The sequence below is a fragment of the Phyllostomus hastatus genome, unplaced genomic scaffold (assembly GCF_019186645.2).
Source record: "Phyllostomus hastatus isolate PE091 unplaced genomic scaffold, TTU_PhHast_1.1 phas_contig_210, whole genome shotgun sequence".
In the NCBI taxonomy this organism is placed as follows: Eukaryota; Metazoa; Chordata; class Mammalia; order Chiroptera; family Phyllostomidae; genus Phyllostomus; species Phyllostomus hastatus.
Genome location: NW_025333737.1, coordinates 15,543,506 through 16,069,145, shown reverse-complemented (window position 1 = coordinate 16,069,145; position 525,640 = coordinate 15,543,506). Strand labels below are relative to the sequence as shown.

General features: G+C 46.1%; 6 protein-coding genes, 2 long non-coding RNA genes and 2 pseudogenes across 28 annotated transcripts; 7 read left to right on the top strand and 3 right to left on the bottom strand.

The window, feature by feature from the left end:
• The first annotated feature begins 122,913 nt into the window (after positions 1-122,913).
• Positions 122,914-173,369, top strand: CRHR1 (corticotropin releasing hormone receptor 1). 3 transcript variants are annotated; one of them, XM_045837299.1, is made up of 13 exons: positions 122,914-123,131; positions 142,483-142,570; positions 151,052-151,171; positions 155,573-155,658; positions 161,721-161,827; positions 162,355-162,475; positions 162,697-162,850; positions 163,124-163,184; positions 165,305-165,377; positions 165,609-165,694; positions 165,964-166,020; positions 166,192-166,233; positions 166,762-173,369. In XM_045837299.1, exons 1-13 carry the CDS (start codon positions 123,099-123,101, stop codon positions 167,060-167,062), a joined length of 1,329 nt encoding a protein of 442 aa, XP_045693255.1. In that variant the 5' UTR covers positions 122,914-123,098; the 3' UTR covers positions 167,063-173,369. The 3 variants fall into 3 exon arrangements, with proteins under 3 accessions (XP_045693255.1, XP_045693257.1, XP_045693256.1); XM_045837301.1 differs by having other exon boundaries at positions 165,885-166,020; positions 166,762-167,049; XM_045837300.1 differs by lacking the exon at positions 165,964-166,020.
• A 1,275-nt stretch (positions 173,370-174,644) lies between these two features.
• Positions 174,645-176,660, top strand: SPPL2C (signal peptide peptidase like 2C). Its single transcript, XM_045836087.1, has one exon. The coding sequence runs from the start codon at positions 174,645-174,647 to the stop codon at positions 176,658-176,660; it is 2,016 nt and encodes a 671-aa protein (XP_045692043.1).
• Positions 176,661-188,050: 11,390 nt separating this feature from the next.
• LOC123817687 lies at positions 188,051-190,924 on the top strand. The gene is made up of 3 exons (XR_006785478.1): positions 188,051-188,290; positions 189,273-189,394; positions 190,645-190,924. It is a non-coding gene; the product is annotated as an uncharacterized LOC123817687 (long non-coding RNA).
• Positions 190,925-202,899: 11,975 nt separating this feature from the next.
• MAPT (microtubule associated protein tau) lies at positions 202,900-289,287 on the top strand. Of its 12 annotated transcripts, XM_045836027.1 has the most exons (14): positions 202,915-203,217; positions 247,982-248,140; positions 251,796-251,882; positions 254,469-254,555; positions 258,162-258,227; positions 262,598-262,903; positions 265,467-265,522; positions 268,055-268,249; positions 269,316-269,448; positions 272,158-272,423; positions 279,979-280,071; positions 283,509-283,590; positions 285,947-286,059; positions 288,810-289,287. In XM_045836027.1, the coding sequence occupies exons 2-14, from the start codon at positions 247,999-248,001 to the stop codon at positions 289,023-289,025; spliced, it is 1,842 nt and encodes a 613-aa protein (XP_045691983.1). In that variant the 5' UTR covers positions 202,915-203,217; positions 247,982-247,998; the 3' UTR covers positions 289,026-289,287. The 12 variants fall into 12 exon arrangements, with proteins under 12 accessions (XP_045691982.1, XP_045691981.1, XP_045691983.1 ...); XM_045836025.1 differs by lacking the exon at positions 254,469-254,555 and having other exon boundaries at positions 202,903-203,217; positions 261,794-262,903; XM_045836028.1 differs by lacking the exon at positions 254,469-254,555.
• On the bottom strand, positions 278,430-281,307 carry LOC123816834. The gene is made up of 3 exons (XR_006785347.1): positions 281,207-281,307; positions 279,660-279,969; positions 278,430-278,921 (listed from the first exon to the last, which is right to left on the bottom strand). It is a non-coding gene; the product is annotated as an uncharacterized LOC123816834 (long non-coding RNA).
• A 5,168-nt stretch (positions 289,288-294,455) lies between the features above and the next one.
• On the bottom strand, positions 294,456-442,986 carry KANSL1 (KAT8 regulatory NSL complex subunit 1). 4 transcript variants are annotated; one of them, XM_045836021.1, is made up of 16 exons: positions 442,967-442,986; positions 441,325-441,458; positions 403,404-404,775; positions 347,390-347,531; positions 340,237-340,341; positions 327,629-327,741; positions 326,658-326,853; positions 311,941-312,112; positions 303,711-303,893; positions 303,073-303,261; positions 302,616-302,764; positions 298,488-298,609; positions 297,796-297,853; positions 297,466-297,578; positions 296,527-296,779; positions 294,456-296,198 (listed from the first exon to the last, which is right to left on the bottom strand). In XM_045836021.1, exons 3-16 carry the CDS (start codon positions 404,690-404,692, stop codon positions 295,971-295,973), a joined length of 3,312 nt encoding a protein of 1,103 aa, XP_045691977.1. In that variant the 5' UTR covers positions 404,693-404,775; positions 441,325-441,458; positions 442,967-442,986; the 3' UTR covers positions 294,456-295,970. The 4 variants fall into 4 exon arrangements, with proteins under 4 accessions (XP_045691977.1, XP_045691976.1, XP_045691975.1 ...); XM_045836020.1 differs by lacking the exon at positions 442,967-442,986 and adding an exon at positions 442,465-442,678; XM_045836019.1 differs by lacking the exons at positions 441,325-441,458; positions 442,967-442,986 and adding an exon at positions 421,431-421,587.
• On the top strand, positions 336,760-337,177 carry LOC123816786 (annotated as a pseudogene).
• Positions 361,139-361,239, top strand: LOC123817843 (annotated as a pseudogene).
• On the top strand, positions 422,029-426,291 carry LOC123816827 (60S ribosomal protein L27-like). Its single transcript, XM_045836023.1, is given in 3 exon segments — positions 422,029-422,368; positions 425,202-425,479; positions 425,481-426,291. Coding segments are annotated over 3 exon segments (759 nt in total). The 5' UTR covers positions 422,029-422,035; the 3' UTR covers positions 425,629-426,291.
• An 18,372-nt stretch (positions 442,987-461,358) lies between the features above and the next one.
• CDC27 (cell division cycle 27) lies at positions 461,359-516,363 on the bottom strand. 5 transcript variants are annotated; one of them, XM_045836816.1, is made up of 19 exons: positions 516,203-516,363; positions 503,782-503,857; positions 499,870-500,017; positions 498,087-498,212; positions 492,548-492,645; positions 491,633-491,787; positions 491,316-491,527; positions 490,252-490,366; positions 487,378-487,493; positions 483,335-483,434; positions 482,375-482,582; positions 481,997-482,169; positions 479,101-479,253; positions 477,559-477,767; positions 474,430-474,547; positions 472,172-472,300; positions 466,436-466,510; positions 465,527-465,683; positions 461,359-464,085 (listed from the first exon to the last, which is right to left on the bottom strand). In XM_045836816.1, exons 1-19 carry the CDS (start codon positions 516,227-516,229, stop codon positions 464,003-464,005), a joined length of 2,478 nt encoding a protein of 825 aa, XP_045692772.1. In that variant the 5' UTR covers positions 516,230-516,363; the 3' UTR covers positions 461,359-464,002. The 5 variants fall into 5 exon arrangements, with proteins under 5 accessions (XP_045692772.1, XP_045692774.1, XP_045692773.1 ...); XM_045836818.1 differs by having other exon boundaries at positions 465,527-465,619; XM_045836817.1 differs by having other exon boundaries at positions 481,997-482,166.
• Between the last annotated feature and the right edge of the window lie 9,277 nt (positions 516,364-525,640).

Sequence of the window (525,640 nt, the reverse complement as noted above, 5' to 3'; positions counted from 1 at the left end):
TGTCACATGATGTTTCCCTCCCTCTCTTTCTCTCTCTCTTCCCCCTCTCTAAAAATAATTATTTTTTAAAATAATTATTTTAAAATCCCTTTTTATAAAGGGATTTGTGTTTTTGACAACCTTCATCATTCCCCAGTGTTGCTTTGTTTTAGACAGTCTGTATGGTGGAATTTGAATGTACAATAATATGCCCTATATTCCATTCTTTTTAAAAAACTTCAATGTTTCCTTTCTACAGTTCCATTTCCTCACTGGAATCTCAGAGTACATCCTCATCCTCCTCAGAATAGATAATAATAATAACAGGACCCTGAAAGAAAATTGATTCTGCCAAACAGGATCTCGGATGCTTTTATTGCCTCTACTATCTTATATTTATAAAAGGCAATAAGAAATGATAGATTTGTTACCTCACAGTTAATTAGAAAAAAAAATTTTTTCCAACACGTGAAAGGAAAGAAAAAAATTAGAAGACTTGGGCATGCTTAGTGACTTAAAATTAAGAACTAATAAAATCAAAAAGTGACCCGAAGATAGGCTAGGGACAAGAGAAAAGTTCAGGCCAGTTTCATAAACTCTCATGCTGTACCTGAGAACCCCAGTGCTTCGATGGAGAATTCAGATATTAACTAAATCACAGGTGAATCAGAGTTTAATAGGCAAGCTATATTACAAGGGAAAATGTCTTTAATCTCTCCAACCAGGAGGAATATTTATCACCTAGGAAAAACAAGTCTGCAAGAGAGGTTCCAGTGTGTCAATCTATGAGCATTATCTACCCACAGTAAAGGGCCTTTTGTATCCTCCCACAAGTTGTACACATGCAATAAAATAAAATGATGTGCATAGCCCTGCAGTGTCTACTAAAGAAATTGTAGGCAGACGTGAGCTCCAGTGCTTAAAATGCTTAGCAACCAGCTGGAGGGGAAGATTTGAAGAAATTGCTCCAGGTTGTCACATGTCTATGCATCCCATCTGTGCTGCACTCTGATATTCAAGGTCATCTCAGAGTGGAGCTGACCTGGTATCACCTTCTAAGCAATCCTTGCAGAGATAGTTGATAAACAACAAATGTTTTTGCCGTCCCCTTTTTCTGGTCACAACTCCCCCAGTTCATACAGGCTTCAGTGTGTCACCAGACAAGGTACCCTGGCCCAGGAAGGAGCAAGAACCCAGGCAAGGACCTGCACTGCCCCTCTTGGAAATATCATTGTGAAGCAGACAAAGGTAGTCTTCAGAGCCCCCTTCATACCCTCTGCACCGCCTCCTCTCTTTAAGTTCTTTCAGCATTAGCAACCTAATAATTACTCTTCACAGGCGTTTATGCAATTGAAGGAATGCTGCCTGGAAGAGCAATGCCTAATCTAAGGAAACAAATCTCTCATAGCAAAACTTCAGAGCCTGTGACTTCTATGTGAGGAGCTGTATGTGGACAGCAGTCCTTATTCTTGCCCCTCCCATCATTACCCACAGGTTAGTTGCATCCAGCCTAAGCCCAGGCTTTCAGAGAGCCTTGATGAAAACTTCATTTTACAGCCCCATCATAGCCAGTTTTAGGAGGACAGAGTTTGCCATCTGTTTGTTTTCTGTCAGAGAAAACCTGTTTCCCAAAAATGATGGATAAGGCTAGAGAACAGAGCAAAATGGAGAAAAGCTATGGAATTTTAAAAGAAAGGAAGACCAGCTGATGCAATGCGGCATTCTAGCTGCAGTCAGGTGTCTTTGCTTGTTGTTTCTTTTTTTTCTTCAGATGACTATGTCTTTTCTCTTTGGAAGAAAAAGAACAAGCACCTATAGTTATGAAAATCAATTTATTCTAGAAAGTCTGAGTGGGCAGGAGAGATGATAGAGCTCTCCATGGAAGGGAATGAATGTTGCTATGGAAACCAGACCATCCTTTAGGGTGAACCCCAGTGCACTTGCCAGGCTGCCTAACCTTGCATCTTAACATTGTGGATCCAGAGAGCTGCCTGCATCTCTTTGACAAGGGATTATTCAGATATTGGTCTGATGAAACCATTATGCATGTTGAGAAAAGGAAGTCAGAGTTCTCCCGGGAGGGGCTGCATTTCCTAGAACTTTAAAACACTGAGAGGCTCACAAACCGTAGTTGGTTGGGATGGCTGCGTTGGCTACCTGTGACAGTTCTCTGGAGGGCCCCTGAGAAAAAGTGAAGGTGTGTCTTCAGCTTTCTCCTAAGGGTAAGTTGACTGGAGGGCTGTTTCTAGCTCGAGGAATATGTACAGCAGGGCTTCCTAAAGTGTGACCAGAATAGAGGGATAAGCTAAGTGATCCTTGGGTGAAGATGGCCTGGGTATACTGTGTGACATTTAAATTCTCTAAACTTCAATGTTTTCACATGAGAATTGGATGTGATAATTATCACGGAGTAGCTAATATATTCAGCACCCGACTCAGCAATTACACAGCAAATACCGATTACCACGGTCAAGAACTGCGTAACTAATACTGATAACACTATTAACCAGTTTTAAATTCTAACTTAGAGATGGGGAGCTATCTCCAAATAAGGCATTTCTCAGTATGAAATGATCTTGCTGCTTCTCCTAGGAGCACTGTGTACTTTCCACGCTAGACAAATAATGTTATATTGACCAGAAGTGTTTTCTATTAAGAGAAAAACTTTCCTGAATCAATATCATCATGAGCAATTTACCTTTATGAGTTACCACAGTTGAGCTTTATAAACTTCCCCTGAGTAGCTGTTATAATTTCAATTAAACTTCCTTCCTAATGGGCAGAATTTTGTATTTTAAAAAAAGTAAGTTGACTTTTGCATTATAAAATTAGTACAACATTTTCTCTTAAAAGAAATTACAACCCCACCTCCTGAATACGATCACTAATAAATTAGCTTTATTTTCTTCTAGCCTTTCCCCTTATTCTTCATGGGTATTATTATTTAAAAATATGAAACATATGTATGTATAATATATATATATGTATATGAAATATGTGTGTGTCTATTGGTTTTAATCCAGGAGCTTTGTTTTATTTGTAGGCAAAATGCATGTCTTGGGAAAGTAACACATATTCTCAGGTTGTGAAGGGTGGAAGGATAAAGCCCTATTATTATCAGCTTCAGTATTCCCTCTGTAGGTACAAACAACGGTAGATAAAAATCTTAGCTTTGCTATTTCTCCTTTTTTTCAGGTTAGGATGAATCCATTCAAACAGCCTTCGTAGTTGCTGGCAAAACAACTTTACATTTTTGCCTTGGAAGTAGGAAAGCAGGAAAGCATGAATAAATCATTTGTACTGAAAGAAATAAAAATACTAGTAAACATTTGGAAAAAATAAATAAAGAAATAAAAATTAAACATGAGATACTCTTTTGGTTATCAGTTTAGCAAACAAACACTAATAACCCTCTTTTTAAAGAGTTTACCAAATGGGAAGCATGGCTTTCACTTGGTTGATGGAAATGTAGATTTTATAATCTATTCAGAATACACTCCAGCAATGTAATATGTATCCAGGGCCTTCAACATCTTCATGTTTTGACCCAGTGATTCCACTTTTGAAATTTATTCCTAAAAAAAAAGATAACAAGGAATGTAGGAAGAAAAAAAAGAAGATCCCCACTACAACATTATTCATAATAGAAAAACTTTAAAATAATCTAAATGTTGAATTACATGAAAATGGTTAAATATATCAAGGTATATCCATATGATGGAATATCACATGGCTATCAAAAATACTGAAGAAAAATGTTAAGTAATGTGGAAAGGCTCAAATTAAAGTATTAACTAAAAAAAAACCCCAAATTGTTCATAACCTGAACTATGTAAAAATTGTATAGAAAAATGACTTCAAATAAATAAACCAAATTGTAACAGTGATTGCCCTTGGATGATAGTATAATGAGTAATTTTTTTCTGTTGTCCTCCCTCCTCCTCCTCCTCCTCTCTCTCTCTCTGCCTTTTCTTCATGTATCAAAAAAAAAAAATGACTTTGTGGCTGAAGCCAGACGGCCACACCGGGGCACACTTGCAGCAACTCAGGGCGTACCCCAAGTCCATCTGGAGCAGGTTGGTTCTCTTTATCGCACAGGCTGCGAGCTGGGCTGAGAGGAGCGCCAGCGGATCTGGAGCTGTCCTCGATGCCCATACCAACCAATGTTACAATTGAGGCCTATATCTTGAATACTGTCCTGTTTTGGCAGTGTCCAATCTTGCCATCGATGCCTGTTTTTACTGTACAGGTAAAGACTTATGGGGAAGCGATAGGGACTGACACCTGTAGCTCCTCTCATCATTACTGTAATATCTTTTCCGTGACTAATGAGCCATCAAGTCCTCTCTGGGCCAGAGTTAAAGCTAGGCTTGGACAAAAAGAATCAGCCTATGCAGAGTCAAGAGGATTTATTTTGTGCAGACAAGGGAAAATTGGACCACCTTATCAGACATAAGGAAGACCAAATCATTATTGATATATTTCATTCTTTAGTTACTGTAAATGGAAAAGAGCTGGAAGCCATATATCATGAAGAAAATACTTGTTGCACACTCACATGCAATGTGTATGTGAGAATAGAGGGAAGTCTGATCACAGATAGAATGCACATACAGAAGCAAGAGGAGTGCAGTGAGACTCGGCGCCACTCAAGTACTCCAGTGTCTCACTGAATTCCGGGTACTGTAGTTCAGCAGCAGGAGTCTCAAAGACACGGTTTGTTACAACTGAAAAGTCCAAAGAACTTTGTAACCTCCTTTTTTGATCGTAAGAGCATAAAAATGACTTAGTTTAAATTTTTGTAGTCAGAAAAAATACTTTAATTTTTAAAGAACTGTGTAGAAAAACCTCTCAGATGTACTTACATTTACCCTCATATACACAATTACTGTGACCACAAAAGAAAGTATTTGGTTAAAAAGATTAAGGTGTCAGCCCTGGCTGGTGTGGATTGAGTGCCAGCCTGAGAACCAAAGGGTGGCTGGTTCAAATCCCAGTCTAGGGACTGGACTGCGGGCCAGGTTCCCAGTAGGGATGCACAAGAGGCAACCACACAAGATTCTTTCCCTCTCTGTCTCTATCCCTTCCCCTCTCTAAAAATAAACTTTAAAAAATTAAGATGTCAGGCCAAAGTTTGAATCTCTGGGTCTGGCTACTTTATTCTCCTCATTTAAAATGGAATGATAGTTTCTGAGTCACAAGACATTATGGTTATGCCATAAACACCCTGACATAGTCGCTGGCACATATGAGGATTATGCATTCAATAGATGTTAATTTGTCTGATTGTCTCAGTTTTGTATGTCAGTGAAAGAATGTCCAGCCAACAGAAAATTCTTGTAAGAGTTTATCTGAGCCAAATTTTGAGGTCATACCTGGAAGAAAAATAAATCACAACAAATTGTGAAAATTCTCCAGAGAATGGCAGTTTTGCAGCTTATTTTATGCCTTAGAATCAAAGGAAGAGACATAGGGGGGTTACATAAAATCTATGGATGGTACATTAACGAGGCAGGAGAAATCCAAGCAGGAAAATCTCTAGGACTGGATAAAAATTAAAATAAAGAGACAAACTTCCACATTGATGGGTACAGGATAGTTAATAATTAACATCTACAGTACCCAGAGATGGCATGGGGCAACAAGACAACAATGAAACTTGCTGTGGTCTGATGCTCTGGAACAGTAGAATTCTGGAAAATACAATTACCCTGACATTGCAAAGGTATGTAATCCTAAATGCACAAAGACAATAAACAGGCTGACTTAAGGTAAAGATTAACCTTTGTCAAGGAAGCTACAGGCAACTGACCACCATGATCTGCTTTTAGTTAACAGTTTTTATATTCACACTATCCTCTGTGGTTGCTTTTGGTCTCTCAGTTTGTAAGACATGCCATGCCCTGCCTGCCCCTCTCCCTGCCCTCGCAGCTTGTCAAGTTTAGCGTGTGGCCCCTTTTCCATTCATATGTACCATTTACAGGAGTTTGTAACCTTTTTAGCTAACCAAGTTGGTGTTTAAGGGATCAGTTATTGAGAGCATTTTTCAGGAAGTGAGGACTGTGGTTGCGCAACATGTGAAGGAAGGTGCAGGTGGCTAGCATTATATTTCCCCCAACTGTTGAAATCTGTTTAGAGGCAGGGCTGCAGTCTAGCCTCAGATTGAATAGGAAGCCTTCCTTATGCCTAACCTCGGTGTCAGAGTCTGGGCGTTTCCTGCACAAAACCTCATCCCAAACTAGCTTCACTTTAAGCTGCACCATAGCAAAGTTCTTTAAATAGCATTAAGAATTTGGTACCGCCCGCATGTTCCCATGCGGTTGGTCGGAATGCTCCAAGGGTTAGTTCTATCCTTAAGATTTTTCGAGTTGAATGACAGAACAAACAGGAAATGCTTTTACTCTTCTGATTGGTCTGACACAGCATTGGGGCGGGGCACGTGCGCCTTTCTCACAAGGATGCCAGGAGCTGTCACTGGAAGGTGAATCCGGCTTTTCCAGATCTTCACGTGGTCGCTTAGGTCGCGAGGGGCGGGCCTGCTTCCGCCAGCCTCTCATAGTCCTGTGCATTGGCCAGACACGTCGTCACTCACGAAACTTCGAGCTCATTGGTGCGAAAGCTCCAAGTGGTGTGCTGGTTGCTGTTGACGCCCACGCTCCATTCATCCACCACTTAGCGGAGAGGATCGGAAATCCTAAGGGCTCCAGGGAAGGTGGCAGCGATCAGTGACCACGACTGAGGCTCAGGCAGGGAGTAGGGCCCGCAGTACTCAAGGCCTCGTCGTCTGTCCGCACCGTCTGCGGCAGGGTAACTAGAGAGCAGCGCGTAGCCTGCAGAGGGGACGTGGGCTCCCTGTCCCTTTGGCGTCCTCTGTAGGGCGGGGGCTGCGGGGATCCGAGAGAGGCTGGGCGCGTCTTCGCGGGGCCCTCCGCTCTCCCGGTGGTGGTCGGGGTGAGAGGGAGCTGCTTGGTAGCGCGGCAGGAAGGGCATTCAAAGGCCTTCCCTGGGGACCCGGCGCGCACCTGGTGCCCTGGAGGGCTCGCCGCTGTTTCTCCCTGTCGGACAGTTAGCGCGTGGGGTTTGAACGTGCCAACGGGGCGCCCGGGTGGGCAGCGTCTTCCTCCCGAGGTTCTCTTTCCGCGTGGGGGGGTCTGGGCGCCTCTCGAAGATGAGTAGGAAGAGAAAAAGAGAAGCAGGAGGGAGAAAACCTAGGAGGCGTACTATGTGGTTGGGAGGGGGAATCCAGCACTAGTAGTTGCCTCTCAGGGCATTTAAGTGGGAAGTGCCCTCCTTCTCACAGCATGCTCCTTACGGTTTTTATTGTCTGTGAGATTTGTCTTCTTGTCAGGATCAAAGACAAGCAATCTCTAGTTTTGTAGCCCAACAAGATTTCGAGTGCTGCAACACCATGGACTTTCATATACTTTCTATATGGACCTTCTGTGAACTATCAAAGCATGCATCATTCTTTGGCTATAGCAGTTTATCTATACCTCATTTATATACGTTGTAAGTGTTGTGTCCCTTTTCTCTGGTCATGGAATAGAATGACCTGTGCCTGGACCTCATCCATGAGGTTGAACTACTGTAGAAAACCTTTGCTTTCAGAAGTAGGACCTCCGGAATTGGGGGCTCACCCCTCTGAGGTCACTGGGGTGGGAAAAATGAGAGATTGGCCGTCCCTGTTGCCTCTTCCCCCTGCTCTGCCCAGGAATAAAGCTTTCCTTTGGTTAGGAAAATCATAGTAGTTGGAGCAAGGATGTTTGTTTCTTTCTTTTTGAAGAATCTTTGTAGCCTTCCAGGAGCTTGGTTAGAGGTGTGAACACAGTACTAGTTTTAAGCCTTTAATTAGAATATCAAGTTCACACTACAAATAGGCTGATCTGTTAAAAGACTAAATTTCTGCAAAGCTACTCTTTCTTCATTCTGCTTTCCTTTGTAGAATCTATCCTGCACTAATTTTGTTTTTAGAAATCAGTACAGTGATGGAGGGTAATGACTGAGAAGGGGTGCAAAGAGATCTGGGTCACTGGTAGTCATCTTTTTGATCTGGTTCATGACATTGTATTAAACTGCACTGTTATCATATATGTTTATATCTGTATGTAAATTGTATTTCAACAAACTGGTTTTAAGCTGGTTGAGAGTAAGGTGATGGTCAACACTGGATGTTATGGTATGGCCTCAACTCTTGGCTAGTTGATTTCTCTGTTGGCAGTGCAGTTCCTCAGTGCTGTATTCCCACACCTCTGAAAAATGTTAGGTTCTGCCCTGGCTGGTGTGGCTCAGTGGATTGAGTGCTGACCTGCTAACCAAAGGATTGCTGGTTTGATTCCCAGTCAGGGCATATGCCTGGGTTTCAAGCCAGGTCCCCAGTAGGGGGCGCCAGAGGCAACCACACATTGAGGTTTCTCTCCCACTCTTTCTTCCCTCCCCCTCTGTCTATAAACAAACAAACAAACAAACAAATAAACAAACAAATAAAATCTTTTAAAATGTTTTTTAGGTTCTTTTCTGGGTATTGATATTGTCTGCTAGCCAAAGGCAACTACTGAAGGACTTTGCTTCACACGTATAAAACAAACTGGTTCTCTGCTTCATAAGCTCTCATTTCAAGAGAATTTAGATGTACTTATTGTGGCACTGCTTCCATACTTAAGGTGACTAAAGCTTGCCACTGCAGCGGTAGCATTGAGACTGGGTGACTCCCTACCCCACTTAGATGCTGCAGTAGAGAAGAAAACTTCCTGGTAAGGCATCAAAAGACTTAGCTGAGTTTTCCTTTGGGGGAAAAAGAGCTTACAACTCCTTATTGGCTAACTTGTACTTAAGATTGCTTAAATTGAATCTAAAAAGCAAAATAAACGAACAAGCAGAACAGAAACAGACTCATAGATACAGAGAACATTTTGACAGTTGCCAGATGGGAGGGGGGATGGAGGGATGGGTGAGAAAGGTGAAGGGATTAAGAAGTGCAAATTGGTAGTTAAGAAATAGTCATGAAAATGTAAATTATAGCACAGGGAATATAGTCAATTAATGTAACAACTATGCATGGTGTCAGATGGGTGCAAGATTTATCAGGATGATCACTTAGTAAGTTATGTAATGTCTAATCACTGGGGTGTATACTTCAAACTAATACAATATTGTATGTCAACTGTAACTGAAAAATAAAAAGTGATTAAAAATTTTACTAGGAGCCACTTCTGATAGAGACTTGTATTTCATATATGTTGTTTGTAGATCTCTGCAAAGAACAATGATTTGACTTGGTTTTCTTTTCATTCAGGTAACTGAATTCAATTACAATGGGGAATGTTTTTGAAAAACTGTTCAAAGGTCTCTTGGGAAAAAGGAGATGTGGATTCTTACATGGAGTTTGGATGGAGTAGGAAAAACCACCATCTTGTATAAGTTTAAGCTGGGAGAGACCATGACTCCCACCCCTTCAATAGGTGTGTTAATGACTTGGGGCAAAACCAATTGACAGTTCAGCTCGTTATACTCTTACATGCTGCATATGGTACTGAATGTCTCTTTCCAAAAATCGTGTTCGCCCCGAGAGTGTAAACTTTTTGAGGACAAAAACCAAGCAGTATACACTTAGCTAACTGTTCCCCAACATCTCTAGCACATTCCTAGGTTTGTAGGGGAGTCATGTGAACACAGTTTGGTTAAGCAGATTTAACCCTAGCTGCTTGGCAAAAAAAGATAAAAATGATAATGATTAAAACAGCTAGGGCAGGCGTGCCCTCCTTTCCTCTGTTAGCATGTGTCCCAGCCTAAGCTGGAAGCTGGAAATCTGTTGTTACCTGCTCAATCATTCTTTGTTCCACTGGCCTTTCTAAGTGGAAGCACCTCTCAATGCCAAGTATGCTCTTAGTGTTTAAAAACACAGTGTGATTTTCTTTTCTTCACTCTGGTTCAAGCTAACTACTTGCACTGGTGTCCAAATGAAGAATCTGATTTGTTCCAATGCTATAGACCAGTCTTCCTACAGAACAGCTGTGTTTTGTGGGCTACTTAAGGGTTTTGCAAAAGGCAGTTTTGACAGAACGTAATCTTTGCTTTAAAAACTGCCTCTAGATCCAAATTCCTGAGTGAGAACAGGCTCCACAGGATGGCACAGAATGTCAGAGTATTCTGTATGTTGGATTAGACACAAGAACCAAATGATCAAGTTCCAATTTGGGCAGGAGCTTCAGTGATTGCAACATCTGAGGGAGGAAACCAGATGGAGAAATCGTTAACACAATTTTTAAAATGTTATTAGTTCAAATGCAAATAGCACCATTGCTTGGTCTTCTCCATTTGCAAAAATACTTCATGCATCCATAATTTCATACATGTAGAAAAATATAAACAAGTTTTGAAAACACTCTGCTATTAAGATTTTGGTGAATACCTTTGTAAAATCACATCCATAACACAACTTACTTTGCATTAGACAAAATGTTTGGACCTCTTTTTATGCATTTCCTTTCTGTGAAATGCTTCCCTGCCTGCTTCCTTAGTTCCCTCCCCTTTGTCAAGCTGATGCCAGCTCAGTTTTTTAGTCTCAATTTAAACATTATTGCTCAGGGACACCTTTCCTACCCCTTCAGACTCATTTTCCCTGTTACAAATTTCAATAGCAACCAGAACTTTTAAGTAACTCTGAGCACATTTTTTATCATTTGCTCACTGCCTCTCTTCCTCCCAACAGTGTAAATAGGAGAAGAAATCATGTCTGTCTTGCTCACACCTGTCCCCAGTGCCTAGCAAATGCCTGGCTCATGGTAAATGCCCAGCACATACCAATGTTTGGTGAATGAATTGAATACCAATGAATGGGGGGTTTGGAGAGAGGAGAATGTTTGGGGCAGGGCAGAGTCATGGGAACTCCTTCATTTAAGGGTCAGTTAAATGTGGCTGATCTCACCAGGAGACTGAGAAGGTGCGTGCATGGAAATAGAAAGTAAATGAACAGCCAAGGAAGTTTCCAAGGAGTGAGCAGTAGTGTCAGATATAAAATCGAATTACAAAAGAACTGAGAACACTTGTTGGATTTATTGAAGTGGTGATCACTGCTGACCTTGGTGAGACCAGCTGTGGAACACGACGAAGCAGAATTACGGTGCTATTGGGTGAGGAGTGACAAAGCAGGAGCAGTGAATGTAGCTAAACATCTTAAAGGAGTTTGACTGAAAAGGGGAAAAACAGAGGGTGGTAGAAGGTGAAGGACAACATGGGGTCAAGGAAGGGTTCTTTTTTTTGGAAAGATGTAAAAGACTTAAGCACGCAGAGAACAGGTTGGAGATAGTAGGACAGTGGGGGAGAAAACAACAGTGATAGGTTCCAAACAATGTGGTGGAGTGGATCCAGCACGTAGGTGGATGGAATTAGCATCAGAATAGTTGCCCCCTTCTGTTCCAAGAGAAAAGATGTAGGAAGTTTCTACATTGTGTGATGGGAAGTGGAAGTCAGCCCCATCACTGGCTTCTTTTTGCTCTGAAACACACTGCAAGATCTTCTGTGGAGAGAAGCAGGGGAACTGTGAGTTGGGAGGTTGGAGAGGGCAGGGAAGGTTCGAGACGCCTGCCACGGTGAGTGGGAGAGCAAGCTGACTAACACGTTCTGTTTGGAAGTTACAAACCGTTGACTAGCAAGCTGCTTTGGAAATAAAAAGTCCAAATGTTAAAGCTGGCCAAATGTTAGCTGAAATTATTTTGAATTGTTCAACTGGAAACAGTCATCATTACACATTTTCCCAGTGTCCGTTTTAATGCGGAGACGGTGGAATATAAAAATTTCAGCCTCACAATTCGGGATGTCAGTAGCCATTACAAAATTAGACCTTTGTGGAGACATTGTTTCCACAAAGGACACCGAAGGTAAGGAATCGTTTATATTATATGCATTTAAAGATGGCTGCTTGAAGCAAAACCTGGTGGTGCTCTGCTTTATTTAGACTGTCAGCCAGTCCTTCTTGTCTGATGGCCCACTTACACCTACTGCAAAGGTTTCTCTTTGGGAAATGGTCCCTGAATTTCTAGAGAAAGTCCTGGGGCTTTAATGTCCTACATAGGAAACCCCTCTTAATCCAGAAATGGTTGGAAAATGGTTATCCTGATGAATGTCACTATTTGGTTGAGAGGTATGTGTGCCTTAGATGAGGTGTCAGCTTTTGAAGATTTTGAATTCAGTAAATTCTTTTAAACCTATTGAGAATGTCTAAAAATCATGCCTCTGGAAAGCAAGAGATGAACAGAGATGGCTGCGGCAACCTCAGATCCCACATTCCAGCATCCTGTGTGGTCACAGTCCCTCCCTGCTGTTCTATTATTCTGCAAGTACATGAATAGGCATGAACATGCCAGATTGTTACTGTATTTCCTTATCATTGGTTTCTTAAAGATGTGGTTTTAATGTGTCTCTCTCCCCATCACCACCACACCTTATCAACCCATTTGAATTTTTTTCATTGATCATATTTTGGATAAAGGATACCTCACAGAATATTGCCTGTCAAGCTATTCGTGAACTGTTCACATATTTTTTTACACCCTGATTCTCATGTACGATCAGGACCATATGACATCCACAAATTACTCTTTAGAATCTAAGTGGAGTCATTTAATTTCTGAGTTTCTATTACTGGTGGTGCTTTCATTGCACGTGTTTCATAGTAAAGACATATTTTTGGTCTTTTCAGACCCAATACCCAAGTCAGCTGTATTGTAAGTCATTATATTAGCTATTAGCTTTAGCACTTAGCTGTAGTTATTTTCTCAGCTCAAAGATCTTAGAATGTCTTTCCTCAAATAGTGCATTTATCTTTTTTGACTTTTGTTAGTGGAAAATGTAAAACAAATAGGAGAGAAAGGATAAATAAAACCCCCCGGTGTACCCATCACCCAACTTCAACAGCTATTGATTGACATTTGGCCCAGAGTATGTTCTAGCAAACCCCAGGCATGAAGCTTTTGATGCAGACATTCTCCAGGGCTTGTTTCTGACTGATACAGCATTTTGTGTTTTTTAAACATAGTCTCCGTGCCGTTATCACACCCCCAAAATTAATGATTCTGTCATATTTAGTACCCAGTCTTTCAGTACCTACTTATTATAAGGAATGGGCTCTCATGGTTATGGAGTTTGAGTAGCCGCAGGATCTGCAGTTGGCAAGCTGGAGACTCAGGAGAGCCGACGGCGTAAGCTCTGTTTCAAAGACAGGAGACCATGGTCCCAGCTCCAAAACAGTCAGTTCTGGAGCGAGTTCTCTCTCGTTCCTCCTGTTTGCTCTCTCCAGGCCTGCAGTGGGTTGGATGGGGCCCACCCTCCTTGGGGAGGGCAATCTGCTCTACTCAGTCCACTGACTCAAAAGTGAGTGTCATCTAGAAACACCTTCACAGACACACCCAGAGTAATGTTCAACCAAACATCTGGCACCCAGTGGTCCAGGCGAGTTGGCACAGAAAGTTAACCTTCACAGGGTCTAGACTGTGAGAGTTTTTCATTTCCTGGCAGGACTCCCTTTGCCTACCCTATACATATTCGGCACATTAAATCACCAAGTAGAAATGCCTTTTTGTTTTCAATCAATCTTCTATTTATAACTAGTCCGATTTTACTGAATTTCAGTAACTATTGCTTTGGCTGTAGGGAACTGGCAATTCTAGGACCGTGGGGTGGGTTACTTAGACTCTTTACGAAATTAGCAAACGGGGCCCTATTTGAAGAATGGACGTGCTGTCTGGGGTGGGTCCAGATGTCTCAGCCAGGAGTAGTCTTGGATGCTGTTCCCACTTTTTCTGCCGATTTACCAAAGGTCAGGCTGTCTTCTTAAATGTAAATTTCCTCCTTCATTAGCATGGTAAATATGAGACTTAAAGAAAGTTCTTAGCTTTGTATTAAGGCACTTAACTGTGTATAGGTTTCACTTGTGTGGACTAGAATTTGAACTATTATGTGACTTCTTAGTTGGTTATATCACTTAGAATACATAAAATGGTCCATTAGTTCTCACATGGAAAGATTGTTCTTTGCTTTCAGGTTATTTTAATTTGTAAAATGGCAATATACTTACATGGTTCAAAATTTTACAAGAAAAGTATATAGTAAACAGCTCTCCTCCTATAGGCAGCAACTTTTATTTCTTGTATATCTTCCCAAAGATATTTCATGCAAAACAAGCAGGTATAGATATATATTCCTCCCCCCTTTCATAAACAAATCACAGTATACTATTCATTTGTCAATTTACCCTGCCTTGGTTCTTTTAGTTCAAAAATGTAGTCAGTCTGATGCTAGGTTCTTTTGCTTCTCAGATAAGGATCCATATAAAAGTAGAGTTGTTGTTCCACTGGTTTATGCATTCATTGGTCGTTGCTTGTGTGTGTCCTGGCCTGAGATCAAACCAAACGAGCTGCCTGGCCAGGGGATGTCCAGAGTTTTTCTTGGAACTTTATTATTATGCAGGCATGATGTAGAGATGAAGTAATTAAAAATGAGTGATTAAAAGCCATTTCTCTGTATATTTTACATAATCAGGGGAAGGGCTATATATGATACTTCTGAAAAAGATGGGTTAGTTGAGTGTACAGTAGGCTTCCTAACTCCTGGGATTGTATATCCTTCCATGTGATTGCTTTTAGAAAAATTATTGCCACTATTACAGATGTCCCCCATGTCCCCCCTTTGCCAACCTCCGCCCAGGCCCCACCCCCTCCCCTGGCCTTCACCACATGATTGCTTTCTGTGAAACCACACACGTGACAGGGAAAAGCTGTAAGGACATTTAAACAGCTGCCGCTTTCAGGTTCAGGTTACTAACATGCTAGTGATTGCTTTCCAGGTGTGATTTTTGTGGTTGACAGTTAATGACAGAGAATGGATCAGTGAGGCCTGAGGACTAAATATAATGTTAATGGACTGTGAGCTCATAGATGCAGTTTTTTCTTGGCATTTGCAAATAAAGAGGTATGTTGTCGGCTTTCTGAATACTGGGACTGAAATTTACCGCTAGATGGTCACTTAAAAATAATAGACATTTAAATTAAATGTCTGCTTCTCTCTCTCCAGTCCCTACCATAACCTCTCCCTCCACCTCCTTGTTGGCATACATCCTATATTTGCTCATTCATCCAGTCAACAAATATCCATTGAATATCTAAGTTCCAGGCATTGTTTTAGGTATTGGTGATTTATCAGTGAACAAGACAGACAAAAGTCCCTGTGTTTGTGGAGTTTACATCCTTGTTGGAGGAGAGTCAGTCCATTAAGAATATGTGATGTGTCTGGTGGAAGTGTTGTGGAGGAAGGCAAAGCAGAGAAGGGGGCAGAACGGAGGTGGGGAAGGGCCGGGATGCCTCTCTGATGAGATGCCATCTGAGCAGAGACCGGAAGTCCAGCTGGAAGGGAGCCACGCAGTCCTGGGGACAGCAAGCGGCACTGAAACAGAGTTGGGAGTCAGTGAGGGGGAAGTGCTTGGATCATACGGGGCCTGTCACTGAGGAAGAAATGCAACGTCAGCAGTAAAAGAGGGGGAGGAGGGCCAAGTGCAGAACCACCCTCAGTTGGAAGAGCAGGTAGAATCATGAGGGACGCACCAGCCTGAGACAACTCTGGTTATGTTTCGATATTTCCTTCTACTCTCCTCCACAAATAAATTCATGATACAACTGAGATCAAACTGTTTGGTCACTTCAGATTCATTGAAAGCATTTTTTCTTTTCATCCATCTCTTTGTAAACCTGATTTTAAAGGGCGAATGGATTCATCATTTACTCAACCATCACCCTGTTGTTAAGTTTGATGTCAGTCTAGATTTTCACTAGTGAACATAGCAGACTTTCAAAAAAGAAAGTAACAGATTTTTTAAATTATAAAAGCAGAATATGCTCATGCTATAAATATACACAGAGTGCAGGATGTCAAGTGAAGGGAAATATTTAGCCCCACTCGTCAGGATAAAACATTGTTAAATGTCTTGCCTCTTTGCAGAGGTACAACTTTCTCTGCCTTTTTAAGCAGTGACATGATTATACTCGCATTTAAATTGTGGAGATCATATTCTGTACCCTGTTTTGCAGCCTGCCTTTTCACTTAGTGTATCTTTGGTGGTCCTTCCATATCTACCTTGTTCTTTTTTTAAATTATATTTTATTTATTTTTAGAGAGGGAAGAGAGGGAAAAAGAGAGAGAGAGAGAGAAACATCAATGTGCGGTTGCTGGGGGCCATGGCCTGCAACCCAGGCATGTGCCCTGGCTAGGAATCAAACCTGCGACACTTTGGTTCGCAGCCCAAGCTCAATCCACTGAGCTACACCAGCTAGGCTCTACCTTGTTCTTTAATGCTAATTTATTCAAACTTAGTGTGAGCTTACTAAGTGCCAGGCAGTCCTAGGCACTTGGGATACATCAGAGAACATAATAGAGATTCCTGCCCCTGTGAAGCTTGCATTCTAATTAGGGGAGATGAATAATAAAAAACATACTAAATAAGTAGATGTTATAATATAGTAACGTGTGCTGAGTGCTGTATTTAAAAAGATCAAGCAGGACAATTTGGAGAAGTCACAAGAGCTCAGCTCACAAAGGCCTTACGGCCCATCATAAGAACTCCGACCCCGATCCCCAGAGAGACAGAGCTGTTGCACAAGATTCTGACAGAAGAACGACTTGATCTGATTTCCTCGATTGACTGCAAGGTTGAGAATAGACTTTAGGGGAGTGAGAGCAGAAGCAGGGAGACCGGTTAGGAAGTTATGTCAGTAACCCCAGTGAGAGACGATGGTGGTGGGATTAGGGTGTAGCTGTGAAGGCGGCGAGGAGAGGTCAGATTCTGAGACTAGAAGGTAGAGCCTGTAGGATTTCCTAATGCAGAGTTGAGAGAGCGAGAGAGAGAGAGAGAGAGAGAGAGAGAGAGAGAGGGAAATTAAGGATGATTTCAAGGTTTGGGGCCTAAGCAGCTGCAAGGCCGGAGTTGCCGCCAGCTGAGATAAGACTGTGGATTGGGGCAGGTTTTGAGAGAAGAGCGTAATATTTCATTACACAAATATAACATTATAAACTGACTCTTGAATATTCTCTTTCAAGGAGGTTCCCAGTGCTATGAACACAGCAGAGATAACAGGCAAGCTTGGCTCACATTCCTGCCGCTGCGGGTACATCCTGGCTACTTGTGCCGTCAGTGGAACTGTGCTTCACGAAAGCCTGGACTGGCTCCCAACCAGCTCGAAACCCAGAAGTGATTGGGAGCAGTTCAGCAGTCCCTGTGCATTGTTGCAAAATCAGCTGGTCCCTTCTGCATGCACGTGTGTGCGTGTGCATGACGAGCCAAGTGTGCACGTGTGGCTAGAGGTGGGAGCAGCTTTCTCACACCATGCCTTATACATGCAATAGAAACCCAGCCTTACATTTTACAAAAAACAGTGCTACCTTTAACACTACCTCTGATTTTGATAGGTTCAATGATTATTCCTAAGGTTGATGGAGGAATCCTCAGGGCTTACTGGGTGCACGATAGCCAGAGTGATCTCCATGGTGGAAAAGAGGAGAGCTGGCGTGGGGACCGAGTTCCACTGTGCAGCCCTGGATCTGATGTCTGCATACCTGGGGTCCTGTTAGCCTGTGGTGTCTATGGGAAGGAGCTGTCATTCTTTCCCATCACTGCCAGAGCTAGCAGCTCACTTCTCAGTGCTTTAAAGCAAATGATCATCAAGAGAGAAAAGACAGTTGCTCACCGCAAGTTTGAAGTTCAGATTTGAACTTTTCCCTTAAGTTATATTCTAGCCCAGTCTTCCTGGTTTAACATGCTTCATTTCAGGGAATCCATGATCTTTTTTCATTAGAGTGTCCAGACTCCATGGACACTAGAAAATTATGCAGTCCATCCCTTGTGCTAGTTCCTTCCCTCATTTGCCTCTTATTTGCCAGAATGGAGACCATTTGGGGTAGTAACCCAGCATGAGGTTGAAGCTCTTTACTGGGGCCACTGGTCGAGCGAAGGGTCTGGTAAAAGAAGCAAGGTGACAGTCATGCTTGTGTCCTTGCGTCACCACCTCTTGTTTCAGGCTCCTGAGCCTGCTGCTTCCGCCTCTCTGCTCCATGCTGAGTGTTCCGCTCTAAGCAGGAGGTTTGCTCCTGGGATGGAATTGTTACTGTGACACTGTGATACTGTGTTACTGGAGCATCCTAGTCCAACTTATGGTTTGGTTAGTTTCTGTTCAGAACTACACTCCCATGAGTTCTGAGGGTTTGTGAGAGAGTCAAGGGGTTAATTTGGGGTACAAAATTCCCAGCAACCCCCACCCCACCCCCACCATACTGTCCCTGAGTTGGTGCAAAATTGCGCTGTGATGGCCAGCCTGGTCCGCTGTCCATGGTGCTGACACCCTCTGGATGGCAGTAATGTCCAACCTGGAAACATGCTTATGGCATCAAAATGTCAGGTGTGGAAACGCAACAGACTGAAAGTGACCAGAGGCAAGGAGGGAGGGAATAGTGGTGGACAGAAAGGGAAGGGACCGACAGAGAACATGTATGAATGACCCTCGGACATGGACAGCAGTGTGGGGACTGACTGTGGGGGTGGTGGTGAGATGGGTGGAAGAGGGCAAAGGGAAAAAATTGGGACAACTGTAATGAATGACACTTTTAAAATGATTTAAAAATAAATAAATAAACTTGATATCTCATTTCCACTAAAAAATGGCCTGGAGATGAGCTAGTTTCTCTCAGTAATCTCAAGTCCTTTTGCTCGGACAGCCATTGCCAAATTTGTACGGGTTTCTACTACTTTGCCTTTTAAAATTCCTTTAAAAAGTCTGTTGAAATTACAGAGGTGAATTTTAACAAAGGTGAGTTGCCACAAAAGTACATCTTGTTTATTGATAACAATGAAGTTGACACTACTGGGAAGAACTTGCATGCCATGAGAAATGTGGGATGTAGGGTTTTTCTCTAAAACATTGACTTTAAGGAATACAGGCAAGTCAGTCCAGACTTGCATGGTTACCCATGGAGTAATTTCCAAGAAATACTTAGGTTCTGTGCTTAAATGGGCTGGGACTGTGTCTTATACTTTTGTACTTATGCTTATGACAGTGTACCTAATACAGCATTAGGCTTCACTGAACTCCTGCTCATAGGTTATACAATTAAGAACTTGCTTCAGAAGGAAGAGAAGGCAGCCATGTTTTTCTGGATGTCTTGAACTACGTTAAAATCCCTTTCCTTTTCTATCTTAGCTGGCTCCCTGTTGAAAACTCACAGGATGCTGGTGCAAAAGACAACCACAGGGGCACTATCGTGGCCCTAGGTCTTTGGCAGTACTCCCCACCGGTACTTCCATGACACTTCCAACTACAGTCTGTGGAGAGGCTTTTTCCTTTAACAGTTTGATATTCTTTTCACCTTTTTTGGTGACAGCTCACTGGGGTATATAACTCACATACCATACAGCCCACCCATTTCAAAATGCATGGGTCAGTGGTTTCTGGCATACTCACAGCCTTGCGCAACTGTCACTGTGATTAATTTTTAGAACATTCTCATCACCCCAGAAAGAAACCCTGTGCCCTGTAGAAGTCACTCCCCAGTTTCTCTCATACTCTCCCGTCCTAGGCAACCACTAACCTCTGATCTCCTCTCTGGCTCTGCGGATTTGGTGGGACGCTTTTTAAACTCTGCTTTTGTGTCACCTTGTGGTCTCTGAGGAGCAGCACGGTAGAACTTTTCTCCTATTTTGATTTTCACTTTTCTTTTACTCAGATGCATGTTACGGGAAAGCCTTAGGAGGATGCTGTGGCACACGCACGCGTTTGGGTGGACCACTGAACCAGGTGGCCTCCAAGGTGTCCAGTCTCAGACCAGCTACTGTGGAGGCCACTAACTAGCTTGCCACTGGGTGGTGCTGCTGCTCCATGCCACTGACATATGCACAGGCCTGGCTGTGGTGGGCCGTGGGGGGTTCCCAAGTATAGGCCTGGACACCAAGAGTGACTCAGGAAACAGGGACTACAGCCAATGATAGACCTGGAAGAGAAAGGCAAAATAGGCACCCAAAGCAGGGGACTGGGGAGTGCCAGTAACAATACAGGCAGCAATAACCATAGCTGTAAAGCAGTAATTGCCACTATTTACCAAGCATAGTGAGCACCATTCTAGGCACTTCGCACACGTCATCTCTAATCTTCACACGCATGCATTACACCTACTTTGCAAAGTAGGAAACAAGTTTCAAGAAGGTAAGTGACTTGCTGGAGGCCACATGGCCACGACCACAGATTCAAATGCAGATCTGAGTACCTGGGCCCGCATCCTTCCAGAGCAAACTGCTGCCTCAGGCTCTGTGCTGAAAATCCATCTGACCACGGATCAGCACCAGACACACCAACGTGTAATTTCTCAAACTGGGACAACGTCTCCCATACCCAATTCCCCTCTGCCCCCCCGCCATCCCCCAAATCAGCTTCCTGGTCTCTCAGGATATTTAACAGACGGGTCCCGTGATCACACGGGAAAGGTCTCGGAGGAACTTGGTTGGAATCGGGAGAGCTGAGCTCCTGTGCAGCAGCAGCAGGGCTCCCCCCGAGTTCTGCTTCGTCTATCCCGGGTCCCAGTTACCTCACAATCGTGTTGGTTAACCGTTCCAGGTTGAAGATCATTCTCTTTAACAAAGGAAATGGAAGAAGACTAGGCAAAAAAAGGCTTTAACTGATTTCAGTCTTTTATTAACATTATGTCATGTGCCTTAATCAGTGGGTCTGTGTCTGCTCTGGTGTTCTTGCTCTGAAAACGTCCAGCCTTTCAAGCCTTCTTTTGTTATATTTATACTTTATTACAAGCCCTTGACATCTTGGATTCAATAATAATAATAATAATAATAATAATAATGCCAACTAATATTTATTAGATACTTACGTGTTCTAGGCACTGCTAAGCATCTTGCATGCATTCGTTCCTTTAAACACAGACTCAAGAATTTGGAGGCCAACTAACAGAGGATTATAGGTTCCAAATTTCAGAAAAATTGATGAATTTAGACAACTTGAGCATCTCCTCAGTAGGGTGGACTGCCTCAGCCTCCTGGTTCTGGCTGAGAAGGGCTTGCTGCTGGGATGGGCACTAGAGGGAGAAAAATGTTCTTGGTTACCTCGCTAGTTACTGAGATGCGTGAAAACCCACCTTACGCCCTTGGTAATCCCCTTTAAGCAACTCAGTGTACTGTTGACACACCCGAGAGGACCAGCCATCTGGGGGTGGCAGAGCTAAGACACAAATCCTGCATCTGTGACCCCCTCCAGCCTGCAGGTTTTTGCTTTATCTCCCAGTATCTTTGCATCTTCTCCTTCTGCTACAGGAGGGACAGCCGTGGAGCTACAGAGCACAGAGGGTTGTTTGTTTGTTTGTTTGTTTGTTTTTGTTTGTGTGTCAAAGACCCTGGGCTGGAATCCTGCCTGGCTCTACCAACAACTGGTTAGGAGACTCTAACTTTCTGAGGCCCAGTTTCTCCTTCTACAAAATGGGAACAATCCTATCGACCCGAGTCAGTTAGAAGGCTGCCAGAAAGGGGTGCCTGCATGAGTGCCTTGCACGTTGAACAACTGCATGGGTGCGGTTTTGTCACCCACAACCCTACAGGAAATGCTCTTGATCAAATACGAAATAGCTTTTAGGACCAGCTCTAGTACCCTCCATGTTGTTGCGTGGCTTCCCTGCAGATGGCGCTGTGGTCCACAGAATGCTCCTAGAGACTAACCTGCGGGGGTGGGAGGGTGGGGGGGATTGAACATGAGAGTTTGCGATAGGTGAGTCTAACCTGGGTTTCCACTTCCAGTATGTCCTGGATGTCTGCCCCCCAAAAGGTCCCCACTGTCACGTTTGGTTTCTCATAGGGCCAGTTACCTGCTGAATCAGTGATCCTCTATTTCTCCCTTTCTGCCCTCTCCAGTGGATAGAGCAGTGGGCTCACTGGCCTCCTGCCCAGGCCTCTGCTGCCTGGCTGTGACCTCTGATTTCTAGGAACCACTGCAGCAGGAGATATGTGTGCAACCCCTTCAGACACACCTCCTTGGGAGCATCTTAGCACATCCACCTGTGACAGAAGGGAGGCCAGGGGCCATCCTTGTTCTAGCTTTGTTTCCCTTCCAGAATGAACTAGGCACTGAGAGAGGACCTAAGCCATTGCTAAAAGACAGTAGGCCCCAGGATCCCCTCATGGCGCTCAGAAGATAAAGGCCCGGGCTGACAGGCAGATCCTGGCTCCAGCACAGCCAGCTCAAATCCCAGCCCCACCTCCAGCACTTTCGTGACAAGTGGGGTGGGGGGCGAGAGAGTGAAGAGAGGTCCTGACAAGAAGAGAAGGACACCTGCCCTCCAGGGCGCAGCAGTGAAGACTGACTGAAATGCGTCACGCCGCAGCTTGGCGGAGTGCCTGGCAGACGGTGATACTGAAGTGGGGTGGTGGGTATCCGACCCAGGAGAAGACTAGGAGAGCCAGTGAGGGGGGCCCGTGGGAGGGGAGTGATGGAGGGCTCTGGAGAGGAGGGCTCCTTGGTGACTCTTGAAAGCCCTGTGGGAACCCACCCTTACTCTGCCCCCACCCTAGGCAGCTGTGCTGGCAGGAATCTGGGCACGGGGCAAGGTGAGCCAACCATCTGGCCAGCTGTTTTACAACAAAAATAGAGGGTGTCAGCCCTGACTGCTGTGGCTCAGTTGGTTGGGCATCGTCCCACAAAGTAAGAGGTCATGGGTTCAATTCCTGGTCAGGGCACACGCCCGGCTTGCGGGTTCAGTCCTTGGTCTGCGTGCATGCGAGAGGCAACCTACCCATATTTCTCTCTCACATCGATGTTTCCCTTTCTTTCTCCCTCCCTTCCCCTCTCTCTAAAAATAAATAAATAAATAAATAATTTAAAAAATAGATGGTGTCAGAGGCTCTGAGAGCCCAGCTCCTTTGACCTTCAACGGGCAGTGGAGGTGGAGGCCCCCTGGAGACCACACTGGAGACAGCCACGCTCCCGACCGGCAGCCTTCAGGCCAGCATCTGCAGTAGCAGGATCCGGTCTCCAGGAAGCCGGTGCAGAGGCCTGAGGGCCAGAGCCTGCGCTGAGCAAACAAGGGGACTGGGACTGTGTTTCCCTTCTCATCTGTGATTCCATATCTCTTCGGTGTCCTCTGAAGACCCTTCCCTGCCACAGCTGTGGTGTTTATATCACTCCACGGTGTAGTTTCTGAGGCCAGACTGCCTGGGCTCACACCCAGCTCCCAGATATGACCATGGGCAAGCTACTGAGCTCCACTTTCCACAACTGCCACGTGGAGTTCTCGTAAGGGTTCATCAAGCTAATGCATGTAAGGTGCTTGCATGTGAGGACTTGGCATTTACCACGCGCTCCAAGGGCATGATCTGCTACTGCCGTGTGCCTGGTGCCCCATCGTCTCATCTCTTTCTCTCCCTTTGAAAAATCAGTCAATCAATCTGTCTCTTTCTCTTACTTTCCTTTTTCTTTTCTTAAGCACAGAATTCATTCAACAAACCTGCATGACGTGCCTGCCATATGTCAGGCCCCAGAGAGGTGGCAAGGGTATTGAGGGCACAGAGATGGAGTATACAGTGAGCCCTGCACGGGACTCCAAGGCTCCACAGTTTGAGAGTGCTGGGATCTATTCACACTGCTGGTTTACTGTGGCTATGATGGAGCTGGCCTCCCTGCCCCTGAAGATTGATTCAGCCCAGCCCCCACAAAAGACAGGGCCACCATTGCCCTCAGACTCCAGAGGGAGAGAGAGCTGGTGATTCTGGGGAGGGGGAGGCAGCGAAGGCAAGAGTCTTTCTGGGAGTGAGTGGTGCTGGTTGCTGACAGCACCGCTCTCCAATCCAGGAGCTCCTCATTCAGGGGCAGCGTGCCTCTGCCCTGCTAATAACAGAGCTGTCACTCATCATGGAATCGTGCAGAATCAGACACTTGCTGTCTCACCCCAGACAGGGTGACAGATGTTATGGGGGCCTGGGGAGCTCTGAGAGAACAGTTGAGATACCCTCGCCCCCATCGTCTCCCATCCATCAGAGTCACCCAGGAACGTTCCTACACACCTCGGTGCCTTCGCACAGGTCGTCCCTTCTGCAGAGCCTGCCCTCCTCTCCCTCAGGCCTTCTTCATCTGACAGTGTCTCATGTGTCCTTCAAGACTCACCTCCCAGCTCACCTCCTCCTGATGGGAGGAATTCCCCACCGCTTTCCCCACGCTGCTCGGAGGCCGTGTTTGTACATTTGTTACCACAGGGGACACAATGAAGGATAAGTTTTTGTTTAGACCGAGGGCCAAACACGTGGTTAACACTCAGCTAATGTGTGCTGGAGAATGGGCCGTCTGCTGTCGCCATCCACCTGCACACAAGCCTTGGCACCCAGCAGGATCCACTCCCTGCTGATGCCTGGCCTGGAGCAACAGACCTGCTTCCATGGGAGGCAAGGGTTTAGAAGGATCTAGAATGAGGAGGCCTTTTCTTATTAAGGACAAATTGAAGCTCTTTTTCCCTAAAGAACTAGGAGAGAGCAGTTTGGATTGTCTCTACATGTACATAATTAGTTTCAGCTCGGAACTAGTTAGGCCCCCTCTCCCCATCTGAGGTGAGCCATAGCGTGGGAACTGCACCCACCGGAGGTGGCGGTGAGGCGGTGAGGCAGTGGGGCAGGGCTTCCCAGGCAGAGAGAAATCCAGGGAGAGGCCTCCCAGACTGGAGAAGAAAAAAACCAAAAAAGTAGTTTAAATTCGATTCTGTAATGCAGGAACACGGAGTGTTCCACATGTTTCCTTCCGAAATGAAGAACAAAGAACACAAAAACAACTTAACAAATGAAGGAAGTAATTAGGGAAAAAGTTCTTTTTGTTCTCTGGGATGGTCAGTGAAGAAGGAGAGACAACGGGGCGGAGAGAACAGGCAGCGGGAAGGGGAAGGAAGGAAAGCAGGATGCATAAATAATTACGTGAGAGAAAGCGGGGGCGGTCTTTGAGAAAGATGGAAGAGATGAATATAGAAACACACACTTTTTGGTCTCATCAAAGACTTGGTTTTGTTTATCTGTTGTTTTCCCCAGTCTAAAGGGGCAACGTTTCACTCGCTTCTCGGTGGTGTTCTGATTCTAGAATGAGAGTCGGTGAGAAGTCTGAGGGCATTCTTGGCATGGATGATTCCTGTTTTTTTTTTTTACAATCTGTTTTTTACCCCCTCTATAAACTTTTAAGGTCTTTGTTTTTTACACACATCACCATAAAATTAGTGTGGGCTTTTGTTCATTCATGGCGTTGGGTGCTCAATAGGCTTTTAAAATCTGGAAATGCAGGCCCTTCAGCTCTGAAAAATCTTTTTGTGTTGCATCTTTGATAATGGACTCCCTTTCACTTTCCTTTTGTTGGATCTCCAAGGTGGATTTTCTACTTTCTCTATTTTTTCCCCTCTCATATTTTCTATATCGTTATGTTTTTCCCCTTTCTGAAAGATTTCCTTGACCTTATCTTTCAAACCCTTCTACTGACTATTTTATTTCTGCTAGGATAGTTTCAATATCATAGGGCTTACTCCTGTTTTTGGATCATTCTCTTTTTTAAAAACAATTTTCCAGACATAACTTAAATACTGTAAAATCCATCCACTTTAAGTGTATGATTCGATGATTTGTAGTAAATTTCCAGAGATGTGCAACCATTGTCACAATCCAGTTTGGTTTGTTCCTTCTTGTATAGCCCTTTGTCCTAGCTTCATGGGTGAAATACAGTATCTTCCCTTATGTCCCACAGATATTAATGACCATTTCTTTGATGTTTTCTTTCCTCCAAAGTCCTCTCTTTGGTTGTTGGTCTGCTGGGTTGTTTCTGTCTTTTGTATCAGATACACAAAAGTTCTTGGTTTTCCTTTGCACTCCACTATTATTTAAGAGTAAAATATTATTAGGAATCCATCTTCTGGATACTCTATGTGCATAGGTATCATTTGTCAATCAATAAGCTCCTCATAGGAGTTACATGAGGTCCATTTCTTTGGGGTTCCCCAAATGTCAGGAGCATGGGGGTCTTTCTAGGGGCCATTCAATTTCTCTAGAGAAGAATCCACCAACCTCTTCTCATGGGTAGGATGGATGAGTGGGGTGGGTAGTGCAGACCTGATTGCTAAGAACCTTGGAGGTAGATGTATAGCACAGGGGCCTAAGGGTATGACTGTGTGTAGATAGACTTTCATTTAATTCTCCATCTGCTTCCTCTCTCTTCCACTGTTCCTGTTGATCTGGGCTTAGACCCTCAGTTTCTCTACTGAATAAATGCCTTGCTAGGGTAGGGGAATGGTGTTCACTGGACTGTACTGAACAGGGGCAGGAACTTGGAGCATTTTTCTACAGACCCCCCAGTTTCCGGTTGGGCTGCAGCTGCCCAGTTTCCAGTTCTACAAGTCATCCTTGTCTTTGCGGTCCCCGGTGCCTGCAGTTCCGGTGTCTGGCCGAGATTCGGCAGCTGGGTTGCCTCTGTTCTCATTAGTATCCCCCTGTGTAGGCACACGGTGTTCAGATCTCACAGCTCCGATCGTGCCCCCACCTGCTTTCCATCTTCCAAAAGTCTGTTGACACTTTCTGTCTTATGCTGTTTTTTTTCCTCCTTCTTTTCATTCTTGTGGGCTTATACTTTTTTTTAATTCCTTAACTCACATTTTAGTGGAATTTCAGAAAAAAGGCAATGATATGATTTCACTGATATGTGGAATCTAAAGAACAGTATACACAAACAAACAAAAGAGAAACAGAAACAGACTCATACAGAGAACAGACTGCTGGTTGCCAGAGGGGAGAAAGATTGGGGGACTGCGTGAAAAAGGTGAAGGGACTGAAAAGCACAGGTTGGTAGTTACAGAATAGTCCCGGGGATGGAAAGTACAGCAAAGGGAATACAGTTATTACAGTAACACTGTAATACTGTAATAACTACGTGTGGTGCCAGGTGGGTACTGGAAACAAACATCAGGGGACAACACTGTGTAAAGTATATGATTGTCCAACCACTATGCTATACACCTGAAACTAATATAAAATAATACTGAATGTAAACTGTAATTGAAAAATAAAATTTTTACAATGAGAAATCCGTGTTCTCAGTTTGCCAGATTTAACCTGAAATGTGACTTTTCAAGCTATATTGTGTTTTTGCAGCTATAGACTCAAGGAGGAACCAAAGGAATTCTCCTGTATTCTCTACTGAATATGTTATGGGTTCTTTTCTTATCAGATAGCTCCTCTAATCTGGGTCACTGCTTCTTAAAAGAGATGTGGGAAACCAAAGGAAATCCTGAGAAAGGAGCCTGAGATGATCAAAGAGATGGACCTTGGATCCAGGGAAAAGTGTGAAGGTGCTGATGTTGTTTAACTGGGAGAGGAAGCTCAGTGATGGTTTAGTTATGCATTCAAATTAATTTTCTTTAGAGTGATTTTTGTACAGATGTATCCCCCACTGTTCTATTTTGTGTGGGTATGAACTTTTAAGTTGCCACAGAAGAGGCATCTGAACTTTGAGAGAGGAGGGGAGGGGAGAGACTAAGACCGTATTCATCAGGGTGGGTCAGGCTGTGCTGCAGTAACAAGCACTGACATGTCAGTGTCTTAACACAGACACGTTTCTTTCTTCCCTTACTACATCATCTTATTGTTGCTTGGTAGATCCCTCTAAGAGGTAGCCACAGCACCCAGGCTACATCTATCTCCTAGCTAACCTGTCTGAAACACAAGACTTTCCAAGGTTCTGACAAAGGGGAGAGAGAAATGGAAGATCATGCAAGATCTAAGGCCGAGATGGGAAGTGGTTTATATAACTTCTACCCACACCCATTGGCCAGAACTGGATCACGTGGTCTCAAATTACCTGTAAGGTAGGATGGGAAATGTGGTCTTCCTGTGAGGTCTGAAGGAGGATACAGTGTGGTAAGGATGCTGCATTGTCTCAGCCATCTGTCTACCAGGCTTTCTGAGGGAGATGGCAATATTCTCAGGGGAGGAACAATATGGTCTCCACGTGCACAATGCCTGTCCAAGAGGAAATAATGTTCTGCTAACGTAGGAAACAGCAGTTGTACATAAAAAGGAATTTCTTGACTTTAAAGAAGTCAGACACACGAACAGATAATTCAGAGGTAACAACTGCCCTTGCAGATCCCTCAGAAAACAGTCTTGGGAATTGATGGATCTACCTGCTTGAGAAGTGAATCAGATCCTCTTTGTGATCCCATCTTTGAGAATCTACTTAGAGTAGACTCTGGGATTCTACTCTCTAATACTCAGGCCTCAGCATTTGCAAAGCTAGAGGGCCAGGACCAGGGGTGGATCCAGATTTTGTGTAGCCTGAAGCTTGTACTACATCGAGTACCTTCTGTAAGAAAAATAATTCCAAATTATGGACACAAAAGTCTGGGCTTGAAAGGGGCCTTGCAAGTGGAGAGCCTCAATCATGAACTCATCAGCTTCCTTCTCTGGCCAGGGTGGGCCCATTGAGCCTTTGGAACCAGTAAGTTCCAAAGCATCTTCCCCAACAGACTTGCTTATCCAGATTCTAGATCGCCCTCATGAGTCTTTCCTTCTCTTTAACTCATCAAAAAGTTGTTGAATGGTTATCATGTGCAAGGCACAGGGCCGGGCCCTTCATTACCAGCCTCTCAGAGGCTAAGTTGGGTACCAGCCCAGGGAGCACTGATCCTGACCAGGAGCTCCTGAGCCCTCACAGGCAGCCTCAGGGCAAAGGAGACAGAGAATGGGCACAGAAAGCCAGATGGGAGACCGGGGCCGTGTGTGACCTGAAGACACAGGGGGTCATCTGTGGACCTCAGATCCCCGTGCTCAGAGGAGAAATCTGTGTGGCTCTCTGTCTTGCTTCAAAAGGAAATCTTCCTGCAGAAGCCGCGCAGAGACCTCAGAAGCCTGCTGTGCAACAGAAGGCTTGGCTGTTTGCTGCGGCTCTTCTCTCAGACACATCACTCCTCTCATGGGGCTGAGGTCGACCGTCACTGTGCAGAGTCAGCAGCTTGCACTTGAACACTTGGTTTGGAGCCCAGCTGTCAGCCCTGTCCCCACAGTTGTCCCCAGCACTGTCTGGGCCTTTTGGAGCTGACAGAACTGCAGTGTCTGGAAAAATCCAGACCAAGGCTAGGTTCTGCATACCACCTCTGACAGTTTTCTTTTCTCCTAGAATTTTTAAGCAGCAGAAAACCACAAACCTGCAGAGGTTCCTGAGGCCCCTCTCATCTAGTCACAAGACTAGGCCCCAGATTTGCTGGGTGACTTTGCAGGACACCTTCATCTCTCTGGGCTTCTTTTTCCCCATCTGTAAAGTTGAGACAATAACCCCTGTGCAGGGTGGTTTTTGTCACTGTGGTCAAGGTCAGCATGGGGTGGGTCTGGGGGTGAGGTTGGACGCTGATGTCTCCAGTTGAGCTGCGCAGGTGCTAACCAGGGGTCCCAACCACTTAAGTGCGACGGAGAGAATTAGGCCTGGGGTCTTGGAAGCCCTGAATTGGCTTCATAGTTTATGATGCGCTCACGCAGTTTGCACTGACTGGGGGAGGCAAGCCTGGGCGGAAGGGAAAAAAAAAATCAACCTCCTTAAAGTGATTTACTTGAAAATTTTTACACGGAGACACACTGTACTGAACACACAGACCTGAAAATGAATTTTAAAAGGCTTTCTAATGAAGCAAATGCAAAACAACTCACGTTAGATAAACCTCCTTGGCCGAGAGCATTTGGCAGGGAGGATGGAGGCTTTCTCAGCCAGAGAAGTTGGGCCAAGGGAGAAAGGGTGGCCAGAGAAGGTCTGGGGGGGCTGGCTCGGACTTCCCTCTGGGGTTCCCTATGGCCCATTTCTACCCAGAAACCCCAGTGCCCTGCCCTCTGCTATTTACACTAGTTGCTTCCCAAACTTCTCAGACCGTTCTCTAATTTGAGGTCTAAATGCCTTCAGACACTTTATTGATGGACTTTGGGAGATAACCAAATTCACTGATAAATGCAAAATTTCATGTGTATGAAAGAATTTCATGTGTCTGGGCTTCCAATTATTTCTGGGAAAAGGGGCCCGAGTTTTTGGGTGATTCTCTGATGGGTTCAGGGCCCAGAACAAAAATCCTTGCTCTGGACCAGGGTGGGGGCAGGATAAGGTGGGCAGCACATGATTGCAGCTGGACCACTGGCAGGGTGGGGAATGTGGGCCACTCCCATCTTTAGAGTGAGGTGGGTACCCAAAGGGAGATGGAAACTTGGACCTCAGAATGCACTTGCCTTTATGAGGACAGGCCCTGCGATAGTCATGCTCTCTGGCAAGTAGCAAGAGCCTTCTGTGGATGGGCCCACTCAAAGCCCCCATTTGGCACCTACAATGAGCCTGACACTGTGCTGGGTGCCGGGGACATGAGGAAGACTAGACAGTTTTTATTGGCCTATGTGGGACCTCTAGTCTAGGGGATTAGGTACCCAGGGGGAGTCCTCTGAAAGGAAGGTAGAAGAAAGGTCTAGGCTGCACCGAGGGAGGAGAGGTTAGCTCATTCCAGAGGTTGGAAGGCCATCCAGAGGGAGGTGGCATGAGCCTTTGGGTCAAAAACACTGGGGTGTGAGTCAGGCTATGGGACCCCTGAGAACCTCTATTTCCACTTCAGTACAATATGATGATAACTATTCATAGAGTGTGGGGAGAGTCAGACAAGACCAGGTTCACACAGCATACCCGTGGACTGGACATGAGGGTGGGATTTGGCTTTGGGGAAGGTCCAGGAGCAGCAAGGGCAGCGTGAGTGGAGGCATGGCCTGGGAGACTTCGTGCAGACTCAGCAACGCTTCTGCGCTGTGGCTTGGAGAGACTCGCTTTTGATGGTCCAGCAGCGTGTGGATTCAATGACTCAGCAATTCTTTATTTGATAATGCAGCAATGTAAACATTTGTGGGTACCGATGATTAAATGGGGGGGGGCGCTGCAGTGGGTTGACGAGGGCGATCTGTGGTCGGGCTCAGGTGCAGGGATCCTCTCCCGGGAACTGTGACGCACGGGGTCCTGGCTGTACAGGGAGGGAGAGGTAGGTCTCTAAGTCAGCAATTTCCAACCTTTTCCCTCTCATGGCACAGATAAAGTAATTACTAATATTCTGTGGCACGCTAAAAAATATATTTTTTGCTGATGTGAACAAAAATAGGTATGATTTTGATTCATTCACACTAGATGGCTATTATTATGTTGGCTGTTTTCTTTGTATTTGCCAATATAAAGGAAAAGAGGTCAGTGCCCCTGACTAAATTAGTCAGGTACTGCATGTTTTGCAGACTCTTGTGGTACACCAGTTGAAAAATCGTTGCTCTAAATCATCTACAGACCCAGAAGCCATGACTAGAAGCTTCTCGGGCTGGAATGTATTATGAGTTGGGAGCATCTCCTGTGATGTGCCGTAAATTGTGGAAAGACTCAAGGGGAGGAAGGAGGAAGGGAGGGGTGCGACAGGATTGCTCCCGGGAAGGGAGTGCCCGGGGGAGGGAGAAACACACAGCCTGCAGTGCAGTGCCAAGATTATCGAGGTGGCTGAGGGAAATTGCCTGGCTGAGAGGACTGTTCACATTTTCATGATTTGCAGATAGGGCTGCTGGTCGTGAGGGATGCTGGGGGCTGGAGGGAGGAGGGTCTTCAGGCTGAAGCACCTTTCTAGGTCCTGGGCCTCACCAGGGGAGCCCAGTCTTGCTTCAACTCAGCCATCTGTGCTGTTTCTCTGAGGTAGAGGCATGACTAGGATGGTTGTGCAGGTGTGATGTTCCAGGTAAGGTTGGTCTGAGTTCATTTGTCCACCCACGCACCCATCCATCCTCCCATCATCTACCCACCCACCCACCCATTCATCCAACAGATCATTTGTGTATCTCCTGTGTATGGGACACTGTGTCAGGCACTGAGGAAACAGCAGTAAAAAAGACCTGGCTTTCTTGGAGAGCAGATCCTGGGCCTTCCTGTCCCCTCCTATTCCTGCTGGGAAATGAGAACTAGCATTGTTATTGCAACTGTAAAGGGCCAGATAGGAAATATTTTAGGATTGAGGGCTCTCTGGTCTCTGTATTAGCTCCTCAGCTCTGCCAGTGTAGCCTGAAAGCAGCCACAGATAATATGTAAATAATGTGTGTGGCTGTGTTCTAATAAAACTTTATTTATAAAAAGAGGCCAGCTTGGGGTAGACTCCTGGAGAAGCACAGAACTGGGAAACGCCTCAGAAACCAGTGGTTTTTAACCATGGCTGCATACTAAAAATCACTGGTTAAGTTTCCCAACAATACCCATGGCTGGGCTCCACCCCAGACCAATTTTATCAGACTTTCTGGTGATGGGACCTGAGCATTGGGTGCATAGGACCCTGGGTCACATACAATAGGTACTGCCAGTCATGCTGAAAAGAAAGTGACTTCTAATAAACATTGAAGAGAAGGGTGGGGTGGGGCATGGCAGGAAGGCTAAGAAGCTTCCATTTAATTTAGTGGGAAACATGAAGCTGTGGTTGGCCCAGCTGGGACTTGTGAACAAGAGCCTCCCAGGGATTCCTGGGGAGTCTGCTCCTCGGCCCTGAGGCCAGTCGCTCTGGGATAAGACGTGTTTCAGTGTGGCTGGAATGGCGGTGCTTCCCTGCCCGTCCCTGTCACCCTTCCACGTGAGTCTCGCATGCAGCAGCATAGCCCCCAGAGCTTGCGCTCCATCCTCTCCTTACTGCCAGCCCTGGACCCAAGGTGCCTGACAGTGTGGCAGCCACTCTGCCTGACAGAGGCTGGGCAGCCTGTCCATGGCCCAGGGAGGAGGTGAGGAGGGGGAGACAGGCTAGGGAGAGGCAAGGGCTCCTCTGTGTCCTTGCATGTTGGACTCAGTAATAGGGGAGCCTGGGGGTCAAGAGATCAAGTTGGAGTCCCCCATCTAGGTCATGGGTGTTTTAACTTCATTCAGAACCCTTTGCATCTGTAATAACACAGCATAGTAGTGTTGACAAAGTGCTTTACTGTGATTTATCTCAGTTTGGCTTCTCAAGCCATGCTCTTAGCCTCTCTACTTACTTTCTTAAGGTTCAGACATCTTTTCCTAGGTGGGCTGCCTGGGGAAAAAGTGTTGGTTTCTTAGCTGGTGCGTATGCGCCCTAATCTACCCATGTCTGATGCATCCCATCAGCATAAAGGGGCAGAGACCCCTGTCCCCTGGCTCTCCCTGGGATTGGGGTGTTGTGGGGGTGGCACAAAGAGCACACTGCGATTTTCCTCCAGGGTTGCAACCCAGCCTGGAGGTTCCCCTCATTCCCCAGCTGCAAGGCTTGTCCTCCCCCAGGGACTCTCTCCCAGGCTAGTGTCCGCTCTACCCTCAGGCCCCCGTGGGGTGGAGAGGATGTGGAGTCCATCTGGATACAGAGAGCGTGGGACTGATGTGCTGTTTTTAGTGCCGTGGGAGAAATCCCAACACGGGGTTGTAATTTTTCTGCAGTTTGTCTCCTCGATGAGGCATCTGTTGGCATGCCGTAAGGAGATTCTCATCTGAGCAGACAGGGCCTGGATCCGGAACCTGCCTGCTGTGTGTGAGTGGGGCTCAGGGCCCCTTTACCTCCTAGAGGCACGTGGCTTTGCCCTGAATCAGGACGGCCATCTAGAGGCCTGTCACCTTCTCTTCTCTCCGGCTGACTCCTATGTGGCCTCTAGCCCCCTCCTCCGTGAGTGGCAACTGACCATGTCTTGGTCACCTCTTGGTTCATCCTCTATCTGAGCCGGTGGTATCCTTGACATTGCCCCCCACCCTCAGCACATCTGGTCAGCTCAGTCACTGCTCCAGCCTTGTGCTAGACCTTGCACTATGTCCTGGAGATCTGGAGATGACACCCCCTGCCCTCGGGAAGCTGGCTGCCCTGGGGTGAGGGGAGGCTCGAGACTAAACACGAGGTACTTGTGCTCATGGCAGAATGCACAGGGGCCTCGGAGCACATGGGAAACCCTCATCTCCTGGTGGGCAGTGATTGGCAGAGCTGTAACTCAAACAACAAGAGCTTTGCTTCAGATTAGCCAAATATAAAGGGTGTGATATTGTGAGGGGATGCTTTTAGATTTTATAACAGAAAAATGTTGCTACATTTACCTGATGACAGGACATGCCTCCTACTCAGTAAGACACCTGGTAGGAAGAATAATTACTTAAGATAGGAAGTTTCCAGGTGAATGCTTCATTATCCTTTGCTTCCCACACCCATAGCCATATCTGGCACTACCAAGGTGACCTTTGTCCTTGCCCTGGACGTCAACCAGGGTTGCCAGGTACAGTTTTGGTGGGTGAGGATGTTCCAAGGAGCAGTGCTGCTTGAGCTAGTCTTGATGGGTGGGCAGGGCTTTGCCAAGCAGGTGGTCAGTGGGGAGTGTGTTCAGGTGGGGGATGGAGGTGTGCATGTCCCAGCCAGATTCTGTCTTGGAACAAGATGAGACATAGCAGGTGCTCTCAGGGGGGACATAATCAAACCTGAAAACCCTCTCTGGACAGGCTCAGTAGTTCTGGAATAGTTTGGCCCCTTGGATGAGAAGGACAAGTTGCTGTTGCTGCTGAGGTTCAAGTTCCCTCCTCCATCTTCTTCCCTCCTTGCCTACTCTTCATGGGACCAGACTCACAGGAGGTCCTGGAGGTGGTGGTTCTGAACTGCTCCTCCACAGTACAACCCACTTACCTGGCCTGCTTCCCTTACTCAGCCCCAGGACCCCTCCCAGCTGGCTGCTGCTCATGCAATTATGAAGAGTCCAGAGGTCTTCTGATTCACTCACCCCTCCTCACCCTTCTGACTGATGACACTCCCCACCAGGTCTTGGTTAAGGCAGGAGGTTAAACATGAACACTCCTGAGCTGTTGACGCTGGGGAATGATTAATGATGCTGATCAGACAGAGTTGAGACATTTACATTTCTGTCTAGTGGAGGATCTATTTTGATCAAGAAGTTTTTCTTGCTGTCCAGAGAAGAAGATCAGCCCCCTCCCATCCTCACTTACTGCTGAAGGGAAGGTGGGTACGTGGTTTCATGTGGGCAGTGCCATCATGGGGAACCCAGGTCAAAGAGCTGAGTGATGCACCAAGAAGGATGCTCCTGGCCCACATGCATCAGGAGCTGGCTTTCTGCAGACTGTGGGGCACCCAGTTGGCACCAGCCTCTCTGGAATGTTGTCGCTAAGGGACATGTGCTCTGGTGAACTCTGAGCAGCTGCAGACAGAGGATGAGCCAACCTGCAAATAGCAACAAAGGACTGGAGACAATGCCAGCCCCCCATCTTTCTGTACTGTGAAAACAGCATGGGTCCCCAACAGGAGGCCCAAGGCCCACAAAATAAAGAACAAAATCTACTTCCATCAGAATCCTGACCATGGGTTTTTTTATTAGCTGCCACAGTTGTGCATTATACTTGAGAGACAGCAGAGGGGAGCTGTGCTGTTTTCTCGCGGTGCACCCTCAGGCAGCCTACCTAACCTTGCTGGAACCTGATTTCCTCATCTGTAAAGGGAGATAATAATTTCATGTATCATAAGGATGTGATGATTAAATAAGCTCTCAGAAGGGGGCCTGGAACACAGGAGATGCTGTGTAAGTATTGGCCAATAATGATATAAAAATGTTTTCTGCCTAATTAATTATATTGACCTCTCATCCTAAGCCTGAAAGGGTTCAGTCATTTGAAATATCAATTCTTGGTACTTTTCATGAAGTCCAAGTTCAGGAACACCTCTAGTTGGGCCCTACCCAACTTTGAGAGCCAATATTCTGGAGCCTGGAAAGGTGAAACCAGGTAAGGCAGAACCTAGATGCCATCCTTTTAAGGCCCATCCCTACATGCTTGGATTCAAGCCACACAGACACAACTTACTCTGGACTTTTGGGTCAGGCTGAAGGCAGGCCCGGGCCCTGCTTCACAATTCTGACTGTCTGCTTCTCTTCTCTTAGTGATGCCAGAGACTCTCATCTCCCCCACCCCCCAGGAAGCAATAGCCAAAAAAAATCAATATCTAGCTAGGATATGTTTCCTTTCCATTACTCTACACAAGAATGGGAAGAGCAGGTGTAGGGTGGGTAATCCATTATCACTGCTCAAGGTCTAGGAGCTGGGGAGCTGAAGGTGAGAAGACACTAGTCTTCTAGTGGGAGGTGTGGGAGGAGAGGCAGGTGGAGATGGGGTGTTTTGAGAAGAGGGTCTCAACATGATCTGGGTTCTGCTGACCCTGGCCTGGGCAGTATCTCCACAAGATCAATCTCTGAGCCTTGGCTGGTATGGCTCAGTTGGTTGGAACATTGTCGCATAAACTGAAAGGTTGCGGGTTGAATTCCCAGTTGGGGTACATACCCGGGTTGCAGGTTTGATGCCCAGTCAGGGCACATATGAGGTGGTTGATTGATGTTTCTCTCACATCAATGTATCTCTCCCTATTTCTCCCTCAAAAATTAGTAAGCATACCCATGGGTAAGAAGAGAAGGGGGGGCAGATCTGAGCTCCATCTCCATCCCAGGTACTTTGTACTATTATCTTACTTGTTGTATTGTAATACAACCTCTTGGTCAAGGGGTGTGCTATTTTGTGGGGGAAACTGATTGACTCTGCCCCCAAAGCCTCCCCACACCTTCTTCATTGATCAGACTTTGCTCTCCTGGCCACTGGGGCACATGCCCCCATACCTCGTGTCTCATCTCCTTGGCCCACTTCTGATTCAGCCACAGCCCTGTTGGACAGTTCCTTTCATCTCCAGCGGCTGCCACCAGGCCTTGAAGCCTAGGAAGCTGGCTCAGTCCCTGCATGGGGGCAGCCTGGAAGGGTAGGGGAACAGAAGGGGCAATCTTCAGCCACTGGGGGACAAGAATGTGGGAGAAGTGCTCCAGCCCCTCTCCTTCAGGGGTCAGTCCTGTGGTGTGTACTTCACATGGCTTCCAGGGCTAACCAGCTTGGTAAGTCACCCTTCCCTGGCTTTCCCATCGCCCTGCTTTCCCCTCCTCACTCCTGCTTCCTTCGGTCACCATCCAAATTAATACCCACATGCAAGTTGTATCTGGCTTTGCTTTCTGGGGAGCCCAAGCACAGAGAGCACATGACTACCTGTCTTGGCAAAAGTGATTGGCTTTAAAGATGGGCATGTGACTCACTCATTTGGGCCCATCAGCATCCTCCCCGAGGAGACCTGGAAGCTCTCCTTTGAGGGTCTTGCATAAGGCGTTGCCAGGTCCAGTAGCCCAGCCTGTAGAGAATGCCGATCTGCCCTGGTAAAGAAAGGGGAGGCAAGCAGAGGTGAGACACAGCTGGGGACAGTCTTGAGTATTTGATCCCCTAGTGTGAGCTCCTGAGGTTCTGGTTCCTGTCACTGTTCTTCAGCTCTGGGCACCAGGAGCCTTCCCAGAAACCCAGGCAGTAAGTGTCTTGAGACTGGTGTGAACTGGGGTTCTGTTACTTGCAACTGTGAGAGGAGTGGCTAGTAGAATGTTCCCATGTCTGCCACCGGAACATAAGCTCCTTGAGCTCCTGGAATTACTTCCTTCACGAAGGTCCAAGTAGGGTGCCTGAAGGCATTGGGTGCTGGGGAAACTGGGCTCAATAGTTTGAATGAATGAATGAATGAATGAGAGAGAGAGTGGGTATATCTTATTTGCCTTTGCTCTCCTTTCCCTCTGCCATCATGGGCTTATCTATGGCAGCCTCTTTTCTTTTGAAAGGGAACAACATAATTAGGCTTTAGATTGAATCTGAATTAAGAGTTAGAAACTGAGTAAATGATCCAGGTCCCTTGTATGAGAAGAAAAGTTGGGGCAAAGGAAGGGAACTAAATGTACTTAGCATTTATTATAAACCAGACTTGATTATTGCATAAAATTTTGACAACCCCTCAGAGGGGGCATTACCCCTCTCTCAAAACTGTCTTGAACGAAGGCATGGGGTGGTCAAGCACTTTGCTAGAGCTTTTACAAACAGTATTCAGTAGACCCAGGGTTTGATTTAGGCCATTCTCATAGGTGTCTGGTGGTATCTTGTGGTTACAACGTACAATTTCCTAACATTGAACATCTTCTCATTTGCCACCTATATCTCTTCTTTGGTGAATTTTTGTCCATTTAAAAAAGTCCTTGTTTGTTGGGTTGGATTGGTTTATTATTGAGTTCTAAATGCTCTTTTTATACTCCGGATACCAGTCTTTTATCAGATGTATGCTTTGCAAGTATTTTCTCTAAGAAGGTGGCTTGTCGCTTTATTTTCATAATAGTATCTCTTGAAGAACAGATGTTTTTTTATTTTTATATTCTTCACTTTATTAATTTTTTCTTTTACATTTTGTCTTTTTTATGCCTTGGACTCGAATTTGAACCCAGATTTGTGGGTGTCACAGTCCTTTCTCTTATTACATAGAGTTGTGTTTGTTCAAAATCTCTCCTCAGACCAGTGCCAGGCACATATCCCCCAGAATCACTCAGGGATCATGCTGAAAATACAGAGTCCTGGGTCCCCACCCCCAGGGAATCTGCTTCAGTGGGCCCCGAGGCAGAGCTAAGAATCTGTATATGTAGCATCTGTCCAGGGGACTGGGGGATCCTCCATCTGTGGCAAGGACTTTAATGCAGGGCCCCTGGCCATCCCGAACCTTCAGAACCTGGTTACTCCCAGGCTTATAGCTGGGTCCTACAGGGAGCTGCTGCTAGAGGCATTTCTTGGTCCATTTCTTATTGTGTCCACTCCCCTTTCTTCCTTCCTCCCCAGCTTCTTAGCACAGAATTCAATATTCAGCGGATGATCAAAACATGCTTTTGAATTAACCAGCCTACTCTTTGCCAGTAGGGGGAAGAGACAGCCTCACTCCACAGCTGGCACTCAATGAAGCCAAGTAGAAACCTATAATTACTGACCTTGGTATGAAGTGCTTGTGTTCAGCCCTTCGAGCCGTGGGTGGCCACTTAAGCTGGTTTCCTCAACCTCCAGCCCAGCCAGAGGGTTCCCCACCCGGAGAGATTATTATTTTAAAGTAGCTCCAAGATCGGCTCATTGGAGTTGAGAAGGACACTTCTGCAAGTGAACAGCTGTGCCAGCCTACAAATAAAAGAAAACTGTATTCATTTGCAGCAGGGGGTGGGAGCAGGGAGACAGGTTTTTGAGTTTAAGAGCAAAACAAGCAGCTAAAGGTTTTAGCAACTTTCTCTGGCATGTCAGGATGTGACCTGCTTTTCCTGAGCAGACGGAGCTCTTAAGGGGCAGAAATGATGTTCTCTCTCAAACTGTGGACACCCGAAGCGGGTAGCGAGTAAGAAAACTAGGATTTCTTGAGCCCCTACTCTGAGCCAGGGCTTTATATTTTGTTTAATCCTTCCAATAACCCAAAGGTCAGTGCTATTATTCACGTTTTACAGATGGGGAAACTGAGGCTTAGAGAGGTTATCTCACAGCCAGGAAGTGCTGGAGCCAGGATTTAGAATGTAGCTGAAGCGGAGCTACTATAACCAAGAGCTCTTGACATGCAGTTGCTTAAGGAATGCTGGCATTTATTTAATTCTCTTATAACAGCCCCAGGCCAGTAAGAAAACTTTGCTCCAGGCAGTTTCTCAGGGGCCCAGGATCTTGCCTTCTGTGGCTTCACAGGCCCCTTCAGTAAAGTCCAGTTCTCTTTCTTCCCCATGCTGCGGGGTTGGCGAACTCTTCTGTGATGAGCCAGACAGTGAGCATTTTAGACTATGCCAGGCATGTGGTCTCTATCCTTACTGCGCAACTCTCTTGTATCACAAAACAGCCATAGGCAATATGCAAATGAATGGGTAAGACTCTGTTTCAATAAAACTTTATTTACAAAAACAGGCCATTGACAGCATCTGGTCCAAGGGTCTTAGTTTGCCCCACAGCCTGGTTTGGGTTCCCCTCTCATCTTTCCTCCATCTGTCCACCCAGCATATTCTTGGTCGGCACGTGTGTGGCTGACTCACAGAGGAGCCGGAGAGCCCATCCTCTGGAGGGAGAAGGCAGACTTTATTTCTGTTCAGAGGCATCTTGGGTTGGTGCTGGAAAGCTGCCATACCCAGCTGAGCTGTTTTTTTTTTCTGCCAAAACTGCTGAGTGGGTGGGCAGTCCTGGGGGGTTCCGTGGGGCCCCATGACATCAACTGCTCCATGAGTCCCAGCACCCAAGGCAAAGACAGGCAGGCCTGTTTTATTTGCCTTAAGGACAATCTTTTTCTCCAAGGAGTTTACTGATTCCAGTGACTAAAATCTCTCACCTCCTTTAAGCTCTGGGCTGAAAGGAGCCCCAAGAAGCCATTCATTCCAGGCTTGCCTTTAGGCAGCTGTCGGAATCCTGGTTATTCCCATTGTACGGATTCAGTAATTGAAGCTAGCTGCTTCATCAGATCATCCTCTTTCTGTCAGCCCCACAATTTCCCAAATGTCCCTGGTGATACGAGTCACCTGGGGAACTTGTCAACTATCTGGATTACTAGCCCTCTGCTCTGAATACTCTGATGCTGTAGGTGGGAGCTAGAGCCCAGGGATCTGCCTGTTAAGCAGGTAACCCAAGTGATTCTCACCACCAGGGATGATGGGAAATACTGGCAAGTAGGGGCCCTAAAGGGTACAGGGATTCTCCCCCATAACAGGGGCAAAACCCTGGCTGGCTCTGTCTCAGCTATGCTCCAAATTGTAACAATTGTCCCTGAAACACATCTGGGTCTTGTGGGTTTGGCTGCTCATGTAGCAACATTTCCCTCCCAGCCCAACTCAGAAAGTCAGGAAGGGGCAATAGGGTGGCAGGGTTGGTGCCTTTGCCTGTATCTTCCAGGGGATATTTGCTAAAACCACCAGAGATCTCCCAAGCATCCTCAGATATACAGATACCTTGTTCCCATTCAGCCAAACCCTCCAGGTGTTGAGGAGCTTCCCACTTGCTAGTGGCCTCTTACCAATTTGTTTCTGGTCTCTGCAGGAAAGCCAAAAGGCACTGGAAGGGGAGTTTGTTTCAGGTGTGGTAGTCTTACATATGTACATGAATTCTCTGATACTCCATCCTGAAGAGGTAGAACCTGATTCCCCTCCCTCCGAGTGTGGGTATGCTTAGTGACTCCTTTCTAATGCAAGGAATAAGTGGAAATATCATACTTGACTTCTGAGACTAGGTCATAAAAGGTGTTGTGGTTGTCTTCTCTTTCTGGGATTGTTGACAGTGAGGAAAAGCCAGCTGCTGGGTTTTGAGGATGCACAGGAAACCCAGTGAAGGGATGGTCTGGAGCTCTCACACGATGAGAAACTGAGGCCTCCTGACAATAGCTCACCAAGAAGGGAGGCCTTTGGCCCATAGCCATGCGAATAGGCCATCATGGAAGTGGATCCCACCAGCCCCAGTCAAGCCTTCAGATGATCACAGCCCTGGCCAATGCTTTGTCTGCAACCCCATTAGAGAGCCTGAGCCAGAACTCCAGCCAAGCTGCTTCTGAATTTCTAATTCACAGAAGTCGCAAGATAATAAATGTTTGTTGTCATGAAATCATATAAAAATGTATTGATCTCTGCCCTCAGGTCCTGGTACAGAGCTCTAAGTTTCTTATAACTCTTACAATTTCCTAAGTGATGAGAACACTAGGAACATCTTTTATTCTGACATTTGTTCTTTGTCCCTAGTTCCTGACACAGAGTTCTAAATCCCTTGGGATTTCCTGAGTAATAGCAATGTCTTGTTCAAATGAAGGGACTCTCAATGGGCTCCTGGGTAGTTTGGGGATGGGGGCTGGTCACCAGAAAGACCAAGCCATAATTAGAAGCTTGAAACTTTCAGCACCACACCTGACCCTTTGGGAAAGGGAGAGGGGCTGAAGATTGACTTAATGATTGTCCATGCCTACATGATGAAGACTCCATAAAAATCCCCAAAATATGGGGTTTGGAGAGCTTCCAGTTAGGTGAATACATTCACATGCCAACAGGGTGGTGCTCCCCAAATCCATGGGAATAGCAGCTCCTGAGCTCCAGACCCTTCATTCAGGACCTCATCTTATACATCTTTCCATCTGGCTGTTCATCTGTGTCTTTTGTATGCTGTATTACATAACATACCAGTAAATGTAAGTGTTTTCCTGAGTTCTGGGAGCAATTCTGGAAAGTTATGGAACCCAAAAGGGGTTTGTGAGAATCTCAACTATAGCCAGTTGATCAGAAGTATAGGTGACAACCTGAAACTGCCAGTTGTCATCTGGAAGAGTGGATAGTCTTGTGGGACTGAGCTTTTACCCTGTGAGATCTGACGTTATCTCCAGGTAGATAGTGTCAGAGTTGAGTTAATTGGTAGGACACCCAGCTGGAGTTGGAGAATCACCTGCTATATGGGGGGCGGGGGTAAAACCTTACATTTCGTAGCCAGAAGTGAAGTGAAGAAGTAGTGTGAGAGTAAAGGAGAAACATAGGAGTGTGTTTTTCCTATACAGTCGTTTTCATTTCCTAAGTTTTGGGTAATTTTCTAAAGTGCCGCAGTGGGTAACTCATATACAAAGCAAGAGCAGAAACCTTCATGAGAGGGTAGGTGAGAGAACTGAGGCTGGCGCGATACCCAAAGACCTGCCACCACTTGGTGGACATGGAACCAGTGTTTGCCGGGATGAAGGTGGTTCTCCTAGGTGTGCCCTTTCATTCGCTCTTAATGCTGCTTTCCCCCCTGTTGTGCATGTGAGGGATCTGGGACTCAGGTAGGTCAAGTCACTTGACCAATGCTACCAAGCAGGTTGCTGGTGGAGCTGGGACTTGAGCCCACTCTATTTGCTCTTGTCCATGCTTTTCCAGTTGTCCATGCTGCTTCAGTGACCTTGGTGACCTTGAGCAAGCATCTCCCCTTCTGAGGGCTTTTCGCAGAACTAGAGCAGGCCCCTCTTATGTCTCTGAGAAGCTTGCTCCTGCTGCTCCCTGGCCCTGAATGCTCTGATGTGTATGTGTGAGCACTGCCCCGATAGCCTTGGTTCTGTAGGGTCCCTGGAGTAGGGTGTCCCTGCATGCTCAAGATCTGTGAGCCAAGGATGAGCAGATGGCAACTGGGCTTTGGAGGTCCTTGTGCAAACTTGTAGCAGCCCTCAGCAACACCTCCCACTCCACCCCTGCTGCCCCAGCTACACACTGAGACACGTACGCAGGCGTGTTTGCAATTATGCTCTCATCATCCCCTGCCCTTGGCATACCTCTTCTCTTCATCTCCACCCACACAGCAGCGGCTTGTTCAAGAAACAGGTGCCCATTTTGATGAATCTTGACACCACGCAGTCATCCAGAGTCTCAGGTATGAGGCCCTCACTGCCTATAGGGACGTGATGGAGAAAGCATTGGCTGAGGGGCAAACCCAGCCCTGGGGCAGGGTGCTTTCCTGGAAAGTCACATCGAGAGCACAGGGCCAGGAACTAGGATCCAGAAAAATCTGTGGGAGTTGGCTGCTTAGTAATCAGCAGAAGTCCATGTTCTTTTCCATCATTTATGGCATCTGAACTCTTTCTTCCATTCCTCTTCTGCAGGCGAGGACAGACACCCCCTGAAGATCCCTCCTCCACAGTCCCATTCAGGCATTCGATGGAACAGTCCTCAGCCAGATCTCTCTGATTGTGGAGGCTGTGAGTTCTGTCCAACCATGACCCCAGCCCCGCCTCAGTGCCTTCCCCACAGGCCACACACTTCCTCCTGACAGCCCCCATTAGATCCTGCTCACAGGCAACGGTGCCACCCCAGGGAGCTTCCTGAAACCCCACCCTCACCCTGCCCCACCTTCTTCCTGAAGAACCCCTTGACGCTCACTATAAGAAGCTTGGCCTTCTTCTCCTGCTACTCAGGTCCTCTAAACTCTTCCCTGGGCCTGCACTGTCCCCTTCAGCAGACCCTTTTGAAGACGCCCCCACTTCCCCTCAGCATCTCCCACCCTAGGGATAAAGGCAGATGGAATAGGGGTGTCTGCACAGCTTGAGGGGCAAGGTGTATGGACAGGCAAATAGGGCAGGCCCCAGGATGGACAGATGGACAAGACTTCCAGCTCTCCCCTTTCCTGAATGGCCACAGGAGGAATGAGGTCGCCGCCCCATGCCTCTCACAGAGATGCTGAGAGTGTGAATGAGAACAGCTTGCGAGGGGCTTTGATGGGCACTGAAGAGACCTTTTGTAACCTTCTGGACCTGGCATTCAACCAGAGGACAAGCCATGTGACCCAAGTTGTTCTGCTCTTTTAGCCTTCTGGCTTACATCCCAAATGTCCCTACACTCTGCAGGCACTCTTTAATCTGCGGAGGGGTCACGGATTTGTCTGGGGAGGGTGTTCTCGGAAGAATTGTGTATGTTGGATTGTATGGGCAAGTGTTCATGTGCATTTTTTTTCTGGAGTATCTGCAGCTTCTCGAAGGGGCCTGGGACCCATAAAAGGATACAACTTGGTACCAGGTTATCCAAACTGGGCTCAGGAGGATGTTTACTTCCACAAAACCTGGTTTCCAGATTTAAGGGCTTCAAGGATTCACCCTGAAGAAGTGCTCACCCCTTCACTCTGAACGAGCTTTGAGATCCGACCTGCTGGGCAAGGGCATCCTCTAGCCTCTTCTTTCTCCCAGGCAGACCTCAGTGTCCCTGCACCTGAAAGTGGACCAGCCTCAGGTGACAGCCACATCCCAGGCTACAGGGAGTGTTCCCAGTGAAAGGGGAATCATTCACCCCATGTAGACATCCTGTGTTTCAACAGCCCCTTCCCAAAGTCTTTTAAATTTTTTATTCTAAATGCACGGGCCACTTCTTGTAAAGGAGTTTTCGTGTGTGCGTCTTGTACACTATAAATGGAGCTGAACTCGGCTTCCTAAGTACAAGCAGGGTTGTTCATGTGCGGATGGCCTTGATCATAGCAACAGTACCTCCCGTCTTGGTCTTGCCTAAATGCCTCCCCAATCCTGCTTTAACTTGGGCCTGAAAGCTCCCCAGAGCCTGCTCATGAAGGATAAGAGCAGCAAAGGAAGCAGCAAGGATTGCCCTGTCTCAGTAGAACCTGACCTTATTTTTGCATGTAATAAGTTGCTAAAAATGTCTACACCTATCAAATGTACCAAAGCCGGGTGATGACCCCACACCCTACAAGAGGCAGGGTGCATGGTGGTTGAGGACGTGGACAAGGACCCATGTGGCACGAGCGTAAATCTGCCGCTTCCTGGTGTATGACTGAGAGACCTCTCTGCACCTCAAGTTTTTGAAAATGGGAATAGAATAGTAACACCCTCATAGGGTTCTTGTGTGAATTAGGTGATTTAATATATTTAAAGCACTAGTTCATGATTATTTATGCTTTAAGGCAGATTCTAGACTCAGAGAGCCAAAGAGAATAATCGACTCCCCAATTATATTTTGTCTCTAAGACACAAACAGTGATGATTCATTTCTAAGATTTTGTTGTTTTCTTTCCCTCGTGAGTGGATCTGATCAACCAACTCGAGACCAATGAACGCTTGACGAAAGCCAAAGATTTGCTGCTTCTATCATCCCACGGATTTTCACCTTAGTTCCCATTGTATTAAGTTCATAAAAACTTTCATTTCTTATTAGTAATCCCTGCACCTTCATCTTCCTGTTTTTGCTCATTTTTTTCCATTAATAAGCATGACAATGTACTCAAACAGTTGTGCCACCATGTCACATGGTGCAGGCCGAGTGGAATGGCAGTGTCCCCAGAATGGGACCATTGGCTGGTGGCTCAGGAAATCTCAACGTGTTTACCCATGCGTATGCCCACATCCAAATTGGGTGGGGGAAACCAATTTAAGAATGTCACAGACCAATGTACGAAGATGGCAATGGTTCCAAAGACCGTTGAGGCTGGGACACATTTCCGGGTTCAAGTCATGATCTGCTTGTTGAAAGAACAACTTGTCACCATGAAGTTGGGGACAGGCATCCTGTACGTTGACAGTAGATCCATTCCAAGAAAGCTGGCTATGTTTCAAGAAAACATGAGTCACAAACACTTTTCAGATTCTATTATGAAATTAAGATGGTCTTCTACAAGAAAATCAATGCCTTTGAAAAGTTTTGGTGATAAGGCCAAGTCCATGTCTTGCTGGGACGGTGGTGAGAGAGACAAGAGAGCACCTTCTGTCATTCTGCTCCTTCCTGCAGCAGAAGCTGGAAAGGAGGAGATTCTTAAATGCAGTCGTGGGGAGTTCTGCCGTGAACTCTGCTTGAGACGTTCTGAGAAGCAGCAGGCACTTAAAGGCTGTCTCTCCAGTGTGGCCTGGACCCCGCCCCACTTCCGTTCTCCTTGAGAGTGTTTCGCATTAGAGCTGATAACCCTCACTAATATCTCCCTGTCTTTATCCCACATTCCTTTGTCTCCTTTGGTAATCGGGGTGGGTTAGGCAGAGTTGGATTTCCTCACTGTCTTTACAAGTGGAGCTTCTGTAATCTTGCTATTCCCCCTGGTCTGATGGCTGAGCCACATGCCTGGCACTGAAACAGGAGAGAGGCCTGGTGCTGATGAGACAGACTTCCCACAGTGGCAGTTTATGTGTCGTGGGAGGCCAGTCATGCCTTCTAAACTCCTGTAGGTCAGTCTGGTTGCCTCCGTCCCTACACGATTCTGGGGACTCCAAGGAGGCTCCAGAGGCCAAGGAGAGTCCAGTTCTATGGCCCTGATCACAATGGGATTTCACCATTGACCTTGTCGTCCTTCTGTTCCTCCCGGCTGTGAGGGTTTCTCCCACCTTGGAAAACTCTGCGCCCCTCATCAGCGCTCAGGTCTCACCAAGTTCTCAGATTAGGTGGTCCCAGGAGCTCATGCTGACCTCTTCCCTCCCCGAGTCCTGCACAGTTGTTGTAGCGACAGAGCATGATGCCATGTCACGTGGCACCAGTGGGAATGGACAGTTAACATCTTCTGTGCTTCCCTTTGTAAGTACCTGAACTCCAGAGTTCTTAGTCAAGTTAATTTTCTTAGAAGGTATACTGAAATTGTTTAGGCCTTCTCAGAAATCCATTATGTGGGGTTCTAGCATTTAAAAAATTTTTCTATGTTCATTGCAAAAAATTTAAAAAATACAGAAAGGTACGTAGAAAGAAATACAATTCCTAGAATCTTACCTCTGAAAAGTAACTATTATTAACATTGTATGTGCCCTTTCTGTGCGCAACTATTTATAAAATTAGTTGTACTTTACATACAATTTTCTTCTTCCTTTTCCCACTTTGTACCCAGAGCATTTCCCTATGTCATTAGTTATTCTTCCAAAACACCATTTTAATGACTATATAATATTTCATTATCTGGTTGTAGCAGAATTTTTTTAGGCAGTTCCTTATTGTTTGTGATTATATAATGAAGCTGCAGTGGATATTCTTGTCTAGGAAATCTCTATCTGGGTTTCTGATGATTTTCATAGGAGATATTCTCAGAAGGGAAATTACAGAGTCTCAGATCTGTTGGGTGGCACCTCTGTCCTTACAGGTGCCTGGGGGAGTGAGTGGCTTCTCTCCACTCCCAGGCCCCCACCCCAGGTGGGTGGCCTTTGCCGCTCTGAGCCGAGGACTGGAGGATGTCTATCCATGCTGGGGAGCAGTGTGAAGGGGGTCCTGCAGCCTCCCTGGGGTATTCACCTGAACTCACTCCATGCAAAGCAGAGCTTCCCCCTGCAGGAATCATTTTATAATTAACTTAGAGACTAAAGCATGTTTAATTAACCATAGAAACCCTCCCAGCCATCTGCTTCTGTTTTTATTTTGAGAAAGATGGCAGATCTTTTTTTCCCTCAGCTCCCTCTTTTTGGGGATGGAGCTCATTTCCAGCATCTGGGTTCTTATATGGAGCAGGGCCCACACTTTACTGGTGGCGCCCCAGACTGACAGAGCTAGAGGCTGAGCTGGAGGTGGCTGCTGGGTCAGAGGGGGGTGTGGGCCCCTGCCTGGGCCCAAGCAAAGGTGGTGCCTACCCTGGCAGAGCGCTAGCTGGCCACTCGAGGGCCCTGGCCTCCGCCTCTTGGCTGCTGTCCTACAGTCTCAGGCCTGTGAGGCACTCATGCAGGAAGGAAACAGAGAAACAGGCCAGCGCTCTCATTTCTCAGGTGAGGAAACTGAGGCCCGAACAGGCTCGGGGAGAGTCCGAGGACATGGAGTCTGAGGCCCCACTTCCTTGCTCCCTGTTGCACCCTCGAGGGAGGTAGTACGGCTTTGGTTTTGGCTGCGCTCACGGTCAGAGGGTTCAGATGGAACCCTGAGGCCTAAGATGGGCCACAACGTCAGAGCACTTTAAAATGTGTGAAATACATTCCCAAATCACATCTTGCAGGATGCTCACCCCAGCCCCTGAACACTCGGGGGAGACTCGGGGGTCTGGTGACTTGCCTGGAGCCACACAGCCGGTGGGTGAGTGCAGAGGCTGAGATGGAAACACTAAATGCTTTGATCTGAATTGCTAATGTATCAAAATGCCTTTTATTTCCATGGTATTCCTCAGAAGCTCCTGACTGGGGGCTTACTGAGGACGAGTCCAACAGAACATTAGTGTAGTTATTCTTGTGACATCACTTCCTCCAGAAGGCCTTCCTGGATCCTCCCCCAGGCTGAGTGTGAGGAAGAATTGGTTCTCTGCCCCTCTGTACATACATCACTCTATACACACCTCAGTATTAAACCTTAAGGCTTCCAATTTCACGCTATACGCCCTGTTCTAGCAAAGGGCCTGGCTTACACAGTTGGCCAGCAAATGGTGCTGAACTCAATGAGACTGAATGTAGAAACAGGTGTGGTTGCTTCAGTGGCTTTTCCTCCTCCTTTCCTTTCCCTCTGGCAAGGACTCATCGGGGATCTGGAGGATGAGTGTCACATGTGCCTCGGGATGGTCCCCGAGGACTGCTGGCATGGCCCTGTCCCCCAGATCCTAGAGCTGTCAGCAGAGATGAGGATCAGCCCACAGACCCCAGCCAGGTAGCATTCATTACCTTGAACAGATGCATAGACAGGCTTGGAGGGGGACTGGGGACACACCACAACAGGCAGCCTTGTGTTTTCTGGGCAAATCATTTCTACCCTCTGAGACTCGTCTCCTCTATCAGAAGAAGCAAAGTTGATCAGACCCTTTCATCTCCAATGCTCCAGGTCCTGTGGCCCTATTTATAATGACAGGGGACAAGAGCGCCAAGATGAGGGCCAGGGCAGAAAGTGGAGAGTCAAGCCCAGCAAGAGATGGAGATACTGGAGCTGCTCACTGAGCTAAAATGCATCCTGCATAGCGAAGGCTCAAGCAAAATCAGGAAAGTGCAAAGCTGTGAGGAGCTCCTGGATCTGCTTTAATGCTCCTGCCAGGCTGAAAATCATTCTCCTTTTAAGATGTAAAAGATTTGCTCCCTGAGAATGGTCTTCAATCATTTTCTTTTTCTCTCTAGCCGCTATAGACAGCATTGAAGGCGAGGGAATCTGTGGTGATGAATTAGGACTCTCTAGATATTCCACCAGTGCTGCATGTTAAACCCAAAGCAGGTGTTGGCACCACTGAAGTCAGATCAACCAAGAAAAGTCCTCGATGGCAGAGCACTGGGTCAGCCAACCCAGGGCCATGCTGTGGCCTCCGGCAGCACCAACCACCACAGCGCCCTGCACACCCACTGGGCCAGCTCTTCTCTGAAACACAGTCAAATGAGGGTGGAGAACTTATTTGCTTTCTTTCAAGGACATGACCTACATCATGGAAAAATAAATCAATGGAGGGAGATGAAAATAAAATGCAGCTTCATTCAGGGAGCGAAGGGTGAGAGAAATAGAAAATGTTTCAGTCATTTGCTTTTAAAAATCAAGAATGGGGAGCATGTAACCCTCTCTGGGGAAAACAACCAGTAATTTTAAAAGTACACTTCAGTTACATTCTGGGGCCAGTTGATGAAGGGAGGCGGGAGCTGGGAGGAGAGGCTCAAGGAATGGGGGCGGGGGGAGAGAAGCAGAGTCAGAAACATGTAGCTAGAAATAAGGGGAACAAAATCAAAACATGGAGAGAGAGAGAACATGTGAGCAACAGACCCATCTTCAAAGAAACAGGAAAGGAGACCTAAAAAGAGAAGCCCGCACACACGACACAGACGCGGACCCTCGATGGGAAGAGAGACAGCCCCGGAGGGGCCACAGCGAGTGGACACGAAAAGAGGGTATGAGAGCAGCCGAGCAAAGACTGAGCTCATCCAGGAAAACAGCTATTTAAAGTAAACAACAGGGACATCAAGGGTTGGTGTCCCTGTTGTTTTTATTTCAAGAGACAAACATTGCCAGAATTACTTCTTTTCTCAGAATTACTCTGTAATGTGCTTTCATTCCTATCTAACTTAGAGACCACAGCCATTCTTCAGAACCCACTTGCCCCGTTTTTGCCATGGCAGAAGGCCCCTGATTTAGAGTTCTGGGAAGGAAGACGTCACGCCTGGCGTGGCAGCCTTTTCCGGGGATGCCGTTGGAAATCTTTAAGGCGCAGTGTGTGGGAGGGGGCCTCACTTCTCTATGCAACTAAATGATCACATTCAGCTCAACCCCTGTGAACCTCGACGTACGCCTCATTTTTTCGCAGATCACCAATCGGAATGGGGATGATTCAACTGGAGCCAGAGCAGACCAGGACACTCTGCTTGGTGACAGAGTTTGTTGATCCAATGAATAATGAAAAGAAGATGACAGCAGACATGTTGAATGAATGAAAAGCACCAGCACCAAGCACTCTGGCCACACGCACCCAGCAACAGCTACCGATCCCGCCAAGCACTCTCACTCCCAGTGCTGGGAGCTCCTCCTCTTCCCTCCCCTGCCTCGCAGGGAGAACCCTTCCTTCCCCTCTGTCATTTGTCGATCAGTTCAGTATGTATTAAGCATCTCTCGTTCCAATCCTTTTCCAACAAGCCCCTACTCCCTGGGGGCTCGTCATTCCTTCCTTCGGGTTCCCATCACTGTCACTGTCACTCTCACAGGTTGTTGCTACGCAGTAGTCGTTGGCGTATTCCGTTAGAGCAGGCTTTCTCACCCTTGCAGCTGTAGTTTGGGGCTGGATATTGCGTTGTTGTTGGGGAGGGGGCTGTTCTGTGCACTGCAGGAGGTTTAGCAGGATCCTTTGCCTCTGCCCACTAGATGCTGCCCATAGTCCCATCACCCCAGCTGTGACAACTGCAAATGTCTCTAGTCATTGTCAAAAGTCCCCTGGAGGGCAAAATCGCACCCAAGGACACTGCATTAGAATGAGCTATCTGGGTGTGTCGGCCCTCAGAGAGGGTCATCCTCTGGACCCTCAGTGCTAGAACGGCGTCTAGCACAGAGAAGGCAGCTGGGTTCTGGGGAGGAAGAATCAGACACTTGGACGGTACCCCCGGACAGCAGACATTGAGTTGGCCAGTCGTGTGTACAGGCCGAGTTGATCAGTGACACAGGAGTGTGTTGGCACATGAGGTTTGTAACCAAATCCACAGGTCTCTATTGAGTGCTCACCTGCCATGAGCTGTGGGGGACATGCATGAGGAACAGAAAAGAAAGCTTCTACATTTAAGTCACTTGTGAAGAACTAGTTCATCACAAAAGGACCACAGCCATGGGAACTGATGGAGGAAAACCAGGCAGCTCATAATGACATGGGAAAACCAGAGTGAGCTGCTATTCCTGTGGAGGGTGTAGGAGAGTACCTAGAACCCGACCTGGGCCTTTAAAGATGGGGGGACACAGAGCAGGACAGTGGAGCCAGGTGACTGTGGTGTGGATGAGCCAGAGAGTCCACCTCATGGGGCAGATCCAGCAGGGTCTGGAATTGCATCTTGATTCAGGAAGCCAAGTGTTTCCACGTATGTCCTGTACAGCCTGGGATGCTGGTCACAAATTCAGATTCCTGGGCCATCCAGGCTTGGTGACTCTGTTCCCCTGGGGTGAGCCCAGGAGTCTGTATTTTTCACATGCCTCCTTGATGATTCTGATGCTTGAAGTTTGAGACCTACTGCCTTAGCGGCGGGAGGGGGGCTTAAAAAGTCTTAGTAACAACCTCGGTCTTCCACTGTGTGCAGCCTGTAGGGTTCACACAATCTAACAGAGTAGAGAAGCATGCAGGCAGTGGACCCTGACTGCCAGGGTTCAAATCCTATTCTGTCATTTCTAGCTGGGTGACCCTGGGCAAGTGACTTGAGACCTCTGTGCCTCGATCTTCTTGTCTATAAAATGGGATGAGCAATTTCCCTGCCTCCTAGTATCTTTGTGAAGATTAAATAAGTCAATATGTGTCAATGCTTAGCATGACTCCTGACAGACAGTAAAAGCTCAATAAATAGTCGTCATCATTGTCGTCGTTACTATTTTAGCGCTTGAGGCTTATTGAAGGTCTGGAAGGGCTAAACCACCTTTCTTTACAATACGCTCTGTCACCGAGCTACTCCCAAATCTGAAGTTTAACTGGCCCCTCCCTCCCCCAGTGGGAAGACTGGCCCTGAGGCTCTGAGTGAGGGAAGAGGCAGAGTTGGGACACAAAGGGGAATCCTGGCAGGTCTGGTCCCTCCTGGTCTGCAGCTCTGAGAGGAAACACTTCTTGCTTCCTCAGCTCTGGGGACATATTGGAGGCCCAGAACCTCCTCTTGTCCTTGCCAGATGGCAGCATCCCTCCTCAGCAATTCTCCTTGAGGGCTCCCCAGCCAGAGCAGGAAGGGAGGGCAGCCCTGCCTGGTGTGGCTCAGTGGGCTGGACATTGCCCCACAGAGCAAAAGGTCTCTGGTTCGATCCCCAGTCAGGGCACATGCCCGGGTTGCAGGTTCAGTCCCTGGTCAGGTGCATACCAGAGGCAGTCAACCAACATTTCTCTCTTACATCAATGCTTCTCTCCCTCTCTTTCTCCCACCCTTCCCTTTTGTCTCTCCCTTCCCTGTTTTCTAAAAATAAATAAATAAAAATAAAATCTTTAAAAAAAAGGGAGGACAGAAAATGGCTCCATCTGTCGGAGGGGCCCAGGCCCCAGCCTTCCTATTTGTAGTAAGTAGCGTGAGGCCGTGTCCAAAAGTCTGGCACACACATCCTCCTCGGACCCTCAGGAAGACCCTTTGAAGTGGGTGAGGAGGCCTTGCCCACCCCATTTTCTAAAAACCAGCTTTATTGACATAAAATTTACATATTCTACAATTCACCCTTTGAAGTGTACAATTCAATGGTTACAGTGTATTCATAGCGTTGTGCATTCATCACCACTATCTAATTTTAGAACATTTTATCGCCCCCAGAAAAGAACACTTGCATCACTCCCATTCCCCTCTCCTCCCAGCCCTGGCAACCACTAATCCAGTCTGTCTCCATGGACTTGCCTGCTTTGGACGTCTCATGTAGATGGAATCACACAATACGAGGTCTTTTGTGCTGGCTTCTTTCACTTAAGATAATTTTTCAAGGCCCATCCACTTTGTAGCGCGTATATCAGCACTTCATTCCTCTTTACACCCAACAACCCGTTGCACGGGCACACCGCACTTCCTGTTCCTGTTTGCTAGTCGGTGGGTATTGGGATTTTCTTCCTTTTTTGGCTACTATGAATAATGCTGCTATGAATGTCTGTATATGAGTTTTCTGTGTGCACATGTGTTATTATTTCTTTGGGTGTGTAGCTGGGGATAGGATTGTTGGGTCACATGGTAACTCTGTTTCACTTTGGAGCAATTGCCAAATTGCTTTCCCAAGGGGCTGCACCGTTTTTGTTCTCACCAGAGTGTGCAGGGGCTCCAAGTTCTCCGCGTCCTCACCAACACTTGTTATTATCTTCCTTTTTTTACAATAGCCACCCTGTGGGTGGGAACTGGTATGGCATTGTAGGCTCATCCCACTTTGGTGAAGCAGCCTGCCAACCCATGCCCGGTTAGCCAGGGGTAATGCCAAAATTCGAACCAGGCACGGCACGCTCACTTCCAATGCCACATTTTTTGTTGTTGTTGCATCGTGTTTGAGGAAAATTTGGTGGAAACCCTGGGTGACTTGGCCAGAAAGGAGAGGGCTAAGTTGGAGGTGGGCTGGACTAGTGCTTCAAGGCCAGGGTTCAACAAGCAACTGAGGAGCAATGAGGAGAGACACAAGAAGAGTGAGAAGCAGTAGGGGAGAGAGAGAGCTGGTCGGTATAATAACACCAAATATAGACCTTCCATTCAGTGAGCACTTCAGGGCTGAGGACTGTGCTGAGTGCTGTGCATATCCTATAAGGTAAATCTTAATTTTTTAATTTACACATGAGGAAACTGAGACTCAGAGAGGTTAAGAGCTTCAGCTAAGGACACACAGCTGGTAAAACTCAGTCTGACTTGAAGCCCCATTCCCATGACCACTCAATATCTACTGAGTAACTGAGGGGCCTCGTGGGGGACATGCTGTCAGAAGCAATGGAAGTGGGGAGCCCTGCCGCCTCCCCTTGGAAGGCCGATGTTTAGGGAAATAAAAATGTGCTGGAGCTGACGGTTTTTCTTGTCACAGTTTCCACCTGTTTGGGCTTTCACACTTCAGTTTACAGCCTCAGCCACCGATGTTTGCTCACTTATTTATTCATTTTTTTACAGGAAAAAAAAAGCCAATGAATTTTTAATCAAATCAAGCTTGATTATTTAATCAGTGGCTCAGAAAGGCTTCTAAGCCATAGGGTGGTGGCCGTCGTGGGGGTAGAAAACTTCACGCCCATCTGCTCAGAAGCAGTGCTGCCGGGAGCAGGGTCTGTGGACTCCGGCCAGGGCCTGGCACACGAGGGCAGGCTAGGCCCACCGGTCTCCAGCGGCAGGATCTCCAAGCTCCCTGGGGAATCGTGTCTCTCGGGGGTCTTTGGGACTTACAAGGGGCCTTCACAAATGTTATCTCACTTGATTCTTGCCCCTGCTCTGTGAAGTAAGCAGGACAGCTAACTGCATGCCCATTTCATGATGAGGAAACTGAGATACAGGCGGGTTAACTTGCTCACAGTTGTACAGCTGGGTGGGCTAGAGCTGGGACTCAAATCCAGAGCTTTCTCTGCTATATCAAGCACGCAAAGGTAAGGTACCCAGAGCTTTGGGAGATTAGGAATTGGGCAGAATGGTTAAGGGCTGGGTTCTGGAGTCAGACTGCCTGGCTCCATCTCAAACTAGCTGTGTGCTCCTAGGGCAAGTTTCTTAACTTCTCTATGCTTTTTGGCTTCTTCATCTGTAAACTAGAAATAATGGTGCCTACCTCCTGGGGTTGCATGAGGATCACTCAAGGTACTTACTGCACGTAAAGTGTTCAGTGCTGGCCTCAGTAAGCACTCTGGAAGTGATCCTACCATTACCATTATGTTTTGAGGTAGTCGAGGCAGGGGGAACATGACCGGCACACAAACAATGAGCGACCTCAGGGGGATGTGTCAGAGCCCCAGGCCCCTGTTAGGACCTTCTCTGTACACCCAGGTCCACATCTCCCCCATGATATCCTGTATCTAATCTTTGCTTCTTCTCCTGCATCCTTCTCCCATCCTCCTCTTCCCCTCCCTTTCTTTGTCCCATCGATTTCTCCCTTTCTTCTCTGCTGCCCCTTATTCAGTTCAGCTGGGAGCCCTGGGGGCTAAAGACTTTGCTGACACCTCCCCACCTCCTCCATGTGACTATGTGGGACAGGAGCCAGCCTTCTAAATTGCTTTGACATCCACTGAGGAGCACGCTCCAGAAATATCAGCTGTTCACCAGGTCTGCTAAAGGGTATGGCCGGAGCTTCTGGCTTATCCTGGGGGAAGAGGCTTCTGCAGGCAAACGTCTCCGCCTCCTTGTGCCAGTTCTCCTGACCCTCAGTCCAAATGGTCACTTTTTTATTAAAAGGAGGGAGAGAGAGAAGAATATTGTTACGACCTGCCCTCTGGTTTCAGGGAAGGTAATCAGGAAAGAGCTGAGGGGTGAACTGGGCTCTGTGGTTATCACAGCTATTAGTGGGAGATTATTTGTTCATCAGCCTCTACAAATTTCCCAGCTTTGGCCTAGGTAATTACCAGTCTCGGTGGCTGGCCGGGCTGGGGCATGGGGGAGGTAAGGCTGTCATTCCCAATGTACCAGCCTCCGTTTGCTGCTTGGTCAAGGGGTTCAAATGAAAAGGTTAATTAAGAATCAGGGGATTTGCTTGTCAGGTTAAATCATGTATACTCAGCACAAAGGCCATGTCTATACATGATAACTGCTTTAAAAACCAAATTCAATTCTGCATGCATTTATTGGCACACGTACTCCTCCCCAGCCTCCCCCTCCTCCAGTATACCCCCATCTTCTGCGGACCAGGGAGGTGCTAAGCTGTTCATTACAGAGGACAGGGAAATGGGTGAGGGATGGGCACTGGTTTTTTGGTGCTCACTAGAGGTCTGGGGCTCACAGCACCATGGAGCACAGGCTCCTTTCACACTCACCACTTGCCTTCTGTGTGTCCCGGGGCAAGTCTCCTCCTTTGTCTCAGGGCAAGCAGAAGTCGAAGAACAATTCCTTATCATGATGGTCTGCAGGTGGGGTTTTAAAAGAACCATCCTGGACCACTCTAAACTGTGCCTCCTTCAGAGATTCTGATATGTCCCCTCCACTCGCTGTCGTCCACATCTGTTGGCATATGTGGTGGGTGCTGTGGGGCATCACTCTGATCCTCATTTTAGGACTGAGGTCCTCATTCTTCCAGCTGCTGGTCCTCATTCTTCCAGCTGCTGGGAGTGTTGGCAGACGATAACTCTCAGCAGAGTCCCACCCCAGGAACTGGCCTCAACCAAAACAGCCCTCTCACCCAAGGTCACATCAGCTTCCTGTGGGCAGCCTCCACCCAACTGCAGACATGGGGTGTAAGTAACCACCCCTTTTGCCTCAGGATAAGACAACTCAAAAGGGTCATCTCAGCTTCAGGGCTCCCTGTAGGACTGGCTGAAACCTTTGCTGAAATGTTATCCAAGTTCAGCTCCTCTCTCTGCCCTATCCCACTGCCTTCACTCTCCTCTCCTGCCCTCATCCCCAGCTGTCAATGCCAAAGGCACCCTCAGTAAGTTTCTGCATGCAAATCTTTATTTCAGAGTCCCTTTCCCCAGTAACCCAATGTAAGGCAATACAAAAACCTGAGGATTACAGATCTGATGATCTCCAGGGTCATCCATCCACTCAGCAAGCCAACGTTCGGCACCTGTGATAACTCCAGGCATAGAAGTCTTCCTCAACAAGGCAGGATTCCAAGTGGCCTCGAAGGGCAGGCAGAATATGGAAGGAGGAAAGGCAATAAATTTGATGGGATTGTTATGAGTTGTGGTGGCCATTATTATTTTATCTCAGCTCATGTAGCATGCACGGTAGTGGAGATACAAATGTACACATTCCAGCTCTGGAGTGGCACTCTGACCTCAAGTGCGTGCTGGATTATTGCCCATTAAAAATTCTATCTCATGTCCCATTGGCACCCTCACCTTTAAAGTGTGACCAACCTCTACCCCATGGCCAATGTCAAACATTCACCACCTCACCCCACTTTGACTCTTCTATGAATTGTCCCCAGAGTTCTTGGCTGCTGGCCCCTTGCCCTACCTCCTGACCAAGGCTTTGCAGGCTCTCCTTGACTTCATTGAAGGTCTTACCCTCAACCCTCAGCCTTTGGACCTTCCCTCATTTACAGTCAGGATGTGTTCTCCCATCTGCCTCCTGCCACATCAGGGGTCTCCCCAGCCCCGTCCAGCACAGTCTCCATCTCAGCATTGCCCCAGGTGGCCCGATGCTCTGCTAGCCCAACACTCCTGACCACAGACCAAGTTCAGCATTACTGGGAAGGGTATGTGCAGCTCTCAGGGTAGTCGGGGACTATGGTTCTGGCTGGGACACATGAATGAGATGGTGTAAGCACAGCAAGAAAGGCTGTGAGATCCCCTTCTTTCCAGGTCCTTCATCTCTTCTACCACCTGGCATGGTGTGGCTTCTGGCTCCCAGCACAGTACCCCTGGGAGAAATATTTGAGTGCATCTGAGTCCTCAGTGAGCCAGCCAGGGGCTTCTCCTTGAAGGACATTAGAAAGGAGACATGGGAAGTAGAAAACAGCCTGGGAGAAGGAGGAATAGGAAGAGAGACTTGTCCATGGTGCTGAACAGCAATCTCCGCATTAATCAGCTGCTGAACTTCTATTCCAGGCTCAGCACTAGCCGTGTACTCTGAGGACCACCGAGGCCATAGGAGACCCAGTCCTTGTCGTAAAGCGTCTTTTAATCAATTTGGAGACAAAACACCCATGCGGGAACACATAGGAATAATCCCAGCAATTCATATAATAATGGATCTCAGAAAATAGCCCCAGGGAAAGGGTTCTGGCTATCTTGAGAAAGGGGTCCCTGAGGCAAGCCACATTTTAGGGTCTATGCTCTTTAAAGAAAAAACTCACTTTATAATGAATTTTTTTTTTACTTTAGTCACCATACCATTCCCTAGAGTATTTAAAGTCTCAAAGTCCTGGATATAAAACCAGTCAGTCTAACTGCAGCAGTGCAGTTGTTTAAATTTAGGCGCTAATGGGACTTCCAGCCAAGATGGAGGCGTAGGTAGATATGCTGTGCCCCCTCGCACAACCAAATGAAGGACAACAATTTAAAAACAAAAAACAACCAGAACTGACAGAAAATTGAACCCTATGGAAGTCCGACAACCAAGGAGTTAAAGAAGGCACATTCATTCAGAATGGTAGGAGGGGCAGAGTCAGGAAGCCATGTGGAGAGGACTCTCAACAAAGCAGCGGCTGGCGGACCCAGCAAGGCGGTGGATGGTGGAAGGGTGCAGCACATAAGGTGGCTGGTGGACCGGGTGGTCCACATTCTCACACAGATAAACCAGATGAAACTGGGGAGTGAGACAGACCATGCAACCCAGGGTCCCAGCGCAGGGAAATAGAGCCTCGGGGCACTGATTGAAAATACTTGTGGGGGTTGCGGTGCCAGGAGAGACTCCCAGCCTCATAGGAGAGTTTGCTGGAGAGGCTCACAGGGTCCTAAAATGTACACAAGCCACCCCCCACCCCGCCATGGGAATTAGCACCTGAAGGGCCCACTTTGCTTGTGGCAAGTGGGGGAAGTGACTGAAATCTGGCAGAGAGTGGAGTAAGCACCATTGTTCCCTCTCAACCCCTTCCCCACATACAGTGTCACAATCCAGCATGTGGGTTGCCCTGCCCTGGTGAACACCTAAGGCTCTTCCCCTCACTACCTAACAGGTGCATCAAGACAAAAAAAATGGCTCACACAAAAGAACAGATCAAAGCTCCAGAAAAAAAACAACTAAGTGACAAAGAGGTAGCCAACCTATCAGAGGCACAGTTCAGAGCACTGGTGATCAGGATACTCACAGGATTCCTTGAATTTGATCACAAATTAGATGAAAAAATGAAGGCTATGCTAAGTGAAATAAAGGAAAATGTACAGGGAACCAAAAATGATGGGAAGGAAACTGGGACTCCAATCAACAGTGTGGACCAGAAGGAAGAAACATCCAATCAGAAAAAATGAAGAAATGAGAATTTTAAAAAATGAAGAAATGAGAATTCAAAAAAATGAGTAGAGGCTTAGGAACCTCCAGGACATCTTTAAACATTCCAACATCTGAATTATAGGGGTACTAGAAGGAGAAGAGGAAGAGGAACAAGTGGAAAAGTTATCTGAACAAATAATAAAGCAGAACTTCCCCATTCTGGCAAAGGAAATAGACTTCCAAGAAGTCCAGGAAGCTCAGAGAGTCCCAAAGAAGTTGGACCGAAGGAGGAGCACACCAAGGCACATCATAATTACATTACCCAAGATTAAAATGAAGGAGAGAACCCTAAAAGCAGCAAGAGAAAAGGAGACAGTAACCTACAAAGAAGTGCCCATAAGATAGCAGCTGATTTCTCAAAAGAGACCTTATAGGCAAGAAGGAGCTGGAAAGAAGTATTCCAAGTCATGAAAGGCAAGGACCTACATCCAAGATTACTCTATCCAGCAAAGCTTTCATTTAGAATGGAAGGGTAGATAAAGTGCTTCTCAGATAAGGTCAAGTTAAAGGAGTTCATCATCACCAAGCCCTTATTATATGAAATGTTAAAGGGACTTATCTAAGAAAAAGAATATTAAAAATATGTACAGTAAATGACAGCAAACTCACAAGTATTGACAACTATACCTAAAACAAAAATAAGAACAAACTAAGCAAACAACTAGAAGAGGAACAGAATCACAGAAATGGAGATCACATGGAGGGTTAGCAACAGGGGAGTGGGAGGAGGAGAGAGGGAATAGGTCCAGAGAATAAGTAGCATAGAAGGTAGGTAGAAAATAGACAGGGAGAGGATAAGAATAGTATGGGAAATATAGAAGCCAAAGAACTTATAAGTATGACACATGGACATGAACTAAAGTGGGGGAATGTGGGTGGGAGGGGGTGTGCAGGGTAGGGGGAAGTGAAGGGGGAAATGGGACAACCATAATAGCACAATCAATAAAATATATTTTTTAAAAATTTAGATACTAATGGTCTGTTTGAAAAGTAAGCATGTGATTGGCTTTTTAGTTCTGTTTTTTAAAAGGATTGGGGGAGTCATTTTTGTCCAGCTGCCTATCCCGGACCATATGGCCCAGGCCTCTCAAGCCCTGCCTGTTACAGTCACAGCCAGCTGACCCCTGAGCAGAGGCTCACTGCTGATGGAGTGCTGACCCTCCTCGGCTCCCCTCCGCCCTCAGCAGCCTCAGGACTTGAGCCTGTCCAGACCATGCCCTTTCCCTTCTCCATTCTCACTGCAGGTGCCCTTCCTTACCTCAGAAGGGGAGGGGCTCCAACTTTGGGCTCCCTCGTAGCTGGGGAGAGCCTGCCTGTCTTCCCCACTGGGTCTCAGGAGAGGGAGGAGGAGGGAGCTGGCCGGCACCTTCACCCAGACTGCATCCTTGTGAAGGTCCATCGCGCACAGGGGAAAGGAACTGCTTTAGCTCTGTCGTTGCAATGGAAAAAATGCCAATACCAGTGTCCCTGACTAACTTGCTGTAAGAGGGGCGGGTCACGTGTCTACTAGTCTGTTTCCCCTTTAAAACAAGAGGAGTTGACTGGATGGTGGAGCAGAGTTCCTTCTGGTTCGTCCTCACAGCCTTTGAAACAGAAGGTGTTGGCTGGGCCCCTACTTACCTTGGGCATACATGCACCCCATCCATTCACCCAGCTTCCTGGTCTTAATTCTCTGAGAGCGAACACTCGGGAATTCTCCATCCATGGGCTCATTCTTCATTCTCATGTGAGACAGTTGCTTTCAGTTTTATTTGGTTTCCTGCCAATGGAGCTGGACTAGATGACATACATGGACCCTCAAGGAACCTTTCACCCATCTCTCCCCTGAGACCTTAACCAGAGCCAGTCTCCCTAGTAAGGTCCTTCTTTAATTTTCATGAACTCACACGAGAAAGGACAGGGAGTGTGACCAGCCTCCAAGCCTTACCACCTTAGAGGAGAAACAAAAAGAAGGAAGAAAAACAATAGACTTTTGCTCCTCCAGACAAAGGCTTCACTCTCCGGGCCTCACGAAGGGACTGTGTGATACCGAGAGAAGTCTGGAGCATCTGGGAAGGTGGGGATAAGACATACCCCCCAATTCTGCATGTGATAGAGATTACCCTAGAAGCTTTCTCCAGAGAAGCTTTTAGAAGAGGCATTGAGTCAGAATGAGCAGAGATGGGAGTAATCATGCGTTGTAAAGACAGAAGCAATAATTGGCAAGTCAGATGTGCTCGGGGAGCAGGAGGGCTCAGTGGGCTCCAGGGGGCAGGTGAAGAGAGTATGAGATGTGTTTGGCGAGACGTCGGACTGTGGGGCGGGCAGATGACCAGGGCCTTGCACGCTGGAGGCTGCAGTTGCTCCAGCACGAACGAGAGAGCTCGTATGTCCTGATGCCAGTTCTCTGTGGGCTGGGTTTTTGTCCTGGGACTCCCAAATTTGGGGAGACTTTAGGGCTCTGACATTAATTGGTGTGAGTGTGTGAGTATGTGTGGGAGAGACAACAGAGATGGAATTCATTTGGGTCATTATAGTTTGATCCAAATTAGTTTTACTTTGGTCCAAAGTATTAATTCAATGTTTATTAGTAATTAGCTCCAACTCAGCCCAGGCCCCAAGGACTGGCTGTCAGGTTATGTAATTGCTTCCCTGCCAGGAGAAAGGAGAACGGGGCTTTAATATGTGGTAAATACTGGGTTGGGGAAGAGAGAGAGATGGATTTGTTTCTCTTTAGTCCATCAATTTTGTTATTCTCAATTACTGTCCCAGTGGATCCTGCGTCCCTCACACATCCCTAAAACTTCTGTCACATCTGGCATGGTGGGGGACAGGCGAAGACATTGTGGGGGTTGGGGGTACCTAGAGGGGAGCTTGAGGCCCTCTGTGGAGGATGGGCCGTGGGACCGTGGGACCTGGGACTGCACCAGCCACATAGATACAGATCTCTCATCTCTCGCCTCCAGCCCCAGTTTCTCCCCTGCTTTTCAGGTGTTACGTTGCCTTTAGCAGAAATCAAGCACCTTTCCTTCCAGGGTCTCCTCCTCCCCCACCCCCTCCCCAGTAGCACCCACACTGGAGCAAACCTGGGAGTTCGCCATTCCTTGCCCTTGCTAACCCCATCTGGACCAGGAGTCTGTCTTGGGAGCTTCAGGAGGCAAGGGAAAGACTTTGGGTCTATTGACATGAGTGAGTCACTCTGAGTGGGAGTGGATGACAGAGAGAATATGACTCAGGGGAGGGAATTCAATGTGGGTGAAGGCGAGGGGTTTGCACCTGTTCGAGGAAACATGGAAACTCAGGGACCTTGGAGCGGGGGCAGCTGGTGCCCACCGATGCCCTGTTAGCCCGATGGCCCTGCCATTCTCAGGTCTCTCTGGGTCACCTGTGTGTTACAGAGTTGCTTCTTGATCTTGTCCCATCAGCATTTTTCTGTGCTTCCCTGTATATTTTATATCAGTTCTTTGAGCTGATCTCAGCCAGGGTGGGTAGGGAATAGGAGTTTCAGGGAGTCTTCAGCCAATGGCTCCCCAGCTACTGGGTCCATGTCCCTCAGAGGGGGATGGAGCTAGTGGCCAGTGTCCTGGCCTGAGTTTTGAAGCAGAGGCAGCCATGGGGAAAGACTCTTAAGGCTCTGTCCTAGTCACCAGACAGGCAAAGGCCTGTGTGGGCCTCTGTGTTTGGGAAATCGGGAGGGACCTATTATCTCTGTGATGGGCTGCTGCCTTTCTTCTGTGGCAAGCACCTGAGAGAGACAGAGGGCAAAGTGGTCTGAGGAGGCCAAGCTCTATAAGGAAGAGCAGCAGGGGTTGCTGCCACAAACCACGCAGGATTGGCAATCACCTGCCCCAGGGCCTTTGCACACGCTGTTTCCATCACATGGGGGCTCCTCCCCCACATATCTGGATGGCCAGTTCCCTCACCTCCCTTAGGTTTTTGTTCACATAGCACCTTCTCAGTGAGGCTTCCCTGACCACACCATTTTAAAATGTCCCCTCACCACCAGCAGTTTCTATCCTCCCTTCCTGCTTTATTTTCTCCATATTACTTATCACCATCCAACATGCTGTATCTTCTACTTACGTACTGCTTACTGGATACTGCCTTCCACTAGAACCCAGGCTTCATGGCAGTAGGGGTTTTTGTCTGTTTTATTCACTGTAGCATCTCCTATATCTAGAAAAGCACCTGGCATAAAGAAGGTGCTCAGTAAATCTTAGCTGAATTAGTGAATTAACAAAGACAGGCTGATTGTTGGCAGGACAAGTGATATGACCAGCACTGGGTTACCCTCCGCTGGGGATGAAGTAGATAAGGTCTCATTGGAACCTGGGGGAGCTGGGCTCGAGGCCCAGTGCTGCCCCTCTCCAACAGGAAAGTCGGCCCCTCTGGGTCCCTCTAGGTAGCTGTGAAACTCAAACAAGGTAAAGGCAGTCCTCGTAAATTATCAAGGGCTGCCCCTCGTGGTCCTCCTCACCCTGACTCTGATCCAAGGCAGGGCTGACCTGTGTGACAGTGTGGTCAGGTGAGTGAGGTCCGTGTAGAGGTTTCTTGGAGGGAGTGGGCCTTGAGCTGGGCTCTAAGTGTACCAGAACAACACTGGCACAGACCCAGAGAAATAAGGAATTTGGGGTGGGAGGGACCAGGGCCTCTGTGGAGATCATTTCTGATATAAATTCAAGACACAAGGGACCAGGAGAGCTTTGGCCTGCTGTGGCCACCACTTCACAGGCTAGTTGCCCTGGCTGAGCTGTATTCTACTAAGGCACCTTTGTTACAGGGACCTGGGACCCACTGCGCAGCCTGGGTGTGTTGCTCGTTGGCCTCAGGGCAGTGCCAGGGCCTCAGGGGCTGGAGCAGCCCTTCTTCTGGGGCTCTGCAGCCTACTCACTTTGCACAAGGGCCAGCTTAGCTGCCTCCACCTCCTCCATGTCACAGCTTTTTGGTTTCAGTCCCCATCCCTGACTACCATTTCTGTGTGTATTAGTGACATTCTCAAGAGAGAGCATTTCAGATGTCTTTGAATCTGTCTATGAATGGGACAGTCACTTGCCCACCCCTCATCCAAGTTCCTGTGCCCTTGAGGGGTACAAATCACATGGTGCATGGTAGGGGGTACATGGATTCTCCCTTTAGGCTGGGGGTAGGTAGGGAAGGTTGATCTAGAAAGGCAGTTAAAAAGATCAAATGGGTTGGGGTTAAGTTCAAGTTTTCATTACCACCTTGCAGGCTGGGGCTCCCAGGGTGGATTCTGAAAAAGAAAAAGTGCCGTTCCCACAGTCACCCTGCCTGAACCTTAAACTTGACCTTCATTTTCCATTCATTTACCAACCCCCATGCCCACCTCTGCCCATGCTGTCTCCCTGCCTGGCTTTTCTCCATTGATTCAAACCTCACCCATCCTGAGCTCAGCTCTGCCTCCATTTCTTGCCAGAATACTTCCTTGCCTCCTCTTTTTCTTAAACCTCTTCAAGGTCATTCCCAGCCCCATTGGTCTTAGTGTGAACCTTCTGGTGACAGATGGACTTTGTAAGGCCATCTCATATTCCTGTTTAGTTTTGGGAACTTTTCGTGCCTTGTCTTTCCAATCGGTTGACAGCACAAACGCCCGCCCCCAGGCCTTTGCTGAGCACACAGAGACCCTCACAGAACTGCACCGTTATTGGCTGTGAGGGCTGCAAGGGTTTTAACACCCTCAGGTCAAATCTCCCCATTTTCAAGATGAGGAAACTAAAGTCCAAAGAATAAGAATGCTTTGTTCCAAATCACATAGTCAGGGTCAGAGTTAGGATTGGAATTCAAGTCTTTTGCCTCTTTGCCCAGGACAGAAGGATGAGAAGGAAGGGGCTTTTCTGTGAAGTTATCACAGGGATACAAAGCAAGTGAAAGCCAGGGTGCCCAGTGGAAACCAGGGAGGCCTCCTGCTTTGGTCAATAAGGGGTTGCTCAGCTGGGGTGACACAGGGACACCTGAACCCCCTCCTCCCTGTAGGAACCAAGAACCTGATATCCAAACAGAGGCCTCTTGCACCTTTGGGGACAGGCATTTTCTGGTTTCTTTTTTTAAGAAGCAGACCCCTCAGAGATGGGCCAAGGGCACGGGCTGGCAGAGAGCTGTGGCTGGGTCCTCCTTGCGAGGAAAGGGAGGGGTGGTAGTGAAGGAGATTCACAACTTCACCTGTTTCTCAGCCTGGCTCTGGCCATGGCTGTGGTATGTTTCCTGACTGACAGGTGACCTGAATAAAACCCAGACCAGGGATCCAGGAAGAATGAATTTGAATGAAGTGTTTATTATCAGGGTTCTGTGGCTCTCGGGTTCAGAAACCAGTTAAGCTGACAAATAGCAGGCTGAGTTGAAGCTGAGTCAGGGCTGAGCTTTCCCCAGCCCTTCTGCGGTGGGTGTAGTGGGAGAGGGTTGCACTTCAGGGCCTGGTGCTTCCAGCCCGGAGACAAAGGCCCAGCAGTGATGCTGCTCCATCTCACCCCTTTCCTCTGCTTCTATGACAAGCTCCCAGGAAGACCTTGAGGGTGGGGAGGGGTGTGTGATTAGCCCCACTTTGAAGGTGGGAAGAATGAGACCCTCAGTGGCTAAGTGGCTGCAGAGAGGGTGTGGAAGCAGGAAAGGAACTGAATTGCGATTTGGTCCCTGGTTCAGGCTTCACTGTAACTGGCTCTTTGGTTTTGTCCAAGCTTCTTCATCTTCTGAGTTTGAAGAGACTCCGTAGCGGAGGTTGGATCGCATCAAAGACTCTCAGACTATTTTTCCCATTCACGACTGCATGTGCTTGCCCCCCGACAGGCTACTTCAGGACCGTTCCTGGGACTGCTACAATGCCAACCCTAACCCTCCCTCTCCAAAAAGTTAATCAGAACAAACAGTGACCCTTGCACCTGTCCTAAGTCATATAACAAAACTCAGAGCCTTGGCACGTGATGTTTAGGAATCAATGATCTATCTACCACCTGGGTCGCTGTCCTGAGAAACTCCAGCCTTCCCCACGTCCCTCCGCTCAGGGGCTCAGCCACCCTGATTCTGGGTTTCTGGGTGCCTAAGGACTCACACCCTCAGCAGGAGGCAAAACTGGGTCAGGATGGGGTGACCAGCCTCCATGCCCCTCACTGGTCAGGGGCTACTGTGGCCCCTGTCACCACTTCCCTTCCATGTGGACACCAGGCAATGGCTGGGAAAGGGAGGCAGACGCCCAGGTTACTTACTCCACTGGGCTTCTGTAAGCTCCCAGTTGGTACACTCCCCGGCCCTGCTCCCTGGGGCTCCGAGCAGCCGCTTTCCACATCTCCGTGTCGCTTTCTCGGAATCTCCAGTGAATGCTGCCATACAGAATACCCCACATAAGGAGGCTGATTTACCAAGCCTTGCCCAAATGTGAGATGCTAATAGATCCCCTGGGGCTGAGCCTGGCACAGGGAAGGCAAATTGCATTGGCAGCTCCCAACGAGCACTGCACCATCGGTGGCTCTGACACGGCTGAGACGCCCGGGTCAAGATCACTCGTACCTCTGGGGGACAAGCCAGGCTCAAGGGCTCTGCTGGATTGCCCTGCGGGGGCCTCCAGGCAGCAGAAAGGGCCTCCAGGGAAATCCAAGTTGGAAGTTCTTCTTGCCCTAGGCCCACTCCAGAGCTGAGTTCAGGGTCTGAATGTGGTGGTGGCAAGTTCAGGGGGCCCCATTCCGATGGAATTTGAAAGCAGAGAAAGGAGGAAGATGAACAATTATTAGTATTAGGTTGGAGTTGCTCAAGAAACCAGACAGATGCAGCAAACCAAGGAGCAGGGTTTATTCTCGGGGAATAAGAGGAGCCAACCAAGGGAGGTTGGGGAGCCAACTAAGGGAGGTTGAGACTCGCTCGGTTGTTCTTAGGGCAGGGTTTTTAAGCGCAAAACCCCACAAAGGGTAACTGGTTGGGGTGTCAGAGTCTGATCGGCTAGAGCTGGTTGCTGGGTGCCATTTCTGCTGACCATTGTTCTCGATGCATCTCATCAGCCTCGGGTCAAAGCTGCATCCTGTTATGCCGGATAGGCCAACCCCAGACCCCAATCTTAGCCGAGCATCTGGTTGTCCTGGGGAGGGTCAGCAGGTAGTTTCCCAGGCAGGCAGTTTCCCACGGTACAGTTTCCCACCTGGGATTTTCCATTCCTCCTAGGCCTGCCTAGGTCTGTCAGTTAGGATGTGGTAGATGCTGGTGGATGGTGGTTCTTCAGGCATCATCTCATTTATTCTTCACCTCTCAAGAGCACTGCTCGATTTATAGGCACACAGACCGCAACTCAGAGAGGCCAAGTAGCTGGCCCTGGGGGACACAGCTGGCAGGAGGCAGAGCAGGAATTCTGCCAGGCCCATTGCCTAAACCACAGTGAGGAAAGCCAGGCATTGGAACCCCATTTAGGGGTGGACAAAAAGGGGCCCTGTTTCTTTTTCTCTTCTGGGTGGGTGAAGACCATCTTCCCACTCACCCCTGCCCCCTCCACTTGCCTGTCCTTCTGAGATCCCAGCCAAGGCTGTGTCTTTTCTGTTCCAAAAGAAAGAGAATCCTTACTCATCTCCTGCCAGCAGAAATCAATTATTTACAAGCTACTGTTCAAGCCAGACAGAGAATGATTTTTTGAAATGCTTCTTAAAATTTAGTATTAACAAATCTTCTAAAGGATGAAAATATTTGAATTAGGAGAAATAAATGTTTTACAAGCTAGTGGGGGAGCGACCCCCAATGGGCAGGGGGGCGGCCAGGAAGGCAGGAGAGAGAGCCTTGCATTGGGGCCGGCTCGATGGCCCTGAAGCTCCAAGCCTGAAGCCACCACAGCTCAAAGGGCATGTGCCCTGGGCAGAACGGGTACAGAATCAGGCTCAGCAAGTGGCTCTGAAGGGCTTCCCTCCCTGATGCTTGTTAGGTAACAGCTGTGTGTGTCCAGGCCTAAGACTACTGTGGGTTTTAAATTTTAGCTTCTTGGGACCTACGCCCCTAAAATGGTCCTCCAGGCCTTCTACTCAGGTGGCCGTAGGCAGACTCACCCTCTGTGGTACATTTGTTACTGTTCACCAACTATGAACTCTCCTCTCCTTGCTGTGCAGCCAAAAATATTGCCCTGACCTACTGACCTTGGCTTTGCCAGTGGAACAGAGATGAACATTACTTATAGCCCATCCAAGCAGAGGCTTAAATGTGCTTGCGTGGATGGCTTAGCCTCTAGGGTGCCAGTCTTGCACCCTGAGAAGAGCATGCCTCATGTAGCCACTGCTCCTTCTTCAACCTCATCCCAGGATGAGAGACACGTGGAGCAGAGCTGAACCCCACCATGACCAGCTGCAGACTCATGAGCTCACTGTGAGAAGACACTGAGGTCTGGGGTTGTTTGCCACACAGCATCATCACAGGAGAGTGACTTCGCCTTCCCGTCCCCTCTGCCTCCACGCCCTATTGGAGAAGCATCCTCCTGCCCCCTCAGCCTGAGCCGCCCTTTGTCCAGATCACTCCCTTTGAAGAGCTCCTGCTTTCTCCCCAGACCTGCTCCCACCAGGGAGGGCAGAGCAAGCTCCCCTAACTTATTTCATTATGAAAGCCCTTTTACAACATCGTCTCAGACCTCCAAGGTTGAGGGGTTGCTGGGAGCCAATGATTGGGACCAGGTTGGGGGGAGGGACACAATATTTTAAAAAGCAGCTATGAATTACCCTTTAAAATTGACTGTATTTTAATGTTTATTTTATCCAACATAGAGGCAGTTGATGAACAATTGAAAAGCAGTACACAAACATAAAACATGTATTTATGCCATCATTGTTTGATTCACTATGGATTTGTGGGTTCCTTGCAGCCTGAGGCTCTGAAGTACTGGGGAGAAAGAGCGTGAGTCCCAGTGTGAGACAGCCCACTTACCAGCAAGCCAGTTAAGCCCTCTGGTCCTCAGTTTTCTCTTCCATAAAATGGCGATAAACACACTTATACTACTGGGTTTTGGGAAGTATCAAAGTGAAGCCTTGAATGGTAAGCACTTGCCACCCATGGGACATGCTGGACTAATCTAGGCCTTCTTTCTGGTCTGTCTTTGCTGCTTACTTAGCTCTATGACCTCAGCCCTGACCCAGAGCTGACTCTCGGCCTCAGTTTCCTCATCTACAGCATGGGAGCACAAATACTCAGGGTATCATGGGGGAAGAGCCAGAGTTCTGAGTGGGAATGAACCCAGTTCAGTCCAAACTAAAATCATTTTCTCCTTTCTTTCCTCTCCACTACCCCATTGATTTTTTTCATGACCATATGCAAGTCACATCTTCTCCAAACAGCCTTCCCAAGGCCCCCACTCCACTGAGGAGCCCCCTCAACGACAAAGCTCTTGTCCAGGGATGCACTAGTCACAAGCTAAAGACCTGACAGCTGATGTCAAAGCAGAGAAGACCTAATGGCAAATTCATTTAAGATCCTGTTTACACACCTCACTCGTGATCACGTGCTCCTGTGACCTACAGTCCTGCACCTTAATTAAAGCAATTAGTGCCTGGCATTGAGTGACAGTCTGGATTTCTCAGGGCTCTGCCAGTTTCACACTTGCCTGTAGTACCCAAGAGCAGGCTGGTAAGCCTGTCCACACCTGGCGTTTATAATGTGGTGAGGCTCTCACCTAAGTGACATGATTTCTCTTCATGATGGGACTGGAAACACGATCCCACCAGGCAGGGGAAAAACAAGGCAGGAGGAGCATTTTGTTGCAGCAAGAACCATGCCATGTTTTCTTGTTTTGTTTTGGTTTGTTTTGTTTTAGTTCCTGGGCACTGCTGTGGTATCTTTAGCTTTCACACAGCACAGGCTCCAGGCTCCACTGTGGGTGACACTCTCCCAGCTCTTCTCCAGCTCTCTGAGGGACCTTGATGAATCAGTTGTTCTCTATGGGGCTCGGTTTCCCCAGCTATCTCACAAGTGTCAGGGCCTAGATCAGGAGTCTCACACTGCACCTCTTGGATGGGTGGTGTCAGAACCATGTAGAAAGGATTCTAAAATACTGATCCCTGGCCCCACCCTCTGGAAGGCCTGCTTTAGAAGATGAGGCAGGGCTTGAGAATCTATATTTTTGTTTTTTAAAAGATGTTTATTTATTTTAGAGAGAGGGGAAAGGAGGGAGAAAGAGAGGGAGAGAGAGAAGGAGAGAGACATTGGTGAGAGAGAGAGACATTGAAAGGTTGCCTCTCACAAGCGCCCTGACCAGGACCCGAACCCAAAACCAAGGTGTGCGCCCTGACCAGGAATGAAACCAGAGACCTCTTACTTTGCAGGATGATGCCCAACCAACTGAGCCACACTGTTCAGGTAGGGAATCTGTGTTTTTATTATTATTTTTAATTAAGAAAAACATTTTGGGGGTGGGGGGAAATCTGTGTTTTTAAATGTTCCCCCAGAAGATGCTGATGCCCAGATAGGCCTGGGGACCCTCTAAGCTCCCTGCAGTTAGGTCCCTGGGCTGCTGCTCCAGGCAGGGATGTGCTGCCTGTCCATGTGGTGCTCTCACTCTGGGGCCGCCCTCACTCCAGCCCGGGCTGGGTGGCTGCAGATTCACCGTGGGTTATGCTGGATAGAGCAGGACTGATGTTCCAAATCACATAGGAAACGTGTGAGATGCCTTGGGCCAACCACAAGCCCCATGGGACCTGCCCCGCTTTCTGCTGGGAATGAGGCCTTCGCCGCTGGGCAGGTTCACACTGACGGTTAGGTCCCCATTTCCATTCCCCCAACACAGACACACACACAGAGACACACACACACACACACACACACACACACACACACACACACGCACGCACGCAGAATCTAATCAGAGACTGTGGGAAGAAGTTTTCTTTTTTAAATGACTGAATTTGTTAGAATCAGAACAAAACCCAAACTTACAAAAAGGTGTGCTGTGAAAGGTGCCCCCTCACTTCACACACTCAGTCCCACGCCACAGGCAACCGCGGCCCCACCTTCTCACAGACCTTTCCAGCGAAGTGTCCTCCCATAAATACATACGTGGGCAAGTTACCTCTGCTTTCCCCAAAGAGACAACACACCACTCACACTCTTTTGCTCCTGGATTTTTCCACTTTACTTCTTTGAAGATCTTACCATATCAGCACAAAGAGAGTACGCCATTTTTTAAGCAATTGTTGGCATTCCACTTTCTGAACAATTCATTTAGTTAATCAATTAGCCATTTAGGTCATTTCCCAATCTTTGGTTTTCCAAGAGTTGCTTCAATACAATAGGCCCGCAAGTATGCACTTCTCTGCTTAATCTGTGGGACGAATATCTAGGAGTAAAATTCTCGGATCAGAGGGCATTATGTTTTTTAATCCTGATCGGGCCAAATTGCTTTCTTCACAGATGGGACCAATTTACACTCTCACCAGCAATATACGAAAGTTGTTAGCAAACATTTTTTTAATCTTTGCTGACTTAATAGGTGAAAAATTCTATCTCCTTGTAGCCTAATTTGCATTTCTTTAATAACTGAGGTTGAGCGCTTTTTCCTGCGTCTAAGACTCACTTGTTCTCCCTGCCTTGGGAATTGTCTGTTCATTTTCTTTACTCGCTAGTTTTGCCTCCGACTGTTCCTGTTTCTTATGGATTTGGAGGAATGTTTTCATATTAAGAAAACAACTCCTGGGGAGGGATGGGTGGGCGGGCTGGGATGGGAGCAAAGGGCAGAAAACTGTACTTGAACAGCGATTAAAACAAAATTAAAAAAAGAAAGAAAGAAAGAAAACAACTCCTTTGCCCCATTAAGAGATGCCAGTATGTTGTTTGCTTAGGGTATTTCTTCCATGGAGGGAATCTTGACTTTTTTTAAGATTTTATTTATTTGTTTTTAGAGAAGGGGCGGGAGGGAGAAAGAGAGAGGGGAGACACATCAATGTGTGGCTGCCTCTCTCGCACCCCCTACTGAGGACCTGGCCTGCAACCCAGGCATGTGCCCTAGACTGGGAATTGAACTGGCAACCCTTTGGTTCACAGGCTGGCACTCAATCCACTGAGCCACACCAGGCAGGATGAAATCTTGACTTTTATGTAGTCAAACTTATTAACCTTTCCTATATGGCTTCTAGGTTTTGTATCATATTTTAAAAGACCTTCTTACCTCCAAATGAATTTTTTAAAGTCTTTTAATCATATTTGCATGATTTCATTTTTGATGCTTCTGAGATTTATTTTCATGGAAGCTGTGAGACAGGGCTTCAACTTTGTTTTCCAGTGGTTTCATACCATTTAATAAACGAACCCTCTCATCACCAGTGATTTGAAACACGCTAATTACCACATATCAAATTGCTGTCGCTCTTTGTTTTCATTCCAGAGGGGTTTTTTTCTGTCCCATTGATCTGTCTATTCATGCTGTTTTTTAATCAGCACAGCTTTGTACTATTTTAAATATCTGGTAGCTCTAGACCCTCTTGCTATTCTTTTTTAAGTTACTGCCTCTTCTTGCTTGGTTCTTTTTTTATATGAACTTTGGAATAAGCTAGACTAACTTCAAAAAGGAAACCATGTCATGGGTGTCGCGTATGGATGGAACACACTGTCTGCCTCCTCCGCTCCAACACAGAGGGCGAGAAGGCAGGTTGGTGCTGGACAGCTACAGGTGACTCATGAGTGTTCTCCCTCCACTCCCCCTTGAAGAAAGGGGACCTTCCGGAGGCACGGGAGGTAAAGAAGGCAGAGAAGAGGGAGAAGGAGCAGGAGTGTAACTGAACACAGGTCCGGCTGCCTCCCGCTACAGAAGCCAATACTCGAGTGGCAGGTGCTGATGTAAAGGAAAAGGGTTTGTTTGCAGATAGATGCTGGCCACTTGGAAGATGGGGGGCTCATGTCTCAAATGCCATCTCCCCATCTCAGAGGAGGCAGAGGTTATTTAATAAGGAGGAAGAGAGGAACGAAACAGAGAGATCAAGGAAGGGGGTTGAAAAGTCCTCCACACGCAGATGAACACAGTCCATTCCAGTAAGGCAAGTGGTGGACGGGTGTGCGTTCTCCTGGTTTAGTCATCCCGGCTTCACCTAACCCTGGCTCCATGGCTGAAGGTCAGCACACCTCCCGGAGCTGGGATACCTGAAGGTCGGAGTCTGTATCTTTTGAAGTTAGTTCCTAGGATTCTTATACAGATGTGATGATTATCCATGAACTGCATATTTGTCCAAGTCAGCACTTACAGAAACAATGTCAAGGGAATGGTGGGGAGGGTTACAATTTCCCATCGTGACAACTTTCCACCGTTATAGGAAGGAAAGAAGAGGTGGAAGAGAATCTCGGAGTGAGGAAGAACGGAGTCCTCCTGGCAACGCAGATCACAGACACTGCTCTCCGGGGGAAGAAAGAAGCAGCAAAATGAAGGTTTTAGGAAGAGGAGCCAAAATCAAAGCTGCAGGCAGGTTTCCTTGCAGAGATTGGAAGAGAGGGAGTGGGTGAGAGGTGGAGGCCCACTGGGAGGCCCGAGCCTGGCCGGGTCCGGGTGGCCTGGAGTTGATGAAAGACAGAGGTGGTTACAGAGGGGGCGAGCCTCTGAGTCACGTCCAGGGCTTCAGTGAGGAGATGTCCCTGCTGAGTGGAAGCCAGGCAGAAATAGAACCAAAGCCAGAAACTCCAATCAGCCTCTCCTGGGCCAGCTGGTTCCCACAGGCCCCGTTTCATGTTCCTTTTGGCGACAAAGTGTCCCTCCTTCCAGAGGAAGCCTGGCATAGGGTTGTGACTTCCCTGTTGTGACCAGGCAAGTGTACACGCTCGTGTGCCGTGGCTGTGCCTCCTGGGCTACGACAGAAGCACACTGAGGAGGTGCTGCGGTTTAATGAGAAGCTGTCAATTCTCCAGGCCAAAGGAGAGGGTGGCAGGAGCGCAGTCTGGGGAACAGTGAGTGCGGGGGCAGGGAATGCCCCCAAGAGGGAGGTGGCAGGCATGGGGGGGAAAGAAGGGAGGGCTGTATGAGCCCGTTCTCAGGCTGCACTCACAACTGTGTCAGATTCCGAGAAAGTGTGGATGGAGAAGGAAATGAGCGCGTGGGTGAGAACAAGCCCAAGCACGTGGGTTTGCTGTCTGCCCAAGGCTTCACCAACCCCGATCCTGAGGAATTCTCACTCCGGAAGAGGTCCCTGTGTGAACACCCCCTCAGCCCCAGGCAGGCCTGCACACATTGCTGGCGGACCACGTGCAGTGAGCTGCTTTTGCCTTGGCCAGCACCCACTTTCAGAGTCCCTGTCCAGGGTGACTGGGACCCTCTTCTCCCCTTTCCTACCCTAGAGCTGGCTCTGCTTTCTGCTCCCTCCTGGGCTGGCCTGGCCTGGGAGCAGGTTCCTGGTTGCCAAGCCCAAGGACCTCGAAAAGTTTCTTCCCCGGGCACTTCATTCAAATCACAGTGCATTATCAGGTCCAGCCCCCTCTGAAACGTTCCACCCGAAATGCTAAAGTACAAAGAGGACCCTCAAGGGTCTCGCAGCCTCACAGCAAACAGAGTTCTCTATGTGACCAGCACCAGGGTCACTGGTTTCTAGCTGCCAGGTTGTCACCTACTCTGGGCCTCCTACTGTGTGCTGCGCACAGTCAGCATCCCACCATCAGGGTCCTATCCTCATCCCTATAGTTGTCTGCCTGCACTAGGCCTGGGGTGGCTCAGTGTTTGAGGGGCTGCATTTACTGAGTGGATGGAGTGTTTGTTTGTGGTTTGCTTTGTTAACCCAAAAATACATGCTATGAGTATAAGGGTCACCAGTGCAAATCTGTAGGGAGCTAGTGTGATTTTCTTTAAAATGTGCTTGCTGAGAAGCTGAGACTTAACTTTATGCTTAAATGGTCTCCTTCTCTAGGTCTCCATTTCCCGATCTGTAGTTGGATGGGGTTGGATTCAGGAGTCTCTGAGGGCCCTTGAGCCCTGATCTGCTCTGATTTTCTGAGAGGGCTAGAGGCCCGCCATACTGTGTCCCAGGCAACCCACTGTGGACAGGGGTGAGGGGTTGGCATGATTTGCATGAAACACTCCCAGGCCTCCCTAGGAGGAGCCCACTGGACCTTCTGCTCAGCACATCAGCGGGGCTGGGGCTTACTGCCCCCTCCAGGTACTCCACACGCATCTCTCCTTTGGAAGAAAACGAGCTTCTGGAGAGGCTCCCGGGGACCCAGCCTGAGGCCACAGCCCAGCAGGGGGAGACAGGCTGGTGAATAGCAAACAGTTCTGGCACGGGTGCAGCATGGGGAGCCCCCAGAAAGAACATTTGCCCTCCTCTCAGCAGCTCAGAGAAAAAAACACACTCATGGCTGAAGCATGAGAGTTGTCAGAACATATACAATCAGTAATGTACGTCATGAAACCAAAGTCAAGGTTCCATTTAACTTTGAAAAAAGCCATGAGCCTTGCAGCATAACACAGGTGACAATGACATTTCAATTATATCATCTCTGCCAGACCTGGCAGCCACCTGCGTGGGCTTCTGGTTCATGGCTGAGTTTTGCAGAGCTCCGCACCATTCAGCACACGCACTGCTCTGTGGCGTGTTTCTGTTGACCCGCAGCCCTGGGGCCCAGAACCAAAGCTGGGCCTCCGTCCAGGTGCCCTGCTGCCTGGCGGGGCTCCGTCCTGAAAATGGGTCCCTCTCTTTGCTCACATTTTCTTCGTGAAAGCTTAGTCCCAGGGTCTCACTGCAGCCCTCGCTGCAAGGGAGGCTGGTTCGTGAGATCCTGAGCTAGTCTCCCACGTACTCAATCTTAGTATTACTGAGAATGGGCTGGGGGATATCATGTTTGATGGATCGAGAACACGGTCCGGTCTCTGAAAAGTGTCAACCCAAAAGTTAATTCTTCCTCCCTCTGACAGTCCTTTCATGGGACTATGCCTTTTTGCCATTATCCTCCCATTTATTACTATTCTTCCCTCTTTCTTGTTCTTTCTTTCCCTCCTTCTTTCTCACCACACTGCTCACCCTCCTTCGCTGGCACAGAACTCCTAGGATAAGCAGGATGGAGCCCCAACACACAGGTCCCGACACACAACTGTGCCCCAGTTGGTCAGAACGAAGGACAATGGTGGGAGCCCCTTTCCTCTTTCCTTACACGATGAGCGCACGCTCACCCGTGCTTTACTTACCTGTGCACACCCTGTGAGGCCTGGGTTAAGAGTGTCAGCTCCAAGGATTTAATGGTAATTCATACCCCAAGGTGCTAAGAATATGGCCCTGTTTTAAGATTTCTTGGTTTAGAATTTTTCAAACCACATAAGCTGTGTGCGTTGGAACCCCAGCCAGCAGAGGAAAGGAGCCTACAATGCCAAGTTCTTGGGAGAGGCCAAGACTGATGTGTTTCCTTCAGTCTCTCTCTTAGCTGATGCGGCCATCTTTTCACTCCACATCTAGCCCTTCAAGGACCTAGGTTTTATGCTTGAATCTCAATTCCAACTTCTCATCTTGCTTGGGTCCTTATGTAGATTTTATTTTAAAGATTTTATGTATTTATTTTTATAGAGGGGGGAAGGGGGGGAGAAAGAGAGAGAGAGAGAGAGAAACAATGTGTGGTTGCCTCTTGCATGCCCCTTACTTGGGGACCTGGACCACAGCCCACGCTTGTGCCCTGACTGGGAATTGAACTGGCAACTCTTCGGTTCACAGGCCCATCCTCAATCCACTGAGCTACACCAGCCAAGACAGGTCCTTATGTAGATTTTAAAACTCAAAGCTTTATGTTAAGGAGGTAAGCTAATTCCCTAAGGGAAGGTGCTACCTTCAATACCACCTTAGCATTCTTGCTTCCTGTTCTTCCTTCATCTGGGGCCCCTAGGACTGCCCTCGCCTGCCTGTGGGTTCTGTGGCTCACTGAGAGAGTGTTTGCTGTGTTTGGCCCAGTATTTCCAGGTGCTGCACAGTGGGAGAGGTTTTCAGGATGGCCAGTGGGCTCTGACATCCCACTGCCTTTCATATGTTTTTAACCCCCCTTTCGCCCTTTTTTCCCTCTTCCTCTCTTATCCACCCCCCCCCCCAGTTCACTCCTCTCCACCCTGAAGTTACACACTTGTCTACTAGATCCCCACTGTTAGTTTTACGTGTCTTAAGGGAACATTCTGGCAGGTTTACTTCAAGCTCTCGTGGACCCTCCCCAGCTCTCCCCTTTGGTTCCCTAGCTGCAGCCCCTTATCGTGGCCACTGCACAACCCCAGACACTCGGCCCCCCAGTCTGCAGCCTCTGGCTTCATCTTCTGCACAGACTTGTCAGAATCCCTCCTTATTCCTCCAGAGCCGGCCCTTCAACCCATCACTATTCACCATGTCAAACTATGCTCGGCCAGGAGCAGGTTTAGGTCAGAGTTTTGTATAATCTTTTTGGAGCTTTCCACTTTTGAATCACTGTGAACATTAAGCATCAGAAAAACCTCCAAGTTTTGACCCTCAGAGATTCAAATGTCAATGCCAAGCCTTTACTCCCAGCTCCTCACATTGGCAAGGCCCTGGCCTGTGCGCACCACCAACTCTGAGCTCAGAAGGGGGCGGGGTGGGGAGCAGAATTTGGCCAACATGTCCTTTCTGAATGGATTTAGGCATGTGGGAAACGTGAGAGATTCTGGAGTGGGGGAGCAGGCAAATTGCCCAAGAGTACACGAGGATCTTTGGCCCTACTCTGAGAGTAATTTTTCTTCTTGTTGGCACTCCTCTCCCCATGAACTGTGCCCTGAGACCCTCATTCAACCAGGCTCCTTGGGAGGGGTCACTGAAGCTCCTTCCCCAGAGGGAATTGACAGGACTTTGAAATGTGCTGCCTCTCTCCGGGGACTCTGCCTGGTGGTAGGAAGCAAAGCCTTAAGCCCAGGAGACAGGATTCCAGACTTAGAGGAAAACAAAAGCCAAACATTAGGGATCAGGGGTCCCCGCTCCAAGGCTGCTAGAATTACACCGAGGGGGTTTCCCCTGGATTCTCCAGTGCAGAGAGAGTGCCTGCGCCGCAACCCCACACTTCATGCGTGGTGTCTCATTTAATGCTCGCATTATTTTCACCATTTTGACATTATTTTCACCATTTTGTAGGAAGCAGAGGCTGCGTGAGGCAACAGAGGTTCTATAACTTCTGAGTGCAGAGCCAGGGGGTGACCCCAGGCCTGACTTGCTCTGAGCCCCGCCCTCTGCCTAGCCTGCTGAACTGTTTTCCAGGGGCCAGAAGGTGGGTGTGACACAGCAGGCGTCGGGTCAGCCTGACATTGGCAGTGCCGTCAGGAGGCAGCAGCCCCACGGTGGCTCTCTGGCATCACACTGGTGCAGCTCCAACTCCACCTGCAGCACTGAACCGGTCAGGTGGCCGGGGGCTTCTTCCCTCCGGCCCCACCCCTAGTGCCTCCTCTCCCACAGCCAGAGCGAACCTTTGAAACACAACTTGGGTCATTTCACTTCTCTGTTTTCAACCTCTCCCATAGCTCCTCATCACTTCTAGAATAAAATCCAAGTGCCTCACTGAGGCCCAAGGCAGTTCGCTTCTTAAAGCCTCCTCTTGGTTCCAGGCTCAGGGCCGCAGCGTTCCTGCATGGGGGGGCGGGGCTGTTAAGGGCACACCACTGGTTCTTGCCAATGGAATACGAGCGGAGGTGACATATGTCACCCCAGGCTGAGGCAGTTGAGAGGGGTGTGGCTTCTCTCTACTCTTTTCCCATCTGCCAGCTAGATGTGGGGGTTCTGGTGAGGATTCTGCCTCCTTGGGCTGGCTGCCAGCGGCCAGCATTGACAAGAGCATGTGGCTACCCCGGTGTGCAGGTAATTGAACTAATGGAGTGAACCGACGGGAAGAAAGGAGGAGGGTTAGGGTGTGTTTTGGGTGGTGAGCCACGGAACTGGCATCTGAGTGACTGCAGCCACAGGTAAAGGAAATTTACCTGCCAACACTTCCTGCTGGCAGGGAGGGGACTCGGGGGCTCTGTGCTTGTGGCCTGGTGAAGATGGACAACTTCTGGGGGGCCCTATGGTTGGCGGAGATGGAGGGGCTTTCAAGGACAGACTAGCACATGCAAAGGCGTGGAGCTGTGAAATAACAGAACATCAGAGTGCTTGCCAGCCAAGCTGGCAAGAGGGAGGCAGCATCAGTGGCCCAAGGCGGTGGATGGAGTCGGCAGCTGACCTCAGAAAAGCCGTATGTGGGGAAGGTTGAGCGCTGGGCTAGGAGCCAGGAGACCTGACTTTTGAGTCCCGGGTCTGCCAGGAACTGTGTATCCTTGAGCAGGTCATCTGTTCCTCTGTGCCTCAGTTTCCTCATCTGCTGAACCGAAGGCGGAGCCCATCCCGTGGGACGAGAGGAAACAGCAGGTGCCTGCACAACTGGCAAACTGCAAGTGCTCATGTACTTAGATGGAGAGGTGAACAGAAATAGCTGAGAAATTCCCCTTGGGCAGCTGTGATGGGAAGGTTGAGGGGACACCGGGGAATGACTGTTACTGAGAAGAGGGACAGAGGAGGAGAGAGAAAACCCACAATGGACCACAGGAGAGGTAGGGGAAGGAAAGGAGCCGGAAGTGGTTCCAGCAGGACACCAGATGTGGCCAGTGGAGAAGATTTTTGGTGTCTCACGGCAGAGTCAGTTCAGGCACTTTCTGCACGAGCAGTGAGAGTCCTGACTGGGCCCCTGTGGCTGTCTGTGGGCTGCACACAGGTTTTCTAGTGCCTCCCCACTGGTACATGGCAGGCCTGCGTCCTCCATGCTGTTGAAGCTCTGCATGGCCCTGAGATTTACGTTGGCCAATGATGTGTGCATAGAAGTGATAGTGTCACTTCCGGGGGAAGCTTGATGAGCCAGGTGTGACCCACCATCAGGCAGACTCTGCCAGTGCCCCGCCTCGAGCCCTTGGATCTTTCAGGCCGACTCCTGCCTGCAGTGCCTGCGTCTCTGGGCCCGAGCACGATTTCCAGACCATAGAAGACAGCTCTGCCTGCCCAATGGGCGGGGCGTGCCAGGGAATTACACAGTGTCACTCCCATGGGCCCTGGCCAACCACCGGGGAGTCGAGACGTTAACACCCCAGCTCTCTCGCCCCTCAGGTGGGCTCGTCCTGTAGCACATGCTCCTCACCAGTTCCCTGGGACTTCCCGTGGGGCTCAGTTCACCCACCCACAGTGGCAGCTGGCATAACATGCCTCCGTTACCAGCTGCCTTCTTTCCCTGTGGCATGTTCCCAACCCACAACGGTGTTCCTCGCACCTCCCAGATAGGCTATTTGCACCTGCACCGTTGTTTCTGGGTCTGTTTCTGGATAGCGTTCTCCTTTCCTGCTGTCATGACCACCCACGCCCCCCCACCCCCCGGCCATTTCCCAGAGAGCAGCTGTTCTGTCATCCCAGGCCTCATGGTGAGGAAAACCAGAAGCTGAGCTCCCTGTGGACTCACTGTGGACAGCGGGCAAAAAGATAGGGGCTACCACCTTTGCCTCTCCCCTGCTATTCTCTCAGGTAAGTTCAAATTCCTGGCAGAAAGAATCTGACTGGCTACTCTAGTGAGGTGCTCTTTGCTCCAGCTAATTCAGGAGTAGGGAGTGGGGGTAAGCTGGGAGCATGCTGGGGCCCAGGCCTGGTAACAGCCACCTCCTGGGGGATGGGGAGGGTGTGGTGAGCTGGGCAGACTCAGGGAGTCAAGTTCATAAACAAAGACGTCTTCTGCCATTGACTCACCCCCTCTCAAAAGGTCCCATTCTTCATTTCCCAGAGAGCAGGGGTCTCTGTCATCTCATTCGGCCCTCACTGAGGCTCTGTTTGATGCAGGACAGGCACCAGGTGCTGTGGAGACAACCCTCCCACTCCTTGTGAAGACGAGTGAGTCCGCCAACTGCAGCAACACACGACTGAGGGGCCGGGAGCCCTGGGAGAGCCCGGCGGGGGTGGGACCCTCTGCTGTTGGCTCTGGTGTGTTCACCCGGCCGGGGGATGCTTAGGATCGATCTGACTGAGCCAGTCGGCACAGCCACATACAGACGGAAAGTGCTAGAAGGTGTTTTAACCTGCCCCCCAAGTTTCTATGAGGAAGGCTTCAGAACTGTCAAGAATTCCAGAGCTGGATGTCATTGACTCAGCGCATTTGAGGTGGAAAAACGCAGTGGTGTTTTTCCTAGAGAGGGAGGCCTCCTATGATTTAGCTTCAGACCTGGCCACACACACAGCACTCCCTCCGCCGCCCACCCCCTCGGCCCCTACTCCCTGAGGACTCCCTCGGGGTGCCTCTAGGCCCAAATATCCTCCTGCTTTTGGGGGAAGCCTGACCAGAGGCCCTGTCATTATTTTCACTCCTGTTCTCATACTAGTCCCTGTGGGAAGAAAGAAAAATGTCACCTAGATAAAGCCACAGAGCCTGAAAAAGAAAAAGAAAAAAAAAAAAACAAAGAGTGACATTTGGGAAAGTTTAGACAAGAAAAGCCTGAGCAGAGCTGAGCCTGGGACGGGGGAGAAGGTCAGAGCCTGGGAGGTCGGGGACGCTGGCCGGCGGCACGGTGACAGGAGATGTCTGGCTGGGCTCGTCTTTCGCAGAGACCAAGGGCTGCGGTGCACCAGCTCCTCCGCAGACTTGCTGTGTGCTCGGCGCCTCCATTCCTCGTCTAGTCTAACCCACACAGCATCCTCAGGAGGCCGTTCCTCTTTCGGACTCGAATGGAAGAGGGGGCCCTGAGGTTCAGGGAGGTAAACTCTCGTTCCCAGGTTTCCCTGTCTGTCCTGGACACTGTTCCACATCCACCTGACACCAAATCTTAACCGCTAGGCTCGTTGGGTTACCAGTGCCCCATGGCCTTGGGGTTCAGAGCAACTGAGGCGTCCGAGGTAGTAAAAAGCTCTATCTGAGGGATGAGACTTGCTAAGAGAGAAATCCTTGTGTTCCTATAGAGTAGTGCAGCAAACTAGGCAGAAACTACTCGCAAGTCAGAAACACTTGAGTCCCAGCCCAGGCTTTGCACATACTAATGTTCTACCTCGAGCAACTCACTGTACTTCTGTGAGCCTCAGCTGTCTCCTCTGTAGCTGGACTGACACTACAGCCTCTGTGTCTGGTATAGCTCAGGTTCTCAGTAAGCGAGATGATTGTCCCTGTTGCTTTCTCAGCATCTTCTCCAGGATGCAGGGTTTCAGAGTTTCAGTGAAGACTCTGATGCCTTTTTTCACCAGGGCTCATTGTGTGGGACAGAACCTTCTGATGGGGAACAAGCAGCTAACCCACACAAGCTCCACCCCCCCCACCCCCCACCCCGGGCCCAGTAGAGACCCAGCTCTGTTCCAGCCTCTGGAAAGTGGGAGGGAGGTCACTTAATGGCTCAAGTATCCAAACCACTGGCTGGGCCAGACAGCACCCAGCCTCAGAGATGCCTGGAGCTATGTAGGGCCTTGGGGGCCACCGGGCAACCCACCTCCTCCTCATATTTCTGATCCTCTGTGAGTCTGCTTCTGCTCAGGCAGCTTCTCCCATGCTGCTGATCCAAAGTTTAATACTCCCAGTTTCCCCACTGAAGACCAAAACTCTTCTCTCCAATTTTAGTTACAAACAAGCGAACTAAAATAAGGTAGGACTTCAGTTGGCTAGGCTTGGGTTACCCCGTCACCTTCCCGACCAATTATTGAGGTCTAGCCAGAGATAGAAAAATCTATGATTGGCCAGGCTTGGGTCAGCTGATCATGCTTGGGCCAATCATTTTTAACAAGTTAGCTGCTCCCATTCATCCCTGTCCCCCTCATTAAAGTGGGAATGAGCAGTGCTTTGCCCAGAGAAAGGGATAGGGGACAAAAGGTTCTGGGAAAATTAATAAACACATTTTATTTTTCAAATCCCAGTTTTCTCTGGGATTCCCATCTAATACCAAAGTGCCACTACTGAAATTTACATTCTGCTACCTACTCTGGCCCCTACTCTGGCCTTTGGGTCTGTGCTTTCTGCCTGCTGGGCGCAGCCAAGCTAATGAGGCAGCCCAGCTTACAGGCCTGACAGGTTTTCCCGAGTTCAACTCTCTTACATGTCTTCCCTCCTCTGTCTCTTTTGACAACAATTTCACCCTAGGAGATTCGCTTTTTAGCTTACCCAGGCTTATTCCCATTAAAATGCACATCTTTTTGCAAGTAGGTACTCACTGTCACTGCCTGAAAAACTGTCTATGGTTTGGCACCAGAGGCCTTAGCAGCTTTCCCCCATTTTGGCAGGAAAAGGGGCCTCCTTGCGGCTGTACTGGGGAGAGGAGGAGACTGCATGCCAAGCCGGGCAGCTGACCAACCTCCTGATGCACCGGGTCTGTTCTGGGCGAGTCCGGCACCCGTCTGGCAGCCTTGACCATCCTTCTTTCATTGCGGGGAAGCAGCAGCTGTTTCTCCCTTTTTTTTCCCTCTCTATGTTTAAATATATTAATTTAAACTCTTTAATTTTCAGATAATTGTAGTTTCACATGCAGTTGTAGGAAATAACACAGAGAAGTCCCACGGGACCTCTCCCAGTTCTCCCAAACGGTAAGTAGGTGAGTAACGTCTTGCAAACCCAGGACACTGCCATTGTCCCAGTCAAGACACAGGCAGGACAGTTCCGTCACCGGCAGGACCTTCAGCGTTGACACTTCGTAACCACTCCTACTTCAGGCTCAACCCCACCCTCTCTTTAATGACTGGCAACAACTAATCTGCTTTCCATTTCTGTATTTTATCACTTCGAGCATGTTCTGTAAGTGGACTCAGTGTATAACCTTCGGGGACCTGCTTTTTTTCACTCAACATAATTCTCTGGAGATGCACCCAGGTGGTTGGGTGTCAATGCCTCATTCTTTCTCGGTGCTGAGTAGTATTTCACGCTGGGACCCAACCACAGCCTAGCAAACTGTGCCCCTGCCAAAGGGCAGCTGTGTGGGCCACAGTTGGGGGCTGTTAGGAAAAGAGCTGCTCTGAACATCTGTGTACAGGTTTCTGTGTGAATGTAAGCCTTCATTTCTCTATGCAAAGAAGCTGAGACTAATTATTCCAAAGTGATAATATGCATATACAATGTTTTATCATTTTGGAATAATTTCAGATTTACCCAAAAAAAGTTTCAAAGATAAGCTGCAGACTGTTCCCTTATCTCCACCATCCAGTTTCCCTAATGTTACAGTCTTTCATCGCCACGGCACGCCCATCACAACTGAAAAATGGCATCGCTGCACTACCAATAATTAAGCTCCAGACTTGGTTGGGTTTCAACCAATATTTCCACTAAGGTCCTCTCTGCTGCTCCAGGTGCCAGTCTTGGATGGCATTTAGTCCCAGTTCAGTTTTTCGGGTTTGTGCTCAGGAAGGCCTCCAGGACCTGGCCAAAGCTACTGTGAAGGGGGGAGGGGGAGGGGAGGGAGGGGGAAAGAGAGGGGGGAGGGGGAGGGGAGGGGGAGGAAAGGGGGAGGCATTTTAAAAACAGTGGTATAAGTTATAGACAGTGAAATTCAGCCTCTACAGCGTGCAGGTCTGTGAGGTTCGACGAATGTATGAGTCACGTCATCACCACCACAATCGTGATTTCGGACATTTCCGTCACCCCTTCCCCCCGAAATTCCCACCTGCTCCTCGGTCACCTTTGGCCCAGACAATCACGCACACATCTCTATTGTTTTGCATTTTTTAGAAAGTCACATAAATAGAGCCATATGATGCATAGTTTTCTGATGTCTGGCTTCTCTCCCTCAGTAAATTACATCTGAGACTCACCCGCGTCGCTGCTTGCGTCAGCACTTCGTTTCTTCCCGTTGCCGAGCAGTAGAGCCCCCTGTGCGGATGTAGCGGTTTGGTTGCTCGTCTGTTCACCAGTTGAAAGACATCTGGGGGGTTTCAAGTTTTCGGCGATTGTGAATAACATCTCGGTAAACACTCACACACAGCTTCTTCTGTGTGCAGTTTTCCTTTTTCCTGGGTAAATACCTACGAGTAGGACTGCTGGGTTCTATGGCAAATGTATGTTTAACTTCATAAGAAACTGCCCAGTTGTTCTCTAAAGTGGTTATACCATTTTGCATGGCCAACAAGCAAGGCATGTGAGTTCCAGTTGCTTCCCTCAGCCAGCACTCGGTGTCATCTGGTTGTTGTTCTTGTTTTAGCCACTCTTTCTGGTGCGAGTCTCAGATTTTACAGCCCTCCTTTCTGTCTCTGCTGCCCTCATCATGGGTACCAGTGAGGTGAGGTGTGATCACAATCAGGAGAAGCAGAGGGACACAAGAAGCTTCAGAACTGCAGTTTTTAGGAAGGGGTGACTGTCAGCAAGTGTGGCGAGATGAGTCAGGACAAGGGCAAAGGCAGGAGGGGCACAGGGCTGGCAGTGCAGAGCCTGGGGACAGCAGTCCAGAATGGCAGGACCTGGAAGACCTGGCCCGTCCACTCAGGGCTTGCTGGCAGTGAGGAAGGGTCTCTCGGGGCCCAGGAGGCGGCCCCACTGCCTCGGCACCTTTCACGGCTGTCCCAAGCCTTCCAGCCATTTCCAAGAGAGACAACCGCAATCTCCTGGATTTTCACAGGTTTGCGGGAGGGAGAGGGGGCCTGGGAACCAGAAGCCTGGCTTGGAGCCCAGCTGTGTGACACCTGAGACTTGGGGAGGGTGGCTGAGAGGCCAGGCCCCTGGAACCTCCTGGGACAGCTGGGACAGGGAGGGGCAGCTCATGTTTCATCACCGCTTGGTGTGTGACCTGGGCTGTGACTGGGCAGCAGAATGGTGCCAGGCCCCGGCCCTGGCAGGGTGATAGCTTTCATCAAGAAACAGCCGTCCTTCGCCCACTCCACAGGGACTACTCTGTCCCAGGCATTGGGTTCTGTGGTCTAGAAGTAAAGGGGCCAGGTTTTAGTCAGCCCCAGGCTGGGAACCTAGAGTTAGGGCAGGAGGGGTATGTGGGGTACATGTGTGCATATGTGTCACGTGTGCCTGCAGCCTGGGGAGATACAGCTTTCCTTGTCTTAACTGTGTGACCTTGGACATGTAACTTAGCCCCTTAAGGCCTTGGCTTTTCCGATTTTTGACACAAAGGTTTGGACTCAGGTGATTTTCAAATTTCACTGAATATCAACATCACCTGGGGTTTGTTTTCATAAACTACCAATTTCTGCGCCCCCCCCCCCCACCACAGACCTACCGAATCAGCACCTCAGCCTGGGGCCCTGGCATCTGGGGGTTTAACAGGCTCCTCAGGAGGGTGTTTGTGTGGGTCAGCAGAGCACTGACATCCTGACATCAGGGAACTCAGGACCTAGAAGTTTGCTAAAGACACAGACTGAGGCAGCTGCTGGAGGAAGTTAAGTAGGAGAGTCCAGGGGGGTGGGAGGAGTCAGGAACAGGAGCCAATCTGTGATCAGAAAGGGGGGCGGCCAGAATAGGAGACCAATCAAGACAAGCAGATGCAACCCAACTGGGATTCATCTGGTGAGGGAAAGGGAAGAGGTGAGCTGGAGGCTAGGGAGCTGGGCTGGCCTCCCGGGAAGGGAAGTCTCAGAAGAGAAGCCAAAGTACTTTGGTTACTGCTGTGTCATGGTGCAGCTCCTGGAACCATGAGAGTTAGAAGGGCATCCCCTTTGGGAACAGGAGGAGAGGGTGGGGACAAGGGAAGGGAATACCAGGCACATCCCAAGTCTGCTTGGAGACTTAGAGCAGGTTTAGGAGAAGCTGCCTCTGCCTGGGAGGACACCATAAGCAAATCCTGCAAACCCTGAATAGCTTCTGGAGAATACATGGCCGCTTGGACCCTCGCCAGTCCGCCTCACCATACCTGACTCAGCTTGAAAGACCCAAGAGCCCCGGTTTGCTGCTTCCTGGCTCTGTGACCTTGGCCATGTCCCTCAACCTTTCTGACTGTGTTGCCTCATCTGCAGAGAGAGGATAATTGTCACGCCTGCCTACCCCTCACTCGTAACTGTGGGCCTCACCTAAGATGAGGGAGGTGACAGTGCTTGCCTGCTGCAGCGCTGTGCAGTCAGGAGGGAGTGGGCACTGATGCAATCCCAGGAGGGAGGGACTGACCTCGCTCGTTGGCCCCAGAGTTGTAGTGCCTGAGCTTAAAATAAAACCACACCGGCCATTTTCCTTTTAGACTGTTACACAACCACAGGGAATCTCTCCTTTGACACCCACCTCACTTTCAGGACTAACAACAATTATATGAATTTGATGTAATCTACCCACACTTAAAAAATGTTTTCGTACCTATGCATGGGCATTTGGAAAATATATAGTATTTTGTGAGGGTGTGTATGTGTGTGGCTCACTTGACACAACTGGTGTCATACTAACCTAACACTCAGCAAATGCTTTTTTTAAAAAACTCAAGATTTTATGTGGGAGATCTAATTAGGTCACCTTTTTATCTGCTGTGTAGCGTCTCACCGCATCTCTTGCACATGTTGTCTATTTTGCTTGATGTTAATATTGTTGCCAAGCGTTCCTTGTGACTTTTCTTGTCCCATCATCCACCCTCGGCCATAAGTCCAGTGGAATCAGTAAGAAGCAAGAGGCCTCTGAGGAAGCCTAAGGATGCATCCGTGAGGATGAGTCATGCCTCTGAGCCTGGAGGGGGCATTGCCCCCACTGTGTCTGGCCCCGCTGGCTCACCCACAGCCAGGAGAGAGTGGGGCAGAGAGAATATGAGAGTGCTGCCCTGAGCTGACTGTACACCGCTGTCTGTGGAGTGAAAAGAAGGGGGTGGAGTCTCCCTCATCCCAGGGAAGGAAGCTGAGGCCCCTGCTGCCAGAGGAGACAGTGAATGGGTGGTAGCACTGCTCCACCCCAACCCTTCAGATAAAAGTCAAGGACCTTTGTCCAACGTCAGGACAGACTGCATAGTTTTTGAGCCCCAATACAAAGTAAAAATGCAGGGCACTTGTTTAAAAAGTATTAAAACTGCCCTAGCTGGTGTGTCTCCATGGATTGAACACTGGCCTTTGAACCAAAAGGTTGCAGGTTCAACTCCCAGTCAGGACAGATGCCTGGGTTGCGGGCCAGGTGCCCAGTAGGGGTTCCGTGAGAGGCAACCACACATTGATGTTTCTCTCCCTCTCCTTCTCCCTCCCTTCCCCTCTGTCTAAAAATAAATAAATAAAATCTTTTTTTTTTAAGTATTAAAACTGCATTGAGCCAAAGTAGACTCTTTCTAAGTCTGGAGCCCCATGTGAATGCACAGGGGGCATGTCCAGGAAGCTCACAGGGTAGCGGGGAGATAGGGAAAGAGCAAATACAGCTCACAGCTGTACACTAATGTCAGGCAATGCTTTCTTTTATGGAGGATAAATAAGCAAGAGGGAGGGTTGGAGAGAGGCAGGGTGGGTGGGGCACAATTTTCATCGGAAGGATCCACGGAGTCCTGCTGGACAGCTGGCACTGAAACAGAAGCTGCCGCTGAGAGTGAATGGGGGGGCTTGGGGAGGCCCAGGTGGGGAGCAGGATTCAGAGAGAATTCCTTGAAGTCCCGGGCTCCTCCACGAGCCAGTGGGGACACACTCCGCTTGCCATCAAAGTGGATTAGAAAGCCACCTGGCTCAGAGCCTGTGCCAGAGTCACCCGGGCAGCAGCGGCCTCTTTCAAAGAAAAGAGTTCACCAGAAAGGGGCAACGTGGCATCCTGCTGGGGATAAGAGCTTTAGAGTTTTAGGCGGAAATGCGTGGAAACCCAGCTCTGGTAGGATTGAGGTTTATTCCTTAATCACGCTGTGCCCCAGTTTCTTCGTCTGTAAATGGGGATAGTGCTTTTCTCTTAGGGTTGCTGTAAAGGTTCAAAGAAGTAGCCAGGGTAAAACGCTTAGTGCAGCGCCAAGCTTCCTGGCAGGAAGGAAGAGTTGGAAAAACGGTGGCCTTTCTTTCCCTTTTCATTCTCTTGGTGCCCAGTGGGGCCCTTGGCTTCTCATCCATTCCACAAGTATCCCACCTCTGTGTTGCCCGGCACTGGGTGCTAGGGCGCCCAGAGGAGGAACACCTGCACCACCCAAAGGCGGCACAGAGAGCACACCAGGGCCAGAGGCAGGGCCCTGGGTGCAGCCAGCTCGGAGGCCTGCTGGCATCCAGGCGCCAGGGGCTGTGGGGGGACGGCTGCGGGAGGAGGCCGCGTGGGCAAGCGCTCCAGAGCACTCAGGGTGGAAGTGAAGGCGGGGCGGGGGGTGGGGGGGGGGAGGACCTGTAGGGGAAGGGGCTCCTCCCATTTCCTCCTGAGTCCCGTGTCCACTTCCAGTTCAGAGAGTTACTGTGCAGCTTGTCTTGGGGCCACCACCTTCTCAGCACACCCTCTCCTCCCTCCGTCCCAGCCCTCCTCTCCTCCGGCCACCGTGGGCCCTCGTGGTGTCCCTTCTAATCCCTCTCCTTCCTCCCACATCGAAACACACCTCTCCTGTGTACCTTTCTCTCCTTCGGAGCTGCAGGGAACCAGGCTCTAAATAGTATTACTTCATTTATTCAAAAAGCTTTTCATGGGTTCGGTACCAGGACCTAGTTCAGCACTGATGATAGAGGAGTGGACAAAGCAAACAAAACCCCTGTCCTCTATAGCTCATTCTAGAAATTAAGGGGCAATAGTGATTTAGTGCACCATCTTGTTAAAGTGCAGGTTCTTATTTATCAGGTCTGGGGTGGGGCCTGAGAATCTAGGTAATGCCAGTGGTGCTGGATCACAGTATGGGTGGCAAGGATTTATGTGGCATCCCTCGCAGGGAAATTAAAGTCTGAGAGAGAACTCCCTGAGATGGAATGACTTATCCGAAGGAATGGTTATCTGATAGTGGAGCCCTGGATTGGTATAAACGGGGTGAGAGGGTGCTTGAGCACAGTACCACTGCCGGACTGGCCTAATGGTAGCTTCTTCCTTTGTCTGTGTACAAGGCTGGCTCAGCTTTCCATCTCTGGCTCTCTACCTCCCTACTGCTCCTGTGCAGCAGGCTGTGGGTGAGAACAGCTGGAAGGGATTTCCTGGAACTGGAAGGAATTTCCAGGCAAATGAGGTTCTGTCAGCTGAGCTGGGAACACCCACCCCTGCCATCTGCCCCAAACGTCACTGCAGAGTCTGGGAGAGGAACCCAGCCGTTGCCAGCTCCCCAGAGGGAACATGTGTCCTGCCTGGGGCACGTCAGGGGATTGCACTGAGGGTGCTGGGGCCTGCTGGGAGCCTGGCTGCTGGGTGCACGAGCGAGTCCCTCCCCTGGCTCCCTTTCTGCGCTGGCTGGCAGATGAGGAGCCTTGCAATTCCAGAGACACTCTGAGGGCATTTCCGAGGACAGTGATGGAGGGAGAGGCGGCCTTGGTTGTCAGAAGCAGTGTCATCGGCCCAGAGTGTCTCACCCTCACTAGCCCACATTTGTCTGACTCCCCCTGTGCTCCGCCCCATGTGACTTCTTAGTAATACCCACCTAGAAATACCCATCAATGTACCCTGATAGCCCCGTGCACATGCCTGTGTCCTGTGTTTTCAGCTTGGCCTCATCTGATCTACATAAAACTCTGTGAAACTCTTCTTATCCTCACCTCCCTACAAACAGAGACACAGCAGCTTAGAAAGGTCAGATTATCTGCAGCAAGTGGCAGAGCCAGGCTTTGAACCCCAGGTCACCTAGGGGTTCAATACCAAGGCCCAGTGCTAACCACTTGGTCATACTGTCTCTCTACATGTTTTTCTTAGAGCAGGCGCTGGCCAAGAGGGACCTTGGCCATCCAGGGGACCTGGAAACCTTGCCTCTCCCTCTCCTCTTCCCTGTAAGACCAGGCACCACCGATTAATGAAGGTGATCAAGGACTGTCATCAAGTCTGGGAGTTACTCAGCCCCAAGGATGGGTCTCCTAGGGTAACATCCTCATCAACAGCAAATGCACAGCACCTGATCTTAAACCAGGAGACCCAGGTGCCCACTTGGGAACTCCCAGGGGTCTCCCTGGAACAGCCTGACTGGCCACGGGGCAGCGGGGTGGGAGAGCCAGGGCTCGGGGTCTGCTTTGGTGGAGCCAGGGTGGAGGCTACAGCACCTCCACCCTCCATCCCCAAGTTCCACTGTCACCTAGAGATATGGGGGAAGTTGTCATTTGATGTTAAAACTGGAGGTTTACCCCTCTGTTATTCTGTTATGCTGCCCTCCCGCCACCCCCACTCTCTCCTGCTCCTTCCCCTAGCGTGGGTGCCCAGGCCCGGGGGACCAGGCTGTGTTGGTAGGCTGATGAACAAGTCTGGGTGTGTAGGACTTGTGCCAACTGCAGTGAAATAGACCCCCTGCCCCTCCCAGGTGGCTGGACCAGGATCTTGAGACTAAACAGGCAACACAATAGCTCTGTCTCCACCTGCTCTGCTGCCCTCTTTGTCTGCTGTGCCCTCGGCTTTAAACCTGAGCCTGGCATGTGTGACCAGGGAAAGAGGGCTCCTTGACCAAGATTGGCCGAGAGATTAGGGGCCCCTGAGGACGGGCCTTTGTTTCTGTATTTTGGTTTCACAGCTTTGGGGAGATGGGAGATAGTGCACATTCCCCTGAGTGGACAAGCTATGAAAGGTTCTATAAAAGCCAGTCATGGGACTCTTGCGTCTATAAATGGGAGGACAAACATTGTCATTTTAAGGGGCCATACCACCTCCCCTCTGGGGGGGGTGAAGAAAAATAGTCCTTGACTCCTGCCCTAGGATAAGGCACAGCCCGACCAGCACGATGGGGCAGAGAACAGGATCTCAGGATGCTGGGGACAGGCCCCGGCGGTGGACTCGACGTGAGTGTACAGGCCAGTGAGTCACCGCTCTGGGTCTTGGATCCCAGTGGAAGGAGGGAAGGAGTGATTTCAGAAGAGGAGGATACGGAGTGTTGATGAGAGAAGTGACCGGGGAGGTGGCTGTGAGTCAGAAAGAAGAGGGAAGGGGATTAGGAAGCAGGTGTTGAGGAAGACTGGACAGGCTTGAATGTGTCACCCTCAGAGGCTGAGGGTCCCTTTCCACTGGCGTCCACCACTCCCTCCCCTCCTTCTGCCTGGGTGCCCCTGTTTAGGGAACCCATGCTGAAGGGCAGGCAAGTCAACACGTGGATATGCATGTGGAGTTGTGCCAACCACAGTGAAATAGACCCCACGGGCTTCCAAAGGCCTGGCCAGCTCCCTGCCCCTCTGGCACTCCCCCACCCCACAGTAGGGGCTGCACAGCCTCCACCTGCAGGGTCGCCTTCCCCCCAGGCTCTGCTTCTGATCCTGTTCCCAGACTGAGGATTTAAGGGGTCCATAGACTCAACATCAAGTCACCTATTATCTTCTTGGTTCTGTGGGAATCCAGCCTTTACCCTGGTCCCAAGCCCAGGCCCAGGCCCAGGCGTGGGTTTGGATTCCAGCTCTACACCCTACATCTACACCTGCCTTCTGCTCCAGTCCCTACTCCCTCTTCTGTGAAATGAGCATGATAATGGTGCCTCCCTCCTAGACCTCTTTGAGGATTCAATGAGCTCCCGGCAAAATTCCCAAATGAGGTAGGAGCTCAATAACTATTAGGTGGCTTCTCGTGGACCCCTCTGGATGGGTTCCCTTGGGTTGCACAGCTAAACGAGCTTGTTTACAAAGGCCTCGGCCAGGCAGCCCACAGCTAAGGCACATGGAGCGACTCCCGACTGCCACCGTCAGCAGGGAAGGGGTGGGGGTAAAAGGCACTGCCACTTATTGAAAGCTTTCGGAAGGCCAGACCTTTGACCTGCAAAAGTTGTAATCCTCACGTCAACCTTGCAAGGAGGATTTCCTTATTCCTGTTTCAGAGATGAGGAAACACAAGTTCTAGCTTCTTAAATACCCTGCCCGAGTCCCACAGTGAGTGAGTGGTGGAGCCTGGACTCGGATCCAGCCACCATTCCCAAGTGCACTGGGATCTCCTCACCACCCACTCTGAGACATGGCGTCCCTCAGGCAATGGGTGGCCAAAGGCTGATGGGACCAGGTGAGGAGAACCAATTCTAGAATAAAGTACCCAAAATGTCAAGGCCAGGGCAGCCAGGCACACTCAGATGAACACAGAGACCAAGAACAAGCCAAACAGCCCTGAGGACCAAAACCTGGCTGGTGGGAAGACAGGCAGGCAGAAACCCAAGCAGAACGGCGCCCCAGGGCACAGCTCTGATGGTGGGATCGAGGAGCACCAGAGAAACTGGGGCCATAGTGGCCACTGGGCATGCAGGGAGGGGAGCCTGAGCAATTCCTTCTGGACAACACACTTCCCCGATCTCACAGCACCTGATAGGAAAGCCTAAGCAACCCACAAAAACCCAACATCGAGGCATGGCCTGCCAAGGTCCCGGGGTGCCCTCAATCTGCATCTCGTTTCCAAACCAAACTATTTCTCCCAGAATCCCACCAAAAGGCCAGGCACTTTGGCCACCTGCAGACTTGCCCAAGGTCAGAGACACTATTCCAGGTATGAATTTTATTGCTAAGCAGGTGACACTTGAAGAGGCTCAGAAATGGGGCGAGAAAAAGTCCCCGGTTGTGACTGTTGAGTGTGGCCTGGGAAGAAGAAAGGGCTCTTTGTGGAGCAATGAAAGAGATCCAGATAGAGGCGAGCCCCTGCCCTCCTGAGCAGAAATCATCTTTTCCATCAGCAGTTTCTGCTGTGCAGGGCCCAGTCTCATTGTGCCTGTGCATTCCTCCAGGGGCCAGAAGAACACGTCGGGACACAGGGCTTTCTCGGCACAGGTGCATGCATTTCTACACAAGGACCTGAATATAGATCTCTTCCCATCATTGTTATTTAGAAATATTTTGACAGATAGTTTCTCTACAGATGCTACTATTTTCCTCTGCCTTTTTAGTTTATCTTTTTTTCCTTTCTAGAAATAGTGTAGTTCTCTAACGCAGTTTGCATTGTCAGGCAAGGGCAACACCGAACTGAAATGTGGGAGTGGGGGCCTTGCAGACACAGATGGCATGTGTCCACAACGAGAGCATAAGCCAGATGGCCACCAGCACCTACAGCTCCTCCAGACCAGGCCTGCCATGGTCACAGCCCCTGCGGTCATTCTCCTCCCACTCTGTCCACCCCACATCTCTGTCCTCCTTCTCCGTCTGTCTCAGCACTCGAGCTACGGTGTTGAATCAACCAATGAGTCCTCTTTCCAATCCAGCGGGCCAGGATACTCAATAAAGACGTTTCTAGAAGCAGTAGGTAGCCAGCAGCAGAAGGCCAGTGAAGCCAGGTGAGAAGCACCGATCTGGGGAGCAAAGCACCCAGATCGTTGAGGCTGGGGCTGTGATGCCTAAAAGAGATGGTGTCAACTCTCAAGGGTATTTTTTGTCCTAGCTAAGCAAGTAAGATGAGCATTTCCACATGTCACGGGCACTGTGGCCTCTGTGGGGGAGGCAGCAATGGTGAGGAAAGGTTGTTGGGCTGACAAATGAGAGAGCTAGAGTAACACACAGCTGCTGGCCCTGGGCGATGAGCTGGGTTAACTTGTCCCCAGGATGACTGCTGTCCACTCCTTCTTTTTCTATGCACGCATGCCATTCTCCCACAGAGAGGTCAACCCTGACCCTCCCTCCACCTGAATCTGGGCTTTCCTTAGTGATTCACTTGACCTGTAAAATGTGATGGAAATGGTGCTTGGGATTTCTAAGGCAAGATCACAACAATCCTGAAGTTCCTGAGCCTCTAGGGACTTGGGGCCTTGAGTTGCTGTGTAAGGCCAACTACCCTAGGGCTGCCACGAGGTGAGAAAGCCCAAGTTGCCACGTACAGAGAAGGAGCAGAAAGAGAGAGACGTGCCAGACCACCCTCCAATGGGTTTCTGCTCCCAGCCTCTGTAGTCATCTGAACTGCAGCCCCAAGCTGCAGAGGTGAGCCATTGCCTCTGTGTTATGTGCCATTGAATTGGCTCCAACTCCTGGCAACCCTATGAATGAGTGATGTCCGCAGTGTCCTGTCTTTATCAGCTCTCTCAGCTCCTGGAGACTTAGGCCTACAGCTTCTTTTATGGAGTCAATTCATCTCATATTTTCTTCCTCGTGTCCTTCTGCCTTCTATTTTCCCCAGCACTATTGTCTTTTCCTAAGAACCCTGCCTTCTCACGATGTGCCAGAAGTAGGACAGCTTCAGTTTTGTTATTTTTGCCTCCAGCGATGCTTCAAGCTTAATTTGCTCTTGGACTTACTTGTTCATCTTTCTGGTGGTTCGGGGTATCTATAGAGTTCTCTTCCAGAACCATATTTCAAATGAATAATTTGTTTTTTCCTGTCGGCCTTCTTCACTATCCAACTTTCACATCTGTCCATAGTAACTGGGAGTACGAGGGTGTGGGTGATCTGAGCCCGGGTCTCTAATGACACGTCTTTGCTCTTGGTGGTCTTCCCTAATTGTTCCACAGCTGCCCTCCTGCGTCTCAGCCTTCTCTGGGTTTGGCTGCAGTCTCCACTTATGCTCCCTCTGTGACCTGTCCAAATTCCTGACCCACAGAGTGTGGGACATGATAACAATAAATTGTCTTTTAAGCTACTAAGTTTGGGGCTATGTATCATACATGCATCAATGAATTACAATAACTGGGGAAGTGGACATGCGTAAGTGCCAAGGGTCTCTGTTGACTCAGCCCACCCCCTTTAAGATAGCACCTGCCTTCTCTGCTCCTCAGGCCTCCTCCGCCATGGCCTTCCTGAACCCTGGCACTGCCATCCCTGGGACCTTTGGGAGAACTAGGAGACACTGGGAGAAGGGCAGGTTGTAGGTAACCTCTCTCTGGGGAAGGTCCCCATTGACTGGCTGGTGGGAGAGGATGCATGTGAGTCTGTGTGTGCATGGTGCTACGTGACTTCCTCTAGGGAAATGATAAAGCGTGTTCCTGCCTCCCAACCAGAACTCATGTCCAGGGTCTCCAGCCATCTGCTGGGCTCTCCTGGAAACGTCCATCAGGGTCCTTAAATCCAGCACATCCCAGACCAGAACCCTTTCTAAACCCACCCTTAAGGCAATGTCTGGTCCTCCCCTGTTTCTGCCAGCGGTGCCCAAATCCCGGGGCTCATCCAGGTGTGGGCAGCCAAACTTTCAGGGACAGAACTTGCCCAGCAGGAGCTGAAACCAGCAAGAACTTTCCCAAATGGCTGGATATTGGTCCTAGAGATGCCAAGGTGGGAGTGGGGGTGGAGGGACTTTTGGGTAGGGGCTGAGATGGAAAGGCTTGTGGCTAAGCAGCTGGGCAGAACCCAGCCAAGGTCATAGACAACCCCAGGGTTCCTCCTGGAGATCAAAGGGATCCTGAGGCTGTGGCCTGGGGCTGGGAGATGCCCACAGGAGGTTAACAATACCATCTCCACTCTCAGACTCTTCTCTGACTCTACTCCTCTCACCCTACCCCTACTCCCACCCCTCAAATCCCCTGGTTCTGGGGCAGCCACTGGGAAACCCTGTAGCTTCCTGCTTTCTGGGTTTCTCACACCCCTCTTTTCCTTTCCATTCCCTTATCCAACTCTGGCACAGCTCGTCATCCGCCCCTCGCTTGTTCTGGCCTCCCTCCTGTCCTCTGCCCACACCTCCACCTTCTGCCACCCCACACATCACTCCTCTGAAGTCCTTCTCGTCATAGCACCCATCTGCCCAAAGACCGCCAGCTGCTTCCTACTGCCTGAGGGGTGATGACCCTCCGTGGCCCAGTGGCCCCAGACCCTGACCCTGGCCCACACTTCCAAGGAAGCTGTGAGCTTCTGGTTCCTGCCACTCTGGCCTCCCTTTAGGGCTCCCGACCTCCTCTGCGCAGTCACTGCCCCCCGCCAACTGCCTCAGCCCCTGCTGCCCCTAAACCTGCTGGGGCTTCAAGCTTGCCATCCAGTCTGGTGGCCAGTGGCCTCCAGGGCTGTTGAGCACTTGGAGTGTGGCACTGATATTCAATTCAATTACTGAAAACTTTGAAATATGTTTGGAACAATTTGGGTATGTAAACCTACCTTTTTGGCTATAAAGTTAATGAAATCCAAGTGCAGATCTAATATATCTGCTGAAAAATACTTGTCTGAATTTAGCATACACATTGAGATGTGCTGTGTGTTAAACACACATTGGATTCTGAAGACTTTGTACAAAATAAAAAGAATAAAGTATCTCAATATGTTTTTATTGGTTAAATGTTGAAATGATCATCTTTAAGATATATTGAGTTAATAATACAGAGAGCAAAGAGCAAAAGTAAATTCTTTTTTTTTAACTCTTTAAATGTGGCTGCTAGAAAATTTTAAATTACACACATGTGGCTTGAATTCTGTTTCTGTTAGACAGCACTTACGTAGCTCACTCATCTAAGCATGTGATTGACAGGTCAGCCCCACCTTGTTCTCCTCTCCCCAACATCCTCAGGCTCAAATGCTGGCCCCCTTGGGCTTACATGTGACCCACACCTGGTATGCTGATCTCCATATAACACATGCATGTTTGCAAGTATGCATGCATATTCATGTGGACTTGTGCATAGATGTCCCCACCCACATGTATGTGCATGCATGTCTGCATCAAGACCTCTGTATGTTTCCGTGTCTGAGCACCCAGGAGGGTCCCCTGTGTGAAGGCATGCACAGCCCACAGACCATGGGGAGCTGACAGGGGGACAGGGCCTTGGGTGTGAAGCCCCAGGCCGGCTGTCCACTCCCGGAGGATGCTGGGACAGACCATGTTTCCCTGGCAAGTTGATGAGAATGTCATGTAAGACTGAACCCACAGCAGCCCTGAAATCAAGATAGATGACAGCTCCTTCGGCTCCCTTGCTGATGAGACCCGTCACTCTGTCACTGGGGAGGAAATTAAATTGGTCTGGCACAGTCTGCTGTTTCCAAAGCCAAGTCGCCTCGGTGCCAATGTCGCCTCCACATAGTGTGTTAGGCTCTTCTGGGTGGTGTCTAATTGATCATTTGGTTTATTAATACATTTCAGAGGTACGGTCTGTGGAGCCAACCACACCACAGGAAATTAGGAGGATGTCCTTGTTTTTTTTCTAATGATGTAAAACACCCCATCCATCCATCCATCCATCCATCCATCCATCCATTTATCCATCCATCCATCTATTTTTCCACTCATCCATCTTGAGTCACCGTCCTTCGGCCAGCCTATACTGAGCACCACCCGAGTGCTGGACAGTGTGCAGAATAAAAAAGTGAGAGTCTGAAAAACCAGATTCCAACACCAGCTCTCAGGCAGCTCTCTGCTTCCAGGGGCCTCAGTTCCTCTCTGTAAAATGAGGGAATTGGACTAACGATCTCACAGCCCCTTCCAGCTCTGGCACTTCAGGCTTCGGTCTGATTTCTGGGGCAGAGATTTCTCATCTCCAGTGGTGGTCCTTGCTCAGGTAGTACAACGGGATGAGGGAGCCACAGGCCCCCAAGGTCGTGAGCCTCACTCCACTGGCTGAGAGCCTGATTGACAGGAAAGAGGCAACCCTGAGATACAGAGGGTTCTGACCAAGTGGTTGCATGTTGTACCTGAGAGATTTGGGGGGACCAAGCCAATCGGCGGTGTCTTCATCCATTTGAGCTGCTACAGCAAAACTACCACAGACTGGATAGTTTGCTTAAACAACAAACATTTATTTCTCATGGTTCTGGAGACTGGAAGTCCAGGATCAAGGTACCAGCAAATTCAATATTATATGCAGCTGTCTTTTCCCTGGGCCCTCACTTGGCAGAAGGGGTGAGGGAGCTGTCTGGGTTCTGTTTGATAAGGGTGCTAATCCCTTTGATCCCCTTGATGAGGGCTCCCAGAGGCTCTACCTCCAAATACCATTGCACTGGAGATTATATTTCAACTATGGATTTTTTTTTTGGTGGTCGGGGGCACAAACACTCAGTGCATAGTGAGCAAACTCTGGCATTAGTATTTTGGATGCTGTGGCCTGGTTTGGCCCCTTGGAGATGCAGGAGCGCTGAAAGCCCTTTCTGGTTGCTGTCTCCACAGGCAGTGGGTGTGTTTGGGCAATTCCAGGGCTCCTCTTCCTTGTACCAAAAAAGCTCTCACCATTTCCAGGTCTGGCCTTCCTTCCCCACTGCTTCCCTTTCACCCTGGGAGTCTGCTTCTCAGCATTGGCTGGAACGCCCACCCTGGGGCTCTGGGGCATCTTATCCAGCTGGCTGTTGGAGGCCCCCAGGACCCATTCCAGATCCTGCTCTGCTCCGCCTAGCTGATGGGCGCAGAGTAATGGAGCTGTGCTGATCTGTTTACCCAGGGATCTAAATTCCTACCATGAAAGTCAGACACTGCAGAAACTGTCTCAGATCCCTGTCCGTGCACCATCAGTCTTTGTAATGAAGGAGCTGATTGCAAGGTGTCTGGGCAGAAGCAGAGGGACAGGGACGGGGAGAGGGGAGAAGCTCTATGGCTGGGCTTTGGCTGCCCTGATTCTGTCTACAAAAAACAATCTCCTTTGGCTTCTCCAGCATATAAATCCAACAAACCCCAAGCCTCCTACACACAAATCACAATGATGATGGCATGTTGGGACACCCCAGAATTCAGGGGGAGTGGGGGAGATGGGAGAAGTGGATGTTGAAAGCATCTATACACACCTCCCAGAAAATCCCTCCCCATAGCTCACGTCCTCTCCTCTGTAATTTAGAGTGTCAAGGGACTCATTTCTGCTGCCCCCGCTGAGCCTAGTTCAGTGCCTGGTATGTAGTAACTGTTCAATGAGCATTGAGGAATAAATGGATTTCTAGCGCTAGGATCACTCCAAGATTTTTTGGTAATAAACCAATTAGGAATTGCTGAAGGTATCGTCTATCCATTCGTGAACATCTGTTGGGCAGCTCTAGGCTCCTGGCACTGTGCTAGCTGTGAAGGCCTGTGATACAACTGTTCAGCTAGACACCAGACTATTCAGTGATGTGCCCTGAGCTCCCACTCTGCACCTGGCACTGGGTTCTGGGTTCTGGGTTCTGGACATCAAGAGACAAATAGGACAGACAGTCCTACATCCACAGAACTTATATGTTCCCCTCCACAGGAGAGAAACACTAATCAATACATGATTAATAAGATGATTCTAGATTCATAGGTGCTATAAAGGAAATGTACAGGTATTGTGATGGAGAGCAGCTGGGTGGCCTACTTTGGAATAGAGGCAGGTACGGAGGGCCCTCCAGGACCCGGAGACTGAAGAGAAAGAGCCAGGGGCCAGGGGCCAGGGGCTGAGAGAGAACACAGCAAGTGCAAAGGCCCTGAGGCTAGAAACTGCTCAGCAGGCCTGAGGACCAGCGAGGAGGCCAGTGCAGCAGCAGGAGGGTGGGGCTGAAGCCACAGCAGTGCAGGATGAGGTTTGTCAGGTCACTCCCATCCCGTGGGAGAGGCAGACAAGCCAACAATCGGAACAGAGCAGCAAGTGCTTCGCTGGAGGTGGAAGCATGTGGGGGAGCCCTAAACCCAGCCTGGAGGAGGCGACATTGGCCCCGAGACTTGAGTCTGCTCTTAGAAACCTCTCTTCAGCCTGGTGTGGCCTCCTGTCCTTCTGTCACTGTGGATCTTGCTCCAAGATCCCCTCCCTTTCCGTGCTAGGAGCAGGGGGCTCTGGAGTGGTGTCAGCTGCACCTGCTCCAGCCCATGGGAGCTTCCCCAAACAATTTCCCTGCCCTGAAGCTTCTCGAAGTCTCTTCTGTGGAGAAAGCTGCTGGGCGGCAGCGCCTGCAGTCACCTAGGGTGAGCGCGTTTGGTAGTTGTCACCGTGCGGGATAATATCGTCAACATGGCGAGTCTCTTCCTTTCATCTCTCTGGTCTCCCTGGAGCTTTTACTGTCACTGAGCCCAGCATCCAGCAAATAGCCCCACTGCTGCCTTTTATCTGTTTGGCTTTCAACTTGAGACACTCTCTCCAGGGGCCTTGCCTGGCAACGGCGCTCTTTAGAACTACCGGGTGGGCTGCCAGGTGTTCAAGTAGTAATAATAACAATAAGAATAAATTAATTATGCAATAATAACTGCAAACTCCTCTCCCCATTTGTTAGGGTTCTGGGAATTCCAGGCACAGTGCACCATTTTATGTATTTCTTAGCACCACATTATAAGGCAGGTGGTGCTATGGGTCTCAGAGAGGTTAAGTAACTTAGCAGGGTTGCACAGTATGTAAGTGCTGGAACTGATGTTAGGCCTCGGGCTGTCCACTCCCACAGACTCCTTCTCTTTATACCAGTGGTTTCCAGCTCCAAGCTGGTTACATCGGGGTCATCAGGGGAGCTTGTTAGAAATGAAGATTTCTGGTTCCTCATCCTCAGAAATTCTGATTCTGTAGATTTGGAGGGGGGCCCAGGAATCTGTGGAGTTTTTTTGTTTTTTCAGTTTGTTTCTATTTTAACTGGTTCCCTTAGGAGATTCAGGAATGCAGCCAAATGTATTTAGGTACAGAGCCCGGTGAATACAGGTGCACTTTCGTAGGTGTGCACCTAATCTTCGGGAGTAGCAGGCGGAGAGGAGGTGGGTTGGCGGAGAAGAGGTCTCCAGGAAGAGTGCGTCCAGCTCTCCGGCCCCACCCCCACCCATCGGCCCCAATAAAGAGCCAGAAGCAGAGCCCTGACCCCCTCCTCAGGCTCTCCTCTCCCTCCTGCAGTGGGGACAGCGGGGAAAACAGGGTTGAGAACGGACTAAGAGAAAGGGCTTTCAGGGAACACAGGAGGGGCTTGGAGACAAGGTGTCTAAAGTCGGAAGCCAGGCAGGTAAAGGGTGTGAGGAAAGGCGGGGCAGGTGATCTGTGGGGTGTTTCCAAACTAAAACACCGAAGAACCACAGTGACAGTACAGCTACCGGACCCTTCAGTCCCTGGATAAAAATACAGTGGAGCCTTGGTTCTGGAACTTCTTGTGCTCCAGAAAACTGTCCGAGAAGTGAACTGTTCGAAAACCAAATCTCCTTTGTCGCCTGAGAGACGGGTGACTCACCGTACAGGCATCAGCATGAAAGGGTTGTCAGGGAGAGAATAGAGACCTGGGGTTTTGAGATGTCCGAGGCATTTTTCCTTGAACAACTTGGTCAAGGACTGAATTGTTCGAGAACCAAGACATTCCAGAACCGAGGCTTGATCGTATTCATGCAGCAGAGTATGGAGGGCTGCTGCCCTGGAAAGGGGTTGTGGGGCAGAGAGAAGCATAAACCACGCCCTTGCCCCAAGCCCCCATCCCAGCACCTGGCAGTCTCGTTGGCCCGTGTTAATCCTGCGACACAATTTTGTCAAGTGAATGAAGACCTCCAGTTCTAGGAAGGACATGTTCGAAATCAAGGAACAGCAGACATTACTGTTGGGACTATGCAAAATTAAGTGGTAACACATGCAATAGCATGAATGGGCCTTGAGGACAATACGCTGAGTGAAAAAGCCAGACACACAAAAACAAAGACCGCGTGGTCCCACCGGTAAGAGCTGCCTACTGTAGGTAAATTCCTAAAGACAGAGGGGGGTGGCGGCTGTGGGGGCCTGGGGTGGGGAGGAGTGGGGAGTCACTGTGGAATGGGCACAAAGTTTCCACTTTGCAAGATGGCGTGAGAGTTGTACAATGATGTGAATGTGTTTAATACACTTAAAATGGTTAAATGGCAAATTGTGTTATGTATACTTTACCGCAATTTAAATTTTTTTGTGAAACAGAAATGCACGAGGGTGGCAGTTCCTGAGAAATAAGCTACCCATCCCTGTGGAGACAGCTGTTGATTTGGGGGCAGGTAGCCAAAGAGAAAATCACCTTCAGGGCACAGTCCTGCCTCCCCGGTGCCATCTCCATTTCTGGAACAGAAAATGGGGAAGATGCGGTCAGGGGAAAGGAGAGTGCGAGTGAGGGAGGCACCTGACTGCGGAGAAGGCCTGCCCTGCAGTGGGGTGGGAATCAACAGCCCCCGCCCCCTCCCTAGCCTTCGGAGGGAACTGCTAGGTGCTGAGAAGGGCTTTTATTTTCTGTAATCACAACGTAAACCCCTGGAGCAGGCAGAACACTCAGGAAGTGGTATTATCCAGTTTTGCAGCAAAGGTGGGCCTCAAAGAGGCAATGAGGAAGCCCAGGCATTCAGGGGCCAGGTGGTGCAGGAAAGGCCTCCAAGGTCAGGTGCACGGTGGTGCAGGTGTCTGAGCAGGGGTCTGGCTGATGCAGGTGACTGTGGGAGGGAAGGGAGCAGGCAGGGACTGAATCTGGGAACTTTCGACACCTGAGACTTTCTCATGCCCAGCACCCTCCTGCACCCTCCTACACCCTCCTGCACGCCCCTCCCCCCCAGAGCCTGTGTCTGATTGCCTGTAAACAACCTTTTTGCTGCTGAGCTCCCTGTCTCCACGTACATCTGTTCTTATCTTTCTTTTAAAACATCAGAATGAAATGTTATTAAAAGAAAATCAATCCTCGCTATGTGACCTGCAGCAGATACATCAGAGAAGCTTAGGTTTCACAGCCTGGATTGCTTTGGCGACCACGGCTCAGTGTCCCTGAAGTCTTCCTGTCAGGGGGCCTTTGATGAGCCACACCTGGGAAGCCAGTCCCATCCTCTCCTCTTGCCAGCGGCTTGGCTCAGCGGCCCCTTCTCCCCTCCCATTTCACCTCTGTTCCCCCTCCTGGCTGGCTCCCCCCAGCTCCAGCCAGGCCAGTGTCCTACAGACTCACACTTGCTCCTCACTCAGCCTCAGTTTTCCAGCCTCTCCAACAATCAGGCCCATCCCTTCCTTCAACACTGGCTTCCATGTCACCTTCTCCAAGAAGCAGGCACTTTGGAATCAAAAGCCTCTGGTTTCCTCTCACCTCTCTATAACTGACCCTGGGCACATGGCATAACCTCTCTGAGGCTCAGGTCTCTCGTGGATAAAAATGTGGATAATGACATTACGTTCACTGCATTTTGGGAGCCAACTAATTACCTAGAGCACATAACAGCTCTTAGCACATGCTCAGGGGTAGGAAGCTCGCAGTAATGTTTGATTCCCTTCTCCGGGCCCACCTGTGCCCTCCTGCTCCTTCATTCCATCTTTCTGGTCATTTAAATGCCAGATAGTTTACCCTAGGAACAGAGCAGCCTACCCCTCCCTCCTCTACTAGGGGCACCCAGTGTGGTGGGCATCAGTCTCCTGTCTGCTGGGACAGAGCCGGAGTTCTGTATGAAGGAGCACCCGGTGCATGGGCGCATGCGAAGGGAGGTGGGGCCAGACAGGCAGAGAGAAGAAGGAGGGAGCAGGGACAGGGAGGAGGGGAGCGGGGAGGGAGGAAGGGAAGGAGAGGGTGGAAAATGTGGGGTCATCTGTGTGCCCCTGGTGTGGACCCCCCTGCCTGCCCAGCTCTGCTCTCTTTCTCGAGGTGAGATAGAGCTTCCAGGTAAGAGCCTTGGCTCCAGAGGCTCTGCGCTGCCCAGAAGACTCAGGAATGCCCATGCTGGCCAGGTGCAGTTTGGGGACATGGACAGCAGCAGCAGCCTGTCCTGACCCAGGCAGGCCAGATAAAGGGTGCCTGGCTCTGAAAGCTGCCCTGGCCTTCCTGGGTTTTCCATCTAGCCCCCAGCTCTCCAACCCAGGCCTCACTGAGGGGCAGGCCTGTTTAGCTCACCTGGGGGCTGCAGCCAGGCTGTAGGTGGCGGCCGGGGGTGGGGGGGCAGGACAAGGGCCCTCTGGAGATTACTGGGCTTGGGCAGGCCTCCCTGGGTGGAGGGAAGTAGCCGCAGCAGCCGCCTGGCAGGCAGGGAGCTGGGAGCCAGCCCAGGCCTTTGTGGAGCTGCCAGAGCCCGCGCTCACCTTGCCCTGCCCCAGGAGAGCCTTTCTTCAAGATGAGAAGAGGAAGGAGGAGAAACCCTTCGTCTCCAGACCCTTCCTAGACATCCGAGCTCAGTGCGCCCAGCAGAGGCTCTGAGGGGTCCTGCAGAGGCTGTTTAACCGGAACGCACTGCTTCCCGAACCTCTCCCGTCACGGAGACTTATTTTTCCTGAAGGCATTTAATTCACAGCTTGAAGAAGCCAGAGTTTTATAGGATGCAATTTGGAAGTGCTGAGGTGGATGAGGGAATAGAATTTTGGCCCTGGAGAGACTGAGAGGGTCATTGACCTCCCTCTGGAAACTCCCACCTACCCTGTGAAGCCCACCTCAGAGGCCCCGGCTCGGGCTCTCAGTGGTCGTTCCCTCCTCCCCCTCGGAGAGCGAACCAGCTGCTCGTCTGCTCCCCACGAACCTCGCCCACCACTTTACCCCGCTCCTTCTGCCTGGAGCTGGGTGGCTGTGCCTGTGTCTCACTAGACACGGAGCTCCCTGAGGGCAGGACCCCGGGTTGCTCAGGTGTGTTTCCCTAGCACCTGGCACGTAGCAGGTGCTCAACGCGCATTTGCCAGTGGAATCAGTGCAGCGCCTCCACTTGACAAAGCAGTGAGCTGAGATCTAGGAAGGAGCCAGGCCCGGCCCAGTACTCACCGGCTGGACTTGTCGGGGTGGGAGGGTGTCATCAGACGTCCGGGTTCCCCTGAACCTGCCCTGTCCCCTCCTTGACACTGGGCCAGTTGTCATGAGTGCTGGGTTTTCTCTCTGCGTTTCTGTTAACAGGTAAGCAGGAAAAGGTCTCAGGTAGGGAGAGGCCATGGCTCATCCATCCTTTTGGGTCAGCCGGTGTCGGGTGGTCATTTCTGTTCCCACTTTAACACCTCCTTGTTGCCTCGGACAGCTGCAGGTCTGGTTAAAGGGCAGCGCCCCTGGCCGTGGTCCTGCCCTGAGCCTGGCGGGGAGAGGACTGTGTTTCCTCTTGTTCTTTTCAGCTTGAGGCTGACTATGAGGGTCCAAGCAGAGAGTGTAGCCGTCAATTAAATAAACATGTTTGTGTGGAACAAAAAGAATAGACTGCCAAAACTGCTTATTTGTGTGAATAAGCAGACTCTTTGGGAGGGGACCAAGAAACGGATAACCTTGGAGCCTCTGGAGAAAGGAGTGAGGTGGCTGACAGCTGGGAAGGGAGGGGCGTTTTCAGGATATATTCTGAGCACTTGTGGATTCTTGCATCTGTGCAAGCTCCGTGGTACCTATTAAAAATACATATACACAACTTAAAAATAATTGTAAAACACAACCATAAACCCGGTGCCCAATCACAGAGTTTTGCTGTAAAGACCAAGCCAATGTCAGCTCGTCTCAGGGACGCTGAACCCGTGGCTGGCAGCATTTCACCCCCCTCTCTCACTCAGCGTGCCCTGAGGTGGCTCTGCACCATTGCCCAGGTTTCTAAATGAGGAAAGTAGGCCTGAGGCCGGCCTTCCCCCGAGATGCTAGGAGTCAAGCCCTCCTTCCCCAGCCCTTTTCCTGGGATACGGGAAGCTTCCTCAGCCTTCCCAATACAGGGAAGGCCACAGCCCTTCCCGCACTGAGCGATGGGAAGTGCAGACCGCTGTCCTTGGAGAGGATGAGGTCAGGCAGCCGCGGGCGGGGGGCGGGGGGGCCAGATGGGGCGGCCTCTCTGTGTGAGCTCCTTGTGGGTGGGCACCGTGTTCTCTTTCTACCTCCCAGAAGCCCGGTGCAGCACCTGGCATATTTGTTGGATGGATGGGTGGACGGATGGATGGATGTCTTGTTGCCCCGGTGTTCCAGGCATGGAGAAGTAAAGGCGAGCAGGACGCCCTCTTTCTAGCTCCTGGGATCCTGGGCCAGGGAGAGGTGGGAGCCGAGCTCCGGAGCTGGACACATTCCGCTTCAGATCCCAGCTCTGCTCTCCTGACTGCTGCGTGGCCTTAGATAAGTCTCTTCACCCGAGCTCCACTTTTCTCATCCACACGACGGGCACAGAAACCACCCCCACCACACAGACGATTAAATAAGACCCCATCGAGGGGGCACTCAGTGTGCCTGGCCTGTGGTGGGCTCTGCTAGGCATCTGCTTGTCCCTCTCCTCTCCTTCCAGCAGAAGAATGACCACCACAGAGACCAGACATTGTCCTCCCTCTGCCTCCAATCACCTTCGTGTCGAGGGGGCCCTCTTTCTGTCTAAACGGAGCTTCCCACTGTTACCAGGTCCGCGGCCTCCTGTGCCATTTGTCCAGAGGAAAGACAAAGAGCTGTCAGCGAGGTCCTGCAGGAGCCTCTTCCAGATCTGCGCGTGCAAAGACAGTCAAGGTCGAGTCCCATCAACTGCGCGACAACTGCACGCCCAGCAGCCCCGCCCCTCCTACTTGGTCCCCAGTCCAGGCCCCCATCCCTTTTGTCCTCTCTGCCCTCTCCTGGGTTCAAGGACTCTCAGGGCAAGGTCAGGGAGAGTAGTCCACCGTTTCTGCTCCTCGCCACCTCACCTCCTTCCCCTCCCCCAAGAAATTGGCAAATAGCTCAGAATCCGACGACAGGGAGATTGAACCCTGCCACAGCAATGACAAGATGCATTTTACAACAAATCCCGCAGCCAGACCCTGAAAACAGCACCACTGTGGCGTCCCTGATATATGGCAGGGAATTAGCTTATGTCCCTGGCAACCAATTCTTGGGCTAAAAATAGTTGGCTTGTGGGTTCACCTGTCCCTCCTTAACGTTCAATCTCTGCGTGTGCCAGAAAGGAAATGACTCTGGGGTCCATGTCCTACCTGGGTGCTGTGGGCAGGTGTCAAAGGTTAACTCAGCTTTAACGAATGAGACTGTCAAGGAATTACCCAGCAAGACAGGGGCCGGGCTGCCTTTTGTTGGGGAGGGGAGCCAGACTGAACTGTTTTTATTTTAATCCTACAGGCTTTTACTTTTTCAAAAATTTTGTTTATTTATTTTTAGAGAGAGTGGAAGGGAGGGAGAAAGAGAGGGAGAGAAACATCGATGTGCCAGAGAAACATCAATTGGCTGCCTCCCCTAGGGGCCCCAGGTGGGGACTGAACCCGCAACCCTGACTGGGAATCAAGCCAGCTTTTGATTTGCAGGACACCCAACCCACTGAGCCACACCAGTCAGTGCAATCCCACAGGCTTTTTTGAGTAGAAAACCACCTTCCAGAGATTTCCCTGGCTGGCCTCCCAGAATACCTCCTCTGCATCATCTCCCCCTCCCCCACAGTCCTCCCGCACACCCTTCCAGCCCACTTGTCACCCTGGTCTGGTCACTTCTCTTGCAGTTTCCTCAACTGCAGAAGGAGCGATTCAATGAGTCCATCTGTTCATGTACTGGGTTCTCAGACATGTGGACTCAACTTCCAGTATTTTGTCCCAAACGTCCTCACGCACATCGAGGTCCCTGAAATGCCAACACATTAATGCACAAACGCCCCGCAGACCATCAGGCAGCACATCCAGTGTGACAAGCCTTTGTCAGATGCTGAGTGCTAATTTTCCCCTGAAAAAAATCGCTTTAAAGTTATTTTAAGAGCCCAGTCCAGCTTTAAAAATTCCAAAATTCCTATTTTAGAGCCGCTTACCAACGGTAAAATACCAACTGTCCCTATAAAACAGGTTGTTCATAAAGTCTTGCCAGTCAGTCACATCTTAGTATAAATGAGTCTATAATGCCCCTTCCTGGAAGTTGAGAAGGAGCATGGAGTCTTGGGGTCCTTTATGGGGGGCCCATCACGTTAGGATATGGAAAGCCTCACCTGGCTTCCTACCACCCCTGTGGTAGGCCCCCACATGGAAGTCAAGGGCCTCCATAAACTGTGGCCCCTGCCCACCATGCCAGCCTCAGAACCTCCCATGCATGTCCTGCTCCAGGTCCACAGGACTTCTCGTTCCCCAAAGAGACCAAGCACAGTCCTGTCCCCGGACCTTTGCTCAGTGGTGCCTCTGCCTGGAATGCCACTTCCCCTTCTCCCCTCCATCCCTGCACCACGTCTCCCTGTTGGTGGAAATTCTCTTCATCTTCGAAAGTATAAATTCCACCATCTCTTTTGTGAAGCTGTGGCTAGAATGAGCCCCTCTGGGTCCCTCTCCTCTTCTACCATCTTTAGGAGCCATGTAGTGTTAAAGCCAGAAGAGCCTTAGGGACCATCTACACAGTCAAAATATTTTGACTGTGACCCCTGGTAAGAAATATCCACTCTATATTGTGACCTAGCAGACACACAAAGAGACACACACATTAAACACATATAAACATGCACTCAACCACACACAGGCATAGCCATGCACGTGCACCCACATGCAAACACACACGGATACACACATGTACACACACACACCCACAACTGAAAGAAGTTCATCTACGTGCCACTTTCTTCCCTCTACCACGTGTGGTGCTCCGATTCTGGGACGTGGCTTCCTTGACTTTAAATGCTGGTTCTGACTCACTAAATTTATTTCACCATCTTGTAATGGGTTATAAACTGCAGCTTGCAGAGTGCTGACCTAGTTTAACCCCTCATTTTACAAAGAGGAGTACCAAGGTCCAGAGAGAGGAAGGGACCAGCCTAAGGTTGCACAGTTGGCTGGCGCAGCCACCTCTCCTCTCACGCATGGAGCCCTTCATGTTGCAGCCGCTCTTCAAGTATATAGATCCACAAGAGCAATGGCCACGTTTCTGCACCACTGTCCCTCCCCTGAAGCCTGGCCCCTATGGGGCCCCAATAAACGGCTCCGTCGGAATGCTGAAATAATGATGAGACAGGGTTTGGGAGGCCAATGACAGACCTGCCGGAGTGGGAGATTAATAAATGCAGCGCCATGGCCTGGAGACCAGGTCTGCCTTAGCTCATTAGTGGGGCTGGGTTTTCCCAGAGTTTAGAGATGCTGAAATTGCCAGTGGAGCAAAAGTCCTGCTGCTGAGTGGGGGGAGGGCCGGGCAGGAGGAGGGGAGGATGGATGAGAGGTGGAGCTGTCAGGGAGGGGATGGTGGAGGGCAGGCGGGCAGGGGCAGCAGGTGCTCAGTGCTCTGGGAGGGTTTCAGGGGGTAAGCGGGGCTGCGGTTCATTGAAAACCTGAACCAGCTCCAGAGAGAATGGAACTGGGTGTCCTTTGTCCTGTCATTCTGGGAGAAGCAGCTCAGGAGGTAGATGAGGTGAGACAAGGATATGCACGGGGAGAGGTGAGAGATGGTGGAGACCTAGAAATGAGCGATGTGGACACAGCCCTGCTGAGTTAATGCCAGACGCCACTTGGCTCAGGGGTGGCCTGGAGCCGCTTGAGGCCTGCACAGCCCTCTCCCTGACCCCTGTCACCTCCACGCCACATCGGAGCTTAGCCACCCTGGGAGTGGCAACTCAGAGGGAGATAGTGGCTCATCCACCCACTACAGCCCCTTGTGGGAAATCACACCCAGGTGTGGGCAGCCTGGGAGGGACAGACGCTCATTCATTGACAAGATGAGCAGCTACTTGGCCCACACCATGCCCTTGAAAGACAAGGGCCTTGGAGCTGGCAAGCACAGATTCCTCAGGCAGCCATCTCCTGTGGGCAACAGTGACCAGCCCACGTGCAGGATGTTGAAAAGAGGACAAGTAGGGTGTCCTGGCGGGAGCAAGTTCTGGCCATTGGTTTATTCATTCATTTGACAAGTATCTACTGAGTTCCGGCCATGGCCATGGCCAGGTATGCTGGGTTGTAGTTGTGAGTGAGACATGGTTAGGGCTTAGCGTGTAGCAGGGAAAGCAGACTGGGGACGGGTGTTTCAGGGGGCATGGGGAAGCCCGCAGAGCCACCTGGGGCACTGGTAAAGGCTTCCCAGAGAACTCGAGACTTAAGGTAAAATTTCCAAAGGCAAAGTTGAGGCATCTGGAGTCCAGGTGAGGAGCTGAACTGTGAGAGGTAGCCTGAGGAGCCCCACCTGTCTGCAGTTTGGTGGGGTCTCCTCAGCCCTGTGTCTTGGGAACTTTGTTATTCTGGCTGCCACCAATGGGATGGGGCTCAGCACCCTGACGTAGAATAAACAAACCTTCCAGAGACTTGAGTCACACGTCAAAATGCCAGTGTGGTTTTCTCTAATGGGACCATATTTGCCAAGCTAAACCTCACTGGCAGCCTGGTTTAGGATGAGAAACCCTGGCTGTGAATGTCAATGCCACATCACATCAACGAAGGGACTTTGAGCAAAACTTTAACCTTCTGTGAGTCTTGGTTTCCTCATCTGAAAATAGGGATCACAGTGGCCACTGAAGTTTGTGATGAGAACGTGAGCGATTGCATGCAAAATACCTCACTTCTCCCTATGAATGTCAGTGCACAGGTTAGTGGTTTCTCAAATTTGCACGTATTTTGTAACAGGAGATGATCGTGCATGCTACAAAATTCCAAAGGCACCAAAGGATGCAAGTTGACAAGTGAGTCTCCTTTATGTTCCCTTTCTTGGAATAAATAAATATCATGACATTTTTAAAAAATTAAGTCATAAGAGAATTAGGACTTTTTTCCAAGAAGACTTCTCTATCTTACAAAAGTAACTCATGTTTTAACAAATCCAAAGACAACACAAGAAAATACAATGAACACTTTCTCTTTCCCCAGAGCCCCCAGGCTCACAGCCAGAGGTAACTGTGGTCGGTAGTTTCTCGTTGGCTCTGGGTGCATTTTTCGGTGGGGAGTCTGCTTAGAAGACCAGGTTATAAATAAGGACATGCAGGATTAGTCAGGAAGTGGGCAGAGACACTGGAAAGTTCCTGGGGTGGGGTGGGTGGGGGGCACTTCTATCAATTTAGGACCATGGAACAAGTTGTCTTTCTCTATTCCAGGGAGATTTATCATCCACCCACCCACCTACCCCCCATCCAGCCATCCAGCCCTTATGGCTGGGCCCTCTGCCAGGTCCGTGGGAACTAAAAGATGAATAAATGAAGCATGCTTTCTTCTCTTGCCTCTTCTATCAGCAGGACAAGGGATATAGATCCATCAATTTATGCAAGCCTGAAAGGGACAGGAGAGTTCCCTAGTACACCACCCACCAGCACTTCCACCTCATAGACAAGGAAACTGAGACGGAGAGAAGATGTGACTTGCCCCAAGTCACATAGGAAGTGGACAGCTGGGCCAGGATGGGAAGGCAGGTGCTGGGGTTCAGCCCTAATACAAGGTGGGAATGACGTGGGACGGAAGTGGGCCTGGAGAGCTGTGGCAGTCCAGAGGAGGGCATCTAGCTGTGTTAGAGATGGTCAGGGCACTCAGGCAGCCGGTGGAGCAGGGAGGAAGTGCCAAGGCAAGGAGCTGGGGGTCTCTAGAGTCCTTTCTGGCTTGCACAGGGTATTAACTGGGAGGACTCAGAGCAAGACAGGGAAGATATTTGGTAGGAGATGCTCGTCCAGCCGATGGAGCCCCTCCTTGGGAGTATAGCAGCCACAGGTCCAGGCCCCTGGGGCACACCTGGGGTAGTACAGTGCACAGCTGGACAGGCATGGGCAGAGCCTGGCATTGCTGCTTTTTCTTAGAGCCGTCTGCCTCCTGCTCACCCCTGTCCCATAACATTATCTTTCCAGTGAGATTTGGGGAGACCCCCAAGGCTACTCCTGAAACCTCTACCAACCACTGGTCTAGCTGGCTGCCCTCCACGGGGGTCTCTGCTCATGTGTTTCAGGTTGCCTCATATCCTGCCTTCACCCCTTGTCCTGTCTGTCCAGCCAGGCCCCCTGGGGAGGGAGGCCTCACCGTCTCTCCAGTTTACTGGGGTTATATGCAAGAAAAGATTCATTGTGTACTCACATTTGCAAACTCAGCTCTGAGCAGCCTGCATCAACCAAGGTCTTAACCGGAAACAAACGGCCCACTTGAATTCAATAATTTGAGAAGGGCTAACTAAAGGAACTGTTTATAAAGGTTTGCACAGACTGAGGAAACCACAAGGTGTCATGTAGTACTCTGAGGCCCATGAGAACTAACTATTCTTATATCCAAAGGGATGAGGGGGGAGGAAGTTACCAGAATCCTGAAGGACAGTCATGGAGAGAGGTGGCCATGAGAGCGTCAGGGACACACAGCCAGCCCACGACCACCCCCCAGGGAGAGAGCTGGTGGGATAAATTCCCCTACTCACTCCCCTCCCTTCTGCTGATCTACAGCTGGGACTTCCTATTGGCTGAACCCATCAGGAAGAGGTAGGGTGAGGAAGTCCATTGGAGCAATTACACAGGTCAGTCCTGGAGCACACAGTGGGGGTAGATATGGAGGGGCAAGTGGGAGGTCCCCTACACAGCCATAATGACCTCCTTCATTACTGACATGCCCTCATGAGCCAGACTCTATTTCCTATGAATGGATGCCCCACCTGTCTCTCAGGTAGCTTCCCGCTCTCTCTTTCCTCCTCTGCTCCATGACTCACAAGCTCTCTGTGTTCCTCTCCCACCGGGCCTGCAGGTGGGACCCAATATTTTCTGCCTTTGTCACCCCCTTGGCCTGATCACATGGGGATGGAACCACGTGGCCAGTCTCAGGTAGTCCCATCATGCAGCAGGGACTCGGGAAGGAGCAAACATGGGGCCTTCCTCCTCTGGGATGAGCTGCTGCTGTGGCCAGTGGGCCAGGCCCTGGTCAGCACTTCCATGGCTCAGGCATGCCTGGATGTGCTGGCCCCCATCCAGCTGAGCCACTGGGGCCTGGCCAGATGGCAGCAGGCAAAGCAGGGGCTGGCTGTGAGCCACAGGCCTGGCTTAGCCGATTTGGAAATCAGGCAACGAGTGGCTCAAGGGAGGCAGCATGCCCACAGGTACCTCGGGGCCAGGATGGCACGGCCCAGCCCCGACCCAGCTGTGGCTCACTAGACTTAGGTCTTAGGTCCATTGAGTCTGGCAGGGGCTGCAGGGCCTCCGCCAGGCCTCAGGAAGGCAGTGTGATGCACGCAGAGTTTGTCCAGCTCTGCCCCAAACACAACTACTCTTGGAAATTTGCTTCCTCTTCTGGACAGAATCCTTTTCCCAAAATGAGCTCTCCTTTAGAACTTCAGTATATAAAACTGGTTCAGACAGAAGTACAGCCTCAGAGCTTCCTCCTCAGTCTCCTCATCACTACCTCCTCTCCACACCCATCTCCAGCTTCAATCCCTGAAGCATGTCTTCCGAATCTTGGGGTTTGCATAAAATGAAACCCTGGCCTATGTGCTCCCTAAGTGGGGTTAATATGCTGTGAATTTTTTAATGCATAAAACAGACAAAATGTTACCATAAACCCCAATGTACCCACCACCCAGATTCAATGAACAAGTCATGGCCAATCTTTTCTTTTTCCTTTTTAAACCATTTTAATTTTTAATTACAGTTGACATACATTTTTCATTAGTTTCAGGCATATACACCAGTGATTGGACATTACATAACTTACTAAGTGATCATCCCAAAAAATCTCACACCCACCAGACACCATACGTAGTTATTACAATGTTATTGACTGTATTCCCTACGCTGTACTTTGCATTCCCATGACTGTTCTGTAACAATCTGTACTTCTTAATCCCTTCACCTTTTTCACCCATTTCTCCGATCCCCTCCCTTCTGGCAACTGTCAAAATATTCTCTGTATCTATGAGTCTGTTTCTGTCCTTGTTCATTTATTTTGGTTTTTAGATTTAATTGTCGATAGAGATGTATTTTTACCATTTTATTGTTCATATTTTTATCTATTTTTCTTATTATTCTTAAAGAAGACCCTTTAACATTTCATTTCATATAATACTGATTTGGTAATGATGAACTTCTTTTGCTTTTTCTTGTCTGGGAGGCTCTTTATCCATCCTATAATTCTAAATGATAACTTTGCTGGGTAGAGTAATCTTGGTTGTAGGTCCTTGCTTGTCATGACTTGGTATATTTCTTGCCAATTCCTTCTGGCCTGCAAAGTTTCTGTTGAGAAATCAGTTGACAAGCTTATGGGAGCAAACTCCCTTGTAGGTAACTAACTGCTTTTCTCTTGCCACTTTTAAGATTCTCTCTTTGTCTTTAACTTTTTACATTTTACTTATGATGTGTCTTGGTGTCGGCCTCTTTGAGTTCATCTTGTTTGGGACTTTCAGTGGTTCCTGGACTTATATGTCTATTTCCTGCACCAGGTTAAGGAAGCCTTCTGTCATTGTTTTTTTCAAATAGGTTTTCAATTTCTTGCTCTCTCTCTTCTCCTTTAGGCATCCCCATAATGAGAATGTTGGCATGCCTGAAGTTGTCCCATGAGCTCCTTATGCTATCCTCATTTGTTTAAATTCTTTTTTCCTTTTGCTGTTCTGATTAGGTGTTTTTTGCTTCCTGATATTCCAAATTTGATTCTCGGCTTTATTTACTCTACTATTGATTCCCTGCAAATTATTCTTCAGTTCAGTTAGTGTCTATTTCATTTCTGACTGGTCATTTTTATGCTGCTGAGGTTCTCACTAAGTTCACTGAGCATCCTTATAGCCAGTGTTTTGAATTCTGCATCTAGTAGATTGCTTGTCTCCATTTTGTTCAGTATTTTTTCTGGAGTTTTGTTTTGTCCTTTCATTAGGGACATGTTTCTTTGTCTCCTCATTTTGGCAGCCTCCCTATGCTTGTTTCTATATATTAGGTAGAGCCGTTATATCCCCTAGGCTTGGTAAAGTGGCCTAATATAGTAGGTGTTCTGTAGGGTTCAGTGGCACAGCCTCCTTATTCACCCAAGGTGGTCACTCAAGGTGTGCTCCTGCCCCCTTCCATGTGGACTGAGTACACCCTCCTCTTGTAGTTGAGCCTTGATTGCTGTTGACCCATCAATGGGAGGGGTTTACCCCCAGGCTGATCAGCTGCAAGGACTGGCTGTGACCACTGCCCACCAACTCCCGACCACCATGGAGGATAAGCTGTGTAGGAGCCCATTCCACAAAGAAGGACTTACTTCAATGGAGTTCTGGCACCTGCTGATTATGTCCCTTCAGTGTGTTGCTTGGGGAGGTGCTTGGGTGGTGATACTTCAGTGTTGATCTGAAGCTGTCCCCTGGGTGTGCTGGCTCTGAGGCCTCCTGGGAGCTGCAGGCCAAGGTCAGCCACTGCCTGAATTCTGCTCAGAGCCACCCAGCAGGAGCTACAAAGGGATCTGTAGGTGGCTGCTACTTGTACTGCGCTTGAAGGTGCCCAGACAAGAACAAGCTGCAAACCAACGCTGGCTACTACTAGTACTAGGCCGGGGCAACCAAGCAAGAGATACGGGGCACATTGAGACCAGCTACTAATTTTTTGAGAGATTTTAAGAAAGTCTGAAGCATGAACCACTGGAAACAGCTTGGGTGGACCTTAAAGTTGGGGGGGATGGGGCCTCAGGAAATCACCAAAAAACAGTGTGAGCTAGGTTGATGGAGGCTCAGATATGGCACCTGCCAGCCAGCTGTATGGGAACAGGGCTCATCAAAGAAACAGTGGCCTCTGCCAGCACTTCTGTCCGGTTGAATCTGCCCCACCAGCACTCTCCCTGGTGCGGGCAATTCAGTTCCTCCTGGAATGTCCCTGGAATGCCTTTCGAACTGCTGCCCCAGCAAATCCCAAACATTACATCATTTCATCCGTAAATATTTCAGTTTATGTATCTAAAAGGTAAGGATTCATTTTAAATATATAAACACAATGCCATTATCACACCTTAAAATATCTAATCAGAATTCATATTTCTAATTGTTTATTTACAAGTTGGGGGGTATTTTTTAACAAGTTGTTAGTCAGGGTGCAAACGAGGTGCACATATTGCCACTTGGTGATACTTCTCAGTCTCTCTTTGTCTTGATCTGTGAATTGCAAGTGGCCAGTGAGGCTCAGGGCAGCCAGTATACAAGGGCCGTGAAGACATTCCCGGCATCCTGGAGGAAGAATCTGTTTTGCCCTGAGCCTTGTTCAAGGCCAGAGGGAAGAAGCGGGAAGGAGTGAAAAGGCTGGCCCGAGGCTCAGCGCTGTGGTTTCCTACCAGGAAGCTGTAACTGCTTAGCTTGGGGCACCCATCCAGGGCTGGGTGAGGCCACACCTAAGAAGTAAGGGGTGCTTCACTGGTGGCCAGAAGAATCCAGGAGAGTATGGGTGCCTACAGAGTATGCTGTCCTGGAGGCAGGAGCCTGGGGTCTACTCCACTGGTAAAATTGACCATGAACTGCGAGCATTTCATTTGGCATCTGCTGAGACACAGGCCTTTGCCAGAGGCTGGAACCGCCCAGATGAATGGGAAGCAGCCTCTGCCCTCCAGAAGGAGCTCACGGCTCTTTTGAGAAACAGACAGGCACTGTTGTATATTTAACCTCTAGACTTCAGTGTGCCGACCTGGAAAATGGAAACAATAGCACCTTACCTATGAGACCAGCAGAAAAGGGACAATCTATATTTATAAAAAAGGTGGAGGGGTGGGCTGAGTGCTGGCCTGCGGAGTAGGGGGAGGAACATTCATAGAAGACCCCAGAGTCCTCAGGACCAGCAGAGTGACCTTAAGTAGGATACCCCTGCCATTAATGTTACCCCAGTGCCTTTCCAGGGGCCTCCATGTTTTGAAAATGATGGAGTTCAGGGCATGTAGAGTGGAGAACCCTTGCCTGTCTGTGACGTTCAGGCAGAATAGAATGTCTAGGTTCGCATCACAGCCCCATGGGAAGCCTGGGTTTCTGCTGTCCATGGGACCACTCGATAGCCTAGGTCGAGGTGCCTCAACCTCAGCACTATAGATATGTTGAACCAGCTAACTCTTCGCTGTGGAGGCTGACCTGTGCATTAGGGGTTGTTTAGTAGCATTCCTAACCTCTGTCTACTAAATGCCAGTGGCTCTCCCCTTCCCTGTTGTTGCAACCAAGAATGCCTCTAGGCATTGCTGCATGTTCCTTGGGGGACAGGAGCACCCCAGGTTGAGAACCACTGGCCTAGGCTAGAAGGATGCTATTTCTCTGCAAGGACATATGAGTATGTTGCTCCCTGCATTTCACTCCGAATTTCTGGCTGACACCTCTGATCCGCTGTCAATTCCAGGATGTTCCCAGGGTGTCAACCTTTCTTACTTCAGTGCACCTTTCAAATTTTCTAAAAAAACAAATTTTCTAAAAAACACCTTCAATGTCCCTCTCAGCCATGCTTAATAAATGCAAAAATATGGTAATTGCACCCAGAGCAAGCACACTTGCCCTCTATCGATGCAGAGTCAGACTTGAGAGAAGGAGAAGCTGCTAGGTCACCTGAGGAGCTGTCTGTGGCTGAGTGGCCCACCCCGGCCTGCTGTCACTACCAAACTGTTGTGTGGCTTGTCTCTGCTCCTCCCTTTGTCTATCCACTGGGAAAAGAACAAGGGTGAGACTGGTCCTAGAACACCATTTTCCTGGGGTCAGGCCTCCTGGGGGGTATCCCAGTTCCCTAGGGTGTCTAGGCTCAGCTCACCTCTCCATGGTGCACGGGAAAATCCCCGGAGCAGGAGCTGGACGCCAGGTTGGAATCCTTCCCGTGCCAAAGCCGCCCGTGTAACCCTGAGCAAGGGGTCGACCTCTGAGCTTGCTTTCTCATCTGTAAAGCGAAGTTATTAATACCTCCTACACAGTCGTTAGAAGGATTACATGAGAAAGTGTTGGTGAAAGAGATTTGCAGAGTGCCAGCTGTCATACAAATCCTAATTGTATTGTTATTACCTGTTGTTCTAAATGAGGGAATGAAAATTTAGAGCCCCTTAACCCAAGGAGAACCTCAGCCCAGGGTCGTCTGCCCCCAGCTCTGCCGAGCCCCACCCCGTCACTGCAGCACCATCACTTGTCCCCATCACACCAGTCTCCTCCCCTGCCCACACCTGTTCCTCTGGCTGTGTGTCTCTCAGGGACCCTCCTGCCTGGAAGGTCTCCCTCTTTTTCCGCCTGTTCACACCCACTTCCTTCAATACCCAAATGCCAACTCACCTCCCCTGGAAGATCTTCCCTCTGACAAAGGGGGTAGATTAAGATCAGTTTGCCTTCTTCCCCCAACTGAGCTGCCTAGAACCCCTCAACCCCAAGCTGAAGCACAGTGCTTGGCAGATCTATATGGATGATGATGATGATGATGATAATGTATGAGGTTCAATAATAAAAACAGCTAACACTGTGGACGTGCCAAGCACTGTGCTAAGCACTTGACACAAACTTTGTATTTATAGAGTGCCAGCTGGCCATATGGAGTGATGATCAGCCTCCAAACGGCAGCACAAAATCTAGAATCTTTTCTGTTGACCCTGGGCAGAATGAATATTCCTGCCTCCATACCTAGTCTATTATTGACCTAATTGTACTGGATTTTAATTATTCTTCAGAGTGACTGTCTCCCCTTCCAGCCTGTGAACATCTTGAGGGCTAGAGTCCTGTTATATTTCTCTTTATTAACCTTAGCGTCCAACAGTGACTGACATAGTTGCTGCTCATTAAATGTTTGTTGAGTGCAGGCGCAGATGAATGGAGGGATTAACACCACCTGCCCTGATGTTCATGTGGTTTTGTAAGCCACTCCCTCCAGGAGGCCATTTTCCTGACCTCATACTTCAGAAGTGTTTTAGACCTGTGCTGCTCCAGGCATGATCTGTCTGCAAACTATCTGCTGCGAGTTCATGACAACGTAAGTGCAGAAACTGGGAGTGAGCATTTAGAAATTCTGAAGCAATTCGACAGTGTTTGATGTCCACTGGATCTAAAAGCTTTAAAAATTGAACTTCTACTTTGTATATCTTTATTTTATTTCATTTTTCTAATAATGCATTCCCACTGTATTTTGCAATCGTATCATTCTGCAACAGGTTGGAAATTTAAAAATCAAGAACCACTTCTTTGGCACAAGTAGCTTAAGAAGTATGGTTCCAGACCATGGACCTCCTGGGACACTCAGGGTTAAAGCCAATGTATCCTGCGGACTCAGCCCTGCCTTGCTCTTGCTGGGTCCCACCCATCACTACTTCTTATCACATCTGGAAGGACATAGAATTGTCTTTTATTCCTTTTGGGATTCCTCATATTTTCCCTTTCTTCCACATGAGGCAGGTTAAATGAATGAAAGCTGGCAGTGGTCTGGGCCTAGACAAGAAGAGGAAAAGGCCAGAGAAGGGTTGGAAGAGAGTGTGGGAAGGGTCAGGCTGGGAAGAGGAGGCTGGAATGGAGCAGAAGGCTGTCCTGACGAGGGAGTGGAGAAACTGCCTGAGGAGACCACCCTGAGCCATCAGTCGAGAGAGGCTGGGACTGGGGTGGAGGAGGCTGAGCATGGAAGGCCCTGGCAGTGGCATCTGAGCCTACAAGAGACAGAATCTTGAGAGTGGAAGGAGGCAGTTTAGGACAAATGAAAGACAGTATGGAATCCTTTTGCAGAAGGGGTGTTAAACACAAAGCTCTCATAACCCCCCTGAGGCAGTCAAGGCCAAAACCATAAATAAGTGATGAAGTGATACAGTAGCCTTCTTCCTCTTTGCTCAGGGGGAAGAGGGGGGACAAAATGTGCCATCCATAGCTGCCTCTATAGAAAGAGAAAGTCCAAATCCCAGACCTGAAAATCAGGAAGAGCAAGACTTGATTACGGCCTGATCGATGGCATTAGCATATTTAAAGATCAAGTCAAGGGGAGGATCGGGGGCTCAGAAAGGCAAAACTGTGATGGTGTTTATTAAGCAAGAGAAACAGGGAATCTGGCAATCCGGAGCTGTCTGGTCCTGAGAGAGTCGGCTCCAAGGCCCTGAGGCAGGGCTGGGGAGCCATGCCGCTGCAGGATCTGGGCAAACCTCCCCGAGGCTCCGCCAGCTTTCTCTCTGATTCCACAATCCCCTGCTGCTGAGACCTTCTCATCAAGAATTCTGCTTTCCACAAAGAATTGTCTAGAGAGAGGGACCATGCTGCCCATCCCTTTGAGCAACTGGTCCCCTCAATGATGATGAAAGCGATGGTGACTATAGCTAATCTTCTTTAAACCCTTGTTATGGACCAGGCATCATTCTAAGCCATTTAAACATAATAATTCATTTAAACCTACCTATGAGGTAGGTATTCCTACCCCCGTTTTACAGATGAGAACATTGAGGCACTGTTAAGTAATTTCCCAGTTTCATACAGCTTGTGAGTAGAAGAGCCAAGACTCAGACCGAAGCCCCGCACTGCACTACAATACCCTGTCAATTTTCTTAAGAACAATAAAATGGCAATTTGGTTGGAGCACCCACCTCTTCTGGGGTTGGTTGGGGTGAGTCAGGGCCAAATTCAACAAGACCAGCTCTGGAGCACTTACCAAATGGGGGTTTTGCAAGGCTCCAGACTGGTGCTTCGTCTAGCAAGTGCCACCCTGTGTGGCTAAGCCAGTGTGACCAGATGGCTTCCAGAGCAACGTCCCTCCCCACTTCAGAGCCCCAAACGTCATCAGGGCCCACCCGCACAGGCACTTTGAGCTGGGATTCAGGGGACCGAGGACTAAGCTTACCAGCTCTGTGACTTTGGACAGGTTGCCACCTGCCTGTAGGCCTCAGTTTCCCTGAGTAATTTGCATATTGGGTCAAACGACCTCTGCAACAATAACTCCCTTTCCAAATAAAGAGTCATTCAGATCCATGAATACGCTGGCTCCTGCAGCATGCGCTGAAAAGTGAGCTGAAGGGAAGAGGGAGGTGGGCACTGGCAGGGCGCAGAATCCAGGGCAGTTAGGTTCAGAGTGGGGCTGCGGAGAGAAGTCAGAAGTTCTGCCCAACTGGAGGCGTTGGAGGGGAAAGCTTAAGGGGCTGGAGGAGGCAGGAGCTGTTCTCCAGAGTTGGGGGTGCACTGGGGGTCTAGGGTGACCAGCGGACGAAAACCCGGAGGTCTGGCGGGGAGGCTGACCCTACCCTGAGGGCTTGGCCGAGAGGGGGCGCTGTGGCCTCCTCCGCGCCCTGCCCTCCGGATTCTTAGCAGCTTTCCCTCGGCTGTAATGCAATGAGCGTCTGCTTTCCCCTCCGCTGCGTCCAGATGCCAGCTCGTCTTGCAGAGCACCGCCGCCTCCCCATCTCTTGGGGTTCCCAGGTTCAGCCCCTGGGCAGGGCAGGCGCTGAGTTTGTAGAATGAATGAATGGATAAACGAGCAATAAGGAAATGAATTAAAGGGAATGAATAAATGAGAAGGGTTCACCCCACAGAGTTTTCGCGTCTTTGCCTGCACCTGGCGTGTTAGAGCCAAAGGCACTGGGGGTCGGGCCGGAAGCCCCTGCCCCTGCTGAATGAAGCGCGGACTGGCGACAACCTTGTCCGGGAACGCCGCAGGGCGGGAACTGCCCAAACGCAGTTCCCGTTTCTTCACTGGCTTTCCGCGGCTGCTCTGCTCAGTCGGGGCCTCCGATAGCCTCGCTCTCTTAGATTCACCAGAGTCCCTCGGGTCTCCCTCAGACTCCCTGGACTGCCCAGGCCCCGACGCAAGCCGGGCGGGAGGTGGAAGGCGCCTCCTCTGCTGTCCCCCGCCCCCATCCCCGGCTTCTCCCTGGACTGCGGCGGACGCCACCGCTGCCAGCGCGTCCCGCCGACTGCCGCAAACCCGGGCGCAGGGAAAGGGGGTCAGCGCGGCGAGGGCACGGGGAGCGGTTCCTGGCAAGGGGAGGGGACGAGGAGGCGGGGTGGAGGAGGGAGCGGAGGGGCGACGCGGAGAGGAGGGACTGAAGTGGCGAGGAGGGAAAGGCTGGAGAGGGGAGGGGACGCCGCGGCGAGGGGGCGGGGAGCCGAGGCGAGCGCGGCGCGGACCGAGGGGTAGGCGGCGCAGGCAAGCCGGGCTCCTCGCGGGCAAGAGGTGGTTGCCGGCCGGGCTGAGTCGGGAAAGGGCGGTCGGGCTTCCCTAGGGAGGGGCGAGCGAGAGCCCGCGGGGCCAGGCAGCGACCGAGGAGCGCGGCCGCTCATCCCGCGTACCGGAGCCCGCACCCGCCGCCCGGTCCTCTGGGATGTCCGAGGGACCCAGGCTTCCAGGACGGTGACCGCGCGAGCCGGAGGATGGGACGGCCCCCGCAGCTCCGGCTAGTCAAGGTACGAGCGAGCCGGTCAGCCCTCGAGTGCTGCGGCCGCCCGCAGCCTCGGGCCCGCGCGGGACGTGGGCGGACTGGCCGCGGTGGGGGGGGGGGGGTCCCTGGGCAGAGCTGAGCACAGCTTCGGGCGAGGCCCGGGTTTGAGGGGCTGCCCAAACCCTTCTCGCCGGACCTTTGGAGCGGGCATTGGGTGGGTGGGGGCGGAACGCAGGTGAAAAAAGAAATCGTGGTGGCGAAGCTGCCGGGACGTTGTCGGAGGAGGGGTCCGCCCACCCGCGTTACCAGCTCTGTGCGGAGAACCGCTTTAGGCTTCGCGGGTCCATGTCCGGTTCCGCCCCCTGCCCGGCCCGCGTAGACCCCAGCGCCGGGACTGGAGGCTTTGGGGGTGGGCTCCCCACCCGCCCCGGCGCCCTCTCACCAGCTCCCCGGGTCCGCACGCCCCCGCCCCTCTCTGCGAGCGCCTTCCTGCCCCTTCCCCTCCGCGGAAAGCTGCAAGTCCGGGGCAATAACTGTCCCCCGCGCCCGCGAGCCGTGGATCAATATCACAGTCGCCGGGCGGAGACCGCGCATCCGGCTGTGGGTGCCGCTCCGCCGCCGCCGCCGCCGCCGCCGCCCGCCGGCGGGAGCGCAGCGCTCGCGCTCCGCGCCCTCCCACCCGGAGTCCCGCCGCTGCGCGGCGGCTCGCGCCGGCTTGCTCCCACCTCGGGTCTGGCGACGCGACTGCGGCGCTGGGAGTTTAGGGAAGTCGCCAGACCGCTCGTCCAGCGCCTGCGGGCTGAAGTTCGGGGGCGGCGGGGCGCGGCCAGCAGGCGCGGCCAGCAGGCGGTGTTCGCCGGGGAGGGGCTGGGGTCCACGGTCCGGCCCGCGGCCGCCGACAGCCGCCACTTCCCACCGCCCGGCGCGGTCCGGAGCGGTCCGACTGCAGGGCGCGGGCGCGGGCGCGGGCGCGGAAGGGGCAGCCGGAGGGCGAGGCGGGCGGGCGGGCGGGCCTCGGCGCCGCCGCCGCGGGGAAGCTCCGCACGGCTCTCGCCGGAGGATCCGGACTCCGCAGGGTCGACCACCTGAGCCAGCTTGACCGGGTTCAGTGCCTTAGAAAGCGATGGCTTTCACAGGAATGGAGGGGCGGGGAGAGACGGACTTAATCCCCTCTTCCATTAGTCGTTAAAGCCCGTTGTACACACACACGACCGACTCACAAAAGTGGTTCGCGTGAAACCACCCAGATTTTAAAACTCAGCTGCTGCCGGTGCATCCGTTGAGAGGTTGTGAGTTGCCGGGGCTTCTCCAGCGCCCGCCTCCTTCTCCCCGAAGAGTTACAAGTTTTTTAAAAAATGCCCGAGTGTTGGTTCGATGGGACCCAAAGCCTTTTCACCGCCCGTTAACTGAGGACAGGGGGCGAACTCAGATTGTTTCCTGGGTCATCAAGGAGACTGGAGACGGAGGTAGGAAGGAAAACACCCAGAGAGGTTGAAGAGATGGCATTGAACGGGAATATTTTCCAGAAAGTTAGTGTGTGCGGAGCCTTGGTCTAAATTCACAAATCAGACCGAATTCGAATTCGATGTTTTAAATGGATTCAAAGGATTGAACGGTATGGTTTTTTGTTGCTGTTATTTTTATCCCTTTTTAAGTTTACTTGATAGCAGGCAAATGTTCTTTCTTTGGCCTTTCTTAGAATTGTGTGTAAGTCTCTACTTAGAATTAGCACATTTTCCTAAAAGAAAAAAATTTTTTTTCTGTTGTTGCCTGTGTGTTGCCTGTGTGTCTTCCCACTAGGTGGTGAGGTGATGGTAAGGAACTCAGTACCTGCTCAGTAAGTTACAAATGAGTGAAAGGCAGTGAGTGAATGGGCAGCTAATGCTGGTTTCAATTAAATAATCACTTTTTCCTTTTACTTATGTGCGGTGTACACATTGCTGGGCATTGTTCTACGTGCTCTGCGAAGATTAAGTCATTTAATCCTCAGCAGCCCTAGGAAGTAGGAATGATTACTGATGCACAGAAAGGCTAAGTAACTTGGTCAAGGTCACACAGCCAGTGAGTGATGGAGCCAGAATGCAAACCCAGGCAGTGTGGCCCTAAGTTTGTGTTTTGTTGGCTTTTATCAGAAATATCATAAGCTACTGAAGCCCTGCCAGATGAGAGCTCAGGCAGTGTCATCAGTATTGAAAGTAGGAATCTAGGGGAGTTAATCCAAAGCCCAGCTCTGTCTGCACCAAGTCAACCAGTGTTGGGGGAAAAATCCACGCTGGGGCCCTTCTTGTAGGCCCAGCACTGCACTGGTCAAAGAGAACTGGGGGAGAGTGTCAGGGCGAGAGCACCTGAGGGTATGGGAACAGTGGGTATGTGTACGAGTGTGTGTGAGAGAAGTGTGTGTGTGGGCATGAGAGGGCAGTTGTGTGCGCGAATGAGGGAGAGATGATGTGTGCGTGTGAAGGAGGAGACAGGGGAAATATTGTCTCTGCCCTCAGGAGCAGGGCCATGGAGCACCTCTGAGTCACCTAACCACCAGCTGCAGCTCCCGACAGGGAGACCCCAGTGTAGCTCCAAAAAAATGTGGTTTCTGGTGAGTGTGAAGGGTGGGTAACTCAAGGACAGTTGAAGAGGGAGCTAGTTTTATTGTTATTATTATAAAAGCAATCTTGCTGCATTATACAAAGTTTGAAAACCACAGGAGAATATTATTACAACCTCACTCTCCTAACACAGCTATGTTACCATTTTAAAAATAACCCCTGCAGACCCTTGTTCAAGTGCAGGTTTGGGCGCAGCTGTGGCCACTGAGCGGGCGTGCTCACTCACTGTGTCACAGCCCAGGTCCATCCCATGTTATTCCTGAGCTTTCAGAGGGAGATTTTCAGCATCTGTGTGTTCCCTGTGAGTGAGTGTTCTTTGCATTCCTGTATTGGTGCGCACATGGGCCATTTCCAAATCGTTTCTTTAACAAGCCAGGTTTTTGAGGGGAGCATTGGCAGGAGGACTACTGAGGGCAAGTGAGTGAGCCCAGAGTGGGGCCGTGGCTGCCATGGGGTGTGGGAACAACTGGCTCGGCTGCCACCACCACAGTAAAGTAGGAAAGGGTGCTGACAGCCTGGCCAAGCTGTCCCATTTGCCATGGCCAGCCCCCAGGAAGGGCATGTTGCTGATCGGTCCAGTTCTCAAGGAAGGTATAGATTTGTGGGAAAGCAGGACACTTGCCCAGGGCCAGTGAGGATGAGCTCAAGCAGAACATGCATTTCTCACTCTCTCTAACACTTGGCTCCTTGCAGAGCATCAGCAGCCAGCAGGGTTCAAGGTGCCCCTTGGCAGCACCCCAAATGCCCATGAAGCTTGCCAAGTCATTGGGCCTGAGCCTTGGCTATGGTGTGGCCTGGAAGGAAGGGGTTGGGCACGGGGCTGATCATTGCAGCAGCTTTATTGGGAGAGGAAGACCATCCGCCTGGGAGATGGCAAACCTGGCTTTGGTCCCAGCTGTGCCTCTGAGGGGCTGTGACTTCAGGTAGGTCGCCTTCCCTCTCCAAGGCACAGTTGGTAAACAGGGATATTAGATTAGATTCTCTATTGCCTTTCTGTCTCTGTAAAAGGTCTGCTTCCAAACACACTTTAGGGCCATGACCCCACATGGGATGAGTAGGGCGCAGCAGATTCAGTTCCCAGCTCTGCCCCTTCCCAGCTTCAGCACCTTGGGACTTGGCACTTGGAATTAAGTACCCTCTCTGGGCTTCAGTGCCCCCAGCTGTGAAATGGGGGCAATACCTACCTCATAAGTTTGAGGTAGGAATGAAATGAGTTACTACACGGAAAATGCTGGGAACAGTGTCTGGCACAGAGTTTGCTTTCAGAAAAAGTCAGGAGGGAGCTGCTCTTCAGAGAAACTGAGATAACGCAGGAAAAGCAACTAGCACTCATTATATAGTGTCCCCACTGCTTTCATCCTTCACAGCACCGCACCTAATAACCAGGGCATGTAGCAAGCATTTCACAAATGTTTGTTGACTGGATGCATGGCGTTATTATTGCTCCCTCCAGTTTAGTGTTTGACAATCAGAGAGGACTCACTGCTAGTCCCATGAGAAGGAGATGTCATGCCAAACAGGGAAGTCTTAGGAACACTGCCCCCCCAAGCAGGAATGCCATCTCTGATGCAGGAAAGAGTAGAACTGCCCCTTAAGTCCACTCTGGTTATTTTTTTAGGAAGGAAGGAAAGGAGGGGAGGGGAGGGGGAGGGGAGGGGGAAGGAAGAAAGGGAAGGGAAAGAAGAAGGAAAGGAAAGGAAGAAAGGAAAAGAGAAGAAAAGGAAAGAGCCAATGCAGCCCTCAGTGACTGGAGAATCACTGGGGGTGGAGCCTTGGCTGGTGAAATTCCAGCCCCTTTGTCTAGGGGAAAGCAGGTTGGTGGCAGGCAACCTGGGGCCTTTCTTGTTTCTTCCTCCCTGAAAAGACAGGTGGGTGATCTCTCCCATCTCTGACTCTGCCCTAACCCCTCGTGGTACCAATAAAAGGAAAAGTGAGACTGTTTTGGAGCTGAGGCCAAACTACAATTTTAGCTACAGTGTTATATGCAAAGAATGAATTTGGTAGTGACATATGACTCCTGTATACTTAGATTCTCAGGGGCTCCTATCAGCAAAGTTCCTTGGAAGTAACACCATCAAGTCCTTTTTAAATGCTCATCTTTGAACTTGTCCTCTCAGCCAGCCACCCCCCGCTGCACTCAAAGTGGCCCTCGGCATCCCCCTGTGTGGGTAGAAACATCGGGCGAAGCAGATGTGGACCTAATCCTGACTCTGCTCTGAAGCTCTGGGAACATGAGGTCATCACTCTGAACCTCGGCTTCTTCATCTGCCAAAAGGGGGGAAATGGGACCTCCTTTAGGGAATAATCAGGATGACTGCATGAGATGCCAGGTGTGAGACTAAGCACAAGGGCACATAGTAACTGCTTAGCAAATGTTCGCTGCAGTAGTCACTTACTAAATCTCACCGGGTTTTATCAGTCCAAGGAAACCATCAAAAGAAGCCGTGGTGAGGGGAGAGGAGGTGGGAGAAGGAGTGCTCGGCAGTGTGGAATCTTCTGCCCCAGGCCCTTTGGACAGTCCCTGGGGGGGAAGGATGGGGCCACCCGCTGTCAGCTGAGCTCAGAAGTCCAAGGACTGAAGTGTGTGAAATCTCTGACATGTAAGAACACTTGACAACAAAAACAGACGTGCAGGGAAGATAACACAAGATGATTAACTCACGGATGCAAACAATTATTTTGAAAACAACTAGCTGGATTCTGTTAAGCAACAGATTAACAGATTAACCATTTCATTCCAGAGTAAGTGGGGTCTGCTTCCACCAAAGGGCGAGGCTGGAGAGCAGGAGGGGGGAAGAGAGGGAAGAGGACCTGGAGACGTGGACACGCGCTGCCTTTCCTGTGAAGTGGGCGGGTTGAGACGCGGTTCCAGGAGGCAGTTCCCGGCACAGAGAACATCCAACTCAAATGCTCTAGCCAAACGCTTTCTTTGGTGACTGTGCCCCCGCAGCCATAGAAGCACTTCTGGGATGTGTGTGGGGACTCTTTCCACCCTAGAAACCGTCAATGTTACAATCCTGTCTCTTGCCCTGCTGGGCCTCAGGGTGCAGCCCCAGTGAGGTGCTTAGAGGTGAAGGTTGTGGGATGCACCCCCACTCCTCTGCACTTGTCAATCATTCCCAACCTCCTGCCAATCTGGCCATGAGCCAGGGCACCTAGGTCAGAGCCTGGGACACAAACTGGCCAGACTGGCCCATCTTCTTCCCAGGCGGCAGAATGGGGCAGTGGGGTTGTTCTAGGCTGACTCACTGACTGCCATTTGGAGCCCACCCGTGGTGAGGCACAGTGGGACACAGCTGAACCTTTGGGAAGGTTGGGACGAGGTACTGCTCAGTGCCCCTGGCAGGCACATGGAGCCGAAGAGCTGGAAGGCAGCCTGCCTAGTGTGACAAGCTAGAGCACAGGTGGCAAACACAAGGTCCTCAGGCCGAATCCGGCCCTCCACCTTGTTTTATCCGGCCCAACACCTTGTTTCTACCCAGTGGCAGCGTGGAGCTCCTTGCCCCTAGTTAAGGAGTAGTTACATTTACACAGTCCTACAATTACATTCGACACTTTGAAGGCAACCCCGAGGCTGATGTGGCCCCCGGTGGAAATGAGTTTGATACCCATGGGCTAGAGTGAGAGATGGATGGATGCAGGGATTTTCCCCCCATTTACAGCAGGGATTCTCTCCCCACCCCCCACCCCCATCTCTTAATTTGCGTTTCTCCAGCCTCCTTGGCAGGGGTGGTTTCGAGAAGTACCAGCTATTCCTAGAGGAATAGCAGCCTTGCCACTGAAGGCACAGGGCTAGGTGGGGAGAAGCAGGGAGGCTTGCGGATGAGGGGCTGGGCTGTGCGGGCAGGAGAGGAAGCCGGTTCAGGAGGGGTTTGGCTACCCTGGGGAAGGGTGGAGGGACAGCCCAGAGCTGTATGAGGCACAGTCTCCACAGAGCCAGCCCCTGCACGGAGAGCCCTGGACCCTACGGTCAGAAGCAAAGACCAGCTGAGTTCCCAAGGGCCTGCTGAGTGTGGACGATTATATCCTGTAAGATGTGGGCATGCAGACGGACAGACAGTGAGAGAGGCAGACACGCAGAGAAACCAAAGGTGATGCAGAGAGGGGAACCTTCACTGGCTAAAGCTGGCGGGGCGGGTTGGGGGTAGAGATCAGGACAAAGTTCGGAGAGGAAGAGGAGGGCAGGTGGGAGAGAGAGAGGTGGGACGTGGGGAAGAGAAAAAGACCTAAGTGTGTTTTCTGTTCATCCGGGCTTTAAACTTTCCTCCTAGCACACGAGAGAATGAGTGTCCCTGGTTCTGAAGCCAGAGATGGCGTTTCCTAGAGCTGCCATCCGCTCTCCATTTCTTACAAGAGTCACCTCCCCCATCCCTAACCTGGAACCCTCCCAGGCTGTCAGAAGAGCCCCAGGGAGTGGAAGGGATGGACCCAGCACCCGCTCCCTCCATGGAGACATTTACTAACCAGACCTCACGCTTAGGTGTGAGGGCTGCTGATACATGTGTGTGGGAAGGAGCTCTCCCCTCATCCCACACCCTGCCCCCATCCCAGGGCTGGGAACCCCCTCGGAGTTCAGAAGGAACAGAGCCCGTTGCCTGCCTGTCTGTGGCTCTCTTCCTCACACGCACACACACTCCCCTGTCCTGTAAGCACAGGCCCGGGAGGCCAGTGTGTGCCACCCACCAGCTCAAGGCCAGGGCTGGAGGACTGACTCCCAGGGGAGCAGGTGGGCACCCAAGGGCCACGGGGTCAGCAGTGGGAGAGGATGCAGGTCAGATCACCTCCACGGCTACTCCCCTGGCCTCACATGCCTGGCTGGGAGGCTGAGAAGCTGGTCTTTAGAGGGAGGCCTGCGTCCTGGGCTTGGCCCGAGCCTCTGCTCACCCCCTCCTTCCACCCTCTTCCTCACTCTGCCCAGCTTCTCTCAGCCACACGTGCCATTGACTGAGCTGCCTCCGCACCAGGACCCACACGGGTGACCCCGCTGAGCCCTCCCGTCCCACTCTAGAGTGAAGGAACCTGATACTCCCTGAACCTCTCGGACCTCGCCTGGCCTCCTTCCTAGCCCCACACAGAAGACTCATTTCCGCCAGCCCTGCCTTTGACCATGCTCTTCCTCCTTCTGGGGCATCTGCCACCTGGTCTCACTGTACCAAAGCTGTCTGTCACCCCCACCAAAGTTTTTCTGAGCCATCCTGCCCTCCCCTCCAGGAAGCCCTCCAGTCTAAGTCCATCTTCTACTGGTTGTCTCTTTGCTTTCTCTGTATCTCCTCCCCTCAGTGTGAGCCTCCCACTCACGGTAGCACTCGGGCTATCAAACACCCAGGATCCTCTGGCTCTTTGCTGTCTCCTCCACAAGATCCTCACGACGTTTACTAACCACACCCCACATGGACCCCTGGTCGCTTGCTTCTAACCCAAGCCCTCATTCCCACCATAGATTCCAAGCTCTGCCGGGGCAGGAGCATTCCTGTAAAAACAAAAGCAAAAGACTGTGCCCTGGCACTCACTGCAGTACTCCACAAACGCAGGTGCTCAGGAGATGCTGAGCCCCGTGGTGGGCGTGCCCCGTTCCTGCTCTCTGCTGCACCTCTGTCTGGCTGTGTGCATGGAGGTGCTATGGCGACAGCAGACACAGAAATGACGAGCTCAGCAGACAGAGTCCTCTGCCTCTGCGTGTGGATTTATGACTCAGTGGCTTATCTGACCAGCGCTACACTGTCAGCGCCGCTAACATATAGCGATCTCGGCCCTGCCCCCTGTTCTAGCCCCAGTCCCCATGGCATGGGGGGCGTTTGTCCTCGTGTAAAAGCAAGAGCAGTGTTTTGCTTCATAACCAGCCCTGGGGGCTTGTGGGAGACGTTGCCAGAGGGAGGTTTGAAGCTGGCCTGAGGACAAAGTGCAGGAACTTTCTCAGAACCTGGGGTCTTCCGAAAGCAGGTCCAGGGCACCTTGTTCTCCAAGCAGGGGCTGGGGGGGACCTGGTGACTCTGCTGGTTGTGAGGCAGGAGCAGCCAGGCCAAGCAGCAGTTGGCTCCCTCCAAGGGATCCTGCCTCTCATTCCACATCCCAACTGTCTAGCCACCCATGGGCTGGGGTGGGGCGGCATTTGGTGCCTTTCTCTCCGGCGTGCTGGCCCCAACGGCCTCGCCCTGACCGCCGCTGCCCAGCTGTGAAACATGGGCCCATGCAGTGGCAGGGCGCGTGTGCACCCCTGCGGATGGAGCTCTGTCCTTAAAGCTGAGAAGGTAGGACACCGGCTCTGCCACTTCCTGGCTGGGCGACCTTGGGCAAGTCACACAACCTTTCTGGGCTTGGTCCCCTTCTCGACCATGATGGAGAATAAAGGAGGAGGAAATGCCTGTGTGGCGAGGGGCCTGTCCCCATGAAGCTCAATGAGTGGCCTCCCCTGGCCCCCCCTTTACTCCTCCCTTTGACGCTGAGCCCACCCGTCGCTCAAGACCCTCCCCCTCCATGGGGCCTGCCCTGACCAGCCAGCCATCCAGCTCTCCTCCGCAGCCGAAAAAGTAGGGCTCCTCAAAACAGCCGTGGGGAAGGATCACGTGGCTCCCTCCAGTCCGTGGCAGATTGGCAGGTGGCCCTATTGCTTGTGACGACTCGCAGCCAGACATCCACGGGGTTTACCTGGAGTGCCGGACAACATCTGAATTGGCCTAGACCCTGTCCAGCGAGATGGGTCTATTAGCAACATGCGTGGATGTCACGGCAAGGACAGATTCCCATCAGTGTCCAAACGCTTCTTGCAGGAACAAAGAGTTTGTGGCCCACACCGGTCCTAACCACACTATGAGTAGCGCTGGTCTAACGCCCTCCCTTGGGGACGGAATCCACAGCCTGGATCCCTGGTTCACTTTTCCCACAAGGTCTGGCGGCAGGCTGTGCTCTGCACCTCCTGCCATGAGGACTCAGGGCTGGAGCAGGAAGAACCAGTGACCAGAGGGGTCAAAACCTCTGGTTTACTCAGAGCCCTTTCCCCTGGTGGCTGTGGGTAAGCCCCCTCCCCTCCTCATTCTCACGCATCAAACATGCACCTTGTCACCGAGGTCAGGGGGAGGCTCGTGGCACTCAGTGGTCCCAAGGCTCTGGTGGGCCGAGGGAGCCCTTCCTCTGGGGTGGGCTCAGCCTGTCTTGGGTTCTAGCCTGTGTCCTCACCAGAACAAGGTGAGGACAAGGACCCTTGTCTTCTCCGGTGCTCCCAGCCAGCTCTGCCTCCTGCCTCTGAAGAGCTGGCCCTGGAGACAGACAGGCTGGCTGAGCTCAGCTTGCTGGCTGGTGTGTGTCCCCACCCCCGGGGAGCACAGTGAGGGGAAATATGGCCAGGTCGGCCAGGAGGGGTCATTCCCACCAGTCCCCTGCCCTCAGACTGAGGCCAGGAGGTGGGCACATGGCTGGTTCAAGGCCACACAGGACTCTGCTAGACAGAGTGACATCCAGGGCCTCTTCCTGTCTTTTTTTTTAAAGATTCTATCCATTTATTTTTTTAGAGAGGGAAGGGAGGGAGAAAGAGAGAGAGAAACATCAATGTGCGGTTGCTGGGGGCTGTGGCCTGCAACCCAGGCATGTGCCCTGACTGGGAATAGAACCTGCGATGCTTTGGTTTGCAGCCCAAGCTCAATCCACTGAGCTACGCCAGCCAGGGCTCTTCCTGTCTTGAAGGCCCCTTTCTCTTGTTCTCTCTCCTTCTTTCCAGGGTTCCCCTCACCATCTTCCTTCCTCCTTCTCAACTTCTATGATGGGCAGGTGGTGGGTGTTTTCAGAGCTGGGAGGAAGCTGTAAACCCTCCACCCCAGGGTCTGCGGTCTCCGGGGCTGGGTGGTCCTGTGCTGTGGGCGGGCCTATCCTACACATTTGAGGATGTTGAGCGGCATCCCTAGCCTCTACCCATGAAATGCCAGTCATTACCCCCTACAAGTCGTGGTGCTCCAGACATTGGACCAAAAATATCTCCAGACATTGACACGTGTCCCGTGGGGGACAGTAGTGTCCCTGGTTGACAAGCACCGGACTAGTTCAGTTACCCTCAATTCTGGTGACAGTTTAGAATCACCTGGAGAGCATTAAAAAAGTAGAGTCCTGAGCTTCCTCTCAGGTCTACTGAACGTGACTCTCCGGGGTAAAGCATGAGACACAGAATTTTCCACCTCCCAGGAGCCGTCTGGAAACTTGTGATTTTGCCTAATTTTTTTTTTACAGGCAAAGAAACAGACGAGGTTATTGCTTGTCTTATGGACAATTACATGGTTATTTCTAATCTCTGCCCCACATCCCTCTGCTCAGTAGGGTCTGGTGGTCCAGCAGCCCCCTTTCGGCCAACCCCTCATGGCCTGGGGAGGGCAGCCACTTCTCCAGGAAAAGCAGCCTCAAAACCTTCAGCTGTTTTCTAATAGAATCTAATTTCCACTGACAGATGATTTCACTCTGCCTTCCCAGCCCTCTTCGCACTCCCTTTAAAACGCAGCTTCTTGAAGGAAGAAGCCCGCTCTGCCCACGCCACCGAAATCCCCTCACTTTACGCCTGCCAGAGAGCAGGCTGAAGTGAGAACACAGCTGATAGTGGCACCTGCGGAGTCTGTGTCTCCGTTGCCCCCACCCTACACACGCACCTTTGCTCAGCTCCCAGACTAGCAAATGTCCCCTCTCCGGGATGGTTCCGCAGTTTCTGGGTGCCACAGCCAGCCCCCAGCTGAGCGGCTCCCAGGGGCAGGGGACAGGATCAGAGCCAAGCTATACTCGCCTTCGAGAACCAAACTCAACCCTTCCTGGGTCCCCCGCGGACAGGGCCCTACTGCCGGCCACTCCCCGGCTCCCACTGCCAGCTCTTGGGGAGCCAGGTGCACCCCAGAGATAGAAGTCAAGAGAGAAAAAGAAACCTGTACCTCCTCCTTTAGTTCCTTGCTGGGGGTGGGGGTGGGCAGGGGGGCAGGGAACACAGGCGGGGCACAGCCCGGGGACTGGAAAGGAAAGAAGAGAAAGGGGCCAGGGAAGACAGAGAGGTGGAGTGGTGAAGGCAGATGAGAGGAAGGTAAGAAAGAGTCAGGGAGGCCAAGACGGCACAAACTATGAGAAAAATATTAGCGAGTGGATCTGAGAGAGAATTGTAACAAGAAGGGAAGAAAGGTCACGCGCCAGACGCAGAACAGGAGGCCGGCCGCGATGGGAGCGCAGCAGTGCTCCTGGTTGCTGCCCACCCCCCGCCCCGGGCCCAGCAAATCGGCCTCACGCACATTCCATTTTGGCTGGTGGCTGCTGGCTCCTGGGAACAGAGGTGGTGGAGAGTGGGTGTCCTGGGTGGGCAGGGGACCGGTCAGGGAGCCCTCGTGGGGAGAAGGCCAAGTTAAGAGGGAAGCAACCTGCACACAGTAGTGGTCGCCGGTGTTCGTTCGCCGCTCACTCTGTCGGGCCCCGTGCTGTTTCGACTGCCTCACACTGTTGAATCTCTCCAAGAGCTTTAACGCATAAATACTTCATGCCTGCTGGCCCCATTTATAAGGGGAAACTGAGGCTTGGAGATGTTAACTGATTTGCCCGAGATCACACGGGGAGGAAGGGGCAGATGAAAGATTCCACCGCGGGTCTCTCTGGCCCCCAGGTTAGAAGTCTGAACGTCTACCCCCCTGCAGTCCTAGCGTCACCACATTCAGACCTGGGAAGCGGTGCAGGGAACTCACTGCCCTCCTCCTTCCACAGATGAGCAAACTGAGGCCGGAGGAAGCAGGGAGCGACTTGTCCATGGTCACAGAGCACGTCTGTCAGAGCGAGAACAGGATCCCAGCCACGCACTTCCCACCCGCAAACACTTTTTCCTTGGGGCACACCCTTCCTGAGTCCGGGGTGCGGGGGTGGGGCAGTCAATGCAAGAAGCAAGGCCAGGAGCGAGAGCGCACCTGGTGGCCAGGAGGGACACGCAGGAAAATGGGGACTGGAGAGTGAGCCCGTAGCTGCCCTGGTGGGAATCCTGATGGGACCTGTCGGTCACAGGGGGCGGAAAGCGAAAACCCATCCGTTCATTTACTGGTCAGCCATTCGTTTATTAATTCCATAACCATGCATTGGGGCCTGCTCTGTGCCAGGCCCCGCGGAGGGCACAGAGATGGACAAACGCAGACCGTGCCCCTGGGGAGCTTCTGACCCAACCGTGGAGTCCATCTGGGACCCTGGGAGGGGGGTGTGTCTATTCCAGAGCTGGGGTTCCCCAAGCTCTCCCTGCTCCTCGGGAGGGCGAAGCAGGCAGCTCACAGCTGTCAGCTCTGCGGGGCGACGGGGTTGCCTCATTAGGGGATCGGAGGAGCAGAGGAGCGAAGTAGCAGGAGGAGGGAGCGGGGTGGAGCAGGGCACACCCTGAGCCGGGGACTTCGGGGAGAAGGCCTGGAGGCGGGGAACACCCAGGCACGCCCCCCTCCCTAGACTGTAGGCAGGAGATTTTCATTTCCATTTTTTCCTCTCTGCGTGACAGTAATTTAAGTTAATTAAATGTAACAATAAATTATTTCTTGTCTGCTGGGAAGAGTCTTTCACTGTTCACCCCCTTTGGGGGAATCACAGGCTCTTTGCCTTGAGGGCAAAGAGATGGGGGCAGGTTGTGTGCGGTGGAAAGAGGCCCTGAGGGAGGAGCAGGTGCGGCAGGACACTAGGGAAGAGGGTGCTCAGGGGCCAATAGTCCTGGGCAGTCCGGCATCGCTGTCCTTTGTCCCCAGTCTAATTTCACCCTGACTAGTGAAAAGCCCTCCCCACCCCCCACCCCCAGGGTCTCAGCTCTGCTGGTGCACATCCTGCAATGCCAGCCCCCACTGACCCCTCTGCTTGGTGCCTCTGTGCGGGGCAGAAACTTCGGGGCTGTGGGCGGGCCCTGCCCCTGCCCCTGCCCCTGTCAGTCTGTTCTGCAGCTCCAGATACATCCCCCGTAGGCACAGACAGGTTTTAGAGAATGGATTGCATTCCTGCAAACCAGATCCTAGTTCTTAAATGCAGTAGGGAGCCAGCTTTTTAAAGAAATCTTGACTCGTGATCCCACCTCTTTTTCATATTCAGATTTTCTTCTCTTGGCTTTGCTTAAAACAGGTTATACCTTGCAAACCACGTATGATAGGGCTTTAATATCCAAAATATATTAGGAATTCATACAATTCAATATCCCCCCAAATACCTCAAATAATCCTATTGAAACATGGGCAAAGGACCTGAATAGCCATTTTTCCAAAGGAGACACTCAAATGGCCCGCAGGTACATGAAAATGTGTTCAACATCACTAGACATCAAGGAAATGTAAATCAAAACCACAGTGAGACACTATTATCTGTTAGAATGGCTGTTATCACAAATGCAAGAGATAACACTCACTGGTGAAGATGGGGAGAAAAGGAGACCCTTGCGCACTGTTGGTGGGATTGTAAATTGGTGCAGCCACTATGGAAAACAGTGTGGAGTTTCCTCAAAAAATTAAAATTAGAACTACTCTATTCTAGCAATCTCACATCTGGGTATTTATTTATCCAAAGGAAAGGAAATCATTATCTTGAAGGGATGCCTGCACCCCCTTATTTAGTGCAGCATTATTTACAGCAGCCGGCACATGGAAACAACCTAAGTGTCTGCTGGCGGATGAGTGGGTAAAGAAAATGTAGTGTATATACAGTGGAATATTATTTGACTGTAAAAAAGAATGAAATGGTGTCATTTGCAACAATGACTGGACCTGGGGGGCATTGTGCTAAGTGAACTAAGTCAGAGAAAGACAAGCCCTGTGCAATCTCTCACCTGTGGAATCCAAAAGAAGTGAACTCCTAGAAGTAGAAACAGAACAGTCTGACTGAACGGGGGTGGGGAGGGCTGGGTCCTGCCTGCAGCCCCTCCCCTCCCCTCCCCTCCCCGCGGGAAGACTGCTGTGGCCCAAACTTCTGTAACTGAGGAAGGTTCCGGGGCCCGTCGCCACCACAGATGGCCATGTGGTGTGGTAGCGACCACATGGACACTTGGAGGGGACTTTCCGTTTCAGAAAGCATCTTACTCCTCCTTTTCCCTCAGGTGGCCCACATCCACCTCCCTCTGATGCAGGTGAGAAAGACCTCCTTGCTCAGAGGGGTCAGTTAACTCCCTCAAAGTCACAGTGGGCAGCAGGACTGGGCTCCCAACCCAGCAGAAGGGGAAGGAACCTTGCTGAAGGATCACTCTCAGACCATGCGGCTGGGGCTGGGGCTCTTGTCAGGGCTGTGGCCAGCTCCCTCCATGGCCTGACCAGAGCCTGGGACCCCCGGGGGCTCTCCAGGCTGAGCATCAGACGGAGCCGTGAAGGGGAGGGAGGGCAGAGCCCCCTCTCGTGGCTCCTCGTGAACTTCTAGGAGGTGGGGGCCGGTCCCCGTGACTGCAGGCCACCCCCTTTCCCTTCAGAACCCTCCCTGAAAGGTTAATCACCAAATCATCCCATCAAAGGAAATTGCACTTTGTGCCTTAAAGACCAAACTGCGCTCCAGCAATGTAGTTATTTATGGTCTCTAATAAGCATTTTCTGGGTGTGATTAACCTTTACGCCAAAGTCACACTGGGATTTAGGATGGCAGCTTCAATTCCAGCCATGCTCTGCACTGGCCTGGGGGTGGGGGCATGGGCATCAGCTGGAGCAGGAGGCTGGTGGCCTGTGCCCACCCCCCACCCTCCTGCACCCTCCTCTGCCCATCCCTTCTTCCCAGGCTCTGTCCCGACGTGGGCCATCATCCCCCTCCTCCATCTTTCCTCCACTTAAAAGACAGACCCAGATTGCCTGCTTACTGGATCTTCATCCTCACCCAGCAGCTAAAACCAGTTCAGTGAACTTGATCCCCTCAACTGTACAACCCCTGTGAAACGGGGAGCAGGAGACCCAGCTCATCCGCTTTCTGCAGTGCAGTGCCCTCTGGTGCAGGTTTATTTGGGGCCTTGGGGCTGGCAGGCTGGCGTAAAGAAGCAGAGCATTACCTTGTTAGTGAGCCTGGCGCTGCACCGGCTTCAGATCCTCAGGGCCGTTGTTGGAAAATGGAAAACCTTACGAAGTCCTGAAGGCTTGGTTTGTCAAAAATTGTTCTGAGAGGAGAAAATGTGACTAGGGCTGGTGCTGGAGGGGAGGGATGGGTGGAGGAACCCAAACAAGGGGCAGTTCCCAGGTCCAAAGCACTTTGGGTTTGCTGTGGGGGGACGGGGAGGGGGGGTGAGGGGGACATGTCCGGTTTGGGGAGGCCCAGGTCTCTGATGTGACCGCATTTGCCATATGTTCTGGCCGTGTTTTGGGGGTGGTAGACCTTGAGAAGTGGAGGATGCTGAGCACCCTTCCCAGAAAAATGACTGTCATTTACTCACAGAGTTCCGTGCCCCCCACCCTTGTGCTCTCGAGGACCCCAAATTCAGAACTCTCAGCTTTAGAAGGAAACAAACCAAGTCCTTGAAACTTTGGGGCCTGTGCCTACAATGTGGTGACTGCCTGTTGAAGGAGCTGCAAAACCGCAGTGCGTGTTGAGAGGGAGACCAGCGTGTGGTGGGAGGAAGGGCACAGGAAAACTCCAGGTTTTCCATGGAAGTGTGGCTCAGGAAGGAGCCAGAAGCCCGTACAAACCCTTCCGCGGAGCCAGAGGTGGCGCAGACGCAGGTTCTGCACAGGGCTGACCTTTCCTGAGCGGGAAGGTTGGCTCGGGAATATTAAGAAGCCTTTTCCTCTGCATAATGCAAAGCCAGCCCTCTCTCGGTAGAAAATGACTTTGTGAACCATCGTACCCAAGAGGGAGATGTAAGGGTCAGCGTCGCGGGCAGCCATCCGACAGCAGGCTGGTCTGTCGCCCCGTGGCGTTTGGTCTGGTTTCATGATGAATCTGGACTGCTCTGCTCCTGATGGGCCCCAGGACATGAAGACACGAGACTAAGACACTGGCCGGTGTATTTGCCACCTAATTAGAGCGCTGGGGTGTGAGCGCTTTGTGCTGAGGCTGCCTCACGCACCCGGGACCAGTCCAGGGTCCAGAGGGATGCGAGCACACTGACGGGGTGACGGGTTGCTCTGCTGTGGAGGGCTGGGGAAGGAGCTGCTGAGCGGCAGGGGTGTGGAACCGGCTTCTGAGGACTGCGGAGTTCACGAGGTGACGGGCGGCCAGGGTGAGCAGGGGCAAAGAACGGCAAGAGCACAGGTGGGGGGACACCAGCAGGATTGGAATTCAACGGGGGCGGACCGTGTAGGCCTTCGCAGCGGCTCTGAAGGCAGGCTGGCGCTCAAGGCGTAACCTCAGGATCAGAAGGATGATGGTGGGGTGTCAGGCTGCAGGACCGATACTTTGGAATAGGGTGTCTCCAGTTTCTTCAATTTGCCTGTGGCTGAGCTGGCTCTTGGAACCCCACTTTCATCCTCTGCGTGTGTGCGCATGTGTTGGGGGGGCAGGGGCAGGGTGGGATGGCAAGCTGGGAGCAGGGAGTGCTGGTCTCCTATCAGAAGGACCCCCTGGGGACAGGGCAGGGCTGGGTCCCTGCTCACTGCTGAGCTGAGCAGGGACCCAGCTCTTGTCCTTGAGGACTCTGCTCTCTGCTTTGCTAGTGAGAGCCACTGGCTGGCCTGGTAGCTTCCTTTTCTCTCCACTTCTGCGTTTTCATTTGGAAAATGATGGTAAAGATATGTTGCGTCTCTCTGGAGACTGCCAAGTTTAATTACTGATTAATAAAGTGTTGGAGGTTCCTTGGAGCCAGCGAGTTGAATGGGTTTGTTCTAATATCTCCCAGGCCCCTGGAGTGAGGTAGCTAACCCCAGCACCATCTGCCGAGCGCCCAGAGTGCTGGGCACAGGATGGCTGCAGAGCTGGGGTCGCGCTTGGGAGCTTGACCCAGTAAGCACAGAGACCCCTCTGATGTGACAGAAGGAGTGTCCTAGCGAGTGACTAGAGTCAAGGAGCCCACTAAGGGCTCAGGCAGGGCACTGAGGGGACAATGCATGTGAGTGATCAAGTCAAGGGAGGCTTCCTGGAGAGGGTGGTGGCAGGACAGGCTCTGACCGGGTGCGGGGAGCACTCAATGGATCCCACCACACGATGCAGGGTCGGGGAGGGGAGTGGAGCCTGCCTTTGTCAGCGGCAAGCATGGGAAGGCACAGCTACCCGGAAAAGTGGGTGGCACTGCGGGCTAGGGGGGACAGGGTAGGAGAGGACTTTTGGGACCGTTGAGCCTGGAGAATTCACCTCTGGAGAAAGGCAAGTTGGTCTGCTTCTGAGGGCTGGGGGCAGGTCCTGAGGCCCAGAAGGGGTACGTGGGGAGGAGTCCAGAGGGAGGGAGGACGTCCAGTCTTAGGGAGGGAGGAGGGGGGACGGTAGAGTCCAGCTGGGGCAGAAGACTGGTGAGCAGGGCCAGGGCCAAGATGAGAGTGAGGCCACTGAGGCCAGACTTAAGGAGGTGCCCCAAATCTCAGTATGGGAGGTGAACAACATTTTAATATTATTCTGATTTTTCCTTTACCCCACATGCCAATAGGCCCCAGCACTGCCACAGATCCTGTCTGTTAAAAAAGGTTTAAAATATTTTGTTCATCTTGGATTTTTTGCAGTAATTGAGAGTTTTAAAAAATGCTGCATTAAAATATTACTTACCTTGAGCACTGCAGTTGTTGGTGACACCCCCTCTCTACCCCCAGCCCTGCGAGGGAGGGCTGCCCGTGGCGACTGGGAGCCGCTAGCAGCCGCCCTGCCTCGGTCTAAACTAGCCCGTCTACTCGGTGGGACTTGGACAAGCCCCTGCCTCTCCTCACCCTCGTTTTTCCCACTGTGAAGAGCACAGGGCCTGGCGCCCCACAAGTCTTCAATAAAAGCCGGAGAGGAAACTGAGGCACAGAGAGGTCAAGTAACCTGTCGGTGGCAACACAGTGAAACCAGGGCTGGACGCCAGGTCCCTTCTGACTCTAAGTCCTTTGATGGAAGGGTGATGGCCTCAAGGGAGGGGGCACAATGATTGTGTGGGGGTGTTTGTTGAAGAAGGGGCAGTCCTCCCAGTGTGGGACCCACGCCGCTCTCTCCTAGGTGGGCTGAAATTCTGGAATCAGAGTGACACGGAGCCGCTGGGGAATGGCAGGGGTAACGGTTCTCCCGGGCATGGGCAGCCACTTCTCCTGGCACATTTATTCCTCCACCTCTCGGGGCCCCAGTCTTCTCATCTGCAAAAGGAACAGCCACATCAGCCCCAGGGAGAATTAAATGCCCTCGCAGATGTAAAAAGGCTTGACAAATGGGGAGGCACGGCTTGCAGGGACTGCTAATGAGCTGGGCAGGGACCAGGGCTGGGAGCAGCTCACTGCACCCAAGGCCGAGGCCGAGGCCGGGAGAGCCTGCAGCTCAGGCGCGAAGGTGGGAGGGAGGCAGGCAGGTGCACTAATGAGAATCTACGAGCCCCGGGGCTCAAGGTGTCAGGACACAGTCGGCCATGCTTGGGATCCCGTGTGGATGGAGGCAGCTTCTCTAGGCACGTCGTTTCTCTGGGGGCCTTCCTTCTCACTGGGGCCCCCAGCCGTGCGGGAGAAAATTCAGCTGTCCTGGGAACCTGGGCCCCTGCTCTTACCGGCCTCCTTTCCAGGCCCCTCCAAGAACAAGGCAGCTCCAGACCTCTCAGGCAGCGAGGACAGGGAGGGGAGTGGGGGGAAGGAGCCCGGAGACAGGGGCGAGTGTCTGGGAGAGGACACGGACGAGGGAAAGAGCAGGAAGGCAGAAGCCGCGGGCCACCCTGCTCATGGCAGTCTAACCGGGTCCCCCACCGCCCTGTGCCCACAGGCCCTTCTCTTCCTGGGGCTGAACCCCATCTCCGCCTCGCTCCAGGACCAGCAGTGTGAGGGCCTGTCCCTGGCCAGCAACATCTCCGGTGAGTACCCTTACTCAGCTCCTGCCAGAGTCCAGGTGACCACAGCCCGCCGCCTGCCCCCACCGGGGTCTCTGGGTGCTCACACAGGGCCGTGCCCTAAGGCAGGAAGAGCAGAGAAGTTTCCTCTCTGGGGTCCAAGCAGTTCCTCTCCCCACGGAGGGAACGCTGTGTTGAGCGGGATGCTGGCACTGTGGTGGGAAAGAGAGCTGCGACTAGGTGACAGCACCTTGCCACGGCACAGGAGGGGCATGGGCGAGCGTGCTGGGCAGCTCTTTTCCCTGCTTTGGGGCGGGCAACGGGGGAAGTCGCCCCAGCCCTTGCTGCTGTGAGGACCGGCAGAGCAGGGGCTGAGCTGTGACCCGGGCTTCGGGCTTCCGGAGGAGAAAGACTGCGTTTCGTGCCACAGCATGATAGTGCAGGGGGCCGACCCTGTGCTGGGCGCTGTGGGAGGTGTCTGAGATGCATTAACCCGGTTTTGTCCTTCAAGGTAGGTCTTGTAGCCCTCGTTTTACACACAGCAAAATGGAGCACAGAGGAAAACTAGTAAGTGCTGGAGCCAAGGTTTGAGCCCAGGTAGCCTGGCTTCTGGATTCATCGTCAACACCGTGCTCCACACCTGTGAACCCTCACCCGGCCCCTTCAATCAGGGTCCTGGGGATGCTGCCGCTGGCCAGGTGGGAGGGCCCCTGCCCCTGACGGTTTTAGGGAGACTCAGTCTTTGGTGATTTATTTTCCTCTTCTGGTCTCTCCTTGATTCAATCCAACTCATTAATTGAGCACCTACTCTGTGCCGGGCCCTATGCAAGGCACTCAGGGAGCAAAAAAGGGCTCACAGTCTGATCCTGCAAGGGCTCACAGTCAAGCCTGCAGACACACGTACTGTGAGGCAGAGAGTAAGGCGTATACCGGGGCAGGAACAGACCCAGGGTGCCAGCAGGGCGGCCAGGCCTCAGGTTCTGAAGCTGGGCCTGTGGGGAGAGGAGACTCCCACAGCTCAGACAGAGCAGCTGCCCTGGCCGGCTGTCTTCACTAGGAAGGGCCTGGGGTGGGGTGCGAATGCGCACTGGACTTGAGAAGGCTGAGGGGGCGCCCAGGCTCACAGTGGCGCTCAGTCTTGTCCTGGCTGGAGGTGGGGACACCGGTTGCCACAGGAATAAGCATGCCCCTGAGCCTCTCTTTGCTCAGCTGTAAAGTTAGGGGGGCAACACCTGCCTCAAGGGTCCATTACGATTAAATGCACTCAGTTGTATGGTGGTATTCCACAACCTGTAGATGCCACACCACTGCTGAGTATGATTTATTATTGTTGGTAACATCTGAAGGCTTTTGGAAGTGCTTATCATATATCTGGGCTGAGGAGAAGGCATTTGCCATGAATTGCTCACTGCAACGCAGGTGGCAGGGAAGTTAGATCAGGAGTGGTAGGAATCCAGGAAGGCTTTCTGAAGGAGGAGACTTCAAGGGGAGTCTCTGAAAGACTCTGAGTGTGGACTGGCAGAGAAGATTCAGTGCTCTGAGACAAAGCTGGAGTTGATTGAGGACGAGCACGCAGGTTTGACGTAAGAACAGGGAAGCGGTTAGGAGGGAGGAGCCGTAAGTCTGAAGAGGTATTGGGAGCCTGGAGCATCTGGCTGCAGAGCTGGCTAAGCGGGTCGTGGGGAACGGGAAGCTCCTGAGCAAGAGTCTGGAGTGCTAGCAGAGAGACTGGGAGGGAGGGCGCCCGCTCAGAGGCTGGGCCCGAGATGAAAGGCCCTGCCTCCAGCCTCCCATGCACTGGGGCCGGGTCAGGCTCCGTTACTTTGCCTGCTGTGCTCAGGAAGTGACATCCCTGAGCCCACGCAGGTCTCATGTGTCCTTGGAGGCAGCGGGCCATGATGAATGCCATTCATTCCCCAATCATCTGTACTCTGTGCCACTACCCCTAGCTTGGCCAAGCCTGCATGGCTCCATGGCACACAATCCATCACCCTCTGCAATGGCCTCGGATAATGCACTATTTGCCTTCCCATGCCAAGACCTACCCGGACCAATGGGCACTGGTAGACAGATGGTGAGAGTGGGGTGGAGGGACTGGGACAGATGGATGAGCGTCTGGCCGGGGCTGCTGTCACTGAGCCAGGGCCTTTGGGGTGGGGGGGTTCTCACATGCCAAGAACAGATAACCCTGGGTGGGTCCCCAGGGCCATCATATGGCAGATCACAGACTTGGCAACTCATAATATCATGTCCTGAATATGACAGTGTTAGAAAGTATAGAATTATTGACTGATGACATTAGAGACAAAAGGAATCAATCACACTGTTGACACGAACCCAGGGTCATCTGTTCCCATCCCCCGTCTCAAGGTCATGAATGATAGCAATGATTAACGATGGCTAATATTTATTTTGTGCCCCCGGAAGGGTACTCACCATTTTGAGTGCTCTAATCTCATTCAATCATCACAACAGTATAGTCAGAGAGTATTTTTATCCCCATTTTACAGAAGAGGAATCAAGGTCTCAGAGAGGTCGAATAACTTGCCCAAGTACATACAGTTAATAAGCAGTGACTCGAAGATTTGAAGCAAGTGGGCCCGACTTTAGACTTTCCCACCGTGTGACGTGGCTGCCCAGACAGCTGTGGTGCCAGGGCTCAGCTCAGTCAATCGTCCTGGGGTGCAGAGTCACCCCTGCAACTTCCCAGATCCATATTGGCTTTGCACATGGCCCCTAATTTTCCTCCAGGCCTACTATGTGCCTGGCACTGTGCTAGGTATTGGGAATATAAATATGAAGAGCCCACTAACCCACAGGACAGGAGGCCCACCCATTTGTCTTGATGAATCACACACCCTATAAAGGCATCTTTCTTCTCTGCCCAGACAAAGAGGAGGCAGCCGAACCACAGGGGGATGGAGCAAAGAACAGGACTCTGCCTGCCCTCTGCCACTCTCTCCAGGCCAGGTGACGCAGGCAGAGCCCCTGCCCATTCATCCCAGCAGCACCTTCCTCTGAATGGGCAAGCGTGTGTGTTTCAGGAGCTGCCCTTGGGCCACCTGACTGCTCCCCTTCTGGACAATCTTGGCTGTGTTCCTCTCCTGGTCTTAACCCAAACAGGGGGATGGGCTTCCCAGCCACAGGGCTGCTGCCAAGCGCCCACCTACTCTTGTGTGTTCAGAAACCCCTGCCGAGAGACCCAGCATAACTGGGGCAGGAGCCAGGTTCCAGTTTCCCTCAGACAGATCTGCTGAGCACATGTGGACCGGAGCCTGATGGGAAGGGAACTGTGTTACCTACCTGGGGGAAGCAGCCAGAGTCCAATCGTACACAAGCATTAACTAGGTCACCTTCAAAGAGTTCTTATCTGTTCAGTAAAGCAGCACTCCCACCACGATCCTGACTCAGCAAGAGTTTTTTTCAGAGGCAGGTGGGAGCCACCTATGCTGCTCCTCCTCTTCCCCCATTTGCAAGTGTTTGGTATAGCCTGACCCCCTGCTGCCAGGAGCAATGAGAGTGTGGGTCCCAGGCATCTGCTCTGTGCACAGGTGGGGAAGGAGGAAGATTCAGGACCAGTGTTACATTAGTCCAATTGACTCCAGCCTGCCCAGGACAGACCATGAAGGTCTCTAGCTGTCCCAGGAATGAGGGGATGAGCCATCAAGTGAGAGCTGTATCAACACTTTAGACACACCAAGCACACACCTGCCTCAGGGCCTTTGTGCTTGCTGTTCCCACTGCCTAGAACACTTTTCCCTATTCCCCCGTATGCACATGGCTCCCTCCCTCACTTCCTTTAGGTTTCTCCTTAAGTGTGACTATGTCAAGCACCACTATTTTAAATAGCCCTTTGGTCAGCCTATCTCCTCATTCTGCTTTTTTTTTCTCCATAGCATTTCTCACTGCTCAACAGATTTGACTGTCTGTCTGTCTGTTTACTGCCCCCTCATCTCACGGAGGGTAGGGCATTTGTTTTATTTATTTATTTTTAAAAATTTCCAACTTTTTAAAATTAATTTATTTATTTTTAGAGAGGGAAGGAAGGGAGAAAGAGAGAGAGAGAGAGAGAGAAACATCAATGTGCGGTTGTTGGGGGCCGTGGCCTGCAACCCAGGCATGTACCCTGACTGGGAATCGAACCTGCGATGCTTTGGTTCGCAGCCCGCGCTCAATCCACCGAGCTACGCCAGCCAGGTGCATTTATTTTATTTATTACTGTATCCCAAGCACCTAGAAAATTTATCAGGTGGTCAGTAAAAACTTATACTGAGCTAAGAGCGGTCATTAGCGTTCTTTCCGTCTATAATTTAGCTGACCAGGAGGGGCGCTGTGGAACAAGAAGCTGTGTGGTGGAGTTAGCGCCTAACAAGGGCTAGTAAATTGGCTTAGCTATTTGCAAGGCTGGCTTACTCCCATCCAAACTGCTCCTCACCCAGATCTATGATATCCGGGTGGGAGAATACCCGACAGTAGTGCAGAAGGGGTTGGACATTTGTGATAGTGGGACCTGAAAGGGACATTGGCGCAAGAATCAGAGTCCAACAGCCTAGACTTCGAGGTCCTTATAGCCCCAAGATGAGTGACACGAAGACTTCCCTTCCTGCCTCCTCCCCTTTCCAGCTGCGAGATCCACTCCCTCCCCGTTTCCGGAACCTATGGTTTTTTTAAAAATCTCTTCCTCCTGGTTTTCTCTCTGCTTCTCTCTGCTTTAATCTCAGCCTTTTGTCCTCCTTTATTTCCTCCCTCTCCTCCTCTCTCCTTGCCCCCTTGTCTCCCCCACCCCTTCTCTTGGTTGACTGGATTGAATTGAGTGGCATGAGTCCCACAACGTAAAGCGCCCTTCACACCGCCTGGTGTAGTGTTCAACAAATTTTGGTCCCCTCTCCCCCACTCCCCAAATCCTATACCCTCTTCCAGAGGACCAGTCTGCAGGATCCCAGGGCCCGGCGCCTGCACCGCGGTGGGCTGCAGTCCTGTGCGGGAGCAGCGACCGCCACAAAAAGGAGCACGTGGCGGGGGCGCAGCCTACGAGTCCAGTCGGGCGGAGAGGTCCCGTGGGCAGTGCCCACTTGCCCGGAACACCACCTCTGAGGCCCCGACCCTGCTGCCTCACCCCTTCCGTACACCTCTGAGTGCCTGCCCCTTTCCCTTCACCCTCCCCTTACTCTTCGTTTCCCTCCAAGTCTCTACGGGCTCCCTAAAACTGCACCACACAGCCAAACCCCTGCTGAACTCCTTGGCCAGTATTTTCGAGGGGCCGTCGCTCCTGATTGATGCTTGTACCTTTGGCCACGCTGGGAAAGGCCCCACCCCTCCCTTGGCCCCGCCCACCTAGCCCCAGCCCCTGCTGCTCACGCCCCGGCCTGTTACTCCTCAGATAGGGGGTACTTCGTCTCATGACCCCCTTCATTTGCTTTTAGTCTTCGATCACGTAGCCTCTCCATCCCTTTATTCTCATCTCTCCCAGACTTCCATTCCCTCCGGGATTTTCTGGTCTCTTAATGTAAAGGTCACTTCTCAGGAGTGTTTCCCCAGGCCTCCTCCGCGCAGCTGCTGGGGCTGGGAGTGGTGCTGGGGGGTATGGCAGGAGGGAGGGAAAGAAACAGAGCGACATTTAGGAACCCAGGGTGCAGAGATGGGTGCAACCAAATGCCGTGAGGGCCCGTTGCCCAGGTGGGGACCCGCCACGGTGCAGTGGGAAGAGCCCTGGGCAGGCTCCGAACACACCAGCATTCAAAACCACTTCTGCCTATTAGTGCCTCTGTGGCTTTGGATAGGCAGCGTGACTGCTCTGGCCTCGGTCTCCTTGTCTGTGGAACAGAATTAGCACCCAGCCTTGGCAGGCGGTGCCGCGGACTCCTGATCCATACCGTTAGGGGCAAATATCGCTACTCTGCTCATCCCCATCTCCAAACTCAGACCAGCTGTGGGCGGTGTTAGGCCTCAGGGCATTGGCTGGTGCCTGGTGCTCGAGGCCAAGAGACCCATCTGCTCAGTGGCCGGTGCCTGCCTTGGCTCCAGCCTGGTCCTGGCTGTGGCTGGTGCCCAGTCTTGCCCTGCCCTCTGTTCTTTGTGGAAGGGACTCTGGGGAACTGTCCAAGGCAGGAAAGAGAGGGAGAAGGAAGAAAGGGAAGGCCAGTGCTGCCCTGACTGAGAGGGTGTGCTAGGCAAGTTCCAGGTGCTGCTGCCCAAGACATTCCGTCAGTCTTCCTAGCACCTCGCTCAGGAGACGCCGGGAATGAGCGAGTGACTAAACGGACAACCGACCGAGGGAGGTACAATGATGTCATTGAGTCAGAGGCGTATGTAGGCTGCCTGGCATGTGCCCATCACACTGTCAGCCCTCAACAGATGTTGCTCCCTGCCCCACGATCCCTTTGACTGTTCCCCTCCCTTTGCTGGAACAAAATGTGGTGTAATAGAGAGAGCACTGGATTCAGAGCCAAAAACACAAGGCTCTGTATCTTGGTTCTTTCATTCATCGACAAGTGACCTTGGGCAAGTCACTTACTTCCTGGGGCCTCAGTTTCCTCATCTGTAGAAAGGGAATAACTACATGGCAAGGTGGATGAGGATCAAAGGAAATATATGAAGAAAGTTTTGAAAAAGCAGAATATGGTAATATTACCTCTCCCTTCCCATGGCCGTATGCCTCCAGCTACCCACTCTGGGCTCAGAGCCATTGGCATGACCCCTTGAGGGCTTAAAATCTTAACCTGTTTTCCTCACTCCCCGAGCCCCTCCTCCACTGGTGAAGCAGTTCACGGATGCTGCAGTGTGGCACAGTGCCAGGGCCTGGCCCACCGTCTGCTCGAGCCACTGAGCCCCAGTCCAGATTTCTTTCTCTTCCAGTTAAACGACTTGGTGTCAAGGCCTCTGCCCCTCGAGCCCTGATTTGCGGGAACACCCCAGGAGTAGCTTTGATTAGAAAGGAAAACCAGCATTTGGTACAAGTGCTGCTGCTCAGCACTGCCCTGCATCCAGCAGGGAAAGGCCGCCAGTCTAACCCCGCGCTGTTTCCTGAGAGACTGGGGACAGGCTGAGCTGGGGAGGAGATGGCAGGTGGGCCCCAGCCGGGGCTTGGCGGCTGCTGGTGCCCAGACCTAAAGAGGCTGCCCCCGCACCGGTTCCTGGCTCTGCCTGGCTTGTCTGTGTGTGCTTGTGCCATCCCAGGTCATTAACTCCCTCTCGTCGTACTGGGCACCCTGGGTCTTACTAGGACCACTGTGCCGGCCACATGCAGGAAAGGGGCATCGAAGGGCAGAGAAGGCAGGGGACGTTTCAGGAGGGGTGCCAGGACTGTCCTCGGCCCAACCCCCACCCATTGGAGACCAAAAGCTCCCCTCTCTCCAGAAGTATTACTGTGGCTTCAACTCTGTCCTAACACACACACACTCCACTCCAAAAAAAGCTCTTTAATTACGGGCAAATATTTGGAAGGGGAATTTGATATTCACTTTCTAATTCAGCTGTTTGCATCCTTTTTAAAGTCACTACCCCTTGGAGAATCTAATGAAAGCCAAGGTTCCTTTCACAAGTAAAATGCATGTATAGACCAAATTTTCAAAGTAACCCTTTTAGCAGACACACTTCTTACGTATGGGGTGGAATGCTTCCTGTAACAGTCGGTGTAGTTACATGCCATATACAGAGGGCTAGTGTTCGTGGTGGGAAGTTTTTTCATAGTAAGTGTACTAGTTGATCTTTAATATCAGGGTCTCTATCAATCCTGAAAACTTCCATGAACAGAGATTAAGAATTTCTGATCAGATCCAGTCACTTCATTTTATTATAAAGACACTGAGGCCCAGAGAGGGCAAGACTTGCCTGTCGTCACACAGCAGATTAGTAATACAGCCAGGGTTCCAGAGTCCTGGTTTAGTGTCCTCCCTGCTCCCCTGGATGGCGTCTCCCTCCCTTTTCTCCCCACGGCCCCCTTCTCGGTCAGCCCTCTTCCGGGGCACAGCCCAGACCAGAGCACAAACCGTGTGTGTTCAGTAAACGTGGTCATCAGGCCGGCCAGAAGGTGGGCCAGCTTCACTCAGCTGATTCCGCCTGCAGCGCTGGAGCAGATGTGTTTTGGTTCCAGAGATGTGCGAGCAGGGCTGGGTCAGGGGTGGGCTGGGTCTGTTCCTCGCTGCGAAGTCTGAGAGAGAGCTCCAGTCTGCCCCAAAGTGATGGCTGAGAGAAATGTCCTCAGGCTACAGAGCAGGGGACCTGAAGCATGTCCAGCCTTCCTCTAAAGGCCAGCCAGGACCTCAGCTTTTAAGACCACCTCCTGCCACCTCTGTCCCTCCTCTGCTCTGGAGCCCACTCCGGCTCCCTTGTGCCTGAGCATCAGACTCAGATTCCTTCCGTCCTCTGCATAGGACGAGCTATCTCTGTCTGCAGTAGGGTATCACTCCTGTCCTGCCCCAGCTGGTGTGTAGGGGCCTCTGGGCAGGTGGGTAGGACACAGGAAAGGGGGTCTTCCTCTGCCTCACCAGCTGTCTCTGCCCACAGGACTGCAGTGCAATGCATCCGTGGACCTCATTGGCACCTGCTGGCCCCAGAGCCCCGCAGGGCAGCTGGTGGTTCGGCCCTGCCCAGCCTATTTTTACGGCGTCCGATACAACACCACAAGTAAGGGGGCGTGTGGCGGGCGGACTTGTTGGAGGTGGGTTAAATAATAGTGACAATAACGATAATAACAATACCTCTCGTGGATACAGTCACCAAAGGCCAGCTCTGCTCTGCCAGGCACCCTGCGCTCACACTGCTGATTCTCGCAGTACTCCTGGAAGACACTGTGTATAACTCTATAGTGCTCGTTACATAAATAAAGCTTCTGAGCCTCAGAGAGGTTAGGGATCTTGCCCAAGGGCACCAGGTGGTACAAGGTGAAGCTGGACTTGCATCCAGTCTGGCTGACACTTTCTTCTGCGGTTGACAAACTGGGTCGGTTGACTTGAACTCCAACAGCCCCGTGAGGCAGGGCAGGAATCATCAGGGCCCTCCAGCCAGGAGGTGGCAGACTCAGAGCTCTTGATCTCCCTCCAGGGGGCTAGGCCTTGCACGCAGGCCCACAGGTGGGGTGGGGGTGGGGGTGGGGGAGGACTAACCCTGTGACCAGATACTTGATCCCTCTGTAAACACCTGGCTCCCAGGAGGCTGTGAGCCTCCACCTCCAGGCTTTACAGCTCCTTGCAATGTCACCTGTCACCCTCCCCTGTCAACGGCTCACAGCCCCTGCTTATCCAGACAGCAACAGCTGCAGGCCAGAACCCCAGGGGAGGGTGGGGACCCCTGGTGGAGCCTTGGGGTCTGGTGGGCCTGAGCTCAGGGCCCCAGGTGACCACAGACAGCAGAGGGTTTACTCTCAGACGTTGCGACCTTCAGCACATGTTGCTGTTTCGAGGCCCCCACCCCTCTCTGAGGGTGGAAAGGGCCAGATGACAGGCTTCTAAGACTTCATTTAGCTCAAAGTGCCCAAGTTCCTTCCCCTGCCCCTTTCTCCTTTATCAGCCCATCAAAGGGGATTAGAGTTGGGGACTGCAGTCAAGAGAGTTGGAGGGCCCTGGGGAGACACTGGGACTGGACAGGAGGCTGGAGTAGCCAGACCAGGCAGTCTGGTGCACCTGGAACCCACAGAAGGAGAAGAAAGGCTGGAAGGCATGTGGGGAGGACGTGCAGGCAGGAGGAAGTGCAGGAGGACGTAGGGGCCAACCTCTCATTTAGTAGGGCCCACTTTACCGTTAGGAAATGGGGGCAGAGCCTGTCAACTGCCCCAGGCCACAAAGCTTGGAAGCAGGGCCAAACCTGGAGTCAGAGCCCCCCTGCCACGCCCCCTGCAGGAAGGAAGCAGCCCTGGGGCTGGTGCATAATGTCGGGGGAGGGGGGTGTTTGAAGGAGGCCCCTCTCCCTCTGAGGTTCCAGGTCCTGTTCCTTCACCTCCAAAGTGACTCTCAGGTCTAGCCCCACCTGCTCTCCATCCCCAACACCACCGTCTCTACCCGAGGTGCCTGATCTGGTACCTTGTGTGGCATGGAGCCCCCCTGCCACACCCTTGCCTGCAGTGATCCCTCCCGTGGCTCCCCACCGCCTCCACAGCCAAGTGTGCACTTCCGAGTGGGGTTTCCCGGCTCCCAGGGGCTGCAGCCCACCTAGTGGCAGCCAGCTCCAGCCACTCCCCGTGAGCTTCCTCCACGCGAGCTTCCTCCACGCTCATCTCTCCGGGTGACTTGACACTCCCCAAAGTAAACGTTTCCAGAGGGTAGTGCCTGGGGTGCGCCACTCGGTTTGCCAGGCCTGACCCACGTGGAGGCCGGGTGTCCCGGGTTCTGGCCTCGGCTCTGTCTGTGACTGGCTAAGGAACCCTCGGCACCGGCTCTCCCTGGGCCTCGATGGCGCCACCTGCAGCGTGGGTGCGAGGTTTGGGTGGGGTGCTGCTCTTCGGCTTCCTCTCTCTTCCCTCTGTGATCCCAGCAGGGGAGCTGGGGGTGACGGTCCCTAGATGTGGGGGCAGGCGGGCAGATCCCCCTTTCCAGGCACTCCAGTGCCAGAACAGTGAGGAACACGCCCGTGCAGTAAGTAGTGAGTGAGAGCCCAGAGTGGCACCTAGTCATTAAGCACCAATTAATTCATTTACTGCTGAGGTGCTGCCAGGACTTCCAGGCCTTCTCCCTAATGCCCTCCTTCCGGCTGCATCTGATCTTCAAAGGGACGGGACGCATTTCCAAAAATATCCACTTTCCCATGATTCTTCAGGAAGACTGCTCAGCGCAGCAATCAAAGACAAGGAGGTCGAATCCTCCCTGGCAACGACTCCCTGCTTGTTAGGCCTGTCTTCTCCCAGGGTTGCCTCCTGCCTCCCCAGCAAAGCCTGCTTCCTCTGGATGACCTGCCTTGGCAGAGACTCCGGCTCCTGGCTCCACATTGAGGGCGGGGGGAGCAGGGGGGCTTGGGCCAAAGCAGTGACTCTTGTCATCCCCACCAGTACCCCCTTTGATAGGGACAAGTGACGTGTTCCGAGTAATAACAGTTACAGCTAACACCACATGCCGGGTAGAGCTCCAAGCCCTCCGCACGTGTTAACTAAAGATGCTCAGCTCGACCACTAGAGGGCAGCGTCTTGCAGAGAAGGAGGCTGAGTGGTTGCGTGACTTGCCCAAGATCACACGGCTGGTAAGGGATGGTGTCTGATTCCGAACCCAGGCCATCTGCGTAGAGAACAGCCCTCTTGGCACTGCCTCACGCCACCTCTCGTGAGGCGAGAACCACTGCCCCCCAAGGCCCTTTCTTTGCGGACATTCCGGAGCAGCCGGTGGTCCCAGGCACTTCCGGTCCGTGACAGAGACCCTGTATCTCTGGCTCCCGCAGGCCTCCCTGAGAACCCTGTTACTGAGCCCTCCACCCTCTGGCTGCTTATCCCTCATTTAGCAATTAGGAGAGAATCAGCAGCGTCTCAGCCAACTCTGCCCAAGGGCTCAACTCTGCTGAGACACAGGTCTATAGGCAGGGAGGCTGAGCAGAGCTTTAAAAATCCATTTAGCCCCATTTCCCCTGGCAGGTACCCGGGGGCTGCGTGAGCAGCCTCTCAGGAGAGGAGCTGGGGAGCAGGGTGAGAGAGGAGGCCTCCCAGCCTCGCAGCCCTGGAGGCCAGGCCGTGTCCCCCCCCACCGCCCACGCCATCATCTCCCTCTTATCCTGATGCTGCCATGGAGAGGCAGCTCCCAGGGTGATTCCTAGGGGATCATCTGGCCCAGCCCTCCCTGGAACACAGGAGGCCAGCACCCGGGTCTCTCGCAGCTCAGCAGCACGGAGCCGGCCCTGGGCCCTGCCCCTGTCTCCCACCCACTGTCCTGCCCCTGCCCGGCCCCAGGCTCAGGGACTGGGATCAGGCAGTGTCCTCAGCCCTTCTCCTGCCCCCTGTGACGTGAGGGTCAGTGGGAGCCACGGAAAGGCCCGCAGCTCTGGGAAATGGCTCAGAACTCAATTCTCTCTTCCAGCTTGTTCTGCCTGGAGTCGGGGCCAGAATTAACTTAAGGAAATATCTTTAGAGCCACCGATGCTGGAGGGGGTTGGGGGGGCAGGACAACATTGACCAGCAAGGGAGAAAAGACCAATGTTTGGATCTTCCTCGGTCCTTTCCCTACTGGGTCTCAGAGCCCTGGTGGCCCATCACCCAGCTGTGGTCACCCCAGAGCCCTGAAGCCAGCCTCACACCACAGGGCTCCTCCCCATCTCCTCAGAAAGAGGCAGGTTCTGGGCTGCAGTCCAGCCGACGGCTGCACAGACCCCCGCCGCTCCTTGGGCCATGCGCCTGGCTGTGAGCTATAGCAGGTCCTGGGAATGAGATCCGCGCTGTGTGAGCCCCGCCCCCTGGGATGCGCCCCAGCACACTCCTGCTACCTGTCATCTTCTGTCCCAAGACCCGAGCTGCTCTGGGGAAGTGCCACCCCGGGGACCTTCCCATGTAACACCTGCCCTGTGAGCCTCACCCCATGTGGAGCACTGCCACGGGAGGACCCCCCACCCCCCACAGGAAACCTCACCACCTATAGCCACCGTGAGAAACCCTGTCATCTCACTGCCACTCGAGCTGTCCCCACACTCCCTTCCGCCATGTCATGCCCATCCTCAGGAGCGAGAACTGACTCATCAGGACTCACCATTCTTTTTTGCTGTCACATGAGACCCCCAAATGGGAGAGGTCTCAGAAGGGCACGCGCCACATACAGGCTTGCAAGGAAGCAGCTCAGAGAGCTGGTCAGGACTGCCCAAGGGCCAGTCTCATGGGCGTGGGCATGCCGGCAGGAGTGGGCAGAGTCACGGCCCCACGGTCAGGCACTGGATCGACGCTGCCCCCTGTTGGGACTGGTAGGCAGAAAGAGGAGGGAAGACGGGGTGGCAGGGAAGCCCCTCTGCCCAGCTGCACCCAGCAATCAGGCCCCTGTGCTGATTGGACAGATGAGTGGACAGATGCCTAAGCTGCTGTTTGCTCAAGGGACCACAGGGCACTTTGCCTCTCTCTCCTTTTTGCAGACAACGGCTACCGGGAGTGCCTGGCCAACGGCAGCTGGGCGGCCCGCGTGAACTACTCCGAGTGCCAGGAGATCCTCAGTGAGGAGGTGAGGCTGCCCGCTCGGAGGGGTGCGTCAGGGCCCCCAGCTCGAGTCCGTGCCTGCTGCATGGCCGATGGCCAGTCAGGGTCCCGGAGCCAGAGGCTGATGTCAAGGCCGTGGGAGCCAGAGCTTACGTCACCACGAGGGAGGGAGTGCCAAGCGGGCGGTGGGCAGGCTGACGGCCGAGAGCTGGGTCCTCGCCCCTTCCTCCTCCCGTCCCCTCCTCCCTTCCACCCGCGCCCCCTGGGACAGATTCTCATCCATTTGCCACTTCACCCATCGGAGCCACACATCCAGGTCCAGACGAGACTAGAGCGGGACTAGGGTGGGATGGAGCGGTGCAGTTTGAAAAGCCCCTTCAGAGAACATCGCACATAGTTGGCTGTGTTTGAGGAGGCACTGCTCACACGCAGCTCAGAATTCCACGGTGCAGACGGCACGCAGAGGGCGTCTCCCTCTCAGCCCAGCCGCGGGGCCGCCTCCCCGGGCAGCGCTCCTGCCGCCTTCTTAAGTGGTCTTCTAGAGGCCTTCTCTGCACGGCCGAGTAATTAGGTGCCTGTATTCTTTTATGTTTTTAGCGAAACGTTGCACATTACACACCCCGTTGGACGCCTTGCCTTTTCCATATAATTATCCATCTTGGCGATTGTTCTGTATCAGTACATAAAGAGCAGCTTCCTTCTTTTCCTCACATTTGCATAATATCATGCATGTCATGCAGGTGGACCGTAATTTATTTACCCAGTTTTTAATTCTCAGTCTTTGGTTATTACCAACAGTGATGCAATGAATAATCTTTTAATGTTGACATTTGGCAGATGCCCAGGTGATTCCACATTCCGGGTGTTGCTGCCCTGGCCCCCCGGCCCCTCCCCTACATCTCCCCCCACCCTTCAGTGGGTGCTGAGGCAGGTGGGGCAGCAGGGAGGGCGCCCCCAGCTGCCGAAGAATGTCTCCCGGTGTGCAGAAGTGAGGGGGGCTGGCCCAGGCGGCCCGGGGGGGTGCCTGTCCAAAGGGGTCTAAACTGGATGGGGCCTCAGAGACCCTCCTTCCCATCCTGACCTGCCTGGGAATGAGAGTCGCCTGGATTCATAGACGGGTCCCAGCGCTACACCCAACACCCAACACCCAGGAAAGGAAACCCTCCAAGGAAGACGGGGGACTCCGCCCCTGGGGGAGGCGTGAATCTGATGGGGAAGGAATGAGAAACTCTGACCTAAGGCAACCTGTTCAGCTTATAAGTGGGGAGACAGAGGCCCAGACGGGGGAGGGGCTCACACAAGGTTACGGGCAGGGTGAGTCGGGGCCTGCAACCTGGGGCTTTGGAGGCCAGGCTCTCCTGTGCCTGCCCCCAGTGCTCAGTGTGAGGCTGAGGCCAGGCTGGTGGTGGGAGAACAGCTTTCCCCACTCAGCTAGTGCCCCCCTCCCCCTGAGCGCTCGTCTCAGATCACACAGTCCAGACCGAGTGGTCCGCCCTAGGCTGGGGTTGGTGGTGCGGCTCCCTGACAACCTGACCTGAGTAGAGACAGCCCCCAGGTTGCTAAGCACGCACACCTGGAAAGTCCTGGGGCTGGGGAGGAGGGTGCCCCCGGGACGGGGGCAGGGAGGCAGGTGGGGTTCCAGGTGAGGAGACGTAGTTGAGCCAGAGGAGATGGGCTTGGTTAGGGGTGGGAGGGCAAGCAGCCCAATCACTGGGGCGGGGACTCCTTACCTGGAACACGACAGAGGTGGGGAGGATGGGGAGCGGGGCTCATGCTCAGGAAGGCAGGTCGGTGCTGTTGGCAACTCTTGGGACCGCAGGTGGTGCCCAGAGAGGGTGGTATGGGGGCCACACGGCTAAGGCGAGAAGTCTTCAGCCCCTCCCCACCCCCATCACACCCACCTGGTGCTCTGGACGTATCTCCAGGCCACAGTAACAGTCCCCTTCGAGGACATTGAGGACATCGGCAAAGGGGGAGAGGCCGGCTGCTCCCAGCCTCCCTGCCTGCAGTGGGGCCTCCTGAATGACCCCGGAAGTTCACGGTCCACCCAGACCTCTCCTGCTCTAATTTAAGCCCCTTCCTTTTAGTCGGCTGATGGGGGACACTCAGCAGCCCCTCTTCCCCCAACGCCCTCCAGAGACTCAGGGGCCCAACTCAGCTCCCTCAGCCTTCTCCTCTCCCCGTCCTGTCGCTCCCCCTGGGACTGGGGTCTCTCCCTCCCTCCGCCAGCCCAGCGGGGTTTGGTTGAGGAGGATTAGGGAGCCAGCGGGGTTTGGTTGAGGAGGAGCATTAGGGCGCTCCAGCCTCTCACCAGCCCCCTCTTCAGCGTTCTAACGGGAACTGCACAGGCTTTGGAGGCACAGGCTTTGGAGGCGCATGGTTTGGGGCTTGGATTCTGGTTCCAACACTTGTGCTGCGTGACCCTGGCAGGTCCCGGCTTCCGGGTCTGTCTGTAAAAGGGCAGGAAGTCACACAGTCTCTGCCTCCTGGCAGAGGGGGGCAGTACCTACCTGTGTCTCGGCCTGTGGAGGTACCATTCCTGTCATCTCACTGGGAGTCGTGGGAGGTTACAGCATGCACCCAGGGGGAGGGGTCATTGATGAGGAGACCACAGGTGACACGGCCACCTTTCCTCTGGTTACCGACTCGGTGGGGGCTGCCACTCACACACACTCCCACCCAGCCTGCCCTTCCTGGCTCTGTCTCCCACCCTTTTCCCAGCAGCCTCCCCCGGTCCTGTTGCCCAGCACTCTGGGTGATCAATTAATTTAATTTGTGAAAATGCCATCCCCTCTGCCAGCCCCCAGCCTTGCCAGGCCGCTCCCCATTCCCACGACTCCCTGGTCTCTGGGAGCTACTGCGAAGAGTAGTCTCCAATTAACCAAGCACCCCGGTTTGGATCCTCAGCCCTGGGCCCTGGCTAAACCCTAATTAAGCACCAGAGCCCAGGGGGATTGCAGATAATGGATTGGCAGGCCAGCAGCCTGTGAAATGGGACTTGTGAGGGCACCCAAAGGCCAGGCTGCGGGGGAGACCTGCCCACGGCCATCACCCCCAGGGGACAAGCCCGCCCCCACCGCCTCCGTGGGGGAGCTCCCCAGAGGGCACTGACCCCAGCACCAGGCTGCATTGGCCCCAGCTCCCCCAACAGCAGAGCCCCCACACTGTCTCCTCCCACTGCAGGCACACCCCCACCGCCCCAGACTCCCCCACCTTCCGTGACACTTGCGCACACCCTGCTCCCTCCCCCACACCCTGCTGAGCCCAGGGAGCCCAGGCCTCTGCACAGCCTGGGAGGGCTCACCTCGCCTCGGGAAGAGGTTAGTGAGACTCTGGGGGTGCAGGGTGACAGGCTGGGATTCACTGCTCACAGGGCAGGTGTTTGGACCAGAACTTCTGAAATGCTTAGGGCTCATCTGGGCTTCTTGCTAAAATGAACATTCCTGACTCAATGGACCTGGGGCGGGCTTAAGACTGCACACTTCTTAAGGCTCCTGCAGTCTCCTAGGTGATGCAGGCGCTTCCTAGTCTGGAGATCACACTCAGAGGAGCCAGGGGCCAGGTGAGACAGAAGCTCCTCCAGATGCCCAGGTGGAGAGGAAGGGCCACAGAGGGCTGGGAGTGACCGGGGCTGGAAGGCCCCGGGCTGGGGATCTTGGCGGGGCAGCAAGGACCAGGCAGTGGGGGCTGGGCCGGGAGCACTCCTTGCACAATCCTGAAAAGGCTTCAGAGCAGCAAGCCTGACAGTGCTGCCACTCGGGACAGGGCGCAGTGTGCAGAGAGTCTGGTCACAGTTGGCTGGACACCACTTACTGGGGTCCGGTCACTGAGGGTGCGATGGAGTGGTCTCCACCCAGTGCCCCCCTGCTCCACCCTCCTCGGGATGCCCGAGGTGTCCATACTGGACAGGGACAGAGTGCTGGTCAGGTCCCCAGGCATCGGTTGTGCCCATTTGTTTTTCGAGCATTTCAGCGGCTCCTGTGGTTTATGGTGGCTTTCTCCCAGGACGTCACTGGCTGGCTCATGGGTGTCATCAAGGTCTCTCAGAGTGTCACTGGGTGTATGTTAGGATGTTGCTGGCTGTTGTCTCGGTGTCATTGACCACCTCTCAGGATGTTGCTGCCTGTCCCGAAGGGTATCTCTGGCCATCTCTTGAGTATGGGTGGCTGTCTCTCCTGGTGATGCTGGTCGTCTCTTGAGGTAACACTGCCATCTGTCCAGCAGTCTTCTCGGGCTCTCTGCACTGTGACCCCCGGCGCCCCCTCCCAGCTGGCTCGCTTCTTCTCTGATCGCATCAGACCGATGTGGCAGCTGGGGGACAGCCCAGGCCTCCGACCCGAGGAACCACACAGAGGCCGCCCTGGAATGGTCCGTCCCAGTTCTCCCCTTTCAGCCTCAGTGGAGAAAACCCCTCGTGAGCCCCCACCCTCTGCAGAAGCCCAGGACCGAGAGAGAGAGAGAGAGAGAGAGAGAGAGAGAGAGAGAGAGAGAGAGAGAGATATTTTCCGTCCCTGCTTGTCCCTCAGGAAATGCATGGCGGGGGGGGGGGGCGGGGATGGGGGGGGTAGGAGGGTCTTTAAGACCAAGCAATACTGGACTCCGCTTGCTGGCTGAGTGGCTTGAGCCGATTATGCAGCCTCTTCAGCTGGAAAAACAGGGACAGAAGGACAGTCTCAGAGGTGATAAAGAAAAGCAGTGACATCTGTAAAGCTCCTGGCTCTGTGCCCAGCATACAGCAGGTGCTTAATACATGACTCATCTCACCCCAAACCAAACCACCCTGGCACCGCCTGCTGTGGGGGTCGGGTGCGGGGGACAGCTGACAGCAGGTAGGGTGCAGGGCCCCCTGCGAGCCGGGCTCATCTCGCCCACCTGGGCCTGCGAACGGAGCAGTTCTCACGCTGTTCCGGGCTCCCGGGGTTGTCATCGCCCGGGGGCTTCACAGTGTGGGCTTGCAGAAAATTTAATAAAAGGTAACTAAGCACCAGCTCCCATCAGGCTGGATGTGTTGCTGGAGTCTCCGGATTTGGTGTCAGCTGCCAGGTGCTCAGAGACACCCCCTCCCCCGTGAGTGAGCACGGCCCCCTCCCTCGCTGTCTCTCTCCATTTACACCTCGATGGGTCTCAGCCCCTAGGAGCCTGAGTCGCTAATGTATTTCCTGCCGTGTTCCTGAAAGCCTCTGCCAGGAACGCCAGCCCCTAGAGCAGAACCTCTGAGGTCCCTCTGGGGCTCTGGACCCTGTCAGAGGTTCTGCAGTGAGGACGCCCCCTCAGGAGGGGCAGGGGTGGCTCCTGTGCCTGCTGGGTGTCCTCCTGCAGCGGCACATCCCTTGGGGAGTGGGCTTGGTTCTCACTTTTCTCATTGGGAGGATGGACGGGGCCTCACTTGATGGGCCATCAATATAGGAAACGAATTAAGTAAGAACACTAGGGACTTTGTTGTAGCCCTGAGGCAGGGTCCTCTTCACTTCAAGCAGACCCCCTGAGCCGGGGCAAGCCCTAGAAAGTGAATGGTAGAACCTGAGAGCGTTTTCGTGATATCTCACTATTCTGGGGGTGCTGATCCCCGGCAGCTCTCCCGCCTTGCTGACAGCGGCAGGCTTCAGCTACGGCAGGAGGGATTCGGCGGTGATGCAGAAGCTGGTGGCTCTGCCCAGAAATGGGGGTTGGAAGGGACCTCTGGAGGGTCTTGGAGGGTGGCGTCTGCACCCACCAGAGCCTGAGTGTTTGAACTGAAGGGACACGGGAGTGTGAGAGCACACCTGTGAGCCGTGCCCACACGGTTGTGCGTGCAGAACGGGGAACGTGGTGTGATGTGGAGTCAAGTTCACTGACGTCTGTCCCACGGCACGGAGCCGTGGACAGAGCATGGGATTCAGGGACAGGTGGACAGTGGGACACAGTCTCAAACCACACAGCGCTGCTCCAGCGCAGCGCGTGACACCTGGGGTAACTCGGGGAGGGGGTAACTGTTGCTAGTGTTGCCCACTCCGTCCCGGCCACCCACAGGGGCTTCCACAGACACGCAGCAGGTGCAGGGGTGGGGCTGTTCGGGAACCTCACCTCTGCCCCTCTCTCTGGCTGCAGAAGAAGAGCAAGGTGCACTACCATGTCGCTGTCATCATCAACTACCTGGGCCACTGCGTCTCCCTGGTGGCCCTCCTGGTGGCCTTTGTCCTCTTTCTGAGGCTCAGGTGAGAAGTCCCCAGCTCTGGGCCTGGGCCTGGAGTCAGAGGCAGGGGGCCGCTGGGGAGGGGGTCCTGCCCCCTCACCTCAGTGGAAGGAGGTGACAGATATAAAGTCCCAGGTCTCTGGGAACCTCAGGCAGAATCACTTCTGTCCCCCTGCATGTAACTGCTGGGGGTGGGCAGGGAGGATGGGGGACAGCCAAAGCATCAGGGCTGAAAGCTGGGGGGAGGCCTCCTGCTGGAGGTCTTGTGCTTTCTGGCCATCAAACCCGGCATCACAGGGAAGGTAGGAGGGCCCACAGGGGAAGGGGCAGCCCTGGTCCTGGAGCATTGGCCGTGGCAGCTTCTGCCCCAGAGCTGAGGTCTGGGTGGGCCTCAGTGGGGAAGGGTCCTGTGTAACCAAGCCGCTCAGCCTCACTCTGAGGCTCAATCTTCTCATCTACACACTGGGCTGGAGTGGTGCTGGTGGCCCGCCCCTCATCCTCTCTCCCCGCCCCTTGCTCCCATCACTCACCCGCCCCTGCTGTCCCCAGAAGCATCCGGTGCCTCAGAAACATCATCCACTGGAACCTCATCTCAGCCTTCATCCTGCGCAATGCCACGTGGTTTGTGGTTCAGCTCACCATGAGCCCCGAAGTCCACCAGAGCAACGTGGTGCGTCCTGGAGGGGCGGGTCCGGGTCAGAGGAGGGGTCCGGGCAGGGCTGACCTGGCAGAGGGTGGGCCAGGGTGAGGCCTTGGGGCCCACGGAACAGGTGTGGATCCCGGGGAGTGCCCGTATTGCCAAGGGGAGGCCCCGGGCCCAGGGTGGGGTGCCGCTGCTGCCCCGGACTGTCCCCAGGCTCATTGTCATCTCTGGTGGGGGTGGGGCGGCAGGGCTGGTGCAGGTTGGTGACAGCCGCCTACAACTACTTCCATGTGACCAACTTCTTCTGGATGTTTGGGGAGGGCTGCTACCTGCACACGGCCATCGTGCTCACGTACTCCACCGACCGGCTGCACAAGTGGATGTTCATCTGCATCGGCTGGGGTGAGCGGGCCAGCACCCTGCCCGCCCGCCCATCAGGCAGGCCCATTTGTCTGCTGGGCCAGGTTGGGGTGGCGGGGTGTACACCACAGCCCTCTGCCCCCACTGAGGGGCAGGGCGGTGGGAACACCTTGAAGGAGGTGTGTTGGATGAGTGGGTCCCAGCTCTACCCTGGGGACCCCTATCTGTCTCCAGGCCCTGGGCTGCACGGGATCCTCGCAGTCCTGCACCCCAGCCCCCACTGAGTGGCTCTGTGACAGCCAGTCTCCTCCCCAGGTGTGCCTTTCCCCATCATCGTGGCCTGGGCCATTGGGAAGCTGTACTACGACAACGAGAAGTAAGTCACCTCCTTCCTTTCTCTGCCCTCAGGGCCCCCTGTGCCCCAGGTCCAGGCTTTCAGTTCAGCTCTGCCCGACACCCCCAAAGGGCCTTCAGCCATGTCCCCTTCCCTGTCAGGGCCATGGGTTCTTTGTCCATAACGAGAAGGTGCTGGGGGCTGGGCTCACTCCGAGGCTCCTTGGCAGTGCCCGAGGTGGGACTGGACGGGCGGATCCAGGCCACGTTATCTGTCCTGGGCTCTGCCAACAGGCAGGGTCACATGAGGGTCACCTGCTGTCTGTGGAGCCAGACTGTCCAGGGTCTGCACAGTGGCTCCATCACTAAGTAGCTGTATGCCTTGGTCTGCTTACTACAGTGTGCCTCAGTTTCCTCATCTGTAAAGTGGGCATCCTATTAATAGTGCCTCCCTCACAGGGTCATGGGGGCATGACATGAGTTAATACATATTACGCATTTTGAATAGTGTCTGGCACATAGTAGATGCTGTACAAATGTTTTCTATTAATTTTAAGACTTGTTTTAACAAAAGATCCCATAGGCTTCATAGAAACTGATCCAGACAATCTCAGACACTCCTTCCAGCTCCAGACTCCCGAGGTGCTTTATTAAACAGGTGCAGGTGCTCCCAGCTGCCCCTGAAAACAAGACTTCTGCTGCAGTGGCCCTAGCCTCGCCTCACCCTAGAACCAGCCCAGGAGCTTTAAAAAGCACCAGTGCCCAGGTTGCTGTCCAGGCTTGGGTGTAATTGGTTCAGAGTGTGCGCAGGTGCCGGGATGGTTTTTAACTGCCCAGGTGGGTTCTGCGGTGCAGCTGAGATGGAGAACCGCTGAGACAGAGGCAGAGAAAGGGGACAAAGCCAGGGGGCGTGCCAGGATCTTCTCCACCACAGTGGTCTCAGGAACCACTGTCCTGCCGGTGTTCCAGGCGGCTTCCATCAGTGACAACCCCTCCCCACCGTCATAGAGGGCAGCCACCACCACCTCCCTGGGATGGACAAGGGGCCTAAAAAAATTTGTGTTCACATCTATCAGGGTGATCCTTCCTGACTCTGTTTGCACAGCCGATGGGGTACAGGCCCAGTCCGAGGGGAGAGGGCAGCAGGAGCGCCGTAAATCTTGGGCGACGGCGCCTGCGCCTGCACGTGTGCAGGTGTGGGTGTGAGTACTGGGCGGAAGAGGAAGAACAGGTTTCCCACAGCGGCCCAGTGTGCATCTTAGGGGGAAAAGGACGCCAAAGTTGGCGTGAGTAACTCTGGAGCGCCACCTAATGTCAAGATGCTGACACTGCAGCAGAGGGGATTCAGACTGGAGGCCAAGGACTGGAGTTGACTCTAGACAGCTCACGTTTGGTCTGCACAGTATTATGTGAAAACTTGAATTAGTTACCAGTCTTTAAAAAGTCAAGATTTCCCACCTAAAAATCTCAGTGCTTGTGTATGGAAGCATGAGATCTAGACACTGCAGGCCTGCATGCCCACAGGGGCATCCAATCCATCCATCCTCTAGGCACGAGGAGGTGGGGCTTCCTATGGGTCCTGTCCCCGCCCACTCCACAGATCTTTGCGGAGCTCCCACCCGCTCCCCACACCTCCCAGAGCTTGCTGGAGGGAGCTCAGGAAAATGCACAGCGAGCCTGCCTCCTGCAACAGGTGGAACCTATGCAGGCCTATGGAATTCCTGCCTCAAGACTGCTCACGCTGCAATTGAAGATTCAGAGGTTGCGGGCTGCTGGGTGCCCACTACGTGGTGACAGGGGCAAGGCACGGCCCCTCCCTCGGGCATGTGCCAGAGCCACACAGGGACCGAGGGGAGCAGTGGTGTGCTGGGCCCATGCCTCTTCTGCTCAGCGGTCTTTTCCCTGGTCTCCCTGCCACACTGCCTGCCTCCTCACTGTGCCTGCTAGCTTTACATCTCAAGACAGAGGGCGCTGTCCATCCTGCAAATGGGATAACGGAGGCACTGTGGTGAGACCAAGTGGCTTGACTATTTTCAGGGGTTGGAACTGGGCACCCACAGCCTGGTTTCGGGTCCCACCCTACTTTGGCCAAGCACCGCCCTTCCCCCCATGCCACTGACCTGGACTGACCCTCGGCTCTCCTCTCCATCTGTGGCCTTCTAGGTGCTGGTTTGGCAAAAGGCCTGGGGTTTATACCGACTACATCTATCAGGGCCCCATGATCTTGGTCCTGCTGGTAAGAACCTGGGTGGGGGGCAGGAGAGAGGGGCTCAGTGTGGAGGGACAGCCAGTGCCTACTGGGGACCCAAAGGATCCCTCTGCCTGAATGTTCCGGTGCTGGTGAAGGTGGGGGAAGAGCAGCAGGGGGACCAAGACCAGACCGGAGATGGCTGAGTCCCTGACCTGTCCACTCGCCGCGGGCACACACGCACATGTCCACACCGTCCCGCCCTGTCCTCCATTGCAGATCAATTTCATCTTCCTCTTCAACATCGTCCGCATCCTCATGACCAAACTTCGGGCGTCCACCACATCTGAGACCATTCAGTACAGGTAGCTGGCCCTGCCTCCCCGACCCCGGGGGGCTCCTGAGATCCCAGCCTCTGACCCAGGGTCTCCCTGCAGGCCTGGCAGTCCCTCCTGAAACCCCCCCCCAACCGTCTCAGATGGTCCGGGCCTGCCACCCCGCCTCCATCCCCTCTGGGTGGGCTGTGACTCTGGGCCTCCCCACCCCCCACCCCAGGAAGGCTGTGAAGGCCACTCTGGTGCTGCTTCCCCTCCTGGGCATCACGTACATGCTGTTCTTTGTGAACCCCGGGGAGGACGAGGTCTCCCGGGTTGTCTTCATCTACTTCAACTCCTTCCTGGAGTCCTTCCAGGTACCAGCGCCTACTCCTCCCTCTGCCCTGGCTGCCCGCACCTCCGGGGGTGGGCATTCTCCCAGGCTGGGGCCTGGTGGGGCAGGGGGCTGGGGAGGGAAGGGAGCTGCCCAGAAACTGGGTGGGGCCGCACCGCGTACCCCCTTCACCCGCCTTCTCCCTCCGCCCCAGGGTTTCTTCGTGTCTGTGTTCTACTGTTTCCTCAACAGCGAGGTGAGGACCCCAGGCTGGGGCTCAGGATGGCGGGAGGACTTTGGGGCCCAGAGGTGGTCTGTAGTCCCTCCCCCTCTGCCCTCCACGTGCTTGCCCCCAGGTTCCCGCAGGGATGCATGGGACGCCCAGGCTGTGCCTGCAGTGGCAAGCCTGCTCCTCTGCTCTCATGGGCGGTTGACATGAAGGTGGAGGGGGGCAACCTGGGGCTTCAGTCTCATCCATGAGTCTGTGAAATGGGTTGTTGAAAACCAGGAAGCTGAGCTCTGGGGCAGGGGGTGCACGTAGGTTGAAGTTAGGGGTTCTTCATGGCAAAGGCACCCCTTCCTCGGCACACTTGAAGGAACTGTCCCAACAAATATGCAAATCAACAATGTTGCAATAGTGTTCCTTGGTGGCCTCTGCACACCTCACACCTGTGCACTGCTCACCTGTAGCTGCTTGCCTGTACAACTGCTTATGGCAGCCCTTGGGGAGGGAGGGCCGCCCTGTGACTGGGCCCCAACGCTGTGGTCTGCTCTGTGCCCACAGGTCCGCTCTGCCATCCGGAAGAGGTGGCACCGCTGGCAGGACAAGCACTCCATCCGCGCCCGTGTGGCCCGGGCCATGTCCATCCCCACCTCCCCGACCCGGGTCAGCTTTCACAGCATCAAGCAGTCCACGGCCGTCTGAGCCGGAGGGCCATGGGACGGCCCCGAGCTCTCCAGTGGGGAAGAGGGTGGCCAGGCTCAGCCGGCGGCCATGTCTGTGGAGGGGACCAGCTCCTGCCCACTCTGTACCTTCAGGGGCATTGGCATTGAGACCTGGGGGCCTCCTCCCTGACCCCAGCTGAGTGGGAGTTCTGGCCTGTGAGACCAGCCACACTCTGGGCCACAGGACAGATGGAAAGTAACCCATAAGGCTGGGCCCACGGCCTCTGGCTGCCCCACGCCCCAGTCCTTCCTGGCGATGGAGTAGGAATGGGCAGCCAGGAAATCCAAAGCAACACATGGGCCCCTCCACGGGGTGTCTTCTCCCAGAGCACAAGGTGGCCAGCGCACTGGAGACCTGGGGCTTCCTCCGCAACTGTGGGGGCCATTCACTGCCCCAGGGGCATCGTGGGGAACCCCTGCGACAGCACCCCGACCACCGCCATGATGCCTCTGGACCCTGCGATGCTTTCCAACAACACCGGGAACCAGGGCCACCTTGTCAGAGACCTGGACATGCCAGAAGCCGGTGGCATCACCAGACAGCAGGCTACGTCACCAGAGATCCTCCCGAGCCACCAGAACTCCCTCTGGCCCTGTGGCGCTGCCACCAGAGATGCCCTGCCTCGCTGCACTGCACCCTCGGACCTTCACTGCCCTGCCGGGCGCCCCTCCCTACCCTGCCCCAGGTGCCTCCTCCTCTGGGAGAAGTTGGGGGTTGGAGGGAGTGAACTGCAAGCCAGAGCCGGGGTGTGTCCCAGCCAGAGCCAGTCTCCCTTTGAGGGGGCAGGGACTACAGGGGACCATCCAACCTGCTGGCCGAAGTGACGTGGCCTCTGGGCAACCTCTCTGCTGGTCACAGAGAGCTTCATGCCCCTGGATGGCCTCTGGGGCAGCACTGTTAAGCAAAGATAGGAGAAGGGCAGGCCCCACAGCCCCTCGCTGGCCCCAGTGCCCTGGAGCAGCGGCCCTTGGGTCAACCAGCCAGCTGATCGCTTGCACCCCTGGTATAGACTGGCCCAGCGCTCCCTGGACCCACCTATGTCCAGAGGTACTGGACAGCCAGAGTGAGCTTTGGGGGTGCGGGGCTGGGAGACAGGGGTGGTGGGTGTAAATAATAATATTTATCTTTTCAACCAGCATCTGTGAGGTTTGGGACTGTGCCGGGGCTGGGTGGAGAGTGCCTGGGGGACGGGGAGGCCACCTTCCATGCTCAGGGCCGCAGTGGGTCAGGGTGCGTGGTGAGCCCTGTGAGCCGGTTGTGGGCTGAGGAGAACGGGTGGGTCCTACCGGGTCCTGTCGTCACCCAGGTGACGAGGACAGCTCTGTAAGGGAGTGAGTGATGGGGGCAGAGGATGGCACGGGCAGGGCACAGCTGGAGCAGAGGTGGCAAGGGGACCAGGGAGGAGTGTCCAGGCCCCAGGGGAGGAGCTCAGGTGGAAACAGGGAGCAGGCGGGGATGGGAGGCCAGGAAAGGAAGAGCGAGCACACACAGGTTGTGGATCCTTGGGGAGCCCGCGTCAGACACACGGCTCTGTCCTCCCTCCCAAGGGTCGAGGGGCGTTTATCCACCAGCTCCTTTGGTCACAGGGGAGGCCCAGTACCAGGGGTGGTTAATCCCCCTGCACTTCCCACCACCACTTGGGCCACAAGGAGGACAAGGGAGAGCACCCAGCCACAGCGGCATGTGCAGGGATGCGCCGAAACCCCACCCCCAGCCTCTGGGCCTCTGACCACAGGTGCACGCGAGGGCGTGTAGTGCCAGAGCGCCAGGGACGGGCCAGGGTGATGCGCTGAGAGCCCTGAAGCTCCTTAGAGGGAAGGGAGGTGCTGTGGGTGGGGGAGGTGCTCGGGGTGTCCCTAAAAGCTGTGTGAGGCACCCTGCTCTGTCCATTCCAGCTCTGTCCCCTTAAATAGAGAGATGGGGAGGGGGACCAGCTGAACAGGAGTTGTGGCAGGGGTGGGGGGGCAGGGAACGCCAGGACACTGATAGGCCCACGGTGTCCAGAGCAACTGGGGGAGAAGCCCGTAGAGTCCCGGCTGGCAGGAGGGACCAGAAGTGACTGATGAGGCCACCGCGGAGGCATCTTTCTCGACTCTGCCTTCCACTCAGTTCCACTCCATGGAGGGGGAGTGAGGAAAGGAGGCTTTTCTCGGGCGGTGTCCGGGCGTGGGGGCGGGGATCACAGTGGCACAGGCCCCTCTCTCAAGCCAAAGAGCACAGTCGCTAAAACTGCCCTTCCTGGTCCATTTCTCCTGGGGACCCTCCCTCAGGGGTGCAGATCAGCAGTGGAGGAAGAACCACAGTGGGGTGTTTTGATTTTCCACTTGGGTTCCCCCCACCTCCCTGAGTGTGACAGCAGACTCTGCCCTGGGGTCCTGGGCTTCCCCTCCAGCCTCCTCAGCCCCCTGCTGCTGCCTCCTCAGACCCCTCGGACCAGCATGGGGAGGGAGTCAGGTCTCAGAAATGCGCTTGTTAGGAGCGGAGGGAGACTCTGGAGCCCAGATAATAATCCTTTCGCTGTATGCACTTGCAGCTCTCTCTGCAGCCCACAGGATCCCTTATAACACTTATTATCCAGTCGTCACCTAGCTGATGGAGGTGGGAACCAGCCCACTTTATAGCTGAGCAAGCTGAGGCCTGGTGACTCCCCTGAGGTCGACAGTCCTCTGGCTCCGAGGCCAGGCCTCTTTCCACCCCTCAGTTGATCAAGTCGCTGGGCTTGAATCTGGGGACACCAGGACTGATAGAGCAGCTCTGGGGGAGGAGGCAGCAAGGAGGCCTCAGCGTTTCCAGCCAGTGCAGACCCGGCCACCAGAAGCCTCTGGGGATCTCTCTGCACCCACCCAGGCTCTGCCTGGCCCACACGAGGATGCCTGTGGCCTCGGGATCGTCCCATCCACCCACCTGGCTTCAAACTCAACTGCCCAGCCTTGGTCCAAACACGGGGCGGTGCTTCCTGCGCTTCTCCAGCTACGATGCTGTCATGGACTGAGTGCTGACGGGGCGCCGCACGGCTGGGCCCCTCCCATCTGCCCTCATCTACTCTCTACCACCCACTGCAGCCGGTGCTGCTGCGCCCACTTAATAGATGGTGAAAGCAAAGCGCAGAGAGGCTGAGAGCTGCCCAAGGGCACCCAGCAGTGGCACGCCTGGGTGTGAGCCCAGGCTGGCCTCACTGAACCTCCACTGCGTTTAACTTTGTAGGGTGCCCCTCCCTGCCCTACTGCCCCCTCCAAGGCCCTCCCTGGGGAAAGTCTTCAGTTTCCCCCCAGTTCGTGGACAAACAGCGTGCAGACGCTAAGCTAGATGTCAGAATGGGGGTCTGAAGCGCGAGCCTCGGGGGACCCCCTCTGAACCCAGCCCGGTCTCCAGACCGACCGCAGGCTGCCAGCCTCCCAGCACCCCGCGCCCCTGCTCCATCTCCACACGTCACCTCCTCCCTCGGCCTCCCGCCAAGCCCTGCAGAACCTGCTGGGCAGGCTCAGGGTCGAGAGAGGCCCAGGCCACATATATTTTTCAAAGCTCCCGGTGTGCGCGAACACCAGTGAGATCGGCATTCGGAGAAAACTCCAGAGAGCACCTGGAGAACTCCAACCAGCCTGTCCTGGGCGCAGTGCCCCGCAGGGGACTGGAGTTGGTCCTGGGTTTGCTCTGCTTTAAATGGTGGTAAAATACGCACAATGTAGGACTGATAGTCTCGCCCGTGTTCAAGTGCACATTCAGTGTCATTAGTACATCCACGATGTTGTGCGACCATCACCGCCCTCACAGAAACTCCGTGCCTTAAATGCCCACTCCTGTTCCGCCTCCTTCCCCCAGCCCCTGGCCGCCACAGACTCACTTTCTGCCCCTCCAGATTTGCCTGTTTTCGATATTTCATAAAAGTAGGGCCATGCAGTATTTGTCCTTTTGTGATTATCTTCTTTCCCTTAGGGCAATGTCATCGAGGCTCATCCACAGTGTAGGAGCCTGACCAGAACACCATCCCTTCCTGTAGCTGAGTGGTCGATAGTCATTCCCTTATCTGGACAAGGTGTGACAATAAACCCTTCATTTATGCGTCCATCAGGTGAAGGACACTTGAGTTCTTCCCACCCAGTCCGAGCTGCCGCCAGCAGCGCCACTCTGAACGCTCACGTGCACGTTTGCATTTGAGCGCCACTTTCGACTCTCGGGGCAGATGCGCGGCAGTGCCACTGCTGGGTCGGACGGCGACCCTCTGCTCAGCACCTCGGGGATCCGCCGAACTGCCCTCCGCTGTGGCTGCTCCATCTCACGTTCCCAGCAGTGGTGACCGAGGGCGCCCATTTCTCCATCAAAACTTATGATCCGTGTTTTTGATGGCAGCCACCCCAGTGGGTGTGTTGGTCCCTGGTTTCTAAAAGATTCAAGGCTCCCTGAGGGGACCGTGGGGCCCCAGTGAGGGAACAGATCGGATGGCGGGGGCTGGGGGGCCACAAGGGGTTTTACTCCCACAGATGTCGGTGAGGAGCTGGCTGGCCCTGCTGTGCCCAGCCTCTGCGTGCTCGGTTGCGGAGAGGTGCACCCGGTCCAGACACCCCCACACTTGGATAAGAGCGGTGTCAGCCGAGTGTCCCTCCCTAAGCACCCTGCCCGAGCACCAGTCCTTCCTTCCTCTGCCACAGGAGCCTCGCAAAGGGGCAGCCGGCCCCGCCCCACTCTCTCCAGCCCCGGCCAGGGCCCACTCGCCAGTCCCCAGAGTTTGTGCCCTGACGCACTTCTGACAGCTATCGCGTCATTGCAATGACTGCCCTGTAATCTAATCAGACGTTATGTTGACGGGTGACACAGAAGCGCACAGACGCCGGGTGATGCTGCTCCTTCGGCAAACCCAGCTGAGTGGTCTGCAAGGCACAGTCTGAGACTCACACACACAAACCAGCTGCCCAGTTAGGGGCCTGAGACAGATGTAAATAGACGAGCAGGAGGAGCCTGTCCCGGGCCCCGCGGTCCCACTTGCCAGCCACTCTGCAAGGCCCTGTGCTCTGTCTCGAGGAGTCCAAAGTGGACGGCAGAGCCAGGGTCAGACTGGTGCAGATTTCACAAGGAAGGATGGACCCCCTGCTGAAGGAGAGGCCTTGAGGAAGGTCAGCGACTGTGTGCTCATTCCTTAACGTGAAAATAAAATGTGTTTTATGGGTTGAATTGTTTCCAAAAGCAGTATGTTGAGACCCTAACCCCAGTATCTGGGACTGTGACCGTATACGGGGTTTGTGCAGATGGGATGGAGTTAAGGTAGTAAGGCCACTGGATGGATCCCAATCCAATGTGACTGCAAGAAGTCGGGAAGAAGACAGGAAGAAGACAGGAGATGCAGAGATGCACGGAGAGAACGTCATGCCACGTGCCACAGAGGCAGAGAGTGGTGTGACGTGGCTACAAGCCAAGGAGCACCAGGGTTGCCAGCCACCACCCACGTCAGGAAGAGACAGGAGGGGTCCCACCTGGTGTCTCAGAGGCATGCCCTGCGCACACCTTGATTTTGGACTTTTTGGGGTGCACTCGGACTGCTGTGTGAAATACCATAGACTGGGGGGCTTAAGCGACAGCACTTACTGCTCACAGTTCCGGAAGTCCAAGACCAAGGGGCCACCGGAGTCAGTTCCTGGTGAGAGCTCGCTCCCCAGCTTGCAGACGGCTGCCTCCTGCTGTGTGCTCACTGGTGAGAGTGAGATCACCCCTCTCTTGTCTCTTCTTACGAGGGCACCAGTCCCATTCATGACATAATTACCTCCCCAAGGCCTCCGGGGACCACCACACTGGAGACTAGAGATTAAACACAGAATGGGGGGCGGGGGGCCCCACAGAAACACATGGCCCATAGCAGACTTCTGGCCTCCAGGCTGGGAGAGAGCCAACCCTGAATTACGCCACCCAGCCTGTGACGGATCATTCGCTAAGGCAACCCAAGGAGCTGACTCAATGCGTGAAGTATATAGGTGACGCTTTAAAGATTCCCCTCTGAATCGACTTTCTCAGTAACCCCATCCCCCCCTCAGTCCCACTCATCTGGGGTGAGTGCGCTCAGGGGTGAGTTAGCCAGAGGCTCCACCGCCCAGCAGCCTGGGTTCGAGCCTCGTCTCTACCACTGAAGCGTCACCCTGGAAAAGCTTCCTCGCTGCCCTGGGCCTCGGTCCCTTCTGCTGTAAAACAGGGTCACTCAGTCACGCATCCCACACACATTTCCCGAGCAGCAGGGGAGAGTGGCTAAGGTTCCCGTCTTACTGGAACTAAATGAGGAAACACATAAACAAGCAAATACCCAGGACTGGGGTACGTGCTCTGAAGGAAGTGAATCTTGCCCTGACCAGTGCGGCTCGGTTGGTTGGGTGTCGTCCTGCACAGCGAAAGGTCGGGGTTTCGATGCCTGGTCAGGGCACATGCCTGGGTTGTGGGTTCAGTCCCCGGTGAGGGGCAGCTGATGTTTCTCTCACGTCAATGTTTCTCCCCCTCTCTTTCTCCCTCTCTTCCTCTCTCCCTAAGTAAATAAATAAATAAACTCTTTTTAAAAGTAAACCCGGAGTTGTGATCAGTACATGCTAAGCAGGGGGCTACTTTCTCCTGGCCGTGAGGTGGAGCTACCACCGGAGTCGGGGCTTGAAGAACAGGAACAGGCAGAGCCGAGCTGCAGGGCCAGGAGCCCTCGGGCATTCAGACAGCCGGGCGGACCCCTGCTAGTTCCCTGGGCAGGGCAAGGCCCAGGACGTGTGTCCAGCGTGAGAGCTGGGTCTGGGGACTGGGGCTGGGGCCCAAAGGGCGGGCTTCTCCGAGCCTTGGGCTTCCCCGGCCACGACGTGGGAGCATTCAGGTGAGGCTCAGCCAACGTGGCAGACCCACAGCAAGCCACCGGCTTAAGGAAGGTCATGCATCGCCGTCCGCGGTGAGCATCCCAGGCCACTGCTCCACACATACATCCACAGTGTCCTCCGTTCCCGTCGACGACCTGCTGCCCACGACTGCCTTGTGAGAGCGGGAAGGAGGTGGGCAAGGGGCCCACAGTCTCTGTCAGGCCTCTCAGGGCTCACACTACTTGTGCTCAGTTCCACTGGCGAGAAAGGACCATGTGGCCATTCCTTACCCCAAGGGAGACTGGCCACGAAGTTCTGGTCGCTCACCAGGAGAAAGGGGCGCAGGCTGGAAGGACAGCTCACAGCACCGGGCTAGGTGGTTCGAGTAACACCTTGCAGGGACATTACGAGGACAGATCAAATACCTGGCACCTGGTAGGAGCCCCACAACAGTGATCATGGGGGCCAGGGCTCACAGGAGCCTCAGAAACTCTCTGATCCAATGTGCCCAGCTCTTCACAGCTAAAGAAACAGGTGCAGAGAGGAGAGGCATCTGCCTGGGCCACCCAGCAGGCAAGGGGCTGAAGCTGGTCCCGAATCCTGTCTAGGATCCTCAGCCCCATCCTCCCACATCTGATTTCAAATTGCCTGGCTCGGCCCCACCTGGGGGCGGGCAGAGCAGGGACCCAGATCACCCCCCTCCAGGGGCAGTGTTGCGGGGCAGGCTCCAGAGAGGGGCCCTGTTTTCTGCAGTGGTGCCCTGAGCCCCGGGGGCCCAGCTTTATGACTCGGTAGGTGTGGCCCTGGTTTCTGGGATGGGAGCCACACTACTCTGTGACAGAGGGCCACGCCCAGCCCCTGAGAGAGGGACCCGGGCTGCCAGCTGCTGCCACATCGGGGTGACTGAGGAGGATGGCGTGCCTGGGTTTCCTCCTCCTCCTTCTCGCCAGCGCAGTGGCCCGGGCGGAGTATGGCGTGGCCCACGTGGTGTCCCAGAACTGGAGCAAGGACTACTGCGTGCTCTTCAGCTCAGACTATGTCACCCTGCCCCGGGACCTGCGCCACGCCCCACTCCTGCCGCTGTACGATGGCACCTCGGCATCCTGGTGCCCTGGCGAGGACGACTCCCACCAGGCCCCGCCCAGCTCCCCCGGCCGGCAGCCTCTACACCGGACCACCGCCCTAGTCATGAGGGGCAACTGCAGCTTCTACGCTAAGGGCTGGCTGGCGCAGGGCCGAGGCGCCCACGGGCTGCTCATCGTGAGTCGGGTCAGCGGCCAGCAGTGCTCAGACACCACCCTGGTGTCCCAGGACCCCCGAAAGCCCCTGCCAGACCTCACCATCCCCGTGGCCATGCTCCGATACACCGACCTGCTGGACATCCTCAGCCACACCCACGGCGGCGCCATGGTCCGCGTGGCCTTGTATGCACCTCAAGAGCCCGTCCTCGACTACAACATGGTGGTCATCTTCATCCTGGCCATAGGCACCGTGGCCGCGGGCGGCTACTGGGCCGGCCTGACTGAGGCTGACCAGCTTCAGCGGCGCCGGGCCCGAGGAGGAGGGGGGCCTGGAGGTCACAATCAACAGGAAGCAGTGGCAGCCCAGGGGGGACCAGAGGGAAAAGATGAGGACACAGCCGTGGACTTCACACCGGCCATGACGGGAGCAGTGGTCACCATGTCCTGCTGCATCATGCTGCTGCTGTACTTCTTCTATGACTGCTTCGTCTACGTCATGATCGCCATCTTCGGCCTGGGGGCGGGCACCGGCCTCTACAGCTGCCTGGCCCCCCTGGTGCACTGCCTGCCCCTGCAGCAATACCAGTGGCCGCTGCCTGGCCGCCGGGCCTGTCTGCCACTGCCCCTGCTGCTGCTGGCCGGCCTGTGCACGGCGGTGACCGTCCTCTGGGTTGTCTACCGCAACGAGGACCGCTGGGCTTGGCTCCTGCAGGACGTGCTGGGCATGGCCTACTGCCTTTTCGTGCTGCAGCGTGTGCGGCTGCCCAAACTCAAGAACTGCACCTCCTTCCTGCTAGCCCTGCTGGCCTTCGATGTGTTCTTCGTCTTCATCACGCCCCTCCTCACCAGGACTGGCGAGAGCATCATGGTGGAGGTGGCCTCGGGCCCGGCAGACTCCTCGAGCCACGAGAGGCTGCCCATGGTGCTCAGAGTGCCCCGGTTGAGCTTCTCGGCCTTGACCCTGTGTGACCAGCCCTTCACCATCCTCGGCTTCGGTGACATCGTGGTCCCAGGCTTCTTGGTTGCCTACTGTCATCGCTTCGATGTACAGATGCACTCACGCCAGGTCTACTTCATGGCCTGCACCACGGCATACGCTGTGGGTCTGCTGGTCACTTTTGCCGCCATGGTCCTCATGCAGATGGGCCAGCCCGCCCTGCTCTACCTGGTGTCCAGCACCCTGCTCACCAGCCTGGCCGTGGCCGCCTGCCGCCAAGAGCTCACCCTTTTCTGGACTGGCCAGGGCAGAGCCAAGACACCCGCCCAGCCCGTGGCAGGGCTCTGTGGCACCCATCCAGTTGGCTCCAGGAAGAAGTGGGAGGGCACAGCCGACATCTACACAGCCAGCGAGCCTGAGGGGGCCACCAACCACTTGGCAGGGGACTTAGACAGCAACTTCAGGGAAGACACTGCCAGGATCGTCACCATAGCTGAGGATGGAGCCACCAGCCTGGTTGGCTACAGTGACAGCTCTGAGGGCTGGAGTGATGCCATCCTAGCCCCCCAGGAGCTGCCCTGGGGCTCCCCAAGGGCCTTAGAGGAGCCAATGCCACTGAGGCCACCGAGGCCATCCCCTTCAAAGCCCGGCCAGGCCCAGGCCCAGGCCACTGGCCTGCTCTGGACGGGACTGCACAAAAGGATAGGCGTGAAGGTAGAGAACAGCATGTCGACCCAGGCTCCCTCGTGAACCAGGCCCTGGGACACGTACCTCTAGAAGGGCCGGAAGAATATTTCAAAGCAAAGGCACACGTAGCAGAAAGAAATCAGGGCATTAAAGATATTCCAGATCTACCCAGCTGAGCCTCTTTGTTTGTTAGGATGATAGGAAAGCAGCAGCCATGGAATAAATCCACATGGGGCCCAGAGGGTCCTGAGGATAGGCACCGCCCCACATCATGCAGGGGGGAAACGGAGGCTCAGAGAGGACACACGACTCGCACAAAGTGGCTCAGCAAGGTCAAGATTTCCTCCCAGGGCTTGCCAGGCCGTGACTGCATCTCTTCCTGCCTCCCCAGTGCCCATCCGGCTCCTCAGCCTGGCAGGCAGGCCCCACCCTGTCCCTGCAGCCCCACCCCAGCGTCACTGCCCATCCCTTCCTCGAGCTCAGGTCCAGCCGGGCCGGCACTGTTCCTTGGTCGTGCCACATCCTCTATGCTGTTCCCTCTGGCCGGGGTGACCTTCCCGCTCCAGACAAACTCCCAGCCCATCTCCCTGGCTCACTAAAACATTCCTCGGCATCCTTCCAACGTCAGCTCACATCCATCCTGTCTGCTCAACACCCCTGCTCTGAGCATCCCAGATGGCAGCACCCCACCCAGGGGCTCTGTACAGACCCCAAGGGCTCACCTGCTGTGTGCATTACCCTTTGAAGGGCACCGAGGCAGGCGCGGTCTCACTGGGGGATGGGTGGGAAGTGGGACACAGACAACAAACAACCTGAGGATTGTCTTAAAGAGCAGAGTAGAAGGGTTGGAGCTGGAGAGGAAGAATTTAGGAGACGGCGGCTCTATTTCACATGCTGCCTTCATCAAATCTGGGTAATAGACAAGTCTCTTAACGATCTGGGGTCTCGGTAGTCTCATCTTCATAATGGTATTTATAGTACCATGACCACCTGAAGACAGGGACATGGACAAGATAGCCTCTTGGGCCCTGGCTGGTGTAGCTCAGTGCCTGAGCGCTGGCCTGTGAATCAAAGGGTCACTGGTTCGATTCCTAGTCAGGGCACATGCCTGGGTTGTGTGCCAGGTCCCCAGTAGGGGGTGTGCAAGGGGTAACTGCACATTGATGTTTTTCTCCCCTCTTTCTCTTTCCCTTCCCCTCTCTAAAAAATAAAATAAAATCTTAAAAAAAAAGATGGCCTCTTGAGGACCCCACAGATTTTTAGTCCATATGGTGTGTTTATATATTGCTGCAGCAAAGCAAACAAACCTTGGGTTGAGGGAAGGCTTCCTGGAGGAGGCTATATTGGAGGTAAGGGAATCACGTCCTGACAGGCAGTGTGGGGTACAGTAATTAGGGTTCTAGAGCCAGCTGCCCACCAGAAACTCTTGCTCTACTACTGACCGGTACTGTGTCATTGAGCAAATGACTTAACTGTTCAGTGCCTCGGTTTCCTTATCTGTGAAATGGGATGATAATGACCCACCATGGGGTTTTGGTGAGGTTTGAATGAGTTTATGTTAGATGACTGACACCATGTCTGCATGTAGGATGAGCTCTATGAATGTTTATTTATATTGGTTCCCTTCGTGAAAGCCTTTTGGAATCAAATCCAGCTCCTACAAGGCCTTCAAGTTCTGGCCCCGACTTCCTCCCATCTTCCTTCCACGCCCGCCATTCCTGCACCTACCATCATGAGGGAGTAGACAGCAGACCCCACACCACTGCTGTCCCCCCAGGGCCCTCCCACAGGCTGGTTCTTCTTTCCCTCCTCCCACCCCCAGAACTGGGCCCGGCCAGCCCTCTCCTCCAGTCCCAGCTCAAACACCCCCTCCTCCAAGGCCTTCCTTGACGATCCTTTCTGAACTAGCCCCCAGCCTCAATCACAATACTGTACACGCTATTTGCTAGTTTTCTTACCCACCCTCCCCACCCCCATTGACTATCAGCTACTTTATCAGATACTTTCAGGGCCTAGAACAAGGCCTGGTGTGTAATAGATGCTCATTGTATGTTTGTTGGAGGAAGGAAGGAAGGAAGGAAGGAAGGAAGGAAGGAAGGGAGGGAGGGAGGGAGGGAGGGAGGGAGGGAGGGAGGAAGGGCTGAGGAATTAATCTACCTTGAACCATGGAGAAAGAGGGGACCGCATGAGGTAAGGTTCCCAGGCCACCTCCCTGCAGGGCTCACACCTGCAGGGCCTTGGTTGTGTGAAGACACGACTCTTAGGGGACTGGCTGGGCACTGGGGAAGGGGGTTAGAGGGCTCGTGGGGGTTCAGGTAACAGGCATCTAAAAGGAAGCCCCCCTTGCTGGTCCCCTCGGCAAACAGCACCTGACAGCCTGGGCTGGACAAGGGCAGCATGAGGAGCCTGGGCCAGGACCCCGACTGAAGGTGTTGACAGCCTCTCCTACTGGAGCCAGAGGCCATCTGGCCAGGACAGAGGGGCCTCTGCAGGCCCTGGCTTGTCCCCAGCCCAGGCAGCCTCCCACTGCTGATTTGCGTCACTGGGCCTGCCAGGGGTGGGCTGCACCCCTCTGCCGGGCCTGCACCCCTCTCCCAAGGGGGAGGGCTGGACAGAGCCAAGCCCCTCAGCACCCCCTCAGCCCACAAGACTGGGGGACAAGGGAACTCTTCTCTCCCAAAAAGAGAGGTAAAAGAGAGCCACCTTGCAGCCAGGGTGGCTCTGAGGACACTGGGCTAGAGCTCCCTGCAGCAAGGTAGGTGCCTGAGGCCAAGGAGAGGAGACTGCACGGGACAGCCTGGCCACGTCCGCATCTGAGCCCACAGAGTCCACTCTGCCCTCACTGCTCCAACACTCGGAGAACACTCAGCAAACACTCAGAGAACATTTTATCTACAAAATGGGGAGAACAACACAACCACCCCAAGGGTTGTGCTTGGTATTAAACCACCCAGGTGAAGAGCTGAGCCTGGACTCGGAATCCGTGCTGCTACTCTATGATGACCCAGGGTCCCCTGCACCTCCCTGGCCCCCACAGCCGTGCTCCTCTTAGCTTCAGGCTCAGCCTTACTTTGCCAGTCCCCTCCCAGGGACCGGGCCAAACCCAGGTGGCTGGACCAAGCTGCCACCTGTCACAGGTGCCCAGAACTGGCAGCCTCCACCCGAATGTCAGAGGAACACAGGGTACTGCACATGTGTATGTATACCCATGTACACACGTGCCCACATCTATACTGTGCCCTCAGGCATACATGCACATACACACCCTCACACACCCACACACACATGTGCACACTCATACCCGAGCACATACACACTGAACAAGCACACAGACCTGTGCATACCCTACATATGTGTACACACATACACCTGGGCTGTGACCCTTGCTGCTATTCCCTTCAGACCTTGCCCTCCCCTCCAGGCCTGTCCTGGGCCTGTGGGAGTGGAGGGGCTGGTGCCTAGATTTCCTACCCCAGAAGGCAGAGTGGCCCTTTTCCCGTGGGCCACTCTGGTGATGGGGGCTGACCCAGCTGCTGGGCAGACACTAAGACATGCCACTCAGATGCTCAGACCGCCCCTCCTCTTTGAAATGGATGGCTGGCCAGCAGCCCCCTCCAAGGCTGCTCTTCGAGGAGATGGGGGACATGGGGGGCCAGCCAATGGTGAAGCAAGACAGCAGCACCAGGACCTGGCATCGCCCCACAGCGCCTCCTCTCACAAGTAGCCTATGCTCCCAGCCCCTGGGCTGGCAGAGACGGCAGCAGGCCTGCGTCCCAGACCAGTGCCTCCCCTGCCCTCACCTGCTCCCTCCTTCTGCCCTTTGCACTCTGAACTCCATCCCAGTGTCAGCTTCCTGAAGAGCACGGCCTGTGACAGGTGAAACCTCAGGTGGGGCCAGGGCAGGAAGAGACTTACCAAGGCCCAGCCCATGCTTTGCTCAGGCCACCAGTAATTCTCTCTGTGACCTGTTTAACCTTGGAGAGAACCCCATGAGCAGAAGAGTCGAGGACTTGTTTTGTTGTCGTTGTTGTTGGAGTTTGGGGGGGTTGTTTTTTTTTGTTTTGTTTTGTTTTAGTTAATAAAGAGTTTGGTACTCTGGATTCCCTCGACAGTGAGAAGTAGGAAGGACCCCTGAGCTGCCCTAACCCACAAGTGAGGAAAGGAAAGCCCAGAGAGGGTCACACTTGCCCACTGCCACACAGCAATGAGATGGCAGAACTGGAACAACTGTTTGGCCTCTCAGCCCAGCAGCTGGGTCAGCCCCCATCACCAGCCCCCTCCCCTCTGCACACCCTGGTCTGCAGAACATGCCCCCCAGGAACACTCTGCATCTTCCCACTCCCTTGCCCGCGGCCTCAGTCGGTGCAGCCGCCGCTCTCAGTGAGCAGCTGGCGTGTTGTTTGATAAGGACAGTTTGGGATTCGGCAGCAGGCATCTCCTTGGCTAGCTGACTGAGCCGCTGAGACCAGGATTCAGTGCTCTATGGAGCTCTCCAGTGGACACTGGACACCTGAGGCCACCCTCTGCACCTTGATCCCAGTGTCTGTAAAAAGTCTGCCCAGACTTGCCCGTGGGCTGTGGTACGGGTTAGATACGGTGAGGTGTGTGCACAGATAGCTAACATTTGCTGAGCACTAACAGGTATACATGTTACTCATGATATGACGCCCAGATCTTGGCATCCCCCCAAATGCTCCCAAATCAGCTTTCCGTTCCTTGGGGTGAGCTCCCAAAGGTGGCTTCATCCTCTTCACTTGGTCCTCCCTCCCACGCCCTCTGGGATGTGGTGTGTGGGTGGGTGCCTAGCAGCTAACCCAGGTCACCACCACGGCAGAGTCAGGAAGAGAGGTCCCTGTGCAGTTTGACTAAAAGCGGAATGTTTTGTGCCTGTTCATTCCCTGAAACCTCAGTTTGAGCGCTCCTGTGCTGCCACCTGCTGGTCAGTCAGATAAGAGCAGGCGAGTTTGGAATAATTACAGTCAGGATGATGTTCAAAAGATATACACTGACCTACCCATCAGCAGAGTTCTGAAGCCCATAATGGCCCCAGGGTCAACCCTTGGCAAGCTGGTTGTGAGGAGGTGGAGGAGTTCCAGAGAAGGGTCTGGGAGAATTTTGATATTTTATGAAAGGAAGGAGCCCCAACACGGCATCACCGAACGTCCTTAATGTTCACAGACGGTCCACGCCCTGACCCTTACCTCACCCCCTAGCACCAGGCCACCATGGCAAAGCGCTCGCAGGGCCCCAGCTCTCGGCTCCTTCCTCGGACTGTCCTCCCACCCCAGAGCCCTTGTGCTTGGAGGTCTGCAGATGCCCCTCTCCGCACACAGCAGCCACCACTCTTTCTGCTTGTGAGCAAACCCCTGCCCATCACTGGTTTGCCTTCCAAATGCTTTGCTTGTTTTTAGGAGCAACTCTTTCCATGACCCACCCTTCAGCCTCTGGGGCTCCTCCAGGCACACAAGTCTGAGAGGCCAGTCTGCATGGCCCGCTCCTGAGCCCACAAGGGACGACGGGCCCCTCAGAAGGGGAGGCTGCAAAGGGAAAGAGACCACTCCTGGAAGACCCTCGGGCTGCTGAAATTCTGAGGAGTCCTGAGAAATGCCTTTAAGTAAGTTCTCCCAGCTTCTTGAAGACTTGACAGAGAAGTGTGGGGGAGGGGTGGGCAGTATGTGAGGTCTGAGCCTCCAGAGACCTTTTAGAACTCTCCAGAACCGAGGAAAGAGGTCTTCCAGAATTCTGCAGAACTGAGGACAGAGCAGGACAGCAGCCTGCCTGGGGCCACACAACAAGCCAGTAACAAGGCCAAGGCAACCACGAACCAGGAAACTAACCCAAGAATCCTCCATAAACAAAAGACCATCATTTCTCAGATGCAAATGCTTGCTTTTAATGGGATTGTCTCATGAGGTACCAATGTCCCCCCACATACTTGATCTTCTTAAAGTAGAAGGCTGTAGGGTCCAGAGAGAAAGGAACTTCTCTGGGCAAAATCCTTGGCCCCTCTAAACCTGTCTTGGGCACAGCCTCGCCACTGCCGGCAGCTTCTGGCCCAGACAGTGAGGTGAACTCAGGAACAGGGGCAGCCCTCCTGAGAATCCTCGCCCATCACGGCCCAGGTTTCCTTCCAGGCCACCTCCGCTGGCCATGACGGTGGACCTGGTCCCGCCCCACCTCCCTCGATCCCAAAAGCTAGTTTTGGTAAATTGAATAATGTCCCCCTGAAAGATATCCACACCCTAGTTCCCGGAGCCTGTGAATGTTACCTCACACGGAAGAGGGGGAAAGGACTTTGCAGGTATGATTAAGTTAAAGACCCTGAGATGGGGAGATGACCCTGTGCTATTTGAGTAAGTTCTCCACGTGATCACAAGGGTCCTTGCAAGAGCAAGGCAGAGAGGATCGCAGAGAGAAGCGAGGAAGGCACTGTGACCCTGGAAGCAGAGGTCAGAGTGACAAGGCCACTAGCCAAGAGCTGCCAGCAGCCACCAGACGCTGGAAGAGGCAAAGAACAGATTCTCCTCTAGAGTCTCCAGAAAGGGCACTGGCCTGCTGACCCCTTGATTTCAGCTCAGAGACACTGATTTCTAGCCCAGGAACTGGGAGAGAATAAATGCCTATTGTTTTAAGCCACCCAGTGTGTGGTAATTTGTTATGCAGCAGCTAAAACAGGAAACTAAAACACAGATCAATGGACTTCCTTGGCATAGATGGCTCGGGTGCCCAGCACTGTGAGTTGAGAATTAAACATCTCCCAGAGCACATGAGACAAAAACACAGCAAAACAGCAAAACTGCCCATGTGTTCCTTTCTGCTGGGGAGAGCTGGTATTATTCCACACTAGAGATAACCTCATAAATTTAATATTGTCTTAGTGTATTTTTTATCTGTTTCCTACAGCCCTGTGAAAAATATCTGTGGCTGTAAACTATATGTTTTCAAAGATTTCTGTAAGATCTAGTAATTTTACTTCTTAAAAACTAAGGATATGAAAATCTTTAAAGGTGGTGATTTATTTTGCTAAATTACTTTCTAAATCATGTTTGTGTCCGTGTATCCTCTGTGCATGCTGTAAAATATGGAAGTGGCCGTTCATCACACCCTCACCAGCATCTTTGCTAATCTGATAGGATGAAAAGCAGCATCTCTGTCAATTTGCATGTTTCTGATTAATAGTGAGGATGAAATTTTCTTTCCACATATTGATTTATTAATGGAATATTCTCTACTCCAGGGCTTAGTGCAATGTTCAACCTCTACCATTTCCCACCAATTCTACACCAGGAAAATCCCCGGGGTTCATTTTATCCTTCCCATTTTTACAGATTTATTTCAAGATGTCATCTCTCACTTGGGCCATTAGATCCCTTGCTAAAGAAAAGAACGCAATTATTTTTGGTCGCATTCCTCCAGCTGCAAGGCCTCGCTGCCTCCCTACTGTCTATCAAAGCAGCCTCAGCTCCTCGCCTGATGTTTAAGGCCACTCGTGATGAGCCTTCCTCACCAGCCAACTCTGCCTCTGGCCAGTCCTGTGTGTCTTGTCCTCCACACAGGCTCATCCTGTTCCACTCACACAGAAGAGGCTTCCTCCACCTTCCCCTAACTCCTCAGCACGTTGTGTTGAGTGAGATTCAGTCCTCACTCTCCAGCCCCACTGTGGGGCCCTGTCCAAGGTCCTGGAGACAACGTGTGAATAGGATGGAAGTTCCTGACTCGGCGGGTCTCACAGTAAGGAGAGGCTGCAGGAGGGCACAGATGTATTAATAAAGCCCTTGGGGTTTAAGGAGCAAGAACCTGCTCAGAGTGGCCCAAGCCGAGAGAGAAGCTTATTGGAAGGGGATGGGATTTCTCAGAACACAAGGGCAAACAGCCCAGCTGGGGCTCGTGGGAATTGGGAATTAGAAAGTTGTCAGAAAGAAAAGCCTCCCTCTCTGCCTCTCCAGCCTGCACAGTCATTGCATCCGCTTCCTTCCTTCCCCTCCCTGGGCCAGCTGCCTCTCTGCACACTTATTTGCTCGGGGACCCCACTCTGCATCGTGGCCTCCCCACCCAGGCTCACCACCAGTGGGCAGTGGTCTCTATGCAGACACCACTCAGAATCTCAACAGGGAGAATCGACTTGGCTTGGATTTACTCCCTTTGCTCAAGGTCCCGTCATTGGCTGTTGGTGAGCCCACAGGCCCTTGAATCAGGCTTCTCCCCCTGGTTCCACCAGCCATGGCTGGAGACGGAGGGCAGGGAGAGTCAGGTCAGATACCACCAAGAGTTGTCAGAATCTGAATTTCTGGGTGACTCATGTGCTTCTTAATGTTTAAGAAGCACTTCTATAGAGCAGCGGGTCAGAGTGTTCCCTGATCCAGCACAGCGGCCTCACCTGGGGACTTGTCAAAAATGCAAATCTGGAGGGGCCCGGAGGGGCCTGGGGAGAGGTGGACACTTCCTTCACACAGGTGCCGGAAGAGAGCCCCGCCCTCCGCCCTCTGTCTTCCACAGAGAAGACTCCTATCTTCTTTCCATGACAAAGAGCCAGCGTCTTGCTCTCCGCTTGCCACCAGTGGGGCTGGCAAAGAGAAACTGCCACACCAACTGCTGTGTGTAAATTTAACATGTTGAGGGTTGTTTGTGCTGGTCGGAGGCATGTCAACTCTCCCTGCGGCCCCTGTTTTCCAATTGAAGCCACAATGAGGGAGACAATTATAGTCGTATCCTTTAAGGATCATGCGTTTTAGTGTCCTGGTTGGTTCCCACCTGGACCAGGTTCCTGTGGTTGCTGTAACAAACCACCAGATGACCTACAATGACAGGAGTTACAGCCTTAGGCAGGAGTCTGGGATTCAGGAGTCAGCAGGGCCGTGGTCCCACCGAAGGCTCTGGGGGGAAGAACTCTTTCCTCCCCCAGCCCCTGGTGGCTCCAGGGGGTCTTGGCTTGTGGCTTCCGACCACACTCTCCGCCTCCGCCCTCACGCAGCCCTCTCCCCTCTGTGTGCCAGGTCTCCCTCGGTCTCTGTCTCGTAAGTGCCCTTGTCACTGGATTTAGGGACCACGTCACTAGCCCAGGATGATCTCACCCTGAGGTATCCTTCACTAATCACATCTGCAAAGACTCTTTTCCCAGTAAGGTCACATGCACAGGCTCTGGGTGGACATATACTTTTTGGAAGGTGCTCTCATTCAACACTCTTTACCACCCTCTCCACCAAATGTTTGGGACCAGGAGGGACAAAATGGTGTCCCCGCCCCACCTTCGTCCTTGTCTAGTGTAGCAACAAATGAAAGCTTATTACGGCCAAACAGAGAAGAACATCAAAGAAACAAAGCATGACCCCTTTCCTCCAGGAACCGACGGTTGGGTGGGACCTGAACTGCCAAGAAGAGCGTGCCTTTGCTCCCTGCCCTCGTCCCCCGCCCCACCATGGCAGCACTCACCCTGGAGGAAGGGAAAGTGCATGGGGAGGGGTCTGAGCACCGGGACGGCATTCTGGGGACTGCACAGCCTCCAGCAGCTCTTGAGATGCACATTCCCTCCCTTCTGCAGCTTCCTGGGAACTTGCTAGTGCAGGAGGTTTTTTGATTGCCGGGGCAGCAATTAAGGAGGGGACTATCAGCCAAGTGGTTCATTCTTGGGCCTCGGCAGCCAGTTTTCTGTGCAGCCTGTCTCAGGGCCAAGGGAGATGAGACCTTCCCAAAAGCCAGCTGGTGTCCAGAAAGGCCCACTCCGGATGGCCTCTACTGTCGTTGGCCCAGCAATGGTGAGTGAAGAAATGAGAAGAAGCCACCCTGGCCTCACTGCGCTTCTCTGACAGGTGCCTGGAAGAACGAGGTGTCTGCCAGCGGGGGACCACTTGGCACAGACCAAGGGACAGCAGAGGCAACTGGAAGGCTGGAGAGCTGAGGACAAGGCGTTTGTAGTGGAAACAAGCAAATAGGTTAGACTTGCATTCTCTTCCCAGCTCGGCCACTAACCAGCTGTGTGAGATTGGCAGAGTTCTAAAATAACAAACCTCTACAAACCATCAGAAAAAGACAAACAATCTAAGAGGGGGGAAAATGGGCAAAGAATTTGAACAGGCATTTTACATTAAAAAAAAACACAGATGGCCAAAAATATATACGAAAAGATGTGCAATCTCTCTAGTAATTAGGAGAACAAAACACGAGACAACCAGAACGTGGAAAAGTGGCAACATCTGAATCAAGTCTGCAGTTCAGTTAATAGCATCGTGCCGATGTCACGTCTCAGCTTCGATCCCCATATGCTCTCGTTCGGTAAGGGTCTCTACCAGGAGGAGCTGGGTGAGGGGTCTATGGGAATGCTGCATTTTCACAACTCTCCTGTGAGCCTAAACTTATTACAAAATAAGAAGGTAGACAATTACCACAACAGTCATAACAGAACACAACGAAGAGATACTGCTTCCCAACAGAATGGCAAGAACTACAACGATGAAGGAGACCCAGCACTGGAGGTGCTGTTGCTGAGGAGGTGGGAGGCCAATATGAAGCCCCTTCCTTGGAGAGCACTTTGGCCGTACTGGCTACAATCTCACCGTGCATGCCTTGGACCCCAACTCCACACGGCTTGGTACCTACCCTACCAAAATCCTTGCACTTATACCTAGGGGTGCTCACCACCACCCTACTGTAATAACCAGCAGCAACTTCAGCGCCCAAACAGAGCAAATGTACCAACACAGGAAAGGCTCAACGATATAGTGCATCTAGCCATGAAATGCTCTGTGACAGGCAAAAAGAAAGCAATAGGGCTACAGGAAGAAAAATGAAAAGGTTGCCATGCAAAAAGTACAGTCTCATCGATGTAAAGAAGAAGCACAAATAGCCCTGGCTGCTATGGCTCAGTGGACTGAGTGTCGGCCTGCGAACTGAAAAGTCGCTGGTTCAATCCCCAGTCAGGACACATGCCTGGGTTGTGGGCCAGGTCCCCAATTGTGGGCATGCAGTAGGCAACCAATAAATGTTTCTCTCTCACATTGATGTTTCTCTCCCTCTCTTCTTCCCTTCCTTCCCTCTATCTAAAAATAAATAAATAAAATCTAAAAATAGTATATAAAGCCATACATTTCTAAGTGTATGTAAATAGATGTGTATGCCAACACAAAAGTCAGGAAAGATACCCTCCCCACCAGCCAAAGTCCCTTCTGGAGGGGGCAGCAGGACAGGGACTGGGGCAGGCGGGGTGGGGGTGGGGGCGGTGCCAGGGGGACTTTGACTTTTTCTGTTCTCTTTGAATGTTTAACTTGAAGACTTTCATGTATTACTTATGCACTTTTTTGAAATAATTTTTAAACAGGTACTAACCTCTCAGCTGCAGCCTCCCTGTCTTTAAAATAAAGGAGTTACAATGTTCTGTGTCAATTATATCTCAATTTTTCAAATTTATTTAATCAACTAACTAAGTGAAATAAGGAGTTGTGTTAAGGCCCCTCGGAGGTTGCTTCCAGCTCTGAGCTCTTTAACTGGAAGTGGAGGCTGAGTTGTAAGCTGCCCCCTCCCCGTTCTGCCCCCACCCACTTCTTTCTCGCCCTCACAGTTTTCCTAACTCAGGGCTTTTGGGCTTGCTGTTCCCTAGTTGGAATGCTATTCTTCACATCTTCAAGTACTTGGCTCCTTCTCGTCATTTATAGCTCAGCTTAATGGTTACCTCCTTATCGAGGCCTCTCTGACCATCCAAGGTAAGAATGGGGGAGGAGAGAGAGACAGGGTCAGAGCATAGAGGGCCTGGGGGACCAGCACAAGGAGTTAGGGTCTCAGCTTTAGGAGGGTGGGGAGCCTCAGGCCAGTTTTAAATGCTGGGGGTGGGACGAGGTGTGGGGAAGGGAGCAGGTGGTCTCCACCACATCGTCAAAGACCACAGGTAGTATGACCCAGGCCTGGTGGAACACAGACCATAAGGCGAACCTGTCTTTAGGCAGCTGGCAGGGGGGCGGTCACCTCAGGGTAAACAGAGGTGGAAGAGGAGTGAAGGGTCGGAATGGATCTATTCCGGTGAGCGTCCTGTTGAAGGGCCTCTACACTCCTCAGCTCAGTGATTCTCCATCTCCCAGACACATGATGTTCCTCCGAACTCACGCACGGCAAAGCGTGTCCTGTTTCGACTTCTTCCCAGATCCTTGCACCAAAACCCAAATTTATTCTCAAAATCATCTCTCAGCACAAGGGCCCATCACCCCTTCCCTCCTTTTCTTTTTGTCTCTCCAGCTCTTTCTCTCAACCACTGCTTTCCACCCACCTTCCTTTCCCTAAATTTCCTAAGATTTTGGCCATTTCTCTCTCCCTTCCCTTGTGTTTCCTTCCTCACTTTTTGAGATTTGCTGCCCTTCCCTAAATCCCGCCCCTTGGGCATCTTGTTGCTGGTCCTGCCTGCCCTCCCTGAGTGCCCTTGGGCTGGCCATATCGTCCATCTCCTTGGCTCCACTCGCCTCTCCAAGACTGGAGGCCCCAGGCTGAACACACAGGAAAACTTCCAGGACTTCTGCCCTCTTCCTTCCTTCCCTCCAGCCCAGCCTCAGGAGCTGCAAATGGTTAACTGCAGCTCACTTGGGTGGAGAGGGAAGGTCATCAGGTCAGAAGAGGATACAGAAAGGGCAGGGATTCAGACCCCAGCCAGTGTCTCCCCTTATTGCTGTTTCTCACTGAGGGACCTTCTCCCTGCAGCTGGAGCCCTGGCTGCCGGAGAGGAAGGGTGCCTGTTCCCCCATTCCAACGAGGAGGCTAGGGGTCAGCACAGCTTGGATCACGTGTCCACTTGCACAGCCCAAGGGTGAACAGCATAACAGGTGACCCCATCAGAACTCTATGGCACAAATGGGTAAAAGGGGAAAGTCCTAGGCAGACAAAGGGGTCCAGTGGCCCCACATTCAGCCAATGGCCCAGCCTCCCTATGTACAAAGGCTGGGTCCTTGGCAGGCAGGGGGGCCTGGGGAGACCGGGCTGGCGACGCCAGCAGTTCTTGCCTCACCTCCTCCACCAGTGGCTGCCATCTGCAGCACACCCAGAACGCACCAGCTTCTGGCTCCATCAGGGTGTTCACTTCTAAGGTGCCAAAACCTCTGGATGCTCCCAAATCTGACTTTTTTCCAGCCACCAGCCCATCTGGAAGAATGTTATCTTAGATTTTAAAACGTCAGATTTGGAAGGGCAGTTGTCTCAGAAAAGGTATCAATTGTATAAAAATAGTAGGCTCACATTTCTCTCCAGGATGCTGCTTTTCAAAGAATCAGATTTTTTTTAGAGCTAAAAGACCCCTAGATGTCTTCTGTTCTAACCCTGTCATTTTACAAACAAAGCAACAGGCACAGAGAAGCTGAGGATTTTGCCCAATTATACCAGCTACCTAGTAGCACTGGCAATAAGGAATCCTAAAAATTAATCAATACTCGGAGTTTCTATGGGATGTTTGCAAACTATTTAAGAAAAAATGTAATGAAAAGTTATCCTGCATAGATATGCCTCAGTTCTATCTTTTTAAAAATATTGTATTTATTTTCTATTTTTAGACGGAAGGGAAGTGTGGGAGAAGGAGGAAAGAAACATCACTGTGTGGTTGCCTCTCACACACACCCTACTGGGGACCTGGCCTGCAACCCAGGCATGTGCCCTGACTGGGAATGGAATTGGTGACACTTTGGTTCGCAGGCCGGTGCTCAATCCACTGAGCCATATCAGCCAGGGCTCAGTTCTCTTTTTTAAGACTTAAATTTTAAGCCATAGATTTTTTTAACTACCTGAATATTAAGTCTCACTTTCCTCTTTTGTGCATTTATCTACAAAATGCTGTATCTTTCCATGTCTTTGATCTTCAACGGGCAATGAATCTTAGCTCTACATTTCTGTGCCCTTCGCCTCTGCGTCAGGCCTTTGGGGACCTGGGAGCAAACACTTCAGGGCACCCAGGGAATTAGGACAAGTTGCCCCAGTCATTGGTCCCTCTCTCTGGTTTATCTAGTTTGGATCTTCACATTTGTCTTCTTTAAAGATACCTACACTCAAACATTTATAATGTTCAGCACAATTTTTCTTCTCTTAGGCCGATCATAATTTTGATTTCCTATCCCAAACCCAAATGGCCCTAACTTGCGAGAGAAAGCAGTTCCTGTGGATGAACAAGCGAAGCGCGTGGGTGCCGAGATGCTCCTGTCGGACACAAAAGCCCCTCTGTGGCTCTGTGGGAGCCGGCCCCTCCCACCGCTCCGCACGGAGAAAGGGCACGCACTGAGCTCGCGCTCTGCTTCACTCGCCCGGATTTGTAAACAACCGAAGCATAACACAAACAAGTTGGGGTTTTTTTAGCTTGCTGGTGTTTTTAACTCAATAAAATGTTTGATAATTAACTTCATGAGCTTTTCTTTTCTTTTTTAACCCCTTATTATCTCCACCTTTGAATGGATTCCACTGGCTGTTTGAATTGGATGGTTCCTTCGAACACAGGGTGGGTTCTGTGCATGCACCTTGTAACAGTCAGGATAGGTGAGATTATGGAGTGGTAACAAATAACACCCAAACCTCGATGGCCTCACAAAAGTGTGTTTTCCACTCATGTTATATACCATGTGAGGATCAGAAGGGAGCTTGGAGCTTATTGTAATCACTCCAGGACCTGAATGAAGGAGGCTGCATCCTGACATCTTCCCGTACTCGCCTCAGCAGATGGAGAGAACTCCAGGGGGACTCCCACAAGCAATCAGATGCTCTAGCCTAGAAGTGATACCCATCACTTCCTTTCACAAGTCATTGGTCTGAACTGGTCACAGGACCCCATGCCACCTCAGGGCACCAGGAAGCCCTGGGCTCTGTGTGCTCACCAGGAGCAGAGGGCAGCTCTCCTGGCCTGCATGGATCTCAGCAAATACACGCACTGCTCACAAGAATCCCACCTTCCCACCAGGCCCAGATAAAAGCCTCTTGCAAGAGAGCCCAGAGCCAAAACGATTGGTCAAACATTTACATACCAATTAAGAGCAGGGCCTGGATGGGGCTGATGAATAAGGAGTAAGTGTTTAGACAAAAGTCATAGAGATTTTTCACCGAGTTTTATGGTATATGAGTTACATATCAAAAAAACATTCACCTGTTCCTCCACAGGGCAAAAAGTCCTGCAGGTGCCACAGGCATGCAGTGGGCGGGCCAGGGGTTCTGCCACCCACCTTACGGTGCTCAGGACAGGAAGGACGACGTGGTCCAAATGGTGCCATAACTGAGAAACCCCGTATATGAGCAATGTGAAGTTCACGTTCAGAAAGCAAAAATAAATCCCCAAACCAAAACAAACAAAAAGTCTCGAACTCCACCACTGCCTGTTGGTGTGAGGTTGTGGCCCCCACTGTAGCGGTCACACAGGGGCACCCGTGAGATGGGCCGCTGGGCCCCTCCCTGCAGGGCCGTGACCAGGTCTTGCTGCCATAACTGCTTACACATGGCCTCGACTCCCCAGATACCAGTAGCACTCCCTCCTCAGCAGTGACAGCCCAAAATGTGTCCAGTCAGTGACAAATGTCCCAGGAGTCAAAGTCTCCCCAGTTCAGAGCTCTTCCCACAAGGCATTCCAGTTTGCTGAGGGCCCCATTTCAGCTGTGCTGCAGAGGAACAAACCCTGAACTGGGAACTGTAAGCTCTGAGTTCAAATCCAGCCCTGCCATTAAATCACGCCTGTGCCTTCCCCTTTAAGCCTCAGTGCCCCTATCTGTGAGATGAGAGGATTGAACAGGGCACTCCCTACAGTCAGTGCGGAGCTCCCAAAGCTCTTGGGCTTGGTTCTGGAATTTCTCATTCTAACACTGTCCAGTCATAGCCTTACCCTCTCCCCAAAGAAAGGATGGAGTGAGGATTTCAGCTGCACAGTGCACAGCCCAGATGACAGGGGCTGCTGATGAGGGGACCACAGAGCCAGCAGCGTCCTGGGGAAAGAAGAGGATGAGAAAGACATGCACAGTTGGGACCCTGAAGGCATCAAAATAAAAGGCATTTCCTGGGCTGACCCCATGCCTGCCACTGCAAAGTCATCTGAACCTATGTAATAAGAAGAGGTGCCCAAGGGGTTGGTGAAGGGTTTTTGAGGTTAAGAGGACAAATAGCAAGCAAACAACACAGAGAAAAGAGCAATGCACCCATGAACAGGAGGGAAGAGTGTGTGTGTGTGTGTGTGTGTGTGTGTGTGTGTGTACACACCTCTGCCGTATCCTTGCTAATGGCAACAGAAATTGAACAATTTCAATTCAGCTTGCATATGTCTGTAAGCTTCAAAACTCATCAGCATGAGGTTATTAGGTTTGCTGGCCGCTTGTTGGCCTCTCGGCTCTTGTTCGGCTGTAACCAAAAGACAGGCGGCAAGAGGAGGAAAGGGAGAGATGCCCCCTGCGGCTCACCGTCCACATTTCCTCCTGGTTCTCCTTAGAATCCAATAAAGCTTGACAGTGAACTTAAAAGGGAGTGAGTGGTATTTAATAAAAGGCTATTTTGTCTAAACAATGATTCAGGACTTTTCGAAAGCCAGAAGAGACAGGCAGAATGGTCTTTACCAGTCCAGGTCCCCTAAAAAGGTTTATGCAGTATCTGTCTTGGGTTTGTACTTGTTTTTTTTTTTCTTTCTTTTTCTTTTTTCCTAAACTGAGCTACTGGGCTATGCTATATCCCACCGTTAGCACCTGTTTCTCAGAAATATTCACCAGGTTGTTCTTTTATCCATCCAGTTTGCCAGCCACTCATCAGCTATTTGTGAAGCACCTACTATGTGTCAAGCACTGTTTGGGCTGAGGGTACAGAGGCAAATAAAAGGCAGTCTAGGCCTTCAAGGGCATCATACTCGACATTTACACAAGCAATCACACTCCAGTGTGGCAAGTGGGTCCCCCAGGGCAACACCTAGCCCTGAAAGGGGGGGACCTCAGGAGAGGCCTTCCAAGAAGGGGTCATCAGAGCTAAGTCTTGAAGGACAAAATAGGAGTTATTCAGGCAGAGGTGAGAGAATGGCCCAGGCTGATGAAAGGCATAAAAGTGAGAGAGAGTCTGGAGGTTCACTCACCTAGCCTGCCGGGCCAAGGACCTCTGCCCTAGGTCTCTGTCCCTCACTGCCAAACTATGGCTCCCATCCCTCACATTCCCATTAGCCACGTTAGTTCTGTCCTGTGAAGTCCCCACGCACACTGGACGAGAGAAGAGTAAACCACGGCTCCTGGGGGAAATACAGGCTTACATTCCTGCAAGCCTCTGGTCACACTTTCATCAACTGGATGATATATAACCTTGTGTTATGTGTGTTTCTGTTTTAAAACACCTTGTTCAATATATATCATTGACTCATTAGGGTTGAGCTCATGGCCAACAGGCCTGTAGCCTGGGCCTGCATGATGCTTATCCGACACACACACTTTCTCCATGAGGCATGTCACAGCCTTGTGCTTACAAATGTCACACTGCCATTTAAAACAACAAAATCACCAACCAAATACCCCACAATGCAAAGCATGGCAGTAAGTAGACCACGAAAAGGACGCCTGTGCACAGTACAAGAGCTGAAACAAGCAGTGAGGGCTGTCTTGTCTGACTTCCACTGGGAAGGTGCACGCTTGGACCAATCCAGTTTTTTTTTTTCCACTCTGCACATATCCATGAATGATCGCAAAAGTGCCACAAGTATTGATGGGGGGGTTACAGCCCTGACCGGTGTGGCTCAGTTGGTTGGGCATCGTCCTGCAAAGGGAAAGGGTGCCGGTTCCATTCCCAGTCAGGGCGCAGAGGTGCAGGTTTGGTCCCGGTTGGGGTGTATAGGGGAGGTATCTGATCAATGTTTCTCTCTCACATCAATGTTTCTCTCCCTCTCTTCCTCCCTCCCTTCCCCTCTCTCTAAAAATAAATAAATAAAATCTTTTAAAAATAAAAATAGACTTGGGGTTATAAATACATTTTAAGAAGTAGACAAATCCACAAATATGAAGTTTTGAATAATAAGGATCATCAGTATTTCAAAAATGTTAAGTATGGCTCTGGCCCAGTGGCTCAGCTGGTTGGAGCATCATCTCGTGCACCAAAAGGTTGCGGGTTTGATTCCCACTCAGAGCACATACCTAGGTTGTGGGTCCGAGCCCTTGTCGGGTACATGGGGAAGGCAACTGATCAATATTTCCCTCTCTCCTTCTCTCTCTCTCTCTCAAATCAATAAACATATCCTCGGGTGAGGATTAAAAAAAGAAATGTTAATTACGAACCCCTAAATTCTCAGGGCTGCCGATGACCACTCTAATCAATATTCTGATTCTTTCCATTTTGATTTCTCCTGGAATACAGGAGAAAGGCATGAGTGAATTTAGAGCTATCTATGAATTAAGACTAAAGACCTGGAAACTCACATAGAGCTGCATTGTACTAAAGCAGTGTTTACAGTAGCCCATTCTAGAACATTCTAGAACAGCCTGTCAGAGGGTGACTTGTGGCTCACTCTCTGATGGCGGGGGAGCCAGACTCTAAGGTGATCATTCTGCCTGGAGCAAAGCTCCTCAGAGCCCCAGAGGCGGGGTCAGCCATCGGCATGGGCACTGTCCATATTGGTTTATAGAGGAAGAGCAGGAAATCATGGCATCTTGGGCCGGCCAGCTGCGGACACAAATGCGGCGAGCTTTGCTCAACAGTGTGTGACCGCAACAGCCTGGGCAGCCTGGTGCTCCAAACTCTCCAGGACAGTGATAAACTCCGTGAGCTGCTAAATCCCAGGGACCCTTTCATTCTACATATATCCATGAATGATCGCAAAAGTGCCAGAAGTACTTTCAGGGCAATTCCTTATTTGGAACTGCAGACATGGGACTAATAGATTTTATTTAATATTTGAAAACACAGCTAGTCTCTGATCTAGGAGGAAAAAAATCATAGAACACAGTTCCTTCAGAATTTAATCTCTTAGCTGACCCACTAACTTCATCAGGGATTTTCCTTTATCATTAAAGAGGCTAATTTGTTACTTAGAATTTGATTATTATTTTTTTTACACCCTGCCTCAGCTCTCTAGAATTTGATTTTTAAAGAATCAGTGTGTAGCATGTATGCTACATGCTACACGTGGGATCTAATGCTAGATTTTTTTACATTTTCCTAATTTCTTTAATTTAACTTTTAAAAGATAGGCTTATGTTTTTACTGTTTGTATTTATTTTTTTGCTTTATTTTTACTTTTCAATTACAGTTGACATACAATATTGTGTTAGTTTCAAGTGTGCACCCCAGTGATTAGACATTACAGAACTTACTAAGTGATCATCCCAATAAATCTTGTACCCATCTGACACCACACACAGTTATTACAATATAATTGATCATATTCCCTGTGCTGTATTTTATGTCCTCGTGACTATTCTGTAACTATCAGTTCATACTTCTTAATCCCTTCACCTTTTTCACCTATCCCCCCAACCCACCTCCCAAAAGATGGGCTTTCCTTTTCAGAGCAGTTTTGGGTTTGCAGCAAACCCAAAGAGAAAGGACAGAGAGTTCCTGTGTACCGCACCCGCCCCCTCACAACCGCGTCGACCCAACGGCCAGCCCAGAGCAGCTCCTCGGTCACAGTCCGTGAACCTGCACTCACACACCACTGTCCCCTCCAGTCCACGGGTCACGACGCTCCTTCCTGACAGTGCACATTCAGTGGGTCCTGACAAATACACACCGACACGTGTTCACCACCCCACAGAGTGCACATAACACACAGAAGAGTGCCACTGCCCTAGAAGTCCTCTGCACCCCCCTCCCCCACACCCTCCCACAACCACTGACCTTTTACTGCCTCCATAGCTCTGCCTTTTCCAGAATGTCATCAAGTGAGAGTCACATGATATGTAGCCTTTTCAGATTGACTTTCCCTAAATAGGTAAGATCAATTTCAATTAATAAGTCCATTACAATTCTGTGAGCAACTTGAGGTTTTGGTGACTGTTGTATTCCCTGCACAGGGGAGGCACTTAAATGTTTGTTGAAAGCATAAACCCACTTCTCTGATTTAAAAAAAAAAAAAATCAGAACACTAGTGACAGTTGTTAGAACTTAGTGTTATTTAAAAAAAGAGATGACAATGACATTTACTCTAAACAAAGAACAGCTTGTAAAAAATAAAGTCAAGGACTGGACATACATGTATTTTGAAATGACTACCACAATAAACTTGGTTAACATCCATCACTTCATATAGTTACAGTTTTTTCTCGTAGCAAGAACTTTTCAGGATTTACTCTCTTGGCAACTTCCAAATGCACCACACAATGGTATGAGACACCTACATTTCACCCTACATTTCACCACGTGCACCCTACAGCCCACTTTCCGAATCCTGACCACGTCTTCCACAGAGAGGGGTTTTGCAGCAAGGGACGTGGTTTGGGCACAATGATTTCTGCTCAGCTTTTTCAAGTTCCGTATGTGGGGCTCCCCTCTGAACACCCCCCAAACGATCTGACACTCCTCTAGGTGCAGATGTCCACAGTGTCAGGGCAAAGACAAATATAAGGAGCGGATGACCTCATGGGCGCATTATGCCCCATCCCTATTTCTGGGTCCCGGGATCATCCTTCCTTTTTTGACAACAGAGCTCCGCTGCTGAGTCATGTGTAACCGAAACCCTCCTCTGCAGTTCGTCCGTCCGGCTTCCTGCTAGAGCCCAGGAAACCTAGACGACGGGCGATGGCACCGCAGGGGCAGTAAGGGGAGGCAGAGGTGGGTGAGGGCATTCGGGAAATATAAAGACAGGAGGAAAAACGTGAGCCTAGACAATGATTATGAGAGCTAAGCCTGGAGGAACTCAGGCATGGGTCTGCCTCGCTGTATATAATCAAGGTGTTCATGAACTTGCATGTCAATCAACTCATATTTCAACTGCAGCAGGGCAACTGACATTTAGGCCATTATGGTGATGGTTTCTTTTCTGTAGTGAAGCCTTTGTCTGTAATGCTAATACACACTTCCTAATTTGATTATATTATATTCATATTTCTCTATGTTGGCTTCAAGAGAGGACTATAGGTGACTCATCACAGCACCCTACCTAGCAGGTGATTAGGCAGAACAAATACATTTGAGGCTAAGTATGCTGTGAATCTGGACCTCTGACTATAATTGAAAATAAAGAAATGTTGGTTGTCAGGGTGTCACCTGTCTTGCTAGAAAATGCCTTGTTATAAAAAGCATTTTCAGGAAAATATTTCAGAGAGAAAGAATGGGATGCTTGTTTGTAGCTGGGAGAAATTACCAAGGGAGATGGCTTCTTAGCATTATTGTGGCTACTACTCAACATCTTCTTCTTCCCCTGTAGCTGGTATCTAGCTGGTCACAAAGTCCTCTGTAATAAAGACTACATTTCCCAGTCTCGTTGGCAACTCTGTGTGGCCATGTGTAAATTCTGGCCAATAGGATGTTAGCAAGAATGCCAAGAGTAATTTCCAGGAATTGTCCTTAAAGGACTTCATGATCTCTTCCTCCCTTCTGGGGATGTGCTGCCAGGAGCTAAAGCAGCCACTTTAGACTACGAGGCAGCAAGGTGAGGATGACAGAGAAATCAAAGAGATGGATATGGGCTCCACGAAGGTCTCAGAGCTCCTGAAATAGCCCTTGATTCCTATTTCTGGAAAAATAAAATTGTCTTGTTTAAACCACCACTCCTTTGCATTTTTGTCACGCAATTGAATCTAAGACTAATTGATCCAGCATTAAGGAAATGCTCATTCCATTTCACTGTAGCCTTTACTTCATTCAATTTAATGGACTTATGAAACCCCTGCTGTAAAGAAAGAGGAGGTAAGGGCTTGTAACCTGAGGGCTCACAAACTTAGACAGGAAAAAGTTCATCTTTACTTTACAACCTCTGTTGGAATGCAGCATTTTGGTGATAAGTAGTATTAACAGTACCCGTGACTTTGTCATCAACAGATATTTTCACATCATAGTACATGTGTTACAGATATCTGAAAATATCACTTACATTTACTCCTATTTGAAATTAGGGAAGTTATTAAACCCACTGCCAGATTTTATTATTTAACACACTCATGAAGGTACAGACTGGTTCTCTGGGAAGTGGGTTCTGAGGCTGAGTGTAGCGTACGAGATGTTTAGGTAGTGCCCCCAGGACGGACAGCCGTGGAAGGGAGGGGAGGAGAGCAGGGCTGTGCACAGGAAGTCGAGCTGTGAGCAGGGCCAACAACAGCTTCGGCCGACCACGTTGGGGTCTCTGCAGCCAAAACGGACCGTCAGAGTTGCCCCATGTTGAACGTTTCTCTGCCCACTGGGGTCAGCCATTAGATGTGGGGCTACCCTAGGCCCTCTTCCCTGAGGGGTCTGTGCCCTGGTCACCACGTCCCTCTGTGGTGAGCAGAACAATGCCCCCACCAAAGATGAGCATGTCCTAGTCCCTGGAACCTGTGAATACGTTACTTTATGTGGCAAAGTAGACCTGGAAGCTGTGATGACATTAAGAATCTTGAACTGGGGAGAGTATCCTGGATTATGTGGGTGGGCCCAGTGTCATCGCAGGATTACAAGTGAAACAGGGAGGCAGGAATGTCAGAGTCGGAGAAGAAGATGTGACAACAGAAGCAGAGGTTGGAGTCATGTGATTGCCGGCCAGGGCCACAAACCAAGGAACGCAGGCCACACCCAGAAGCTGGAACAGGCAAGGACGCAGATGCTCCCGCGAAGACTTCAGGAGGAACACAGCCCTGCTCACACCCCATGAGTGTAGCTCAATGACATCTCTTTTGGCCCTCTGACCTCCAGAAATGGGAACCCTTGGTTCCCACACCCATGTATTCTTTTTTTGTTTGGACTTGTATAAATTCTATAGTATCCAGATCTTATTTCTAACACAGCCTGGGAAAACTTATATTTAAAAAAAAAAATTGAAGCCCAGAGAAGTTAATGAATTTGTCTACTGTCACACAGGATGGCTAAGATTAGGACCCGGTTCTTTCCCTATGGCATTCTGCCTTCTGTGTTTCTGTATGGTGGGCATGGTGTGCTGAATTGGCCAGGAGACCTCTATTTCAGGAAGAGGGAGGAGCAGGGAGAAAGGGAGGGGACGCATTTTCCTGGCCTGAGTTAGTGAGCCATTAGCTACCTCCAGTGATGAAATTATGTGGAATGAACACTCGACTCGATATTACATGTAGTTAAATGATGGATCTGCTTAAGATTGTTTTTCATTACCTCAATCTAATGTAGGCAGATGGGATCGTTGGTATCAGAAGACCACAGTGGCATCAGGTCCCAGGTAGTTCTCATTGTCCTGTGTCTTAAAGGAAAGAAAATGAGAAATTTCAATGGGGAACAGTGTTAATAAATGGTTAAAGTTTATTTTACATATAGAAATAAAATAATGTGTAGCAAAAGGATTGGTGGTGATAGGAAATAAATAACTACTATTTATCGTTTAATGAATGTCCACTGTTTGTGAGGCACTGTGTAAGAAACTTCACAATACTAGCCCTGGCTGGTGTAGCTCAGTGGAATGAGTGCAGGCTTGTGATCCAAAGGATTGCTGGTTCAATTCCCAGTTGGGGCACATGCTTGGGTTGTGGGCCAGGTCTCCAAATAAGGGGCATGCAAGAGGCAACCACACATTGATGTTTCTCTCCTTCTCATTCTCCCTCCCTTCCCCTCTCTCTAAAAATAAATAAATAAAATCTTTTTTAAAAATTTCACAATACAACATAAGAAATATATTTTAAAAGATATATATATGTGTATTAAGATATATATGATCACTTAATCCCTTTTATCAGTCAGCTTTGCTGTGATAACAAACAACCCTCCAAATTTCAGTGACTCAGTCAGTCAATGTCTATTTACTGCTTATGTTATGCATGTTAAATGTACTTCTTGTGTTGTTCATTCTGGGGCCCCAGCTGAAGGAGCATGCCATTCTGGTGGTGGAGGAGATAAGTAACAATGGCAGAAACTCGCAATGCCTCTTAAAGCTTCTGCTGGGACAAGTCTGTATCACACCCACAGTTCTAGTTGCCAAAGACTGTCATGTGACCAGGCCAAATATCAGTGGAGGAGTGGGGTGGGGACAGTCCTGATCGCGTGATAACAGGAGAGGACGTGTGATCCTCACACAGGAAAGGGGGTAAGGAAACACTGGGGACAACAAAGAAATGTAAAGCAATAAAACAAGATTAAAATTAATTCCCCTCTCCACTTTTGAGAGAAGATGAGTAACTGCTAATCTCCTCCTAGAGTTTCAAAATATCCCTTGCAGTTGGGGTGATTAGGTTTTGATAAAATGTAACCTAGGGCTTGAAGGTTAGATAGGATAGGTGCATGGAGAAAAAGCAAGGACTTTGTAAACAGAGGAAAACTCCAGAGTACAGGTGGGGAAGAATTCCAGTCAAATAAACAAGGTAGCCACAGAGAGATGAGAGGGAAAACTGGAGAGGACAGGGGCTCCGCTGAGGGGCTGGGGTAGGGTGGGGGATCTGGGTGTGGAATACTGAGGAGTCGAAGGCTAAGGAGTTTGACTTCACTTAGGGGTCAGTTAGAAGCCTTTAGCTATCTTAGAGCAAGAGAGTGTCCTGATTAAATGCTTGCTTTTGAAGAGTGAGCAGACTAGGGGGTTCAGGGTGGGCTGGTATACAGAGAAACAGAGAACAGGGAGACCAGTAAGGTCACTACATGTCCAGAAGCAAGGTAAGGGTCTTTAACTTAACCAAGGATGTTGGCAGTTAGAACAACAACGAAAAGGTCAATCCCAGAGACTCAGAACCTATGGCTTTAGAAATTTGCTCCTCTCCCAAAAGAGAAATTTGCCCCATCTCTATCATCCATTCAGTGCTCCCAATAATAACATAGTAATTAAACCCATGTGAATAATTTTTAATAACTTGACTTTTGTATTAATCTATAACATACAATGTTGATTTTTTTAAAAATGAATTTAAAGCCTAGGCAAATTAAAGCTTCAAGACAAGTTCCCATCCCCCTCGGACAAGATGGTTGTCCCCGAACCCCCATACCTATAAAGCCTCCCCAGCCAGGGCTTAAATTAGTTATCAGGGAGACCAACGTAAGGCCTGTCAAAGAGCAAAATTCCATGGAGTAAATTTTAAAGATCTAATTGGCTTTATTGAGTGATTCATGAATCAATCAGGCAGCATCCCATCTGGCAAGTAGAGAGGGACACTGAGAATTTGTACAAAATGGAAGGTTTTTATAGACCAAAACTGGGCAGAACAAGAAAGTTATTATCAAAAGAAAGGATTCTTTCAGGAACAGGACACCTTTCTTCGGTGGGGAGGGTGGCAAGGGTCTTATTAGGCAGATTACCTTATTAGTGTTGATCAGGAAATTCCAGACTGGTTGGTAGTTTAAAATTCCACTCCTGGGAGAGGCTGAAACTACAATTAGGTCAGGTATTAACTTTTAGTTTCAGTGAGGCTGCTTAGCACAAGTGACTCCATTTTGGGCCTGTGGTCTGTTTCTCGATAGACCAAAGCTGGTAACTGGGTGACTGGGAAAATGAAAGCTTCTGGTCAGTCTGAGGTGTGTTATCCAGGTGAGAAACTCCAGCAGGCACTTTGGAATTCAAGTCTCAAGCTCTACTTACAGTATAATGGTGTGCCAACAAATGAGAAAAAAAATAGGTGTGTATGTGAAAATGTTTTATAATGTGACTAGCGCCATTTGAGCCTTCGTCTAATTTAAGATTTTATTCTCGGGTCACTTAGATTAATAATAGATTCGAATGTTCCTTGTTTAAAAAAGGCACTACCATATTACAACTGAATTAGCCTGTTTTAAGAGGATTTGCTAAGGAAAGAATTGACCTTGGTCAATAACAAAAACAAGGTGTAAAGAAAGCAGGCTTAAATGAAGCAGGCCCGAGGAAACTGATCTCCAACAAGGAGACCCATTTGGGAGACTCGGGAAAGGGTCTGCGGGCCCGCCAACCAGAGCAGACTGAACCCGGGGATGGTTTTACGGTCCAGGTGGACAGTCGGAGGAGCCGCCATGTGAAAATTCGCCCAAGACGTTTCCGAAATAGGACATCACCCCAGGAGGACGAGAAGAAAGGGAGCAGCAGATGTGGGAGTAGGACACCCAACATCTTCCCGATACCAGGTGGCAACCAAGCCTCTTTCCCGAGGGTGGCGACCCCTCAGATAAAACAAAGGCTCCAGCCGCGGGAGAAGACCCAGGTGCGCGTGCGCCACGGAACGCGCGTGCGCGCTGCGGTCGGTGCGGCGGCCCCAGGGTAGGGGTGGGAAAAGGCAGGCGGGCCAGGGAAGCGCCGGGAGGAGCGAGCCGGGAGGCGGGAGACAGCCGAGCTTCGGGACGCTCGCGCGCGCCCACTGGTGGCGGGAGGAAAAGACGCCCGCGGAGGCCTCGCTGTCCGCCTCTGCGCCGGGGTGGCTCGCGCTCCTGCTGCTCGCGCTTGCGCCGCCCGCCGGTCTCGGGAGCGCTCTCTCTCGCTGGTGCGCGCGCTCGCAGTCTCTGCCACCCACCCGCTCCCGCACCAGCTCCGGCACCGGCAGCAGCACCGCCGCCGCCGCCCACCTTCAGCCGCCGCCGCCACCACAGACACTTTCTCCTCTGCTTTCCTCTACTGTCTTCGCCCTCTGTCGACTGTCAGGTAGGCGCCAGACTCTGAAATGTGCCTCCCTGCACGCCCTATGCGCCCGCAGACCGCCACCCCTCGGCCCCCCGCCTCAGAGATGGCTTTCATGAGGTGGGCATTGGCGAGGGGCAACGGCGGGGGTCATTCCCTGCGCTCTCTGCATTCCGGGGTGGGTCTTGGGCGGCTTGGAAAGGGACCCATGCAAGGGATGCAGACAGGCGTATGAGTGTGTGTGTGTGTGTGTGTGTGCGTGCGGATGTGTGCTGGGGGTTCCACACGACCCTCTTTGCGAGGACACGGGCAGAGGTTGTGCCCGCAGGGTGGGGCACGGATGGCGGTGACCTGGGGGAGGGGGCTGCCATGCACTGTCGATCGCCGCCTTTTGCCGCAATGGGCATGTATGTCTATGTGTGTTGGGGGGGGCTCCAATGACGACCCCCAAAACCGAACCTGTAATCCGTTTTCTCTGTCTCGGTTTGCCATCAGCCCTAAGGAAGGTATGGATCGGGTTCTAGAAGACATGACTCCCTGCCTGCCCCTCCCTTCACCTCCCCGGTAGCGATTCCAATGGGGCTTTCGCTGCCCCTGATTTAAGGCGGTGGTCCGTCCCCCGCCTCCGTTTTCCTCCTTCAGAAACCCGCAGGGGACATTTGGGGGCAGGGAGTGGAATTGGGGAGATGGGGAGGGGTCCAAGCACTGTCACTTCAGTTGCCCTTCCCCCTGCGCGCGCCTGGCACCGAGACGCGAGCAGCGCCGTGCCCGAGAGAAGGTAGTGCGCGGTTGCCAGTGTGGAGGTTCGGGAAGGCAGGGATCGCCTGGCCTGAGATGTGGAAGGTCTCGGCAGCCCGATGCCGGCTCGCAGGTGTTCACAGCCGCAGACCCGCGCGGGGCTGCAGGTGCACTTCGGGCGGGCCCCTTTCTCTTCGCTCTGCGCCCGGGCGTCCCGTTTGTGCGCTCCCTGCCGGAGGCGCGGTGCTGGCGCGCAGGGCTCGCCCCTCACTGCGGCAGTGGGTGTGGACCCGGGTGGGCGAGGACGGGGAGGGTAGGCTGTGCCTCCTCCCACTCCCACCCCCGCTTTTTTCCCCTCCGAACGCGAGGTGCCATCTTTTTGCGGCGTGTCACGTCTTTGCGGTGCCATGCCAAGCCGGGCGGCTGGGCTTTGGAGCACAAGGTGGGGCTATTATTAAGGGGGTGCGGGTGGGGGGCAATCGGCGCCGAAATCTTGGCGTTTTGCTGCTACAGGGTCGAGCCCTGGGAGCGTCCACCCAAGATCTTCCTGAGGGCTCACGGCTTTGTTTGTAGGGCTAACATGATCTGCGATGCCAGCCTGGCTTTTTGCCTTGTATTCTATAAGGGTGTTTAATCAAGGCCCCCACTCTTCCACCCGTGTTTTTCGCCCCTCATTTCTGAACCCTTTGTTAGATCGCGGGGCTTTCTGGGGTCGACGAGCCCGAATCACGGCTCTAGAGTCATGCGTGAAACGGGCGTGACACTGATCGGTCCCCTCCAGGAGCCGGGCCGCGCGCCGGGAAGCATCCTCAGCCGAAGGGGTGGGATTCCAGGTCTCCCAGCGCTGTGATGGTGTCTGCCAAGGGACTACGCCCCACCCCACACCCGGAGCGAGCGCCCTGGTGGCCACGCCCCACTAGGCTGTGCATTGAGGGCACCGCGACCCTCGGGAGGTAGAGGGGGGCTCGCAGGCGGGGCCTCTCTGCTTCGTGCCCTGTTGCTTCGCTAGGCGGGAAGATGGGAGGAAGGGGCAATGAATTTTCTTCTGATGCTCCGAGCCACACCCATTCCTCCCCTACCAGCCCCAGCAGACTGGGAGGGGGGCGCCGAGGGGTGGTTGCCTTGGAAAGCACGAGTCTTGGTAATGGCCTTTGGGCGTGGCCATGCCCCTTACAAGCAGAGATTAAGAACCTTGGGGTACGAGGAGCCGCGCCCCCTGGGGGACTCTGGTGGGAAGCCCCAATCTCGAGCGGGTGGCTCTTCCTAATTGGCTTCCCGCCGCTACAGCCGCCCAGATAGGAGTCCCTGAGGTATTTGTGGCCAAGTACTATTTTAGTACTATTTTAGAAACGTGTGGCATTTTCACTTAAGAGACAGAGTTCACTGCCGGCCTTGAAACTGGGAATGAGGGGAGAAGGGTGGTTACCGACCCCTGGCTTGCCCTCCTGTGATGAGCTGGGTCTGCGCGGCTCTCTGGTTAATTCTATCGCTGAAAATTGGCACGAAGCTCAGAGAGCATCTTAGGGGCCAAATCATCCCCTGGAGCCGCGCAGATTGAGCTGAATGTCCAGGGAATGGCTTGGGTCAGGGTCTAATAGTCCACTCTAGACTATTAGGGTGAACCTTCCCGACAATGGCGCAGGCCAGGGGTGTCAAACTCATTTTCACTGATGGCCACATCAGCCTCGTGGTTGCCTTCAAAGGGCTGAAATAATTTTAGGACTGTATAAATGTAACTACTCTTTAACTGTTAAGGAGCTGAAGTTACATTCGGGCCTTTGAAGGCAACCGCGAGGCTGATGTGGCCCCCTGGGGGAAAATGAGTTTGACACCCCTGGACACTGTAGGCGATTGGAGCTGGGGGCCTGCGATGCCCCCCACCCACTCCGCTTCGCCCCCACTTCAGGCAGAGCTGGACCCGCCGCAGGCAGGTTGCAGGAGACTCAAGGATCCATTTGAGCTTCTTCTCCCTTTCCTTAACATCCCACATCAGCCAGAGCTGGGCGTGGGATTCTGGTTCCAGACAGGGTTTCCTGGTGCCTGTGGCCTGGGACGGACCACAGGCAGAGAGGTCACCTCCTGTAGGTTGGCCCTGCGTATTTAGCCCAATGCCTGGAACCAGGTGCAGTCCACGCATGCCTGATTTCGTTCCATTTTGAAATCTGTTGGCAGTTTGGTGGGGCACTCTGGTTTCAAAGGCCTGGGGGCTGTTAATAGAGGATCCCAGGTACGGAGCCGGGGTCCTTTGTACTCGGATGAGGAAATTCCATGCCTGGCTCTGCGCTTGGGGATCTGGAGGGATGCAGCGTGTGCGCCCACATGCAGGTGGTGGAGAGCTGAGTCTGCCGTGGTGCTTTGGGAAAGGTCCTGTCTTGGAATCCCCAGCATGTGAGGGCTGTTTTACGTCCAGTAGACCCCCTCGGCCTCCGGCGCTCAGGAACCTGGAGCTCCAGGCCCAGCTGGTCCAGACTGCCTGGCCTGCCCCTGCAGGCACCGCGTGCTCAGGCTCAGCAGGAGGCATTGAGTCTTATCTGATCCCTGTCTCTCCCATTGACTCAACCTATGACAGAATGAGAAATGCCTTTCTTACCATAATCAATTAAGGTATTATTTTTATGTTTTATGATGCTGCTTGTGTTTACTTACCACATAAGAATTGCTTATACATTTCCCTGTCTACAAACCCTTCTTCTGAACAAATAAATTTAGCACACACATACACCCCACTCCAGGCACCCACCCCCGCTTGACTCCAGAGCTAGTCAATTCCTGGACCAGCGTTTGCTTCTGTAACAGGTTGTGTTTGCTGCGGTAACCTGGCTTGGCTCTCTGGGTTTTGCCTTTGGACAATTTGGGGGAGGGGGTTGTTGACTTTTCTGTTCTTTTGAATGAGTGGCAGTCTGTGATGTGTAACCCTAACTCCAGTGGACCTCATCTGCATACGCCATCATGGAAGGGTGGGGCTTTTCAGGGGTTTCCAGTATCAGGCGCCCCTCCCCTAACAGGACGGAAGAGATGGATTATTCCCACAAACTGCAAGAAGAAAACTTAGAATCCATTTCTTTGAGGGAGGGTCAGACTTACAACATTGGGAAAAGAGTCCCTTCCACTGAACATGCCCTTTGACCCCCATGCCCTTTGAGGTCAGTGCCTGCCTATGGATGGAATAGGATTTCGGTGCCCTTTGTTTAGGTTGAAATCTTCTTCTGCCCTTTTAACATCAGTTCATGGAGGCCATTTGTGGAAACTTTTAGAAATTGTGTTTTATTCCGCCTCCCCTCGGCATTTGTCTACGGTATAAGCGGCTCCATAGCTGTGTGTGCGAACATGTGTCAGTTTTCTGATCGAACACACGGTAGTTTTCCAACTAGATTGTGCCTTCTGTTTAGTCTCTTCCTCATGCCCACTTTGAAAAAGGAAGCCTCAAAAACAAATAAAAACACTCCTAGGGGCTTCATAAACTTCTCCACATAGAGTAGGCATTCCAGCCCATACTTGTTTAACCAATGAATGGATACAATGGGGAAATACAGGTCAATAGGTAAAGAAGAAGAACAGAATGGGAAGAGGGCTTTATTCAAGATCATGGCATCAGGAAGGTTTGGGGACAAATCCAATCAAGTTTGGCCCCCAGCCCTGTATCCAAGTGACCCCCAGAAAGCTGCCTGTGCCCCTCTATATGCCTCCATGCCCTCCATGCCCCCACTTCCCCAATCCTCCAACCTTCCCACTGCAGCACTCACTGCTTATGGTCCCACAGCCTGGTCCCCTCTGGTCGCCAAAGAAGAGAGGAAAGGGGAGAAACCACACTTCACACTGAGGGAAGGAGACCCTGCCCTGTCACCTTGAGAGCTGCAGTGCTCCTTGTGCCCCGAGGTCAGAGGGACAGAGATGGGAGACCCCATTCGCCTCTGTTCCTTCCACTTCCTCCCACCCCACTTCTTTCATCTTCCCACTTCGGAGACCCCCAGTCCCTTCCAGAAACGCCCACCCGACCAATGGCTCCTAGACCATCTGGTTACCCTAGATGCTTCCACTAGTGACTTGGAGCTGGCTTAGGGAGAGGCCCCCTGGACAGGTGAGGGGAAGGGAAGACTGACCACCTGGGCTGCAGCAGGGAGAGAAACCCGGCATTCCACCTAGGACTCTCGGCTGTTTTCCTATAAAACGGTGAGATGTCCAGAGACATTTTTTTATTTTCACACCTGAGGGAGGGTGCTACTGGCCTCTAGTGGGTAGAGGCCAGGGGTGCTGCTAATCAAACTACACGGCACAGGACCCTTCCCCACATCAGAGAATGGTCCACCCAAAACGTCACTAGTGCCAGAGGGGAGAGCCCTGCTGTGGAAGCGTCACCCAGGTGCTGTCATCTTCATGGCGGTTTACGTTCCTCGAGCGCCTCTGAGAAGGCACTGCTGTAAGTGCTCCCCAGAAATCACTGTACTTTATTTAATCCTCCCAACAACCCCTCACAGGTGGCAGGTGCTGTCATCATCTCTATGCTGCCCATGGAGAAACTGAAATACAAGGAGCTTAGTGACTCACTGAAGGTCACACAGCCACTGAGTGCTGGCGCTGGGTGTCTGACACGGGCCCCCTCCCCCTCAGCTAACTCACAGGCTTAACAGGCCTTTGTGGGCTCGCCTTCAAACCCGAGCACAGTCTATAACATTGACCCAGTGGAATATTCTCATTCCAAAGCCACTGACTCACAAGTAAACTTTTGCAAGAGTCTGTAATCGGAGCACAGCCTAAAGCTCTGATCTGGTCCTGACCCTTAACCTCTGTGTCTCTGTATATAAAACAAAGAAACTGTCCCAGGATCCTGAACCTCTCCCCGTAAATCCAGGACTTCAGGATCCCTCTGTTACACAAAGGAGCACCTGGGTTTGACGGGCTCACAGAAGGCTGGAAATGGAGACTGAGGGATCAGGGCAAATAGACTCAGCTATGGTCAGGGTCAAGTCACTGAAGTTCAGGGACATCTGAGAGTCTCATCTTAGGGCCCACCCCTCAGAAAGATTGAGGCGTTGGCGCCCTCGGATGAGACCCAGTTCAGAGCCTGGGGGTAGATGAGTTGCACAGGAAGGACCTCACGCTCAACCTCAGGTCACCCTTGGCAAAGCTGGGCCTGGAGGCTTGTCTTCCTTCCTGGGGCCCAGGCTCTGCCATAAGTGTTCCATTACACTGCGGTGTTGAGGGCCTACCCGGAATCCTCCGTGCGCTGGACTCACGGCCACTCCTGCAAGCTCAAGGACCTCCCCCAAGCACCTGTGCAGGTAATAGGATATGTACCATCCACGCCAGTCCTGCCCATCACCTTGCCAGAGGGGTTGCTGTCCAAGAACTATTTTCCTGTCTCCAGGTGCCGTTCTCTTGCCACTTTTGCCAGCTTCCTTTCCGCCACAGATGGCCCCGATCTGAGTGGTGAGGCCAGCCCAGGATGGTTGTTGAGTTTCTTGGGTTCTTTGATTAGGAAACATTCTCTAGGTATGCAGCTAGAATTGGCTTCCACAAAATGTCAGTTCAAATGATTTCCAGGTGGATTATCTTAATTTTTTTTGCTGTGTTGATATTTCAGCAGGCTCTGTGCATGCCCCAATCAGGGGCACTACAGAATTAGCCCCAAGAAATGTATTTTGTGCCTCAGCTGTACAGGGAGGTTTGTGATGCTTTGAGGGCAGCTGGTACTTTTCCCTGGATGCCTGGTGCAGGGCAGGCAATGAAAGATAGAGGCATTGGCCTAGTGGTTCAGGGCATGGGCTCAGATCAGGACTCTTGGGTGTAAACCCTGGCTCCCTGCCTCCCTGTGGGACCTAAGCCATGTCAGTTAGCCTTTCAGAGTTTTTCATCATCTGTAACTTGGGGTATGGTAGTACCTCTCCCACGGTTGCTGCAGGATTTAAACAGGGTGACCCAGTGCTTGGCCCAGGACCTGGCTTATAGTAACTGCTCAGTAAATGGCCTTATCAGCAGCCACCTCTGAATCCACACTTGTGACTGGATAAGTGTGCAAAGGCATCTGTGGACCTTGGGGATGGAATCAGTTGTATTGAGTACATTCTTACACAGAGTAGGGATCGAGATGGGAGAAGCAGGCAGCTGCCCAGCTCCCCTGGAACCGGGCATTGTTGTTCGGGTGGAAGTGGACCCCCTGGAAATCGCACACACCCATGTTTAAATGTACACACAGAACTCTTGCCACAGGGGAGCAGAGTGACTTATCATCTGTTGTCCCTGCTTCTGTCCTCTTCCTTCCTGAAATCCGCTCCACGCCAGGAATAGACTGTGTCCTCTCCACGCCAGCCAAGCCCAGTCGCCCTCCCTCCTGCCCTGTGCGGACCGGAGACCTCAGGTTTAGAGATCTTACCGGATTACTCATTGACTCCTGAGCGAGCGAGCGAGCACTGACGGGGTCTGAGAAACAGTGGGAGAGACAGAAGAGAGTGGAGGAGAGGTTTTTGTGGAGGAAATAATTAAACAGAGTGTTGAAGTTGGTAAACTGGCAAACAGGTTTGATGGTGGACAGCTGAGAGTAAATAGAAAATGTTAAATAAAGCGAATTCTACAGAGAACTTCAAGTATCCAATAAGCAGAGTCATATCTGATTAATCAATTCAGCTTAAGAAGCCTTCTTACCCATGAACTAAGACTGAGAGTCATAATACATCAGTTTCTTAAAAAGTCATTAAATCAGAGAATCAGAAAAATGATATCTATGTATTTCAAACATTTCACTTTAACTTAAACTGGACAAAAGCACACTTATCCCCCCATCTTTTGGGACAGGGCCCAGCCTTGTCTTGCTGTGTGGGGCAGCCGGTTGAAACTCCCTGCCTCCCTGCCTAAGCCACACGCGGCGTGCGTCGCCTGCACTGAGGAGTAATCCGCATGCGAGAACCCCTCTAATGTTGTACTACTTTTTAGTGGTCTTTGACATCCCATTGGACAGTAAAAAATTATCTTAAGAATTTATCTTTCATTTAATACTTGTGTTTCATCAGCTTGAATTATATGACTGTTGTAACAAGTATGATGGATGTAGGAGGTTGGCTGTGGTAGGAGGAGACCCAGGCGTGGGCGCCAGGCCCTGGGGGCCCGGCCGTGAGTATGTACAGTCCTTCATTTCTGCTCCCCGCGTGGTGCCAGGGAGGAGACAGCCTAGTGCGGAGACCCCCATGACGCTCTCTTCCTGTCTTTCAGGACAGGACAGCACTTCAAATTCATTCATGCAGAACCCCAACTTAAGGGGTGTTGCAGCATTTCCACTGTGAGACTCAAAATAAATTAAATTCCCTGAGTATATTAACTCCCCTAAGTGAAGGAGTTTTAGATCAAAGTCTAACACTTTTAAAACCATTTTAAATCAGCTCGTTAGAATGAAATCTGAAGCCATTGATAATGGTGTCTCATTCAGGGCTCTCCCTCCGGTCCTGTCTGCTTCCCTGCTGAACCAGGCATCAGAGAGAAGAGGGACATAATTATCTCTGGTCCCAGCTGCTAGTTTTCCTTCTGGCCGGGACAGCTGGGTGATGCTGTCTTGGGACCTAATTCTGAGGTTGCACCAAAGAAAGTCCAGGGATGTACTTTCATCCTTGTGTCCTCCCCGCCCCACCCCCGACACCAAGGATAGCAGAGGACCCCTGGGTCCATAACCCCCTTTCGTGGGATCTACAGCCAACGAGCAGTGCTAGGAAGGAGGGAGCAGTTCGTGGAGCCAGGGAACGTGCCCCTCCCCTGGGGTGAAGGCCAGCTCTCCCCCTCGAGTTAGAACCAGTGCCTTAAATTATGTGCCAGCAGAATTGTCCTGGATCAAATCCAGTTCTGCCGTATTTGTAGGTCATTCAAAGGTGCTTATTTTTAATTGTTCTTAATTGGACAGTGACACTGACCATTGTCTTACCTCACCCCCTACCCATGGTCTCCCCCTCAAAAAGCTTATTGGGTAATTAATAATCAAAAGCCAAATGTTTAAGTGCTCAAGGGAAGGTTACAATTCAAAGAATCTCTTTGGTTTAAAATATCTATGCATATAAATATTACAATTATATAGCATATATTTATATGCATATAAATATAATTATATATCATACATATTTATAAATACAAATATATTTAAATGTAAATATTCACTACCATATATTTGTTGTATATTGGGTTGGCTTTTAACTTTGGTATTGGTAATGCATCAGAATCTGTTAATAAGTCAAGGAAGGGTTGTATATACAAATAAAATAGTTGTATATAACCTGCTGTGTTGGGGCGCGGTAATAACTGTGGTGTAGACTCATATGGACCTGTCCCTTTCAGAGCTGCCCATCATGGAGAATCCCCAGGAACAGCTGTTGGGGGGTGTCACCAGCCCCCCTGCCGCCCACTCTCTGTCTTGTCCCTTCCTGAACACCAGGAAGTTTCACACTGGCCCCAACCGGCCACCATGCGGACTCTGCCTCTGCTGTCTCCATGAGGCCTGCTTAGAAACGAAGGATCTCACAGAACATCCCTAAATCCGCTTGAATAATGGACTGATTATGCACAAACTCACCTGAACCCTCTTTAAACCTATTTAACCTTCTCGATGGGGTTAATCCTGTGGGGATAACATGCGCTCCGGGTGTCTCTCCCCTGGGTTCGGTTCTTCCTCCTTGAGTGCCGCGGCCCCTCCCTTCACAGCAGGCCCAGGGAGTGAGGACTGCACTGCTCCCTGCAGAGTGTTAATAAAGACAGAATAAATTGAAATAATTCCCTTTCAATGTCACTAAAGTGCTATAAATAATTACAAACCAGTGTTTGATGTCTGATGGGAAATGTAGAGGAAAAGATTCATGTATAAGTTGACAATCTGGGTCAACGTAAAAATAAAAAGTCTTTAAGAAAAGATCTCCTTATTATTTATTGCCGGCAAGACTGCATTCCAGAAGCTGGCCATCCCCTCGTTTCGTGGGCTTCTGCTGCCCCCTGCTTGGGCTAGTCACGCCTTGAGTTTAATGCAACCCTTCCTCTAACCAACTAAGGGACTTGTGGCAGAGAGTCAGACCTCCGGATATAACATATGTCAGTTACACCTCAACAAAAACAAATTCTTCTGTCGATGGGCATAATATAAGATTTCCTGTGCCTCCATTTTCCCATCTGTAAAATGAGGATTATGCGATCTCCCCCCTCAGAAAGAGCACAAGGTGGCCTCACGGGGTAGTCACAGAACTGAAATAAAACAATCCACGGGAACACTTTGGAGCTCCTCAGAAGACAGGTGCCCCACGGAGGGCTGTGCCTCCTGGAGCCCCAGTCAGGTGCCTGACCTGAAGTCTCTCGCCGGCTGGGTGCAGCCTGATGTCTGAAACAGTGCAGCGGCCACCCCCGGCCTCCCTTAGCACCAGCCGGACGGCGCCGACTGGGTTGGAGGGTGAGCTCCCTGCAGCAGGGCTCTTGCCGGGGACGGATGGACAGGCAGCCTGGTCCAGCCTCTACCAGCCTTGTCTGTCCCAACTTTTGAAAGGGAAGCCCAAAGCCAGGGTGCAGGACAGTGGGAGGGGTGCCTTTGGTGTCCCCTCAAGTGATGTCCAGCCCCTGCCAGTGCGGACTGCTTCAGCGAGGGGCTGGGACGTCCTTGGCTTGCGTCCTGACTCTCCATGGGATTTCCTGGGAGCCTTTCTGTTTTCTTGGTGGGGGTGGGGGGTCAACTTCCCCCTAATCAGACAGGGATGTGGTGCCGAATCTCACAATCTAACTATGCCCAGGGGGCAGCCTCTTCCTGCCACTCAGTGTTTAGCACTCAACGGGAATCGATTAAGGCAAGAGTGATTAAATTAAAGGCCGGGGCTGACTTGGATGGCATAATGCTCTGATGGCTGTTTAGTGGCGAGAGACACAGTGAAGGCCCATGAACTGAACCACTTGTACTTGGAACTCGAATGGAGCCAGAGCCGGGCTGCAGTCTGTTTGCCTCTGCCCTGTGAATGGCAGGTAACTCGTACTCAGGGCCGGCGGGGGCCGGCGGGGGGGGAGTGTTTCAGGGTGTGTGGGTCACCCCACCATGACAACAGCTGCTCTATTGCCTGGCTGCCTTCAGCACTGGTTCTGGGTGTCTAGTGGCCCCACATCATCAACTTCCGGTTACCCTGCTCTCCCCAAAGCTGTCCTCATTACGCCCCAGTCCCCTTCACTCTGGTCATCGGAACCTGCCATCTTCTCGTCCCCATGTGGCACATCTTGGAGCCTTAAATTCTTCTCCTCCATCTACATCTTAGAACAGACTTCACCGAGTCTTCCTCCTAGACACTGTCCTTCCCCTTCCAGTTCCTATTCTTACCAGTTCTGAAAGGAACATAGGCCTTAATATGTCACCCTCGATCACTATGGGGACAATAACAAACTGTTCCTAATTTCAATTTCGAAATTCACATTCAGTCCTGTTTACAGACCACCACCGAACTGTTCTTCCCCGAGCAGCCCTGCCCCATCCAGGCATGCGTCCACGACCGAGTTCTCCATCTCTTGCTAAGCCAAGACCCACCTTGCACTGCCTGCGCAGGTCCCTGTGCCGGGCTTGGACTCCCTGTCCAGTTCCACTGGTCCAGTCCCACCGCTGGCCAGCCTGCCCCTTGGCCTCTCCATAGACATCATGCTCCCTCTCCCCGCCACCTCTTTAAATCACCCTGAGCTTCCCCAGCCTCTGTCCTGCCTAAAGCCCTCTCCAGCTCTCCCCGCCAGCAAGATCTGGAGGCCTCTCCACCTTCCACCTCCCACCAGCCATCAGCACCTCAGTGGTTAATGCTTAATTATTTTTTCTCTTGCTTTGAGTGCAGGTCTCAACTCCCCACGGGCTGTAGGTCCTCCGAGGGCAAGGCTTGTGTCTCATATGCTTTCCTGCTCCCCTGGGCATCTTGCCTGTCACAGAGCAGGGCACATACACAGCTCAAAATAATTACTCTCGAGCCTTGAAGTTCGATGCTAATAAATCAAATAAGCTGTTAGATGAGTTCTCTCTGTTTAAATAAAGCAAGTTTTCTACCTATGAGTATGTGGTTCTGTTGCTCTATATACTTGAAAATAATGAAAATCACATTTCCTTTAAAACATTCTACAATCGTTGCTTTGCCCTACTTCAGGCCAACTTACACTCCCTGTTGGTCCCAGTTAGTTTTGCTGTATGAAGATGCAGATGACAGTGGTAGTAATGGGTTGCATTTATTTTACTAAAAACGTAGCCTCTTGCATCCTTCACTCTCCGACAAAACAGGGAGTCTCACCACCTTGTGCCGAGGAATGAGCTGAGGCCCACAGATATCACAGCTGGGGAGGGAGCAAGTGGCCCCTCAGTCCAGGCCCTCAGGTCCCCCTCTCTGGCCCCACCCTCCACACCAGCACCAGCAGACAGACATGCCCTTAGGGTTAGTGACCAGAGAAGCAGTGCGCTCCCGCCCCTGAGAAGGGGTCATACGTAACCCGAGCCGGAGAAAGTATCTTAGACTGAAAGCTAGCCTCTAAACTGGGCCACTGCTTCATGTCGCCGGTGACGGCAGAACCAAATTTAGTGTCGTGGGCAGGTTCACATTTATCAAATAGAGAAGCTCATTTTCTCCTAGCTCACACAAAGCATGAAAACTGTTCATACCCCTTGTGCTTCCATGAAGGGGTATGTGTGACTGATGAAGGCTGGTAACCGTGCCTGAGAGGAGCCCAGGACAGAAACTCAGGGAAGGTGACATTCAGGGTCCCAGGCAGCGTCTGCAGGGAGAACATTCACTCAGAGAGGATGGTTGTCTTGGGCAAGGCACACGAAGCAAGCTGTCTGCTGGTAGGGAAAAGGGTCATGGTAGGGAGGGCTGGGGGCTCAGCCTGCATCACCCAGCCTCCTGGGCTACTGCCCCACCCCGTTACTCAATAATCTGCTTTCTTTCCCAAGCTCACACCAGTGCAGCCCACACCGTGGGGCCAGGAAAGAAGGGCTGATGGCGAACAGGGAAGGGAAGGGCTCCCACGGAGGAGGCTGGGGTCTTGTATTCCGCACTGCTCAGAATTTGCCACTTCACTTGGCTCTGCTACAGTATCAGAATGCATGTCCCACAGAAACAAGAATCACTTCTCAGTTCTGCTATTGCCTCCCACCTTCTTTCCAACGTTTAAAAAAATCTTCCAGCTATAAAGGCAAGATACCATATGTGAGATCCCACCTGATTTTCTGTTTCGTTAGATTTTGGGGGAGATGAGAGTGGGGGCGGACAGGGATCATTTCAATCTGTAAATTATATTCAGGCTGAATACTAAGTAGTTCTTCAAGAAAATTCTTAAAAGCACCTCAAACTGAAAGATGGGGCCTCTGGGAGGAACATGGCTGGTCTTGGCCTGATTAGCTCCCTGGATGTGGGCGGGGCTGCGGGGCGGGGCCCCCTCTGCACACAGCCCTGGACCCAACATACCCGCTGTGTGCCCTGGGCCAGGGCAGCTCCCAGTCAAATCAGATGGACAGCCATGGGCATGCTGGTCACATCTGAGCCCCTGGGCGCAGGGACCTCATCGTCAAAGACTATGGCCACATAGTAGACGCCAGGCCCTATGTCACTGGGACTTGGAGACGGAGGCTGCTGGGATTGCCACCTTCTGGAGCAGGGGTGTCCAACCCGCAGTCCACAGGCTATGAATGCGGCCCAGCACAAAAATCGTAAATTTACTTAAAATACTGCATTTTTTTGTGATTACATTTCGCAACGTATTTAATGTGTGGCCCAAGATGACAATTCTTCTTCCAGTGTGGCCCAGAGACGCCAAAAGGCTGGACACCCGCACTACAGGAACAAACCCTGCCCCCGGGGGGCCCAAAGTTTGCAAAGGACACTTGGGGACAGCCTGGCTTTCTGGATACACTAATATTGTTCTAGTTTGGACTCAGTAAGGAGTTGTCAATTAAATATCTGAGCCATTTTAACACTTATTTGGGCATCAGCCTCTGGCGTCTGGGAGAGAGGTATGGTGTGGGAACACTTTAAACCCATAAGCACGGTGAGGGTCTCACGGCTGGGTGGCCTGCATGATGTGATTTCAGGGTGCTGGGAGGTCTCCCCATTCCCCAAATTACTAAGGAGATAAAACTTTACTGTCTACATTATCTCATTTGATTCTTTTTTAAGTTTATTTTTTATCTCATTTCATTCTTGATGTGAGCCTGTGAGTTCAGACTCTTTTCTCTTTTACAGGTTAGGAACTGAGGTTCTGAGAGATTACACAGGGTCTGGGAAAGTTCATTGGCATCTGAAATCACATGGCCACTTTGAGGCTGATGGAGGATTTGAACCCAGGACTTCTGCTTCTCAAGCCTGGGCTGCTGCTCTCCAGAACAAGCCCCACCCTGGCTTTTCCATTCATTGCTTTAGCCTGAGGGGCCCTACCACTTGTTAAACTGCCAGTGCCTGTACAAGGGGAGAGAGGAGAGGCAGCTTTTCTCCCCCAAGGATGAAGGAAAAGTTGTGTGTTTATTTGTTTTGATAGAGCAGAGACTTGCAATTTCAGCTTGAGGACTTGTGCGTTAGGATACAAAAATGAACAGATTGCTTTTTACTCTTAAAAAAATTCTGTTTGGCTTAAGATGTGTTTGGAGGGATGGGCATAATCTGTGCCAAAAAGTGTTCCGTGCGCCCGACCACAGAGAGCAGGGGGCAGCCGCAGGTGCAGGGATGCAGGGAGAAATCCCGCGTGCAAGCGGCCCCACTCTGGCGGGACCTGTGGGCTTGCCCTACCACGTCCAGAGCAGAGTAGGGGCTCTGAGTGTGACTCTGGGGACAGGGGGCTTGCCTCACCATCACCCCCGTTTCCAGGGGTCTAGAAGACGCAGAAAGAGGAAAAAACATCACGTTGAGGCAGACCTGGCTAAGTAACACATCTTGTAATACAAGTTATTTTTCCATAATGAAAGGCTTAAAACTGATTCCTAAAATTTAAAGATAATTAGTAAATTAACTGTGTTTCTCTCTACACTATTAGTTTTCAAGCAAATTGATTAAAATGTCCTGCTTGCACATTACTAGCACCCATTCTTTTGTGTTTAATTTTCAAACTTTGTCTGATTCTACTTCTTGGGCTTCCCAGAGACCCAGGCTCCCCAGTGTATCCATCTGCTGGGCCATGTTTTATTCATCCTGGCATCCTCAGTGCCTGGCACGGCACATGGCGCGGCATAAACACCCAGTGATCGCTTAGTGAATGAATGAATGGGCGAGCAAATTCAATACTGATTAAAAATTAAGGACTTTCTGCCCTGGTTGGTTTGACTCAGTGGACTGAGTGCTGACCTGCAAACCAAAGGGTCACTGGTTTGATTCCCAGTCAGGGCACATGCCTAGGTTGTGGGCCAGGTCCCCAGTTGGGGGCACATGAGAGGCAACCACACATTGATGTTTCTTTCCCTCTATTTCTCCTTCCCTCTCCTCTAACGATAAATAAATAAAAGTCTATCTAAAAAAAAATCAAGGACTTTTTTTTAAGAGACCTGGCAACAGAAAGAGCAACAGGTACATTGTATATTTGTTCATCCTTCTACTTTCTTTTTTTTTTTCAAGATTTTATTTACTTACTTTTAGAGAGAGGGGAATGGAGGGAGAAAAACATTAATTGTTGGTTGCCTCTCACACACCCCCAAACCAGGGACCAGGCCCCCAACCCAGGCATGTGCCCTCACTAGGAATAGAACTGGTTACCCTTTGGTTCTCAGGCCGGTGCTCAATCCACTGAGCCACACCAGCCAGGGCCATCCTTCTACTTTCTTGGAGGGTTGACAGGTACAGGTCTGTTTGGAATGCTAAAAATGGAAACACACACACTACTTGCCATAATCTTTTAAAAAGGTAAACCTTCAGATTAATCCAAGGCTTTACATTCAGAGAGCTAGAGTGACACCATCATCCACGAGCCCTGCTGTAAAGATGAAAGGCCTTGATGAGTAGGTGTGGGTCTGAGGTCTGGCCCCTGCACTCCCCCCGGAAGGGTGGTGAGCAGCTGAAGGCAAACCACTTCAGTCCCTGCCAGCTCAGCCCAGGGAGGGCTGTCCGGTTTAGCTCACTACAACAAGGGATACCCAGTTAAACTGGGGCTTCAGATGAGCAACAACTATTTTTTTTAGTGTAAGTATAGTATGCTACCTCATGTTCCCCAAAGATGTCAGGTCTTAATCCCCAGAACCTGTGGATGTGACCTTATTTGGGAAGAGGATCATTGCCAGTGTGATTACATTAAAGATGTGGGGATGAGACTGAACTGTATGATCTGGGTGGATCCTAAATGCAGTCACAGGTGTCCTTTTAAGTGCGAGGCAGAGAGAGACCAAACACTCAGAAGGCGAGGTGACAGTGAGGCAGCTGGAGATTGGTGAGAAGTGGATTCCCACAGCCACAGAGCTGCAGAGACAAGCAAAAGCCTTCCTTTCTGCTGGCGCTTCCAGAGGGCATGCGGCCCTGCCAGCACCCTGAGTGCCACCCAGTAATTCTGATCCTGGACCTCTGGCCTCCAGAACTATGACAGAATAAATAGTATCTGTTGTTTTAAGCCACTAAGGCTGTGGTAATTTGTTAACAGAAGCTACAGGAAACTAAGACAATAAGTATGACCCATGCAATCTTTGGGACGTACTTATGCTAAAAAAAAATTGTCATTTATCTGAAATTCAAATGTAACTGGGCACCCTGTACTTTTCCTGGCCACCCTGATTCCCAGGGCCAGGGAAGGAGGCATGTGAAATTTGCAGGGAAGCTGGTTGAGGCTCTCAGGAAGTGGACTTCCTTATGCTAAAAGTCTTTGTAAGCACAGTCAACTGAACCGATTTAAACTTTAATAACTACCCTCTAGACAAAAAGGGGAGCAATTAGACAGGTGTTAATGATTTATTCTTTCAGCAGTCATGGGAGCACTTCCTCCAACACAGAAGCTCTGGGCGAGGGCAGAGGAGTTAGGCATTAATGCGGTACAGACAGCGAGGCTAAGGTACAAGCCAGCCAGTAAATCACGTGAAATATCGCCCTTGACAGAGCTCAGGTGGTTCTGCGGTGCGTTTTCTGATACCTGAGCTGCCCCAGGGAATCTCACACCCTTTCATTGCACACCCAAGACAAACAGCCTGGCCACTCCCGGTTGCTGAATGAGAGGATTTCGCAGCAGACCTCGAATGGTGGGAGGGGGCAGATGTGGCAGAAACATGCTGGCTCTGGGCTCCCAGGAGGGGCTTCCAACGGAAGCAGATGCCAGATGTCTCCATCATCCCCATCACTCTCTGAAATCCAGACGGTCCCCGGACCCTCAGACTTTCAATGACGCTCACAGAATGTACAGTGTTAGAGCTTTAAGGAGTCTTGGGTCACCCAGGACAGATGAAGATCCTAAGACACCCCAGAACTGTTTCAGTTGCTTTACCAAAATACCCATCCCTGGGAAGAGAAAAAACAGGTAGTTTACAGGGGAAAAAGTTGGGGAGTATGCTAAACATGCAAAGATGACCTCATGCATAATTAAAGGGCTGTGGTCAAACCGGCGAGCGGCCGCTGTTAGTAAACCAGACGGCACTGCTCCAGAGAGGCCGTGCAAGCTGGGTGGGGGCAGGAGGCATCATTTTTAGTCTACATTCTTTTCTACTTAATGTTTTTACCATGTATATATTGCCTCTTAAAAAATAAATGACAAATTCGTGAACATGCTCAGGCCCCAGCTCACTGGAAGAGGGTGGGAGTACCTGGAAGAAGGTTCCTCGAAAGGCTCCCGGGGGACGCAGGTGTGCGTGTCACCGCCTGGTGGGGGAGCTGTGGTCCGGCCTCACCCTCTCATGTCAGAGGGGAGCGAAGAAGGTCTGTCCCCAGGCCTTTGTGGGCTAGCCCGGGCGTTTGCCGCCTTAGACAAAGGAAACTTCCAGGTGAGCTGTAGGACTGGCACTCACGGCAGCCCACGCGCAGTGTGTGTGGAGCACACACACAGCGTGGAGTGGAACACCGGGCACCTTTGGAGTGCTCCCGTGGAAGGAGGGGTGGGTGTTGTAGCAGGCCAAGGGGGGGGCGGGCCACTGTGTTACTTACGTGTCTAATCTTTGTTGTGGTTTGTGACAACCCCGATGAGCCCCATGAGCCACCCTGGTCCCCAGGATGCCTGGTAACCTGCCTTCCAAGTGAGAACCCTGTGGACGAGGCCAGGCTGGGTGATGTGCCTGCCACTTGATGATTTTTAATGCCCAGTCCTTTTATGTCAAAAACAACCTCAACAGGATTTTTTTTCTCTTAGTGCTTTCACACTAATGACCTCATTTCGTCCTCCAGCCACTCTAGGCTGCATGGTGGCACTCCCTGTTTGGAAAGGGAAGACAGAGAAGCTGCCATTCCAGAACCTGGGCCCCTCAGCCATGGGGACCGGGGAGGTCTCAGGCCTCCCTGCCTGGTCCCAGCCCTGCCTCGTGTCAGGGGCCTGTCTCTCCCAGAGTAACTTCCAAGGTGCAGATTCCACACCCTGCTCCACAGCCTTTCTGGGGTACCTGCGGAACCCCCCACACTCCTTGAGGGATGAAGAGCACAGCCCCAAGCCCCTGCTCTATGGGGACACTCCCCATATGCAGGGAAGCAACAAGACACTCCTAGTCTTCCCTTTACATAGACAGGTTCCAGCCAATCCTCTGAGAGCCTCCTCTCAGTTGTAATTATTGGGTTGTCCCGTGGGCTCCCTCCAGAGGGGCTGACAGGCACAGCATAGCACGAGTGTGGGCTTCCCGACCCCAAGGCCAGAGTATCTCCCTGCTTGCAAGTTAAGGGTCACTCCGCTTGGTCTGCAGACCCAGGACGCCCAGAACCAAGGAGGTGGAAGAATCCCCAGAGGCCACCCTGGTCCCACCCCCTGCCCAAACTTCCTCTTCCTTACAGAGTCACCCCAACTTCTTTGTGACGGAGGGTCACAGCCTCATCAGCCCTCTGACAGTGGGGCCAGGAGGGAGGAGAAAGGCAGGGCCAGAAGAGAAAGCTGAAAGCATTGGGAGTATTTGTCCCAAATATATGACATCCTTAGAATGAATTAAGGTACCCTCTTTCCCTTCAGCTGCCTTCTCCCGTCCTGGGAGGACCCCCCTTCTCCCCATACCTCCCCAGCTTTCTGAGGTTATTCTGAGAAAAATTCACACAAAGGTGCCAGCACAGGGTGTTAAAGACAAATTTTGAATGTTAACAGATGCCGGAGCCACTTGAGAAATGAAGGAATAGCCCAGAGAACTGAAGTGACCTCCCCAGGGTCACACAGCAAGTTCATGGCAACGCTGGCCTTGCACGGGTCTCCGCCGCCCCACTCAGACCTCCCTGCGCCCACATCACCTTCATGTCTTGGGCTCTCACACACTGGTACCTCCTGGCCAGGCCTCTCTTCGATGGCTGGGGCGCATGCAAAGGGACCCCCAGACCCACCTGACAAGGGGCCAACCTGGGTGCAGGCCTGGCCAGGAAGCACCAGTACGCGAGAACCCAAGAAATGAAACCGAAGTCTCGCAGATGACAGAGGCCGGTCACTGGGACACATGATAAGATTTATAGATGTGTCCCCACGGCAGCTGCTTTCTAGAACATTCCCACTTTCTCCCATTGCAGGAAGCCCTCTCCTGCCGCCTCCTCCCAGGGATCTCTTGGCTTCGCAGAGCCTGTTAGCTCTGCCTCGGAAATACAGTGTCAGCCTGTGCCGAGTCACCAGCACTGAGGTCAAGCAGTTGTCCCTCATAGGGGCAAACGGGAGCTGGAGCTGCCCAATGACTGGTGGCTAGGACTTGCCCTCGTGGAGAAAAAATAAATAAAACGAAAGCAAAAACAACATAAATAAATCTGTCAAAGAATGGCTTTAGGTCGAGGTAAGTGGCCTGTCACTGAGGCAGCCTGGCTGAAGCAGAAACACACACCCCACTTACCAACCAGTGCTGGCTTTCCTCGAGGAGGCCCGCAGTCCCTCCGGGAACACAGTCTTCCTCTCGGTGAGCAGCCACTTGCTCTCCCCTCAGTCTTAGCAGAAGCCACATTTGTAACTAGAAAACATCCATTAGGTGAACGAGGTTTCTCTTGTCCACGGTGATGGAGCAGTTCCCAGGGGCGGGTGGGTGGGCAGTATGGGAAAGAGCTGCAGAACCGCCAGCCCGCTTGGCCCACCCGTGCACTGCACGCCGGGAGCTCCTGGGGTGGTTTGCTTCCAGAGGCCTTCGTTTTCCGTCCACTTTGGCCATTGCTCCCTTACTCCTCCTGCAGTCACCTTCCTCTTCCTTTCCGAAGTCAGCCACACCACTATTAGCACAAAAGCCGCTATGTAAGCACAAAAGCTCCGTGGTCTCCTCTCCTTGTACCTGCCTGGCCAGTTCTTAGCCACTCCAACGATTTTCCCCAAAATATTGTTTTAATCACTTAAAAAACAGACATGAGATGCAATTTACCCTCCCCGTCTTGCCTTCATGGATTGCGGATGAGAGGTATTGGAGAGGATCTGGCCTTGGAGGAGGGCTGACCAGGGTTGGCTCTTGGCTGCCGCCTCCTAGCTGTGTGACCTTGGTTAAGTGGCTCAACCTCTCTGAGCCTGGTTCCTCATCTGAAAAATGGGAATAGTAGCACCTGTTTCAGGGCTGCTGTAAGGAGTAGGGGTGATGTGTGTAAAGCACAGCAGCACACGGGGAATGGCTGGCCCCTGTTACACCACTGAGCCCTGACCATGGCACCCTGTCGTCACGGCAGACTGTGTGCAGTGACTGGAAACATGCTTCCACTTTCACAACTTTTTGAGGGCGGGTTGTAGAACTGAAAGGGGGTCACTTAGGGCCTTGAAAGTGACCTCCTCTCCTCAACCTTCGGACCTCCTGCCTAGTGGCTCTGATACCCTGCCTGCATTCAGTGGTCACCTCTGCCCCTTGCCCCTTCCCTGCCCTCCCTCCTGGGACGCCACACTGGAGCACTCGGGCAAGGTTAGGGTGGCTACACAAAGCCCCATCACCTCCAAACACCTCCCGGTACCTGGGAACCTGCAGACGTGCCCTCCTCAGTCACACCCATTCCCACAAAGGATGTAGCTGGAGTCCCCGAGACAGTGGGGGTGGCCCCGCAGGACCCAGCCACAGGCCTGGGAATGCCAGCAGCAGAGCTGAGCCTTTCCAGGAGCAGCTGACTGTGGGCACCGAGCTCCATCCCATCCCACCCTGCCCTTCATCGGCCATTTAGCACCTGGAACACTGAGGGTACTTTAATAATAATTAAATTCATAATGAGCGTCAAAAAGGCCAGCATGTGGTGAATGTATGCCTCTCTGCACAGCTGCAGCGTGATGCACAAGCCACTAACGGTTAATGAGGAGTAAATCTGAATGTGAGAAAGACCTGATTGCAGAGATTTTCACTCCTTCCTTCCCTCCCCAGACTCTTCAGTGAGAGGTTAGGGACAATTTCCCTTCACTCAACCTCGTACTAGGATTTATAATGAAAAGAACTGGGACAAGAACCTTCATGTTCTTGTCCGTTTAGATTTGGGCACAAACATAGAGTGTTTCTCACTCACTGAGAGCTGGTGCAAAACACAACATTTTCTCTCCCAGAAGGGGTCTGCAACATCCCTTGCAGGAAAAATATTCTTTTCCAGACCCAGAGCCGGAGCCCTGGCAGCCATTCTGGGGGTGTGTCCTAAAAGACGAACTGGGTCAGAGCGTGGAGGCTGCTTAGCATTCCGGGGGCACACCAGCCTGCTGGAGAGCGCAGAGCGCAGCCCCGCCTCGCCCTAACAGGCCTGCGAGGACGGCGTGCCTGGGAAAAGCAGGCGCCTGGCCTGGGAGCACCAGGCTGGAGGGAGAGCTGCAGGGTTTTCGAGGACCGCTAAGTCAAATGGGTGACAATAAATTGCTTGTTACCCCAAGGGACAAGGTGCAAAGAGCTGAAATGAGCATTAAGTCACCAGAGGCCCAGAAAGCAGGGGTGCTGGGGAGGACCCCCAACCAACGACAGTATCTTATGGCAGTGTGTGCCCAGCATGGCCAGATGATCCCAACTTGTCAAGACAAATCAAAAATCGTACTTTGATTAAATATCCCTATTTTCAAGTGTGGGTTGCTCATTTAGAAACTTTAAAACTCAGTACTATGCTCAGGGACCATTTGTCTGGTTTAAACTCCACATGGAGGAAGTCAAGCTAGACAGCTGGAGGAACTTCCTGAGGTGGAGATTTTGAAACCCTGGGAGGGGTGTGGTGTGTCTTTGGGGTTTTGCAGTGCCATTCTGCCGGAAGTAAGGAGCAGGACTGCACGTCTCCCACTAGGGAGGTTTGAAGCTCCTAAGCCCATGACCTTCGACGAGTGCCTGTGACCGGCTGACACTCCCAGGGTCCTCGCTCTGGCTGCCTGTGCCGGCTGACTCTGGGAGGCTCTGACACTCTTTGAAGGGTCCCTTCTGTCTAATGCTGTTGGTCACCATCTTCCCAAGGGGGGTGTTTCATGAAAATGCCCAGCAAAAGTGTTCGAACAGTTATGCCTTAAAGTTTGGAAGGGTGCAGCATGCCCAACTGAGTGCCCGCGATGTGCCAGGCACCGGGCTCCTTGGGTCCGAATCAGTCCCAGGCCTTGAGAAGCCCAGAGTCTAGCTGGGTAAGAAACACACACTGGTTTTATGAGTCAGTTTCATTTGCACAGCGAAGGTACTGTGTTATGTGGAGGCACCCTGACATATGAAGATTCTCTTAAAAGAGAGGAGACCTAGAACAGGTGTTACCTGCAGCCTTTTCTCCGGCATCGGTTGTCTTCTATCATGAGTCACGAGAACAGGGTGGGGACACGGCCCAAAAATGGGCGGACGTCGGGACTGGATTCCCACCAAGCGAGGGCAGGTCCTGAAACCATCAGGAGACACTTCCGGGGTCAGCAGCAAAGAAGGCGTTAACAAACCCAGCCCTGAATGGACTCAAGCGAGATGATCAAAGGGGTCAGCACAGGGCAGGTCAGAGCGATTGTGGCTAAACCAGCACCTCCCAGGAAGCCCTGTGCAGAGCATTGGAACCTGGAGTCAGGACTCCTCCCACATCCCGTGCTGCCACTCAGCCAAGCACCCTGGAGCCAAGTCCCCTAACCTCCTGGAGCCTCTCTGTGTCCTTAGCTATACAGTGGCGGGCAGCCTGCCTTCCTGGAAAGGGTGTCGTGAAGGTCAGGGGAGGTGGCACACATGTGGGGGTCCCAGCTGGAAGCAGGCACAGAATGACACTCAGTCTCTCCCTCTCCCTTCTGCATGCTTGGTGCTGCCAGAGGCGAAGGATTCAGATCTGAAGGAGACACACCCCCACCTTCTGAGAGCCTTTGGAGAATCAGAGAACTAGATGTGGTAGCAGGGAAAGGGGGTGCAGGGTCAGATGATGTATGAGGGGGAGGGCCCCCACCTCAGGCTGGCCATCACCAGGTCAACAGTGGCTGCTCCTTGTCTGGTTTAACCCAGAAGCCCCATAGAATTTCCTCCTGATTCAAGGGCATGCCCAGGAAGGTGTAGCCTGCTGTGATCTGGCCCTCCCGGACCTATCCCTGGGCAGTAGGGAATGCCTGGAGCCAGCCAGCCAGTCAGCCCTCCAGGCTCTGTGTGGTACTGGGTTCCTCCCTTGAAAGCTCATCAGCATCTTTCTCACTGCAGCAGCACAGGAGGAGACCACAGCCCCTCAGTGACTCAGCCACCACTGCATGGACCTTGACCTACTCACTTTGGCTTTAGTGATGGCTCCCTTCTTTAACAGTACAAACCAGTGGGAATAGAACTCTCAGCTCTTATCTCTGTGAGGGTTAGTCGTCTTGAGGCAATTTGTCTTGCAGTTTCATTGGTAGTAAGGTTTTCTGCACACACGAGCGAGGTGCCTGGGTTCAAATCCCAGCTTGGCCGTGACCTAGCGGTGGGAACTTGGGCAAGTTGCTCAACCTCTCTGCACATGTGTTTCCTCCTGTGTAAAATCAGGACAATGATAAAGCTACCTCATAGGGTTGTGGGGAGAATTAAATGAACCAACATTTTTAAATGTTTAGAAAAGAGCCTTGCGCCCTGGCTGGCATAGCTCAGTGGATTGAGTGCGGGCTGCAAACCAAAGTGTTGCAGATTCCCAGTCAGGGGACATGCCTGGGTTGCAGGCCATGACCTCCAGCAACCGTACATTGGTGTTTCTCTCTCTCTCTTTCTCCCTCCCTTCCCTCTCTAAAAATAAATAATAAAAAAAATAAAATCTTTTTTAAAAAAAAGAGCCTTGCATGTACCAAGTGCTAGTTAAGTGTTTGGATTTAAAAGAAAAGAACTTTAAATTCCTTCTTGGTGGATTTCACAAGCCCTTCATTTTGCACCTCCAAGCCCTGTCTCCCTTGGAATCCGACCATAGCTCTGCTCACAAATGTGAGACGGGCCTCAGTAGGTCTGCACCAAGAGGAGAGAGAGCAACCCCCAGACCAAGATGGGGAAACCAAGACACAGCCTGCTCCTCACCACCCCCTCAGGTGTTCAAAGTCTGGAGTCTCCAAAGCCCCTTTCAGTGCAAGTGAGTTTAAGTTACCTGTGACTCCGAAGCTCCTTTGTTTGGTTCATCAGCCTCAGCAGGGGTCCTGGGGGGCGGGGGAGCGCATATCAGCTTCCAAGCCTCCTCCATTTCCACTCTTCCTGTCTGCCTACCCGTCGCTTTTGCTTCAAAGTCACAGAAGACCAAAAAGCAGTGCCAAAAGCAGGAGGTCAAAGACCCCAGAGTTCTGCAACTTCACCTGGCTTTTTTAACTCCGTGCCTGTGAAGTCATGTCTGCCCTCCCCAGCCTTGCAGATGCTGGGGACCTGCAGGGCCTGACGCATCAGTTTCATCACACACATCATCACACGCAAACACCTGTGTGTGCCCACAGCCTCCCCGCCGGCCCCACTCAGCCCATCTCAGCCAACAGGGGCTGCTCCTGCCCGTCTGGACAGCCAGGGGTTGCTTCTGGAAAAGCATCCCCATGCAGTGACAGCGCGTTCCCGACCTCTCATCTCTGTAGCGGAGGTCCACTCTCTGTCAACTGGCTCCTGGCAGAGACGCAGCATGAGGGGCCCTGCTGTTTCCCCGGGTGCTGTTGCTTCCTGTTCCTGGGCAAAGCTGGGGGAGGGGTATTTAATACACCTGACTCTTCTTCCAGCATCTTCGTAACTGTCTGCATCTGGGGCTCAGATTAGGTTGGGGCCGGTCCGCAGAGGACCAGTGCAAGCTCAGACTATCCTAAGAAAACCTGTGAGACTGAACACAGGGTGAATTTATGATGTTGCTTTTGTACCAAGAAAAATATTAAGTTTACAATGCAGTTACATATAATTATATTTATACATATAGAGAGAAAACAAATGTTACAAGTACGAATGGTTGATGAATCTAGAAGACTGTATAGGTGTGCTTATATTATTCATGCAACTCTTCTGTAGCTTTGAAAAATATCCAAGTAAAAAATGGGGGAGGGGGAGTTCTAGGACCCCCCCCTGAGCTCTCCTCCTCTGGGATGCTAGAAATAGAATCAATGTAATGTGACAATTTAATTTGTTTCCTGTTGTTATTGAGATTTGGGAGTCTTGGGAAGGAAGAAGCAAATGTCCAGACCCCGGGGTTCAAGATGCTTTGCTCCCTGACCCCTGTGGGAGGCCCTGGGCATCTCAGGTGCTGGTTCAGCACTGTTCTGTCCTGGCCAGAGTGTGCTCCGCTCCAGGCGCCTCTCCCAGCAGCTCTTGGGGAACTCTGCTGAGGCCAGGCCCTCCCCCACCCCACACTCCTGATTCCTTCCCTCCACCCCTCTCTGTCTCTGTTCTGCAAGCTCACTTAGCTTTTCTTTTCCCCATCTCTTTCTGTCCTCTCCTCTCCTCTCCTCTCCTCTCCTGACTCCTTCCTATCAGCATACAGGAGGTTAAAATGGTTCCCCTCTTTAAAACAACACAAGTGCCCCCTTCAGTCAACCACCCCAGCTCTCTCCTCCTCTCCCCAGCCAAGTGTGTTTTAAAGTGTTGTCAACACTTGTGCAGCCTCTATTTCCTCCTAACAGGCCCATCAGCCCTCTATGTGTCTACTGTAACCACTTGTGTTAGTCAGCAAGCTCAGGTCTGTGCTGCAGTAACAAGCAAGTCCCAAACGCCAGTGGTTTCACACATCTGGCACCACAGCTTCCCTGACCTTCCAGCCTTTGGGGTCATCTTTGAGGTCCTAGAAAATACTCTTCGATGTCTTGGTTTGGGGCCTTTGTATAAGCTATCCCCTCCATGTGGAAGGTCCTTTCCCACCCCCTCCCTTTTGCCTTGCTAACTTCACTCCTTCACGTCTCAGCATAAGCATCCGTCCCTCCGAGAAGGGTTCTCCAGCTCCCAGACTATACAAGTGCCTGTCTCACACTCCTGTGACCCACTGTCCTCTCCTTGTGACACTTGTCTCACTTGGTTGTTGACCATATCCCTCACTGGGTGCCTTCACAAGGGCAAGGAAACTGAGGATCAGAATGGCTAAGTCACTTGCTCAAGATCAGGCAGCCAGTAAATTGCAGAACCAAAATTTGAACTCAGATTTCAGTCCCCAAAGCCTGTGTTCTTTTTGCTACCCCTGGTTAATTTTGACATTTCCAAGATAAAACTCTTCGTCTATCTGTATTACCTGCCTCCCATCCCTAGAAAAAGGTGAACACTGAACAGATTTTCTAGCACAGGCTCACTCCAAATTTGCTTAATTTTGCTGCGTCACTGTTGCCAGATCCCCCACCGGAAGGCCGGGAAGTAGGTCAGGGCTGCAGGGACCACACGCTTGGCTGCTGTGAGGACCGGCCTCTGGTTCCTGGCTGGGAAGGGCCAGATCCTGCCAGGAGCACCACCCTCTGCCAGCCCGGCAAGGATTTCTCATCCCTGGCTCTGAGAAGTCCTCACGAACCTGCACGCCACCAAGTTTTACATTCTGGAGTTCACTGTCACGGTGGCTGCCGTGTGAGACGGAAGGTGGAGAGAGTGTCACGGGCATCGACAGGGACACTGCTCATCTGGGGTGGAATCTGTCTTTGTTCCCTCCCGGGTCTGTGGAGGGTTGGGACTAGCTGATGACTGAAGGGGCTGGCTCACAGGACACCTCGCAGGACAGTGGTGCCACGCCACTTGATACCGGTCATTTCACAGTCCCCTTCTCTATGTGACAAAATTTTTCTCAGAAATAATCATGAAATAAAGTGATCATAATAATAGCCAGAAAAGAAACATAAAATAAAATATTTATTTCCTCCAACTCGATGCATATAGTTATTCCACAATTTTTTAAAAAGAAAACCAAGTCCTGACTGGTGTGGCTCAGCTCGTCGGACATTGCCCTGCAAAGAGAAATGGCTAGCTGGACCCCCGGCCAGGGCGCGTGCCAGGGTGGTGGGTTCGGTGCCCCGCTGGGGCGTGCGTGAGAGGCAGCTGACCGTTCCTGTCCCTCTTGTTCTCCCTCCCCTCCTCTCTCTCTAAAGATAATTGAATAAATTCTTTAGAAAAAATAAAAGTAAATATTATACTACAAAAGAAAAAAGCACAGCTATCTCCTAAGTAGTTTTTACATCTACTGAGTTTTGATTCATTGGCTGCAGCCTGATGTAATGTTTTATGTAAATCATTGTTCGGTCACTAGTAAGTGAACTGGAATAAATGTGAGACATCTGCAAAGGTTGCCTGTAATTGAACAACTACTGGATCACATCACTCACGTGCCACTTTATCTTCTTGCTTAAGAACTTTGTCTTGAAACAACCATGTGTAGCCGGTGCTACACTTGTTGGGGCCCACCACATCACTGGGAGATCTCCAATAACCCCGATGGAGAAACAAGGGTTGCTGGAGGACATTTTTTTTCTGTGCTAAATGATACGTTAATAAAGTGCTAACCTGCATTTGTATTAACACTCAACAGCAACAGCACCAATTGTGTATGACTGAGATCAAGAAAATACTTTTCAGGGAGGAGTGTGGTATCGCTGACTTTGTTGGCGATGGCTGGCACGTGGTGCTCGGAGACAGCAGGCTGACTTCCGTTCTTTTATCATTGTCATTGGATCTCCACGGACAGTCCACACCCCACCCCACCCCACCCCACCCCCCGCCCCGCTCACCGCGGGGCTCCCTCCTCCCTCCTCCCGGTGCCCACGCTGTGCTCCGAGCCCTGGTCCTGATGGAGCTGGGGGGCTGTAGGGCATCTCTGCAGTCCCCCTAGGACTGAGGAAACTGAGGCCAGGCCTAGTCTGTTCAGCGGAGGCCAGGCCACTTGCTAGGCCCCAGGTCCCTTGGCCTTCATCCTGGACAGGAAGCAGCAAGCAGCTCCAGGTTCAAGGACTGACAGACCAACTCTTCCAATGCTCCCAAATGTCTCTGCACTTTGTAATGTTTTCTGATGGAAAGTTAGCTGATATATTTCTTCCTTTAAAAGCAATAACAGATAAGCAATAAAATGTTAGGTTTGAGGATGTCGAAGTGAGCCGTTGGTCTGAACTAATTCTAGCAGGTTTTCTCAGGAGGAATGACATCACCTCTGGACGCTTCCAATCGGTTTACTCCGAGTTCAGGAAGAGGCTTCCACCGATGGTTTATAGCTGGCATTCGTGGCTTATTGCTTTACTGTGATCATTAGTGGTCATCAGGAGATGTTGGATCTAAATGACGTGTGTGTTTATTCTTTCTTCAGAGAGCAGTTTATACTGTGGGTTTTAATTTAACTTTAAAGAAAATTTTCTTGGACAGTTTCCCAAATGAAATCATCAGCCATTCAGGCGAGAGTGTGCATTCTGCCGGCTCCTGGGCCACTAGACCTGCACTTGCCGGTGTCCCCTGGCGAGAGGCTGTGGGCAGCACGTGAGCAAGATGGACTTGAGCACATAACCAGGCTGTCGTGAAGGCACCAGTCCTCTGGAAAACAGAAACCTGCTTTCCAAGACTGCGGCGCAGCCAAAGGCGCCCTCTGCTCTAGGAGGTGGAAGCTAATTTCTCATTCTCCTTTGCTGTGGACTAGCTGGGTGACTTTGAGCCACTTGCTTAGCCTCTCTGTTGCCTCCTCTGCAGAGTGGGATAATCCTTTCCCCAACAGACAGGAGGTCAACCCTGAGGCCAAGGCCTTTTTGACTTTTTCCCTCTTGAAAGGACCATTGTTCCTACCAGCTAGTTAACAACCACGGGCTAATAATTGGGAAGAACAAAGGGAATTCTGTTTAGATCATTGTATGTGTTTTTATCCTTCTTTGGCTGGAAGACCCTAAGTGTCACCGGAAGGTAACTGCCCACAGCCCTCTCTGGGGAAGGTTGCTGCATCCGAGAGCCCAGCACCAGAATTCGAAAACTGGCTGTGGCAGAGTCAGCTGACTTGGACAGCTAACTGTGTGCTGAGCATTGCCTCTCCAAAGGGGCCTCGCCATTCCCTCAGGGAACAGGGTGTCCCCCTCTTGGGAGCTGGGATGCTGTCTCCTCCCTCGACCCCCTACCCCAACCATCGTCCTCCTTCCCTTCCCATTCATCTCACAACACTGCAGGCTGCAGCAGCCCTGTCTAAGGAGGAAGCTCTGGCCAGGACCTCTCTGCAGCTTACTTTTGTAATCCACCACTGCACCTGGTCCGAGAGTCACCCTGGAAAGACAGTCAGAGGTGGGCACACAGCCAGAGCCAGCCCACTCGCCACCCCATCCCCTGGGAACTCAGGTGGTGCGGGGATTTGGACTGTGCAGTAATCCAGTTCCATCACGGGCCCCAGGCTGCAGGCTTGTCATTCTTTTTGCATGTCCAGCACACAGGACCGTCCCAGAGAGAGCCTGTTGGCCACTCTGGCTGCTTAGGGAGCTGTTCCCCTGACATCAATGCAGGGCTTTTAGCTGGCACCTGGCTTTGCATCGCTCTGATCTGGACTCCCCCAGAACATCTGGTCTCTCACCATTGCCTCTTTAACCACTGATGACCCCTTGGTCTGACAATGACCCTCTCGCTGCACCTCTCCAGCCTAGAGGAAGGAGTGTGTCCCTCCACGCCTGCCCTCCCTTCAAGGCTCTCACCAGAGCCTTCTCCAGCCATCTTCACCCCCCTCCTTTCAACTGCTTCAGCCTTTGACCCCAGCACCTAGTCCGTACTCAGCTCACCGAACCAGAGGCTGTGGGCACACGAGCCAGTCTGCTTTCTCTCTTCTCTCCTGTGGCCTTGGAATGTGCTTATCCCTTTGTCTCCATGTCATACCAAACCCTGAGAGGGCAGGGAGCACGCCCTCCATCCCTTTGTCCAGCCTGGAGCGCATGGCAGGCTGCATTCCACAAATGGAGCCAGCCCTGGGCTCACTTGGCTCTGACGTTACCCCTCTGTCATCCAATGTTCGCCTGTGCCTCTCCCTGGCCAGACCGAACAGGTCCAAGGGCAGCGGCCACATCTGCTCCTTTTCCTGGGTCCCTGGTGGGGCTGGTACATGCTGTCCTCACAGTCTGCTCACTGCCCTGGTCCCTGAGGTGCCCCCAGCTGCTCCGCCACGGCTGGGCCAGTGCGATCACTCCGTCCTGTGCACATCCTCTCCCTGCCTGGCCTGCCCTCCTGCCCACAGGTGCCCTGGGGCCGCCTTCAGGACTGGAGGGCACACATGCACACGCAGGGGCACGGCGCACACACAGCCCCTGAGCACGGCGTCAGTAATGCACGCTGTGCCCAGAAAGCTGCTGTAAACTGTATTTATCACACAGCTGACGTCTCTGAATCAGCTCCCAAAGCTACCTCCCAGCGTGTGGTGATTGGCGAGGCTCTCACTTAAGAGTCCACTTTTCTCTCTCCATCTTTTAATAATAGATGCTTCCGACATCCTGGGCTTGGCAGCTTTGATTTAGAAGTGATCCTAATCGAAGCGACTAATGGATGGGTCTGAATTTGTGCCTTTTAAGCACAAAGCATTGCTCTTCATTAACCAGATTCTGTCTTTTGATTGGAAGAAGGTCCTCCTGCCATGGCATCATTAACTACCCACCTCTGCACGGCTCCCAACAGCGGCTCCTGTTTCAGGCTAATCCCAGGTGTGTTCCTGAACGCCCAGGTGGCTGCAAGAGCCACGCGGCCCACCTGAGTACACAGGGAACAGGGAGGCCCACACAGGAGACAGGCTGGCTGTCGGTTTGAAACAGACTCTGAACTCTGGGCTTGGGAAGTGTCAGTGAGTGATGTTGCCACAGCTCCTCTTCCATCCCACCAGAAGCCGTCTCCCCGCTCCACACCCTCCCTGGCTCAGCAGCATCGATGGCGGGCCGGCCTCACGCCAGGCCTGGGGCCAGGTGCTGAAGACACGGTGCTGTCTTCACCACTTCACAGCATTAACATTCCAGTCCCAGGGACCAGTAACCGGAGAATTGCAGCACTGTGCCACCAGTGTTCATCAGGGGCAATGTGAGGGAATTTGGCAGGTGGAAGGGCTGCTAGAAGCAATGACTGCTGTGATAAAGCCCGGAGCTGGAGTAGGAGTTAGCCAGACAAAGAGGAGGGAAAGTCGAGGAGGCGGCTTCCCTGGCGGGGAAACCAGCGTGTCTGGAAGTCAGAAAGAGTGTGGCAGTTAGCACATGTCACTCAAAGTATGAGTGGCTTTCCATTAACCTGCATTCTTTCATTCGTTCGTTCGTGAAGGTATATTGAGCACCTAGCCCACACCAAGCACGGCACTGAGCTGTTTGCAGTGGTTAAAAATAGGCTCCGCCCCCCTCAAGGAGCTTCCAGTCCAATAGGGAGACTAATGGGGTCAATTGGAGTAGGAAGTGGCAGGTACAACAGTAAAGACTGGACCAGATGTGGAGGGGAGGGAGGACACGGAGGTGATTTGATTCCTACTCATGTCTGGGGAATGCCTGCGTTTCCAGCCCAGAGCCACAGAGTTGGGGTTAGGGCGACTGCGGTGAATCCTTCGGAAGTGAGGGAGTGTGGCTTCCCGGTTCACAGAGACACTTGGTGTGTGTGCACAAGCCTCTCACGGCCTCTGCACACACTGAGCTCTGGGAGACCGCAACCCTTTGCCTTGGGGAGATTGAAGGACATCCACCTTTTTAGATTTAGCAAAAAAAATGTAATTTTGAGTCTCCTTTTGCTACAACTGCAGCTCTCTGTAGTGTTTCAAGACCCCTTCCCCCCAACTAGACCTCACGGAATCACACTGCAGAGGGATCTGCGACATCAGAGAGCCGCGTCCAGGTCTCCGTGGCTCTCTCCATTGAATGTGCACCTGCACGGCTGCACTCGGCTGTTAGCGGTCACCCTTTCCCACCCAGGACCCCCCTGCTTCCATAGGCGTCGTCCCCATCAGGTACCTTGGGTGGTGTTCCTACAGTCCCAGGTAGGAATCACGCATGCAGACTGTCACCGTAAGCAACCGCTGTCTCTGTGACTGATCACAGGGTGGCCCCGACGCCTAGAGTCAATGCCGAGTGTCTTGGCCGCCTTGTCCACCGGGCGGTGGCGGCAGGCAGTTCGTACTGTGAGTGAAAGGAGCGTTGCGCCATGGGGCAAACCTGTGGCTTTGTTACAAGGTGTTTTGTTTTGCCAAAATGGGAGTGTATTTATTGCTTTTAATCCATGTTTATAAAATAGTTTAATAAAAAAAATAGACACTAACAAGAGGGAGTCTCCACAATTCTACTTTCCTTCCCACAGAAAACCTCTGTCCTGCACACATCCTATATACATTATTTTCTTTTTATAAAAATTCTGTGTGTGCACATCTCCAAAACTGCTCTTGTCACTCGGTGGCACAGAGTGGACCTCTCTCCCTGCCAGGGTGTCTCTCCCCCAGGGCCCATACAAAGGGCTCAGCTACACGCAGGGTGCTCCGGGACACGGTTCTGGCCCTGTCTCCAGGCATCACGGGACCAGGGGATGAGCTCACCGGGCATGCCATCTGCCCTGCCTGGCCAGCGGCTGCATCAGGAAGGCCAACGGGCACCACGTGTCGTTGGATCCAAAGCCGGGTGCAGCTCTGTGCCCTGAGAAGCTGTTCAGTCTGAAAACACAAACAGGAAACAGAAAGCTTCGGCTAAATGAATGGACGATACGGTTGTCATGATAACAACCACAGCTGACATGTATGTCATGTTTACCGGGAGCCGGTGCCAGTTCTGAGCCCTCGACCTGCACTAATCATTGAATCCCCACATTTTATGGACGAGGCACTGGAGCCCCTGAGAGGCTGAGTGAGTCCCCTAAGGCCACCCGGCGAGTAGGAAGGAATGCAGAGCGGAACCCAGGCAGCCTGGCCCGAGCATGCGCCCCACACCCCCAGACTGCACTGTCGTCGCCTCTGGCCCTGATGCCTGGGCACCTCTGTCAGAGAGAGACTTGGGGATGGTGTGCTTGGTCTGGCGTGGCCTTTCCTGTGTGTGTTCAAAGGACCCTGTTTGTTTTCCGTCTCCCGAGCCCCTGCTGCGCCCAAGTCGGTCATTACCGGGGGACAAGTGCTGATTAACACTCGACTCCCGCCACCCCGCCCCCGCGTCCTCCAGAGGGTGCCCTCAGACTCAAAAAATAGAGATGAAAACATCTTAAACACTACCGCCCTCCCTTCCTAATTCTCCTCTTCCCTCCACTTCTTCCTGTTGTTCCCATCTAATGAAACGGCATGGCCGAAAGAGCCCATTTCTGGCCACTCCTTGTGGCCCCTCCACCCCCGCCTCCCTCCCTGCTCCTGGGCGTGTTTCCGGCAAGCGGAGACTGTGTGACAGCCTTTCCGGGCCCCTGCCCCTCCCCAGGTCACCTTACACGCCCTGTCTGTAGCTGCCCATCGCTTTGTCTGGGCACCAGCGCTTCCAAGACCTTCCCAGAAGGACCCCTCACGTCTCTCCGCGGGCTGTCCCACAGCCACCCCTCTCTCCTCCTCGCCCACACTCCCCTTCCCTCGGGGCAGAGGCACAAGGGCACTTGTCTTGGCCCCTAATATTATCCCTTCAGGTTAAGCCTCCCCTTCCCCGTCTTCAGGCATCTTCTCCTTGCTCGTAACTCACCTGTCATCACAACAGTCCCTTCCATCAGCCTAGGACATTGAAGTTCTCTAAAGTGCTGTCTTGTGTGTTTCTCAGTGACCCTCACAGCCACCCTGTGAGGCAGGTGTCATCATACCCACGTTACAAATGACAAATCCAAGGGACTAGCCCAGCACTGACCAGCTAGTGAGCCGTCCCCACTAAGCCCCAACCTCAGGACTTTTGACTGTGCACCAGGCATCCTTTCCGCCCAAATGCATGGGGTGCTCTGGACCAGGAACAAGGGTCCCTCAGGAAGACTTGGAGCCAAACCTACACCTTGGAAGCCAAGGGCTCGGGGAGTCTGGCCACTCATCCAACTAACAAGGCTGGACTTGGTACACCCCACAAAAGAAGTGGGGGCGAGCAGCCTCTCAGTCACCCATGGGGGAGACACAGACATGGCCTCTCCAGATCATGGGGCCCGACTCTGTGGGAGAGCCCCAGGTCCAAGGGGAAGCAAACCAGGATGGAGCGGGCAGCGTGGAGGGTGCCTCCCCAGCCCCTGCTCTGAGTGTGGGGCCGTGCAGGGTTCTCCAAGTGCTTTAAGAAGGCAGCAGCCTAAGTGCTATTAATCAGCCCAGTAACAGCCTGATGGAGGAGCAGGTGCTCCTGAGAACCCATAATGCTCTTTGGCAAGGGCCCCGAGGGTGCCTCTGGGAGGCCTCCCAGCGCCCGCAGTGCTGCTGAGGCAGGAGTCTGACTAAGGAGGCCCATTCATCATCAGATGTCTGGACTGAGCGGAGTATCCAGCTAGAACTGGAGAAAATAAACAACTGCCTGTTCCAAGTAGAATGTCACTTCCTGTTAGTGTCTAAGTTCTCCCTACTTCTTTCCTGATGGCTTTTTTTTTTTTTAAGAGAGAGAGGGGAAAAGAGGGAGAGAAACATCAACGTGTAGTTGCCTCTCACACGCCCCCTATTGGGGACCTGGCCCACAACCCAGGCATGTGTCCTGACTGGGAATCGAACTGGCAACCCTTTGGTTCACAGGCCGGTGCTCAATCCACTGAGCCACACCAGCCAGGCTTGACAGCTCTTACTTTCATCTGTTCTTTCTCCTATCTGTCTATCTGCACCTGTGATTTTTGTTTCTGAACAGAAATGTTGTCCAGGCCTTTCTCCTGGGTAATGGACATTTTGCAATGAACAGAGGCTGCCTGGGACTTTCTTGAAATATGTTCTTGGGGCCCAGACACTAAATGTGCGCCCTTGGATTTGATTTTTCTGTCGCTCGCTGATTCAAATTTCTAATGTGTCAGTGTTAATTGATCCAGATAGTTGTACACCTGGATTACACTTGGCTCCAAAGTTGTGTTGAAATTTTTTTCCCCAAGATAGTTTCTTCACTCCATATAGTGTCTTCATGTCCCGGCATCGCTCTGCCCGCCCACAGCCATTTCTGGCACTTCCTCACAAAAGACTCCCCATTTCTCAGCTAAGCTAGCCAGCAAATCACCCAACACCAGACTCTGTCCCCCCACAATCCGCCTCTATCTCGACACCCATGTGAGGTCCCTCTGCCCCTCTGTCTGTCAGTTTCCCTGCTGCATAATGGTGCTGAGATGCTCATGCACCTCGCAAAGGTGTAGTTGGGGTGACTCCTCCCACATTAGGGCTTCGGAGTAGGGCTTCAGGATTTGGTGGTGGAGGTGTCCAAAGACCCGCCCAGCGTCCAGCTGAAGGCGAGGACTGCAGATTCAAAGCCTGTGCGTCCTCCCTCAGCCCAGGCAGCAGTGTCAATGCATAAAGTGGGGATAATGGCATTCCTTACCTCATGTAGATTGTTGTGAGGATTAAATGTGATATAACATGCAGACAGTGCCGGGCTGCAGAAATACTCACTCCTATGAAGGGGAAATCGTGGATGGCTAAACCATTATAAGTGCTCCCGCCCCAGCACAGTTTAAGTGTAATGGTGTGTTGGTTTGTAGACCATTTGCTGCCTGCCATATCTGGAGGGCAGAGACACAACAAATTATATCCACTGAAGATCAGCCAGAAATTAAGGTAAAGCTGATTCATAGCAGCATGTTATTAAGTGAATTAAGTAGGCTACAGAACAACTGGTTTAGGGAAAATTACACGCACAGCAGAAGTGTCTGCAAAGAAGGTCCCTAAAATGTTAACAGTGGTTAGTTTGCTTTCCTCTTTCACATTGTCTATTTAATTTTTAAATAATGAGTATGAATCACTTTTCTAAAAGAATAAATTCTCTCCACACACTGAAATCCCCCCTTTCTCGGGATTAAGAGTGGTTTGTCCAAGAAAAGCAATTTTTTCTCTGTTTCCTTGGCTTTGACATCAGAAGAGACTCCCCCTTTCCCATTTAGTGCTCTGAGATTGGGGAATTGATCTCAGGCAGAATTAACGTGGTGACCAGGGACATGGGAGGTCCCTGAGCGGGACAGAGGCTCAGCAGCCCACCGGTGTCACGTGACAGCGCTCTCCTCCTTGAAGGCTAATGCCAAAAACTCACCAGAAAGGGGGTTCGAGGGCAAACTGCTGTAGTTCGGAAAACAAAGGCCACCCAAGCATGAGCTCTGCCCCTGACAGATGCTACAGAGCTATGCAGCCACCCCAGCAGTTACAGAGCAGGAGAGAAGCCTTTGGTGCAAAAATCAAAACAGAAACCTGAAGCTTCAAACCAGAGTGTCCTCTCAGACCCAGTCTGGGAGTTTTCCTATGACGGGCACTGGCCACTGACATCAGCCACGACCCGCTGGCCCGTCCTGGGGGCCCCGGAGCACCACCTCCCCCAGAGCAGCCTCCACCCACCCTGCCTCACCATTGTCGATTGTTCTGTTTGGATGGAGGCCCAGGATTACTCCAGCTTCTCCTCCCCAACGTAAACCTTCCCTCTCTGTGGGCTCCTTTATCTTCTCTCCACTTGATTTGGCAGTTCTACTTGAAATCTGGGTCTTACTATTATTCAGATGTTGTTCTAGAACATTGTGGTACACCGTGATGTGATGTGACGTGACCACAAGCTCACACTTGAGAGCTCCTCTGAGGTCTGCCATGCTTCCTTCCAGCCAGTCTCACCGAGGACGTCCCTGTGCTGGGTGCCGGCTGAGGGGGGGGCGGGGCGGCAGGAGAGAAGACCAGCGGCCAAAGGAAGTGCAGCTCCTCAGACGCTCTCAGTGGGGACCGCAGTTAGTGAAGAGCGTCTGAAGCACCAGAGTTGCCAAGATCCAGCCTCAAGGATGTTGATTTAGGCCCCCAGGGCCCTTTCTTTTCCTTTCAGGACAACGTGGCTCCCTGCTCCCTGAGTACAGGGATTTCCCGATGATCTTGGCCCGGGACTTCACCTCAGCTCAGGAGACCTTATGCCTGCCCTTTCACTCGTCTTTACATCTTAAAGTACAATGGTTGGACCATAAGCATTAAAGAACAGAATGTAAACACAAAGGGAAAGTTTTCAAAGATATTCCTAAACTGGTATTTTAATCACTGCTTGATTTAATCGTGGTATCAGTTGGCTTACTGGGGTCAGATTCCCATGCCAGGCTGCCTGGGTCCTGAGCCCTGAATCCCTGACATGCCCACCGTTCGACCTCGAGCAACTCACCCAGCCTCTGTGTGCCTCAGTTTCCCCACCTGTAGAAGCGTGCCTAACAGTGGAAGCAGTCATGTGAATCAGAGTCAACACGTGGAGATGCCTGAAGCTCGGTTCCTATAACCGGGAGGAAGCCTGTTTCCCACCCGGACGCACGCACTCTGAGACCCGTGCCCGCGCACGGAGAGGGGCCAGCGCAGAGAGGGTTGGATGCAGGGGCCACAGGTCATCTTGGAGAACAAATTCAGGTTAAGACTATTTGGGGATTCTAGATTTATCCCTACTTAATCTTCAGCTATCTAAAAGCGATGCACTGAGGGTGTCTGGTTTTTAATAACGGCGTTACTGAGGAATGTCACACGGCATCAAATTCACCCTTCCATGCGCCCAATTCAGTGTTTTCAGCAGCTTCACAAAGTTGTACAGTATCTCTACCCTCCACTCCAGTTTGGGTTTTTAACTTGACGGGGTCTAAAGGTGAGCCTCCTTTAGACCGAGCCACCGGGCCTACTGGCAGTGATTCCGCTGAGTCACCGCGGGCGGCACAGCAGCTGCCCGGGTCGTCCCCCACCCCCCTCCCCCGCCAGAAGCGGATGGGCCAGCTGGGCTGCAGCGAGTGAGCAAGCCGGCCGGGCGTCTGCTGCCCCCTAGCGAGGGCCGCAGCTCGGCCCTGAAGCGGCCCACCTGCCGAGGCCACCTCAGATGGATGCCGGGTGGCCGATGCATTGGTTTCAGCCACAAGGCGCCGGTTGCAGGGGAGTGTGAACTGTGCGGGAGCAGTGCGTCCGGCCTGGAGCTTGGTGAACCAGGGCTGAGCCAGGGCTGAGCACAGGTGCAAAACGTGGCCCCACTGCGGGCTCTCCCTTACCTCTTCCTCCAGCCGGGACAGGGTCGTTTCACCAGGTCCTGGATGAGGAGAAGGGCTGTGTTTGTTTAACTTTCTGTTGGGAAGTCACTGGTGTGACATGGTAGGGTAGCGATGGGTTTTAGCATCAAAAGATCAGAGTTCGAAAGTGCTCTGCTGCTCACTAGCTGTGTGACTCTCAACAAGTTGCTGAACCTCTCTGAGCCTGTTTCCTCAACCAGAAAGGGAGACTAACAATCCCTCTTGTGGGGCTGTTGCATTACAGAGATGTTCTCTCTTTCTGAATCCCCTGGGACTGGCTTAGAGTCACAGTCAGGGCTCAAATGAACAGATGCTAGTGACATTCCAAAACTGCCAAAAGGGTGCCCAGTGCTGCCCCGGCTTACCCAGGGAGCTTCCCAGGACCTGACACTCACCACCAAAATGCAGTGCTGTGGGTGAGAAAATTAGGAGGAACAGGAAGGGTGGTGGTGGACGTAGGAAGGCTGCTTGGTCTTCACCTCCGGGAAACAGAGACCTCCCCAGGTCAGAAGAAACCTACAGGTCCCTGCAGAGCTGGGCAGGAGCAGAGGCCTGGGTGGGGTGCAGACGGGGCATCAGAACTGCCTCCCGTGTCCCAGGGGGCAGCGAGGCCAGGGGAGACGTAATCCTTTACTCTTATCTTCACCTGCACTGTCCCTCCCAACCCTGGGGACACTTCTCTCCCTTTCTTTGCCTCACCACCACTCTGCCCTTGGCAAGACAGCGCTGGGATGGGGTGGGAGGTGACCCTGTAGTAGGACAAGGCACCAGAACGACTCCACAGGCCCCTTCCCATCAGGGGCCTCAGCTTACCCAGTTCCAAAATGACTGGGACAGACTCCGGGAGCCTCTGGCTCATGTTTTCTCTGGTCAGGAGGCAGTACTTTTCCAAGAGTCCCCAAGAAGTGGCTTATTTTAGTGTCCAGGGTTAACTCAATGTTTGTGCCTCTCCTAAAATGTCTCCCCCACCTCACACCCTGCTGCCTCTAAGTCAGCTGCCTGGGAAAACAGGAGGCTGGAAACCAGAAAGAAAGGCAGAGGGCGGGGGGGAGAGGGAGAGATCGGTTGCTTTAGAAGAATAAGAAAACAGAGGAAGACAGATCTTGGTGTGTTTATTTTCCCGTCTGTGTTCTCTCTTAGATTACAGGGATCGGGGAGGTGATGACCATGTCTAATCTGGGCTGTGTACCCACCTCAAGGCCAAGTTTATTTGTGTGTTTTCAGTCTGCTCTCTTGGCATGAAAGGCTTAGGGACCAGGGTGTGTGCTGTGCCAGCGGTCAGTTGGTTAACATACTCCTTGTCCAGGTCTTCCAGAGAAACTGTCCTGCCCTCGCTCTTGAGGAGGAAGATAGCGGGGGGGGGTTGCCGGGGAAGGAAGGAGGAAGGCTGAGATGCCAGGGTTCCTGGCCCAGGCCTGGGCTAGAGACCTCTACCACGAGGGCTCCCAAGCCGGAGGAAACAGGCCCAGTGGGCGCACTTAGAATAAACCGTCCCAGCAAGAAGGGAGGTCACTGAGTGGCGTTCTGTGGATGAAGAAGGTTGAGGGGAGTGACTCGGTCACACAGCTTCAGGGTGGAAAGCCCAGACAATGCTCCTTCTACACCCTGACCTGTGCTGGGCAGCAAGTTGGGGAACATTTTATGATCCAGCTGGAAGAACGGGCAATGAGGGGCGGCGGAGTGCTCCGTCAGGGTGCAAGCTTTGCACCCTGGCATTGCCTCTTGTTGGCCGTGTGACCTTGGGCAGGTCACTTGCCAGATTCCTCATCTATCCAATGGCAATCTTAATATCTATGCTAATGATGATGACGATAGCTACCTCACAGAACTGCTGGGAGGGTCCAGTGACCCGCCTGTGAGGGGCCCACACAGAACGAACTCCTTTGACAGGGGCTGTGTGGCACCGGCTGTGTACCAGGCCCTGGGGCTGCAGCAGTAAGTGACTCGGACAGGTCCCATCCCGAGGGAACTGGCTCACTCAGTGTTTGTCTTACAACTAAGAGGAAGAGTGGCTTCACTGTGCTCTCCAAGGACATCCTCCCTCTGGGCTCTAGTTTCTGCTTAAGTCAAGTGGATGCTCAGGGACACTCCAGACATGAACTTGTCTTTCCCAGCATGGCCTGTAGGTCCTTAAACATTAGCATGGGGCTGGTGGCCCGGCCCAGTCTAGCTGAAGAGACAGCTCCTGCGGCCTCATTGACTCAGGAGATCCATAAACCTAAGGACGCTGCTGTCCGGGACGGGCGGGAGTGGGCGGCGTGTGAGCCTCCCTGCTTGCGGAGTTCTTCCCATGCGTTCCACTGTTCTCCCCAGAGGAAAGTGTTGGCCCCGGAGAAGCACACAGTTCATTTATTCTGCAGAGTGAATAGCTGCCTGTGTTTTTAGGGGTGATTTAATTTCTCCAGCAGCCCATGTAATTCATTCAGCTTCCTCGCCATCCATCTCTCTCCAGCCCTGCGGGGTGGTGCTGGTGTGGGGCAGGGGGTCATTAGGAGCCAGGGCACTGAGACCCACCACCCTGTTGTCTGCCCCGTGGGGCCGGACGAGCGGCCTGGCAGCCGAAGGACTTGTACCAGGACGCATGTCCCCGTCCCCAGAACAATGGGCTGCTGCCTCAAGCCCCGGGAATGACCCTTAGTTCTACTGCTTCTGACTTGAAATCTTATGGTCAACTCTAGAAGCAGCTGAAGAAAGCCCAGCATCAAATGCAAAAAGCCACACTGAGAATATAGTTGGTGACTAAAATGCACAATGATTCTTGCTAAGACTTGCATTACAGATTTATTTTATTTATTTGTCTATTTATTTGTACTGTTAGGAGAGAAGAAGAAACACTGGAAAAGCCAAAAGCAGGAAGGAATCCGTAAGCTGTGGCCCACAGGCCAAGTCTGGCCGTGAGCTAAGAATGGCCTTGACATTTTCAAATGACAGGGAAAAAAGCAGAGAAATGATATTTCATGACACGTGAGAATGACATGCCTTTCCAGTCTCAGCATCCATGTGAAGTTTGATTGGGCACAGCCATCCGTGCTCGCTCACGCGTGTGCCTGTCGATGTCCACTTTCCTGCTGCAGCTAAACTAAGTACAAAGAATTAGATCACTAAAAACAGAGGAAAATATTGTCTTTTTATTAAAGGCTTTGCTTATTTACTTTTAGAGAGAGGGGAAGGGAGGGAGAAAGAGAGAGACATCAGTGTGTGACAGATACATGGATCAGTTGCCTCTCCCATGCATCCCGACCGGAACCAAACCCACAACCCAGGCATGTGCCCTGACTGGGAATCGAACCGGGGACCTTTCACTTCACAGGCTAGCGCTCAATCCACAGAGCCACACCAGCCAGGGCCATGATCTTTATGTATTATAGAGCAATGAAATAAGTCACAAAAGAAAATAGATTTGACTATATAAAAATTAAAACCTGTCAGTCAGAAGCTGAAATAAAAGAAACCAATAATAAGAAACCAAATAATAATAAGAAACCAAAATAAAAGGCAGCCAACTGGAGACACTGTCAGGAGTAGGAGAAAGGGTTAATGCTATTCACAAAACGAGAGCTCACTCGGCCGTCACAATGAGCACCGAGGCCTGGACCGAGTGGCACGGGCAATCAGCAGGCGTTGTGTGAAAGCGGAAGCCAACACATCTGATTTCTGCCTACACACCCTCATCTGCCATGTTCCAGGAGGGCAAACCTGGCCCTTGAAAGGGATCAATCAAATCTCAAGACAATACCATGGAACTCCTTAAACGTCTTGTCTGCATTGGCTGGCCTACCTCACCTGGGCCAGGTGTAACGTCTCCAGCAAGTTTGGGAAGCCTCAAACTCCTGGGTCAATTCCACCCCCCAGGGTGGGGCTCCTGGTGAGTCAGCCAGATGAGGCGGCCTGTGCACCAGGCCCCGGGACGAACAGCTGGGCAGTGGTGAACCCAGGACTCCACGGGAGAGGCTGCACCAGGAAGCCGCGAGGAAGGCATGCCTTCCTAGAGCTGGGTGGGGAGCGGCAGCCGAGTTCTCGGGTTATGGAACTAGAGCCTCTCAGAAGCGGGGTTCCTCTGACTTGGGGCTTTCTAAGGGAAACAGACCGTCAGCATATCTAAGGGTAGAGAATATCACCGCCTTAAATATCACAAACTTAAGGGATGAATGGGGACTTCCATCTTCCCAAAACAAAGTCCTGCTCGTTCTCAGGGAGAAGTCACAGGTTTGGGGAGGCTTGGTCTCATGCCTTTCCCGGGAGCTCTCTGGGGAACAAGGGCCTCCATCAGAATGAACGGCTGCCCCTTCTCCTGAGAAGGAGCTGCTTCACCCAGCAGAGGTCTTGCTGACCTCATTCTTAAAACCTTCCTAGTCCATACCAGATCTTGCCAGCATCTTATTCTACATCATGGATGGAGAAGAGAGCTCAGGCACCTGCATGAGTGTGCCCTGCCTAGGAGGGAGAGGAATGGAGCTGGACATGGCCATGCCAGTGGCCAGCTGGTATATGAGGTCTGTCCAGATGGTACCCAGCCATGTAATATGAAAAACTCAGACATTTATTGAAGAAGATACAAGATACCAGAAACATTGTACCAAGGTCCATGACACCTCAGTCCCCTTCAAAGTCAACTACCTTGGGACCTCACACAGTTCTCCCAATCGTCAATAAGTGCCCCATCATATTTTCCTGAATTTCATCAATGGTCTGCAATCTCTTTCCTTTCAAAGGTAATTTTAGCTTTGGGAAAAGCTGGAAGTTGCAGGGTGCCCAATCTGGGCTGTAGGAGGGCTACATCACTTGGGTCGTTTGATGTTTTGCAAAAAAAAACTCTGCATGAGACAGATGAGCAGGCACGTTGTCGTGATGAAGCTGCCAGTCACCAGCTGCCCATAGCTGTGGCTCTCTGGATCATCTGAACAGTTCTGTAGAAGAATGTTCAAGCCTAATGAAAAATCTGATGCAGATTCATTGCTCTACTCGCTCAGTCATTTTGAATGCGACAGCCACACTGTACACATGCTCTCTCAAGGGCACCTCCACCCCCACTGACTAGTGCAGTGAAATCATCACTGTTTACACATGCGCATTCCAGTGCACTGTCCTTGGCTGCCAGGTGGCATCGATGTCACACAAACCATTCTCATTTATTAGCAATGGCTGGACTTTTTCTGGACAGACCTCATAAACACAGTGCCAGAAGCCAGGAGTCCCAGCAACAACATCAGTCTCGGAAGAGTTATGTGGAGGGTCTGCCCCAGGTGCACCATCTACCTTGTAGTTCACCATTTATATGAGTTGCCCAACACCTGCAGAAACGAGACTGCAGATTTTAAAACATTCTGCCACTGCTAACTCACATAGAGAACGAATGATATCAGGTGTGCTCTCCACGCCTCACCCACAGAGACATTATTAATTGATCACCAAAGCAAGAGAGCTAGACATCTGCAAAGGGAAGAAGGAGAAAGGCCCTGCCCACTCCCATATGTGTTATCAGCTCCTCCCTCAACAGCTGACCCACTAAGGCCGCTCCTGTGTGCCACTGAGAAAAGTTCATTAAATGGCCCTGGCTGGTGTGGCTCAGGGGATTGAGCAACAGGCTGCAAACTGAAAGATCATTGGTTCAATTCCCAGTCAGGACACATGCCTGGGTTGCGGGTTTGGTCCCGGTCTGGACGCATGAGAGAGGCAACTGATCAATGTTTCTCTCTCACATCGATGTTTCTCTCCCTCTCTTTCTCCCTCCCTGCCCCTCTCTCTAAAAATAAATAAAATCTTTTAAGCAAATGAAAAATAATGGAATAATTGAAAGAGGCATGAGTGAACCAGAGCAAAATGGCATACACAAAAGTCCAGAAATTCAAAATTATGAGTTACTTTTAAAATAAAGAAACGTTCTCCATAAAGACAAGAACAAAGTACGAGTCAATACCGTTTCTGCCGGGCTCTGCAGAGCTGCAGCTGCAGCTGGGCTGGGCCCTGACGCAGCTCCCCAGCCTCACACCCACTCTGGGCCCTGTTAGGGACTTCTCTGCCCGCCCTCAGAACGCACAGCTGAGGTCCTGCTAGGAGCCAGTGAGGCGAGTGGAGGCCACAGCCTTGACCTCCAGGGCACCACCCAACTCAGAGCTGGGGTCATCAGGACACCGGTCAGGAGGCGGTTCTGCTGTGCAGTTAGTGACATGTGCTCGAACAGCCCATGCCTCCCTGCTCCCCGTTTTCCTCACCTGGAGTGCCCGCTGGTGCCTGCCCTCTCCTGTGTGCCCCTGCCCTCTGCATTGAAAAAAGCCATCAAACCCCTAGTCAGCAGCAGTCACTCCTTAATGAAGTGAAAAGAGTGCTGAACGTAACAGGTCAGACCCGCCGAACCTGCCCATCTGGTGGTTCTGAATACAAACTAACGTGATGTTGGTGGATTCAAAGTGCGCACGCATGTAAACAACATTTTGGCAGGGATGCAGAGTTCGGGACGAGGCTGGACATCTGGTAGCTGGGGTGGGAAGTGGAGACGTGGAGGTATGTCTGCCATCAGCCGAGGAGGTGGCACCTCGCTCCCCCTGCCTCCCACCCACCCCCCACCAAGCACTTGGCCTCATCTCAGCATCCCAGCCTCAACCTCCCGTCTCACTTCCCCAGGTGGGCCTTCAACCAGGATGGCCGAGCCCCGCCAGGAGTTCAACATGATGGAAGATCATGCTGGGACCTACGGGCTGGGGGACAGGAAGGATCTCCCCTCTCAGGGCGGCTACACCCTGCTGCAAGACCACGGGGGCGACACGGACCACGGCCTGAAAGGTGAGTGCATAGCCCTGCACAGCAGGCCCGGGGCCTTGGGAGCCATAGCCAAAAAGGCTGGCAGCAAGGCTTTGCAGCCAGGTTTCTAAAAGAGTTTTAATACTTTACTGGGTTAGATTATCGATAGAGAGAAGCCTCATCATTTGAATGGGCCAAGAGAACTTGAAATGTGAGGCCATTCAAAACTACCTTTCCAGAGGACAGTTTGCCACGTGAGTGCATGCAGCGTGACAAAGTCTGCAGGGGCTGGTCGGTCTGGTTAGCATGGGGTGCTCCCGCAAGTCTTTAGCCACACCCGTTCACCTATAAACCAGAGTGCATCCGCATGTGAAACGCGTGGCCACACACGTTCTCCTTACCTCTTCCTCACAGGCCTGTCGGGGCCCTGCTCAGCAGGCTAGTTAGCTCTGGGATTCCTACTGTACCCACATCAACAAATTGCATCAGGTTCTCAATATTCTAAAATACTGTCTTTTGGCCAGATTGGCTTGGCCTCCTCCTCTCCCCCTGCGAAGGAAGACAGTATTCATTGCTCTGTCTGACCATCAAGTTGGGGAAGCGTACAGCCCTCTGTTCTCTGTGCGGCCGCCCCTGGTTCCCACCAGGAGCACCAAGCTGGCCTCTGCAGGAGAAGGACTCTGACCCTCAGGCTCATTTCTAAGGAGACAAAATGACAAACAGTCTACTTTCTCTTTTAATGCTAAAAATAATTGTAAAACACTTTGCAGCCTGGGGTGTGGGATAAAGAATGGGAGTTGTGCAGCTCCAAGGTGGGAAAGGACCTTGTTGAGGTACATCTATCTATCCAGGGGGGTTTCCTGGAGGAGGCAGGGCACCAGGAGGTGCCTTGGGTGCAGGAACACGAGAAGCAAGGGTTTCAAAGACTGGCGTCTCTGGACGTGTTAAGGCAGGAACACAGGGAGTCAGAGGAGCTTGGAACTCAGACAAGTGGGCTCCAAGCTGGAGGAGGTGGAGGAAGAGTGGGCATGATTTCCCCCCGGGGCACAGAGGCTGTCCAGCCAGAAGCTCTGCAAGAGAGGAGTTGGGGGAAGCAGAATTTCCAACAGGCCTCCAGCAGGCCTAGAACTCCCTGCCTGGTGTCATGGCAACAAGAAATGTGCATTCTGACCTCCCCCAGTCACAGCCGTCCTCCAGCCTGAGCTGGTAAGTTTCAGCTCCTCCCGACAGGGCAGCAGTGGGGGGGGCGGGCTCATCTGAGGACGTGGGCCCACATGTCCCCCCACATGCCTCCCATCCCTCTTTCTGTCAGGTCCCCATAGAACTTCAGTCATTAAACTCTTTATTAAACGTTCATGGATGGAACCCAACTTAGAATCACAACATACTGAATTCGGCCCCAGGTCAATTCTGCCGGTGAAACATGGAGCCCTATTTGGGTTGTCTGGTTTGAAAACAAACTCAGAACTACAGGTGATGTTGCAACCAATGCACCACAGTAATGAAGGGTGTGAACAATCGGGGAAGGTGGGTGTGACAGTTCACTCCCCATGCTGTCTTCACGGTTCTGCTGTGAACCTGAAACTGCTCTCAAAAAAAAGCTCGTTTGTTTGAAAGTCCAGAAGGAAAAGTGGTTTTCACCAGTCTTCCTTTTTGAGGGGAAATCTAAATTCAATGTGCACAGTAAGAACCAGCTTACTATGTTGTGTCTCAGAGTTGCCTAAAGCATGTTCATTGAAACTACTCCCTTCTTTAATGTACAACGTGAGCAGAAGTTCTGTTCAAACGGACGTATGATGCATACAGCTGACCCTGGATCAACGTGGGGATGAGGGGCGCCAACCCCTGGCATCGTCAGAAATACATGTGTAACTTTGACCCCCTAAAAACCTCACCTACTGTTGCCCATAAGCCTTACCGATAACAGAAGCAGCCAATTAACACATACTGTGTATGTTATATGTGTTTTATACTTTATTCATTCCATAGAGTAACCTAGAGAAAATAAAATGTTATTAAGAAATCCTAAGGGAGAGAAATACATTTACGGTGTTTACTGGGAAAACCCTCACACGAGTGGACCCACACAGTGCAAACCGTGTCGTTCGAAGGTCCACTTCGGTGCAGTTCTACGTTGCTGACCTTTCTGTCGCTACTAGGAAAGGAAAGCATGTGAAGGTAGTTTGCTCACCCAAAGCATATACTTGCCAAGAAAGCAAGTAATACCTAAAAGGCTTTCACAGTCCTCATCGAATTTGTTCCTGCTGCTAAGGATTTAGAATGCGTTGTTTTTATGCGGGGAGGGGTATCACTCAGCAGAAGGTGTCGCTCGCTGTACCAGCAACATTTTGGATAAGCGACAGAGACTAGTTTGAATAGCGACAAGGAGCCACCTGTAAAATATGAGAACAGAGGGTGTCTCAGTAGATGCTAAAAGCTGGGACAGGACTGGGTGCAGCCAGAGAGCTGCCAAGGGTGAAAGCTGGTTAGCTGCTAAAACACACACCCTATGAATTAAAAGGTGTGGGTGGGCTAACTTGCTATACCTTCTAGATAACACATTCTGAAGAGGCTTCCTCTCCTTCCTTTCGACCTCCAAGGAGTTTAACAAGGATAATGCTAATGATAAGGGCTGCAGGCTGGGGGCAGGCTGGGCGGCAGGTGTCGGGGCCCGTGTGCTGCGGCCCAGCATGCCCCTGTGTGCCTGGGCCCTGGCCGCTGAGGCTGGTGCTTCTGCACGAGGCTTCCTCATCACTGCCCGGAGCCTGTCTGAGGCGGTGTGCAGGTGTTTGCAGACTCCAGGCCCAGGGAGCTGTGTGTGCTGGGAGCTCCTTTAGAATTAGCCCTTCTCTGGCTGGACAGGCGCAGCCAGGGCTGGGTGTGCAGGGACCACGTTCCCAACGCGGGCGCGGGGTGTCTGATCTCACAGTGCACTTGAACACTAGTTGCCTTTCTTCCTCTTGGGGTTCTGCTTCGTGCCTGGAACCAGCCCCCCCCCATCATGAAACTGACTCCAAGGCTGCCCGCACCCCAGGTGGGGCGGCTCTTACGGAGTGCGCCAGAGCTTCTGTGGCTTCAGACTTTGAAAGGATGGTTTTCTTATGAATAACTATGGCTGATATTTCAGGGGCCACTCAAGGCTGGTTGATCGGTGGCTGGGGACCCTTCCATGAAAGGAACACAGTGGGCTCCAGACACCCACTGTCCAGGTAGATGTAGGCACTGCATCCATCCTAAGCTAATTCCTTCTCAGAGGAAGGAGTAGTATCTCTGAGCGTTTTCCAGGTTTGTCATTGATTAACGGTAGGCAGTGATCCCCATGCACCCCCCCCCCAGTAAGGAAAGACAAGGCCCCCAGTTTATGTGGCTTGGGTCTCTGGTATCTGCTGCCGCTCGTCGGCATGAGGGCCTCACCTCGACTGGAACCACAGGCTGACTAACAGACACCGCCTCCTCTCTCCAAGGACATCTACTCCTCACCCGTGTCTCTGCCTGATGACCCTGGTGTCAGGGCACAGCCGTGTTGGGGGGTGGGACTGGTCCCTTTGTGGTTTTATCATGCGGCCACCTTCCATCCATCTGGGCTCCACGCTGAGTGATTTTTGGCTCCAAAATACCCTGCTCCTGAGTTCCCCCTGAGGGGAAAAGGGGGTGGGGAGAGGCAGCCATTCTGAGGGGCTCACTATGTATGTTCCAGAATCTCCCCTGCAGACCCCCGCCGATGACGGATCTGAGGAACCAGGCTCTGAAACCTCTGATGCCAAGAGCACCCCGACGGCTGAAGGTGGGGCCTCCTCCTGCCCATCGCTGCGCTCAGCCAGCCCCGCCCCTGCGCCGGCCTGCGAGTAGCCTAGCCGTGCTTGGAGCCCTGTGTGCCCCCTCCTGGCTGCCTTTGCTGCTGCCTGACCCTCTGGCTGAGAGATACGCTCACTCGATGCTTTGCAGGATGGCTCAGGCTTGGCTCAGGAATTTGGGGGGAGCCACGCCCCGCTTCAATGCCTTGCTCGCCGGTGTGGGCACTGTTGTCATGTGTGTGCTTTGAGGCAGCCGCACGTGGAGAGGCTGGGATCTGCAGCAAAGCAGGGCCCAGGCACACTTCCTTGAAGCCCCTGCCCCACTTGGGCTGTCCTCCTTCAACTCCTCCCGCAGCCCCCACTCACCTCACTCTTCCTCAAGCCACTCAGTTCCAGAGCAGCTGTGTGGCTGAGGAAAGCAGCAGGTCAATGCATGTCTCAGGCTCACACTTTGGGACTGGTCTTGAACTAGTATCCTTCATGTTTTGAGCACTGGGCTTGACCTGGGCCTCTGGACCTTGGCCACCATGTTAATTTCAGCCCATCTTCTGGCCTGTCCCTTCTAGACATTTGGTATCTAGGTTATTATAAAGCTCCTCACGTATTTTCTGAAGTGTCTTTGGTCCTAATTTTGGCCACCTTCTCTTGCTTCCCATCTATGTCAGTCAAGACTGAGTTTGATTGCAGGTACAGGAAAACCCAGCTAACTGTGGCACACATGTGTATGTGAAGAGGTATAGTTGTCTCACATGATAACACTTCTGGTCTTGGGCAGTCCCTGGTGTCATCGATGCTGTTCTGTCTTCTTCTTCTGCCATCTTTAATGGTTGCATTATTGCCTCATGGTTACAAGATGGTTGCTGCACTTCCAGGCATCACATTTGCCTCCAAAGCAGAAAGAAAGTATTTTCTTTCAACCAAAAGTATTCTCTCAAACCAGAAGTATTCTCTTTTAATTAAGAAAGCAAGAGTTTCCCTGCAAGCCCCACCTGGCCAACTTCCACTTGGGTCTCATTTGTCAGAACTGGGTCTCCTGGCCACCCCTGGAGACTGGGACAACAAGCACTTTGCTTCTCAGCCTCTTCACTAGGTGAAACCAAGAGAGAAGGGAATTGAGAACAGCTTTCAAGCAACGAGTCTATAGTGTCTGCACCTCCATTTCCCCATCCTGCCCAAGCTGGCCAAGGCTCTGTTCCCCGCACTCCTCTGAGCCCTGCCCATCACTTCAGCTGCTGTGTCCCACGCAGGGTGAGAGCCTGGCCCCAGCACCTCCCCAAGCATCCACCTTTGGGTGAATTCAGAAAGTGGTTGTCAGGTGCCTGCCAGCTGCTTGGCATGAAGGTGCTTCTGTGGAGGAGATAGTGGGCGTGGCCCTTCCCCACCCCAAGGTGCTCAGCCTGGTGAAGAGAACACCAGGCCAGGTGCTCGTCACGCTCCTTAGAGCCAGTGATGCAAGACACATCCTTCTGGTCTCATAGGACAGCTGTGCAAGTCGCCTGCTGCCCCTGGGAAGCCCTGAAACACCCATGCCAGGATCCATGCCAGATGTCCAAATCAGGGCCCTCAGCTTTCCGGCAGTGGTATTCTGGAAGACTCTTCCAACCAAGTCCCACTGCACTCCGGGCCCTGTGCGTGTGTGTGGGTCACCAGAGCTTCAGCTCCCACCCCACAGGGCGGGGCCCTGCTGGGCCGGGCCGCCCCGCCTGCCCCGAGACCATCGTTAACATGGACTCCCTTTGTCTAAACTGACGCAGGCCCCTGGAAAGCTTTCAGCACTGACAGCTCCACATGTTTGCCCAGAATGTCTGGGCGTGTGCCAGGGCCAGGCTCGGGGACGAATGCCGTTTGGAAGCGCTCCTGCTGATGAGAGGCCGGCAGCAGCTCCTGGTGGCTGATCTTCACCTCTGGTCTCTGCCCTGGAAGCAGGCCCGTCTGCAGCCAGTGGTCAGGCACCTGACCCTGGACGGCCCCGGGCCTGCTCATCGCCACCCAGGGAGGGGACTCTGTGCTTCTCAACCACGTGTCACGGGCTCAAGGGGACAGGGCAAGCTGGAGGAAACCTCGGAGGTCACCCGGAAATGATACTCCCACTTTGCCAAAGACGAAACCGCGACCCAAAGACAAGGGACTTGCCCAAAGCCTCACAGCAAAGCCGTCGTCCCTGTCCCCAGAGTTGCTGCCTGCCTGTGTCCCCGGTCCCCTCCTGCACCGCCTTGAGGATCAAACATCTGCGAACAGTCATCGATTTCAACATGTCTTCTTTAAATAGCCCCAGGACCGTCCCAGCAGCCTCTCTCACTGCCGCTGCCGTGTTTACATGGGGGCTGTCCCTGGCTTTCCTGGCAAATGGCCTGGGCGTCTCATGGGCTGGTGCCACCGCAGCAGAATGTTAATGTGCTTCCTGGGGAGGCACCAGGCAGGGTGGCTCTGGGCGTGCTTCGTGGCGTGGCTGTTGTGCATGTGGCTGAGTTCCCTCCTGCCTCCCCTCCCCGCCCCACTCCCACCCACGAAGCAAGGTGAGGGACTTGGCACGGCTCGTCCCCGACCTCCCAAAGGTGATTTTCAGTGCTTTCCAGATGTGACAGCGCCCTTAGTGGATGAGGGCACCCCCGGCGAGCAGGCAGCCACTCGGCCCCACAAGGAGATCCCAGAAGGAACCACAGGTGAGGGTGACCCCAGGGCTGGGCGCTCGGCTGACCCCCTGGAGAAAAGGGTGTGCGTGGGGTCACACTCATCTCCAAGGGAGGCAGGAATGCGGGCAGACACCGGCTCCTGGGACTCTTGGGCTGTTCTGAGCTTGATGCCTTGATGTCCTGTTGCTTCCATGGCTGCCTGCCAGCCTCCCAGGGGACGGGGCACCTTCTGGATTTCTTCTAAGCTTCTCCTTTCCCACCTCTTCAGTACATCAGCTCCACGGGGTTCTCTGAGGCAGGCTGGTGGCAGGTCCTGCCTCCACTCCTGAGGTCAGTCCAGCCTCTTGCTCAGACTCTGTCTGGTGACCAGGTCACCTCCCAGGGAGCAGTTTGCCGCCAGGAGCACCGAGTGTGCGGCAGGGTCCAGAAGGCTGACCCCCACCTTTGGAGGATCTTCTTAAAGTGGACAAGCCCGGAGGAGTCAGTGATACAATCCAGCACCCAGTCCTGCGACTACCTTTTCAAACATATCTGCATAGAACAGGCATGACGAGGCTGTCCTAGACAGGACATGCCTAGGACATGTCCTAGACAGGACACGGTTGATAGGGGATGGCTCAGACATCTAGGCACCGACCAGAAATAGCTCTGGACACGGGGCCACCAGAGTCACCTGACAGCTGCCCGGGCCCTGAGGAAGTGGCTAGCACAGCCCAGAGCTCCTGCTTTCATTTCCCTCACGTCCCTGCTGTGGCCTGGTGACTGGAGGGTGCCCCGCAAGCAATGCACAGGAATTCCGGGCAGGACTTCACCAGCAGTGGAGAGTGGGGAAATGTCCCCAGGCACAACTGTCTTTCCTTCCAAAGACGGGGCTCACCTGGGAAGCCACAGCCTTTCTCTGGGCCCCGTATGCTGAGGACGCCCGTGGGAGACCGAGCAGCACCACCCCCCCTGCAGAGCAGTTTTGGCTTTGCGAGTTCGTCCTGTGAGATGATGGGTGGAAGGAAATGTTCTCAAAGCCTGGCATGCTTCATTCTTGACAGTGAAGATCATTTGAGGGCCAAGGAACAACTCATGGGTCACTTGGTTTTTGTCCCTTGCAGTTTATCTGGTGGAGGCCCTTCCCCTGCCCGGGGTAAAAACTCGAACCCCCTTCCTATCCCTCCTGGGTAATCACAGGACATCAGTCGCCTTAGTCACAAAACACAGTCTGCAATTGCTGATTAGAGTGTCTACACCTTGTAAAGGTCAAGGCTCCTGCAGGGTTGCAGCCTCTCCCCTCAGGGCTGGGGAGGGGGAGGATGGGGAGGCAGGGAGATTCTTACTGGGCTGGTGCGGTGGGGAGCTGCTCCTCCATGCCCTCTGCAGTGTTTAGCCGACCCTTTCTCTCTGTGGGCCTCTTTTGAATTCTCCCAGGCCCCTCCCACCCGTTATGCCCCTTGATGCACTTGATTCAGGCAGATATTTCTTCTCTCCTCTGCTGTTCAGGGGCTGAATATCTGCCTCCAGCCTCACCTCTGCTTGTCTCTGATGGTGTCCTACTGGGTGTGGTGCCAAGCGTCCCCACACTGTCACTGCCTGCGCCCAAGTCAGGACATTCTTTGTGGCCCAGACTGACAGCAGGGCCACCACCATGCTCCTTCACTCTGCCACCAAAGCAGGGCCAGCCTCTCTCCCCCTCTGGTTTTCCAGAGTAGGGTTCTCACTGCAGTCCGCCGTGTTGCTAACCATAGAGGACACAGCCGAGGGTCTCCAGTGATGCCTTGAACCCCTTTCACTGGGACCGGGATGCAGGGTGGCTACATCCAAAAATGCTCTGCAAAAATACTTTCCTCTCCATCCTCTCCAGCCCTTACCTCCTCAGTGAGGTGGGAGGTGTCAGAGTCGGGGGACCCTCTCTCAGCTGGTGACTTGGACCGCCGTGCGCCTTAGTTGCGTGCCTCGATTGGGCATGATCCATTCCTGCGTCTTGGTGTCCCGGTGAAAACTTCTCATGTGAAACCCACCGAACCCCAGCAGGGGTGTGGCGTGGCCACCGCACTGCAGGAACCCCTGCCGTGCTGGGGCAGGGGCCCCTGCCTCTGGGGGCCTCCGGATGTAGAGAGGCCACGATGTGATGTGACAGCCCAGCCCCGTCACACCGCCTCCCCTCCCCCGACTTCTCCCAGTTACGGCCACCCTCCGACTTCTGACTCGCGCCACGCTGGGGCCAGGATGTCACACCAGCAACTGAAAGCTGCCAGCTCCCCAGAGCCACACGGTGATGTCATCCTGGCACGCCCTCCTGTTTTCTGTCTCCAGGACTCTGTGCCCCTTGGCTGGGCTGGCCTCCACTCGGAGCTTCCTTTCCTTAACCTGGTCAGACACTCGGACCGAACCTGTGCTTGCAGCTGTGCCTCCCGGGCGGCACTGCCCAGTGACGTGCAGCCGTCACCGGTAGACTCAAGGGCAGCACAGGCAGCGCGGCCCAAGGGGCCCAGAGGGTGGTCGTGCCTGTGAACTGGCCCCTGCCCCTCTCACCCCAGCTGCCCTGGGACAGCCAGTGGGTTGGGTGTTCACAGCCCATCGCAGAGCAGCCCGGGGACCTGGGGAGTCTTTCTTCTCCCTCCTCCGTGCGCCCCACGTGGCCCGCACTGGCTTGTGTGGCACCTTGTCATCTGAGGCGTACAGACTGAGTCATCACACATCTGGGAGAAAAGACCGGTTGCCCAGCCAACAACTCCCAGACTTTTCTCAGGGGTGGTGGCCCCTCTGTCCCTGGGGTCATGTCCCTGGGGTCACGAGGCCGGTGCCTGTGAACATATGGCTAACTGGCCTTACACACTCTTCCTTCTGGACATTATATTCCTTGTCTGGTGGTGGTGTCCTGGTTTAGGACGGTGCCAGAACTGGCATTGTGTTGAAGCTTATTGATCTTGGTGCCGTTGAGGAGGTGGTCAGGAGCTTTTCTCAGTCTTCTATGTTTGGGGCGAGCTGTGGTTCCCGAAGCAGGAGCCCCGGACACCCCAGAAGCGACCCACTGACACTGCTGGCCCCTCTAACCAGCAGCACCTGTTCTGAGCATGCCATTAAGGACTTGCCCCGTAATTGGGAGAAAACAAACGAACAGCTTTAGGCCACCTACCATATGCCAGGCACTTCGCTAAACATGTTCACCCAAGTTCTCCTGTTCATCCTCCCACTCTCTTGCAGGACCAACCAGCAAGTCACCCTGGGCTCCAGCTGGGGGAGGGGAGGCTCAGAGAGGTGAAGGAAACCATGGCACCTGGACGCAAATCCCAGCCTGAGTCCATAGCCCATGCCTTTAACTTCCCTGCTCCTCTGACCCCTCACCCACCCTGTGCCTCTCTGTCACGCGGGGCACTGAGGACCCTGGGCCCACCGTGGGACGGGTCCTTCCTACTGGAGCTCGGTGCCTGGCGGGTGGGTGGGGTTTGTGTGATGAGCCACTGTCATCGACACCCCCAGCAGTAACATTCTCAGCGAGATGGGGGCACAGCCCCTTGGTTCTTGTAAGAGGTGCCTGTTTTAAAATGTTTTCAGAAATACACCGGAAAAGGCAGAGAGCTTTGTTTGTAGCACACAATAACTGTCTGTGCTTTTGTCTCCTCCTTCATTCGCTGACATGTAAACCAGCTGAAGAAGCAGGCATTGGAGACACGCCCAGCCTGGAAGACCAAGCTGCAGGACATGTGACTCAAGGTCAGTGGCCGCAACCGCCTGCCAGGGCATGAGGGTGGTGGGGGGAGAGTGGGAGGAAGGGCAGGGCAGCGCTCAGACAGGCTCTGCGCTGGGAAGAATCTCTGGGCCGACTCTGGGTCCGACTCACGGGGCCAGGAGGTTTTTGGGTGGCAGCACTTACTAGATACAGGCTCTTTGTGTAGAGAAAGAGAAGCTCTCACACTATTTCTAAGACGTTCCTAAGGTGTTTCGTTCTGAAAACAGCTGGCCTTGTCCAACCTGGGGACAGAGAGTGAGAAACTCCAATCTGTGCAGCCGGGGACCCTCCTGCAGGTCGTGCCCCCGGGCGTGGTCGGTCCTGGGCACGAGGCCTTGGCCGAGACACCACCAAGCCAGTTCTTTTCGGCCCTTCTCCCTGCACACTGCAAGCCTTACTGTGATCTCCTTCTCAGGGGCCAGAGCTGCTGTGTTAGGGAAAAGCGACTTTCCACAACCATTTAGTGTAAACGCTTTAAGAACTCAATTTTTAGGTCCTGGAGATTCTTTATCTTTGGAAATAGACATCTCTGATACAATGTGGGCTGGGTTTGTTTCTCATCCGTTGCTGTGCAGATGGACGCCAGAGTCCACTGTGTAATGTGGCAGCTTCTAGATGGCACTGCTCTCTTCTTCAGAGAGTGACGTGGGATTCAGCCAGAGTTGGGCATCACCGCCGAGGCCGCCTGGCTGCAGGGAGCCTCTGACGAAGTATCTCACTGGGGGTGCTGGAAGCCTAACTACACCACACCTCCCGCCCCCACTGGGGCTCCTGCCCCAGGGCTGCTGTGCTTCTTCTGTCATGTGACCCAGGAAAGCATGTTTTCGTTCTTGAGCTTGCAGAGAGTTTCCGAAAACATTCGAGGGGCTGATCCACACAAGGGGGAACCTCGGTCCGCGTGCTAAAGGACTGGAGTCCCGCCTCTGTTTCTTGTAGGTCATGATTTTTCAGCTTAGGTGAAGTAAGAGGCTTCTCTGGTCTCTGGAAATGAGCATTTATTTCCATAAACAGAAGTGAGTCTGAGTTTCTTCTGCAAGTTTCACTGCAGTCCGTGTCTACACAGCCTGACACACTCCAACAACGAAGACATCGGCCCACGGCTCTGCTGGAAGCCGGACGGCTGTGCTGACGGAATTTATAAGTTTTTCCAACAGTGGCCTAGGATCTCATAGATACACAGATGGACGCCAGGTGCCATCTGCAAAGGGCATCGGTACCACACCTGTGAAAATACACGGAGGGGCCCGCCTCTGCTCCCAAGGCCGATATTTAATGCCCCCGTTGGGGCGGCTGGTCCAGACGGCCAGTGAAGCCTTGTAAACCGCCCCCCCCACCACCACTGGTGATGCACAAACACACTTCACTTGCCAAAGGGCTGCGGTCTGTTTTATAGTCAAACACTCGGATTTTAGAAGAGCCGTGCAAACAAAAGCCCAGGTAGCAGATCTTCCTCTTGCTCTGTCCTGCTGCAGAAGGCGGAGCTCCGGCAGGCCGTGTCCGGGGTTCAGGAGGCACTAAGACACAGAGAGGCTTGGGGGGCTGCAGTGTGCCGAGCGGGACACGTGCGAAGGCCTGAGCCCTGTCCCGCTCGCCCTGGGGGAGGCCTGTCTTCGGCAGGTGTCTCGAGGACCAGGCCTTCTGCTGGGGGACAGTTTATCAGGGCTCCCGAGGCCACCACCCTGCTTATCCGCATATTGTTGCCCTTGGACCCCCACCCCGGCAACTGTGATGGTTGACATTGACCGAGCATTTCATAGTATCCTGGGAACTGCACAGAATATTCTCCCAGCCCAGCTGCTTCCTCCAGGAGTGCAATTACATGGTTCGGTCCCTCACCCACCAGTACACACACACTGAACAATCACGTACCAATGACTTTTCAAGGTGTGCTTGCTCTTCATGTTTGAGGCCCCTGTTTCTTTTCTAATGAGGGTTTTTAAAGTCTTGCGTATATCAGAGCACAGTGACATGCCGATCAATAGCAATTTCTAGGAGGCTCTGGGAAGGAAGCTTATCCCAGAAGGTGATGGAGACCTGGCCTGTTGGGCATATGGGAGGGGGAGGGGGTGACTGGCAGCCACCAATGCCTCTGGTCGGCCGGGCTGGCTGGAGGACAGGAAGTCATGGAGCTGCAGCATGTGCTCAGGGCGTCTGCCGCCAACCGTTCTTCCCGCACCTCTGTTGTCGGAGTGGTTCTTCCCGGGCACCGACCAAGGGCCCCAGCAGGTGCCTGTGGACCCCGGCAAGGGCAGAAGTCCACACGTTTCCCCAACATCAGCTCATTCGTTCAGGGTTCGTTTGTTGATCACGTGCTGTGTGCAGGCTCTGTGGTGGACACTGGGAGCACAAAACGAGCAAGATCGTGGGCTTGACCGAGGCCCAGCACAAGGCTGGCAGGTGGAGGTGAGCCATGGCCGGGCCCGCAGGCAGTGCACAGCTCCATGGACTCTAGCTGGGCTGGGGCGAGAGGGACAGTCACGTATTATCTATGTGTGTCCAGAACTGCATATACGTGTAAACACATGCATTCTCCCACCTTCCTTCCCTCCCCTCATCCAATCTCTTTCTCTTCCTGAACCCTTTGGGGTCCTGGGTTTTGTGGAGAGGAGGCCTGGGGAGTTGTATGGGTTATTCTGTCGGGACCAGCTAGGCTTGTCAAAAGGTTGGGAGTTTCTTAAAAAAATATGTTTATTAGGAACCGAGAGCTTAAGTTTCCCGCCCTAAATACACCATCAGATGCTTTAAGGACTCACATGCACGAACCAGGAAACAAATGTGCCCTTCATCAGCTGGGCGGGCACGCAGCGGCTGCGTGCCCAGGTGAGAGCAGTCCCCACGGCTGGTGCCTGGGCCACACAGATGCTGCCCAGCGATAAGCCTCGCCGTGTGCAAAAGGCCCCTCCACCGTCCACGACCTGGACAAATCTAGATCGTGTGTCTGTTGATAGGACTCTTATGGCAGGTCCATTAGTACAGACTCAAGCCCTGATAATGATCAACTTTAGGTTTTTTGATATCTATCAGAGCACAGGCTTGAAGCAGGGTTGGTTTGTGGGCCCCTGGTGATTTCATTTGGTAAAATGGGGAACAGAGCAAGAGGGAGAGGAGAGGGGATCCTCACTGTGCCCAAGCCAGCACCCACCCCGAGGCCAGCATCCCCAGGGCACTCGGGGTCCCTGGAGAGCTGGAGAGGCTCCTGCGGCCCTGTGGGGCGGGCGTGCGGCGGCCCTGGGTGTGCTGACAGGCTCCAGCCACAGGCGGACAAGCAGCGCCAGTGCTGGGCAGGGCCCAGAGGTCACCGGGTCCAAGATGAGAACACTGAGGCCCGCAGAGGGGAGGTGCCCACCCAGGGTCGCCCAGCGTCGGGGGCAGGTAGACCGAGAGAGCCTTCACTCTGAGCAAACACGAGCAACACGGGTGAGCACAGAGTGTACGGGATGGTGATGCTGTTTAAATGTCCTTTTCTTATTTCAAGAAATAAGTGTGTTCCCTCTTACACAGTCAGTGAACCCTTGCTAACCTTTTGCCACCGCTGCTTCTTCAAACCCAGAGGAGGTGAGAGCCCCCAGTGAGCAGGGGAAAGTGCGCGAGAGGCCCCTGGCCTATGGGCTTAGCTCTCAGGTTCAGCCTGGACATGGCAGAGAAGCTTCTGGGGCCTCCATGTGGCCTCTGGGAGAGAAAGAGCCCGAAGGTGCCGTCCTGGCCTCCGACCGTTCTCAGCATCACCCCGTCCGCCAGCTGCCGCCCCCACCAGCAGGCCTTCCGGAGCCCCACCGGGCATGGGGGCCGAAACGAGGGGACCGGGCCGAGGAGGAGCTGGCTTTTCCGAAGCCCACCTCCCCTGGACACCTGCTGCCAGAGCCTGGCAGTGTCACACTTGTCCAGGAAAGCATCCTCAGAGAGCCAGGGCTCCATGGAGAGGAGCCCACAGACTGGAGGACCCTGGGCCTGACCCTGCAGCCCCTGCCCCACATGCCCAGGGCCCCCATCCTGCCCGAAGGCCCCAGAGAAGCCACGTACCAGCCTTTGGAGCCAGAACCTGAGGACACAAAGGGAAGTCACCGTAGCCTGGGGATGACACAGCACCAGCTTTTGGGACACCTGCGCCAGGAGACGCCGCCTCTGAAGGGGGACCAGGGCAAAGAGAGGCTGGGGGGCAAGGGGGTCGACGAGGACCGAGACATCGATGAGTCCTCGCCCCAGGACTCCCCCCCCTCCCAGGTCTCCCCAGGTCTGCAGAGCTCCCCAGCCCAAGGCGGGCCACTCCCCCAGACAGGTTCCAGAGAAGCCACTGGCACCCCTGGGGTCCCAGCTCAGGGTGCCATCCCCCTCCCTGTCGATTTCCTCTCCGAAGTTTCCACAGAGCCCCAGGTCTCGGAGCCCGAAGGGCCCAGCGCAGGGCTCGAGGAGGAAGGGCATGACACGCCCCCTGAGTTCGCCTTCCATGTGGAAATCAAAGCCAACGTGCAGAAGGAACAGGCAGACTCAGAGGTGGATTTGGAAGGGGCCGCACTTCCAGGGACCCCTGGAGAGGATCAAGAGCCCTGGAGCCCCTCTGAGGGAGAGGACACAAAAAAGACTGACCTTCCGGGACCATCCAAAAAGCAGCCTGTGGCTGGCCTGCCCGGGAAGCCCGTCAGCCGTGTCCCTCAACTCAAAGGTCTGTGCCTAGAGCCCCTTCACTCCTTCCTGGGGACCCCATGTGCCACCCAGGCTGCGGGCACTGCCACTGAGCTTCCGGCCCCGCGACTCCTGCCGCTTCCAAGGTTCCTAGGGACAGCCACTAAACCGACTTGGGTGCTGCTGCTCGCCCCCCCACGGCTGTCCCCCGCCCCACAGGCCTTGGGTGCACACGCTCCTCTCGCGCTTGCCCGCCGTTCTGCATGTCTCCACCACCCCCACCCGGTGCTTCCTGCCCCGTTCACTTCTCTGGCCACCTGGTTTCCCCACAGTGGTCCGTCAGCCCACGGGAGGCTGGTTGGTAGGCCGCACTCCAGAGAGGAAGACAGCTGCTCCTACTTTCGAGGGCCTACTATGTGCCTTAAATTCATTGTCCAGGGCCCTCCCAACCGTCCTGAGTGGGTATAATTAGTCCCACTTTGCAGATGAGAAAACTGAGGTTCAAAGAGTTAAGCAGCTCTCTGAAGGTTCCCGAGTCCTAAGTGACCAAGGCAGGTTCGGAATCCAGGTAGGTCTGCCCTGTACACACAGTGGCTTCCAGAAGGTTCTGAAGCAGACCCTCCTGCCCAGAGACACAGAGGGCACGAGCCTGTCTTCTGCTGCTCTTGTCAGTGGACAGCACACGACAGGCAGCAGGTGGCACACACAAGCATTCGGAGATGGCCCAGCCACCCCCTCCCACAGGCCCTGCCTTGTGGCGGGAGGGACAGTGAGCAGGAACGGAAGCTTCCTGTTCAAAGAGCCTCCCCCACCCTCGGCAGAGCCTGTGCGGGGTTACAGGGCCCCGGGAAGCAAGACCACAGCTGCCCTGTGGGGGCTGGAGAGGTGGGAGGGGCAGTTCCCAAGTGGCGAGCCTCCGTGTCCTGTCAAGAAGGGGACAGCTCACACCCCAGAGGGGCTTCATGGCCACAAGTCGTGAGTGTCCATACATTTAGGACGCTTTGCATTTGGAGTTATTTTCCAGGTTTAGGGGTTGGTGCTACTTAAGCATTTAACAACTGTTAAATTTTGATGAGATCCTACTTGTCAAGAAAACTTGGAACCATTGTAAACAAAGGAAGCTGTATTTAAAATTTAAAACAGAAAAAAGTCCTATGTCCTATTTTTAAAATATCCTAAGTTCCAAAACAGGAGGGAACAAATAACTGTGGCTTGACAGATTACACACGGTTTCCTGACCGTGGTGTTCCACCAAGTCCTGGCCCGCTGCGTGTTGACAGGCGTGTCCAGGGGGAAACTGAAAGCTCCACGGTCCGGTCCGGTTGGAAAAAACAGGGTAAACAAAGTTAACTAGGGTCTGCTGGTACAGAGCTTGTCAGAGCCCTCAGCATTCCAGTGCACATTTGGCCCTCCGAGAAGGGACAGTAGTTTGAATTTCCCGAAGTCACTGGATCTCACCCACTTACATGCCCTGGGAAACGCTGATGTAGCCGACGCTGTGGTTGTGACATGCATGAGGATGGTTCCTTTGGGCAAAGGACGTGAATCAGGTCTGCCCGGGGCTCTTATTAAAATGCAGATTCCTGGGCTCCACCTTAGGTTTCCAGGGTCTCAGGGTAGGTCCAGGAATCTGTATTTCAATAGCCTCTCCTGCTGATTCTTCACAGTTCAGTTTCAAAACCTCTGGGCTGGATCATCACTCTAAAATCCCAGTGGCCAGTAGCCCGTGAGCAGCTCCAAGGAGCGCCTTGTCCTGGGGCCAGGGGCATTCGGCACCGACACCCACGGCAGTCTGCAGTGAACCTGCGAGAACCAATGTCAGCAGGAGAGGGGGAGGTAGAGGTGACGCTGGTGGACAAGTGGGTCAGTTTCACCAAGGGGTGTGGCTTTTCAAACACAAAAGCAGTCAGTGGTTTGTTTAGCCCTAAAATCAGGGTTTCTCTCTAGGATGTTTGCTGGTAGCCAGTTTATAGCGAATTTGGGGGAACGGCAAGGATTAGCCCCTCGGGAAGGCCCACAGGTGGCGAGAAGACCGTCCAGGGCCGGGTCAGCGGTGGGATGGGTTCGAGGGAGGGAGCAGCTGGGGCAGATGCCAAAGCCCCCGGTGGCGAGGGGCGGGCTCTGGAAGAGGCCTGGCTCACCCCAACCCTTCCGCACAGCATGAGCTGGGGCCTTAAGGGGGCCTGGCTGAGCCGCCCTACCTGTGGCACTTCCAAGTGCCTGGCCCTGCTTGCAGAGGAGTTGACCCCAGCTGGGCGAGGCTGACCCAGGCAGAGGCAGGAAGGGAGACCGTGAGAGAGCCTGCCTTCCCCATGCCAACCTGTGCCCAAAACACTTTCCTCTGCGCCCCCCTGCATGTCCCCCCTCGGCCAGCCTGCTGCCCCCTCATCAGGGTGCTCCAAGCGATGACCGCAGCGTGCTGTGCTGATACTAACAACGAGAGACCTAGCAGACTCCAGGGGAAAGGAACTCGGTGGGCTTCCGCGGGGCCGGCCGGACAGAGCACGCTGCGCGGTCCGGAGAAGCCAGCCAGCCGACGCCGGGCTCTTCCCACGAGCTGCGCATGGGGGTGTAACGTGCATTCTCGTTTTGTGTTTTATCAGCTCGCATGGTCAGTAAAGGCAAAGACGGGGCTGGAGGCGATGACAAGAAAACCAAGGTAAGCTGGCGAAACCATGGAACCGTCTGCCGCCGTCAAGCTGGCCGAGAAGCCATGCTGTATATCGGAATTAATTTTGTGTGTGACGCGCGGGAGCGTTGGCCACTGCGGTGCAGCGGTGTTCGAAGCGTGTGCTCCGACGCCCCCCTAAAGCTCAGCGGTGGTCCGGCCTGGCACTCCCGCCGGGAAGGGCCGTCAGCGGGTAACGCGTTAGCGCTCCCGGTGGCGGCCCGTTAGCCTAGTCGCGAGGAGGGGGTCGTGGCGAATGAAGGTATGTTTGAATTTTCTACAAGTGTGAATTTTGCACATCTTACACTTCCCACTCCAGGTCTAGGCTCACCCAATATGTGCATGTATGTACATACATCATACACATATATTTAAGCGATACAGAAAATACCATTTCCTTAGGGGGCTGAGAGAGTGTTGAGCAAGGAAGTGATCCCCAGCGGAAGGCGGAGGGTTCTGGAAAAGCCCTCGGAGAGGACCTTTCTTTAAGGGAGGGTTGGTGAGGCGGGGGTGGGAAGAGGCATCCTGAGGAATAGGACCAGCACAAGCAAGGACCCAAGGGGAAGCCGGATGCCTTCCCAGAGCTCTAAGCAGATTGGCTGGGTTGCTGCAGAGCTGGGGGTGCAGGAGGGACTGACACAGAAGGGAACCCTGGCACACACCTAAGTGCAAGGTGCGCATGCGTGCCTGCGATGGTGCGGCAGCTGCATCCTCACATCTCGCTGAGGCGGGGGTTTGGTGTGCTGCTTCAGTCAGTCGCTGAAACCTCCCCCGGGAGCAGGGAGTGAGGCGCCGCTCAGCAGCAGCGCAGCGCCCGGAGCCTCGCCCTGCTGCTACGTGCTTCCCATCCACCGCACTGCGGGGGACCCTCCTCCATGACTTTGCTTCCTGGAAAACGCTCCTGGAACTGCACAGCAGTGTCTTCCCAGGAGAATCCCACTGTGGCCCTAGACGAAGGCTGGTTTTTCTTAAGAGTACCCACAATTTCCACGATCGATTCTGCCCCAAAGGCCTGGGTCTCCCTCAGTCCTGGAGCCCAGATGGAGTCCCCAGGAGCAGGGCATAGCTCTAGGTGCTTGGGAGCGTGCTGAGGGCCGCTGCCTGCAGTGCCCGCCCTGTAGGAAGTCAGGGTTTGCCCCCACAAGGCCCTGGTGAGGGAGTGGGGGTCCTGCAGAGGCTTGGGGGTGGCTCCGCCCTATGTGCTTGAAGTGGTAGCAACAGCTGCTTACCAGTCGCAGCACACAGGAGGGGAACCCTGGCCTCATGCACGCACACATTCCGCAATCCCTTTATTTTCACACACGGGTACCCTGCCCCTGCCCTGGAGCGGCTCATAGGCTCACAGCCCGGGGTCAGACCTCTCAGAGATTCTGGCCAGGTAGGGAGTGCAACCTCGTGCACGTGGGGAAGGAGGGGTGCCGGTCCCACCCCCCTACACACTTTTCTTCCTTTTTACCAGCCCCAGGCCTCCACTTGCACCTTGTGCTTGCCAAAACTGGCCGCACAGAGGGCCGCAGTCACCTCGGTGGGGAGGCCAAGGGCAATGAGGAGCAAACCCCAGAAACCCGATCAAGTTCTAGTCAGGACCTGCCCTGCAGCTCGGACGCCCTCCCTGGAACCCCCCTTGACTTGTCCTCTTGGTTTTATTCCTGGGGGTGCAGCCCCTCCTCCACCAGGGCCACACATCCTGATCAAAGCACCCCAGAGGCAGTTGGGACAAGCCACAGGTGCCAGCCACACCACCCGTCAAGTGCAGCTGCCTCTGTGAGGTCACCCAGCTGACAGACATCTGTCCCCATGGCCGCCTGACTCACCCAGGCTCCTTGCTTCAGTGAAACGTGCTCCAGAGTAAACAGTGGCCAGATCAGGGGTCTTCGGTTTATGCTTAGTTTTACGTGAGATTTCAATCAGGAAGTGTGTGTGTGTAACCTAAGTGGTGTCGGGCAGAATCTGTAAGACCTGGAACAGGCACAGCCCTGATTTCAGCAAGCGTGACTGTTGAGGTGAGGAGAGCCAGGGATTAGAGGCCTGCGAGAGCTCCCCACCCGCAACAAGCAGAAAGTGGGGACCCATGACACACTGGAGATGTTTTGTCAAGAAACACCCTAGCATCATCTGCTCTGGCGATCTCCATCACCTTTCTGGGCATGACACACCTGTACATCAGCAGTCTCCAAAGTGGGGGAGGGAACATGAGAAAATCCAGTGGGCTAGAGGACGAACATTCTGGAACCTCTATTCATTTTCTGCCTTTTAGAAGCTCAGTCACACATTCTGTGAGGCACACCGTGTACTGGCACGGTGGGGTCGTGCTCGCCGACAAACGAGCGCAAGCCCCGAGACCGCAGGGTCACGCTGTCCCTCCCGCTGGGGACCAGGGGGTGCGTGCCCAGACGGTGTGGAGATCGCCTCTGCCAACCATTGCTGCTTTATTGGCTTTCAGTTGCTGTCCTTTTTCCGTTCGTGTCCCCCCATGTGCTGACGTTTATTTTGATTTTATTTGTGTTTATGTTTATGTTTAAGACATCCACACCTTCCTCTGCTAAAACCCTGAAACGTAGGCCTTGCCTTAGCCCCACACGCCCCAGTCCTGGTAGCTCAGACCCTTTGATCAAACCCTCCAGCCCCGCCGCGCACCCAGAGCCATCCTCTCCTAAACACGCCTCTTCTGCCACACCCCGACCCGGCAGTTCTGGAGCAAAGGAGGTGAAAGTCAAGGTAAGGAAAGCACCTTTGGAAAAAGTCAGGCTGATCTAACGTGGTTTTCCAACGGATTTTTTTTTTTAAGCTGAAAAGACCTTTCTTCAGATAAGCTCTTACCTAGAAGCATCGTGTAGAACAGTTAAAATTCCAGTTGAAGTGGGAGGGGGACTCAATGCCCTCCTTCTGCGCCTGCCTTGGTGCCTCACAGCAGCAGCAGCAGCAGCCCCTGAGGCCCCTGAGGGGACCCAGCTGTGGGGACTGCTCTAACTGGGTTCATTTGTCCACTCCTGGCTTTGGTGCCACGAGTGTTTCCAGGCTGCCCTCTCTGGGGTTGGAAACCGGCATCAGCATGCTGCGGGGCCTGTCCCACTAGTTCACACCCTCCCAAACCCTCTGGAGGTCCTTGGTGAATGTCAGTTTCTTTTGTGAGTGTGGGTCACACATCAAGGGCATCGGCTGGGTGACCTAACCCAGTCACTGCCGGCTGGCTCCCCCTTGGGCCGGTGTGCTAACTGATGCCAGTGTCCACCCACCGAGGGCTCTTCCCGCACCTAAGGAGTCACCGAAACCTAAGGGCTGCTCACAAGAGCCCAAAAGAACCTGACCTAGCTCTGCTGGCACTCTGGGTCAGGTTTATCGGTGCCTTCAAGGGCCTCTGGTGAAACCACCCACCATCAGCCAGATCCCTCAGGAGGGCCAGAAAGTGGTACCCACACGGGAGTGGTCTGCTAGGGTCCCGCCTACTGACCGGGCCTGGGTGGGCAATGCCCCTGCTCATTGCCGTAAGCTCCGCTGTCTTTTACAAAAGACATGAGCACAACCCAGGTTGACAACCCCTGGGAAGAGTTCCCTCCGGGAGCAAACAGCATCCGGGGCACTTGACATCTGGGCAGGGCTGTGGGTCCGTGTGCCCAGCATGGCCTTGCGATTGTGGGAGACATTTGCTGCATCTAGTAGGCAAAGGGTCGCCCCAATCTTAGCCTCTTTCGAACCAAAGTGGTTAAGTGGGGCTGGCACGGGCTCCAGGTGACAGTGACCTTTCCCAGTCGTAAACACCACTCTCCCGTGCTTCGGTTCACAGGGGGCGGACACGAAGCCTGGAACGAAGATTGCCACACCCCGGGGAGCGGCCCCTCCAGGCCAGAAAGGCCCAGCCAATGCCACCAGGATCCCTGCGAAAACCACGCCGTCCCCCAAGACCCCGCCGGGCACAGGTAGGAAGCGTGCTCTCTGGAGCCCAGGCCTGTCTCTGAAGGCACTGACAGTTTACTCGGCACCAGAAGGGCCATTTTCTTTTTAATCTTCTTGACAATTTCTGAGGTAGATATTAAATCCCCACTTTTTACTGGTGAAGAAGTCAAGGCTCTGAAAGTCTGCACGGCAAAGTCTAACCAGCTCATTCTATAAGGAAAATGCAGCCACATGACTAACAAGTGGCAGGAATGGGGCTCCTCAGAGCTCCTCTGACCCCACGTCCAGGGCCCCTGGGATGTGGTGCTCAGCACCACCACCCCAGCCCCTGCAGCCTGCAGCCTGGACACATCGCTACTTGTGACTTCACACCGTGCAACCTCTGACCAGCTGCCTCACTGGGCTGTTAGGGACCTTCGGGCAGAACCTAAGGGCTCCCCTGAGCTGTCACAGGCTGTGTTCGTCCTCCTGTGCTCCTGTGCGCAAAACCCAGCTGGCTCTGAGTAGCAGAAGAGATTTCCATAGGGAGACTTTGCTTCCAGTGGTGCTATTAAGAGTAGTAGCCCTGCCCCGGCCGGTGTGGCTCAGTTGGTTGGAGCATCATCTCGTAGTCAAAAGGTTACAGGTTCAATTCCTGATCAGGGGCACTTGCCTGGGTTGCAGGTTCGATTCCTTTGTCCAGGTGCATTCGATCCCTGGTCTGGGCACAAGTGGGAGGCAACAAGTGGATGCTTCTCTCTCACATCGATGTTTCTCTCCCTCCCTTCTCTCTCTAAAAGTAATGAAAAAAAAAAAAAGTCCTTGGGTAAGGATTAAAAAAAAAGGGTAGTAGCCCTCTCTGGGGATTGGGGACAGCCAGGCTCAGCTCCCCTCTCCCACCTGAGACATGTCCCAGCAACTGGGTTTAGATTCTGCACAACTCAGGGGGCCCCTGGCCTGCATTGGCTCCAGCGGGTGCTCGGGTGGCCTGTGCGTGAGCCTGGGCTGGTGCAGTGGCGTCCCAGCTGCCCATTGGCCCTAGGGGGCGCCCCAGAGCCCTTCGTCTGCTGCGTGTTCGGGCCGTGGCGTTCAGACCGCGTTTGTAGTCTGGCGGCCCCCCCAGGTCCGGCTGCTCACTAAGGCCTGTTGGTCTGGTTTTTCGTGCAGTGTTGTTCTCATGTGTTTAAAACCTGTGATGTGGGGTGATTAAGGAATTGTGATTGGGTCTTATCTATGATTCTGATCCTGCTTTTTGTCATGTACCATTACGCCAGCTGACTCACACCACCAGAGCCAGAACTGGACACAAGGATGTGCATTTCTCTTAGGATCTTCCCTGCTCTTGGGTGGCAGCCTGCAGGCGGACAGGACACCCCATGGGCCGCCTTGACCTTGTGTCCTGACAGACGGGTGGGGGTGCCTGCTCCCCGAACACCTCCCTGCACCTTACTCACTTCTGCCACACCGCCTGGCTGGGTGCCCCTGGCCCAGAGAAGAGGCCCCATTTAAGCTTGATTATAATGAGGCTTTCTGTGGGTTTCTCTTTTTAAGCTCCCAAGCAAGTGCAGAGAAAGCCACCCCCTGCAGGGGCAAAACCTGAGAGAGGTCATTCTGAGTCTGCTTCGCCCAGGGGGCCACCCTCTTTGCGTGTTTGTCGGCTGAGATTTTAGAGCTGAGGGCCTGCTTCAGGGCCACCCGTTTCTGCGCTGGGCCTGAATTGGAACAGTCAGAATTCCCGCTCCTCTTCTTGCGTGGCTTGTTCAGGCGTGGCTGCCTGCTGGGTCTTTCTAATCCTGTGTGTTCTCCTCTCCCTCTGCTGAGGGCTGAGGGCTGAGGGCTGAGGGCTGACGGGTGGGGCGGGGAGCATGGCCTCCAGCCGTTTGTGCCTGCTGGAGGTGAGGACCCTCCCTAACCAAGGTCTGGGAGTGGAAGTCCCTCTGGCAGTTATTAAATGCTCAACCCTGGAAGCGAGCCTATCGCTGCCCTGGGCACTTTAACCTGTTACTGCATCCGGTCTCCAAAACATCACGGCCGGGACCGCACTCCCCATTCTTCAGATGAGGACACAGGCTCAGGCCGCTGTGCAATTAGGTCACACAGAAAGGATCGGAAGCCACCACCAAGTCCCAGCCAAGGGCCCGGAAGCAGGAGGGCTGGGCAGGGAGGGGATGGGGCTGCGTCTGGAGACAGAGTCCCTGCTCTTGTCTCCTTAGGTAGAAAGGAGAAAAGGCGTCATTGGTCCTGTTGCCATGGAGCGCGATGACATTAGGGACAAGTACAGATGTGGAATCTCACACTCTTAGAAGGACCATGCTTACTCTCCCCTTGACAGGTCGGCCCAGAGCTGAGGGAAGTTAAGCCTCAGTCGCCACCCAGGCACAGCGCCTGGCCCGGATGCTCCCAGACTCCAGTCTGCTCAGGAGTCTCGGGGGAGCTTGGGACGAGCCAGTGTGCAGGCCCCACCACTAGAGATTCTGTTGGATGATCAGATCTGGATGGGGCCCAGGATCTGGCTGCCTGCCTGCAAGGGGGTACTTGGAGGCCCTTGGTGGACACTTTTGCTTCCCTGGGAAGTGAGTGTCTCTGTCTCCAAGTGACAGGGCCAGGAAGAAAAGACATTCCTGTAGCGTGAGCTCAAGGGCAGCCTGCTGAGCTCCCAGTCTGGATATGGACCCCGAGCACGGGCGGCCCCCAGGGCCTGTGCAGACTGGCAAGCATTCCAAGTTCCGGCCTCACTCCCTGCTCCTTTCCAGGTGAATCTGGGAAATCTGGGGACCGCAGTGGCTACAGCAGCCCCGGCTCCCCTGGCACTCCTGGCAGCCGCTCCCGCACCCCATCCCTGCCAACCCCGCCCACCCGGGAGCCCAAGAAGGTGGCAGTGGTCCGCACCCCACCCAAGTCACCGTCTTCAGCCAAGAGCCGCCTGCAGACTGCACCCGTGCCCATGCCAGACCTGAAGAATGTCAAGTCCAAGATTGGCTCCACCGAAAACCTGAAGCACCAGCCAGGAGGCGGGAAGGTAAGGGCGTGGGGAGGCTGGCTGTGCGTGTGCAGGCCCCAGGACTCCAGGAGAAGGCGTGTGGGGCCCCCACCCCCGGCCCGCCTGGGGCAGAGGCGGGCAAGTGGGTCGGCTCCCACTCCTCACACGGCACCCAGGCCTCTTCCTGACCTCTTCAAGGGGTCACCACAATGGGGTGTAGCTCTTTACTGGGGTCACCACGAAGCCACACGTGCCCTGCTCAGGGGAGAGAAAGTACCGGTTCTTTCCCTGCCGGAATCAGCCCCTGCCGATCAGGTGGTGTCAGGGATTCCAGGGCTGTTCTCTGTGACCTGGAGGTTCTCAAAGTGGGGACGCCACAGAGGCCCCCCGGCCTGCCTCGTGTTTAGAACGTGACACAGAGATCCGTAGGTGGGTGTCTCTGGCCTCTGTCGGACATTTGTTTAGGTTGGTTCTCTCTAGCCTGCAGTTCTGGGGGAAGTCGGGGTTCTACTTTGAACAGCTGATTCGTCCAGGGGCAGGCGGTTGCTGTGAAGTGCTGGGGTCTCCTCCCGCGGAGACACAGGAGGTCCAGCGGGCCTGAGGTGGAGGGAGGTGGGGCCTGGCCTGGGCCCTCCCTCCCCTTCTTGTCCGCGCCTCCATGTATGAGTTTCCTGGGGCTGACCCACGAAATGCCGCAGACTGGGCGGCTGGGACGACCGAACTGTACCTCCTCGCAGCTCTGGAGGCCAGAGCCCAAGATCGGGGTGTCGAAGGGTTGGTTGCTGCTGAGGTCTCGCTCCTCGACTCGCGGTGGCCGCCTTCTCCGTGTGCCCTCGCGTGGCTTCTCCCCCTGGGCGTGGCTTCTTCCCAGGGCGCATTTAGGTCCCGGTCTCCCCTCCTTGCAGGGACGCCGGCCCCACTGGGTTAGGGTCATTCACCCTAATGACCTCGTTTGGGCAGGATGACCCTTTACAGGCCGTGTCTCCAAACACAGGCCCAGTCTGAGCACTGGGAGTTAGGACCTCACCCTATGAATTTTGGGGAACACAACTCAGCCCATCACGGCCCCGCCCCCAGCACCCACCATGGCGGGGGGTGGGGGGGGAGGGAGAAGAGGAGGCATGTGTGGGCGCAAATATGTCCAGCCTTCCGTCTGGGCTGTTTTGGGGGCAGTGGGCCCCCCGGGGGCAGGGGGAGCGCTTCAGAGCCCTCAGCCAATGTTTCCCTCTCCGTTGGGACGGCCCAGCCCCCACAGCGGGCACCCTCTGCTCCGCCGGTTTTGTTTGTTACCCTTGGCCGGGGCCTGGCTGCCCCTGGAGGGGCCGTCACAGAGGCCGCCTTCCCCGAACCCCGCACCTCGGCCCTCTGGAGCCGCAGGGCCTCCCACCGGCCTTGCCCGGCCTTGCCCGGCCTTGCCCGGCCTTGCCCGGCCTTGCCCACCCTCGCTGCTGCCCGGCGGGGGTCCAGGCGCCTCTGGGGTGGAGCTGGTCTTCGGACCCCGGGGTGTTCGCTTCTCCAGTGCCGGCCGGTGCTCCTCTCGGTGAAACGCGTCACCTCCCAGAAGGAGCCCGGAGGCAGCCGTGTGGGGTGTGGGGGCCAGGCTGACCCTCCTGTGACGCCTCGGGGGCAGAGGGACCTCCGGGAGCTGGTGTCCAGGGCGGCGGGTGTTTCGCACGGGCAGCGGCACCCTTCCCTCTGTGCCTGCCCTGTCCCTCGTGTGCCTGTTTTCGTGGCACGGAGTGGCCGTCGGCCCCTGTCGTGAACAAGGAGAAACCAAACCGCAGGTGGCCAGTTCCGCACGCCGGGAAGACTAGGCAGCTGTGACCAGCGCCAGGACAGCTCATTGGAGGGACACTGTAGCCAGGAGCGTCCCCCAGCCTGCGCGGCTCTGCACACAGCAGCAGACACCCCGAGTCCCCCTGCCAGCCCGGGTCATCCGAGGTTGGCTTGGCACGGCCGGGCCCTGGTTGGCCGGGTTCTCACAGCTCCGCTGAGTGTCGGGGATGGGGGCGGGGCTCTTCCCCCGGGCTGCCGGCCACCGCCCACTGCACGGGAAGAGGCATCCGGGGAGCCAGGGCCAGTGACACGATGCGGGGGGGGCCCACGTCACCGCCTCGCCACGCTGGGCGCACACAGGCGCCCTCGCCTGCGGAAGGCTCGGGGAGAAAGGGTGCCTCCCGGGACTCGCGGGGGCAGGAGGAGCGACAGCCGCTCCTTCAGTTCCACGGAAAACCTAGAAAATCACCTGAACCGAAGAAAACCTCAGCCATAACAGCAAAGATCAACACGTCACTCCTCAGGAAAACTGAAAAGGAGAAAAGAAGGCACTTGGGATCCACAGAGGAGGCTTTTAAAATGGTCTGTCGACACGTCCGCGTGTCCTCCGTCGGGACTGGGCTGAGGGCTTCTCGAGGGGACGTTGAGGTCTCGGGCCTCCGCAGCCCACGCACAGTAGCCGCCCAGTGGGTGTTCGCCCGGCGGCTCCGGGAACAGCGGGCTGCCCGCAGGCTGACCCCACGCTGGGGAAGGACACGCAGGAGGCTGCCTGCTTGGACCCTGCAGGCTGAAAACCACGGCCCGTCAGTATAAGTCACTGGTCGAAAAACAATGTAAAACTTCTATTTTCTGCTTTGCACTTTTCTGTTTTCATCGTTTGCTGCAGGGAACGTGTATGGCTTGAAGAGTCCAAAATGAAGTTCTTAATTTGAAAAGGAAAATGCGGAAGAATCACTTGTCCACCCCACATAACTAGCTGGGTCCATCAGAGATGGGAGCACAGGGGAGGCGAGGCCAGCGGCTGCACCTCACTGCAGATCTGGGAGCCTGCTGCTCCTGGAGCCCTGGGGCTGGGCTCCCAGTCCCAGCTGTGGGGGGAACCGCCTGGGCTTGCCGTGGGACTCTTAAAAATCCTAATGCCAGAGCCTTTCCCGGGCTTGTTAGACCCGCAAGGGGGCCTCCCCAGGCTTTCCCAGTGTGCAGTTCAGGCTAAGAACCAGTGTCCCTGAATTCTTACCTGCTAACCTCTGGCCTCAACCCCAGCTCCTAGCGCCCCTCCTAGACCCTGGATCTGATAACTAGTTTTCCTCTTTTGGTCCCAAACCTGTGTCTGTTTTCAGATTCCACGTACCTGGCTCTCAGTCAGCTTAGACCCAGCCCAGGCCGCCCCCTCTGTCCTGCACCCCTCTCCCAAATACCCACCCCAGCCTTCTTTGTGAGGGGAGCAGGGGAGTTCAGACACAGAGACAGAGAACCAGCATTTAAAACACATTTTAAAAAACCTACTCACTGAAGGTGTGAGCGATGTGAAATTGGCATCCTTACATCCTGAGGAGGGTGCAATTAGCACAGTCCTTTTGGTTATAATGAGGGCACGTTCGTTCATAGTTGTCACAGTTTAGCTCTGCTCAGCGATCTGTGGAAGGGTCTCATCTTTGCCTCCAGACCAATCTTTGTGCCCCTGTGGCCTCAATTCAGAGAAGTTAGGACAGACCCTTGTTAGGGACCATCACTGGCCTTTGAAAGGACAATCCCCTGCATAGGGTGCTGGGCACACGGGCTGGAAGAGGACAGTGGGAAACTGCACACTGGAGATTTTTGCTCTGCACATCAAGTTAGACCTGGGAGAGCCAGTGGCGTGTGGGTTTAGGCTGGAGCTTATTCATTTACACAAGAGCTAGGGAGGGTTAACAGTGGATCGCGGAGGTCCTGCTGGGTCCGCTGGGCGTTCGCCCTGGCCGGACAGGACACCATCCTCCAGCAAGAGGAGAAGAAAGAGGACGTTGGAGGCGCCAACAGCTGAGAGCCCCAGGCTCCACTGTCGGTGGCCATGGGCGGTGGGTGAGCGTGGGAGGCTGTCGGAGCTGATTAAGAGGGTGTAGAGGGCAGGCGAGGGCAACACCAGCCCCAGCAGCCCCTCTGCGGTACGGTGGGAGCTCGGAAGGAAGCCCAGGGGCCCCCTGCCGTCCAGGGTGAGAGACAGTGCTCACTTGGGGCCAAGGCTGCCTGGTCCGGAGAACCGGGAATCCCTGTGGCTGCCAAGGTTGAGAAGGGTTGCAGAGTCACAGCCAAAAAAGGGCACAGGGCCCGAGCGTGGGGTGGTCTGGTTGGCTCTGAGCGCCTAGAGCTAAAGTCACTTCCTCTGGGGACGTCCTGGTTAGTGAAGACCCCCCAGCTGGACAGTACCTAGGAGCCCAGGAAGGACACCAACCTACCAGAGCTCTCAGGCTGACAGACTTGGGCTGCAAGATCCCACATGGCCACAAGATGGCGCTGGAATGCCGTAAGCGTCTGTCTCCATTCAGGAGAACCCAAGTCTTTTTAAATTTATTCCATTTATTGGCAAAGTCCCAGTACTCTGTTTTAAAAGCGCAGGTGAAGAACATTTATGCGGAGTAAATGAAGTGAAGTTTTACCTGGGATAGCTGGCCTGTCCTGGACTCAAGGCAGCCTGGACTCAGGTGCAGGCCCTGCGGGGAGGGGAGGGGAAGGGAGGGGACGGGGGACCCTCCTCTGGAACAGCCTGGAAACTCTGAGCACCTGTGCTTCTGAAACAATCTCCCTTAAGTCAAATCAGCTGAAAGACGCTTGGGGCAGTCTCTGTTTAAAGGAACAGTGTCAATAGTTCCACAGGTGACTCCACTGTTATTTGATCTCTTCCGTGGCTGGTTTACTTAGCAGGCCTAGATAAGTCATCCTGTGTCAGTTCCCAGGCTGACCACCTTGGGCTTTCCCACCAGCACACCCCACTCCCAGTCCTCAGCGCTGGGCCTCTTGACCCGGTGAGGCGAGGTCGGGCCCAGCAGCACCAGACGACGCTGGAGACAGACCTCACCAGGGACAGCCCGTGGCCGCTGGCCCGGCCTGGGAGCTGGGGGGCGGGGGGGGGGGCGCTCTGGGGGGGGGGCGCTCTGGGGGGGCGGGGGGCTCTGGGCCCGCTGGAGCACCTTGGAGATCTGAGCACACAGGGAACACGGTCAACGCCTAATGAGGGTTTAGAGCTGCTCTGGGTCCTCCGGGAAGTAGACTGAACTGAAGTGGACCCGCCCCACCTCACCCCACCCTCTGCTGCAGGGCTGAAACCTGACCGCAGGAATTCCTCTCCTGGCTGGGAGTCTCCAGACTGAACTGTGGAGCTTCCAAAACTTTGTCCTCCCCCCGCCGTGGGCATTCCCAGTGCCTGGCCAGACCCGAGGCTCAGTGCCCACCCCGTGCTACTCCAGAGGAGACGTCGTTCAGGGTTCCAGTTTGTGAATGCCGGCCATTCCCCTTTCTTCCCTTTCTGTAAATCCAACCTTCTGTAAAGGGTGTTGGCTTAATTTGACGACCAACAGTAATTCATGTTTGTTTTGTAAATATCCTTGGGTCTACTGCCAAATCCCACGAAAGCTCATTGCCTTTTTTGTGGGATTAGAACACGAAAAAGCCACACTAGGAGGGAAAAAAATTCATGTATTTGCAGATTTTGTTATTGCTCAATGTCTCTTGATTCATTTGATGAAGTTCTTATACAGATTTGTATAGAAAACAGGTTATTTTCCTTGAAAAACTAGTGAGTTTTCTTTGTCAGATAAGGAGAGTTATGTAACCCATCCTGTTTTCTTTTTTGCCTTGCCTTCCAGGAAGCTCAGAGTTAAATGTAATGATTCATCTTGTAATTGTCAGGACTAGTGGCCTCCCATTCTTTTACCTCATCCTTTAAGTTTTCTTGTTTTATGAGTGTGGGTGGGTGTTTTCTAATTCTAAACAGCTCTTTGTGAAAATAGGCAAGGTTGCCTCTGGGACTTATGCAGTTCAAAGTTGTAAATAACAAATGACCCCCAAAGAAGGTCATGTGGGACTACTTGAAATCTGAGGGTGGCACAAACCAATTCAGGGTGACCGAAACTCCTTAAGAAGCAGCTCAAGAAAGCCCATTCCTCCCTCTCTCCCTTCCTCTCTCTTTATAAGTAAAAGAAATAAAATCTAAAAAAAAAAAAAGGTAGGTTAGAGACACGTTTCCCAAGTTTTCAAGTTCAGACTAAGAAAAAAGCTGGGGGTGGCGTCCAAGAGAAGATTACTATCTTTTTACTTTGCCAGATTAAAGACATCTGAAAATAATAAACATCATCTACTATTAATGATTTAATAATTAAGAATTCAATACAGGAAAGGCCCCTCTAACACCAAAGAGTAGGATGGACGCATTTTGCTGTCATGTCCTCAGTTCATTTGCCGAGGACCCGTGGACCCCTCGGTGGCCTGCTCTGGCCGTTGAGTTTGTGTGGGACACTTCTCCCAGGAAGAGCCAGGCCAGGGCTGTGACCCACAGCCACAGCCGTCCTGACAGTCCCTGGGCTCCGGAGGCAGTGACTCAGACAGCGATGCTGGTTCTTAACTGGGAATTCCAGCTGACAGTTATTTACGGCCGTGGTGGACAGACTGTGGCCCAGTGTTTCCAAGCACAGAGCTCCTGAGGGGGAGGCGGCTGGTGACGAGGGTGGTGTCACTCTAGCGGACAAAGTGCAGTTGTTCTTTTTTTTTCTTTAACATTTTATTCATCTTTAGAGAGATGGGAAGGGTGGGAGAAAGAGAGAAAAACCTCGATGTGAGAGAAATATTGATCAGCTGCCTCTCGCACGCCCCCCTGTCCCGGGACCTGGCCTGCAACCCAGCCGTGTGCCCTGACTGGGGATCCAACCAGCAACCTTGCAGTTTGCAGGAGGACCCTCAACCCACTGAGCCACACCGGTCAGGGCTAAAATGGAGTTTTTCAACTCTCCTCCTCTGCGCCACAGTTTTTCAACAAATTGGGTCAAAGTCATCCTTCACTAAGTGTTGATATCCCCACCCCTTCTCCCTGACCCCTGGAGAGAGGAGCCTCCCAGAGCTACAGTGGGGAGACCCCTGGGGCCATCCGCCCAGTTCCCTGTAAGCACCTGGCTGGGCTGTGGGCCAGGGGGAGCTGATGGCTGGAAGGGCAGTGCCTGCCCTGCCTTCCACGAGACCAGGTCCTCACAGGGAAAGGGTGTAGGGACCACCTTCCCTGTGAAGCCAGCTGCATCTTCTTCATGATGTCAGTGACCCTGGAACCCAGCCGTGCAGTCAGGGGCGCTTTTCAGAAGCACAGAGACCCAGACTCTAATTCTGGGCCAGGGTGGGGTCTGGGATTTTTTTAAAAAGCACCCGCAGGCAATCCCACTGCCCGGTGAGCTGGAGAAAAGCCGCAGGAAGGTCTCGGTGAACGCTCTGACGGGGCTGGCGGGTGTGGAGGAGGACCTGGGGGGGACTCTTCCTTACTTCGTCTAGTGACATAAGTGAGCACATTTTCTTCCATCCCGGCCTCGGGAACACTCAGCTCCGGTCCTTGGGCCTCACAGGGGCTTCCACAGGCGCCTCGGTGACAGGACCCTTAGTCATGTGAGGAATTGCCGCCTGACTGAGGTCTGGCCAACCCCGTGCTGAAAGGTGGGGTCCACCTCCGGATCACCCAACGTCCCGGAATGCCGACCTGGGGAGCAGCCTGGGCCCGCCCCGCCCCGCCCTGCGGGCAGGGGCAGCTGTGCAGAGCAGGGTCTGGACGGAGCGGGTTACTCATCTTTTTTTCTGGCTGTCAAAGGTGCAGATAATTAATAAGAAGCTGGATCTTAGCAACGTCCAGTCCAAGTGTGGCTCAAAGGATAATATCAAACACGTGCCCGGAGGCGGCAGTGTGAGTACCTTCACACTTTCCCCGCGCCCGACTGCGGTTCTGGTTTCCCAGAAGCAGCATGAGTGTGTGTCTTTGCGAGACATTGCACAGAATAAACCATTCTCAGTCTGTGTCCCCAAGGAAACCTAGCCCAGGCTCCCCGCACCCGTGCCCGCTGCTGTAGGAGGGGGGCCCAGCCTTCACGGCCCCCCCCACCCCGGCCTGCACGGGCCACACGGGGAAGACGGCTGACCCTCTCTGGCTCACACCTGCAGGCGGGGTCCTCCCAGCACAAACGCCCATTGTGACCCCTCCCACCGCCCAGCACGGGCTCCTGGGAGCCCACCGTCCTGTGAGGTTGGGCTGAAGGTGGCAGCACCTGGGATGGCTCTGTCACCTCCCCTGTCACCTGGGCAGGTTCACTTTGAGTGGCTCCAGTGTGGACACCTGGCCCGTCTGTTCTGACGAGTGGATACAAAGGTCTTAACTTTACTGTCAGAGGAAGAGAAGCCCAGTCTCTGCTCTCGTTTGCCTTCCGCATGTGCAGGGGCAGCCAGTGCCGGCTCCTCTGGCCTCTGCTCTCGCTGAAACCCGGCACCACCCCCCCCCCGCCCCCCGCTCCCCTCCCCACCCCCCCGCAGACTCTCAGAGGCAAAGGAGCCCAGCAGAAGCGCCCCAGCAGACCGCCTGCAGGCCAGGGCTGATCTGGGAATGCTGCTTGGAGCCCTTTTAAGTCTGCCTTCAGCGTTCCTGGGGAGCTCCTGCGCCCCGCGCACTGCCCCCGAGGCTTGCCCTGCCGTCCCCACTTCCCCACGTGGTTGGCTCTGCTGTCCTCCTCCCGGCTGTCCCTTGGGCAACAGCGGGCACAGGCTGGTCATCCTGAGACTCCCCTCCTCCACAGCCCCCTCCTCACTGCCCCAGCCGAACACGCTGGGGAGCAGGAGGTTCGAGACCCCCCCGAGGTCCACCTGCGGGGAGAGGATAGTTTCTGAGAGCAGGCACCTGGCTCCTGGCTGGCAGCCCAGGAAGTGGTGATGGTCCCCGGCGGGGGGGCTGTCTCCCCACAAAATGCCCAGCCTGGGCCGCCCCGCCCCCATCTCGTCCAGCCCGAGGGTTTATTCTTGCAATGTGCTTCTGCCCGGGTGTGGGCACTCACCACGCGGCTGCTGCATGGCGCTTCATTAACACTCCCTCACAGTGTCTGCTGTGTCTCCTCTGTCCCCCAGCCCCCGCTCTCCTGTCCGGCTGCCACCTTGTCTGCTGCCCAGAGGTGGAGGGACCACCCCGTCCCCGCCCCCGCCTCCACCCCCGCCTGAGGTCACAGGGTCGCGTTGCTGCCTAAGCGTTGCCTCCCGGTCCTCTGGCTGCGCTGCAGACTGGGCTCCGGCCAGAGGGGAAGGCACGCACTTCCCGGTTTCACTCGTGTCGGGTCAGCTGGCGGGAGGGGGGCGGGGCTGGGGAGACTGAGACCGGGTCCAGCGGGCCGCAGACAGCAGGCGCTCCTTGTGGGGGGTGGGGGGGATGGGGAAGAGAGAGTACCTTCCCGCTGCTGGTGGCAGTTACAGGACTTCAGGGGACTTCCTCCGTTCTCGGGCACCTCCTGTCTGCCCTGCCCTCTCCTTCGGCCGGCCCGTGGGGCCCCAGAGTGGCACTTGATCCACGGCCGAGGCTCAGTGGCAGGGGGCGCCTGCGCAGAAAGCTCTCCTGGTGAAAGGCGGCCGGCGGGCTGCGCGCCCCTGCACGGTGCCAGCCGCAGGTGTTTCTGGGGCACTGGACCCCCCAGCCTGGGCTCTGGCCTCTGGCTTGCCCTCCGCTCCCCAGTTTGGAGGTGGCTTCCTGGCAAGCAGGCTTTGCTCCCTCTCCATCTCGGGAACCCCTGCCTCCAGCTGGCTTGGGGCTCCTCCCAAACCTGGCATGACCCCACACCCTCCAGCCCTAGATCCCACCCCCACCCTTCCCTGCCACTCATTTCAGGTGGATCCCACGCCCTCCTCTCACAGGCTACCTCGTCCGGGCCTCGTCCAGGGAAGAGGAGGAAGCCTGGGTCACACCAACATTCCCATCCCCCTCCTGCCAGGAGGGGTCACACCAACATTCCCATCCCCCTCCTGGGTCACACCGACATTCCCATCCCTCTCCCTGTGGCTCCCTGCCCACCCCCTCAGTGCCCACCCCCTCAGCACCCACCCCAGGGCACAGCTCTCTCCCAGGCCCGTTTTCTGAATCACTCCTCACCCACCCCCGCCCTCACGGGTGCAGGCCACCACGCCTGGGTGCACCCACCTGACGTCCACCTGCGGACTCAATCACCTCTCCATCAATGGCACACACCAGGATGATTCTGATGAACCGGAACCATCTGGGATTGTTCCAGATGGTTCTGACCGAAGGAGAACCGACCCCTCCTTTGTTTCTGGTGTCCTTGTTAATTAAAGCCATTCTCAGGCACGAGGCCACCTCTCTCCCGAGTAACTCGTTCCAGGGCAGGGAGCACAAGTCCACTGGGCGAATGGACTCTGGTGACCTCACACAAGGTCACGGCTGGGAAGTGACCCTCAGTGACCCTGTGGGGACCTCTCACAGCCATGGAGACCCACCTGCTGGTGCGGACTCCCTCGAGGGTGCCCCCTCCAGGGAATCTGGTTGTTGGGCTGAGGTCAGCAGGCAGCACGGGGCCGCAGCCCCACTGGGGGGATGGGCAGTGCGCCCGGCCACATGGTGGAGCCTGGGGCCCAGTCTGCGCCCGCCCTGGAGCCTTAGGCCTTCCCGGACGCGTGTGTCTGCGTCTGCCCTCTGCCACACTAACCCTGCAGCGTCTGCTGGGCCACCTGCCCCTCCTGTTCGTGCCACTTTCCAGGACACTCGGGTGCCAACTGGCTGTCCCGTCTGAGTCACCGCGCTGCTCCAGGTGCTGCTCGCTGACCATCACTGCTCCTGCTGTGGGGGTGCTGGGGTTTCTGGAAGCTTCTCCTGGGAGAAAGCCCGCCTCTGGACCCCACACCCCTCCTTCTCTTCTTTGAGGCCCAGCAGACCTGTCGCTTTCCCAGCGAGACACTTCAAATGCCACGCGAACGGATGGTGCTGACGCTTCGTCCTCCACGTCCTCACTGAGTGTGACGCGTCTGTTTCTTGTCAGGGGAGAGTGGCTGCTCTGTGTGTGTTGAGCAAACCCTGCACAGTGACAGAGTGCCCTGGCTTTCCCTGAGGGGCCTTGTCCTGTGGAACGGAGGAGGCTGCAGCCCACAGCGACTGGAGAAGACCCAGCCAGCTTGGGGCAGGGTCGAGGAACCCCAGCCACGATTTCCCACCACGCCGACCAGGGCGCGCCTCCCCCGGCAGACAGGAGACGCTGTCCAGCTGCCCCTCGCTGTGTTATGCTCCTCATAGAATAATCCTGTTTTGTTCTCTCTGTCCTCCCCTCACCCCTGCCCACCCCTCACGCGTCCTCTCCCGTCCAGGTGCAAATAGTCTACAAACCCGTGGACCTGAGCAAGGTGACCTCCAAGTGCGGCTCACTGGGCAACATCCACCATAAGCCAGGTAGCCCTCGCAGAGTACTTGGGGGGGTGCGCGGTAGGCACGGGGCAGGGAGGCTGGGGGTGGGGGGTACACGGGACGTCGTGGTCCTGCTTCCAAAGTGGCTGGGAAGCGTTGCTGGGACGGGCCATCAAGGACAGTGCTGAGGGTGGCACCTGCTGGGGCCTGGAGGCACGGCTGTCCCATCTCGCTCCTGAGCAGGGTCATGCCGCCTGAGGCAAGGTCAGCAGGGCCTGTGCTGGTCCTAAACCCTTACCCGGGTTCTCCCAGCAGGCTGCCCCAGGGGCCTCTAGAGCTGGGGACAGGCCTGGCCTGACCCCTGAGGCTGGCTGTATGGATGTCCCAGCCCACACAGGGGACCCCAGAGCCATTGCCATCCTCCCTCTTTGACCAGAAAAGGATACGGTTGGCTCTCCCTCATTCCCAGCCCCCCTCCCTCCCCCACAGAAATCAGCACTATCCAAGGGCTTTCTGCAGTGATGGACGTGGTTTCCACCTGTGATGTCCAGTGTGGCAGCCACGGACCACGCACGGCTGCTGAGCACAGGAAATGGGGCTGGTGCAGTTGAGAAGCTGGACTAAGTTCACTTAATTACAAATTAAGAGCACACTTACACAACAGAATACTGCTCAACTGTAGAGAAGAAAGAAGTGTCACCTTTTGTGGCAGCGTGGATGGACCTGGAGACTATCATGCTAAGTGAGATAAGCCAGCCAGGAAGCCAAGCACCATATGATTTCACTCGTATATGGAATCTAATGAACAAAGTAACAGAAAGCGGTGGAGCCCTGGCTCGTGTAGCTCAGTGGACTGAGGGCGGGCCTGCAAACCAGAGGGTCACGGGTTTGATTCCTAGTCAGGGCCCATACCTGGGCTGTAGGTCAGGACTCCAGTGGGGGGCGTGTGGGAGGCAACCACACACTGATGTTTCTCTCCTTCTCTTTCTCCTTCCCTTCCCCTCTCTAAAAACAAATAAATAAAAATCTTTTACAAAAAATTCCCCTTAAAAAAAAAGCCACGGAACAGACTGACAGCTGCTGGAGAGGAGAGGGGGGACTGCGATGAGAAAGGGTGAAGGGATTAAGCAGAAAACACACACACACACACACACACACACACAACACACACAACACACAACACAGACGTGCTGACAGTGCGGGGACAGCCAGAGGAGAAGGGGGGAGGGGGGACAAAATGGGGGGGAAGGAGACTCGACTTCGGGTGATGGGCACAGGGTGCCGTGTGCAGATGATGCTTTACTGAGTTGTACACTTGAAGCCTGTATGGTTTTATGAACGAGTGTCACCCCAATAAATTCAATTAAAAGAGTTTTCCAAAAAAAACTTCAAGTGGGCACACATGGCTGGCAGCTGCCATGTTGGGCCGCTCAGGTGTAGGTTCTGGGTCCCGGCTCCACCTGGGGTCCCAGCCTGAGCCTCGCCCCTCGGGCCAGCGGGGCAGCAGAGGCAGCGCCGCGGGGGCAAAAGGCCGTCAGGAGCGGCGCTCGCGACATCTCCTCCGTCCTGGCTCCCTGGACGTGTTGTGGGAGTTCGGTCGCACCCAGGGACGACCATCCCCTGCCTGGTGCCGCCATCCCACCCCCCCTCCCCCATGAGCAGCTTTCCTGGGGGGCTTTGTCCTTCCCAAAAACGTCATGGGCGGTTGCCCCTCACAGAGCATGGGGGTGCGGGGGTGCTAACCCCCGAGCAGCCAAAAGTCTGCGTGTAGCCCCGATTCCCCCAGAACACAACCCTCTATTATTGGCCCGAAACTCTGCCAGTAGCACGAACAGGTGAGGAACACATGCTGTGTTATTACAGTAAACTAGAGAAAAGAAAATATCACCAAGAAAATCATGAGGAATAGACACAACATTAATTGAAAAAGTCTGTGTATAAGTGGACCCATGCAGTTCAAGGTCAGCTGCAGGTTCTTCCCCCTCAGCACTGGCCCCGAGCGTGGAGGAGCCAGAAAGGCACAGGCCCGTCCTTACTTAGATCGCGCTTTGCCCTTTAGTTAATTCCAAGGTCTTACAGGGCCGCGGCTTACAGGATGTTGACATAGAAACACTCCACTCTCTGGAAACCAACAAATTTAGAATTCAGTCATTTCTCCCACACTGAGCCGTCACTTCCCTTTGCGCTGTCTCGGGAGGAGGAGTTTTCTGAGTAAAGATCTGAGGCGCAACTTGACTAGAGAGACAAAGAAAACCGTTTTCAGGCCCTTTGGAAGGACGGACTGACCAAACCACATTCTAAACACGGGACAGCCTCTGCAGCCCCCGGAGGTGGGTGTCTCTCTGGAGCCCCTCTCAAGGCCCTCACTCAAGGCGAGTGCCCTGCGTGTGCTGTGTTCCAGGGGGCGGCCAGGTGGAAGTCAAGTCTGAGAAGCTGGACTTCAAGGATCGAGTCCAGTCGAAGATTGGGTCCCTGGATAACATCACCCACGTCCCTGGCGGAGGGAATAAGAAGGTAAAGGGGGCAGGCAGGGAGGAGGTCGGTCGCTTTGGGGCGTGGCTGTCAACTGAGTCGGGTGGACGGGACTGGTGCAGCTCTCGGGGCAGAAAAGCGGAAGACCATGGGCTCGGCCTTAGCTGCCCACTGCAGTCGCCTGGGAGCTCGGACAGATGTGATGCCCAGGATCCACCCCGGAGATTCTGGCTGGTCTCAGGCGTGGTCTGGACACCTGGAGTTTGCAAAGTCCCCAGGTGTTCTTTAGTGCGGCCAAAGGTGAGAGCCCCTGTCCTAGGCCCTGTGATTGGCCAGCACCCACACAAGGAGCCGTCCCACAGCCAGCCCCAGACACCCAGAGCAAGTCATGGGCATGTGACCTCCTCTTCCAAATGGGTCACGAGGTAGTCAGAGCAAACCAGGGATGCTGAAATCCAGATGTCAGCAAAGCCTCTGTCATCGACGTGCCCGTGGGGAGGCCGCTGGACCGCGCCTGGCTGCGGGTCTGCCTGTGCGAGCTTGGGGGTGGGGGCACAGGGGCCTCTGTGGCCCCAGGACGCCTGGTAGGATGCGGCCTGGTGGCTGGATTTCCCTCATCTGCATGAAAGCAGCCCAAGTGCCCTTGGGGTTTCCCAGCCACGCCTGCTCGCCCTCAAGCTCTGAAGTGGCTCACTCCCAGTCTTCAGTGTCTCCCAGAGGTGACTGAGGAGTGGCGGAGGGACAAAAGATGTCCCGGAACGGGCAAGAATCTGAGACCCAGCTCGGTGTAAGAAAGGGCGCTGCCCAAGGTGGCCCAGCTGGTTGGCGCAGCCACAGGGCCGTCTTGCCATCATACCACACCTGGGGGCAGCCGGGAGTCTCCTTGGCAAGTCTCGCACCGCCCCCCCCCCGCCCCCCACCTCCATCCTCCAGCAGGCCTCAGTCTGAGGTCTGAGCGGACGGACACTCCCCACCTTGCACGGGCGTGAAAGCCTAACAGTGTGGTTTTAGAGAAGCACCTGCCAGGAAGGTGGCAGAGTGAGACCTGGGGCCAGGCCCAACCCCTCAACAGAGCCCCCTAGAGGCAGAAGGAAGGACAGGCCCCGGGCCTTGGTGAAGGCAGGTCTCGCCCGTCTCCAGAAGCTCCTGTGTCCTGAGCGGGCTGGGACAGGCCCCGTTGCAGAGGGGACCTGGGCGAGGTCGGCGAACACTCCCGGTCTAGTTCTCCTCCAGCAAAGTGGGCAGAAACACCCACATCCCTGGGTGGCTGTGAGGCCTGCAGGAGATGGTGTTCTGGAAGGTTCCTGGTACTTCGTCGTCATCTAGGGACATGAGTCAGCGTCAAGTCTGAGTCTGAACTTCTGTTTTAACTCATTGCTCAGTGGCAGCTTGGAGGCGGGCCCTGCCCCGCCCAGCCCGCCGCTCAGCCGGCACTGTCCGGGTGGCGGAGGTCCCCTCCGGGTCAGTCCCCTCGGGGTCAGGCCCCCCCCACCGTTGCCTCAGCAGTTGGGCACAGGACACGTCTCACCCCACCTGAGCCCTTCCAGTTTGGGGGGTCTGGGAACATTCCCAGGACCCATCACTTTTTTTCGTAAGAACAAAGCTTTTAAAAAACATCAACATGAATGTTCTTAGCAAAGCTTATGCCAAAGAGGCCTTTGAAATGCGGAGATCTGAAGGGGTCCTTTTATCAAAGCATGACCCCACATGAATAAAATGAGCATATTTACAGCTTCAAGGAGAACCTGGATTTTCTCTGCAGCCCCACCGGAGCCTCTGCAGCAGGGGCTCTTCATGGGCCAAGGACTCCGAAAACCGAGTGGAAAAACTCTGTGGGGGGCATGGTTCTGGTTTCACCAGATTGAGAGGTCTTAGGACCCCCCAGAAGGTTGAGATTGACTGTGTCCACCACAGCAGGGCTCATGAGGAGAGAATCACTCTGTGCATCCCCAGCTGACGCTTTCGGAGTCCCCAGGTGTCCTCTGGCGCTCGGCCCCCGGGGGCTCCAGGCCACGCCATCGCTTCCCCGCCTTCTCCAGCACCCCTGCCCGTGCTGCCGCCCACAGCTGCCGCCCCTCCAAACTCCCCCGTCCCTGGCAAGGGGGAGGGCTATGTGCGGCTGATTTGGGGGCAGGGACTCAGGGGACATCCCTGAATCTTCTCCAGGGAACTTCGACACTTCCATTTGCAATTGGGCGGTGGCTATCAAAACAAAATGAGTGTGCCTTATGACCTCCTGGCGATTCCACTTCTAGGATGCACTTCCATGCGTGTGCAATGATGTGTGTGCACAGACATCCACGTTATTCATGCACAGCACTGTCGGTCCCAGCAAAAGGCAGGGACAGCTGAAATACGCTCCCCCGGGGAGTAGATAACTTTTGGTACATCTGCTATGGCGAAATACCGCCATCAACAGGCCCAAGGGGACCAGGTACTGATAACAGAAGGTGTTAAGTTTACAAACCTAAGTACAAAGCATGTGGGTATTTTTAGTACATGCATTAAAATACACATGCATGTATCTCTCACATACACATATGGGTGTGTGGAGTAGCTCGGTGAGGGTCCACAGACAAGACACTTACAATGGGCGCTGCCTCGGAGAGGGGGACAGGGTCACTTGGAGACAGGTGACAGAAGGACCCTGCACAAGGGTTTGCCGTTGGAAAGCCATACAAACCAGGGTCACCGCCACCTCATCAGCACCGTCCCTCCCGGGCCGGGCTGGCAGGGCAAGTCCACCTCTGTCTGGCCCTTCATCTCGGCCTCCCTCCCCTCCTGCCTTGCAGATCGAGACCCACAAGCTGACCTTCCGTGAGAACGCCAAAGCCAAGACCGACCACGGGGCGGAGATTGTGTACAAGTCACCCGTGGTGTCCGGGGACACGTCTCCGCGGCACCTCAGCAACGTGTCCTCAACGGGCAGCATCGACATGGTGGACTCGCCCCAGCTCGCCACGCTAGCTGACGAAGTGTCCGCCTCCCTGGCCAAGCAGGGTTTGTGATCAGGCCCCCGGGGCGGTCAGGAATCGTGGAGAGGAGTGAGAGAGTGTGGGAAAAAAAAAGAATGGTGACCCGGCCCCTCGCCCTCCGCCCTCCGCCCTCCCCCAGCTGCTCCTCACAGACCAGTCCGTCGGCCAAACACTTAACCTGCTTTTGTCGCTCGGCTCGGGCTCGGGACTTCAAAATCAGTGACGGGAATAAGAGCAAATTTCATCTTTCCAAATTGAAGGGTGGGCTAGGAATAATAAAATATTTTTAAAAACACGTTCAAGATGGCCACACCCAACATTTCCTTGGGCAATTACTTTTGATTCTTTTTTTCCCCTCTGAGTAGAAGAGGGAGGAGAGGCTCTGAAAGGTGCTTCTGGGGAATTTCAGGGACTGCGGGCGCCCCCCCCCCTCTGGCCCCATTCTGGGGATGTCACAGAGGCTGCAGCAGAACAAAGGACTTGATACTTGGTGTGTTGATGTGAGCTGGACAGTGGGGGGGACAGAGACGCAGGACAGGCTGAGGCGGGGTGGACAGGGAAAGGGGGGTGAGCTCGTGAAGGGGGAGGGGCCTGCTCCCTGCTCGGTAGGGCTGCAGGAAGGACAAACAGCCTCCCCTGGGACCAAGTGGCCTCCTGTAGCTGGTGGCCCCCGATCTGCTGTGGGCCATGTGCCACCGTCTAGGGCGGCCTGCGGGTGAGGGGGTGCAGTCCCTCCCACACCGTGAAGGGACAGTGGGCAAGAGGAGCAGGCTGGTTGGTGTGAAGGTGGCAGCCTGTGGGTTTCTTCCTTAGGCAAGACTGACCCCAGTGTCCTGAGCGGTGGCCTCTTTCTCCCCTGCCCCCACCACTGGGGTTGGGGGCTGGACTGAGGGGCTTCCCCCACCCACGGAAACCCTATTTTACTGTGTTCTGAAAGTTGGAAGTGCAGCCACGATTTTGGCCTCCTCACTGATCTGGGACTTTAGGGCTAACCAGTTCTCTTGTAAGGACTTGTGCCTCTTGGGGGACACCCGCCTGTCCCCAAGCCTGGGCGGCTGGCATCTCTGGAGTGTGCGGGGGTCTGGGAGGGGGCTGCGAGCCTCCCGTTCCTCCCATGTCATTGCAGCCACCTGTCTGCCCTCGCCACGCCCTTGTGCCCGCTGTGCAGAGCCCAGTCACTGCCTGTACCCTCATTATGTCACACTGTCCCGAGGTCCCAGCCTCATTGCTCCCCTTCTCGGTAGTTTGCATCGTTTGGATGTGGGAGACACCTACGTTAAGGGATGAAATCAACGGAAGGCACAGTCTGGGCACAAAGTGGGACCTCAGTTTCTAGGTTTAAGTTATACTCATCCAACTGGCATGTCCCTCACGATGAACCCGATGACCTGACCTCCCATCGTGGGTGTGGGACTCGGCAGTGACCCTAGAGGTCGACGTGCAGAGGCTTTTCCTCCCGGAGGACCCGGTCCCCTTCCTGTGTTGGATACCCTGGTCGCCAGAGCCGGCACCAGGATAGGCGGGCCCCCAGGGAGGGACCACATCCCCTCTGTCCCCCACTTCAGCCCCAGCCCGTGACTGCCAGCCTCTCAGAGAGCGCAGCCGCTGCCCAGCCCCAAGTGCATGCAGTCAGCCCTCCACACCCCCCAAGGGGCCTGCCCGCCCGCCCGGAAATGGCTCTCCCCCGGCCCAGCGGGAAGCCGTGCCGTCTGTCCTGCTGGAGCAGCTGAGCATATACATAGATGTCGCCTTCCCCTCCCTATCTGCACCCTGTCGCGTTGTCGTCGGCCTTGTCTGTCTATGCTTGGAGTCACCAGAGTGACTATGATAGTGAAAAGGAAAAAAAAAAGGACGCATGTATTTGAAATGTTTGTAAAGAGGTTTCTAACCCACCCTCATGGGGGCCCCTCGCTGTCTCCCACCCCCACGCTGGGCCTCGGCTCCAGGAGGCCAGCGCGGCTCTCCCCTGGGGGGGCCCTCCCACTTCTGAAGGCTTTCTTTGGCATCTGGGCATCTGGGACCCAACCGAGATCAGAGTCTGACATCCAAGGCCCCCGCTGGAGGAAGGCCTGAAGCACAGGACCAGGACGGAGGCTGGGTGCCCCTCCCCACACCCCGAGGGCTTCCCTTTGTCAGAGCAGAGCTGTGTGTGTGTCCCGTGGCTGGCTTGGCTGGCAGGGTGGAAATGGCCCTCTCTGGTCCCAGTCAGAAGAAGCTGCAGAGCAGCCCTGACAGACGGGCTTACAACTAACGCCCTGCATCACAAGAAAGATGAAGCCAGTGCCGGCCAGGGAGAGCACCCCCACCATCGGGAAGGGTAGCTCAGGCCTCCCCACCGAGGACCGAGGCCCTGCAGCCACAGCAGGGGCTGGGGACCCAGGATGCCCGACTGAGAAAGGGTGACAAGTCAGACACCACCCCCAAAGCCTTGGCCAGAGCCCCCCACTGACCTTGCACAAGTCCCAGCTGCTGTCACTGGGAGCAGCCTTTGTGGAAAATTGCTGCTTAGAGAAATTCAGCGACTTCAGGCCCAGTCCTGCCACTTCTGGTCTACGTAGTTGCCGGCAGCCCTGGGGGCCGTGGCGGGAGCCTTCACTTGCAGCCAGAGCTTTCATGCAAGGAAATCACCTCAGCCCAGAACCCTCCACTGGGAGGCTCCCCACCATCCTTTGCGTTCCAGCAGTTCTTCGGGTTCTGAGAAAGAAAAAGGCACTGTGGTTTAAGGATGGGCTAGCTATTAGATGTGGTGCATCACTGCGGCTAGTGTTGGCTGCATTTCTTCCTGCAGGACCTGTGCCCTGTTCTCCAATACCTTACTCCCAGGGTTCTGACGTCTCCTTTGGAGGGTGGGTCACTGGGGTCAGCCTCAAAACCACGGATTAGGGTGATCACATGAACACTGGCCTGGAAAGAAAAAGGGATGCTAGCTTGTGACCTTAAATGAGGACAATCCCCCAGGGCTGGGCTCTCCCCCACCCCCGAACCCCCACCTTCAATGTCCCTTGGGTGGGCTAGACATGCTATATACCTGGTTCCTTCAAGCTCTCCACTCTTATCAATAGCTCCATTTTAATTGACTTCAATGGTGAGACTGTATCCTGTTTGCGATTGCTTGTTGTGCTATAGGGGTTGGGGGGGAGGAACCTGTAAGACAGGTACCATGGGCAAAGGGAAGTCTTGGAGTGCAGCAGTTAAACCGCCTTGTAACCCTTTTCCTTCATGATTTCCACCGCATTTGCTGGAGGTCCTCGGGCTTCACCTCTTTGCTGACAGGACTCCCAAGTGCAGCAGGCTGCCGGCCACTCCCCTGTGCCTCTCGGCCACGTGTTGCTGGGGAGGCCTATGGAGGAGTCTGGGGACACGGTTGCTCTGGTCTCTTGCCAGACAGACCCCAAGCCCACAATGCCTCCCCTAGACCCTGGCATCTTTCCTCTGGGCACCTCCGTGTCACTTTTCCCACTGGCTCCAGACACACGGCTTGTGTCTAGCAGTCACTGAGGTCTTTCTCTACCCTCTTTTATCTTTGTCCCCCAAGTAAAGCCAAGAGGTGGGGATGAGGGTAGAGGTGGAGATCAAGCATGTCCCCATCTATGGATCCTTGGCTTGAGAACTTCTGGTTGCTCTTCAGTTTTGGAAAGGGTTTCATCCTGGGCACTGACCCAGTCTCACCTCCTAATGGACTCAGTCCATGAATCTGCAGTGTCGGGCGGGACAATCTCTGGCACTCACAAGTCCCATGATATCTTCAGTAATTTGAGGGTGGGTGGGTGGGATGACATGAAACCATCTTAGCTTAGCTTCCTGTCTGTGAACGTCCATTTGGTGTATTGTATGTTTTAACAAATGATTTACACTGACTGTTGCTGTAAAAGTGAATTTGGAAATAAAAGTTATTACTGATTAAATAAGGTCTCCATGCATGAATTCAAAGGATAAGAAAATGACATGAGACAGAGGATTTTAAGTCCTTTCCCAGCCTCATTTGGAGAACTTAGCTCAGGGACTAGCAACCCTGACCACGTAGCTTAGTTGGTTAGAGCATCATTCTGATATGCCAAGGATGTGGGTTCAATTCCCTGGTCAGGACAAGTATAAGAACCAACCAATGAATGGGTGGAATAACAAACCTATGTTTTACTCTCTGAATTCAATAAATATTTTTTTAAAATGGGGAGTATTAAAACTGAGATGTGATGTTTTACCAGTTCTTTCTGGGGCCCCAAAGGTGAAAGATTCTTAGTTTCTTCAGCCATGGGGTCAATCCCCTTAGGCTGAGCTCACATGGCTGCCCTCAGAGTTTTTAAGATGTGATAAGGCTGGGTGCATGATATCTTTTCATCCCTGGAAATTAGCCTAGAGGCCTGGGGCTGAAGCAGAACAGTAGGCCAATCAGCTGAAGGAAATGGCGTAGCTCCCTCCCAGGCCCACACAGCTGCCTTCCTCCTCCCTGTGCAGCAGTCTTGGGGAATGGGTCTGCTAAATCAACCCCCAGCAATGTCACAAAGGGAAACATAACAAAACAACCCACTATATTGTTCCTTAGTAATCAGTTCAAGGTCTTAACAGTGAGCCTTTAGATTTTCAGTTGTAAAACACTTTTCTCAGCTTTTCCCCTTAGCCTGTGCAGACAGAAAGAAACGCTATCTGGGAACTCCTGCTTGTGTGTCCAGGATGGGCAGCCTCACTGGCTGTTTCAACTTGACTGCTGTGAAAAGGAAAAAGAGAAAGAACCAGGCCCACCCACTTATTCATCTTGTACAAAGAAAATCAAGCACTTGTCCTCCTAATAAGATAGATACTATAATCTCCGGTAGCAGGTGAGAAGCAGCTCAAGGTCCATACATAATATACCTCATTGGCCCCAAGCCCCCAAAAGGTCAACGATAAAAGTGAAATCTCCATTAAAGAGCAATTTGGAATAGATATAAAATGTCATACTGCTGGCTTCACTAGAGACAGGAACATTGAGAAGAAACAGTCAATTACATCCAGTAAAAAACAGATGATTCATTTGCCCTGGCTGGTATTGCTCAGTGGTTTGAGTGCCAGCCTGTGAACCAAAGGGTCGCCGGTTCAATACCCAGTCAGGACACGTACTTTGGTTGCAGGCCAGGTCCCCAGTGAGGGGGAGCACTCGAGAGGCAACCGCACAAGGATGTTTCTTTCCCTTTCTCCCTCCCTTTCCCTCTCTAAAAATAAATTTTTTAAATCTTAAAAAGCAGATGATCTATGTAGAACCCCTGTCCTCTTGGCACTCTTACCCTCCCCACCCCACCAACCCATGAAAACAACCACAGCCACTCTCTGGGGACCATCAGATGGCCCTGCCCCTGTGCCCACAGAGCGGAGACGCCCCAAGGTTCACAGCAAGTCCGAGGACACCAGAGAACTGTTTCCACAGGGCCAGCTCCTAAGCTGCCACCATTACCACTGTCCAATCATTAAGAAAGGCCCAGTACACAATAGTCTGTAACGTTTTTTTATTATTTTTTTCATTTTTTCCTTCCTTTTTTTTTAAAGCACTAGTCTGTGCTTTGTGAACATAATCAAGACATTAACAAAGATCAGCTTCTCTGAAGAAAAGCATTTCTATAGAACAAAGACAGCTACATGTTTTGCTGCCAATACACAGCTCAAAGCAGAAAAAGAAAATATTTACAAAATACAAGGTTTTTTTTCCCATTTTTGTTTTTTTTGTTTTTTTTGTTTTTTTACAATGCTAAAAGGGTTATTCAGAATTTTCAACCTTATAAATAGAAGAAGCACTTTATGCATAGGGATATGGTGCATTATTGTTTTTTTTTTTTAAAGAAACAATGACAAACCATTTAACTTGCAAACAGAATCAAAAAAATCACTAATGTTGAAAATTGTGAAAAAACCCCAACCATTAAGCAGTTTGCCTATTTTTATATGATTACAAAATGGCAAAAAAAAAATTTAAAATAATCTTATTGCCCCCTTTTTGGTAATATGATCATACATAAGACAGGCACAAGGTTAACAACCAAGGGGGTGACCACGGGGGAGTGATGGGAACCACGGCTGGGACCAGACAATGTTCCACAGGAAAGGGAAGCTTAAAAGAGGAAGGGCCTAACTGACATGGACAGCGACCTGGATGGGAAGGAAACATGACTAAATAAATCAGGCAGGGAAAACAAAATTACACAGAGAAAATGGCTGCTCCCTTCCCAGACCCCTAGTTTGCAGAGGAGTGGGAACAGAGGTTAAGCAGTCTAGCTCTACCTTCATGGACAAGGACAGGGGAAAAGGCCCGAGTGGAACGACTGGTGTGTGCGGGTATGTATATGGATGGCATGGGGGAGTAGACGAGAGGGCACAGAGGGGCAGGATGGGGACCTGAGCAGCTGCAGCCAAGTTAGCTGCAGTTAAGGAGTTAAAACAGAGATGACCAAATGCAGAGGAAACCCCACTTAGTCTCCAGGATCTGATGACAAGGGGAAGCCATTCTAGCTGGCAGCTATGGCCAAGATGCTCTGGGTGAGGGGCACGCTCCAGCACAGATGCGAGGAGAGGGGGAAGCAGCCCAAAGTGGGCTGCTCTTCCCCGCCCTGACTTAAGGTGGCAATACTGAGCTGCAGCATTCCATCCCCTCTGCCCACATGGCTGTTCCACCCTGCCCACAGGTGCGAGGGAGAGGTGATCATCAAACATCGCTAAGTCCAGTGATTCAACAGTGCAGAGGATGTGCCAGGACCAGGCTGGCAGGCTCTTATCCTGAACTTCTGTTTGCCAACTGGAGGAAGTGCTCAGGTGTGACAACGAAACATGGAAACAAAAAACCAAAACAAAAATCAAAACAAGAAAAAAATTACCAAAGTAGAATCTAAATCGTTAAATTCACTAAAAACTGTGAAAATTTCCGGCATATGATGTTTGAATATCAAACGCAGAGATTGTTGAAGCTTTAATGCCAATATAGTTAGTGAGTCTGTTTAGATTCTCGTATCCCACTCATCTGTGCGTGGGACGCTGAGCTGTGACTGCTGCTGTCAGGTGCCGACTCTTGGGTGGGACAGCGGAAGGTGAACTGGGTGCCATCTCAGTCTCCCGGCCAGTCTTGCTGCCTGAGGTGCGCCGAGTGCAGCGGGCTGCCCGCTCCTGAGCATCCAGTTGGTCCTCACAGTCTGCCTGGGGACTGTACGCCAGGGGGAAGGTTCGCCGCTCCCACGGCTGGACGGACTGTGGGCAGACAAGTTGCCTTAGTTAAGGACCCAGTCCCAGCCTGCCCCCTGCCCCAAGACCCTGGCCCCGTATGTGCGGACTGGAGTCCCTGACCAGCCTCTCTCTAGAGTTCCTGGAGTCTGGGAAGATCCCTCACTGAGTGGGCACCCTTTCACAATGGACAGGTTGATGGTGCCTTCAGGAGGTCAATTTCAAGTGCAGCCCTTTGTCCCCTTCAAAACGTGGAGGGAGAATCATGACAGTAAGATTCATCTTCAGCAGGTGCTGCCCCTTCCCAATTCCACCCCCCACCCCACCAACCCCATGCAAAGGCAGCACCCCTCACCTGTTCGTCCAGCCCCAGTTCTGGCGTGGAACAACGGGTGTCTTCACTGGCGAGGTGGCGTAGAGAGTCCCGTGCCACAGGGGTGAGGGGGGCCGAGTGCAGTTCCGGGCTGATGGGACTCCTAGGGGACTGACTGTGGGAGAACTCCGACAAAGAGTGGCTACTACTGACATCAGGAGAGGCGGGCTGGGGGGTGGAGGGGTTGGCACTGCCCAGCTGGGGGGTTGTCCGGCCATCTGACGACCTGTAAGACCTGTATAGGAAGGAATGCAAATCTGAGTGCCAAGTAATAGGGGAATCTCTAGGGTGTTTATTTGGAGGGGTCGGGGGTGTTGGAGAGGAGGCATGGAAAAAAGCATCCCAACCAGAGAAGTCAAGATAGACAGCCACCAACAGTTCTTCCCTAGGAACAGCAGATGCGTAGCTACATGACATGACCTCTAAGAACTGTGTACATCTATCGTCCCAAGAGAAAGCCAGGGCTGAACAATGCCAGGGCTGATCCCTGCTCAATGTCTAGAATTTACAGGGAGAGGGAAATAGTCCAGACTTTGAAAATTATAGTCAAAGAAAAAAAGCAAAATCAAAAGTCTAAATCCTTCTATTTGAGAATCCTGAGGGCTTCTGCCACTGTCAACCACAACTGAAGACAGGGTGGGGCAGTTCTCTCAAGCAGGACCACAAAACCATACTAAACTGTCCAAAGGAAGGACAGCTGGTGATGAGGCCTCCAAATGTCACAGCCAGCCTACTCTTCTAAGAGATCACTATCTACTCAGCAAGGACCCAGCATTTGACTGTTTATACCCTCACTGGGCCCAATAAACCAAGGGAACCTGTGTATTCTCAGCCACTGCCAGTGGACAAATATGAAAAGCAACTGAGAGGCATTGGTAATTCCACCCGCATGGTTAGGGCCCAAACTCCTTGACCCATCACCTGCTGCCCCGTCGCTGGGGTGGCACACTCGTGGTCCACAGCCACCGAGCCCTCTCCATTTCCTCACATTTGGCATGCAGGGCGGCGAAGGCTGCATCAGATAGGTCCTCAACCTGCAACAAAGCAGCTTCGTTGATTCCCTCTTTCCTCCAGGAAGCTGAGCTTTAAGTGCGGGTAGATCAATTCCAGAGCCAGCCCCACCCCATACTAGGCTCCTTCTGGTCAAAAGAGGAATATGAGCTTGCATTCGACACCCACAGGTCTTGAGGCATCTGGAGGTGTGCACCCACATTTGTCTAAGAGATGCAGAAAGAATGACCATGCTGTTACCTCCTCATTCTCCTCGTCAGGATTCCCCTTCAGAGACCGAACATCGACCTCCCGCCAGCTGCAAAACCAAGAAGGGACAATCACGAGATGGCAGGTTACCTGGGGAGGATAAATGTGTCCATGCAAGAATGACAGCCCTGTGGCTATGAGTTGACACTGCTTTCTGTTGGGCAGGCTCTCCCCTCTCAAAGCGTGGCCTCCTTAGCCCTCTTTAAGAGGCCTCACACTCAAACACCCAGAAGGACCAGAAACCAGGATGCAGTCTCAGACACTGAGAAACTCAAACAAAGGAACCTGCTTAAAGGGGACCACCACTGTTCAGCACCAGCTCATTGCTACCATATGGGAATGTACATACAAGGTCCCCCGATGTTCTGATTTGTCAACAAAAGCTAGAAAAAAAGATTCACAAGTGAAATCCTGCTTTGATGTGACAACATATTCAATATTTTAAAACACACTGTATGTGTTGAACAAAGCATGTCTATCACCAATTTATGGCCTATGGTCTGGTTAGACTTATATAATGGAACGAGAGAGAACTAATGAGAAATAATTTTCACTTTTATTACACATAACTACCTCTTAAAGAGAAGACAAAATCCAAGGCTAGGGCCCAAAGCTCAGTGACAAAGGAAAAAGGGCAGTAACAGGAACAACGGGGAGAGAAGTCTGTTATTCAGGGCCTCTACCTGGGAGTAAGGATTTCCTTGTATTGCAGTTTCTCCACACGAGTTGTTGCAGCAACAGACATCGGGATGACAATGTTGTTAATATCAAATGAGCTCTCTCCCCTTCTCCTCCTTACTGGCTGCTGTAAGACAAAGGCAAGTTTAAAAGGCACAAAACAGACTCCTAGGAATTTTATAGGGGTAGGTATCCTGGGCCCTCGAGTCAATTACTGCAGTTCCTAGTACTCCTCCATACACACCACCTTACCTTTACTACTAAATCCCTTTAGTTTCCCCTTTTTATCCCCGTCTGTGACTAAGACCCATAGTAGCTCCTAAAAACAATACTTAAACCTAGTGATGACTCTTCGGGTTATAAAGATGATTTCCCTCATCCTGAAAGACAGCCCCAAGAATAGGTCCAGCTCAACAGATCATCTAACCTTGGATGTCATGAAAACGCCTCCTTCTTGTAGATCTGAACTCTTCAGCTAAATCTGTACCCATCATCTACCTGTTCAGCCCCTATGTGATTTCCTCTCTTTCTGGCTACTGGTCTTGGGGAAAGAGCTGAAAGCTTCTAGCTGTGTTAATGGAGATGAGTAGAGCCAAACAGGAGAAGAGGGCCAGGCTCTACTGCTCGCACTCCTGGAGAAAGGAGATTCACTTTCATACAAAGCTGAGAAGATCCAACTCTGGGAAAGACGACTAATGATCCAATTATCAGAGGAGGAGGAGGTGGGCAACTGCAGCAGTTGGGAGACCCAAGAGGGAACAGAGCAGGGAGAGCCACAGGGCTTGGTTTCTAAGATGGAGGAAGAAGTCCACCAGCTGTTTGTGCCCAGAGAGCAAACACCCTACCCTGACAGGGACTGGCAACTGAGCTGTGAGAGGCCAGAAAGAAACAGTGGATGACAAACATGCTGCCATGGCAACAACACGCTTGGAAACACCTAAGAGGCTGCACTCAAACCCAAACCACCTGTGGTCACCCCAGAAGGGGTCAGTGAAGGAAGACGAGGAAGAGGTGGTTCCCTACAACTAACCGCTCTACACTTGACTCAGCCCATCATTTCAGGACAGTCTCAGAGAACATGGCGAGGCAGGGCTTCCTGGGCCAGGAGTGTAGCTGTTTTACAACTAGGACTTCAGGTTATCGCGATGCCTTTCTCACCTGGACTTCCTTCTCTATTAAATAAGAATAGATCAGTGATGTTCAACCTTGTTCATCTCATGGCACAGATAAACTAATTACTAAAACTGTGTGGCACAACACACACACACACCACAAAAAACATTTTTGTTGATCTGGCCCCAAAAAATATGTATAATTTTGGTTCATCCACACCAGATGGCAATTGTTGTATTGACTGTTGTCATTTTTTTTTTTAATTTGACAGTCTAAGGGAAAAAAAGGTCAGTGTTCCTGACTAAATAGTCAAGTATTACATGTTTTAAAAATCCATGCAGTATACCAGGTGAAAATCACTGCAATAGACTGTCCCTGACCTCACAAATTTAGGGTAACTGGTTAACCAAAATGGTTGAACAGACTTTTGCAAATCTGGCGTGGCTGAGTTTTGCAGCTAAGGCTTAGTGACCTCATGTGCAAAGGCCTCTGCCACTGTCAAATCTCTGCTGAAATTGTATGTCCCACTATCAGAAGTGTTCCTTAAGAAAGCCTCAAGGGATAGCTTTCCCTGTATCTTAATCAAGGATGAATGTGAAACCAATGGCTGAAACAGGTGTGGATTTTCCCTGAATCTTCTTGGGCCTGCTTTTATTAGTACCTTGGAGGGAAAGAGGCATTAGTAGGTCGTGGGACTGTTCAATAGGCTCGAGTGCCCACCTTTCATTCCACTGGGCACTCATCTAGTCTGACGTAACTACTCTCTCCTGTTTAGAACTGGAGGCAGAGAGCGGTCGATGGGAACGGAAAGTGGTTCCCAAACATGGCTACACATCAGAAGAAAGATGAGAAGAGGTTTAAAAAATTTTCTCAGATCCCTCCTCCTGACTATCAAATCAGAATCTTCAGGGATTAGTAAAAGCCAGTGAAGTGATTCTGATGCATCCATGATCTTTTGGTGAAGCACTTGCACCCTGTCCGCCTGTCTCCTCGTGTCCTCTAGCTTCTCTACCTTAATTTAAATATCTGTCCTTTCAACTCTATTAAATAAATCCAGATTCTTTTTTAAAGATTTTATTTATTTATTTTTAGAGAGGGAAGGGAGGGAGAGAGGGGGAGAGTGGGAGAGAGGGAGAGAGGGAGAGAGAGAGGGAGAGAGAGGGAGAGAGAGGGAGAGAGAGGGAGAGAGAGGGAGAGGGAGCGAGAGAGAGAGAGAGAGAGAGAGAGAAACATCAATGTGCAGTTGCTGGGGGCTGTGGTCTGCAACCCAGGCATGTGCCCTGACTGGGAATTGAACTGGTTTGCAGCCCTTGCTCAATCCACTGAGCTACGCCAGCCAGGACTAAATCCAGATTCTTAAAAAAAAAAAAAATATACTCAATAAGTAACAAGTAAACATTTCAAATAATCCACGCCTAAGTCAATATTCTCCAGGCACAGGAGGATTGGCAGGTAAGAAAATACCGAGGACTCACCAGGGCCTCAATCTCAGAGTTGAAGTCCTTTGCTCCTTTGGTTATCTGAGACCTTTTGCTGATAGGTAATTGAGTTTAAGATAGATACTACAGATCTATTTAGGCAAAATTTGTGGATGTAAGAGGCAAAGAAGAGGGAGGAACAAGGAAGTTGTTTGGAAAAGACAGTATGATTTTTAAGTGCAAAGAGAGAACAATGTGAATTCCTACCTATTCACAGGAACACACTGAGTACATTTTGTGGGCTCAGATCTGTCAGCTCCGAAGGGCTTCAAAGCACCTGCGTGAGGTGCCTCTGCAATGGGGTGCCTTGTGGCCAGCACTGAGTAGTGCAGTGTGAGAGAGCTGGCTCTGCAGCCACATGGCTTGGTCGGAATCACAATTATAACCTGCACAAGTCACCTTGCTTTATGCAATTTCCTTAACCTTGGAAAGCCTTAGTTTCCCTGTTTATAAAATGGGCGAATTTACACCAACTACATCTCAAAAGGTATTATAAGACTGAGAGATCACATGTAGAGCACTTAGCATTGACAAACATTACAGTGACAGTATTTTTTATTATTGTTTTTTTTTTTTTAAGATTTTATTTATTTTTAGAGAGGGAAGGGAGGGAGAGAGAGAGAGAGAGAGAGAGAGAGGGAGAGAAACATCAATGTGCGGTTGCTGGGGGTCATGGCCTGCAACCCAGGCATGTACCCTGACTGGGAATCGAACCTGTGACACTTTGGTTCGCAGCCCGCGCTCAATCCACTGAGCTACACCAGCCAGGGCTATTTTTTATTATTGTTACTACTATTACTATTATCATTACATGAAGAACCTTTTAGTGGCACAAAGCAGCTATAGGTATGTATGTTCAAGGAGGCGTATCTTGCGGAATTAAAATATTAGAATAAAATTAATAGGAATGTGAGTCTGGAATGGCTTTGAGAATGGCTTTCTGGACCTGTAACTCTGCTCTGTGCACCTGAAAAGCATGGGCTCTGCCTTCTCCCTTTGGTTCCAGGCACCCTAACACCCAGTGTTGACTCTCCGTACTGGAGCTCCACTTACCTGTACAGTAAAAACAGGGAAATCAAATGTTTCCAACGCCCACACAGGCAACGCTCCTGTGTCCCTTCTCTCTGCCCACTTCTTAGACTAATAGTGTTAGAGACATGACATTGTTGGGTCTATGTGAAACAGTCCCACAGACCTTGAATAGTCATAGACCACTTTAATTTAAGGGTCTGTCTCTGCATCAAGCTTTCTATGGATGGACTAACACAGATCCATTAATTTTTATGATGAAAAACAACAAAAACAACAGAAAGTAAAAGACCACCACTCTGACTGGGGGAAAAACAAACAAACAAACAAACAAACAAAAAACCACCACCACAAAAAAACAACAACAACAAAAAAACACACAACAACATGATAAGTTGAGTCCCCACAGCTGCCCTGGGCTTCACAGGCCGCTTTCTACACTGTCCCCCAGAAACACTCAAATAAGCCGAAACTGCAGAGGGGCCGTCCGGCCAACTCCATGCAGGTACTTACAGATGTGCTGGCTGTAACCTGTGGGCTGGAGCTGGAGGGCGCAGAGGTGTCTGATGAGGTGGAGAGCTGTCGCACCAAGGGACTGTGCGGTGAATGGTGGGAGGCTGCCAAGTAGCTCGAACTGCTCAAGTCTGTGTGATGCTTCAACACTGCAGAGGTCAACAGAAAATGGGACCATGTGGCTACCTCAACCAGCTGTACTTCTAGCACAAGCTAGGAATGTGAGCAATACACAATAAAAGCAAAAATGCTAAGCCTGGAGGATAAAAAGGCAAAGCAGGGGGCTGGGCAGAGGGTGCTACAGCAGAAGTGGCCTACATGTAAGAGCAGTGGAGTCTCTCTATTCTGCCTTCCTAGAGTGAAGGACAAAGCTGGGGGCAATTAAGAGAAGTACAGGCTGCCCCAGAAAGCCCTGAGCAGGTGCAAATGCAGGTAGAGGTGCCAGGCCTGGCCCTACCTTCACTTCTCTCAGATGAATGGTCTCGCAATCTCATTTTGCTGTGGTTTGGGTCATGCACAGGTGGCGGTGGGTTGGGCAAGCGCTCTGCTTTTGGCGCTGTCACTCGCTCCACCATAGGCACGGCCCCCACATCGTCTAAGTGTTGCCTGTGGGTCCTGTCAGGCCGGGTTTGGTGATGGGACAGCTCTGAAGAGGGGAACAGAAAAAGAGCTGTGAAATATCTTCTCTCAATCTTTTCTTATTTAAGTTCTGAGGTCTAGTTTTCACTAGGCCAATGACAGACACCTAGGACAGCAGGCCAGTCCTCTGGGACTGAAGTTTCTAGCAAACAGCACAATGATCAGGGAGCCCACAGGGTCCTCCATCAGAGAAAAGAGACACCAGGCTACAGAAGATAGCCTGCCCACAGATGAACCCAATGCCATGCTACTGCTGGCTGTTCACTGAGCACTATGGGTCCTGCCCCAAGATTCATGATGTCTGGAACAGCTTTCCAAGTCTATCTGAGAGAATCAGGATAAGCTGACTTTGTTACCGATTTCCAACCCAACATACTGCCACAGCAAACCAGGAACCTGCACCCATAAAAGGAACAGGAAAGTAACAGAAGGGCTCCCTGATCCTCTGACACTTACTGGCTGTTGTTAGGAAGGAGTTGACCAACTTGTGCCTGTCTTTACGAGTTGGATCTGGCAGACTACTGGGAATGGGTGTTCTGTGCTTAAGTGAAAATTTTTTGGGAGGTTTGATTTTGTCAAAAGGTTTATTCTGCCACTGAGATTTCAGCATGCTCTGGAAGTGCAGGCTTGTGGGAACATCTGCAAGAAACACAAAACACTAAAGGTTAGTCCACAAACCTAGCCTCTGGGCTCCCATCTCATGAAGTGAGGTGATTTCACCATCTGGCCCTCCAATGGGTAAGACCTATCATCCTTCTTTCATTTGCCCAGTGGCAAAGTGACCTGGCAGGCAAGCACTATCATATGGGGTATCTGTTTATTTGAGTTTTACTGGTCATTCTACCTGCAAGTTACTTTGCATCTTATTTTTCAAGTTCAAAAATAAAATACAACACATCTAAAATATCTTGTTAGATTGATAATTTTCTTTGTGTACTCTGCTAAATTTAACTTGACTGGTTTGAAAGTTTGATAAAACATCCTGTTTCTATTCTTCTAGAGACTAAAACATTTAAACTTACTTCCGTCATTAGATTTAATCAGTATATAGTCATTCAACCATTATTCGGTCCACTTTATCTATTAGGCACTGTACTGTGTACTACATCTTCTCCCCAAAGTTAAGAAGTATACCATTCTTCCCCCACCTTCCTCCACAGCTCCAACCCCCTTGAGATTATTAGCAGGGGTGTCCAACATGCAGCCCGCAGGCCACATGTGGCCCAACAGAGAATCATAAATTTACTGAAAATCCTTTTTGTGCCCATCAGTTTTTGTGTATTTCATGACACATACATGACACATATCTGTGTCACGTATGACACAGATATGCCAAAAGGTTGGGCACCCTGATAGGCTTTTTAGCTGGTTTTTAAATATTCAACATCACAAAGTAATCTTAAAAAAAAAAAAAAAAAAAAAAAAATCCTGACCTGAGGACATGCTTATTGATTAGAGAGAGGGAAAGGGAAATAGAGAAAGAGAGGTGGGAAGAGAAACATTGATCAGTTGCCTTTCGTACATTCCCCAACCGGGGACCAAACCCACAACCTAGGCACGTGACCTCAATGGGAATTGAATTAACAACCTTTTGGTTTACAGGACGACAGTCCAACTACCTGATCAACACTGGTCAGGACACAAATTAATCTATTTAGACTTGATCATCTGACCCTTTTAAAGCTTTATTCCATTGTATTCTAACATCCAGTGTTGCAAATAAGACAAAACGGCTTCTTACTCACTTGTACATGGTCTGTTTTCCTTTTAAGCGTTTGAAAACACAAGCAAACAAATAAAAGCTTGTTATTATTAAACTGACTCAATTAGGTCAGTTTGAGAACTGCTATCTGTCCTGCCATCAATACTGAGTCTTTCAATCCATCAACATGGTGTGTTTATCCATACTTTAAGGTTTTCCATAATTTTCTCCCAGCAGTGTCTGTCAGTTTTCAATGCACAGATCGTATTCAGATTGTTTAATTTATTCTTAAGTATTTCATATTTTTGATAGCACCATTAAAAACTTGAGCTTATATTCATTGGTAGTATAAAAAATACAGTAAATTTTTATATACTGACCTTATTATACCCTGTGATCTTGAGGAACTCATTACTAACAATTATTTTTTATTGTTGCTGTTGTGGATTCCTTAGGATTTTCTACAACATATAGAAATAGACCGTTCTTTTCGATCTGTATGCCTTTCATTTCTATTTCTTGCCGTATTATTCTGGTTATATTCCTCTATTGGCAACCTGAAACTCAGATTTTCCTTTTTGTAATCTGAATGTTCTGAAATTTCACCATGACAGACACAGGTGTGGGTTTTTTCAGGGTTCTGAAAAACTTCAAGGTTCTTTTTAATCTGAAGCCCAGCACATTTCTCTTTAGCTCCCAGTTCCTCCTGGGAGCCATTAACTATCTGGGACATACCCAAAAGCTCTAGCCCCAAGTCTACACCACCACTGCAGCATAGAATGAAACACCATTGCCTGATGGAAACAGGCACTGGAGGAGCAGGAGTACAGGAGGGGAAAATCCAGCCTGGCTATCCCCAAAACGAGCCCAAATTCATCACCCAGATAAATGCCCAGGTCCCATCCTTACTTCTGTGTCCTTCTCCTTTGTTGGCAAAGAACTTTCCTGTAATAGCTCCTCCCTCACAGGAGCTTATTCCTAACATGTACTTTGGGCTACTTTTTTCCAATTTTATTTCTCCAGTTATCTTGTTTTTCATCTTTCAAAAATCACTCTGAACTCTAGTCATTGACGGCATGCCTACTTTTTTTCAGAACTACTACAAATAGACTCTACTTATTGTATTTTCTAAATATGTGAGAGGTTTTGGCTCCCAGGGTGGGTTAGAGGATGTGCTCAATCTGAACTAGGATAGGGGGCAGGGGGAGCGGTGAGAAAAAAGCAATAAATGATCATTTATGTGGCTGGGACTGTGTGTGTATGTCATCTGTGTGTATCATTCAATCTTTGTAACAATTCCATGATGTAAGCATCACTATGCTCCTTTTAAAAGAAAGAAAAAATAGGTTCAGAGAGGTGAAATTAACTGTCCAAGGTCACATAATTTAGCAACAATCAACATTCAAACTCAGGTTGCATAATCCTCAAGCCCACACTCTTAGCCATTATACCACGAGATTATTCTTTGGGTCAGAGAATGGAGAGGTTTAATTCTCAGGTGAAATCTGATGCTTCTCAAATTATTCCCAAGGAAGTGGAGAGTACAGAGTATTTTTCAAGAGAGTTCTGCAGTTTAAAAGAATTTAACCACTCTTTCCTGTAGTATAGACCATGGATTTCATGACATTTCAAAGACCAAATTTGAACACTAGATGTTTCAGGACTACAATGAACATATCCCTTAGTTAATAGAATGGTTCCATTCTTAGGTATGAAATTTCCCTAAAGAGCAAGCAGCCTCAGGACATTATTTTCTAGTTCTGAATATAGATCACCAATCCTTAAGGCAGTGAAACAAATAGGGAAACTTAAAAGTTTTAATGGCAGTAAATATTTTCTACATGTCTACATACGGAGATAGAGTCTGTGAGGACAGTAATGTCATCTACTTTTTTTTCTATAAACATTCTTTCTTACACTTAAAAACAATTTACCTATCCCAATTCTTAAAATAAATGTCAGCATTCAGCGATCTTGAAGTTGGGGAGATCCTGGCCAGGCCCAAGACTTTGGATATCTTGGCCTCCCAGCCTTTAACCCCTCCTCCCTGGAAGTGCCTCAATAAAACGGTCTGATTCCTCCCCATTTCCCCAAAGTCAACCTTAAAAGAAGGATTCCCTATTCATCAACAGTTGAGAAGTGAGTTTCGAGATAGTAATGATAAAATTCTTTGCTCTACTTCAGAGGGGTTGGTTGGGGAAAATGATGTGCAGGAAATAAAGCATTGTCTAGAGGCATTCTGGAAGCTGGGCTGAGCTGGAATGTATATAGAAGGCTTCAGAAAGGGGAGAATACTTCCTCAGCATCACAGGATACCCCTTTGTCACCAGAAGAGTCACTCCCACTTGGCAAAGGCTATGGAATGAGACTACAAAAACATAGCGATGTCATTTTTCCCAGACATTACCCTCCCAAAAGTGAAAATTAACCCAGGGAAGTAAGGAGACAGTGGAAACAGCAACGGACTGGAAGGAAATAGAGCCAGATTCGGGTCCCAGTTCCATTACTGAGCAGGCGGAGAAACAAGAACAAGTCACTTAAGTGGGCTTCAGTGTCTTCATCTGTAGACAGGGCAGCAGGGCTAGATCAGGTCTGGTGACACCCCAGCGCACGTGCTCCAGCTCTCCCCTCCTCTGTCTACTGGAGTACAGGTTAAGCAACCATGTCTTGTTAGACTGTAGGAGCCCAGACTGTCCTCAAAAAATTAATGAAATCCAGACAGCCATTATCAAACAATCAAGTAAGCAAACAGAGGACACACTTGGAGACGAGGTATTAAGGAGAATCAAGAACTCTTCTTACAAACCCACTGAATAAGCGGTTAGGGATAATAACAAACTGTTTAAGGGGCCTAGGCAGCCCCCTACACTTTGCTAGAAGTTTGCTGTGTTTTAATTGCTTTCATATAAGAGTGAAGAGGAACTCAGTTAAATCCCCTTGTCAGTGAACAAAGATCATCCCTTAGGAATTGCTAATGTAAGGTCACTTTGTACCTGAGGAAGAAATAACACCTAAGATCTATGTAAGCTAAAACTTCAAACTAGAATGGATACAGTGAACCTGAAAGTAAGCAAAGAAAGGCATATGAAATGAAAAAGATGATAGGAACCCATTCAGCTAGAGGATTTCATACATTCCATACATTCACAGGCAATGGCATTCAAGTGCTATTATCAGCGAAGAGAGATAGCAGATCCTTGATCAGGTCAGTAACAGGAAAACAGAAGCAATTACAAATATTAGCTTACATTACCATTTCTGCAAACAAAATGGAAAGACTTTGACTTTAGGCTCACCAGGGTCTGTCATTCCATGAGTCATTTGACTGTCTTACTCATACTTTCCACCATTTTCCCAAACACACTTTCTTGAGGTGTCTGTAGTGCTCACTTCCTCCTCCTGCTGGCAAGCTGTGGTCTTGGCAAGCTCTCTCAAAACAGCACAGATCTGCATAGCCAGCAGGTGGTGCTCTTATTAAGCACAAACCTAACAAATATTCCTTTCCCCAAGGTTGTGTACCCTCTACATTTCAAGCTAAAGATTAACCTTACTTGTATGTAAGGTGATAAAGAAACAAGCCCCTCCTTCTGGAGTACTAAAGGGTTATCACAACCTAAAGCCTCCACCTCTCTGCCTGGCTTACGGTTCCTCAAATTCCATCATCTTTAGCCATGCTTAATGCAAGTGAATGAGTCATCATCATGATGGGAGACAGAACTCTAGGATTACAAGCTGCAGCTGGCTCCTATCTTCACAAACTACACAAATGGTTCTACTTGAAAATGAAGAGGATGCAAAAAGGTGACACAGAGATCAGGTCTGATGCACATGTTTGATCCACACAGTATTAGGCTGGCTGCTAGTCCTCACTGTTACTAACTGTCCTGCACAATGATACAGCAGGAATCACAATACTTTAGGAGGCACTATTCACATAGAATAGTGCCCTCTAGGGTGGTGGCCCTGCGAATGCTCCAGTTTACAAGAGATTACATTCTGAATGTGGCAGTTGTTTGGACAAAGCAAAATTACCCAAATAAGAACAATATAAGATAGTAACTAGGTCCTCAGGTCAACTCACAGAAGTCTAATTTATCCAAAGGCAAATACGTGCATACACCCAGCTCGGTATAGTAAAATACATAGTCTCTTTTACCATCTCCTAAGGAAAATTTAATGACCAATTCTTATCCATACCCTAGTGACATGGTCAGGAGCTATGTGTGTATGTAAAACTGAGAGACAAAGGGACAAACAGTATTTAGAAGCAGACAGGAAAATGTTATCTTTCCTTCCTTCCCCCTCATTGCTACCTATAGTTGCTTTGAATGGGATGGAGTGGGGAAGTGTAAGGGCAGTGGTCATATCTATAGATATGAAAGACAGAGTGTTAACAGGGAATAGGAACTTCCTAGTAGAAATGCTGAATGGTGGAATGAAGGATGTCAGACAGGTGGTTTGGATATATTTGATTGGAGAACAGAGGAGACAATTCAAAACTGTACATAGTAATACTGTTGACAAAGAAATGATCACCATGTTCATCAGCTAATATTCAATGAGTATAGAAGAGACCTATTCAGAATCAAAATATAACCATAGGCTTCTTTATTCAAATACAAGCCTATACAATTCAAAACGGTAAACCTGAGAGAGTATCTAATCAAAGAAATGCTCCTAAGTATTCCTTGAGGCTTCGTCTGCAGCTACAGTTTGGAACTGTGTAGAAACCCAACTTCTCTTAATAACCTGGCTGGGAAGGAACACAGAATAGAAAAAAACAAAGGACAAGCATCAGATGACTTGAGTTTGAATTCTAAGCCATCTAAACTTATTAGCCATTTAGCCTGAGATAAAGCCATTATCTCTCTAAAGCCTGTTTCTTGATCTGGAAAACTGAAGCAACACCTTACAAGGTTACTGAAAATAGCAAATAAGTTGTATATAAAAAAAAAAAAAGCTTTTAAACCACAAAATGCTATACAAGTAATAAGTGTATAAGCTAAACCCAAATAGCAAGAGAAGGTGGAAGCCAATGACTCTGGAATCTGAAACACAGAGGAAAAATGTTTTAGTGTCTTCTATTATATTACAAAGTTAATTCACTGCTGTACCATTACTGACCCTGCCTAACTTGCTATCCATATACTCCAAGTTTTCAAAATATTTCTACTCTTTCCAGAAAGAAGTCAATGGTAGCAAAAATATTATATATACCACGTCCTTTCTTTATTGGAAGGGAGTTTTGATAACAAGTCATAGAGCTGTTACAGAATTTATGTGGCTAAGAAAGAATTCAGTCATGCAAAGAACAGATAAAGAGGAGATTGTCTAGGATAGGTATCAGCAATGATTGTTTTTATAAATAAAGTTTTACTGGAACACAGCCACACCATTTATTTGTTTACATATATTGCCTATGGCTTCTTTTGTGTTACAATGGCCGAGTTGCATAGCTGCGCCACAGACAACATAGCACAGTTCACAAAATCCAAAATATGGAGCATCTATCTCTTTAAGAGAGAAAAAAAGTTTACATACCACTCATGCTAACCACTCCCCCCAACCAAGCCAATTTCACATCCCACATAATTCTCATTCTTCAGATATCCTTTTTAGTACTCCCATTTCAGTTATCCTCCTTGCAAAAACTTGTACAGACTATCTATGAAGTGTTACAAAGGATAAAATAGGAAGAACACATGGAACCTTATCCCCAGGAAACTTAAAATTTAACTAATGAAAAGTAAAACAATCATAACATAATAGATAGAATGCCACAACCATTTGAGAAGAAATGCTAATTACATCCCATAGGCTGGGGCCAGATCATGAGATTATCTCAAAAAATCAATTAAATCGATACAGATAAAAGTACTGGCTTCCTATAGCCTCTATCTAGAGCAGTGGTTTCAACATTTTTGCTCACGTCCCTCCCCCATATGAAATACAATTTTTTAAAAAATCATAAATTCAGATAGTTGTAAAAGTTGTATTTTCTAAAATATTACATATGCTTTAAAAATATTTTTATCAACACTTTGTCATGTAAATATATTTTAGCTTAATTAGCTGAAGAAACAAATCTTTCTTTTAAACCTATTTAGTCCATCAGACTTTTAGTTAAAGTCTAACTTCAGTTACCCTCTTAATATTTACTCTACGATAACAGACCTAAACACAGAATCTAAACAAAATAAGGCACAGAATCTAAACAAAATAAGGTACGTCCACCGTCATTAATTTTTTAATTCAAACTTTTTTTGTATTTTACTTCCATGGGATTCTCCTTTAGGTGCCATGTATTCCTGGAAATGGTCCCTTTGTTTGGCGTCCCTACTGCCTACAGTTTTTACATTTGGGAGCAAGACCCACACTGAGACTCAATATGGAAAAACCAAACAAAACAGAAAACAGATTCAATATAGGTAAGAGGAATGACTTTCTTTAGTGAAATGGAAGAAGAACAATTATAAAAAAAGAGGTAGAAAAGAAAAATTGGCAGACACAAAGGCTTATCAGGTAGATTGGTATCTTAGAAAAACAGTACACGCTTCCACTGAAGATCTATGCTTATGCACACCCGGGAAAGCTGTCTTGTAACCATCCCCAGTAATACATACACCCCCAAAATGAAAACATTCTCTCAGAACAGTGCTGCCCACACTATTTTACAACATGGGGCACACAGACAATACATTTTTAAAGATATACTGGAGTATAATGAAGGAACCAACTGCCCCTAAACCCCATCTAGTCACTTGAAGGGTTGGGGGAAAATCTCTTGGCAAGTTACAATTTTTAGTGGCACATTCTGGTCTGATGGATCTGTTGCATCCTATTTGCAAAATTATGAAAAGACTTTTGTTGGTAGAAAGTGATTCCATCATAATACCTGAGTCATACCAGGATCTTGGCTGATTATCTTTCACTTTCCAGCCTGTAAGTCTTATTCATTAGACTATATTTTGAGGCCATTCTTACCATCTGGAAATGCCAGAACTGGGTGAACACAAGCGTCCAATTGGGATAGTCGTTCCAACAGAGGGGCTTCGTAGTGGATTTCTGGAGGCATGGTGCTGGCACTGCTTGAGCCGCACAGAGCACAGAAGGGATTCACATCACAGCCAGAGCGCACTGGGCTGTTCCGGTGAACCTGCGAAGAGCCAAAGAAAACTGACAATTCAGTGTCTGATAAAAACCCAGCTCTCCACGCATTATACCAAAGGTACAAAAGGTCCTTTCTAGATACCTCTGTGACACTGCTAACAAAATATGATTAGTTTGTTAAGACCTCCATTTCTCTAACAAATGAATCTTCAAAGTAATACAGTAAACTTGCTTCTTCTTTAATAATACGAAATCCAGTTACTTGAAGCTCTAAGTGCTACCTACATATCAAACTTGTAATACTTCAGAGCCACTAAAACTGTTCTAAGAACACTTTACAAAACCTACATGTTTTCAACCATCTGCTAAGGTGAATAGTTGGCTCCTGATTCCCGGGTGGGATGTGACTTGCTCTCTCCAGTAACTTCTACCTAAGAACTTTAAAAAGCAACTACATGTCACATCTCCCCTGAAAAAAGACTTTCAGGTATCTCAAATAAGGTGGCAAGTTTTCCTGGCCTACACGGAACTCATTAGCTACTCTTTAGAACAAGTCTAGCATTTGCCAAATTATGTCCCATTAACAAATCATTTGGGCAACACGCAATCCTAGGAGAAAAAACTTGCCTGTGGAAAGGCACTATGAGAAAAGATGCCAGGAACATCTTTTCGGTAGTATCGTAATAAAGACAGCAGGGTGGCATCAAAACTTGCTAGTAAAGACTGTAACAACAGCAAGAGCTGCATTTAGTTTTAGCACAGACATCTCTTGAAAGTTGTTTGACTTTATGGACATGTATAGGAGAAAAATAAATATGAAACAACAATGTGGTCTTTATATTAACATTCTTCAACTGCCTACTTCTTGCAACCACATAAGATGGGTGGCATGCAAAGAAGGTCCTGTGAAGGTTAGTCATATGATCTTTGGCAAAGTCATATGATCTCCTCAAATTTACTTGTCAATAAAGGTCCTGCAAGGTGAACTTCATGAATTGTAGGAAAAGTAATCATTTCATAAAATTTAAAAAAGCCACACAAATGCTAGCTGAACTAGTACATGGCAAGATTTCTCAAAAGCAGCTTTGACATTTTGGGCTGAATAATTCTTTGTTGTGAGGGTTGTCCCTGTACTCTGCAGGTAAGCAGTAGCATCTCTGGCCTCTGTCCATGGTACAAAAAAGCATCCTCCTTCCTCCCTCTTTGTGACAATAAAAAATGACTACAGACATTGCCAAATGTTTCCTGCGAAGGTAAAATTGTTGAAAACCATGGGGCTCAAGTTATGGCCAGGCCTCCTAGAAAAATTCAAAGGACAGGCTCCCATTAAATACTAATAGTGAGAACTAAGAAAGCTCAAGACTATGCAGTCAAGACAATAGGACTCAGGAGTAAGCCTGAAGAGGCTTCTACTAATCAGAACATTGAAAAAAAAAAAAATCAATGGCCTGAATAGTCCAGGTATGTTTATATCTATGACTTCATAATCTATACATACTCCCCTTTCCACCAAAGACTTCAATGACTGCCCTTGGAAAATGGTAGAAAACCAACTTATTATTTTGAAAACTAGTAGACAAAAAGAAGAAAACATTAATTATGCTTTTTTTCCTGTACAAACTATAACTTAGGGTAAACAAATAGTTGAAAAGGGTAACTTTCTCTTTATAGGTAAAGCCTAGCTAATAAATGAAATAGAAACGATACAAGTAGAATGCCTCCATTATTCAATTCCTAATGAAATAACAGATCCAGGCAATGACCACCAATGGCTTGGTAACACAAAAGGAGAGACAAAACATTACATTGTCTTCTGATGCAAGTTCCCAAGACACCTTTTGTTTTCTTGACAAAGCTGAACTAAATTTGTTCAAGTCTCTATTTCCAATGACCCGTTTTCAGGAAATGTGGCAGAGGAACATCACTGATTTTTGACACAGTAGAAACACACTGTATTTTGCCATGTATAATGCACACTTTTTGCCTAAATTTTTGAGGGAAAAATAAGGATACACATAATACATGAGTAGTACTAATTCCATATCTATAAAAATGTTTTTAATTCTTTTATTTATGCTCATGTGTTAAAAGTATAACTTTAGAATGCAATAACTACATCTGTATGCAAAAGAACACTCTGGAATATGATAATCAGTTTTGTTTCTAAATATAAATTTTTAAAAATTCAATTAAAAAATTAAAAATTTTTTTCCTGAAAGTTTGGGCCAAAAACATGGGTGCACAGTATACACAGGAGCACATTATACATGGCAAAATACAGTATTAATGAATGGATAGGCACATGGATATGCAATAAAATATGGTAACATGTTAATGGTAGCTTCTGGGATAAATATACAGCTGACAGCTAGTCATTGTAAAACCATTCAACCTTACCATATTTGAATAATTTCATAATAAAATTATGGGGGGAAAATGATACCACAGAACTACTTCCAGCCATGAAGCAGTAACAGTGATCCGATTTATCCTTCAGCTGTAAACTAGGAAAGTGGACTACATGCAGCTATGACTGAGAAACATGAGGTGGCCTCTGCAATAGACCCAGCTTTTTGCACAGAGGCACACTGCCTACTGACTGCACAGCAGGCAGAGTGATGGATCTAAACAGTCACAATGGTTTCACTGAGTTGAGGAAAGAAGCTCCAAGAGATCAAGTTCAGAAGCTTAGGTGACTTGAAATTGTGAAGTAGAGTTCTCCAAAAGAGGAAGCAGTACAGAAATCTTCATGACATCCTCACGTGTTTGCTCAATTCAAAGCCCACATACAAGGTGAAATTCCATCAGGTCGGGCAAGGAACAAATGAGGAGCTGTGAAGTGAATGATTCTGAGAGTTTACACAAGTGGGAGGCTTTGATTGTGACCAGAAAAGTGGCATGGAGCATTCAAGAAAGGCCCTAGAAGATCTCTATTGATGAGTGCAGTTCACTATTAAATAAGCTCTTCTTCACCATCCCTAATAAAGGAAAAACTGAACCTAAAGTAACTTACTTGCCAAGGAAACAAAGCCTCTTTAGAGGAAGATAACACAATCCATATACTTCAACCACATAAAATTAAATGTCCAGCACCCAATAAAAGCATTGCTGGATATGTCAATGGCAAGAAAGCTACACTACAGGGATACAATCAGAAAAAAAAATAAGCCACAGATACAAAGGAATAAATAACCAAGTTTTCAGAGTAAACAAATTATAAGGAAAAGGGGTAGGTTACAGCAAACCAGCAACTCTGAGAATAACTAAAAAGGCCCGATTTGTAAAAATTTAAGCTATTAAGAGAAATGCTAAAAACAATAACAATATTGAAGAACCAAGATTCAGAGAGCAAAGAACCATGAAGTGTGGAGGTACACACCTTCTGGAGGACAATGGGTGATTTCGAAAAAGATGCTTAGATTTTCGTTGCCTTGGTAGGTGGCCACTTCTGGGGACACAGAATTGAGCAGAGCTTTTCATGGTTTTATACAGCTAAAGAGACAACATAAGACACTTGAAGAACCAAATTCCCAGTGAAAAGAAAGACAAAAAACTAAGTAGACACATGTCAGATACTCACCCTTCCAAGGCACTTAGCAAATTCTGAAGCTGTGATTGATAGGAAGCTAAGAAACTAAGCAGAAAGCCTCTGAAAGATAGGGAGAAGGGCTGGGGCAGTCTCACTTTGATGAAACTAGAATTAGAGTTCAGGTGGCAAGGCAGTGGTCAACATACCAGGTTCTCCCAGATGGGGGTTAAGAAACAAGGTTATGCTCTAAGAAGGGACCGGAGAGGGACAAAGCCTCGCCAAAACTATAACCCAGCTGCAACTCAGCTCAGTCCCAATTTGCTCACTAAAGTTTTCATCCCCCATTTTATGCCTAGAAAGGAAAGAAGGTGAAATCTGCTCTGGAGAGAGAACAATGAAACACAGCCAAAATCTCTTTAAAATGTAGTATCTTACATTGACTGAAAACAAAACAACAGAAACAGATACCCAGTAATCCAGATTTTGGAGTCAGCTAACATTTATAACAAAATAAATATAAGTGATTAATATGCTCAGGGAAATATGGAAAAGAAAAATGAAAAGATCAAGAAAAATCATGTGTATAAATGAATCAAATGGAAACTTAAGAACTCAACAGAAAAATCTCACATGAGACACAGCAGAAGAGAGAATAAGAGAACTGGTAGATAGGTTAATAGCAACTAGATTTTTAAAAAAAAGAGGGGGAAAAATACACAGGAAAATACAGAATAGAATGTAAAGAGCATTCATGGCACTGGGACAAAGCCCAATGTACTGATTGGCATTCCAGGTGGAGAAGACAGATGGGGAAAAAAGACAACAATCCACAGACTTATTAAACTGCGAAACCAAGCAAAAAGCAAATGTAAGTAATATCATATCTAAGCACTTCGTAAAACTGTTTAAATTGCAAGGGGAAAAATAGATAAAGAGGAATATAAGATTAGACTTAAAAGACTCACTGGAATGTATGTGGACATTAATTATCTGGATCTTGGTTCAAACAAACTTTAAAAATAATTTTTAAAAAAATCTTGGTAATCTGAACAGAGTAGTCTCTGATAGCAATAAAAATCACCATTAAAATTAAAAGCATTATTGGTGGCAATAAGCACCCACAACACTGGAGATGGTGCTACCTGATTCAATCTTTTTTTTTTTTTTAAAGATTTTATTTATTTATTTTTAGAGAGGGAAGGGAGAGAGATAGAGAGAGAGAAACATCAATGTACGGTTGCTGGGGGTTATGGCCTGCAACCCAGGCATGTACCCTGGCTGGGAATCGAACCTGGGACACTGGTTCCCAGCCCGCGCTCCATCCACTGAGCTACGCCAGCCAGGGCTCCGATTCAATCTTAATACAGCTTAAACTTGTAATATATACAGGACCAATAACTATAGTAGAGTCTTTTACTTTGGTAAGTATTTCTTAGAAACTAGATCCCCAAGGAACTAGCTGATGGTGCAACTAAAGGGACCAAGATGACAACGGAATAGGGAAAGATTCTGAAATTTGTGCCAAAATGCTCATGGCTCACGTGGTATGTAATAGTGAGAAATAAACTGTGGAATGGTTAAAAAAAACTGTGGTATTACTTCCTATGTGGCATCTAAAATGCCAATACTAGTAATATTAAAAACTGTATATATGCAACTCAAAAATCTATAGTACATGCACACAGCAATTAAAGCAAATTCAAGTGCATGAAATACTGGCAGAAAATGTGCAATCATATGATCTTTTATTAGTTTATTTTCTATAAACTTTAAGACTATATATGAAAATAGAGTGGGATCAATATCTAAGTCAATGTTGCAAAACATTTCTCTATTTCCTTTAAGATATTTAAAAACGTGCATCTAATTTAAGAACGAGATTTTAAGAAATAAAAAAATTTCATTTTTTAAACTTTATTTCAGCATTGCCAAGTATATAAACATTACCTACACAGAAGTTACAGAGCATAAAGCAGATGTTCTGAAATGTTTCTCTTGGAGTTCTAGTAGTGTATGTTTAATCAGTATTACTTAACAAAGGTTCCCTTGTCAAGTAAGTTGGAAAAACAAAGAGTTTCCTCTTTTTAACAAAAGACTTCTAAGTCGTTATCATCTTTTATGAATCTTTGAGCAGCAGGCATGGCATAAAGTGCTCTCCAAACTGATTCACCCATCACATTATACAGTGGTGGCAGATATTTTGAAGTATCTTCATATTTGTCACTACAGTTTACCCTTTGAACAACCCGAGTTTGAACTGCATGGGTCCCCTTATATGCATTTTTTTCAATATATACAGTAAATATATTTTTCTCTTATGATTTTCTTTTCTCTTAGTTTATTGTAAGAATATATAATACATACAACATACAAAATATGTATTAATCAACTGTTTATGTTATCAGAAAGGCTTTCTGGTCAACAGTATGCATGCTATTAATGGGTTTAAGTTTTGGGCGAGTCGAAGTTATCTGTAGATTTCAACTGCACATGCAGAGTCAGTGTCCCTAACCTTATCTACATTGTTCAAAGGGGTGAGCTATACTTTGAAATCATGACAGTTGTTATACTTGCGGCTAAATCTTGTTATTTAATGTATTACTAAAGAAATACATGTCACTACACCACAAATTTATATTCTAATTATCATTTCAATTACTGAGTTTTCCAATAGTCCATACTTTGTTTTAAAAAGTTATTCTGAAAAGTCCACAGACTTTATTCCAATGCCAAAAGGTTTATAGCTGGAATCAGAGTAGGAAATTCTGAGGTGCAAGAAACAGAAGTAGAACTCAAAAAGAAGGCAATGTTGAGAAAGTCTTGGTCAACTAGGCAGGGAAATGGCAAAAAAGTTTTAACACTCACCTTGGAACATTACTGGAGAAGTCACTCTAGAGAAAGAGAAAACACAGTCCCAACCCAAGTTCAGATAAGAAGTTTGAATTTAAACCACCTGTGTATGTGCAGGAACCTTAAGCTTAAAAATTTGACATTCAAAATTCACCTACATTCCTGAAGCTTTTTCAGAATCTAATGAAAACTGTGCATTAAGGACTCTTCCATAACCCAGATATCATAAGACTCATACAGAAAACATGCCTCCCTCACTCCTGCCCCAGATGAGATCACTGTGAAAGATTACACAAGAACAGCGACTGATGAAGCAGTCAGAAGATGGAGAAATGGGAAGGATTTGTCCCCAACAAGCTAGAAATATAGCAATTTGAAAACTTTAAAATATGTGTATTAAATTGTTCAAAGTAGTAAAGGAAAGAATGGAAGTAATAAACAAGAACAAGAAAGGATGTTTCTAAAAGTAACCACAAATTCTGACTTAAAAACATACACAGAAGTAAAAAAACTCAAATGACAGGTTTAACAGTAAACTAAAGACAGCCAGAGAGAAACCTGATGAACAGAAAGGACAGAACAGTCAGAAGATTACAGAGTAAAGCACAAAACAAAAAGATAAAATTGAAAAATACTAAAAAAGTTAGGAGTAAGAATCTGCAATAATCTAACAGATATTTTATACTTAAAAAGAGAATGAAAGAGAAGAAAATTTTCAAAACTCAGGAGACAAGAACTCTGAGAACAAAGGTACACGCCAAGACCCCAAAAGGCTAAAAATGAGTTCATTCTCTAATTATGTGCCTTCATATTGCAGAACATGGAAAAAAAACAAAAACAAAAACAGAAACAAAAAACAAGAAAGGCAGGAGGTTGGAGCATTTAAGTTAATGAGGAGACGATACAGATAACCTACACAGAAACATTTAATGGAACATCAGAATTTGCATCCAGAACAGTATCAGAAGGCAATGCAATACTATCAAAGTGCTGAATGAAATTGTACATGCAGTTCAGCCATCATTCAAGAATCAAGTCAATCTGTAACTGTGTGTATTCACAAATACACATGTATATATTTACATATAAAATATAACTTTAAATATATATAGACAGACATTACAACCACAAGAATGCTGGTGGAGGGCTACTAAAGAATGTACTGGGCAAGAAGGATGGAACAGGATGGAAGAAAAGGCTGTCTTACAAAAATTACGGGAGAAATGATTCCAAATATAATAGTAATCAAAGTAAATGTAAATAGATTTAACTTGCCCCTTAAAAATACACCTAAAACAAAATGACACAAAAAAACTGAGATAAAAAAAGACTTATCTAGCAAGTACTTATCAAAGAAATCTATTTAAAGTAAAAACATTAACATAATCAAAAGGGAAACAACATAATGATGTTTTAAACAATAAAGGACAACTAACAATCATGGACTCCCATGTACCTGACCAGTCATTTGGAATTATATGAAAAATATATATACACATATGTATACATATGCATATGTATGAAATGAGGGGGAGAATGAGGAAATGAGATAAATGTTGTACAAGAGTACGAACTTGCCAACTACTGGATAAGTAAGTCCTGGAGATCTAATACACAGTATAGTGATAACAGACCACTGTATTATAAACATAGAAAGTGGTAAGAGACTAGATCTTAATTATTCTTTTCATTGTTTCATCTGGTCACAAAAAGGAAATGATTATGTAACAATAGATGTGCTAGTTAGGGCTACAATGGCAATCATATTGCAATATAAATATCAAATCAACATGCTGTATACCTTAAATTTATACAATGTTACATATCAAATATATTTCAAAAATAAACAGAAAGATCAAAGGATACAGAAGATATGAATACAATTAATAAGCTAAACATGTGTTCAATTTAGAACTTTGAAGTCAACAAACAGGACATGAATATATTCACACCCAAACAATGTCTTTTTAAAGGAAATGTGGACTACTTTAAAAAAGCTGAAAATGACATGTATCAACAGAGATCTTGAAAACACAATTGATTAAAAAAAAAAAAGTAGTAGAACATGTATGTCATGACATATACACACACACACATACAGTTTTTAAAAAAATTTTTTTACTGCCCTGGCTGGAGTAGCTCAGTGGATTGAGCGTGGGGGCTGCGAACCAAAGTGTCGCAGGTTCGATTCCCAGCCAGGGTACATGCCTGGGTCGCAGGCCATTAACCCCAGCAACCACACATTGATGTTTCTCTTTCTCTCTCTATCTCCCTCCCTTCCCTCTCTAAAAATAAATAAATAAAATCTTAAAAAAAAAAAATAAAATCTTTAAAAAAATTTTTTTACTGACTGATTTTGAGAGAGAGGAAGGGAATGGGGAGGGAGGGAGAGGAGGGGGAGAGGGGTAAAGAGAGGAGGAAAGAGAGAGAGAAACATCGTTTCATTGATCCACCTATTTATGCATTCACTGGTTGATTCTTGTATGTGCCCTGACCAGGGATTGAATCTGCAACCTTGGTGTAAGGGTAAGAATGGGTAAGGATGCTATAACTGAGCAACTTGGCCTGGATCTATATACAGTTTTATATAAACTTTAAACTAAACAATACTGCATTGTGCTCATGCATAAATGTATGTAGTACAAATAAGAACCCGAACCGGGAGTATACATATCAAATTCTTGACAGTGGTTGCCTGTGGGGAAGGAGGCAAGTAAAGGAGGGAGAAAATAAAAGAAACACTGTTTATCTGTAGTTTTCTTTTATATATTAAAAAAACATGCCCTGGCTGGTGTAGCTCAGTGGATTGAGCACAGGCTGCGAACCAAGGGATCGCCGGTTTAATTCCCGGTCAGGGCATGTGCCTGGGTTATGGGCCAGGTCCCCAGTGGGGGCACGTGAGAGGCAACCATACACTGATGTTTCTCTCCCTTTCTCCCTCCCTTCCTTCTCTCTAAAAATAAAAATCTAAAAACAAAAACAAAAACAAAAACAAACAAACAAAAAAAACCCAAAAACACATGAAGCGGCCCTAGGTGGTGTGGCTCAGTGGACTGAGTGCTGGGCTGCAAACCAAAGGGTCGCCAGTTCAATCCCCAGTTAGGGCACATGCCTGGGTTGGGGGCCAAGTCCCCAGTAGGGGGATACAAGAGGCAACCACACACTGATGTTTCTCCTCTTTCCCCATCCCTTTTCCTCTCTCTAAAAATAAAATAAATGAAATCGACTCCCCCCCCACAAAAAACCATACACATAAAGTAAAAAAAAGTCAAGATATTAACATTTAGGGTGGTATATACATAGATGTTTATTACTTCATTCTTTATACTTTACAGAAATTATATTAGGGGAAGAGACAGGTAAACCTGTTAAGTTTTTCCATATACAGAGGCCTAAAGTTCTTCATAAAATAAATTCAGTGGTTCACAAGAGCCCAAGGAAACTGGCAGTGGCAGTAAAGGAAGTCCAACTATTTCAGAGCAAACCTAGGAATTGAATTGGGAATAGTACCTACCAACCTGTCTTCCAGATTTAGAATTGAAAAAATGATTAAACTATCATATGCAGTAGAGACAAGGACCAATGAACAAAGGCCAGTATACTGAGTAAAACAGTGTCCCCTCCCCAGGTCCTGCCCAAAACTCAATCCCACCCAGAACCACAGTATGTGGCCTTATTTGTAAATCATTTAACAAATATTGGATTAGAGTGGGCCTTAAATCCAAGGACTGGTGTCCTTACAAAACCATGTGAAAATGCAGACACACAGACACACACAGGAGGATGATCATGTGAAGACAGACGCAGAGACAGAAGTTATGCTACCACAAGCCAAGAAATGCTAAGAATTGCTGGCAATCACTAGAAGCAGGAAGTGGCAAGAAAGAATTCTTCCCTACAGCCTTCAGAGGCAGCAAGGATTGACACCTTGACTTCATATATAAAACACTTTCGTAAAAGTTTAGAGGTTGGTGTTCTAAACACTGGGTGATTTCTGAGTACTCTTAGCAGCTTTAATTTCTAAGGAACTCAATTTTCCACGTGGCACCCTTGCTCCTTCCCAAAAGACTACTACTGAAAAGTTGGGCCTCCAAAGTCTATCATAAGAATCTCCATTCAAAAAAGAACATAGCCCATTTGATATAAAATTTTTCACTTGATACTGACTCATAATCTTTTAGTTCTTCAGTCCTCAACCACAAATATCATGGCTCTAAGCATTAAGAGAATGTCCTCTATGTTCAAGGGTGATACAAGAAAAAAGTGGAGGACCACTGGGAATCCTATAGAAGCTAACTTTAAAATTTAACCCAAAGCAACCCTCCTATATAATTTCACTCCTCCAACAGACTATAAAAATTTGAAAGCCATGCCAGAACACTGTCAAACCATTTGATAAGAAATGCTATTTTAAAAGAACTTGAAGTGTTTTAAGTCCCACTTCAAAATTTCAAGGCATGTTATTTTATCCTTTTTAAAATACCATCTGTTTGCAGGATGCCCAATCCACTGACCCACACCAGTCAGGGTGAAAAATACCACCTGTACTATGATCCAGTTTATAAAATAACTTCACTTGACAAAATAAAAAGCAACTCTACACACTGGTCTCAAATTTATTTAAACAATTTCATTGATCTAAAATCTCACTATTTAGCAACTAATGTTTTAGATTAAGTCATAAACATCTACCTTATAGAAACAGGCCACAAAATAAACACGATACATTATAAATACTTCCCACTTGAGTGTTTTTTCATTGGCTTAGCTAATTACTAACATCTAACATATTAGACCCTTAGAGTGATGAAATATATAATAAACAATATAGGCAAATATTATGCCTAATATTACATAAAACCATGATACAGGAAAGTACCTCATGTTCTCCCCAGATTTACTGATTTCCATGGAAAATGACCTCACTTTCCCATTCTCAAAGCTCTCTGTTCTCTTAACTCTAATATTCATTTATGACACCCTATTGGTTCTTTAAGATTACTTTAAAAATCTATTGCATCTTCAGTGCTGTAGAGCCTCTAGACTATTATTTCCTCCAGCATTACAATTGTTAGTCTTTCTGCCTCATCTCTTTTGTACCAATACACTCCAAGATACACTACCTGCAGATTTAGCCCCCCAAAAATAGCATATGGCACTTCATTGCTCAAAACTCTAAAACTCTCTAAAATCAGGGGATAAAGCCAAATCAACAGTTTGGGCATTCAAAGCCTTTCATAATTTACTAATAGGTCCCATTTCCATTTATGTTCAACAAAGTATTCTTACTGAAACTTGTATCATAGTCACTCGTTTTAAGATACCACTGACATAAAAACAGCCTTGTAGGGGGCAAAAACACGTGCTACTACATTAAAAGTATGTCTCAATTATTATATTCCAATTTCAAAAATGCTGATAAAACTTGGTAGAATAAAACTCCAGCCATGATTCAACTAAGATAACAGTCTGGTAAAAGAGTAACTGAATGAGCTCCCTAGCCTGAGTTTTATATTTGCCTCTGGAATGCAGTAGAGGTAATTTAGAATGTAAGTAAGCAACAATATTGCCATTAAATATTTGTTTTTTACATTCTAAACTCTGGTAATTATACTAGTACCCACCATTTTTTTGGAGGGTGGAAGGGTGAGGGGGAAATGAATTACAAAAGTAGTATGAATTAATAATAATAATAATTCCCATTATTAAGGTTTTTTCTTTAGAAACTTGAAAACAAATCTTATTACAGTAAATGTGAACTCACTGCCACTTACCAATATCAGAAAATGATTTATCGGTTAACTTCTTTGCTATCTAGCCCTGCACCAAAAAGTAAACTACATGAGGACAAGGATTTTTGTTCACCAATGAAACTCAGATGACCGGGAACACAGTGGGAACTAAACAAACAAAAAAAAATGCTGAACAAATTTTCTTGGCAAATCAAATACCTCAAGATGATAAAAGGCAACATGCTCGCTCCACAGTGAAAATCCCTCATATTGCTGAGCAACCAAGATAGAGAGAATGGCCCTTGTCTCCAACTTTGGCAGAACTCCAGTATTTCTGCTGTAACGAGCAAATGGTTTATGTCCCAAACTAAATTTATTTCTTTGTCTTATTTCCCATGCAGCTTACTTCTGCATCTGTTAGGATGATTGTTTTAGCAACAGGTATTAGAATCAAAGGGTCTTTACAGCATGCTTTGTATGTCTCCTCCTTGCCTCAACTATCTCTGAAAAATGTATGTGTACCTTCAAATATCAATGAGAAACCTGCCAAGTATCTTATTCTTTTCTTTTCTGGTATTTGGTAGTTCAGGTAGTCTGAGGAATAAACGAGAGAGAAATGGTACAGGCTGATAGTTAATTTTCACTTACAGTACTTTTCCTTAAAAAAAAAAAAAAAAAAGATCATGGTAACATTATAGTCCAAACACACACTGTAACACAGTAAGCCAAACACTGAAAAGCCACTATCCAGATACTAATGGTTCCAACAATTCTCTTCCTCTCCCCTCTCTTTTATCATTAGTTTTTCTTACCAGCAAACATACTGTAATAGTTCTATCTTAAGATTCCCCTTCAAACATGCTATTTCTCTGCTCACCTTTATAGAAACATTCTTTGATAGTGTTATCTATGATGGTTTCCTCAGTTCATTCCTTCCCATTCTCTCCTAACTTACTCTGACCTGAAGTTCACTCTCCTCTCCCTAATAAACTGCTACACTGGTCTCCAACAACTTTGGCCCCCGCCAAATCCAGTGGTCAATTCTGTCTTTATCTAACTTGACCTGTCTGAAGTATGTAACAGATGACTGATCAATCCTTCCTCTCTGAAAAACTTAAAAAAACAAAACCAAAAAATACCCTAGGACCTTTCTTCATTGCTTTGAGAGAGAGAAACATCGACTGGTTGCCACCTATACACACCTCAACAAGGGCAGGGATCAAACCTGCAACCTTCCAGTCTACAGGATAAGGTGACGACACCATCCACACAGCTACAACTGGGCTCCAACCAAGCCGGCCAGGGCTAAAAAACACTTTCTTCATTTGCCTTCCACATACCACACTCCCTTAGTTTTCCTTCTACTTCACTAGTCAACTCCATTCCTCTAAGTCTCTTCCTTATCTTTCTTATCTGCAAGCCTTGGAATGCTTCCAGGCTTTATTCCATCTGAGCAACCAGATGGTCCTCATTCCTTTCCTCTGCTCCATTTTCCCCTCAGCACTTAACATTAGAGGTCACATGTATACTTCATTTATTGTTTTATTTTCTGTCTCATACAACAGAATATTTCATGAGGTTTTTGTCTGTTTTTGTTTAGTGTATTCTCAGTATACAGAACAGATCTAGCTAGCTCATTATAGGAAGCTCAATAAGTATTTTTAGATGAGTGAATGAACAACTAATAACAGTAACAGCCACTTTGTACTAGTAACTTATGAGTCAGACACCCATAAGCAAGTTACATATACTTCATTTAACTCTCAAACAATCCTGTGACATCTCAGAGCCTGGGGGTGGAGTGGGGAATGGCAGTGATGGAAGGAGGTGTTAGCTTGCCCCATATCACAAAATTACTGAGTAGCAGTGCCATACTTCAAACCTAAGTTTACCCTCTTCAAAGTTAATTCTCTTAACCACTACATGACATTAATTTTACTGGAGTATTATTTCATTAGTTTTGGAATAAATTCAAATCTGCTAGTTTCCTGTGGTTGTGAATCAATCTCCATTTTCTCTGTGAGATTAGTAAACATTCATTTACTAACACCAGTTTATAAATTTTAATGGAGATTCTTATTTAAAGGAAAGCACTCTACATTTCCATTTTTAGTGATGATAATAGAAGTGAAAAGGGACACCACTGTTCTTCACAATGCTGATGGCAGCATTTGAACTCACTCTCTCCCATTTCTACTAAAAAGCTCAAGCCAATGGTTTCCAAACCTGACCGAAGAGTCACCTAGGAGTTTTTTGTTAAAAACAAAATTACCAGGCCCAACTCCAGAGCAAGAGAATGAGAATCTCTGGGAAACACAGTTAAGGAGCTTAGTATTTTTTAAAGTTCCCCAGGAAATCTCGGTGGTTAGCCAAGTTTGGAAAACACTAGCTAAATGAACCAAAGTTGGCAAAAGACTGGATGCCTCTATCTGGGCATCTGGCTCATGGTTTAACAATGACCAAGTCTCACTGGTACTGACCTTCTTAGAAAGAGGAACGATGCTGTTGGGTCGAACAAGCCTCCGTTTCTTACAGCTCAGTACAGGACGTGTTCGGGCTGCCACACAGGTGCCATCAGTTGATGAAGAAACTAGATTCAGTCGTTGCTTTTTATGTAATTGTTCCTCAGCATCAGAGCTGTCACCTGGCATGTGGTCTGCCAAGACAGGCTGAAGACTACATAAGAGGAAGGAAGAATATTCAACTCTCAGAAGACTCAAGGAAACAAAGCTAGTTCAACCTCCTCTTCTTGCAAATGTTCAGAGACAAAAATAAGCATTCTGGAGCAGAACAAGATTAGCAGACATGTTCTGATGCTCATGTCTGCTAATCTAACAATGTGTGCAGTGCCTGTTTTTATTTGTAAGGCTCTTGGTGGACATTACCTCTGTCATGTCTGCAAAGTGCTTGATTGAGTCATTAAGTGAACCTAGGCTCTAATAATCAACTTAAGTTCTCTTCTACAATAGAAACATGAATTAAAAAACAATGAGTTTTGCAAATGTTAATGAGCTGCCTAAGAATCAGTTCTCCTATAGAAATCGACTTTTAGGGAAATGCATATATTTTTCATTTGTAGAGGATTCTTTAAACTTCCATAAATACAGATTTACAAAACACAGTCTTTATGTATTTAATGTGTTCCAGAATAGAGGAGTTTATGTAAACACTTCTGAGAAAATTCTACAAACACAGTGATTCATAATAATTTAGGACCTTTCATATTTCTCCACAATGAGTCAATTTTAGGCCTCAGTAAGTGAAAGGGAAATACATTAGCACGCTAATTAAAACATTGTCGCTACAGTGGAAGACACGTACAATATTATTGAGTGATGATGTTTTTGCTTCTTTAAACCAGGGTTAGTCCTAGCTAGGAGTAACTAGGAGCTCCAAACGCACCTTTTACAAGCCTACTCTGAGTGTATAATAAGTAGAAAAGGTAACTCACCTGTTAATAACTCCATTCACAGGTCTCAATGCTCCACATGATTTGGTAGATAATGACTCTGAAGGATGACCAGAGGCACCATGGTTTTCCAGTGGTTGAGAAACAGACTCGGTCTGAATAAGGACAAGAAAAATAATACACTATCAACAAGATTTAACAGCACCCAGCATGAAAAACAGCACTACTGCATTTTAAATAAAACACCTACAAATTTCTGATGGCCAACCTGAAAAACAAAACCTGTATGACTGAAGAAAAACAATTAATTAGCTTTTGCCTGGGGAGAAGGGAGTGTGGAACCAAAATATTTAGCAGACTGAAAGTAGTAAGTGCCTACTGAGAGGGAAATGACCTAAATGATTCAATGGAACAGAAGTTTACCAGAACAATTATATAGTAAATAACCAGATCTTCAACTAAGGATTAAGAATATATAAGTTCAGTATTAAGACAAATAAGGAAATTTAAATGTGCTTAATTCTTCTTAAATTCACAGGGTATACTGGAAGCCTCTTTCTAGAAAACCATAATTTGTTCAATAATACATATGTGTATTTGTTAAAAAATCAATAAAATCTTAATGAATGCCTAATGCTATCAGGTAGTGACCCACTCTACTTGGACCACACAAATCAAACACATGCTTAGAATACAGTAAAATGAAAAAAGGGAGAAGGAAAGAATCTGTGACGTTTTAATTTCTTTCTTTTTTTAAAAAAGATTTTATTTATTTATTTTTGAGGTGGGAAGGGAGGGAGAGAAACATCGATGTGTGGGAGATACATGGATCGGTTGCCTCTCCCTTCCCCTCAACCAGGGACCTGGCCCACAACCCAGGGATGTGCCCTGACAGAGAATCAAACCAGCACAGGCCAGCACTCAATCCACTGAGCCACACCACCTAGGGCTGGAAAGTTTTAATTTCAATATTTCAAAATAAATTATATTTTTAATAGGCTTAGAACAGATAGGGTTATCCATGAAATGTCAATCATATGGAGTCTCCGAGGTATAGGCAATAAAGCCACAGATACAATTACCCCTTGGCTCTGGGAGTTGCTGGAATACCACAAAATGACTATGGATCCTTGTCACCATACACTCAAAATGACTTGGGGCAGGGGGTGTTCTGAAGTTCTTTTCCCTGCAACCAGTGTATATGAAAGCCAATATTTTGAGGCTGAAATTCTATTTACCTGTATTATTGCTCAATTTCTTTTCTGATCTTTTCACCCAAGGTGGGGAGTAAAATGGGAGGGAGACAAAGGATTTGCAGTCCTGAGAGCAGTTGTGGACAAGTATCAAGAAAGGACAAGAGACTGGGAAGCTAATTAAAAAATTTTAATACAGATTATCCAGAAAGTTAGATCAAAGTAGTGAATAAACATATAAAACATACCAGTATATTAATAATGAATGAACACTGGGAAATTGTCCTTTCTTCCTTCTTAGATACCCTGTACCTCTAGTTAGGTATTATAAATATCTTGAATAATTACATTAGTTAATGATGCCAAAATTGTGGTAAATTGGTATGCATACTCATTGCCTTAAATGCTATACTAATTTCCTCTTGGAAAGTAATGTAATATTAAGTAGCAAGAGTTATAAAAATGTCCATATCCTCTGACAAAGTATTTTACTCAATCCTAAAAATCTCAATTAACACATCCTCTAAAATCTTATAAACAAAGCTGGTCACTGCAATTGATACCAATAACCTAAATAAATTTTTAACATATGAGGCACAGTTTTAAGTTGTGACCACACCAAATAAGAATATAAAAATAATCATAAAGGACATTTCTTCTTCCTTTATGCTAAAAAATATTTAAAAAGATAAAAAATAATACAGGGCTAAATTCAAATATTTTAAATACAACTTATGTTGACTAAAAATATATATACATACATAATGACAAGACAAGCATAGTATTACAGAGGTAAAACTATTCTGAAATTTTCTTTATATTTAAAATTTTTATTCATTTATTTTTAGAGACAGGGAGGGAGGGAGAAAAGAGAGGGGGAGAAACATCGATGTGAGAAACACTGATCGGCTGCCTATTGCACATGCCCTAACTGGGGACCAGCCTGCAACCCAGGCATGTTCCCTTACCAGGAACTGAACTGGAGACCTTTCACTTTACAGCACAGCATGATGCCCAACCAACCGAGCCAGGAAATTTCCTTTATATTTAGATAATATTTATCTGAAGACAGTTTTGAATTATTCATTTTTTAAATTTTCCATCAGCATAATGATGTTCCAAGTCCAAAGGCTACTAAAACCTAGTATTTAGGTTTACCAACACCACTGAAAATACACATCTGGAATCTTAAGAAACAGTAATTGCAAAAACAGTCTTACACATTTTTATTGCTCCATTTATCCAAAGATTAATTTATTTTAAAAGTCCTGATTGGTCAGTCAGTGTTTTTTAATACTGTGGATCAAACATTCCCAGCCAGTATTTATCCCTCTACTTTCTATCTCAGAACTCTCAAAGGGCCCACGCACCATTCACTCATCTGTCCCTGGTGACTGCAAAACTTCAAGAAGCAAGTTGCTCCTGCTTAATCAATGGTAGGAAGATTACACCTAGGATTGTTTAAAAAGAGAAATCAAAAGCTTACATTTTTAGCATGCTTTTCTTCTGAGAAAGCCCTAGCCCTTCTTCACTTATCCCCATCACATCCACAAAGTAAGGAAAGGGTAAAAGAACAAGGTTTATTTTACAAATAGAAACAAGCACAAATAATGAAGTCATTTGTTAAAAGCCACAGAAGTAATGCTTTTCCTAAAACAAAACAAACCTCCTCAATTTCAAATCCAGTCTTCAAAAGAAATATAGGAAGGATCATCTAGAAAGGAATGCAACTGACTGTCCACAGAAGGTGGGAACAGGATGGAAAGAAGGGAAAAATTGGAACAGGGTAATAGGAATGACACCTTTGGCTAGCTCAGAGTCTGTGAACTATAGTAATGTTTCTCATACATGAAAAATAAACAACAGATCAACTACCGTGTGATCTCTGTTATTTTGTGAAGGGGGCACAAAAAGTAGAACACTGTCGTAACAAAAGAATGCAACTATTACAAAACAATGACATACTCACACTGACAGTTAGGAGGAAGAAAAGAACTAACCTAAGTATAACTTCAGAAAACAGTATTTTGACTATACGCCATAGGGCTAACATACTGTACATAATATTGTACTCTGGTTAGAAAACACATTTCTCACAGGGGTATGAGTTGGCAATTATGAAAGAACTTATGGGATACCAGATTGAACAGGTAAGTATCAATAAGAAAAGAGGAAGGCTCTGGCGTAAGCATCTGGTATTAGTATGAACTCTTGATTTTTAACATATATACAGATAGGTAGATAAAGAAATATAGATATGTGTGTATATGTGTACTAGTATACACATATTACTTCCTAGCTTTGTCTGATACCAAGTAGCAATAAGCACAACTAAGTACACAGATCTTGTTTTCAAAACCCTGGGGGGGGGGGGATCAAAGGCTGGAGCAGGTAAAATACAAAATAAACCTGAACGTCTTGGCGTGCCAGGAAGCAAATGCTATAAACAAACAAACAAACAAGAGGGAGGGAGGGGAGGCAGGCAGGCAGGCAGACAACGGAGAAGCATGTTGAAAGGACACAGGAGCCCATCTAAAGGAAGTCCCGATGCCAAAGGCTGACGCAATGGGAGCAACTAAATAATAAACAGTAATAGTAGTAGATTATAATCCATAAAATAAAAATCCACAAATCCATTCTGATATAAACAACCGAATGACTACATAAACAAACAAAACAAACAAGGGAGAAAAGACAGCTCTTCCTAACAGAATTCCAGTTAACAAATGTAGAAAATAGAAAATCACCATTTAGTAAACATGACAGTAATAATGGTTGCAGGCAAAAACCTCTTGTGGATGATATAACTGCAGATTAAAGTATAATGAGCAACAGAATATTACACAGTATCTCCCCATGACAGTCATGCATTACAAAGAGAAAAATACTAATTCCACAGCAGAAAAACCTGGCAGGTATCCAAAAAAGCTATCACTTCCAACATCATGTACCTCCAATATGGTGTACTGAGAATGAGAAGCACAGTTATCACTTCTATGGTATTACTACAAAAAATGTATAATCTCTAATAATGAAAAAACACTGAGCAACTCCAATTTGAGAAACATCATATAAAATAACTGACAAAAATAACTTGTGTCCAGGTCATGAAAGACAAGGACCAAGGAACTCTCACAGATTGGAGGAGACTTAGAAATATGACGGCTAAAAGCAATGAGGGGTTTTGAACCAAACAGGAACATTAGTGAGAAAGACTGAAATTCAAATAAAATCTGTTTAAGCTTGTATCAATATTCATTCCCAATTTTAATCATTGTACAATGTTATGCAAGCTGTTATACAATACGGGGAAGTTGGGAGAAGGCTATGTGGGGACTCTGTACTACTTTTACAACTTATTATTAAGTCTAAAATATTTTTTATAAACAATTTTTTAAAAGAACAAGGAAATATTTATGCATCATTAATTAAAAAAGGAAATTTTCATACACAAATCTGGTATTAGCCTATAGCTTCCTGTCACCTATGGGATAAAGTATAAACTCATTAAGATAAAAGCAAAATTCTTTATGAATTGTCCCAATCATCCAACACTCCATCATAATTTTTGCAGTCAATGCCAAGCTCTTTCAAGTCATTTTTACATTATACACACAGCACCCTCCCTGCTTAACTCACTCCTGACACCATCCTTCAAAGAAGTCCATAGGACACAGCATAACTACATCCTTCCTATGAAGCTACATTTCCTGACCCCACCCCCTACTAAAAGAACTCAAGAGTTCTTTTCCCCAAACTCTACTGCATGCCTATGGGATGAATCCAAAACTTTCAAGGGAAGATACCTGGGTTTCTGATGATAGGTGCTTCCTAGACACACAGTGTAGCCTGGAACATCACTGAGATTTTACCAAGTGTGTATTGCAGTCTGAACATTGTTATAAATACATTATACTTCTTTAATAATTACCAACCCTAAATAGGTAGGAACAGAGCCACACTCTAACCCAAGACCCTTCAGGGAAGAGAGAAGATATGTTATGAAAATTCAACACCACCCTGATCAGTGTGGCTCAGTTGGTTGGGTCTCATCCTGCAAAAGCAAAAGGTCACCAGATTGATTTCTGGTCAGGACACATGCCTGAGTTGCAGGTTCACTCCTTGGTTAGGGCATGTATGAAAAGCAACCGACTAATGTTTCTCTCCCTCTCTTTCATCCTCCCCTCCTCTCTCCTAAAAGTAAATAAAACCTTAAAAAAAAAAAAAGAATTCAATACTAAGAGTGATGTAATATAAACTATAGACTTTGGGTGATTGTGATGTGTCTATGTAGGTTCATCAACTGTAACGAATGTAGAATTCTGGTGCGAAATGCTGACAATGGGAGGGAGAGACTGTGTGTATGGGGCAGAAGATATGTGAGAAATTTCTGTATCTTCCCCTCAATTTTGCTGCTTAAACTGCTCTAAACAAAGTCTTAAAGAATCAAATACATTAATATTTACGCTCCAAAAGGTATGGTTAATTGAAAAGTCTATCCCATCTAGGTGGGTGGTCGTATTGTTTGGATCTCTTACATCTTCATGGATTTTTTTGTTTAGTCATTCCATCAATGAATGAGAAGTGCTCAATTTTTCAAAGATGATTATAGATTTGTATTCTTTTAGCTGCATATTATTTTGTGCTTCATGTGTTTGAAGCATTCACCTTTATGATTGTCTTCTTTATTAACCAATCTCCTTATCACTATAAAATGCCTTCTGTACCTCTGATGCCTTTTTTAATCTTAAAAACCATTTTACTGACATTAATATACACACAATAGCTTTCCTATGCTTACTCTTCACAAAAAAAATATATTTGCTTTTAATCCCCATAGATCTGAGTTTCCAATTGATACTATTTGCCTTTAATATAAAGAAATCTGTTTAAATGGATATTCTGCCAACAAATTTTTTCAGCTTTTATCTGAAGATGACTGCCTTAATTTTTAAAGAAAACATGTTTTTGCTGTTAAAGAATGTTGAGTAACAATCCTCCCATTTTAAATATCATCTCATTCCATAGTTTCTGATAAAAAGTTACCAATCCTTATTAATGTTCTCTATTCCAGGAAATGTATCTTTCTTTTCCTCTGGTTACTTCCAAGATTTTCTTCACCTGATTTTCACCACTTTTTAATGTTTCTCCTATTTACTATTCTCTAAATTTCCTGAATCTGTAAACTGACCTTATTCAAATGTCTAATCATTATGTCCTCAAAAAAGTTTTTCCTGTACTATTTTCCCTCTCCTCCTTCTGACACTCAACTATACATACTTAATGTTTCCCAAGACTATGTTCATTCCTGAACAGTTCTACATTCAGTGTTCCATTCTTTGGACTGAAGAATTTCTACTGACCTTCTGTCATGTTCACTGACCCTTTCTTATGTAGCTTTCAATCTGCTCTTAAATATAGTAAATGTATTTGGATACTGAACTTTTCAATTCTATAATTTTTATTCTACAAATTCCATTTGATACTTTAGTTTTCATCTCTCTGAGATTCCCCCATAGTATTTACTTTCTATCTTTTACTTAAAAGCTTCAAATGTATTTTCATTAGCTTTTAAGTCTTTATTTCCTAATTCCAATTTCTGAATCATTTCAGTACCAGTTTCTGTTGACTACCATTTCTCATGACTAATGGCATATTTTCTTATTTACTGACTTTTTTTTTGGAGGGGGGGGTCCTTTTCCTTAAAAAAGAAAAACAACAACAACAAAAACTTATTTACTGATATGCCTTAATAAATTTTTATTATATACAGACATTGTGAGTCATATATTGTAGAAAGATATATTTTAACTGAATTCAAATTCATATATATATATATTTTTTTAATCAGTTAATCTTCCTAAAGTGTTAATTTTTGTTCTAGCAGGCAAATTTCTAATTGGATAAAAACCAACTAAATATTGATTTTGTGAAACTGGTTTTGTGCTTTCATAGAAACATCCTAGAGTCTATTTGGGATTTCTCCTTAATTTTCTAAGTGAGTTCCTTAGTCCTGGGGAAGGAAGTCTTTTAAGTTCTAAAGCATGGATCTTCTTTGGTATTAAAGTAAGGCCCAAGGTTTTTACCAAGTCTTGTTGGGATTCAAACTCCAAATTCTGATCTTCCTTGCACTGGGTAGACTACATTCTCTACTCAACTCTTCCAGCCTACCAACTGTTGTTTTCTACTAAGCTCTATCAAATCTTCCTTAAGTATGTGCAGTTCAGGACTTAGATTAAGATCCAAGAGGAATTTATATAGATTGTGGGGCTAACACCTTTCCTACTACCATGACTCCCTCTGTCACTATCCTCTCCCTCAATTTCCAGCTATACAAGTGATAGTGTGGATCTCTAGGTAAGTTCCAGATACCCTGTGCCACAGGGACTGATGAGGCTCTCATCCCTGAGAATATTTTTTATCTGAAATTCTGCCGACTTTCTTTGGTACTTTTTAAATTCATTCTTCACATACCTAGTAACATACATAGGTTCCAAGTTAGCTCTTTTTGCTCATGACTGTTTCTTTCTTTCTTTTTTTTTTTTAAAGATTTTATTTATTTTTAGAGAAAGAAGTGAGGGAGAGGGAGAGGGAGAGGGAGAGGGAGAGGGAGAGGGAGAGGGAGAGGGAGAGGGAGAGAGAGAGGGAGAGAGAGAGAGAGAGAGAGAGAGAGAGAGAGAGAGAGAGAGAGAACCATCAATGTGCAGTTGCTGGGGACCATGGCCTGCAACCCAGGCATGTGCCCTGACTGGGAATTGAACCTGCGATGCTTTGGTTCACAGCCCTCGCTCAATCCACTGAGCTACGCCAGCCAGGGCTATGATTGTTTCTTAATTGGGGGAAATGGGACTATTATTTATTGAAGTGAGGGAAGAGGAAGGTGGAGGAAGAGGTAAAGGGCTTGTTTCAGAACACTGAAGAACAATCCTTAAAGGCTTTTCACATTCCCTCTTTCTGGGAAACACACCCTCTTTGTCCGGAAGAGGTTTTTATTTATCAGAATTTATTAATGCATAGTTTAGTGACAGCTGCAAAGCCCGAGGCTTTTAGTTGCTCTCTTCTACCTATTCTCACCTTTCAAACTGCCTTTGAGTTAGAAGACTGAAAGAGTTAAAAAACAAAACAAACAAACAAACAAACAAACAAATAAATAAAGGGCATTTTCCTAGGAGTTCTTCCTTATACTTTCCCTTCCTCTCCCCACTACTCTGTGGTATAGAAACAGAACCCACCTCCCCATCTCAAGAAATATTGCTTGCTTGTCTCAGTGGCTCAAAAAAGGCTCACCCATGCATCCAATGGTTTTGATTACAGGTTGGGCCCCATTAGAATAACTTAGTTTCAGCAGTATCTGTACTGTGCTCATAACGAAAGTAGATATATAATATGTTCTGTTTAAAAAGAAAAAAGTCATTCAATTTGGAAATGAGGCTCAAAGATTATTATATTTCTTTTCAGTGTTAACACCGAAATATTATCTAAGAAGCCCACCTAAAGGTCACCTGACTTTCCTGAAGTTATTTACAGTAACTTTGTTTTACTTACTATTTATAATTGATTAGTGCCCTGATGCCTTAGGTTAGGTGTTCATCTTTGGAACATTTGCCCTGACTGGTGTGGCTCAGTGGATTAAGCGCCAGCCTGGGAACCAAAGAGTTGCCCGTTCAATTCCCAGTCAGGGCACATGTCTGGGTGCCAGCCAGGTCAGGTCTCCAGGTAGAGGTTGTGCCAGAGGCAACCACACATTGATGCTTCTCTCCCACTTTCTCATCCCCTTCCCCTCTAATAAATAATTTTTTTAAAAAGTGGCGGGGGGGGGGGTGGTGTGTGTGTGTGTGTGTGTGTGTGTGTGTGTGTGTGTGTGTGTGAGAGAGAGAGAGAGAGAGAGAGAGAGAGAGAGAGAGAGAGAGAGAGAGAAAGGTTAGCGGAAGCATGGTTCCTTCCTTTCTGCTGTAGGTCCCAGTGGCTGCTGTTGAAATAGGCAAGTTTATGAAACCCGGGAAGGTGGTGCTGGTCCTGGCTGGATGCTATCCTGGATGCAAGGCAGTCATCATGAAGAACACTGATAATGGTACATCAGACCGCCTCTGGTGTACCAGGGCCATGCTCTGGTGGTGGCTGGAATTGACCACTATTCCCGCAAAGTGACAGCTGCCATGGGCAAGAAGGAAACTGCCAAGAGGTCTAAGATCAAGTCTTTTGTTAAAGTTTATAACTACAATCACCTCACACCCATAAGATACTCTGTGGATATCCTCCTGGACAAAGCTGCTGTCAAAAGGGACATCTTCAGAGATCCTGCTCTGAAACGCAAGGCCCAATGGGAGGCCAAGGTCAAGTTTGAAGAGAGGTACAAGACAGCAAGAAAAAATGGTTCTTCCAGAAGCTGCGGTGTTAGGTCTTTTTTTGTTTGTTTGTTTCAGTCATTAAAAATCAAAATAGAATTCCCTGGCTGGTATAGCTCAGTGGATTGAGCGCAGGCTGGGAACCTAAGTGTCCCAGGTTCAATTCCCAGTCAGGGTACATGCCTGGGTTGCAGGCCATAACCCCCAGCAACCGCACATTGATGTCTCTGTCTCTCTGTCTCTCTGTCTCTCTCAAAATAAATAAAATCTTAAAAAAAAATCAAAATAGATAGATAGATAGATAGAAAATAAAGAACATTAACAAGCTAAAACTGATTTGTGTTCAGTAGAAAATGTAACTCCAAAGGTTATGGCTCTATTAGTCTGTCGGGCTGTAATGAAGTTTGTATGCTACTGAGTAATCTCATTCCAGCACCCTTCCTCCTCCTCCTTCTTTTTTTTTTTTTATTTTATTTACAAAGAGAAGGGAAGGGAGGGAGAGAGGGGAAGAAACATTAATGTGTGAGAGAAATATCAATCAGTTGCTTCTTGCTCACTCCCAATCAGAAGGCCTAGCCCTCAACTCAGGCATGAGCCCTGACTGGGAATATGAACTGATGATCTTTTGGTTCATAGGCCAGCGCATCATCCACTGAGCCACACCAGCCAGAGCAGCAGTACTCTTCCTTTCAATGACTACAAATAGAAATCAGAATCTGGTCTCAAAATACTGTTACCAGTTATGCCAACATTCCTACCTTAATCAGTTACTATGAATTTTGTTGAGAATTATGTCTTACCTCTTGAAACTATATTTTGACAGTTAAAAAAATCCAGTGTTTTTTTTTGTTGTTGTTAATCTCAGTGAGTTTCAGAAAAGAAAATAAACATAACAAAACAAAAAATATGTCTGATATAATTATTTTTAAACCACCAGTCTTCAAATTGGGGTGGGGGGGCAATAAATACATCTTATTTTGGAAAAAAATGGAGAACAGGGTAGTTAAGTGTATGAAAATTTACAACTGCCCTTGCCAAATGTGACCTAAGATTTTTTAAAGCAAAACTGAGAAATCAAGGTACAAATCACTTTTCAAAAAAGAAGCTGGGTAACAAAAAGTTAAAATTAGATAGTCCCCCCACAATGAAAAACTTTGCCCAGTAATTAGCATATTATACACATTATGCAAATTTGACATTTAGAAAATGAAGTACTTTTAAATTGCTTAATGTCTTTTAAGTAATAAATGCGTTGCAGCCCACCCACCAATACAATAAACCAGCGATTTTCAAAATTTTTCATCTCATGGCACATATCAACTAATTACTAAAATAGGTATAATTTTGTTTTATTCACACTGGATGGTTATTGTTGTGTTGACTGTTGTCATTATTTTAATTGACAGCTTAAGGGAAAAGAGGTCAGTGCCTCTGACCAAAACAGTCAGGTGCTGCATGTTTTAAAAATTCTTGCAGCACGCCCTGGCTGGTGCGGCTCAGTGGAATGAGTGCTGGCCCGTAAACCAAGAGATCACCAGTTCAATTCCCAACCAATGTGTCTCTTACACACTGATGTTTCTTTCCTTCTCTTTCTCCCCTCTCTCTAAAAATACGTAAGTAAAATAAAGATTCTTGTGACACTGGCTGAAACTGCTACATTAAACAATGGAAATGTACTGCCTTCTGTTTGACTTGGTTTCCTTCAGGAAGACACTTTCTAAAGATTAACCTCTTCTTCAAGACATAGTGACAGTGTATACTTGTTTTCATACTTATCAACTTTAGTGAATCAGAAACTACTGTGGTCAGCATGATGGTAAATATGGTCCTGGATCTTCAGAATTTTTACAATCTAATATGGGTTATGTACATACAGGTGAATGGTGGGCAGGGAAAGGGACAAGTCTATGAGTGGAGAAGCATGCATCTGCACATATGTGAATGTGTATAATAAAACAATGAGAATCAAAACAATGAGACTATTATGTCCTACCCTCCACAAATGCTAAATACAGGAAACTATTAGGAAAACCTGAATACAGAAGATTACCAGAAAAATTTTGGAATCTGTAAATATTGTACACAAATACAATACATAAACTTACTCTCAATCATACATGCTTCAAGTCTCATGTTTCCTGTAATTATCGTACCATCAGCACCAGCTAACCTTCCAACTTACTAATGTGTTCTGTCTCACTTGCAACAAATTTTATCCGGGCTAGAGCTGAAATAGATGCACAGATGACTTAAAAAGTCTGTAGACTGAATAGTGGCAAAATTCTGCTCTTTATTTAAAACTACTTTCCAGTGAAGAACCATCAATCTCTTAATGTCTTCACAATTACCCATAGCATCAATAGCTGGCTTCCTTTAAGCTTTCTCATTACATAAGTTAGTTTCCACAATATCATATGAGTTCCTACTATGATAATGATAAAGGATAACAAGCTTTGCTGATGTGCAGAGTCATCATCAATGCTTACTGGCTTCCCAAACAAATGTCATGGGAGTTTGGAATTTCTAAGAAATTACTTAAATCAAGAAATGCAAATATTCATAAAAGCCAGTGACCTTCAGGGGAAAGTAAAAAAGTGAAACAAAAAAGTGTTTTGGGAATCAGAAGAAAAAGAAATTAACCTTGGTGCTGAAATAGTATCTAGAAAATTACAGAAAATGTCAGCATTATCCTCATTATAGAATTAAAGGGAGTAACTCATAAAAAGCACTTTCAATATCTTTGTGAGTTAAACCTCTAGTCCAACCTTTTGATTTTATAGTGGCCCAGAAAAGTTACCTCACTTATCAAAAAAAAGTGCCAGAGCAATGTGTTCTCTTGATTCCCAGTGATACTCCATAATGCCACAATCCTCTGGCTGTGCTGTCATTAGAGTCAGGCACTGCTTTTGAATTCTTCAGGCCAGCCACAGAGCTGTAGGAGGAACTGTGAACTGCCCCACCCAGCAATTCAGATCTTTAAATGCCAAGTGATAAATGAGGATGTGGTACCCTTTTTCCATACAATGCCAGGATCCTTCTAACAGAATAAACTGTGTGCTCATGCTACAGCCTAAATGTGCACTCATTTTCCCTTTTCTGTGTTTATACTTACCAATTTATCATTCCCATGATCTGTCTTCACCTCAGAACTAAGTGGAAGAAATAAGTCTACTGTTGTGTGCTCTGGAGGAGGCGCCTCTCCAAGAACTATCAACCCCTACAGGACACAAAGAAAAACAGCACAAGTGAGTAGTATTAAAATTACCATTCAGCATCTTTTAGATCTGGAATCTTTATCAGAGTATATGGTATTTTACACTACATTACCAACTAGACTATACTGCATCAAGAGCAGCAATGCAGCCTTATTAGTTTACTTGATCACTCATGTGACTTAAGGGTTACCAAACTGAAAGAGCTAAAATTGTAAATGATGAGTTAAAACAAATGACAAGCAACTGAAACTACTGGATGAAACAAAGGCAGAACAGTCTCAGTAATATATTAGAAACCAAAAAATTCTATCCATAATCAGCATGGGCCCAGTTTAGTAAAAGCAGTAAAAGTGACCAAAATCAGTTATGACACTGTAAAATAAAGCCTGGGATGCAAGTGACCAGGGCTTTGTGTCTCTGGTTCTCTTTCTTTGGTCTAGAAAATAAGGAGATCTGACTGATAAGAAACACTTAACAAAAAATTTGTATTAGAATCACACCTATGGAAATTTATCAAAGGATACTACCCAGGTCTGACATCCTCTCCTCAGAATCTCTGGGGAGAGGGGCTGGGTTTTTAAATAGCTCCCCTTGATTAAGTCCTAACATAAATCCTAAACTGAAAAAAATTACTTGGTCAGTCTTGATGTAGCATCAGAATCCTCCAGATAACATCCTAAAATATAGATTCCAGGGCCTAGAGATTTGGATTGTATCAATTTGGGCTCCCTAGAGCATCGTAACATAGGTTCTTATAAGCCAATGAACCAAATGATCCATCTCTGGTGGCCTAACTCAAAAAATCTCTATGAAATAGGGCATGCAAAGAAATAAAAAGGGTTGGATGGGGACAGTAAGAAAGGATAGTAAATTTTTTCTACCTTAGTTAAAAAAAAAAGTAAAACATCTTTTTTCCCCTGAAAGCGAGAGAAAGAACACCTAACTGTTCTAGAATAAGACCATACCTAGCCTGCACAGAAAATGATGTGCAGACTCCTAAGAGGGAAAGATCATTAACTAAGCAAGAAACATTTGGCCTAGACTTCAAAATGAGGTTCCTCTGACTGAAATAACTGCTGCTTAATATTTTCTTGCCTCAATCACAAGCATAAAATACACTCATCAGCTTTACTATTTCAAAGTAAAAACTATTTGTAAAAAGCAGCTATCTTGCACACAATTCCCTTCCCAAAATTGCATTCAACACCTTCCCTGCTTAAGAGCCTAAACCACCCCCCCATTTCCTGTATAAAACTAACCCAAATTCATCCTGACATTCAGAGTCCCACACAATCTATTCCTACCTTATTTATCTATTTCCAACTTTCTCCAAATACTGTTACAATTATATCAATCTCATTATCTCCTAGAACATGTTTGAATGTACATATGAAGTTGCTATTGAGAGGTGGGGGTTTATTATAAAATAGTATGTACCCAAATGCAATGAAAAGTTGTAATAGTACCTGTTCTTTCTTTGTTCATATTGATTCTGTCCCTTTCTTAAATTTATCCAAAATGCCATGTGCCCTTTCAACAAGCTTGTCAAATCCAAGTGCCACCTCTTTTCAAGAAAATGTCCCTGGGTTAACTGAGCCCCTACTTGCTTTCTTCAAGTCGCCACACTTCCTAAAGCACTATGATTGTATCTTACATTCTGTGTATTTAAATCTCATTTCCAGAGAAGAACTTTGGGCCAAATTATTTCATTTACTGTTGCCTCAATTTGCTGTTTTAAATGTTAACTAATGGTAAGCTCTTGAAGAAAAAAGAAATATATATATTTATTTTAATATTCCACCCCCACATTTTCTTTCTTGGAATTACACACCAGGAAAGAAAATGTACAAAACATTTTGAGTTTTTATGTTAAAAATTATTTCCCTTGAACAAGAAACCATCAAGTTTATATTAAGTATAACCAGGAGCCTAAATTAATTATAAAGTTACTCCATCAATTTTTTAAGTAAGTCAGGATACGACAAATGTTTCCAAAGGGAAAAAATTTCCCTTAAACTATCGAGTAACTTCTAAAAAAACACCTGTGACTTCAAAGACACCCTCCCAGGAAAGTTTTAGATGATTTGGTAGAGACCATTTATTCTCTATCATTTTATGGACCAAAGATGATCATGCCAATAGGCCAATCCATAGCAGAACTCAGACTAAAAGTTGGTCTACTCTCTTGTTCTTCCTTTTGTTCATGCAAATCCAGCCATCATTTATCCATTCATCAACACTGTTTTAGATCCTACAAATACAAAAGGAGAGACACACAGCCTTTCTCTAAACTCCTTCCCTACTGCCCCCCTGGCCCAAACCCATCCTTCCAAGTGCCTCCATTTTAATGCTGGGGGACAAAGACAGACAATAAACAGTAAGAGCAAGTACATTTTATGTAGTACATTAGAAGGTGTTAAAAGAGGAAAAAAAAAAGGACAGTGAGAGTATTATGAGGTGGGAATGAGCACTACTTATTAGGCAGTCAGAGTAAACTTCACACAGAAGGTAGTATTTGAACAAATATTTTGAGACATGGGAATAAACATTGGGGACATCTCGGGGAAGACTCATGCGAACGTTTCAAGGTTGGAGCCAGCTTGATGATTTTAAGAACTGGAAGAAATTCAGTATGCTGAAGTAAAATGAATGAGTGAAGTTCAAGGTAGGAGCTTAAGTCAGAACAGGTGGGAAAGAGAGTTAATCTTGTAGTGCCTTGTAACTCATGAGTATTCTAGCTTTTATTCTCAAACGAGAACTCACTGAAAAGTTTCCAGCACAAGGAGGAACCCATCTTTATGGTTCATAAGAATCAATCTAGCTATTGTGTTGATGTGAAGACTAGTTAGTGGTAAACAGAAAAGCAGAAAATACAGGGTGGGGCAAAAGTAGGTTTACAGTTGTGACTATGAGAAACATCAAGTTTTCTTGTATTATCATTTATTAACTATCGTATTTCTATATGAACTAGTGTTCTGTATATATACATTTGAAGATAGAATCAATCAGCACTGTAAATGTGCTTCTTGGATATAAGGGAAAGGAGACAAGAAACCCAGTCAAGGTTTCTGGCCTCTACAAGAATGGAATTCCCACTGATCTCTTCAGAGGTCTTTCCAATGGGTCTTAAGCCCATTGGTTTTAATCAAATCTATTTTTGTAAATATGTGCTTGGTTGCTATGCTGATGCAGCTAACATTGATCTATGCATACACTGTCGTCCCTTCCTCCAAAATATCTATGTTCACTATAGAATACAAAACCAACCAAAAGATCCCTTATACTGTACCTCATTTCAAAAAGAATTAAAGCAACTAAAAGAGGATGAGCAAACACCAACCCACTCTACTAAAAAATATAGGGGGTTAGAAACCTGCTGTTTATTTAAAGATTTATTTATTTTTAGAAAGAGAAAGAAACATCTATTGGGTGCTTCCTGTACTCTTGTCCATACCCCAATAGGGACTGAACCCACAACCCAGACATGTGTCTCGACTGGGAATGGAACCAGTGACCCTTCCCTTCACAGGTCGATGCCCAACCATCTGAGCCACACCAGTCAGAGCAAAACCTTCTGTTTCTGTAACTCGAATAGTCAAGTACTTAAAGCAACTGTCAACTTGAGCAAGAAAGTCAGATACTCAAGTCTCAGCTCTGCATTCATCTGGTAGTTTGACCATGAACAAATGACTCAATCTCTTTGACCCTCCAATTGTTTATCTTTTAATTTGAGAAGAACAGTAAAATGCTTAACACAGAGCCTGGCAAATGCAGAGTATACATGTTCAAAGGCTTCTATTATTATAGGGATACATGACCAAATGCATGATAATATGCCCTTGGGGGAAATTCCACTGCTTATTTGTTATACTGGGTGGAATAGTATACCTCCCCAAAATTTGTATCACCTAGAACCTATGAATGTGACTTTATTTGGGAACAGGGACTTTGCAGATGTAATCAAGTTAAGAGGAGTCCTTCAGTGGGGTCTCTAAATCCCAACATGACTGAGTGTCCTTATAAGACACAGACACAGTGAGAGAAGAGATGGTCATGTGAAGATGGAAGCAGAAATTGGAGTGATGCAGTATAAACCGAGGAACACCAGGATTACCAGCACCACCAGGAGCTTAGGAAGAGCCAAGGAAGGAGTCTTCCCCAGATTCTTCAAAAGGAGCCTAGCCCTCCTGTTTCAGAATTCTAGCCCACAAAACTATGAGAAAATAAATTTCTGTTGTTTTACATTTATCCCTTAACTTGTGTAAATCTGTTATGGCAGCCCCAGGAAACTAACACATGTGTTTTAAAAAGACGTTGTAGAAATATAAGCATTTAATAAACTTGTTAATTTTCTTAACATCTTGCTTACTGGGATTACCATTCTACTTTTATCCTTCCTGTCACAATTTTGTAACTAACCATCATTGTGTATCCACACTACAAACAAAGAAAATATATTAAAATCTAGAATGGCTTATTGTACAGACCATGAAAATGAGGCTCAGAAGTATTCAGTAACTTTCATTTCCAAGGTTACACAGCTATATGGTAGCAAAACCAGGACTAGAACCAAGAGAACTATTACCAATTCCAAGTCTGGTGCTTAACATATTATGCCCTGCATGATACAACTCTTGAATAATCAATATTATATACAAAATTCCAGAATAACTACTTTCCAGATATTTAAAAATATCTAAGACTTTTGAATGTTTCCCAAAACTGCTTCATCATTACTGCTGAGTTATGAGCTAAAGAATAAAGCTGGAACCAAAAGTGAAGAGACTTTTCTCATGGCTCATGAGACAGTAAACTGAGGCATTACTGTCAAAAAACTTCTCTCAAGTATACGTCAAAAACAAAAGTATTTATGCCGTGACTTAAGTAAGGATGTTTATCATGGCATGTTTTGTAATTGAAGTGTACCCCATTTTATTGCAGATCACACATGCTGTGGTTTTTTACAAAGTGAAGGCAAGACCCTCCATCAGCAAAAAGATTACGACCCATCTTATTGAGATACTTTACTGTGGTGGTTTAGAACCAAACCTGCAATATCTCTGAGGTATGCCTATATAATTTTAATAAAATGCATAATTAAAATATCAACCAAGAAAGGTAATAAAATGTAGGCAATAAAAACGTTAAAAAAAAAAGAAAGAAAGAAAGAAAGAAAAATGTTCAGGGTCCCATATGCACAGGAAAAAATAGTGAAAGAACACATGACCAAATGTTCATAGTGGGTTAATTTTGAATTTGGGTTTTGTTTTTTTGGTTTTTAGAGTAGTTTTAGATTCACAGCAAAACTGAGAGAAAGGTACGGAGAAAGGTGTATTTTCTTATTTTCCAAGTTTCCTCAGAATTGGTAACACTTTTTCATTCATTCTAAGACATACTTTTTCCACATCTTAACATCTTTGGCATCAGAATGCACCTCAACAATTGATGATATGTCTTAGTTTAATTAAAACCATTTGTTATATGCACATGAAATAATGCTGCATCTTACAATCGATGGCATCTTCAAGTCTATGGAATGTAGTAATTTTGTAATAGGGAACTAAAAATATATGCACATATATAAATACACATATTTATGCATGTATATAAAATAAGCAACAAAAAATTAAAATAAAGCAACAAATATGACTGCCATTGTTATCAGTTGTTACTAACAGACTCTTGTTCTCAAACATGGAAATTCCCACTAAAATGCTGTTCAGACACTGAAGAGGTATCCCCAGACAGAGCAAGACTTCCCCCTATCAGGACAGGAATGTCCAGTCATCTTCTAGCTATTCCTATCACCATTCCAGCTCACATGCTACAAGTCTCAATCAATTTCCCCTGTAAAGAAGAGCTAAGGTAAAGGACCCTAATGAATATTTTTAGTTTTAACTTGTTTATTCCAGCTGATTTTTAAAGTAGTCAGGATTTAAATTCTGTTCAAAAAAAACTAAGTCCTCTAGACTTTGCCCTCAATTATAACACACTCTACTGAACTTTTGGAGAATTTTTTTCTAGAACATTTTGGAAAGAAACTAGAATAATCCACTGGAATTTTTGGAATAAAAGCTTAAAAGGGGGCTGCAAAACTTTTACCTCAAACTCTCATCATTTTTATCTTGTCAATTGGTCATCCTTTTAACTTTTGGCCTAGTAATTAATTTAATGCAGAGTTCACAGTACAGCAATTTTCTGAAGGCTTTGACCAGAACTAAGGTAGGACAAAATATGTTGTGACAGTTATTTTTAGGAGCAGTAAGCTCTTCATTTAGACCCATGTGTCCAATCGTGAAGCTTAATTGCACTGAGCTAATAGAAAAATATTTTGAAAGAATGTAAGCTTCACAAAAAAGAGGAATTTTTATTTACCACTATGACCTCACTACGGAGAACAGTGCTTGGTACATAGTAGACACCCAACTATTTTCTGAATTTCTCTTCCATGCACATTAATCCCTCAGTCAAAAACAAACAGAAGAGAGGACTCTTCCAAGTTCATTTATAAGAAGAAAAACTGTACAGTTTATACACAGATAAAAGCTGTGTGGTAAGAATCAGCCCTCTGCAGATAGGACGACACAGGAAAATCAAAATCCTAATCATCAATGTCTAGTTTTGCCTAAACACTCTTTCAGTAAAAATCCTATTTTGCCTCAAGAAAGCAAGGGAAGCTTAATTAACCAGTAAAACAGAACATATCTATGTAAAATAGCAAGATGAAAATCCTTAGTCATCACCACTTTTCCATATATGTAGCAAATATGAGTTATACTCAATGGAATACACTATTCAGTCTTATGTTTCCTGTTAGCCCAGGTATACAAACTGTTTTTGTTCTAAACAGGTGTTCAATTTCACAATATATCCTAGTAGTGATGTCTGCACCACACTAAGCAACATCAAGCTCTTAAACAAATTAAACCACTGTATCAGACCATATTAAATCATTCCATTTGACATAGTTAAGAGTTATTGAGGGATAGCAGAAAAGGGATAATGGTAGTTTTTAGCTGGGCTAAAAAAGACCAGGCACGTATCCCTCACCTTATTAGCGCGTATCTGTTTGTAAATATCCGTTTGCTGCCGAATTCGATATTCCAAGTCAGAAACATGAGCCTGAAGCCAGTTCCAGCGGCTGACAATAGCTGCTCGGTCTGCAGCCCATCTCCATTCTGACCTCCGCCTCCTAAAAGGAAAAAACCAGAGTGAAATCCAAGAGTAGCAGCCATGTTTTTAAAAATAATACAGTGTGACTTTATTTAAATACCAAAACACAAAACCAAATTATTTGTTTCTACATAGCTACAGTAATGCCAAAGGAGAGATGAGATAGAAAGGTAAGAGAATCAATCTGGAGTTTAATTTGATTCGTTTTGCTATGAGAAAATCCTCAATTTTGGGGGGAATGAGAACTTTTAGAATGATAACAGCTACGGGAGGCAACTTGCCACCCTAATTTTCCTGGCTACCATGTTAAGGCAAAACTAGACTACTACTATTCTTACCCAAAGTTCAGCAACTTTTAGTAAATAAATGCTCAATTTGTTGTATCCTCTTGTTCTATTCCAAAGCCCTGAAATACCTGTTCTGCAATAATAATTTGTCTAGTTTTTAAAAAAATTCTAAATTGGTTTATAGAGAGAGGAAAAGAGAGAGAATTGTTCACAGATGAATTTGTTGTTCCACTTTATTTATACATCCACAGGTTGATTCTTGTATGTGCCTTGACTTGGGATCAAACCTGCAACCTTGGAGAATTGGATGTTACTCTAACCAACTGAGAGTTACCTTGGCCAGGGCTTAACGCAGTTTTATAGTTGTTTTGGAGGTAGAGAATTTGCCAATCTTTTCACCCACAATCACTGGAACTCAATCATTTTTTACCTTGATTTTTTTGAGTCAATGTTTTAATTTTTATGGAGTTTGTATTATCTTCCCAGTGTTACCATAACAAGGTATCCCAAACTGGGTAACTCAAAGCAACAGAAATGTCTTTTCTCACTTATGGAAGCTAGAAGACTGAAATTAAGGTTTCAGCAATGCCATGCTCCCTCTGAAGGCTCTTTCTGTGCCTTTCTTAGTTTCTGGTATTGTTGGCAATCATTGGCATTCCTTAAGCCTGCAGATGCATCACTCCAATCTCTGCCTTTGTGGTAACATGGGGGTTCCCCTGTGTGTCTTTCCATCAGCTTCCATGTGTGTGCACACGTGTACCAAATGGGGAGGTTTCTAACATCTAACAGTCCATACATAGACCAACTCTGCCAAGAAAAGCCAAAGATTTTGTTTTTCTGCCTGTCACAGGACACACACAGATAAAACTCGTCGAATATAGGTATTTCCCTGACTCGTTCAAGTTGCCTTCTAGTATCCTGACCTTGTGGCACACAATTTCTCTGAAATTGCTTTAATTTCTCAGGAGATAGAAATATTTCCTACTTTAACGTAAGACATATAATAAAAAATTCAGCAATGTAGCCAAGTAAAGATCAACAGACAAAAACTAATAGTGTCCTGTATGTGCCAATGAGTTAAAAAAAAAAAAAAACCTCATAAAAAAAAGAACTATTCATAACACCAACAAATGCTAATATTATATACAAAAGATCTTTACATAAAAAATAAAACCTAAAAACATGAAAGACCTACAACAGTGATTTTTTTAAAAGATACCAATTGTCACATTAATCTATAAATTCTAGTTAAGTTTCAGGTTTTTAACAGAAGCTGACAAACTGAACCAAAAACTTACATGCAAAAAAAGGACCAACAACAGAGGAATTCTAAAGAAAGAACGATGAAATTTTTTCGAAAATCAGATTATAGGCTTACTGTAAAGATATGATAATTAAGGCAGTATACAAAGACAAAAAGACCAATGACAAAGAGCCCTAAAACTTAAAACTGGATATATAATTAAGATGGCATTCATATCAGTGGGGAAATATAGAACCATTGAATAAATAGTACCGAAGTGGAAAAAGTAAAATTAGTTCCCTTCTTTGTGATATAATCACATCATTTTCAAATTTCTCAATCTGAAACACCAAAAAAAGAGTACCTTTGGAACTTCAGAGCAGGAAAAATTTTAAACCAAACACACAAACAAAAAACTTAGCCAATTTTCAACATACAACAAAAGATTTAATAAAATTAAGGCAAGCCACTGGTTGATAGAAGATATCTGTAACACATAACTACAGATTAACTATCAAAATATGTAACTACAATAAATAGGTTAAAAAAAGGCAATCTAAGAGAGAATTCACATAAGAAATCCAAATTCACATAAGAAAATTCACACAAACCAATAAATACATAAAAACATGCCAGTATTAGGTCTAATATTAAAAGTTGTTTCAAACTCAGATCGGAAAAACCAAATGTGGCGAGATGTGGAAAACAGCAATTCATGTATTGCCGGTAACAATAAAAACTGGCATAACCACTTTTGAAGATTAATTTGGAAATGCTTGGGTAAGTGGAGAATGTGCATACCCACCCATCATGAAATTTTATTTCAGAACATAACCTGCACATCTGTATGAACAAACATGTTCAGTGCAACAGAGGTACAGCTAAAAATTAGTTAATATAGTATGCTAAAGTTAAACTGTAACAGACAAACTATAATTTATTCCTTTAATACATGTCTCTATAGCAATTAAAACATTAACTAGAACTATCTGTACCAACATGACTGTGTCTCAGAAGACAATGTTGAATGGAAAAGTCATACAAAAGCCCTGGCTGGCGTAGCTCAGTGGATTGAGTGTGGGCTGCGAACCAAAGTGTTGCAGGTTCGATTCCCAGTCAGGGCACATGCCTGGGTTGCAGGCCACGGCCCCCAGCAACTGCACATTGATGTCTCCCTCTCTCTCCCTCCCTTCTCTCTCTAAAAATAAATAAAATCTTTAAAAAAAAGTCATATAAAAACTGAAACAACAAAAATAAGTACTGTAATCAATTTAATTATTACTACATGTACCAATACAACTGCATCAACAATGTGAAATGAGAAAACTACATAAAAACTAAAAAAGAATAAGCATACAATAATAAAGACTGGCACTAAGACATAAATAGTAACTATATAAAAACATGTATAGGCCCTGGCTGGTGTGGCTCAGCGGATTGAGCGCTGGCCTGTGAACCGGATCAGGTCCCTGGTTGGGGGCGTGTTAGAGAAACATCAATGTGTGGTTGCCTCTTGTGTGCCCCCTACTGGGGACCTGGCCCGCAACCCAGGCATGTGCCCTGACTGGGAATTGAACCAGCAACCCCCTTTGGTTCTCAGGCTGCACTCAATCCACTGAGCACTGTGCTGCGAAGCAAAGGGTCACCAGTTCGATTCCCAGTCAGGACACACACCTGGGTTGTAGGCCAGGTCCATAGTAGGGGCTGTGTGAGTGGCAACGACACATTGATATTTCTCTCCCTTTCTTTCTCCCCCCTCCCCCCTCTAAAAATAAATAAATAAAATCTTTTTAACAAACTTTCATTTTAAATACAATAATCTATTTCAAGGTTGGCTGCAGACATAGTTCTAGCCCAAATTTAAGAAAAGAACCTCAAAAGCTCAAGTATAACCCTGAACGTCGTCATTCCTAAACTGTAAGGGTCCTTGTTTTTCTAAAAAAGGCAAAGCTAGTTAACCCGCACATCCTGTTTCCAACTTTCATTACTCTTCAAAGTTACCACCTTCCAATCCTGCTAAATAAATCTCCTGCTTTTACAAGTTTATTTCACTTCTGAAGCTATGGCACTATCAAGTCCCCATCAATCACAGCTGGGCTACTCCAATAACCTCCTCAGTTACTATTCCTAATATAAATCACATGCTACCTTTTCCTAAATAAATTCCCTTCAAAGCTTATTTCTTCCTATCACTCTTACATGTATGGAACCACACATGCTCCCTTGCTTCTCTTCAAATCCTGTGTTCAAGGAAACAGTAAAGTATAAGGGGAGTCAAATATTGTAAAGGACAGCACTCTGAGGCCAAAAAATGGTTAAATAAAATTAATGAAGCATCCATTTAACAGTGTATTCACAGCCAAGTTGGTTTTAACAACTGACAATGGCTAGCCAAAATAAAACCCTAACGTTGAAAACCAAAGCAGAGCAAGGGAAAGATGATTTCTTGGCAAATTACCATACTTCCTCCTTTAGTCACCCTTGGTGGACAAAGAATCCTGGCAGTCTCTCCCAAAGATTCTGAACTTAGCTCATAAGCCTTCTCACAACAGTGCTCCAGGACACCAAGCACTCTGAATTGACAGGAATGATGAAATCCATTTGTTATCTCTGAATTTAGATACATCTTAACCCAAAGAATTCTCTTCTTTCTTGTTTGATGTCAAAAAAGGGAAGAAACCAAAACACTTTAAGATCTGAAAGGCTGAGAGTACAAAGGGAAAGATAATTACTTAAAACATTTCAGTTCGTAGGAACTTTGATGAATACTTTTTTCCCATTGATATTAAGGAACAGCCTTTCTCAATTTTGCTAAAGTCAAAACTAACATGTCTGGTATACAGGAGATCTTACAAACACCAGTATAAAACTGAGCCTCCAGATCATATTTTTTGGAGATTGGCCAATAAACTAATAGAAGACAACAATAAGGGAATGCTAGCAATCCCTAAATTATGAACACTTTTATTTTATTAATACATTTGTAATACGACAGTTTAGAAGAAGAAATGAGTTTCAATAAAATTGTCACCATGTTGTAATGTAATTAATGGAATGAATGCACCACCAAGTGTCCAAAAAGTATCACTTGTTCAAAATACTAGAAACATGGGCAAAAAACCCTGAACCGTCAGCAAAGGTGAAAGGTGTGTAGTTAGCAATTCTCAGGTAAGCTGGGAAGACATTACCACACACCAGTGGCAGAGCACACCACCACAAAACATTCCATAAATAGTAAAAGCTTCACAACTTATGTTTGGTTTTCCTTAACAACCAAACCCCAACATGCCACAGAAACTCAGTTTACCAGATGTAGGGGTGGATTTCCCCTCTTAATATTTACATGTAAATTTATTACAGATAATTTACAGCTCAAAAAGGCCAAGAGACACTGATTTAACATTAGGGTCATGCTTAAACAGACTTCAAAATATAAACAACACATGACAATGGTTGCAGTGATACTTACATAAATATAATGATGAACTGGTGTCTAATATAGTCATTATCAATGATGAAGAAAAAGGTGTATTCCAACACTGATGAGTCTTGTAACTCTCTTATTGCTTACTGTGCTGACAATTAGTGAAATAATTGCTTTATCTGTGTGTGTTTTGTAGGATACTAGAATGAATTCTAACATACTGTTCTCCTATACACTTTATTCCAGTTTGTACCAAATTATTTGTCTACATATACTGGGATACCACTGTCTGAGTGGGGAATTCGTTTTAACTCATATTTTGCTCCTTGCTTTTATAAACACTATGGTTAAATTTGCTTTGTCTGCATGTGCTATATAAAAATCCATTAAAATCTCAACACTATAAATTGCTTTTTGAATACCTTAATGCAGGAAAGTACAGTACCAATATTTCCTTTTGTAATGCAACATGAATGGTAATTTTTAATGTTACCAGCTATGCATAAGTATTCATTTGTGTAAAATAGTGTATGCTGTATAGATTTCTTTTAGTAATGTGAACTTATACTTTAGCAGTTTTCTTTACAGTGTTAGAATATTACCACACATCTAAAACTTACAATGTTCTAAGGGATTCAAGAATATTTTAAAAATCTATACTTATTTGAACAATAACAACAAAATCATTCCTCTAAAAGGCTCACCCTGGCCAGGTGGTTCAGTTGGTTAGAGCATCATCCTGTGTACCAAAAGGCTGCAAGTTCAATTCCTGGTCAGAGCATATCTAGGTTGCAGGTTCAACCCAGTTGGGCTGGTAAGGAAAGCAACCGATGGATGTTTCTCATCAATAAACATGTCTTTCATTAAGGATTTAAAAAACAACTCAAATAGAAAAGCTCTTATAAACACTCTGAAACTATATAGTGAAAAGTACTTGAAAATTTAAGACTCAGCCCTGATCAGTGTGGTTCCGTTGATTGGAGCACCATCCTGTAAACTAAATGTAATGGATGTGGAACAAGGTTTAGAATGGGGTGTAGGCTAAGAAGCCCCTGGGGGGGAGGGGGGAGGGGAATCCAAAGCCTTCATAGCCTTGGCTGGGTAAGGAAGAAACAAAGCAGGTCATTAAAGTTATTTTGCATAATAACAACAGCTGGTCATTGTTATAGTGGTGTTAAATAGCTTGCCTGCAGCTTGGGGCTAGGAAAATGGGCGTGACTTTAAAGCATAGCAGGGAGGCGGTTTCCCAGTTGCTGTGCCTGTGCCTGCGCTAGAAGAGGAGGGTGGATTTTTTGCATTGCGGGTCCATGCCTGCCCAGACTAACAATGGCAGCCAAAGAAAGGCAGGAGATACTGAAGGACTGGCAAATGTAACCCTTTATGGAAGAAGTCGGAAATGGGGTCACGGAGAAAGCTTCGGGCTGGGATTTAAACTCAAGCGTGGCAGCCACTCTGGCACTTGACCATGAGGCTTGGGAAGAAGGGCTCTTGGCCATGAAGGAAACAGTAATAAGGAAAAAGACATGCTGTCTGTAATAAGGAATTTTTTTGCCATGTAGTTGGAAAGAAAGTAGTAAAAAGGAAGTAAATGGTCTGGCTAACTCCAAAGCTACAAAAGAACTTCCTTGCAAAATCCTGATCTGCTGCACCTGAATTTTACCTGGACTGTTAAAACTTGTGCCTTTCCTAAGTTTCACCATAATCCAAAATAAAACAGCACATGCCTTTCTGTACTATTACACAAAGGCTAATGGCAATATACTCCGGATCCTGCACGAATAAGGACATAGGAAACTTTTAAGAATGCTTTTGGCTAGTAGCCTGGTAGAAAAGCATGGGAAGTGTTGGGTCTCATGGAAAAGGAGGGCTCCAAGCTAAGGTGCTCTGAGCACTGCCAAGGTTGAAATGTTGTGAATAAAAATCTGCTCCTTTCAGTATTGTTATGTCTTTCACCAAGGTGCTATGGGGATGGGCCCAGGTCGGCTTTATAACATAACAGCTGCAAGTCCAATTCCCAGGGTACATGCCTGGGTTGCAGGTTTAGTCCCTGGCCAGAATGTGAATAAAAGGCAACCAATCCATGTTTCTCTCTCACATGAATGTTTCTCTCCCTCCCCCCAACCTCTCTCAAAAACAAATAAATAAAACTCTTAAAAAAAAATAAAAATACTGTTTTTAAAAAATTAAAGAGTTCAGCTTACACGTTGGCCAATGTAGAAAACAAAATGGGATTAGTTGTTGTCTTTAATTCTTTAAAATCATCTCAAATGATAATGTTAACAAAAATGTTTCATTAGAAAAGGACAAATAGATCAACACAGGAACTTTTATATGAAGAGATTTAACTTCTCAAATTTGGGGACCAAGCTCCTATTTTTAATACAAATTATACATTGAAATTTCAAAGATGGCACTGATTAAACCTCTTCTATTGCACCATAAAAATAATATGAATCACTTAATTAAGAGGTCGTTACCAATAATTTTGCAAAAATAAAGGCACCAGGAATGTAACTTCTGTTAACAGAAAAGGATTTGCAACACTGAACTCCTTATAGCCAACTTCTTGTCAATGAGTTCAACAAAAAAAGATTATGATAAACCCTATCTGTAATGCCTAGAGCACTGCCACACAGAGCAAAACAGATAGCACTGGTAGCCTACTGCCTTTTTCTCAAAGAAAAAACTTGAGCAAAAGCTGAAGTTTATAAAAGTAACACTCAAGGTAAACACAAACACTTCCTTTAAGCCCACCTAGTTCTATTCTAAGATGGAAAATGTGTAAATCCATGAGAACAATGCTGGTAGGTTATACTTTTCCCTGATCTAAAAATATTTTTATAATAAAAAGAAAAAGATTTTATTCATTTTTTACAGAGAGGGGGAGAAAGAAGGGGAGGATAACATCAATCAGTTGCCTCCTGCATGCCCCCAACTGGGAACCTGGCCTATAATCCAGGTATGTGCCCTGAACATAAATCAAACCAGTGACCTTTTGGTTTGTGGGAGGATCCCCAACCAACTGAGCCACAAGTCTAGGGCTTGATCTAGAAATTTTTAAAAAATCTCATTAACTCAACAACAAATATGCTTAAGACCTTAACAAAAACACCTTAGTGGTGATAATTCCATCTTTGATTCTGATTTCAGTCCTATCCAGTTCTTTCCTTAAATGTAAACAAAGATTCCTATTAACAAATTAAAATAACTGTCCACATCAAGTTACACACAGCACTACATTCAACCAAAAACTGGTAGATAAATTATTTGACAGAGTTATATGAGACTTTCAAGTGTGCAAGAAAGCTTGAAGCATCTAAATTCTGAAATCACCACGTTCTTTAGATGACATAAAACCAGTAGAATAGAGCAGGTAAAATTGAGATCATCCCTGAACATCCAGAGCACAACAGTTGCTAGATTCATGGGACAGGATTAGAAAAGCCTGCCATTACTTAAAGTCACGTCTAAAAAAAAAAGTATATAGGAATATTCACTACCTTGCTCCAGAGCAGTGTGAAACAGGGGAAAGAGCAGGGAAGACAGGTTTAAACCAAGTTAAAAAATTTATATGATCCTGAGCCCTGGCTGGCGTAGCTCAGTGGATTGAGTGCGGGCTGCGAACCACAATGTTGCAGGTTCGATCCCCCAGTCAGGGAACATACCTGGGTTGCAGGTCACGGCCCCCTGATCAGCACACTGATGTTTCTCTGTCTCTCTCTCCCTCCCTCCCTTCCCTCTCTAGAAATAAATAAAATATTTAAAAAAATTTATATGATCCTGTACAATGTAAATTAACTTCTGGAAATGACAGCAACATCCGCCTCACAGGACTATGTGTTCATTAAATGATGTGATCCTAACTGCCAAGTACAATATGTGTCTTAAAAAAGAACTATTAAATAAATAGAACCTTGAATTTCAATTCCATATAATAAAAGATACAAAAGGGGAGAAGAAAAGAGAAATAAAACCTCTAAGGGGCAAATAAATTCAGAAAATAGGTGTTTTCAGTTAGCAACAGAATTCTGAGTTTCTTGAGTGTTGGGCTTTGTAGTCACCTAAAAGGAAGTTCCACTCTAAGCTGTAGAACCAAAGTAGTTATACTAGAATAGACAATTGGTTCAGCACAACTTTACTCCCCCCCACCTCCCAAAATATAAAGAGATGGAAGAAGTAAAGTACATGGTAAAAACAAGGTGTCTAGCATCAAATTTCAAATAAATAAAACTCAGATAAGAATGGGTTAACAAACAGTTTGTATCTATCATTCTAGCTAGGTTTCATCAGCTTTCTAGGTTGGTGGTAACAGGAAACAAATGTGTCAAAGTCAATTCTAAACTTCCAATTCTTCCTGATAAGAGTCTCTGGGAGTTGATCACTTAACCCTTTTATGTTACTACTTAAATCAAATTATCTCTGAAAATTGAAATGAGATTTGTGCATTTTGGCAGATTATTTCAGCCAATCTTTCAACCTACCAGTGTGCTCTTCCTGTCCTCCCCCTTCCATTTAACACCCTTCCCCACCTTAAAGATGTCTTTATTCATGGGGGAACAAACAAGTCATTGAGCTGAGACCTGAGATTTCAGGAGTGAGCTACACAAAGTCCATTCCTTTTCTCATGGAGCTTTAAAATCTTACAAGACAAGCAAACACTGAACAAATAATTACAAACTAATTTTTTTAAGTTATTATGATACAAAACAAAATTGCAAGATGCAATAAATGCATATTATGGGGTAAACAGAATGCTTAACTAATTAAGAGTGTAACAAGATTCTCAACACATAGTGACATTCAGAGGAATAACAAAGTAAAAATTCACCAGGCAAATAAGTAAATAAATACACATATATACAAACACATATACACACATGTATAGATATATGAATAGTTCAAGCAGAAGAAACAGAACCTGTTAAAGTGCAGGGCAGGAAGAAGCATATCAATTCTAGGGACTAAGAAAAAGCCAGAGTCTCACAAAAGATCCAAAGGGTAGACAGAGGCCTTGTCATTTGAGGTCTCAGATCACAAAGTATGTTCTACTGTGTTCTGGGAGCAAATGAATGGTATAATGGGATTTTTTAATCAGAAGAGTGGCATTATCTCATTAGTTATGATAAAAACACATTCAGGGGTAATTAAAAATGTTAATAGAGACCCGAGCCAGGAAATCACTGTGATATACAGGTGAGAGAATTTGGTGACCAGTGGGCAGGGAGATCCATTTAACAAATATTTAAGCACCTATTATTTACCAGGAATTATATTAAGTGCTGGGGATAAAATACTAACAAATAAGAACTGTGGCTCATTAAGCTTAGAATTTGATGGGGAAGGCAAATGTTAATGAACAAATGATCATGAAAAGTGTGGAGTAAGAGATTATAACGATGACATCAGATTTAGATGGAATAAAGTAGAAGACTTCTCTGTGGTATAAACATTTAATCTATGCTCCAAAGAATAAATTAGGACTTAGGCAAACTTGCCTGGGATGAGGGGTAAGAGTTGTGCAGAGGCATAGAAAATACTGGGGATTGCAGTGTGTTTTAGGAAGAAGAAATGACATGTATGCAAGTTATGTAGCTGGAGCTCAGACAGTAAACAAGGGGAAGAATGCACTGAAGTTCACACTGACTGTAAGGAGGCAGGACCAGATCATATAGAATCTGTAATACAGCTGCCCTGATCTTGGCTCATGTTCTTTCATTTATCTTGAATTCTTTAAATAAAAAATTTCATATACAAACTAAAGGATAATGAACTCTCACATAACCATCAACCAATTTCAACTATCAACTCTTGACCAATTCAATCTTATATATAACATCTATCTCCCATGCCCATGGATTAATTTCGAAGCCAACTCCTATCATCAGACCATTACATCTGTATATATTTACATATAAATCTCTGAAAAGTTCACTTAAAATATCTACATACTTTAATAATTTAAAAAATACTAATTCCTTCATGTCAAATATCGGCCAAACTTCTCAATTGTCTCAACTGCTTTGTCCAAATTAAAGTTAAAATAAGATCCCTTGCAATTGGGGGGGGGGTTTAGATCTGTCCTTTAGAATTCCTTATGTTGGGGATTTTGCCAAATGAAATCTTGTCACAAAGTCCACACTTCTGAACTCTATAAACAGACACTTCTAAACTACCTTTAGTTTTTTATTTAGTGGTCTGCAGATCGGCTGATAAATTATTTGTACTTTTGTACATTAGATTTTTACATGTTTAAGACTGATATGTACTAAAACACACCCAATCTTTAAACAATTATTTAAGCTACCTCAAACTCTTCAATGACCACATGTCAACTTTTTATTAAATATGGTTACAAAATATACAACCTACCAAGCACAATAAAAATGTAATAATTCTCCTACATAGCCCCTTAGCAATACTCAGACCAATCTGTCTGTCATACCCTATAGTCTCTAACCTGAAAATATCCAGAAGCAATTTTGTCCTTAAAACCTACCTTCCTCAACGAAAGTCTCTCCTAGTTGAACTTACCTCACAAGTTATTACTTTGTATTCTTCGAGCTTAGTGTGATCCTCTTATTTTGTTATTTACATGTTGTATATTTCCAAGTCATGTCATATTTGACTGGTCTTTAACCAAATTATCTGTGCCTTTTTATGGGAACAACTTACAATGTATTTTAACTGTAAATCAATTTTCCATGATATCTTAAAGATGTAATTCTCAGGAAATATGAAAAATGTAAGGCGTACAAGGGGAGAATAAAAAACTAGGAATTTATTTATAAAAAATTGTGTATTCTTACATGTTTAAACTTCAGTCACCTTCAAAGTACTCTCCATTTGATGAAATATACCTATATCAAGACTTTTTCCACTGCTCAAAACAGTTTTTGAACTCCTCGATTTTGATGTGCTTTAGTGCTTCAGCCATTTTTTTTTTTTAACCTCTTCCACACTGGCAAAGTGTTTCCCTCTGAGGATTTTTTTCATGGGGAAAACAAAAAACATTGCTTGGCGAGATCAGGTGAGGCACAAGGTCGTGCCGTTTTTGGTCAAAAACTGAACACTCAGTGTGGTGAGGGCAGGTGTGCTAGTAAATCACCCATCATGAAATGGGCAAATGTGTTGAAAGTCTTCATAAAAGAATTCACTGAAACTGAATGCAGCCCCTCACAACAATGCCAGCTGGTACAGATATAGATGGGTTCCTAGGACACTCACCCAGCAGGGGAAGCCTGTATTATAGCATAAGGGGCCTGCCCTTCAGAAGATAATTATGTTTTTTGGGGTCCCCCCATGTATTTGGCTGCTTAAATTGCAAACTGTAAAGAAAACATCTAATTGAAGCCTAAAAGACGCAGAAGACCTTAGATACATTAAAACTGTTCTGATGGAGAAAAGTACAGCATGGCAAAAAAGATGGAAGTGGCTTACAGTTTCTTCTTGGCTGGCTATAGGACTGGACATAGAATCTGAGCATGAAGATATAGAACAAAAACTGGCCTAGTTACTGTGTTTTTTTGAGAGAATAGGATTCTTTCAAGAATAAAAAGCAAATCGACAAAGGTAATACTGAAAGGCTCTCAGTTACTCAAAGAACTGCTACTCTAGAGTGGTTCCTCCAGAGTAAATCAACCAAATTTCTGTCTCCTTTTCTGCCTAGAGAGTTCATCTTTTTAGAGTAAATTCCACTTAAAAACCTTTTCTAAAAAAAAAAATCACAGATTAGAATATTCAGATTCTGTATGTAAGACTAATTCCTCCTTTAAAAAGGTCAAATAGCTAATTAATCCCAGTCACTCAAAAGCTGTAAATTAAAGAGTAGCTATTATTTCTCTATAAAATACATTTTTTCATTTTCGCCGATAACTTTATTGATTTGGATATTTTGAGTAGGTTGGCTACATTCCACGATAATGTTGACAGTTCTCAATTAATGTCTTTTTGATTGCTATCAACTTCAACTGGTCTACCACACCGTGGAAAACTGTCCAGTGAGAAATCACCAGCACAAAACTGCGCAAACCACTTTTGACACATTCATTCACAGAACCTTTGCATTTCAGTTGTTTTTACCTTTCTTCAGGTAATAAAGCATAATGTGCTGAAAATGTGTATTTTCTTCCAACTTCAATATTAAAAGAGCTACCTCAAAATCCACTAGTTTTGTAAGTTTTTAAAAAATGTACGCTGATATGACAGCTGTCACAATACAATCTAACAAAATTGTTTCAAATGAAGTTAAAGACTACTAAACGCTACTAGAGCCATCTTACAGAAAAAAACAAATGAACTTTTTGACCAACCCAATCTTTGATCCAGCTTACTCACCTGAGCAAGAGACTGACAAGGATCACATCTTACAACTGAAAGCTTCTCAGAACATCACAACTTAGACTGAGAGGAAAACAATCCTCCTCTCTTCACCATTCTCCAACTCCCCAGCCCCGGGCTCCTTAAATGAGTGGAAGAGTAGAAAAGAACAATGTACAGTACTGACAGGGAGGAGGAAGGAGTGGTGAGGATGCCAGCTTATTTTATTCCATGAAATCTTGTTTCTGGCAATCTCCAGCACAATCAAGAAATCTTTGCATTTAATCCAATAGATTAGCTGTATATTAATAGAATTTCTATAAAGAAACATTTAAAAACAAACTTTAAAAAATACAGTACTCACTGCAGCACATATACTAAAACTGGAATGATACAGAGGTCAGTATGGCTCCTGTGCAAGGATGACATGCAAATTCATGAAGCATTCTGAATTTTCTAAAAAACTAATGAAAATAAAATATAGCTTGTTGTAAAGAGTATGGTGTTTGGAGTCAGTAAACACTAAAGTCCAAATTGTAGCCCTGCCACTTAATTACTACTATCACTTAACCAGGTATTGAAAGATCAAAGAACAAAATTTCTTATCAATGCTCAACCTTTAGGAGTAATGTTCCAACTTTAGTGTAAGAAATACCAGAGAGTTGAAATGAGTCCTAGGGATCTGCATGAATAAGAAGCCTCTTAGATAACTCTTATGCAAGAAGATCATACTTTCAGAAATATTACTTAGAGCTACTGAGGTTTAGAAACAAAAGATGTATCTTCAAGAAAATGAAGTCTCATCAAGATCAACTTATCAGTTCATAAAATATAAATGAAAGAATTTCTGGTCCAAGCAAGATGATGTAGACTCTTTCCTCCTAGCCCATACCAGTGGAACACAACTATAAATCGTAGAAATATTGTAAGAGGCAATCAAATAAAAACTCTGAAAGGTAGAAAGAGGAAGGTGAACTGGTTGGAGACCTCAGGATTAGAACAATATAGTGACAGAGCATCTTCAAAAAATCCCCTTCAATAGAAAGTAACCCAGGCCTGGCATTTCCTGAGACTTTCAACCTGACAGAAAGCAGCCCAGGGAGGCTCATCACCCCCCTGGATGGCATAAAACAGTACCGCCCACAATACCAAGCAAGCCCTGAAGCAACAGCAAAGGAGATGGGTCAAGGAAGGGGTCAACTAACAATTAAGAAATAAGAGACCAAGGATAACGTTCTAAAACTCCATTTCTCTCTTGCCTTTTCACAAATACTCATTTTATCTATTCTCTTTCCTCCTATTATCTCTAAAATCCAAGTTATATCTCCTATTTTCCTCCTGACTCATTCCACTTAGTCACTGCTTTCACTTATGTGTCAGGCTAGCTATTGACCCTAGTCCTTTACTTAGTATTCCCAAGGCAGACATCCTCACTTTCTTCAGGTCTTTTCCTCAAATCACTTCAGTGAGGCCTTCCCTTGACTATCTTAAAAATTCAAGCCTTCACCCTTTCCTACACACACACTCATATTTCTCTCTCCCTCCCTCCCGACCCCTCCTTCTGGATTTATGATTAGAAGTTACATGTAAAATACTTTATCTTACTGTCTATTTCTCCTACTAGAACCCTCTCTTACAAGACCAGCAGAGACTTCTGTCTGTTATTACATTTCTGGTGTCTTTAACAATGCCTGGCTTCTGGTAAGTGCTGAAATATTTGTTGAATGGGAGGGAGGACAACAGGAAGGGAAAGTGGAAAGGCAGACAGAAGTAATAACTATGATCCTAACTTTTTCTGGCAATAGATAAAACCCAAAGTAATCCTACAGTGAAGCTAGCCCCTTTCTTATTTTGTGCCAACTGATCTCATAAACCACTCTGACCCCTCTTGCCTAAATGGGACACATAAAACTACACTCCACAGTCTTAGTCCAAACCTCCATTGACCAGAGAAAATAAAGCCGTATTACAACAAAGTGAAAACTGCCAGCAAGGTACTTCATCTATATTCACCAAACACACACAACTTGACTGGATGCTTACTGAGGGTACTATGACATAAAATTCTCACAACCCCTCAATTCCCATGCTTAAAAAAAAATATATAGGAGAGGGAGGAATGGAGGGGGAGGGACAGGGACATCGATTTGTTGTTCTACTTTTTTTATGCATTCATTGGTTGATTCTCTTAAGTGCCTTAACCAGGGACTGAAGCCATAACCTTGGTGTATCCAGATGACTCTGTATCCAGTTGAGCAATCATGTCCAGGGCTCAATTCCTCCACTTTCAAACCATTTTCTAATAGTTAGAATCTTGAATTATATGATATATATAAATATTCTATTTCAAAGTTTTCCTGGTGACTTTTGAACATTCTTTTATATGAACTTGAAAGTTATTTTGTCAGGTTCTTCTTTACCAAATAGTATGTAATTCTGCTTCCCACCTTACCTCACCTCTTTAAAAAAAAAAAAAACCTTAAGAAATAATTTTTAATGACCTAGTCAGCCCAGAGATCAAACTAGCTTACAGTACAACCTAGCTTTCTTCATGAAGGCACAAAGAAAGACAGTTTCGCTGTCCTAACAATTGGGCAACACCAGTAAGCAGCGATACAATGTTAAATACAATGCCCAGCATTACAATAACTGCTCAGTAAAGAGTAGCTACCACTGCCCTTACTAACTTTTGACTACCATACCTGGCTGAACTAACTCAGCCACAACAAGGTACTCCATGCTCTTCCATCTAATGACAAACATTTGTTTTGGTAAATGTGTATTCCTTAAACACACCTGAGAAACAGGAACCTGAGACCAATTACCTTTTATTCTGAATCGAGTTAAAACATGTCAACATGGTATATACAGACAGGTCATACTGGAATTTTTAGTAGGTAAAGGCCAGTGATGCTGCTGACATACTACAATACATAGGCAAGTCCCCACAACAAAACGTCAATAAAACTGAGGATGAGAAACCCTGCTTTACATGAGTCGTTGATTACTATAAAATCTTACATTTCTCAAGTCAACTCCTCCTTTTGGTACCCCATGGCACCAACATTTTTGCAGGCTTTCTGGCTAAGAAGCCACCAAAGTCTTAAGGTTCTTTCATAATGAGGTGAATGGCAACAAAGACGTTCAAGCTGTGACCCAACATTTGGGGGGAGGGGGAAGAATACAACAGACAATATCAAAGTATGTAATATGTAGAGTATATATGTATGTAGTAAAGGTAACTTTTTGGTTGGCATATGCAATCCAGTGGTTCTTTAGATTCAACTGCAAGTACAAGAAGTCACACAAACTGTCTATCTTACTGTAAATGATGTTTAAAATAAGACTTTAATGGCACTGTTCAGTTCTCTCATCTAAAAATTAGTGAGTTGCACTAAAAAAACTACAAGGCTCTTTAGTTACAAGAGGTGATGAACTGCCCTGGTATTGGTAGTTCAGTTGGTTAGAACACAGTCCCAATGGTCCAAGGTTGTGGGTTTGATTTCTGGTCAGGGCACATACAAGAATCAAACAATAAATGCACAAATAAATGCAATAATAAATCACTGTCTCTCAAATCAATAAATAAAAATATGATGAACCTATAATCATCAGCATGAAGTATATTCTGTATGCACAGCTGTAATTTTTACTGGGGTAGGAAGACTAGATAGATACCTATATGATCAAATTCACTCCAAAAGCTTCAATAAAATTCTTTCCCTTAGTTACTAGACTCATATAGACTAGGATCTTGACATGCCAAGTCTAAATCTAAATCATCCTCCTAAACATGCCAAAAACTTTTAGAACCAAAAGAAACATTAGTGATTTCCTCCAAGCATCTCAATTTTTAAGCAATCAAAATGGGACCAAAATGGGACCCAAAGAGTAAATCACTTTCTCAGACTTTAAATCAATTCACAGTCAGGCTCTTAAAGCAAACATTAGTCAAAGCTCTCAGGAGAGCATGGCATGCAAACATCAGCTAAAAGTTAACATTCAAATTTTTAAAATTACTATGGCTGCTTTAAATAATTGGCACAGGTTAACTATGACTCAAATGTCTTTAAAATTTAACCATTTTACTGACTCAGATGTAAGACTGGTTGATCAGTACTACCATGTTTGACATTTTCCTAAGATAAAAAATTAAGCCTAATGCTTTATTCTTAGAAATAAGTATGAAACATATAAATAATGGAAAACATACACAGATCAGCCAATGGCAACATCTACACTGAACTAGTAAGGAGTTCCACCATTAAAGGTCCCAATCTATTCCACAGTTATATAGCCCTTAAGTTTCTCCACCTGCAGAATTGGTCACTAGGATTCTTCCAGCATCAAAATTCTACCTATCTTTGTTCCTAAGTGTAACATTATAAACAGGAAACTGTATTATTTTACTCACAGTTTAAGGCATATTCCTGCAAACAAGGTGCCTACTAATTAATAATGAACTAAAACAACTGGTGTGTCAAAGTATGCAGGCTCTGTCTCTCTAGTTAGCTTTTATAGCCAAGAAATTCCTAAACTACAAAGTATGTACTTACCAATTTGTTAATAAGAGCCCTGGACTCAGAATTAGCTTAGAAACAAACCCTAAGCAACTCAACATTTAAGACTAGACCATCTACCCGAATGAGACAGGTTAAGTATTTAAACAATCTTACTCTTTCTTAAATACTTTAAAGAGGAAAGAACGCTACCTATTTCCTAACTTGCTGAACTAACCCTAGAAAAATATTATCCCGATGTTCTTAAACAGACTATTACCAAGTTCCCCCCATGAGTTCTACATTTTGATATATTTTATAACAATCTGTCCCCAGACAGATTAGTTATGACCACATGTTAACATTACAATCTTGTAAGCAAGGGAAAAAGTCTCTAATATACTAATCAATGGTAATTCTTGACTGAAATGTTTTTAAAGGAAAAGAGAATGGCAAATCATTTTTAAATTGGGTAATGAAAGCAGGGCCTGATTAAGTCATTACTCTGGACAGTCAACTGAGTGAATAGATAACTAACTTTCAAAAAATAAGTCTTAATCGGCATCATTAGACAATTATTTCAGCATTTAACAGTAATGTTAATTTCTTCACAGGTCATAAATTACATCACAAAGAAAGATTCAGACCAGATAAAGTTTAAAACAATTTTTATTTAACAGTCTCTCTTTTTGATTTAGGCACCCTCTCAAGACCTGTCCAGGTAAAGGTCTCTCACTGGAATTCCATGCTGAAGATCACAGTTTTTCTCTTACAATACTTAGCTATTTTTATAACTAAGGCAAGCAGAATTATTTTAGAAACAAAAGATTACAACAGACGTTTCATTCTCCCCTACTGCAGAAGAGGAAATAGTACAAAGCCACAGAGAACAGCAACAGTTTTATATCAAACCCTCCCCCCCTTCAACTGCCACCAATTATACAGCTCCTAAACGCTAAACAGAAATCCTAGGGGAAAAATGCACGTTCTAGAGATAAAGATAATTTTAAAGGTGTATTACATGATGGTATATATAGCTTTTCAGATAGCTCTATGTGATTTCAAACTAAAGACAAAAACTTCACTGTGACATTATGAAAAGAGAAAGTTTATTAGTAGGACACTCCTCCCCCACAAAAAGTGAGTTTAAACAATCCAAGCAGCTCTAGGGAAGCCAACAGGTAACAACCTTTGGGGAAGGGCAGAAATACTAAGACAATCACAAAACATGTACACACAGTTTTTAATTCCCCCCCCAGAGACTGCTAGGATCGTCACAGAAGGTGATAAATGCTTAAGCTACTCACAGACACCAGGCAAACGCCACAGAACCACAACAGTGTGCACTAACCCCCATGGTAGTAAACCAAGGTGATGGAGCAGAGAAGGAAGGGAGTCTGCAGGACTGAAAAATATGATAGAAAGTTTGGTACACTTCCCATTTCTGATCCATTTTAGAACTCACATTACTAATTATTAATTACAGAATCATAAAAGAAAAGAAAGAACCCCAGGAACCAAGGCTCTTTTAGATAAGACAATTACCTGGCAAGACTTATAGCAGACTGAGAGCTAGACCCAACTTCCAACCAAGACTTTCTACTACACGAAAACTAAATATTTAGTAATTAAGATTTTGTTAGAAATAGCCAGGTTACAAATATTCATCAAGGAAAGACTGAGAAAGTTGAACAACCTAGTAAACTATTAGAATCTTTTCTCATAAGACACAAAACATAATCTTCATTAACAGCCCTCCAACAAATTCTCTAATAGAACTCAAAATTTTTTCTAGCAGCAAGTAAAAGTTCTATTATATTTCTCTTTCACAGCTTGGTACTGGGAAATTATTTTATATAGAACAAAAGTAAGCCTATAGAGTCTAAGAGTGCTTGAAAATATTTTTTTAGTGGTAAAATAATCTCAGTGACCAACAGTAATGCTGTAATAATGTTTCAAATTTTTTAAAGTATAAACTGGTGCATCCAACTTTGAAAAACAATTGTGTTATGGTGGTTTTAAAAGATGGCTGCAAGCCCTGACCAGAGCAGCTCAGTTAGCTGGGCAATGTCTTACAAGGTGAGTCCCCAGTCTGGGAACATGTGAGGGGCAACACATTCATATCCATATCCATATCCATGTCTCTGTCTCTGTCTCTTTCTCCCCGCCCCTTCCCCTCTATCTAAAAGTACATAAATATAATCTTTTAAAAAATAATACAAAAAACATGGCTGCAAATTCTCTGAAATTCCTCCCATTGAGAGGTGGTGTTCTCTGTCTCTTCCCCTTGAATCTGAGAGGGCTTGGGACTGCTTGAGTCAATAGAATATGGTGGAAGTGATACTAGGTAACTTCTCTGATCAGTTTATAAATGAACAGGCAGTTTCCATCTTTTTTTGCTAAATATGAAGTCTGACAGCCCTGAGGCTGTCATGCTGCAGAGACCAAGTAAGTATGGGCACATTTTGCCAAGGGTATCCAATCCAGCTGAGCAAAATCCTCTATGAATCCCCAACAACATGCCACACATGTAAGGGAAGAAGTCATCTTGGAAGAGATCCTCTAGTCCCAATTGTTTTGGTGCCACTCTGCATCTTCCCTAGCTGAGGCCCTAGTCATCCTGAAACAGAGATAAGCCATTCCAACTACATTCTGAATTCTAACCTACACAATCTATGAGAATAATAAAAGAAACCTTGTCTTATACCATTCTGTTTAAGGTGGCTTGTTAAGCAACAATATATAGTAGAAATAGTCATTATATCAATACAATAAAGTTGAAATTTGCGTACTTTACCACCCAGCAATTCTAATCATGGATATAGACCCCCAAAACCTTTTAGCACACACATACTAGGAGGCATGTTCAAGAATGTTCAGAGAGGTGGCCGGTGTGGCTCAGCTGGAGCATTGTTTTGTATACCAAAGGGTCATGGGTTCAATTCCTGATCAGGGCACACACCTAGGTTATGGGTTTCATCCCCAGGCAGGGCACAAAAGGCAACCAATCAATGGTTCTGCTCTCTCTTCCCACCCAACTGCCCCCCCACATTGTTTTGTTTCCCATAGCACTTAACATATATTTGTTTATTGCCTCTGCTCCTCCAATAGCATAAGTTCCAAGAGAGCAGGAACTCTTATTTGTGTTATTAATGTATCCCCACAAACTTAAGTCTTTTCATATGCAGGAAGCATTCGATAAATGTACATTGAATGAATACTGGTAATGATGGAGGGGAGTTTTCCATCCACAATGGTTCATAAACAGCAAACATGTACACGCCTAGGAAGTCGGCCAAATATCTTTCCTTAGGGTTATTGGTTTATAGATTCAATCTAATTCCAATTAAACTCCCAGTGGAATTTTTTAAGGGAATTTGACAAAAACAAATAGATTTGACTACACAAATTTAAAACTACTATAATTCAAGAAATATACAAATTAGACGGCAAATAAAAAGCTAGGTCCCTGGCTGATGTGGCTCAGTAGATGGGAGTGTGTTGGCCTTTGAACCAACAGGTTGTGGTTCAATTCCCAGCCAGGGCACATGTCTGGGTTGCAGGCCAGGTTCCCAGGAGGGAGTGCGAGAGGTGACCAATCAATGTCTCTCTCAAACATCAATGTTTCTCTGCTTCTTCCTCCCTCCCTTCCCTTCTAAAAATAATTTTTAAAATATTTTTAAAAAGCTAAGTATTGATTTGCATCTACAAATCAATTCAAAAAGATACAAATGATTGTATTTATTTATATAAATAATATAAAAGGGCAATAAATACAAAGCAAGGGTTAAAATGAACTACATTAATAAATTAAAGCAATAAAAAAATTACAGGATGACTTTTTGCCTATCAAACTGAAGGAGTCTCAAAATTTTATCTAATATCTGCTAAGTTTCAGGGGAAAATTGATGACCAAACAGCAGTTCCATTCTGGAGAACATTAACAGGATTTATTCCCCCCCAAAACTTAAAACTGTCCTTATCCCATGACCAAAAAAAATATTTCCATATCTAGAAATTTAACCTGAGATAATAATCTGTGATAGGAAGCAAGTTTTAATCACAACGTTTTCTAAACTCCTATAGAAGAGATCACAAACTCAGGTTGCATTCCAAAAGTTGTTCATTGAATTTTCTTTGGATTCTTTGGACTCCAGAAAGGTATCAACATTTTTTCAATGTCTTGCCAGCACTTTAAAATCTATTACATACAAAGACAAGATCTGCCAATGCTGGGCAAGTCTCTCAATAACTATTAGCAGCTGATCCCTTCAGATGTGTGGCATATGACCCGCAGTTCAAAATCATCCCCATCCTGAAAGAGCTTGCTTCATTTATATTATATGCCTGATATCCTGGGCTTTCTAAACACTTATTTTTGGGCCTCACTGCCCCACCTTAGTTTCAGATTCAGTATGTCTGAGGTAGGATTTTAGAATTTACATTTCTAACAAGTTTTTAGGAGATACTAATGATGCTGGTCCAGAGACCCCACTGAGAACGTTAGACCAGCAATTTTCAACTGGTGTGACCCTGAAACTTTTAAAACATACCAATACCTGACTATTTAGTCAGGGGCACTGACCTCTTTTCCTTCACACTGGCAAATAAAAAAGGGACAACAAACAATACAGCAATAACCATCTGATATGAATCAAAATTATGCCTATTTCCTTTCCTTATTTCTGATGGAGGAGAGGAAGGGATGAAAGGGAAAAATCAAGGAGAAACAATGTTCATCCTAAAAAAAGTATCATTTCTAAATGTAAGGCTACAAGCTCTAAAACCACAACATTCAAACATCAAATGTCTCATGAAACCATTAAGTTTAAAAAGAATCTTAAAGTATACCTTGAACTTAAACAATGTTATATGCCAATTGTATTTCAATAAAGCTGGAGGAGGGGGAGAGGAATACTTAGTTGAGGCTTAACAAAATCAGAACACAAAAGCAAGTTTCATTCTAGGGTTGGGGTGAGCTACAAGGTGTCCAAACAGAACAGTTTTAGATAATTGCTGCAAACCTCCTATTAGAAATTAAAGAACTCCAAGGTGTTTAGTAGCAGGATTTTTTAGCCTGAATGAAAGCAGCATAATTTTTTTAAGTATATTTAGATAAGCCACTCAGTTCCACAGAATGTAATAGTCTACCACTATGATTTCGAGGAACTGCATCTGACTAGTCCTATACCAATGGTTAATTTTAAAGGTAATTTAACAGGTGTATATCTTATACAGATAAAATCTGAGAGAAGGAAGAAAGAGCAGAGGTGAAACTAAACAACTAGATTTGAATCTTTGCTCTGATGCTTACCTGAGACCCTGGGCAAAAAAAAAAACCCACCTCTCCCAGCCTCAGTGTCTTCTTCTACAAGAAACTATCAACCTCAAAGAGTTGTCATGGTGACTTAATGAGATCTGCGTTTAATGACCCTAGCACAAGAATGCAGGCAACTAACAATAAGAACATTAACACCCTCCTTTTTCTTTTTTTCAGATTTTATTTATTTATTTTTAGACAGAGGGGATGGGAGGGAGAAAGAGCGGGAGAGAAACATCAGTGTGTGGTTGTCTCTGGTGCACCCCCTACTGGGGACCTGGCCCTCGACCCAGGCCTGTGCCTAAAGTGGGAATCAAACCATCCACCCTTCAGTTCACAGGCCAGCACTCAACTCACTGAGCCACATCAGCCAGGGCAGAAATTTTTAAATCCATTCTAAGATTGGGATATTAAGAAAAATGACAAATAATCAAGCAAAGACATTTTCTAGGTATAAAATGACTATTAAAATGACCCTTTGGTTCAAAGGCAGTGCTCAACCCACTAAGCCACACCAGCCAGGGCCCACCCTCCTCTTTCTTATCCTATCATCTAATGTGTAAGTGTAAACTGGGTAATGGGATTACCAGTAATTTATGGTTTTGCCTTCTGTGTTTTAAAATGTTATAATAAATTAATTTATAATAAAATATTTTGGAAAAAAATTTTTTAATTGTATTAGGAAAAAAGACAAAGCCAAAATGATGTACTGTTTTATTTAACATTTTTCTTGCCTCCACAACATGCAGAGACATAATTAACTCTCTTAAGTTATATCTCTCATCACAAAAAGCAACTTTCAGTTAGAGACAAGCTATATATCCTCAATATTGCCACTGTTTTTCTACTCCCAACAAACTGTCCCCAAGCTGAAAATCACTTATCTAAAAGAAACACATTTTATATTAAAAAAAAACCTTGAATTCTTGGAGCAGTGCTATTTCTCAATTGTAGAAGGAAGCACAGACATTCCACTATAACAACGTAACACTGTGTGACTTTGTATTAGACAAAATAAAACACATTATTAGTCCCTGCCCTTAAGATATAGCTTTCAAAACAGATGATATTCAATGCACCCTTAATTCAACCTCCACACAGAAAAGATGACCGAAAATTCAGAACCTCCTAGCTATAATCCCTTGAAGGAATCATAAAGACCAAGCCCAATAGAGATCCTAGAAATGTGTAATGACCCTGCAAAGCAAAAAAAGAAGCTGATATCCAACTGAACAAAAGATCAGTGAAATATTTTTATGCCAGTTGTCACATACAGTTCTGCTATTTCTTATACATGTCATTTACTATTAAAACCCACTTACTAAGCTGCAATATATTGGCCATGTCCAAAACAAAAAAAATTATGGTAAGAATTCCATGAAGAGACACAATGCTATGAAGAATGCTTAAGGAAAGAATTTAGAAATAACTGAGCAACTAAACAAAATGGAAAGAGGCCTACTCAGAGCATCTAATTTGCATGAAAATGTTGGAAACAAGTCTGAATTTGGGAGTTTGGGGGGAAGAAACAATTTGATATGCTAATACAAAAGAAAGAAAAATACAGGCCTTGCCCTGATCAGTGTGGCTTAAACTGGTTGGGCATCATCCCTGAAAGCAAAAGGTTGCTGGTTCAATTCCTGGTCAGGGCACATGACAGGGTTACAGTTTCAGTCCCCAGTGGGAGTGCATACAAGAGGCAACCCGGTCGATGTTTCTCTCCCTCTCTTACCCTCTCTCTCTAAAAATAAAATCTTAAAAACTAAAATAAAATTTTTTGACACAGAGCCAAAGACCATGGAACCAAAGACCAAATCTGAGAAAAACTTATCATACACTGGCAATATTGGTTTTTAAAAATTAATGGACTATTTAGAGTAGTTTTAGGAATACAGAAAAACTGAGCAGAAAGTACACAGTTCCTACACAACCCTCCCCTACCAGTTTCCACTAGAATTAACATTTGTTATAATTGATGAGCCAATCATTTTGGATTTTGACAAATGTATAACACAACATGTATCTACCATCACCACTATTACATTTTCAATATGCAATACCAAATTCAAAGTGAGTGATGTTCCAGCATCTTTTAACATTAACTGAACTCTCCCCTGTTCTTCACCTACTTTCCCCACACGCTCCCATCTTAGTAAAAAACCTTCCTTCTATTGTCTGTGACCAAAAATTCTTTCACAACCTACACATCTAGCCCATCAACAAATCCTACCTACTTTGCTTTCAAAATACACCCAGACTCACACATTACTTCTCACAAACTCTACTACCACCAGCCTAAGCCAAGCTACGATCCTGCCTCCTAGGGTATTACAACAGCCCCCAGTTTATCTTGTTTTCCTTCTTCTGTCCATAGCAGTGTTTCATTCAAACTAAGTCAGATCATGTCACTCCTCTGCTCAAAGGTGACACAAACTTTTCACCTCAGAATAAAACCTACAATCCTTATAAACAATCTACTAGCTTCCATATGACCTATTATCTCCACCTACTCACACTCCAGCCTTCCTTTACCCCTCTGACTTTACCTCCCACAGTATTTCCTTGCCCCGTTGAAGTTACACTGGCCTCTTCTCTGTTTCTGTCTGTGGGGTTTTTGCGCTTGCTGTCACCACCCCCCCTCCCCTGTACAACCCAAAATGTCTTCCCCACAGATCACAGTACCTGACTACCCTATTTAATCTTGCATCCCCTCTTCTCTGCATTCCTTATTCCTCATCTGCTTTATTTTTTTCTCCACAGCATGCATCATCATTTAACATAATATATATTCCACTTATTTACTGTCCCAATCTCCAACTAGAAAATAAGGGCAGGAATCTTGATAGATTCTGTTCTCTGCAGCAACTACAATGTACCTGACTTTCAACAATAAGTAAAGGGTGCTGAAGGTGATCTAACTGTATTATTGGTAGGGAATTAAAAACAGAATATAGCTGCAAGCACCTACAGTCTAAACAAAGCCCCAATTGTCAACAATTCAGTGACTCATTCTGGAAACACAATAGTTCCTTTATGCTCTTAAAGACTTGAAGTTCCTCTATTAGAAAAAATGTCCTCCTCTGAGAGGTTGGACTTCTGCCCTCATGGGACTTCCCCTCTATTTTCTAGTCCCATACATACCATAGCCACTAAGCATACCAGACAGGAAGGGTTTCATGGGTAAGAAACACAAACATATTTAGGATGCTATCATAAAGACAAAGATGAATTTAGCTGTAAATGCTTAAAGATAAACAAGTCTTCTTGTAAAATATTTAACCTTTTTTAAAATAGGTGATTGTCTATCAACTACAAGAATGGTTAGAAACAGTGAATTAATCCAGCTTGATCAAGCAATTTATACTCATTAAGCATCAAACTTTAATGTGAATAAAAATAATTATTTAGAATATCTCGAGTTCCAGATCCCAAATACATCTGCCCATATAGAGATACCCAAAGGGTTGCAGGAGGGTAAGAGTGGAAATAGCAGAGCCAAACAATACCATACATATCTGGTTACTCTCTTTATTCTCTGCAAGATAGCTCCATTCAGTGGAAACCTCTTCTAAAATGAGGATAAGGAAACCCTGCTCATTAATAAAATCAACTCTTATATAAGCACGCCCTGACTAGGAACAGATGAGTTAAAGAACAATGTAATTGAACCAACAATTTCAATCTGTCAGACCAATTTGTGTGGTTGTGTTCAGTAATATCGGGTTTTACCATCACTAATGTCCATTTAATTTCAGTTCCCAGGCTTTAAAATCTAAAAGGACAGAAAGAGATGAGTATGCCACATGACAGTATTAGTAACAGTAAAAATAGCTGTCACTTTTGGAAACCTGAAGGGCCTGAAACTTGACATATATAGTTTTCTAACTTTAATAACAACCTAATAAAGTAAATATTATATTCTAAGGCTATTCAGATTGAGCAATTCTGGCAAAGTCACACAGCTGATCAATGCCAGTAGGAATTCAAACTCAGGTCTGACTCAAAAGTCTCCATTCTAAGATATCCCTCAGTAAAGCTGTATTTAAAAAGAAATCTGCATTCTTCCCACCAGACCACATTGTTTTTCTTTTTCTTCTTCTTCCAACTCACGGGGCGGGGGGGGGGCGTGGGCGGATGGATTGATTGACTGACTTGTTGTTCCACCTATTTATGCATTCATTGTTTTTCTTGTATGTGCCCTGACCAGGGATCAAACCCTCAATGAACAATGGCCTATCTGAACAATGCTCTAAACAACTGATCTACCCAGCCAGGCTAGACCACACTGCTTTTCTTAATCAAAACTGAAATTTTTACAATTGATATGCTGGGTTCTGGACAAACATTAAGGAACCCAGTCAACATTAAGAAAAATTTATATAAATAAATTAAAGAAAAAGAAGTTTAAAACCTGAAAATAGGTACCTACTAAGAACTATAATAACGTCTTCAACCTCAAATTAAATATTCTAGGCCTCAGTTTTCCACAGTCCTTTTCTCCAAGACATTTGAATACCCTAAAAATAAACTACATAAATAACCTGGATATTTATCTCCTTTGGCAACTGGTAAAAAGTAATGTGAAAATGTTTCTGGCTATTTTACTCAACAAGAATTGCAAACCAATATGGAATCTTTGTTTCAAAAATTGGTTATGGTCATCACTCAACATCTAAGCAATATATCCAACTGGATTATTGTGCTAATAAAGGAGAAGAGAGGAAAGCCCCAGGATGTATAATTGGCTCTCAGACTCAAAGATTGGGTCTAATCACAAGCTTGCTGACATACAACAACCATATTTAACAAAACATCTTTTACAGAACACCAGCACTTTCCCCATAAGAGAGTTCAAAGGGTTATTTTCATTACTCAGTCACACTAAGGATAAAAAGGCCAATCATGACTCAGAGCAATCAGATTTTCTGAAAAGGCAATCAATTCTGTGTTTTCAGAATCTTTCTTTGTATGAATCAAATTAAGAGAAAAAAGAAAATACAAAATGAGCTGTAAAATCTATACTCATCATCCTCAAAATGGCATGAAATAAGAAAAAGTAAAATGTTCATGACTGAACACACCACCTCTCTCTGTAAATTCTCTATGTAAGGCATTTCCCAAGCCAGTTATTAGCTGAAATAACCAGTAAGACTTAAGAGCTAACTTCACAGAACTCTTATTTTTGTGTGTATATAAAAATGTTATTTTCTGATGTTTAAGTTATTTTACTACAGCTGATGGTCAAGAACCTCTTTAAAAAGCAGCAGAGACCTAGCAGGATGAAGAATCAAACCAAGCTGACAGGACATCAGCAGAAAATCTCTCCAAGTAAAAGGACTAGTAAGTGTATAGACAGGAATGCCCTTGGTTTGCAAAGTAAGATGACCGGTATGGTTGGAGCACAGTGAGCCAAGGGGAAACTAGTAAGATGGTACAAAGGCAGAAAGAACCTGGTTTCTTGTAGTACCTTGTAGCCCACAATTAGGAGTTTGACTTTTTAGTTTAAGCATGACACAGAAAACCTTTGGAGAAATTAGAATAGGGACATGATGTGCTAACACTTACATTTTAAAACTCACTCTGGTTGTGTGAACACACTACAGGTGCTCAACTACAAAAGCAGGGAAACAATTAGGAGGTTAGCAATAGTATTTTGCTGCTGAGGTTAACAGGGCAAAATAAAAGTAACAGCTTGGACTAGATAACAGCATTTGAAATGGGGAGTGGGTATTTATTTATTTTCAGACTGTAATTTGAAGGTGGAGCCAAAGATTTGCCAATAGAACAGAATGTGGAGATGAAAGAAAAATCCACGAGAATATATCAGGCCATTATGTAAGCAGGGGCCACCTTTGCCTTATTCAGGTCCTTGTACACAGGAACAATGCACCATGTGCTAGTTGAATAAATTAATGTATGGCCTCTTGTGTGTCTCAAAAATTAAAATTTTAGCATTTACTTTCACCAGCAAATACTTGTCAGTTGTCAAGCAGGAAAATTAAGCATTTTAGGAACACAGGGAAATTAACAAATTCCCAAATAAAAGAAACCGGAGACCTATGTTTCACTGAACTTGCAAACTCACTTCAAAGTGCCACCTATATGGAAATAAAGTATATACATTAAAAAATGGCTCATTTAGGGAAATAAGCAATAGTAGCTGAGCAGCAGTGGGTTTTGTGCATGTGTGTGTTGTAAGACTGGATTACTTAAATTGACAGACTTGCTTCACAGAATAGAGCTAGAGGTCCCTGGAATTCTGTGATATCAGGAATCTGATAAATTAGTCATAAATCAAATTACTGAATGTTCTTAATAACAAGAGAAACTAAGTTTAGCAAGCAAAGTATATTAAAGGGAAGACTGGAAATTATTTTTAAACTAACTCAAAGCCATAGGACTAAATTTCTATGCTTTTAAATAAAATTCAGATTTTATATTCTTGACTTTGTCTGTAGGAGCTACAGAGAATTGGGGGTGGAAGGGTTTCCCCCAAGAAATTTATTGGAGTCTCTAAAAACAACTTAGGGCAGTATACCTCAAATCTAGCTGGTCATACATTAGAGTTATCTGGGAAGGTTTTAAAAACATGAATGTTGGAGACCCACCCCAGATCAATTAAATCAAAATTTAATTGGGGGTATGGCCTGAAATTTTTCCTTAAATGCTTCCCAGGTGATTCCATTTAGCAGCCCAGGTTCAAGGTCACCAACCTCCAACAATAAAGATTAAAGTAGAGGATTTAAGAAAAAAAACTTTAAAGAAACTTGCCCTGGCCGGGTGGTTCAGTCAGTTGAAGCATTGTCCTGTACACCAAAAAGGTTGCAGGTTCCATTCAGGTCAGGGCATATGCCTAGGTTCTGGTTTGACCCCTGGTCAGGGCACATTTGAGAGGCAACCAATCAATGTATATCTCTCTCTCTCTCTCTCTCTCTCTCTCTCTCTCTCTCTCTCTCTCTCTCTCTCTCTCTCTCTCTCACACACACACACACACACACTAAAAATACCCTCATACTCAAGTTGAGGATTAAAAAAAAAAAGAAACAACATTTTCTGAGTCAACAATGTGAAACCTTGTTAACGTGGCTTGATAGTGGCATTTTGGAAACGGGATAAAAGGACTTGGCTTGAAATGGTAAAAGGCACTGTTTCATACATACTGAAATAGCTCAGGTATGGACAGAACAGATTAAAAAAAAAAAAGCCCTGGTTAACCCCGCCCACATTCTTATCAGGACTTGCATTTTTTAAATTGTAACATTATTGCAGCAAGAAAACTGGAGTTAATTTAAGATGTCTTCTTCCCATAATGCCACCTTAAATCAATAACAGGAGTTACTGCTGTATAGCTGAATGTCCCTAGACAAAAAAATCTTTCCTAGAAAACAGAATGTAAAACCCCAACTTGCCCTTCCCTACCACTCATTAACAGCTAACTCTGCAGTCTATAAAATTCATCATAGCATTATAGGAGTACAGTAAAATTCTCAGTCCTCAGCTGCAAAATAAACACATTTCTTGAAGAAATTCTACATGGAGCACAAAAGTACAGCAAAACTTTAGCAAACTGACACATCTTCCCATCTTCTTGAACACATGAAGACTGCCACAGTATCTTAATTACACTATAAAACCCTTGGTCCCAATTTTAAATCACAAGTTGATCTTTACCTCATTACAGATGTTCAGACTACCACTAGTTTTATTTTAAATGTCAGAAAAATGACCAAATTCCCACCTATGATAAAAATGGTAAAAAGAGATAGACATAAAAAAGAAGGGAAATTCGGTCTGTTTTCACACTGTTTTAGACCCTTCTGTAATGAATTAACTGACTCTTCATACTGACAGGTGGACAGAAATACAAATAAAATATAGGAGGCATTTTAACGCAGTATTAGGCTAAAAGAATCCATACAATTTCCCTTATATACCAGTTTCTGGAAATCTAGAATCAGAATATAGTATCTTTCATTTCAGATTCATCTTTAAAGTTCAGCTAACCAATTAAATATTTTTCTCAATAAAATTATTCAGGGTTATCTTGTTTTAATTGTGTAAAAGAAGCAAAGTGGTAAGAAAGCTGAACACCAAGATGATGATGTAAACATTCAAAATTAACTAGTCACCCTATGCATTAACCCCGACTGCCTAAGATACCTGCCAAAATGATTACAATAGCAATCCATCATCATCTTCATCATATGAATCATTACAATGCAAACAGCATTCTGCTGAGCACTATACAATAATCTAAAGACAGGGTCCATATCCTCAAGAAGCTGATAAAATTGACTGAGGAGATAAAACTGATATGCAAGATAGTAAGAAACACACAAAATGAGGCCTTAAATCAGGCAGTAGAGGCTAAGTTTTGAGTAGCAGTTCTCAGACCAGCAACAACACCAACAAAAAAATGTGTTGGGGTAAGCCAAATAATTAAGAAGTAAAACCGTGTATGGTAGTATTAAAAACCTGAGAAGCCAAGGTTGAAAGCCACTTATCTAGTCAAGAGAAAGGTAGTTTCTGTCTATGGGTGCAGACCAGGGCAGTCTTGTCTTTGTCATTTACTAGTTCCATGAACTCCCACAACATACCTAACCCTTTAAAAGAGGATTATCTACCAATCACCACGAGAACCAAACAATGTAATACATATAAAGCACTTTGCACAATGCCTGGTACACGGTTTCAAATATTGACTATTACTAACATTACTGTTAGGCAGCAGTAAAATTCTAATGCTGGCAGGATTATCTGATTATCAAGTCTAGTGGTTCTCAACGTCTGGCTCCCAGACCAGCAGCTCCAGCAACACCTGGGAACATTTTAGAAACCCACATTCTAAGGCTCCACTCAAGACACACCAAATCATAAACAGAATTTTGGGCCCACCAATGTGTTGTAACACCTAAGTGATTCTGATTAACACTAAAGATGGTCAACCACTGCTCTAGTAAAAGCTCCTAATTTTATACATTAAGACATAGAAATCTAGAAAGATTTAGTGACTTGCCCAAAATAACAACATGAAGACCGCTTGTTTAGGGTCCATTACATGCCAGATACTATGCTGGTCACTTTACATTTATTGTCTCAGGTCCTCATAAAGACTCAGCCAGGCCCCCCATTAAACAGAAGAAAAACTGAGATTCAGAGGAATAAAGTAATTTGTCAAAGGTTGTTCAATGATTAAGTGGTGAAGCCAATATTTAAACCCAAGTATGTGATTTCCCTGATCCTTTCTTGAACTATGACTGGTGTGAGAGAGCAGTACTGAAGCACTCAAGACTTCATCGTTCAAGGACACTAGTCTTCTCACTCTAACACACAACTTTTAGTTGCAATAATTTTACTATGAAATATACCAGAGATTACCACTATTTTAAGCAACTCTCAGAACAGAAGTAATAATTTGTCTTTCACTCCAAATAGCAAGAGAACAACAAAGACATGCTACAAAAACAAATTATGAGACAGGATGAAGCAGAAGTCAGGACATGGAGAAATGGTTTTGGCATAGATAATTTTGCAGCATAAGAAAAGCTTGAGTATAAAAAAAAGATTTGCTATTCAATCTTCCTGTTCTCCCTATTCCCCAAGAGTCTAGTACTTTTTACAGTGAGCTATCAACTCACTAAAGTGGGTAGATTTATAAAAGCCCCAAAATAGCAAGCTATTTTTATTCTAACATAATTGTTAGAAAATTTTTAATTTCAAGTAAACATATCAAGTAACTCTCTTCTTCATCTTTCAATCCCAAATGTATTTAACCAAGATGAACAATACTCCTTCTTCTGCACACTCCAGTGCCAGTGGTAAAAAGGAACCAGAAAAAAAGAAAAAGAAAATTTATTATTTAATTTCTACCTTCTCTATTATCTTCATTCATACAATACATATGGTATAGCAACTCTGGGTTAGGTCATGGGCTAAAGAGTAAGTACCACATTACAGCTTATACTGTAGTGGGTAAGAAACAAAAAAAAACAGTAAAACTAATAAATAACTAACATATATTAATGGAAAAGGTGGTCAGAAAGGCAGCAGTGACATATTTTAAGTGGCGTCATGAGGAAGACATTAAGTAAGAGCTGAGGAAAAGATGTTAGAGGACACAGTAAATCCAGGAGCTCTAACCTAAGAAAAATTTTGATTAGTTTAAGGAAAGGCCAGAGCATCACAGGGCAAAAACCAGTAATGGAAGAGGCTGGGGAAAAAACCATGAATAACAGCATAAGGTCTGTCCAGAATGTACCCAGCCATGTAATATGAAAAAGAGACCTTTATTGAATATACACAAAATAGAAGAAACATTGTACATAGGTCCATGACACCTCAGTCCCCTTCAAAGTTGGCACCTCGGGACCTCACACAGTTCTCCCAACTGTCAACAGCTGCCCCATCATATTTTCCTGAATCTCATTGGTGGTCCAAAATCTCCTCCCTTTCAAAGGTGATTTTAGTTTTGGGAAAAGCCAGAAGTTGCAGGGCACCGGGGCTGAGTCACCTAGGTGATCTGATGTTTCGCCAAAAAAAAACTCTGCATGAGACATACATGATGCATGAGGTGGGCACATTGTAATGATGAAGCTGCCAATCACCAGCTACCTATAGCTGTGGCCTTCTGAATCACCTGAATAGTTTCCGTGGAAGAATGTTCAAGCTTAATGCACAATTTGATACAGATTCATTGCTCTGCTCACTCAAGGGCACCTACCACTCCCACTGACTAGTACAGTGAAGCTGTCACTGTTCACACATGCACATTGCAATCCACTCTCCCGGCTGCCAAGTTACATCAATGTTGAGCAAACCATTCTCGTTATATTAACAATGGTTGGAATTCTTCCAGGCAGACTTCATATAAGGCCTTAAATTCGAGAAGTTTAGGTTTTATTCTAAAAGCAATAGGAAATATAAAATGTTTCTTTTTTTAAGCAAGGAAGTAACATTAAGTTTAAAATGACCACTTTGACTTAGGAAGAAAAAGTAAATACAAGGAAACCAGTTAGATTATTGCAGTGGTTCAAAAAGAGATAATGATGATGGCTATGGATATGAAGTCAAGAGATCAGGATATATTTTAGAGACAGAACCAGAAAGTCTTATAGAAATCAGAAGCAGGAATGATCAAACAGGAATCAAGGTCCTTACGGAAAGAGGGTGGAGCTCTTATGAATAGTATTAGTGCCTTTATGAGACCTCAGGGGACTCTCTTCCTATTTCCTATAATGAGAAGTATGAAGTACATAACCAGGATAGAGCTTACACAGAAGCTGACTGTGATGGCCTCCTGATATCCAAAGTACAGCCTCGAGCACTGTGAGAAATAAATTTCTGTTGTTTATAAGCCACCCAGCCCATGGTCTTTTGTTAAAGCAGTCTGAACTAAGACAAAGGTGGATTCCTAGACTTTATCACACACTATAATAGGGCAGAGGATGGGAGGGAATAAGAAGGTGGAGTTGGGGGGGCGGGGGGTGGTGAAAAGTAGAATAAACTGGAGTTTAGCAAGGGGAGTTTGTCCATTTCAAACATATTAAATTTGAAATACCTACAAGACAGACAATTGGATATGAGTATAAACTTCAGGAAGGAGACATGATGAACTGAAGATATAAATCTGGAATTATTGGTGTATGGACAATACCTAAAAGACAGGCCTAAAGATCACCTAGGTAGAGTATAAAGAATGGGAGAGGAGTTGTCTGAGAACTAAACCCTGAAGTACTGTAACATTTAACAGGTAGGCAGAGAAGAGGAGACCAGAAATCTGTATAGAGAAGGCAGAGGGGGAAGGGGGGAAGAATGTGCCATATTCTGGTAATTGATTATAGTTGATATCTCCTTTATAGTTCTGGGTCTACCCAATCCTCTTCTGAAAGTCAAATATCTAGTTGGACCTAATTTCTACTCTTTTGACCTATCTATACAGTCTCTATTTCGTTCCTTCACATCATTTTCAACAAACAGGAATACTTTTTAAAAAGAACAAAATGAGACTTTTATCTTTTAGAAACAGATTCTGAAAAATTTACAGATGAAAAGTATGTTGTATAGACTTGTCTTCAGAATAATCGAAGTGTATGCATGTACATGTATGTGTGTCATGGTAGTGGTGTTTTGGAGTGTCTAGATAATACCAGAACAGCTATGAGTTGATGCCCACTGTGGCTGGGTGATACACATACGGGGTTTACTGCACTCTCCTCTCTATTTGGATGTAATCTTGAATTTTCTACAACAGAACATAAAGGGAAAAAGGAGGGTTGACAAACACCGGCACAAGAGTCACCTCTAGATTTTATCCAGAGTAATGAGAAATACAACCACATATTTACAGGGTTGATCCAGAAATTCTAGAAATTGAAAGACACCAATAGACTTTAAGGGTGAAAGATTTTTCCTAAACTCTATATTGTTATTTTAAAAAGTCTGACAGATGCTTACAGAAAGGAAAATACTAAGAAAGCCGTAAGAAAACAACACATTTACAGTCTTTATTGAAAAATAAAATCCATGTGTAAGTGGACCCACACTGTTCAAACCTGTGTTGTTTAAAGGGTCAACTGTACTTACGTATCTGACTTTGCATCCTCAGAGTTTAACTACAGCATGTTATCCTCAGAGCCCCCCACCAAAAAAAAAAAATCTTACAATATAGGAGACACTCAATATTTATTGGGGGGAAAAAGTGAACTTACCCCCCTAGACGCAAACAGTTATCATAAAAGTTTTCAGTGTGCACTTAAAGAATTTGACAATGTGGTTCTCATCTTCCTGTTTTGAAAACTGTTTCACAAGAATGAGTCATCCTTCAGTGGAAAAATCCAGATTGTAAAGGTGGCTAAAGTATGTTACAATCAGCTCCCCAGCCTCCCTAGCTACTCTCGAACTTGAACAGTGGCTAACCGCAGCTAAAGGTAGTGAAGTGATCTGCCCTAGGTAGAGCAAGCTATCCAGGAATGGAATTCTCATTTCCTGACTCTGGACTTGAGTTCAGGAGAACATTGCTCCCATGCTGTAAAGAAAGTATTGGTCTTCATTACCCTAAATCAAGAGCAAACCTAGCTGTCTATATATAAGTTTGTCTAAAGGTTCAAATATCTTTAAAAATACAAAGTCAAATACAAAGATGAGGTAGTATTTTTCACCTGATCCAAAGACCTCACCTGACAGCAAGAAATGGAGTCAAAGGATCATCATAGTAACCCACCAATACACAAGACTAGAACTCATGAAATACAGAATTACAAGACTCACACAAATCCTACCTCTACCCAGGAATCCTTGATAAAGTTCATTACACCTATTCACATTCGATTGCCCCCAGTGAGTTAAAATCAATCCTAAAGGCACCAGGCACAGCATGACCATCAAAAGTTTCTAATTTGCCACGAAGCCTTAACTTGAATAGAAACTAGTGTCAATGCAGTCAATGGGAAAGCAGAAAGAAGGAAAACCAGAAGTCTTCCTTTACTGCTCTATCCCCAACCCTAGAGCAATACCTGAGACATCATAACAATGTATTCTCATCCCGGCTAGGTGACTCAAATTGACTGGAATATTGTCCCATGCACCAACCAATCTCTGGTTCAATCCCCCGTCATCCCCATTCTGAGTCATTCTGAGTGCCTACAGGAGGTAGCCGATCAGTGCTCTCTCTCTCTCACTTCCCCTTTCTCTAATCACTGTGATGGTCTCATGGGTGTGTGTGTGTGTGTATTGTTACAGAAAGTAACAAAGTTGTTACGGATATTTGAAAAATTTTTAAAGCATAAGGAAAATACAACCTATACAACCATCAAAAATTTTAAAAACAAGAATGTTTTCATTTTATAATTATATTCATTTACATTTTAAAACATGACAGGGAATAAATAGTATTTTCAATTAATGATGCTGGGACAACATGAAAAAGAATGAATTTGGACCCCCTACCTCACGCCATATACAAAATTAATTCAAAGGCGTAAATGTAAGAGCTAAAACTATAGAACTCCTAGAGGGAATCATAGGAGTGAATTCTAACATACACATACACATACACAATGATAAAACGGACTATACCAAAAATTTAAAAACTTTTGTGAAGCATCATAGGTATACAATTGAATATACTAATGGAATCAACAACATTAGTACTAGAAAAATGTAAATCAGACCACAATGAGATACCACTTCACTCCCAATAACACATAACTTAAAAGACAGATAAGGTGGAAACAATCCAAAGTCCATGAATGGATGAATAAACAAAATGTAGTACAACCAAACAATGCAATAGTATGTGACCATAAAAAGGAATGAAGTAGTGACATGTGCTAAACCATGTATAAACCTTGAAAATATTGTGCTAAATGAAAAAAAGACACTAAAGGCTATATATTGTATGACTCCATTTACATGATACGTCCAGCATAGGCAAATCCACAGACAGAAATATTAGTGGTTGTGAGCAACTACAGGGAAGAAGGGGCTAAGGGAATGACTGCTAATAAATATAGGGTTTCTTTTTGAAATAATGAAGATGTTCCAGAATTAAGACAGTGATGATAGCTGCACAACTCTGTGAATATACTAAAAACACACTAAGTTATATACTGTTAAAAAAATGGATGTTATATGAATTATATAAAATTTTTTAAATATTTACTGCTTCTGAAACATCACACCAAATGTGAGTTGGTACCTGACAACTTATAAAATGCTTTAACACCAAAATCTTTCAGTTTATAGGAAGGAAGAATTCCACAGACATTTAAAATAATTGAAAATGTAGCATGTTTTGTCTAACCTACTTTCCCCCTCAATTTTTATTTATGGTAAAATACACATAAAATTTACCATCTGAACTATTTTTTAGTGTACAGTTCAGTGGTGTCAAGTACATCCACACTGTTGTGCAACCATCACCACCATCCATCTTCCAGAATTCTTTTTATATTGCAAAACTGAAACTCTATACCCATTACCCAACAGTAATTGCTGATTCCACTCTCCACTCCCGGACAAATACCACGCTATTTTCTGTATCCAAGAATTTAACTACTCCTCACATAAGTACCTCACATAAGTAGAATCATACCACACTTATCTTTTTGTGATTGGCTGATTTCACTTAGCAAACCGTCCTCAAGGTTTAGTCACATTGTAGCACATGTCAGAGCTGTCGCCTTTCTAAGTCTGAATAACACTCCCCTTTATGTCTATGCCACATTTTATCCGTTCACCTTTTGAAGGACACTTGAGTTTCTTCCACTGACTTAATTTTTATGTGATCAATATTTGTATTAGATCAATTTATTAGGAAAGAGATTGTGCTACTATTTACACAACTCTGTGAATACACTAGAAGCCAATGAACTGTACACTTCATATGAAAATAATGTTAGTTCCTTACCCACATTAATCAGTGTGAAATATTTCCATTGCTGAAACATTGGAAATATCCGCTATGCACTTTCCCTAGTGAGTACAGCAGGCCCAAATACCAGTGTTTCATTCAATGCTGGTTTGTTATAACACTGATTGGGGGATAAAATTATTTCCACCAGGAGCCAATGTCAGTGTGGAGTTGGCAGGTTCTAACCATGTCTGTGTGGGTTTTCTCCAGCCACTCCAGTTTCCTTCTACAACTCAAAGATGTTCACATTAGGTTAAATGGGCTTGCCTACTAACTCGTCCAGTCTGAGTGAGTGCGGGGGTGTGTGAGTGCACTCCTGCAATGGAAGGGCTTTCTATCCAGGGTGGGCTCCTGCCTTGCTCCCTGAGCTGCTGGGAGCTTCAACAACCCAGGACCCTTAACTGGCATAAAAGCAGGTTGGAAAATGTTTTTACCTTTTTGCTAATCTTTCTTAAATGTATGTACAACTCACATTTACTTCAGTGTTTAATCTTAGAATGTTTTGGGTCTGTATTTATAAGTTCGGTGATGTTTTTGTGACCACAAATATACACAGAAACTTAACTATTCTTTTATATTATCTATTAGCCCTATGGTAAAAATGGTTTCATTACATGTTGTTTCACTTACAGTCCTGACTTCCAAGACCCTATCACATTTAGTGACCATTTATTATATTCTGAACTGGATTAGGATGAAAAATCTTTTCAATAAGTGATATCAAGCAAGACATTGCATTAAGAAAGAAAGGGCCACTCAGATGACAAAAATCATCCAAAAGTTCAACTGTCTTCATTAATACTAACAGTAAATTGTTTCTGGCAATTTATTTTTGTAGTTCAAGAGAAATAAAGAGCAATCATAGTCTTTTCACTAAAGCCACAAAAGTCATGATTTTTCATTAATTATGTACTTTATCCTATCCCTTTCCTTCTGAATTTCAGGCTCTTAAAAAATTCAGATGAAATAAACAACATGCTTTCTTTGCCTTACATCAATGACGCTCTCAAAACTTGGTCTTGCAGCAGAATCACCTGGAAGGGCTACATGTTAAAACAGATTTTTAGGCCTCGTCCCCAGAGTTTACAGTTACTAGGACTGGGGTATGGCTTGACAATTTGCATTCCTAACCTAAGTCAAGAATTCCTAAACAGGAATGTAAAAGGGTCATGGGTCGTGTTCATTCTGCTGGTCTTGGGGACCATGGTTAAAACAAAGTCAAGTCTAAAAGCAAATTTAAAAGTGTGAATATAATGAACAATTGATTCCAACAATTCTCACTGTAAAAGTTTTTCACAGAAAATCAAAGAGGAATACAAAGAGACCTGCACATCAAGGGACACTGGTAATTTTAGATCATTCTGGAGCCAAGTTACTGTTTTAAGTGTTACCATAATGAACCAAATATTTGCAAAATGGTTTAACTGCTTGTCTTCCACTCCTTTTGTTCTAGTAAGAGCATACAGCTGTGAGATTCTTTAGCAAAGCATCTATTTCATTATGTCAGGGCCCTGAGCAAAAATGTTCCTGTTGCTTCACTGAAAGCATTCTAAACTCCTCCCCCTCAGGCCTTTTCAGACTTTCCACAATTGTTCCAACTCGTGTTTCAAGTTACCTTCCTACTGCCCTAACCACAATAATGGCCTTGGAGGCTCTTCAATCTAGCCACTAACATTAGTGTGCCATACCAAGGGTCAATGCCACTGCACTGATCACCAACAACACATACCTGGGCTAGCTAAAAAAGCAAGCTATTGTTCTACACCATGAGAATATTTGTATTTGATGGCTAAAACGAAGCTAAGTCAAGCAGGTGGGTTACTAGGTATGAAAGAGACATCTTGCAGTTTCTGGTCACATTTCATTTCCTGGTTGATGGTTTGGCTATCTGTATTTAACTAAAACCTATCTCCCCTCACATTGGAAACCTAAGCGAGCTCAATTTTCAAATTATAAATCTACCTTCCAAGACCAATGTCTTGAGACAGGAAACATCCATATTTGAACTCAAGACATTATGCCATTATCCCAAGACATTTGATCCCTGATCAAACATTATCCTGTTTAGAACAGGATCCAAACTTAAGTTTTGCCACTGGGAATCAATTCACATAACCCTAGATTTAGCTACTCTTAGAAACAAGAAAGCAGTCCAAGTGTGGTTCTTTCCCTCAAGGTTGTCTACACATCTAAACAAGTTCACTGGAGGGCGAAGGGGACTATTTAAGGTCTGAAGTAAATCAATACTGCCATGCAGTATCTTGAAACTTCACAAAAGGTTTCACTTGTGCTATGCTCAAAACATTCCACTAGACTACTATGGAAACACTGAGTGCAAAATAAAAAGGCAGCAAATTTTCAGTTTAGAATCCCCTCCCCTCAAAAAGGGATGTAATTACAATTACAGCTCTTTGTTGTTAGGCCTTTTACTGTTTTAAACCATATTAAAGTGTCAAAAAGAGTAAGCTGTAATAATAAAACATCGTTTTCCAATCTTTCCCAAGCCCTTTAAGGACTGACCATATTCTCTTAACTACAATAAAATTTGAAGAGAGATATAGTTCACTGGAAGAGAGATACAGGTTCTTCAGGTCAATCAGAAAGTCCTCACAGTTCTACCCTCATCTTGAAAGATAATGATAATGACCAGTTACAATGAAACAAACTAATCAACTAAAATACATCATGCATTAAAGCAGAGTCTCTAGATTTTATGGATAATCTATGTTTCTGCAGCTGGGATCAACAAACCAGCTGCACAAAGACAAAATGGGGAACACGTGGAAAAGTCACTATTAGGCCTTTTGCAGACTTTGTAAGAATTTAAATCACCAAGATAGTTTTAATTTAATATTTCATTTATCCTGACACTACTCTTTCAACCTACTGTAGAGAAGGGTAGGAGGCATGCATATATACAATTGTAAATCACTTAGCAAAAATTAAATATTTCCTAATATGACTTATACATATTTCTAGATTTTGAAGTAGCTAACAAAAAAAAAAACAATGCAAAATCATTTTTTGTATTTTCTCTTTGCCAGCAATAAAAATAATTAATGTAAGAGAACCTATTTATAAAAGCATCTTTTAAAAAACCCAAAATGCTCAATACCCTTATAAATAGACCAAATGAATAAATACAGAGAAAACTGGACAACTTATATTTTGAATGGAAGGATATTTTCAAATTAACATGTAGGTTTAATTCAACTTCAGAAGTACCAAAGCAAAGTATTATGAAAATAAGTGGTTTTGCGATATTAATTAACTATTGGGAAACAAGGTGAAGAGGACTTATTTAGATCCTCAGTATGCAAAAAGTGAATTAAAGGGTTAATTTCTAAAAATAAAACCACTCAAAATATCTAGGAAAAATTCTATTAACATCTGGAAGAATGAAGGAATTCCACTATTTTGGGTCGAATAAAGATCAAGAAAAAAGAGTAATGGACAAAAATGTAAACTATAATCGCTGCATCTTATCCAACTGTGATTTCCAATATTTTCAACAAAGGATTATTATCTCTGCTGTATCAAGGAATCATAAAAATGGATTAAGACTTGTTAAAACAATAAAAACTGCTGCGCTGGCTGAGTGGTGGAGCATCATCCCATACACCAAAAGTTGTGGTTCGATCCCCAGTCAGGACGCATACAGGAGGAAATCAATGTTTCTGCACCCCACCCCACCCCACCCTTCCCCCCTCTCTAAAATCAGTATGATATCCCCAAATAAGGATTTAAAAATCAATCAACCAATAACACTAAAACAATTGTTCCCCATGCTAATCAGAGTATGGATAAACAAGCAACCCGATTATAGTACTGGTATGAATGAATACAACTTAGAACCTTTTTGGAAAACAACCTAACAAGATACATCTACCATCTTTTGAACTGTTCAACCCTCTTTTATAGATTCTGAGAACTTAATACAAAAAACAAGAGCTTTACAAACATTAGAAAAGTCCATCAATAGTAAAACAAGTGTGTTGTAAAGGAAATCTTTCACACTCCCCTTTTTCATACTATGTTCAATTCAACAGATATCTAAAAATAGCAAATTTATAGAAATCCGACTCTATTAAGTACATTACAAAGACAAACATGTGCATACAGTTAAAATATACCCAAACTAAAAAGTCCTCAAAAGCCATGAAATAAACTAAAAATATGGGACCTTCAGAAGAAATGATGTGAAAAGCAAAAAGTATGGTGAGACCATTCACTTAGGAGACAAATACCATTATGATGTGATCATATTAAAATTTTCACAGCAATTCTGAGAAAATTTCTCCCTTTTTCCTACCCTTCCCTCTCTAAAAATAAATAAAATCTTAAAACAAAACGATATCCTTTCACCTTAGAACCTAATTTGAGAGAAAAAACACAATGTACATAAGTACTCACTGTATTACAATTATAAAAAACTGACCATAATGTCCTATAATGGATATACACCCAACATCTAAATATCATTATTATATTCATGTGCCAGACACTGGAACAGGATATAGGCATTTTACATACATTATCTCCTCTACCCTAACAAAATCCAATAAGGTAAATGTTTTAAGTCCCATGTTACAGAAAAAAGTAACATGCAAAGTTCACAGAGCTAGCAAGTCAGAGACTCCAATACAACCTTGATTCTTATCCTAATAATCTTTAGCATAGTCACTTGACCTCTGTCCCTATATTTCTCATTGTAGATGACAAATTTGGGAATGTGCCCACAGTGAGCTCTAAGATTTTCTATTACATCGATCTTGCATCTAAACCTTTTCATGTCTGTTGCCCTGACTCAAGACTTTTATTTATAGCCAGACTACTGCTTTTAAGTCTTGCCCTGCCCCAAACCATCTTAAACCTCTAGTCCATCCAACCCAAATCACTATCAAAGACTTTCTCTTATGAGTACTTTAATCATGCTATCCATGTCAGTGATTGTCCACTATTTTTATGACAAAATCCAAATGCACAAAATGGCATTCAAAAACAGTGGCTCACTGGATTGAGTACTGACTCATGAACCAAAAGGTCACTGGTTCAATTCCCTGTCAGGGCACATGCCTGGGTTGTGGGCCAGGTTCCCAGGTGGGGGCCTGTGAGAGACAACAGAGAGGTTTCTTTCACACATCTATGTTTCTCTCCCTTTCTCCTTCCCTTCTCCTCTCCCTTATTTCTTTTAAAAAATAAAATATTTTATAAAAGAATGTGACCCCATCGTACCCTTCCAACCTCTTCTTCCACTTCACTGAACCCTTTCTGTCTGGCAAATAAAGAGGTCTCTTTGTTACCAACACAACATCCTTATCTGAGGTCTCTCATCCTTGGACCTGAAACATCCACTTTCCTCTTAGAAACCTAAGTGTCGCCATTGCTCCAAACTAAAAGTTCTACCTCTTCTCAGGTTTTCTGATCACCTTAGCCCATAGTAGTCACTCCATCCTCTAACTCTGAACAATTAATGCCTCTACCATGTATCTAGTATTAAGCATAAACTGCCTAATTCTAATGCTTCCTTTTCTACTTGAACATGGCAGGGGAAGGGGATCAGTCACATAAATTACTCCTTAAAGGCAAAAGCTAAGTTCTCAATTCTTCTTAAGTGTTTTCATCATCATTTATTTTATTCTCAGAAAAGTGTTCCCTTGCCCCAAAGGGCAAGGTTAATCTTGATGGTAGATGATCCTGAAAGGCTAGTCTCCAAATGTTTAAGAGTTAACCTTGAATTTTTTAATGTTTACTATTCTTTGCTCAGAGAATTCTGGATTTCTTTTCTGGAATTGCGACTGGGATACCTTTGACTACCATCTATGATGACACATCTTAGTTTCTACTCAGATTATCAACTATGGTAATGTCTCTGATCATGTTGAAGGACGATCTATTAAAGGAATGTAAGCTCTCTGAACACTGGTCTTCTAGGAAACATTCAAGTCTTTCAGCCAACCTTAATGTTCATGGATAAATTAAGGAAATTTAATTTATCAAGTAATACCATCACATTGTTTATTCACAGTAAACCATGGAAGTGTAAATAATCTAACATTGCTTTGGACATTAATGGAAACAATAAACTCCCACACCTAATAAAATGTAAGACCAAAACTACATACACACTTGCAAATATCAAAGTCCCCTTCACAGCCTCAACTTTTGGGTCTGAAATCTACTTACTATAAAATTACCATTAAGAACAAACTGGAAAGACAATCATCGCACCAAACTTCTTGAATATACAAAATTAGCATTTCTATTTACTGTTGTGAATGCCTGAATGTATTTCCATTAAGAGATAAATTTCAGATCCAGCTAAGTAAAAGCAGAATGAGTCTTAAGCCTCTGTTTTCGTCTGACTATGCAAAGGGTGTGCCCAAAGAATACTTGCTGGAAAAATCTGCTGGGGGAGTGCCAGTTCAAAAAGAAAAACATTTTTACCCAGCTGGAAATGTAGAACAGTGGTTGCAGCAACTCACTTGAGAAAACTCTCAAGATCTGAAGGAAACTATTAAATAAAAACTACAGATCTTTTTGTTCTTGGAGTAAAATTCTATGAAAGGCAACTAAATGAACCAATGAAGGATTCAACTATGTCAACTTTATGCATCTAAAAAGCAGTATCTGAAATTCTGCTTTGATATTTGGCAGTGTCAAAAGGCAGCTGGTCCCTTATTTGTTCTACATAACTTTACCATCTGTAATAGTTTTTAATCAATTATTTCTGAGAACGAGGAATAAGAAAGAACTTTGTATTGTTTTGCTTATTTGGTGGGAGGAGAGAAAACAGATGATTGTTTTGCATTAGAGATACTTAGTTCCAAAGCATAACACTCTAACAAGGACACTATCTAGTAAAGGCCTTTTTGTCTTCACTCACTACATCCCAGCCTCAGAGTCCACACTTTGTTATCTTATTTTCTGATCTCTTCATTGCCATAAGAGGAACACAATAAAAAATAAAACAACAATTACCACAAATAGGCACAAAGGCTGGCTTCAGGTTGCCTCATGGAAGAAACAAGTGAGCACACTATTGCAGTTCTACCACAAACTCTCTGAGGGACCCAGTCTGTGGACTCCCTACAGAAATGCAGGTGGTGTGAGCTGCCACTCAGCATACCTCAGCAAAACAGATGGTGTGCCTATAGTGACAAAAGCCTTGCACATCCTGGCCTGAGTCTCATCATTATTCAAAAAGATACAAACCAGATTTCTAAAATGAAGAATGTAAGCTTAAGAAGATTAAAACACATAACCAAAATTAACAATGCAACGGTAGTCCTGAATTCTCTCTACTATAATGTTCCCAATTAGTACTAACTCCACAAATGCTAAGAAAAATAACCTCCAGTTCATCCTTCAGGTTTGTCTGATGATTATCAAATCAGTAAAAATAAGATACCTAATGTTAAATGTAAACCTCATACTCAAGACACTGATATGACACAAACTCATTTAAGTGGGTGGAAAACCAATCAGGACAGTCTTCTGTTGCTAGTTCATGCCTTTCAAGTTCTTATAGTATCCAGATTTACCAGGAAGCGATTTCTTGAGGAAAATACTTTAACAAAGAGACTCAGTACCTTCTTACAATTCATATGTCAGCTGTTAAGTGCAAGGGAAAACTAAAAAAACATAAAGGAGAAAGAACATAAAATACTTTTCACATGTTAAAAGATTTCTTTTTCCAGCAACTGGGGAAAATAAAAGGATTTTTTCCACATAAATTAAAATAGAAATCATCCTGTTAGAATGTCAAAATGTTTATTTTACCCATTTGATGCGGGGGGGGGGCCTACAAAATAGGTCACTTCTCTGGATTATTTATTACCATAGAGGATATCTATTTAACCTTCCCATCATCCCTCATGGTCAATGCCATATCCATCAGTGCACAGTGCCGTCAGAGAGGCTTCTAAAGAGCTATGTGCCTTCAGGTTGCTCCATTTCTCAAAACAGAATCTTTCTTCTGCTCCTTCCAAAGAGTTCCCAAAGAAAAACAATAGAAAGAGTAGTAAGAAAGGAGTCATTTTTATCTTTATCTTGACCTCAAGCAAATTATTTAAGCTACCTATCATCTTTGATCTCTAATGTAAAATAGATTGCACTTTATATTTTAAAGGTTAAATAATGTAAACCACCTAACACAGAAGATGTAATCAATACATATAAATTCCTGTGTTTCCTCCTCTTTTCTAAAAATCACTTTAGCCTCTCCTCAACCTATCTAAGTTCTAATCTTTGAAAGAAATAAGTAGCATGGTACTGCAGGCTAAAAGATACAGATCATGCACCTTTCCTTAAAATACATTACCAAATTACTTAATTTTTCTCATGTTTCCCACCTCCACACAGCCCCAACCCACATCCCTCCCTCAGTCCATCTGCATATTGTTGTCTGGTCCAATGGTCATGCATAAATGTTCTTTGGTTAATCTTTTCAACCATCTTTCATCTAATCTCCCCCACACTTCCAGCAGCTGTCAGTATGTTCCATGTACCTATGCTTCTGTTTCTGTTTTGTTCTTAGTTTATTGTGTTCATTAGATATCACATATAAGTGAGACCATGTGGTATTTGTCTTTCACTGATTGGCACATTTCACTCAGCATAATATTCTCTAGGTCCATCCATGTTGTCATGAAAGTATGTTTCTGCCCCCTTTTTACTGCTGCGTAGTATTCCACTGTGTAAATGTACCACAGCCTTTTTATCCACTCATTTACTGATGGGTACTTAGGCTGTTTCCAGATCTTGAGTATTGTAAAAAGCACTGCTATGAACACACATATATATATTTTGTATTGGTATTTTAGGAAGTTACTGGAACTTTTCATTCTTCAGTCTGAGTCTGTAAAACTAAGTATCACCTTGGCCAGGTAACTCAGTTGGTTAGAGTATTGTCCTGATACACCAACAACAATGCAGATTTGATCCCCAGAGCACATAGGAGAATCAACCAATGAATGTATAAATAAGTGGAACAACAATTTTTTCCTCTTTCTCTCAAAAAAAAAATAAACATAATATCTACCTCTTTGTATTATGAAGATTAAATAAGTTAAATGTGCGTAAAGCACTCATAACACTGCCTACAACTCAAAAATATTCAACAAATGCAGGGTACTATTTTTCCCCGATCAATATGTCTCAATTCTGGCGTCTGATTAAGGCAGAGTTGGTTAAAAAGATTCTTTCCCAGCTCAACCAAATCGGTTCAGTCAAAATCCTCCTGGGACTCTGAACTCCCAGGTTTCAGACTAATTTAGTCCCAAAGGTCCTAAGCTCTGTCTCCTCTAGTTTCTATTTTCTCAAGGTGCATCTCTCAAGTACCAGAAGCACAAATAGGAAACAGCAATTAAAGGGTGAGCAAGAAAATGGTCACTACACTTATCCAGTATCATTCAATTCCCTGGTTCATGCCCTTTGTTCTATTAGGCAAAAATAAAACAACTTATAAGAAAATGATTTAAAGTGGAATATAACCCCTCTTCCTGGCTGCCATTCCTCAATCTCCACCCCCCCCCCACCCTCAAGTAATCTCCACAAATTCTACTACCTGAGTTATGAATACAATCTATATAGTTGCTAAATGCTACCAAATGTGTTGCCAAAACAATCCACAACATTTACAATTTAACAGCTTTTCAGTATAGTCTCTGAGGAATAGACTCTCCAGATACTTTTTATCAGATTTAAACTGATTACAAAGAAATTTTTGTTTACCGTTATGCAAAAACCTTTCTTCATAATTACATAAATATAAACCAGTTTAAAATTCCCACAAAGCCTCAATGAATGGAAATCAAAAATTAGAATTAACCTTTTATAGTTATTATATACTGAGTCCTTGGTGGAAATTTATGGAAAATTCAATGTTCTCTTTACATTGAATATACGTGCATAATTTTCCTATATACACAATGGGAAAAAGGAAAAAGACAATGAAACTAGTAGACATGAAAAGGCCTGAATTTCTACCTAGCTTCCAAAATAATCTACTCCATTTTGGTCTTTGTTTAGGGAGAGAAAAGAGAAACTAATGCAAGTACTAGTCATTTGAAATAGAATGTGGCCCCAACCTTTTCCTTTTCTAGTAAAACAATTTATTTTATCATGCTGATGGAATCTAACAGGGTGCTCTGCCAATGAACACTCAAACCTCTGGGTATACACAACAGCCAAAAATGTTTAAATGAAAATTACCTAATGTCCACTACATTCAATAACATCCCTTATTTGCTCCTTCCCAATCTCAACATGTGCATTCAATCCAGTTACTCCTGTCAAAAATCTGAGAATCACTCAATACCTCTTCCCTCTTTCTCACTGCATCCAGTCAATCAATCACAGGACCTAGTCACCCTAACCGCCAATAACCAATTCTCTCACTCTTCCCTGCCAAAGGCCAAGTCTACCATTCCCTATTACCCAGCCTGCACAACACCCTAACCGGTCTCCTCAGGTCCACACCATTCCTTTCTTTACACAATAAGAGAGGGGTCTTTAAAAAACCCAATGACTATGTACATAAACTGTCAATGGCTTTACACTAAAAATCTAAAGCTAAGATAAACCACAAAGCCACCCACATGACCTGGCTTCTAGCTCACTTCCTGGCCTTATTTCTCACCACTACTCTCAGATTTTGTTCTTACAAGCACCAAGCACCTCCCATTCCCAAACCCTTAGCATATGCTGTTTCCACAATCTGTAACACACTCTTCTATTCTTCACCACCAGTTCCTTCTCATCATGCAGGTCTCAGCTTACATGCTACTTCTTCAGCATACTTGCTATGACATCCTCACCCATCTTAATTAGATGTTATATGCACTCTCACAGTGCTCTGAACTTTGTTTCTGTGGCACCCCACAACCTTTATAAATATATCATTAACTACATGACTACTTGGCTTAAATAACTAATTTCTCTTTCTACCCTACCTTCCTGCATGAAAACAGAGGAGGGATTGTTTCTCTTAGTCACCACTGTATATCCCTAGAACCCACCTCAGCTAATAGCAAGCACTCAATACATCCAATAAATGAGTTAATTTCAAAGTCTCCAATGTACATCTTTGAGTCCTCAGTACAAGTCAAGTCTTCCTTGTTTACAGAGGATTACTTGGAAGTCTATTTCCTGATTTGTAACACTTGCTGGAACTTGTATGGAATACAGAAACCTTCATTTTTAAGACACTAGTAAAGAGCCTGGACCTTCAAAAGCTATAAGCGTTATTTTATAAACTGTATTCTTACAGCCATCCAAGACTGAAAATTCAATCATCTATGATGATCCATCCCTCTTTCCCCATACATGCACTGTTAAGTCCAATTAAATCTGCTTCTGCATCATCTCTAGAATTTTCTTTTCCTTTTTACACTAGATTTATCGCCCTTATCCATATAACTAGGTCTCTAAAACAGTCCCACTCTAGCCACTAAAGCTTCATGCTTTTTGGCCTCTTTTGCTTATGCTGTGCCCTCTATCTGTACTTACCTACCTCAGTAGGCCACAACCAAAAGAAAACTTTCTATCGAAATCCTGGCCACTCTTCAAGATTCATCTCTAATATCCTTTCTTTTCAATGTCATTAACCATATGTGACCTCCTCCTATTTCATTTGTATCACTCAGCATTTACTTTACATCATTATGTGCCAGGCACTATTCTAAGTATTCATCTATCTTACCGTATCTCCACCCCACATTGAAACTTTAAACTTATTGAGGATAGAGACTCAGTTTATTTACCTACAGCCATCTCTTGTTCCACACATTTGCTCATTCTGCACATACTTATTACGTTAACACTGAAACACCATCATGAAAGTGCTTAAACTCAACGTTAGAGGATGAAACCACCAGTCACAAAGCAACAGAAAACATCTGTAGCAATTAGATCTGCAGCAAATGGGTAACCCCATTTTCTGTTGCCTAACTTCCTTCTTTCAGAATCGCACAAGAAGGATGAAGAATAATTCTCACTATTGATATATATCTTCAGGAAAAAAAGGGGGACAGGGAAGAGGGAGTAAAACAAAAAGTCCCTGTTTCTACCACTGGATGACATGTACAGCCTAACAGAAAAACAAAGGGCATTAACTCAAAGGTGTTTACAAAATCAAAGTTTACTCAGCTCTGAAGTAACTCCTGCAATGCAGGAACACAATGGAATTATTCTCACATATGTATCCCCCCCCACTGAGAAATACAGTAATCCCTTTAATGGACTCCCCCCAAAAAACCCTTAAGACATTGAAAGAATCAAAGTTCTAAGTCACAAGCTAAGGAAGCTGTTTTGTTTCAGTTACACCAGTAACTTATAGAGACTTTTGCCATCAATGTTAAAGACAGAGTAATTAGCACAATTCAAAGTAATCTGAACACTACAGATAGATCATCTAGATCAATTCCCTCATTTTTATTAGAAAAGTGGTTACTTTGCTTATTAGACCTTCAGCCAGTTTGTAGCAGAGAATTAGATCTTAGGTCTCCTAGCTAATATTCCTCTCACACCATCATTCTGTAAAAAGATAAATAGGAAGTTGACCTTGGCAACATCATCTGTGTACACTTAATAAATTCAAGTAGGAGTTAATAGACAAAGCATTCCAGAGTACCTAAAAAGCAAATTCTACAAATATACTAGGAATTTGTTGGAAGTCTTCATTAACAAGAGTGTGAAATTTCCCAGAAGTAAAGGAGAATCACTGCAATTAAGACAATCCAAAATTCAAACAATTCCTTCAGTGTCCCTAAACTGAGTATCATTTATTTTTACCCAACCCTGATATGGAACAGACTTCAGAAGGCTACCTGACAAATAAAACATAGGTTAGAATACATTAAAGCAGAAATAAAAACATGAAAATAAAACAAGAACTGGGAGAACAAAAATGAAGCCAAGAATGAGCTTTAAAAAAAGGTACAGCAATAATAAGATCTACAAACTTGGCTCTCAACTTCTAAAAGCCAACAGGAGAAAAGCAACTTAGTAGACAACACAAATTACACACAATCTAGGTAATAAAAACAGGCTTGAAAGCTTAGAAAAAAATACAATTACTCTTGGTTACATGTCTTTCCCCCGAAGGTCCTTATAAAGAAGGCATTGTACAATATATATTTACTATTTAAAACTCATATTCCAACAGTCACAATGAAACATTCTGTGGGATTATTTTTATACTAACCACCTGGATAAAATAAGCCTATTTCTTTCTTTCTTTTAGTAAGGAAAAAATTTTTGAGGGAGGAAAGGTCTACATAACATTCAGGTATCTAGAACACTGCTGCTCTAAGAGCACACTTAAGAAAAGGACTTGTAAAAGTATTTTCTTAACAGCAAGTACTTACTACAGAAGTTTATAAGCACATGAACCAAGAAAATAAAAACAAAATTCAGGAATCCGTAACAAAATAGCAGAACAAAACTCTTAGAAAAGAGGAGGACTATAAACCATAGAAGAGAATGCACGCACACGAGTCACCCAAGAGTTGTTATTACATACATATATTATGACATAAATAAATGCTTCTTTCCTATTTCTACAATTAAGAATTAAACATTAAGCCCTGGCTGGTGTGGCTCAGTGGATTGAGCACTGGCTACAAAGCAAAGGGTCACTGGTTTGATTCCCAGTCAGGGCTCATGCCTGGGAAGCAGACCAAGTCCCCCAGTAGGGGCAGGCCAGAGGCAACCACACATTGATATTTCTTTTCCTTTCTCCCTCCCTTCCCCTCTCTCTAAAAATAAATTTTAAAAATCGTTTCTTTAAAGAATTAAACAATAAGGCATTTATTGAAACACAGTTTCTTGCTAGTCCCTTGATCAAGGAGATGATGCCTAAGTGCCTGCTCCTCCCAGTGATCTTCTACAATGATATAGGTCAAACCCAATATAGCACAGAATTTTCAAACTAGTAATTACATGTACGAAAACAGGAAGATATACACAACATTTTAGGAAGATTTTCCAAAAAGAGCTTAAAATAGAAAGGTTTCATGGTGTTAAACTAAATGTAAAATCAGTTAACCAAAAATATTAATCAAGAAAAAGGGACTTTCCTAACCTGTGATTATCTAGTGATACAGAATTTACTAACCATAAAGTATAATATTTAACAATTCGCTAAAAACTCAACAACATATAAACACTGATCATTCTGCTACTGCTACCATGTACCTAGGATTTACAATGGATCGCTGTTCTTCCTCTTGGAGATAAAAAAGAAAAAACACAAGTAAGTTCTTAGTAAAGGCTTGTAATTGTCACAGCACCATCCACTTATAATTTAAGCAACATCATTTCAAAACAATTCATTTCAACAGTCTCCTGTACTGGATATTTTCATCATGACTGCCTAGACAAAAACTAGCTACTTTATCTCTGGCAGAAGTATTTCAGCAAAGGAGTGAAATTTTAAACAGACAGGCCACTAGAAGGGGAGAACAAGTTGAAACTCACCAGCTTGGTCAATCTAATGGAGAGTTAACTACTTATTCTAGCACTCAAGAATTATAAAGGTGGTTACAATATTTGGGAGGGACTACTAAATCACAAATAAAAGACTTCTCAGAATCCAAATAACTTCTTTTTTTTTCTTTTTTAATCAAAGCAGTACGTCCACTCTCACTGTCTGGCCAATTACTGAAAAATCTTTAAAATACTCAGAAAGTCAACAAACACCTGGCTAAATACTTAGGAGTCAATCTGGTGACCTTACTCAACAAGATCTTTGAAGTACTGGTGCTTTACTGGTGCTTCCAAATTAAATTCAATTAAATAAAAAGGTGCAAAAGTATATTTATTTCACGATGCCCTTAGTGCCCCAATTTTTCTTATTTTAATACAATCTGATGCAAGGACATTCAACTTTTAAAACTATTATTTAGTTGACTTAACTGTAAGAGGATTCAACTGATCCCTAAAATGATCTGTGAGCTGTCCTTACACTTCACACGCTTCCAATCAACAAACCATTATGTTAGAAGAATGCCCAGAACTAAGTAGAGTGAATGGACTAAAGAGTTCTTTTCAAATCACTAGATTACCCCATGGAATAAGGAAAATTCTGTTATTTTAATTTCACTGGATTGGAACAACCACCCCCATTTCCAAAACAAACTTTCTTCGATACCATGTATCCTGAAAACAGTAAGCTTCTAGATTTTTTCCCTCAAACACACAAAACAAGTACATGAAACTTAAAATGCTTCAACTACAATATTTGTTACATGAAATTACTCTAAAACAAAATATTCAATGTTAACCAAGATTTTTTAAAGCAATGGTTTATGCAAAGTCAGTAGGGATAACACCAAAAATACTGGCAAGCTGATATAAACTACTAATCCGTTTAAGAAAAAATAACTTATTACAAAAAAAAACTTATTACAGCAATAGCAAGCCTCTGATATATTATGCAATTTAGATCTCAATAAAGTGGACTTTTGAGTTCAGTAAGCTAACAAATGGTAATGGAACTACATCTACAAGAAAGATATTCAGCAAAATTATCCCAACTTCCCCCCTCAATACAGAAATATAAACCAAAATTTCATATTCAGGCACATAGTGTTATCCATGTGGATAATATAAACAAAATTGAGGGGGGAACTTTACTTATGCTTAAAAGTACAGCTGCCTTAATTAAGTGTCTGGTGAAAACCTTAGTCACCTTTTTACTACAGTTAAGGAAAAACCAATTATTCCAACATAGCCACCTATTTCGGCCTTCTCTAGTAATCCAACCGTTACAAAATCCCTACCTGAAGAGGAAATGAAAGAGGATCTACTAGTCAAGACTCCTGCCCTTCTTTTCCAAATAATCATGTTTCCCTCTCTCATAAGTCTAACACTTGTAAATAGATAAAATGTAGACTGACTTATCTTTAAAGAAATGTATTTATACTGTCCTTCCTTATTTATCCATAAGAAGCTGAATGCAGGATGAGGAGTGAAGAACATGAAGAACATGAACCTTCTGGCTCCAGCACGCCAACTGAGTACCACCCAAAGCTTACACAGAATTTTCCTCAAGGCAAATATTTGGAACAACTAGTAAGAATTTATCCCAAAGAGGTCAATACATTTAACTCAGCTGAAAGAGAATAAAGTCCAAATCTGATAAAGATGGGCTCTTTTAGGCAGAGAATCAAGCTGTAAAAAAGTGGATTGTGCTTAGAGGCAACCTATAAAATACACAGAGACATTTTCTGATTAGTCTTTTTGTTTTTAATAATGCTTGCAGCTTGCTTGCTTGCTTTTCTTTCTTTCTTGCACCTGAAAGTGAGATGGCAAGGAGAGTTCATTTAGTGGTTCTTCTTTGGAATGAAACAAACTTATTTCCAGTAAAGGAACTCTGGTGGATTTATTGAGAGGTAGTGGTTTTTCTCCAGAATCAAGATCCCCGAAAACATTAAAAACATTAAATACAATTATATTACTGATAATGCCATATGCACTTTAGATTTGGGACAGGGACCCAAGTGCAGTTGTAAGATATTTTTCAGCACAAGGACCCTGGCTGAGGGACAAATGAAGGCTGAATCCACTGGAATGTATGCAGCCTGCTGAGGTGGGTCCTGGAGGAAAGGGGTGTGTCTTTTTCTATTTGTCATGAAAGCTATTTAGGGAGTCAAGCCCATTTCTTTCCTTCTTTTTTTATAAAATATTTAATTTTTTAGAGAGAGAAGGGAATGGAGGAAGAGAGAGAGAGAAACATGAATGTGAGAGAGAGAAACACTGAATAGTTGCCTCTCATACACACCAGACAGGAGACCTGAACCTGTAACCCAGGCATGCACCCTCATGTGAAATCAAGCTAATAATAAGCTTTCACCTGGAGGACAACAGCCAACCGATGCCCAACTGAGCCACACCAGTCAGGGCTGTTTTGATTTTTTAAATGTAAGGGAATCTCGTGCAAGGACTGTGTGCATTGAGCTGACTCAATTAAACCAATTATAAACTTCAGCGGAGTTGCCTAGGTCAACTAAACTTTTGTCCCTACTTACTAGAAATAACAAATTCTGAAGTCAAGTCATAGAACTTACAAAAATAGCCTACATACATTTTCAAAAAAATCTATTCACGTAAAGCATGGGTACAGTTTTACAAGTAATTTTTTCTTAATAAATGAGATTTTAAAAGGAAATTAGCTTTTAGCCTACAACAACACAACACTATGTCAGAAATATCTTTTATTTCTTCACTAACACATATATGCACCAACCTGACTAGTATCAGAAAAGACAAGTGGAACCAAGGTGCCTACATACAAAGAACCCCATTCTCCCCACGGTGGGAATTTACCAAGTCTTTCTCCCTTGTCCCAACATTTCTCAACAAAGATATTATACATGGGTTCTACTCACAGGGATACATGGTGCTGCTCTGGATCAGCTCTGGTCAGTTCTTCTTCTTCAATATCAGACTCTCCTCCTGAACTACTGTCAGTGACATCTGAATCAAATGCTTGTTCACTGCACCTCAAGTTGGCTATACCACTAGCTGTAAATCTCTCCAATTCTTCTGAAATCGAATCGCTTTTCAGGAAGTTGCTAAGTCCCTCTGAAGTGGTGGTCTCACTGGCAGCTTTTCTCAATGCAGCTTCAGCCTTTCGAGTCAGCATCAGTTGGCTTCGGGGCCTCAAGGATTCCAAATTTGGCAGTTTGCTCAAAGTTTTCTCTAAAAATCCACCCAGCTGATGCTGTATATGCCTTTCCACCTGCTTGGCTTGCACAACCTGTAAGCGCTTCTGCAACCTGCGAGCACGGTTCTCAATATCAGCCTGCCGCCGCAGTAAAGCTGTTATCCTTGTGTCAGAATCTAAAGCACTGAAAAGAATGGAAGACAGGGGAGACTTTTTACCCTCTAACTTGATACCCCCCAAGTTAGAACTGGAGTCTGTGCCAGGTGATAACCTACTGCTTCCTTGAAGTGCCGGCTGTTCCATGGAATTTACAGAAGATTTGTTTACAGTGCTATTATTGCTAAATATAGTTGTGTGTTCTACATCAAGGCTTCTATGTGGAAGAGTGCAATTGGTCATACCCCCCTTCAAGTCCCCAGATTCAGATGCCACTGCTTCACCCCCTTGAGAAGAAGATGAAGAAAGAGTTCGTTTTCCCCCATTGAGGGGACTGGAATTGTCATGATCAGAATGTGTTGAACTTTTAGTCAATTTCTTAGCCAACCCATTTACAGGTGCTTGTGGCAGAGCTGTCTGACCACTTGTATTCATGGTTCTAATATTTTCTAAGGAGAACTCCAAAACTGGCTGTCTCCCCAACAGCTCAGCTCGGAGTTCATAGGACTGAGATAAGAAAGGGTGAGACTTAAGGACTGTTTGCTTGCTGAAGACACCTTGCAATTTCAATGACTCCTTCGAGGAAACAGGTGTTACATCGGAGCAGAGATACGAAGCCACCAGTGGTTGCAGCTTTCCCAAGTCTTCCTTAGTAGAATTATTTCGGAAGTCTAGACTGGGGTCCTCTGCAGCAATGGCTTTTCTTTTGGTTCCGTTGGCAGCAATAAGGATGTTGGCGTTGCCGTTATTTTCGGCACTGCCAGGGGACAAAGTGGAGGATGGGGGAGCCAGTTTGAACCGGATATGGTGTGCTTCAGCTGCTGCGTCAGTGAGAGCGGGCGCCATCGCAGCCATTCAGCACAGAGAGACAGGAAGTCCAGCCTCTCCCTGTGCCGAGGCCAGCTCGACGGCCCCTTACTGCCTCCCCAGAGAACAGACTAGAAGAGAAAGAAGAAAAGGAAGTTAGAAATACAAGCACATTAGGAAACAACACATGTTTTTAATACAAATACTACTTGAGGCTGTAATCCAAACTCTGCCTCCAGGCATTCTGGAGACCTGAATATCTTGCACCAGGGGAAGGGTATGTGCAAGCATGCAAGCATGTACACACTCCTGTACAAGAGAAAGAAACCCACCCTTCTTTTTTATCACTTGTTACCACAGACTGAAAGTAGCTAAAACAGAAGTTTCATTCTGAGAGAACCACAGATTGTTAAAGTCAAATCACCTGCATTTAAAAAACTCTTTAAACTTCTTAAAATGAGTGGATTTAAAGTAAATGTAGCAAACTAAACACCTAGCAATTAAACAGAAAAAAATTAATAAGGAACTCTCCATCTCTACTAAAAAGTCTGTATTCCAAATAGGTCTGTGCATTTTTCTTGCCAAAGAACCCAGCGTTCTCCAGTTTCTAATTTCTCTGCAAGATAGATCATACTACCAGTTTATCTGTATTATCACACCTGTAAATAATTTTCTTTCACGGTTCTCTCCTTTGAGTTACAGCCCACCTCTCAAATTAATTGCTCAAGGAGTCTCTTCCCTTTACCCCAAAACTTCTTCAAAGAGTAGCCTTTGCATACTTCTCTAATCTGGCTCCTACTGCTCTGGCAAGTCACCAGTAATCTCACTATTAAATCGCAATGGTCAAGTCTCAGTCCCCATTCTATTTGACTTCTCTGAAGCATTAGGTAATACTGACCAATCCATTCTTGAAATTCTCCTTTCTTGATGTCCCTGATACCAAAGTTCCTTCTCCTGCCCTCTTCTCTCTCAACTCACTTCCCTGGCAACAACCACTAGTATGTATGGTGAAGCCTCTTCTAACAATCAGAAAAAAACTTGCTGAGCTGTACTAATAAACATTCCCACCTGTACATTCCTCAAGTCCCCCAAAATCAAAATTCACTTTCCTCTTCAAAAATACTTACTCCTCACCCAGTTTTATTATCTCTGGTAATGACATTACCTGATTTAGTAAACTAAGCTAACAATCTCAGTTATTTGCATCTTCTTCATTCTCTTTATTTGATTTGAGAGCAAAAGGAAATCTATGTAAAGAACTAAGCCAACTGTTCTTAAAAGTGTGGTCTATGAACTTCTTGGGAATTCAAAGACTACTAGAGGGGACCACAAGATCAAAGCTATCTTCATAGTAATACTAAAAATTATTTGCCTTTTTTTTCCTTCACTGAGTTGATATTTGCAACGAGGGTACAAAAACGAATCAAGGCAGAGGTACCAAAGTATACAGTCATTGGTGGTTCATTGTACCCTCTATTCACTTAGTTTTTAAAGAGTCAGGTCCACTTAACAATGTCCTTAATGAAGTTACAAGTTTTATTAAATCTCTACTCTTATGCTTTTTAAAATATTCTGTGTGATGAAATGGAACATATACATAAAGCACTCCACTGCTTTAAGAAGTCTGAGAAAAGGCACTTGTATAACTGTGATGCAAGCTCAACTAGAAGTTTTCCTCATCTAGCATTATTTTTACTTGGCAGAACAACGAACAAACTAAGGTTATTTAAACTTATGTAGTTAACAGACATTTTCTTGAACAAGATGAATCTGTCACTTCAAGAAAAACCATTGGCAATGAATGTTTATTGCATATTATAAAATCTGAGTTTTCAAGCCAAAATAAGTATTTTGAAAACTTGTACCCACCATCACGAACTTGAACATTTTCCCATCACTTTAAAAAAGTTATTTCTGATTAAATACATTACTGTTGATATTAATGAATGTAGTTTTTTTTGATACCATATCATGAAATGTGTCAACATTTGGAAGATCTGCGTAAGTCTGGAGATGACCAAATGACCAATCCATGTGAAAAACTCATATACAGGTAAAAGCAAGTACAAGATAGACTAATGGATTTTACTCTAACAGCAATTTTCAATCTTTTTCATTTCATGGCACATATACATTAATTGCTAAAATTCTGCAGCACACACAAAATATTTTTGCTGATCTGACAAAAAAGGTATAATGTTAATTCTTTCACGCTGGACGGATATTGTTGCTGGCTGTTGTCAAATTTTTATTTGACAATCTAAAGGAAAAGAGGCCAGGGCCCCTGACTAAATAGTCAGGTACTGCATGTTTTAAAAATTCTTGCAGCACACCAGCATGCCACAGCACACCTGTTGAAAATCACTGATCTAACAGTAAAAAAAAAGTTCATTGATATGGTTTTAGATTCCATATTGAAACTAACCTTGATGAAACTAGTAGCTGTAAAGTTTGGGTGTAATTTCAAAGGATAGCCACACTTATCTGAAATAACTATTAAAATATTCCTCTTTTCCAACTACGTTATCTATGTGAAACCAGTTTTTTTTTTATTCATTTGTGTTTTTAGAGAGGGGAAAGGAGGGACAAAGAGAGGGGGAGAAACATCAATATGTGGTTGCCTCTCACACACCCTCCACTGGGGACCTAGCTGCCCCCCCCACCCCACCCCGCATGTTCCCTAGCCTGCGAATCAAACCGGCAACCCTTTGCTTCACAGGCTGGCACTCAACCACTGAGCCACACCAGCCGGGGCTAGATTTTCTTTATATACAACAAAAACATGCCACACTAGAATGAATGCAAAAGCATATATGAGAACCCAGGTGTTTTCTATTAAGCCAGACATTGGAAAGATTTGCAAAAATGCAAAACAATGCTATTCACTAATTTGTTTGTTCTGTTAAAAAAGTTATTTTTCATAATATGTAGTAGGTTTATTTTTAAATGAATTGGTAAATATTTTTAAAAATATCTCAAGGTTTCTAATATATCAACTATTGATAATACTCCACAAAAGCTCTCTGAGGCTGTCTCAACATGTTCTAAGAGCACAAAGGGACTTTGAGACCAAAAAATTTGTGAACTGCTGAACTAAAGCAACCTCTTACCTCCTTAAAAAAATAAAATAAAAAAGAGGACAACTTCCAATTTGGTCACACTTTTTTATGTTTAGATCAATGCCAACATAGGATGGTAGGCCCTTATAGGACTACACTAAGGTTTTTTACACTATGACAATTCAAATCATTAATATCAAAATATTTAAGTAAATGATTGTGATAACATTCAAATACCAATATTCTTACAGTTCAAGTTTGTCTACTGCTCTATATAACTGTCAAAAGTTTCTCATTCTAATACTGTATTTTAATGAACTTCCTATGAAATAACTAAAACTTCTGGAGCTTACAAGTTTTATCCTTATCGACTTTCTGGCATATGGCAGCCTATGTAACACAAACTGTTCTATGTCCACTTTTTCTAATTCTGATTTTATTTTATTTTAAAGGTTTTATTTATTTATTTTTAGAAAGGGGGAGGGAGAAAGGAGAGAAACATCAGTGTGTGGTTGCATCTCCCATGCCTCCTACTGGGGACCTGGCTGGCAACCCAGGCATATGCCCTGACAGGGAATCGAATGCGTGACCCTTTGGTTCACAGGCTGGCACTCAATCCACTGAGTCACAACCAGCCAGGGCTATTTCTGACTTTAAAGTTAGTATCAAATCCTAATAGATTATAAATGGCTGCGCTATAGACCAACAGACAGATGAACCAATGCAAAATGTGTTTAGTTTTATAGTATACAAAGCATTTTCTCCCATAAACACAAATCCCTATCATATCTTTCCCATCAATTCAATCTCCTCTTCTGAGTTGGTATCAATACACAGTTGACACTAGCAATGCAAGGATAACATTATCAGTGCCAGATGAACAATACAACAACATGAGAAAAGTTGTTGTAGCCTGCTATCCAAGAAGCACTATATAGTAAGGCTCAGCAATGGCAGGAAAACAACCTCCCTCTTGGGACCCACCCGAGCATGGATATAGATATTACACAGCTTAAACAAAACTTACTCAGAAAAACCCAGGCTCACTCAGCACACATAAAAGCAAGTCATAATTAATATCATACCACAGAAGTACTTAAAGCAGTAAATATTCCATTGTTATTTTAGAATTATTCAATTATTTAACATTCACAACTTAAAGAAAAATCTGTTGCCTCAAATCCCACCTCTTTCAAGATCTCTCTAACCCTGTGAAAGTACATCTGTGAACTAGACATTAATCACACATCTCAAAGGTAAGAGTTTTTTGTTTACACTCGAGCCCTTTGGTCTCAATATCCCCATGAAATGCACTGGGGCAAGGAGTAGTTACTAAAACAATCACCTAAATAAGTAGGAAGGGGCAAAGCAACCTTCAGAAGGAATTCCATTCCTAACTCCTAAATCTTTATCTTTCTACACCAGAACAATACTACTGTTAGAAAAAAAAGAAATCTACAACCCTCTCCCTTAACTGACTTGAAATGCTCTGCTGAGATTCCGTATTACCCTCAAAGGCATTCACAGATAAGGAGAGGAGTTCCAGAGTCACATCATGACCCCACCCTCATTTAAATTATTTTAACTATCCTGGTTCCCTCCATTTCCTTATCTATGAATGACAAAGCCTGCTTCACAAGGTTTCTGTGATTAAATGAGATAGTCTCAATTACTTAACCTAGTGCCAGACACAAACACCCATTATCTGCACCATTATTGTAACCTACAGACAAAAAACAAATTTTAAAAAACTTCTATGGGACTTCTTAATGCACAGGAAAAATATAAAGCAAGTATAACTGCCGCAAATCATCACTAAGCTTAGGAATTTTTAAAATATTTTTGCTATATATCTAGATTTACTTTCCTTTTAATATTTCATGATGTTGCTTATGATTTTAAAAAAAGCAAACAAAAGACCAAGTAACTTAAATTATTAAATATCCATGTGGTGGAATACTATGCAACTATAAAAAATACAAAGTTGTATTTATTCACATGAAAACATCCCTGCTTCACTGCTAAAGAAATCTAAGGGTATTATTGTACAAAAGAACTATGAGTTCATTTTTGTTTGAAAAGTTAGGTGATAAGATTCTTCACCTATTTTGTCTTCTAGCTTTGTAGTCTCCACCATAAACATGTACTATTTATATGTATAATAAAAGGGAAGGAAGAAAAACAAAATAATGCAAACTCTTAAGAGTCAAAAAAATCTACCCTGGGTGGTGTGGATCAGGATTGAGTGCCAGCTTGCAAACGGAAGGGTCACCAGTTCAATTCCCATCAGGGCACACACACACCTGGGTTGCAGGCCAGGTCCCCAATTGGGGGTGTGTGGGAGACAACTGATTCCATGTATCTCTCACACATTGATGTTTCTCTCCCTCTCTTTCTCTCTCCCTTCTCCTTCTCTAAAACTCAATAAATAACATCTTTTTAAAAAGTCAAAAATCTAAGGAAAGTATAACGTCACAGTAATTTCCCTAAAATTTAACATACCCAGCAAAATGTTGATTAAAACAATGATTCCCATCCCACTTGAATCCCAAATGCTTTACTATCCAACAATTTAAAGCAAATTGTTGAACTTAAAGCAGTTTTTACAAACTGTCAAACTTAAGGAGTTTTACAAAAACAGCACAACAGCTCATAATAAATCACCTTCCCCCCAAGAATACAAAGCATTAAAATTTTCAATTAGCTTATTAATCCTCATAACAACCTGGGCAGTAGGTTTCAGACTGGGAATATAATTTCCAATTTACTGGTGGGGAAAAGCAATAAAGTTACACTGTACACTCAAAATAAGAAACCTAATATACCCCAAGTGTTAGTTCATCTAATAATCTACAATTTGACAAATGCAGATGAAGCTAATGTACTTGCTGTCACTGACATAAATTAAGATTCTCCAGTAAGCTTAAACAGACAAAAAAGAAAGGACCTATCTGCTATACAAGACTGGATTAGATAACTAATGGTTTCCCTGTCAGTTCCAAGGAAGCATTTTGGGGACAGGAAAAATGTCAGATAAGTTCAGCAGCCAAACACATTTGGGAAAAACTTCCCTGATAGAGATCCACAATGTGCTTCCTTCATCATACTGAATATGCAAATATATTTGCCTTTACCAAACTTCTTTAACAAACTAATACTTCTTTCCCATTACACCTATTAATATCATGCAGAACTGTTCTGAGGAATACAAGTTGAAATAAAGTTCAAATGTGTGACTTCTGGGGTTCCTTCCTACACTTATGATTCCATTATTCTAAATTGCAGTATAGGTTCAAGGACAAATTTCCAACTAACACATGTAGGACTTAGAAAGCAAAAACATATCCCTAGGGCAGTTTCTCAACCTCAGCACTATTGACCATCTTGTGCTGAATAATTTTCTGTTGTAGGGAGAGGGAGGTCTCTCTTGTGCACTGCAGGATGTTTAGCAGCATCCCTGGTCTCCACCCACTACATACGTAGCACCCTCCTACAAATTATGACAGCCAAAAATGTCTCCAGACACGTCAAATGTCCCACAGGGGGTAAAAATCACACCTGACAATTGAGAAATATTGCTTAGAGATACAGACTCTGTATCTATCTTTATGTCTGTCTGTCTGTCCATCTATACATAAAGATATATTCTTTCTAGATAGCAACAGCTGGCTGCTTCAAATACTACAAGTCAGAACTCCACACCTACAAATGCAAAGTATGCCTTATTCCTCATTAGTTCCCAAGACGGGACTCCCAAATACACAAAAATAAACTGGCAGCATCCACCTTGTAAAAATGTTGATAAGCTGCAGAAACTCAAGGGGGAGGGTTTGTCCATTCAGCTGCCCAATCACCACATTCTTTCACTGAAAACAGAAGCAAAAATCAGATGGGGAAGAAAAGTTCGCCCAAAATGTGGCTTTTGCTAACCTCTTTCCCCATTACCTCATTACTCTGCACAAGGGAAAGAAAGAGAAGAAGGAAGGATGGTTAGGGAAGTGTCGTGTAAAATTGTCAAATGTCAGCTGAAATTTGGAAATTTACTAAAATTTCTTTATGTAAAAGCTAGAACAAGAGAATGGTAATTGACATTCTAGTGAGAGGAAATGGCACCGGAAAATGCCACGCTGTAGGAAACCATAGGATATCCTGAAGGTTAAAAGAAATGATCGATTTGATTGAAATATAAGTTTAAGTTAACAGAGAATGCAGTACAGAAAAAGGAGGAAAGGCAGTCTGAAGCCAGATCATTAATGGACAACCTTAAATAGCCAATCTTTACTCAGAATGGCAGCAGAATGTCATTAAAGGCTTTTCAAATGGGGAATAACACATCAGAACTGTGCTTTAGAAAGACCAGCTGGGTGGGATGGATTAAAAGAAAATAAAAAGGCAAAGGAAAACGCAATAAAGAAGCTACTGCAACAACCCACACAGGATGCAACAAAAACCTCAACTAAAATGGTCACCACAGTAGTATGGTCAAAGTCTTCTCCAAGCTTAAATCCAGAAATTGGAAGGCACTGAAGTTTGCAGAAGCACCAAATAAGTGATACAAACATTGATTTAAAGGCTCTTAAGGACAAGAGATAAGGCTCTCTTTTCCTTCATAACTTCATCTTCTCTATGATGAAATCATAAGGTGTGGAATAATTTCTTTATTCTTAACACTACCAACCAAAATCCAGGCAGGGTTCTGGTCAGCTGACACCTAAATCATAACCACTTCCTGCTGATGTCCTCCAATCCATTCCACACCTTTTTATCACCTCACTTCTCTACTATAAAATAGCTTCCAGTGCCTTTTCCACAAGTAAAAATTCTCCAAAAATTAATATGTTTGATAAACCTCAAACATATTAAGAATAACTGTGTCAGGTGGCATGGACCTAGAACTCACCCCCAGATTCCAAACTCCACAATCTTTGCTTAGGCTACTGCTTCTACATGGAAGGCCCTTCTACCATTTAGGCCCAACACTTTATTAATTGTTCAATATATAACATCTCCACAGAAACTTTTCTGTACTACTCAGATTCACACTGCTTTCTTCCTGCTTAAATTGTACAATGTACTTCAAGTCACCATCACTTAATTCAAATTATCTGAATGTTCCCTAATTGTCAATTTGTTAATTCTATTTCCAAAACAGGCAGTGTTCCTTAGCATCTTTTTCTTGCATGCTAACTTTACCCACAGCTTGGTACACAGTAAGCATTGTAAGCACTTACTGACTGGACTGGACTAGAGTAATCAAAACACATTTGGTGAGGTAGGCCTTCAAATTTAGATATGATTTTGCTAAACAGAGAAAAATGAGGAAACTCTAATCGAGCAACTGACAATCAATGGGAAAAGATCTGAGAGATGATCCACAAAACAATTTGGATGAGCCACGCAGTACATGTATGGCTTTTCAAGAAGAGAGAAAAAGATAGCAGCTAGGTAGTGATTTGTGATCAAGTATTGAAAGTTACATTATGGGACACAGTGGAAAGCATTTTTTTACCATGGAACCAAATGTAGATATGTTGTGAAATACAACAGGGAACAGGAGGCATAATTTTTATTATAAACAAAGAAATAATGTTCACCAACCCACTCTCTAACACTTTCCTATACCAACAGGGCTTCTTAATCAAAAAGGTTTATAATTACTAAAGGAATCAAGGCTCTGAATGGAGGTTATTATTATGACTGCTGTTCATTAACATTAACTGACCTCTTCCTGTGTCAGTCCTGTGCTCTTTTTAGATGTGCTCTCATTTCCCTTCACAATAACATCGTAAGACAAGTAAAGTACTCTTATTCTCACTTTATAGATGAGGAAACTTGACATTCAGAAGTTGTGATGAGCCCCAGATTACACAATTCCTAAGCTGAAGAAAGCAGGATTCCATTCATATCCCAAATTCTCAAGTGTGCACTTTTAAAGCCATTACGCTAAGTAGTTTAAGGCTAGGTTTAAATTGAAAGGGCCTTAACTGCTTGACACTAGATTTCAAATTTTAGTCTTTAAAGGAAAGTTGACTTAGGAATACTAACTGATTATCTCCAATAACATTTTATTAAAATGCCTACAACAGTAAAATCACCACACTAAGTGCCTATAGTGATGAAAAAGACGAGTAAAGACAGACACTACTATGTCATCAGAGAATCCCAGGGGTCCTTATTAAGGGGCCCTCACACAGGCTGAGAGTGGGTGTCATTACAGAAGGCTTCCCAGAGAGAACAATATCAAAGTTGAAACCTAAAGAACATGTACAGTCTAGCATCCACCATACTGCTACTTCAAGAATCCCATATCCAAAACCCATTCCATGACCCCCAACACCAAATCCAAAACCCATTCCTGCCCCTCAGCATTCCCTATGTGAATGAATCCTTATCCCAATTACTCAGGTACCGTCTATCATAGACATCTCATTTAAATATATACTAATACCAGACATAAATTACAGGAAGACTACAGAAGTTCATGGTCTAGTGTGAAGACACTAAAAATTTTAAGTTTCATTACTGCAACATAAAAAAATAGAAAATAGGTGTGAAGGAAAACCCAGATGATAAAGCACTGTGTTTTGCCTGAAGAGGTCAAGGAAGGGTTCCAGAAAGAGCTGACATTCTGACTAAATGTTGAAGGCTGACTAGGGAGAGTTCAAAATAGGCAGAATGATAGGCACATTTATTCCGTCCTTAATGCCACTGTTTTAGTTCAGAACCTCATTATGCACTACAGTAATCCAAGCAGTAATAATCTCCCAACTGTTCTTTCTTCCTGTCTCATCAAGCCTTCAACCTAGCACCCACTACCAAAATGATTACCAGGAAAAAAGGATGAAAAGATGGCAGGAAGGAGGGAACATAAATCTGAGCAGGTTGTACTCCTACTTAAAATCCTTCAGTAACACTAGTAAAGGATGAATCTTAACTCCCCATTCAGCATATCTACCCCCATTTTTACACTCAGCCTCATCTCCAAACTGTCCCCAATCCCAACTTCCTGAATCATATTTATAGCTCCAGGCTTTTCCATGCTCTGTTTCTTCTCCAAGATCACATGCTATTTCAAGTATTCCCTATTCATTCCAAGTTGAGATAGGGGTCTCTCTCTAGAGTTTTACCTGCACGCACCCCCATGACATCCTAGACAACAGCTCATAATGTAATATAAAACTCCCAATTTTGTCTTTCCATTCCTCCCCTAGACTACTTCTTTAAAAGGGGGTTGTGGTTTGTGTTATCTTTATCCCCTACATGTAGCAGTGTACCTGGCAGACATCGGACCAATATAGGCTAGTTAACCTGAGCATTCTATGTTGAGTGCTTCAGCTGGAGATCCATTATGAAGTTAAAGTGGATGTCTGATCATAAAGTGATAATGACCTAACAAGAAGCAGGCACCAACTGAATCTAGAACAGACTTCAACTACCTCAAGTTCCAGCCACTAATATTGCCAAGCACCTGCACTCAGACTGGCAAACTTTTTAACTGTACCTTTTAAACTATTAAATTTGGTTACCTAAGCCTTTTGAAGACAAAATCTACCAAAAATTTAAATGCAATTAACCAAACTTTTACCCAGTCACTGCACTTCTAGGAACCTATGCAACAGAAATATTCTCGTAGATCCATAAAGATGTATACACAGTCTTTCAACTGTAATACAAAAAAATCCTAAACTTAAAGACACACTAGATTACGCAGTTATTTATAAAGAAAATTGTACGTTTTGATGTGAAAAACCTGATATACAGCTAAATGGGGAAAATAATCAAGCCATATAAGCATGATCCTGTTTGTTTAAAAACATTAAAAAATTTGAAGGATGACTGCCTATCAAAATATTTATTGGTGTTTATCCTCTATTCAATCACTGAATTCAAATTTCCTCCCAGTCTAGCTCACAAAAAGACAAAGAGGAAAAAAAAAAATATACCTTTTAATCTCATCTCTTTCTAACAAACTCTAACAATACAAGTGTTTGAACAATCCTAAAATTGAAGACTTCTTGAAGGGTCCAAACAGTCCAAAAGCAAACAGGTTATTCTTGGCAGGGATCCTTGACCAAATTCCAGGGATCTCACTGAAGCCTACCATATCCCTTTAGAGTACTGAATTAATGACAAAATTAATTTTTCCAATGCCAGGGAAGCGTTAAATATTAATACTAACATCCTTCTTGCATTCCATAGGGAGGCCAAGGGAAAACTAGAAGGTAAGCAGTAAACCAGTTAACTGCAAAAACAGCTGCCCAATTTTTTTTTTAATTTGGGCTTAAGCTCTTCAAAATCCTCAGTTCTTCATGACACTGTATGAACAATTTAATGAAATTTTCCCAACAGTTCAACTTATCAAACTAGTATTTCTACAAAACCTCTACACTAGCAAACATCAGAAATTAAACTAATTAGCTTTTCGCCTCTATCCCTTCACACCTTCTAGTAGAGGTGCTAATAAGCAGTCATAAAGGCCAAATAACAAGCAGCAAAAAAAAAAAAAAAAAAGGCCCAGATATCAGTTTTTAGCAATTTCTCATTTAATGTTCTAACAAAATTGTTATTCATCTTTTATATTTCCCAACATTTCCCTTCCAACTGAGATTAATGGGGTCTGACCTTAAACTAAGCTGACCCTTTTTTAAAAAAGAAATTAAAAAGTGAGGGACTCCATTAAGTTTGATGCCACTCAAGCAACTTTTTCCAAACAAGGGCTGAATCTGCTGTACTCAAAATTCAGAGTGAGATCTCATTTGGGATTCCTGGTTCAAGTAACAAGAACCAGAGTTTTTGATAACATTTAATAAAACCTCACTGAATTTACCTCCACCTTACATTTCCTGATTCTCAAAAACTTGAAGAAATTAATTTTTAAAAAAATTAAAACTAGGAAAAAAAAGGCAAGTTTACAGTCAACAATAAAATATATAGCTGAATAATTCCCTATCAAGGTTAAGACATTCAAATGTTAAAATTTTATGGGGCTAGCCCTTGCTCAGCTGGTTGGAGCATCCACCAATACATCAAAAGGTTGTAGGTTCGTTCCCCAGGAGCACGTACAGAAAGCAACCAATCCAGGTTTCTATCTCTTCCCTTTCTCTCTCTCCAAAAATCAATTATAAAAAATTATTAAAAATCAATTTTAAAAAATCCTCAGGTGAGGATTAAAAATTTTTTTTAATATTACGGAACTAGTTAAAGTCGTGGAAAAGCAAGGCTTGCATAAAGTAACATTTATTAAGCAGTTGTTACATCTTCCAGACTCGCTACCCAATGGAAAGACAATTTCAAAGGTCTCCACCTTCAGAGCCTCCTGGCATTAAGGTTTAAAATCTTCATATATAAATCTTTAAGTTTTTCTTTTAAACTACCCAAGTTTGTTTGCTTTTCATTCATAAATACGAGCTGTGTTTTCCATTTTGAAGTCAGTTTCTTCATGTCCTACATTTTAGCTTTACCTTTATTCTAATAAAGACAAGAAAAAGTTTAACACACAAAGAAAAATATTTCACCCTGACTGGTGTGGCACAGTGGTTGAGTGACAGCCTGCAAATCAAAGGGTTGGTCACCAGTTCGTTCCCAGTCTAAGGTTCATGCCTGGGTTGTGGGGTCAGGTGGGGGGGCGGTGGGGGGGGCATGCAAAAGGCAACCATACATTGATGTTTCTCTCCCTCTCTTTCTCTCTCCCTTTCCCTCTCTAAATAAATAAAATCTTTAAAAAGAAAAAATAAAAATATCTCAATTTCAGTCCTGGTTGGAGTCCAGGCTTTTTGGTAAATTATACCTTATTGGCTTATTTTCTCCTATACATTTTACCTACATCCTAAAGGACAGGCACATGGCATAATGTAGAGCCAACTGATAACTGAATAATTAATAGTGACCCTCCCAACTGGCCTTTTCCTATGACTCACAACTGTCCCTACAATCTGCAAGTGACCCCAAAGACACAGCTGACCTCCTACCTCTTCTAGTGACTTTCAAATGTTGGGATATTTGTCTTTTCCAATTCACATTGTCTTTTATAACCATTACTGTGGTTTCACTAAGGTTTGATCTCACATTTTAGAGAATGGGAAGTACTGATGAATCTTGTTTTATGTTATGAATTATTATACTTTGGCAAGAATATTTCTACAAAACTTTTAGTATGCCCAGAGGCTAATGTGCAATTTATTAGAATAGAAAATTATAATTTAAACGTACATCTTCAGAAGCCACATGAAGACTGAAAAACCAGTCTTAATACAGATTTCCAAGAAATAAAAGTCCTACTTTAGGTAAAGGACATGGTTCAAATATTCTTTGCATTGAAAGAGCAGGCAGGCCAGGTGTTTGGGATTTTTGAGACACCTGCACTGGACTTCCTTATAAAGTGATCAAGTAAAAGGGTACTAATGTAAAAGAGGATTCCTGAAACCTAGAACAGTCTAACCAATCAAGGCAGAAACTTGCTTAAAATAGGGCAAAGAAAAGGTGCTTTTAAACCTCTAAAAAACACTCAATAATAAAATTTACTCTGGGACAACCAACTGAAGACTACATACTTAGTATGCACGATTCCCTCCTTTCCAAACTCAAGGGAATGGAGAGATCCTTGGGAGGGGGGAACAATCAATTTATTTTAAAAAATCTCTCCAGAGAAAGGAAGTCACTTAAATTTGTCTTAATGGTCTCAGGAAGAAAAAAAACCCTACCAAGCCCCCCAAGCAAGCAGATAAAATATGAGGAATAAGCATTTTCACAGGATTTAAACACAGGATTTTCAATGACTACTGTTTAGAAAACACAATATGGACTAGTATGATTTTTTTTACATTTAAAAACGGTTTCTAATATGACAAGACAACGAAGCTTTATTCACAAAAGTTCCTAACTAGAACCAAATACTAAAATATCTTCCTAAACCAACAATATCCACCACATGGCCCTATGTTTACAGGTTATATGAGTCAGGTTATAGCAACAACACAAACCTAAAACTTGTTTTCACTTAGAAATACAATGGAAATTTATGGCTATTCAATAAAATTCAGAGGATGCAGGTTACAATATAGCATTACTAGAGATGGAAGAGTATTGGCAATATTTGAAGAAGAAAAAAGTGGAGTAGTTATTTTCTTCTCACCTTGATAAAAGTTAAAAAGTAAACTATAAGGCTTACTCATTTTCTAGCTTCCAAAATTTTCCTCAACAGGATAATGATAACCCATCTAATAATCAAAGAATGCTCTCAAGATTTAGCCATAGAACTCATATGTGTAGGCAAGAAAACCAGACAAAAGGTTAATATCTGACTTTGGTAAAGCACAAAAGTCAAATACTAATGTTCTGAATGAGGCTTTCAGGAAAGAAGCAGGAACATCTCTCAATACTTCACTTCATTAGAGTACACAGGTAGGATAGAAAACCCACCCTCCTCAAGGTTCCATCAATATTTAATTGATTACTCTCTTAACTGTTTACAGGCACAAATCAAAAATACTTATCTCACATATATTTCAATGAAACAGTCATCAGAGACCCAACCATAATACAGGTGTTAAGAATCTTTGTCACATCTAATGTCTTTCTCCAATGAGTGCACACTTGAGAAACAAAGTTAATCACCTCCAATCATGAGATCACTAACAAATACATCAAATATTCTAAAGGTCAAAAGAACTGCATACTTTGTTGGAGAAACCTCATGGAAATTGAAATCAAAATCCCATGACCAAAATCAGAAGTATAGATCAGCTCTCCCACAATTATAATACATATTTTAAATTCTCACAAGATGAGCATTTTTACCTTGCCTTATTTTTAGAACTACACATCACACTGCTCATATCACATGACATGATGTAACTGTTAGGAAAGAAAATGACCCAAACCATTGAAAATATACATAGTAAGAGGACAACAATGAACGCATTTTTAAAAACCACTACACTTCATATTTACTTTAAAAAATGTTTCTTAAACCACAGTATTTTTTTAAATTATAAAAGTGGCTAGTATCCTGTGTAGAAAAACAGCAATATGCTTGGTATTTTATAAAGCAGGAATTTACCCAATTATTAGGAAAACTGGTATAAAGAAACAGATACGTGAACATTCATTTAAACCCACAGGATTAAAAACAAAATTTCTCCAGATCAAAAGCACAACAGAAAGGTAATAAAATATCTCTAAATAAAATACAATTATTACTCAAAAGTATTTACTGTTGTTAGGAGATAAAAATAGCTTTAACTGACAAAAGTGCATAAAATTGAAAACTTCTGAATTGGTCAGACAGTATGTTAGAAACGGAATCAAGTATAGCCTGTGGAAGTGGGGAGGGGAAAACACACCCACTTAAACCTTTATAAATAGTGGCACTTGAAATGACCCCAAAAGTAGGAAAAATAGAAATTATACTATTCTGACATGAAAAACATATTCCGAGGCACTACTTTTCCATTCTTTTAAATGCTTTAAACACGAAGTTCGGTAACAATCTATAACTATATCATGATTATGCAAGGCAAAGATTATGTAATTTTATCGTTTTTCAGAAATGTTCTCTGACTCTAAAACTAAAACAACTAAAACGTTTTACTCACTCCAAAGGGGAAGGGGTAGGTTCTTCTGGTGATTTTAAAAATATAAACACACCCCAAACAAACAAAAAAACCCACAATGATTGCTAACCACGTGACAAAGGAGATGGCAACACCGGGATTGTGAATGGAGGGGAGGGAGGCGAGGCAGGACTAGGGAGATCTCTCGGAACTTTGGGGACCTTGGGATTCGCGTCTCCCGACCCTTAAGATACCAGACTCTAGCTCTACGAGTTGTACTGTTAATGTTCTCAAGTACGTTTTTATTAATAGGTCACGAAAAGTGCACCAGTGACCTCTAGAATAAAGGGGAAAAACGGAGGAGGAGGAAAGAGCAATTTAAAGTGGCGCCATCATGTCACTCCTTCTCCCCTAAGGCAATCCAATAAGCAATAGTTAGGTAACGTGTTTCTCAAAAATACCACACTGGGAAAATGGAAAACAAAAGGGTTTTTAAGTAAAATATGAGGCTACTGTTTATCACATGGAAGAACAACCAAAACTATATGCCGAGAATCAAAAGACCGTCAGCCGGAAAACAGGCCCCCCAAACTCACTTAAAAGCAAATAAATGCCTCTTCCTCTTTAGTTAAAAAAAAAAAAAAAACACGTCCGCCTGAGGGAAACCAGATCTGAAAACCTAAGTGACCTCAATTTACAGGCAACAAAAATAAATGAAACAAATAACCATCTAACTAAACAATCAAGAGTTGTGATATACACCGAGAAACATGCAAGATGTGTGTTTCGAGCAGTGAAAGGCCTTTTGCAGTGAAGAAGTTCAAGGCAAGAGCCAGAGTTTGTTTTTGTTGTTTTTTTTTTTTAACGGGAATAAATCGTGTTCTTAAGGCCTCATTTTTAAATAGAACGCCAAAGGAAAAGCTGGCGAACGAGGCGGCAGCTGGTGGGGAAGGGCCCCCGCACACCCCCGCCCTTGGGGCGACTCCCAGCCCCAGACCCGCAGCGGGGAAGCCCAGAGAGGCCATTTAAAGTTCCGGGGATTTTTCCTGCCCTGCCCTGCCTTTCCAGTTACAACTAACAAAGAGAGGGAGAAATGGGAGCCACAGGGAGAGCGAGGAGAAGGAGAAAGGGCAGCGGGAGGAGGTGGAGGAAAGGAGCAGCAGCAGCAGCACCTACCACGTGATGGAGGAGCGTAGCCCGGGCGGATTCAGCCCCACAAAATGGGCGCAGTTTGCAAACAGCCCCCGGCCTGGGCGCCGAGAGCCGGCGGCGGGCGGGGGCGCGCGGCGGCGGCTCCGGCCCGGGCCCCCCGCTCTCCTCCCCCCCGGCGCCCGGAGCCGCCCTGACTTTCCGGGCGGGGGGGCGAGGCGGAGGGGGAGGGGAAGGCGGCGGGGAGCGGCCGCTTTTTCTTCTCTTTTGGACCCTTTCTCCGGCCTTCCTCGGCTCCGGCGGGGCCTGGGCACGGCCGGGGACCGCAGCCCGGCGGGGAGGACGGGCGGGCGGGGGCAGAGGGTGAAGCCGCCCCCCCCCGCCCCGCACAAACAAGCGCCGCCGTCTGCAGCCCGAACCCGCACCCCGGCCGCCACCCGCAGATGTCTCTTCCTGGCCGGGGAGCGCGCTCTGGCCGTCCCCCGCGCCGCAGCGGCGAGACGAGTCGGCTTCGCTACGGTGCTCAGTTCTCCCGCCGGTTCGGTGAGCGGTGGCGGCGGTGGCGGCGGCACTGGGAAAATGGCGGCCGAGCTCCTTTTCCCTCCCCCCCTTTAATCTGAAGCGGAGGGAGAATGGAGCGAGCGAGCGAGCGGGCGAGCGCCGGGGACACGGGGAGGAGGGACAGCAGCGCCTCCGCCGGCTGCGGCTGCGGCGGCGAAGGGCCGCTCCGCCCCGGCGCGCCGCCAGGGGGCGCCCGTCGCACCGCCCCCACGGGCCGCCAGGAGGCGCGGCCGCAGTCGCCGCCGCCGCCTCAGTCATGGCTCCTCGTCGCGGCCGCAGTTGCTGCACCTCCGTCTGTGGAAGCCACGGCACAGGGCCCCAGCTGCTCCAAGACGTGTGGCGGCGGCGGCGGCGGCGGCACACGGCACTGCGGCAGGCGGGAGCGGGCCCTTGCTTCGGCTGAGGTGAGGCTAACCTGAGGCACTGACGCCGTCACGTTCCCTCTGCGCTGGGGCTGGTGGGGCCGCGCGCCGGCTATGAGGGACAAGGCGGGCAGGAGCGGTGGACCGAGAGGACGTGGACGAGGAATTGTTTGCACTGTGTAATAATGCCCGTAGGCTATTGCAGACGTTGCCACCCTATTCCAGGGCTAACGTGCGCTGAATCGGGTAGGAAGCTACTCGGCCAGTGAAGCGCTTCCTGTCGCCCTTTGTCCTAGCAGTCTGCCTCCGTACACTGCAGCACGCCTGGGCACTAGCCCCAGCGCCGCGCTCCGCAGCCGCCAGGGTAAAAAAAAAAAAAAAGAAAGAAAAAAAGGCGCACGTCGTCATTGCGCAGGCGCGGGCCACGGCCCGCGCCGGGCAAGCCCTTGCGGGAGAAGCTGGGAACAAGAGGGGAAGTGAAGGTCCACCGCCGGGCTCGCTGGGAACTGTAGTTTTCGTTAAGAAGCACGCGTGTTGTTTTGGGTGTCATGGCTTGGCAGATCCGCCAAAACAGGCAAGTGGCATTACACAATGAGTATTTATGTTTCCTGTCACCACCGAAAGGAAGTTTACTGCTATGTGCTAAAAGTTTAACAAAGAACTCTATAAAGAAACCCAAATCTCAAGAAAAAGCAAATTTCCAACCTTCCTACCATTGGTCTAAAGTAAGTGGCGCTTTATCATTTTCTCATGACCAGTTTGTCAGTATTTTATTCACTTCCCAAAACAAGGTCTTAAAATAATAGAAACTTTTCTAGGTTAAAAAAATAAAATCAGTAATACAATGCAAAGTGTGACATTTACACAAATTATATTCCATCAACCTTTAAAGATAAAGTTGCCAAAAGATGAATTAAGTGCTTTAAGATTTAAAAAACAAACCCTCTAGGATTCATCAAAATATTATTTTAAATGACTGAATCAAAAATGTTTCCAACAATTCAATCATCAAATTCAGCAGATGGGGAGAGAATGTTCTACTACCGAAAATGAAGATGAGAAATGCTCGATACTGTTTTGTGGCTTACCAGAACCAATATCCGGTGGTATGCCTCACTTCTGTTAGTCAGAAAAACAGCTTTGGCCCTCCCACAAAGTTACACTAACTCACAGCTCCTATAGCATCTGCACCTATATTTTCATAAGTTTCCATTTGTATTCTTGAAATCATTCTCTCATAGTTCTTCTCAAATACCAAAAGCAACCAATTAAGAAAGTCACCAAGTCAGATTACATAAAGAATAAACTAATATATGTAAATATGTTTGTATACACATCCAGAGATCCTACTCTTGACTTTTTAATGTATAATCCTGGAGAAGAATATTTAGTTGATTAAAAAATGTACACAAATATATCTCCATATAAAAATAATTCCACAAAGTGTAGCGTAAGGGTGTTAAACATACAATTCAAGGACCAATAGATGGCGAACTAGAGCCCTAATCTGAGGCTTCTGAAATCCAAAGGAGCAGAATGAAAAACACCAAATAAGGCAAAGTCCTTTGCAATGTATACTTAAATATGTTCAAAGACACCCACCACAAAATAATCTTACTGCTGCTTCAACTTTTGAAACTCAACTGCTAGATTTAACTAGGCCCCCAAATAGCCAAGGTTATAAAATACATTTTTTCAATGGATTTCCTCTTTCGAAGGAAAGAAGTGGAAATGCTCTTTTCAAAACATTCATTTTAGGAAAAAATAAATTCCAACCTTCCCATTCTCTCATTGCTTAGCTCAAGAGTCAGGAGATCACGGTGTTTATGGCACATGAATCAGTCACCCTCTTTTTCACTCAGATGTCTTTCTGGTTAGGCACCAATTTTTACAAATAAGGATATTCGAAGATGAGCTACTGCAGACACAAAAATCTTAGGGAGAGAAATACATTTTTTTTAATTTCCCCCAGAAACACAGTAGATATCAAAACTGATTAAAAACACACATTACATACTACTCACTTTTCAAATCACTGTTGTAACAGACATTTGTGATTGACTCTCCCATATCCTCTATCCTAATGGATTAATTTTAACCCATTCTTCTTTGCCTATGATTGGGAATGGGCATGGAACCCAATCCCAGCCAATAAGACATGAGTGAAAGCCCACTGGAAGATCTCCAAGAGATAATTGTGAGAAAAATTTCTTCCACCCTAAAGATGAGGAAGATACACTCCCTCTTCCTCCAATAGTGCTAAACATGACACCTCAAACCACTAGTTACTTTATAGGAAGCCTGAAGATGCCACCAATATCACAAGGTGAAAGAGAGTTGGCAGGAACCTTGGTCTTTGCCCTGGCTGGTGTGGGTAAGTGGATTGATTTGAGTACGGGACTGTGAACAGGGCACATGCCTGCGTTGCAGGCCAGGTCCCCCAGTAAGAGGTGTGTGAGAGGCAACCACACATTGATGTTTCTCTCCCTCCCTCACCCTCTCTAAAATAAATACAATCTTTAAAAAAAACATTTATTTTACATAACATTATTTATTCCTCAGGAAGGCCCTTCCTATATACAACTCTATACTGATCCATGCCTTGCTTAATCTGTGTTCTTTCTGCCCAGAAAAAGAGAACCATCCCTCCTCACCATCATTCCTTATTCGTTCCTCTCTTGCAATTCCCAACTTATTTTTCCCTCAAGATATGTTCTACCACACAACCATTATCCTTTACTTACTTCACTTAATAGCCTTGGCTGGGTTGTCCAGTTGGTTACAGCGTCGCCCAATATGCCAAGGTTACAGGTTCGATCTCCCGTCAGAGCACACACAAGAATCAATCAACCAGGTTCTTTCCTTTCTGCTGTAGGCCCCTGTGGCTGCTGTCAAAACGGGCAAGTTTATGAAACCCAGGAAGGTGGTACTGGTCCTGGCTGGATGCTACTCCAGACGCAAAGCGGTCATCGTGAAGAACATTGATGATGGTACATCAGACTGCCCCTACAGCCATGCTCTGGTGGCTGGAATTGACCGCTATCCCCACAAAGTGACAGCTGCCATGGGCAAGAAGGAAACTGCCAAAAGGTCTAAGATCAAGTCTTTTGTGAAAGTTTGTAACTACGATCACCTCACGCCCACAAGATACTCTGGATATCCCCTTGGACAAAACTGTCAACAAGGACATCTTCAGAGACCCTGCTCTGAAACACAAGGCCCAATGGGAGGCTAAGGTCAAGTTCCAAGAGAGGTACAAGACTGGCAAGAATAAATTGTTCTTCCGGAAGCTGTGGTTTTAGATCTTTTTTTGTTTCAGGCATTAAAAAAAAAAACAAAAACAATCAATGCATAAATAAGTGCAACAACAAATCGATGTTTTTATTTCCCTCCCTCTTCCTCTCTCTCAAATCAATCAATAAAAAATAAAAATAAATAATACGGGTAACTGGTACAATATTACCCTGCTCTTGATTAAATGCTAATTCCCCTGAGGTTGTTATCATATATCATTCTCACTTCCTGAAGCTGGCCCGGAAGCCCTAAAGGCAAGAAATAAGGATATTCCAACTTCAGATTTATTATTCTCATCTGTACAATAAATATTCCAAAAAGGCACTAATTTCCCTAACCATATATTGTATTTTCTAACAAGCCAGAAACTCCGACACAGAATATTCTATCACATATCCAGTACTTCACATGTCCAAACTAATCTCACAAGGACAAGAGATTATTTTGTTCTGTGTGTTTTAAAAAGCAATTATTAGCCCTGACCAGTATGGTTTAGTTGGTTGGGCGTTGTTTTGCAAAGTGAAAGGTCACAAGTTCAATTCCCAGTCAGGGAACAATGCCTGAATTTCAAGTTTGGTCCCTGGTCAGTGTGAGTATGAAAAGCAACCTATCCATGATTTTCCTTCCTCTCCTCTTCCCTTCCCCTCCTCTAAAAATAAATAAATTATTTTTTTTAAAAAAAAGCATTTGATGAATCCAACATCCTTTTATGGCAAAAACATACAGCCAGCCAGCAACTGAAGAAAACTTCCTCAACCTGATACATGGTACATATGAAAAATTCACAGCTAACATCACATTTAACAAAGACTGAATAGTTTCTCCCCACAATCTGGGGAAAACAAGAATGTCTGCTCTTACCACTTCTGTTCTTTATTCTACATTCTAGCCAGGGCAAAAGGCAAGGAAAGGCAAAAGTAAAACTACCTCTATTTGTACATCATCTAGTATATAAAAAATCCTAAGGAACTGATAAATTACTAGAGCTAGTAAATAAGTCCATCAATGTTATAGGATACAGGGTCACTATACAAATATCAATTGTATTTCAATACACTAACAACAATATGGAAATAATTTTTTAATTCCATTTACAATAACATCAAAGTGTTAAAAATGTAGAAATAAGATTAACAAAAGAGGTATAAAGCTTATACTCTGAAAACTACAAAAATTGTCTAAGTTAAGGAAGTCCTAATTAAGGGGGAAAACATCCCATATTCATGGACTGGAAGATGTAACATTAAGATGGGAATACTCCCTAAATTGATCTGTACATTCAATTCAATCCCAGATTACCCAAAACAATCTTGAAAAGGAAGAACAAAGTTGGAAGACTCAGACTTCCTGATTTCAAAACCTAATTCAAAGCTACCTAAATCCATAAAATTCTCAGAAAACAAGGGTAAATCTTCATTATCTTGGGTTAGGCAATGGTTTTTAGATATAGCACCAACAGCACAAGTGACAAGAATAAATAGACTGGTCACCATCAAAATTATGAAATTCTGTGCACTAAAGAACCCCATCAAGAAAGTGAAAATACAACCCATAAAGTGGGAGAAAATATTTGAAAATTATATATGATGAAGAACTTGTATCCAGAATATCTGAATAACTCTTATAATTCAATAATAAAGACAACCCCGTTAAAAAAAAATAGGCGAAGAATAGGACAGAAATACAGATTTCTCTAAAAAAGATATACAAATGGTTAATAAACATGAAAAGATCTTATCATCAGTCATCAGGAAAATGAATTCAAAACCACAATGAGATACCACTCCACACCCACATTAGCATGGCTATAATCGAAATGATGGACAAGTACAAGCGTTAGCAAGAATGCGAAAAAACCAGAACCCTCACACATTGTTGGTGGGAATGTAGAATGGGGTAGCTGTTTGGAAAGCAGTTTGGTGGCTCCTCAAAACATTAAACAGTGTTACCAAAAAACTTAGCAGTTCTACTCTGAGGTATATACCCAACAAAACTGAAAAACGGTGTCCAAACAAAAACTTGCACAAGAAAGTTTACAGCAGTATTATTCATAATAGCCAAAAGATGGAAACAACCCAAATAGCCACCAACTGATTAATGAATAAGCAAAATGGGGCACATGCATACAATGGAACATTTGGCATAAAAATGAATGAAATACTGATATACATATGTGAGAACACAGATGAACCTTGAAAACATGCTAAGTGAAAGAAGCCAGTCATAAAGGAGCACATATTGTATGATTCAATTTATATGAAATGTCCAGCACAGGCAATTCATAGACAGAAAATAGGTTAGTGGCTGCCAGAAGCTAGGGGACAAAAGGGAATAGGGAATGACTGATAATAGACATAAGGTTTCTTTTTGAAAATTAAAAATGTTGTAAAATTAGACTGTCGTGATGAATGCACAACTCTGTGAATACACTAAAAAATTGTGTATTTTAAATGGGTAAATTTTATGATATAAGAAATGTATCTCAATAAAGCTGTAAAAAAAAAGATAAAGCCAAAATAGCATAACTTGTAACCAATTTCACTTTGTAAAAAAAAAATATTGTACAACTTATGAAAATGTCAGGAGAAAGCAAGCCATAATTCTGCCATTTACTTCCCTTTGAGAGATTACCTCAGAGCACTAATTTGCCTTTATGTCACACTTGCAAACTCACTGCCAGCAGTATATAACAAAAGATTATGAACAACAATTTGAAAAAAGAGTATGATTTTCACCAATTAAAAAATGTTTAATAAAAATCTGTTCATATAAAAAATAAATTTAAAAATAGGAGTGATGAAACCTCAAAATTTAAGTGTAAAAAAAACACATAATATACATTGGAAATGTCTGGCTTGTCATACAGTTTCACAAAAATGAAATTTTACAGCAGTTAATAAATTTTATGAAGAAAATATTTTTAAAATTAAAAAAAAAAAAAGATTAGGTTCCCATCAAACTCAAGTTACTCTAAATTACCCTGTGAGAATGAAATGAAGAAGGCCCAACCTGTCACTGATATAATCAGTCATCTACAGAAATTATACAAAGTAGGACATCAGTAACTAAAGACTTCAAGGAACAAAAATACCCTACTACTGAAAAGGTTATCTTCAGTGAGATAGGACTGAATGCATCCTTTTTTACTTTTTTATTTACAGATTTTTAGAATGAGGGCGATTTGTTGTTCCTCTTATTTACACATTCATTGGTTGCTGCTTGTCAGGGTTCAAGCCCTGACCAGGGATTGAATCAGCAACCTTGGACCATCAGGACAATGCTCTAACCAACTGAGCAACCTGGCCAGGACTGGAATGTATTATTTTTTAAAAGCTTCAACAAAAGTAATTAATTTTACACTCTCCCTGAAGAATATTATAACAAATGGTTGGCAAACCTATAAATGGGTAGTTGAAAGAGAAAAAAATGGGCATAGTCATCCCTAGAACTATCTGAAGTATAAAGATGGTACCCTGATCTACAAATACAGGATCTGAGAAGAAGAATATGTGCTGAACAGGAAAGAATATGATGATCAGTCAACTCATTTCCAAGCCAGACTGTTGATTTTATTCCCCCCCATAAATCAGCAATTCTTGTTTTATATGGTCCCGTGTAAGTGTGATTTACATATTAGTCTACCACCCAGTAATCATTAGACTGATATAATTAATGCTGGACTGGCATTCAAGTTCTAGCTAGCTCTATCACTACATAGCTATGTGACTTTGGGCAAATGACCTAGAATTTGACTAACTTAAATCAAGGCTTCTTTCAACCCCAAAGCTCATTGATTCAGAAACCTGAAAACTACAACAATAAGTAATACAGGGTTCAACAACCAATGTGTTAACAACACAAAACATTTGGGCTAGGGAACTGATATAAAATTTTAAATAATAAATGCTTTCTAAAAAAATTAGAACCTATGAAGACATACACATATAACAGAACTTAGTTCTAAATTATAATCAGAAACTTACATATATGACCCATTAGTAATAGACATAAAAAACACATAACCAACATTCTACAAGTCAGGAAAAACTAAAAATGTATTATATGGTTACCCAATTTTAGGAAAGGGAATATAAACTTTAGTTAGATAAAGTTAAAATTATGTTTAAAAACAAATGTGTAATACAAAGCCTAGAGATGGACTTTAAAATATTCCATGCGAGTGATCAAAAGTCAGGTGCTCATGCTTAAGTTTTAAATTGCTAAGTAGTGTGGGGGTTGGGGGGAGTAGAAAGGGTCAGGAGAGGAGGAGGAAGACAACTTTTCTTAAAATACATGACAAAAATAAGGAAAAGTAACAAAAGATCATAAATTGTAGCTGATCAGGAGCATGAAGATGTATGTAGCCAAAACAATTAGAACCTTGTAAGAAAATGCAAAGCCACAAGCGGTGGCTTAAATATATAAAAAAAAAGCGGTGGCTTAAATATATAAAAAAACAGATGTTCTCAGGTTTTGGCACCAAGGGGGGGAAAAAAAGCCAAATGCCAAATAATGACTGGATGAGTCACTTGATAAATAGGGTATAAACAGTGATAAAGCAAAACAGCTGATAGGCCTAACTTTAATCACTTCAGTATTTACTTAAGAAGGCATGAGAAAAACCTATTTCTAAATTATTCTTTAAATTATGAGTATACAAATCGAGGATAGTGAGTCAAATTCATTATTAAACACGACACTCCCAAACTAATATATTAGATATTAGGTAGTCATGGAGCCCAAAGTATTCTGCACTTTAAAAGAGTTTAAGTAGAACATTATCCAAGTGCAGGGAAGAACCTACTGGCCGATGGTCAGTCATATGAGAGGACTGACCTAGGAGGACAGAATCTGGATCTGTGTCCTTTAATCAGCATTTACGCAGCCCCTTGCTTTATTCCTGGCACACTTAGGCACTCAAAAAATATCTGAACAAAAACATGCCATCAACATAATTCCCACCTATTCAAGAGAAGGGGTCTAGCTGTGGGCTTCAAACTGGCCAAACTGGCAAATCTCTAGTACAGGATGAGCTCAGAAGACCTATCAGCATGACAGTCTACTGAGGAAAAGACAACATAGCTTCGAAACCTGGAACTCCCACCACACCGGTTCACCCAATTTCTCTGAGGAGAAAGTATGTGCATAGAATTTATGTGGGCTTTTTAAAAAGGCTTGATAAGATTATAAATAAGACCTTTAAAAAAAAAGAGTGACCACAAAATTTAAAATGTTTAACATAGATGGAACATGATTTAAACATAGAAAATTAATGGGTAGATACATAGGCATTTTCCCAAATAAATAACTATAAGCAGGAGACTGATCTTAGATAATATTTTGGAAATGCTATATTTAACAATTTAATATACTACAGGAAAGATATAGAGAATTCCCCATTTGGCATATGGAATGATAAGCTTCCTGATACTGAAAAATAAGGGAAGTGAGAAGTGAAAAGGATTTTTAAATGTATCAAATGAGAAATATTTGCAAAAACTAGGATTTAGCCCTGACTGATGTGGCTCAGTGGATTCAATGCCAGCCTATGAACCAAAGAGTTGTAGGTTCAATTCCCAGTCAGGGGACATGCCTGGGTTGCAGGCCAGGTCCCCAGTAGGGAGCACACGAGCAGCAGCAACCATACGTTGACGTTTCTCTCCCTTTCTCCCTCCCTTCCCCTCTCTCTAAAATAAATAAATAAATAAGTAAATAAATAAATAAAATCTTTTAAAAAACAAAACAAAACTAGGATTTATTTTCAGCTTAGAAAATAATTTGGCAAGCATGATGTTTAAATATCTAAAGGGTGGCCTAGCAAAAGAGAAACTAGAGTAGTTGTTCTGAGCCAGGGATGTCAAACTCATTTTCACCAAGGGCCACATCAGCCTTGTGGTTGCCTTCGAAGGGCTGAAATGATTTTAGGATTGTGTAAATGTAACTACTCCCTAACTGTTAAGGAGTTAAAATTATATTTGGCCCTTTGAAGGCAATGGAAGGCTGATGTGGCACCTGGTGAAAATGAGTTTGATATGAGTTCCCTGCTCTAGGCAGTTCCTGTGTAGGCACATTAGGCCAAAAGTGAACATTGCAAAGGGGCACATTTCAACTCAACAGAAGGTCAGGCTCTCTAACCATCAGACCTAACTAAAAAGGTGATTCTTCCCCTATACTACCTCGAAGACCCACTAAAATACAGAGGCTAAAGTACTACAGGCAGGAAAGTGGCAGATGCTACAGCATGGACAAATGAAAAGTAAGGCATTTACAGAAAAAAATCTAAATGGTACCTAAGAGATTCATAGCTTCTAGTAAAAAAAAAATTTTGTTTGAATAATTATAGACAGTGTAATGTTTTATGCAAAATAGGGGGCAAACTGCAAATTCTATTGGCAACAAGGAAAAAACTGCATTTCTTCTTTATGAACTCCGATCATATTCTTTGTCAGTAAAAGTTGTTTCTTTTGGCTGTAACAAACTTTTGAAAATCAGTAGAGGTGGTCACATATCAGTGACTTCAGCTCCCCCTGCTGGCCAAAACCTTCCTATTGTGATCAAGACCTAGATAAAAAATAAAAACAAAGCAGTAGGCAGCAACTACAAGCTTATCCATTTTCTGGGTTTTTGCTACAAACACAATTTATATACACAGTGATAAAAGATAAAATGTTATATGTCTAAACTCATACTTAACAGATCTGTGATGGAGGAGAGAGGTGACACCTGGCCACTAATGCATAATAACTAATATCATAAGGAATTCTAAAACTACCATCAGTTCAGTGTCAAATATACTACCTGGTTGGAACACCACAAGCCTAAATAATATCCATTTCCCTATACTTTCTTCTAACTAATGTGAAAACATTCTAGCTACCAGATGACACCAGGTTGTCAGTGAACAGGTTCTCACTAAGAAAACAAAAACACCTATGACCTTTGTTGTTCGATGGAAGATAATTAAAATATAAACAAACACCTCTTTGCCTTATTCCAAAGCTACAAAGCTGCTCCTGCTGAACAGACTGGATCCTATAGTTCCAAACGGTAAAGCTAGGATTAGTGAGTAGATGTGACTAACTCAGCTTTTCCACCAATACCCTTATAAAGATGTTCTCCACAGGTTGGGCAATGCAGTTCTCCCTCAGATTATTCATGAACACACATTTACTGGGTACCATCACACAGCAAACAGTGATGATGAAAGAAAAGACACAGCCCTTACTCTCAAAGAGCTTAAAGACTAGCTAGCTGGGTGAGAGAATGCCTGCAATCACTGTACAAGAGAAGTGCTAGGAATGCACACACATACTCAAAAGCCATGCCTGGGTACACAGGAAGCTCTGTGTCAGCTACTGTGGTTGTTACTGTTATTATCACCACGGTTACTTTCTAGAACAGACCGGACGCCATTTTAAACGAAGGCAACTGTTTTTTGTGAAAACCCAGAGGTGAAGGAGAACGAAGTGCACAGCAGGAACCTCAAGCAATTCAGCACTGCCAAGTTCAGAGTGCTCAGGCAGGAGTACTGCCTGAAAGCCAGGTAAGCCGTGGGGGAGGATGCACATAACTGTATGATGAGATCTATGTTTTATAATGACAGCAACTTGGAAGGCAGTCAAGGAGAATAATCAAAAGGTGACTGAAGGTCAGGTAGGCAAAGGGTGATGAAGGTCTAAACTCAGAACGGAGAAATAGAGGTGACCAGGGAAACATTTCAAACTAATATCTCAAGAATATGGTGACATAAATGCCCTACAAAGGAATCAGGTGACAGGATGGGTGATAGTACCACTCACCCACTGGGACAAGAAGATAGGAAGAGGCTGAACTTGGGGAAGTAGACAGGTCATTTTCAAATGCACAAAGGACACCCAAACAGAGATGTCCAGGAGGCAGCTGTATGTATGGGATTGGAATTGGAAAAAACACATTTGCAAATCATCAATATATGGATGTTGCGTGAGACACAAATGCATCTGAGATGACCCCAGGAACTGGACAGGGTAAGGAGAAAGAGCCAAAATGACACAAACACTGATGTGAAAGAAAAAAAAGTCTGCAAAGAACACTGAGAAAGAGAAACCAGAAAAAGACAATGATAGAAAGAGCAAGCACTCACATCATTTGTACTCTACCATGTGTCAAGACTTCTCTAAAAGTAATAAAATTAAAAAATAATAATTTAGAATTATCACATTAATTTATATTTTTTATTTGATTCTTTTACCCCTGTTTTCACTCTTATCTGCTTGCCTCACTTATTAAAGTATGATCTAGGTGGCAAACTTTTCACACGATGATTTCTATAAAAAAGAATTTAGCAAAAACTAAAATCACTAGGCTATTCAAAATAAAAAGAGCTTTTTAAAAGAGCTTATTTATTTATTTTTAGAGAGAAGGGAAGGAGGAGAAAGAAAGGGAGAGAAACATTGGTCAATTGCCTCTCACGTGCACCCCAACTGGGGACAGAACCTACAACTCACATATGTGCCTGGACCAGGAATCGAACCAGTGATCTTTCACTTTGTGGACAACACCCAACCAACTGAGCCACATTGGCCAGGGCAGAAAAAGATAATATTGCCCTGGCCGGTGTGGCTCAGCTGGTTGGAACATCTTCCCATAACCAAAAGGTTGGGGGTTCAATTCTCTCCCAGTTAGGGCACATGGCCAAGAGGAAGGTTTGATCCCTGGTGCAGGGGCACAGAGGATCCCCAGTCGGGGCACAGAGAAGAGGTAATCCATCAATTTCTCTCTCATATCTATGTTTCTCTCTCTCCTTTTCTCTCTCTCTCTAAAAACAATGAAAAAATGTCCTCAGGTGAGGATTTTAATAAAGATAGCACTTTCAATTTCTTCAAATCAAGTCCCTCTCTCTCTCTCTCTCTCTCTATATATATATATATTTTTTTTTTCGCTGAGCTTCCAGAACTTATTATGACTATCCCTTTGTCCTCTGGAGCAAACCAGTCAACAATGCCCAGGGCTGCTCTCCTGCCCACTATCTAATTGCTCTTTCCCACTCCAGCCCCTTAGCTGTACTCTGTCTCAGCATGGTCAGCAGTGGCTCAGGACTAGTCAAATGGCCCAAACAATTACCTAATACTATAAACTTCATTTCAGCATAGGGAAATAGAAGAAAAAATTGGGGAACCTCTGATAATAACAAAGCAATTTCATAACATGCATTTATCTAGAGCAGCCCAGATCACTGTGAAATCTGATGAAAGCAATTGACCCTTCCTCTCCATAAAATGCACATAGGCAAAACCATGTAATTTTGTATCAGGCTGCTAAAAACCCATCATTCTTCATGTATTTTATCTGTAGCAAAGTCCCTTCCACCATCACTAAAGATCTATTTACTCTTCCTTGGCAAATTATGTATGTATGTATGTATTTATATTTAATTTTAGTTGTTTTATATGTTTTTTAATTTTTTGTTGTATTTTTTTTCCATTACCATTAAGTGCCCTTCCCTGGCAAATAATTCATACGTGCTTAATTGGCTGGTATCCTTGCCTACCACTGAAAGAAAGCATTAAAATAGAGGGAAGAGCTGCGGGAGGCTGGACCAAGGACAGTAACCACCTCATACAAAGGTAGAAGATAATGAAAATAGGTAATGACAGACAAAATAATATAAAGAATAGCCCAAGAATATGTAATATGTACTTACTAGTCCTCTAATACAATATATCCTATTGTCTCCAAAGACATTCTATTTCAGCAAAATACAGTAACTGATGGGCATAGCGAGGATCTTCAATAATTTTGAATTACTAGTAAAAGATAAAATTTTGTTCAGGATGCTTTCTTTAAGGAGGCAGGCAAGCACATAATACCTTTTGAAAATATTTTCACCTAAAAGACAACTTTTTAAAGTCTTAACACTAGAAGTTCCAGGGCAGAAAACCACCAAACAAAGGTACGTGTAGGCCAGTGGTGAAAGAATGGTTTAAAAACAGGACAGAAAGGTCATCGGCAGCCAGATCAGCAGGAGTCTACACTCCGTGTCTGAAACTTTGAATTTTACACTGAACACAAGCAGGAGGGGAACAGAGGCAGACAGCAGGCCAAATCACTCAGGCCAGAGGAACTTCAAGGTCTTGCTATTTCTGGGGTGACCCATACTGCCTACCCAAATGTCAGTTTGAAGCCAAATGTTGGAAGATAACCATGCCAGGCTTTTTTACATATGGCATCTGGTTAATATAAAACATCTCTTTATTCACACAGGGAAGGGTGTGTTCAACTTTTTGGCATCTCTGAGCCACTCTGGAAGAAGAAGAGTTGTCTTGGGCCACACATTAAATACACAAACACTAATAAAAACTGATGAGCAAAAAAAAGTTTTAAATAAATTGACGATGTGTTGGGTTGCATTCATAGCTATCCTGGGCTACATGCAGCTTGTGGGCCCGAGGGTTGGACACCCCTGCTAGAGACAGATTCCTAGACCTAATTCTTACAAAGTAAGGAAATCCCAAGGTTCTATCAATTCCTACAAAGGATGAGACATAGAGAGCAAGACTGTAATCTTGACCCTAATTTTTCAAAACAGAATTTTACTGATACCAAAAAACAAGAAAGAATAATCTTACCTTCTAAAGTTGCAATTTTATATAAATCTATAGTTTCAATAACAAAAATCTATAATATTAAACATAAATGCACGAGAAACCTAAAGAAATAATCTATGTCCTTAAATTATATTACCAGCCTGCACCGAAATTTCCATTTCCTATTATAGGCGTTGAGGGTCCACCACCCATGATAAAAGACACAGTCTGTGAGGCTGCCAAGCTACTGAATGTTGTTATAGATTGAACTGTGCCCCACCCTAAAAAAAGTTACTTTGGACTCCTAACCCCCAGTACCTCAGAATTTAACCTTAGCTGGAGATAGCATCTTTACAGAGGTAATCAAGTTAAAATGGCCCTGGCTGGTTTGGCTCAGTAGATTGAGTGCCAGCCTCCAAACCAAAGAGTGGCTGGTTCGATTCCCAGTCAAGGCACATGCCTGGACCCTAGCTGAGGGCACACAAGAGGCAACCACACATTGATATTTCTCTCCCTCTCTTTCTCCCTGCCTTCCCCTCTCTCTGGAAATAAATAAATAAAATCTTTTTTTAAGTTAAATTGAAGTCATTAGTGTGGGCAGTGTTCCAATATGACTATTGTCCTTTTAAAAAGGAGAATTTCTGAACACAAAGACACACACACACACAGGGAGTCTATGTAAAGACTGGAGTTACGCTGCCGAGGAACTACGAAAAGCTAGAAGACAGGCCTAGAATAGATCCTGCCCTAGCACCTTCAAGGGGGAGCATGACCCTGCACTCAGACTGCTGCCTCCAGACCTGAAGGACAATGAATTACTGTCGTTTAAGCCACTAGGTTTGTTAGAGTAGCCCTAGTAAACAGGTGTCATGAAGAAAATTAGCAGCCTGTGTTTATGGAGCACATACCAAGTGTTACTCTAAGTACTGAGCATCAAGACACTCATTTAGTCCTTACAAAGTCCACTCTAGGGTGTAGGTACTATAATTACACCCCTTTCACAGAGAAGGGCACCAAAGCTCTAACAGGTTAAGGAACTCACCCAAAATCAGCCAGGACCCCACTCTACCACTAGGCTATAAGGAACTATTATTAATAGTTCACTAAGCCAGACACTAGATCCTTTACAGATATAATGTATACAGCAGTACTCTAAAATAAGTGTTAATATTATTACCAATACAAAGGAAAGCCCTGAATATCAGAGAGATTAAGAAATTGCCCAATATCACACAACCAAGAACCATGACAGTGTATTTAATTGCCAACTTAAAGTAATAAACAATTAAAATCTTGTTATACTAAAACTATAAGAGCAAAAATTTCACTATAAGAGTGAAATTTCACTATAAGAGTGAAATTTTTCAATGCCTAATCTTATAATTCAATACTAGAAATACACATCTATAAATTCAGAATCCTTCAAGATCCCAGGAGAGGATGTGTCCTCGGTCACAGCACCCGTCTGTGCACGAGTCCCTTCAGTCACTGTCCAAGGGCTGCTTGGGCGTGGCTGTGGCCCCTTGCTCTTTTCTTTGACTTCCAGACACAGGAGGAGAAAAGATGTAGGGACTGAGATACTGTTCTGTGTTTTAAGTGTTTTTTTTTATTTCATATGTTTTTATTTTGATATAAACATCAAAACGTATTTAAAAATATAATACAATAAGACATCTTTCCTTCCCACAATGTGCTCTACCCGCGTAGTTCCTAGATTTACAGGTAACCAATGGCACTATTTTCTTGTTTATCCTTCTAAAGTTTTTAAAATGCATATACAACAAGCCAATACAAATTTTCTTTTGTCCATTTCTTTTTACACTGTTCTGCATCTTGCTTTTTATCATTTAACTGTGTATCTTGGTGATCTTTCCATATCATATTGAGTTATATTTTAATTCTGTCCTTCTGTTTGTCAAGGACACTTTTTACCTGCTCTCACTGTAATTCAGTCTGGCACAAAGTGCAACGAGAAGTCCGAGAGCTGAGACATCTGAGGCACCATGTCACACACCAAAGACCATCTATCCACCTCATCTTCACTTTGTGCTTTTCTCCCACCCATCCATCCAACTCTCCTCCTCCTCCTTGTTCCTCTACCGTCTCACCCATACCCTAACCCTGACAACTGGCCCTAGAAACAGCAAACATCACTGACATTGCTTAGTCGGGGCTACCAATAAAAAAGCTGGAGACCCCTGATATAGACAGGAAGGGGTAAACAATTTCCATAGGACCTTCTAATTAACAAGAGTGCTGTCCACAGACAACTGTAATTAAACAACAATAAAATAATTTAAATTAAAAAAAAAAAGAGGGCCTTCCATTGAGTTCCTGGTTGGAGTTATTTGTCCTTTGTTGTTAACTTATGTTTCCTTTGGTACTTTGGTTTGGGTAAAGGGCAAGTACTGGCACTACCTTCTAGAAGCCTGGGAATAAGCACATACTCAGGCCTACCATTTAAGTAATACCTGAATAAGAACTAGAGATCATTCCCAAATAAGATAATCAGAAGCAAAGCATATGAACTATAGAAAATGAACACTTTGGATCCAAAGTACACAATTTAATTAGGCTGGCATACTTTTTTTTACTTAAAAAATAAATCGCTGCAACCTAAAAATACTTCTCAAGAACATTTTAAAGATATTTACAACTAAAAAAGAGAATAAAGTTCTCTCTGTCTCCCTTTTTTTCCATCCTGCAAATTCAATACTATCATCTTCCCCCCAAAAGTGCCTTTTTTCCCTGCCCAGATCAAACACTATAATTTAAGGGTTTTTTTTAAGTAATAAAAGGAGGAAATTGTTAACAAATAAAAATTAATTTAGATTTAGAACAGGCTTTCCACTAGTAGGAAACATAAAATTAAGGCAGCCACATGAGTACATTCTTAAGTAGTTAACATGTGGGAACTTATACGGAATGCAACGCTGACTTCCATTCTGTGTTCCTACCAAGCCAGAGGTCTTTGGTACAACTTCAAGGGTTATTGTGGAACTATAGCTGACCCCTGAACAATGTGAGTTTGAACTGTGCAGAATTTTTTCTCCATAAATACTATAAATGTATTTTCTCTTCCTCATGATTTTCTTAACAAATGTTCTCTGACTTACTTTGTTTTAAGTATATAATACATATAACATACAAAATATGTGTTAATAAATTGTTTGTTATCTGTAAGAATGTCAACAATAGGCTATGAGTAGTTAAGTTTTGGAGGAGTCAAAAGTTATTCACTATTTCCCTGGCTAGGTAGCTCAGTTGGTTGGAGCATTGTCTGAATGCCCCAAGGTTATGGGTTCGATCTCCAGTCAGGGCACATACAAGAATCAACCAATGATTGCATGAAGGAGTGGAACAAAAATCGATGTTCTCTCTCTCCTTTCCTCTCTCTCTAAAATCAATAAATTTAAACAAAAATTAAGTTATTCACTATTTTCAACTGGCAGGAGGTGCGAGTCAGGGCCCCTAAAGTTGTTAAAGGGTTGTTAAAGGGTCAACTGTATGACAACCCAGGCTCAGAGATTTAGAGGTAAAATCTTTTTTTAAAAGATTTTATTTATTTATTTTTAGAGAGAGGGGAAGGAAAAAAAGCGGGAGAGAAATACCAATATGTGGCTACTTCTCAAGCTCTGCCCACTGGGGACCCAGCCCGCAACCCAGGCATGTGCCCTCACTGGGAATCAAACTAGCAACCCTTTGGTTCACAGGCCCGCACTCAATCCACTGAGGTACACCAGCCAGGGCTAAAGATAAAATCTTAAACAGCACATATACCTTAAAAAACAGGCCTCTGTGTATCTAATACATTAGTTAAAACCAATGTGACTATAAAATAAAACCCAATATATTGATCTCAGTTTTCTTGGATTTCTAGGGAACTAGTACCTATGGATATCCCCTTGCCTGCTTCCTAAAGATAATAAAGGCCACCAGCTCCTGGTGCCAAACACTCAGTACCAAAGAGAAATACTCTTGTACAAGGTCCTCTAATCCCTAAGGGTTCAGGACTTCTGACTGGGTTCCCCATGCTCCCCCTCCATTCTGCAGGGAGAATCGTGGAAAAATTGTGTCACTTCAACTTCCTTCACACTAATGTAAGCACTCATTATCCAACAGTAGCAGCTGCAACATAAATAAAGGTGAGAACTCAGTCTACATTTACCAAAAGATTTACAACAGCCCAAATGTTTGGTTTACACAGATTGTATTATTCTCTGATCTATACCATAGGGCAGATTACCACACAACAAATGACCTAACTACACTAATACCTAGCCCCAAAGGGAGGCAACCTGTGCCACCGGGTGAAGCTGGTAGAGAGTTTCCATCACTCCTTGTCTTCCTCTCTCCATCCGTCCTCCCATTTTCCTCCCTACGTATGTCTTAAGCTTTGCCCCTCTGCTTAGTCCTAATGCAGTGTCCTTTGGCCATCTATGCACAAGAGATTGGAAGGAGTCAAGAGACCTGAGACAGACCACATCAACAAGAGCTTTTTCATCTAAAGATCATCTTTCCACACTGCCCAAAAGAGGCTTATCCTGTGACATGAAACTTGGCATAAAGGGTTACCTGCTCAGAAAAATAGTGTAAATTCCCATGCAAAGGACTGGGAAGCCTCAGAATTCTCCAACAGCATTGTATACATAAAACAACAGGTCTTAGAATGTTCTAATATCCTAAATGAAGTTTCACAGTAAACAAGTGGTTAATGACACATCTTTTGTAACACATGAATCAGCTACAGATTTGCAAGAATGGGACACACCCTAGTACCCAGGACTCTAAAGTACCTGTTTGAAAGTGGATCTGGATGTCAAAATTGCCAATCCATCCTACTGAGATAGGAACAGAATTTTACAACTATGTGGGTTCTCCTAATATAAAATTAACGCATCATTCTAATGCAAGTTAGTTTGAGAACCTCACTAATATTTCAACTACACCAACCAAGAAAAGTAACAATACAAAGTAAGGAATAACCAATCAGTCCTAGGAAGCAAACACAATAGTAGTTTTTGAGGGGAAAGGAGTGTCAGGTAAGAGGGCTGAAGAACTGCGAATTTAAGAATTAGGATATTCTCAATTCTAAAAAAATAAAATGAGACCTTTAATTTTAAAAATAACACATCTTACCTTAAGAGGCATCCAAAGAGCACTCATAGTGTCAGCAATAGCTCAGACAATGCTCAGAAATGAAGGGAGTCTTAGTAATCCCTCAGTCACCAAGTATGAGCAGGTAGGAAAATTGTTTTGTTTCAAGAAGGTATCTGAAAGAGAAGACTTTCATTTAGACTAAAAGAATAATCAAGAATAAGCAAATAGTTTAAGCTATCTGGACAGAGATTTGAAGTACTGTTGCCTCACAATCCTTAAAAAAAAATGTACAAAACACAATCCTCTTTGGAAAAGGGCAAATGTGGGCATGTTATGTAGAAATATATTTTACATAAAAAGTGGATTGAATATGTAATACATACTTTAGATAATATAAAACTGCTTATCAAATAGAAAACCAAATCCCAGGTAGAAAAATGATTATCATAAAATTACTGGAAAGTGATGTGTTAACTGACCATCTAAAAAAAGACCCTTGCCATATTTAATTTGATTTAATGAAAGCCTCTCTGATCATTCCATTGTCCCAATTTTATTAAGTTTCAGGACCCATTCTACAGAAAAAAAAAATCTATTCTTAACTGAAGTGTAACAAGGAAGTAAAAGAACCTTCTTTCCTAGAGTTTTTAAAATCAAACCAAACTTAATTTTGAGGACCAGGGGCAAGGCAAGTTTGCCCGGAGGCAGGATGGATTAAATGACCTCTCTAGGATCCTTGTTCAAGTCATACGCCTGAATGAAAATTCCAGCTTAACCAGTTACTACTTTGCTTAAAATGGAGGCTTGCCGAGTAGGGACAAAAATAACAGCATCCACCTCTGTAAAATAAATCTCGAAAAATCAAAGACTATACAATACCCTCATTTCTTAAAGAAAAATTAAAAGTGAAAATCTCTGGTATAGATTTGTTCTTGCTGTGTGTTTGTCACTTCGGCTTGTAAGACTTGGCACCACTTTCTTAACGCTCATCGGATTTTTTTTTTTTTGGTCGGGGGGTGGAGGGGCGAGTTTGACTCTTGACCTTAAGTCTCAGTAGGCTTTAAGAGCCCTTCCAGGATCCCCACCGCAAAAGGCTGGGGGAGAGAAGAGAAAGGGGGCATCCTGAGTTCTCACCCCTCCCCCCACCTTGGACCCTGGTCCCAAACCTATCCCCCTCACCTTCCCGCAGGGGGGCGACTCCTTCTGCCCCATCCCCATTGTTAGGGAGGGGGCGAATGGGTAAGTGAGCCCAGGGCAGGGGCGCCTGCGGCCGTTGTCCCAGCTCGCTTCAGGAGGGGCGGCCCGGGGGATGCAGCTTCCCTTCCTCTCCGCGTCGGTCCGTCCCACCTCGGCCCGGCCTTGCACCCCGGGCTCTACTCGGCGCCCCCGGCCCCAGGCCCAGCCCCGGCCCAGCCCCGGCCCGCCCCCGGGCACCAGGCCCCCGACCCTTCGGCCGACGGCCAGCGGCCCAGAGGCCTGCGAGTGGGCGCGGGGCGGGGGTCCCTGTGCCCCACACACGCGTCCCGACTCCCCCAGCCCAGCCGCTTCCAGGGCCCTCGGCGGCGCCCGTTCACCGGGCCCTTCGGCTCCCCAACCTCCCGGCCGGGCCGCCCCCTCGGACTCCTGGGGACAGGACTGCCTCCCCTTCCCCACCATCACCCCCACCGACTCGTGCACCCACCCCTCGAGGCACCAGTGCCAACGGCGGCTCCCCGGGCCCCGGACCTACCTGCACGGCTCAACCAAGCCTAGAAGTGGGGGCGGGGATTCTTCCGCCCTCCTCTGTCTCTAATTGGCCCTTCCTGCATACATCGTAATTGGCATTGGCTGATAGCGGATGTCCGTCAGAACTGTGGGGCGGGACAGAAGGGGGAGAGGGATGCTGGTGCCCCGGCGTCTCTGTCTCTGTGTCTCGCTATCTCTGCCTCGGCTTTTAGAAAAGAGAGACATTTGGACGAGAGGACTGAAAGGAGGCCGGAGGTGGGAAGAACAGAAATAGGCATCCTGGCAGAGCTTCCCACCCGTCGGCCACTCCAAACCCTCTACCTAAATCCTCTTTAGATCCTCTTCTCCATCACCCCCATCCCCGGCCTCTCACCCTTGTAGGTTCTTCATCCAGGAAGCGATATGATGAAAACTCGAGGCCGGAAGGCCATAGGGGATATTTTATATGTGTATATATGTATAAAATATGCACATATTAATACTTATATATAAAGTCAACCAGATATAAGGTCACTAGAGCCTGGAGAGAGAAGGACACACATCTTACAAACAGGGAAGGACTTAAGATATAGCCAATACAAGAAGGAATCAAAAATGACTCAAAGTGCTACAAACAGTGGTTTCCTCCTGGACCAGAGAAATGAGTGCCTAGGGGGAGGAAGAAGGATATGCAGTGAAATATTGGTGGGAGGAAGACTAATATTTCACTGCATATCCTTTTGTATCTTTTGATTTTTGTACAATTCACAAAGATTCCAGTTTTCTTTAAGTAATCGGTTTAAATTTACAAATAATTCTAAGGTTGAAAAACCAGGGGGAGCAGACAAGATGGTCGTCCAGGCAAAGTGGGATAACGTTCAGATTTAGGGTGGAATCTTAGTTTTTAATACGTTCCATTCCAGAGGCCAGTGTCAAAACTAAGTGGAGGTGTCCCAAAGGCAACTGGAGTTACAGAACTTGGGAGAGGGTGGACAGTGTGGACTAGAGGAGATCTGGGGGTCTCCACCTAAATATGGTGATTGATGACAGGCTGAAGGATAAACTCCCCCACTGAAGTGTTAAAAGATACTCACACAAGGATGAAAAGAAACAGAAAAAGGGTCAGTGAGGTAAGAAAAAAAAACAATATAATATAACCAAAGACACTGAAATTGAGAACAGGCTGCCAGTGACCACAGGGAAGAGGGGAGGGAATTTCAGGGGGAAAGGGGAAGGGTTTGCAGGAACAAGCCTAAAGGACACATGGACAATAACAAAAGGGGGGGGGGTGGAAACAGGAGGGAGGTGAGGAAGTCTGGGGGGTGGGCTGGGATGGGTAAAAGGCAGAAAACTGTACTTGAACAACAATTAAAATGAAAATTTAAAAATTAAAAAAAAGGAAAAATTGACATTTAAGAGGCCTGAAAGTTAAAAGAGGAAGGGTCTCTGGAAAAATAGACTAATAGAACTATAAGAGCTTCATTGGTCTTGAGACTCACTTCAGGGACCCTCTTTAGGATCATTCATTAAGAATGAAAGCCAAGAAAATATCCACAAAGCCAAGTTCTTAATTTGTTCATACCACAGACCCTTTGGCAGTCTGGTGAAGCATATGAACCTCTTCTCAGAGTGTTTTCAAATGCATAAGAAGTATACATAGGAATTCAAAGGAAAGCAATGATATTAAACTAGTTTTCAAAATGTGTTGAAAAGTGTGATATAGCAATATCTAGTGTGATATAGCAAGTGTGATTATCTAGTGTGATAAAGTGTGATATAGCAATTAATGTATTAATATGATCTAATAACAGGCCTAATGATCACTGTAATGTGAGGTAGTAAATGAGTATAAATAATATGTTAATATCTTTGCAACAACTGTAATATATTTGGAAAATATCTGTGATGTCTACTGGCAACACGATCACAGGTATTGCCAATACTACTTGGTTTGTTGTCTCCATTTGTACTTGAAAAAAGTTTTTCTGTTACACTTCAGCAAAAATAAAGGCTGATCTAAATCAGCCTTGTCCTGATCTAAATTCGTGGGTTTCCTAATCTGCGGACCACAGGTTAAGAACCATACCCTCAAGAAAGCATCCTTTCCACCCCACACACACCCATGCCAGGCTGCTGACCCTGCACTTCACTTCTTATCTACATCTCTCTCTCTGAGCTTCCCCATTTGCTCCTAGCTCTCTCTGATTCCCGGTGCTGCCTACAGATTTCTGATGTCCCTGTGACTAAAAGAACAAGGGACTATGAGAGAGGGTTGGAAGAAACATACACATTTTTGTCTTTCTTCAAAGAAAAAAAAGAGAGCTATGCAGAATACAGAAAATCTGAGGACATGGGGGAAAGGAACCCAGGATAGGGTATCATTTATTCCCAAGAGGAAAAACAAATTATAAAAAGAAAACTTTATCAGTTAAGAAATGATATTTTCTAAGCCCTGGCTGACATAGCTCAGTGGATTGAGCTCGGGCTGCGAACCAAAGTGTCGCAGGTTCGATTCCCAGTCAGGGTACATGCCTAGGTTGCAGGCCATAACCCCCAGCAACCGCACATTGATGTTTCTCTCTCTCTCTCTCTCTCTCTCTCTCTCTCTATCTCCCTCCCTTCCCTCTCTAAAAATAAATAAATAAAATCTTAAAAAGAAACCCTTATTAAAAGATGAGTCTACTGATATTAAAAAAAAGAAATTATATTTTCTGAATTTATAATTTTGCTTAAATCAGCCCTAGAAAACATCTTTGATCTAGCTCCTTATTTCATATGTCTGTAAAGTGGGACAAAAAAAAATATATATATATACATATATATAGTACCTACGTCCTTGGTTTTTGTGAAGATTAACTTGGTTAATACATATAATAGATTTAACACAGTGCCTGACACAGGCACTGTTATTTTAACTACTATTTTTAACTACTATTTACTATTGTAACTACTATTATTATTATATTTCACATCTTGTATTCCAGAGCATTCCATGAAATTTTCTGGCATGATTATTTGTATTAGTGACATGTATAATAGCAAATTAAGAGTGATAAGGTGACTTTTTAAAAAAGATTTTATTTACTTATTTTTAGAGAAAGGGGAAGGGAGAGAGAAAGAGAGGGAGAGAAACATCAGTGTGTGGTTGCCTCTCACATGGCCCCCACTGGGGACCTGGCCCGCAACTCAGGCATGTGCCCTGACTGAGAATCTAACCAGTGACCCTTTGGTTCACAAACCACGCTCAGTCCTCTGAGCTACACCAGCTAGGGCAAGAGTGATAAGGTGATTAACCCAGAACACTTATTTTTCATTTAAATGCTTCAAAATTAGAATATTCCACTTCTCCTAGTTACATTTTCATTTCTCAGGTGGAGGGGCGGCAGGCAGAGGTGGAAGAACATCAGTGCCTCTTAAAGGGATTGTAAACTTGGAAAGAAAATTCTGCTACTCCTATTACAAAGGGCTAATTTCTATAATGCTGTAATATAAAGACCTCTTACAAATTAATAAATAAAGACTAGCAATCCTCATAGTGCTGGTGGGAGTGTAAACTGGCACAGCTGCTTTGATTATATTAGATTTATATAATCTAATAAAACTAAAGATAGGCATACTTGATGTCCCAGCAGTTCCACTACTGGATATATATTGCCAGAAAATGCAGAATTTTAAGTGTCAGTATTACTGTACAAGAATAGTTGTAGTCATAGCAGCATTGTTCCTCAGTGTCCCACACTGGAAACACACCCCCAATGTTTACCAACATAGTTGAATTGTCATATATTCGTACCACAAAAATTAATAAACTATGGTTATAGTCAACAACCTATATGTATTTACAAAGGTAATATTGAACACACAAAAGCAAGATGCAAAAACATATACACTATGATTCCATTTATATAAAGTTTAAAAGGAGGCAAAATTCAACTATATTGTTTAGGGATGTAATAGATAGGTGGTTGTAAGATTATACAGAAAAGGAAAGAAATGAACACAATAAAAGGTGAGCTCATGGGGCAGAGGTTGTTTTGTTTGATTGGGGTAGAGGTTGTTCTTAGAGACAGTGTTCTACTTTTTCACTAGGTGATGGGGACACACGTATTTGCTCTGTTTATTAAAATATGCAAAAACTTTAATATATTTTTCTGTATGTGTGATATATTTCACTATGAAAATATTTAAAAAATGGCATCTCTAGAAAAATGGACAAAGGACAGAAATTTTACAAGGATAGAAATAGGAATGGCTCTTAAAAGAATAAAAAGCTGCCCTGGCTGGTGTGGCTTAGTGGATTGAGCATGGGCCTGCAAACCAAAGGGTCGCTGCTTCTATTCCTCGTCGGGACACATGCCTCAGTTGCAGGCCAGGTCCCCGGTGAGGGTCACATGAGAGGCAGCCACACATTGATGTTTCTCTCCCTTTAAAAAAAAAAATGAAAAGTTGCTCAATTTGACTAAAAGACATGCATTTAAAGCTCCACTGAGATACTATTTTCATCTAACAGGTCATGAAGATAAACGTTTGCTAACACATTGTGTTGGCGATGGAGAGGGGGAAATCATTTTTTTACATCACTGGCAAAAATAGAAGTTATTCCAATATCTATGGAGATCAATTAGTCAATAGCCATCAAAATTATAAATGCAAATACCCTTTAATTCATCAATTCCAACTCTAGAAATTCATTCATTCCTTAAATATTTACTGAGCACCTTACTATGTGGCAGGCACTGTTTTATGGTCTCACGTTTACCTCACTGATAGGTTCTCCGAAAAGTCTGGAAGTATGGGGCAGTTTATTTCATTATCACCATAGAGTTGTTGCTCATGAAGAAGAAGCCTTGAATCTCAACCAGAGAATATAAGTAAGATTCTATCAGAGCACATTAAATAAAATGAAAAAAAAAGTATATTTCTCTACTTCCAAATTTGAGATAATGTATATATACATGGTTTTTGTTTTGTGTGTTTTTTTAACAATTGTTCTAATAGCAAAAGGTGAAGTTAAATGCACTTCATTATAGGACTGGTTAAATAATTATAATTTGACTCCTGCACTGTCACCAGGGCTGTCTTCATGGGCATATGACCTGTGCAGCAGTCACACAGGGCCCCACACTCTGCTCTTGCCATCTTGAAATTTTTTTTAAAGATTTTGTTTAAGATTTTATTTATTTATTTTTAGAGAGGGAAGGGAGGGAGAAAGAGAGAGAGAGAAAAACATCAATGTGCGGTTGCTGGGGGCCGTGGCCTGCAACCCAGGCATGTGCCTTGACTGGGAATCGAACCTGCGATGCTTTGGCTCGCAGCCCGCACTCAATCCACTGAGCTACGCCAGCAAGGGCGAAATTTTTAATAATTTTACTTTTGAACTTTGGTTTTGTAAATAAAGTCCAATTGGGCAATGGATGAGGAAGCAGAGGAGATATGCAAATTAGGTGTCAGCATTCCTTGTAACCTCATTTACATAAAGCACGTGTGATGCTCCATGAGCACAGAATTCTGGGGGTGGGGGGAGCACCCGTAATATGGGAGTTCAGCCAGTTTCAGAGTGAGTGCAAGGTATATGTGTTACATGTATGACTGAGTAAACCCTGAGAATCCATGCTTTCCATTCAAACTAGAACTTGCTTCCAACCCAGAAAAAAGGCAATGCATTCTAAGAAACACAAAAGACCAAGGAACTATATATCTTTCCTTACTCGTGTTACTGCCTTGTACTAGCCAGTCACTGATGCTGAAAATGATGACATAGAAGGAAAAGGCAACCCAGGGTTCCTTTTTCTTTCAGCCCTTCCTTACTCCTCAGTAAGCTGAAAGTGGAATAATGGCAGAACATGCCCATAGCAAGAAGTGAAATCAAAACATTTGAGTTAGTTTTTTTCTTTTTAACGATTTTTTAAAATTTATTTGTAGACAGAGGGGAAGGGAGGGAGAGAGAGGGGGAGAAACGTCAATGTGTGGTTGTCTCTCCTGCACTCCCTACGGGGGACCTGGCCCACAACCCAGGCATGTGCCCTGACTGGGACCTGACTGGGATGCGAACTGGTGACCCTTTGGTTGGTAGACCGCCGTTCAATCCACTGAGCCACACCAGCCAGAGCTGAGTTAGTTTATCCAGAGTTCCTACTATTCTGGTAAGAACAAAATACATGTGCAAGTGCAAGCAACAAAATATAAATTGTATAATTTCAGCAATTCAACATATGAGTTAAATAAATGATTTTTAAAACTGACATTGCACAAGATAAAGATATGTGGTAAAATTCCTTCTGATGATTTAAACTTTTAATTTTCCTTTGCTTAGATGCCATTAAATAAGAAAAGACACCATGTCAAGTCAGGACAAATACCATGGAAGAAAGGGAAAGCTTTATATTTTAGTACCTTTAATGTCACTTTTTTCCTGTTTTTTGAACAAGAGGACCACACTTTCATTTTACCCTGGACCCCACAAATTAGGTAGCTGGTCCTGTCTATTACTTGCTAATTTTGTGACATTGGGCAAGTTATTTAAACAATCAATGCCTCAGTTTTTATTTCTGCAACATGGGAATAACAGTCATACCTATTTCATAGTATTGTTGAGAGGATTAGATATGCCAATATAAGCATGACTCTTAGAATAGGGTTTAGCTACTACATCAGTATTTAATGTCATTATCTTTATTGCTCTGCTGCTATTATCAAATATGCAATGGAAGAGTATTCAGCCATAAAAAAGATGTCCAACCTACATGCACTGCTAGAGAATGATCTCCAGAAATATTTTATGTGAAAATAAACAAAAATGGTATCATGCCATATTTATGACGTTTCCATTTGAGTAAAGAAGGAAAAAATATATCTTTATGTACATGTGCTCATAGATACTTAAAACATGTTGAGGTGTCATCCAGTTTCTCTACTACTGATTCTTTTTCTCCTTTGCAATTAATAAACTGTGTTGTATTAGTGTCCTTTTAAAACCATGCAAAGAGAGTGCTTCTCATCAAAACCTCCCCTAGGTCTACCAGATATTGGTGATTCTTGCCTGGTCCAATCTTTACTATCACAGGTACAGAACAAGTCCAGCACTGCCTCCACATTCACCAGGCAGTCTTTGACCGTGGGTCTGAAAGTCAGAGCCTGGAGCCAAAGAGAATTATTTTCAAGCTTTAAGGTCTAATGAAATTTGCCATTAGATTTTGGACTTCCTTGGTATATCTTTCTTTTTCTTTTTTCCTATTCTTCCATTTGGAATGAGCGTGTTGATCCCATGCATGTCCCACCTTTGTATTTTGGAAGCACACAACTTGTTCGAGTTCATGGGTTTGCAACTGGAGAAGAATTTGCCTCGCTATGAATTGTACCTTAAGTCTCACTCATATCTGGTTTAGATAATATTTAGGTGAGACTTTGGACTTCAGACTTTTGAGTTGATATGGGAATGAGGAAAGACTTTTGGCCTGTTGGGATGGGATGAATGTATTTTACATGTGAGAAGGACATGAATGTGGGGGGCCCAGGGGGAGAATACAGTGGACTGTTTATGCCCTCTCAAAATTCATGTTGAAATCCTAACCCCCAATGTGGGGGTATTAGGAGGTGGGCCCTTGGGGTGATTAGGTCATGAGAGTGGAGCCCTCATGAATGTGATTAAAGTCCTTGTAAAAGAGACCCTGGAGAGCTCTCTTCCCCCTTCCACCATGTGAGGACACAGCTAGAAGACCACCATCTATGAACTAGGAAGGAGGTTCTCATCAGATGCTGAATCTGCTGGCACCTTGACTTTGGACTTCACAGCCCCCAGACCTGTGAGAATGCTGTACCATCCAGTCTATGGTATTTTTGTTATAGCTGCTTGAAAATCATTTTCCTTTTCCCCTCTTTCTTCATTCATTTATTAATTATTAATACAGGCTCATGAATTCTTGTTTTTCTCCAATGGTTTATAATTTATTATTGCACTTACTCAGTGATCAAATGTCTCAGGTTTGGGCAGTAGGAGCCCCTTTAAGTTGGCCCCTGTGTCCCTATGATCACCCCCTTTTTTAAGCTCTTCCTTACTTTCCAGCATAGCTACATGTGTCTTTTCCCTGTCCCAGCCCAAGATCTGGGCACTAAGTTGCTCATTGCTACTGGAATGTTTTTGCTTCTTGGCCCTTGCAGCAGGCAGAGTTGAAAATACATACAAGTATATACACAAATATATACACATACCTACAAATATACATGTGGTGTATAGATACCTGTGTGTATAATGTTTGATAGGTGTATGTCTATACATGTATACATGCATCACATATATGTACATATGCATGTTTTAGAAATCATGAATTCAAAATAATTTCAATTCCAATTAATCCCCACAGGGTTGTTTGTTGCTGGCTTGGTTGTCCCTCTCCATACTTATATGTATCCTCTTCCACAGTGAGAACTTCAATTCCCAATGATTTCAGCACATTTATTCATTTTTTCTATCTTGTGATATGTCTGAGTTTCCCACTGTTTCATTTATAACACTAAATAAGCAAACTTACTAAAAAGTTGAAGATTTGTTTGCTTTTGTTTGCACTGCCCCAATACATACCCTCTCCTGCCCAGGACTGAGGGTATACAGTCCAACACTGTGTGCATAAGTTACTTCAGTAAGTTCTTCTTAGCCCTCCCCTCCACTCGCCTTCCCAGGGTGGTTATGGTATTCATTTGAATTACTACAGTTAGCTTGATTTGCTTCAGTTTAATTTCAATGTTAGTTTTTCCCCTTTCTGATTACTATTGTTTTTTTAAAAATATATAGCATATTACTATGCTCTCAATAGTAAAAAAAATATTATGAAAAGTATAATCAGAGCCCTGGCTGGTGTGGCTTCCCAGTCAAGGCACATGCCTGGGTTTTGGGCTGGTCCCCAGTTGGGGGCGTGTGAGAAGCAACTGATCTATGTTTCTCTTGCACATCTATGTTTATCTCTCTCTCTTTCTCCCTCCCTTCTCCTCTCTCTAAAAGTAAATAAATAAAATCTTTATTTAAAAAATATAATCAAGGAAGTGCAACTCCCTCCCAAATCCCTTGCACTCCGTTCCTCCTCACCTGTTATAGGTAACCAACTTCACTGTTTTCTGGATTATCCTTCCAGTGTTTCCTTTTTGAATACACACAAAAAATATGTATGATCTTTTGTATTTTACTATTCACTTAACATCTCCTGAAAATCATTCCATAACAGTTCATAGAGATCATCCTAATATTTTTTAAAATACATTTTATTGATTATGCTATTACAGTTGTCCCATTCCCCCCGCCTCATTCCCCTCCATGTTGTACACCCTCTCCCACCCACATTCTCCCCCTTTAGTTCACATCCATGAGTCAAAAATATAAGTTCTTTGGCTTTTACATTTCCTATACTATTCTTAACCTCCCCCTGTCTATCTTCTACCTACCATTTATGCTACTTATTCTCTGTACCTTTTCCCCCTCTCTCCCCACCCACTCTCTCACTGATAACCCTCCATGTGATCTCCATTATTCCTGTTCTGGTTGTTTGCTTAGTTTGTTTTTGTTCTTGTTTTAGGTTTGGTTGTTAATAACAGAGTTTGTTGTCATCTTACTGTTCATATTTTTTATCTTCTTTTTCTTAGATAAGTCCCTTTAACATTTCATATAATAAGGGCTTGGTGATGATGAACTCCTTTAACTTGACCTTATCTGGGAAGCACTTTATCTGCCCTTCCATTCTAAATGATAGCTTCACTGGGTAGAGTAATCTTGGATGTAGGTCCTTGCTTTTCATGACTTAGAATACTTCTTTTCAGCCCCTTCTTGCCTGTAAGGTCTCTTTTGAGAAATCAGCTGACAGTCTGATGGGCACTCCTTTGTAGGTGACTGTCTCCTTTTCCCTTGCTACTTTTAAGATTTTCTCCTTATCTTTTTTTTTAAAGGACGTGATGATTTTAATTTTTTTCTTTTTTTTTTAAAGATTGTATTTATTTACTTTCTAGAGAGGGAAGGGAGGGAGGTGTAGAGAGAGAGAGAGAGAGAGAGAGAGAGAGAGAGAGAGAGAAACACCAATGTGCGGTTGCTGGGGGTTATGGCCTGCAACCCAGGCATGTACCCTGGCTGGGAATCGAACCTGCGATACTTTGGTTCACAGCCTGTGCTCAATCCACTGAGCTACGCCAGCCAGGGCAATTTTCTCCTTATCACTAACCTTGGCTAATGTAATTATGATGTGCCTTGGTGTGTTCCTCCTTGGGTCCAACTTCTTTGGGACTCTCTGAGCTTCCTGGATTTTCTGGAAGTCTATTTCCTTTCCCAGATTGGGGAAGTTCTCCTTCATTATTTGTTCAAATAACTTTTCAACAATTTTTTGCTCTTCCTCTTCTTCTTCTGGCACCCCTATGATTCGGTGTTGGAACATTTAAAGATGTCCTGAAGGTTCCTAAATCTCTCCTCATTTTTTAGAATTCTTGTTTCTTCATTCTGTTCTGGTTGAATATTTCTTTCTTCCTTCTGGTCCACACCATTGATTTGAGTCTCAGTTTCCTTCCCCTCACTGCTGGTTCCCTGCACATTTTCCTTTATTTCACTTAGCATAGCCTTCATTTTTTCATCTAATTTGAGACCATATTCAACCAATTCTGTGAGCATTCTGATTACCAGTGTTTTGAACTGTGCATCTGATAGGTTGGCAATCTCTTCGTCGCTTAGTTGTATTTTTTTTCTTGAGCTTTGATCTGTTCTTTCATTTGGGCCATTTTTTGTCTTGTCGCGCCTGTTATGTAGTAAGGGGTGGAGCCTTAGTTGTTCACCAGGGTCAGGCAACCCATTCGCTAGGTTGTGACACTATACGTGGGGCAGGTGTCCAAGAAGGAACAGCACCACTTGCTCTGCTCTCCGCAAGCTTTCAGTCACTTCCCCCACTTTCCCCAAGCAAATTGGGCCCTTCTGGTGCTGATTCCTGGGTGGGTGGGTTTGTGTATGTTCTAGGACCCTGTGGGTCTCTCCGAGGAATTCTTCTGTGAGGCTGGGGGTTTCCCCCAGCACCTCAACCCCCACAGGTGTTTTCAGTCAGAGGTTTTAAGGCTTTATTTCCCCGGACTGTGTCCCTGGATTGTGCAGTCTGTCTTGCTCCCCAGTTGTTCCTCCTGGTTTATCTGTGTGCAAATGTGGGACCGCCCAGTCTACCAGCCCCGCATTGCCCACCCTGGTCCTCTAGTTGCCACCTTGCTGTGAGTCCTCTCCACCTGGCGGCCCAACTCTACCCCTCCTACTGGTATGGATGAATATGTCTTCTTTAACTCCTTGGTTGTCGGACTTCATACAGTTTGATTTTCTGGGAGTTCTGGTTATTTTTTGCTTTTAAATTGTTGTCCTTCTTTTGGTTGTGCAAGGAGGCACAGTGTGTCTACCTACGCTTCCATATTGGCCAGAAGACATCCTAATATTTTTTCACAGCTGCAGAATACTGTATTCTGTGAGTAGGGGTTTATCTAACCAATCTTCTATGCTTGGACATTTAGTTTCTAATATTTTGCAATGACAAACAATGCTATAATGAATAAACTTATGCAAATGTATTTTTGTATTTTTGAGAGATATTTGCACATAAATCTCTAGAGGTGTGTTGTGGGGTGAGTAGATGCTGTATACGGAGTTTTGCTGTATACTGCCAAATCCCGTTGCACAGGGCTGTCCTGTCTTGCATTCCCACCACTGGTGGAGGAGAGTGCCTGTTTCCTGCAGCTTTGCCAATGGAGTGTTGACTCAAGTTTTCAATTTTTGCTACTCTGTTGGCTGAGAAATTGTATCTCAATATAGTTTTTGTTTGCATCTCTTATTGAATGAAGTTGAACAACTTTTCATGCTTAAGGGCCATTTTTACATCTTTTTGTGAATTGTCTGCTCATATCTTTTTGTCTCAAAATTAAAAAAAAAAGTCTACATTAGTATTGTTAGCCCCTTATCTCTTATATGGGCAAATATTTCTCCCCAGTTTATCATTTGTCTTTTTAAGGTGGCTTTTCACTTTCTCATTCTTTTAAAAAGATTATTTGTCTCTGTGGTTGTTTTGGGGGAGACTTTTTACCAGCAGAAAGGATTCCATTTACATTTGCTGATTTTTACAACAGTTTTGTATGTATGTGTACTGCTGTACTCTATTCTAAATATCACAGACAGGAATTCTTAGTTTTAGAGCTCTCATCTGTCTGTTCCACCCTCTTCTGTGCTGTTTTTTTACTGTTGAGGGTGGGAAGAAAGGTCAATATACCTTGTTTCTCTTTCTTACCAGCCTTACTTTTCCCACTTTTCCTTTAACCACCTCCTCTTCATATCAATCTCTCCCCAGAAACACTGCATCTATGAGGCTGTTGCTCTTGGTCCCACACATTTTCAAACCTTTTCCTGAAGTGAGGGCTGTGACCTACCAATTCCCAACCTGTGTTCAGTAGTTTGCATTTACTTCACTTTTTCTCCCCTGTAGACTCGACTGCCTGGGCTTCCTCTAAGTCTTCTACTCCATTCTGCTGTCCCACGGAGTGATTCAACCTCATTCTGCATTCTCAGCACCCACAGGCAAGGTCCTTACTGGAAAAGTTGTCCTCTCTACTTACAGGTAATGTGAAGTTATAGTAGTTTAGTAATGAAGGCATGAATTCTGTGTAATTTTTGTCCTACTTGATTTTGTGGTTGTTTTGGGAAGAGAGTGAGGGGCACATTTGTAATCAGGCTACTGCCATCGTTTCCCAGACCCAGAAGTCTCAATATGCTTTTTATTTATTTATTTTTAATATATTTTATTGATTATGCTATTACAGTTGTCCCATTTCCCCCTTCACTCCCCTCCACCCTGTACCCCCTCTCCCACGCACGTTCTCCCCCACGTTCCCCCCTTTAGTTCATGTCCATGTGTTCTTTAGCTTCTACGTTTCCCGTACTATTCTTGCCCTCCCCCTATCTATTTTCAACCTACATTCTATGCTATTCTTTATACCTTTTCCCCCTCTCTCCTCCTCCCACCCCCCTACTGCTACCCCTCCATGTGCCCTCCATTTCTGTGGTTCTGTTCCTGTTCTAGTTGTTTACTTAGTTTCTTTTGGTTTTGCTTTAGGTGTGGTTGTTAATAATTGTGAGTTTGCTGTCCTTTTACTATTCATGTCTTTTCTTTACCTTCTTTTCTTAGATAAGTCCCTTTAGCATTTCATAAAATAAGGGCTTGGTGATGATGAACTCCTTTAATTTGACCTTATCTGAAAAGCACTTTATCTTCCCTTCCATTCTAAATGAGAGCTTTGCTGGATAGAGCAATCTGGGATGTAGGTCCTTGTCTTTCATGACTCGGAATATTTCTTTCCAGCCCCTTCTTGCCTGTAAGGTCTCTTTGGAGAAATCAGCTGACAGTCTGATGGGAACTCCTTTGTAGGTTACTGTCCCCTTATCTCTTGCTGCTTCTAGGATTCTCTCTTTCATTTTTACCTTGGCTAATGTAATTATGATGTGCCTTGGTGTGTTTTTTCTTGGGTCTAACTTCTTTAGGGCTCTCTGAGCTTCTTGGATTTCTTGGAAGACTGTTCCCTTTGCCAGTTTGGGGAAGTTCTCTTTTATTATTTGTTCAAATAACTTTTCCACTTGTTGCTCCTCCCCTTCTGGTACCCCTATAATTCGGATGTTGAAACGTTTAAAGGTGTCCTTGATGCTCTTAAGCTTTTCTTCGATTTTTTGAATTCTTATTTCATCATGCTTTCCTGCTTGGTTGATTCTGTCTTCCTTCTGGTCCACTGTATTGTTTTGAGACTCAGATTCCTTCCTTTCACTATTGGCTCTCCTCTGCGTATCTTCCTGCAACTCTTTTATGGTAACCTGCATCCTTTCATCTAAATTGCACCAAGTCAACCAATTCCGTGAGCTTTCTGATCACCAGTGTTTTGAACTGTGCATCTGATAGATTGGCTATTTCTTGGTCGCTCAAAAGGATGAGTCCTGGGGGACTGATCTGTTCTGCTGGAAACATGTCTTATGTCTTTCCCTGTCTCTCCTATTATTTTTTTTTTTTTCGGTCTGGTCACTCTTGTTACGGTGGGGGGCAGAGCCTTAGGTGTTCACCGGGGCTGGGCACCCCAGTCGCTAGACTGTGACGTTATATGTGGGGGCGGGGGTGGGAGCGGGGACGGGAGGGATCGATGGCGACAGTTCCGTTCTCCTGGGCTCAGACACTTCCCCGGGCTCCCGAGCTGCGAGCTCTGCCCTGGTCCACAATCACTGCCCCACTGATTCCCCTAGCCGCTGCTTGCGTACTCAGGGATCACCGCTGCGTTCTTGCGCCCCAGATGGCTGTCGCATCGATTTTGCGCCAAATTTCCCCCGCCCTGTGTGCGCCGCAGACCCGCGCCAGCCCCGCGCCCGCCCCGTGCCCGCCTGGCTCGTCGTCCCCTACCAGTCTGGATGTACGGGTCTACTTCAACTTCTTGGCTGTCCGACTTCCATTCAGATAAATTTCTGACAGTTCTGAGTGATATTATTTCTGTAAATTATTGTTGTTCTAATCTTGGTTGTGCGAGGAGGTATGGTGCGTCCACCTATTCCTCCATCTTGCCGGAAGTCCCTCAATATGCTTTTTAAATACAGGGTCCAGCAGAAGTAACACCTGCTTGAGTACAGTTGATAAGGTAATAATATAGGTGTAATAATTAAGTCTTAATTTGAACATTTCACCTAAAATGTCATATGGTGTGCTCGAGTGTGATATGTTATATTACAGAATTACATACTTATGATTTTTTAATAAAAAGGGGCATTATTTGTAGGTACATTTCAGCACCTAGTCAACCTAAAAACCACTGGAAACATTAGAAATGAGGTATCTTAAGTGAGTATTCATGTTATAAATGGTAATTAAAGTGGGAGTTAAGTTTTGGGATTGATGAAACTAGCAAAGGGAATATATTACATATTAGTGGTTTTAGATTGTATAACTGAGTTAAAAGATTGAGAAAATTAATAAGCATTTTAAGATAGAAAATAAGACATTGAATGCTTGCTATTATAGCTCTACTGCTCTCAGTTGGTGATCCCAGACATAGCAATTTAAAAAGAAAAAAGAAATGAGGTATTTCTTACAAGGATTAAAAAAGAATTAATGGCATTATTTGCAGATAACATAATTTTAAATAGAAACCCTACAAACTTAGAATGAGAAAGTTCACTAAATTGAATGCAAGGTCAACTGACAAAAAGCAGTAACTCCTCTACAGCAGTGTGGCAGTTGTCCCTCTTTTGTCTTTGCTAACAAAATCTGTTTCCTTGTGTCCCACTCCAGAGATGTCATGATTTACCTAAACTAGTCATGGCAAACCCATTCCCTTTTTACCAGATTCTAAATTCACCAGCATCCCATGCAGTTAGGGGTAGTTATATGATGCACTCCTGGCCAATGTGTTAGCAAGTCTGCCAAGTTGTTCCTGGAATTTTCTGCTTTTTGCAAATGCTTTGGTTTCTCTAAGCCTTAGTTTCCTGTTGTATAAAGCAGGTAATACATGCCTTACCGTACAAGCTTATAAAGATGAAATGAGATTATCCTGATATCAAAGTGATCCATAAATGCTAAGTAAAAACCAAATAAACCCTAGTATTATTCAAGATATGCAAATGATTATGGACACAGATGTAACATGGATTGCTGTAAGTACTACAAAATGACAATAAGTTTAACAGTACACATATATATGAAGGGATACACACACACACACACACACACACACACACACACACACCCCTTTAATCAATCAAGTATTTTCACTAAGAAACTAAGAATCACTGACAGATTGTTCTTCTTGTGGAGACCTTGTCCAGTGACACAACTCACAAAGTATTGAGAAGACTATGGCATCTCAGACAACACATTATTTGGGTGATCTGCAGATGGTTATGCCAATACAGCTATAATTTCTATTTCAGGGGTTGCAAAACATAAAATGTCAAATTCTATATGTATAGTATAACCTACACTATATGTAGTGTGTGTATCTATATATATTATAAAATATCAGACAGTAAATATTAAGACTTTGTAGGTCATACACTCTGTACAGTCTCTCGAGTTGTGCCATTACTCAACTCTGTCACTGAAATGAGAAAGCAACCACAGACACTTTGTAAACAAATGGGCACAAACCTGTTCCTATAAAACCAAACAGGCAATGGGCTGATTTGGCCTCCAGGCCATGAACAATCCCTGTTCTAGATTAAGATACAGGAAGCTTGTCTCACAGGATCATGTTTTGGACCAACCCAGTTTTCCATAACATCATCACCCTCATAATGCCCCTGTCCATGTGTGCAGTGCTTTGGTTTCACACAGCACTTCATGATGATTGAGCATGCTTGATCCGCACGCAGTCCCCGTCAGTAATGAGGCTAGATCTCATCTTCCTTGTGCTGATGAGAAGGTTGAAGTGAATTGTTCAGGGTCACACAGATACCAAAGGGCAAAATCTACATTTCCTAGATATCAGTTTAGTGCTTTTCAAAAATATATGATTAGAAACCTTAATTTTACTTCACTGTTCTTCTTCGCTTCTGTTACTCCTTTCCTTATTCAAAGTCCAGTGAAACATTATGCACACATTTTCAAGAACTTGAATTTTCTCAAATACAGATTTTAGCAACAAACGGCAAATTCTATTTTGGGGGTGTTGAATAGAAGAATGCTTTTAATAGGGGAAATTGGTAAGAAAACACCTAAGAACTAAAAGAAAATTGAAGATTTAAATTTTCTATTTGAAAGCAAATTCTAGTCACTCAAGGAGCAGGTAACATACTTTTGATTTCAGTGTGAGAAGCAGAGAGGCAGAATACGGTTCAAAGCCCCATCAAAGAACTATGTGTATGATAGCTCTGAGCCTGATTGATAACAAAATTTCCTCTACAAAATCTGAACTTCTATAGTGGACAACTTAAAAATGATAGAAAGGATTCTTAACAGTTAACATTACACATGATTTGAAACTTTCAGAGTAAGTCCTAAACTAAATAAAAGGCTTACATACTTGGCCAAAAGTTTTCAGCTCTATCATCTAAAAGCAGAGCCTCAGTTTTCTTTTGTAAAATAGAGAAATACCTACTCTGTAGGGTTGAGGACTGAAAATATTGTACAAAAGTAAGTTACATAGTACACATGTCAAGATCTCATTAAACATGGCGATTTAGCAAAGTCTGTACTTACAAAGAAAAATAAAACTTATAACAAACCTTCATAAACCATTAATTAGCAGCTAAATGAGCCACAGAATACTTCCTATCTACACTTCCAGTAATCCCTGCCTAGCTGACAGTAAATGGCAGCCCCAGGGAAGGTTATGAACTCTGGTCCACTCTGGCCTGCCTGGCTCATGTCATGTGTTTCACCCTATGGCTAACTCTGTCATATCTGAACAAAACTCTTCAGCGCTCTCTACTTTCTCCAGGATATCAAGCTAGAGTAAAATTTAGCTTTTATAGTCTACTTCTTCCAGATCTTGATTTTTACAACAGATTCTAATTAGAACAAAAAAAGTGCCCTGGCTGGTGTGGCTCAGTGGACTGAGTGCCAACCTGCAAACCAAAGGGCCACAGTTTGATTCCCAGTCAGGGCACATGCCTGGGTTGTGGTCCAGGTCCCCAGTTGGAGGCAGGCAAGAGGCAACCACACATTGATGCTTCTCTCCCTCTTTCTTCCTCCCTTCCTCGTTCTTTAAAAATTAATAATTTTTCAAAAAGCTTTGTGTCCCTTTTAAAGGGATTTCAGAAATCACATGCACAAAGAATAAGTAGTTGACTTGCAAAGTAGCAGCTGCCGTCAAGGGGTTTCTATAGTTTGAAAATATAGATATGCTAAAAATTACTATTTTTTGTCACAATATTTATTTTGAAATTCCAACTAATACTAAAAAAGAGTGTGTGTGTGTGTGTGTATATATATATATATAATATATATATAAAATATATATGTGAAAAAATTAAGAAACATTACCCTAGGCTTTTGTGGAACATAAAACTGTAATCTTTCACTATTTTGCTGTGCCTTACTATAACAATACAGATCGCACAGCTCTTATATAGCTTTAACAACTTGATTATAAATTGCTTTCAAAAGTAATTTATTTGGATTTTCCATATCCTTTAATGAATTGCAAATATATTAACAAAAGACTCCCCCCCAAAGACTGTACAATTTCTGAATTAAGTCAGGAAAAGCAAAAAGAAGACACAAAATTACATTGTTTCAATGCAAATAGAACACACATCACACCCACACTTGCATTTTCCCAGGTTTTCACAAAGAAAACAGGTCACTATATTTCTCAGTGAAGACCCATACTCTGGCTAATCAGAGACTTTCAAACTTTTTTCTTCAAAAAGAGCATTTTTAATAGACTAAATACTGGTTATCACTGAGTTTTCGTTTAAGGTACAACAGCAGCATGGTTCAAATGTTACTTGCAGTTCTTGGAAAAAATAAAAATTTTAAAGTAATGAAATACAGAAAATGTAGGGACCACCTTTTATTATTTTGAGTACCACTGTTTTCTTGAAAAAATATTTTAAAATCTCAGAGTTAAGAACCATTTTCAAGGGTGGAAAATATCCAATACCACAACAATACTTCTGAACAGAAGTGTGTGTATGTGTATGTGTGAAAAGCTTAGAGAGAGAGAGAAAAAAAAAGATGTCAAAGTACTTAGTATTTTTAATTTCCTTCAAAGTAAGTTCTAAAATTTGAAGCAAACAATTTGCTTTATCAAAATGTATGTCCTCTTCTGGTTGTTTGATCCCCATTCCACACACAAAGAAAAGAGAGAGACAGAGACAGAGAGAAAGCCAGAAACAGTTACCAGGTAGGCAATGAGACTTCAAATACCGACATGACTTTCAAAAATGTGAGGAAAAATAAAATCAGGCCAAGCGTGGGCCGAGTGTCCCTCAGTCAACCATCGCCACAGTGTGCCCTCTGCAACGATCCTTTATCCTTGGTCTCAAAATTAGTACCAGAAAGTCTCTCACTCACCTCTGGCACAGGACATGAATTCCTACTACAGGAAGATAACTAACTATGTATCAGCAAATTACCTTCTGGGCTTACCTTTCTCAGGCTTTGTAGCATGGCGCTCAGGTTGTAGCTATCTATGAAACTCTCTATTTGATACTGTTACACAGCTGGCTTATGATTCACCAATTAAAAAAATAAAAGAATATAAAATTAAATATTACAGAACTAATGGATAATAAAATGGAATATTTGTTAGAATCCAAGTGCTGGCCTCGGGAATTTTTAAAGATACGCGTTTACTTCTAACCTTTCCTTTTTCTTATAAATTGTTTTTTGGGGGCAGCACATATACAAAGTTTTAGGTAGGAAACTCTGTTAAACACCTCTCTGGCACCCAATACCTAATCTAAGACTCTGACTTGAATTAATTTATAATGGTATCTTATCCACATTTAAATGAGCAGATTAAGAGTAAATGACAGAAAATGACTGACTCTGCAGGCTAAATTTTTCACATCTCCTGGAATCCACCTCATTTTCACAGCTTGACTAATACAGGTAACCAGTAAATAAGTTTTTCCTTCATCAAATAATCCAAAATAGTAACTGTAGGCCTGTCATTCATAAGAAATTATAATTTGTTATATTCTGACATTGGCACTTAATAAAACATTAACTAAAGTTTCTCTAAAAATTTCAATACATTACAATAAAGAAGATACACAATTTAAGACTTTAAATCTGTTACTGTGAAATTCCAATAATTCCCATTTTATTACGCATAATTAGATCTTTAAAATTGTGGCCATTCCCCAAAGACACCAACCAATATCACAAACTCAGGAGAGAACTCATCTCCTTAAGAACTTCTTTTCTTTCAGCTAAAAATTTCCCATATCCTTAAACCAATCACTCTCAGTAAACGTTTTGGTGATTCACATTACTGAAAATAATTTGAAGCAGAGAGACCCAAAAAGAACAGAAATGACCTCAAACAAAGGTGAGCATACATTCTTGCACCCTGCTTAAACACTTAGAAAAGTCAAAGGCATACTGTCTTGAACAAATATAGACTCAAGGTTATGGTACAATTCTGATTGTATTAAGGCTTCCACTATCATGATCTCTTGAAGTCTCTCTACTTTAGTGTTTTCATTTTGATTCCTATGGTGAACTTAAATGGTTATTAAAGGTCTTGTTTTGGCTTTTCGGTGGGCAACCACTCTATCATCTCTGAATGTTAAAGGTAATCCCACAGAACTCAGAGAAGAGGCAATATGGTAAGGACCAACTTGAAAGTTTGCAATACCGAGATAACAATGATCAACACTTTGAAGCAAGATGAATAAATTAAAATTCTTGGTTAGACATAAAGCATTCTTGCCAAGAATAAGTGTATACTGTATGGAGGGGTATTTGATTCCTACACATGAGTCCCGATATGCCCATTACATTTGTTTATGGGAGACACTGCAAGTTTATGGTAATTTATATTCCTTGGCAATCAAGTTATTCTGTTATAGGCAATGTCTTTTATTGTTCCATCTGGCACTTGCTAACACCATTCTTGAAGAACCTAGAAATGAAGGTCAGTCACTCTGTTTATCAGGAACAGAACCAAATAAAAACAAAATTCTGGAAAATGACCAAGAAATTCTGGTTCATCACTATTTTCCATATCTAACGGTTCCTTCAAGATAAAACAGCTCTTCCTTCCATGATAGCTTTCCAACAAAGGGAGATTAAAGAAAAAAGAAAGTTCCCCACCCTGCCCCTAAATTGTCATTCATACTGGTGAAAGAGCCAGTCTTGTTAGCAGCTAAGTATTGCACTGCCTTTCATTCTGTGTGCGGTCAGGGTCCAATGAAAGTGGCACACTCCCGGTATAAGTCATGGATGATGACACTGCCGGCTCAAGAGTGAAGACTCAGTACGTGGAGGGACAAGAAACATGTCAGCACTAGTCACACATCCAGTTGTAAGAGTCTGATTTCCAGAAGTTAAAATTCATCACTTTCAGCTGCGTGAAGTTGTGTGTCGTCCGCATCTGTCATGCTGCTCTCCTGGGATTCATCTGTGCCCACTTAAAAAAAAAAAAAAGCCTACAGTAAGGTGTCTGACAAGTATTTATTGTTGGTTCATGAAAATATGTGAGGAAAACTATTGTACTCAGAGAAATAAGACCTTAAATACAGGCTCTTAAAAATCCTGATATCCTTCAATAAAATTCAAGGATAATTTTATAGGTAATTCAAGTTCCTTATTTTATAGCAAGGTCTGAAATTAGTTTACTTCATTTAACCTTTAATTAAAGTTTTAACTACTAAAACTGCCTCTCTCTAATGAATTCTTTGTTCCTACCCTAGGAATCAGAACTAGTTTTCCGAGGCATTAAAAAAGACTGACATTTCCTCCACTTTGGGAACAGCCCCTGCTAGTCTACAGAAACACGGAATTTAACATTCAGTTTAAAAAGGATTAATGGGATTATAGAAATTATAATTTTAATTAAAGCCTTTCACCAAGTTTTCTGGAATAAAGGCATCTAAGTTTATCTCATCAGAAGTTATTCAATTCTCTTATTAAAAATATCGACACAGCCCTGGCCAGTGTGGCTCAGTTGGTTGGAGCATCATCCTGTAACCAAAGGGTTACAGGTTCAATTCTCGGTCAGGGCACATTACCCAGGTTGTGGGTCTGTTCCCCAGTCGCAGTGTATATGAGAAGGCAACCAACTGATGTTTCTCTCTCACATAGATGCTTCTCTCTCTCTCTAAAAAGCAGTGAAAAAAAAGTCCCCTGGTGAGGATAAAAACACACACACATACACACACGTACACATTAAATCTTGGCTCTCACTAGTTATTTTAAGATATATACTCAATTTAGGAATATTAAGTGCCTTAAACTATAATTTTTTGTTCCTCTTATCTTGATTCCTTGATTTATATATATATGATATACATATCATATATATACACATACTTATCTATATCTATCTATATAAATATGTCTACCTCTCTCTATATAATATATATTTGGATTTTAGATTTGCCAGAGCTACTCAGAATTTGAATAGCCACTACTACAGATATCTTGATAATTTAAAATGTGCTCAAATTTATTATTAATTTGCTTAGCACTTGCGGTTTCCACATACCATCACATCTATCATCTTTTTTCCCCACACTACATTCCTATAAAGCAGATAAAGCAGGCATTACATAGTCAAATATAAACTGAGGCTCAGGTAAAAATCAGCAATGAATTTGTCAAAATCACATAGCAAACTTGAACCAGAACTGAGACTAGTTACGTGACTCTATGTCTTTTCTTATTTTGTCACCCTGTTCAATTTCCCTAAAATTCTATTTGGTATAAAGAATATACCATGGTTAGAAAAATAAAATTAAAGAAACATCTGCCCCATGTTACCTAACTGTTGTGGTGTTTCACTAGCACTCTGGTTTGAGTAACCACAAACAAACCTAATGTTGATCTGTTAGCATTTGGATGATACTCACTGATCTGTTCTTCTTGGGTTATTGGCTCCTCATCATCTGGAAGGTAGCGTTTATCAATTGCCTCTTTAATCTGGTTATTGGCTCCTTTAGGATCTAAATCCATAGCCCAAGAGAAATTCATCAGGGCGAGGTGCGTCTGACCTAATTTCTTATAAACCTAAAAATAAAGAGCAGCACTACATTTTTCATTAAGTTGTGAGCTTCAACTATAAAATCCTAAACATTTATAATTGAAATTCGGTTTCTGATTTATGTGCTATAAACCCATTCTGATGAGGAGAACATTTTCATCCTTTAGAAGAACTCATGCCAACTTTTGAGTTCCTTTTAATATATTCAGATATTATTTTTAGAATTCCTTGCCTGTATCTCTCAGGTAGTGAGATTCCAATAAAGTCCCACTCTGAATGGAACAATGACAATGGAAGGAAATGGACTATAAACTGCTTGATTAGCATTCATTTACACCGGTTTTAAATGGAGTTATTTCAACTCTCAACATCTGTCTACCATTCCCAACTACCTTAACCAATTGGCATCAGGAAGCCCAGTCTGCACTGCCTTTATTTTTCTTCTTTTGTTTTTTATTAGCAATTGGAAGCTGAGGGCTTTCCATAAGGTAGCCCCAAGTTATGAACTCATTACTGGATATTGGCTGCAAGTGTTAATAAACATCTAAAGCCACAGTAGGGTTAGGCTTATGGGATGTGTGTTCTTGCCCCTTCAGAAGGATATTATCATCTTAAATGTTAAGTCTAAATCCACTGTTTATTCCCAGATCAGTTAGTTCAGTACTCTCGTTGAATTTGCCCCACAGGTGCTACACAATAAATATTATATATATTTATTCTCCAAAAGTTAATATTTGTTATGAAGGCCACACTTCAGGACCATGGCCCCAATCTTTACCTTTCCTATTAAGAAGTACACCAGGGATTCTTTGGGAACAATTTGTTTCAATTCTTCAAGTTCTTGTAAAGCAGACTGAAAAAAAGCAAAGAAAAACAATAGGAGCAAATTTTTACAAAATTTTGACTAAGCAAGTATTACCTGATTTCTCAAATCATCTTAACTAAAGCTTGCTCGATCTTAATGAATATATTTCCTTACTGCATTAATTCTTCTTGTTGTGAAAATAAAATGCATGAAAAATACCTATGACAATGGGAACAAAAAATGACAGGAATTTACCAGAGTATATTGAAAACACTCACACATTCAGGTGGCGACAACCCTTGTTGCTGTCACTATTTATTTAAAATAACAATGCTCCATCACATTGTGTGTGTTTTGAAAACCAAGTTGCAGAACAAAATAACTCCCAAGTTCCATTAATAGACCTTCTCCCTGAGACAAGCACTAAGCTTTGAATATCAACCTGCCATTCTCACTAATGTTGAAGAACCTCAAATGTACCCTATGAATTGAATTAAAGTTGTCTGGTAATCTTTTGACCATTGCTACAGGGTTGGGAAGATTAAGGAGAAAGATAGGAAAATTAATATTTATATTTAAAGAAACTGTATGATGATTAAAAATAAAACTAGCCCCTCAAATGATATACTGTCCATTTTTACCTAGTAAACACACACAAAAAATCTGCTGTTACATAAAGTTACCATGAGTGAGCGGAATCAGAAATTCTTACAATTGAGGGTGGAAATGTAAACTGATGCAAACTGTTGGAGAGGATAATTTAACATGATCTATTAACTTAAAAACTGCAGGTAACCATTGATTCAGTAATCCCACTGTTAGGAATTTGTTCCAGGGATACACTCCAAAAAGTTCACTAAATCATCTTTGTAAGAATAGGCAACCTAATGTTATTGCAGAGCACTAGAAGCAATCAAGGGGTGTCTAACCATAGCCTAGTTAAGTAAGTTATGGTCCTTCCTCTATGAAACACTAGATCTGTAGGTGCTCAATTGTAAATTAAAAAAAGAAAAAGCAAAAGCAAGATGCAAAAGAGTATATACAGTACTATTTTGTAACAAAACATGCATATCAAACATACAAATACAGTTATGTGGGTATCTGCATAAATATTTTATAAATACATTTATGTGGGCACATGCATAAATTTTTCCTTTTTTTCCCACCAGTCAGAAATCAATTTATATTTGCCCCTATACAAGATAAGAATGGTTTACCTTTAGGGAGAGGATAATTGCAAAAGTTTGTGGGGGAAGAGGAGCCTTTTTTTTCCTTGGTAGCTTTCTCTGCTGTCTGAGTTTTCTAACATTATGAATATTATACTTTACTTCCCTTTAATGTCCACACAGTACCTATTTTTTGTTTTTTTTTTCTATACCTCTTGGAAGTAAAACAAATCCAATATAAGTTAGGTTAATAAAAAAGAGAGACACAACACCGAACACCTACTCAGAGGAGTGCTAACGGAAAAGAGCACGATGTACAACTGTCTGTGTAGCTGTATTCATTTTGTGGTTCTGTCATAACGCATCACCACAAGTTTGATGGCTTACAATAAGACCCCTTTTATTGCAGTTCTTTGGATTCGAGGTCCAGTAAGAGTCTCACTGGGCTAAAATCAAGGTGCTGGCCTGGCTGCCTTCCTTTTTGGAGGGAATCTGTTTCTCTGCCTTTCTTTTCATCCATAGGTTGCCCACATTCCTTCATCTGCTGATTCCTTCCTCCATTTTAAAGGCAGCAAAGGCAGCCTGAGTCCTCCTGCTGGTTCTGACTACAGCCAGGATTGGACTCTGGGGCCATGTGGATAATCCAGCGTACTCTCCCCAGCTCAATCACATCTATAGTCTTTTGTTGCCATGTAAGGTAACATACTCATAGGTGCTGACAATTAGGGCATGCACATCCTTTAGGGGCCATTGTTCTGCCTATTGCAATAGTATAAGCCTACATTTTTACAAACAATTAAAAAATATACAAATAATGAGAAAAAGTATCTGGAGATATATGTTCTGAGCTGTTAATAGTGTTAATAGGACAGTAAGCTTATGAGGAATATTCAACATTGTATTTTTTTATATTTTTATATTATTGAATTTTTTTGTAACAAGCACATTACATTATTGATAACACCCCCATAAAGATATAAAGAATAAAACAGTGATCAAAGATCATTGGCTAGAAAGGGATCAGAGGGTTACAGAATTTAATAACTTAAGGAAATTTCTTTCTTCACTGATTAGTCCAAGACTGGTTTTATTTCTCCAAAAAGATATAAAGTATGAGGAATTAATCCTATTTCACAATTCCAAAAATTTTATATAACATCCCCCTTAAGCTAAAGCCAAATTTAATTTCTTGGCTTTTGTAACTTCTTATTGGCATTATCTGAAACAATAGATTTATTTAAAATCTCTTTTGTGTGTGAAGTAGTGTGAAAGTAGCTGGGAGGTAGGTTCACAAGGATTCCTTACTATAGCGATACTTGAAATTTTCTACAGTAAGAGAAATAGAAAAGAAAAGTGAAGGCAAAACACATACACTTTCACAGGCAGTGTATGGTTTAAAATGCTGTTTTTTATACAAGTATATGTAGGAGGCTGTAGTGTGTCCTTCGCATGGTACCCTCTGCCTAAGTGCTGGCAACCCAAGAAAATTAAACTCAATGCTGCAGAGCTGAACATGTCTGAGAATCACACCTGCATGTCAGGAAATGAAAGATTTATTACAAATGAGGAAGCTTCTATGAGGCAGACTATTCATTTTTCCTTTCATTGTGTTAATATTATAAAATATACACGAAATAGAGTATAAGAATGAAAGATCTGTGGTCATGGATGTTAGTTACTTAAGACCACTCAGGTACACCTGTCAGATATTACCGTGTATCACGATGAAGAAGCCTGAGATGGATTTTAATACTGCAAAGCAGCAATTCTCACAATTTTTGGCCCCGGGACCTCTTTACACCCTTAAAGCTTAATGAATAACCCAAAGAATTTTTGTTAATGTGGGATATAGTTATCAATGAGAAATTAAAAATTTTCATTGATCCATTATTAATTTTTAAAAAAGATTTTATTTATTTACTTTTAGAGAGAAGGGAAGGAAGAAGGAAACTGAGGGAGAGAAACATTGATGTACAAGAGATACATCGACTGGTTGCCTCTCACATGCCCTCAAGTGGGGACCTGGCCTGCAACCCAGGCATGCGCCCTGACCAGGAATCAAACTAGCAATCATTTGGTCTGTAGGCCAGCACTCAGTCCACTGAGCCACACCATCCAGGGCAGATCCATTATTAATTTAATGATAATAATAAGCCCATTATATGTTAACAGGTACTTTTTTTAATTAAAAATAACTTTCTCATAACAATAAGTCAGTGAAGAGTGGCATTGCTTAACATTTTGGCAAATCTTTGGTTAATAGAAGACAGCTGGACTCTCTTCTATGCTTCTGTATTTAATCTGTTATATCATGTCATGAAGCTTTTGGGAAATTCCACTGTACATTCGTGAGATAATAAAAAAGGCAAATAACATCTAAATACTATTATGAAAACAGTTTTGACCTTGTGGACTTCTTAAAAGGGTTTTGGGGACCTCCAGAAGTTCCCAGACCACCTTTGAGAACCACTGCTTCATAGTAACCTTACTCAGAACAATGCACCCCAATCCTTCTCCACTGCTACATCACATGTAATTTTCTGTGTGTGCATATTACAATTGTTATCAAAATTTTATGCATCTATCATGCCCCCAACTCATGAGAAAGTGTCTAACATAGCATTATAATTCTCATTTTTGCCTTAAAAGACCTGAAACTTCCATCATTAGATATCAATACAACATATTAAAATATGGTGGTGTTTAGCAATGTTTTGCCACAGATATGCTGAGGTAGCCTGCTGACAATATTTGACTGATGTTCATTTTAGAGCCAAGACATTTCAGAAGCAATCGGTAACTTTTCATGATGGCCCTTTTGTGTTATTTTAATGTAAGTATATTAGATATAGTACCCATATCCAATCCATGCATCAGAGCAGACCTTATGATATAGCCGAGACCAAAGCTGGTAATCAAAAATGACGACAACCCTTATAGTTTGGACAATGGGTCAGATTAGAACTTGAGCTTCTGGAAGCAAGTACAGGGATGATTTATATGGTGTACCTGGTAGGTGTGTTGGCATTAAAATAACTTTAAGGATAATAAATCAAATTATTTCCTTCAATTGAAGAACCTGACCACAAATCTAAAGAAGTACAATGAAGCAAAAAACATGAAAACAGATGTTGAATTACAAGTATAGTACCTCAAAGAATAAATTAAAAGTTGAAAAGTATTTATTAGATTTAAAAGGAGCTGTATTAAGACAAAACAGTAAGACTAGACATCCACTTCTTCAAAAATAAAGTATAGCTTAAATTACTGAATAAATGGCAAAGACTAAATTATACATTGATTCCTTTATATAATTTCAGTAGCCTTGAAAAAAGTTAAAAGAACTTATCATTGGTTTTGCATTTTTTGATTTTTAGCCAATTTCAATATGTCCAAGAAGAATAGATTTCTAGGGAAAGAGTCTACTAAATACTAAAATGAATTACTTGGTCCAAGTTTTCCTGTGCACTTAAATTTTGGGAAAAAATATATATTTCTAAGTGTTTACTCCTTTCAGTAAGAAGAATCTGAATGTATTAAAAAATAACCTGAATTTCAAATTAAAACATTATATTCATGGTTTAAGATTGATAAATTATAGCAAAAGTCCCATGTTACTTTATGCCTCTTTGTTTTCTCAATGTTCCTGATCTTTCCTCACTACTTTTTTTCAGGCTACAGCTTCATACTTTGAAACACAGAGTGAGAAGAGAGAAACACATCAGACTATCCCTAGTCTCCTTTGTTATAAGCTCATGTTATAACTCTCCATACTTTTTCTTTATGTACTAAACATATATTATTTTTGTGATTTTTAAAGAAGATTTTATTTATTTATTTTCAGAGGGAAGAGAAGTGAGGGAGAAAGAGAGGGAGAGATACACTGGTTGCCTCTCGCACACCCCCAACTGGGGACTGGCCCACATCCAGGCTCATGCCCTGACTGGGAATCGAACCAGTAAGAATCAATGTTTCTCACATTGATGTTTCTCTCCTCTTTTTCCCTCCCTCCCATTCTCTAAAAATAAATAAATAAAATCTTAATTAAGAAAAAAAGATAACTTACTGATGGAAAAACTGCTTTTCTATATACGGAATCTTTACAGGGGACAGATTCCTACATATCCACATACTCATCCTTCCTATGAGTATTTCAAGAATGAAGTTAGAAAGACAATGAAATTAACAGCTTTTTAAAATGTGGGAAATGAACTGAGATAAAAAGTAAAGTATAAGCCCTGGCTGGCATAGCTCAGTGGATTGAGCTCGGGCTGCGAACCAAAGTGTCGCAGGTTCGATTCCCAGTCAGGGTACATGCCTGGGTTGCAGGCCATGACCCCCAGCAACCGCACATTGATGTTTCTCTCTCTCTCTCTCTCTCTCTCTCTCTCTCTCTCTTCCTCCCTCCATTCCCTCTCTAAAAATAAATAAATAAATTCTTAAAAAAAAAGTAAAGTATAAATAAGTTTTAGCTTATTAAAAAAGGGGGCAAAGCTTCTTAAGCCATACAAACCTGAAGACCATTAAGATATTTATCTCTTACCTTATATTTTTCATTTGCAAATAAAACTGAGGCTCTGTGAAATTTGCATAGAGGGTTCTTAGGATCAATAACAATGGCTTTGTTTAGGGTGTCCAAAGCCTTCTCGGATTTTTTCAAGGCATGCTGAACCTGTAAAAAATAAAGATCCTATTAATGTTTCCTTTTGGTATTTTTGAGGGTAAGAACCAAATGATAGGACTCAAAACCAACAAAAGATAATAAAACTACTAGAGATAAAGATATATGCTTTCATTGGATTGCCCACTAGGTTAAGTGGATTTAATTGATTACCAGACTGTTAATAGAGTATCTCTAAAATCTCTTCCTACTCTAGTTCAACTGCTTCACTTTAAAGATGAGAATACTACAGCCCAGAGATGTTAAATTACTTGTTCTGGGATCAAAACCTAGGTCCTCTGGAGCCCAATTCACCATTACATATCCATAATGAAGATCAAGATTCTATCTTTAGAGTAGATATTTGGATACCTTTAAGTCTAAAAGGCCAGAAAAACCTTGGTTTTCCCTTCACAAGAAAATCTGTACTATTTAGCTAGATAATACTCAAATTTCAACAAGTCTATTCTGAGCCTCTAATTAGTGTATTAGGCATTTTAAAACTGTGTTCAAAAACCCCTAGAGGATTTGGCTCTAAACCTTACTAACCTCTTTTCACTCAGAACTATTACACTTTTAACTATTTTAGGATTTCATTGCAAAACTAATTCTTCTGTCTTACATATTTTAAAACCATTGATCTGTAATAGTGGGAAATAAATTATTTATTTATTTATTTTTAATCCTTACCCAAGGATATATTTATTGATTTAGAGGAAGAGAGGGAGGGAGGGGGAGGAGGGGAGAGAGGAAGAGAGGGAGAGAGACATCGATGTGAGAGAGAAACATTGATCACATGTGTGCCCTGATTGGGGACTGAACCCCCAACCTTTTGGTGCATGTGACCAATGGTCCAGCCAACTGACCCACCCAGTCAGGGCAATAATTCATTTTAAATAACTTTGAAAAAAAAAACCCCAAGCCTCACTATTCATTCATATGCATATACTCATATTTCTGTTGTGTTCCTTCTTGGGTCCATTGAATATTAAGAATAAAGTCCAGTGAGCAGATGTGGAACTTTAACAAATACCACTGTAACAAGAATGTGAGAGTAGGTACTGCCAATATCTGGTTGCTAAATTCATCTATGCAATGATCTCTGCAGAGGTTATTACTGCATGTGGCCAACTCTGCCCACAGGACTAAAATCCTAAATACTAGTTCCCTAAGAGAGGGAAGTGTATTCTTTTATCTGAAAACTTCTTCCAATAAACCACTCAAAATGTTAAAAACAAGCTCTTCCACAACAACTTTAAAAGAAAGCCTACTTTAAAAAATGTCCCACTTTGCTAAAGGACACCAAAAGATACCCAACTTGGGTTTCTTCATTTTAAGTGGCAAAAATAATAATTTTTAAGTCAATTATATTTATATTTTCTCTATATTTTTGTATAGTATTCAATTATAAAAGCAATCATGTCAATTAAAAAAATTATAAAGAATTATAATTCTTCCTAAAAAATGAATAGTAAAATTCCAAAGATTATAATTTCCTCCTATTATGTGCCTATTCCCACAAAACCAGCCTTGCTGAGAGAAAGATAAAGGGGCAGGGGAAGGAAAGAAAGAAGAGAGAGGAGTGAGAGGGCAAGAACAAAAACTTAGGGTGCTATGCTCACAGAGAAACTAGTAAATGAGATTTTAAAAAGCAAACATACCTTTTCTCCTATCAAAGTACAACTTATAAATATATTTAAAAAATATAAATATAAAATTGGTGATCCACATTGCCTTAAAAGAATTTTAATTAGCTGTACCATACCTGTATCACTTAGAGGCTAAAACACAAGAAACCATTTGCCTTAAAATATTAATTACTTAATTTAGAAGCTAAATATTAACATGGAAAAGTATTTTCAAAAATATGATCTCAAGTAAGCCTTTTAAGAACCCTATGGGTTAGGCAAGGTGGTAGTATTTGTCATTCATAAAACAAAAGCTCAGAGAAACTGACTTGCCCAAGAGATGAGGGTACTCCAGTTATTTCTCTTTATGCCAAGAAAAAGGTGATACTTTTGGCTATAAAAGAATCCAGGACATTGTTTCAAGAATAACAATGATAATGAGAAAGCCCTAATTCTTAAACAAACACATTTCAAGAGGGAGGTTAATTGAACAATGTTTAGAGAGCTACTTACTACTCCAATGTGGCAAAGTAAAACTGAACTTTGAGGGTTGATGTCAAGTGCTTTCTGGAAATGCATTTCTGCAAGGCTGAATTTTTCTTGCTTGTAATAAATCATTCCTAAACCATACCTGAAAGTGTAAAAGTATAGTTTTAGGTATATAAACTGTGGTGGCTAATTTTGTTCAACTAATAAAAGAATTACATATGGAATCTAATAAACCAGTAGAAAAATAGAAAAACCATTCAAGCATTTTAGACAAGTCACTTTTACAAGTAAAAACAATAAATCAAATCAATCAGATTATGCTATGACAATGTGGGAAAAAAGAAAACATATCCTTAAACCAACCACTACAATCTAGATTTAATGGCTACTTTTTACTGAGTGGTTATTATGTGTGTGCCAATAACTTTGTTAAATGCCTTATGTAAATTATCTCATTTAATCCTAGGAGGAACCAAGGAGATAAGTACTGTTATCATTCATATTTTCAAATAAGGAAACTGAGGCTTAGAGAAGTTAAATTAACATGCCCAAATGTGAGGTCTGTCCAGAAAGCATCCAACCATGTAAAATGAAAAAGAGGCATTTATTGAAGAAGATACAAGACACACTGTACACAGGACAAAGATGCTCAGTCCCCTTCAAAGTAGGCACCTTGGGACCTCATACAGTTCCATTTGCCATCAGCTGCCCCATCATATTTTCCTGAATCTCATTGACAGTCTGAAATCTCTTCCCTTTCAAAGGTGATTTTAGTTTTGGAAAAAAATGGAAGTCACACAGCACCAAATCTGGGTTGTAGGGGGGCTGAGTCACCTAGGTGATTTGGTGTTTCACCAAAAAACTCTGCATGAGACAGACATGATGCACGAGTGGGTATGGTGTCATGATGAAGCTGCCAATCACCAGCTGCCCACGGCTGTGGCCTTCTGAATCATCTAAATAGTTTTCATGGAGGAATGTTCAAGCTTAATGCAAAATTTAATGCAGATTTGTTGCTCTATTCCCTCAGTCATTTTGGATGTGATGGCCACACAGTACACATGCTCACTCAATGGAATCTACTGCCCCCACTGACTAGTACAGTGAAGTTGTCATTGTTCATGCACACGTACTCCAGCCCACTCTCCTTGGCTGCCAGGTAACATCAATGCCATGCAAACTGCTCTCGTTAGATTAACAATGGCTGAACTTTTTCTGGATAGACCTTGTATATACAGCTAGTCAAGATTCTAACCAGATCCTTCCTTTATGATTCTAAAACCCTAAACTCCTAACAATGCTATTCCCATATTCTTCATCCACATGTATACATACATATTTTATACAATCACAATTGCATAGTGTCATGTTCAGCTTCCCCTCTCCCCACTTACTTTATCAAAAACATGCTTCTATAGACTTCAAAATGTCTAGACTTAACAATGGTAATTTTTATAGGCTCCACATAGACCTCAAAATTATACATTTTACAGGCTATGCAATGGCACATTAAGTTGTGTGACTTATTTACATTAAGGAGACCCCTCCTGGCTATAGTTAGACAGTGTTGATGGGAAATAAGCATCAAATGAATAAGAAAACGTGCACACTACATCTGCTTTGAGTGGCTTTCTTTTTCATTATAATGGTGTTAGAGGTGAAGAAAGGGCGTAAAAAGCTCTGTACTAATAATGGTGAAGGTGGGGATAAAAAAGGAAAGACTACTTTGGAATTGGAATAATAAATTTACTTAATGTTTAGTTACATACTTAGAGTTAACTAAATACCTCAATATTTAAATTCTTCTGAGTAAAAAGCCTGCCAGTCTGAATATTCCTCCTTTTTACCAAATGAGATAATTATCTTTACAACATAATTTTTTATATGGTTTATAACAATGAAATGTAGCATCTAAAAACCAAAACAAGTTCTATCTACACATCTAAAAACCAAAAGTCCTATTAAGAACCGAATTCTTAAAATATCAGAGAACTGTATATTTATGTGAAGACAGTCAGTGTTGGCAAGACCTAACTGTTTAATGTATCAGCAGAAGGCCCTTATCAGGCCATCTTATAAGCAATGTTAATTACTTAGAAATGAGATAAAATCCATTAAAAATATACATAAATCGCCCTGACTGGTGTGGCTCAGTGGGTCGGGGGCTGTCCTGTAAACCAAAAGGTCACCGGTTCTATTCCCAGTCAGGGCACATGCCTCAGTTGCGGGCCAGGTGTCCTGTAGGGGGCATGTGAGAAGCAACTGATGGATGATTCTCTCATACCTCAATGTTTCTCTCTCCCTCTTTCTCCCTCCCTTCAACTTTCTTTACAAATAAATAAAATATAATAAAACATATACATAAATCAAAAACTATATTTTAGGTATCTAATGCCTCAGATTTAGAGAGAAAATATAATAAAATTCAAGTGTTATAATGATTAACCCAAAAGATAAAAAAAAACACTAAAAACCTATGTCTGACATAAAAAATCTACCAGTTACAATACCAAAATAACACTTTTTGATATCTTAACTATTAAGTCAGTCAAGAAAAATACAACAAAACATCAGCAGTAAACACTAGAAATAAGAACAAACTTTCCCATGTCTTCTTCATTCGATAAAAATATGAGCCAGATAGTAACTTCCTATTTGTCTACTTTTGTTCAAGTATAAAAAGGTAAAATAGAGACATTACTTAATAAACTAGAATACCTGAGTTCATAAAATTTAATGAACTAGAACTAGTACTTAAACTAAAACACTGTCAAAGAGCAACAACTAGTGGGTAGTTTTCGATGTTTATTTCCTATTATACAATAGGTGATTTATACTATTTCCACTTTCCATCTTAATCATCAATTTAGTGTTCTAAGAAAAAGTAGCAAATCAAAGTAAAAAACCACACAATTATTTTCAAAAGTCTGGTAGGAGAAAAGGTTGAAACTGTTGAGTATAAGGATCTCATATTCTATATGTTATCATTAGCTAATTTAAAAGTTTGTTAAAGGTATAGATGTCACTTAAAAAAACACTTTGGTTAGACATTATCAACCAGTAATCAAATTCACAACAAGAGATCTAACAAGAAAAATTACTAAGTATCAGCCCATCAACAAGACATTGCCTTTGCACTTCGTTAGCACTTACCATGCATTATAATGTCTAGGATTGACTCTAATAGCATTTCGAAAACAAGCTAATGCTTTGTCTAATTCTTCAGTTAAGACAAACTCATGCCCTAATAGAGTATAGGCATAAGCATAATTTGGATCAACCTGGATAGCTCTCTGGAAGAATTTAATTGCAATATCATGTTCCCGTTGCAAACTGAAACAGTTCCCTGCAGCACACCAGGCCTTTAAAAAATAAAAACAAAACAAACAAAAAATGCACAATTAAATTTTTGTTTTATGTTTTCCCTAACAAAACCAAATCTATGGCTAAAATTAGACAAAAAGACAAAAACTAAAGAGTTTTAGCAGATACAGTCAATCCTCATTATTCATGAATTCCATATTTGCAAAATTGACTACTTGCTAAAATTTATTTTAAAACCCAAGTCAATACCTGCAGTAGTTTAGTGGACCCAAAATATGTGTTGCCCAACAGGCACATTCTCAATTAAGGTAAAAAAAGGGCAACTCTCTGCCTTCTTGTTTTTGAAGGTCGGTGATCAGAAGACAGACTGCAGGAGGACAGTGCATGGAGTGCAAGCAAGGAGCTCGGATTCTGGGGCCAGATGGACAGTCTGAATCCCAGCTCTGGCACTATTTGTAAGATGGCCTCAGGCAAGTCACCTTAACATTTTTACATCTCATTTTCTCTTTTGTATAATAAATACAATGTACCAGGTTGAGTTGTTTTTAGGATTTAAGATTATAATTTATAATCAGAATGTGTGTGTGTGTGTGTGTGTGTGTGTGTGTGTGTTTTGTTTCCCTAAGGAGCAATAGTTTGGTATTTGCTAACCATTGTTCATGGAGACTAGAACATAACTGCCAAGAATAATAAGAATTGACCTTTAAATTCTAAGCTTAAACATGTCATACAAGTACCACTAAATATTCTTGAGATGCACTGAAAATGCAATTCTTATAGGATTGCAGCATCTAAATAAGTTGTGCCTATGTCTTAAAATGACAACTAAAGCCCTGATTAGTGTGGTTCAATTGGTTGGGTGTTGTCTCACAAAGTGTAAAGGTCACCAGTTCCATTCATGGACAGGGCACATGCCTGGGTTATGGGTTCAGTCCCCTATCAGGGCAGGTATGAGAGGCAACCTACAGATGTTTCTCTCTTACACTGATGTTTCTCTTCCTCTCTCTCCCCCTCCCTTCCCCTTTCTCTAAATAAATAAATAAATTTTAAAAATGACAAAATTACGATTTTATTTCAATTTAAAATGAGCAATTTTCATTCTATATAATTTCTGGTTAATGAACCCTAATCTTGGTGATAAAAGCAGTTTTAACACAGCCAAATCTTGATTAATCCTGAATGAAATATGTACTTTGTGATTTTTCTATTTGGGAATCTGTAACATCTATTTTAGGACTCTTCTTCTCTGAGTCCTGCTTATAGAGAATGGTGTGGGTGATATTAAATGGCATTTGAATTATTTGGTTCATCTCAATTTGGTAAGGGTGATCAAAAAATAGCTACATAAGCCAAGCATTTCAGCTAACATACCTCCGGTGAATTTTTATCCATGTCTGTTAAGTCTTTTGAAAGAACTGAAAGAGCAACATCCTTTTGAAGATGCCAAAGTGTTGTAGAGTATATCTCCATGCCTTCAACTCTGTAATTCTCAATTCTTCTAACCTCTGAGAATATTCTTTCAGCCTGAAATACAGAAACTAGTAAGGGAAAAACAAGTTGACACAATTTACATATATGTAGGGAGAGCACTGGGCACTCTTCTTGTAGGACCTAAATGCTCTCTTGTTTTACGATGTTTATGTGAGTTAGTAACAATGCAAGGCCAAACTGAGCAACCTCGCATGGCAGGCCAAATGTTAATCACATCCACACTTAACTTAGTTTCTGTACCTAAGTCACAGTAGAAACATGAATTTTGAAAAGAAAATGTAAGTTTACAGACACAAGAAAGAGAGAGCTATTCAAAGTTGCAATTTAAAGAGGACAAGTCAATTATTTTATTCTCAAAAAACACACTTCAAAGTTTTAATGATAGCTTTATAGGATAACTCCCTTAGGAAAGGTGGGAGAGGAATGACTTCTGTAACACAAAAGCTATTTCTGTACTGACTTTTATTAAGAGGTTGAGTTGAAAACTTTAGAGGAAAAACAGGTTCAGGCATGCTGAGCACTGAATACACCCACCAATGTCGTACCTGTCAGGAATCGTCCCCGTCTAATAACCCCTTGTCCCTCTGCAGCACTCACTCACTGACTTAGGGTCTCTCCTCACCATACTCACGGCTCTCAGAATTACCCTTCTCTCTCCCTGAAGTTGGAGACTTTGCTTATATAAAACCAATTAGTTTCCTCATTTATCAATTCAGTAAGTTCAAAATTCTGAAAGTCAAGTTTAATTTAGAACTAAAGAATATCTGGTCTGTTCTTAATGAAATGAAGATGACAGAAAATGAAGTTATAAAACCAGGAACTTAATTCTAAGAAATAGTCACATACTATTTAGGATAGTTTGATAACTTGTAACTTCCCTGAAATACCTTAAAAAGTAATACAGGTAAGTTTTTCAGATAGGCATTTTTTTCAAATAGGCATTGGTTACAAGAAAACAGACCTAGTCATCAGCCAAACACTGGTTTTAGACATGTTTGTTTTCAGATTTTTCAGAATCTATTGTTTTTTCTGAAAAGTGACTGTGGCATGGGCAAGGAAAAAAAAACGAAATTAAGTTGAAACAAAGGTTTTCTTCAGTTAAGTACCTCGGTCTGTATCTACTCTATAATTAGGGGAAGCAACAAAATTCATGTAAAGTACCTATGAAACAATATATTAAAAGTAATTTTGAAAAGGGCTTGCAAAGCAGTCTTTGCCTGTGTACCAGGAAAGGACCATAATCAAACATGGGTCTTCTCATAATAAGGCTGCTTACAACTCTTTCTCCTTTACTTCACAAAACTGCACAAACAGGGACCTTCTGCATTCATCCTCTATCTGAAAGAACACTCCATCCCTAGATCTTTATACGGCTGATAAAGGGAGGAGTAACCTTCTTTCTCCTAGCACACTTTTTTATAAAAAAGATTTTATTTATTTTCAGAGAGGGAAGGGTGGGAGATAGAGAGAGAGAGAAACATCAATGTGCGGTTGCTGGGGGTTATGGCCTGTAACCCAGGCACGTACCCCAGCTGGGAATCAAACCTGTGACACTTTGGTTCGCAGTCCACGCTCAATCCACTGAGCTATGCCAGCCAGGGCTTCCTAGCACACTTTTAAAAAAATAGCACCACACTTCATTGTCCCCCAATTTCCTTATCATGCTTCATTTTTTCTTCATATAACTTACTGCTATCTGTCTTTTTACATTTATTGGCTCTTTTACAATCTGTCTCTTTTATTGGAATAAGAATGTAAACTCTATGAAGGCAAGCAATTAATCTGTCTAGCTGTATATTACAGAGTCCAGGACATAACATGCACTCAAATATATTCTGAATAAGTGAACTGAAAGCAAATAAGGCAGAAAAGTAACATTATTAATCTTAGGTAATTTATATTAGAGAAATTGTATGAATATATGAGTTTCTAAAGTTTGTTTGTTTTTTAATTTCGAGGGGGCAAGGGGAGAAACTGCTTTGGAAAAAGTAGGGAGCATATTTAAATTGAAAATTAGAGTTTTCTGCCCTGGCTAGTGTGTCTCAGCAGATTGAGTGCCAGAATGGAAAGTGAAGGGTCACTGGTTTGATTCCCAGTTAGGGAATGCCTGGGTTGCAGGCCAGGTCCCCTGGAGGGGGTGTGCGAGAGGCAATCACATATTGATGTTTCTCTTCCTCTCTTTCACCCTCCATTCCCCTCTCTCTAAAAATAAATAAGTAAAATCTTAAAAAAAAAAAGAAATTAGAATTTTCTCTGGCTTTAGGTTAATCATCCTCTCCTTTTCTGGTATAAATAAGTAACTTAAACAATGAATACAGTTAAAGTTAAAATGATAAAAGTCTTGTGATAAGGATACTGTCCTCAATTACATGCAGTTTTATTCATAGCACCCCTCAAGTTTATAAAATGTATTAAATGCCAAATATTCATCCCAGTTAAGAACTCTAAATACAGTAGAAAGAATTTTGCCTAGAAATATCTATTTAATATTAAATTTATATTTTCAGATCCAACCAGTGCAAGTGTTCCATATAACAATGTATGGATGACTTACTTGGGTTCTTTATAAATCTATCTCAAGTAATCCTGAAGAATTTAAGTCACTCACCCCCTAACACAAGAAAAACTGTATTTATAAATTATAATACTGAGAAAGTAAATATAAAGACATGCATAATAAATATTGACCTTCTAGATCTAGCCCTGTCAAGCATAGGTATTTTAATTAAATTTCAATTATGTGTAAAAGGCATATAGCACTGTTTTTCATACTTACTTGCATGTACTCTGAAAGTTCAAAGTAGGCCCTTCCAATTTGGCACAGTACCCAACCAGTATTGTAGTGGTGAGAAGGGAGGTGGCTCAAGATATTTATAGCTTCTTTGCAGTTGTACGAACACAAAGCTAAATAACCTTTCCCCATTTCACGAAGAAGGCTCATCAAACCTTCTAGGAGAAAACAGTGTAGTAAATAAAGGAGAAAAGATAATAAAACAATTTGGTTTTCTAGAAAGGCTAATTACAAAATAATTCATCAAAAATTCCAACATCTATCTAAAAAAAAAAGAGACACTTGAAAAGAACATAAAAAAACTTACTAAAGAAAACTGAATAAAATAAAATACAAAGAAGATATTTAGCAATTAAAACAGACCTGCTGCTGCTTTCTGTAGATTAAATGCCTGGATCTGAGGTGTGATTGTGGAGATTTTCCCCTCTGAAATGATGGAAGAGTCCAATTTTGTAATTTCCAGGCTATCATTTATGTTAGGTTGAGATATTCCTCCTTTATTAGTTTTACTTTTTGTTTTTCTGTTTGGGATTTTAGGTGGAAACTTCATTTTTAATTTTTTACTGTTCTCCTGTAAAAAGGAGAAAAGCCCCACACTTGTTACAATCTTGTACTTTAGACATTCCCCAGCTGTTTCTCAAATATTAGGTATAAATAGATGTAAAATCTTGATTGATGGATATTTTTCTCAGGAGAAATTTTATAAAGACAAAAGTCCTCAAAGTCACTTAATTTTAAATAATTCTGAACATAATCTGTATAAACTAGTGTTTGAAGTAAATTAGCATTAAATATTGTTCTTTTCTGAAGGTGTATCATTTTCATTTTCATTGATGATAACATCTGATAACTGTAGTACACCATCAAATGCAGGAAACTAGAGTTGGTATAACATCTCAACTAAACTATAGATCTTATTTGGATTTCATCAGTTTTTTATATGCATCTATTTTTTTTCCGGGGTGTGCATAGTTCTATGAATTTTTTCACATGTTTGGATTTGTGTAACCAACTGCCACAGTAAACAGAACTGTTGTACTAGAGCACAAAAAAATCCCCTTGAGCTCTGCTTTAATAGCTACCACCCCCAACCACCCCTCCCCCACCAGTCCTAACTCCTGATAACCACTGATCTGTTCTCCACCACAATCTTTTCATCTCAACAGTTATAAAATATTTATTAAAGGACCAAGAAGATTTACAAATGTTATAGATGGTCCCTTAAATTTTTTTTTAAAAATACTAAAATATTTAAAACTAGTCACCTTATTTATTTATCAGAGATTGAGTCAGATGAACAGGCATTTTGGGGTGCAGCATTACCTTAGTCGTAGAGCTGTCACTAGTGAAGAGGCGCGAACTTCTCCGGGGCAGTGCATTGGGGGGAGACGTGATGGTGGGGCTCAGGACCTGAGGTGTTGTACTACAAAAATTATAGAAGTAGGTATTATTTACAAACTCAATTTATGACTATAATTATTGCTTCAATTCAAGTATATTTAAAAAAAATTTTAAAGGCCCTGGCTGGATAGCTCAGTTAGAGAACTGTCCCAAAATTCAAGGTTATGGGTTTGATCCCCAGTCAGGGCACATACAAGCAGCAATCAAAGAATGCATCAATAAGTGGAACAACAAATCGATGTCTCTTTCTCAAATCAATAAAAATAAACATAAATAAATAAATACAAAAAGTATCCAACATATTTGTACTCTAAAGGTGATGAGTTTAGTCATTCCTTTTCTTATCCCTCTATGAAAACTCAGACTTAAATACTATATGTGTTATCACAAATTAGTGATTATACCACAGATCTTCGCTCTAACTAAAATTGCTTATTGTTGAATTTAACTCACATAAAAATTCTGGGTTAATAAATGGTAAACACATCCATAAACCAATTATCTCTAGCTCTCATTTGCAACTACAGCAACTTAGAGAAAAAGGAAAAGATAGTTGGACATAAATAGTAGGGATATTTGCCAACAAATACTACCAGAAAAACTGATATTTGAGAAGTTATTTCCCTGTAAATACAAACACCACACCAAGGTTTACACAGCAAAAGAAATCTAATAATTACGTGGATACATTTTTTACTTTAAAGGCAAACTCTAAATGGTAAGAGTTTCATTTTTATAAAACAAGCAAACTTAAAACCTAAAATTATCAGAGTAGATAAATCTGTAAAGTAAACTGTTTACAATGTATATAGTTTATGAGAAATCCTACTAATTACCTGAGTTTGGGTAACAGAGGCTTTTGAAAAGCGATGTTTGACCAGTGAGTAAAGAATACCCTGGCTATCCTTAATCCTTTCAAAAGACATAATCTCAATGTAAGGATTTCAGCAAGTGAGGTCATTTGGGTTGACCAATTATTTTTTTAAATAAACTTTAAAAAATTTTTTAAAGATTTTATTTATTTATTTTACAGTGAGGGGAAGGGAGAGAGAACGAGAGGGAGAGAAACATTAATGTATGGTTACCTCTAACGCGCCTCCTACCAGGGACCTGGCCCTCAACTCAGGCATGTGCCCTGACTGGGAATTGAACTGGAGACCCTTTGCTTCACAGTCCAGTGCTCAATCCACTGAGCCATGCCAGCCAGGGCTAAGTAAACTTTTTAATTACTGTATTTTGCCATGTATAATGTAAACCCACGTTTTTGGCCCAAAATTTCAAGGAAAAAAGGTTTCATTTTAATTTTTTAATTCAACTGTTTATATTTAGAAACAAAACTGATGATCACATTCCAGGGTATTATTTTGCATATAGATATCATTATTGCCTTTTAGAGTTACAGTTTTAATGCATAAGCATAAATAAAAGAATTAAAAAGATTTCTATAGATATGGAATTAGTACTACCCATGCATAATGTGCATCCTTATTTTTCCCTCAAAAATTTGGGCAAAAAAGTGCACGTTATACACAGCAAAATATGGTAATTTATTTTTAAGAGCAATTTAAGGTTCACAGCAATATTAAGGGGAAGGCACACAATGTTTTTCAGACATTGGACAGCGGGCAGCACATGCCTGAGGAGAGTTCTGAGGACACAGTGTAGGGAAGGGAAACATGAATAGAGCTCAGGTCTGAAAATGTTGAGAATTCAGGGAAGGAAAGGCAGCTAGCATTTGTAGGTCAGAGTACTGGAAAGAATACAGCTACAAAGAGAGGAGGAGCTCCAAAAACCTGCAGAAGGATTCCCTAGAGTCTTCGGTAAAACAAACCAGTGCAGGTGTTTGAGTGTTGTATAATAAAGATTTTGGTCTTTGTCTTGGGCTCTTGGGAGGAAGCTTCTAAACCCTCAAAATTTTCCAAGTGATAGGAATGTCTTCATTATTCATGGTGGGCCCCTGGGACCATACCTGAGTTCATGACTCATGATGGACTTTGGGATAGTTTCAGGATGAGGGACTAGCCATACTGGCAAGATGAACCAAGTGATTAGAGAGGGTTGAGGCTCTAGGCTTGGTGACATCAGCCTGACCTCCTTCTGAAGGGCAGGGTGGCAGAGATTGAGTTCAATCACATAGCCAATGAAGCATCTATCATGCCTACACAAGAAAACCCCAATAAAAACTCTCAACATTGAAGCTTAGTTGAGCTTCCTGGCTGGTGAACAAATTGATGTACCTAAAGGGTGACACATCTTGATTCCATAGGAAGTGAACACAGAAATTCTGGGTTTGGGAGCCTTCCAGGCTATATTCTGTGGGCCTTATTTGTCTGATTGTGCTTTGTATCCTTTATAATAAAACTTTAAGTAGAACATTTTCCTAGATTCTGTGAGTTGCTTACCAAATCATTAAACCTAAGGGGGCAGCAAGAACCCTCACAGATCCCAGGAGTTCAATGAATCCAAAGGCCAAGAAAGAAAAAAAAAAACTATACTACAGCACATCATAATCAAATGGCTTAAAATCAGTGATAAAGAGGAAATCTTTAAATAGTCAGAGAAAAAAGACACATTACATATAGAGAAATAGAAATGAGAATGACAGCAGACTTCCTATCAGAAACAATGCAAGCTAGAAGATGGTCCAGCAACATCTTTAAATAGATAAAAACTTTACTAGAATTCTATATTCAGTGAACATTTCTTTCAAACACAAAAACAAAGGTGAGATCAAAATTTTCTTCTGACATACAACAGCTGAAAAAAATTAATGATCTGATCTGCAGACCTGAACCACATGAAATGTTAAAAGAATTCCTTCAAGATGAAGGAAATGGATACCAAATTGAAATTCAGATCTATAGAAAGAAATAAAGAGCACCAGCCCTGGCTGGTGTGGCTCAGTGGACTGAGTGCCAGCCTGAGAACCAAAGGATCACTGGTTCAATTCCCAGTCTAGGGCACATGCCTGGGTTGCGGTCCAGGTCCCCAGTGGGGGGCTATGCGAGAAGTAAACCCACACTGATGTTTCTCTCTTTCTTCCTCCCTCCCTTCATCTTTGTGAAATAAATAAATAAAATCTAAGAAAGAAAAGAAATAAAGAGGACCAGAAATTGTAAATATGTGAGCAAATATAAAATAGACTTCTTTGTATTACTTTACAAAATTTCTATAGAACTAAGGCAGAAACTATAACAATGCACTGTGGGGTTTGTAACATACATATAAGTAAAACTATATGAAAACACTGGCATAAAGACTAGGAGAAGAACATGAAAATATACTGTAATAAAGTTTTATTATATGTGGCATGATATATATTATTACTTAAAGTTAGACTTTTATAAGTTAAAATGTACACTATAAAATCCAAACCTCTTAAAAGACAAAATAAAGAGTAACCATTAATAAAGCAATGCTATAGGTTGAAATATATCTCCTAAAAAGATATGTTGAGCCCCTAACTCCCAGTACCTTGAATGTGACTTTATTTAAAAATGGGGTATTTGTAGTTACAGTCATGTTATGATGAGGCCATTAGGTCCCATATCACTGATTTCCTTTACATGAAAAGGGAAATTTGGATACAGACACACAGGGAAGATGGCCTTGTCGAGCCCAATGGAGGCAGATACTGAGACAGGCCACCACAAACTCAGGAATGCCCGGGGCTGCGGGAAACTGAAAGAGTCAAGGAAGAATTCTCCTCTACATGCTTCAGGCAGAGGGTGTATGGTCCTGTCAACACTTTAATTTTAGCTTATAGCTAATTCTTGTCTTGACTTACATTATAATACTCAACTAAAAATTATACTAGTCCTTCCAGTAAGTTAGAAATTTCAAATGTGATGTATTCAAAATTTATAATAGTCATTATAGAATTCTTGGGAGAGTCAAAACCTGCCTATATTGAAGCATAGCAAGAGAAGCTGAACAATATCACATAATGACTCCATCGTAAATACCTTGTTTGTGGGCCAGAACTTTGTGTTTGTGCAACAAGAACTGGAGTTACCTCTCGACTATTTCCGCTCTGGGAGAAGACAGACTTTGTTCCAGTTTGGCCGATTCTGGCAACAGACTGTAAAACACAAAAAGTCTAAGGTTTGTGAATTATAAATTGCATTATAAATATTAAAAGACACATGGTGCTCCCATTTCCATTTTCCCAATGCAAGATTTCATAATATATTACTGTCATCTGAAAACACAAACTATTAATGTCACTATTTGTCATTACTAATGTCTTATTACAATGAACATCAGGCTATCCACTTTTTAACCCCAGTATTTTTTTTTATACTGTCCTGTCACTTTTCACTTTGGTTTCCAAGAGCAGGTTCAAAAATCTTGGAAGCCATTTATTACGCACCTTTTCCAGTTGGGGCTAAGTGGTAAAGATTTTTAAGACTACTATACTCAAGATTTATGATCTGAGTTAGTACACATAAAAAAGAATATAGCCCTGGCTGGTATGGCTCAGTGGACTAAACATCGACCTCTGAACCAAAGGGTCGCCGGTTCGATTTCTAGTCAGGGCACATGCTTGGGTTGCAGGCCGGGTCCCAGTAGGGGGCACGTGAGAAGCAACCACATACTGATGTTTCTTTCCCTCTCTTTCTCCCTCCCTTTCCTTCTGTCTAAAAATAAATAAATAAAATCTTAAAAAAAAAAAAAGAATATAGAATAAGATTCTATATCCCTTCTTTGGCATTTATTAAAAACAATTCTATACAGGTATCCCTTGTTTTCTGGAAGTTGGTGAATTTTGCTTTTATGAAACAAGGTGAAAAGCAAAAATACTGTTCAGCATTGGCTTTGCAGCAAGCTGTTAGAGGCTTCCCGAGCCTCCAGTAGTGAGAGGGGCACCACTCAACTCCTTCCCTGAGAACTACACTCAGCACCTCAGCATCAAGCACCAGAACATGGAACTGTGTCTGTGAGCATCTGTGCTTTATTTTGACTTATTTTTTTGCACTCCTTAACAAGATATGTCCTAAAGTATCGGAAGAGCTTAAGAGAGTTTGTAAGGATGTTACATTTATCAAAAAACTGGAAGTAATGAAGCATTTCAGTTGTGGTGAATAAAATAAAGACGTGTGTGTGAGCTGAATTTTGGGAATGCTCAAAATTTTTCCATATAAATTAATGGTAACTACTTCTTTGCTTTAAACTGGTTTAGATTTACAAAAGGTTTCATGAATGCTCTACTGTTGGTTGGACAGTGGGGAAAACCTACAGTAGTTACAGGAATAGATTAAAAAAGAAATTACCCAATTATTTTCCAAATTCTAAGGATACTTCTCTTAGAACTAATATTTCTTTCTAGTGTGCTCAGTCTGTGGTCCTCAGCTACTCTCTCTTTCCCTAGAAAAGACTTGCCATTTTAACAGCTTTAATTACTGTTTCTATCACCAGTCCATATTCTTTCCTCTGTGACTGGCTATCCACTAAATAGTTTCACCTAATCTACCACCACCTCAAAACAAAACTTTATTCTCCTTCCTCCTCCTTCTTCTACATTCACCCAGGGACAAAACTTAAGTCAATTCTGGCCCTTTCTTATTTAACAAAGAACTACGTACGGTACTCAGAACTCAGTTTGATATTTTTAATTGATAGTGTATGCAGACCTAAGAATGTCTTGGAATAGGGTAAGAAGAGAACAGATGCAGAAGAGGATGAGACAATAAGTGGCTTTTATTATTTGGGCACTGAAATCATGTATCTGTCACTGCTAAACTTATCCTGATTGCAATGGCTTACCTGGCTTTAGCCTATTTCACCTGGTATGCTAACCACCATGCTAGTATGCCTTCTCATAACTGTAATAAACTAATTTCCACAATTATGTTTCATTCTCATAATAAAACAATACCAGGTAATTGCCAACTTTTAGAAATCACATTTAAAATAATCCACACTTCAACTACTTTGCAGTCTCCTTTCATCACTCTTGGAGCTAAAGTAGAAAAAATGTCTTTAAGTTCAGGAATAAAAGAGCAAAAACAAGAAGAAATGTGTCTCTAGAAGGGTAAAGGGGCTAGTTATGCTGGTCATTTACGTACTAGTATTATTTATTTACATTTATGTACTAGTATTACTTATTTAGCTTCCATTCCTTAAACATCCACTAAGCATGGCAATAGGCATTTTACATACATAACCTAATTTAGTTCTCATAAAAGATACCCTGCACCACAGATACCTTTTAAATAAATGGCACTTTGGCCTCTATTGCCACAGACCTTCATAAAAGAATATTACAAAGAGAATCTCAAAATGTGTTCCAGTATTTACTAAAAAATGCTGTCAAATATTTTTCATTTTATTACACATTCACTATAAATTGACTATACATCTATAAGAATCCACTGTAAGAATTTTATTATCAGAAACAGCTGGCTTTACGTAAGTCAGTCTGTTTTTCATTTTAACATCAAGTATAATTAAAAAATAAACATGGTGGTAGAGACAAGTAAAAACTACAGCAAATCAAAGATATTATTTATATTAGAAGTGACAGGACCATCTGAATTTCATAAAAAAAAAACAACAGAAAATTAAATGTAAAAATCTGAATGTGTTTATTTAGCTCTATGCTGAAATAAATTATACTTGCGACTTATGATCTAATGTGGCAAAAGGGCACCCAACTTTGAGTCTCCGACTACAACCAGGAGGCTAGGACAACGATGACCTTTTACACTTAGATCAACAACTCCAAGGCAACAGCAATTATATGAAGTTAGAGTCTCTATGAAATTGCTTTTAACAGATTGGAATTCTAAATGGATTTCTTTCATCAGTACCAAAACTATATTTTACATGTAAAATACCTTTTTTGAAGGGGCTCCGGTGGGTGGCACGTCAATTACAGAAGATGTATTAGTGTAGTTTTGTAAATAGGATCCATCTCCAGGACTTGGGGTTTCTAATGGCAAAATCCCAAAACTGAGAAGAGGTTGAAATCAAGGTGTCAAAAAGTCATCAAGGCATATATAAAGCAGCAGTATACTTAAATTAGAAGGTCTAAAAGGAAGAGAATGGCAAATCAGTCTTGGGGGCAATGAGGGTCTAAGGGGCAGATTAAAAGAAGCTGTGAACGTAGACTATCCCACCCACCATAACTACAATTTTAAAAAGCAATCAGACAAGACTAAACTGAGCAGCAACTACTGAACTCAGGAGATTTATTAGAAGTAATAAAAGCTAAGTTCCAAATGATCAAATTGCTTCAAGTTACTGGAATTTATGGGAGGTAGACACTATTATAGAGGAAAGGTCTCTAGAGGCCACTGAATCCATTCACAAATCATTTATGGACTCAATGAGTTGCTGTTATCTCATGGCAATGCTATTTTAGTAGCTCCCTGGCCCTGGGACCCAATTCATAGTCTGTTCTACCATATAATCTTTTATTTTGATACTTTTAGATATGTATCCTCTGGGTTGAGTTCCTGTATTTATACATACATGTACTTCTAATAATTTTCACAAAATATTTCTATTAATAGGTGTCATTCCTTCCTCCATGTTTTGGAAAACAGCACTTGAACAACCACCACTGTCTGATTATATCACAAACACTCCAACATTTCAAAAGGCTCATTACTATTCACTGACTCACAGCTATGAAGACCATATCTTTTAATGCATATACTAGCTCAATAAGGCATATTTAAGAGTTTTAAATTTTCTCTAATATTTTAATATCAAATGTTTATCAGTTATTTTTTTACTGCATTGTCTGAAAACAGAATAGATTCATTATTGACTTATTAAATACCTCTATTTCCATAATGATTTAGAAGTTGTTCATATGAATTTATATTACTATATTATAAATTACTAAAATATCATTTATTATAGCACATTTTGAACTATCTTTTGTTTGTCTTACCTGGGGGTTAATGGACTAAGAGCAGCTGGTCCTCCTAGTAAGCTTCGACCAGTTTTTGGTTTATTTTGAACCTGTTTAGATAATATGGAAGTTCCTGTTCCAAGAGGGACAGTATCTGGTGAAATTACAGCTGAATCAATATAAGACACTGAGGAATCTGTATTCAAGGAATACTTTGAATTGGATGATTCTAAATTCAGTCTGTTTAATTCCTGAAACAGAAAATGTCTACCATGTCATTTACAATATATCATTTAGTTCAGATCATTACTTCTTACTTTCATAATATTTTGAACACTAGATTATGATACACTTACAATTGTGTCCTGGGGTGTTTCCGTAAGAACCGTCTCAGGCTGTCTGTGAGATAAATTATGATTAGATACTACTGTTGTGCAAGAGTTGGGCAGACAGCTGCTAAAGTTCTGTAAAGAGGTTAATTTAAATGTTTGGTCAGGATCTGGCTTTTCACCTGTGAAGGGAGGGAAAAAAAAAAGGTTTGCCTCTGAAGAAATGAGGGTTAATTTTTTTTCAGGTATGCACAAGTCACTGAGAATAGCCCTTTCCCAGAGTTTTAAAGTTCTCCCATCTGTTTCAGCTAATCAAATTTACCTCCCAAAAGCCCATCCATCAATTTATTACAAAAGTTCATCCCTAAGATAAAGCTGTAAATTTAGGAAAAAAAACTAAACAGCAATACCATTGATTTTAAATAAATCCCAGGAGAATGCCAATTCCTGTGGTTGTTTTAAAGCAGAAATCGAAAATCTAGATCTCATTTTGCTCAAGGCAAGAACAGAGGAGGGTAAAGAGTTGAAACCCAGTAGATATTACAATAAAGTTTTAGGCACTTCCATGTATACAGATACAATGTTGATTCTTTATGTACCCTAGAGTATATACATGCTGAGACACTCTCTCCCCATAGTTTCCAGGTCTTATTTATATGACAGTTTCTGCTTTGGACATTCTATTCATTTCTTTTCTTACCAAGCTGTTTTGGCTAGTGCTATACTCCTAATACAATTCATGCTAGAAGACACAAGAGAGGCTACATTACTCCTTAAGCATATGATTCTATCTTATTTCTTGTTCTCAATTTTAACAGCCCTTAGGCTTTGAAAAATATTTTTTTCTGGGTAATTTTTATCAGGTTCCAAAATTAAGTAGGGGAAAAAATGAAGAAGGGAAAATGGGGGACTCCCCCACCATAACAATTTCTATAAACCTACCTATTTCACATAATGATTCAAAGGGGGACCAGAGGAAAGGATTTAAACTAAGGCTCTTTTGGTAACATTCTGATCCTTTGGCAAGCCGATCTGTTTTGCTGTAAAGACAAACAAGTAGATTAGACAAGCTACAAAACCCAAAACATTATAAAGAAATTTTTGTTACAGAAATTAGGTAAGTCTTATATAAGGGTCTGAGAATAATACTCTTCTGGAAGCTTCCCTAAATCACCAATTTCCTCTTCCTACCACCTTCCAATCCCTATTGTTTGGGAGAGTTCAAGTCAAAAGTCAGTTAAAGCAAAGAGAACATGAATTGAAAGGAATGATAACAAAATAAACTATCACTGCCTTCTTGAATATTACAATGCTTTTAATTTACTATCAGATGCTAGAATTACTGAAAGAGACATAAAAAACACCCAAATGTTTCAGTCTCATTTTCTTAATTTTTAATATAATATCCTAGTTCCTACTAGTAATTTTGAAAGTGATTTACATGCTTTAAATATAGTATATTTAAGTGATTAGATTTTCTAACTAAGTAGAGGTAGTAGCTCTTAATGACAGGAAAATGTATTTTTCTAAATCAGGTGTATAAAGGCTTATATTCAGAATGTAAACAACATCCATGAAACCATATATACTTGTAAAAATCTGAAAATTATTAGACCAGCATTACCTCCCTGGCTTTTAAATGGGAAGGAGGATGGAGTTAAAGGTTAGTGAGACTCATTGGAGCTTCCAGGTAAAAAAGTACTAATCACTTGGTCCGAGGTGAAAATTCTTCATTATATATATAAAATGGGAAAAAAATTACAATACAGCAATCCTTCCAAAACTCTATAAAGGGCCAGAGCACATCTAATCAAAGTTTTCCAAAGAATCTTCAAATGAAACTATCAGCTAAAACATATAGTCTGTTTAAGTGCTGTCAGTGTGATCTCAGGGAACTGTGAAGAAGACCCCTGGGGAAACTAGGTATTTGTTTGCCTGACCTCCAAATTTTGAAAGAGAGTAGAAACTAGAATAAATGATGTACTAAAGAAAATACAAGCGCCACCAGTTGAAGGATATCTAGCATCTCATACTTTCATAATTTGACTCAATAAACACACGAACAAAGAGGGAAGCCTGGGCAGGTGGCAGACTTTCAGAAAATGTAAATGAGTTTTATCAAAGTCTACACCTAAGATCATTGTGAAAGGAAAAGTAATCGTCACAATAATGATGTAATCACTTACCATGGATTAAGGGTTAATTTAATAAGAAATGAAGAAAAGACATAAAAGGAACTTTTTTCCCCCCAAAGTAATAGGAGTGGAAAGTGGCAAATAAAGGCTTGGAAACTGTTAGTGTAAGGCTAGGGGGAAAAAATACAAAGAAATCTCAATGTTTGAGAATTATCCTAAACTTCCGAAAGTTCTTACTACTTCTCACCTAAACTAATTCATGTTAATAGCCCCTTCATCTCTTTTATAACTATTGTTTGCCTATTTATTTATCTTCTATTTGTGTTCTCTAGCAATTGATTATAAGCTTTCTGCAGACAGGAAATTAGATCTTTCTCATTTTTATATTATCTCTTTCCTGTTTTCAAGTAGCCTTGCCCCCTTGCTTTGCTTGTATAAAGTAACATGAAACTGGCACTTTTATTAATAATTTAAAAAGTTGCATTGAGTAGATTGAATGAATTATTTAATGGTCAGAAAAGTGGTGGACAAATTAATTCAAGCAAAGATAGAATAATCTATTCAAGGAAAAATGTTCTGGAAATGTAAGAGGTGATCCTTTATAACAAAAATCATTCTCCAATATCATTTAAATTTTATTTTCTTTTTACTTTAGCAAAAAAAAATTTTTTAGTTTTTGATAAGTTGGCAAGGATGATTTTTATAAGCCATGATCTCATTAACAGATCATATAATAGAAGTTTAAAACAAAACTAGTGTCTGCTATGAACAGATTAGATATGCACAGAGGTACAGATAGATGTATAAATAATATAAGAACTAATTGAGAAAGAAGCCAGGTGTGAAACTGTAATAACCCAATCTGGGGAGATAAACCTCTAATTATTCATTCAATAGAGAGGTAAAAAGGGAAAAGATTTAAGAGAATTAAACTGCTTGAAATGTTCCAACTTTAGATGGACTTTTTATTAAAACACATAAAGGAGTTTCCCTAATAATTGGAGTAAAAATAATAATTTAGAATAGATGGTATTGGGAAAAAACAGGTTAATTTAGGAACCTGACTTAATATCAGTTGTATCCTAAACATAGAAGTCTCATGTGCTATGGGAGACAAAAAGACTAATAAACCCTGGCTGGCATAGCTCAGTGGATTGAGTGCGAGCTGCGAACCAAAGTGTCACAGGTTCAATTCCCAGTCAGGGCACATGCCTGGCTGGGTTGCAGGCCACAGCCCCCAGCAACTACACTTGATGTTTCTCTCTCTTTCTCTCTTTCTCCCTCCCTTCCCTCTCTAAAAATAGATAAATAAAATCTTAAAAGACTAATAAAGAATCTATCAAAACACTGGAGATAAAAAAGATAAGCCATAGCTACAAAATTACAATGTAAAGTACCTAGATTACTGAGTACAATTGGGGTCACAAGACAGGCATATGATGGCGGAAAAGAAAAGTCAGTTTTTGGAGCATGGTTGTCTCCCACTGGATATGTAACTTTTTAATCTTTATGATAAATAAAAATAATTATTATTATGATGATAAATAATTATTATGATGATGATAAATAATAATAATCCAGTTATTCCTCTGAAGAAGGGGGGGAACCTTCCTTTTCCATGGTTAGAACCTGATTCAACTATACTTTCAAGAACATTTAATAATCATGGTTCTAATTAGTAATACATAGCATTTTGAAACTTTAACACTTTTGTTTTATCAAATTTGACTTTGAAGTAATCTGACTCACACAGAGTTACAAAAATAGTACAGTGTTCCCATGCACTCTACAGCCAGCTCCCCTCAATAACAACATCTGATAGAACCATAGTAGAATTATGAAGACATGGAAATTGACAGTAGTACCATACTGTAAAATAAACCACAGACTTCATTTGAATTTCAGAAGTTTTACATGCACTCATTTGCTTCTGTATAGTTTTATGAAATTTTGTCACATGTGTAGATTTGTATAACCACCACAATCACGATATAGAACTCTTTCAACATCCCAAAGAAACTTCAGCTACTTTATAGCCACACCCTCACCCCAACTCCAACGTCTGAGAACTGATGATCTTTCTCTAGCACAGTAATTTTCTATTATCAATAATGTTGTTTACATAAATGGAATCATATAGTATGTAAACTTTTGAAATTGGCTTTTTTCACTTGCCATAATACACTTGAAATCTATCCAAGTTATGGTATGCATCAGTTTGTTTCTCCTTATTGCTGAGCTGTAGTTGATTGTACGAATGTAGTTTGTTTATCCATTCACCACTGAATTTGGGTTGATTTCACTTCTAGGCTTTTTCAGGTAAAGCTGCTGTGGACATTCACATACCAGTATCATTTTATATTCCCATCAACAATGTATAAGAAATCCCATTGCTCTGCATCCTTACCAGGACTTAGTATTGTCAGTGGTTTTTATTTTTGCCATTCTAATATGCGTGTAGTGGTTTATAGCGGTGTTTTATGTTTTTTTTTTTAAATCTTCACCCAAGGACATGCTTATTGACTTTTAAAGAGAGAGGAAGGGAGAGAGAGAGAGAAACATTGATGTGGGAGAAAAACTTCAGTTGGTTGCCTCTCACACCCTACAGAGGACCTCACCCTCACCCTAGGCATATCACCTAACCAGTAATGGAATCTGTGACCATTCGGTTCATGGGATGATGCTCCACCTGACTGAGCCACACCAGCCAGGGCAACCAACTAATGGTGGTTTTTACTTTCCTTCCCTTAATGTCTAATGATTTGGTTTATCTTTTCATGGGCTCATTTACCATCCATATACTCTATGGAGAAATGTCCATTCAAGTATTTTGCACATTTTCTAATTTCTAATTTTATTGCTACTGAGAATTCAAAGAAACAAAACTTATTCTATCAAGTCTTTCCTAGTTACTGTCTTATCCCTTTTCTTAACCAGGTAGAACTGAGCATTCCCTCATTCGAACAAAATACTGCTCAAATTTTATCACAGCATTTTTACTGTGATGATAAAAACTTAGGAACTTTTGTTTACTACTTATTTCCTCTATTACAAAACTCTGAGGGCAGGGACTGTGAATTACTTATCTTTATATTCCCAGTGCCAGTACTGTGTCTAGCCATAATGGGGGATGAATCTCAAAGTTTTTTGAATAAATGACAAGAAGAATCATAGCTGCATGAACTAAATTAATTACTATATGTAAACAACAATGGCCTTTTATTTAGATAAATGAAGATATTGATATTATATCTTTGCTTATTCCTATTCTCAAGAGTGTTATCATCTGAAAACGAGTCCCCAATTCAAATAATTTATTGTTCAAAAAGACATTTTCAAGGTTTTTCAAAACTACTATTAACTACTAAAACTACTGACTTAGAAGTTCTTAGTCCTTAGTACTAAGTTCTAAGTACTTAATACTAAGAACTAAGAAAATTAAGTACTACAGAAAAACTTTAGTACTAAGTACTAAGAAAAAGTACTAAGTAGTTTTTCAAACTACTACTGGCCTCAATTTATCTTAAAACAGGTGCTACCCTAATTCTTTAGACAAGCAATCCTCTCCATTTCTCCCGTGATGTGTATCAATGATGTTTACACAGCGATGCATCCCACAGGCTCTTAAACAGTTCCTGTGGCCTCACACAACAGATCTCCCCACTGTTCCCCAGTTCAAAGAGTCTTTCAGAATAAAAGTAGGTGAGAAAAATATTATAGTGATAAAATTGAATTTACTCTCATTTGCTTTTATTTTTTAATGTTAATTTGGTCTTTATTGTTTTATTTTTTATTTTATTGTTGTGCAAGTACAGTTGTCTCCATTTTCACCTCACCTCGGCCCCTAGCCCCACCCATCCCCACCTCCCACCCTCGAGCCCATCCCCTTTGGCTTTGTCCATGTGTCCTTTATACATGTTCCTTCTCTCATTTGCTTTTAAAAGACTCTTTAAATAAATGTAAATAAATGTATTTACTTTATTACTGAAACTTGCTTTCAAACCTCTTTCTAAGGAGCAAGAGTGATAATATTAGAGAAAAAACTTCTCTTTTTCTTCTTTTTCTCAGTGGATTACATGAAGATACTCTCCTGAGCTGGGTAAAAAAACCTATCTGTGCATTCAAGTGTCAGGCAGTGCTGATGCAGCTATTACCATTAAGGCAAAGTGGACAACGTGGGATAAGCATCTCTAATATTCTTCAGGTTTAAAAAGGTCATGGAACTAGCAGACTGTACTACTCATCCAAGTGCTATTTGATAAACATACATTAGCAGAGGTTTTAAAACCACAAAGCCCTCTAGTATTAGAAACAATTTTCTGATAATTTGAATGATTCTTACTCACCAATATACATGTCCCAACAATGAAAGAGTAAAGCAAGCAGAATCGCCAAACTCAGTAACAATGTCATCATGGCTTTTCTGTTTATTAAACACTCCACCAGATAAGATCTGCTCCCCTTCTGCAAGCCTTTAAAACACAAAACACAAATTTAAAAAGCCAATGTAAAAGGCCCTGAGTATAAAGACATTCTTCATTACCCAAGTACCTCTTGATATAGAGATAGGTAAAATAAAAAGTTCATAGTACCTTTAGAATACCAATAAACTTGTATTTACAATCATTTGGGAGACTGAGAATTTATGATCTTAAAATTCCAGTCTTCCCTTTAAAAACATAACCAGTTAAATTTAGTCTCTGTATGTATAAATCTTCTCTGAACAACATACACAATACTTATGTCGAAAAAAAAAAAATGAAAGACCGCCCTGGCTGGTGTAGCTCAGTGGATTGAGCGCGGGCTGCGAACCAAAGTGTCGCAGGTTCGATTCTCAGTCAGGGTACATGCCTGGGTTGCAGGCCATGACCCCCAGTAACTGCACATTGATGTTTCTCTCTCTCCCCCCACCTCTCTCTAAAAATAAATAAATAAAATCTTTAAAAAATGAGTTAAAAAAATGAAAGACCATTACACTGGGGGGAAAATATAAATGGTGTTTCTTTAACAAACGTGGTGACCATTCTTAGTTCTATAATTCCTTGAAATAGACATTTACAAGCAAATTAAATAAGACTAACATACTTTAATTAAAAATTGTATACTTAATGGCCTCAGTCATTTTTAGGTTTATAAATGAAACTTGTATGGCACTTCATCTCTTTTTATTTGTCAATTTTTTTTTTATATAGAAAATCATAAATGTTCACCAAAGGAAAATATTTTTGCTCAATTTCAGTATATATTTTTAGCATATTAGTTTATAATGATTTGTAGTTTAAATTTTTTCCAAATCATCAAAACTCCCAAGTTTTACACACAAAAGGTAATATCTCAAGTTTTTTATTGTCATTGGGATTTTTAAAAAAACTATAATGATTTGTAAATGGAGTAAGAAGGTCTAAGATAAGAATTGGGTTAAGAAACTGGTAAATACAGTTTTAAGAACTTAGAACATTAGAATCCTTGAAGTAAAAATAATTCGATAACAAGTATCTCAGAAATGTTATACATATTGTAGCTAGCTTTAATTTAAAAGCCATCAAATAAAAGAAACCTATAAACCTACAAACTTTAAATACACACATAGGCTTTTAAATTATCTGTCTTGTTCTAGTCACTTTGCCATTAGTTTATCTCTTACAGCACAGAAAGAGTTTAACAGAACATAACTACCTATACCTCTAGCGGACTCCAGATTCAGAGCTGGGATAGCTAACTTGGTTTAACTGTAATGTGCAAAAGAAGCACTCTCCTGAATTTGCCCCATTCCTTCAAAGGGGTAGGAGTAGTGGTTTGCAAAGAAAACGATCTTGAAAGGCAAATCCATAATTATGCAACTACCTAGACACAGGGGAACATTAATCACAGATGAAGCGGTAGGTAGGTTTCAGGCTTTATTTCAATTGGTCTAACAATGAAAGCAAAGGAAAGGAAATAACACTAGGATTCTAGAAAATGATAGTAATTAATTACAACTTAAGTTACAAAGTTACTGACAAACCTCTACTACGGAAAAACAGGGGAGAAAGGGAGTCAATCACAGTTTAATCCACCAAAAAATGTTATCCAAAATTCTACAGTGTACGTAGGAACAAAATTAGATAGAAAAAAATTTTTAAAACTTACTTGCTGAGGTCAACACAACATTTTGCAAGCAGGTATTTACATTGCGGTGTAGTACAACTGTGTCCTTTCAAGAGTCTATATGCTTTATATGCCTTTCCTGAGCGGTAATAACAGGTTGCCAGTAAAAACAAGGCTTCTTCCGAGTGTACTAAGAACACACATATAAAAAAAAAAAGGGCTATTATTCAGTGGGTTGAATGGTAATCATTGTTTATCTAGCAATAAGCAAGTTTAGCAACAAAAAAATTAGGCATGTTATTTAATGTGAAACAATCATTTATAAATCCAAATTTCAATTAAGTAGAAATACCTTACTGATAGAAAATTTAGTTTCCCAAGCCCTAATTACCGTCTTTCTACAATGAACCAGGGCGATAATACGATGAAGACAATCTATGAGTCCTTAAGAAAAGCAAGCAAGCAAACAACACGCACGCATGCATGCACGCACACACACACACCTACCCCTCCCTCCCTTTAAACAGATGACTTTAAAGCATCTTGTTTTTGTGTAATATTTTTATAACAGACCATTGAGAGTACAGAAATCAAATTTCATTAAGAGAGGAAAACTCAGTGTTATACATTACTAATCTAAAATAACTTGTACATTGAAAAAGGCCAGATTCGCCCTGACTGATGTGGCTCAGTGGACTGAGTGTCAGCCCGTGAACCAAAGGGTGGCCAGTTCGAAGTGCCCAATCAGGGCACATGCCTGGGTTGCAGGCCAGGTCCCCAGTAGGGGATGCACTGGAAGCAAACACACATTAATGTTTCTTTGCCTCTCTCCCTCCCTTCCCTTCTGTCTAAAAATAAAATAAATAAAATCTTAAAAAAAAAAAGAAAAAGGGCTAGATTCAATTAATATATGACAAAGGAGGCAAGAACATATGATGGGGTAAAAACAGTCTATTCAATAAATGGTGTTGGGAAAACTGGACAGGTACATGCAAAAAAAAAAAAAAAAAAAGGAAACCACTTGCAAGAATGACAAAGCACGGCGGGTTAGTTTATTGCTTGCATCATTAAAAGCATTGATCCAACTTTTGTGTGATCCAACTTGTTGTTAGGGGCTGGGAGAGGGTGGATAGCCCACTAGGAAATGGCAAGAAAGCCCAGAATGCTGTACGTTCAGAAATGTGCCAGTTCTTTTGTTTGCTGCTTTGATCAGTATTTTAGAGGCTGTGGGGGGAACAAAGAGGGAACATGTAACACTTTCTTACACTATATATAAGAATAAACTAAAAATGGATCAAAGACTTAAACATAAGACTCGATACCATAATTCTCTTGTATTTAAAATCTGTGACATTTCTCTTGGCAATATTTTTTCTGACATATCTCCTCAGGGAAGAGAAACAAAAGAAGATATAAACAAATGGGACTACATCTCACTAAAAAGTGTTTCACAGCAGAGGACACTGACAAAACAAAAAGACAACCCACTGAATGTGAGAACATATCTGTCAATGGTACATCTGATAAGGGGTTAATACTGAAAATTTATCAAGAACTCATACAACTCAACAGCAAAAACAAACAAACAAACAAAAAAAAACACAAAAAACCCAACAAGTAATCCAATTAAAAAGTGGGCAGAGGACCTGAATAGACACTTCTCCAAAGAGAACATACAGATGGTCAATAGGCATATGAAAAGATGCTCAACATCACTTATCATCGGAGAATGCAGATTAAAACCACAATGAGATATCACCTCAAATCTGTCATGATGGCTATCATCAATAAATCAACAAGTGTTCTCAAGGAGGTAAAGAGAAGGGAACCCTTTGTTGGTGGGAATGCAGACTGGTGCAGTCACTATAGAAAACAGGATGAAGGTTCCTTAAAAAATTAAAAATGAAACTGCCTTATGACCCAGTGATTCCACTTCTGAAGGAACCTAACACACTGATTCAAAAGAATATATGCACCCCTATGCTCACTGCAGCATTATTTACAATAGCCAAGATACGGCAGCAATCTAAGTGTCCATCAGTAGATGAGTGGATAAAAAAGTTGTGGTAAATATAGACAATGGAATATTACTCACCCATAAATAGAATGAGTCTTACCATTTGCAACAGCACAGATGGATCTAGAGGGTATTATGCTGAATGAAATAAGTCAGACAAATACCATAAAATTTCACTTATATGTGAAAGCTAAAGAACAAAATAAATGAAAAAACAAAACCAAAACAGACTCAAAGATAAAGAGAAGAGACTGATGGTTGCCTGAGAGGAGAGGGTTGAGGGGATGAGGGAAAGGTGAAGGGATTAAGATGTACAAATTGGTAGTTACAAAATAGTCATGGGATGTATATTACAGCACAGGGCATATACCCAATAATATTGTAAAGACTATGTATGGCGTCAGAAGGGTACTGGAAACATCAGGGGGAACACTGTAAACTATGTGATTATCTAACCACTATGCTGTATACCTGAAACTAATGCAAAATAATATTGAATGTAAACTGTAATTGAAAAATAAAAGTAAAAAAAGAAAAGAAAAAGGACCAGATTGCAAAAAACACTTGTAAATAATATTGGATAAATTCAGTAATGATACTATGATAAATTCTTTAAGTATTTTTAAACAATTAAGAACCATATATTTAGCCCTGGCTGGCGTAGCTCAGTGGATTGAGCGCGGGCTGGGAACCAAAGTGTCCCAGGTTCGATTCCCAGCCAGGGTACATTCCTGGGTTGCAGGCCAGAACCCCCAGCAACCGCACATTGATGTTTCTCTCCCTCTCTCCCTCCCTCTCTCTCTCCCCCCCCTTCTCTTTCTCTCTCTCCCCCCCCTCCCTCCCTTCCCTCGCTAAAAAAATAAATAAAATCTTAAAAAAAAAGAACCATATATTATAGTTATAAAAGATGACAATTTTTCAGCTACTGAAGCAATAGGAGAAAGTATAAATGGCAAAGCTGATGAGTTCAACTACATAAAAAATTTAGATATCAGAATAATAAAAATAAATAGAGTTAAGATTAAAAAGCAACAATCTGGGGGCAATTATGTAATAAATAAAGATACAGCTCACAAAATAAGAATAAATTTAAAACAAAAGCTTGAGAAAATACCCACATTCCCTCAGTTATAAAATGGAAGACAAAATACCTCCTAATTCCCAAGCAAGCAAACGTACATTGAAATGTAACACTGAGGCCTATGAAGGAAGTCTTCTTACACTGTTGGCGACACCCCAGATTATTACGCCTCTGCTTGGTTATCAGCTGGGTAAAAAGTAATCTTTTTGTGTAGAACTGATCATACCCTTTGACTTGTAAATTCCATTTTAGAGTATATAATCCAAGAAAATGACTTGAAAGAAAAAAAGCTGTACATAATTATCTATAGTAGCATTTTAGAAAGAGAATTACAATAATTGACAGAAACAAAACATACATTATTAGATGTGTATTGAAGGCTATGCCAAGTGCTTTAAATACATTATCTCATTTAATTCTTCAACTTTCTTCAACTTTATGAGGCAATTATTATCTTTAGTTTACAGATAATCTGTAATGTGAAATCTGTAATACTCAGACATTAAGGTATACAACTGTATATTTAAGTGACAGACTTAGGGTTTGTACTGAGGCTGTACACTAGCCCACACTCTTCACCACTGGATACAGACTCTAGTCTAATAAAAAGCCTGGAAAAAAAAAACCCCTAAGGATTGGGGAAGATTAAGTAAACCAAAGTATAAAACCTAAAGCAACTCTACAGTTATTAAAAGTAGCATATAAGGAGCTACACAGATACAGGGAAAAGTTCTTATGAACTAAAATCAATCACAAAGAAAAAACAAAAGTGATACTCAGAATCTTGTTGCAGTCATAAATAGTGATGTTGTTCATATAATTTATTTATGACTATAGAAATGAATATATTACAAACCTTCTGCATACAGTCGTTCTGCGAGGAAAACTGCATCTCGATAAGCATAATGGTTTAGTGCTTGCCATATAGCAGCCTGCAAGTGAAAGAAAAGAATATAAATATACAAATACAGAGTTTCAAGGAAACTACTAGCACAGAGCCTTGCATATAAACCTCAAGTCAACATCCCTAATTTAACTAATAACACCTCAACGTCCACAGTGCAAACTCCAAAGTGTGTTAGATAAAGCTCTTCACAGTACGGCTGCTAACAAACCTAAATTCCCTCAGTAGACCAGGGGTGTCAAACTCATTTTCGCCGGGGGCCACATCAGCCTTGTGATTGCCTTCAAAGGGCCAAGTGTAATTTCAGGACTTTATAAATGTAACTACTCCTTAACTAGGGGCAAGGAGCTCTACATTTTAGCCCTTTGAAAGCAACCTCAAGGCTGACGTGGCCCCCGGTGAAAATGAGTTTGACACCCCTGCACTAGACGATCCATGGACTTTCAGGCTTCTGTGCCTTTGTATTTCCTTTTCCTTCACTGGGGAATGTGGGCTCCCTCATTCCTAAAGTCCCAGCTTAAATAACATCTACTTCATAAAGATTTCCCGGCTGATCTCTATTTCTTTTTGTAAACGTTATCTCTTCTAGTATGAGCACACATATATTACAGTTATTAGTTTGCAGGTCTGCCTACCCTATTAAACTATACTGCTCTAATCTTAAATCAGTGTTTTTTAACACTTTTTCATGATACACATAAGGGAAACGTTCAAATGTACGTCATCCTCCACCAAAAACTTCCCCATTCAATACCTTTAATGGCACCTAGGTCTCATCCACCCAAGGCAGCATACTGAAATACAAATGAGTAAAGCTATCACAGGAATAACTGTGAATCCATTGGAATACTTTTTCTTTTTTAGAGTTATGAAACACCTTATTAAGTATGTATCAGATAGAAGAACATTTTAAGTAATAATAATAAAAATATTTAGACCCATGTACTCCCTTAACCAGCTTAAGAAAGAAAATATTACCAGTATCTGTGAAGCTCCTTGTCAGTCACAAAATCTCTGACTTAAAAAAGAAACCACCACTCAGAATTTTATTAATCTTTCTTTTCGCTTTCTTCACAATTTTTATACATTTGTACGTATCATCCGTAAGCAATGTAGCATTGCTTTTTAAAAATTTTTAAATATACCTGGCTGGCGTAGCTCAGTGGATTGAGCGCGGGCTGGGAACCAAAGTGTCCCAGGTTCGATTCCCAGCCAGGGTACATTCCTGGGTTGCAGGCCAGAACCCCCAGCAACTGCACACTGATCTCTCTCTCTCTCTCTCTTTCTCTCTCCCACTCCCTCCCTTCCCTCCCTAAAAATAAATAAATAAAATATTTTTTAAAAAAGACTTTAAAAAATTTTAAATATAATCATATTATATGTATTTTGCTATGATTTAGTAACCCAATATTAGGTTCTCAAAATTCATCCTCGATGATGTGTGCAGCTGGAGTTCATTCACTTTGACTGCTGAATAGTATTTCCATTGTATAAATATACCAAAATGTATTTAATCCACCTTATTACATACAAACATTTGGGTTATTTCTAGTTTTTTTTTCCTCCCAGTTATAATAATGCTACAATGAAAACTCTTATATTTGTCTCTTGGGGTATATGTTTAAGAATTTTTCCAAATTAGGGTATATACTCAAGAATAAAATTACTGGATTGTTGAGTATACACATGTTCATCTTTAATAGGTAATGTCAAGGGAAAGGAGGATGCAAATTTAAACTTACTTTTGAGTAAACTATACCAACAGAAGTAGCATTTTCTTCTCCAATGTTAATGTCCTTAATCCAGTCATTTCCTGCCACTTCAAGAAATTTGCTGCTCACAGTGTGGTTCCTGGAGCTGCCCCCCTGAGAGCTTACTAGAAGTGTGGCATCTGAGACCCCATCCCACACCTACTAAACTGGAATCTGCATTTTAACAAGATCCCCAGGTGATTTATATGCATATTAAGGTTCAAAAGAAGTGACTTAAAAGACTTACTCTAATTAAAAACTTCTGCTCAGCAAACGCCAAGAGGCTGTCTCTACTAATGTTCACTCAAGATGTTATGAATAAAATAATTTCTAATCCTTTAGGTCATGTCCCTTTGCTTTAAAAGAAAGGCTTGAATTATTTCATAGCCTCTTGTTTATAGGTGTTCATGTTCGTTCTTAGCCCTAACCCATTTCTTACACTTACTACAACATAAAACATCCTATGTATAAACGAACCAAAAAACCATCTCCTTTCAGAACCCACCCAGATTAGTTGGGCTAACAAAGAAATCTCCTTTGGTCTGAAATTTAATAAACTACTATTTCACTTTCCCCTAATATTTTCAGAAGTAGTTCAGAAGCATATCTGTAATATGATTCCAAAATATGTACATAAAAATTATTTATCTGCTCTAAATAAGAGAAATCCTGGAGTTTTCAGATGCTTATAGACTCCATACTAAAGATAATTTATCCCAATTAATCCCAATATCCCTGCTCATAATTGCCAGAAGAGAAAGTGGTTCATAACAATTATAATTTTGCCATGCATGTTTTCTGCCAGCTGGCATGTATCATTGCTTCCAGAATAACTCCATATAAATTATTTCCACAATGCCCCTCAATCTCATAGACATAAATGCTTAGAATACTGAAATATCACATCACACTAAAAAGACTCAGTAATTGGAGGGTACTCTCTATTTCTTGAGAGAATAAAGAGGATGGGAAGAGAAAAAATAAAAAAGAGGCCACTAAATATCAATGGGACCTCTTAGGAAGTACTGTTAGATCCCTATATACACGATCCTTCCCAACATAGAGCCACCTAAATAAAAAAGGTAACCAAAACAGGCAATGCTGAAACAGCCAGAACCCCCAGTGAAGTGTCCCCCAATATGTGCTGCTTACAGCTCTTCTACAGACCATTAGCCAATGATCTGAGATGCCTACTCCTTACTACTAACTCAGCTTTACTTCTTCTCATAGCATTTGCCTGTGGTGGATATCAACATACATAACTATTTAGAATACAAAGGTATACTATTACTGTGTGAGGAAATGTTTTCACTGATTCCATCATGACTTACCATGAACGATAAAGCAATGAGGGGAAGAGGAGGTGTCTTTTTTAACTTTTCTGAACTGGTAGGCTCTAGTACTCATTCATTTAATAAATATTTAATGAATGCCTACCTACTGTGTGCCAGGAACCTTCTAGACTCTGGGAGTACAGTAATTAATGAACAGTTTCTGATCTCGTGAAGTATATTTCAGTGTTACTCCTGTAAAGACCAGTGGCTATCAACCCTTGCCCGATGGTGCTCTACCTCAAATCCACCAAATCACAATCCCTGGATGTTGGAACTGAGTTTAGATATCCTTATTTTTAAACCTTTTTACTGGTAAGCATTCAGGGTTCAGAACCATTCTTCTCCATTCTAGATAAGCAGTTCTTCCTCCTTTTACAGTACACTCTCTTGAAAAACTTAAAAACACATACATGCACATATACAGAAAATCTGTATACAGTGTTAGGGATTCACAGACATCCTGATTCATTAAGAATCACTGGACTAGCTGATAGAAGACAGTACTGGAGCCTGCAAAGCAGGTGTTCAATAAATATTTGTGGAATTTAAGTTAGATATAGTAGCTCTGGCTGGTGTGGCTCAGTTGGTTGGAATATCCTCCCATAAACTGAAAGATAGCAGGTTCCATTCCCAGTCAGGGCACAAGCCTAGGTTGCTGGTTCAGGTACACAGCAGGGGGTGCATATGAGATCAATGTTCCTCTCTCACGTTGACCTTTCTCTCCCTCTCTCTTTTTCTCCCTCCTTTCTCCTCTCTCTAACATCAATAAGTATGCCCTTAAGTGAGGATTTTAAAAAAATTAGCTACAGTATTCACCCCCATCCGTAGGGGACATGTTCTAAGATCTCCCAGGGGATGCCTGAAACCAGCAAATAGCGCCAAACCCTACAGTGTGTGTGTGCATACACACACATATACAGGATCTGGCACAAATAACGTCTCTTTTTTAGTACAAAATCATAAGGATACAATTCTGCAACATTACAATATCACACTCAAGCACAGCATATGACATTTTAGGTGAAGTGTTCAAATTAAAACTATATATTATTGTACCCATATTATTAGCCTACCAACCACACTCAAGCAGGCATTACGTCTGCTTTTTTTTTGCTATACATATATACCTGTGATTTAATTTATAAATTAGACACAGTAAGAGATTAACAATAACTAATAATAAAACAGAACAATTTCAGCAATATATTATAATAAAAGTTACATGAACATGGTTTCTCTCTCTCTTTCAAAGTATCTTATTGTACTGTGCTCACCTTTTCACTTAAAGAAAGCACTTTACAGCTTCTCTTTGGCATATCCAGATTGCCAGCATCACTATTCTTGTGCTTTGGGGCATTATTAGGTAAAATAAGGGTTATTTCAACACAAGTGCTGTGATATCACAACAGTCGATCTGGTGATGAGAAGGCTAAGAAGTAACTATTGAGCAGGTAGTGTATATACCATGAACACCAGACAAAGGGATGATTCACATCCCGGGCGGGATGGAGCAGGACTGTACGAGATTTCATCACACTACTCAAGATAGCATGCAATTAAAATAAGTTATGAACTGTTTCTTTCTGGAATTTTCCATTTAATATTTTCAGACTTCAGCAGACCATGAGTAGGAGGGGAGTACCATAATTTAAAAAGGGGAAAGAAACAAGTTACTGACCAAAAAGGTGCTTTCTCTCTACAAATTAAAGATTACTACAATAACAGCATCTTGAAGAGCATTGCTGCTGCTAGGACTAGGAGATACACTCTTTGTCTGAAACTCAAACTGCCCAAGGTCACATCTGTGACCTGGTACAGTATACATGGAATCATGAATGTACTGGTAGTTCAATCTGGGTACATTATGGAATTAAAAGGTTTTAGTGTGCTGATTAGTAAGTAACCATTATTTACAGAATTGTACATAAAGGAAGGTACCTCGAATCTATCCCCTTTTTTCTAGTCCCAGTCTGTAACAGAATCTTCTTCCCTTTAAACTCTTAGATTCCTAAGTGGTTTTCCTACCTGCAAGCTGTTATGCAATCCATCCTGTCCCTGAATTACCTTCTTCAAACGTAAATATCATCACTGCTAAACAGAAGACTATAGTGAGGGGTTTGGATTCAAATCCACATTCCGCGATTTACTAGTTCTGAGTCTTGGGCAAGTAATTTCATGTTTCTTTAAGTCTTAGTTTCTTCATTTAAATCATAAGACTCCAGTAAAGTACATAATGGTTCCTAGCACATTCTTAATAATTCAATACATTTTAGCTGCTTGTCATTCTCATTATTATCCATCATGTCTTCCTCCCTGATGAAAACTTTCTGTTTCCTCTTAGATAGCTCTACAAAATTCAGAACTTTAACTTCTATCTCCTGAAATTTCAGTCATCCTTTCTTCAGAATTCAGTTTACATGCTCCTCTGCCTTTCCTGAAGCCTTCACTGATCTATCCCATGCAATACTAATTATTCTATCCTACGGTTCTAGATAGTTTGTTTATGCTTTTTTAAAACACCAGGTTACTTATTAGATTTGGCTATATTATTTGGTTAACTAGGTTGCAATATTTTTAAGACAAAAACTAGACCCTATTTTTCTCTAGAATGCCCTGGTTATCCTACTTCATGAGTTATTTCCATAGTTACCCTAGATAACTGCCCTTAAGCATAATAAATGTTCAATAAATGTTTGTTGAGTGTATGTTTTAGAACTCTGGGTCCATTTTCCATTTACTGATCTACCAACTTTTAGAAACCCAATCTGGAGGTAAAACACAAATTGAGATATTCCAACTATAATTAACTTTTACTAATATGAATAAAAGGGAATATTAATGTTGACAACATAAAATACAAAATAACATCTAGTTGTTTCTTCTCAACATAATAAGTAAAACATTAAAAAGCAAAGGAAGTAAGAATCTGGCGTGGAGATAAGGGTCAGCCTGACTGAAGGGTTGGAATATATCAGGTTTGAGGGCAGTACAATCTCTTAGTGGTGTCATCTATAAATATCTGGAAGATACCCAGATTTTTCTGGTTAATAGCAAACTAGATCCTGTCATATCCTTTCCTCCACACTACTCAGATCATTTGCCTTATCATCTTACTATATGCTGTACGATCCTGATTTCAGTAAAACACTTACCCAGGTTGCAAAAATTAAGTTCTGTAGGGCTGTAATAATAGCCTTAACTTTTTGAAAATTTCAGATCTCTACTGGCATCTATTTCATCATTGTCATTGGGGTCACTGTGCTTCTGTTTTTTCTTACCAAACAATTGGGAAGCCAAACCTTAGAACAAAAATATGTGGGTTTGCTGGGGGATAAATGGTCATGGAAAAAGAATACAAAAAAACATTAACTATTAAAAAACACGGTGTTGTAAGGGGTGAATTTAAGAAGGTTTTGTATATACCACAGAATCACTGCTATCTAACTTACATCTCTTCTATGTTACAACATAGCAAAGAGACAGATAATAGGAAATGTGGTAAACTATGTGCGTCTCTTCAGAGAATTTCAACATTTGGATTAGATAATAACTCAAAAAAATAATACAACAAGCTAAAGGGTATACAAACCTAATTTGACTCAACAATTAGTTTTTGAATGTTTAATATGATCTCCACACCCCAATCCAAGAGACAAAGAGACTCCCTCTGACAATAATAAAGATGACCCAGACATTTCTTAGGGCTTTAGTTTTAATTATCTGTAAAATAGGAATAAAAACACCTCTGAGGTAAGTCTAACACAGTGCTTGGCTGCTTTTTTTAACCCCCCATAAGAACTGACCCGGCCTTCCGGTGTTCTACTAGACCACAAATGGCAAACACAAGGCCCACGGGCCAAATCCGGCCCTCCATCTTGCTTTATCGGTCCAGCACCTTGTTTTTTACCTGGTGGCAGCGCCAAGCTCCTTGCCCCTAGTTAAGGAGTACTTACATTTACACAGTCCTAAAATCACATTCGGCCCTTTGAAGGCAACCACGAGGCTGATGTGGCCCCTGGTGAAAATGAGTTTGACACCCATGTTAGACCATATGACCTAGGGATCTAGAACCATGCATATACCTACTTTTCAAAATGATACATGTTTAAATTATGCAACTTAAGTAAATAATGAAAGGAAGAAGTTCAATAAACATTTACTTTTTAAGGCAGATCATTTTCCCTGGGTTACTTTAACAGTGTTTTATTTGGCCTCCCTGAATTCTTTTTTTACCCTGTGATGCACTCTCTCCCTGTGAACTTTTCACAAATCAGCTCTGATCATATTACCCCTTTGCTAAAATCCTTCAGTGGCTTCTAATTGTCCTTAATAATAAAAACCAAAGCCACCAAACAAGACAGTGAGGTATAACACACAGTTACCTCGCCAGCTCATCCTGTGTCGTGTTTTCTTATTCTCTCCATGCTAGTACAGTGAGTGACCTTCTTTCAGCAACTCAAACCTGTCATGCTACTCTCCTGCCACAGGGCCGTTAAACATACAGCTCACTTTACCTGTCACGCTCCTCCTTTCCTCCAAACCATGCAAATTCTAGTCACTCTTTAGATTTCTTTCTCAGGGAACGCTGTTTTGGGGACCCCCAGATGAGATTAGGTATTCTCATTATACACTCTAATAGCATCAAGTACCTTTCCTAATACCTCTCAATGTTGTAGCTTACAAGGATTTAGGAGAGCACTGCATAATATCTTCCTCACTATAATATAAACCCTAGAAAGGAAGGGACATCTGCTTTTGCTCACTATTATAATCCCAGCATGTATTATGTACTTTTAAGCAGGTGCTTAACTAATGTACATTGAACTAATAAACAAATGATCTTTCACTTCTTATAAGGTAGTCTTAGCCTTAAGTTTCTTTGCATATCCAATTGTTAAGGATCTTTGGAATTCTCTCTTTGACAACACTTCATGGCACACAGAAGAATTATTTTGAAATGCAAATAATCGCCACCTAATTACTCACTTATGACATGGAGATCTCCTAAGAACTTGCTTGTTTAATTTTGTTGTAGATGAAAGAACATGGTGTAGACAGAATATACCCAGGATCTGAGGTGGGAGACCTTTGTTCAAAGTTGTGTGCCAGTACTCCCAGCAGTGTGACCTTGGGGGAGCTATTTCAGTCTTCTTAGCCTCAGTTTCTTCATATGAAAAATGGAGCTGTTTCTTGGACTTGTGTGGGTTAAATAAAAGCATACATATGTAGTGTTCCCAGTATACTGACTGGCACACATTAAGCACTTAAAACTGGTTTCTTTCCCATCTCTTAATGAAAGTAAATTCAATATACATAATTTATAGTTTTATTATATAATATCTACCAGCATATCTGCCACAATTATTTATTTTGTGACACATAAGCCCCAAAAGACACAAATGATTTACTGGCTACCTTAGTACTACGGATCACCAGACAAATTTGACACATATGTACTATGGCCATAAAGTCCAGGACTCTGAATTTTTTTCATTTAAAATCAAAGAAATGAAAGAGAAATAAAGTACCATGTTCAAGAGTTCTATCCATTTCCGATTTAAAATTGAGCTTTGCTCAGAACAATATTTCTTTATCACCAATTTTTAAGAGGGTCAGAAAAGGATAGTGAAGGAAGCCAACTCGAGCTCCCATATATCCTAGTAGTAAAACTTGCCACTTAGGAGAACCCCACATGCAGCTTCCATTACCACTCTCTGATGTCAATAAAGCCTTTGGTGGGGGGTCATCTAACAGTTTTCCTGAATACACCACCTTCAACTGTAAGTTATTTGAAATATAGTACTCTCTGCACCTATGGTAGTTGCTGTCCCTATACATCTTACCCCAAGCCAAATGTACTCTTTTGCTCTCTAATGACCTCTACAACAATACTAGGTGTATACTACCACCCACTTACTATACTGCTTATAAAGGCAATTTTTACAAGGCTTTTTTTTTATAACTCCATCCAACATTTCTAACTGTAAATTGATAAATCTAATCAAATGTCTTTGCTTTTTTTTTAACTTCTTCAGGTGAGTTTTTATAAATATCTAAATTAGCACCAGTTGAAGTCATTAAGAATAGTATATCTTTCACAAAAGTTATATTAAAAATTATGACAGCCCTGACCAATGTGGCTCAGCTAGTTAAGTATTGACCCACAAAGTGCAATGTCACTAGTTCGATTCCTGGTCAGGGCACGTGCCTGGGTTGTGAATTCAGTCCCCCGTCAGGGCACTTACAAAAGCAACCAATGGATGTTTCTCTCACATAAATGTTTCTTTCCCTCTCTTTCTCCCTCCCTTCCCCTCTCTCTAAAAATAAATAAATAAAATCTTTTAAAAAAATGACAGGCCATGGCTGGTGTGGTTCAGTGGATTGAGTGCCGGCCTGAGAACCAAGGGGTCACCGGTTCAATTCCCAGTCAGGGCATATGCCTGGGTTGCAGGCCAGATCCCCAGTGGGGGGTGCACAAGAAGCAACCACACACTGGTATTTCTCTCCCTTTCTTTCTCCCTCCTTTCCCCTCTCTAAAAATGAATAGGTAAAATCTTAAAAAAAAATTACGATAGAATTTCTGCCTCACAATAGGAGAGATTTCTGTAAAGTCTTGTGGAGGACTAAAGTTTTGCCACCACAAAATATGCCTTTCTAGGATAATGATTTTAAGTTGGTTATTAAGAAACAAAGGACTCAGAACCCCTGACTCTCCTCCCTTACCTTCCTACAGGAATGCTGTTAGAAAAAGAAGGGTGCTTCACCTTATCATCACAATATAAACTAAATGCGGCAGACATTGAGACAGACACCTAGCAAAGCCTGTTTGTTGAGCTTTTCTGTGTCCCATTGTTTCTGGGTGGCCCAGCAAGAATTTGTTCCCCACATGTTTGCTCTTTCTTGTCTTCCTGTGAATTGCCTACTTGTCCTTTGAAATCCCAGTCCCCTGTCCCCCTTCACATTTGACGAAAATGGCATACACACCTCAACTGCCCAATGTATCTTCGGGTCCCATTCTATGACACCACCCCAAGTACATCTGTAATAAATTTTGGACATTTTCTTCTGTTAATCTGTTTCATGTTAATTTGATTATTAGCCCAGTTAGAAGAACTTAGAAAGTGGGGGGAAAGTTAATTTTTTACACCCCGCAGACAAGGAATACTTTTTCTATGAGAAATAATTTGGAGGAGGAGCTTATATTTAGGTTTACATGGTTTATCAGACTGGGTATTCTGTGTTAAAACTTGAAAGAAAAAAAAAGAAGAAAACAGTTGCTTTCATCTTTTCTCTCAACTTTTTCCTACACCTACTAATACCACACACCCTGAGGCATTCCAAGAAAGGAAAACAACTTTCCAACTTATGCTCATTCCTTTACAAATACAGTTTAAAAAAATAACAACATATACAGTATCCTATCCATCCTATTTTTATTTTCCTCCTTACTAATTCTTTCCCATTATCAGCACTATCCTTAATGAGTGGGTCTTGATCATTGCAGCCAAAGTTGCCTGTTCCTCCCACTGCTCCAGATTCCTCCTGGAATGGCCTCTTCTTACACTATAAGTCACAACCAAAGTTCTCACCTGGCCAGATCCTAAAACTTCTTACCATCATCCCCAAATCTAGTGGATAAAGGTAGTGTGAAGAAAAAAAAACAAACAAACCAAATTTGACTTTTAAGCCTTAAAAATCCCTAATAGCATTACTGCCAATTTACTTTAGGAAAGAGGAAAACTGAGGGGTATTATTAATAGATTACCTATTTCTTTTATTCTCTCTGCTTTTATACAAGTTCAAATGATTAAATAGTGGTTACAGGCTACCAGTACAACTAGTTTATCATTTTAGAAGACTTTGGGGGCCAGAGGAAGCAAATGTATCAATTATTAAGATAAAAATTACAAGAATATGAAATAGAAATTAAACAATTTATGTGCTCTATTTATTCATTTAAGGTACAGACAGCAGCTTCTAATTTCATGTTAGGTCTCAAAAAAAAAAGAAATCTTAAAAGAGACTTTTTACTACTAAGAGGAATTAGATGTTATGAAGGCTTTGGAAGCACTGGTACAACTTACAAACAGATACATTTCCTAAGACAGAATCCCACATTATAGTAATTCAAACAATAATAGCTGGTATATATGTATAGAGCCGGGGAAGAAGCCAACTTGGAGAAATGGGTATTTCATCCTCTGAAGAAAAATAAAGGAAGTATGAAAGCAATGATGTATTAAAATATTTACTATTTGCTATCACAGGCCTATTAAGGGTATTATGAATTAATTTCTATCCATGACTCAATGACAGCAGTTGACAGGTCAACTCTTATAATCAAGTCAAAGATCAAATGGTGGGTTGAAAGTCCCCCAGACCTGGCCCATCACCAAGGAACAAAAGATGCTGTTTCTTCAGATGGCAAGGGGGAAATGACTTGGCACTGCATCGAACACTTAAAACCCAATAGGGTTTCTTCCATGCCCTCAGAGCACTGTGCCTCAAGGCACACGTTAGTGTGGTAAGTGCAGTGAAATGATGGGAAAACCAGTATTTGTCTTTCATTTCCTGAACGCCGTATAAACGTACACTAAAACACTCCTGATCTCCATCAGAGGCCACGGGAAAAAAACTCAGATTTGTCGTTCCTACTCCTTCCCCTTGTAATAGGTGCCTGCACCTCAGCACTGGGCCTTGGAGTTCTCTTCTTAAATCATTGTTCAGTGAGAAATCCACTGCGCGGAGAAAGCAATGTGGGCTAGTAAGTCTGTTACCAAAATAGAAATTAGTATTAAAAATACCGATCCTACCATCCCTCTACCCTCTCACCTAAAACAAAAACAAAACCAACCACCCCTCCTCGCAAACTTGCCCCACCATTGTGAAGATTGTACAAGCTGTGATAAATGTGCCTCCCAATCACCCTTTAGGTAACAGAGCACCTAGGCGAGCTTTCACCCCCTTACCCCACCCCAATCTCTCACCCAGATCAGGGCCAGGCCCCTAGACTGACAGGAGGGGCTAGCCGGACGTCGGCTCGGAGGGGAAGGAAGGTATTATCGCCGAACGCCGCTCGTACTAGAGACAGAAGTAACACAGGACCAGAGGTAACACCGCTAAGGTTGTAGGCATGGCCCCCGAACTGACGAGAAGACAGGTAGGACCCGGCGTAAGGGGAGGCGGGAGAAGCAGCCCGGCCTAGGCCGCACCAGGCCGCGAAGTGGCCCTACGCGGCTTCCCGATTGGGTCTCCCAGCCAAGCCTCAGAGAAGAGGGTTATCATTACCTGGACAGGTTCCTGCAGCACCGTCATCCTTGAGGCTCAGGCCCACTTTCTGCAGTGCCTCAGGCCCCCCCCGCAGCGGCTCCGGCCCGGCCAGCCCCGGCTCATTTAAACTCACCAGCGACCGTTACCGAGGGATGGGGGCGGCCGAGCGATTGCCGAGCACGTCCGAGCGGGACACGGAAATACCCGAAATGGAGAGATCTGCGCGGGAGCCAGACGAAAAGTCCCGAAGAATTCCGGAAATACCCGAAGCAAATCGACAGAGGAGGAGACCGCTGCCGGAAATTGTCGAGGATCACCGGAGGCTACCGAATCTGACCCAGAGCGTAGCTTCCTGTTGGCCACGCCTTTAATAACGCACGCCACGCCCAATCGGCCGGGCCACGCCCAAACGGCAACCAACAGGCTGCTCTTTACTTATTCGAGTGGGCGGGGAGCATTACGTGGCCTTGCTACCGTCTAGATTCGCCACTCAACCTTTCCGTATTGATTGGTGCGCGGTAGATTAAGCAAGGGTAGGACTCGAGAGTGTGGGGCTGACTTTAATCAATAAGTATTTGCCTGTTGAGTTTAGGTGTTTCATCCATTCCAGCAGTATCTATTCATGGGTCAGAGGGAAATAGGAAATTGGGAATGATTGCCACCCTCCAAAATTTTAATATGGCCCTTGTCCTCAAAGATATTACGGTCTGTTTAGGGAAAGAGCAATGTAACAAAGTGATGAATTATGTGGTGTCCATTATAATTGATGTAGACATTCAGAGGAGAGGGAAATTAACTGGGATTAAGATGAGGAATGTTTCACAGAAGGAAAAAGGGAGACAAACTGAGCTTTGAAGGATGGTGTGCATGAAGGGAAACAGGAAAGAGTTAAAGCATTAACTGGAAATATTTACTTAGGGGACCAGATCATGGAAAGTCTCAGAAGGCAGGCAAACATTTTTATTCTTGATGGAGGAAGCATTCAGGTGTATTGGAAAGAGTGTGGAATTGGAAATCCAAAGACTTGATTTTTATTTAAAAATTTTTTTAAAAACATCTTATTTTTATTTATATTTAAAGAGAGGGGAAGGAGAAAGAGGGAAACATCAGTGTGTGGTTCCTCTTGCGGGCCCCCTACTGGGGACTTGGCCTGCAATCCAGGCCTGTGCCTTGACTGGGAGTCACACTGGCGACCCTTTGGTTCATAGGCCAGCACTTGATCCACTGAGCCACACGGGCCAGGGTCAGAGGCTTGGTTTTTAATTTACTCTCCAGCACTAACTAGTTTTGGGTTGTTAGGCAAGTCAGTCTCCCTGAACTTCTATTTCCTTAGTCTGAAAAAAATGATTAAAAGAATTAAATGCATTAATGTATGCAGCTGTTTCTAACTCACATACAGTAGGCTCTCCCAAATTGACTTCCTGCTTCCTTCCCCCAAAAATGTATGAACCAGAGAAATATTAAACTTCGTTTTTCAATAGATGAAGAAGACAGTTTTTGTAGGTTAATTTTCTAGTCAGAGTACCTCTATACTAGATGCGGTACTTAACGGTATATTCCAATGTGGAAATTTCTCTTTCTGGTTCTTATGTTTTATGCAGATGAAATCAAGTTAGAATGGTTACTTTGGGTGATGTTGAAGGGAGGTCTTTAAAAAAAAATACCAGCTGAAAGAGCTATATCCTTCCCCAGCCATCTCTAGTCACTGCTTATGTACTTGCAGCCCCATGAAGGGTAGGTGCTAAGGTGATTTTTTGCTGCCCTGTTCTTTTAGCAGAGTTATTATGTTGGATGAATTAGAATGGGAATAGTCTTCTGTATGTCCAGTACAGTAGCCACGAGCTACTTAAAGTTTAGTTAAAATCAAATGAAATTCTTCAGATGCCCTAGCCATATTCCAAGGACTCAGTAGACATATGTGGCTAGTGATACCCATGTTAAGTAGCACAGATATAGAATGTTACCATTATTGGGACTTGGAATACACCTTCCCTTCAACCTCTCATCAGTCAGTAGTTTAGCCCTAGCTTTTCTTTTTTTTAATTATTTTATTTTATTTTATCCTCACTTGAGGACATACTTATTGATTTTAGAGAGAGGGGAGAGAGAGAGGGAGAGAAACATCAATGTAAGAAACATTGATCTGTTGCCTCTCATTCACCCCCTTTTGGGGGACCACACCCACACCTAGGCATGTGCCCTGATCAAGAATTGAACCCAAGACCTTTTGGTTTCCTGGATGATGCTCCAAACAACTGAGCCACACTGGCCAGGGCTAGCCCTAGCTTCTTGACTTGGTGGCTGGCAAACAACCAGGTGAAAACAGAAGCTGTGGGGCCCTTTGAGGCCTAGGCCTATAAGTCAAGCTCCATCACTTCTTATTGATCAATGTAAAACATAGGGCCAGACTTCATTCAATGGGAGGAGAACTAGACTGCATCTCCTGATGGGAGGAGTGGCAAAGTGACACTGCAAAAGGCATGTTGGAAGGGAGAGATTGATTGTTGGGTCATCTTTGGGAGCAATCTACCAGGTATGAGATGAGAGAATCTGGTAGGATTTGGAAATGGAAAGAAAGGAATGGATAAGAGGCATTACTCTTAAATTTTGATGCATTTAATTGAACACAATACTCCAGATTTATTCCAATTAATTGAGCTTGCAGTAGGACTATTGCTTTTAATATCTGCACACTTCTATTGAAGTAGACTAAAGTTGTATTTGCATTTTTTAGCATTCACATGACACTTTACTCACTCTGTTTAAGGGAAGAGCAGTGTAACAAAGTGCTGCATTATGTGGTGCCCATTATACCTGATATAAAAATTCAGAGGATTTTGTTCATTTTACAAACACTGCTCTTTCCATACAACACGCTGCCAACCCAAGTCTTGTACTTGTGCAATGGATTCTTGTCAACTTGAATGTAGGAACTTACAACACAAGATACATAAAGATGATCTTTTTGTGTGTGAAAATGTGTATGTGGAGTCAGCATTTAAAGAGTCTGTGATGCTTGCCACTCTGGCTGTTTGTTAAGCTTAGAATTTACCTAAAGCCATTTTCCTACCTAAAAAAGAGCATCTCTCTTCTGACTATTGTTCACAGGTTAATACATCTGTTGTGATTTTCTACTCACCTGCAGCAAGGCCACATTATTTGAAGTTGTTCTTTGGTGCACTCTTTTAGAGGATTTTTACTTCTTTCTCTGTTCCTGATTGATCTATTTAAACTCACCATCCAGCAAGCATTTGGGTGCCCTGCTGCCATCCATTATTCACATGTTTTTTTAATTATATATTTTTAAAATTTTTTTAAAGTAGTTTCTTTCTTTATTCCTCGTTTTTAAGATTTTATTTATTTATTTATTTTTAGAGAGGGAAGGGAGGGAGAAAGAGAGAGAGAGAGAAACATCAATGTGCGGTTGCTGGGGGTCATGGCCTGCAACCCAGGCATGTACCCTGATTGGGAATTGAACCTGTGACACTTTGGTTCGCAGCCCGTGCTCAATCCACTGAGCTACGCCGGCCAGGGCTTAAAATTATATTTTATTGATTATGCTATTGCAGTTGTCCTGATTTCTCCCCCATTGCCTCCCTCCACCCAGCACCCCCTGCTCCCTCAGGCAATCTCCACCCCATTGTTCATGTCCATGGGTCGTGCATATAAGTTCTTTGGCTACCCCTTTTCCTATACTGTGCTGTACATCCCCGTGGCTATTCTGGAACTGCCTATTTGTACTTCTTAATCCCCTCACCTCTTCACCCATTCTCCCACACCCTTCTCCCATCTGGCAACCATCAAAACGCTCTCTGTATCCATGATTCTGTCTCTGTTCTTGTTTGCTTAGTTTGTTTTTTAGATTCAATCATTGATAGATTTGTACTTTTTGCCATTTTATTGTTCATAGTTTTGATCTTTTTCTTAAGTCCCCTTAACATTTCATGTAATAATGATTTGGTGATGATGAACTCCTTTAGCTTTTTCTTGTCTGGGAAGCTCTTTATCTACCCATTCGATTCTAAATGATAGCTTTGCTGGGTAGAGCAATCTTGGCTGGAGTTCCCTGCTTTTCATGACTGAATATTTCTTGCCAATCCTTCTAGCCCACAAAGTGTCTTAAGAAATCAGCTGACAGTCTTATGAGAACTCCCCTGTGGGTAACTAACTTCTTTTCTCTTCCTACATTTAAAATTCTCTCTTTATATTTAATCTTTGGCATTTTAATTTTGATGTGTCTTACAGTGGGCCTCTTTGTATCCATCCTTTTTGGGACTCTCTGTGCTTCCTGGACTTGTATGTCTATTTCCTTCATCAAATTAGGAAAGTTTTCTTTCATTATTTTTTTCAAATAGCTTTCCAATTTCTTGCTCTTTCTCTTCTTCTGGCACTTCCATATATGAATGTTGGGCCTCTTGAAGTTGTCCCAGAGGCTGCTTATATTATCCTCATTTTTTTTTTGGATTCATTTTTTCTTCTTGTTGTTCTAATTGGTTGTTTCTTGCTTCCTTATGCTCCATATCATTAATTTGAATCTCGGCTTCATCCACTCTACTGTTTCCCTGTAAATTGTTCTTCATTTCAATTAGTGTATCCTTCATTTCTGACTTGCTCTTTTAATTTTTCACTTTATTTATTTATTTTTGAAGTATATTTTATTGATTGTTATTACAGTCCCATTTTTTTCTCCCTTTTATCCCCCTCTGCCCTGCAACCCCCTCCCACCAGCGTTCCCCACCCCTTAGTTTATGTCCTGGTTCGTATAAGTTCTTTGGCTTCTCTATATCCTCTACTATTCTTAACCTCCCCTGTCAATTTTGTACCTACCAATTATGCTTCTTATTTACTGTACCTTTTCCTGCATTCTCCCCCCTCCCCACTGATAACCCTCCATGTGATCTCCATTTCTGTGATTCTGTTCCTATTTAGTTGCTTGCTTAGTTTGCTTTTGTTTTTCAGGTTCAGTTGTTGATAGTTGTGAATTTGTTGTCATTTTACTGTTCATAGTTTTGATCATCTTTTTCTTAGATAAGTCCCTTTAACATTTCATATAATTAGGGCTTGGTGAGGATGAAGGCTTTGAACTTGACCTTATCTGGGAAACACTTTATCTGTTCTTCCATTCTAAATGATAGCTTTGCTACATAGAGTAGTCTTGGATGTAGGTCCTTGCTTTTCATGACTTTGAATACTTCTTTCCAGCCCCTTCTTGCCTGCAAGATTTCTTCTGAGAAATCAGCTGATAGTCTTGTGGGAACTCCTTTGTAGATAACTGTTTCCTTTTCTCTTGCTACTTTTAAGATTCTCTCCTTATGTTTAATCTTGTGTGATGTAATAATGTTGTGTCTTGGTATGTTCCTCCTTGGGTCCAATTTCTTCGGGACTCTTTGAGCTTCCTGGACTTCCTGGAAGTCTACTTCCTTTGCTAGATTGGGGAATTTTTCCTTCATTATCTTTTCAAATAAAATTTCAATTTCCTGCTCTTCCTCTTCTCTTTCTGACACCCTTATGATTTGGATGTTGAAACATTTGAAGTTGTCCCAGAGGTTCCTAAGCCTCTCCTCATTTTTTTGAACCATTGTTTCTTCACTGTGTTCCAGTTGAATGTTTATTTCTTCCTTCTGGTCCAAATCATTGATTTGAGTCCTGGTTTCCTTCCCTTCATTCTGGGTTCCCTGTATATTTTTCTTTATGTCACTTTGCATAGCCTTCACTTCTTCCTCTATTTTGTGACCATACTCAATAATTTCTGTGAACATCCTGATTACCAGTGTTTTGAACTTTGTGTCTCATAGGTTGGCTATCTCCTCATCACTTAGTTCTTTTTCTGGAGTTTTGATCTGTTCTTTCATTTGGGCCATATTTCTTTGTCACAGTGCACCTGTGATGTAAGGGGTGGGGCCTTAGGTATTTGCCAGGGTGGCCCCTTCACTGCATTATGGCACTGTATGTGGGGGAAGGGTCAGAGAAGAAAACAATGACACTTGCTTGGTTCTTGCCCCACTTGCAGTCATTTCCCCTGCTACTTACAAACAAATTGGGCCCTTCTGGTGCTGATTCCCAGGTGGGTGGGTTCGTGTACATTCTAGGACCCTGTGGGTCTCTCCAATGAACTCTCCCGTGATGCTGGAAGTTTCTCCTGCCATCACAACCCCCACAGGCTTTTACCACCAGCATTTTTGAGGCTTTTGTTTCCTGCGCTGGGACCTTGGGTTGCTCAGTCTGTCTCACTCCTCAGTTGTTCCTCCTGGCTTATCTGCATGTGAATGTGGTGCTGCCCGGTCCACAGCCTTGCCGCACATCCTCTCCACCTTGGCTGCTTGTCTCTGTCCCTCCTATCAGTCTGGATGAATGTTTCTTCTTCAACATTTTTGCTGTTGGACTTCCATACAGTTCAATTTTCTAGCAGTTCTGGTTGTTTTTTGTTTTTAAAGTTGTTTTTGTTCTTTTTGTTGTTGTGTGAGGAAGCAAAGCATATTTACCTGCTCCTCCATCTTGGCCAGAAGTCCTGACTGGGTGTTTTTTTTTTTTTATGCTGCTGAGGTCCTCACTAAGTTCCTTGAGCATCCTTATAACCAGTGTTTTGAACTCTGCATCTTATTGATTGCTTATTTCCATTCTGTTTAGCTCTTTTTTCTGGAGTTTTGATCTGTTTTTTCATCTGGGCCATGTTTCTTTGTCTTCTCATTTTGGCAACCTCCCCGTGTTTGTTTCTATATATTAGGTAGAGCTGCTTTGACTCTGTGTCTTGGCAGTATGACCTGATATAGTAGGTGTCCTGTAGGGTGCAGTGGCACAGCTGCCCCTATCACCCCAGCTGGGTACTCAAGGTGTACCCCTTGTGTGGGCTGAGTACATCTTCCTCTTGGAGTTGAGTTTTGGTTGCTGTTAGCAGATCAACGGGAGGGATTTACCCAGGCCAGTCAGCTGCAAAGATTGACTGTGAGCACTTACCAACAACCTCTGCCTGCCCTCTGTGGGGGATCAGCTGTGCAGGAGCAGGGTGAAGGTGCTCCAGCATGGTCTGTAGATGTTCACTTGGTGTGCTGGCCCTCAGGTTTCCCAGATGGTGCAGGGCAAGGTCAGTGCCCACCTGTGTTTTGCCCAGGGCCACACTGCCTGAGCTATAAAGCAATCTGAGATGGCTGCTACTTGTGCTGGGCTTGGAGATTCCCAAGCGAAGCCAAATTGTGAATCTAGGCTGGTTGCTGCTAGTGCCAGGCCTAGAACTCACTGAGGCCAGCTGTTGCTTGTTTGAAAGGATTTAAGAAGTTGTGAAACATGAGCCAAGACCAGCTATTCATATGGAAAATCAGCTTGGGTGGCCCCATAAATTGGTACATTGGGTAGAGTGGAGTCTCTGGGAATCTCCAAGGTGGGTCAAACAGTGTTAGCCAGGTTGATAGAGTCTCAGCTATGGCACCAGCTTGCTGGTTCTGTGGGAGGAGGATTTAGAAAAAGGACAACAGCCTCTGCTTGTCTTGATGCCAGGCACTTCAGTTTCACCCTGTATGCCACTGGTACCTTTCAAACTGCTACCCCTATTCTGGAGCTCAAAGGGAGTATATCTGAGTAAGTCTGTGTGTGGGTTCTTTAAGAGGAACTGCTTGGGGCTCCAGAAGTTTCTTCTACCAGCTCAATTCTGGTTTTTGCAGCCAGAAGTTGTGGGGACTTATCTTCCTGGCACTGGAATCCTGGGCTGAGGGGTCTGGTGTGGGGCTAGGACTCCTCGCTCCCAGGATATCCCTCCTGAATTTTTATCCACCACACATGGGTGAGGGACCAGCCTGTTCTGCATCTGTGCCCCTCCTACCAGTCTGGATGGATGTGGTTTCTTTAATTCCGTAGTCAGACTTCCATTCAACTTGATTTCTGATGGTTCTGAGTGATGGTTGTTCTGTATTTTCATTGTAATTTTGTTGTGGTTGTGCAAAGAGGTGAACCATGTCTTCCTATGCCACCATCTTGACCAGAAGTCTTATTATCCACATATGTTTAGCTGGATGGAGTTGGGTTATGATAAACATTATTCCGAACATGGTAAATTATCTGTTCTTTTTAGCCTGCTTCTTGGCCTGTTTCATGTTCAGTCAGGTTTGGAAGCCAGCATTTAGGAAACTATTCAAGAAGCTAGACATGGTGTCTTTGGCAAGATGCAGATACCACTGAAACACAGCCTAGAGTAACCTTACACTTCTAAATTCTTTCAGTGCCCTTCTTTTGTCCCTGTTGCATGATGCCTTTTATCCTTCTATATTACTTGACCTTGAGGCTCTTCCCCACCCCCCATTTTTGCTCCTTTCTGCTGTTGAAATTATCCCCATTCTTCTGCAACTGAGATCACACAGTCTTCTGGTTTTCTTCTTGCTGCTCTGTTCTTTATCTTTGCAGCCCCTCTAACACTAGAATGTTTCAGGGGGCTGTTCAAGGCTTTCTTGTCACCATACACAAACCATAGGCAAACTCATCCATTCTCGTGGCCTGAGTTTTTGATATAAAATTGTTCCAAAATCTGTATCTCCAGCCAGACTACTTCTCAGAATTCTAAACCTAAATGCCTAGCTGTCAACTGGATGTCTCTATCTGGATGTCTCATGGGTGCTTTGTCAGAATGGAACTCCTCACTCCTCATTCCTCATACTTGGAATATTTCCTATCTCAATTTAAGGCATTGACATTTTCTCCATTGCCCGAATCCAAGACTACTCTTCTTCTTTAACCCTAACATCTAATCACAAAGCCTCTAATCATTAATCACTAATTTTACCTCCTAAATATACCTTTATATCTCTTTCTGTCTCTAGTTTTACCTATCTCCAAAAACCAGCTTGATCATATCAGGACTTCCCTCCCTATATCCTGCTCCCATCTCCCAAACTCAGTATTTCCCGTTGTTCTGAGGATATGTGGTCTAAACCCTTTAACCCGTTTTACGAGACTCTCCAAGATCTAGTCACTGCCTCCTTATTCAGCTTTATCTCACTCTTACACTCTACATTCCAATGAAGAGGATCAGAACATATTACTTTGGCATAAGGATTATTTGGAGCTGAAAGCAATTAAGAAACAGCAAACAGAGAAAGAGCTCTTTGCCTTCCCCTATCTCCCTAAAAGCAGGTCATAAATTTACCTTTGTGAAAGTGTTTCTCTCCCCTCTCTTATACCAAAAGGAGAAAAACAACCATTATTACTGGAGACAAAGAGTTGGCATTGAATCGGGTCTACACAAACAAACCTTTATCTTTAAGTTTATCCATATATTTACTTTTACACAATATATCATTCCCAGAAGCCCAGGCCCCTTTCCCTTTGTCTTGTCATTTCACAAATTTATTGTCCCAAATTCTAACCACCTCTTTGAGTTACTTATCACTGATTTCTGCTGTGTCTGTGCTCATGTTGCATGTGTAAATAAACTGCTGTTTTTAGGATTCTGTTAATCTGTCTTTTGTCAGT

Excerpts from the sequence above, each read along its gene's own strand:
- CRHR1 (XM_045837299.1), top strand. The coding sequence starts at position 123,099 with ATGGGACGGCCCCCGCAGCTCCGGCTAGTCAAG. Across the intron at positions 155,659-161,720 it reads AGGAGATCCTCAGTGAGGAG|AAGAAGAGCAAGGTGCACTA; the intron begins GTGAGGCTGCCC and ends CTCTGGCTGCAG. Across the intron at positions 166,234-166,761 it reads ACTGTTTCCTCAACAGCGAG|GTCCGCTCTGCCATCCGGAA; the intron begins GTGAGGACCCCA and ends CTGTGCCCACAG.
- SPPL2C (XM_045836087.1), top strand. The coding sequence starts at position 174,645 with ATGGCGTGCCTGGGTTTCCTCCTCCTCCTTCTCGCCAGCGCAGTGGCC.
- MAPT (XM_045836025.1), top strand. The coding sequence starts at position 247,999 with ATGGCCGAGCCCCGCCAGGAGTTCAACATGATGGAAGATCATGCTGGG. Across the intron at positions 268,250-269,315 it reads CAAAGGAGGTGAAAGTCAAG|GGGGCGGACACGAAGCCTGG; the intron begins GTAAGGAAAGCA and ends TTCGGTTCACAG. Across the intron at positions 286,060-288,809 it reads CTGGCGGAGGGAATAAGAAG|ATCGAGACCCACAAGCTGAC; the intron begins GTAAAGGGGGCA and ends CCTGCCTTGCAG.
- KANSL1 (XM_045836021.1), bottom strand. The coding sequence starts at position 404,692 with ATGGCTGCGATGGCGCCCGCTCTCACTGACGCAGCAGCTGAAGCACAC. Across the intron at positions 303,894-311,940 it reads AGTTCTGGCATTTCCAGATG|ATGTTCCCACAAGCCTGCAC; the intron begins GTAAGAATGGCC and ends TGTTTCTTGCAG. Across the intron at positions 298,610-302,615 it reads AGGTTACAGCCAGCACATCT|CAGCCAGTAAGGAGGAGAAG; the intron begins GTAAGTACCTGC and ends TTTGTCTTACAG.
- CDC27 (XM_045836816.1), bottom strand. The coding sequence starts at position 516,229 with ATGACGGTGCTGCAGGAACCTGTCCAG. Across the intron at positions 472,301-474,429 it reads TACTTTGCCACATTGGAGTA|GTTCAGCATGCCTTGAAAAA; the intron begins GTAAGTAGCTCT and ends TATTTTTTACAG. Across the intron at positions 464,086-465,526 it reads AACCCAAGAAGAACAGATCA|TGGGCACAGATGAATCCCAG; the intron begins GTGAGTATCATC and ends TTTTTTTTTAAG.